Raw genomic sequence first — 477,811 nt, 5'->3', positions numbered from 1 at the left:
TTATTGAGTGCTGACCGGGTGCAGAGCACTGTACTGAACGCTTGGGAGAGCAGCGTGGCGGAGCGGATAGGGCGCGGGCCCGGAAGTCAGAAGGTCGTGGGTACTGATCCCGGCCCTGCCTCTCGTCTGTTGTGCAAGTCGCTTCACTGCTCTGGGTCTCGGTGACCTCATCTGTAAAATGGGGATTGGGACTGTGAAGCCCATGTGGGACGGGGACCGTGTCCGACCCGATTCGCTTGTGTCCACCCCGGCGTTTAGTACGGGGCCTGGTGCACACAGAAAGCGCTCAACAAGTGCCACAATTATCATTATTATTGAGAGCACAATATAACAGAGCTGGGAAACAACGTTCCATGCCCACCTTGAGCTCATAGGCTAAAGGGACAGATTCACGGGGCCTGTTTTATTCATGGCTGGGTGGGGCCAATCCAGTAGCTAATCTTTCGGGTTGATTTTAAGGCCCCTGGGCATCCAGGCGGCGAGAGTCCTGGGCACCTACTGTAGATCTTCAGGGAAGATCCACGATCCCTGTGGTCCGCCTGGAAGCTTCCGCTCCATCCAAGCATGACGACAATACGGCGACGGTCCGCCCATCTGACAAGGTGATCTGGGGTCGTCGGATGTGAACCTGGGGTAGAAGAGAGGGCGAAAATACTCTGCCAGGAGTATCTGGGGCCACATGACGCCAGGAAAGATCAGACACCCAGGTTCAGTGTGGTCTTGTGAAAAGTTTATAGGCCTGGGCCAGCAGATCTCTGTTCGAGACCCAATACCATCTACGGTGTGTTCTGTGACCTCAGCCTTATTGCTTAACTTCTTTGGGCTTCAGGTTCCTCATTTGTAAAATGGAGATAATAATACTTGCCTTTTTAGCAGTAGACCCCAGGCCTGGAGGTCAAGGGGCCTGGGTTCTAGTCTTGACTCCACAATTTGCCTTCTGTGTGACCTTGGACAAGTCACAACTTCTCTGTGCTTCATTTACCTCATCTGCGAAATGACAAGTCACTCAACTTCTCTGTGTTTCATTTACCTCATCTGGAAATGAAGATTCTTTATCTGTTCTCCCTCCTACTTGGACTGTGAGTCTCTGTGTCCAACCTGATTTTCTCGTATCCACCCCAGTGTATGGTACAACGCCTGGCACACAGTAGGAGCTCAAAAAGTACCACAGTTATGATTATTTCCTGATAATGTGAGGCCGGGATACCAAGGTCCCACGGGGCTGAAGGCAAATGAAGTTCCATCTGAGCTAATTAGTGATCATGGGGAGGCAGCGTGGCCTGGTGGAAAGAGCAAGGCCTTGGGAGTCACAGGACGTGGGTTCTAATCCCGGCTCTGCCACTCGTCTGCTGTGTGACCTTGGGCAATTCGCTTAACTTCTCTGTGCCTCGGTGACCTCATCTGTAAAATGGGGATTAAAACTGTGAGCCCCACATGGGGCAAGCTGATTACCTTGTATTTACCCCAGTGCCTAGAACAGTGCTTGGCGTATAGTTAGCGCTTAACGAATACTGAAATTATTATTATTGTTAGCAGCAGCATTTACTCAACACCTATTTGTTGTGATGCACTTTACTAGGTGCTTGGGAATTATACTTCCCTTGCCTCTGAGGAGCTTACACTGTAACAGGAGAGACAATCATGAAACTATTTATAGAACTGGTGAGGTCAACAATAAATGAGTGAAGCAGACATAGAGATATGAGTGATAAAGAGGGTAGAGATAAACTGATGATGGCTGAAGGGATGATATAGCTTCAACATATCATCCCAACATGATATAGATGTAGGGAAATTAACTGGGGGAAAATATGTTTTCTCTACCTTACAGGGATGGGGATACAGTGGGACAATTAATGGGAAACTCCTTGGAGGAAATCCAGGAGTTACAGACATTCAGAGTGGTGGTGTTAAGTTGCCCAAGCTAAATTGTGTTATGTAGAGCGGGCAGACGTGAGCACCAAACAAGCCATGACGACTTGGACTTACGGAAAGGAAGGACGAAAAAGTGGTAGAAAGGGAGACGGAGAATCATGAGGATGAGCGGGAATCCAACGAAGCTTAACTTCCTTTGTCCCTCCCTTCCTCTTCTCCATGAAGTCACCTTATTCTGATTTGCCACCTGCCTGGCTGGCTTTTTTGATGGCCAAAACCTTCACATTTGTAGTTGTCTGTTGGAGTTTGTCCTCCCAGCCCAAGGTCTCTGGTTTGGGAGAGGCAGGAAATCCCTAGGACCTCTTTCCTAGACTCCTTCTCTGTTCAACCAACCGATCAGTGGTATTGACCGCACACTGTGCTGTACTATGCACCTGGGGAAGTGCGATAGAATTAGTAGGCACAAACCCTGGCCACAGGGAGCTTATAGTCTAGCGATTGGGGGAGAGACGCTAAAGTGAATTTACGGCAAGCAGTGAATTTCTAAACTCCTCGGCAGCGATCAGGTCTACCAACTCGATTGTACTGTATTCTCCCAGGCTCTGCACATCGGACACAGGGCTCACAGCCTAAGTAGGAAGGAGTAAGATTTCATTCCCATTTTACAGATAAGAAAACTGAAGTACAGAGAAGTTAAGTGGATTGATTATTTTCATGAGGTGAATATTAGGCCTTTTTGCCAAATTACGTATTTGGTTATATCCATTGGCTGTGATCAATGGATCAAAAAGACTTGGAGCCTCTTAGTAACAGAAATCTATAGTGCCTTGCAAGGTGTCTTCCAGTTCAGGGTTCTAGCGACTCCCCTTGTGAAAACGCCACAGAAGTCTCTTCACCATTGCTGATTCTCCCAGTTCCTTAAATATGTTAAATATGTCTAAGAACTCAAAATACCGTTGATTGATGGGTAAAGCAGAATCTCCGTGCTGCTGGCTGAAAACATATCTTCCCATCGTCATCATCATTGGTATTTATTGAGCGCTTACTAAATGTTTGGAAGAGTACAATATAACAGAGTTGGTAGACATGTTTCCCTGCCCACAGTGAGCTGACGGCCCAGAGGGGGAGACAGATATTAATATAAATAATTTATAATGTATAATTCATAGATGCATAAATGATACACTAAAATCCAGCATCCTCTCAGGCAACAGAGTGGAGTCCTGTGCTCGGCCAATCACATGATTGTCACTGACAACTGGGACTGTAAGCTCCTTATGGGCATGTCTACCATCTCTACAGAACTGTAATAATAATAATAATATTTGTTAAGCGCATACTATGTGCCAGGCACAGGGGTGGATATGAGCAAATCAGGTTGAACACAGTCCCTATCCCGTGTGGGGCTCACATATTCTCTCAAGCACCTACTATAGTGCTTTGCACACAGGAAATCCTCACTAAATTCCAGGGATGGATAATAATAATAATGTTGGCATTTGTTAAGCGCTTACTATGTGCAGAGCACTGATCTAAGCGCTGGGGTAGATCCAGGGTCATCAGGTTGTCCCACGTGAGGCTCACGGTTAATCCCCATTTTACAGATGAGGTCACTGAGGCCCAGAGAAGTGAAGTGACTTGCCCACAGTCACACAGCTGACAAGTGGCAGAGCCGGGATTCGTCAACTGAAGGGACACTGGACCACCCTAGACAACACCACCTTCCTTCTTGAGGATCACTAGGCAAAAGAGTCTGGGATTAAAGTCCTCTGAGCCCCCGGGATGGCAAAACTGTAAACTCTCCTGACTGTAAACTCACCGTGGGCAGGGAATGTGTCTGTTTATTGTTGTATTTTACTCTCCCAAGTTCTCAGTACAGTGCTTGGCACACAGTAAGCGCTCAATAAATACGACTGGATGACTGAATGAATGAAACGACAATTCCCAGAGTTGTGTGGTGGGATTAAACTGAGTGAGACTGAGCGTGCTCCAGCCCAGACCTGGACAACCCAGCATTTAGATAAGCAAGGTCAGTTGGGATGGAATTGCACCATCAACTGCTATTCTGGGCCACTTAAATATTTTCTACATTTGCTGGAGATGCTCCCCATCCCCCACCAAATCTGGGCCTGCCCTGGTCAAACCTGTTTGAACACTCACTTCTGTGTCCCCTCTAAGGGTCACCTAAAAAAAGGACACAATTTTTTTTAAAAAACTGGTATCTGTTAAGCGCTTACTATGTGTCAGACACTTCACTAGGCATCGGGGTAGGTTCAAATTAATCCGGTTGGATACAGTCCCTGTCCCACATGGGGCTCACAGTCTTAATCCTCATTTTACAGATGAGGGAATTCAGGTACAGAAAAATTGAGTGACTTGCCCAAGGTCACAATGTAGACAAGTAACGGAGGCAGGATTAGAACCCAGGTCCTCTGACTCTGAGGCCCACGCTCTAACCACTAGACCACGCTGCTTCTCGACTTGGCCTTGACCCCAGGCACCCTCTGACCCATTTTAGTGTCCATCTCCCTCGCTAGATTGTAAATTCCTTGAGAGCAGGGACCTTGTCTGTCTACTCTATTGTGCCCTCCACAGCTTTTAGTACAGTGCTCTGCACACAGTGGGCCCTCTATAAATCTGATTGATCCATTGATTGGTGGATTTTAATGTATCATTTATGCATCTATGAATTATTCATCGACCCTCGGCTGTTGCTCTGGAGTCTTAGCTCACTGAATCCCAGCTCTATGGGCCTTTGCTCCAATTTCCCCCCGAAAATTCCCCGAAGCGGAGGCTGCAGGTCAACTCCTAGCACAGTTTCCCGGTGGGAGAAATTGCCAGCCGATTGAGGTTGTGTTGCCGGATCGCACCAATCACCCTTAGCTTGGACCAGGCCACTTTCAGTGTCTCACGAAGCTGATGCGGAGGAATAGGGGATCTCCTCTGAGGAACTGAGAAAGCTACTCTCTCCCGCTACCAACTCTCCACTTCCCTCCCCTTGGCCCCTCCAGCCAGCTCGGAACCTTGTCGGCTGCGTAGTCCCACCTGCAGCCTCAGCTTTTAAAATCTCGTTTAATTAGGCCTCGCGGGAGCAGATCTTCTAGTGAGCAGTGAATCTCTCCACGTAATTCCCGCCGAACCTGCTGTCGAAGACTGGTGTCCCACTGACCTTGGCTACCCCCAGTCCAGCCCTTCCCTGCACCCAACCCGTGTTTTTAGCGGGCAGGAGACATGGGTTCAGGGGAGGGGCGAGTCAGCCCCCGGGGCTCAGTTTCCCCCAGGAAGTGACAGTCCTCGTTGCTGCCCCCACGGAGTACCCTCCGGTCAGAAAAGGCCGAGTGCTGGGGGGGCAGAGCAGGAACCACCAGCCCCTCGCCGTGGAGGTTGCCGATAGACCCACTGGGCGTCCTCTTGAGGCCTTGGGCCAGGCTCAGGAGTCCCACGTTCTTTGGAAGCCCAGGGATTCTGGAGCTGGGCCTGGGCCGAGGCTCTGCGGAACCACAGGTCCGCAGGGGGCTGGGTTGTTCCAGCCCTGGTGATTCTGCAAAATAATAATAATAATTGTGATATTTAAGTGTTTACTGAGTGCCAGGCACTGTACTAAGGGCTGGGGTGGATACAAGCAAATTGGGTTAGACACAGTCTCTGTCCCACGTAGGGTTCACAATCTCGATCCCCGTTTTACAGATGAACTGAGGCCCGGAGAAGTCAAGTGACTTGCCCAAGATCACACAGCAGACAAGTGGTGGAACCGGGACTAGAACCCGTGACCCTCTGACTCCCGGGACCTCTGCCACGCTGCAAAACCAGGATGAGTTATTGGGCGGGAGCACCTGGTGCTCCTTCCTGCCCATCTTTGCTGACAACCTTCCCCCTGATTCCCGGGAACCCCACGCGTTCCAAACCGAGGTTCCTGCCTCCAGCTGAGTCCTGTTATGATAACGTTGGTATCTGTTAAGCGCTTACCACGCACAGCCGGGCCTGGATCCACTCCCCTTTGAAGGTGAGCCCAGGGGAACGGGTGGTTGGTGCTTCAGCTGGTCTGTGGAGGTGAGGAGAGAAACTAGCGCCGGTTTGACAGCGTGGCCCTCCCTTTGGGGCAGGTTAGAAATATCTGGGCTCGAGATTGTCTTTGCGGGTTACTCTGGCCACCGCTTTACCCGACTAGTGGGTGCTCATTAACTGTCCACAGTTCTACAAGAGAGTCAGGAGAGCACATCGATATCCTAGGAAGCCCAGAAGTAGCAGAGTGAAGTGGAAACCGAACCAGATCAGGATTCAAGAGATCCGGGTTCTGATTTTGACCCCACCTCTTGCCGGCTGCCATGACCTTGGGCAAATCGCTTGACTTCACCGTGCCTCCGTTTTCTCATCTGCAAAATAGAGGTGAAATCCCTGTTCTGATCTAACTGTAGGTGCAACTCCAGCGGTCAGCACGGTATTGGACACGTAGCCCTTAACAAATAAATATTAGTAGTAGTTGTAAAAAATAAGTGGAAAGAGTAAGGTTTTTAAAGATGCATCCTGCCTGGGCTACTAGCAGTCATTCAGAGCCCCTTGTCCATCATCTTTGACAACTCTGTCTGAATGCAGAGCACTGTACTGGGCGTCTACTGGATGCAGAGCACTAAACTAGGTGCCTAGCATGGGCAGAGCACTATTATAAGTATATTAGTATATTATACTAATTATTATTATATAATTATAATTAGTATATTATAAGTATATTATAATATATTATATATATAATACATAATATTATAACATAGACTATGATATATAACAAATAATTAAATAATAATAATTAAATAAATATTATAATATTATATATTATAATCTATGTTATGTATTATATAATATATTCTATATTATAATATATATTATTATAACACCTGCCTACTCTCTGCCTCCCCACCCAGCTTCAGTTCGTACTCCACCGCATTGCCAGGGTCCTCTTCTTGAAATATCACATGGCAAACTTCTCTCTACTCTTCCAAAACCTCCCAATGGCTCTTCCTCTCCCCCTGTACTCTTCTGTTTATTTGATTCAAGCATTCTGTGCTTTCTTTACTTATAGGACACAAAAACATAGATTTTCCCAAAAAAGCAGTCCACGCACTGAAAAATGAATAAACAACAGGGGAACGGGCTCCAGCCAGCTGCCGTGAAAATGCACGATCTTGAGTTTGGGGGCAAAGAGAAATTGAGGGTTCCGACAAGCAACCCCCAAACACCCCATCTAATCAGGTGTGAAGGGTGAGAGAGGGGAGATGGATGTGCAGCATTGGAATCAATTAATCAATCAGTGGTATTTATAGACAACAACAATAACTTGCCCCATAAAATGCCCCATGATGGTATTTATTTAGTGCTTATTATGTGCCACGTACTGTTCTAAGCACCAGGCCAGATACAGCATAACCAGGTTGTCCCGCATGGGACTCACAGTCTTTAACCCCATTTTACAGATGAGATAACTGAGACACAGAGAAGTTAAGAGATTTGCCCCAAGTCGCAGAGCTGACAAGTGGTGGAGCCGGAATTAGAACTCAGGACCTCTGACTCCCAAGCCCGCGTTCTTGCCACTAAGCCACCCTGCTTCTCTTTTGAGCGTTTACTGTGTGCAGGGCACTGTACTAAGCATGGGCACGTTTCCTGGCCACAGTGATCTTACAGAACTGCACTTTGGCTCCAGGTAGAGCCAACAATTGGTTCCCAAAGACGAATGAACTGTGGTTGGTGACCTGGAAAACCATCCATCATTCTCACTGGAGAAACATTGTCAGTTAATGCCATAATCTGTGGCTAAAGGGCATCAAATTTCTAGTATCTTAAATTGATGGGATTTGCAATAAACATGGTAGTGATTGTCCAGATTAAATGCCCCATCGGGAAATCCCATCTCTCATCTGCCAGGCAACACCTAAACCCAACAGCCATGGCCTAAGGATAGAACACAGGCCCGGGGGTCAGAAGAGTCAGAAGGACCTGGATTCTAATCCCGGCTCTGCCACTTGTCCGCTGTGTGACCTTGGACAAGTTATTTTACTTCTCTGTGCCTCAGTCACCTCATCTGTAAAATAGGGATTAAGTCTGTGAGCTCCCACGGGGGACATGGACTCTGTCCAATCTGGTCCGCTTGTATCTACCCTAGTGCTTAAAAACAGCGGCTGGCATACAGTAAATGCTTAACAAATACCATTTAAAAAGGAGCTTCCTGGGGTGTATAAGCTGTTTCCTAGTGTGCCTGACACATAGTAAGTGCTTAATAATAATGTTGGTATTTGTTGAGCGCTTACTATGTGCAGAGCACTGTTCTAAGCGCTGGGGCGCTTACAGGGTACTCAGGTTGTCCCCCCGTGGTCTTAATCCCCAGATTAACAGATGCCATTTTCAAAAAAGGAACAACAAAAACCTCGCTGTGCCTCAGTTTCCTCATCTGTAAAATGGGCATTAATACCCATTTTCCCTCCCACTTAGATTGTGCCCCATTTGGAGCGGGGACTAGGTCTGATCTGATTGTATTTTGATTGTAGTGCTTAGAGCAATGCTTGTCTTACAGCAAAGGCTTAACAAATAGAACAGTTACTATTAGTTCCTCTGAGTGCCCCATTGCCATCGTCAGAGATGGACATTGTACTGGACACTTCCTGTCAGGGTACCATGGCTTTCCTCTCTCTTCGTCAGGTACTTTGTATAGTTTTGTTCAACATTTAGCTCTTGTCCGGGAGTCAGGACCTCGATTCCGGTTCCAACCTGGTCACTGTCTTGCTGCGAGAAGTTGGGCAAGTCATTCCATCTCTCTGTGCCTCGGTCCTCATCTGCAAAATGGGGATGATTGATTGAGAGAGCTGCTTTCTCTGCTTCTCAGACCCCGAGTCCCGTGTGGGACAGGGACTCTGCCCAATCTGATTTTTCAGGTTTGAACCTAGTGCTTAACACGGGGCTTGGCACACGGTCAGTCTTTAATTAGTACCCTAATCAGTAAGTAAGCATTAATGCATGCTTGACCCACAAACTGCTCGATGATGGCGACGAAGATGACGAGGAAGGTGATGACGGCATTGACAGTGGTGCTGGAGGAGAAGGAGGCGATTCATTCATTCAATAGTATTTATTGAGCTCTTATTATAATAATGTAATAATAATAATGTCGGTATTTGTTAAGCGCTTACTATGTGCCGAGCACTGTTCTAAGCGCTGGGGGAGACACAGGGGAATCAGGTTGTCCCACGTGGGGCTCACAGTCTTAATCCCCATTTTACAGATGAGGGAACTGAGGCACCGAGAAGTGAAGTGACTTGCCCACAGTCACACAGCCGACAAGTGGCAGAGCTGGGATTCGAACTCATGAGCCCTGACTCCAAAGCCCGTGCTCTTTCCACTGAGCCACGCTGCTTCTCTATTATGTGCAGAGCACTGTACTAACCACTTGGAATGTACAATTCGGCAACAGATAGAGACAATCCCTGCCCGATGACGGGCTTACGGTCTAATCGATGATAAAGGTCGTGATGATGATGAAGCTGGTGATGTCATTTGAAGAGAAAAAAATAACCAAGAGTAAAAACCTTTGTCCATCTCTAAGAGGCAGGCAAGAGGAGTTGGAAGAGTTGTTCGGCTGGAGCAACAATAGGGTGGAAGGTGGGCGACTGGAAATGGGTCTGTTTTGCTCCGAAGGAGGCGTCTTGACTCTCTTTAGGGTTCGTGGCGGCAATCACCGGTCACGGGCTCTGTCGTCGGCAAAACGAATCCTCCGTTGATCTGACTCATCAAACCCACGGAGTTATCTCTCTACTTAGCCCGGAAGCCCCACCTGGGACAGGGATTGTGTCTGACCTGAATGACTTGTTTCTAACCCAGAGCTTAGAACGGTTTTCGACACAAAATAAGTGCTTAACAAACGCAATATTAATAATGGTAATGATAATAATGATGATAACAATGATAATAATATCACAACTCCAAAGCAATCCTTTTTCTGGGGGTTAATGATGCCTTTGGTGATCCCTGAAGGAAGCCAGGCAGTGCAGTTGCAAATGAAATGGATCTCCAAGTTGGCAATCAATCATATTTATTAAGCACTTACTATGTATGGAGCACTGTTTGGAAGACTACACTTACCCCGCCCAAAACGAGCCTACAGCCTAGAGGGAAAGACAGACATTAATATAAATAGATAAATTACGGATATGAACATAAGGGCTGTGGGGAGTATGTGAATGCTGTCATCTCATCGTCTTCCTCATCACTTTCACCAACATGAGCTCCTGAAGCGAATAGACAAGCTATGTATTAGCCCACTCCTCTCAGAAGCCTCTCCTTAACTGTACCCGAGAGGCCTAGAACTCAGAAAACCTTTTCACAGTGAACTGGGGGCTTTGGCGCTGGGGGGTCACTAGAAATCAGAGCTTCCTGGGAGCAAGAGGTGAGGGATTAGGACACGAACTTGCCCGAGGAGAGGGTGTTGAGGGTGAGCATGGGGTTGATTGATTCTGAGGTCCACAGATCTTTCAATAATCGGTCAATAGTACTTACTAAGTACCTATTGTGTACAGAACACTGTACTGAGCACTTGGGAGAGTTAGTTTGTGTGCAGGGAACTTGTCTACCAACTCTGTAGACCAAGAGCTTAGTATGGTGCTCTGTACACAGTAAGCACTCAATAAATATGATCAATTGATTGATTACAAAACAATTAGTGGACATCATTCCCTGCCCTCCAGTTCATTACTCTTTAGTGGGGGATGCAGACACTAAAATAAATTGCAGATCGGAGGAAGTAATAAAGTGCAAAGATATGTACATAAATGTCACAAGAGGGGAAGAGCGGAGTTGTGAATACGATGTGCTTAGGTAGAGTGGAAGTGAATCCATAAGTGTATTCATATTTTACATTTTATGTTGTCCTATTCCAAGCGCTTGGCACAGGGCTGTGCTCACAGTAAGCATGATTGATTATTGATTGCGTGATTGATTAAAGTCCTGAAATGGCAGTTAGGGGACATAAAGTGAAGAGAGGAGAGATTAATCGGGAAAAGTCTCTTGGAGGAGATGTGATTTCAGGTGGGCTTTGAAGATGGGGAGAGCAGTGGACTGTCCGATGGGAAGAGAGAGGGAATTCCCAGCAAGAAGGAAGGCATGAGCAAGAGGTCAGTGGTGAGACAGATGAGAATGAGGCACAGTGAGTAGGTTGCCTTTGGAGGAATGAAATCTGAGACCTAGGCTGTAGTGGAGAACAGCAAAGATAAGAAGAGAGAAAGAGAGTTAATCGAGTTCCTTAAAGCCAGTGGTCAAGAGTTTCTGTTTGATAGTGAGAGAAATAGACCATCACTGGAGGTTTTGGGGAAATGGGGAGACGTGGAAAGATCTGGGTAGCAGACTGAAGTATGGTCCCGAGAAGGGAGAGACAGCAAAGAGGCTGCTGCAGTAGCGAAGCTGGGACATGACAAGTGCTTAGACCAGTGTGGTGGCCATTTGGATGGGGAGGAAGAGGTGGAAGCTGGAAATTTTGAAGGGGAAGTACCACGAGAATTTGGAGATAGGCCGACTATTGAAGTTGAAAGAGAGGAAAGGGATTAAGAATAATGCCAAGGTTGCAGACTGGAGACAGAGAGGATGGTGGTGGTGTCCACAGAGATGACTAAGTCAATCAATCAGTGTTGTTTTTTAAGCACTGTACTAAGAGTTTGGGAGAGTGCAGTACAATATTCATTCATTCATTCATTCATTCATTCATTCAATAGTATTTATTGAACGCTTACTATGTGCAGAGCACTGTACTAAGCGCTTGGAATGAACAAGTCGGCAACAGATAGAGACGGTCCCGGCCCTTTGACGGGCTTACGGTCTAATCGGGGGAGACGGACAGACGAGAACGATGGCAGTAAATAGAGCCGAGGGGAAGAACATCTCGTAAAAACCGATGGCAACTAAATAGCATCAAGGCGATGTACATCTCATTAACAAAATAAATAGGGTGATGAAAATATATACGGTTGAGCGGACGAGTACAGTGCCGAGGGGATGGGAAAGGAGAGGGGGAGGAGCGGAGGGAAATGGGGGGAAAAGAGGGTTAAGCTGCGGAGAGGTGAAGGGGGGGTGGTAGAGGGAGTAGAGGGAGAAGAGGAGCTCAGTCCGGGAAGGCCTCTCGGAGGAGGTGAGTTTTAAGTAGGGTTTTGAAGAGGGGAAGAGAATCAGTTTGGCAGAGGTGAGGAGGGAGGGCGTTCCGGGACCGCGGGAGGACGTGGCCCGGGGGTCGACGGCGGGATGGGCGAGACCGAGGGAATACCAACAATAGAGTTGGTAGAGACATTCCTGCCTTCAAAGAGCTTACAATCTAGTGGGGGAGACAGACATCGAAATAAATTACAGATGGGGGAAGTAACAGAATCTAAGGCTATGTACTATGCTGTGGGGCTGGGGAAAGGGTGAGTATCAAAGTACTTAGGGGATAAAGACCCAAGTGCACAGTTGACACAGAAGGGAAGGCAAACAGGGCAGGAAAATGATGAAGACCTCTTGAAAGACATATGATTTTAGTACAGTGGTTCTGAACTCACCTCTCTCTTTCAACACACACCTTCAATCTGTTGCCGAATTGTCCATTCCAAGTGCTTAGTACAGTGCTCTGCACATAGTAAGCGCTCAATAAATACAATTGAATAAATGAATGAATGAATTGGTGCAAAGGATTGATGAAGAAGTAGGAGGGAGAAGATTTGAGAGAGAAAATGAGTTCAGTTTTGGCTCTGTTAAGCTAGAGGCATCAGTGGGACATCGAGGTCGAGATGTTCCAAAGGGAAAGGTAAGATTGCAGAGTGGGAGAGTGAGCGGTTAAGACCGGCAAAGAAGATTTGAGATTTATCTGCAAAGAGATGGTCCCTGAAGTCATGGGAGCAAATGAACTCTCCAAGGGAGTGACTGTAGATATTTTTTCATGGTATTTGTTAAGCACTTACTTTGTGCAAAGCAGTCTCCTAAGCACTGGTGAAGGTACCGGCTAATGAGGTTGGACACGATCTCTGTCACACATGGGGCTCACGATCTTAATCCCCATTTTACAGATGAGGTAACTGAGATACAGAAAAGTGAAGTGACTCACCCAAGGTCACACAGCAGACAAGTGGAGGAACCACATTCGAATTTTGGTCCTTCGAACCCCCCAGCCCATGCTCTATCTACTAGACCATGCTGCTTCTCATTGATTAATTGAGATTGTGAAGAAATAAAAACCCAGAACAGAGCTTTGAGGGACACCCATTCCTAGTGGGTGGGAGGCAGGAGATGGACTGGTGAAAGAGCCTGAAAAGAATTAGAAAGGTAAGAAGAGAATAATAATAATGTTGGTATTTATTAAGCACTTACTATGTGCAGAGCACTGTTCTAAGAGCTGGGGTAGATGCAGCGTGATCAGGTTGTCCCACGTGAGGCTCACAGTCTTCATCCCATTTTATAGATGAGGTAACTGAGACACAGAGAAGTGAAGTGACTTGCCCACAGTCACCCAGCTGACAAGGGGCAGAGCTGGGATACGAACCCATGACCTCTGACTCCCAAGCCCCGGCTCTTTCCACTGAGTCACGCTGCTTCTCAATAATAATGTTGGTATTTGTTACTATGTGCAGAGCTGTTTTAAGCGCTGGGGTAGATACAGGGTCATCAGGTTGTCCCACTTGAGGCTCACAGTCTTAATCCCCATTTTACAGATGAGGTAGCTGAGGCACAGAGAAGTTAAGTGACTTGCCTACAGTCGCACAGCTGACAAGTGGCAGAGCCGGGATTCGAACCCATGACCTCCGACTCCCAAGCCCGGGCTCTTCCCCCTGAGCCACGAACCAGGAGAGAACTGTGACAGAAAAATCAAGGGTAGAAGTGTTTCCAGGAGAAGGGAGAATTCCAAGTCAAGGTGGTCAAAGGTGGCCGAGAGGTGGACAATTGGATGGAATTTAGTCCGCTAGATTTAGCAAGAAGGTCTTTGGTGACCTTGGAATAAGCAGGCTCAGTTAAGTAGAAACTGGATCTTTAGAGGATCAAGAAGAGAGTTGAGGAGAGGAAATGGATGCAACAGGACTATCCCATCCATCTGAGGAGTGTTGGGACAGGAATGGGAGACAGGAGCGGGGAGAGAGATGGAGAGAGTTAGATGGAGAAGGATTTGTGGGGATAAGGGAGGCTCGGGAGTCTTTGAAGGGAGAGGGGAGGAACCAGGAGAGAGTGAGCGGTTGAAGATGATGGTCGGGGACCGAAGAAGAGTGGACACAAGTATTTTTAGAAGGTGAGATGAGTGCATCTTTTTATAATGTTAATTTAATTATAGTATTTGTTAAGCACTTACAGTGTGCCCAGCACTGTTCTAAGCTCTGGGGTAGATGCAAGATAATCAGGTCAGATAAAATCCCCGCCCCACAAAGGACTCTCAGTCAGACTAGGAGGGAGTAGGATTAAATACCCATTTTACAAATGTGGATTAAACACGGGCCTGGGAGTCAGAAGGACCTGGGTTCTAATCCCGGCTCTGCCGCGTCTGCTGTGTGACCGTGGGCAAGCCACTTAATTTCTCTGTGCTTCAGTTGCCTCATCTGTAAAACGGGGATTAAGAATGTGAGCCCCGGGTGGAATAGGGGCTGTGTCCAGCCTGATTAACTGGTATCTACCCCAGTGCTAGCACAGTGCTCGGCACGAGTACCATAATTATTATGAAATGAGGAAATTGAGACACAGAGAATTGGAAAGACTTGCCCGACATCACACAGCAGGCAAGTGGCAGAGCCAGGATTAGAACTCAGGCGCTCTGACTCCCAGGCCCGCACTCTTTCCATTAGACCCTTGCCCGCTATGGTCACTCCAGGGGGGGATTTGGGGATCTAGCCTCTGGGAGGGGCCAAGATGCAGGGACAAACTACATCCAGGGGAGGTGGAGACAGACCTCCCCAGGCAGCCAACGGCGGGGGCCGCGGGGCAGATTCAGTGGGCTGATCTGGAAATTTGATCCATCTGGATTCGTGTATTTTTACTCGGCCTCTGAGCTGCAGGAACGTAACCCGCTCCTCTGGTGGGGTTAAACTTGTTCTGTCCCTTTGGTCTCTTCCCTGGCTTCTCCATCACCGCTCTGGAGACGGGAATGAACCAGCTAGGAGAATCGGTTTTCCCTCCAAGCGTTCGCTCTGGCGGACAGCGCAGGGGAGCCTCAGAGCCGGGCCTCATGGAGAAACAGGGCAGGGACGTGGGGATTGGCAGGGATGGGCAACTGTTTGCTCTTTTCTGTGTTCAGCCCATTGTGACCGGGGAAAAAAATAACACTTTTATTGTAGTGTGCGAACCCACACAATATGCACACACACACTCTCACCGGTCTGATACGAAATCTTTCCTTTGTTGCTTAAGGCGAGCTGAAACTTGTCAGCCTAGCATGAGACTGACCGTGTGGCCTCACTCCCCCGAAAACTATGGGAAAAGGGAAAGGGCAAGGGAGAGGGGAAACATGTCCTCACAGTTTCCATGGTGACAGGACCACAGAGAGTCCGCACATCTCATCTGTGAAGCTCCAGGGAAACCGTCCAGGTGGGCAGATGGGGTAGGTGGGCTTCAGGGCGGGAAGGCTGAGGAGAAAAGGAACTAGGAGTAGGGGGATAGGGAAGTGAGTTGGGGGTTAAATCCGGGAATAAACCAGATTCCAGAACTGCCCCCAGCTGGACCCTTTTGTTTCGGAAGCATCTGTATCCCCTCTCCCTGGCCACATCTCCTCCCCACACCCCTTGTAGCCCCAGAAACCAGGATGCCATCTGTTGACCCCCCACTTCCTGCTGGAGTGGAGCAAGACCAGCCTCACAAATGTGGGGAAATGGGTCGGGAATGAGAGAGAGAATGTAAAAAGGGGAGAAAAGTGGAATTTCCTATTTCTTTAGATTTATTGTGGGACTCCCCTCCCTCTACCCAAAAGAAGTCCATTTGGAGTTGAAAGCATTAAGAAAAACTTAGATCAATTTGCAAACGCACCCTGATTTTGCCGGGGCCACCTTGGGTCGGTGTTCAGAATCATCACGAAATGTTTTTCCTGGGGGATTTCCCCTTGTCCCTACTCTGTGAAGAAAGAGGATTTCCTTGGGCAGCTGGAGGGTGCAAGTTGATATTTCTTATTTAATGTGGGAATATCACATTCTTCCCAGTCCAACATATATCCTTCACCAAGAACTAGCTTGGGCAATTCAAGCCCAATTTTTATTCCAATTAAAATAATAATAATAGCCATCAGCCATTGCCCCCTCCAGAGAGCCCCACCCCAAGATGGGGTGACTCCTAATGGGATTTGGGAATGTTTGTGAAAGGTGACCCTATTCACTGGTCTCTGGTTGATGGGCCATGCCCAGACCTCACAGCACTTGTTTTAGGAGCACATGGTCTTGGTCCTTGAGGACTATGCCCCCTGACCCCGTCCTCATGTTTGCCATGAGGGCAGGAGGGTTGGCGGGAAGGTTAGTACAGAGCGGAACAAGATTTGTGTCTCCCTAGAACAAACCATAGTTCCTGCGTTCGTGTTGTTTTATTCTCCTTGTATTCAGAAGCAACATGGGCCGAGTGGAAAGAGCCCGGGCCTGGAAATCAGAGGATCTGCGTTCTAATCTTGGCTGTGCCATCTACCTGCTGTGTGACCTTGGGCAAGTCACTTGACTTCTCAGTCCCTCGGTTTCTTCACCTGTAAAACGGGAAGTAGCTACCTGTTCTCTCTCTCCTACTTGGACTGTGAGCTCAAGGAAGGCCAAAGGACTGTATCTGACCTGATTAGCTTGTATCTGCCCCAGTGCTTAGTTCAGTGCTTGGCACATACCGAGGGCTTCCCAAGTACTGTTAAAACAACAATAAACTGCCCCGGACAGATCAGCCTGGTTCACTGAAATCCAGAAAGGAATGGCTCTATTTAAGCAGAAGCTTCGTGAGAACTGAAACGAAGAGGAAGAAGTGAAAACAACATTTAGCAGAACAACCCAACGAAGAACAGTCTGTGAATTTGTAAGATGTGATCCGGTTCATTCAGTCATATAATAATGACGGTATTTGTTAAGTGCTTACTACATGCCAAGCACTGCTCTAAACACTGGGAGAGATATAAGATAATCAGATTGTCCCAAGTGGGGCTCACGCTTTTAATCCCCATTTTATAGATGAGGTAACTGAGACAGAGAGAAGCAAAGTGATTGGCCCAAAGTCACACGGCAGACAAGTGGCGGAGCCGGGATGAGAACCCACGGCCTCAGACTCCCAAGCCCGTGCTCTTTCCACTAAGCCACGCTGCTTCTCTTTATAGCAGAACATTATACTAAGGGTCTACTGTGAGCAGAGCGTTGTGTTTGGTCCTACAGAGAGTTGTCCTCCAACTCAAAGAGGACACCGCTGATAGCGGAAATGAGTGTCACTCTAGAATCTCTTTTAAGCTTTGACACTTTGCTCCTAAAAATACAATAATGCACTTGCCTGGCCCCTTGTCACTGGGGAGGAGTTTTGATTAAGAGGGTTTCAGCGACGCCGTCCTCTCCTCGTTCTCCTCTCACCTCTCTGGCCGTTCATTCTCAGCCTCCTTCGTGGGCTCCTCCTCTGCTTCCCACCCCCTAACCGTGGGGGTCCCTCAAGGTTCAGTTCCGGTTTCCCGTCTATTCTCCGTCCACGCCGACTCCCTTCGAGAACTCATTTGCTCCCATGGCTTCCGCTACCATCTCTGTGAGGATGTTACCCAAATCTACATCTCCAGCCCTGATCTCGCTCTCTCTCGGCAGTCTCACATTTCCTCTTGCCTTCACAAGACATCTCTACTTGGATGTCCTCTCGTCACCTCAAGCTCAACACGTCCAAACCAGAAAAGAGGGGAACAGTCCCCTCCTCAAGATTTCCTCTCCGTCCTTGCAAACCCTGCGTGAGTCTCTCTGTTTCTGCACCTGAAGAAGGAGAATGATAATAATAACAATAATAAAAATTGTGATATTTAAGTGTTTACTATGCCATGAGGCGGATGCAAAATAATTCAGTTCCACATGGGGCTCACAGTCTAAGTAGAAGGGATCACAGGTTTCAGATCCCCATTTTCCCATGCACAGAGAAGTGAAGTGACTTGCCCAAGATCCCACAGCAGACACGTGGCAGAAACTGGGATTAGAACTCCCAGGCCCATGCTCTTTCCACTAGGCCATGTTGCTTCAACTTTTCAGAGTTTTCAGAGTTCCTCACAGGGGTCCCCGCTGATGAATGGGTAACAGTGGCCCCAGAGGAGCACCGTTATGAAAAACTCCCAAGAAACACGACACCTCCGCTTGCCAAAATTTTTTGTCTGAGGAGAAAGTTGAAAGCCATCAGTAGCAGGCGCCTCCATCTGAAAAGGACATTCTTCGCAGTGTTCTGGCCTCGGGACGTCTCCCCCGGAGGATCTGAACCGTGACGATGGCCAGACTCCGGCTCGGGACCACCCTCTAACCCGGCAGCATCCGACGGAAACAGGACAAGCTGGCGCTTTCGGCCGCCTTGGGATTTATGGGTGTCCGGAGGTAGCCGTTCCTGGCTGGAAGTAGTCCTGGAGAGGGGAACGGGAACTGGAGAGACAGTTGGCATACACAAACCCATGTTGTGTGACAGGCGGCAATCACATCGTCCTCTTGCCAACTAAGCACAAAAGGCCCACCCTCCTCAGTCACTTCTTAATCGGCCCCCGAAACACAGATGGAACCTCTTCGGGAAGAAGGAACTTTTCCCCACCTTCTCTTATAATAATAATGTTGGTATTTGTTCAGCGCTTACTATGTGCAGAACACTGTTCTAAGCGCCGGGGGAGATACAGGGGAATCAGGTCGTCCCACGTGAGGCTCACGGTTAATCCCCATTTTACTGATGAGGGAACTGAGGAACAGAGAAGTGAAGTGTCTTGCCCGCAGTCACACAGCTGCCAAGTGGCAGAGCCGGGAGTCGAACTCATGACCTCTGACTCCGAAGCCCAGGCTCTTTACACTGAGCCACGCTGTAAACGAACGCTCAGCACCCTCTGGCTATTTGTCCTGAGAACCCCATTATTAAGTTGTTGAACTCGGATCCCTCTCGGAAGGTAGGGAGCGGGGTAGGAGTCACCACGTCCGCAAGGATGAGAGACCAAAATCTAGCCAAGAGCAAACACGTCTCCTCCTTGCTCTTGACAACTGGGCAGCAGGACTCGGGCTTGGAAATAATTCTCCGTCTGCTCGTGAATCAGGACAGCCCAGTGATATTAATGGCATCTGTTAGGTGCTTATAATGGGCTGAGGACTGTACTGAGCACTGGGGTAGATTCAAGATAATCAAGCTGACCTCAGTCCCTGTCCCACATGGGGCTCAAAGTCTAAAAGGGTTGGGGAATAGGTAACCCCATCTTACACAAGAGCACAGAGAAGTTAAATGACTCATCTAAGATCACACATCAGGCCAGCGGCGAAGCGGGGTTGGGGAACGGGTATCCCTATTTAATACGAGAGCACAGAGAAGTTAAATGACTCATCTAAGGTCACGCATCAGGCCAACGGCGAAGTCAGGACTAGAACTTGAGTCTCCTAATTCCTTTAGGCCATGTTCCACTTCATAGCCCAAGGTGGTCTTTGTTAATATTATTATTATTAATAATCATAATGGTACTTATATGCGAAGCGCTGTTCTAAGTATATATCTGTAATTTCATTTATTTGTATTGTTGTCTGTTTATTTGTATTGACATCTATCTCTCCCCTACACTTGACTGTGAGCTCGTTGTGGGCAGGGATTGTCACTCTTTATTGTTGTGTTGTACTTTTCCAAGCGCTTAGTATAGTGCTCTGCACACGGTAAGGGCTTAATAGATATGATTGAATAAATGAATGAATACAACAAGTTAATCAGGTGGGACACGGTCCTTGTCACACAAGGGGCTCACAGTCTCAATCCTCATTATACAGATGAGGCAACTGAAGCCCAGAGAAGTGAAATGACCTGCCTAAGGTCACACGGCAGCCATGTGGGGGAGCCGGGATTAGAACCCAGTTCCTTCTGACTACCAGGCTCACGTTCTATCCACCGAACCAGGCTCCTAATTCTGGCTCTGCTTCGATTTGCTTGTATTCTCACCCCCGGCACTTAGTGATGATAATAATAATAATAATAATAGTGGTATTTGTTAAGCACTCACTATGTCCCAAGCACTGTTCTGAGAGCAGGGGTAGATACAAGATCATCAGGTTGTCCCATGGGGAGCTCCCAGTCTTAATCCCTATTTTACAGATGAGGGAACTGAGGCCCACAGAGAAGTCAAGTGACTTGCCCACAGTCACACAGTTGATCAGTGGTGGAGCCGGGATTAGAACCCATGACCTCTGACTCCCAAGCCCGGGCTGTTGCCACTAAGCCTCGCCGCTTCTCTGTCTGGCACGCAGTGAGCACTTAACAAATGCCACAGTCGACAAATACCTCTCCCCCGATTAGACTGTGAGCCCGTCAATGGGCCGGGGTCGTCTCTATCTGTTGCCGAATTGTCCATTCCAAGCGCTTAGTCCAGTGCTCTGCACAGAGTAAGCGCTTAGTAAGTACTATTGAATGAACGAATGAATTTGTTAAGGGTTTACCCTGTGTCAAGCACTGTTCTAAGCGTTGGGGTGGATACGAGTTAATCGGGTTGGACAGAGTCCCCGTCGTCTGTGGAGCTCACGGGCTAAGTAGGAGGGAGAGACCAGGCTGAGTCTGCCAGAGGGAACCGGAGTCGGGGGAGATAAGAACGGGGGGCTGAGTTGAGGCCTAAGGCCTCCCCCGCCCCGGTCGGCCCACGGGCAGGAGCGTTAGCGCCGTGCGTTGGCCCAGGAAGGGGAATGGGTGCCAGCCTCGGACGCGCACTGGCCCGACCAGCGTGACTTAGTGGAAAGAGCCCGGCCTGGGGAGTCGGATATCTTGGGTTCTAATCCTAACTCTGCCACTTGTCAGCTGTGTGACTTTGGGTAAGTCACCTCTCTGGGCCTCAGTGACCTCATCTGGAAAAATGGGGATGAAGACTGTGAGCCCCACGCGGGTCGACCCGATGACCTTGTATCTACGCCAGCGCTTAGACCAGTGCTTGGCGCAAGGTAAGTGCATGACAGATACCATCGTTATTATATAGCGAATCTTATATTTCCCAGTGCAGTGCACTTAAGTAAATCACGGCAATAGGGAAAAGGGGCGTCCCCCTCTTCCTAAAATCCACTGAGCCTAGCTCTTCCAATTTCAGAGTCTTCTAAAAATCCATCTCCTCCTTCGGAAGGCATCCCCTGATTAATCTTCGCTTTGACAAGCAGCGTGGCTTAGTGAAAAGAACCCGGGCATAGGAGTCAGAGGTCGTGGGTTCTAATCCCAACTCCGCCACTTGGCAGCTGTGGGACTCTGGGCAGATCACTTAACTTCTCGGTACCTCAGTTACCTCATCTGGAAAAAGAGGTTTAAGACTGTGAGCCCCTCGTGGGACAACCCGATGACCCTGTATCTACCCCAGCGCTTAGAACAGTGCTCGGCACATAGTAAGGGCTTAACAAATACAAAAATTATTAAAATTATTATTAATCATGTCACCCCAACAGCTTCCGACTGCACGTACGCAACTGTTCATTACATCCATTTACTCATTTTTTTGCTTGCTTTTGTTGTTACCAGTTGAATCCATGCTCTTCTTCTAATGCCCCCTGAATGTATATAGTCTGTATTTTTTTCCCCATTAACTTGTAAATTCCTTGAGGACGGGGACCCTGTGTGTAGTTTTAGAGAATACTATGACTACTACTGCTATTAATATCAATCAAGCAATAACGAATGGTATTTATTGGGTGCTTACTATGCGCAGAACACTTTTCTGAGAGCCTGGGAAAGTACAGTACCACAGAATTAGCGGACAGGTTCCCCAGTAAAAATAATAATAATAATAATAGCATTTGTTAAGGGCTTTTAGGCCAAGCAATATACTAAAAACTAGATTAGGTACAGTGCAATTAAGTCAGATACAGTCCCTGTCCAAGGGACTCACAGTCTAAGGAGAGGTTAGAGAACAGAACATCTCGCCTTCCTAGAGATGAGAAAACTGAAGTACAGAGAAGTTACACGACTTATCCCAAGTTATGTAGCGGGTGAATGGCTGAATCATTATTAATAATAATCACTATGGTATTTATCTGCCTAGCACTGTTCTAAGCGCTGGGGTAGATACAAGGTCATCAGGTTGTCCCACGTGAGACTCACAGTCTTAATCCCCATCCTCATTTTCCAGATGAGGTCACTGAGGCACAGCGGAGTGAAGTGGCTTGCCCAAGATCACACAGCAGATAAGTGGCGGAGCCGAGATTAGAACCCACGTCCTCTGACTCCCGAGCCGCTCTTGCCACTAAGCCACGCTGCTTCGCTTAACTAGTTCTGTGCTCTTCACACAGTAGCCACTCAGTACAACACTCTGCCCACAGAAGGAGCTTAATAAATACTGATGGTGCTATTTTACCTCAAGAGATACATCTTCCTCATCAATATCATCATCACCATCATCACCATAAACAGTAGGAGCCGGTGGTGTTGCTGTCCCTGTTACTGAACGAGCAGGGCATCCGCACCCCAGGATGTCCCAGTCCAGGATTATTTCGGAATCAGTGGTTGATTCTGTCTCAGGAAAAACAAATGTTCACTTGCAGAAATAAATCAGACGCCTCCCCGCTCCTCAACGCCCAGAATGTCTACAACCTCCTTTTCAACTCAGTGAACAGGAAATCTGCAGCTCTCTAACCCTGGCTGGGACCACAGATTTTTTTTTTTTGGTTCCCGAGGTGGGAGTGGGGAAATGACAGAAAAAAGCAGGTGCGAGGGGAAGAGACAGTCTAATAGAGAAGGCCGGGCAGCTGAATCCATGACTTTACCGGACCCGAGGCCCTCGGAGAAGAGGAGCTTGCCGCTCCATCTGACTTCCACATATTCGCCAGTGCGCCTAGAAGTATGAGCCATTATTGGCTAGGGGGTTTGCCCAGCCAGAGAGTCTCCCAAGGGGTTGGGTTTCTCTGGGCAGAGCTTGAGAAACCCCTTCATTCTGCCCCACAGGGTGGCAGACCATTGGCTGGCTGAGGTAAGATGTGGGGGCGATAATTATAGTAATAAATGATAATAATTGGGGTATTGGTTAAGCGCTGACGACGTGCCGGGCACTGTACTTAAGCGCTGGGGTGGATACAAGCAAATCGGGTTGGACGCAGTGCCTCTCCACGTGGGGCTCATAGTCTCGGTCCCCATTTTACAGATGAGGCCCAGAGAAGTGAAGTGACTTGCCCAAGGTCACGCAGCAGACAAGTGGTGGAGCCGGAATTGGAACCCATGACCATGACCGTGCTCTATCCGCTACGCCATGTTGCTTGAATCCTCTCCCCACCTCCCTGCTAGCTAGCCCAGGCCAGACTCCCAGTGAGGAGACGAGCCCATCTTGCCCCATTAACAAGTCCGCTTGGCTGCTATTTCTCCGTTTTCTAATTTTAACACCTCGCACTAGTACTAATCACCCAGTGCCTTATTTATAGAAAATCAGCACTTCCAAAGTATCAACTTGCTCTATTTATCTACTCCATATGTGCCGCTTCTTATAAATATAGAGATTTGGTAATTATCCCTAAACCTCGTCCTTAAACATAGAAAGTGGATAAATACAGCACGAGGCTCTTAAATCTCGTTTCTCTGAAATTGGAAACGCAACTTCATCTTGGGGGGATCAGGCCCGGGATGGGGCCACCTCAGCGGTCAGGCCCTTCAGACCCTCCACAGATGTCCAGTTTACAAACAGCTGAGATGGTCACGCCCCACCTGTAAGAGGGTCGGGTAGAGACACCCCCATTTTCCAGATAGGTTGCATTAATAAACTCATATAAGCTCGCTGTGGGCAGGGGACACGTCTACCAACACTATTATATTGTACTCTCCCAAGCACTTAGTACAGTGTTCTGCACAAAGTAAGTGCTCAGTAATTCCACCGATTGACAGTAAACCCAGGATCCATGTACTGAGGGCTCGATTATGAGGAGGAGGACTGAGGTGTGTTTCCAGCCCAATCATTGATTTTTTTCTGTGGTATTTGTTAAGGGCTTACTACATGCCACGCACTGTACTAAGCAGCGGGGTAGATAGAGGATAATCAGGATGGATAAAATCTCCGTTCCACAAAGGGCTCACAATCTTAATCCTCATTTTACGGATGAGGTAAGTGAGGTGCCGAGCATTTAAGTGACTTACCCAAGGTCACATAACAGAGAAGTGGGGGAGGAAGGATCAAAAACCATGTCCTCTGACTCCCGGGCTTGTGCTCTTTCCACTAGGATGAGCTTTTCTCTTGGTGGTGCTGGTGTAATCACTGCATCATCAGAGACAGGGACTCCCTCCAACCCGATTATCTTGAATATATCCCGGAGCAAAGCACAGTGCTTGCCGCATAGGAAGCGCTTTACGAATATTTCATTTATTATTGTTATCATGATCATGATCCTTCTCCTCGTCTTTTCTACTGAAAAATGAAGGGACACATCTTTCCCTCTCTTCCATCTGTGGAATACTCCAGTCTGCTCAGAAGGGAGCACAGTAAGCGTTGAAGCTATGGGTGGCGTTCCACTCATCGCCAGAAAGAAACTGGCAGGCTCCTCTAGCATAGACAGGGCAACACCAAATGAAGAGAAATCCTACATTACCTCTGGCTTGAGCCTTCTGACCTTCTGTCATTGACCCTGATGTGACCTGTAACCTTTTAAGCGGTTTGACATCAATCGATCATATTTATTGAGCACTTCCTGGGTGCCGAACACCAGACTAAGCACTTGAGAGTACGGTACAAGAGTCGGTAGTCACATTCTCTGCCCACAGTGAGCCTGAAGTCTAGAGGGGATGGATACAATCTGGATAGAGTCTGTATCCTGGTGAGCGTGCTGAGCACGCTTCAGTAGAGCAGACCTCCCTCCTCCTTCATATCTGACTGTCCATAGCTCTTCCCATCTTCAAAAGTCTCCTAAAAATCACATTTCCTCCTCGAGGCCTTACCTGACTAAGCGCTCATTTTCCTTGTCCTCCCCACATTGTTCTTGTCTGTCCGTCTCCCCCGATTAGACTGTAAGTCCGTCAAAGGGCAGGGACTGTCTCTATCTGTTATCGATCTGTACATTCCAAGCGCTTAGTATAGTGCTCTGCACATAGTAAGCGCTCAATAAATACTATTGAATGAAATAAATACTATTGAATGAATGTGTTGCCTACACTTGGATGTGAACTCATTAAGCACTTAACTACTCACCCCAACTCTCCAGCACTTATGTCCATATCCTTATCTTCTATTACGTCCCCTACCTTTAATTTATTTTAATGTCTGCCTCCTGTAGTCTGTGCGCTACAGGATCATCAGGGATCATCTTGCTTCTTCTTTTCTTTACGGTATTTGTTATGCATTTACTATATACCAGGCACCGTTCTAAGCTCTGGGGTAGATACAAGGTAATCGAGTTGGGCACAGTCCCTGTCCCACGTGGGGCTCACAGTCATAAGCCCCATTTTACCGGTGAGGTCACTGAGGCACAGGGAAGTTAAGTGACTTGCCCAACGTCACCCAGCAAACAAGCGGAGGAGCCGGGACTAGAACCCAGGTCCTATCATGCCTACTGTTCAATCGATCAATCCTATTTACTGAGTGCTTACCGTGTGCAGAGCACTATACGAAGAGTTTGGGAGAGTACAGTACACAGAATTGGTAGACACGTCCCTTTCTCTACTGTCTAGAAAGGGAGACAATATTAAATTATGAATATGTACCTCAGTGCTGAAGGCCTGAGGATGGAGTGAATAAAGGGAACAAACCAAAGTACAAAGGCCACACAGGAGGGAGAGGGAATAGGGGAAATGAGGGCCTAGCTGGGGAAGGCCTCTTGGAGGAGATATGATTTTAATGAGGTCTTTGGAGGTGGGGAGAATGGATGTCTTCTGGATATGAAGTAGGAGGGAGTTCCAGGCCAGAGTTAGGATGTAGGCGAGGGGTAAGCAGAGAGACCAATAAAATCAAAGTACAGCAAATAGGTTGATATTTCAGGAGCAAAGTGTGCAGGCTGGATTGTAGTAGACAATCAGGGGTGTTCGGTAGGACGAGGCAAGGTGATTGAGTGCTTTAAAGTGTTCTCTCCCAAATGCTTTATACGATGCTCTGTGCACCATGAGAACTCAGTAAATACCATTGTTTGATGGATTGATCAATTTGGGGTAACTAATCAGGCCCTGCGCCTCTTAGTCCGAGAGCCCTGAACTCCCATTTCCAAGGCTGCAAACCAGTGTTGAAGCGAGATGAGCTCTGAGACCGGTTCTGATGGCACTTTTCTGCTAGAAGAGTTTGAAAACTTTCCAGGCCTCTCCCTTCACGGCAGCTCGCGAGCGACGGCTCAGTTTGAAAGCCGAAATGTCATTAATTGGGAAGGGCTGGAGGGGAGAAAGAGAGGGAATATTATACAGTGCAAGACGTTCTTTTTCCCTGCAGGGCTTATTCCTGTTTTGTGGACTGACCGTCCGACCCAGGCCGCTCAGTTCTATGCTGACCTGCTTCATTTTGAAGTCGTGTTTATACTTAGCATCCTCCCCCATGCCCGGTGGGACTCTGGGATAGAGGAGCTGGCCCTGGGTTCAGTGGAAAGTCCAGCCAGGAGGAACAAGGGGCTGCCTTTAATATTTAGTTTGGAAGCTTTCACCAACCACAACGAGCTGAACTGGAGCGGACCTGAGGGAGACTTTAGTCCCTCAGAACCATCCACCATCTAACCCGGCCCGCTCCGCCCCTGCGCTCAACGCGTGCCTCGCCTGGCATCCTCTGGATGCGATTCTTATCCATGGACTCTCCTAAAAGACTTGGAGTGGCAGAGGCAGACACAGGAGAGGAGCAGCCAGCCAGGACCAGTGAAGTGAAATGCCTTCTCGCAGCTGAAGGCAAACATCTGCCAGCCCAGAAAACATCTGCGCCCGTTCTTCCCACGCTAATCAGATGGGGGTAACTGAGGGCTGAGGGGGGATTTCTTTATCAACATCGTCAACGTCATCCGCCATCACCGTCATGAACACTGTCCTCATCAACGTGCGGTGAGCTCACAGTAAGCTGCCTTTTTAGTGACGGTGATCCCTGAACAGCAACAAGGAAGAGACTTTGTGAAGCCACTGATGAGCTTTACTTGAGGGCAGGTGATTGCTGGCCTGTGGACCACGGAGGCAAACGGGGCTTTCTTTCCCTGTTCTTCCCGGTAACGGGCCTGGATCACTCAATGGCTGCTATGTAGAGCCACAGCTGCGACGCTTGAAGCAGATAGAAGGCAGTCATTTTGAATTGCAAGGGGGAAGCACGCAGAGAAGGAAGCATCGAAGAAGCAGGAGAGCGGCATTCGAAAGCAGAGAAAGGCAGCAGCACTTGGAAGCAGAAAGAAGACGCGTCGGCAGAACGGCCTCCTTTGATCGCCGACTGGTATTGGACCCTTGGTGGAGTGGAGTGAGTGTGTGTATGTGTCACTCCCTTGCACGCTGGTAAAACTAAGTAAAAAAAAAGCTTTCCACGGTAATCTTGGTGATAAAGGTTTGGTTTGACTTCTACCACGTGTCCCCCAGACTCCCCCGGTCCAGGAAGGTCCTGGTTGGTACGAAATGGGGGTGTTCGTGCCACACCGTCATCATCATCATCCTCGACATCAACCAGTATCGATATTGTACATGAAATGCCCCTGGAGGCCGTATCCCCGGGTTTCCCCCAGGGGATTAGAATGGGGCCAGTGTCAATTGCCCCAGATCTCTGTCTGCCCCTGATTTTCCAGTTCCATGATACTCTGGGCTCCCTGGTTTCACTGGGCAGCAGAAGTGGAGTCAGAAACCCCTCTCCACCCAACCACCACCTTCTCTCTGCAGCCGCATTTTCACCTCCTGCCCCCTCCTCCACTGAGTCCTGAGTGTGGAAAGGCAAGGGTCTTTGGCTATGAGGTCTGGGCCCTCGATTCAACACTCGATAGAATCGGAGAATTTGAAACGTCCAACTGAGAGGATGGTCGACGGCTCATCTGGTCCAGCCCCCTGATTCCAGGCAGGTAGATGTCTAACCTTAGAACCAATAACATCCATCCGTTCCTCAAAGATCACCAGGGACACGGCCCCCACACCCTCTCTGTTCCAGGTTTTTATTCCTCTTAGAGTCAAGAAAGTCCTTCCTCACTGCCGAAGAGAAAATGTAAATGTTTGGAAATTGGCTCTCTTAAAATATCCCTTCTTCTCCACCTCCCGTGGACTCAGTTTGGATTCTTCCAGTCTCCACGAATATCTGACTTGCTTGGAGTGAATATCTGACAAGGTTTTCATGACCTCGTCCTGGGTCTTCCCTAGGAACTATCAAACCGAGATCTCACTGGATGGGGCATAAATAACGGCTGAGCGGCCGTTCTGGGGCTACATGTTGGGTGGACCAGCCCTCTTTCCGCCTTACCAGAGCTGAGGTTGGGAGCTGAAACAAGTCTCACAGAGGTTAGAGCACGGTCCCGGGAGTCAGAAGGTCATGAGTTCTAATCCTGACTTTGCCACTTGTCCGCTATGTGGCCTTGGGTAAGTCGCTTCACTTATTTGTGCCTCAGGCACCTCATCTGTAAAATGGGGATTGAGGCTGTCGAGCCCCCTGTGGGGCAGGGACTGTGCCTGTATCCACCCCAGTGCTTAGTACAGTGCCTGGCACATAGTAAACACTAAACAAGTACCATAACTAGTAAGTGGCGCCAGCCCATTTCAACTGAAACCTCCGGCAGCGTTTGGAAACAAAAAAGCAGACTCAATCCTCCCCTGGGCCCCACCACCTGCCTGAGCGCTTCTTGGGATTGGGATGGGGATTTCGATCCCCTAACTTCCCAGCTCCCAACCTCAGCTGGGAGTGAGTGCCCGTACGTGTCACTCCCTTGCACGCTGGTAAAACGAAGTAAAAAAAGCTTTCCACGGTAATCTTGGCGATAAAGGTGTGGTCTGACTTCTACCACGTGTCGCCCAGACTCCCCCGGTCCAGGAAGGTCCTGGTTGGTACGAACCGGGGGTGTTCGTGCTGCACCGTCATCATCATCATCCTCGTCATCGACCGGGATCGATATTGTACGTTAAATGCCCCTGGAGGCTGTCATCCAGTGCCTGGGGCAACCCAGACCCCCTTCGGTTGCCTGGTTGGCTTGTTCCAGTCTGAGAGGGTCGTTCCGGACTGATTCCGGACCGACCCGGGCCACTCTGGGCCGTGACGGGTCCATCCAGGCCGTAACCGCCGTTCCAGGCTGGGCTGAGCGAGCAGCGCGGTCTAGCGGATGAAGCCCGGGCCTGGGAGTCAGAAGGACCCCGGGTTCTAATCCCGGCTCCGCCCCTTGTCTGCTGTGTGACCTTGGACAAGTCACTTCACTTCTCTGTGCCTCAGTTACCTCATCTTTATTATGGGGATTAAGACTGTGAGCCCCCTGAGGGACAAGGACTGTGTCCAACCTCATTAGCTTGTATCTACCCCAGCACCTGGAAGAGTGTTTGCCCCATAGTAAGCGCTCGACAAATACCGTCTTCGTCATTATTATTATTATGGCCGGGGCATCCGTACCGTGTCACCACAGTGCTGCACCCTGTGCTGTGCCTTGTGCTGTGGGAGAGGCAGGAGAGGTCCCAATCCAACCTGGGCAGGGAAGCGGGGAGGCTCTATTTGACTCGTCTGACTCCAGTTGGCTGGTGGCCGTTTGAACCTTGCATCCTCTGTCTGTTTGAACCCGGTCGCTGTCTGAGAACCGGTTGGTCTTGGAAGTGAGGAAAACACCCTTTCTCAAACCCTGACCGAGTCCACGGTGGTGCAGGAGTAGCAAAGCTGGACCCTCAGATGCAACTCTATGGCTGAATTGTACTTTCCAAGCGCTTAGTACAGTGCTCTGCACACAGTAAGTGCTCGGGAAATAGGATTGAACGAATGAGGGAATGAATGAATTGAACGACCAGCCTCCCTCGATGTACCTCAGTCTCATCTACTGGAAGCAGCATGGTCTAGTGGTAGAACATGGGCTGGGGAGTCAGAAGGACCTGGGTTCTAATCCCGCTCTTCTACTTGTCTGCTGTGTGACCTTGGGCAAGTCACTTCACCTCTCTGGGCTTCAGTTCCCTCATCTGTAAAATGGGGATTAGGACTGTGAGCCCCATATGGGACAGAGACCGCGTCCAACCTCTGATGGTCTTGTATCTACCCCAGCGCTTAGAACAGTGCTTGACGCGTAATAAACGCTGTACTAATGTTGGTATTTGTTAAGCGCTTACTATGTGCAGAACACTGTTCTAAGCGCCGGGGTAGATGCAGGGTCATCAGGTTGTCCCCCGTGAGGCTCACGGTCTTCATCCCCATTTTCCAGATGAGGTAACTGAGGCACAGAGAAGTGAAGTGCCTTGCCCGCTTTACAAATTCGATCCTCATTACCTACTTCACTGTCGACCCCTCGCCCGTGTCCCACCTCTGGCCTGAAACTCCTTCCCCCTCCGTAGCCAACAGATGATCACTCCCCCAACCTCACAAGCAGCGTTGCTCCGTGGAAAGAGCACGGGCTTAGGACTCAGGGGTCGGTCATGGGTTCTAATCCCGGCTCCGCCACCTATCGGCTGTGTGACTTTGGGCAAGTCGCTTAACTTCTCTGGGCTTCAGTGACCTCATCTGTAAAATGGGGATTAAGGCTGTGAGCCTCACGGGGGACAACCTGATTACCCTGTATCGACCCCAGCGCTTAGAACAGTCCTCGGCACCTAGTTAGTGCTTAACAAATACCAATATTATTATTATTACTAAAATCCTATCTCTTCCGAGAGGCCTTCCCCAGCTGAGCTCTCATTTCCTCTTCTCCCGCTCCCTTCTGCCTTACCCTTGCACTTGGATTTGCACCTCTTATTCACCCCACCCTCAACCTTCCAGCACTTGGAATAATGCTTGGCACATAGTAAGCACTTAACAAATGCCATCATTATTATTATCATTATGTACAGCTCAGCTCTTGTATATATATATCTGTGATTTATATTAACGCCTGCCTCCCCCTCTAGACCGTAAGCTCCTGGTGGGCAGGAAAGGTGTCTACCAAGTGACTTGTCCAAGGTCACAAAGCCGACAAGTGGCAGAACTGGGATTAGAACCCGGGTCCTTCTGACTCCCAGGCCCAGGTTCTATCCACTAGACCGTGCTGCTTGCTCATCCCAAGCAGCGTGGCCCAGTGGAAAGAGCGCGGGCTTGGGAGTCAGAGATCGTGGGTTCGAATCCCGGATCAGCCACTTGTCGGCCGTGTGACTTTGGGCAAGTCACTTCACTTCCTCTGGGCCTCAGTGACCTCATCTGTAAAATGGGGACGAAGACTGTGAGCCGCACGTGGGACAACCTGATTCCCTTGTGTCTACCCCAGCGCTTAGAACAGTGCTCTGCACATAGTAAGCGCTTAACAAATACCAACGTTATTATTATTATTAGTCAGCCGTGTGACCTTGGGCAAGTCACTTAACTTCTCTGTGCCTCAGTGACCTCATCTGTCAAATGGGGATTAAAACTGTGAGCCCCACGTGGGACAAACTGATCACCTTGTATCCCCCAGAGCTTAGTACAGTGCTTTGCACATAGTAAGCGCTTAACAAGTACCACAATTTATTTATTTTTATCCCAGCTGAGAACGACCTTTATTCATTCATTGGTATTTACCGAGCGCTTACCGTGGGCCTGAAACGACCTGTCACAGCCCACAGTGGCCCAGGCCAGCCCCGAATGGGTCCGGAATGACCCTCTCAGACTGGAACAAGCCATCCAGGAATCCGAAGCGGGTCTGGGTTGCCCCAGAATGCGTCTACCAAAACCTTAGTACGGTGCTCTGCGTCCAGTAAGCCCTCGGGAAATACCGTCGATTGATTGATCGGTGCTAAGATAATAATAATAATAACGTTGGTATTTATTAAGCGCTTACTATGTGCCGAGCACCGTTCTAAGCGCTGCGGGAGACACAGGGGAATCAGGTTGTCCCACGTGCGGCTCACAGTCTTCATCCCCATTTTACAGATGAGGTAACTGAGGCACAGAGAAGTGAAGTGACTTGCCCACAGTCACACAGCTGACAAGTGGCAGAGCTGGGATTCGAACTCATGACCTCTGACTCCAAAGCCCAGGCTCTTTCCACTGAGCCACGCTGCTATCTGCCAGGACCTGATGTGGTAGATATTGCCTGCCTGGCGGGCTCTCCGTGCCCCTCTGAGGAAGAGGATGAGGAAGAGGCGGGGCCGTGGCATGGGCTGTACCCCCTGCCCCCCGAGACCTGGGAGGAATCCGGGCCCGACCCAACTGCCCGGGCTGCGGTGAGCCGCACCGTTCTTCCCGCAGAGTCACAGCGGCCAAGGGTGGAACCTCTGCATCCGTGGCAACTAGGGACATCGTGGCTTAGTGGCCAGAGCATGGGCTTGGGAGGCAGAGGTCGTGGGTTCTAATCCTGGCTCTGCCGTGTGACTTCGGGCAAGTCACTTGAGTTCTCGCTGCCTCCGTTACCTCATCTGTAAAGTGGGGATGAAGACCGTGAGCCCCCCGTGGGACGACCCGATAACCTTGTATCTACCCCAGCGCTTAGAACAGTGCTTGGCACCCAGTAGGCGCTTAACAGATCCCATCGTTATTTTTATTATGCCAACCCGGGCCCGGCGTGGGCAGGCCTTTCCATCTCGGTGGAAATCCAAGGAGACAGCGGAAGCGATCGTCTCTCACCCCCCTCCATTAAGCTGGTGACCGTGGTAGGCGGACATTCCTACCCTGCTTCGTTAAGCCTCTCGGGGGTGCAAAACACTCTCCTAAATGCGTGGGAGATTAGAGTAGAACGAAGACATATGTTCCCTGCTCTCAGAGAGCTCATAATCTAATGGGAGAGCCAGACAGAAAGAGAAAGGCATTCACAAGTAGAGAGAGATGATGATTTGGATGATGGTGATGCTAAAAAAAAAAAATGGATTGCGGGTTTGGAGAGCTAGCAGGCATCTTTTCGGAAAACTTTCAGTACAGTGGCGAGGGGGAGGTCAAAGTAAACGGCCTCTGAGGGTGCCTCCCTGTTCTAGACATCTGCATATTGTGGCGAGAACTCTGGTAAGGGAATTTTGATTTTTCTTTTTCAATTTATCAAAATTTATGCATTTAATAATGTTTGTATTTGTTAAGCGCTTACTATGTGCAGAGCGCCGTTCTAAGCGCTGGGGGAGACACAGGGGAATCAGGTTGTCCCACGTGGGGCTCACAGTCTTCATCCCCATTTTACAGAGGAGGGAACTGAGGCCCAGAGAAGTGAAGTGACTTGCCCAAAGTCACACAGCTGACAAGTGGCAGAGCCGGGATTCGAACTCATGACCTCTGACTCCAAAGCCCATGCTCTTTCCACTGAGCCACGCTGCCTTCTCTTTATAACAATTTATACTTAATATTCGCATTACACATAATATCTGTCTCCCCCTCCACACTGTAAATGCCTGGGGACAGGAAATGTGCCTACAACTCTCATACCGTACTCTCACAAGTGCTTCTTTCAAGTGCTCCGCACAGAGTAAGTGCTTGATAAGAACCTTTGATTGATCGACTACCCAACAAGATTCTGTCATCACACAACACGCAACCCTACGCGCGGTAGAAAGGTCACTCTTAGCGTGGGTTTTGGGGAAGACGGTGTCTCTCCCACGGGTGAATTTACCCTCCCGCCTGAAGTGATTTGGGGGGGCTGAGGTGGGAGACTTCTCCCTCTCCCCCGGCTCATGGAAGGACTTTCATTGATTTATTCATTCATTTGTTTATGTTTATTGAGCGCTTACTGGGTGCAGACCACGGTTCTAGGTCCTAGGGAGAATACAGTCCAACGATGATTCCGTGCCCACGGTGAGCTTACAGACTAATATTAGTAATAGTGATGTTGGTATTTGTTAAGCGCTTACTACGTGCAGAGCACCGTTCTAAGCGCTGAGGGAGATACAGGGGAATGAGGTTGTCCCACGTGAGGCTCACAGTCTTCATCCCCATTTTACAGATGAGGGAACTGAGGCACAGAGAAGTGAAGTGGCTTGCCCACAGTCACACAGCTGACAAGGGGCAGAGTGGAGGAGATGGACATTAGCACACATAAATATAAATACATATTAGTATACATACAGTATACATAAATGTCAGTACGCGTAAATATACATAAATTCATATATCAATACTCATATGGCTAGAAGTACTGCGGGGCTGAGGGGGGGGGGGTGAATAAAGGGAGCAGGTCAGGGCGATGCAGAGGGGAGGGGGAGAAGAGGAAAGGGGGGCTTAGTCAGGGAAGGCCTCTTGGAGGAGATGGGCCTTCGATAAGGCTTTGAAGGGCGGGGGAGAGACTTGTTTCGACAGCGTCGCCCACCTGGCAAGACAACGGGCAGGACTCCCGCCTTCCTTCCTGCCCAGACTCTTACCGGGGCTGCCATTTAATGGCGCGTTTCTTTGCTCCCTGAAAGCCATGAGAGCAGATGGGGAATTACAGAGGAAAAACTGGAAATTGGATGTAAAGGGCTCTGGAAACCATCGTGACGAGAATACTTCCAGCTGGCAGGAGCTTGGGGATCAGGGAGGTGGTGAGCATTGATCGTAAGCTACAGAGCCTGGTGATTATTAATAATAGTAATAAGAATCACAGGAAAAATGGTTGTGGTTTTTAAACACTCAAGCGGCGTGGCTCAGTGGAAAGAGTCCGGGTTTAGGAGTCAGAGGTCATGGGTTCTAATCCCGGCTCCGCCACCTGTCAGCTGGGTGACTTTGGGCAAGTCACTTCACTTCTCCGATTAGACTGTCTCCCCCGATTAGACCGTAAGCCCGTCAAACGGCAGGGACCGTCTCTATCTGTTGCCGACTTGTTCATTCCAAGCGCTTAGTACAGTGCTCTGCACATAGTAAGCGCTCAATAAATACTATTGAATGAATGAATGAATTCTCGGTGCCTCAGTTCCCTCATCTGTAAAATGGGGATTAAGACTGTGAGCCTCAAGTGGGACAACCTGAATACCCTGTGTCTCCCCCAGCGCTTAGAGCAGTGCTCGGCACACAGTCAGCGCTTAACAAATACCAACATTATTAGAAACTGAGCTAAGCGGAGGGGTAGATATAAGACAAACAGATAGGACACAGTCCCTGTCCCACACGGGGTTCACGGAGGATGAGTAATTATCCCCATTTTACAGATGAGGAAACTGAGGCCCAGACTGTCAAGTGACTTGTCCAGGTCGCAAAGCGGGCACACAGTGGAGCTACGAAAACAACGGAAGTTTTCTGGCTGTCGATCCTGTCTTTCCCCTAGGCCACACGGCTACACTCTCTCCTTTCCTCCTCTTCCTCCTTCTCCACTTCCTCCTCCTCCTCCTCCTCCTCCTCTTCCTCGTCCTCCTTCTCCTCCTTATTCACTTCCTCCTCCTCCTTTTCCTCTTCCTCCTCCTCTTCCTCCTTATTCACTTCCTCCTCCTCCTCCTTGCCCCCTTCCCTACCCGGCTGGGCCCCACCTCAGCTCTGCCTTGCACACAGTAAGAGCTTAACAAATGCCATTATTATCATTATTATTATTATTATTGTTAAGTGAGGCAACCTGCCCCAGGTATGTAAGGTATGAGGCTTTAGCCTGTGTTACAGAGAGGGGGCTGAAGGAACGGCTCACCCAGCATGAGAAGCAGTGTGGCCCAATGGCTAGAGCACGGGCCTGGGAGTCAGAAGGACCTGGGTCCCGATCCCGGCTCTCCCTCTTGCCTGCTGTGTGACACTGGGCAAGTCATTTCTCTGAGCCTCAGTGACCTCACTAAAATGGGGATCAGGACTGTGAGCCCCTTAGTATAATGCCCGGTCCATAGTAAGGACTTAATAAATACCACGATTCTCATTCTTGTTTTAATATCATTGCTATTGTTTTAATGAGATGTTCTTCCCCTCGATTCTGTTTATCGCCATTGTTCTCGTCCGTCCGTCTCCCCCGATTAGACCGTGAGCCCGTCAAAGGGCAGGGACCGTCTCTATCTGTTGCCGATTTGTCCATTCCAAGCGCTTAGTACAGTGCTCTGCACATAGTAAGCGCTTAACAAATACCACCATTATTATGAGATGCTCATCCCCTCGAGTCTATTTATTGTTATTGTTCCTGTCCGTCTCCCCCGATTAGACCGTAAGCCCGTCAAACGGCAGGGACTGTATCTGTTACCGATTTGTCCATTCCAAGCGCTTAGTACAGTGCTCCGCACATAGTGAGCGCTCAATAAATACTATTGAATGAATTCTTCTTATTATTACCCAGGCATGTGGGGATGGAGCTGGGGCCCAATCCCACCTCGAAGCAGCGTGGCACAGTGAATAGAGCACCGGCCTGGGAGTCAGAAGGACATGGGTTCTAATCCCCGTTCCAACACTTGTCTGCCTTGTGTGGCCTTGGGCAAGTCACTTCACTTTTTTGTGCCTCAGTGACCTCATCTGTAAAATGGGGATTGCGACCGTGAGCCCCACGTGGGACAGGGACTGCGTCCAACCCGATGGGCTAGTATCCACCCCAGCGCTTAGTCCAATGCCTGGCACCCAGTAAGCGCTTAACAAGCACCATATTTCTTCCCCCCTGCCCGAGGCAGCCGACCATCCCGCTTTTCCTTCCGCTGCGGGTCTATCCCTGCTGCCTCCACTCAACTGCAACTGAAGCTTCTTTTGGCCAAAACGCAAGCATTTCATGCACGGACCCCATCAGCCACCCAGCGCCCATCCTCGTTTCTCCGTAAGGTTTATCGGTTCGGCTCTGCTGTCATCTGAAATGGGCCTCTGAAGTGGGAGAAGGGTTTTGGGGATCTTTTAATACCCTCTGCAAATGAAAGCCATAAACAAGGGAGTAATTGCTTTTTAGTTTAATTAGACAGGATATTGTTCTAGCTCTTTAATGAGTGCCATAAACTAACAGAAGGGATTAGGCCCTGACACTTGACACGCGGGCTGACATTTTTCATTTCAATTCAGGGTTTAACGCAGACGTGCCCATTTATTACGTCGGTCTCGGGAAACCTGCGGTTTCTGTAAGAATAATGACGATGACCGTGGTGTGTGTGACGTTCTACGTGCTAAGCGCTGCGCTGCACTCCGGGGTGAGTACAGGACTATCAGGATGGCTACAGTCCCCGTTTCACTGGAGGCTCACGGTGGAAGAGAGAACAGGTACTGATTCCCCCTTTTACAGATGAGGAAACCGAGGGCCAGAGAAATTAAGTGGATCATCCAAGGTCACACAGCAGAGTGAGGATTAATAACGTTGGTATTTGTTAAGCGCTTACCATGTGCCGGGCACTGTTCTAAGCGCTGGGGTAGATACGGGGTAATCGGGTGGTCCCACGTGAGGCTCACAGTTAGTCCCCATTTTACAGATGAGGTCACTGAGGCCCAGAGAAGTGAAGTGACTTGCCCACAGTCACCCAGCTGACAAGGGGCAGAGCCGGGAGTCGAACCCAGGACCTCTGACTCCGAAGCCCAGGCTCTTTCCACTGAGCCACGCTGCTAGAACCCAGGTCCTCTGACTCCCCGGCCTGTGCTTTTTCCACTAGGCCATGCGGCTTCTCTGGGTTTACACAGTAACCAGCGGGCAGCCCGTACTGGTCCTACTGGTCCCAGTGGTTTGCAAAGGCTTCTTGGTGCCCCGGGGCTAGGCTCCCCCCCACAGGCAGGGCCTCTTCAGGGTGAGCAAGTGTTGAGGGAGGCTTGGAGTCTTGAATCCGCTCCCTGCCCACAACGAGCTTACAGGCTATTCATTCAATCATATTTATTGAGCGCTTACTATGTGCAGAGCACTGTACTAAGCGCTTGGAATGGACAATTCGGCAACAGATAGGGACGATCCCTGCCCATTGACGGGCTTCAGTCTAATCGATAACGATGTTGGTATTTGTTCAGCGCTTACTACGTGCAGAGCACCGTTCTAAGTGCTGGGGTAGATTTACGGGGCAATCAGGTTGTCCCGCGTGAGGCTCACAGTCTTCATATCCATTTTCCAGATGAGGCAACTGAGGCACAGAGAAGCGAAGTGACCTGCCCCCGGTCACACAGCTGACAAGTGGCCGATCCAGGATTGGAACCCACGACCTCTGACTCCCAAGCCCCGGGCTCTTTCCATTGAGCCACGCTGCTTCTCTGTGGGATGTCTTATCCAAAATGGCAGTGGGCAGGGAAGCAGCATGGCCTAGTGGAGAGAGCACGAGCCTGAGAAGGATCTGAGTTCTAATCCCCACTCCACTAATTGCTTGCCGTGTGACCTTGGGTTTGACTTCTCCGTGCCTCAGTTTCCTCAGCTGTAAAATGGGGATACCTGTTCTCCCTCCTACTTAGACTGTCCCACGTGGGACAGAGACTAAATCTGACCTCATTAATTTATAACTACCCTAGCGCTTGGAACAGTGTTTGGCACATAGTAAGCACTTAAATACCATAAGAAAGGATAATTAGGTACTTAATAGAGCTCTAAACTCTCCAGAAGAGCACCTGTAAGCCACCAGAACCCACTGAAAATGCAAATTCTTCGGGAGCAGGGCCTGTCTTCTGCTTATACCTTCCTCTCCCAGTCACCTAGTACGGTGCTCTGCATGCGGTAGGCAGCCAGCACAGTGTCGCGCACACAGTTGACGAGCAGGGCGGTGCTCTCCGGACATCAGTTGCTAGTATAGCACCGTGCATTCGGAGGACACTCAATACAGCGCCCGAGCAGCGTGGCTCAGTGGAAAGAGCCTGGGCTTGGCAGCCAGAGGTCATGGGTTCGAATCCCAGCTCTGTCACTTGTCAGCTGGGTGACTGTGGGCAAGTCACTTCACTTCTCTGTGCCTCAGTTCCCTCATCTGTAAAATGGGGATTAAGACTGTGAGCCCCACGTGGGACAACCTGATTCCCCTATGTCTACCCCAGCGCTTAGAACAGTGCTCGGCACATAGTAAGCGCTTAACAAATACCAACATTATTATTATTACTTCACTGTGCCTCAGTTCCCTCATCTGTACAATGGGGATTAACTGTGAGCCTCACGTGGGACGACCTGATGACCCTGTATCTCCCCCAGCGCTTAGAGCAGTGCTCTGCACATAGTAAGCGCTGAACAAATACCAACATTATTATTACAGCACTCTGCAGGCAGTGGGAATTCCCCAACCGTGCTCGGGGAACAGCGTTTAACACAGAGGATCCTTCTCGGCCCACAGTAGGAGGCTCTCTGGGCAGGATGGGGGTCTCACATTGCGATCCAATAAAGTGCCAAGGCGGCGAGAACGGGGAAAGAAAAGAATGCGCTTAAATCTGGGATCAAAACCGATCGGCTGAAGCCAAGTGAGAGAGGAGAGGGAACCCAGGCAATTAGTCTAAAATTAGCCAGAGGACAAGATGGCTCGAAAGGATCTTTTCCTCTGTCTTGTGGAAGGAAGAGGGGAATTTTGGATCTGGATTCGAAGGGCTTATTCCAAACTCCTTAGATTTTCCCCTTTAGACCGTGAGCCCTCTGTGGGGCAGGGACTGTGTCGGACTCAATTATCGTCCATCTACCCCAGCCCTTGCAACATAATAAGTGCTTGGCGAATATGACAATTATTATTATCAACGTCATCAGCATCATCATCACAGATATCCTCACGATCCTTACTCTCCCTACCCTCTGAAACTGGGGCTATATCTGAAAATTGCAAAATAATCCATTTCAACTTGTTTCGAATTCGGTTAACGTTTTCACTGCCAGAATGGAGTTTATTTTTATTATTCCTTTTTTTATGGTACTTGTTAAGCGCTTAGTATGCGTCAGACACCGTTCTCAGCGCGGGGGGAGGTACGAGTTAATTTGGTAGGACACCGTTCCTGTCGGGCATGGGGCTCACGGTCTGAGGAGCTACGTCCATTTGTAAACCCGTCCTAATTCTTCCAGGATCAGCTGGTGTTGGTTTGGTTACTCTGCGTGATGAATCAGCAGTGCGTTTTTTCCGATGCCCACGGAATCGCCATGCACCGTTCAGGAGGGCATGAGGGAGCTTGGGCCGTTTCCAAAAGCAGCATGCAATATTTTTCCTGTGGGGTTTCTCTTCTCCCCACTCTGTGAAGATTCATTCATTCATCCAATCGTATTTACTGAGGGCTTACTGTGTGCACTAAGGCTTGGAAAGTACAATTTGGCAACAGATAGAGACAATCCCTACCCCCAAAATGGGCTCACCGTCTAGAAGGGGGAGACAGACAACAAAACAAGTAGACAGGCATCGACTGCTTCGAAAGAATTATAGATATATACACATCATTGATAAAACAAATAGAATTATAAATATGCACAAATAGACACAAGTGCTGGGGGGCGGGGAAGGGGGTAGAGCAGAGGGAGGGAGTCGGGGGGGACGGGGAGGGGAGGAGGAGCGGAGGGAAAGGGGGGCTCCAGTCTGGGAAGGCCTCTCGGAGGAGGTGAGCTCTCAGTAGGGCTTTGAAGGGAGGAAGTGAGCTAGTTTGGCGGATTTGAAGAGGGAGGGCATCCCGGGCCAGAGGGAGGACGTGGGCCGGGACGGTCGGCGGGACAGGCGAGAACGAGGCCCAGTGAGGAGGTGAGCGGCGGCAGAGGAGCGGAGCGTGCGGGCCGGGCTGGAGAAGGAGAGAAGGGAGGGGAGGTGGGAGAGGGTGAAAAGCTTTGAAGCCAAGAGTGAGGCGTTCCCTTGGGAAATGGCCCCAAGGGTCCATTTTTGCTCATTTTGGGTGCGCCATCATTCTTTCTCTTCAGTGCTCACTTCACTTGATATCAGGATGTTCGACTGACCCAGGCATCCATCGTCCAGAGCTGAAAGGCTGAAAGGGCCGCTGCAGACGCCATCTCGAGTGGTGGTCCCAGCGTGTGGCGAGGGGGCACGAGAGCTGTGCCCGATGCCAGGGGACACCCCTCACGTGTGTCCCCCCGCCCCCCCAACCCTCGTGCCATCCAGGACCTTGCCGGACCAGAGAGGCCTCAGTGACACAGTAGAAGTCCCTCATCTGGAAAATGGGGATTAACTGTGAGTCTCACGTGGGGCGACCTGATTACCCTGTATCCACCCCAGCGCTTAGAACAGTGCTCTGCACATAGCAAGCGCTTAACAAATACCAACATTATTATTATTATTAGAAGTCAAACCACACTTCTGATCACCGAGGTTACCGTGCAAAGTTTTTTTACTTAGTTTTCCCAGCGTGCAAGGGAGTGACACAAACACACACTCACTGACTCCACTCCGCCAAGGGTCCAATACCAGTCTGCGGCCGAAGGAGCCCGTTCTGCCGACGCTTCTTCCTTCTGCTTCCAAGGGCTGCCTCTTCCTGCTCCTTCTCTCTGCGTCTCAGCAGGCCTCTGCTGCCTCCAGGTGCCCCTCTGCGTGATTCCAAAGGACCGCCTTTTATATCTGCCTTAGGTGTGGCCTCTGGGGCTCTACGAGGCAGCCGCGGACAGGTCCAGGCCCGTCACCGGGTCATGGGTTCAAATCCCCGTGCAGCCGCTTGCCAGCCGTGTGACTTTGGGCGTCTCTGTGCCTCAGTGACCTCATCTGGAAAACGGGGATGAAGACGGTGAGCCCCACGTGGGACAACCTGATCACCCTGTATCCTCCCCAGCGCTTAGAACAGTAGTAAGCGCTTATCAGATGCCATAATTAATCAATTAAACAGGAAAAGAAAGCCCCGCTTCCCTCCGTGGTCCACCCCCACTGGTCAGCAATCACCTGTCTCAGATACGGCCCATCGGTGGCTTGGCGATGTCTCTCCCTTGTCGTCGTTTGGGGGGGTCCGAGTGCCACCACGTTCCGTCACCAGTGGGCAAGGAGTGGAGCCACCATCTTGGCTTCACCGCCAATCCCCGCTCCTCCATGCTGACGCCTCTGGGTGCTGGTGACCGAGAGACAGAGGATGGGTTAGTTGGGAATAGCAGCCCCTCCTGGGCCTGGGCTCACGTGGGCAATGGCGCCACCCATCATTCATTCATTCAATAGTATTTATTGAGCGCTTACTATGTGCAGAGCACTGTACTAAGCGCTTGGAATGGACAAATCGGTAACAGATAGAGACGGTCCCTGCCCAATGACGGGTTTACGGTCTAATCGGGGGAGACGGACGGACAAAAACGATGGCAATAAATAGAATCGAGGGGAAGAACATCTCATTAAGACAATAGCAAATTAATAGAATCAAGGTGATGTACATCTCATTAACAAAATAAATAGGGTGATGAAGATATAGACAGTCGAGCGGACGAGTACGGTGCCGAGGGGATGGGACGGGAGAGGGGGAGGAGCGGAGGGAAAGGGGGGAGAAGAGGGTTTAGCTGCAGAGAGGTGAAGGAGGGGGTAGAGGGAGCAGAGGGAAAAAGGGGGGAGCTCAGTCCGGGAAGGCCTCTCGGAGGAGGCGAGCTTTAAGTAGGGTTTTGAAGTAGGGGAAGAGAATGAGTTTGGCGGAGGTGAGGAGGGAGGACGTTCCGGGACCGCGGGAGGACGCGGCCCGGGGGTCGTCGGCGGGACGGGCGAGACCGGGGGACGGTGAGGAGGTGGGCGGCGGAAGAGCGGAGCGTGCGGGGTGGGTGGTAGAAAGAGAGGAGGGAGGAGAGGTAGGAAGGGGCGAGGTGATGCACAGCCTCGAAGCCTAGAGTGAGGAGTTTTTGTTTCATGTGGAGGTCGATAGGCAACCACTGGAGGTTTTTAAGAAGGGGAGTGACAGGCCCAGAGTGTTTCTGCAGGAAGATGACTGCCATCAACTTCCCAAAGGGCTACTTGGCACCAAACAATTTTCACAGTGGACCTAAGATTCTTGGATTTCATCTAGACTGCAAACTCTTTTTTTAAAAATGGTATTTGTTAAGCGCTTACTACATGCCAGTCACTGTACTAAGCACTGGGATAGATATAAGCTAGCAGTAATGATAATATTGATATTTGTTAAGCGCTTCCTATGTGCCAGGCACTTTTCTAAGCACTGCAAATCGGGATGGGCACAGAACCTGGCCCATGTGGGGCTCACAGTCTCCATCTCCATTTTACAGATGAGGTAACCGAGGCGCGAAGAAGTGAAGTGGCTTGCCCGAGGTCACACGGCAGACGAGTGGTGGAGCCGCAGTTAGAAACCAGGTCCTTATGACGCCCGGGCCCATGCTGTATTCATTCATTCAATAGTATTTATTGAGCGCTACTAGGTGCAGAGCACTGTACTAAACGCTTGGAGGGTACAGTTCGGCAACAGTTAGATACAATCCCTGCCCAATGACGGGCTGCTGGGGCCATGCTGCTTCTGCTCCTTGATGGCGGAGACCTTGTCTACCGACTCCCTCAAGCATTTAGTGCCGTGTTCTACACCCAGGAAGCGCTCAATAAATACCACCGATCGATTGGCTCTTCCTTTACTGGGGCTTCTTAGGTCTGACCCATTCCTATTTCCTTCAGGCACTGCCAACGCGCGACGTCACCCAAGGGGACCGAAAGGGCCGCGTGCTCACCGCACTGGGGTGGCAAATGTGCTTTAATCAGTGGAAAGAGCCCGGGCTTGGGAGCCAGAGGTCACGGGTTCTAATCCCGGCTCCGCCACCTGCCAGCTGTGTGACTTCCCTTCTCTGTGCCTCAGTGACCTCATCTGTAAAATAGGGATTAAGACTGTGAGCCTCACGTGGGACAGCCTGATTACCCTGTATCCACCCCAGCGCTTAGAACAGTTCTCGGCACATAGTAAGCGCTTAACAAATACCAACGTTATTATTATTGTTCAGAGAAGAAACAGTCACGTCATTATAAGAACAACGAGACCTTGCTTAACACCCTAACTGGAGTCCAATCAGCCCAGGACTCTGTCTCAGGCAGAAGCAGTGGTCTGGTTGCCCGCCTAGTGATCCATCCTCATGGTTTATTTTTTTGGTTTTGCTTTTTTTAACCAGTATTTGTTAATAATAATTATGATATTTGCTAAATGCTTACTATGTGCCAGGCACTGTACTAAGCACTCGCTTAGATACAAGCAAACCGGGTTGGAAAAGTCCCCATCTCACGTGGGGCTCACAGTCTCAGTTCCCGTTTTACGGATGAGGTAACTGAGGCCCAGAGAAGTGAAGCGACTCGTCCAAAGTCACACAGCAGACAGGTGGCAGAGTGGGGATTAGAACCCATGACCTTCTGACTCCCAGGCCCGAGCTCCGCCCGCTACGCCGTGATCCGAGAAACAGTCGCGTCATATAAGGACATAAGACCCTGCCTAATGCCCTACCTGGATCTGGATTCTGGGGGAAGCCGTAGTCTGGTTGCCCTCCTAATGATCCAGCCTTAAGGGTTTGCTTTTTCTTTTTGGTTTTTTTTTCAACAGTATTCAGAAGCACTTTACTAAGTGCCGGGCCCTGAACTAAATGCTGGGGTAGAGTCAAGCTAAATCAGGTGGGGCACCAGTCCCTGTCCCCCAGGGGCCTCGCATTTCTAATCCCCATTTTACAGATGAGGGAACTGAGGCCCAGAAAAGTGAAGTGACTTGTCCAAGGTCACTCAGCAGACAGGTAGAAGTCCTTAGATTAGAACCCAGGCCCTGCTGACTCCCAGGCCCATGTGTTCTCCACTAGGCCACCCGGCTTCTCTCGTGTGGGGAGAGGGCCACCGCACGACTCCGATTCCCTCCTCTCCATCCCCGACTCTCCCTTCTGGGAGCAACCTGGACCCCTGGTCCGTGGCTCCCTCCAAATCTCCCTGGAAATGGGCGGGTATCTGTTTTTCCTTTTTGCAAAATTCAAAGAAAAGAGGAGATCTACAACAGGAGGCGAATTTCTTTGGAATTTGAATCCAACGTTTCCCCCCGCTGGTTTAAGACCTAAATTCCGTGATTATTAGAAGAGGAAATTGAAGATTTCTTGGAAAACGCCCCCAATCTGAAGACACTCGCTGGAGAAGGTCTACCATTTCCACCAGGGGTCGCCCCATCCTAGGGGCTGCCCCGCCGCCCAGACCAGAGCCCAGAGAGGGGGAAATGTTGGTTTCAAGGTCACCCCCGAAGGGAGCTTCCCTAGGACAGTCCCCTGCCCCCATTTCAGACCCTCCTCCTGCCCTCAGGGGACAGAAAAACACCCTTGCCTCCTCGAAAGCCTCTTTGAATCCCTTTATCACCCCCCCCCCCCCCCCCCCAATAATAATAACAATGTTGGTATTGGTTAAGCGCTTACTATGTGCACAGCACCGTTCTAAGCGCTGGGGGGATACAAGGTGATCAGGTTGTCCCTCGTGGGGCTCACAGTCTTCATCCCCATTTTCCAGATGAGGTCACTGAGGCCCAGTGAAGTGACTTGCTCAAAGTCACCCAGCTGCCAAGTGGCGGAGCGGGGATTAGAACCCATGACCTCTGACTCCCAAGCCCGGGGTCTTTCCACTGAGCCACGCTGTTTCTCCTACCTGAGCTTCCCCGATCCACTTCGGCCCCCGTCCGCACGCTGTGCTCCACTACCTTCGCCTTTACGCCGATCCCTTCTGTCTCGCCGCTGACCCCCTTCCCCAGTCCTCCCCCTAGACTGGAAGGCCCTTCCATAAACGCCACTCACCCTCTCCACCTTCAAAGCATTTTTCAGGTCACACCTCCTCCAGGAAGCCCGGCCTGATTGAGCCTTCTTTTCCCCGGCTCCCTCTCCCTTCTGCGGCGTCTCCGTGACTCTGCGCAACTGATCTTCGCCCCATCCCCAACCTCACCGTATTCACGTGGGTCTCTTTAAATCAGGACTTATGAACGCCGTCGATTCATATCAATGTCTGCGTCACCCTCCAGATTGCAAGCCTGTGTGGGCAGGGAGCGTGCTTGGTAATTCCGTTGTAGGCTTCCAAGCGCTGAGTAGAGTTCTCTGCACCTTGTAAGTGCTCAGAAACACCATCGATTGATTGCTGATTGAAATTCTGTGCTTATTTCTGTACCTTCTGGATAGAGAAGGAGCTTGGTCTAGCGGAAAGGGCACCAGACGGGGAGGCTGGAGATCTGGGTTCTAATCCCGGCTCTGTCGCTTGCCTGCTGTGTGACCTCGGGCAAGTCACGCTTCTCTAAGCCTCAGTTTTCCCCTCCGTAAAGTAGGAAGTCATTAACAGTTCTCCCTCCCTTTCAGACTGTGAGCCCCATAGGGGGACGAGGACAGGGTCTGATGTGATTGTATTTTATTTACCCCATCGCTTAACTCAGGGCTCGGCACACCCGCTGTCACAATCATTACAATCTGCAGTACATTCATGGCTCTCCTGCTGATGGGCACCCCAGGCCCACCCTATTTTGGGGAGCAGAAGGCCCAGGGAAGCAAATCGCCAGCCCTAGAGCTCCCGGCGAGTGTGCGGCGACAGAACCAGCTCCTCGCGCTAGAACCGACTGGACCCCACACCAAGGAGCCGGGGACGTGTCTGCTTATTCATTCATTCATTCAATAGTAGTTATTGAGCGCTTACTATGTGCAGAGCACCGTACTAAGCGCTTGGAATGGACAGATTGGTACAATAGAGACAGTCCCTGCCCTCTGACGGGCTTACGGTCTAATCGGGGGAGACGGACGGACAAGAACGATAGCGATAAATAGACTCGAGGGGATGAACATCTCATTAAGACAACAGCAAATAAATAGAATCAAGGTGATGTACATCTCATTAACAAAATAAATAGGGTGATGAAGATATAGACAGTCGAGCGGACGAGTACGGTGCCGAGGGGAGGGGACGGGAGAGGGGGAGGAGCGGAGGGAAAGGGGAGGAGAAGAGGGTTTAGCTGCAGAGAGGTGAAGGAGGGGGTAGAGGGAGCAGAGGGAAAAAGGGGGGAGCTCAGTCCGGGAAGGCCTCTCGGAGGAGGTGAGCTTTAAGTAGGGTTTTGAAGAGGGGAAGAGAATGAGTTTGGCGGAAGTGAGGAGGGAGGGCATTCGTGCTGTACTCTCCCAAGAGCTCAGTACAGTGCTCTGCACACAGTGAGCACTCAATAAATACCACGGAATGAGTGAACGAACAAGGACCTCTGAACGAGCCAGTTGGGCTGCCTGAGTGCTTTGACTTCACCGACTTTTCTGTTGGACTTTGTTTCCTTCTGACCGGATTCATTAGCTCCTTACTCCATTCCTCCATGTAGGTGAGGGCTGGACCGTACGGAGCGCCTGTTGTGTGCAAAACAGGATGGTGGGTCCCAGGAAAATGCCCTGCAGAACAGACATACCCCAGATTACAATCCCCTCACACTAAGGACACCGCCTGTTCAGTTTACTGCCTTTTTTTAATGGTAGTTGTTAAAAAAATAAAAAAATAAAAATGGTGGTATTGGTTAAGCGCTTACTATGTGCGAAGCACTGTTCTAAGCGCTGGGGGGGAAACAGGGTAATCAGGTCGTCCCACGTGAGGCTCACAGTTAATCCCCATTTTACAGATGAGGGTACTGAGCCACAGAGAAGTGAAGTGACTTGCCCACAGCCACACAGCTGACAAGTGGCAGAGCCGGGATCCGAACCCATGACCTCTGACTCCCAAGGCCGGGCTCTTTCCACTGAGCCACGCTGCTTCTCCATTAAGCACTGAGGGAGATCCAAGCTAATCTGGTTGGACACGGTCCCTTAGTGGCAAGAGCACGGCCTTGGGAGTCAGAGGACGTGGGTTCTAATCCCGGCTCCTCCCCTTGTCTGCTGTGTGACCTTGAGTGAGTCGTTTCACTTCTCTGGGCCTCGGTGACCTCATCTGGAAAATGGGGATGAAGTCTGTGAGCCCCCCGTGGGACAACCTCATTACCTTGTAGCTACCCTAGCGCTTAGAACAGTGCTTGGTAAGCGCTCAACAAATACCGTCACTATTATTACTTGCGACTCGCGGTCTTAATCCCCACTTTGACAGATGAGGGAACTGAGGCACAGAGAAGTGAAGTGACTTGCCCAAGGTCACTTGTGCCTTACCCCACATATTCTTAGGCAGTCTGGCTGGAGCACTCCAGGGAGGTAAAGGTCCTCCCCCAGCCTGGAACTCCCTCCCCTTCCATATACGCCGACCGCTACTCTCTCTCCACCATCAAAGGTCCATTCATTCATTCATCCAATAGTATTTATTGAGCGCTTACTATGTGCAGAGCGCTGGACTGAGCGCTTGGAGTGGACAGATCGACAACAGAGGCAGTCCCTGCTTACGGTCTAATCGGGGGAGACGGGCGGGCGAGAACGGTGGCAATAAATAGAATCGAGGGGAAGAACAGCTCGTAAAAGCCGATGGCAACTAAATAGAATCAGGGTGATGGACATCCCATTAAACAGAATAAAACGAATAGGGTGACGAAGATACAGACAGTCGAGCGGCCGAGTACAGTGCCGAGGGGGTGGGACGGGAGAGGGGGAGGAGGAGAGGGAAACGGGGGAGAAGAGGGTTTAGCTGCGGAGAGGTGAAGGGGGTGGTTGAGGGAGCGGAGGGAAAAAAAGGGGGGAGCTCACCTTCTCTCCCTCCCTGCCCTTCTCTGCCACACACCTGGGACGTATTTAAGCGATCAACAGGGAACAGAGGGAGCTTGAGCTCATAGTTTATGCCATATTTTTAAGGCCCAGAAGAGACCCCCCCGAGTAGCAGCGTGACTCAGTGCGAAGAGCCCAGGCTGGGGGGTCAGAGGTCGTGGGTTAATAATAATAATAATAATGTTGGTATTTGTTAAGCACTTACTATGTGCGGAGCACTGTTCTAAGCGCTGGGGTAGACACAGGGGAATCGGGTTGTCCCCCGTGGGGCTCACAGTCTTCATCCCCATTTTACAGATGAGGTAACTGAGGCCCAGAGAAGTGAAGTGACTTGCCCACGGTCACACAGCTGACACGTGGCAGAGCCGGGATTCGAACTCATGACCTCTGACTCCAAAGCCCGGGCTCTTTCCACTGAGCCACGCTGCTTCTCTGGGTTCGAATCCCGGCTCTGCCGCTTGCCAGCTGTGTGACTCTGGTCACTTCACTTCTCTGTGCCTCAGTGACCTCGTCTGGAAAATGGGAATTAAGACCGTGAGCCCCACGTGGGCCAGCCCGATCACCCTGTATGCCCCTAGCGCTTAGAACAGCGCTTTGCACGCAGTAAGCGCTTAACAAATACCGCCACGATTATTATGAGAACCGTGAACTGGGGAGGCGACCGGCTTAGAAACGAATGACGCAGGCGTCGATAAATGAGTTGCACCTCGTTCAGAGGAATCATCGATGAGGATCTCATCCGACTCGGACGATCCGATCAATCAGTCGTGGACAGATGTTGAAAGACATTCATTCATTTATTCATTCGTATTTATTGAGCGCTTATTGTGCGCGGAGCACTGTGCTAAGCGCTTGGAAAGTATGATTTGGCAACAAATAGAGAAAATCCCTACCCAAGAGATGATGATGATGATGATGGCGTTTGTTAAGCGCTTACTATGTGCCAAGCACTCTTTAAAGTGCTGGGGTAGATACAAGTTCATCAGGTTGTCCCAAATGGGGCTCAAGGTCTTAATCCCCATTTAACAGATGAGGGAACTGAAGCACAGAGAAGTGAAGTGACTTGCCCAAAGTCACACAGCCGATAAGTGGCAGAGCCGGGATTAGGGCCCACGACCTCTGACACCCAAGCCCGGGCTCTTTCCACTAAGTCATGTGTTTCTGGAAGAGGGTGTGGTTTCTTTGCCCCCCCCCCCCCCAAAAAAGGATTCAAAGAAAATCCTTTGAAGAAAGTGCATGGACTTTTAAAAATCACTGAAAAAAGTGCCTTTGAGGAGGGAGAAGAATTCAAAGGTGCCGAGATGCGTTCCGAAGGATTTCATCAGCTACGAGGTCTTTGAGAAGTGAGGTAGGCTCGGGGGAACAAATTCTTCCTCAGAGCTGAAAAACCGTCAGTTCCTACACCTGCACTTGTCTGCCAAGACTTCTGATTCCATTCCAACTCCTCCTTTATTTAATATTACGGTGCTCCACTCCGAGTCACTTTTTCAAAAGTCGATCAATAGTCTGGTGACTTTTACTATTACAGAATACAGCAGTAGTAACAGTAGTAGAAATGACGGTATTTATTCAAGAAATACTGTGGTGTAAAGAACGGTGCTTGGCACCGCGTAAGCGCTTAACGAATGCCCTCGTCATCATTTACTGAGCGCTCACCGTTGGCAGAGCGCCGTCCTGAGCCCTGGGAGAGAGTATCCAGGTGGGAAACGGACGCCCCGGGAGGCTCACGATCCCAGGCTACAGGTGAGAGAAGGGACCCGAAGACAGGCACGTCAGGAGAGACGAAGCACGGAAGCACCGCCCCGGACAGATACACTAAACGCCAACTCCATGCCGTGGAGGAGCGGCGATTCGGGGGGTCGTGGAGGCTCAGGCCTGCGGGTGCTGTCGCGTCCTTCCAGCCCGCAGAGGCGGAAGGCGGACGGGATGGAGGCCCCAGGACGGAGGCCCCACGGCGCACGGAGAGGGGCCGGGGCCGGTTCCCGGGAGGCAGCCGGGCCGGCCGGTTGCGGGGCCGGGGGGAGGCCGAGAGCGTTCGGGAAGAGCCCGTACCCCCACTTTCCGATGCTCAGATCCCGCCTGGAGCAACGACCCCGGGTCGTGGGAGGAACGGTCCCGGTTACCACCGATGCTCTACTCCACCGCGATGGAGCCCAGCTATCGTCTCCCTGCCTATCTTCTAGCCACCCATCTCTCGGTGATCTAACTAACCCTAACCCGTATCTGTCCATCTGGCTATCACTGATCTAACTAGCTATCTACCTATATCTATAGTTGATCTATCTATCACTGATCTAACTAGCCTTCCACCTACATCTTTCCATCTATCATCGATCTAACCAGCCGTCTACCTATATCTATCCATCTATCTATAATTGATCTAACTAGCCATCTACTTATATCTATTATCTATCTATCTATCTATCTATCTATCTATCTATCTATCTATCTATCTATCTATCTATCTATCTATCTATCTGTCTGTCTATCTATAATTAATCTAACTAGCCACCTACCTATATCTTTCCATTTATCATTGATCTAACTAGCCATCTACTTATATCTATAATCATCTATCTATCTATCTATCTATCTATCTATCTATCTATCTATCTATCTATCTATCTATCTATCTATCTATCTCTATCTATCTCTTTCTATTGTTACTCTATCTATAATTAATCTAACTAGCCATCCACCTATATCTTTCCATGTATCATCGATCTAACCAGCCGTCTACCTATATCTATCCATCTATCTATAATTGATCTAACTAGCCATCTACTTATATCTATAATCTATCTATCTATCTATCTATCTATCTATCTATCTATCTATCTATCTATCTATCTATCTATCTATCTATCTATCTATCTATCTGTCTATCTGTCTGTCTATCTATAATTAATCTAACTAGCCACCTACCTATATCTTTCCATTTATCATTGATCTAACTAGCCATCTACTTATATCTATAATCATCTATCTATCTATCTATCTATCTATCTATCTATCTATCTATCTATCTATCTATCTATCTATCTATCTATCTATATCTATCTATCTATCTATCTCTTTCTATTGTTACTCTATCTATAAGTAATCTAACTAGCCATCCACCTATATCTTTCCATGTATCATCGATCTAACTAGCCGTCTACCTATATCTATCCATCTATCTATAATTGATTTAACTAGCCATCTACTTATATCTATAATCTATCTATCTATCCATCTATCCATCTATCTATCAAATTGATTTATACCTATCTATCTATAATTGATCTATATCTATCTATCTATATCTATCTATCGTTCATTAATCTATCACTAATCTAACTAGCCATCTACTTATATCTTTCCATCTATCATCGATCTAACTAGCTGTCTACCTATATCTATCCATCTATCTATCATTGCTCTAACTAGCCATCTACCTATATCTATAATCGATCTATCTATCCATAATTGATCTAACTAGCCATCTACCTATATGTTTCCATCTACCATTGATCTAACTAGCCATCTCCCTATATCTTTCCCTCTATCACTGATCTAACTAGCCGTCTAGCCATCTATTATTGATCTAACTAGCCATCCCCTATATCTATCCATCTATCTATCACTGATCTAACTAGCCATCTTCCTGTGTCTTTCCATCTATCGTCGATCTACCTTTCCATCCACCTATATCTAATTCATTTATTTTTCTATCATCGATTTATTCATCTACCTATCATCGATCCAGCTATTCATCTACCTCTAGCTGTCTGTCAATCTATCTTGATGATATCTACGCCATCTCCTCCTCCTCCTCCTCCTCCTCCTCCCCCTCCTCTTCTCCTACCCATCAGCTGGGGGTGGTGGGTTGAGATGGGGGGGGATGGGGATGGAGGGGACACAGTAGCCGTGGCAACTGTGGCGAGAGGGAAGGCGGAGGCCTCAAAGGATGCAGGGGGATCGAGGACGATGCAGAAGGATGCTGGAGGATGCAGGAGGATGCAGCAGCGGCTGCAAAAGAGGATGCAGTAGCAGGAGGAGGAGTCAGGCGATGCGGGCAGCAACAATAATAATAATAATAATAATGATGCGGGTATTTGTTAAGCGCTTACTATGTGCCAAGCACTGTTCTAAGCGCTGGGGTAGATAGGTCGTCCCCCGTGGGGCTCGCAGTCTTCATCCCCATTTTACAGATGAGGTCACTGAGGCACGGAGAATAATAACGATATTTGTTAAGCTCTTACTATGTGCCAAGCACTGTTCTAAGCGCTGGGGAGCATACAGAGTGATCAGGTTGTTCCACGTGGGGCTCACCGTCTTCATCCCCCTTTCACAGAGGAGGCAACTGAGGCCCAGAGAAGCGAAGCGACTTGCCCAAGGTCACCCAGGCGACAGGCGGCAGAGCCGGAATTAGAACCCATGACCTCTGACTCCCCAGCCCGGGCTCTTTCCATCGAGCCACGCTCCTTCGTGATAACAATGGCATCTGTTAAGCGCTTCCTATGTGCCAGGCACTGTTCTGAGCGCTGGGGGAGATCCAGGGTGATCAGGTTGTCCCAGGTGGGGCTCACGGGCTTCATCCCCATTATACGGATGGGGTCACTGAGGCCCAGAGAAGTCAAGTGGCGGGCCCAAGGTCACCCAGCCGACAAGCGGCGGGGGTGGGATTCGAACCCACGACTTGTGACTGCCAAGCCCGGGGGGGTCCTTCGGGGTGGGGGGCGAGAGGGCAGAGCCAAGGGGGGGGGAAGGGGCGGGGCTAGAGGGGAAGGGGACGTGGCCAGAAGAGGGGGCGGGACCTAATAATAATAATAATAATAAGGTTGGTATTTGTTAAGCGCTCGCTCTGTGCAGAGCACTGTTCTAAGCGCTGGGGGAGATCCAGGGTCATGAGGTCGTCCCACGTGGGGCTCCCAGTTAATCCCCATTTTGCAGATGAGGGAACTGAGGCCCAGAGAAGTGAAGTGACTCGCCCCCAGTCACCCAGCGGACAAGTGGCAGAGCCGGGATTCGAACCCATGACCTCTGAGTCCCAAGCCCGGGCTCTTTCCACTGAGCCGCGCTGACCTAATGAGGCGGAGCTAGAGGAGGAGGGGCGGGGCTAGAAGGGAAGGGGGCGGGGCTAGAAGAGAGGGCGGGGCCTAGGGAGGCGTGGCTCGATAAAGGGGCGGGGCCGAAGGGGCGAGGCCCAATGGGGAGGGGTCGGAGGAGAAGGGGCGGGGCCTAAGGAAGAGGGGGAGGGGTGAGAGAGGATGGGGTTAAAGGAGGGGCGGGGCTACAGAAGGGGGCGGGGCGACAGAAGGGGGCGGGGCTAAAAGGGAAATGAGGCGGGGCTAGAGGAGAGGGGCGGGGCTAGCAGGGAAAGGGGCGGGGTCAGAAGAGAGGGCGGGGTCAGGGGCGGGGCCGGTGGGGGCGGGGCTAGAAGAAAGGGGGCGGGGCTGGAGGGGGCGTGGTTGGAAGAGAGGGAGGAGCCTAGGGGCGGGGCTCGCCGCAAAGGGGGGGAGTCTAACGGGGCGGGGCTAGAGGAGGAGGGGGCGGGGCTAGAAGCAAAGGGGAGGGGCTAGAGGGAGAGGGGGCGTGGTCAGAAGAGAGGCCGGGGGTCAAGGGCGGGGCTCGCGGCGAAGGGGCGAGGGGCGGGGCTACGAGGAAAGGGGGCGGGGCTAGAAGAGAGGGCGGGGTCTAGGGGCGGGGATGGGGGAGAAGGGGCGGGGCTACGGGGAAGGGGGCGGGGCTAGAAGAGGGCGCCTAGGGAGGCGGGGCTGGAAGGCGAGGGGGCGGGGCCGGAGGGGCGGGGCGGAGGCTGCGGGGCGGAGCCAGAGGCGGCCGGGGCGGCGGGAGCGGCGGGCACTCGTCCCCGCCTGGCGCCGCCAGCAGGACCGGCCGGCCTTCTGCGCTCCGGTCCGGTCCCTTCCCGTCCCGTCCCGTCCCGTCCCGTCCCGTCCCGTCCCGTCCCGGCCATGCCGCCGGTCCCGGGCTCCGGGGGTCCGCCGCCCCGACCCCCCGCCCGGCCCCCGGCCCGCCCGCGCCCGCGGCTGCGGCTCCGGCCCCGCGGGGCGAGGAAGCGCCTGCTGCTGGCCCAGCTCTGCCTGCTGGGAGCCCTGCTCGCCCCGCTCGGGCCCCTCGGACGCTCCTCCGGACGCGCCCCCCCCCCACGGTCAGTCGGCGGGGGGCGGCGGGGGGCCGAGGGGGGAGGGGGGGGGGTCGGGGGGGGGGGTCCCGCTGGCTCTCACGGCCCGTGTGCGTGTGGGTGGGTGTGGGTGCCTGCGTGTGACCGCCCGTCTGTGTCTGTGTCTGTGTCTGTCTGGGGGACCGTGGCTGCGACGGCGTGCGGGATGTGTGCGATCGCCTGGGGGGACGGGGGACGCGGGGGGGGGGACTGGGGATCTCAACCCACCGGTCTCTCCGTCTCTGGGTGTATGGGGATCTCCGCGGGCCTGTCTCTGTGTCTCTGGGGGTGTGGATCTCAATGTCTCTGTCTCTGGGTGGGGGGGGATCTCTGCGGGTCTGTCTCTCTGTCTCTGGGTGGGTGGATCTCGATGGATCTGTCTCTGTGTCTCTGGGCGTGGGGGGGGGGGGGGTCTCTGCGGGTCTGTCTCTGTGTCTCTGGGCGTGTGGGGGGGTCTCTGCGGGTCTGTCTCTCTGTCTCTGGGGGTGTGGATCTCGATGTCTCTGTCTCTGGGGGTGGGGGGGGGGATCTCTGCGGGCCTGTCTGTGTCTCTGGGCGTGTGGGGATCTCAATGGACCTGTCTCTCTGTCTCTGGGTGTATGGATCTCGATGCATCTGTCTCTGTGTCTCTGGGTGTGTGTGGGATCTCTGCGGGTCTGTCTCTCTGTCTCTGGGCGTGTGGGGATCTCTGCGGGTCCGTCTCTATGTCTCTGGGGGTGTGGATCTCGATGTCTCTGTCTCTCTATCTCTGGGTGTGTGTGGGGATCTCTGCGGGCCTATCTCTGTGTCTCTGGGCGTGTGGATCTCGATGCATCTGTCTCTGTGTCTCTGGGTGTGTGGGGATCTCTGCGGGTCTGTCTCTGGGGGTGTGGATCTCAATGTCTCTGTCTCTGGGTGTGTGTGGGGATCTCTGCGGGTCTGTCTCTCTGTCTCTGGGTGTGTGGATCTCGATGCGTCTGTCTCTGTGTCTCTGGGTGTGTGGGGGGATCTCTGCGGGTCTGTCTCTGTATCTCTGGGGGTGTGGGGATCTCTGCGGGTCTGTCTCTCTGTCTCTGGGTGTGGGGGGAATCTCTGAGGGTCTGTCTCTGTGTCTCTGGGCGTGTGGGGATCTCAACGTGTCTGTCTCTGTGTCTCTGGGCCTGTGGGGATCTCTGCGGGTCTGTCTCTCTGCCTCTGAGCGTGTGGGGATCTCTGCGGGTCTGTCTCTCTGTCTCTGAGCGTGTGGGGATCTCAACGTGTCTGTCTCTCCGTCTCTGGGTGTGTGTGTATGTGGATCTCTGCGGGTCTGTCCCTGTGTCTCTGGGCGTGGGGATCTCAATGTCGCTGTCTCTGTGTCTCTGTGCGTGGATCGCTGTCTCTGTGTCTCTGTGCGGGGATCTCTGCGTGTCTGTCTCTCTGGCTGTGTGTGGATCTCTGCGTGTCTCCGTCTCTGGCTGTGTGCGGATCTCAGCGGGTCTGTCTCTGTGTCTCTGGGCGTGTGTGGATCTCGATGTCTCCGTCTCTCTGTCTCTGGGCGCGTGTGGGTCTCTGCGGGTCTGCCCCCGTGTCTCCGGGTTTGTGGATCTCAATGTGTCCGTCTCTCTGTCTCTGAGTGTGTGGGGATCTCTGCGGCTCTCCGTGTCTCTGGGTGCGTGGATCTCTGCATGTCTGTCTCTGTGTCTCTGAGTGTGTGGGGATCTCTGCGGGTCTGTCTCCGTGTCTCTGGGTGCGAGGATCTCTGCGGGTCTGTCTCCGGGCATGTGGGGATCTCCGCGTGTCTTGTCTCCGTGTCTCTGGGTTTGTGTGGGTCTCTGTGTGTCTCTGTGGGTACGCGCGCGCGTTATAGACGGTGAGCCCGTCGTTGGGCAGGGGTGATTTCTCTCTCCGTTGCCCGGTTGTCCATTCCGAGCGCTTAGTACGTGGGGGGGTACTTAGTAGTCGCTCAAGAAATACCATTGAATGAATGACAGCTCGTGGGGGGGGGGGGGAGAGACTGTGACCGCGCACGCATGTGTGTGACATTGTCCGTGTGACCGTGTGTGTGACCGTGTGCTGGCGTTCGGCCGGGGCGGCGGCAATCCGCGATGCCGAGTTGATTCGCCTCCTTGCCCGGTCGGTGCCCGGTCGGTGCCCGGTCGGTGCCCGGCCGGTTCGGCGGCGCGTTCCCGGCGGGCGCCCGATAATGCCCGGGCCTGTGGGCTCGTCCCGTCCCGTCCGGCGGCCTCTGCCGTGGGGGCCTTTGGAGGGAAGCTCTGGGGGCGGAGGCGGGGCCCGGGAGGCTCGGGGGGGGCTTCAGGGGACCCACCCGCCCCCCACCCCGGCCGCAACTTCCAGCCGGACCCGACCGACCACCTGTCCGGCCGGGCCGGGACCCCCGGCGGACGACTCTCCTCTCCCGCCCTCCCCGTGCCCTTCACCTGCCCCCGACCCCTCCGTCCCGTCCTTCCCCCCTCCGGCCCCACGGTCCCCTCCCCTGGTGGGGACAAACTCGCTGACCCTTGACCTCTCCCCCGACCCGCTCGGCCCCGACCTGCAGCCCGGGCCCTCGGTCCGTCGGCCCGTCGGCCCCTCGGGCCCTCGGTCCGTCGATCTGTCAGTCTGGCGGCCCGTCGGGGGCCCTGCAGTCCGTCAGGACTTCAGTCGGTCTGTCGGGCCCTCGGCCCGAGCCCTCGGCCCATCGGTCTTTCAGGCCCCCGTCCCTTCGGCCCCTCGGCCCGTCGGGCCGTCGGCCCTTCGGCCCGTCGGGCCGAGCCTGGCCCGGTCTGGGCCTTTTCCCACCGGAGAAGGGACGGCGACGGTGCGGTGGGGGGGGAGGCGGGTAGGGGACGAAGGGGGGCCGTCACCCTAGTAATCCCATCCCTCGGTACGCTGGCCCTTTAAATGTCGCCTCCCGGGAGACCGTCAAAATACCACCCGTGTCAGTCAAGCAGTCGAGACCTCCGTGGCCTTCCAAACCGGGACGGCGAGAGGATCTTCCCGTGGACGGGTCCTCAGGGAGCCCGTAGCGCGAGGCCCGGTGACGGCGCGGGACCTCGGGACGGCCGCCCGCCGAGAGCGGCCCCGGACCCTCTCCCCGGGGCGGGAGCGGGGGGGCCTCTCGGTGGGTTTCGCTTCGTCTAGAGCCCCCGGCCGTCCCGGGCGTCGGGATGAGGGGTCTGTTTTTTCTAACGGTATCGGTCGGTTCAGCGGGCGTCTCCGCCGCTCCCCGAGAACCTCCGGTCGTGGCCCGTCCGCCTCCGCGCCCAACAGGAGCTCCCCGCCGTCGGCTTTAAAGGACTCGGTCGGTTCACTCCATCCTGCCTCGCCGATCCCCTACTCCGGCCCGGCCCGCGCACTCGGCTCCTCTAGCCCCGGCTTGCTCTGTGCCCCCATCTCGTCTGGTCGCCGGCCCCTTTCCCACGTCCTCCCCCCTAACCTGGAGCCCTCTCCGCCTCTCTCTCCACCTTCGGAACGTCAGTAAGGTCACCCCTCTTCCAAGAGGCCTTCCCCGATCACGTCCTCTTCTCCCCCACTCTCGCTTCGCGGATCTGTGACTTGCGCACGTTCGCCATTCGTCCCCCGGCACTTTACTCTTGGAATGACCTAAGTAATTTATGCACATTAATGTCTTTCTCCCCCTCTAGACCGTAAGCTCCCGGTGGGGGGGGGGGGGGACGTTGAATCGTACTCTCCCGAGTGCTCGGTACAGTGCCCCGCGCACGCCGAATGCTCCACAGACGCAGTCGATTGCGGGACTGCCGTGCGCAAGCGCCGTTCCAGGCGCCGGGGCGGAGACGAGCTGACCGGGTCGGACGCCGTCCCGCCCGGGGCTCGCCGTCTTCGCCCCCCTTCGACGGAGGAGGCGGCCGAGGCCGCGGACGGGCGGGGCGACTCGTCCGCGGTCACCCGGCGGCCGCCGGGTGGCGGAGCGGGACCCGAACCCGGGTCCTTCCGCCTCCCGGGCCTGTGCCCGATCCCACCGGGCCACGCCGGTGGTTTCGTGGTGACGGAAGCCGAGCCGCCGTCCCGGCCGAGGGAGGGACCGACCGCTTGCCGGAGGCTTCCCGGGACCCGGTTTCCGGGACCCCGGCGTAGCGGTGGCACTTATCGAGCGCTTACCGTGGGCGGAGCACCGGAGCGGCAGAGCGCCTTGGAGGGTACAGAAGGGTAGAGCGGGTAGACACGATCCCTGCCCACGGGGAGCTTGCGGTGTAGTCGGGGGCAGAGGGACAGACGTGGGCATAATGATGATAACGGTAATGATGTCGGTATCTGTCGGGCGCTCACTGTGTGCCGAGCACCGTTCTAAGCGCCGGGGGAGACACGGGGGAATCGGGTCGGCCCACGTGGGGCTCACGGTCTTCATCCCCAGTTTACAGATGAGGGAGCTGAGGCACCGAGAAGTGAAGTGACTTGCCCAAAGTCACACAGCTGACAAGTGCCCCGGCTAAATGACAGGTGGAGAGGTACAGAAGTGCGCGGGAATGGGGGAGGGATAATACTAATAATGATGATGATAATGTTGGTATTTATTAAGCGCTTACTATGTGCCGAGCACTGTGCTGAGCGCTGGGCGAGATAGAGGGTGGTCAGGTTGTCCCACGTGAGCCTCACAGTCTTAATCCCCATTTTCCAGATGAGGGAGCTGAGGCACGGAGAAGCAAAGTGACCTGCCCACAGTCACACGGCTGACGAGCGGCAGAGCCGGGATCCGAACCCGGGACCTCCGCCTCCCGAGCCCGGGCTCTTTCCACTGAGCCACGCTGCTTCTCGTGGGATGACTCTCCGAGCGCTCGAGGGGTTCAGACCCGAGCGCGGAAGGCCACGCGGGCCTCCCTGCCGCGTGATCTTCGTAGGGCTTTGTGAGGACCACGCAGTCGATGGGGAGTAGGAGCAGCGGCGACTGGCCGGAAAACAAACGAATGGATCTGGGAGCAGATATTAAGCCAGAGTGGTCTTCGGAAGGCCAAACCGCTCCACTTAGACGAGCGTATGTTGGACGCCTCATCAGGAGGCCTCACCCTGGACGGGTGAGACAGGGCCTGACCGGCTTACGGAGAAGCGGCGTGGCTCGGTGGCAAGAGCCCGGGCTCGGGAGTCGGAGGTCGTGGGTTCGGATCCCGGCTCTGCCCCTCGTCGGCCGTGTGACCGCGGGCCGGTCCCTTCGCTCCTCCGCCCCTCAGTTCCCTCACCTGGAAAATGGGGATGAAGACCGTGAGCCTCACGTGGGGCGACCCGATCGCCCTGTATCTCCCCCGGCGCTTAGAACGGCGCTCTGCACGTAGTGAGCGCTTAAATACCGACGTTATTATTATCGTTATTAGTATTATTACGCCTACTGGTGAGGGGACTGTGGGCAGGCCGCCCGGGGGAGAGTCGAAAAGAGTTAGAAGACCCGCTCCCTGCCCGCGAGCAGCAGCTCTCGTCGGGGCTCCGCGGGTCCTAGAGCGCCGTCCGCTTTCCGGGATCGGAGGAGCGATCCTTTGGGCTTCTGAGCCGCGAAGGAAAGGTCGCCGGCCACGCCTGTCGACCGCGGGGGGCCGCGTCCCCCAGAGGAGAGCCGGGATGATTACGGTCCTCGTCCGCCAAAACCCTCGAGGCGCGGGGATCAGTGGGCCACTTTGAGACGACGCGGCTCTCGCCGCCTCGGCGGAGGCCCGGAGGTCCGGGTCCGGACCGGGCGGGTCGGCGGCGCCGGCCGTCCCGCCCCATCCCTGCCTCCCGGGGCTCCCCAGCCGGGCTGCGATGTCAGTGTCCCCGAGGAGGGGGTCGGGGGGGCGAGACGACGACGTGGCCCTCTTTGTTTTCCTTTAAAGACTCTCATCCTCTTCCTCCCTCTAAAATCGACAGTTCTCCCGCGCGGTGAGCCGCGACGGGATTTTGTAGCGAACCGCGGTCTTGCGGGACAACGCGGGCTTTCGGCACCGTCCCGCGGCCTCGGTTTATTTTCCCGGAACGGACCGGTGCGCTTGGTCGATCCGGATACGGGGCGGCCGTTGTACGGTAGGGACCGGATCACGGTTTCCCCTAAGAACCGCAGCGGGCGTCCCCAAGGTTCGCGTCCCGTAACTGGACGCCCCGGATGGTACCGTGCTCTCGTGTTCCCCTCGGTGTTTTCCCCTCGGTTCTCGAGGTGCCACAGTGGCCAGAGCGCGGGCCTGGGGCGAGTCGGAAGGACCTGGGTTCCAATCCCGGCTCTGCCGCCTGTGTGCCGTGTGACCTTGGCCAAGTCACTTCATTTCTCCGGGCCTCGGTTACCTTATCTGTAAAATGGGGATCGATCCGCTCAGTCGTTACTTACCGGGCGCTTACCGGGGGCAGAGCACTGTCCTAAGCCCTTCGGCAACAGAGACGGCCCCCACCCAACAACGGTCAATCAGTGGTATTGACTAAGCGCTTGCTATGTGCAGAGCGCTGTGCTCAGCCCTCGGGAAAGTACAAATACCACCGAATTAGCAGACGGGGTCCCCGTCCACAGCGACTTTAGAAGACGGAGGGCCCCGAGCGGGGCAGGGACCGTGTTCAACCCGACGAGCTTACATCCACCTCAGTCCTTGGAACAGTGCTTGGCACCCCCTGAGCGCTCACCAAGTACTCTAATGATAATTACTATTATTACCACGACATCCCCGTGAGCCAGGGAGCTGCCGGTTTTTTATCGGTCTCATTTTACGGATGGGCAAACTGAGGGACCGACTGGGAAAGCAACCGGGCCGAGGTCACGTAGCGGGCCGCTGGCGGAACTGGGTCCAGAGCCCCGGTCTTCTGTCTCCCAAACCTGCACTCTTTCCTCTGATTTGCGCAGCTTCTCACGTGGTCCGCGTGATGATGATGACGGTGGCGTCGGTCACGCGCTGACTACGTGCCCAAGCGCCGGGGTAAACGCGAAACGGGCCGGATGCGGTGTCCGTCCCGTAGGGCGTCCGCTCTGTTTTCACCGTCGTCACGCTCAGCCTGGGGGGGGGGACGGCCGGCACCGGGTCGCCGGAGGGCAAAGGTCAGGAAGGGAGCTCGGGGTTCCCGGATCTCAGTCCCTGGCCCTCTGCCCCGAGAACCCGCTTTCAATAAAGACGAATCACGGAGGGAGACGCATCCTGATTACAGGTCACGCGTTCGTTAGTTACCTGGAAAGACACGTCCGGTCGGGCGAGTCGTTGCCGAAGCCGAGACCCGGTGACTCCTCACGGGGGAGTTTGTTTAGACCGAGACGCTCCCCCCCTCCCCCCCCCCGCCGCCCCCCGCCTCCGCGAAACCGGGACTCCTTCTCCCCGTCACCCCCGCCCCCACCCAAGAGCACAGCGTGGCCCGTGACCGCTGCCAAATCTGTTGCTCGACCAGCTGGGCCGCGAGAGAAGGGCCGCCTTTACATTTCAGACTGCAGCTACGGCTCGCTGAACATTCAGGACTTCACCAAGGAAAGCCAAGAGCCAGTCCGGGGCTCCTCACCGGCCCGACGATCAGTCCGTCGCCCTCATTGACATTCAGAATAATAATGGTGGTGTTTGTTAAGCGCTCACTATCTGCCAAGCACCGTTCTGAGCGCCGGGGGAGATACAAGGTCGTCGGGTCGTTCCCCGAGAGGCTCACGGTCTTCATCTCCATTTTACAGAGGAGGGAACTGAGGCACAGGGAAGGCGAGTGACCGGCCCGAGGTCACACAGCTGACGGGCGGCGGAGCCGGGATTGGAACCCACGACCTCCGACTCCCGAGCCCGGGCTCCTCCCCCTAAGCCGCGCTGCTTCTCCGCAGCCTTTCCCTCGCTCGCCGTGCGAAACGGCAACCAGTAACGCGGCGCGGAGGGTGCCGGGAGGTTGACGTGGGTGTTCGCTAAGCGCTTACTCCGCGCCCAGCACCGTTCTAAGCGCCGGGGGAGATGCGGGGGTCATCAGGTGGTCCCCCGTGGGGCTCCCGGTCTTCATCCCCATTTTCCAGATGAGGAGACCGAGGCCCAGAGAGGTGAAGCGACCTGCCCAGTGTCCCACAGCTGACAAGCGGCGGAGCCGGGATTAGAACCCGCGACCTCTGGCTCCCAGGCCCGGCTCTTTCCGCTCGAGCTCACCGAACCCGGGGCCCGAGGGCCTCCCGGGACGAAGCGAGCGGCCACGGCCCCGGACGGCCTCGGATCTCCGTCTTCATCCCGAGCCCGGGGGGGTGGCTCTGCCCGAATCCCACCGCGGAGCTCTCCGCCGGAATGGCCGGAGCGGACGGGAACTACATCTGGGAGAGGCAGGAGTGGGAATGCCCTAGCGGAGCTGGCGGGGCCGCGCCTTCTACCGTCAAACTTGGCCGAACTCCGTAGGCCCGGCACAATGGTGTCCTGCGGCGATATTTCAGAAACTCATTTGCTTTCGGCCCTGGCTGTTTTCTGCTCTGAAGAGCGAGAGAGCGAGCGAGCGAGAGAGTGTGTGTGTGTCCCCAGTGGGGGACGGATTTAAAAATGTATTTCGTTCACTTCCTTCCGGTTTTCCTTAGCTCTCTCTCTGCCACCGGCTCTCAGTACCGATAATCGCGGTATCTGTTAAGCGCTTACCACGGGCCGCGCGCCGTCCGAAGCGCCGGGGGACATACGGGGTCGTCGGGTCGTCCCACGCGAGGCTCACGGTCTTCCTCCCCGTTTTACAGACGGGGTGACTGAGGCACAGAGAAGTGACCTGTCCAAGGTCACACAGCAGACGCGCGGCGGGGGGCGGGATTAGAACCCACGTCCTCGGACTCCCAAGCCCGGGCTCTCGCCACTGAGCCACGCCGCTTTCCTTCGGTCCCTTCACCCTCTAACTGCTTAAAACTGGAGAGCAGCGCCTTTCCCCAGCGGGACCGGGTTCGGAGGCTTGGGGAGGAAGGTTCGCCCGACTGGACGGGATTTCGACCGCTCCCTTCGACTCCAGGGAGAGTCGCGTTTCTCCCGTAGAATGATTCCTTCCCGGCGACTAAGGTGAACAGCCGCTCTTCAAATGGACGTGCACGCGTGCGTACGGTTCAGGCAAAAGTGCCCCCTCGGAAGTCCTCGTCCAGCTCCAGTTCTGGGCAACGGTAGCGTGTTTTTATGATTTCTTTAATGGCCTTCATTAGCAGGTGCCAGACGCTGCACTAAGCACTGGGGTAAGATGCAGGATAAATGGGTTTCACTGGGGCTCGCAGTTTTAATCCCCATTTTACAGATGAGGCAGCTGAGGCACAGAGAAGCGAAGTGACTCGTCCAAGGTCACACAGAGGGTGAGTGGCGGAGCCGGGATTAGAACCCAGATCCTCGGACTCCCGGGTCTCTGCCTTTTCCACTGGGCCTCGCTGCTCATCTAGTTAGTGCCTGGCTAGGGCCCCGTGTCCCGAGGTGGACTGTTCAGGACTCGGGGTTAGTTTAGTCAGAGAAAAGGTCTCAAAGAGAAGCGGCGTGGTTCAGTGGAAAGAGCCCCGGCTTGGGAGTCAGAGGTCATGGGTTCGAATGCCGGCCCTGCCCCTTGTCAGCTGGGTGACCCATTGAGGAACTCTGTGCCGGTTGCTCACCTGGATACCCATCGCCGTGGTTAGAGACGGACCATCCGTCCCCGTTAACGATGCTAATAATAATAATGACGTTGGTATCTGTTAAGCGCTCACTCTGTGCAGAGCACCGTTCTAAGCGCTGGGGGAGATACAGGATCATCAGGCCGTCCCACTGTGAGGCTCACGGTTAATCCCCATTTTCCAGATGAGGGAACTGAGGCCCAGAGAAGTGAAGCGACTCGCCCACGGTCACGCAGCTGACGAGTGGCGGAGCCGGGATTCGAACCCATGGACTCTGACTCCCAAGCCCGGGCTCTTTCCACTGAGCCACGCTGCTTCTCCTCTCCCCCTCTCCATCCCCGACTCTCTCCCACGGTGGCCCAGCCCGGACTTCTGATCTACAGAGCGATTCAGACATCCGTCGGACGTGCTAGTGAGAAGCAGCGGAAAGAGCCCGGGCTTGGGAGCCCGAGGTCGTGGATTCGAATCCCGGCTCTGCCGCCCGTCAACAGTGTGACTGTGGGCAAGTCACTTCGCTTCTCTGGGCCTCAGTGAGACCTCATCTGGAAAACGGGGATGAAGACCGGGAGCCCCACGTGGGACAACCTGATCACCTTGTATGCACCCCAGCGCTTAGAACAGTGCGTTGCACGTAGCAAGCACTTAAATACCGTCATTATTATCACTTCGCTTCTCTGTGCCTCAGTTCCCTCATCTGTAAAATGGGGATGAGGACTGTGAGCCTCACGTGGGACGACCTGATGACCCTGTATCTATCACTTCTCTGTGCCTCAGTTCCCTCATCTGTAAAATGGGGATGAGGACTGTGAGCCTCACAGTGGGACGGCCTGATGATCCTGTATCTCCCCCCCAGCGCTTAGAACGGTGCTCTGCACAGAGTGAGCGCTTAACAGATACCAGCGTCGTTATTATTAGTGTTAGTGTTTCTGGCTGCAGGGGCTCCGGCGTGAACAGATTCTTTTTGCTCACCCCTCCTTGTCTGAACCCATCACCGTCAGTCTTGGCTGGGTGCTCCTTGCTTGGCGGGGAGAGGGGAGAGATTTTTTGCGACGGCAGTCTGGCGTTTTCCGGTTCTGTAAATTTCAGTCTTGTCCCTTCTCAGCCTGAGCCCGCGCAGAACGAAAAGCCCCTATCCTTCAGGGGTGCTGAAAAGAGAATAATGATGATAATATTAATGATGGCTTTGTTGAGCGCTTACTATGTGCAGAGCACTGTTCCGAGTAGTGTAGAGTAGATAGAAGTTATTCAGGTTGGACACGGTCCCTGTCCCACGTGGGGCTCACACTCTTAATCTCCCTTTTACCGATGAGATAACCGAGGCCCAGAGAAGTTAAATGACTGGCTCAAAGTCACGCCGCAGACGGGCGGTGGAGCCGGGATTCGAACCCGGGTCCTCCTTCCTCCCAGGCCCGTGCTCTAGCCACTAGTAATAATAACGTTGGTATTTGTTAAGCGCTTACTATGTGCGGAGCACTGTTCTAAGCGCTGGGGTAGAAACGGGGTCATCAGGTGGTCCCACGGGGGGCTCCCAGTCAATCCCCATTTTACAGATGAGGTCACCGAGGCGCAGAGAAGTTAAGTGACTCGCCCACAGTCGGAGTCGGGGGGGGGTGGAGAGGGAGGTCAGGATGCTGAAGCCGGGATGAGGCAGACGGAACCCGCCCCCCCCCCCCAGACGTCACGCCAACCCCGAGCCGGTTCCGGTGACGGCAGCGACCTCTGCGATCCGTCGGGGGTAGAAGCAGCGTGGCTCGGTGGAAGGAGCCCGGGCTTGGGAGTCAGAGTTCGTGGGTTCGAATCCCGGCTCCGCCGCTCGCCGGCTGTGTGACTTTGGGCAAGTCACTTCCCTTCTCTGTTCCTCAGTGACCTCAGCTGTAAAATGGGGATTAAAACCGTGAGCCCCATGTGGGACGACCTGATCTCCTCATATCCCCCGGCGCCTAGAACGGTGCTTTGCACGTAGTAAGCGCTTAACAGACCCCACCGTTAATTCGAGAACGGGCCGGGCCTCTTTTCATTCTGGGGATCGTGGAGAAGGTGATTTTGGAAAGCGGAAATATTCTCAAATAGGGTGGAATCAGGGCAGCGGCAGCAGCTTCGGAGAAGCCGTGTAGCCTAGTGGGAAGAGCTCGGGGCTGGGGGTCGGGACGCCTGACTTGTAGTCCCAGCTCTGATTCGTTCATTCAGTAGCACTTATTGAGCGCTTACTATGTGCAGAGCACTGTACCGAGCGCTTGGAATGGACAGATCGGTAACAGGTAGAGACGGTCCCTGCCCTCCGACGGGCTTCCGGTCTAATCGGCCTCTGTGACTCCACTTGACCTCTCTGGACCTCGGTTCCCTCGTCCATAAAAAGAGAGTTATTACTACCCGCCTTTCCCTACCTCATGCAGGGATGCTGTGGTGACTGAATTAGATAATGAATACGAATGTCGTATGGGAGAATGAACACTGAGAGTGGAATTTATGACTATTATTTTCAGCTGTGACCCCCTCGAAGGCCCAAGGGAGATTTGGGCGTTTGGGGAGCTGATCCTCGGCCTCTAGGAAGTAGAGCTTTGAATATCCACCCACCTCGCGGGGGAAGCGGTCTTCCCTTGGATGGGTAAACATCCTCTCCACATTCTCTGGATGCCCGGAGAGGTGGGAAGGTCTAAACGGATCATGGTTCGAATGCCGGCTCTGCCACTTGTCAGCTGGGGCACTGTGGGCGAGTCACTTCCCTTCTCTGGGCCTCAGTGACCTCATCTGGAAAATGGGGATTAACCGGGAGCCTCACGTGGGACAGCTTGATTCCCCTGTATCTCCCTCAGCGCTTAGCGCGGTGCTCTGCACATAGTAAGCGCTTAACAGATACCGACATTACTATGGTTAGTATCATCTTATAATAACGGCGGTACTTTTTTAAGCGTCTGCCATGTGCTATCAAGCACCGGGGTTGATAGATTATATGGCGATCAGACACAGTCCCTGGCGGACGGGAGGCACACGGTCAAAGTAGTGGAGTTAGAGGGACCCGAGTTCTAACCTTGGCTCGGCCACCTGTCTGCTGTGGGACCTTGGGCGAGCCACTTAACTTCTCTGGGCCTCAGTGACCTCATCTGGAAAATGGGGACTAAAGACTGTGAGCCCTAGGTGGGGCAGGAACTGTGTCCAACCCGATTAGCCTTGACTCTACCTCGGCACTTAGCACTTAGTAGAGAAGCAGCGTGGCTCGGTGGCAAGAGCCCGGGCTTGGGAGTCAGAGGTCATGGGTTCGAATGCCGGCTCCGCCACTTGTCAGCTGGGTGACTGTGGGCCAGTCACTTCACTTCTCTCTGCCTCAGTTACCCCATCTGTACAAATGGGGATTAAGACTGGGAGCCTCACGTGGGACAACCCGATGACCCTGTATCTCCCCCAGCGCTTAGAACAGTGCTCCGCACGTAGTAAGCGCTTAACAAATACCAACATTATGATGATGACGATTATTATTATTACGGTGCTGGCGCTTAGAGAATGCCATAAAAAAAGTCGTATCTATTAAGCACTAACTGCGCCCGGAACTGGGAGAGAAACATGGTCTCCTTCACTCGGGGGCTCCCGATCTAAGAGAGTAAATGGGGAGAAGGGACCGGAAACCCACACATCAGGAACGATGAGAGAATAGAACGCAAAGATAAATACTCAAAAGAAAAACAAAACCCACCGGGGCGCTGTAGCTAGAGGAGAAGAATTTCAAGCCGCATGCTGAGGGTGCTTCAGCCCCTCAGCGGGAGGGAGAACCGGGATCGAATCCCCATTTTCCAGATGATGAAACCGAAACACGCAGAAGTGAAGTGACTTGACGGGGGTGACGCAGCGGGCAAGTGGTGGAGCCGGTCCCCGGGCACTTTCCGCTGGGCCACACGGCTTCCCTGTTGAACGGAGCCCTGAGGTAGGAGCCGTACGGCCAAAGCCGGAGGAATTTGGGGGCTGTCCCGGGGGCTGATCTCCGGGAGCCGGGGAGCGGAGCCTCGAAGTGGGAGCGTCTCCCGGGCGGCCTGTCAAAGCCGCAGCTGTTGGCAGGGTCGGCTGGCCGGGGGCGTTGGCGCTCGCTGGTTGGAACCTCTGAGTCCCGTGTGGGACGGGGACCGTGTCCAATCCGTTTAGCTTGTTTCTACCCCGGGGCTTCGAACAGCGCTTGACACATAGTAAGCGCTTAATAAATGCACCATCGTTACCATTCAGCGTGGCTTGGTGGAAAGAGCCCGGGCTTGGTTGGGCTCAGAGGTCGTGGCTTCTAATCCCGGCTCCGCCACTTGTCAGCAGGGTGACCTTGGGCTAGTCACGTAACTTCTCACTGCCTCAGTTCCCTCGTCTGTAAAATGGGGATGAAGACTGTGAGCCCCACGTGGGACAACCAGCGTGGCTTAATGGCAAGCCCGGGCTTGGGAGTCAGAGGTCGGGCGTTCTAATCCCGGCTCCGCCGCATCAGCTCTGTAACCTTGGGCTAGTCACTTAACGTCTCCGTGGCTCAGTTCCCTCATCTGTAAAATGGGGGTGAAGACTGTGAGCCCCACGTGGGACAACCAGCGTGGCTTAATGGAAAGAGCCCCCGGGCTTGGGAGTCAGAGGTCGTGGGTTCTAATCCCGGCTCCGCCACTTGTCAGCTGTGTGACCTTGGACTAGTCACTTAACTTCTCAGTGCCTCAGTTCCCTCATCTGTAAAATGGGGATGAAGACTGTGAGCCCCATGTGGGACAACCTGATCACCTGTGTATCTACCCCAGCGCTTAGAATAGCGCTTGGTGCATATTAAGCCCTTCACAAATACCATCATCATTATTATTATTATTATTACACCCGGGAAGGGCCCTGCAGACACCCTCCGATGCCCAACCGGAGAGAAGAGAGGGACACCCACGGGATGAGACTCGGGGGGGGGGGGGGGTGTCTAACGATGACGCGGCGGGCTCACTACTCGGGCGCCGGACGATCCGAAACGTGTTCTGACGGTCGAAAGTGCCCGGGGACGAACTGTAGGGAGACAGCTTACGGAGTCGGGATGCTCTCGGGCAGGACGCTCGCTTTAATGGATAAAGCACGGGACTGGGAACGAAGAGCGCTCGTCCCAGCTCTGCTGCCGGCCTGCTGGGCCACCTTGGTCTTCCCTCCTAGACTCTGACCCCACTGTGGGCAAGAAAGGTGTCTCCCACGTCCTCCCGCCGTCCCGGAACGCCCTCCCTCCTCACCTCCGCCAAACTGGCTCTCTTCCCCCCTTCAAAGCCCTACTGAGAGCTCGCCTCCTCCGGGAGGCCTGCCCGGACTGAGCCCTCCCTCTGCTCCCCCTCCTCTCCCCTCCTTTCACCTCCCCCTCCCCTCAGCACTGTGCTCATTTGTATATATGATTTATTACCCTATTTATTTTGTTAATGATGTGTACATCTCGATGATTCGATTTATCTTGGTGATGTCTGCGCCAGACTGCTTATTTTGTTCTGTTTTGCTCTGCGGTCTGTCTCCCCCGTTGAGACTGTGAGCCCGTCACTGGGCAGGGATCGTCTCTCTCTGTTGCCCGATTGTAATAATGTTGGTATTTGTTAAGCGCTTACTGTGTGCAGAGCACCGTTCTAAGCGCTGGGGTAGACGCAGGGGAATCGGGTTGGCCCACGTGGGGTTCTCAGTCTTTATCCCCATTTTACAGATGAGGGAACTGAGGCCCAGAGAAGTGAAGTGACTCGCCCACAGTCACGCAGCTGACGAGTGGCCGAGCCCGGGATTCGAACCCTTGACCTCTGACTCCAAAGCCCGTGCTCTTTCCACTGAGCCATGCTGCTTCTACCCTCCAAGCTCCGCTTGTACCCTCCAAGCGCTTAGTACAGTGCTCTGCACGTCGTAAGCGCTCCATAAATACTATTGAATGAATGATTTGAATACCGACTCTTCTGTATCTTGTACTCCCAGGCGTTTCGTTCAGTGCTCTGTACCAGTTAAGGACTCAATAATACCTTCGATGATGCTGATAGTCACTTAGCCTCTCTGGGCCTTAGTTTCTCCTCTGTAAAATGGGAATAAGATAGGCTCGTGAGCCTTATGAGGGACAGAGACCGTGTCCAGGGGTAATTACGTATCTTCCCAGGGCCTTGCACTTAGTAAATCCGTAATAAATGTCGGAATTACTTCACAGCTCTTGTTCGATGCTTCCCCTTGAGAAGCAGCATGGCTCAGCGGAAAGATCACGGGCCTGGGAGTCCGAGGTCGTGGGTTCTAATCCCGGCTCCGCCACTTGTCAGCTGTGTGACTTTGGACAAGTCACTTCGCTTCTCTGGGCCTCAGTTACCTCATCTGGAAAATGGGAATTAAGACTGTGAGCCCCACGTGGGACAACCTGATTATCTTGTATCTACTCCAGTGCTTAGAACGGGTGCTGGGCACATAGAAAGCGCTTAATAAATACCTTTATTATTAAGATTACCCCTAAATCCTAAGCTAACTCGATACTTTGAAATTGTAGCCAAGTCCCACTGGATGTCTACAGTGGAGTAAGCAGGAGCCCTTCTTCACTAGCGTTAAACCTGCAAACTTTCTCTTTCCTTAAATGGAAGTAGAAAATGGACAGTGAGCCGCAGTTTAGAGGGGCCTGAAACCCTTTGGAGAATGTAAAACCCCAAGACAGATTTTCCAGGATGGTGAGCGGGTCTCCTGGGTTATTTTTTGCTGAAAAAAAAAATGAAAACAATTCCAGTCTGGGTCCATCTAAATGAGTTAGTGGGGTTGCGTGACGCGGACGGGACGACTCACTGGGTGGGGAGCCGCTCGCACTCGCCTCACCTCCGGAGGAATCCCGGAGTCCCACCCGGCAACGCGGCTACCTGATCGACAGCCGCTTTTTCCGCCCTGCCTTCTCTCCCCCTCGCCCTCAAGCGGGGTCACCCAACGGGCCCTCGGAGCGGCCCCAGATCCAGACTCTGCCGCGGCAGGCCGAGGAGGGCGGCACAGGTCTGCCAGTTCCTCTGGGTACCCACCTGTCGACCAGGAGAATTCAGGGGCCGATCGGGAGGAAGCGATTTGAGAAAAATACTGTCTGCCCACTCTCAGACCAACGCTATCCGCTATTTAACTTAATGATGGCATTTGTTCATTCATTCAGTCGTATTTATGGAGCGCTTACTGTGTGCAGAGCACTGTACTAAGCTCCTGGAGGGTACAGTTCAGCAACAGAGAGAGATAATCCCTGCCCACACCGGGCTCATTCGTTCAGCGCTCACTCTGTGTTGAGCACTGCTCTGAGGATTGGGGTAGATTCATTCACTCAGTTGAGAAGCAGCGTGGCTCAGTGGAAAGAGCACGGGCTTTGGAGTCAGGGTTCATGAGTTCGAATCCCAGCTCTGCCACTTGTCAGCTGTGTGACTGTGGGCAAGTCACTTAACTTCTCTGTGCCTCAGTTCCCTCATCTGTAAAATGGGGATTAAGACTGTGAGCCCCACGTGGGACAACCTGATTCCCCTGTGTCTACCCCAGCGCTTAGAACAGTGCTCGGCACATAGTAAGCGCTTAATAAATACCAACATTATTATTATTATTATTGTATTTATTAAGCCCTTACTATGTGCAGAGCACTGTACTACGCACTTGGGAAAGTACAGTGCGACATTAAACAGTGACAATCCCTGCCCTCAACAGGTTCGGTCCCAGTCCCTGTCCCACCTGGAGCTCACAGTCTAATAACAATTATAATCCTCGTATCTGTTAAGTACTTACCGTGTGCCGGGCGCCGTACGAAAAAAAGTGCCGGGTTGGGTAAGAGCCAAACGGGTTGCACACAGTCCCCGTCCCCCATGGGGCTCCCAGTCTCAATCCCCATTTTACAAATGGGCTCACTGAGGCCCAGAGAAGTGAAACGACTTGCCCCAAGTCACACAGCAACCAAGAGGCAGATCCAGGATTAGAACCCGTGGCCTTCTGACTCCCAGCCCCGGGGTCTATTCGCTACACCAGGTAGGAAGGCGGACAGGCGTCGGATCCCCGTTTTATCGGCGAGGAAAATGAGGCACGGAGAAGTTAAGCCGGCCGCCCAAGGTCACACGACGGGCAAGCGACGGAACCGGGATTAGACTTCTGACGGCCAGGCCCGCGCTCTTTCGACTAATAGGCCGCGCTGCTTCGCTTCCCAGCTCCCTGCTCTGAGCTGTGATCGAAAGGGTCCGTATTTCTGAAACCGAGTGAGGCTTTCTGGCTATCTTTGGTCTTGAAAACAAGGCTTGTCTTGAGACAGTGACCCTCCTGCAAGGTGACCCTCTGTCAGATGAGACCCCTCTCTTTCTCCTCCCTCCCTCCGTCTCTCCTTCCCGGTCCTCTCGCTCTTCATCGGTTTTGTAAGGGCAGGCAGAGGGCAGGATGGAGTAGGATTCCGGGCCAGATCTCGGCTCTCTCCTCGGCTTTTGCGTCCTAGGTCCGCGTTTCTGCCTCTTCCCCGCTCTGGCTCTCACCGGCCTGTCTCTCGGCCCCGGCTTGGGCTCGCGCATGGGCGTGTTCTGTGAATCCGCACGTCTCACCTCCCGTTACCTCGATCCAAGCCCCTGCTTGCCTCCTGCTCCGAAGGAGGTAAACAAGTGTGAGTCAAAAAAAAAAAAAGGGGGGGGGGGTGATGAGAGATGGCAAAAAAGAGCAAACGGGGGGCAAGGGGAAGGGCGGAAGGCAGCGGGGTGACTTCGGCGGAAGCTGGGGCTGAGCGAGGGAGAGTCCGAAGCGTCAGATTTCCGGAGGTCCGTCTGAATCCGGGGGTCCTGTTATCGGATCCTAATAGATTATAAATGATTTCTTCCTATTAATGTCTCTCTCCCCCGCTAGACTGTCAGCTCATTATGGGCAGGATACCTGTCTACCAACTCTGTTGAATTGTACTCCCCCCAACGCTTTGTACAGCGCTCTGCGCATGGTAATAATAACGATAAAAATAAAAACGTCGGTATTCGATCAGCGCTTACTACGTGCCGAGCACTGTTCTAAGCGCTGGGGGAGATACGAGGGGAGCCGGTTGTCCCGCGTGGGGCTCGCGGTTGCCACTGTTCTTGTCCGTCTCCCCCGATTCGACCGTAAGCCCGTCACTGGGCGGGGACCGTCTCTCTCTGTTACCGATTTGTCCATTCCGAGCGCTTAGTACAGTGCTCTGCACATAGTAAGCGCTCAGATAACTACCAATTGAATGAATTCCCATTTTCCAGATGAGGTCACTGAGGCCCAGAGAAGCAAAGCGACTCGCCCAAAGTCACCCAGCTGACGGGTGGCGGAGCCGGGATCGGAACCCACGACCTCTGACTCCCGAGCCCCGGCTCTTTCCACCGAAGCGCTTGGTGAGCACTCAGTAGATACCTTCGATCGATCGATCGATCGAATCATCCCCAGGCAAGCTAGCTCAGCCTTAGGTCCCGTCGGATGCCGTTAGGTTTCCTCGACCCGCCGTGAGCTGGGCCTCACGCGGCGGGTTTCACACGGTTTCCGTGGAGTGGGCGGGGCGGGGCGAGAAGCGAGGAGCGGGTGCGGCGTGAAGCCCGGAGTTGCTCGTAGGCTCAGGTTTTCCAAGCAGGCAACATTTTTGCCATTCTTTGCGCAAGCCCTCATCAGCGTCGAGGGGGGACTCGGCGGAGATAGCGCGGGCTCGGCGGCCCCGTTTCGTTTGGAGCCAGCTGAGCGTGGGGCGGGGCGGGGAGGGGAGGAGGAGGCAGGGGTCCGGGCTAATCTTCCTTGGCAGCGATAGCGCCGGTTTGCAGAGGAAGAAATTGAGCTACCGAGACAGGCCCGGATAACACTACCGATAATCGTGGTGTTCGTTCGGCGCTTGCTACGTGCCGGGCGCCCAGCCGGGCGCCGGGGCGGATCAAGGGCGTCGGGTCGGACACGCTTCCTTTTCCACGTGGGACTCACGGTCTCGTTCCCCTTTTACGGACGAGGGAACCGAGGCACGGAAAAGTGAAGCGACTCGCCCGGGGTCACGCGGCGGACGAGGGGCGGAGGCGGGATTAGAACCCGTGACCTCTCGACTCCGAGGCCCGGGCGGTAGCCGCTAGGGAAGCGGCATGGCTCAGTGGAAAGAGCACGGGCCTTTGGAGTCAGAGGTCAAGGGTTCGAATCCCCGCTCTGCCACTCGTCCGCTGCGTGACTGCGGGCGAGTCACTTCACTTCTCTGTGCCTCAGTTCCCTCATCTGTAAAATGGGGATTAAGACTGAGAACCCCACGTGGGACAACCCGATTCCCCTGTGTCTACCCCAGCGCTTGGAACGGTGCTCGGCACATAGTAGGCGCTTAACAAATACCACTACGCTCTGCTGCCTCATGCCTGGAGATGGCAAGAGGTAGATCTTGGGCCTTCTGCCTCTCTTAAAGTGCTCTGAGCCAACGGCTCTAGTGCTCAGACTAATTAAAATGCATCTTTTCCTTGAAAATTTGCCCGCCCGGAGGGAGGGACCTCCTGCTTCCACCCCTCTCCGTTTTGCCAACCATCCTTACGGGAGAGGCAACGTGGTGTAACGGATAGCGCACAGGCCTGGGGATCAGAACGTCGTGGGTTCTAATCCCGGCTCTGCCGCTCGTCTGCTGTGTGACCTTGAGCGAAGCCCTTGGCTCCTCTGGGCCTCAGTTACCTCGTCTGTAAAATGGGGATTAAGACTACGCGCCCCACGTGGGTCAACCCGATGGGATAATAATAATACTCATAATGATGTCGCTGGGGTCATCAGGTTGTGTCCGTCTCCCCCGATCAGACCGTAAGCCCGTCCGACGGCAGGGACCGTCTCTATCTGTTGCCGACTTGTTCATTCCAAGCGCTTAGTACAGTGCTCTGCACATAATAAGCGCTCAATAAATACTGCTGACTGAATGAAAGGTTGCCCCACGTGAGGCTCACGGTCTTCATCCCCATTTTCCAGATGAGGGAACCGAGGCACCGAGAAGCGAAGCGACCTGCCCGAGGTCACCCAGCTGACAGGTGGCGGAGCCGGGCCGTGAGACAGGGACTGCGTCCCACCCTATCTGCTTGTATCCACCCCAGCGCTTAGTACAGTGCCTGGCACACAGTAAGCGCGTAACAGACGACTGCAATTGTAATTATTATTATAATGAATAAGAGCCGGCTAGCCAAGCGACCCAGCGGTTTCAAATTTGCCCTCCTGCGGGGAGGGACCTCCTGCTTCTACCCCTCCCCACTTTGCCAACCCTCCTTATTAATGAATTAGAGTCAGATAGCCAGATGACCCAGTGGGTGACCGCCGCAGTTTGGGTTTTTTGGCAAGATCTACCCAAAACAAAGAGCCAGCGGGAGCATCCCGGGGAGGAGTGAGGAGAAGTGGGGAAAGCAATCACGGGGGTTATCAGGAACGGGCCAAGGCTGCACTTTAAATATATATTTTGCACGTTGACATTTGCTTTTTGGAACAAACGACATTTTGTTTCCTTTATCTTCTCATCTCAGCAGTCGCTTCACCTTTCCTCCCTGCTGAATGCTTCACTTGCATAATAAAAACGAAGAGAAAACCTATTTTAGCAGCAGACCCGCTGGGTTAAGAGCGCAGGAAGGCGCGGGGCGGTGGGGGGAGGCGGGGAGCGGCGGGAAGGAGAATGGGAACTGAAAGTTCCCAAATGGCAAAGCGGTGCGGTCTGGTGGATAGAGCACGGGCCTGGGAGTCAGAGGATCTGGGTTCTAATCCCAGCTCTGCCACTTGTCCGCTGCGTGACCTTGGCCAAATACTTCGCTTCTCTCGGCTTCAGCGACCTCATCCGTAAAATGGGGATTAAGACTGGGAGCCCCATATGGGACAGGGATCGTGTCCAATCTGATTATCTTGCTTCTACCCCAGTGCTTGGTACGATGCCCGGCACATAGTAAGTACTTCATAATACCATTTTTCTTTTTGAAAGCAGGGTACTCATCCACCCCAGGCCCGGACAGGTGTTTGGCTTCATCAGCACTAATCGTAGCACTCACACTTTACATTTGCACATTGCCTGTAGTGTTCCTCGAGTGCTTTCGCATTTGTCCTCACCGGTGGAGGGAAGAGGCGAGCGGTATCATCCCCACTGTACAGATGAGGAAACTGAGGCACAGGATGATTCACCAGTTTGCCCGTGGTGACCCAGAGGCAGAAGTGGCATTGGGCCACACTTTCCTCTTTCCTCTTTCCTCCGGAGACGAGAAAGCGGGTCCGTTTCCGGTTTCCCCGGGGGCTATCAAGGCACGGGCTTTGCTCGGGGGACGCTTCACGTCGCAGCTCTGAGTTGTTTGGAGCGAAAGGAGAGAGAGGAGCCTCCGTCGGTCTGCCTTTTGTGATGAATCTCTCCCGTCGGCTCAGAACACGCGTTAAAGTCCTCCGTGTTGACGATGGGCAGGCCTGGCTGCATTTTAAATCAATTAATCGGTGGTTTTTATCGAACGCCTACTGTGTGCAGAGCAGTGTACCAAGCGTTCAGGAGAGTACGACTCAACGGGGTCAGTAGACATGTTCCCTGCCCATAAGGAGCTTACAATCCAGAGAGATTAAGGAGATCACAGTCTAGAGAGGAGCTGGTTTTGTAATTAGCCCCAGAGGCCAAACTCCACCGGGTAGGTCTTAACTCAGATCTTCCCTCCCCATCCCACAGAAGGTTGCCCAGCCGAAGCCAGTCCGTTTATCCCGGGTGATGTTGCCCCGGAAACGATAGTTCAGAAACGCCCGGTCCTCCGGGTAATCACGGGCACAGATTTCGATGGACCGTCGGTCTGTCGGCAGCACACCCAGCCGTGTCAGAGGAGAAGTGAAGTAACCATCTCCGGGAATTTTTTTTTCTTTTTCCTTTTATGAGCCGATCCGTGGGTGGGACTACCTTTCGTCTCCGACGGCTATTAAAATCTCCCATCAGAAAGCATCGGTCTAATTATTTCTCCGCAGAACGACGGGCGTCCGCCGGTCGCGGGCTCCGGCCGTTACCGTAAACCTCGGCGGTGAGGGCCGGGGGTAGATGATGCCTTCCCTGGGAGGGAGCTGCTAAATCACGCGCTTTGCTTAGAAGAGCTAAACGGCGTCGCTGGAGTCGTCGGAGAGAGGCCTGCGGTGGCCCGACGCCCCGTGGCAGCTGCGGGGAAACAGACGGGAGGAGGTCAGCCTCGGCTGACCCGGTTTCGTGAAACCAGAGGGAGTGGGGAAGCTGGCTGAAGGGTCAGGATGTGTCTGGCAGGGGGAAACGGCCCTGTCGACGGTGGGATTCCCTCCGTGTGTGTGAGTGGCGTGAAAAGTCCGTCCCTAAAGATAGTCCCCTGCCGGGTCAGGGTGAGTTGTGGTCAGTTACTGACGGAAAGAGAGGGAAACGGCGTACCTTACCACCGGCAGGATATGAGCTTGAATTGTGCTTCCAGTAGTAGGGATGGGTTGCTTTAATATTAACAATAGTAATAATAATAAAAAATAAATGGTGGTATTTGTTAAGCACTTACTATGTGCAAAGCACTGTTCTAAGCGCTGGGGGATACAAGGTGATCAGGTGGTCCCACGTGGGGCTCACGGTTTTGATCCCCGTTTTCCAGATGAGGGAACTGAGGCACAGAGAAGTGAAGTGACTCGCCCAAAGTCACACAGCTGGCAAGCGGCGGAGCCGGGATCCGAACCCATGAACTCTGACTCCCAAGCCCGGGCTCTTTCCACTGTACCACACTGCTTCTCTAATAATAATGATGGTGGTATTTGTTAAGCTCTTACTGTGTGCCAAGCACTGTTCTAAGCACTGGGGTGGACACAGGGTAATCATGTTGTCCCACGGGGGGCTCACAGGCTTAATCCCCATTTAACAGATGAGGTCACTGAGGCACCGAGAGGTTAAGCGGCTTGGCCCACAGCAGACAAGTGGCAGAGCCAAGGTTAGAACTCTAATAGTAATAATGATGATGGTATCTGTTCAGCGCTTACTATGTGCCAAGCACTGTTCTAAGCACTGGGGAAGATACAAGATTATTAGGTAGACCCATGTGGGGCTGACAGTCTTAAACCCTATTTTGCAGATGCGGTCACTGAGGAACAGAGAAGTGAAGTGACTTGCCCAAAGTCACACAGCTGACGAGTGGCGGACGGGGATTAGAACTCAAGACTTCTGACTCCCAAGCCCGGGCTCTTTCCACTAAGCCACACTGTTGTGGTCAGGGAGACTGGGATTCGAACCCACGACCTACGACTCCCAATCCCGTGCTCTTTTCACTAAGCCGTGCTGTTGTGGGCAGCGACTAGGATTAGAACCCACGACCTCCGACTCCCAAACCCCCGCTCTTTTCACTAAGCCACGCTTTTGCGGGCATCCAAGCGCGGCTCAGCGGAAAGAGCACGGGCTTTGGAGTCCGAGGTCATGGGTTCGAATCCCTGCTCTGCCACTTGTCAGCTGTGTGACTGTGGGCGAGTCACTTCACTTCTCTGGGCCTCAGTTCCCTCATCTGTAAAATGGGGATGAAAACTGTGAGCCCCACGTGGGACCACCTGATCATCCTGTATCTCCCCCAGCGCTTAGAACGGTGCTCTGCACATAGTAAGCGCTTAACGAATACCAACATTATTATTATTATCTGTACTCCCTCTCCCATCCCCAAGGAGACAACAGCACCTGTTCATTCATTCAGTCGTATTCATTGAGCGCTTTTCGGGTACTGAGCACCCGGGAAAGTACGATGCAGCAATAAACAGTGATATTCCCTACCCACATCGAGCTCTCAGTCCAGAGGTGGAGACAGACACCCGTCGCTAGATAACTGCCGGGGTAGCGGATGCGGCCTTTTGTCTTGGGAGAGCTGATCTCTCTTTGCGCCTTCCTCTGCAGCTGGCACTCTGGGCCTTCGTCCGCGTGGGAAGTCACTGATGTGCCCTTGCTAAAAGTTGACAAGGAGTGGGTGCCGGTGCTACCGAGGTTCCTGGCGTGTGGGGCAGTCACTGTCCTTTTTTTTTAAAAAAAATATAGTGTTTGTTAAGCGCTTATTGCGTGTCGAACACTCTCCTAAAGGCTGAGGTTGGTAGAGGTCACTTAGGTCGGGCGCAGTCCCCGTCCCACATGGGGCTCACAGTCCAAGCGGGAGGGAGGGACAGATTTTGAATCCCCATTTTACGACTGAGGAAACAGAGGCCCCGAGAGATTAAATGTGAGCCGGTCGTGGGCAGGGATTGTCTCTCTTTGCTGCTGAACTGTACTTTCCAAGTGCTTAGTGTTCTGCGCACGGTAAGCGCTCAATAAACAGGATGGAACGAATGAATGAAATGGCCGGCCCAAGGTCACAGAGCAAGCAGTTGGCGGAGCCGGGATTAGAACCCAGGCCTTCCGACTCCCAGGCCCGTGCCCTTCCCGCTAGGCCGCGCTGTGTCTCGTGTCTATGCTGTCTCTGTCTTATCCGTCCTGGTTTGGTCCCGAGACCCTGGTCTCTCCTCAGGACTTCGGCGTTGTAGAAGGCAGAGAGATTCTGCCTGTCTCCCGACCATTTTCTGTTGTCTTTTGGGTTGGGATAAAAATAGCAAGCGCCCGGAGGAAAGGAGCACGAGTCCCGGCTCAGGGCAGAGGACAGCGGGCTCCCAAGGCGACTTTTAGAACCCGGTACTTCTGAAGGAGAAAGGCGCTGGATTTGAATGTCACCCTCAGGTTTGGAAGATTGAAAGCGCCCCGCAAAAAGAGCGCCCGCCAAGTCCGATAGACGGAGAGCCTGCACGTCTTGTGCTGGATTTATGTCCTTCTTGGCTCACCTGAAGGGGATTGTCCAGCTCTTGATTTTCTTCAGAATTTTCAAAGCGAAGAGCCTACTATCTCCTGGAGGGCAGGTCCCCGCCTGGAAGAAATTTTCCTGCGAAGGCTGGTGAGATGAGGTGATATTTTAGTTTTTAAGACCATCCTCCCTTCCTTCCCACCCCATCTCCAGCCTCTCAGAAAATCGAGGAAAACAGCTTTCCCTCTCCCCTCCCTGCGGACGAACGGCTTCTGAGGTAGAAATGATGAGCAGGGGAATCACAGAGAGGAGAGAAGTGTTAATTATACAGGAGGAAGTGTGATCACAACAGTTCTTCAACGAAAAGCTAAGGAAGAAAAATACCCCTGAAAGAACAAGCCATTCCAAAATTATCCCGTCTGAGCCTATCCCGGGAGTACCCTGGGCTAATAATGAAAAACCGAGGCTATAAGTAACCGCCTGTGAATTCTTCTCTCAGTGATGGGTGTCACGCCTATCTAAAGCTGGGAGGGGCACGGTTTCCAAAACAGCCCCCCGAGGTTTAACTACGCAGTCGCAGGGCTCGGGACTCCCACGTCAAACTCTTCCTCTGGAGCGATGAACGTTTGTTCCTCCGCTGGGCCGCGCGGACTTACGTGACTTGCAGCAGGACGGATTTTCGATTCGACTTCGGTAACGACTTTCTAACCCCTTTCTCTCAGAGGTTTACTACCGGAGTTGACCATTCATTCATTCATTCATTCAATAGTATTTATCGAGCGCTTACTACGTGCAGAGCGCCGGACTGTGCGCTTGGAACGGACAAGTCGGCAACCGACAGAGAAGCGAGAAGCGGTGTGGCCTAGTGGAGGGAGTGGGAGTCAGAGGGATTTCGTGGAGTCGTGGAGAAAGCCATGGGTTCCGATGCCGCTCCGCCACTTGTCCGCTGTGTGTCCGTGGGCAGGTCACTTCACTTCTCTGTGCCTCAGTTCCCTCATCTGTCGAATGGGGATTGAGACTGGGAGCCCCACGTGGGACAGGGACTGTGGCCGACCCGATTTGCTTGTACCCGCCTCACCGCTTAGCACAGTGCCCGGCACATAGTAAGCGCTTTACAAATACCCTAATCGAGCGATCGGTACGGTGCTCGGCAGACGGTACACGCTCAATAAATGCGATTGAATGGCTGAAGAACCTGGCTTCTAATGTGAGCTGGAGCGAGTCACTTCACTTCTCTGCGACTCAGTTGCCTCATCTGTAAAATGGGGATCAGGTTTGTGAGCCCCATGTGGGACGGGGATTAGCTTGTGTCTACCCCAGGGCTTACTACAGTGACTGACATGTAATAAGCGCTTAACAAATACCGTAAAAAAGAGGGCCATGACCATGATAATAGTATTTGTCAAACGCTTACTGTGTGTAAAGCATTACAGCAAGTGCTGAGGTTGATACAATATGAGCAGGTTGGGCACAGCCCCGTCCATCATGGCGCTCACCGTCCAAGAGGAAGCAAGAACATGCGTCGAAACCTCATTTTACAGATGAGGAACTGGAGCACAGAACAGGTAATTGATGGAGATGGGAAACAGCATGACGTAGTGGACAGGGCACAGGCCTGGGAGTCACAGGGTCGTGGGTTCTAGTCCTGGCTCCGTCTGGGGCGTGACCTTGGGCACTTCTCCGGGCTTCAGTTCCCTCATCTGTAAAATGAGGATTGAGACGGTGAGCCCCACGTTGGACTGTGTCCAACCTAATTTGCTTGTATCCACCCCGGTGCCTAGTAAAGTGCCTCGCACACAGTAAGAGTTTAACAGATACAATAATAATAATAATAATAATAATAATAATAATAGGAACTCAGGTCCTCCCACTCCCAGGCCCATGCTGTTTTCCCTGGACCACACTGCTTCTCTGTAAGTGTGTGAAAGGTTCTCTGTCAATCAGTCGGTCGACCGAAGGTATTTTACTGAGTTCCTACTGTATGCAGAGCACTGCGTTAAGTGCTCGGAAAGAAACAACACAGTCGAGTTGGTAGATGCTATCTCTCCTCACAGGGAGCTTACAGTCTACAGAAGGAGGCAGACGTTAAAATAAATTGCAGGTAGGGAAAATAGGAGACTGTAAAGACAGCAGTAATAATGTTGGTATTTGTTAAGCGCTTGCTATGTGCAGAGCACTGTTCCCAGCGCTGGGGTAGACACAGGGAAATCAGGTTGTCCCACGTGGGGCTCCCGGTCTTAATCCCCATTTTACAGATGAGGGAACTGAGGCGCAGTGCAGTGACCTGCCCACGGTCACACAGCTGACAAGTGGCCGAGCCGGGATTCGAACCCGTGACCTCTGACTCCAAAGCCCGTGCCGTGGGGCTGGGGCGAGTATCAGAGTGCTTAAGGATACATAGCCCAGCACGTGGGCGACTCAGGAGGGCGGGATACTATTATTATGGTATTTGTTAAGCACTTACTATGCGCCAGGCACTGTATTAAGCGCTGGGGTGGATACAAGCGAATCGAGTTGGACATAGTCCCTGTCCCGTGTGGGGCTCACAGTCTCAATCTCCGTTTTACGGATGAGGTAACGGACACCAAGTAAAGTGACCTGTCCAAGGCCCCACGGCCGACAAGTGGTGGAGTCGGAATTAGAACCCGGGACCTCCCGACTCCCAGGCCCGTGCTCTATCCGCTCGGCCATGCTGCTTGTGGGTAGGCGAAATGAAGCCTGACTTGGAAGAGATGTGATTTTAGGGAGGTTCTGAAGGTTGGGAGAGGGGTGGGGCGCTGGCTGCGAAGCGGGAGGCCCGCGGGAAGTTGCGGGCGAGGTGCTGTCACCGGGATAGACGACTTGGGGGTGCAGAGAATAGGTCGGCATTAGAGGAGTGTGTGAGCGGATCTGGGTCGTTGTCGGACATCAGCGCGATAAGGTAGGAGGCCCCGTCTCACCGCGGGCGGCGGCCTCTCGGAACCGCGTGGCAGCTCCCCGGTTTTCTGCGGGAGGCTGGCCGGCGGCTGCCTCGCCTGGAGAATTTCCGGAGGAGCTGGGGTGCTCTGTTCTTCTTTGCTCCCTCCCCTCGTGGCTCTTTTTTTTTTTTTTTATGGTCCCCGTTAAGCGCTCACTGTGTGCCAGGCGCTGTACTGAGTAATGATAATGTTGGTATTTGCTAAGCGCTTACTCCGTGCAGAGCACCGTTCTAAGCGCTGGGGGAGACACGGGGGAATCGGGTCGTCCCACGTGGGGGCTCACGGTTAGGCCCCATTTTACAGATGAGGTCACCGAGGCCCAGAGAAGTGAAGTGACCCGCCCACCGTCACGCAGCTGACGTGGAAAGAGCCCGGGCTTCGGAGTCAGAGGTCATGGGTTCGACTCCCGGCTCCGCCACTTGGCAGCTGTGTGACTGTGGGTGAGTCACTTCACTTCTCTGGGCCTCGGTGACCTCATCTGTACGATGGGGATTAACCGTGAGCCTCACGTGGGACGACCCGATTCCCCCGTCGTCTCCCCCAGCGCTTAGAACGGTGCTCCGCACGTAGTAGGCGCTTAGCAGATACCGACGTTATTATTATTATTAAGTGGCCGAGCCGGGAGTGGAACCCCATGACCTCCGACTCCGAAGCCCAGGCTCTTTCCGCTGAGCCACGTGGGGTGGATACAAACCAATCGGGTCGGACACGGTCCCTGTCCCACGCGGGGCTCCCGGTCTTAATCTCTGTTTTACAGATGAGGTCACTGAGGCCCAGAGAAGTGAGGTGACTTGTCCAAGGTCACGCAACAGAAAAGTGGTGGAGCGAGGGTTAGAACCCTAACTTTTCCCACCACCCAGGGGCTCTCCCTTCCGTAGCCCTCCTGTTCCGTCTCCAGGAGGAGACCAGAGTGATGACGATTGTCTCGTGAGATTGATTGTTTTTACGAGAGGAGAATGAACATACCATTTCCCCTTTCCGTCGTCTATTTTAATGTCTCCCTCCCCCTCTGGACTGTAAGCTCCCCGTGGACAGGGGTGGCATTTGCCAACTTTGTTGTATGGTACTTTCCCAGTCGCTCAGTACGGCACTCTGTAAGTGCTCAGGAAATGTTTTTTGATTGACCGATGGATGGATGGCATCGAGGCCTCATGAATTCCCACCCGGCCTCTTCGGCTTGGCCACGGAAGGTTGGAACTCGGGGTTGGAAAGGAGGGAGGGAAACCCAGTTCCCCAACTCTAGACAGCGTGGCTCAGTGGAAAGAGCCCGGGCTTTGGAGTCAGAGGTCATGGGTTCGTATCCCGGCTCGGCCACTTGTCAGCTGTGTGACTGTGGGCGAGTCACTTCACTTCTCTGGGCCTCGGCGACCTCATCTGTAAAATGGGGGTTAAGACCGGGAGCCCCACGTGGGACAACCTGATTCCCCTGCGTCTCCCCCAGCGCTTAGAACGGTGCTCTGCACGTAGTAAGCGCTTAACAAATACCAACATTGTTATTAGACGCTGCCTGGGGTCTTCCTGTGCCGAAAGTCTGACGCTATGTGACTTTAAGGTCCCGAGTGGCTTCTCTCCGCGGCCCAGCTGCATTTCAGTGGTTTCGGCAAAGTCGTGCGGATTTGAAATTTATGTTGGCGGTTTGGTTCCGTCAGAGAGAAGGCGGCAGCTCGCCTGTAGCTCTCAATAAATTCCTCGTTATCTTTTACAACCATCTCATTAGAGGGTTATTCTTCTTAGCCCGACAGAGCCCCGTTGGCGGGCGTGAGCGGCACCCCGCACGTCTGTGAATTAAAGCGCGGGGAAGGGTGGGGCGGAGGTAACGAGACCGGAAACGGGGCCCGGTGGTCTCACGGGGGGGGGGGGGGCTGGTGCAGCACAGTCTCGGGGAGCTGATCTGTGGGCGGGGACCCCCCGGCGAAGATCAGTCCCCGAATTGGCTGGGCGGTCGCTTGGCAGAAGTGAAGGAGATGGCGGCGATCTTTGCGGGAATTTCACTGCCCGAATTTCACTGCGAATGCTACTCGCTGAAAGGCGGTAACCGGCCAAGGATGGGGATGGAAGCCCTGTTCCCTTGGCATCTGAACTGGTGCTTGGTGTTGGGTTGAGTCAAGCGGTAGGTCTCCGCACCCCCCCCAGTTGAAAATTTCAAGATGGGTAAACAGTACCAGGTCTGAAGATTGGTGTTTCCAATCTATCCAACAGGAGTAAGCTAGTCTGAATCCAGCTCAGTCCTGGGAGCATCCCGACCTCGGTTGGGAGCCGGGAGGAATCACAAGTAGTAGTGATGATATGAAGAGCTCGTCGCGTTCAGAGCACTAGACTGAGCACTGGGAAAGTCGTTCAGTCGTATTTATCGAGCGCTTACTGTGTGCAGAGCACCGTACTGAGCGCTAGTTGGAAACTCCAGCCTTCAGACCTAGGGCTGTGTGGTTTTAATATTGTTGGTAGTGGTTAAGCGCTTACTATGTGCAGAGCACTTTTCTAAGCTCTGAGGTGGACACAGGGCAGTGAGGTGGTCCCACGTGAGGCTCCCAGTCTTCATCCCCATTTTGCAGATGAGGCAACTGAGGCACAGAGAAGTGAAATGACTGGCCCACAGTCACACAGCTGACAAGCGGCAGAGCCGGGATTCGAACCGATGATCTCTGACTCCCAAGCCCGGACTCTTTCCACTGAGCCACGCTGCTTAAGTGGCTCTGATTCAAAAATTCAAAAGATGAGCAGTTGACTATGAAGGAAGCAGAATGATGTTGGCTTTTCTGGACCAAGCTGAGGGACAGAAATGAAGGTGACATGGCGGGGGGGCTACACAAGGGTCGTGGACCCTGTTTAATCGCTGACTCACTGGATGAGCTTGGTAAGTCTGACTCAGTTGTACCGTTCTCTGGTAATAATAAAATCTGTGGTATTTGTTAAGCATTTACTAAGTGTCGGGCACCGTACTAAGCGCTGGGAGGAAACGAGCAAATTAGGGGCTCGCAGTCTCAATCCCCTTTTTACCGACGAGGTAACTGAGACACAGAGAAGTGAAGTGATTTGCCCAAAGCCGCACGGCAGGCAAGTGGCAGAGGGGGATTAGAACCCAGGACCCGTGACTCTCGGGCCCGTGCTCTATCCACTAGGCCATGGTCACCCCCTATTGATCTCCTCAGTGAGATGTAGATTCATTCATTCATTCAATAGTATTTATTGAGCGCTTACTATGTGCAGAGCACTGTACTAAGCGCTTGGAATGGACAAATCGGTAACAGATAGAGGCGGTCCCTGCCCTTTGACGGGCTTACGGTCTAATCGATGATAATAATGATGCTGGCGTTTGTTAAGCGCTTACTGTGTGCAGAGCACTTTTCTAAGCGCTGGGGGGATACAAGGTGATCAGGTTGTCCCACTTGGGACTCGCAGTCTTGATCCCCATTTTCCAGATGAGGGAACTGAGGCCCAGAGAAGTGAAGTGACTCGCCCAAAGTCACACAGCTGACAAGGGGCAGAGCCGGGATTAGAACCCATGACCTCTGACTCCCAAGCCCGGGCTCTTTCCACTGAGCCACGCTGCTCATCCCAACCCCGAGGGGCTCTGGTCTGTCCTCACTGCCTTGGGGCTTTGCGGCGGAAGGAAGGCTAGACGCAGAATGGATGACGGGGTAGAGATTTCAGGTACCCCGACAACTCTTAATCGATAATAATAACGATAATAACGGCGTTAATCTCTGACTATGAACTGAGCGGTGTGCTGAGGTAGATAGAAGCGCTTGGGTAGAAGAAGCATGGCCTAGTGGAAAGAGCACAGGTCTGGGAGTCAACGGTCCTGGGTTCTAATCCCTCTAATAATAATGTTGGTATTTGTTAAGCGCTTACTATGTGCCAAGCACTGCTCTAAGCGCTGGGGTAGACACAGGGGAATCAGGTTGTCCCACGTGGGGCTCACAGTCTTCATCCCCATTTTACAGATGAGGTAACTGAGGCACCGAGAAGTTAAGTGACTTGCCCAAAGTCACACAGCAGTCACACAGTTCTAGACTGTGAACTCGTCGTGGGCAGGGGATGCTTCCGTTTGTTGTTGTACTCGCCCAAGCGTTTGGCACGGTGCTTTGCACCCGGTGAACGCTCAGTAAATACGATTGAATGAGTGAACGAATGATCCCGACTCTGCCAATGGTTTTGCGGTGTTACCTTGAGCAAGCCCCTTCACTTCTCTCCGTCTCAGTTTCCCCAACTGTAAAATGAAGGTTAAACTACCCGTTCTCCCCTTTACTTAGACTGTGAGACCTAGGATGATGATGATGATGTTGGTATCTGTTAAGCGCTTACTACGTGCAGAGCACTGTGCTAAGCGCTGGGGTAGACACAGGGGAATCAGGTTGTCCCACGAGGGGCTCACAGTCTTCATCCCCATTTTACAGATGAGGGAACTGAGGCCCCGAGAAGTGAAGTGACTTGCCCTATGTGGGGCAGGGACTGTGGCTGACCTGATGAATGATAATAATAATGTTGGTATTTGCTAAGCGCTTACTATGTGCAGAGCGCTGTTCTAAGCGCTGGGGGAGATACAGGGTCATCGGGTTGTCCCACGTGAGGCTCCCAGTCTTCATCCCCATCTTCCAGATGAGGGAACTGAGGCACCGAGAAGTGAAGTGACTCACCCACGGTCACACAGCTGACAAGTGGCGGACCCGGGATTAGAACCCATGACCTCCGACTTCTAAGACCGGGCTCTTTCCACCGAGCCACGCTGCTTCTCTGATTAATTTGTATCAAACCTAGTGCTTAGAACAGTGCTCGGCACATATCAAATGCTTAACGAATACCATAAAAATAATGGGAAGCAGCGTGGCTCAGTGGAAAGAGCCCGGGCTTCGGAGTCAGAGGTCATGGGTTCGACTCCCGGCCAGTCCCGGCTGTGTGGCTGTGGGCAAGTCACTTAACCTCTCTGTGCCTCAGTGACCTCATCTGTAAAAATGGGGATGAAGACCGTGAGCCTCACGTGGGACGACCCGATCACCCTGTATCTCCCCCAGCGCCTAGAACAGTGCTCTGCACGTAGTAAGCGCTTAACAAATACCAACATTATTATTAATGACTTGTTCATTCCAAGCGCCTAGTACAGTGCTCTGCACATAGTAAGCGCTCAATAAATACTATTGAATGAATGAATGAATGAAGTTCATCAGGTCGGACACAGTCTCCATCCCACGTGGGGCTCACATTTTAAGGGGGAGGGAGAACAGTCATTTCTGCAAGTGGGAGAGCCGGATTTGAACCCAGGTTTCCTGACGCCCCGGTCTAGTGCTCTTTCCGCTTAGAGCTGCCTTCCTTTTAGCCGTAGTTGGGAGAGATGCTATTTACTGAGCAACCAGAAGGACGAGACACCTTTATCCCGACAGCGTTTATCTAAGGGAAGCCAGGACGCCGATGGGATGACGATCTTGCCTCAGAGCAGATGGGGCTTGGAGAGAGCTCTTGCGCCGAGGCTGGTTGCTGGGAAGTCGCTCGCTCTTTCCCGAGCGAAAAAAGGAAGCGTGGATTGTCCCGGGATCCTCCTCTGCTCTTTGAGCTCGCTCTCCTGGGCTAGTAGTGCTTAGCGGGACTTTACACACAAGCGGGAGCCTAAAAGCCTTCCGTGGTAGAAATGCCGAATCCGGGCGTCTGGAGAATGTCATTCCTCAGCAAGAAACTCAACCTCGCTCCCGGCGGGTTCTTCCAATTTAATAAATTCCAATGAATTCCTACCCTGTGGCCGCGCGTGTGGACCAGAAATCGTAGCTCGTGAGGAAAGGAAGACGATTTAGCTTCGCCCTCCCGGCGCGCACGTGTCGCTTGAGGAGGAGCCGGGGAATCACCGGGCGCGCGTCGGCCGACGGAATGTGGAGGCCGAAGGGGGAACACCGCTTTGATCCGGACCGCTCTTTGCCGGGGGGGGGGGGGGCCGATTAGTAGAGGCTGCTGGCCTTTGGCTGAGCTGAAGGGAATTTGGCATTCGGCTCTTATGCTAATTACAGTATTCGTTTAGTGCTCACTGTGCGTCAAGCGCTGCTCTAAGTGCTGGGGTGAATACCAGATCATCGGATTGGACGCGGTCCCCGTCCCACGTGGGGTTCACAGTCTTAGCCGGAGGGAGGATGAACAGACCCCCGTTTTACAGGTAAAGTAACAGAGGCACAGAGAATAATAATAATTGTGGCGTTAAGTGCTTACTATGTGCTGAGCGCTGGGGTGGATGCAAGCAAATTGGATTGGACACCGTCCCCGTCCCACACGGGGGCTCGCGGTCTTAATCCCCGCTTCACTGATGCGGTAAGTGAGGCCCAGAGAACTGAAGGGACATGCCCAAGGGCATACCACAGTGGACGAGTGGCGGGGCCGGGATTAGAACCCAGGCCCTTTTGACTCCCAGGCCTGTGCTCTTTCCATTAGTCCATGCTGAAGCGAAGTGACTTCCCCAAGGTCACACAGCAGACCGGTGGCAGAACTGGGATTAGAACCCCAGCCTCCTGAATCCCTCGTCTTGCCTTATGCCGTCGAATCGCTTCCGACCCGTGGCGACACCACGGACACATAACAACGATAATGTCGGTATTTGTTAAGCGCTTACTATGTGCCGAGCACCGTTCTGAGCGCTGGGGGAGATACGGGGTCATCGGGCCGTCCCACGTGAGGCTCACGGTTAATCCCCATTTTCCAGATGAGGTCACTGAGGCCCAGAGAAGTGAAGCGACTCGCCCACGGTCACCCAGCTGCCAAGTGGCGGAGCCGGCAGTCGAACCCATGACCTCTGACTCCGAAGCCCGGGCTCTTCCCACTGAGCCACGCTGCTTCATCTCTCCCAGAATGAGCCGCGTTCGTTCCGGGAGTGGATCCATACGGTTTTCTTGGTAAAAATCTGGAAGTGCTTTATCACTGCCTCCTTCCACGCAGTCGAGTCCCCGACCTCGGCTGTCTCCCGTGCCGCCGCTGCCCGGCACGGGTGAGTTTTGACACGTAGCAGGTTGCCTTCCGCTCGCCAGCCACTGGCCAAGCTGGGAACGGAACGGACGGGCCTCCGCTCGACTCTCCCTCCCGCGGCCGAGACTGGCGGAGCACTGGAAACTCTCCAGGTGCCACCCTGAGAGACCTCGGACCTCAGACCCGTGCCGTGAGCCCCTCAGAGGACGGGGACCGTCTCTGTCCGTTACCGATCTGTCCATTCCAAGCGCTCAGTCCAGTGCTCTGCACGTAGCAAGCGCTCAATAAATACTATTGAATGAACGAATGAATAAAGAAGCAGCATGGCTCCATGGAAAAGAGCCCGGGCTTGGGAGTCAGAGGTCAAGGGTTCAAATCCCGGCTCCGCCGCTTGTCAGCTGGGTGACCGTGGGCGAGTCACTTCTCTGGGCCTCGGTTCCCTCATCTGGAAAATGGGCATTAACTGTGAGCCCCACGGGGGACAACCCGATGACCCTGTATGTTCCCCAGCGCTTAGAACGCTGCTCTGCACATAGTAAGCGCTTAACAAACACCAACACTAAGTAAGAGGGACGACAGGTTTGGAATCCCCATTTTCTGGAAGAGGGAAAGGTGGTCCAGAGAAGTTAAGTGACTTGCCCAGGGTCACACGGCAGGTAAGGGTGACTTTCACCAGACCCCCCCCGGAGCCAGTTGGTGTCGGCAGCTGCACCGCTTCTCCGTGAGAACAGATTTCAGCCGCTCACCCCCAGCAGCGCGGCTCAGTGGAAAGAGCCCGGGCTTGGGAGGCAGAGGTCACGGGTTCTAATGCCGACTCCGCCGCTTGCCAGCTGGGTGACTTTGGTCAAGTCACTATACTTCTCTGTGCCTCAGTTACCTCATCTGGAAAATGGGAATTAAAACCGTGAGCCCCACGAGGGACAACCTAATCACCTCGAATCCCCCCCAGCGCTTAGAACAGTGCTCTGCACGTAGTAAGCGCTCAACAAATCCCAACATTATTATTTCCATCTTGAGGTTTTTATGGTGTCTTCCCTCTAAGAGATCCCACCTGTTGCCCAGACCAACTGTCTGTCCGTGTGCCTTTCCGGCCGCCTGTCTGTCTGTTATTCATTCATTCGGTAGTATTTATTGAGCGCTTACTATGTGCAGAGCACTGGACTAAACGCTTGGAATGTTATTGTTCTTCATGTTTGGAGATCCAGCTGTTGGCAGTGAATCCCCCATGCTGGGCTTACCAGCAATCATCAATCGATCGACTGTATTTATTGAGCGCTTACTGGGTCCAGAGCACTGTACGAAGCGCTGGGGAGAGTCCAGTAGAGCAGAGTCGGTAGCCACATTCCCCTCCCACAGCGAGCTTACGGTCTAAAAGGGGGGCGCCATCAGCAGTAGAGGAGCAGGGAGACCTAGCGGAAGGAGCACGGGCCTGGGAGTCAGAAGACCTGGGTTCTAATCCTGCCTTTACCGCATGCCCGCTGTGTGACCTTGGCTAAGTCGCTTCACTTTTCCGACCTCCATTCGCCTCATCCCCCGATTAGACCGTAAGTCCGTCAGTGGGCGGGGATCGTCTCTATCTGTTGCCGAATTGTCCATTCCAAGCGCTTAGTACAGTGCTCTGCACACGGTAAGCGCTCGATAAATACTGTTGAATGAATGAATCATCTGTAAAACGGGGATGCAAAACCTCTTCTCCTTCCTACTGAGATTGTGGGACAGGGACTGTGTCTGGCCTTGGTTTTTTCTTCCTTTTTCTTTTTTCAATGGCATTTAAGTGCTTACTGTATGCGAGACACTGTTCTAAGAGCTGGGGTAGATGCAAGTTAATCAGATGGGAAACAGTCACTGTCCCACATGGGACTCACGGTCTTAATCCTCACTTTCCAGATGGGATAACCGAGGCACGGAGAAGTGAAGTGACAGGAAAGTAGCAGAACCGGAATTACACCCCAGGTCGTTCTGACTCTCAGGCCTGTGCTCTATCCTCTAGGCCAAGCTGCTTCTCATAAGCGCTTAGTACAGTGCTCTGCACCCAGTAGGCGCTCAGGAAATAAGATTGGATAGAATGAATGAATGATCTTGATTATCCTGATTATTTTGTACCTTCTTCAGTGTTTGACACATAGTAGGCGCTTAACAAATACCTCAATCATTATTATTATTATTATTGTTAGGATTTATGATCGGGTTGCTTGCACTGGGGCGGCTTCATCTTTGACTGACTCAACTGTTGCCTGTGGCCCTGTTTTGTGCCCAGGTTGTGCATTCAGATTCTATAATAATAGTGATGGCATTAAGTGCGTACTCTGTGCCAAGCACCGTTCTAATCACTGAAGAAATTCATTCCACCCCGGGTCCCACCTGAAAGGCCTCACCTTTCTCTGCCAAGAGCATTCGCCCTCCTGAAGTACCACCCCGATTTCCGTCGGTCAGTCGGTGAATCGTTTTCTGGAGCGCTGACTGTGTGCGGAGTACTCCGCTAAGCACTTGGGAGAGCGCAATATAGCAATCAGCGGACACATTCCCCGCCCGCAGCGAGCTTACAACCCAGAGCGGGAGACGGACGTTAATGTAAATAAATGAATTACAGATATGTACATTGAAGAGCTGAGGGGATGGGAGGGAGGGATGAATAGAGGGAGCAAGTCCGGGCGACGCGGAAGGGTGTGGCAGAAGGGGAAAGGAGGGCTTAGTCAGGGAAGGCCTCTCGGAGGAGATGGGCCTTCAGTAAGGGGAGAGTAATTGTCGGCGACGAGGTGGGAGGGCGTTCCAGGCCAGAGGCAGGACGCGGGCGACGGGTCGGCTGCGAGATGGACGAGATGGAGGTACGGAAGATTGGCATTAGAGAGCCAAGTACGTGGGCTGGGTTGTAGTAAGAGAGTAACGAGGTGAGGTAGGAGGGAGCAAGGCGATTGAGGCCTTTAAAGCCAATGGTGAGGAGTTTCTAACTCCCCCCCCCCCGCCACCCGAAAGGCCAAGAACCAGTGGGAACGCAGGACATTTGGGTCTTATTTCCCACCGCTTTATCGGCTTTCCAGAGGAAATCCTAGAAGGAGACTGCCAAAGTCATCTAAGGTGAGCCAAAATAGCAAGGGAACATCGCTCCATCCTGAGCCAGCAAGACAGCTGAGAGGAAATCCATAATCGCAGGCAGGGCTATTTAAAAAAAAAAAATTTACAGCGGAAGATGGAGAAAAATGTTTTGGCCATTGATCTCCAACAGGGCAAGTTCATCCAGCCCCCGTCTCCGTGGAAGGAGAGAAATGGAAACAGGCAGTAAATCTCCAGGTTCGGGCCAGGCCGCGGTCAGTGGAAGTTCACCTCTTTCCCCGGGGCCCGCCTCTGACCGTGAGCCTGAACTCCTGTCCGTGCGCGAGACGCTGTCCTAGGCGCTGGGGTTGACGAGTGAGCTCGCTCCAAATTCTGCTCTGAGAGAGTTGGACTTCGGGCAGGGCCCGCTCCCGCGTCCCTCAAGTGAGTTTTCCATCATCCTGGTGATGAAAAATAGATCCATCTCTGGGCAGCAAGAGTCGGGAAGCAACGTTGGCTGGTGGAAAGAACACGGGCCTGGGACTCAGAGGATCTGAGTTCTGATCCCGCCTCCGCCACTTATCCGCTGCGTGACCTTGGGCCTCCCGTCCCTTATCGACGAAATGGGGATTCGAAACCTGTTTTCCCTATTACTTAGACTGTGAGTCCCATCTGGGGACTGATGATTTTCTATCTACCCCAGTACTTAGTACCGTGCTTGGCTTATAATAAGCGCTTTACCAATACCACAGTTATTCTTCTGGTGGACAACGCTTGGGGCCCGGGAGCCGGGGGACCTGGGTTCTAATGCCGCCTCCTCCACTTGCTTACTGGGTAATACTGGACAAGTCGCTGAAGTTCTCTGTGCCTTAGTTTGCTCGACGGCAAATGGGGATTCAGTACCTGTTCTCCCTCCAACTAAGGAGGGATTAAATCCTCCTCCCTCCTCCCTGGACTGTGAGAAACAGCATGGCCTAGTGGATAGAGCGTGGGCCTGGGAGTCAGAAGAATCTAGATTTTAGTCCTGACTCCACTACTGGTCTACTGTGTGACCACAGGCAAGTCGCTTCACTTCTCTGTGCCTCAGTTACCTCATCTGTAAAATGGGGATGAAACGTGTGAGCCCTATATGGGACATGGACTGCGTTCAATCTGATTGGCTTGAATCTACCCCAGCGCTCAGTACAGTGCCTGGAACATAGCAAGTGCTTAACAAATGCCTTAAAAAACAAACACGAAACCCTGATCGTGAGCCCTGTGTCAGGCAGAGACAGCGTCTGACCTGAGTAACTTCTATCCGCCCCAGTGCAAAGAACAGTGTTTTATTCATTCGTTAATCGTATTTATCGAGTGCTTACTGTTTGCAAAGCACCGTGCTAAGCGCTTGGGAGAGGCCAATCTTACAATAAACGGACACATTCCCTGCCCCCTACGAGCTCGTACTCTAGAGGGGGAGACAGATATTAATATACGTAAATAAGTACATAAATTTATACTGTTTGACACATAGCAAGTGCTTAACAAACCCCATAAAAAAAAGTCATCGTCCGCAATCCGCTCCCTTCCTGCAGTGGCGAAGGCCTGGTACTCCTGCCGGCAAGGAGCCGGAGCAGGCCGAGGAGCCCTGCCGTAACCTTGGAGAATGTAGTTTCTTTGAGGAACATTCCCATTCACCTCCAGCTCGACGTCTTTTAAACTGGACACAGATCCTTTCTGGCCTTACTCAGGGTTCCAGCGGGCATCCTCACCTGCTCTGGGGGGTCTTCTGGGCTGGGGCGAGGGGCTGCTATGTCGCTCTGAGGGTGAGGTATCTGGAGAACATCTCCAGGGCTTCTCTTTGGCTTCTTGAACAAGCTTCTGCTCAGACTGTGTTCTTGAAGCACTTGGAAGCAGCACGGTATAGCGGAGAGAGCACGGGCCGGGGAGTCAGAAGGTTGTGGGTTCTAATCCTGACTCTGCCCCTTGTCTTCGGTGTGATCTCCGTCTTCATTTGCTTCATCTGTTTATTTACTCATTTGTGGCCATTTTTCATACCTATTCTGTCATAACTGTGGGGTCTTTATCAATTCTTTTATGGTATTTGTAAAGCGCTGACTATGTGCCAGGCACTGTACGAAGCACTGGGGTAGATTTATTTGGTTAATGACGTGTCTATCTCCATGATTCTATTAATCTTGATGATGTCGTCTTGTTTGGTCTTGTTCTGTTTTGCTTTGCTGTCTGTCTCCCCCATTTAGACTGTGAGCCCATCACTGGGCAGGGATCGGCTCTATCTGTCGCCGAATTGTACATTCCAAGCGCTTAGTACCGTGCTCTGCACATAGTAAGCGCTCAATAAATACTACTACTAATAATAATGTTGGTATTTGTTAAGCGCTTACTATGTGCAGACCACTGTTCTAAGCACTGGGGTAGATACAGGGCGATCAGGTAATCAGGTTGTCCCACGTGAGGCTCACAGTTAATCCCCATTTTACAGATGCGGTAACTGAGGTACAGCGAAGTGAAGTCACTTGCCCACAGTCACACAGCTGCCAAGTGGCAGAGCCGGGAGTCGAACCCATGACCTCTGACTCCGAGGCCCAGGGTCTTTCCACTGAGCCACGCTGAAGACCAGATATTTCTGGCTCCCGTGGACATGTTATTCATCTTGAGAGAGAGCGGGAATGCTTTTACTGCGGGGATCTCACCTTTTTCCTCTTTGTCCTCATTCCCACCCATCATTTCTTCTGCCTCGGAGGATTCCCACGCAGACCCACGGATCCTGGTCCATGCTGGTCACTGGAAGGGAAATCAGGGATGGAGAGGGGAGGCGAGTTAGGGGTGTCGGATGGTCCATCCCTAACCATGAGGATGGGTGGAGGGGGTTGGTCAGAGGGTAACCAGGAGGTATTCTGCTACCTGGGCTGTCGAGACCTGGGCTGGAGAGTTGGTTACTCCATGGAGAAGACTTTGAATAAAGAGTGTGTATGTGTTTTGTGGTGGAGGGTAGGATCGTCACCCAGGGTCAGGAACCGTTCTTAACTCAGTGATCGTGATGAAAGGAGAACCTCCTCAGAGCCAGGATCCTTTCAGGGACGAGCAGAGATTCTGATGCTTGGAGAGCTACAGTCCCCGCCTGGGTAAACTGGTCTGCCCAGCTTTTCGACTCAGGAGCCGATGGTGGTCCAGCCTGAGCCTTGACAATGAGAGGGAGATGCTCGAGGGAGGAGGCAGCGGAGGAGAAGAGGGAAAAGTCAGTCAGTCAGTCAGTCTTGATTCTATTTATTGCTATTGCTATTGTGTCTGTGTCCCCCGATTAGACCGTGAGCCCGTCACCGGGCAGGGACCGTCTCTATCTGTTGCCGAATTGTCCATTCCAAGCGCTTAGTCCAGTGCTCTGCATATAGTAAGCGCTCAATAAATACTATAGAATGAATGAATTGATTAATTGAGACCACTGTATTAAGTACGTGGGATATACAATATAGCAGACATTTTCCCTTCCCACACTACCTTACAGTCTAGAGGGGGAGACAGTAATATAAATAAATAAAATTGCAGATATGTACAAAAGTGCTGCTGGGCTGGAAGAGGAGATGAATAAAGGGAGCAAGTCAGGGTGATGCAGAAGGGAGTGGGAGAAGAGGAAAGGAGGCCTTGGGGAAGGCTAGGAACTAGGGAAAAAAAATCAGTAGACTCGATATTTGGGAAAAGATGTGCTAGCTCTGCTCCGTGCCAGCAGGATCTCACAGTTTTCATAAAAAGAAGTTTATTGTAAGCAAAGGCTGGGGCACCTGCCAACACTGAGAAGTCTAGAGTGCTAATCTAACGCGTTCTGATATCGCAGTGCCACAGCAACAACTCGGGCCTTTTTCTGTTTCCTCGACTGGGCCGCCTCTGTCTATCAGCCTGCCCGGTTTGGCTGGATTTCTTGTGTTCGTGCCTCTGTGTAGGATATTTCCCTCCAGTGCTCTGGTTCCTGCCTTCCTGCGGCCATCTGAATTTTCAAATTGTTTCTTCCCCCCCCGGTCGTCTGGCGTCGTTACTTTTCCTGGTTCTTTTGGCTCCGGCTGGCCAACCCGTGGTTCTCAAGTCGATGTCAGGAAGGGAATAAATCGAAAAATGAAAAAAAAAAAAAAAGAGACCTTCCCAGGTGCTGCATTTCGTGATCGCTTCCTGGGAGCAGAATCTGAGCTTATGGCGGCGGGAAAAATCAGGTGCTTGCCCTTGTAGGAGTTTACCATCCAAATGTCAGAGGAGCCGAGAAGACGAGCGACAGCGTGTACTTTTCACATGGGTAGGAACGGATAAGTCAGTTAACAGACTCATAGTGGGAATTCATAATTCCAGTTTGTTCAGCGTTTGTCAACTCCAAGAAGCGCTCCACTCTTTGGGATTTAGTGTGGCTGAAACTAGAAAACTAGAATAGAGAAGCAGCCTGGTGTAGTGGATAGAGCACAGGCCAGGGAGTCAGAAGGTCATGGGTTCTAATCCCGCCTTCACCATGTGTCTGCTGTGTGACCTGGGGCAAGTCACTTCACTTCTCTGGGCCTCAGTTACCTCATCTGTAAATTGGGGATTGAGACTGTGAGCCCCATGTGGGACAGAGCCTGTGTCCAAGCCGATTTGCTTGTATCCAGCCCAGCGCTTAGTACAGTGCTTGGGACATACCACAGTTATTATTAATAGAATGGAGGTGATGAGGTACAGTCGTATAACGCAAATTGCGTTCGAGCTACCCCTGATGTTGTATTTAGAAGATCGGAGTTTATTCGCTCCGTGCTGCAATAGCTGATTTTTAAGGAGAGGGTCATCGGTTAGCGGGGTTTTTTTTCCTGTGTGGGGGGGCTTTTGTACCTCAAAATTGAGACTATTTTTCAAGATCGGAGTCTAGAGAACTTGCGGTCTGGACTCAAACTTGGCACTTTAGTAGTTTGACAGAGTACCTAATGGGAACAGCTTGGGGCTGGCGGTCAGAGGAATTGGTTTCAATACTTGTTATCCTTCCCACTTAGACTCTAAGCCCCAATTTAGACCGTCAATCGAATTCACTGGGTGTTCACTATATGAAGAGCACTGTACTAAGCGCATGGGAGAGTCCAATATAACAATAAACAGACACGTTCCCTAATTTAGGATTCAATACTTTATTCATTCATTTATTTAATCATATTTATTGAGCGCTTACTGTACTGTACTTACTGTGTGCAAGCACTGTCCTTGGGAGAGTACAAGATAGCAGAGAAGCAGCATGGCTTAGTGGAAAGAGCCCAGGCTTGGGAGTCAGAGGTCGTGGGTTCTCATCCCGGCTCTGCCACTTGTCTGCTCTGTGACCTTGGGCAAGTCACTTGACTTCTCTGCGCCTCAGTTACCTCATCTGTAAAAATGGGGATTAAAAATTGTGAACCCCGCGTGGGACAATCTGATGCCCCTGTATCTCCCCCAGCGCTTAGAACAGTGCTCTGCACATAGTAAGCGCTTAACAAATACCATAATTATTATAGCGATAACTGATCACATTCCCTGCCCACAATGGACTTACAGTCTAGAGTGTTTTCCTACTTGGACTCTGAGCCCCAATTTAGGAATAAATACTTGTTCTCCTTTCTATTGATATTCTGAGCCCCAGTTGAGACCGTGAGCCCTGCGTGCGTCAGGGACTGTCAGACCTGATTAACTTCTACCTACTCTAGTGCTTGGACCTATAGTAAGTGCTGAATACAAACAGTGATAGTCACAAATTAGTGTTAAATGCCCTGGCTGTGCGAACGCAGAAGAATCTGGCAGGGAGACCCAGGCTCACTGAAGCCGATCACCATATTGAATTGGTGTTTAGCAAAGTCTACTGGGAAGAGGGAGGGTAGTATCGACGATGAGCAATTCTTGCACCTCCTCTTTATCGCCGACTGCGTCGTATTTGCGGAGGATGCGGGGGAATTGGAAAGGAAAATACAAGAACTGCGGTCCCTTGGAGGTTGGTCTAGAAATTAATCTCGCCAAACCCAGTGGATGTGTCACTGATCCTGCCCTGGAAACAGCAGTTTGGGGGAATGGAGAAGAAATTGAAGTGAAAAACGTCATCTCCCACAGCTAGGAAAGAGAACAGGTAGTAAATTTCACTCGATGGTGAAAATGGCAGCTAGAGGAGAGCAGAGCGGATCCTTCTCGGTAGAATCAGAACTGTCCCAACTGGGCAAAAACCTGGCCCGTGAAGATCGAAGAGAAGTTTTGACTCCGAGTACCGTCATTCAAGTGTCGGTTGATCACCCACCGAGGCGAGGAGAAAGTCTAACCTTTCTTGGGCTCTATTCCTGTAGGCAGGTGTCCCTCCATGACTGCTAATTTCTAACCCGAAGAAGATCCCAGATTTGTGACCGAGCATCCTGTTTTTGCCCAGGGGAAGGTTTTCCCTTGAAAGACTTGACTTGTTCATCAAGGGGATGCGAGAGTGGACAGACAGTTGGGAAATGTGTACCTCCTGTCAAGGTGGACCGGGGGCCTGGCCACAGTAAAAAAAATAATAATAACTGTGGCATTTGTTAAGCTCTTAGTATATCCAGGCACTATACTGAGTTTTAGAGTAGATAGAAACAAATCGGATCGGGTATTTGTTTCCCTGTCCCACATGGGGCTCACAGTCTTTTATCCTCACTTTACAGATCAGGTAACTGAGGCACAGAGAAGTGAAATGACTTGCCCAAGGTCACAGAGCAGACAAATGGCTGAGCCAGGATTAGAACCCAGGTCCTTCTGACTCCCAGGCCCGTCCCCTATCCACGAGGCCATGCTGCTTCCTGGTCTTGTTTCCCAAAATCCTCAGAGGAAATTCAGAAGGACCTGGAAAAGCAAAGACCATAATAATAATAATAATAGTAGTAATGGAATTTAAGTGCTTTACTATATGCCAAATACATAACCTAAGTGCTGGGGTAGATTCAAGGTAAACTGGACAAAGTCCCTATTCCCCTTGGGGCTCAGAGTCTAAGAAGGAGGGAGAACAGATATTTAATCCCCATTTTACAGATGAGGGAACTGAGGCCTAGAGATTTTCCGGGACTTGCCCAAGGTCTCATGGCAGGCAAGTGGTGAAACTGGGATTAGAATTCAAGTCCCTGGGCTCCCAGGCCCATGCAGTTTTTACCAGACCATGTTGCTTCTCAAGTGATGAAATAGTCACTAAAGGAACCATGTAGGACACTCCTAATAGCTGAACTTTTCCCATTCTGACTTTGAGAAGCAGTGAGGCCTAATGGAAAGAGCACAGGCCTAGGAGTCAGAAGGCCATGGGTTCTAATCCCGAATCCACCACTTGTGTGCTGTGTGACCTTGGACAAGTCATTTACCTCCTCAGTGCTTCAATTCCCTCACCTGCAGAATGGAAATTTACTACCTGTTCTCTAGAGGTCATGGGTTCGTATCCCAGCTCTGCCACTTGTCAGCTGTGTGACTGTGGGCAAGTCACTTCACTTCTCTGTGCTTCATTTACCTCATCTGTAAAATGAGGATTAACTGTGAGCCTCGCCTGGGACAACCTGATGACCCTGCATCTACCCCAGCGCTTAGAACAGTGCTCTGCACATAGTAAGCACTTTACAAATACCAACATTATTATAATTTCCTATTTAGACTGTGGGCTTCATGTGGGACCTGATTATCTTGCATCTACCCTTCTCCTCATCGTCGTCCTCCTCCTCCTTCTCTTCCTCTTTCTCCTCTTTCTCTCCCTCCTCCTCCTGCTCTTTCTCTTCCTCTTATTCTTCCTCTTCTTCCTCCTCCTCTGTTCCCTCAGCTGCAAAATGGCGATTCAATACTTGTTCTCCCTCCTACTTGAACTGTGAGCTCCATGTGGGACCTGATTATCTTGTATCTTCCCCACTGCATAGGACAGTGCTTGGCACGTAGTAAGCACTTAATAAATACCACAATTATTATTACTATCATTAGTATTATCATTAGTATGATTATTATTAGATTCCGGGAGCTCTGAATACCTGTAGGACTTGAAGCGCTGGGAGTTTTGGTCCTCATTTCCAAATGATTTTCCTTGAAGAAGGTTAAGGGGGATAAATATAGAAAACAAGTTCCCTCCGGGAGAGTTTTTTGTTGTGGCTGTGTAGGTGGCCACCGCATTCTGCACTTTTAAACAGTTAGGCTAATGATGGAAAATCTAGCAGGAATTATGAAACATTCAGAGGACTTTCTAAGACATTCCCTGCTGCTCTGGCCGTCTGCCTGTTTGTACCAGTTTCTTGCAGCTTCCGAACACTGATGAATAAGGTGATTATGTGGAGGGGGATGTTTTCCGTCTCCGCGAAAGCCCGAACAAGAGGAATGGGTGGAGTCTGCAGCATGAGGGGTTGAGATTAGACATGACTCAGTCAAATAGTTATTGAACTAGGTGCTTGGGAGATGTGTTAGGATGAACATATCTCTCTCGAGGAACTTACGTTTCAGCAAGTGAAAAGAGGCAAATACCCATGAGGATAAGAATGAGTGAAAAAGGGAATCAGCAGGTTGGATGGTGTGCGTGGTTACTAATCAGGGAAGAATTTACTGATGCTATGCTGGGTGGGACGTGTTAAGAGAATGAACGGGGGCAGGCTGTCCAAACGACTACTGTACGGAGAGCTGAATTTGGAAAACCAAAAGCAGGAAGGGCAGAGGAAACGTTTGGAGGACAGGGAAAGACAAAACCTCAGGCAATGCTGCTTCCCAGTTGAAAACCGGGAACTATGAACGGACCAGCCTGACATACTGCTATCAAAAAATAAGAGTGACCCTTTCTGAGAATAAGCTTCTTAAGGCATTCTTCCATCCCCTTCACTGCACGGAAACAACAGTCTCTAAGGTCACCGATTATCTTCGTCTTGCCAACTCCAACTGCCTCTGCTCCATCCTAATCCTACTCCACCTCTCGGCTGCCTTCCACACTCTAGACCATCCACTTCTCCCGGAAACATTATCCGACCTCGACTTGACTGACCCGGTCCTCTCCTAATTCTCTGCCTACCTCTCCGATCATTCATTTTCATTCTCTTTCGCGGGCTCCCCTCCTGCCTTTCACCCTCTAACTGTGGGGGGCCCTCAAGGCTCAATTCTCGGCCCTTTATATTCTCCGTCCACACCCACTCCCTTGGAGAATCATTTCGCTCCTACAGCTTCCAGTATCACCTCTACCTTGATGATTCCAAATCTACTGTCCAGTCCTGACCGCTCTCTTTCTCCGCAGTCTCACATTTCCTCCTGCCTTCAGGACATCTATGTCTGGATGTCCTGCCAACACTTCAAACCTAACATGTCCAAAATAGAACTCCTCACCTTCCCGCCCCAAACCTGTGTTCCCCTGACTTGCCCATCACTGTAGACAGCACCCCCCTCCTTCCTATCTCTCAAATCCATAGCACGGGCATTAACCTTGACTCCTCTCTCTCACACAAACCACACATTCCGTCCGTCACCAAATCCTGTCATGTTCACCTTCACGACATCTCTAAAATCCATCCTTTCCTCTCCATCCAAAGTACTACCGTGTTGATCCGAGGGTTTATCCTATCCTGTCTTGATTAGTGTTATCAGCCTCCTTGCTTCCTATCTCTCTCCCCGCTCCGGTCCATACTTCCCTCTGCTTCCCGGATCATTTTTCTACAAAAACGTTCAGTCCGTGTTTCCCCACTCCCCCGAGAACCTCCAGTGGTTGCCCATCCACCTCCGCATCGAACAGAAACTCTGCCGTCGGCTTGAAAGCACTCAATTACCTTGACCCCTCTTACCTTACCTCATTGCTCTTCTGTTACAACCCATCCTGCACACTTCACTCCTCTAATGCCAAACTATTTACTGTGCCTCGAACTTGTCTATCTCGCTGCCAACCTCTCGCTCGTGGCCCGCCTTTGGCCTGGGACCCCCTCCCCCTTCATATCCGACAGGCAATTGCTCTTCATCTTTGAGGCCTTACTGAAGGCACATCTTCTCCAAGAGGCCTTCCCTGACTAAGCCCTTATCTCCTTTTTTCCCACGCCTTTCTGTGTCACTCTGATTTGCTTCCTTTTTTCACCCCTCCCTCAGTCCCACAGCACTTATGTATATAATTGTAATTTATTTACTGACATTAATGTCTTTCTCCCCCTCTAGACCTTGAGCTCACTGTGGGCAAGGAACTTGTCTACCACATCTGTTATACTGTATTCTCCCAAGTGTTTAGTTCAGTGCTCCGCACACAGTAAGCACTCAGTAAACACGGTAGATTGATTGACTAATTGGTAAGGAGATTTAAAATACTCAATTAGCTTGCCCCCTCCTATCTCACCTCACTGATTTCCTACAACCCAGCCCACACACTTTGTTCCTCTAATGCCAACGTACTCACTGCACCTCGCTCTCATCTACCTCACCATCGATCCCTTGCCCTCATCCTCCTCCTGGCCTGGGGCTCCCTCCCACTTCATATATGACAGTTCACCACTTTTCATTCATTCATTCAGTCACATTCATTGAGCTCTTACTATGTGCAAAGCACTGTACTAAACCCTCGGGAGAGTACGATCCAACGGTAACCGGACACATTCCCTGCCCACGATGAGCTTACAGTTTAGAGAGGCTTACGGTCTGGTGGGCTTTTCCCACTTTAATAATAAAGATGGTATCTGTTAAGCTCTTACTATGTGCCAAGCACTGTTCTAAGCACTGGAGTAGATACAAGGTAATCAGGTTGCCCCAAATGGGGTTCACAGTTTTAATCCCCATTTTACAGATAAGGTAACTGAGGCACAGAGAAGTTCAGTGACTTACCCAAAATCACAAAGCGAGAGGCGGAGTCGGGATTAGAACCCACGGCCTCTGACTCCCAAGCCCATGCTCTTGCCAAAAGCTTTCCTAAACTCACATCTTCAATCGGCCTTCCCCGACCAAGGTCCTCCCTTCTTTTACTCCCTCTCCCTTCTCCATTGTGTGTGCACTTGGTTCTGAACTCTAAAAGCCTCTGGTTCACTCCATCCCTATCCCCACAGTCAAGCACTTAGTACAGTGCTCCGCACACAGTAAGCGCTCAATAAATACGATTGAATGAACATATGTACATGTCTGTAATTCATTTTAAGGTCTATCTCAGGCTCTGGACTGTAAGCTCCTTGTGGGCAGGGAACATGTCTACCAGCTCTTTCCCAAGAGCTTAGTACGGAACTCTGCACACAGAAGGGGTTCAATAAATAAATTCGATTAGACTGTAAGCCCGTCAAAGGGCAGGGACCGTCTCTATCTGTTGCCGATTTGTACGTTCCAAGCGCTTAGTACAGTGCTCTGCACATAGTAAGTGCTCAATAAATATTATTGAATGAATAAACACCACTGATAGATTGAAGAAAAGAGAAAATAGAACCAGGCAAGGGAACAACAACCCAACTAAGGACAGCCCTTTTGTGTTCCAATGTGGCAGAGTCTATGGGCCACACATTGGCCTTATCAATAACACATGCACTCTTAGGTCAATTTCTCTACCAGTGCTATCGTCTTTATTATTATTATTGTTAAAAATAATGATAATGTTGGTATTTGTTAAGCGCTTACTATGTGCAGAGCACTGTTCTAGGCGCTGGGGGATACAAGGTGATCAGGTTGACCCCTGTGGGGCTCACAGTCTTCATCGCCATTTTACAGATGAGGTAACTGAGGCACAGAAAACTTAAGTGACTTGCCCCAGTCACACAGCTGACAAGTGGCAGTGCCGGGATTCGAACCCATGACCACGGTGGTATTTGATAAGCGCCTTCTATGTGCCAGGTACTGTTCTAAGCTCTGGGGTGAATACAAGATAATCGGGTTGGACACAGTCCCTGTCCCAAATGGGAGGCACAGCTTTAAACCCCATTTTACAGATGAGGGAACTGAGCCATAGAGAAGTACATTGACTTACCTAAGATCACACAGCAGAGAAGAGGCAGAGCCGGGATTAGAAACCGGGTCCTTCTGACTCCAGGCCCATGCTGTATCTTCTAGGCCATGCTGCTCCTCTGACATCCAAGGACAATTACAATAATTCAATCAATCAGAGGAAATGAGCATTTACTCTCTGCAGAGCACTGTACCAGGCAGTTGAAAGAGTACAATAGAGTTGGTCTACATAATCCCTGACCTCAAGAACCCTACAATCTAGTGGGGGAGGCAGACATTAAAATAAATTACAGATCCGGGAAGCAAGTGTATATTTTGGTGTGGGGGTCAGTATCAAAGTATTTAGTGGGTAATGGACCTCAGCGCATAGGTGACGCAGAAAGGAGGGAGACGAGAGGTTAGGCAGGGAAGGCTTCCTGGGTGAGATATGATTTGAAGGCGGGGAGAGTGGTGATCTGTCAGATATTGAAAGGGGAGTGAGTTCCAGCTAGGAGGAAGGGCATGAGCAAGTAAGTGCTCCATAAATAATAATGTTGGTATTTGTTAAGCACTTACTATGTGCAGAGCACTGTTCTAAGCGCTGGGGGAGATACAGGGTCATCAGGTCATCCCATGTGAGGCTGCCATCGATTGATAAAAGGGTTGACGGAGAGAGCTGAAATAGAGGCATGAAGGAGGTCTGTGTTAGGCCTGAAGGAAGCAGGCTGGATGGATTGTAGTGGGAGAGGAGAGCGGTAATAATAATAATAATGATATCTGTTATTATCTTTATTATTACTTTGTATTTATTGAGCATTTACTGAGTGCAAAGCACTGGACTAAGCGCTTGGGAGAGTACAATATAACAGAAGACACATTCCACCCCCAACGAGCTCACAGTCTAGAGGAGGAGACAGACATTCATATAAATAGATAAATAAATTACAGATATATACAGGTATAAGCACTTACCATGTGCCAAGCACTCTTTTAAGTGCTGAGGTAAACACAAATTAATCTGTTACCGATTTGTACATTCCAAGCGCTTAGTACAGTGCTCTGCACGTAGTAAGCGCTCAATAAATACTAAATAAATACTAAATACTAAGGTTGAACACAGTCCCTCTCCCACAGGGCCTCACAGCCTAAGTAGGAGGGAGAGCTGGAGGTAGAAGGGGAAGAGCCGACTGAGTGCCTCAAAGGCATGGTAAGGAGTTTCTGTCTGATGCAGAGATGGAATGGGCAATCCCCGGAGGTTCTTGAGGAGCGGGAAGATGGGCGCAGAATGATTTTTTAGAGAAAGATCTGGGCAGCAGAGTGAAATGTGGATTGGCTGGAGGCCGAGAGGTCAGAGAGGAGACTGATGCAATAGTCCAGATGGGGAATGGCAAGTGTTCAGATCACCAATGTGAAGATACAAGTGACGGGGTTTGGTAACTGACTAGGTGGGTTGAAAAGGGCAGGGACTGTCTCTATCTGTTGCCGATTTGTCCATTCCAAGCGCATAGTACAGTGCTCTGCACATACTAAGCGCTCAATAAATACTATTGAACGAATGGGAGAGATGAATCAAGAATAACACCAAGGTTATGGGCTTGTGAGACAAGGAGTGTAACAGTGTTGTCTACAGTGATGGGAATGTCTGGGGGAGGACAGGGTTTCGATGAGAAGATGAGGAGTTCTATTGGGGACATGTTAAGTCTGTGGTCTCAGTAGGCCATCCATATAGAGATCTCTTTCTTGTCCGTCCGTCTCCCCCGATTAGACCGTAAGCCCATCAAACGGCAGGGACCGTCTCTATCTGTTGCCGACTTGTTCATTCCAAGCGCTTAGTACAGTGCTCTGCACATAGTAAGCGCTCAATAAATACTATTGAATGAATGAAAGGAGGAACTGAGATTGCAGAGGAGAGAGTTTGGGGCCGGAGAGATAGGTTGGGGAATCACATGACAGTTGAACTACCTTATTTATCTGCGTAATTACCTCTCTTTTTTGCAACCCTGAAACAAGGGAAGGGGTTATCCAATGGGGATTAAATCTAGTCATGAGGAAAGCAGGAGAAAAAGAGAAGAACAAAGGGAGGAGGAAAGGAAAAGGAAGCTAAGAGGACACGACTGCCTTTCATTTCTTTTACACTTTCATGAGCTGCATACAGTAGCATTTGATGAATTAACTCCGGTCCCTACCCCTGAGTTCACATTCTCCAGGAGCCTTAATCCGTATCTGTCTGACCCTACTCCTTTTCTATCCTGGCAGGCACCCATATGTCAAAGAAATTCCTGCAGCTCACTTGTATCCACCGAAGTTTGGACCCTACTCCTCTTCCTGCCCCGACATGGTCACTGCTTGAAGAAATAATCTTTAATTTCCTCAAAAATCAATGCGGGGGTGCGTGGCAGGGGTGAGGGCAGATTTTGTGAGTGGGGGAAGAATTTGCTGATGCTGAGGGCTTTATATATCCCCAAATTGATCAGGCAAGGTTGGTCAGTCTCTAGAGAGCTGAAGTTCTTTATAGAAGGAGAGGTTTGCACTTGAGTGATATAGGCTAGATGCAATTCTGCCTGAAGGTAGGGAGCGGTTGGGAAGCTGAGTAGGGCAGAGAAGATCTTTCATTCGATCAGTCGTGTTTATTGAGCACTTACTGTGTGCAGAGCACTGAGCAAAGCGCTTGGATAATACAATACGACAGTAAACAGACACATTCCCTGCCCACAGTGAGCTTACGGTCTTGATAGATTTTATCAAGATAGATTTTCCCTGCCCACAATGAGCTTACAGACATTAATATAAATAAATAAATTACAGATACGTACATAAGTGCTGTGGGGCTGGGGGTGGGGATAAATAAAGGGAGCAAGCCAGGCCAACACAGAAAGGAGTGGGAGAAGAGGAAAGTAGGGATTAGTTAGGGAAGGGCTCTTGGAGGATATGTGCCTTCAGTAAGGCTTTGAAGGCCAGGGAGAGTAATCGTCTTTTGGATTTGAAGAGGGAGTGTGTTCCGGGCCAGAGGCAGGATGTGGGTGAGAGGTTGGCAGCGAGATAGATGAGATCGAGGTACGGTGAGAACGATGGCGTTAGAGGAGCGATGGACAAGAGGTCCACACCCAGTCACTGGAGAGAAAGTTAGGATGGTGGATGATCAATTGCTCGCCAGGAGGGTGGAGAGTCCAGGATGACCACCATCCTACGTTTCTTCCAAGCCCCCGGTGGCCCCGGTGACGGGATCCCGGACTGGCTGGACTATTGGTCTGACCTGCTGTGTGACCCTGGGCTAGTCACTTAACTTCTCTGTACCTCGGTTCCCTCGTCTGCAAAATAGGGATTCAATACCTGTTCTCCCTCCTACTTGGGCTGTGAGCCCCATGTGGGAACTGATTATCCTGTATCTACCCCAGCGCGTAGTACAGCGCTTGGAATATAGTAAGCACTTGACAGATACCACAATTATCGTTAGTGTTATTAGAAAATCATTGGTTTCAGTGTGATAGTGCAGGAATCCTTCAGCATTAAACTTTTGTGATTTACCAGCTTCGGAAGGAGACATAGGTCAGTTTGAGAATAGAAGACCCGCTGAGTGTGAGCTCTAATCTGGTCACTCTGAAGGAAATGTTGTTATCCTTTTTTCGCAAGTGAAGAAATGGAGGTGCTATGGAGACCCGTGGGTGGGATTGAAGATTGAGGTCAGCCTTCCCTGACCAAGTCCTCATTTCATTCATTCTTTCAATTATATTTACTGAGCACTTACTGTGTGCAGAGCGCTGTACTAAGCACTTGGAAAGTACAATTTGGTAACAAATAGAGACAACCCTACTCAAGCAGCCATTGATGGTGGAAAAAGTGACCCTCTTGGCAAAACCTCTTTTCCACCTACGTGATTTCATTCAATCCCCTGCCTGCTCCCTCTGTGTTTTTTTTTAATAATAATGATGGTATTTGTTAAGTGCTTACCATGTGAAGTGCTGGGGTGGATGTAAACGAATCGGGGTGGACACAGTCCCTGTCCCACGTTGGGCTCACGGTCTCAATCTCCATTTTACAGAGGAGGAAACTGAGGCTCAGAGAAGTGAAGTCACTTGCCCAAAGTCACACAGCTGACAAGTGGTAGAGCTGGGACCAGAACCTGTGACCTTCTAACTCCCAGGCCCCTGCTCTAGCCACTACTTTTAGTGTGTCTCCTCTGTCTGTCCGTCAGTGGTATTTATTGAGTGCTTACTATGTACAGAACAGTGTACTAAGCACTTGACTATCCGTCTACCAAATCTGTTGTAATAATAATTGTGGTATTTGTTAAGCACTATGTGCCAAGCACTGTACTAAACACCAGAATAGACACAAGATCATCGGGTTGAACACAGTCCCTGTCCCACATGGGACTCTTTAAGAAGGAGGAAGAACTGGTACCGAATCTCCATTTTACAGATAAAGTTAAGTATTCAATAGTATTTATTGAGCGCTTACTATGTGCAAAGCACTGTACTAAGCGCTTGGAATGTACAATTTGGTGACTTGTCCGAGGTCACACAGCAAGCAAGGAACAGAACCGGATTTCGAACCCAGATGCCCCAACGTCAGGGCCCGTACTCTTTCCACTGGGCAGTCTGCTTCTCCAGGAAAGAAATGATAATATTCTTGCTTTTCCTAGTCATTAATCTGGAGATTTTGCCTTGTGCATCCTCGTATATTGGACATGTGTAAAATAGGGGTGAACACTGTGAGCCCCACGTGGGACAGAGACTGTGTCCAACCCCATTTGCTTGTATCCACCCCGGCGCTTAGTACAGTGCCCGGTTTAACAAATATCATAATTGTTATTATTAGGATTGTATCAGCCTCCTTGCTGACCTCCCTGCCGCCTGTCTCTCCCCACTACAGTCCATACTTCACTCTGCTGCTCGGATCATTTTTCTGAAAAAACATTCAGTCCCTGTCTCCTCACTCCTCAAGAGGTTATCCATCCACCTCCACATCAAATAGAAACTCCTCACCAATGACTTGAAAGCAGTCCATCACCTTGCCGCCTCCTACCTCACCTCGCCGCTCTCCTCCTACAACCCAGCCCGCACGCTTCCCTCCTCTGATTCCAACCTTCTCACTTGTACCTCCATCTTGTCCATCTCGCTACCGACCTCTCGCCCGCATCCTGCCTCTGGCCTAGAACAGCCTTCTTCTTTCTATCTGACAGTTGATCACTCTTCCCAGCTTCAAAGCGTTATGGGAGGCAAATCACCTCCAAGAAGCCTTCCCTGACCAGGTCCTCATATCATTCATTAGTTTTTCAATCGTATTGATTGAGCGCTTACTGTGTGCAGAGCACTGTACTAAGCACTTGGAAAATACAATTGGGTAACAGATAGAGACAATCCCTACCCAACAGGTGGCTCACGGTCTAGAAGGGGGGAGACAGACAACAAAACGAACAAGTAGACTGGTGCTTAGTACTGTGCCTGGATTAACAAATATAATTATTATTATTAGGATTGTATCAGCCTTCTTGCTGACCTCCCCTGCTGTCTCTCCCCACGACAGTCCATACTTCACTCTGCTGCCTGGATCATTTTTCTGAAAAAATGTTCAGACCACGTCTCCCCACGCCTCAGTAACCTCCAGTGGTTACCCATCCACCTCCACATCAGATAGAAACTCCTTTCCATTGGCTTGAAAGCACTCTCCTCACTCCCTTCTTTCCCTTTCCCCTTCCCACTCATTTCCGCGTCGCCCTTACGTGTGGATTTGCATCCTTTATTTAGCTCCCTCCACCTCAACCCCGCAGCACTTATGTCCCTCTCTCTAATATATTTATTTATCTATGTTGACACCTGTCTCCCCCTCTAGACTCTAAGACTCTTACTGTGGGCAGGGGAACATGTCTCCCAACTCTGTTCTACTGTAATCTCGCAAGGGCTTAGGACAGTGCTCTGCACACGACAAGAGCCCAATAAATACAGTTGATGGATTGATTGGTTGTTGGATAAAAGGGGTTGACTGGAGCAGTGCTGTTGAGCCAATCCCGGAAAAAGAAATAGATTTCCATGATTTCCGATCAGAGCTTCCCCTAGAGGCTGGGCTGTTTGCTGGGGCGAAGCATCTTTTTGGTTTTGAGGGACCCTCAGGGAACACAGAACGTAAGCCCGGGGGAGCTTCGCGAGACCAGGCAGATATCTGCCTCCCGGCAACTTCCGGTCTATTACATTCACTAGAGAAAGACTCCCCCGAAACACTTTCGAACTCTCTCTTTGGCATTCGGTGAAAAGGGCCCCCCTTTATGTGTCAGGAATCTCCCCCTGCGTCACCTGCAAGTCTTTTACCATTCAGCAGCGGGGCCCAGTGGAAAGGGCACAGGCCTGGAAGTCGGGGCACCGTAGTTCTCGTCCCGGCTCCGCCACTTGCCTGCCTGCCGTGTGACCTTGGGCAAGTCACTTAACTTCTCTGTGCCTCAGTTTGCTCATCTCTAAAATGGGGATTCGATATCTGTTCTTCCCCTGTACTTAGACTTAGAGCCTGATGGGAGACAGGGACGGTGTCCAACCTCCTTATATTGTACCAACCTCCGTTCTTAGTGTTTAACAAATGCCACAGTTATGATTATGACGATGATGATGGTATTTCTTAAGTGCTTACCAAGTGTCAAGCACTGTACTAAGCACTGGGGTTCTACAAGGTAATCGGGTTGGACACAGTCCCTGTCCCACGTGGGGCTCACAGTCTCAATCCCCATTTTACAGATGAGGGAACTGTGGCCCAGAGAAGTGGAGTGACTTGCCCAAGGTCACGCAGCAGACAAATGGCGGAGCTGGGATTAGCATCCACAGCCTTCTGACTCCCAGGTCCGTGTTCTATCCACTAGGCCACGCTGCTTATCATTCTGGGGGCTGTACCTTCCTATGTTCACAGCCCAGTGAGAACCTATATATCATCTTCTAGTACCTGAAAACACACTCGCCGTCGGTCCGTCTCGAGTCGTTGCGCCTCACTCAGGCTCTGCGCCGCTTCCTTTGTGCCCATCCGGATTTCTCTGGAACCGCCGCTTTAGAGAAATCCCACGCCCAGCCGTCGCTGACTTAATGATGATGATGATGATTATGGTATTTGTTAAGCGCTTACTACGTGCCAAGCACTGTCCCAAGCTGCTGGGGTAGATACAGGGTAAACAGGTTGTCCCACGTGGGGCTCACGGTCTCAATCCCCATTTTACGGATGAGGTGACCGAAGCCCAGAGAAGTGAAGTGACTTACCCAAAGTCACGCAGCAGACGAGTGGCGGAGCCGGGATCAGAACCCATGACCTCTGACTCCCAAGCCCGGGCTCTTTCCACTGAGCCACGCTGCTGGACGCTCAGAGAGCCGCCTGTCATCCCGGGTCACCAGGCCCTGCCGTTCTGCCTCCTGTAGCTCAGGGGAACGGGCTGGGAATCTCGGTGGTCAGCGACTTCAGCGATTTAGCCCGCCAGCCGGCTGCCCTCCAAGACTCGCCAGGATCACTTTCCAGTTTCTTTCCGCCCCTTGTTCCCTCTTTTTAGGAGAAGGAAGGAAAATGCCCCCAAGCGTGTATGGGATTAAAACCGCGAGGCGAGCCGGCGATAAAACGGAAAGAGGAGGCTGAAGCGGACACGGGCCGAGCCCTTGGTGCTGGGAGGCGGTGGGGCTTGGGAGGGAGGGGAAGGGGAAACGATCTTGGACCCCCGGCAGGGGAGATGTCTTTAGGCCAAGCACACAGACCTGGGCCGGGAATCCATCCTACCTAATCTGGGCCTCAGAAAGGATTCTACTTGTCCTTTGGGAAGATTTCTCCTACTGAGAACTCACCTCCTCCAAGAGGCCTTCCCAGACTGAGCTTCCCTTTTCCCTCTGCTCCCTCTGCTCCCTCTCTGCCCCCCACTTCACCTCTCCGCAGCTGAACCCTCTTCTCCCCATTTCCCTCTGCTCCTCCCCCTCTCCCTTCCCCTCCCCTCAGCAATGTACTCGTCCTCTCAACCGTATATATTTTCATCACCCTATTTATTTTGTTAATGAGATGTACATCACCTTGATTCTCTTTATTTGCTATTGCTTTAATGAGATGTACATCCCCTCCATTCCATTTATTGCTATTGTTCTCGTCTGTCCGTCTCCCCGGATTAGACCGTGAGCCCGTCACTGGGCAGGGACTGTCTCTATCTGTTGCCGAATTGTCCGTTCCAAGCGCTTAGTCCAGTGCTCTGCACGTAGTAAGCGCTCAATGAATACTATTGAATGAAGATTGAAAATCCAGTTCAAGGAGTGCAGCCCTCTGAGTCTCTTCGGTTTTTATCCTTCTGTCCTGGGTTTCTTCTCCAGGGAGTGTTCCTGGGGGATTTATGGGGGTCTGTCAGGTGAGAGTGGTTGAAGAGGGAGAGTTCTGACCTTAAATACCTCCCTCTTCTCCTACCTTCCCTCCCCGCCCGAACCATCAGCAGCAGGGCTTAGTGGAAAGAAGTCCGGATTGGAGGCTCGGATTCTAATCCCAGTTCGGCCACTGGCCTGTAGTTGTGACCTTCCGGCAAATTGATTATCCGCAGTTTGTTTATTCATATTAACGTCTGTCTCCCCCTCTAGACTCTAAGCTTGTTTTGAACAGGGAACATGTCTACCAACTCCGTTTTATTGTACTCTCCCAAGCGCTTAGCACAGTGCTCTGCACATAGTAAGTGGTCAATAAATGCGATTGATTGATTGACCTCTTTGGGCCTCATTCTCCTCATTTGTAAAATGGGGAGAAAACCCCCCCCCCCCCCCACCTCTTAGACTGCCAGGTCTATGTAGGAGAGAGACTGTGTTAGATTGAATTATTTTGCATTTACACCAGCCTTTATCACAGTGTTTGGCACATAAAAATACGAAATAAATAATGATAGACTAAGGTTTACCAAGGGAATCCCCCTGCCTCTCCTCACTCTAGGGGTCCTGCCTCTCACTGAGGAGACTCCCGGTTACTCTTGACCTGGGTTGGGGGTATAAATAACTGGCTGGGTTGGGATGACAACCTGGAGGCACGGAGGTGTAGAGGAAAGGAGTTGGGAGTTGGGAGAACTGGGTTCTAATCCTTAATCCTGCGAATAATAATAATAATAATAATAATGATGGCATTTATTAAGCGCTTACTATGTGCCAAGCAACTTTCTAAGCGCTGGGGAGGATACAAGGTGATCAGGTTGTCCCAAATGGGGCTAACAGTCTTCATCCCCATTTTACAGATGAGGTAACTGAGGCACAGAGAAGTTAAGTGACTTGCCCAAAGACAAACAGCTGGCAAGCAGTTGAACTGGGATTTGAACCCATGACCTTGACTCCCCAGCCCGTGCTCTTTCCACTGAGCCACGCGAAGCGGTGTGGCCTGGTGGCTAGACCATGGGCCTGGAAGTCAGAAGGTCATGAGTTCTAATCCCGGCTCCTCCACTTGTCTGCTCTGTGACCTTGGGCAAGTCACTTCTCTTCTCTGGGCCTCAGCCACCTTATCGGTCAAATGGGAATTGAGATTGTGAGACAGGGACAGGGGCTGTGTCCAACTCGATTTGCTTGCCTACCCCAGCGCTTAGAACAGTGCTTGACACATAGTAAGCACTTAACAAATGCCATTATTATTATTGTTATTATTATTAATGCTTCCAAGGGTCTGCTGTGCAACCTTGGGCACGTCACTTAGCCTCTCTGGTCTCCTCTTTCCCCATCTGGAAACCTGAAGTAAAAGGCGGAAGGATTCTGCGGGAAGAGCAGGGACTGAATGTCAAGAGGCCTGGGATCTAAATCCAGCTCTGCTTCTCTGGCCCTCTTGCTGACTTTCCAGTAAGTCACCTAACTTCTCTGAGCTTTCATTTGCTCTCGTTGCCAACCCCATTTGGGACGGCGACTGGACCCGATCTGATGATCTTATACCTACCTATTCGAGGGCTTAGGACTTAGCACCTAGTAAGTGCTTCACATATTCCATCAATAAATAAAAACAACTCTTCCACTTTCCCATCTTGTCCCATCTTGCAGACTCACACATCTGGAAAAGTGGGTTTTACTACCCTCGTTTTACAGATGAGGAAACTGAGGCCCAGGGAGGTTAAATGACTTGCCTGAGGTCAGCCAACGGTCCAGTAGCAGAGACGGGACTCAAACCCGGGCCTTCTGCATCCCTATCCCGTGCTCTGTCCCTTTCTTTTGTTTTGTTTCGTTGTCTGTCTCCCCTGTTTAGGTTGTGAGCCCGTTGTTGGGCAGGGATTGTCTCTGTTGCCGAATTTTACATTCCAAGTGCTTAGTACAGTGCTCTGCACGTAGTAAAGAGCTCAATAAGTACGATTGAATGAATGAATGAATGAATGAATGAATGATCGTCTCCAGGGACTGGGCCGGGACCACCACTCTCCAGATACTTTTTTATTTCATGGTATTGTTAAACACATACTATGTGCCAGGTCCTGTACTAAGCACTGGGATAGATACAAGCTTATCAGGTTGGACGCAGTCCCTGTCCCGCGTGAGGCTCGCAGTCTTAATCCCCATGTTTCAGATGAGGTAACTGGGGCACAGAGAAGTGAAGGGACTTGCCCAAGGTCACCCAGCAGGCATGTAGAGCTGGGATTAGAACACAGGTCCTTCCGAACCCAGGCCTGTGCTCTATCCACTAGGCCACAGCGGGGGACTCCCGGCTTCAGGCATCTTGGCCGTCAGCGCGGTGGGGGTGGACAGAGTGACTGCGTCCCGGGTCGAGGGTGGGTGTCCGCGCGGGGAGAGGCGGAGAACGCTTAGGCGATGGAAACTTGGACCAGGCTCTGTCTTTCCCCTTCTCCTCCATGTGGCTTGAGTCTTGGGCCTAGAGCGTGCGTTTTTCTGGCTCGTGCCCTCTCCCCCTCATACCACCGCCTCTCCCGTCCCCCGTCTCCCAGCTAGACGCCCTTAGGCTGCCACGCTCCCCCAGTGTAATTGGGCCGGGGCCTCGCCATGCCGAGCCAGGAATGTCCTGGCCGCCCGCCACGTGTTATTGTTGACGTTCCGCAATGGGCTCGGGCCAGCGCGCTGCCCGGGGAGTCCGGGGGGTCTCGGGGAGTCTGGAAAAGCTGAGCTTGGGGACGGAGGCCCACCGCGGGGCCTCCCTCCGACTCCCCTCTAAACGTGTCAGGGCCTGGGCCGTGGGGAGGTCGGATTGGCTCTCTGTCTTCGCGGCCCTGTTCTTGACCGAGGAGCATCGGTAGAATACTCATGGAAAAGCAACGGGCCAAGGAACAGGGGACTGGTTCCTTTGAACCCAGACCACTTCTCCAATTGTCGGGAAGGGAGAGGCAGTGGCTTGCTTGGTTCCTATTTCCGAGGCCTCTCTGGGTTCTGACTGGTCTCAGCAGCGGTTCTAAGAGGCTGGGAATCTGGTATTCCTGACCTGTCCTCCTTCCCGAGTGTGAGCCCCGCGTGGGACAAGGATTGTGTCCAACCTGAATATCTTCTATCTACTCCAGCACTTAGAACGGTGCTTGACACGTAGTAAGTGCTTAATAAATGCCATTTAAAAAAAAAAGTCAAGGCGTTGGGGCGTCATTGAGACAGCACACCCGTAGCAGGCCAGAATGAGTCCCGTCGTAAAAATATTTAGGGTTCCCCACCCCATAAGGCGATGAGGAAATCTTCTATAATAATTACGGTATTTGTAAAGCGCTTACTATGTGCCAAGCACTGTTCTAAGCACTGGGGTTGATACAAGGTGACCATGTTGTCTCATGTGGGGCTCACAGTCTTAATCCTCATTTTACAGAAGCACAGAGAAGTTAAGCAGCTCGCCCGAGGTCACACAGTGACAAGTGGCTGAGCCGGGATTAGAACCCACATCCTCTGGCTCCTGAGCCCGGGCTCTTTCCATTTAAGCCACGCTGCTTCTCCTGGGACCTAGCACCGGTCCTGCATGTACGGAGGACTTGGCAGAGCTTTGTGGATGGTGACAGAGGCATCTTCCTCCAAGCGCTCTCTGAGTGACTGTCAGTGGTATTTATTGAGCATTTACTGGAGACCAAGCACTGTACTAAGCGCTTGGGAGAGCACAGTACAGCAGGGTTGATAGACACATTCCCTGCCCACGAGGAGCTTAGAGTCTAGAGTGGCCCAGTGGCTTCTGGTTGACGGGACGCCCAGCACCCGGCTCCATTTCCGCCACTACCCTTCCAGGCAACACTGGGCAAGCTGCTTAACCTCGCTGGGTCTCAGTTTCTTCGTCTATGAAATGGGGAGAGTAATAGAGAAGCAGCGCGGCTCAGTGGAAAGAGCCCGGGCTTGGGAGTCAGAGGTCATTTGTTCGAATCCCGGCTCTGCCACTTGGCAGCTGGGTGACTGTGGGCAAGTCACTTCGCTTCTCTGGGCCTCAGTTCCCTCATCTGTAAAATGGGGATTAACTGTGAGCCTCACGTGGGACAACCTGATGACCCTGTATCTACCCCAGCGCTTAGAACAGTGCTCTGCACATAGTAAGCGCTTAACAAATACCAATATTATTATTACCTGCCTCTCCCTACTTCTCAGGGATATGGTGAGGCTAGAATAAAAGTTGTGCAAATTCAGATCTATCGTTACGAGCCATCTTTCGTTGAGGGGGCCATGGTGGGGAGAAGACTCAGAGGGAATCTTTCCAGCAGTGGATACACTGCTCCTGCTGGGATGGAGATGCTTCTTCTTTGGTTGGATTTGGCCCTGGTTAGAGAAGCAGCGTGACTCAGTGGAAAGAGCACGGGCTGGGGAGTCAGAGGTCACGGGTTCTAATCCCGGCTCCGCCACCTGTCAGCTGTGTGACTTTGGGCGAATCACTTCATTTCTCTGGGCCATAGTTACCTCATCTCGAAAATGGGGATGAAGACTGTGAGCCTTACGTGGGACAACCTGATTGCCCTGTATCTACCCCAGAGCTTAGAACAGTGTTCGGCACATAGTAAGCGGTTAACAAATACCAACATTATTATTATTATTATTATTATTATTCTATGGCTTTGGCTGAAGGTTGACCGGGGCCTAGCTTTGTAGACCGATAGGTGAAACAGTGAGTGATATAGATTATTGACTGTAAACTCCTTGCGGACAGGAGCCGTGTCTACCAGATCTCTTATGCTGTATTATTATTATAGTATTTGTTAAGCGCTTACTATGTGCCAAGCACTCTTCAAATCACTAGGAAAAATACAAGGTTATTAGTTTGGGCATATGGGACTCAGTCTCAGTAGGGGGATTAGGATTTAATTCCCATTTTACAGGTGAGGAAACTTAGGCATAGAGAAGTTTAGTGACCTTCCCAAAGTCATACGACCTTGGGCAAATCACTTCACTTCTTTGGGCCTCAGTTTCCTCATCTATAAAGTGGGGACGGAGACGGTGAGCCCCATGTGGGGCAGGGACTGTGTCCAACCCGATTTACTTGGGTCCACCCCAGTGCTTAATACAGTGCCCGGGGCATAGTAAGTGCTTAACAAATACCACACAGCGGTTAGGACAGTGCTCGGGACATAGTAAGCGCTTAGCAGATACCATTATCGGCATCACACAGCAGACAAGTGGCAGAGCCGGGGTTAGACCCAGGTCCTCCGCCTCCCAGGCCTGTGCTCTTTCCACTAGGCCATGCTACTTCTCCCGCTGTGAGCTCTGCACGCTATAAGCGCTCAATAAATACCACCGATCGATCGATGTCCTTTATTCCCACATCCGCGGACGCCAGGTCAGCTAGATGACCCTGATGGACCCTTATCCGTATAAGCCCCCGTGCCTTTCCGCCAGCCCGGGGGCAGTGAGGATAAAGTGAGAGTCTCTGAAGGAGAGGGGCAGGGAGGGATCCTGGGGCAGATGTTGTGTGTCTGTGTGTGTGAGTGTATCCCCACAATTGCCCCGGGAAAGCCTGCAAAGCTACTCCTACATTCCGCAGAGCATTCAGGAACCAAGACTTTCGTTGCTTGCTGTTGGCCAAAGTCCCTCTCACACCCAGCTTTCCTCACTGAGGCTGACAGAGGGAGAAAATAAACCCCAGAAGGCCAGGGCCCGGGTGGATTATTCCGGAGAGCACCATCCCTACACCCGATGAGTCTACAGGCCCCTCTGGAAAAACCTTTGGCTTCACCGAGCCACATCTCTCCCAGGGCCCTCCTCCAGGAGGTGTTCCTTGAGTGCTCTCCCCTCCTTCCCAATCATCCCCTCAGGCACGACTGCAGGACTATTCATTCGGTCAGATTTACTGAGCGCTTACCGTGCGCTTGGAAAGTACAATTCGGCAACAGATAGAGACAATTCCTACCCAACAACGGGCTCGCTCTGTACCTACTTGTCAGTTTGCAGTGATTCTACTCGTCCAGTTATGCTTCTTGTTTACGTCTACTCTCGTGCTCTTTCAGCTATTCAACTATTGTGTTTTATCCACTTAAAACGCCTTGCTTCTCCCAGAAGTGTGTAAACGCTTAGTACAGTGCTCTGCACATAGTAAGCGCTCAATAAATACTATTGAATGGATGAATGAATGAATGAACTTCCCAGAACCCGTTTCCTCGTATTGCTCCTTCTGTATTTCCCCCAGCACTTTCCACACTGCTCTTCCCACAGTAGAGCTCAATCAATTCTGATGATGATGATGATGATGAAGAAGTAGCTGCGACACTGTGGGCAATAATAGTCCCCGGGTTCAAAGTGTGAATTTATTTAACCAGTAGAGCTCTTTATCTGCTACAAGTCAAAACTCACCCCTGCACGGGAGAGAATCGAGGGAGGAGATTCGAGTTGACTGCGTGGAAGGCGGCCATGGTGAACCATTCCGTATTTTTACCGAGAAAACTCTCTGGATCCGCTACGACGGAGAGCGGGGCGTTGTGGGAGAGATGTGCCCGTGGCGTCGCTACGGGTCGGGAACGACTCGACGGCATGAGACGAGAGCTCTTTATTATTAGTCCACTTCTTTTTTCACCTCCTCTGTCCCTCCCTGGTCACTCGCTGGCCTCCGCTGGCCTTATAAGCTTGCTGTGGGCGGGGAATGTGTGTGTTTATTGTTGTATTGTACTCTCCCAAGCGATTAGTACAGGACTGTGCACACAGTAAGCGCTCAATAAGTACGACTGAATGAAAGGCCTCTGATTTCATCTGGAAGGAACAGATAAAGAGCCTAGCCAAAAAGTACTCTCTGGAGTAAAAGGAGTGTCTTTCATATTTCGGGAATGGTGCATTGCACCAAAAAGACCTGTGGAGCGGGACTGAGTCTGTAGATTTTCCAGCCGGAAGAAAAGCAGTGCGGCTCACTGGAAAGAGCCCGGGCTTGGGAGTCAGAGGTCGTGGGTTCGGATCCCAGCTCCGCCACTTGTCAGCTGTGGGACTTGGGGCAAGTCACTTAACTTCTCTGTGCCTCGTCTGTAAGATGGGGCTTGAGGCTGTGAGCCCCACGAGGGACAACCTGATTACCTTGGATCTCCCCCAGCTCTTAGAACAGTGTTTGGCACTTAGTAAGCGCTTCACAAATACCGTCATCATTATTATTATCAAAAGGGGATATGGTCAAATGGTCAGAGCAGTAGACTGGTAATCCTGGTTCCGTCCGGCAGTTTTGCCAGAGGTGTCCTGCAGATAGGAATATTAAACATTTGGAGGAGGGTGTGTATTTTAAGGGACGCTGCCCCACATGGTTGGTGGTAGAGACTCAGGGATATTGGGAAAGAAAGCCAAGCCAAGGGTCTAAAAACTGACTGAAATTAAAACCTTTCCACATACTGTAAAGCCATTTCTTAGAATCCTAAATAAAGGACTTTACGGGATGGAATTTGGGGTTGCGTAAGGGACCGCTTACCTTGTGTTTTGGGTCTGGGATGAAGGTTGAATTGAAGCTCTGACCTGATCTTTGTTTGAAATCTGGGAGTGCGAGTCTGGATTCCCTTCAGAAACAGTGAAGTTCTTACATTCTCACATCACTCCCTTGACCTTCAGAGCCTTATTAGAAACACACCTCCTCCAAGATGCCTTCCCCAACTAAGCCCTCATTTCCTCTTCTCCCACTACCTTCTGCGTCACCCTTGCGCTTCGATTCGCACTCTTTATTCACCCCTCCCTCAGCCCCACAGCACTTTGCTATTGCTCTTGTCTGTCCGTCTCCTCCGATTAGACTGAAAGCCCGTCAAAAGGGCAGGGACTGTCTCTATCTGTTACTGATTTGTACATTCCAAGCGCTTAGTACAATGCTCTGCACATAGTAAGCGCTCAATAAATACTATTGAATGAATGAATGAATATATCCAAAATCTATTTATATTAATGTCTGTTCTCCCACTCTAGACTGTAAGCTTACTGTGGGCAGCTCTCCCAAGCTCTTACTAACGTGCCCTGCACACAGCAATCAAGGAGCACAGCGTAGTAGACAGAGCATGAAACCGGGAGTCAGAAGGTCATGGGTTCTAATCCCGGCACTGCCACTTGTCTGCTGTGTGACCTTGGGCAATCCACTTCACTTCTCTGTGCCTCAGTTACCTCATCGGTGAAATGGGGTTTGAGACTGTGAGCCCTCTGCGGGACAGGAACTGTGTCCAACCCGATTTGCTTGTATCCATCCCGGCGCTTAGTACAGTGCCGGGCACAGAGTAAGAGCTTTAAAAATTAGTGGAAAGAGCCCGGGCTTGGGAGTCAGAGGTCGTGGGTTCTAATCCCGGCTCTGCCACTTATCAGCTGTGTGCCTTTGGGTGAGTCCCTTCCCTTCACTGGCCCTCAGTTCCCTCATCTGTAAAATGGGGATTAAGACTATGAGCCCCACATGGAACAACCTGATACCTTATATTCCCGCCCCACCACCCCAGTGCTTAGAACAGTGCTCGGCAAATAGTAAGAGCTTATCGAATACCATTATTATTATTACAGATGCCACAATCATTATTATTATTATTGATTGGTTGCTTATTATTTGTTATCGATTGATTTATTATGATTTATTATTATTGACTGAGTGTAGTTCACCAGTGAAGAATGGGATGTAGCCAGAAGGCTTCTCAGAGAACACCGGGGAGGAAGAGGTGGTTGGGGTTTTTTGTGGAGATGTGCCTTGATCTCCCTGGAGAGAATTCCTGAACAAAATCCCTGACTCCAGGGAACCGTGGGCTCAGGAACCATTCTAAGAGTAGCACTGGCAAAACCGACTCGAAAAGCAGTGTGACCTAGCGGATAGAGCACGTCCTGGGGGACGGAAGGCCCCGGGTCGGCCACTTGTCTGCTGTGTGACCTTGAGCAAGCCATTTCACTTCTCTGCCCCCATGACCTCATCTGTAAAATGGGGATTGAGACTTGCTGTATCTACCCCAGCACTTAGAACAGTGCTTGGCACATAGTAAGCAGTTAACAAATACCCAAATTATTATTATTACTATTATTCTATGGCTTTGGCTGAAGGCTGACCGGGGCCTAGCTTTGTAGACTGATAGGTGAAGCAGTGAGTGATATAGATTATTGACTGTAAACTCCTTGCGGACAGGAGCCGTGTCCACCAGCTCTCTTATGCTGGGACAGGGATTGTGTCTAAATTAATTAGCTTCTATTTACCCGAGCATTTAGAACAGGACCTGTCACATATTTAGCACTTAACAGATAACGCTGTGAAAGAGCAAAAAAACAAAGAACAAAAAAACCTCTTTCAGGGGCCTGTGGGTTCTCCTTGGGTTTCTCATGCTCCATGGGAGAGGGAGAAGAATAATTTTTGGAGAAGCAGCATGACCTAATGGAAAGAGGACAGGCCTGGGTGTTAGAACTCCTGGGTCCTAATCCCTGCTCTGCCACTTAACTGCTGTGTGATCTTGGGCAAGTCACCTAACTTTTCTGCTCTTCAGTTTCCTCCTCTCCTTGATAGTTGTTTTCCCTCCTACTTACTACCCCAGTGCTCAGTCCAGTGCAATACCACAGATTATTATCATTGTTATTATTATTATTATTATTATTATGAGCTTTGCACCAGGTGGCCTGGAAAGTGTCTGGAGAGAAGCCGATATCTAAGTATGGGTTTTGGCAGGAACAGAAGGGTTTTGGGAGAGCTCCAATTCTAGGCAGGGACATGGACCCTCCCCCGACACTCTCCATTCCTCTAAATTGGATTCGTCCCTGGAGACACGCAAACCCCCGAATTTTCAGATCTTCTTGTATCTTGTTGCTCTTTCCCCTTCCCCATTCCAGTAACTCTGCAGCCCTTTCAAAACCCATTTTTTATCCACAAATCATCAGTCTTCCCTAACAATCTTTCCAGTCTTTCTCTGTGGAAAATAGAGGCAAGAATAACGTATGTATTTTTTAAATGTCGAAACAGAGGATGTCGGTGCTCACTTAACACCGACGTTTAAAAGCAGAGGAGAATGGAACGGTGTCTGCTGCAGCACAGGGTGCACAGTGTTGTGCGGAGTGTGAACTCCATGGGGATAAGGTATGTGTCGCCTGAGAAATGATCCCGGCTCTGCCACTTGTCCGCTGGGTGACCTTGGGCAAGTCATTTCACTTCTTCGTGCTTCAGTAACCTCATCTGTAAAATGGGTCTCCCCCTTCTAGACCGTGAGCCCGTTGTTGGGCAGGGATTGTCTCTATCGGTTGCCGAATTGTACTTTCCAAGCGCTTAGTTCTCCCCCTTCTAGACTGTCAGCCCGTTGTTGGACAGGGATCGTCTCTGTTGTTGAATTGTACTTTCCAGGCACTTAGTACAGTGCTCTGCACACAGTAAACGCTCAAAAAATACGACTGAATGAATGAATGACCGTGAGCCCCATGTGGGACAGGAACTGTGTCCAACCTGATTAACTTGTATCTGCTCCAGCGCTTAGAACAGCACTTGACACATAGTAAGTGCTTACCAAATATCATCATTGTTATGATTATTATAAGTAAAAAACTCTTAGCACGGGGCCCTTAGAGAAGCAGTGTGGCTCAGTGGAAGGAGCCTGGGCTTGGGAATCAGAGGTTGTGGGTTCCAGTCCCAGCTCTGCCACTTGTCAGCTGTGTGACTGTGGGCAAGTCACTTCACTTCTCTGGGCCTCAGTTCCCTCATCTGTAAACTGGGGATGAAGACTGTGAGCTTCACGTGGGACAACCTGATTACCCTGTGTCTACCCCAGCGCTCAGAACAGTGCTCTGCACATAGTAAGCGCTTAACACTAATACTATAACTATGGCCACAGGCTACACTCGTAACCCTGAGCCACCATCTTGAAATGCCTTCCCCTGGCTAAAGGAGAACTGGGCAGGAGAGTGTGGTTGGCTCCATGCAAACCATTAGTACCCCCAGGAAAACGACTCGTGCTTCTGTCGTTTTGGCGGTGAGGTACTCCCTGCCCCCTTTTTGAATGGCATTTATAAGTGCATACTTTGAGCCATGCACCATATTAAGCACTGGGGTAGATAAAAGATCGTAGGGCCGTACACGGTCCCTGTCCCACATAAGGCTCACGGTCTTAATCCCCATTTTACAGATGAGGTAACTGAGGCACAGAGCAGTGAAGTGACTTGCCCAAAGTCACACAGCAGACAAGTGGCGGAACCAGAATTAGAACCCAGGTCTTCTAAACAAAACTCGTAAGCAAGTCAGCTGCTCAGGATATTTATCAGTCGCAAACAGTGCTCGCGCCCTCGGATAGGATATTACTAAGTGTTTGTAGATCATCTTTGAAAACCAAGGACGGTGCTATAATACACTCCTACTACTATGGCTGCTTTAGAATGATAATACTAACAATAATAAGTATGGCATTTGTTAAGCGCTTACTATGGGCCAGCACTATGCTAAATACTGGGTAGATAAAGGATAATCAGGTCCCACACGGGGCTCACAATCTAAGTAGGAGGGAGAACAGGTATTGAATCCCTATTTTGCAGAAGAGGTAACTGAGACAGAGAATAATAATAATAATGTTGATATTTGTAAAGTGCTTACTATGTGCAGAGCACTGTTCTAAGCACTGGGGTAGATACAGAGTAATCAGATTGTCCCACGTGAGGCTCACAGTCTTAATCCTCATTTTACAGATGAGGTAACTGAGGCACAGAGAAGTGAAGTGGCTTGCCCACAGTCACACAGCTGCCGAGTGGCAGAGCCGGGATTCGAACCCATGACCTCTGACTCCCGAGCCCCATGCTCTTTCCACTGAGCCACGCTGCTTCTCTAGAAGTGAGGTGACTTGACCGAGGTCACACAGCAGACAAATGGCGGAGCCAGGATTAGAGCCCAGGTTCTCTGATGCCCAGGCCCACACCCTTTCCAGTAGTCAGTGCCGCTTTTTGGATAACCTTGGATGATCATTTCTCTTTTTCTCATCTCGAGATCGCTTCTCTTTCACCCCCGTTCTAGAACCCAGACTCTCTGCTCCTGTGGAGGCAGACGGGTCACCCCGCCCGAAGTCAGCAGGAGGTAATCACTCCCTCCCCCACTTCCACTTTGGGCAATGCCTGCTCGGCCCCCGAATCAGGACTGTTAGAGATTTCCTCGAGGGCCAGGGTGACTGGGGGGTCAAGGCCTGACCCTAAAGCAGAAGTGGCTAAGTCTTGCCTTGCCTCCTTTGGGCAAACGGTATTTCCCTCCCAGGGCGATCTGGGTTCTGGGCACCAGACCTGTATTAGAAAAGTAATAATAAAAATGTTGGTATTTGTTAAGCGCTTACTATGTGCAGAGCACTGTTCTAAGCCCTGGGGTAGATACAGGGTAATCAAGTTGTCCCTCGTGAGGCTCACAATCTGAACTCCCATTTTACAGATGAGATAACAGGCACGGAGAAGTTAAGTGACTTGCCCACAGTCACACAGCTGACATGTGGCGGAGTTGGGATTCGAACCCATGACCTCTGACTCCCAAGCCCGGGCTCTTTCCTCTGAGCCACGGATATCAGGCAGGGACTCCGGGTGGCTCCAAAGGGCAGTTCGTTCAGTGAATCGTATTTACTGAGTGCTTACTGTGTGCAGAGCACTATGCAAGGCGCTTGGGAGAGTAAAATATAACAAAAAATAGACACATTCCCAGTCCCCTCTGAGCTTACAGTCTAGAGGGGGAGACAGGCATTAGTATAAATAAATTATATGAGTGCTGTGGGGCTGGGAGGGGGGATGAATCCAGGGAGCAAGTCAGGGGGACGCAGAAGGGAGTGGGAGAAGAGGAAAGGAGGGCTTAGTCGGGGAAGGCCTCTTGGAGGAGATGGGCCTTCAATAAGGTTTTAAAGGGGAGGAGCGTAATTGCCAGATTTGAAGAGGGAGGTCGTTCCAGGTCAGTGGCAGGACGTGGACGAGGGGTCAGCAGCAAAATAGACGAGCTGGAGGTACAGTGAGACGTTTGGCATTAGTGGAGCGAAGCGTGTGGGCCGGGATGTAGTAGGAGAATAGCGAGGTGAGGTAGGAGGGGGCAAGGCGATCGAGTGCTTTAAAGCCACTGGTGTGGAGTTATTCCCGCTAATCTCACTGTTAGGGCTTGGGAAGCGGCACTGAAAATCTTTGGGTCCTAGGGTGGTCCCAAAGGAATCTGGGCGCCCCTTTGCTCAACCTGGTTTTCTTTAAGTAAATGTTTACTGTTCAAAAATCTCAAAAATAGAAACAAGTGTGTATTTACCTTATGGGAACAGCCAGTGTTTGCATTTCTCTCCGTTTCTGGTGCTACTCATAAAGCTTTCTGTTTGAAAACGGCAAGGAGGACACCCACTCTCTTGGTTAATCGCGACAGAAGAGGCCACAGACGTAACGTGCTACGTTATGCAAGAGAGGGTGTTGCGAGGACACTCGCCAGAACGTCCTTTGCAGAAATCCACGGAGAAGTCATATAGTTGCTGACCATATCACCCGGGGGGGCTCCTGACCCCCTCCATCGCTCCACATAATAAACGCGGTACTCGTTCAGCTCTCACTATGTGCCGAGCACTGTATTAAGCTTCGGGGTAGATGAGATATAAACAGATCGGACACAGTCCTCATCCCGCATGGGGCTCACAGTCCAAGAACGCCGTCACATTCCTCTCCCGGGTCCCTTCAGGCCCAGATACGGCTTCTGAGCCGTGGGGCTCGGCGGCAGAAAACGAGGCGGTGAGGGGTTGGGAGTTGAAAAGAGAAATGTCGCACGCAAAGGTCTCCGGCGCCATGTTCATACAGGACTGAGTAGCCTATGCGTTTGGGTCCGTCGCCCTTATTTGTTTCGATTTTCAATATTTTTCGAATGGTATTTGTTAAGCGCTTACTGTGTGTCAAACACCATTCTAAACACCGGGGTAGGTACAGGTCAGTTAGGTCTGACACAGTCTCTATCCTGCGTGGGACTCACAGTCTAAGGAGGAAAGAGAGCAGGTGGTTAAAACTGAGAAACCGAGACACGGAGAGTGAAGTGACTTGCCTTAGGTCACACAGTAAGTGATCGGCAGAGCCGGGATTAGAACCCAGGTCCTCTGACTCGCAAGTTTGTGCTTTTCCCACTAGGGCATGCTGCTTCTCACCCCGCTTCTCTCCCCATCCCCACGGCACTTATGAGCTTATCCATCTGTAGTCGATTTTAATGTCTGTCTCCCCCTCTAGCCTGAAAGCTCCTTGCCGAATTGTACACTCCAAGCGCTTAGTACTGTGCTCTGCACATAGTAAGCGCTCAATAAATACTATTGAATGAATGAATGAATGAATGAATGAATGAATGGGCAGGATCATGTCTACCGACTGTTTTGTGCTCTCCCTAACACTTAGTAGAATGCTCAGCACACAGTAAGTGCTCATTAAATGCCACTGATTGATTGATTGATTGACAAGGGACATGCCGGTTGAAAAACTGTCCAGTGTCGAATGAGACCAAAGCCTGTCCACTCCTTCGCCCTCTCCCCCTGTCCCCAGTCCTACTTTGAGGGCCACCACCTCTGTCCTCTGTAAACTCGTTGTGGTGAGGGAATGTGTCTTTTTTATTTTTGTATTGCACTCTCCCAAGCGCTCAGTACAGTGCTCTGCGTACTGTAAGCACTCAGTAAATACGATTGAACGAATGATTGAGTGAATGCTGCTTTTGACGGGAGATGGGCCAGTTCCCTCTTCTCACTCCCAGTTCCTGACTCGAGCAAGGGGGTCGCGTCCGTTCCCGCTCCCAGACAGAGAGGCCGGTAGAGTTCTCGGCGGGGCTGATGGGGGACGATAAATAATGATGGGCCGGGGCCCTTTAAGGGAGCTCGTGACCTCACTGAGATACGTCGGCTCGGAACTCGGCCGAAGAGGCGGGCGAGGAAGTCCAGATGGCATGGTTCAAATCGGCCGTCCTGCCCATTTTCCTCCTGGCACTGGGCTGGGAACAGCAGGCCACAGATTGATCCAGCTGTGGCTTTAATATGGAGGGAGTCCTCCGGGTGCCTTGATTGCCGCCGTGTCCCCCCCCCCCCCCCGGGGTTCCCCATGGCAGAGCTCGGGAAAGTACAATGCAACAGTATAACACACACACTCCCTGCCCACAACGAGCTTACAGTCTAGAGGGGGAGACGGACGTTAATACGAATAAAAAAGAAATTACAGATATGTACATAAGTGCTGGGGGGCCGGGAGGGAGAATGAATAAAGGAAACAAATCGGGGCAACTTAGAAGGGAGTGGGAGGAGAGGAGAAGAGGGCTTAGTCACGGAAGGCCTCTTGGAGGAGATGGGCCTTCAGGAAGGCTTTGAAGTCGGGGGGGGGGGGGTAATTGCCTGTCGGTTATGAGGAGGGAGAGCGTACCAGACTAGAGGCAGGATGGGGGCGGGAGGTCAGTGGCGAGACAGACGAGATCGAGATACCAGTGTGAAGGTTAGCGATGGAGGAGCGAAGAGTGTGGGCTGGGTTGTAGTAGGAAATTTGCGAGGTGAGATAGGAGGGGGCAATGTGATGGACTGCTTTAAAACCAATGGTGAAGAGTTTCGGTTTGAGGCAGAGACGGATGGGCCACCACTGGAGGCAGGAAATGTGTCTATGGTTGTACTCTCCCAAGCGTTCGGTACCGTGGTCTGCACACAGTAAGCACTCAATAAATATGAGTGAATGGCAGGAGGTTCTTGAGGAGAGGGGAAGCACGAGCACATTATGGCAGGGAATGTGTCCGTTATAGTGTACTCTCCCCCCGAGGACTTAGTTCAGTGCTTTGCACCCGGTTAGTGCTCAGTAAATATGAATGGATGAATTCATTCATTCAATAGTATTTATTGAGCGCTTACTATGTGCAGAGCACTGTAATAATAATGTTGGCATTTGTTAAGTGCTTACTACGTGCAGAGCACTGTTCTAAGCACTGGGGGTAGATACAGGGGAATGAGGTTGTCCCACGTGAGGCTCACAGTCTTCACCCCCATTTTACAGATGAGGGAACTGAGGCGCAGAGAAGTGAAGTGACTTGCCCACAGTCACACAGCTGACAAGGGGCAGAGTGGGGATTCGAACCCATGACCTCTGACTCCTAAGCCCGGGCTCTTTCCACTGAGCTACGCTGCGAATGGCCAGGAAGGTTTTGGAGAAAAATGATCCGGGCAGCACAGTGAAGTATGGCCTGGAATGGGGAGAGACAGGAGGCTGGGAGGTCAGTGAGGAGGCCGAGGCAATAATCAAGGCCGGGTAGGGTGAGTGCTTGGAATAATGTGATGGCAACCCTCCTCCCAAACCAGCCCAGGCACACTCTCGGGGCACCCCATCCTGCGGGGCAAGATGCAAGCCGGCCACAAGCTTACTCTCTTCCCTTTTAAGGTTCGTCGAAGAGCTTCGGTTCGGATTGCCGTGAACTGCCTTTTAGTGACTATCCTAGGACGGACTCGAGGGTGGCCGGGCCGTTGGGAGAATGCCAGAACCGGAGGGCCTCGAGTCCCGGCCCCTCCCCTAACCGGGCCCTTGGGTCATAGCTAAACCGAGGCCTCCCCAAACCTTCTCCAGCCTCAGAAACTGCCTCTTTAGCACCGTCCCCCAAATTGGGGGATGGAGGGAGATGCAGAGCTGTAGAAGGGCTCGGGACAATTTTGCTCTCAACGCTGCGACCAGATCAGGAAGAGGAGATAGGGAAAGTCAGGAAATTGTTTCTGGCTGACAGTGGATCTGAAGTCTCCGGCACTTAGAACAGAGCCTGGCACTTAGTAAGCGCTTAACAAATACCATTAAAAAAAAAAAAGGTCATATCGGATCCCTGTGAATCAGAGCTCCCACGTGTTCCCATCCCTCGGTGATAATAATAATAATAATAATGACGATGGTATTTGTTAAGCATTTACTATATGTCCAGCAGTGTTCTAAGCACTGGGGTAACTACAAGCTAATCAGGTTGAACACAGTCCCTGTCCCACATAGGGCTCACAGTCTTAATCCCCATTTTACAGATAAGGGAACTGAGGTCCAGAGAAGTGAAGTGACTTGCCCAAGGTCACACAGCAGGCAAGTGGCGGAGCCGGGATTAGAACCCATGTCCTTCTGACTTCCAGGCCTGTACTCTATCCCCTAAGCTATGCTGTTTCTGTGGTGAAATGAAGTAATCAAGAGTTCAGAACTCTTTCTCTGTCCTTGTGCTCCAGGTGGAAACAGAATCCTGGGCCTGTGGTGGTCGTTTGTTCCCATTCATTATCTTCTGTATTTATTGAGTGCCTCCTGGGGGCAGAGGACTGTACTGGGCACCGACTTTAGCCAACCCAAAAGCAACATTCATGAGGTTGTGTGTTTTTTTTTAATGGTACATATTAAGCGCTATGTATCAAGCACTATGCTACGTGCTAGGGTGGGTTATCAGGTTGGACACAGTCCCTTTCCCACAAGAAGCTCACAGTCTTAATCTCCATTTTACAGATGAGGGAACTGAGGCACAGAGAAGTGAAGTGACCTGCTGCCCAAGGTCACCCAGCAGACAAGTGGCAGGGCTGGGATTAGAACCCAAGTCTCCCAGGCCCGTGCTCTTTTCCCTAATCCCACTCTGCTTCCCCTCACATCATTTGCTGGTTACCCACTGTTATGTAGTGAGATCATATTGCAGAAATCTGCAGAACTTATACTTTTCTGCTGAAGGTATCTCTGACCTCATATCTCACTGCCGAAAAATCCGCTTCCTCTTCCAGAACCCTGTAAATAGGTAGGCTGTTTATGAGCCACGGGAGCTAAGTCGGATGGAGGCTGCGGCTTTGATCAATCCATCAGTTGTATTTATTCAGAGCTTTCTATGTGCAGAACACTGTTCTAAGTACTTGGGAGAGTACAATACAACACATTCCCTTCCCACAGTGAGCTTACAATCTAGAGGGGAGACAGACATTAATATAAATAAATCAAATTCAGGTGTGTACACGAGTGCTGTGGGGCTGGGAAGGGGGATGAATAAAGGGAGCAAGTCAGGATAAAGCAGAAGGGAGTGGACGAGAAGGAAAAGAGAGTTTAGTCAGGGAAGACTTCTTGGAGGAGATGTGCCTTCGGTAAGGCTTTGAAGGCGGAGCGAAAGTAATTGCCTGCCGGATATTCATTCATTCATTCATTCAATAGTATTTATTGAGCACTTACTACGTGCAGAGCACTGTACCAAGTGCTGGGAATGAACAAATCGGTAACAGATAGAGACAGTCCCTGCCCTTTGACGGGCTTACGGTCTGATCGGGGGATATGAAGAGGGAGGGCTCTCCAGACCAGAGGCAGGACGTGGGCGAGAGGCGAGATAGTCGAGATGGAGATACAGTGAGTAGGTTGGCATTAGAGAAGCGAAGTGTGTAGGCTGGGTTGTACTAGGAGAGTAGTGAGGAGAGGTAGGAGAGGGCAAGGCGGTTGAGTGCTTTAAAATAAAAGTGCTGAATGGCTAGTCTTCAGTCGCTTATCAGTACCTCCTGAAAATTAAATGACGGGTACAAAGCCGGATGAATGGTCATCCTAGTTGTATCTAGTGCAGAGGGAGGTATAGGTTGCTTTTTCACCGTATATTGCTATCTAACCAATCGATCAATCATTCGATCGTATTTATTGAGCACTTAGGGTGTGCAGAGCACCGTACTAAGCACTTGGGCGAGTACAATATAACAATAAAACATACACATTCCTTGCCGACAACGAGTTTACAGTCTTGAGGGGGAAATACGGATATCTAGAGATCGAGATCTAGGCCACGCTGCTCCCCAAGAGAACCACCGCTTCTTTGATTGCAGCGTGCCGTGCTGGTTGATCCGCAATAACTGGCTCCCAGCTTTTAGCCGAGATGCAGCATTGTGTGGGGCTTAGCGTGTACCGGGAACGTTCCCCGTCGCAAAGAGCGTTCTACTTCTTGCTGAAAGGGCATCGCCATTCTCACGGCTAAAAGAGTGTTTGGAGGCCCAGCCGGCTTGTCACAGTTTCCGTGTCGTGCTGAGTTTAGACTTGATTTTTTTTGCTCCCTGAGAACGCTCAGCCTAAATTACGCCCAGTCACCAGATGCGGGAGAACCGGCTTAAAACCCTATTCTTGGGTAATTCTAGTCCATCCAGTACGTATTGCAAAACTTCTGCCAAGAAACTCAAATAGGGTTTTGAATTTTGGACCCGGGGTGAAGTGCATTTGGTTTTGTTCTGTGTCTGTCTAAAACAGCAGCCCTGGCAATGGCTCTTCTTTTGCTCTTTGGCTCTTCGTTTGAGGGGTGGCTTTGGGGGTCCTACCTTCTCTGCTTTATTTTTCCCCCCCAGTCCAGCCCATATATCTTTTCTCTCCTTCTCCTTTGCCATTTTCCTACCAGCCCTTTATCATAGCAGCTTCACTCTCAAAAATCTGCTCTTTACCACAGTCTCCTGAATTATTATTATTATTATTATTATTGTTATTATTATTATTCTTGTTAACCACTGACCATGTGTCTATCCCTGTACTAAATGCTGGGGTAGATACAAGATAATCATACTGGACTCAGTTCCTGTCCCACACAGTACTCACTGTCTAAGTAGGAGGGAGGAGGATTTAATCCCTTTTTTACAGATGAAGGAGCCGAAGCACAGAGAAGGGGCTTGGCCTAATCGAAAAAAACACAGTCCTGGGAGTCAAAGGACCTGGATTCGAATCCCACTCCACCGCTTGTCTGCTGTGGCTGTGTGACCATGGGCAAGCCACTCAACCTCTCTGTGCCCCGGTTCCCTCCTCTACAGAATGGGGATTCGATACCCGTGCTCCCTCCTACTTAGACTGTGAGCCCCCTGTGGGACTTGACCTCTACCCCAGTGCTTAGTACAGTGCTTGGCACATAGTAAGCGCTTAACAAATACCATGATTACTACCGCAATTATTAGAAGTCAAGTGACTTGTCCAAGGTCACACAGCAGATCCTCTGACTCACAGGCCCATGCTCTTTCCACTAGGCCACACCGCGTCTCTGTGAAATGGGATTCTGTCTTTCTGACTCTTTAACTCGGTCCTTTCAGGTGATGAGCAGAGCCATCCAAGGTCAGACCGGTGGTCCACTGGCATCAGGACTCTGCCCGCAGAGTGGCACCTGGGGAGGTTTAGAGGAACTCTACGATGTGGCCTTCCTCATCTTAGCGGGATCCTTCCCTCTCCCAAACACCTCAATAACCACGTCCTCATTTCCACCCACGTTTCATTTCGGTACATTCTGTCCCCCACCACGGGTGTGCCCCTGCACAACTTGATCATGTAATATCCTTTCTCTGTTTTTAGCCTTAGGAGTGGATGTGGGAAGATACTTTGAGGCTTATATTTTGGTCTTCTTTTAATGCCCCTTCAGCAGTCATCACTTAAAAAATTCCCTGCTGGATTATAAACGAGGCTGGCTGCGGTCGGACATGCGGATCGAAACAGAACTCCTCATCTTCTCACTCAAACCCTGCCTTCCTCCAGACTTTCCCGTCTCTGTAGACAGCACCACCGTCCTCTCCGTCTCACAAGCTCGTAATACTAGCACTGTCCTCGAATCATCTCTCTCGCTCAACCCACATAGTCAATCTGTCACCAAATCCTACCTTCGCTTCATCTCTAGAATCGGCCGTTTCCTTTCCGTCCAAACTTCCACCGTGCTTTCCAAGCTCTTCTCACATCCGGCCTCGCCTACTGCTGCTGCCTCCTGGCTGACCTCCCCGCCTCCCTTCTCTCCCCACTCCCGACCATCCGTCATCCTGCTGCCTGGATCGTTTTTCTCAAAGTACGCTCAGTCCACAACTCCCCTGCTCCTCAAAAACCTCCAGTGGATGCCCATCCACCTCTGCCTCGAGCAGAAACTCCTTGCCGTCGGCTTTAAGGCTCTCAATCAGCTCTCCCCACTTCATTCATTCATTCAATAGTATTTATTGAGCGCTTACTATGTGCAGAGCACTGTACTAAGCGCTTGGGATGTACAAATCGGTAACAGATAGAGACGGTCCCTGCCCTTTGACGGGCTTACGGTCTACTCGGGGGAGACGGACAGGCGAGAACAATGGCAATAGCAGTAAATAGAATCAAGGGACAGACAAGAACAATAGCAATAAATAGAATCAAGAATAGATAGATAGATATCTATCAGATAGATATAGATAAATAAATAGAATCAAGAATAAATAGAATCACTTCTACCTCACCTTGCAGATCTTCTATTATGACCCACCCGGCACACTTCATTTCTCTAACGCCCACAAATTCTCTGAACCTCCATCTCATCCGTCTTGCTGTCGTCCCTTGCGCACTTCCTCCCTCTGGCCTGGAATTCCCTCCTTTGTACCTGACAGACCACCACTCTCCCCACCTTCAAAGCCCTAAGAAATGTCATATCATCCTAGGCGCCTTCACTGACTAAATCCTCAATTCCCCTATTCACCCTCCCTTCCGCATCACCTATGCAACTTTTAAAAAAAAAAATCGTACTTGTTCAGCACTAGCTGTATGTCAAGCACTTTTCTAAGCTTAGGGGTAAATTCAGATCAATAAGGTCACAGTCCTTGTCCCATGTGGGGCTCACAATCTAAGTAAGAGGGAGAACAGGTATTGAGACTGTGAGCCCGTCATAGGGCAGGGACTGTCTCTATCTGTTACCGATTTGTCCATTCCAAGCGCTTAGTACAGTGCTCTGCACATAGTAAGCGCTCAATAAATACTACTGAATGAATTTTGCAGTTGAGAAAGCCGATGCTTAGAAAAGCAAAGTGACTTACCCAAGATCACACCGCAGACAAGTGACATTAAAATCTGTTCCCCTTAAACAGTTGATACTCACCTTACTGCCAACACCACAGCACTTCTGTGTGCATGTATGCTTACGCTGTGCCATTCCCCGGCCTGCAATTTATTTTATATCTGTCTCCCCTTCTAAACTGTAAGCTCCTTGTGGGCAGGGAAGCAGCATGGCCTAGGCCTGGAAGTCAGAGGACCTGGATTCTAGTCCCAGCTCCACCACTCGTCTGCAGTGTGACCTTGGCCAAGTCACTTCACTTCTCTGTGCTTCAGTTACCACATCGGTAAAATGGGGATTAAGACCGTGAAGCCCATGTATGACCTGGACTGTGTCCAACCTGACTAGCTTATATCTACTCCAGCGTTTAGTACAGTGTCTGGGACGTAGAAGGTGCTGAACAAATACCATTAAAGAAAAAGGGAATGTGTCAACCAATTCTATCCCACTATACTTTCCCAAGAGGTTAATACAGTGTTCTGCACACAATTAAGTGCTCAATAAATACCACTGATTGACTAATTATGGACTTTTCATTCCTGGCCAGTAGTGTAGATCATTGGTTTTCAACTTTAAGTAGAAACTAAAACCCTGAGGTTTCAAGGTTTCAAGCAGCGTGGCCTAAGGGAAAGAACACGGCCAGAGAGTCAGTGGATCTGGGTTCTAATCCCAGCTGGGCCAATTGCTTGCTCTGTGATCTTGGGCAGGTCACAACTTCTCTGTGCCTCAGTTTCCTCAACTGTAAAATGGGGAATTAAATCCCTGTTCTCCCTCCTACTTAGACTGTGAGTCATTCATTCATTCATTCATTCAATAGTATTTATTGAGTGCTTACTATGTGCAGAGCACTGTACTAAGCGCTTGGAATGTACAGATCGGTAACAGATAGAGACGGTCCCTGCCCTAAGGGATTGTGACCGACCTTATTAACCTGTACCTACCCCATTGCTTAGAATGGTGTTTGACACATAGTAGCACTTAACAAATACCAAAAAAGGAGAATTGTCCAGGTATCACCGCAGAAGCAGATGATGAAAGAAGATAACATCCCTGGATCTCGAATCCTGGGGCTCTGATCAGTCATTCTATTAATAATAATGATAAGGTTGGTATTTGTAAAGCCCTTACTATGTGCAGAGCACTGTTCTAAGTGCTGGGGTAAATACAGGGTAATCAGGTTGTCCCACGTGAGGCTCACAGTCTTAATCCCCATTTTACAGATGTGGTAACTGAGGCACAGAGAAGTTAAGTGACCTGCCCACAATCACACAGCTGCCAAGTGGCAGAGCAGGGATTCGAACCCATGACCTCTGACTCCCAAGCCTGTGCTCTTTCCACTGAGCCACGCTGCTTCTCAAGTACACTGGGCTTCTGCTGCCTGCTAAAGGCTTTGGAGTCTTATCATCTCTTCCCATTGTTGACCATCCTATGACCGTGTCTTCAAGCTACTTCAAAGACTATCCAAGTTCGGTGTCACGGGAATGGCGTTGCAAAGTTGGCTAAATGACTCTAAACGACCCCGTCATTAAACGACCCTTCTAGACGGTGAGCTGAGCCCGTTGTTGGGTAGGGATTGTCCATTACCCTATTTATTTTGTTAATGAAATGTACATCGCCTTAATTCTATTTATTTGCTATTGTTTTTAATATGTTCATCCCCTAGATTCTATTTATTGCCATGGTTCTTGTCTGTCCGTCTCCCCCGATTAGACCGTGAGCCCGTCAAAGGGCAGGGACTGTCTCTATCTGTTACCGATTTGTACATTCCACGCGCTTAGTAGAGAAGCAGCGTGGCTCACTGGAAAGAGCACGGGCTTTGGAGTCAGAGGTCATGGGTTCGAATCCTGGCTCGGCCACTTGTCAGCTGTGTGACTTTGGGCAAGTCACTTAACTTCTCGGTGCCTCAGTTACCTCATCTGTAAAATGGGGATTAAGACTGTGAGCCCCACGCGGGACAACCTGATTCCCCTGTGTCTACCCCAGCGCTTAGAACAGTGCTCGGCACATAGTAAGCGCTTAACAAATACCAACATTATTATTCTTATTATTACAGTGCTCTGCACACAGTAGGCGCTCAATAAATACTATTGAATGAGTGAATGAATTGTCTCTATCTGTTGCCGAATTGTACTTTCCAAGCGCTTAGTGCAGGGCTCTGCATGCAGGAAGCGCTCAGTAAATATGATTGATTGAATGAGTGAATGAATGAATGAATGAATGACTCAGAAGTCTGGTTTTCCCCATGGGTTTCCGGGTCCATAGTTGTAAAATGGGGATATGGCCCTGATCCACCCCTCACCTGGATGGGAGGAAGAAGCAGCGTGGCTCAGTGGAAAGAGCCCGGGCTTGGGAGTCAGAGGCCATGGGTTCAAATCCCGGCTCAGCCGCTTGTCAGCTGTGTGACTTTGGGCAAGTCACTTCACTTCTCTGGGCCTCAGCGACCTCCTCTGTAAAGTGGGGATTAAGACTGTGAGCCCCACGTGGGACAACCCGATCACCTTGTATCCTCTCCAGCGCTTAGAACAGAGCTTTGCACATAGTAAGTGCTTAACCAATGCCATCATTATTATTAATAGCAAACAAGAAGGAGTCCAAGCTGTGGGCGGCAGAACGTGGTGGGTCACAACATCCACGAACCTATTGATTTTTTCCTTCCTAGGCTTTGACATCCTGAGCTCCCCGGACACCTTCGATAAATGGGATGGGAGGAGGTTGCTGGAGGCGGTCGATCGGAACACTACTGAGATTCCAGTCGACGCGGGCCACCTGCCCCGGAAGAACTGCACCGAACCAGGTAGGACTTGCGTCCTCTGGGAATCCGAGATGGAGCAGCTGCGGTTGGTCCCGGGCACAAAGGATGGTGGAGTTCCTTTCCACGGTCTCTCTTTGAGGCTCAAGTGGGTTGGGAGGGGCCTTTTGGGAAGTCTGGGGAAATCCCCGGTCACTCATACTCTGGCGGGACCAGGATCCGGGCACGTTTTCGGAGTTGCAATAACCGCCGAAGAGTGATATGGGGGCTGGCCCTCATCCACGGAACTGAAACCCTTTAAGAAAGTTCGGTCCGGCCTTGGCGGATGGCCTTGTCTTCAGAAGGGCTCCATAGAGTTGGTCGACAACTTTGTCTTGTGGACCTCACCCGGGAGGTGGGTTCAGTGTATTTTCTAACCTGGCAGTGACCGTCGTCAAGCGACGGGCTTATTTCTTGCGGAGGACTGACGCAGCAGAGGAATTCCGCTGCGGAAAGGTATTCCACTGGATTTGCTGGTCTGAGAGCAGGTTCGAAGGAGAGTTGCTAAAGGCTCGGAGGCAGAGAGATTTTCGTGCCTGATTATAGATTAGATAAGCTCCTCCCTGGAAATTAGCTTTCTCCTGAGCTTTTATCTTCTACATTCATTCTCCCCATAGCCCCTATTTGCTCCCTTTGCTCTACCCCCTTCCCCTGACGGGACTTGTGTATAAATGTACATATTTATAATTCTCTTTATTTATATGAATGATGTATATATATCTATAAATTCTATTTATATTGATGCTCTCGATGCCTGTTTACTTGTTTTGATGCCTCTCTCCCCTCTTCTTGACCGTAAGCCTGTTGTGGGTAGGGATTGTCTCTACTTGTTGCTTAACTGTACTTTCCAAGCGCTTAGTGCAGTGCTCTGCACACAGTAAGCGCTCAATAAATAAGATTGAATGAATGAATGTAGCAATCGATCGATCAATTGTATTTATTGAGCACTTACTGTGTGTAGGGCACTGTACTAAGTACTTGGGAGAGTACAATACAGCAATATAACAGAAATATTCCCTGCCCACAGTGAGTTTACAGTCTATAGGGGGAAGACAGACGTTATTATAAATAAAAAAGAAATTACAGATATGTGCATAAGTGCTGTAGGGCTGGGGGAGGGAATGAATAAAGGGAACAAGTCAGGGCAACTTAGAAGGGAGTGGAAAAAGAGGAAGTGAGGGCTTAGTCAAGGAAGGCCTCTTGGAGGAGATGTACCTGCAATAAGGCTTTGAAGGTGGGGAGAATAATTGTCTGTTAAATATGAAGAGGGAGGAAATTCCAGGCCGGAGGCAGGATGTGGGCGAGAGGTCGGCGAGATAGATGTGATTGGGGCACAGTGAATAAGCTGGTACTAGAGGAGCAAAGCGAGTGGTCTGGGATGTAGTAGATCAGTGACGTGAGGTAGGAGGGGATGAGCTGATTGAGTGTTATAAAGCGCTTGACGCATAATTCATAATTCAGTTAATGAATGGAAAGCGTTGGGTTGAGTCCCAGGGTGTCCTGACTGGGGAGTAATAAAAATGATAATACTACTAGCAATAAAAATGCTAATAATTGTGGTATTGAGCATTCGGTGAAGCACAGCAGGAAACTGGGGGGTTCCGGTTTGACAGAGAAGCAACGTGATCTAATGGATAGAGCACGGCCCCGGGAATCTGAGGACCTGGGTTCTCATCTCGGCTCTGCCATTTGTCTGTTGCGTGGCCTTGGGTGAGACACTTGATTTCTCTGCGCCTCTGTTCCCTCATCTGTAAAATGGGAATTAAGACTGTGAACCCCATGTGGGACGTGGACTACGTCCAACCTGATGATCTTGTATCTCCTCCAGCACTTAGTACAGTGCCTGACACATACTAAGCGCAAGAATCAGACTGAATCCAGACACTTGGGCCTCCTCCAAGGGATTGAGTTCAGAAATTCATTTCATCATGCATGGTGGCAGAGCTGGCTGTGGGGCTGTGGGTGTTCACAGTGTTTCCCCGGGTGGGGTGGGGTGGGGATAACATTTCTTGGAGGAACTCTGTGCTCGAGACTGTAAGCTTGTTGCACACAGGGAAGGTTGTCTGCAACTCTGTTGTATTGTACTCTCCCAAGCGCTTAGTACAGTGTGCTGCCCATCGTAATCGCTAGGTAGATTCATTAATTAATTTATTCAATCATATATATTGAGCACTTACAGTGCGCAGATCACAGTAGTAAGTGCTTGGGAAAGTAAAGTACAACAATAAGCACATTCCCCGCCCACAATGAGCTTACAGTCTAGAGGTGGGGAGACAGACATCAATACAGATAAATAAAATGACAGAAATGTACATAGGTGCTGAGGGATTGGGAGGGGGGAAGAGTAGAGGGGCAAGTCAAGGGGATGCAGAAGGGAGTGAGAGATGAGAAAAAGTAGGGCTTAGTCTGGGAGGCCTTTTGGAGGAGATGGGCCTTCAGTAAGGCTTTGAAGTGGGGGAGAGCGGTTGTCTGACGGATTTGAGGAGGGAGGGCGTTCCAGGCCAGAGGCAGGATGTGGGCGAGGGGTTAGCAGCGAGATAGGCAAAATCAAGGCACAGTGAAAAAGTTAACAATAGAGGAGCGAAGCGTGTGGGCTGAGTTGTAGAAGGAGAGAAGCGAGGTCAGGTAGGAGGGGGCAAGGTGATGAGTGCTTTAAAGACAATGGTGAGGAGTTTTTGTTTGATGTGGAGGTGGATGGGCAATCACTGGAGTGTTTTGAGGAGCGGGGCGACGTGTCCTGAACTTTTTGTAGAATAATGATCCAGACAGGAGAATGAAGTATGGACTGGAGTGAGGAGAGACCGGAGGCTGGGAGGTCAGCACGGAGGCTGATGGAGTAATCCAGGCGGTTAGGATGAGTGATTGTATTAACGTGGTAGCACTTTGGATGGAGAGGAAAGGATGGATTGTAGCGATGTTCTGAAGGTAGGATTTAGTGATGGATTGAATATGCGGGTTGAATGAGAGAGAGGAGACAAGGATAACGTCAAGGTCACCGGCGTTAAATATCACTGATGATGAATGTTCACAGCAAATGCTCCTTCCACAAAGAATTCAGATTTTTGAAAGGCTGTGGGCTTCAGAAAAAACCTTTATGAGTTGGGTGAGCAAGCTCTGTACTATCTAGAAAACTGGTTAACTGGTAAGAAATGAAGTAGGAGTGATTGTAAGGGATGGAATAACCCTAAGATATCCCTCTAGGTTATAAGCTCGTTGTGCGTAGGGAATGTGTCTGCCGAATCTGTTGTAGTACCCTCTCCCAAGCGCTTAGTACAGTGCTCTGCACACGGTAGGTGCTCAATAAATACCGTTGATGATTCATTCATTCAATCGTATTTATTGAGCGCTTACTGCGCGCAGAGCACTGTACTAAGCGCTTGGAAAGTACAATTCAGCAACAAATAGAGACAATCCCTGCCTACAACGGGCTCACAGTCTAGAAAGGGGGAGAACAGTCTAGAAGGAGGGAGGTGATGAATTCATCGATGATGACTGTTCACAGCAAATGCTCCTTCCACAACATGTTGAAAGAACTCAGATTTTTGAAAAGCCGTGGGCTCGAGAAAAAGGTAATTGTGGGTCTGCGGAGCAAGCTCTATACTGCAAAGAAAACTGGCTAATGGATAAGAAATGAAGTCGTTATAATGTATGGAGTAAATCAACTTCCCACTAGGTTATAAACTCGTGGGCGGGGAATGTGTCTGCTGATTCGGTTGAATCGTACTTTCCCAAGTGCTTAGTGCAATGCTCTGCACATAGTAAACAATAAATGCCACTGATTAAATAATGTGCGTATGTGTGTGTGTGTAGAGGCAGGAAGAATATGCAAGAGCTAGAAAAGGTATAGAGTTGAGCCAATAAATTGTTTAAGGGGGTGGAAACAGCTCAATACTCTTCAGTCTGGAAAGATGCAGGTTGAAGGGATAGTAGTGAAGTTTGCTGAATCCTTAAGGGTGTGAACAGGATGAATTGCAGGATCCTAAAGGGTGTGGACAGAGTGAAGAAGGAATCGTCTTCGTTTCCCCAATCCTTCAGCCCCAGGATGAGTCTCACTTTTTGGCTTCTGGAGGTGGCAGGTTCCCACTGAGCACCTAGCAAGGGGAGGAGAGTACAGGAAATTCATTACCAATAGTTCAAGGAAGATGAGATTATTTACTGGACAAAGGTCTAAAATGAGGTTTTAGAGAGAAAAATGAGGGATATTTGAGCGGTCGTGAAAGATTAAGTGCATTCAGGGACTACGATGGTTTAGCACTGTCATTATCAGTATTTAATCAAGCACATCCCGTTTGCAGAGCTCTGTAGTGAGTGCTTGAGGGGAAACAACAGGAGCGGAGATATGGTACCTGTTCTTGAGGAACCTAACAGGATAGGGAGATCCCCCATAAATCGCATTCATTCATTCAGTCGTATTTACTGAGTGCTCACTGTGTGCTTAGCACTCATCCTTGTCTGAGTAATGCATTTAATTGGCCACACCTTCTGCCCTTAGCCAGTGGGGCTGGAGGGAGGACCAAGAGGGGTGAAATAGGAGAACCGTGTGTAATAAAATAATAACGTTGGTATTTGTTGAGTGCTTACTATGTGCAGAGCACTGTTCTAACCGCTGGGGTAGATACAGGATAATCAGGTTGTCCCATGTGAGGCTCACAGTCTTCATCCCCATTTTACAGATGAGGTACCTGAGGCACAGAGAAGTGAAGTGACTTGCCCACAGTCACAAGCTGACAAGTGGCAGATCCGGGATTCGAACCCATGACCTCTGACTCCCAAGCCCGGGCTCTTTCCACTGAACCACGCTGCTTCTCTAGTGTAGTGACTCAGAAGTTCGGCGTAGGGTCCCCGTCCTGACAGGCTGTGAGTGTGAGCGTCAGCAGACGAGGCGTGAGTGGGATCTAACAAGGCGTGGGAAAGAAAGGGCCCGTGGGGAAAGGAAGATTTAGAAACGCTGGAAATTTTCTCACATCTCCGTCACCGGGAGAAGCAGCCGTGGCCTAGTGGAAAGAGCAAGGGCCTGGGAGTTGGAGGATTCCATTTTAGTCCCAAATGCAAAGGGAGTGAGCTATCTTCGGCTACTTCTCTCCAGACTCACGCCCTGCGTGGTGAAAGGATCCCTTATTGCCCAACAAGAGTCGAAGGCCTGTTTTCGCTTGTTTGAAGCCTGCCCACCACACCGCCGGAGGGGCCTCTGTGAGTGGAAATGTTGTAGATGAGCTGTTTTCAGCTACATTAGTTAATCCACCGTTCATCGTGTCCCTGGAAGACGGATGGAGTTTCCACCCAAATCCTCTAGACTGCAAACTCTCTGTGGGCACGGAACGTGTTTACCACATGTTGTACTGTTCCGAGAGCTTAGAACAGTGGTCTGCACACAGGAAGCACTCACTAAGTACCAATGATGATGAGGATTCGGGTGATGATGAGGATTCGGGTGATGATGAGGATTCAGGTGCCTCGCTCTTTTCTTTTTTAATGATATTCGTTAAGCGCTTACTATGTGCCAGGCATTGTACCGTAGAAGGTAATCAGGTTGGACACAGTCTATGTCCCACATGGAGCTCACAGTTTTAGTCTTAATCCCCCTTTTTACAGCTCTTCTGCTGACAACCAATAAATTTGGACTCTGCAGATGGTTTGAAGTCTGGCCCACTTCCAGATGGGCAGGCTTTTTTAGGCCAGTATGTCTAAGGGTAAATCCATTCTATCCAACAAGATTTATGCTTGATGTGTAACAACCATCTCTGGAGAGAAGCATATTGCTGTAAGTTTGGGGGTTTTTTTTGAAAAGGGTACTTGTTAAGCCCCTGCTATGTGCCAAGCACTGTACTAAGCGCTGGGGTAGATAGAAGCTAATCGGGTTGGACAGAGTCCCTGGCCCACACACGGGCTCACAGTTTTAAATCCCATTTTACCGATGAAGTAACTGAGACCCAGAGAAGTGAAGTGACTTGCCCTGAGGTCACACAGCAGACAAGTGGTAGAGCCAGGATTAGAACCCAGGCCCTCTGACTCCCAGACCCGTGCTCTTTTCACTCCTTCCTACTGGGCTACCCCAGGGAGCAGTGGGATCTCTAGGAGGCCTGAGGCCTAGTCCTACAAGCTCTTTGTGGGCAGGGAATGGGTTTGTTTATTGTTATATCGTATTCTCCCAAGCGCTTAGTACAGTGCTCAGCACACAGTAAGTGCTCAGTAAATACGATTGACTGACTGATGGGTGAAAGATGAGGCTGAGGAGAGGGGCTTCTTCACTCACTCCCCTCTGGGACTGGTCTGAAGTGACGTCACTTCTGGCAGACCCACACTGACCAGCGTTCTTCCTCCTGAGCCACTCTGTAGGGTTCTGTAATAATAGCAATAATAATAATAATGTTGGTATTTGTTAAGTGCTTACTATGTGCCAAGTGTTCTAAGCCCTGGGGTAGATACAGGGTGATCAGGTCCCATGTGAGGCTCACAGTCTTAATTCCCATTTTCCAGATGAGGTAACTGAGGCACAGAAAAGTGAAGTGACTTACCCAAAGTCGCACAGCTGACAAGCGGCAGAGCTGGGATTAGAACCCATGACCTCCGACTCCTAAGCCCGTGCTCTTTCCACTGAGCCACGCTGCTTCTCTAATAATAATTATGGAACTTGTTAAGTGCTTACTATGTGCCAAGAACTGTTCTAAGCTCTGGAGTAGATACAAGTTAAATCAGATTGGACACAGTCTTTGTCCCACATGGGCCCACAGTCTCAATCTCCATTTGACAGATGAGCTGAGGCCCAGAGAACTGAAACGACTTGCCCGAGGTCACACAGCAGACAAGTGGCAGAGTGAGGATCAGAACCCAGGTCCTTCTGCCTCCCAGGCCGGCGCTCTAGCCACTAAGCCACGCTGCTTCTCGTAGGGGCCCAAAGTGTGGGGCTTGGGGCAGCTTATGGGAGGGAACGCTTCCTTGCCGGGTTCTCACGGCTTCACTCTCCTGAGCTGTGAGCCTCGGGCGGTGAAACAAAGGCTGCTGTTTCACAGTTCTGGCCTGCCCGGTGTTCATTCCTGCAGTGGCTTTGGGAGGTAACGTTTTTATCCATTCAGTGGGTTTGGCCCTCTGGGAGGCTTTATCTCTGGCATACAATAATAACAATAATGTTGGTATTTGTTAAGCGCTTACTATGTGCGAGCACTGTTGTAAGCGCTGGCGTAAACAGGGTAATCAGCTTGGCATATGTCCGTCTGCCACCCTAGTGGAAGGAGATCCTGCACTTCTGAATGCCTCCATAATAATAACAGTAACCATAATCCGTAATAGCCATAGTCGTGATAACAACAATAACGATAATAATGATGCTAGTATTTGTTAAGCATTTACTAAGTGCAAAGCGTTGTATGAAGCGCAGGAATGAGTAGATTCGGACACAGTCCCTGGCCCACTTGGAAGTCACAGTCTAAGAGGGAGAGAGAATGGGTATTTTATCCACATTTTACAGATGAGGTAACTGAGGCTCAGAGAAGTTAAGAGACATGTCCAAGGCCACACAGCAGGCAAGTGGCAGAGCCACAGTTAGAACCCAGGTCCTCTGACTCCCAGGCCTGTGCTCTTTCCACTAGGCCACCCGACTTCTCCAACTGAGGCTATGGGTCCCGGGGTCAGATTGCCCTAGAGAGGAAAAGGTTTTAAAAATTGGGGGGATTTGTTAAACGCTTACTATGTGCCAAGCACTGTAATGAGCGTTGGAGTGGATACAAGCAAATCAGGTTGGACACAGTTGCTGTCCCACATGGGGCTTCTAGTCTTAATCCCTGTTTTAGAGATGAGGTAACTGAGGCACAGAGAAGTGAAGTGATTTGCCCAAGGCCTCACAGCAGACAAGTGGCAGAACCGGGATTAGAATTCATGACCTCTTCCCTGACAAATAAGGTTTTTTGGGGGTTTTTTTGGAATTTGTTAAGTGTTTACTGTGTGTCAGGCACTGTACTAAGCGCTGGGGTACTAGGGCATGTTGCTTCCCCTTCATTCTTTCATTCAGTCGTACTTATTGAGCCCTTATGTGTGCAGAGCACTGAGCTAAGTGCTTGGGAGCGTACAGTAGTATCAATAAACAGACACATTCCCTTCCCACAACGATTGGTGTTGAGAAACGGCGATACTTTTGGAAGAATTGCCAGTTGAAACTCACTCTCGGGGTTCCCCACTGACCTGTGGGAAAAGTCCACGAGGATCAGCCTTCAATTCGGAAGCAGTTCGAGGGACGCGAGTCCCTCCCTGCTCCCATCTCTCTTGCCCTGGAAGCACCTCTGCCACTGCTCTTGGGGAATCACTTCCATGAAGAGAAACACCCTTAACCAAGTGGATGGAGTCCAGAATCGGAACCCATGTCTTTCCCTGGGAGAGAAACTTCCAGAGAGTGGGTAGGAGATAGGATGTCTCAATAAATCTGTGATTTATTTTTTTTAGCAGCGGTAAGGTGTTACACTCATTTCAGAGCTGCGATTTGTACGTTTCATGAGAAGTCTGAAAGTATCTTTGTTGCCTTAAAAATAAAAACGGTGAAAGCTGTTTACTGAGAAATCCCTTTAGGAATTCCTTAAGTGCTAGGTTTTTTGTTTTTTATTTTTTCAGTGAATGAAATGCTCCAAAAGTGAAGCTGGCTGAATTTATTATTGAGGTGTTTGGTAAATAGATCAGAGATGCGTTCTTGACAGTATTTATTTGCACACTCTGGAGCCTGTTTGTAGGCTATCGCATTGGAAAGTCAGTATTTGTTTGATAACAGAGTCCCCGGAGTGTTTCTTTCAAATTGACTTTAGTGGGGGGAAAGAAACACTTAAAAATAATGGATTTTTGAGAAGGTCATCAGTTTGAAATACTGACGTCTCTTATTCATGAACCATCAAAAGATACACTCTTTTGCCATATAATGAAGTACAGAACTAATAAACTCAAATATCTTCAGTAGACTTCCAGGCTTCTTTTTACAGAAACTTTACAGTAAGCGCTCAATAAACACGATGGAATGAATCAACTCCAGACCAGTTACCTGATAGCTGGAGACATTTAAAATCAATCCGTCGGTGGTATTTATTGGGCACTTACTATGTGCAGAACACTGTTGCAAGCACTTGAGAGAAAGCGATACAACAGAGTTGGTAGACACATTCTCGGCCCAAGAAGTCCTGAGTTGTAGGAATTTCCTCGATAGGCACTTCTTAGAGGGACACAAGTGTAACTGTAACTAGATTTACTCTAATATCATGTGGTACAGATTCATTTGACTGACTGAGCATTCAATTAAGCACATCTCTTAGATTTTCCAATTCACTGAGACAGGAAGTACGAGAGTGTCCTGGTTTTTTTGCACCTGTATCGACTAGCTAACCGCAGTTCCTTGAAGAGTCTCCTAAAACAACACAACAGACCTAGTTGAAAATGATTTTGCAGCTTTAATATTCATTCAGTAGTATTTGCTGAATGCCTTCTGGGTGCAGAACACTGCACTGAGTGTTGCGTGAGACAGCGAACTGAACTGAGTATCGAATATCTGCAGAACCCTGTCCTAAGTAATAATAATGATAACGGTGATAATAATAATTATTATTAAGTGCCGAGTCGTTTCCGATTCATAGCGACTCCACGGATATACTCTCTCCAGAACGTCCCGTCCTCTGCCATAATCCGCAACCTGTCCAACGGTCCTTCCGTTCTCGTTGTTATGGTCTCCATCCATCTAGCTGCCGGGCGGCCTCTTCTATGTTTTCCCTGGACTTTTCCTAGCGTTAGTCTCTTCCCCAGAGAATTAGTCCTCCTGATTATGTGTCCAAAATATTCTAATCTAAGTCAAATCATTTGGCCTTCCAAAGACCACTTTGGTTTCACTTGCTCCAAAATCCATTTATTTGTTTTTCCATAATAATAGTAATTGTGATATTTGTTAAGCCCCCACTGTGTGCCAATGACTTTACTAAGCACTAACATAGGTACAGTCTAATCAGGTCCCCACCAGGGGCTGTCAGTTTAAGTAGAAGGGAGAACAGGTATTGAATCCCCACTTTGCAGGTGAGGGAAATGAGTCCCAGAGAATTTAAGTAACTTGCCCAGGGTGGGGATTAGAACCCAGGTCCTCTGACTCCTAGGCCCAATCTCTTTCCACTAGGCCACTCTGCTTCTCAATACAAGACTTAGCCCCTGCCTTCAAAGAGTTGGCAATCTAATGGAGGGGACGGGGGAATTATTAAGCGTAATACCAAAGATCACCGTTTCAGTGGAAAGAAAACTGGAGAGCTGTTACACCTGCCGCAGTTATGTCTTCCATGTTGAATTTTTTCACCAAAGCCCCTCCTAGGTTGTCCCCCAAGGAGGGCAGACCCAGCAGGAATATTTTTTAAATGGTATTTGTTAAGAGCAGCGTGGCTCAGTGGAAAGAGCTTGGGTTTTGGAGTCAGGGCTCATGAGTTCAAATCCCAGCTCTGCCACTTGTCGGCTGTGTGACTGTGGGCAAGTCACTTAACTTCTCTGTGCCTCAGTTCCCTCATCTGTAAAATGGGGATTAAGACTGTGAGCCCCACGTGGGACAACCTGATTCCCCTATGTCTACCCCAGCGCTTAGAACAGTGCTCGGCACATAGTAAGCGCTTAACAAATACCAACATTATTATTATATATCAGGCACTGTACTGACCACTGGGGTAGATACAGGCTAATCGGATCGGACACAGTCCCTGTCCCACATGGACTCACAGATTGAATCCCTATTTTATAGATGAGGTAACGGAGGCCCAGAGAAGTGAAGTGACTTGCCCCAGATCACACAGCAGACAAGTGATGGATCAGGGATTAGAACCTAGGTCCTCTGACTCCCAAGCAGGTGCTCTATCCACTAGGCCACAGAATTCTGAAAAATGGCTCTCTAGCATAGGCAGCAAAGGCTGCTGAGGCTACTAGGGCACATCCCTGCCTGGTCACTGGGCCCAGCTTTGACACTCTGCTGAGGTCACTTCAGCTGCACTTAAAAAACCTTTCTGTGCCCTTCCTAAAGTGTTGCACCCCCGCCCCCCTACTAGTATGTGGTACTCTCTGCTCTAGTGGGAATATTCTCTCCTCTACGACCCAGCCCGCATACTTTGCTCCTCTATTGCTAACCTTCTCACTGTGCCTCGCTCTTGCCTGTCTTGCCGTCGACCCCTGGCTCACGTCCTGCCTCCGGCCTAGCACGTCTTCCCTCCTCGTATCCTACAGACAACCACTATCCCCCGCTTCAAAGCCTTATTGAAGTCACATCTCCTCCAAGAGGCCTTCCCAGTCCAAGCCCCACTTTTCCCAAACTCTTCTGCGCTCTTCCCCGCCGTCCCAGCCTCACAGCACTTACTATGTACATAGCTGTCATTTTATTTATTTGTATTGATGTCCGTCTCCCCGCTTCTAGACTGTGAGCTTGCTATGGGCAGGGGATATCACTGTTTATTGTTGTCGTACTTTCCCAAGCGCTTAGTACAGTGTCCTGCACAGAGTAAGAACTTAAATACAATTGAATGAATAAGTATTATTGCATAAGCCAGTACTGTACTAGTTGAAGTAGTAATATTGAGACTCTCACTTGGTGTGGTACACTGTACTAGGTGCTTAGAAAGTAACAGGGTGATATATTCCCTGCCCACAAGGAGTTTGGACTCTAATTTTTATACTTACACTAAAAATACACTATATTTGGTTCTATTCATTCATTCAATAGTATTTTTTGAGCGCTTACTATGTGCAGGGCACTGTGCTAAGCGCTTGGAATGTACAATTCGGCAACAGATAGAGACCAGACCTGCCCAGTGACGGGCTCACGGTCTAATCGGGGGAGACAGACAGCAAAGCAAAACAGAACGAAACGAAACTAGACAACATCATCAAGATAAATAGAATCAAGGGGATATACACCTCATTAACAGAATAAATAGGGTAATAAATAATGTACCAATGCAAGGTACTCAAACCTGAAATGTCAAGACTGAGACTTAATAATAATAATAATAATAATGGTATTTATTAAGTGTTTATTATGAGCCAAGCACTCTTCTAAGCACTGAGGGAGATACAAGGTAATCAGGTTGTCCAATATGGGGCTCCCAGTCTTAATCCCCATTTTATAGATGAGGTAACTGAGGCACAGAGAAGTTAAATGAGTTGCCCAAAGTCACAGAGCCGATAAGTGGATCAGAGCCCACGACCTCTGACTCCCAAACCCGGGCTCTTTCCACTAAGCCACGCTGCTTGTCCGTCCTTCCTGATGGGAGAGTCCATCAAATTGCTTTCAACTTCACTTCCCTGAGGTAGATTAGATTTACTTCCCCCGCATTACAAATGAGGCCAGCGGAGCGCTTAAATGCATTGTCAAGGGTCTCCCACTAAGGCAAAGCAAGAAACTTTCATCACTAAGATCACTGGATCCACAGGGGCGTAATCACGACCCAGGTATCCCTGCCGCCTCGGTTTCTCATCAGCAATAGGCTAAAAATAGGCACACAGGTGGACCGAGCTCCCATGACAAGCGTTCAATCCCATATCCTATGATGTTCTCACCGCCTCTTTGACTTCATTTCTAGAACTTTGCTAGCACTTCCCAGGTCTTGACCTCCTGAAAGTGAATATCTGTGGCTTAAAATATTGCATTTTAATAACAATGATAATGTGGTAATGTTGGTGTTTGCTAAGCACTTACTATGTGCAGAGCACTGTTCTAAGTGCTGGGGTAGATACAGGGTAATCAGGTTGTCCCACGTGAGGCTCAGTTAAATCCCCATTTTTCAGATGAGGGAACTGAGGCACAGAGAAGTTAAGTGACTTGCACAAAGTCACACAGCTGGCGAGCGGCGGAGCCGGGATTTGAACCCATGACCTATGACTCCCAAGCCCGGGCTCTTTCCACTGAGCCACGCTGCTTCTCTGAGGTATTTGTTAAGCGCTTACTATGTGCAAAGCACTGTTCTAAGCGCTGGGGGGATACAAGATGATCAGGTTGTCCCGTGTGGGGCTCACAGTTTTAATCCCCATTTTACGGATGAGGTACCTGAGGCACAGAGAAGTTAAGTGACTTGCTCAAAGTCACACAGCTGGTGAGCGGCGGAGCCGGGGATTCGAACCCATGACCTCTGACTCCCAAGCCCGGGCTCTTTCCACTGGGCCACACGAGGTCCAGCTCCAGCTTTGACATCAGTTATTGGCCTTGGCATTGATTGGTAGTGATCAGCGGGGCTCAGTGGAAAGAGCAAGGGCTTGGGAGTCAGAGGTCGTGGGTTCTATTCCCAGCTCTGCCACTTATCAGCTGTGTGACTTTGGGGAAGTTACTTAAATTCTCTGTGCCTCAGTTCCCTCATCTGTAAAATGGAGATTAAGACTGTGAGCCCCATGTGGGACAACCTGATTACCTTGTCTCTACCCCAGAGCTTAGAACAGTGCTTGGCATGGAGTAAGCACTTGAGAAATACCATCATCATTATTATAAGCGCTTAGTACAGTGCTCTGCACACAGTAAGGGCTCAATAAATATGATTGAATGAATGAATCTGTAATCTGGCCCCACGGATTCACCCGAGCGATCACTATATATCTGGAATAATCCAGCTCGGATATCAGTCACTGACACTGACTGGTAGAGATTTGTAATTTGGGTCCAAAAATTCACCTGAGCAATCACTGTGAATCTTGAATAATCAGATTTGGAAGTTTTCACTCCAAAAGGTGCCACGCTTGAACGGGGCATAGCCACGTGGTGTGTGTGCAGATATTTTTGAGAAGCAGCGTGGCGCAGTGGAAAGAGCATGGGCTTTGGAGTCAGGGCTCATGAGTTCGAATCCCAGCTCTGCCACTTGTCAGCTGTGTGACTGTGGGCGAGTCACTTAACTTCTCTGTGCCTCAGTTCCCTCATCTGTAAAATGGGGATTAAGACTGTGAGCCCTACGTGGGACAACCTGATTCCCCTGTGTTTACCCCAGCGCTTAGAACAGTGCTCTGCACATAGTAAGCGCTTAACAAATACCAACATATATATATATATATTTTTGGAAATACTAATTGTTTTAAGGATTGCGTGCTACCTTCAGAGATGAGGTTCAGGATGAGAGGCAGATTGGATAAGAGGAAGGTAGAGTTACCGGTGTTTTCAAAATGGGAAGTGTAATAATGTTGGTATTTGTTAAGCGCTTACTGTGTGCAGAGCACTGTTCTAAGCGCTGGGGGAGATACAGGGGAATGAGGTTGTCCCACGTGAGGCTCACAGTCTTAATCCCCATTTTACAGATGAGGTAACTGAGGGACAGAGAAGTGAAGTGACTTGCCCACAGTCACACAGCTGACAAGTGGCAGAGCTGGGATAAACCAGATAAGTCTGACTGTATGAATCCTGGGGTGTCAATGGATGTCATTGCGGAGCTACTGGCCATTGTTTTGGAGAGATTGTCTAGGGTGGAAGAATCCCCTGGGATTGGCAAAAGAGAAGAGGACAGGCAGTTCTAGAGAGGCAGCATAGTCTAGTGGATAGATCATGGGAATGGAGGTCAGAAGAACCTGGATTCTAACCCCGGCTCTGCTATTCGTCTGCTGTGTGACATTAGGCAAGTCACTTAACTTCTCTGTGCCTCAGTTACCTCATCTTCAAAATGGAGATTAAGACTGTGAGCCCCACATGGGACATGGACTGTTTCCGACCTGATTAGCTTGTATTTACCCCAGTTCTTAGAACGGTGCTTGACACATAGTAAGCGCTTAACAATTATTATTATTAGTTCACTTTGTAGATCCTGCTGAGGCTATTTAGTGGATAGGGTGTGGGTTTGGGAATCAGAGGACCTGAGTTCTAATCCCTGTTTTACCACGTGTCTGCTTTATGACCTTGAACATGTCACTTCACTTCTGTGGGCCCCAGTTACCTCATCTGTAAAATAGGGATTAAGACTGTGAACCCCATGTGGGACATGGACTGCATCCAACCTGATGAGCTTGTATTTTCCCCAGTTCTTAGAACAGTGGTTGACACATAGTAAGTGCTTAACAAATATTATTATCATTATTATTGTTATTTCACTCGGTAGGTCCCGCTGAGGCTATTTAGCGGATGAAGCGTGGGCTTGGTATTCAGAGGACCCGAGTTCTAATCCCCGCTCCCCCACGTGTCTGCTTTATGACCTTGAACAAGACACTTCACTTCTCTGGGCCTCAGTTACCTCAGCTGTAAAATGGGGATTAAGACTGTGAACCTCATGTGGGACAGGGACTGTGACGAACCTGATTAGCTTGTATCTACCCCAGCGCTTAGTACAGTGCCTGGCACATAGAAAGCACTTCACAAATACCATTAAAGACCCCCACAAAATTCAGGCCCTTGGGGCCGATCACCTGAAATCATCTCGGGTGGTGGAGAGTTCCCGGTGCTATCGGAGTGGAGATAATAGGCCATTCCCCCGAGGACATGTAGTAAATGGTTAAGCAGTAATGACCCCTCAGAAAATTCCTGGGGTTTTGTCAGGGCTGGGCCCATGTGTGAGGCTGTTGTGGGATTGACTCCCTCCTTTCACAATGGGTCCAGTCGGGAGGGTGACACCTCAGGAGGTGTTGGCATCTTTCCCAACTTCCGGTAGGAATTCCTCTCCCAAACTACAATCAATCCATCGGCAAATCATATTTATTGAGGGCTTACTATTCATTCATTCGGTTGTATTTATTGAGTGCTTACTGTGTGCAGAGCATTGTACTAAGCACTTGGAAGAGTACAATATAACAATAAACAGACACGTTCCCTGCCCACGGTGAGCTTACGGTTTAGAGGGGGAGACAAACATTAGTATCCATAAATGAATTACAGACATAAGCCCTGTGGGGCTGGGATGGGGGTTGATTAACGGGAGCAAATTCTTTGAGAAGGTGATGCAGAAGGGAGAGGGAGAAGAGGGGCTTAACCAGAGAAGGCCTCTTGGAGGAGGTGTAGCTTCAATAAGGCTTTGAAGCGGGGGAGAGTCATTGTCTGTCGAATTTGAGGGGGGTGGGCTTTCCCGGCTAGAGGGAGGACATGGGCGAGGGGTGGTGAGGAGAAGTCAAGGTATAACGAGAAGGTTAGCAGTGAGGAGCAAAGTGGGTGGGCTGGGTTGTAATAATAATAATAATAATAATATTGGTATTTGTTAAGTGCTTACTATGTGCCGAGCACCGTTCTAAGCGCTGGAGTAGACAAAGGGGAATCAGGTTGTCCCACGTGGGGCTCACAGTCTTAATCCCCATTTTACAGATGAGGTAACTGAGGCACCGAGAAGTTAAATGACTTGCCCAAAGTCACACAGCTGACAAGTAGCCGAGCTGGGATTCGAACCCATGATCTCTGACTCTAAAGCCCGTGCTCTTTCCACCGAGCCAGGAGAGTAGAGCGGTGAGGCAGGAGGGGGCAAGGGATTGAGTGCTTTGAAGCCGATGGTGAGGCATTTTTATTTGATGCAGAGGAGGATGGGCAGCCCCTGGAGGTTCTTGAGGAGTGGGGAAACGTGGTCTGAAGGTTTTTGTAGAAAGGTGATCTGGGTAGCAGAGTGAAGTGTGGACCGGAGCGGGGAGAGACAGGAGGCTGGGAGGTCGGCAAGGAGGCTGATACAGAAATTAAGGTGGGAGAGGATAAGTGATTGTATTAACGTGATAGCGGTTTGGTTGGAGAAGAAAGAGCGGATTTTTAGCGATGTTGTGAAGGTTGAACCGACAGGACTTAGTGATGGATTGAATATGTGGGTTGAATGAGAGAGACGAGTCAAGGAAAATCCTAAGGCTGGAGGCTCGTGAGACGGGAAGGTTGGTGGTTCCATCTACTGCGATGGAAAAGTCAGGGGGAGGACAGGGTTTGGGTGGGAAGATAAGGAGTTCCGAGTTGGACGTGTTAAGCATGAGGTGATGGGAGGACATCCAAGTAGAGATGGACATCTCTACTATCCCAGGAAGCAGGAGGAAATGCCAGACTGCAGAGAGGGAGAGAGATCAGGGCTGGAGATATAGATTTGGGTATCATCTGCATAGAGAAGGGAGTCGAAGCCTTGGGAGCGAAGGATTTATCCAAGGGAGTGGGTGCTGATGGAGAATAGAAGGGGAACCAGAACTGAACCTTGAGGGCTCTGTACTAAGATCTTGGGAGGGTAGAGTACAACAGAATTAACAAACACGTTCTAGAGGTCTAGAGGGAAGCTTACAGTCTATCTTACGGTCTACAAGGAAGTCAAATTGCCTTCCGGGGTGCTTGGTAAAAACCTGAAACAACAGAGGTCGGTTTCCCAAATAGGTCACTGGGGTGAGCATTCACTAAATACTAATTTCAATAAATGCGGCTGGCCAGTTAGTCATGAAGTAGGCTGGGCCAAGAATGCTCTCAGGCTGATGTAGTTACCTGACCAGAAAAGCGGAGGGTTAAACAGGGAAGGCTTCCTAGACGAGGTGGCTTTAAAAGTGGGGCGGGTCGTGGGGTCGGCAGTTCTGATGGGGATGAGAGAAGTGGGAGCAGCGGCCGTAGACGGGAACGTTGTTAGCAAGATACGTTTAGAAGCTTAGCTGGGGAGGAGTCGAGAAGAGAGAACCGGCAGGGACCGTCTCTATCTGTTGCCGACTTGTTCATTCCAAGCACTTAGTACAGTGCTCTGCACATAGTAAGCGCTCAATAAATACTATTGAATGAACCGGGGTGTAGCGTGAGAAAAGACGGGGCGAGATAAGAGGGAGGCAGCCGGGGAAGACCTTCGATCAACTGTTAGGCTTAATCAATCATATTTATCCATCAATCATATTTATTGAGCATTTACAGTGTGCAGAGCACTGTACTAAGTGCTTGGAGGAGTATAACATTACAGAATTCGTAGACATGTTCCCTGCCACCCAAGGAGTAAGGGGGAGACAGATGTTAAAATAAATTCTGGACATGCACATAAGTCTTATGGGTCTGAAAGTGGTGTGACTAAAGGATAAAGATCAGACCGCATAGACGGCACAGAAGGGAGAAAGAATAGGGCAAATGAGGGTTTAACTAAAGAAGGCCTCTTGGAGGAGATGTGATTTTAATACGACTTTGAAAATGGGGAGAGTGATCGTCTTTCGGAGCATTGCATTACCCACTTGGGAAAGTACGGTATAACAGTTGACAGAGAAGTTCCCTGCCTACAGAGAGCCTACAGTCTAGACGAGGTCTTGTCTTATGTCGTCGAGTCGCTTCCGACCCATAGCGACACCACGGACGCGTCTCTCCCAGCCCCTGTCTCCTTTTGCGGTCATTCTGGTAGTGTATCCAGAGATTTTTCTCGGTAAAAATATGGAAGAGATAGATATTGATAGAGATAAATCATGCTTATGCACATAAGTTCCTTGGTTAGTTCCTTAATTAGGTTGGACACGGTCCCTGTCCTACAGTGGGCTCACAGTCTTCATCCCCATTTTGCGGATGAGAGAACTGAGGCACAGAGATGTTAATTTCAGAGGGATGGGTGCAAATCCCAGTGCAAGGGCGATGCCAAAGGGAGTGAGAGAAGAGGAAATGAGGGTTTAGTCAGGGAAGGCTTCTTGGAGGAGATGGGCCTTCAGTTAAGGCTTTGAAGGGAAGGAGATGATAGTGTGTTGGACAAGAAGAGGGAGGGCATTCCAGGCCAGAGGCAGGATGTGGGTGAGAGGTCGGCGGCAAGAAAGACGAGACCGAGGATATGAAGGGGAAGGGAGTTTTAGTGAATTTTGAGGAGGGGAACGATGCATGCCGCCAGCCATTTTAGAAAAGTGATGAAGTGAGCTGTGATGATCTGCAGATGGTATCTCCCTCTTTGGAGACGGCGCCTCTAAATTTGCTGCCTGACCCCCAGGCTCCCTGTTAACACCAGCTTCTCGAAAGACGGTGGCATGACCTCTTGGCAAGAGTACGGGCCTGGGAGTCTGAAGGACCTGGGTTCTAATCCCAGTTCCGCCACTTGTCTGCTGTGTGACCTTGGTGAGGTCCTTAACTTCTCTGGGCCTCAGTAATCTCAACTGTAAAATGGGGATGAAGACTGGGAGCCCCATGTAGGGCAGAGACTGTGTCCAACCTAATTAGCTTGTATCTACCCAGGGCTTAGAGCTTGACAAATGCCATCATCATCATCATTATTATTATTATTATTACTAATTATATTCTGAAGATCTTTGCCTCCAAGGGATAGAACATCCAAGCCTCCTATGTGTTTGACCCCGCTCTGTACGAGCGCTCATCAGGTCTGATTTGATTCCACAGGCACTCTGCAAACACCCCTCTGAGCTCTTATGGAGTCCAAATCAGCCAGGGTCATTTGGAGCTCAGGTGCAGTCTGGAAAAATGGCTATCGAACAGAGGACTGAGCCACACTCAGCTCTGGTGCAAAAGTATCTTCTTGCATTTATTTTAGATGCCATTTCATGTTTTAAATAGCATTATTCCCCTATCCCCTTTTGAATAGATTTTCTTCGGCAGTTGAGCACAAGCAGAGACAGCTATTGTCAGTGTTGAAATCCTCATGACATCAAGACTGTAAACAGTGGGTGATGCTTCACTGAGTGAGCAGGTTATATAATGTATCTGCAGATTCATCTTTTCCAGATGTTCTCCCGGGCCTTCTTCTTTACCTGCCCCTTTTCCCAGAGTTCCCTCTTCAGGAGGAAGCACTTAGTACGGTGGTCTGCACACAGTCAGCGCTCAATAAATACGATTGAATGACCGAATGAATGAAAGCTCAAAGCTGGACTCTGGAGGCAACTGGATAGTCAATTGCCAACCTCTTAATCAAATCACGCTTTCCTAAGTATTTATTACTTAGTCTTATTATTAGTATTCTGTACTAATGCCTGGGGAGGTACAAGGTTTTGAGATCGGACACCGTCCCCGTACCACATGGAACTCACCCCTTATCCCCATTTTAGAGATGAAGAAACTGATGCTCAGAGTGGTTAAGCGACTTCCCGAAAGTCACACGCTAAGCCAGTGGCAGGGCTAGAACTAGAGCCTGGGTGTCTGAAGTCCCCACCACGAGCAATGAGAAAATTCATTTTCTTTTTGGGGTTTCAATAGTGAGAAAAGAGGTTTTTCAGGGAAGGTAAGTGACATACTCACCTTCTTGGGCTCTGCTGGGTGGGAAGGTGAGTGGGGAATGAGTCTGCCTGCGTATAGAGCAACTAGGTTGTAAGATCGTCATAGACAGGAAATGTGTCCTTTAATTCTTTTATATTGTACTCTCCCAAGTGATCTGCACATTGTATGCCCTCAATAAATACCACTGATTGCTTGATTGATCTAAGCCTTTAGGCCTGCCTATTCAAGGCTTGGAACAGCGCTTGGCATATAGTAGGTGCTTAACAAATACCATCATCATCATTATTTTTATTGAATTCAGTTTATTCTCTTTGGCATGAAATATTTTATTACTGAAAGGAAGCCCGTTTCGGATTGAAGAGGAAGCAGAGTCAAACTCTATCTAAATAGTGGTTTTGCTCCTGTAGTGCCCATCTATAGAAGTTTTAAAAGCTCCATCTCCTCTCTCCGGCCTGCCAGAGAAAGACGCATTTCCCAGTCCCTTCGTCCTTCACTTATCTAGAGAAACAATCGATCCTTAAAAAAGAAAAGCAAAATAATCCCCTCCAATTCCACCCACTCAAAGCCCTGGAGGATACTGGCTTTCTGTTCTCAGAATGGCCCCAAGAATGGATTCTTGGTTTCTTGAATATCTGTACAGGGTTTCTGCCGTGACACCGACACGCATTTCAGAAATGAGGGCTGCCGGAAAGAGGCAGGCCTTCTTGGATGTTAGGATTCTGGGAAAGCTTTCTATCTGGATGGAGAGAGTTATAATTCTGTGGGATACACTTACTGGCTTTTTGTGGTCCAGTCAATCAATTAACTGTATTTATCGAGCGCTTACTACATGCGGAGCACTGTACTAAGCGATATTTGTTGAGTGCTGACTGTATGCCAGGCACTGTCTTAAGCGCTGGGGCGGATACTGGCAAATCGGGGTGGACACAGTCCCTGTCCCACGTGGGGCTCATAGTCTCAATCCCCATTTTACAGATGAGGTAACTGAGGCGTAGAGAAGTGAAGTGACTTGCCAAGGTCACGCAGCAGACAAGTGGCAGAACCGGAATTAGAAGTCATGTCCTTCTGACTCCCCGGCCCGTGCTCTATTCACTACACCATGGTGCTTCTCATGCTGTTCTCTGCCCACAAGGAGCTTACAGTCACTCAATGAATGGTTTCTATTAAGCACTTAAGTGCATGGGAGAATCGAACGTGCCTACCAACTCTGTTATATTGTACTCTCCCAAGCATCTAGTACAGTGTTGTGCACACAGTAAGCGCTCAATGTATACAATTAACTGACTACAACAGAGTCATTATTCAGCTCCTGCCCACAGGGAGCTTACAGTCTGGTGGGGAGACAGACCTTAAAGTAAGTTACAGATATGTTCGTAAGTGCTTTGGGGCTGAGGGTGAGGGGCTTAAAAGGTATAAATAATAATAATGTTGGTATTTGTTAAGCGCTTACTATGTGCAGAGCACTGTTCTAAGCACTGGGGTTGATACAGGGTCATCAGGTTGTCCCACGTGAGGCTCACAGTCTTAATCCTCATTTTACAGATGAAGTAACTGAGGCACGGAGAAGTGAAGTGACTTGCCCACAGTCACGCAGCTGCCAAGTGGCAGAGCTGGGATTCGAAGCCATGACCTCTGACTCCCAAGCCCGAGCTCTTTCCACTGAACCACGCTGCTTCTCATCCGAGCACAAGCGTCATGGAGAGGGAGTAGGGAAAATGAAGAGGTGATTTTAATAAGGTCTCGAAAGGTTGAAAGCGTGGAGGTTTGTGGACTGTGAAGCAGGAGGGAGTTTCAGGCCTGAGGGAGGGTGTGGGTGAGGGGTTGGTGGCAAGATAGATGAGACTGAGGTACAGTAAGTAGGTTGACCTTAGAGGACCCTGGGTTGTCGTAGGAAATCAGCAAGCACACTGAGCGCTTTCAAAATGGAAAGGAGTTTCTGTTTGATGTGGAGGTGGATGGGCAACCATTGATCCAGGCAGCAGAACGAAGGATGGACTGGCGGAGGGAGAGAGAGGAGGCAGGGAGGTCAAGAAGGCGACCGATGAAGTAGCCAAGGTGAGATTTGATAAGTGTTTGGTTCAGCAGAGTAGGCAGTTTGATGGTGAGGAATGGGTGGATTCTAGAGATGTTCTGCAGGTAGAACTGACAGAATTTGACCGAATGAATACGTGAGTTGAATGAGAGAGACGATTTGAGGATGATGCCAAGGTTACAGGTCTACATCATCTACAGTGATGGGAAAGTCACAGGGAGGGCAGGGTTTGGGTGGGAAGATGAGGAATTGGATTTTAGACATGTTAAATTTGAGGGGTTAACAGGATATCCAAGTAGAGGTGTCATGAAGGTAGGAGGAAATGTGAAACTGCAGAGGAGAGAGGTCAGGGCTGGAGAGGTAGATTTGGGAATCATCCACATAGAGGTGCTAGTTGAAGCCATGGGAGCACAAGAGTTATCTGAGGGAATACGTGTAGATGGAGAATAAAAGGGGGAACCCAGAACGGGGAAGGGTGGGGAGGCAGAGGCGGAGTCTTTGAAAGAGTGTCCAGATAGATAGGAAGAGAACCGGGAGAGGGCAATGCCAGTGAAGCCAAGGTTAAATAATGTTTAACCTTTAATGTTAAAGAGAAGCAGCGTGGCTCAGTGGAAAGAGCACTTGGTTTGGAGTCAGAGGTCAAGGGTTCGAATCCCAGCTCGGCCATTTGTCAGCTGTGTGACTGTGGGCAAGTCACTTCACTTCTCTGGGCCTCAGTTCCCTCATCTGGAAAATGGGGATTAAGACTGTGAGCCCCACGTGGGACCACCTGATTCCCTTGTGTCTACCCCAGCGCTTAGAACAGTGCTCTGCACATAGTAAGCGCTTAACAAATACCAACATTATTATAATTATTATTATTAATGTTTCCAAGAGAAGGAGGAGGGGTGATCCTTGATCTGAGAGGTCAAGAAGGATTAAGTTGGAGTAGAGGCCGTAGGATTTGGCAAAAAGGAGGTCATTGGTGACTTAGAAATGGCAGTTTCCATGGAGCGATGAGCTGTCCCCCTCATGGTTAGAACAGTCAGGTCTTCTTTCTGCTCTTGAATCCCATTAACGTTAACAGACTGGGTGAGCGAATGCACTTTAGGGATAATGGGGACCGAATGGAAATTCCATCAAGCCCTTCTGAAAACTCTCCGGGTCTATTTCAAGTCGACTTGCCTTCGCTGAAGCACCTTCACTCCTGCCTCGCACCCACAGCCGAGGTCAGCCGGAGGTTAGCCAGAATTCCGCGGTTGGACGTGCCGAGAATTGGAGTGGAGGGTTTGTAGCTTCGGCACCGTAGGGAAAATCTCCGCGTTAGGTCTCACTTGCCCATCTGGTAGAGTCTGGTTTCCTGGGGCTGGGTACAGTGCAGACCTGCTTTTCTAAATCTGCCTTAGTGAGGCTGGCTGGAGGAGAGGTTGGAATTTCAACTTCGCTCCTCTAATGCTAGCCTTCTCACTGTACCTTGATCTCGTCTATCTCGGCGCCAACCTCTTGCCCACATCCTGCCTCTGGCCTGGAACGCCCACCCTCCTCATATCCCTTAGACAGTTACTCTCCCCCGCTTCAAAACCTTATTCAGGACACATCTCCTCCAAGAGGTCTTCCCTGACTAAGCCCTCCTTTCCTCTTCTCCCGTTCCGTTCTGCGTCACCTTGACTTGCTCCCTTTATTCATCTCCCCTTCCAAACCCAGCACTAATGCACATATCTGTAATTTGTAGAGAAATTCCATGCTGTAGAGAAGCAGCGTGGCTCAGTGGAAAGAGCCCGGGCTTGGGAGTCAGAGGTCATGGGTTTGAATCCCGGCTCTGCCACTTGTCAGCTGTGTGACTGTGGGCGAGTCACTTCACTTCTCTGGGCCTCAGTGATCTCATCTGTAAAATGGGGATTAACTGTGAGTCTCACGTAGGACAACCTGATTACCCTGTATTTACCCCAGGGTTTAGAACAGTGCTCTGCACATAGTAAGCCCTTAACTAATACCAAAATTATTATTATATTTATTAATTTATTTATTTGCATTGATGTCTCCCCTGCTCTAGACTGTAAGCTCATTGTGGGCAGGGAATGTGTCTGTTTATTGCTATAGTGTACTCTCCCAAACGCTTAGTATAGTGCTCTGCACACAATAAGGGCTCAATAAATGCGACCGATTGAACGATCGAATGAACGAATGAATGAACCAAGGAGTTGCCATGCTTCGGACTTCATTCATTCATTCAATAGTATTTATTGAACGCTTACTATGTGCAGAGCACTGTACTAAGCGCTTGGAATGTACAAATCGGTAACAGATAGAGACAGTCCCTGCCTTCTGACAGGGTTACAGTCTCATAGGGGGAGACAGACAGAAAAGAACAATAGCAATAAATAAAATCTAGGGGATGAACATCTCATTCAAACAATAGCAAATAAATAGAATCGAGGTGATGTACATCTCATTAACAAAATGAATAGGGTAATGAAGATATATACAGCTGAGCGGACGAGTACAGTCCTGAGGGGATGGGAAGGGAGAGGGGAAGGAGCAGAGGGAAAGGGGGGAAAAGAGGGCTTAGCTGAGGAGAGGTGAAGGGGAGGGTAGAGGGGGAGCAGAGGGAGCAGAGGGAAAAGGGGAGTTCAGTCTGGGAAGGCCTCTTGGAGGAGGTGAGCTTTAAGTCTCTGGTTACTGAGGGAGAACACTGGTGTTGCTACGTGATCTCGGTGTACTATGGTGACACCCACTAAGAATCATGCAAGATATCATCTGCTTGGCCCAACTTGATGGCTGATTTAAAAAATCTCTCTCCCGTCCCCCCTCACGTCTTTGCCAGCCAGCCAAAGTCCCACTAGCCCTTTATAGTGACCCATGTCATTGCTGACATGTGTGTTCCTACTCCGGTTCCAGGGCAGTCGGGGCAAACTTTCCATTTAGATTTAAATCTGATTCGTCTGAGGCTTGATTTCCTCAGGCCTTGGCTAAGGCTAAGCTGCCTTAACGAGTATAGTCTGGAGCTCTTCTCACACTGAGTTTGAGGTAGGAATTGGCTAGGCTACATCGCCGGCCTGGGCCCCCATTCTGGGAAGGCAGGGTCTATTGCATTTCTAAAGTGTATATGGGGTCCCGAGACACCCACCCACATGTGCAAACCTATATCCAGCTATCCTTCGTTTTCCAAGATGACGTTACTGACAGCGAGATCCTGTTGGAGTGGATGAGGGAAATGCCAACGCTCTGTTCCACGCTGGGAGCATTTGAAGAGCCTTACTGATGATGACGTTCTTTTCCCTCTCCATCCCAAGCTGTCAGTTTGGCTCACTCCCCCATCTCCTCCTCCTCCTTATCAGCAGGGGACCAGGCCCTGCAGCCTGACACCCCAAACACAGCACTCACTCTTCTGGGGGAACACCAATCAATCAGATTTATCAAGCACTTATTGGGCGCCGAGCACTGTAGTAAGCGCTTGGGAGAGTACGATGAGAAGCAGCGTGGCTCAGTGGAAAGAGCGCAGGCCCCCTGGCTCCATCACTTGTCAGCTGTGTGACTTTGGGCAAGTCACTTCACATCTCTGCACCTCAGTTACCTCATCTATAAGATGGGGAGTAAGACTGTGAGCCTCACGTGGGACAACCTCATTCCCCTGTATCTCCCCCAGCGCTTAGAACAGTGCTCTGCACCTAGTAAGCGCTTAACAAATACCAACGTTAACATTATGAACAGCCTTTCTCCTCAGTGCTTTACGTCTGTCTCCCAGCAGTCTGCTGCTAAAACCTGTCGTTTGGGACCGTGGGTCTTTAAAATGTGTGCATTTCACCGCGTGTGTGCATGTGTTTGTGTCAGTGTCCTTCCAACTCACTTTGCAGCGGTTGCTAGGGTGTCCGTCTTTCATCCATTCTCCTCACATGTCCCATTCGGCAAAGCTGTGTTTCTCTGAACATTTGCCTCAAAGGCGGTCATCTTGTCGTGCGACGTCGAACTGGAGCGTGGCTTGTAGGCAACGCCGGTGAGACTGCTGAAGAGGCAGGATGTGCCTTCTGGGGAAGGTCCAAGGTCTCATGGCCATTTCAAGAATTAGACTCCCCCACGGCATTTTGACCCTCAGTTTGGGATGACTGACACAGTGGCAAAAGACTTGCTGACCTTTTTGATTCGTTCTTCTGCTTCTTGGTCTCTCGGGACATCCTTGGGTAGCAGTCTGCTCCACATCCCAGCAGCCGCACCTGGAATTCTCAGCATCCGAATTGTACATTCCAAGTGCTTAATACAGTGCTCTGCACATAGTAAGCGCTCAATAAATACTATTGAGAATAATGTGTACAGTTCTGGGAGTATCTCAGGAAAGACAAAACAATATTACTTTACTATTCACCCTTCCCCATCCCCTACAGAACTTTCATACTTATCTGATTAAGCAGTGTGCCCTGGTGGATAGAGCGTGGTCCTGAAAGTCAGAAGACCCTGGGTTCTAATCTTAGCCCCACCCCTTGTCTGCTGTGTGACCTTAGGGAGGTCACTTCACTTCTCAGTGCTTAAATTACCTTAAGGGATTAATGGGGATTAATACTGTGAGCCCCAGTTGGGACATAGACTTTGTTCAACCTGATTAGCTTGTATCTATCCCCTTGCTTAGTACAGTGTGCATACTTAACAAATACCATTAAAAAAAGTCTGTCTCTCCCTCTAGTCTGTAAACTCCTCGTGGGCAGGGATCATCTATACTTACTCTGGTGTATTGTACCCTTCCAAGTGCTTAGTACAGTGCTCTGCACACAGTAAGGGCTCAGTAACTGCCACTGATTGACCGAGAGCCGGAGAGGATTTAGAGAAATCAAGATGTTCAATGGGTAAAGTAGTGTCCTAATGAAGCAAGTCCAGTAAAGGACCCTAAGTCTGAAAGACAAAGGCTGATGGAGATTGGGATCGAACTTTTCAAAGTCAAGAGAAGATGAATCTAGAATTTTTGCTCCCCTCCTTCCAACCCCACAGTGGCAAGACGAGGGGAAACACTGATTCCGTTCTCACAGTTCCTATTTCTTGCTCCCAAGCCAGGTTCAAGCATTATCGTGTGAAGGTTTTTGTTTGTTAAATTTTGAGTACAATTATTTACCGACTTCAGAAAGGCAGAGCCTTGAAATTAACCTTAGGAGGTGCCTGAGCGGTCCCTGAGAGATTATTTCCACATCATTTAGGGTGTTGTGCCGAATAATTATTCTTGGAGCTCATGTTTTAGACATCTGTTTTCTCTTCTGGGGGCGATACCTTCTCTCACTTGGTCTTTGCTGTGGAAATTTGCAGCTATGGGGGGAGTGTTTTTCTGCTCATCTTCTGGCTGGTTGAATTGTTCCTTACAGTGAGAACTTTGAATCCCACTGAACCTGGTGGGGGAATTACTTCCCGGTCGAAATGATTGAAAATAGACTTTTTTCCCCCTCCCAAGTGGTGGGTTTGTTTCAGGTCGGAAATGTACGCAACCGGTTTGGGGTTTGCTAGCTCAACATATGCAAGGGTCGCTTTCTGTGTCAGAGTGCTGTACTGAGCATCTTATATGGGTGCTGAGTGCCACTGCCTGCCTACGGTGGGCAGCGTACCCTGTGGTACTGGACACCTACTGGGTGCAGATGTGGTAATGAGCACTTTCTCTGTGTGCTGACACTCTATGGAGCACCATTTGTGGGCAGGGTGCCCTACTTGGTATTTAGGCGGCAAACAGAAGACTGAAAGATGTGATCCCTGACCTTGAGGAGCTTAGAATCCAATGGGAGGAGATGAGGTGCAAAATGAATGAAAATACATAAAAAAGGCATCTGAGAAGATAGGGATGATGAGCAAATAAATGAAAAACAAACAGCTAAGCACATCAGCGGTTCTGGAAAAGCATTATGGTTTAGCCTGACTCTGCTGGCTTGGGAGTCAGAGGACCTGGGTTCTAGTCCCAGCTCTGCCCCATGTCTGCTGTGTGACCTTGGGCAAATGACTTCTCTGTGCTTCAGTTACCTCATCTGTAAAGTGGGGATTAAGATTGGGAACTCTATGTGGGACAGGGACTTAGTCTGACCCAATTATCTTGTATCTGTCCCAGTGCTCAGTACAGTGCCTGGCACATAGTAAGCACTTAAAACAAATAATCCAAGTATTATTATTATTCCAAGAATGATTGATAATAACAATAATGTTGGTATTTGTTAAGCGCTTACTATGTGCAGAGCACTGTTCTAAGCGCTGGGGTAGACACAGGGGAATCGGGTTGTCCCGCGTGGGGCTCACAGTCTTAATCCTCGTTTTCCAGATGAGGGAACTGAGGCACAGAGAAGTGAAGTGACTTGCCCACAGTCACACAGCTGACAGGTGGCCGAGCTGGGATTCGAACCCATGACCTCTGACTCCAAAGCCCGGGCTCTTTCCACTGAGCCACGCTGCTTCTCTTCATGGGGATTATTCAGGAAATTCCTCTTGGAAGATGTGTCTGAAAATGTTGAAGATCGGGAAGAATGTGGTTTGGTGGATTTTTTGGGTGTGGGGTCAAAGGCATGAGCAGTGAGTTGGGGATGGGAGATGTGAGAGGGAGATCTAGTTACACAGTCAGCTTGTGGGGAGTGAAGAGCCTGAGGGGAGCTGGATTGGAAGAAGAAGACCGATAGGTGAGAGGGAAGTCAGCTGATGGACAGCCAGGAGGCAGACGGTTTGGAGCTCGTGTTTCCCAGATCCCAGGACTGAGGCCTGTCTCTGGCCCCCGTGAAGCACTGTTTCAGAGGGAGGAGGCCAAGTCTCCATCTACACCCCAATCTTTGCAAAGGGATGGGCACCTGACGAAACTTGGAAAATGTTAAGTGTTTCGTTCCGCAGAGTCCCCAAGCACCTTGTCGGGGAGAGGCGAATTCAAATACATAAGAGAATTTACATCGGGGAAAATACATTTTCCTTAAAGGATAAAAAGACTATACTTTCCAGTTGGGAGATGAGAGAGAGCAGAAAAGCATGGCAACAGGAGAACCCGAGGAAGGGGGGAAGTCACAACAGGCCATCCTTCTACAAGTCCAGGACGGGCTCTCCGAGGCCAAAGGGGAGTGGTGCATGCTCGGAGGTTCCCGTCGTGCTTCGACCACTTAGACTTAAAGGATTTTCTTCCTCCCCTGCCTTCGCCGTAAGGCCTCGATGCCACCGATAATGCTATTGATTCATTTGATTCTTTTTATGCTGTGATTCTTTGTCCCGGTGGCTCTTGCGGGGTGCCCGACAGGATTGTGAAACCCCGCCGGGCACAATGGAGACATTGTGCGACTCCAGTGGGGTAATTTAGCCCGCAGGATGGCTGAGGTGGAGAGAGAAAGTCGCGCCTTGTTAGGAAACCCTGCTTGGCAATTACACAACCAGGTAAAGTCACAAGCTACGGGTTGGTAGCAGCGAAGAGAAGTTGCCAGCAAGGACAGGAATAAAGCTAGAAAGGGTTCTTCTTCCCGCGGCCCTGCCCCTGAGAAAAAGAGGAAGAGCCTCTGCCCTGCATGTAATATAGAAAGCAATACCATTGAATACACATATACATATGTATTTTGAGAAGCGGCGCGGCCTAATAGATAGAGCACAAGCCCGGGGGTCAGAAGGAACTGGGTTTTAATGCCGTCTCCGCCATTCGTCTGCTGTGTGACCTTGGGCAAAGTCTCTTAACTTTACTTTTTCTCAGTTACCTCATCTGTGAAATGGGGATGAGACTTGTGAGCCCCAAGTGGGACGCATCCAAACTGATTAGCCTGAATCTATCCCAGCACTTCACACGGTGCCTGGCGTCTAGTACTTGCTTAACACATACCATTAAAAAAAAAAGAGCAGAACATTGTTAAGGAATCCTTCAGTTTTGAAATAGTTTCCAGCATTCGCTACCAGGAAGAGACGGAGATTTTCAACCTGGGGGTGTAGTCCTCACTGAGGGTAAAGAGAAGGTTTTAGAGGGCTTCACCATCACGACAGCTATGGAAATATCTCCTGGCCTTCTTGCTGTGCTTCCAAAGAGGCAGGAACATTGGGAAGCCCAACAGGAAGTGGAGCAGCAATAACCATAGCCTGGAAGAATCAATCAAACCATCATATTTATTGAGCGCCTGTGGTTGTGCAGAGCCCTGAACTGAGCCCTGGGGAGAGTACAGTATAACAGAGTTCATTCATTCATTCATTGAATAGTATTTATTGAGCGCTTACTATGTGCAGAGCGCTTGGAATGTACAATTCGGCAACAGATAGAGACAATCCCTGCCCAATGACGGGCTCATGAGTTGGTAGACACGTTCCCTGCCCGCAACGAGCTTACAGTCTAGAGGAGAGAAACGACTCTTGCTGCTGCCTCTGCCTCTTTGCCAGAGTTCACCACTCTGCCAGGGGAGAACAGTGAGAAGCGGAGCAGCAGCCACCGGCAAAGGTGCGACAAGAACATCCTACCTCTGCCGGAAGCACGGGAAGTTGCCCTGCATGTGCCGGGAGCCACCGAGGCAGCAGAAGTTCCGAAGCTCCGCTTCCTTGGCTCCAGCTCTGGTGGAGTTAGGGGGAAAGTTCTGGGTGAGGGAGTTTGGGGGGGCATTTTGGCTGAATCTCAGCACTTAGTCCAGTGCCTGGTTCATAAGAAGCACTTCAGAAATACCCTAAACAAAATTAGAACAAATAAAATCCCTGAGACCACAGAGATTCAGTTTCTGACATTGCCGAACTCCCTCCCGACTCCCAGGATTTCGTAGTCGAGCCCGGCAGGCTGAGAGCAGATTTTGGCCCCGTCATTTTTCCTCATTAGAGAAGTACAAAAGAGCACGGGAAACTGGCCAGGGAACTGTTTTCCTTCGTACGAGAAAATCCAACCAAATCCATTGGAAACCATTTTTAATTTAAATATTTTCTCTCCGGCCGATAACATCTGCAGCAAGCGTGGCCCCGAGCAAGTCTTCGTCTCCGAGCGGCGGGCCCCTTTCCACATCCGCCGAGCGGACGCTATCGGTGCTGACCTTAATGAACCGCAAATACCTCTGAGTGGAAGAATCTTCCTCGGATTGGTTCCTGACGGTTCTTCCTGGTGGCGCAGGGGTCTGGTTCCGGACTGCTGCTCTCCCAGGATTCCGTAGCCGGTTTGCGGTCGTTTCCCCTCTGACCGTCCCACCTTCTCGGCATCGAGTAGCGGGTAGCTGCCGTACCCTCTTGTCCGGCTGAGAGGGACTCTGAGCGGTGGAGGTGATTAGCCCGAGGTCACGAGTCAACAATAGGTTGGGCCAAAGCCCTGGTTTCATGAACCTCTCGGTCCAGATTTGAGTCCTAGATCAGGATTTCCCATCCACCTGTCCCAGGGAGTGAGGAGAGAGAAGTTGCTTTGGCCTAGAATTTAGTTTGACCACCTAAGGTCCAAGACCTTAGGGCCTCACCTGGCCCAGAGAGATGGGCTGAGCCTATCTCCTCATCCCCTAGTTATTCCCCCGGTCTGGGGGCTTCCTGGGAATGGGGCAGGGGGGAGTAGGCACTGCAGACCCTGGTTGTGCATTCAGTGGCTCTGATTCCACCAAATAGCCAATCATACACTACCTTGTGGCCACCAGAATGATGAATCAAAGCCTTTCTCAGAGTCGAATTATACATTCCAAGCACTTAGTACAGTGCTCTGCACATAGTAAGCGCTCAGTAAATACTACTGAATGAATGAATATGTTCCGTGCATTGTCGTGGGTGCCGCCCTCTCCGTCTCATCTCCCTCACCCCTTCTTCCTCTATTTGCCCCACCGAAGTGTCAGGCTGGTGTGCGTGTTGTCTAGCATATCTAGGGTTTCACTCCAGCCAGCCCAATTCAGGTCAGACCCCAGATTTTCAGATTTGGTTGGGTTTTCGTGACCAGTCTCAGGTGATAACTCTGTGTTACTCTCCCAAGCACCAGGCACAGTGCTCTTAATCAATCAATCGATCGTATTTATTGAGCACTTGCTGCCCGCAGAGGACTGAACGAAGCACTTGGTAGAATATAATATAACAGAGTTGGTAGACCCATTCCCTGCCCACAGTGAGTTTACAGTCTAGACGGGAGACAGACACTAATATAAATAAATAAATTACAGATAGGTACATAAGTGCTGTGGGGCTGAGCGGGTGGTAAATAAAGGGAGCAAATCAGGGCAGCACAGAAGGGAGTGGGAGAAGAGGAAATGGCTTAATGAAGGACACTTGGAGGAGATGTGCTTTCGGTAAGGCTCTGAAGGTGGGGAGAGTGATTGTCTGTTGAATATGGAGAGGGAGGGCATTCCAGGCCAGAGGCAGGATGTGGGCGAGAGGTTGGCAGCGAGATAGACGAGATTAAGGTACAGAGTCGGTTGGCATCAGAGGAGCAAAGTGTGCGGGCTGGGTTGTGGGAAGGGAGCAGCGAGGTGAGGTAGGAGGGGGCAAGGTGATGGACTGCTTTAAAGTCAATGTTGAGGAGTTTCTATGTGATGCGTAGTTGGATGGGCAACCATTGTATGTTCTTGAGAAGGGGGGAAACATGGCCTGAATGTTTTTGAAGAAAAGCGATTCATGCAGCAGAGTAAAGTATAGACTGGAGTGGGGAGAGGCAGGAGGCAGGGAGGTCAGCAAGGACCTACGGTAATCTAGGTAATCTAAATGCTTGGATTAATATGATAGCAGTTTGGATGGATGGGAAAGGGTGGATTTTAGTGATCACTCAATCAGTACTCCTGATTGATTATACATCTCTCGATTGCTGGCTCTATTCCTTTCCAGAATCCCACAGAAAACTGATTGGTGCAGTAACGATAATAATAACGATGTTCTAAATGCTGGGGTAGATACAAGGTAATCAGGTTGTCCCACATGGGGCTCACAGTCAAAATCCCCATTTTACAGATGAGGTCACTGAGGCACAGAGAAGGTAAGTGACTTGCCCAAAGTCACACAACTGACATATGGTGGAGCCAGGATTAGAACCCACGATGTCTGACTCCCAAACCCGTGCTCTTTCCACTGAATTATGCTGCTTCTCCCTGAGCTTCACCCTGGGACAGATCTCCAGGCCCCGTTCCTGAACCCTGACGCTTTGTGAGATCCCCTAGCGGGGATGCTACCCAGTTCAAACGGTCAATCAATCCATGGTTTTTATTATTATTATTATTAAAATTATAATTATTATCATAGTATTTGTTAAGCACTTACAATGTGCCAGACACTACTAAGCAATGGGGTGGATACAAGCAAATCAGGTTGGACACAGTCCCTGTCCCTTGTGGGGCTCATAGTCTCAATCCCCATTTCGCAGATGAGGTAACTGAGGCCCAGAGATGTGAATTGACTCGCCCAAGGTCACACAGCAGACAAGCGGTGGAGCCAGAGTTAGAACCCTTGACCTTCTGACTCCCAGGCCCGGGCTCTATCCCCAGTGCCATGTCGCTTCTTTAATCAAGCAGAAGCTCCACTACGCAATCAATCCATCAATTGTATTTTTTGAGCGCTTACTGTGTGCACAACACTGTACTAAGCACTTGGGAAAGTCCAATGCAACAGAGTTGGTAGGCACGATCCCTGCCCAGAAGGAATTTGCAGTGTACAGGGGGAGTCAAGCATGAAATAGATGAGGGATAGGGGGAATAGCAGAGTCTAAAAGTTTGAGTCTCCAGGATCCGGGACTCCCAACGTCAGGGGGACCCCCAGACCAGCAAGGGTGCAGAGTTGGCCGGGCATATATTAATATTAGCCTAAATTAATGTAAATATTTATATTACCATCCCTCTCCCCCTCTACACTATAAGATCGTTTCGGGCAGGGAACGTGGCTACCAACTCTGCTATATTGTATTCTCCCAAGCACTTAGTACAGCGCTCTGCACTCAGTAAGCGCTTAATAAATGCGGTTGATGGATTGGTTGATTCTCAGATGCCTCCTCTTCCATCACCCAGACAAGAGGTCAATCAGTGGTGTTTATTGAGCGCATACTGTGTGCAGAGCACTGTACTAAGCGCTTGGGACAGTACAATATAACCGAGTTCATTAATCATATTTATTGACCACTTACTGTGTGCAAAGCCCTGTACCAAACATTTGGGAGAGTACGTGGCTCAGTGGAAAGGAGCCCGGGCTTGGGACTCAGATGTCCCTGGGTTCGAATCCCAGATCTGCCACTTGTCAGCTGTGTGACTGTGGGCAAGTCACTTTACTTCTCTGGGCCTCAGTTCCCTCATCTGTAAAATGGGGATGAAGACCGTGACCCCCACGTGGGACAACCTGACGACCCCGTATCTCCCCCAGCGCTTAGAACAGTGCTCGGCACATAGTAAGCGCTTAACAAATACCAACATTATTACGATATAACAGCACATAGACACATTCCTGCCCACAACGAGCTCACAATCTAGAGGAGCTCACGTTCCCTGCCTACAACCAGTTTACGATCTAGAGATGTTTTGCTTATTGGGAAAGGTGCTGTTGGCTGATTTTTAGTGCCTAGCAGATGAAATGTCAATGGAACCCCAATCTTTATTTTTTTGGGGGTGTGGGTGGAGCAGATCTAGGATTGCTAGGAAGGAAGGGCAGCTGTCCTTGGCCCGGTCATGGTGAGGATGGTCTTCGTCTGACTTCGAGGAGGTGGGGTATGACTAAAGAGATCTGGCGGTGACACGTTACTGAAAAAGAGAACAAGCCAAGGACATTTAAAAAAATGCAATGTTCTCATCCTCCCTCACATTATCCTCTTCTCTCTCCCTCTGTCTGTTCCGAAAATATTCTTAGCTACTTTTAGGGAACCAGGCAAAAGTGCAGGTCAAACTTCATTTGCCCCTGTTGCACTTCTGTACGTCAGTAATTTGTCTCCCTTCCACATTAGACTGTAAGCTAGTTGAGGTCAGGGATCGTGTCCTCTGGCTCTTTCGTACTGTCCCGAGGGATCAGTACGTGCTCTGCATGCAGCGTTGCTTAGTAAATGTTATTAATTTATTGATCGTTAGAAGAGAGTGGATAAGTAGGAGGGAAACAGCATGGCCAGGAGGATAGAGCACGGGCCTGGGAATCAGAAGGACCTGGGTTCTAATTCCGGCTTCACCACTCGTCTGCTGTGTGACCTTGGGCAAGACACTTCACTTTTCTGTGCCTCGGTTACCTCATCGGATGGGGATTAATATTGTAAACCCCATGTAGGACAGGGACCGTTTCCAACCCCATTTGCTCGTATTAATCCCAGCTCTTAGTACAGTGCCCGGTGCTTAGTAAACACTTAGGAAATGCCACCATTATTAAATAACTGAGACAGCACCTTAAAGCTAGTGGTCAGCAGTTTCTTTCTTATGTGAAGACGAATGGACAACCGATTGAGGCTTTTAAGGAGTGAGGAGGCATGTGCAGATGGATGTTTAAAGCAATAAAAAAATGATTTGAGCATCAGAGTGAAGAATGGCCTGGGGAGGGAAGAGACAGGAGGCAGGGAGACCAATGTGTGGCTCAGTGGAAAGAGCCTGGGCTTGGGAGTCAGTGGTCATGGGTTCGAATCCCAGCTCCGCCACTAGTCAGCTGTGTGACTTTGGGCAAGTCACTTAACTTTTCTGTGCCTCAGTTGCCTCATCTGTCAAAAGGGGATTAAAACTGTGAGCCCCACGTGGGACAGCCTGATCCCCTTGTATCCCCCAGCGCTTAGAACAGTGCTTTGCACATAGTAAGCGCTTAACAAATACCACAGTGTATTTGCCACGTTGCCTGGCTGGCATAGTGACCATTTGGATGGAGAGAAAGGGGTGGTAGGATCTAGTGATGTTGTGGAGGAAAAAACATGATAGGATATGGCAAAGGGGTTGAAAATGGGGGTCAAATGAAGGGAGGCATCAAAGTTGATTCTAAGGTTCTGGGTTTGAGAGATGGGTAGGCTGGTGGTCAGCTGTGATGGGAAAGTTAGGTGGAGGAAAGGATTTCAGGGGGCAAGGTGAGTTCAGGTTGGGAGCCTATTGAGCTTGAGGCGCTGGTAGGACATCCAGGTAGGGATGTCCTGAAGGCAAGTAACAATGTGAGATTGCAGAGAAGGAGCAAGATTGGGATTAGCAAGGTAGATTGCAAAGTCAGATAGTGGTGGTTGTTCAATCAATCAATCAGTCATATTTCCTGAGTGCTTACTGTGTGCAGAGCACTGTATTAAGTGCTTGAGAGAGTACAAAATAATAATATACCATTGAGCTTACAGTCTAGAGGGGGAGACAGACATTGATATAAATAAATAAATTACAGATATGTTCATAAATCCTGTGGGGCTGGGAGGTGGGGGATGATTACAGAGAGCAAGTCAGGGTGATGCAGAAGGGAGTGAAAAAACAGGAAAAGAGGGTTAGGCAGGGAAGGCCTCTTAGAGGAGATGTGCCTTGAATAAGGCTTTGAAGCGGTGGAGGGTGATTGTCTGTCAGATATGAAGAGGGAGAGCGTTCCAGGCCAGAGGCAGAATGAAGGCAAGAGGTCAGCGGTGAGATAGATGAGATCGAGGTAATAAGTGGGTTGGCATTAGAGGATCGAAGTGTTGGAGGAGGAGAGCAGTGAGGTGAGATAGGAAGGGGTAAGGTAATTGAGTGCTTTAAAGGCAATGGTAAGGAGATTCTGTTTGAAGCAGAGGTGGACGGGCAACCGCTGGAGATTCTTGAGGAATGGAGAAACATGGACTGGCCTTTTTTGCAGAAAAAATGATCCAGGCAGCAGAGTGAAGTATGGATTGGAGTGGGGAAAGACAGGAGGCTGGGAGGTCAACAAGGAGCCCGATACAGTAATCAAAGTGGGTTAGGTTAAGTGCTTGGATTAATAATAATAATCATGTTGGTATTTGTTAAGTGCTTACTATGTGCAGAGCACTCTTCTAAGCGCTGGGGGAGATCGCTGGGGGAGGATTTTTGACATGTTAAGTTTGAGGTGATGGCAGGACATCCAAATAGAGATGTCTTAAAGGTAGAAGGAGATGTGAAACTGCAGAGATGAAGAGAGATCAGGGCTGGAGATGTAGATTTGGAAATCATCTGCATAGAAGTGGTGGTTGAAACCATGTGAGCGAATGAGCTCTCCAAGTGAGTGGGAGTAGATGGAGAATAGAAGAGTGGATGAGCTCCCCAAGGGAGTGAGTGTAACGTGAGAAATGGTGGGGACTGAGAATGGGGCTTTGAGGAGGACCTGCCGTGTAAAGGTAGATTAAACCCTTTAAAACTTCATCTGAGGCCCAGAGAAGTTAAGTGACTTGCCCACAGTCACACAGCTGACAAGCGACAGAGCCGGGATTTGAACCCATGACCTCTGGCTCCCAAGCCCAGGCTCTTTCCACTGAGCCACGCTGCTTCTCTGATTAATGTGGTAGCATTTTGGATGGAGAGGAAAGAGTGGATTTTTGCAATGTTGTGAAGGTTGTGAATGTTGTGAAGGATGAACCAACAGGATTTAGTGATAGATTAAATATGTGGGTTGAATGAGAGAGAGGAGTCAAGGAAAATGCCAAGGATATGGGCTTGTGAGACAGGAAGGATGGTGGTGCTGTCTGCAGTGATGGGAAAATCACTGGATTGAGCCGCGTTTGGGTGGGAAGATAAGGAGTTCTGGTTTTGACATGTTAAGTTTGAGATGATGGCAGGACATCCAAATAGAGATGTCTTAAAGGCAGAAGGAGATGTCAAACTGCAGAGATGAAGAGAGATCAGGGCTGGAGATGTAGATTTGGACATCATCTGCTTAGAAGTGGTGGTTGAAACCGTGTGAGTGAGCTCTCCAAGTGAGTGGGAGTAGATGGAGAATAGAAGAGTGGATGAGCTCCCCAAGTGAGTGAGTGTAAAGTGAGAAATGGTGGGGACTGAGAATGGGGCTTTGAGGAGGACCTGCCGTGTAAGGGTAGATTAAACCCCTTAAAGCCAGTGGTCAGGAGTTTCTATTTGAAGCGGAGGTGGATGGGCAACCGCCAGAGATTCTTGAGGAATGGAGAAACTGGGAAACAGAGGAAGATCTCGCGAAAAAGATCGAGGAGGACCCTGTGGAGAGGTAAGAGGATAGATTGCCCAGAGAGAACATCATTAGCAAAGCCAAGATTAGACAGTGCTTCCAGGAGAAGGGAATGGTCCATAACAGCAGAGTCATCTGAGTGGTCAAGGAGGATTAGTATAAAGTCCGTTCAATTTGGCATAAAGAAAGTCATTGGTGATCTCGGAATTCACTCTTTTCTTCAGAGACTTAGGCTTCTGCTGTCTCACAAATTGGGTCACGGGGCATCCTAGGTATTGGGACAGCAACAGGCAATCGTTGCATGGCTTTCACCCAGAAGGCCAGAGACCCTGGACCTCCCAGGCTAAGCGTGGGCCAGGCCTTAAGTGAAGTTTAAGTAGGTCAGTCAAGTTTCGGTTCTATTCTGGTTCCTTTTCATTCTGTACCTTTCGGTTTCTGTTCTGGTTCCATTTAATTCAGTTCATTTCTGGTTCTGTTCCATTCCGTTCCATTTCAGAGTGCCCCCACCCCAAGAGAAGCAAACTCAATGAGAAGCAGCTTGGTCTAGTGGAAAGAACATGGGTCTGCGAGCCAGAGGATCTGGGCTCTGCCTCTTGTCTGCTGTGTGACCTTGGGCAGATCACTTTGCTTCTCTGTGACTCAGTTCCCTCATCTTCAGAGTGAGCCTTCAGTACCGGTTCTCCCTTCTACTTAGAATGTGAGTCCCATGTGGGACAGGCTTATCCTGTATCTACCGCAGTGCTTAATACAGTGCTTGGCACATAGTGAACACTTAACAAATGCCACAGTTACTAAGGACAGGACTGAGGAAAGACGGGATGCTTTTTTACTAGTTGTCATTTTCACTTTCACCGCAGACGTTTTGGATCAGTCCTGAGAGCCTATTTCACTGTGGACTTTTAAATTGACTGAGGCTTTTAGATCTCATTTCTTTGAGGATAAACATACAGTGCTGCTCCTTGCAATATGACTTTCTTCAAAGATTTAAGCTGGAACTGCACTAGCCAATTATCCAGATCATTCAGGCCCTAACCACACTTTAACCTCAATTACCTAGATGCTTCTGGACCAGAAGGTGTTTTTTTTTTTCCTGAAAATCTGAACAACTGATTCCAAAGGTTATCTGAGCTGCATGATTTACTAATGAAAATATAGCCTGAGAGCAATTTTGCTTTACTAGAGGCATCCAGTGCTTAGTACGGTGCCTGGCACATAGTAAACACTGAACAAATACGAATTTTATTATTATTTTTATTATTATTTTAATGGACTTATTGGTCCTTGAGCACGGGGAGTTTCTTGTCATCGCTTCTTCTGGTTGAGCATTAGCTTGAATGTCTGCTGTATTGCTGATGGCTTCAGATGGCCCTGGAAGGGTTTTTGATTCTACTAAGATGAGGCTGTGGCCCCCAAGGGAACTTCTGTGGAGAAGGAAGAGAGTAGGTGTGGATTCCCATCGTTGGTTATTAAATTGGAAATTAATTTCCTCACAGATATTTTCTTATGGTATTTGTTAAGCGCTTACTATGTTCCAGCCACTGTACTAAACACTGCGGTAGTTACAAGCTAATCATATGGGACACAGTCCCCTCTCCCACATAAGGCTCCCAGTCTTAATCCCCATCGTACAGATGAGGTAACTGAGGCACAGAGAAGTGAAGCGACCTGCCCGAGGTCACACAGCAGACAAGTTGAGGGATAGCGGCTCTTTTAGGGAAAATAGCGGTGAATTAACTGGAGATTTAGAGCAGACCCAGAAGGCCACGGTCTCCACTTCCCTGGTCCGCCCCCACGGCCGAGGCGAACCTGGTCCCTTCCTCCTGGTTCGGTTCATGCCTCCCTTCGTCGGTGGTGTGGAGTTTGGTCGTTCTGTTCAGCCTTGAGTCGGTACCGTCATCCTCCAGGAAACGATAGCGGCTTAGGAATTAAACACTTAGCCTTGTTAACTAAGCCAAGGATAATGTTTGCATCTAGATGGTTCCTCATGGGGGAGGTGGTTGAGTAAGCTGCTTGTGGACAGAGGACAGTCTACCATCTCTGTGTTGTATGCTCACCCAAGGTCTTAGTACGGTGCTCTGTACACAGTAAGCACTCAATAAATACCACTGATTGATTGTTCGATTGGCGACCGACCCCATGTAAGGTCTACACTAACGATGTACCACTTGGACGATGCCCAGGATGGCCTCCATCTCCTTGGGCTTCCGTTTGCTTTGCTCACTTGTGTGTGCGAGGAAAGATGAACGTAACTAACTCCTATTAGGGATTTGAAGACATCTCTCTCTCTTCCGCTCTCTCCTCTCTCTTCTTCCTCTCTCTTCCCCTCCCTTTTCTTCCTCTCTCTTTTCTTTTTCTCTCTCTCATTTCTCACTCACACACACTCTCTCTTCCTCTCTTTTCTCCCCCCACTCCACACTTCTTCTTCTTCTAGAAGCAGCGTGGCTCAGTGGAAAGAGCATGGGCTTTGGAGTCAGAGGTCATGGGTTCGAATCCCGGCTCGGCCACTTGTCAGCTGTGTGACTTTGGGCAAGTCACTTAACTTCTCGGTGCCTCAGTTACCTCATCGGTAAAATGGGGATGAAGACCGTGAGCCCCACGTGGGACAACCTGATTCCCCTGTGTCTACCCCAGCGCTTAGAACAGTGCTCGGCACATAGTAAGCGCTTAACAAATACCAACATTATTATTATTATTATTATTACTTCTCCCCCACTATTTTCTCTGGGTTATTTTCCCTCTCTCATTTCTTTTTCTCTGTCGCTTTCTCTTTTCGTGGTCGGACAAGGGGAAGCCTTTGCTCCCAGGCAGACTCTGGATGGAAGGAAGGGGGCTATTTTAACCTTCCAGCTACACCCCTTGGGAAGCAGCATGGCCTAGTGAAAAGAGCACGGGTCTGGGAATCAGAGGACCGGCATTCTAATCCCAGCTCCTCCACCTTTCCGCTGTATGACCTAGGGCAAGTCGCTTAACTTCTCTGTGCCTCAGTAACCTCATCTGTAAAATGGAGATGAAGACTGTGAGCCCATGTGGAACATGGACTGTGCCCAATCTGATTAGCTTGTATCTACCCCGGGGCTTAGTACAGTGCCTGGTGCATAGTAAGTCTTTAACAATTACCATAACAATGAAAACAACAAAAAAGTAAAACCCTGAATTGAGTTGAAGAGGGCAGGGGAAGAGGAGAAGCCTGGATTCCATTTCTAACCCTGTTGGAGGTTGGAGGAAACGCCCATCCTTGTCTTCGCCTCTGCCCTCCCCCCCGCCACCACAGCTCTGGTCTCTAAGGCGAGTACTCTTCCAAGCACTTAGTTCAGTGCTCTGCACACAGTAAGCACTCAGTAAATTTCACTGATTGATACGGGAAGGGGGCGAGGAGGGGTTGGATTCAGGAGCCACAGGAGACCCAGGAAACTGCCGAGTTCATTTCACACCCTAGGGGGAGAGCAGAATGAGGTGCTTTATGATGTGATTGATCAATCAAAGCAGCAGATCACCCTGTGGAATACCCAGGAAGCAGTCTGCGGGGAGCAGGAAGTGGATGAGCGCAGGGTGTAGGAGTTGGAGATCGTCTGGATTACCGCATCAGCCTCCTCTCTGATCTCCCAATCTCCTGTCTCGCCCCACTTCAGTCTATACTTCACTCTGCTGCCCGGATTATCTTTCTACAGAAATGCTCTGGGCGTGTCACTCCCCTCCTCAAAAACCTCCAGTGGTTGCCCATCAACCTCCAAATCAAGCAAAAACACCTCACTATTGCCTTCAAAGGTCTCCATCACCTGGCCTCCTCCTACCACACCTCCCTTCTCTCCTTCTACACCCAGACCGCACACTCCGCTCTCTGCCACCGCTAACCTCCTCTCTGTGCCTCGTGGTTGCCCGTCCCACTGTTGACTCCTGGCCCACCTTTGGCCTGGAATGCCCTCCCTCCTCACCTCCGCCAAACTAGCACACTTCCCCACTTCAAAGCCCTACTGAAAGCTCACCTCCTCCAGGAGGCCTTCCCAGACTGAGTCTCCTGCTCCTCCTCCCCTCCTCAACACCCCGACTTCCTCTGTCTGCTCTACCCCCCACCCTGCCCCACAGCACTCATGTATATATGTGTATATTTATTATTCTATGTATTTTATTAATGATGTGTATGTCTATAATTCTATGTATTTTGATGATATTTAGGCCTGTCTACCTGTTTTCTTTCGTTGTCCGTCTCCCCCCTTCTAGACTGTGAGTCCATTGTTCGGTAGGGATTGTCTCTATCTGTTGCCAAATTATACTTTCCAAGTGCTTAGTACAGTGCTCTGCACACAGTCAGCGCTCAATAAATACAATTGAATGAATGAATGAATAAATATGGAAGAAAGGAGGGAAACAGGACTCGGAGGAGCAGTGTATAAATGAGAGGTTGATGGGGGTTCATAGAGGCAGGAGAAGATGGTGCACCTAGGTAGTGAAGCTGCAGCCTGAAGTACCTAGGTAGTGAAGCAGTGTGGCTCAGTGGAAAGAACACGGGCTTGGGAGTCAGAGGTCATGGGTTCGAATCCCGGCTCTGCCACTTGTCAGCTGTGTGACTTTGGGCAAGTTACAACTTCTCTGGGCCTCAGTTACCTCATCTGTAAAGTGGGGATTAAGACTGTGAGCCTCACGTGGGACAATGTGATTGCCCTGTATCTACCCCAGAGCTTAGAACAGTGTTCTGCACATAGTAAGCGCTTAACAAATACCAACATTATTATTATTAGTGGGAAATGTGGAGGATTGGGAACAGAGAGCCCCGAGACAAAAGCTGATGGAGAAATAAGAGGGGCAGGCACAGGGAGAGAGAAAGAAGGAGGATGGGGAGACAAAAATGGCCAAAAATCAGGAGGTGAAATAAAGACCAGATAAAGTGAGAAAAGCTGAGATACAAAAGTAAGAGCAGCAGAAAGAGAAGATGAGATTGGGTCTGCTTCTTTTATTGTATGTTCCCAAGTGCCTAGTATCCTGCTGTACCCTAGTACCCGCTAATCTGTAAGCTTGTCCTCTAGACTGTAAACTCATTGAGGACAGGGAATGTGCTTGTTTATTGTTATATTGTACTCTAATCGCTCAATAAATACGATTGACTACCTTGAATGAATGAATGAAAGTGCACATGCTAGCTGCCCAGTTCAATGGTCTGCCCACAATAGGTGCTCAATGAATAGGAATGAACGAATGAAGGGGTTGGTGGAGATGAAGGGCAAAAGGGAGTTCACTTGGACTGTGAGCTCTATGTGGGACAGGAACTCCGTCCAAATTGATTCACTTGTATCTACCCCAGCGCTTAGAAAAGTGCTTGATACATAGTGTGTGTTTAAGAAATATAATAATAATAATAAATGGTGACTTTCATGAAGAGAGAGCATCAGGAGGGGGCAGAGAAAGAAGAGGAAGAAGAAGGGGGTTTGCCAGCAACCAGAGGAGAAAAGAGTCAGTGAAGACAGGAGAAGAAGAAAGAAAGAAGGTAGAACAGGGACAGGATGGACAAGGAAGAAGCAACAGGGGAAGAGCTGGGCACAGCAATGCTAAAATTCAGGGGTGTTTTCTTTCCCGGGTATTCATTCATTCATTCATTCAATAGTATTTATTGAGCGCTATGTGCAGAGCACTGTACTAAGCGCTTGGAATGAACAAGTCGGCAACAGATAGAGACGGTCCCTGCCGTTTGACGGGCTACGGTCTAATCGGGGGGGGGGGGTACAAGTTGGCACTGGTCTCACCTTCATGCTGGGCACACCTGATGGCAATATTTATCCTGTCATTTGTCCCACAGATGTTTGCTCTTCGGTGTACCCTGGGAAAGAGAAGCAGCAGTATGGTTGAGGAGCAGCAGTGGTAGAAACAGTAGAGGTTACTGAGAGCCAATTGAGTGCAATGTACTGTATTAAAGACTTGGTAAATACAAAACAAGGAATTGACACATTCCTGGCCTTCAAGGATATTATATTCAAATGGGGGAGGCAGACTTAAAAGTACTTGCAAATAGAGTAATCAAAATTAATAATTGAATGTGCATGGGAATAAACATATCAATAAACACTGAGAATGAGTATAAATACAGAACTGCTAAAGATCACTGATGGGTTTGTATGACTTGGGATGCTGGGAAATGATCAGGAAAGGTGTTCTGGAGGAGGTGGGCTTTTAAGAGGGATTGGAATATGGGGAGGACGGTGGCCTGTTTGATTTGGGAAGGGAAGGGAGTTCAAAACCGGGGGAATAGCAAGAGTGAGGGGAGGGCGGCTAACTAATAGAAAATGAGTTAGAACAAGGGTGCCCAGGAATTTTCATTGGTGGGTCACATGACCAGCGTGGCTCAGTGGAAAGAGCCCGGGCGTGGGAGTCAGAGGTCACGAGTTTGAATTCCGGCTCTGCCACTTGTCAGCTGTGTGACTGTGGGCAAGTCACTTCACTTCTCTGGGTCTCAGTTACCTCATCTGTAAAATGGGGATGACGACTGTGAGCCCCACGTGGGACAACCTGATTACCCTGTATCTACCCAGCGCTTAGAACAGTGCTCTGCACATAGTAAGCACTTAACAAATACCAACATCATTATGATCGGAAATCCATTGTATGTCGGAATTGCGCGGATATTCTAAATGATAATCCTGCTGAAATATAGTGCGTTAGCTATTCAAGAATATGGATTTTTTAACAGTAATAAAAACGTTTACAAACAGTCTAATCGGCTTTATTTAGGCAAAAGTGGACAGCAACGAGCTCAGTGTTCGCCACTGATCAAGTTTGTTCAAGACACTGGGGCAACTGGTATTCGACAGGCTTAGCTGTTCTCGAAAACTTGGGGTGGATTCAGGCAGGACAGATCTCTATTCTGACAGGGCCCTAGTGGTCTGTTCTCCCGTGTGTGCTGCCCAATTATGTAAAAACATTTGGCTAAATGTGTCAGACGGGCTGCGCAACACAGTCAAGTGGTCTGTAGGTTGGCCGCCCCCAAGTTAGAAGGTGACTTGGGAAGAGGTTAGAGAGTAGTGGGGGAAGAGAGCAAATAGATATAAGGTGGGTGATCTGTCAGGTGGGTGAGTTGTTAGAGAGCCTTGAAGCCAACTGGGAGGAGTTTCTTGGTGCAGAGGGGCAAGACTGTAAGCTCTTTGTGGGCAGGAAACATAGTTGTATTTATAGAGCACCTACTGGGTGCAGAGCACTGTACTAAGCACTTGGGAGACTACAATGTAACAGTATAACAGACACATTCCCTGCTCACAGTGAGCTTAGAGTCTACCAACTCTTGTTGTGTTGAACTCTTCCAAATACTTAGTACAGTGCTCTGCCTACAGTAAGCGCTCAATAAATATCATGGATTGACAAATACCACTGACTTACAGGGGGAGCCAGTGGTGGGTGGACTGGATGGGCCCTGAATCCACAGGGCAGTGAGCACTCCAGCTCTCCTATGTGGGGCTAATCCTTTCATTCATTCATTTAATCATATTTATTGAGCACTTACTGTGTGCAGAGCACTGAACTAGGTGCTTGGAAAGTACAATAAAGCAATAAAGAGAGATAATCCCTGCCTGCAACGGGCTCGCGGTCTAATAAAAATATAGTAACGGTGGTACTTATTAAATGCTTGCCATGTGCCAATCACTGTATTAAACGCTGGGGTAAATACAAAATAATCAGGTCAAGACGGAGTCCCAGTCCCACAAGGGCTCACAGTCTAAGTAAGAAGGAGAACAGGTATTGAATCCCCATTTTACAGATGAAGAAACCAAGACACAGAGAAGTTAAGTGACTCGACCAATGTCCCACAGCAGGCAAGTGGCATAACTGGGATTAGAATCCAAGTCCTCTGACTTCCAGGCTTGGGCTCTGTCCACTGGACCACACTGTTTCCCTAAAATGGATCATCTACCTCTCGTTTGTGGATTAGTGGTCCAAGCTGGGTCACCGGATGGAAAGTTGGGGATGTAGAAAGCAGTGTTGCCTAGTGGATACGGCATGGACTGGGGAGTCAGAAAGACCTGGTTTCTAATCCCAGCTCTGCCACTTATCTGCTGCGTGACCCTCACTTCCTGGTGCCTCAGTTACCTCAAAATGGGGATTAAGACTGTGATCCCTCTGTGGGCACGGCGTCCAACATAGTTAACTCATATTTACCCCAACGCTTACTGAAGTGTCTGGCACATAGTTTGGGCTTAACAGAGAGCATAAAAACTGTATAAGGGAAAGGTTAAATGTGTCAGAAGTTCTGTCTGTAATCCTGAGGAGGGGTGTCCAGAAGGGCACCCATCATCATCAGTGATATTTATTGAGCGCTTACCATGTGCAGAGCACTATACAAAGCACTCTGGGAGAGTACCGCACAACAGACTTAGTAGATTTGTTCCCTGCCCACAACAAGCTTACAGTTTGGAGTGGGAGACAGACAGTAATATAAATACATAATTTATAATATACAATTTATAGTTGTACATAAGTGCTGCGGTGTTGAGAGTGGGGCACGTGATTTTTATAAATGATATTTTTAGTCTGTGAGCCCATTGTTGGACAGGAATTGTCTCTATCTGTCACCGAATTGTACATTCCAAGCACTTAGTAGTGTTCTGCACACAGTAAGCTCTCAGTAAATACGATTAAATGAATGAATATTTGTTATGTACTTACAGTGTTCCAGGCAATGTACTAGGTGCTGGGGTAGGTACAAGCTAATCAGGGTGGACACAATCCATGTCCCACATGGGGCTCACCGTCTTAATCCCCATTTTGCAGACGAGGTGACTGAGGTACAGAGAAGTGAACTGACTTATCCAACGTCACACAGCAGACAAGTGGCGGAGCCAGGATTAGAACCCAGATCCTTCTGACTCCCAGGCCCACGCTCTATCCGCTAGGCTAGAGAAGCCTAGAGAAGCAGCGTGGCTCAGTGGAAAGAGCCCGGGGTTGGGAGTCAGAGGTCATGAGTTCGAATCCCAGCTCTGCCACTTGTCAGCTGTGTGACTGTGGGCAAGTCACTTAACTTTTCTGTGCCTCAGTTACCTCATCTGTAAAATGGGGATTAAGACTGTGAGCCCCACGCGGGACAACCTCATTACCCTGTTTCTACCCCAGCGCTTAGAACAGTGCTCGGCACATAGTAAGCGCTTAACAAATACCAACATTATTATTATTATTATTATTAGGCTGTGCTGCTTGTCCAAGGCCCTGGGACCCCGGTTGGAGGCAGAGCCCCAGGCTGGATGGCACATGGGGCCGACACGGGATGGCCTTGTTGCTTGGTCTGAAATTCTTCTCTCCCCTCAGATCTGGGAAAACAGAGACGCAATCCTGCCTTAGTTGTCCAAGGCCACACACCGATGGATCTCCTTCCCATTTCAGTGTTATGGGGAACTGGCCACATGGCCTCCAAAGTACTTGCTGATCACTTATTAATTGAGACTCTGCCTCTCCATCTCTGATTTCCCTGGCTTGGGGAGACATCTTCCTTCCCAGCGGAATTCCCCCCTGCTAGGAAATGGCGTGTTCCAGACTAGAGTGAGGAGAATTTTCCAGGTGATGGGGAACGCCGCAGAAATCGTTCTCCAAGCCCCCAGCCCCCCGGGCGCTACTCCCATCGATGCAGATTTTGTTTTTCTTGTACTAAACCTGACGTGTTCAATTTCTCTGGCAGCGAGCTGCTAAATGTGGTCATCATTGGGAAATAAAAAGGATATTTATATTCAAATCCATAGATGCTTTAAATTAGCCAAGGCTGAGGTTATAAATCCCAACAGCTTTTCTTTTTTTTCTTTTGTTTTTCTGCAGAACAATCGTAAAAATCCATTTCCTTTTCCATTTTGACAAAACACATCTTTGGCCCTGTCTGGCTTGAAGGCTCACCAGCTTCGTTTCTTTATAAATTATTACACGCCCAGCCAAGAACGGCAAAAATGTGATTCTGACCAACGGGGATATTGTGTGGCGTTTGTTTCCATCCTCAGGAGAAACCTGATGCTCGAGCTGGACCGAGGATGCCCTAGATCCTGGGAAGAGAGGCAGGACGGTGGCAATAAGGACTGTGGTTCGGTCAGCCTGCTCCTTGAGATTGCTGGAGACAGGAGGAAAGATATACCGCATAGATCTTGAGGAGCAGGGTGTCCTAGTGGAAAGAAACCGGGCCTGGGAGTCAAAGGACTTGGGTTCTCATCCTGGCTCCTCTACTTGTCTGTTCTGTAACACGGGGCAAGTCACTTAACTTCTCTGGGCCTCAGTTACCTCCATCTGGAAAATGGGGATTAAACATACGAGCCCCATGTGGGACAGAGACTGTGTCCAATCTGATCATGGGTTCGAATTCCAGCTCTGCCGCTTGTCAGCTGTGTGACTGTGGGCGAGTCACTTAACTTCTCTGTGCCTCAGTTCCCTCATCTGTAAGATGGGGATTAAGACTGTGAGCCTCACATGGAGCAACCTGATTACCTTGTATCTACCCCAGCGCTCAGGACAGTGCTCGGCACATAGTAAGCGCTTAACAAATACCAACATTATTATTAACTTGTGCTTAGAGCAGTGATTGGCACATAGTAAGCACTTAAGAAGTAGCATTATTATCATTATTAAAATGGGGATTAAGACCGTGACCCCTTTGTGGGACAGGGACTGTGTCCAACTGGATTTTCTTGTACCTGGCCCAGCATTTAGTACGGTGCCTTGTAGGTAGTATGTGTTTAACAAATACCATTAAAAAAAGAAAACAGCCTCTCCGGGCTTAGGGAAAGGCCTCCAAGGGTGGGTTTTCTCTTCGATGGACGTTGGACCTCTGAAGGGTCTGGGGATGGGGCCTTCCAGGGAGCTGGAGAGTCACTTTCCTAAATTTTTCCTCCACCTCGTCTCGACGGCCACCCCAGGAAGGTCATGGGCTTGAGAAGTTGATGCCCTCCCACTTCCCTGCTTTCCTGGGTGATAGTGCCTGGTCTCCTGTCTGGAACTTTGAATTTAATCCCTCAAAGCAATCAATCAATTGTATTTATTGAGTGCTTACTGCCTGCAGAGCACTGTACTAAGCACTGGAGTAGATACAAGGTAATCAGATTGGACACGATCCCTGTCCCACATAGGGCTTTCAGTCTTCATCCAAACTAGTACTCTGTTAATACAGTCACTCATCCTATTCCGCCTGAATTACAGCATCAGCCTCCTTGCTGACCTCCCATCCTCCTGTCTTTCTCCGCTCCAGTCCATACTTCACTTTGCTGCCTGGATCATTTTTCTACAAAAATGCTTAGAGCTTGTCACTTCCCTTCTCAAAAGACTCCATTGGTTGCCCACCCACCTCCAGATCAAACAAAAATTCCTCATCATTGGCTTTAAAGCAATCCATCACCTTGTCCCCCTCCTGTCTCACCTCCCTTCTCTTCTTCTCCATCGCACCCCGTGCACTCCGCTCCTCTAGTGCTAACCTTCTCACTGTGCCTCAATCTCATCTATCTCTCCACCCACCTCTCTCCCACATCCTGCCTCCGACCTGGAACGCCTTCCCTCCTCAAATCTGACAGGCAATTATTCTCCCCAGCTTCAAATCCTTATTGAAGGCACATCTCCTCCAAGAGGCCTTCCCAATTTTCCCCACCTCCCATTCTCTTCTGCGTAGCCTTTCATTCATTCAGTAATATCTATTGAGCGCTTACTATGTGCAGATCACTGTACTAAGCGCTTGGAATGGACAAATCGGTAACAGATAGAGACGGTCTCTGCCCTTTGACGGGCTCACAGTCTAATCGGGGGAGACGGACAGACAAGAACAATGGCAATAAATAGAATCGAGGGGAAGAACATCTCATTAAAACAGTAGCAAATAAATAGAATCAGGGTGATGTACATCTCATTAACAAAATAAATAGGGTAATGAAGATATATACAGTTGAGCGGACCAGTACGGTGCTGAGGGGAGGGGACAGGAGGGGGGAGGAGCAGAGGGAAAGGGGGACTTGTTCCCCTTGCTCATTCCCCCTCCCAGCCCCACAGCACTTATATGACCATATCTGTAATTTTATTTATTTGTATTGATGTCTGTCTCCTCCCCTCTAGAATGTAAACTCGTTATGGGTAGGGCACGACACTGTTTATTGTTGCGTTATGCTTTCCCAAGCGCTTAGTACAGTGTTCTACACACGGTAAGTGCTCAATGAATATGATCGAATGAATGGATTCATCCCCATTTTACCGATGAGGGAACTGAGACAGAGAGAACTTGCTCAAGGTCACACAGTAGACAACTGGCAGAACCGGAATTAGAACCCAGGCAGAGGTGACGTCTCTGCTGCCGCTTCTTTATCTGTAGATGTAAGGTCGACCCAAAGGGCTCGTACGAGGCTGAAATCGCTCTTCCACGTGGTGGGCCTGAAAAGAGTGTGTTGTCCTGCACGCAAGCAGCTGGTCGTCTTGAAGGTCATCTTCATCTTAGAAGCAGTGTGACTTAAGGGAAAGACCATGGCCTGGGAGTCAGAGGACCTGGGGTCTAATAATGGCTCTGCCACTTATCTGCTCTGTGACCTTGGGCAATCTCCTTCACTTTTCTGGGCCTCATCTGTATCTCATGTTTAAAATGGGCATTAAGACTGTGAGCCCTATGTGGGACACGGAGTCTGTGTTCAGCCTCATTTCCTTGTATGTACTCAAGCGCTTAGAACAGTGCCTGGCTCAGAGTAAGTGCTTAACCAGTACCGTAAAAAAGTCACTTTACTTCTCTGGTCCTCATTTTCCTCATAGGTAAGATGGGGACTCAATGCCTACTTAGACCGTGAGCCCCATGTGGGACAGGGAATGTGTCCAACCTGCTTGTCTTTTATCTACCCCAGCACTTAGTACAGTGCCTGGAATGCAGTAAGCACTTAACCAGTACGATAAAAAAATAATAATAATAATAATAATAATAATAATGTTGGTATTTGTTAAGTGCTTACTATGTGCAGAGCACTGTTCTAAGAGCTGGGGTAGATACAGGGTAATCAGGGTGTCCCATGAATTGTTATGTCTGATTTGACACATGGTTCGTAGTTCTCTGAGGGCTGGAAAGTGTGGCTTCCGCAACACAATCACCCGTGTTTAGTCGGCTATATGGCGAATTCAAGAACTTTCTGTGGTGCCTGTAACTGAGTTGGACGAGGTTCCCGATGGACTGGAAGCAAATTCTGTCTTTTTATTCGTATTTGTTAAGTGCGTATTGTGTGCCCAGCTCTGTTCTAAGAGCCGGGGTAGATACGAGGCGATAAGGTGGCATAGTCCCTGTCCCACGTGGGGCTCACAGTTTCGACCCGCATTTTACTGGGATTAGAAGCCAGATCCTTCTGTCTCCTAGGCCGGTGTTCTATCCACTGGGCCACTCTGCTTCTCTACTATTTCCAGGTCCCCCGTTGCATCCTTCGAACATGGTCATATATAATAGAGTGAACAGAACTGTAGCCCCCAAACCAGCCGTGCTTCGCTCCAACAGGTCTAGGACGTCATCAGCTTGTATTTGACCGGCCTAATTATCACAAAGTCACAGGAGAGAGGGAAGCAGCTTGGTGTAGTGGATAGAGCACGGGACTGTGAGTCAGAAGGTCATGGGTTCTAATTGTGGCTCCGCCACTTGTCTTCTGGGTGACCTTGGGGAAGTCACTTCACTTCTCTGTGCCTCAGCTACCTCTTCTGTAAAATGGGGGTTGAGACAGTGAGCCGCACGTGGGACAGGGACTGTGTCCCCCTGAACACCTCGTTCATTCATTCAGTAGTGTTAATTGAGCGCTTATTATGTGCAGAGCACTGTACTAAGCGCTTGGAATGTACAAATCGGTAACAGATAGAGACAGTCCCTGCCCTTTGACGGGCAAGCAGCGTGGCTCAGTGGAAAGAGCCTGGGCTTCGGAGTCAGAGGTCATGGGTTCGACTCCCGGCTCTGCCACTTGTCAACTGTGTGACTGTGGGCAAGTCACTTCACTTCTCTGGGCCTCAGTTACCTCGTCTGTAAAATGGGGATTAACTGTGAGCCTCACATGGGACGACCTGATTACCCTGTATCTACCCCAGTGCTTAGAACAGTGCTCTGCACATAGTAAGCGCTTAACAAATACCAACATCATTATTATTATTATTATTATTTATCGGGGGAGACGGACAGACAAGAACAATGGCAATAAATAGAATCGAGGGGAAGAACATCTCATTAAAACAGTAGCAAATAAATAGAATCAAGAATAAATAGAATCAAGAATTCTTGTATCTACCCCAGCTCTTAGAACAGTGCTTGGCACCTAGTAAGTGCTTAACAAATACCGTAATTATCATTACTATTATTATTATAAGATCTTAATCGCCTTCTCAAGGGCAGTTATGGCCCAGAACTACTAAGAGTCTCACTCGGTTTGGGAATGCCATCTAGTACAGAAGGTTTAATGTTGAGTTCTGCTCTTTGCTTGTGACTTTTCTCTGCTTGAGACTGTGAGCCCCATGTAGGACAGGGCCTGTGTCCAACTTGAATAACTTGTAACTACCCGAGCGCTTCCAAATGTACTTGACACATAGTAAGCGCTGAAAAAATACCAAAAAAATACCACAAGTGTCTGTCCCTCAGGCCCGCTCCGCACCCACAAGGCCTACGGTGCTGGAATCTGCACAGAGTAGCCGCTTTCAAATCCCATTTGCTGGCACTTTACAGGTCCCTCAGTCATCTGATTCCCTCCCACCTCCATTCCCCCTCCGGTCTGGGGCTCTCCAGGCTCCTTGGGACGAGGTCTCCTCTCCTTCCGTGCTATGCTTTGGGGACAGAGTAAAGCTGAGTCGGTCTACCATTTATTCATTCATTCAATCGTTATTTATTGAGCGCTTACTGTGTGCAGAGCACTGGACTGGGCGCTTGGATTGTACAGTGCGGCAAGAGGTAGGGACAATCCCTGCCCAACAGCGGGCTCTAAAAGGGGGAGACAGACAGCAAAACAAAACAAGTAGTTAGGCATCGATACCAAGAAAGTAGATAAATAATAATAATAAGTAATAATGTTGGTATTCGTTAAGCGCTTACTATGTGCAGAGCACTGTTCTAAGCACTGGGGTAGATACAGGGTAATCAAGTTGTCCCACGTGAGGCTCCCAGTTAATCCCCATTTTACAGATGAGGTCACTGAGGCCCAGAGAAGTGAAGTGACTCGCCCACAGTCACACAGCTGACAAGTGGCAGAGCCGGGAGTCGAACCCATGACCTCTGACTCCGAAGCCCGGGCTCTTTCCACTGAGCCAGGCTGCTTCTTAAATAGAATCATGGATATAGACAAATCATTAATAAAATAGAGTAATAAATGATATATACAAATATTCACAAGTGCTGTGGGGAGGGGAAGGGGGAAGAGCAGAGGGAGGGAATAGAGGGAATGGGGAGGGGGGGAGGGACAGAGGGAAAGGGAGGCCTCAGTCTGGGAAGGCCTCCTGGAGGAGGTGAGCTCTCAGTAGGGCTTTGAAGGGGGGAAGAGAGCGAGTTTGACGAATGTGAGGAGGGAGGGCATTCCAGGACAGCGGGAGGATGTGGGCCAGGGGTCGACGGCGGGACAGGCGAGAACGAGGCACCGTGAGGAGGTTAGCGGTGGCAGAGGAGCGGAGGGTATAGGTTGGGCTGGATAAGGAGAGAGGGGAGGTGAGTTAGGAGGGGGCAAGGGGATGGACAGCTTTGAAGCCAAGAGTGAGGAGTTTTTGCGTTATGCGAAGGTTGATAGGTAACCACTGGAGGTTATATCATCATAACATTGAACTGAACTCCATTTTGGTGACATTCGCAGCCAAGACTACGGCAGCCCCTTCAACCTTCCCTGTCCCAGGCTCCTGTCACATAGGCTTTTTTTGCGCACACATCGGTGACTTGCCCCCAAGGTTTCTTTTGGATTCCACCAGTGACTTTCCACATCTGAAAAGTCAGCATGTGCATCGGCATTTTCATATTTGAGGAAGTTTGGTCTAGTGGATAAAGCACAGACCTGGGAACCAGGGGGCCTGGGTTTTAAACCCGGCCTCTCTGTGACCTTGGGCAAATCTTCTCTGTGCCTCAGTTTCCTCAGCTGAAAACTGGGGATTCAGTACCTGTTCTCCCTCCTCCTCAGACCGTAAGCCCCTTGAGGGACAGGGGGTGTATCCGGCCCGATTAACTTGCGTCTACCCTAGCCCCTAGAGCAGTGTTTGACACACAGTGAGTGCTTATAACAAATGCCATAAAAAAATTGGAGAGGCAATAACTTCTCCTTAGAGACGGGACATTCTCTGCGCATCAGGAGAACTGTAAACTTGCTGAATTGTGGAAAGGCGTTCTTGGAAACTGAACTCCTAACAAATCGGACTCTGTTTCCAATTAATTTGAGTGTTTCCAGAGTCTCCGATTACACTCTTCCCACTGCATTACGACTTGGAGTTCGTTCGGGAGCAGCAGTTTGGATAATCAGGTCCCCGAATTTGCATTTTGCAGTGGTGCAATGAGAGAATTTTAGGGGTATCGCATTCCTGCCCTATATTTTTATTTTTGTCTCTTGGGGTGTTCATAGCGTTACTTAATGCCCGATGGCCAATCGATCGATCATGTTTATGGAGGGCTTATGTTTTGCAGAGCACAATCGGGAGAGTCCAATACATCCAAATTGATAGTGACATTCCGTGCCCATAAGGAGCTTAGAGTCTAGAGGGGGAGACAGACACTAAAACAGAATTATGGATATGTACGTAAATGCTGTGGGGCTGAGGGAGGGGTGAATAAAAGATAGAAATCCGAGCGTAAGGGTGACGCAGAAGGGAGATGACCACTTGTGTATATTTACTCAGAGGAAGAATTTGTCTACATTAGTGACCCCCCCCCCCGAAATAATAATATTAATAATAACTATGGTACTTGTTAAGCGCTTACTGTGTGCCAAGCACTGTTGTAAGGACTGGGGTTGATGCAAACTTATCAGAGTCCCTGTCCCACATTCATTCATTCATTCAATTATATTTATTGAGTGCTTACTGTGTGCAGAGCACTGTCCTAAGCGCTTGGAATGTACAATTCGACAACAGATAGAGACAATCCCTGCCCAACAAAGGGCTCACGGTCTGTAAGCCCGTCAATAGGCAGGGATTGTCTCTATCTGTTGCCGAATTGTACATTCCAAGCACTTAGGACAGTGCTCTGCACATAGTAAGCGCTCAATAAATACTACCGAATGAATGAATAAAAGGGGGAGACAGGAAAACAAAACAAGTAGGCCCACATGGGGCTCACAGCCTCAGTCCGCATTTTACAGATGAGGTAACTGAGGGTCAGAGAAGTGAAGCGTCTTAACAAATACCAACATTATTATTATTATTATTATTATTATCATCCTGCCGTGACATCAGATGTTCAGGCCTGGCACCGAGGCGGTACTGGTAGAACGGTTCTAAACGTCGGATGTGGCGTCTGTTGTAGGCGTAAGTCTCACAACCAAATAACAGGTTGGACATCTCTTCAGTTGTCCCATAGGCTTCTGTTGGATAATAATTATAATAATGGCATTTTTTTAAGCGCTTACTATGTGCAAAGCACTGTTCTAAGCGCTGGGGGAGATACAAGGTCATCAGGGTGTCCCACGTAGGGCTCACAGGCTTCATCCCCATTTTACAGATGAGGGAACTGAGGTCCAGAGAAGTGAAGTGACTTACCAAAGTCACACAGCTGACAAGCGGAGGAGTCGGGTTTAGAACCCACAACCCCGACTCCCAAGCCCGGGCCCTTTCCACTAAGCCAAGGTGCTTCTCAAAAGAGTTGGATCTCTATCCTCACTCCCTTTTCACACATGCTGCTCTCTTTGTTAGTATTCCAAAGGATATATTAGCCTTCTGGGTCAATAACTGGTTTATATGGCCTCGTAGAAAGAGCAGGGACCTGGAAGTCAGGGGTCCTGGGTTCTAATCCCAGCTCCACGACTTGTCTGTCAGGTGACCTTGGTCAAGTCACTTAATTTCTCTGTGCCTCAGTTTCCTTATCTGTAAAATGGGCATTAAATCCTACTCCCTCCTACTTAGACTATGATCCCCATGTGGGCAGGGACTGCTTCTACCTCATTATCTCGTATTTACCCCAACATTTAGTACAATGCTTTGCACATAGTAAGCGCTTAACAAGCAGCTTGAGAAGCAATGTGTGGTCTAGTGGATAGAGCACGGGCCTGGGAGTCAGAAGGACCTGGATTCTAATCCTGGCTCTGCTGCTTGTCTGCTGTGTGACCTTGGGCAAGTCATTTTACTTCCTCTCTGCCTTAGTTACCTCATCTGTAAAATGGGGATTAAGACTGTGAGCCCCATGTAGGACAGGGACAGTGTCCAACCTGATTAGCTTGTATCTACCCCACCACTTAGCACATTGCTTGGCACATAGTAAGTACTTAACAAATATTAAAAATACAAACAAAAAACCCCAAGCACCATAAAAATAATTGTTTTTCAATCAGTGAATGGTAATAATAATAATGTTGGTATTTGTTAAGCGCTTACTATGTGCAGAGCACTGTTCTAAGCGCTGGGGTAGATACAGGGTCATCAGGTTGTCCCACGTGAGGCTCACAGTCTTCATCCCCATTTTACAGATTAAGGAACTGAGGCCCAGAGAAGTGAAGTGACTTGCCCACAGTCACACAGCTGACAAGTGGCAGAGCCAGGAGTCGAACCCATGACCTCTGACTCCCACGCCCGGGCTCTTTCCACTGAGCCACGTGGTTTCTGTATACAGAGTCCTTTACTACTACTAATAATAATTTGTTAAGCGCTTACTATATGCAGAGCACTGTTCTAAGTGCTGGGGTAGATACAGGGTAATCAGGTGGTCCTACGTGAGGCTCACAGTCTTCATCCCCATTTTGCAGATGAGGTAACTGAGGCACAGAGAAGTGACTTGCCCACAGTCACCCAGCTGACAAGTGGCAGAACCGGGATTCAAACCCATGACCTCCGACTCCCAAGCCCGGGCTCTTTCCACTGAGCCACGCTGCGTCTCCTAAAAAAAACCCTCTAAGCATTTGCAGAGTAGAATACAACAGATTCCCTGTCCTCAAGAAACTTAAAATCGAAATCGCAGCCCTTCATGCTTCTGCTGGAAATTTCCTAATTCTTAAAATTGTCTCGTCTTATGCAGCGGAGTCGTCTCCGACCCATAGCAACTCCACTGACGCCCCACCTCCATCTGCGATCGTTCTGGTAGTCGATCCGGGGACTCTTCTTGGTAGAAATACGAAAGTGGTTAACAATTGCCTCCATCCGCCCAACAAACCTGAGTCTCCGCCCCTGACTCTCTCCCGGGCCGCTACAGCCCAGCCCGGGTGAGTTTTGACTTGTAGCAGGTTGCCTTTTGCTCACTAGCCGCTGCCCACGCTAGGAATGGAATGGACGGGCCTCCGCTTGACTCTCCCTCCTGTAGTCGAGACTGGTAGACGACTGGAAACTCTCCAGGTGCAGCCTCTTAAAGGCATCTTAAAGGCGTTTGGCATAGCCCCTTTTATAAAACTGATAGAGCTTTTCTTCTTTCGGTATTCGATATTGATCTATTCCATAATAATAAATGCAATTTCTAATAATTCTGATATTTGTTAAGTGCTTACTCTGTACCACGGACTGTTCTAAGCATTCACTCATTCAGTCGTATTTATTGAGCGCTTACGGTGTGCAGAGCACTGTACTGAGCGCTTGGAAAGTACACTGAATACAAGGTAGTCACCTCGGACCTAGATCCTGACCCCGTCCAGGGCTCATATCCTAAGTATGAAGGAGAACAGGTGTTGAATCGCCATTTAACAGGCAAGGAAACGGGGGCACAGAGAAGTTAAGTGGCTTGCTCTAAGTCACGCAGCAGACAAATGGCAGAGCTAGAATTAGAACCCAGGTCCTCTGACTCCCAGGCCTGTACTCTTTCCTCTAGGCCACACTGATTCTTTCAGGGTGTCACTCCACTGTAGTCTCCCTTCTGAATGTACCTTCTCCTCTTAGGCCGTGAGCCCCAGGCGGGATAGAGATTGCCTCTGATCTGTGTATATTTCTTATGGTATTTTTTAAATGCTTACTACGTGCCAGGCACTGTACGACGATCTAGGGCGGATACAAGCAACTTGAATAGGACACAGTCCCTGTCCCAAATAGGGCTTACAGTCTTAATCCCCATTTTCCAGAGGCGGTAACTGAGGCACAGAGAAGTGAAGTGACTGCCCAAGGTCACACAGCAGACACGTGGCGGAGCCTGGATTAGAACTTTCTGACTCCCAGGCCTGGCCTCTATCCACTATGCCACGCTGCTTGGCTTAGCAGAGAGATCACTGGCCTGTGAGTCAGAGGAACTGGATTCTAATCCCAGCTCCCCCACGTGCCTGCTGGGTGACCTTAGGCAAGTCACTTCACTTCTCTGTGCCATTCATTCATGCAGTCATGTTTATTGAGCACTTACTGTGTGGCGAGCACTGTACTAAGCACCTGGGAGGGTACAATATAACAATAAAGCATTTAAAGCGCTTAGTACAGTGTTCTGCACACTGTAAGCACTTAACGATTACCTTGTATCTACCCCAGCTCTTAGTACGGTGCTTGGCACGTAGTAAGCGCTTAACAGATACCAACATTATTATTATTAATAGTAATAAATACAATCAAATGAATAAACAGACACATTCCCTGCCGCACAGTGAGCTTAGTTCATCCTTAAAATGGGGATTAAATCCTCCTTCCTCCTCCTTAGACTGTGAGCTTCGTGTGGCACAGGGACTGTGTCCCACCTGATTAACTAGTATCTACCTGAGTGTTTAGCGCAGTGTTTGGCACATGGTAAGCGCTTATCAAATACTCCAATTATCATTATCATCATCCTATGACTAATGGTGTAGTTTGGGAATATAAAGTTGCCAGGAGACAGAGTATCTCACTGTGAGTAGCACCATCTCTGAAATCGAGAGCAGAAATATAAGATATTTATTAAGCTGTCTGGAGGGTAATAGCACTTTTGTATATACGTACATATCTATAATTCTATTTATTTATTATTAGTCTCTGTTTACTTGTTTTGATATGTATATATCTGTAATTCTCTTTATTGATATTGAGGCTACTGACGCCCGTTTACTTGTTTTGATGTCTGTCTCTCCCATTCTAGACTGTGAGCCTGTCGTGGGCAGGGGTTGTCTCTGTTGCTGAACTGTACTTTCCAAGCGCTTAGTACAGTGCTCTGCACACAATAAGCGCTCAATAAATACGATAGATTGAATGAATGAATAATAATCTTAGTGTTGTCTCCAATCCACGGATCTTTGGCCTATTCAGACCCCGACCCTCCAGGCATCTTTCTGATCAGCCCACCGATATCATTAGCTCTGCCGCGTGCCAAGCACTGTACGTGTCAGAAATGGTAGTGTACCCCAGAATATAAGCCCTTACTTCGTGCCAAACACTGTACTAAGCAATAGGATAGATACAACGCTCTGGGCATGTCACTCCCCTTCTTAAAAACCTCCAGTGGTTGCCTATCCACCTCCGCGCCAAACAAAATCTTCTCGCTCTAGGCTTCCAGGCTGTCCGTCCCCTCGCCCCTTCCTACCTCTCCTCCCTTCTCTCTTTCTACCGCCCACCCCGCACGCTCCGCTCCTCCGCCGCCCACTTCCTCGCCGTCCCCCCGTCCTCGCCCGTCCCGCCGTCGACCCCCGGGCCACGTCCTCCCGCGGTCCCGGAACGCCCTCCCTCCTCACCTCCGCCAAACTCATTCTCTTCCCCTCTTCAAAACCCTACTTAGAGCTCACCTCCTCCAAGAGGCCTTCCCAGACTGAGCTCCCCTTCTCCCTCTACTCCCTCTACCCCCCCTTCACCTCTCCGCAGCTAAACCCTCTTCTCCCCCCTTTCCCTCCGCTCCTTCCCCTCTCCAGTCCCCTCCCCTCAGCACTGTACTCGTCCGCTCAACTGTACATATTTTCATCACCCTATTTATTTTGTTAATGAAATGTTCTTCCCCTTGACTCTATTTATTGCCATTGTTCTTGTCTGTCCGTCTCCCCCGATTAGACTGTGAGCCCGTCAAAGGGCAGGGACTGGCTCTGTTACCGAATTGTACATTCCAAGCGCTTAGTCCAGTACTCTGCACATAGTAAGCGCTCAATAAATACTATTGAATGAATGAGTACAAGATAATCGGGTCGCGCACAGGGCTCAGAATCTAAGGAGAGCTTCTATTCCAACTGGGAGAAGAAAGGCAGACTCAAGCTGATGTAGATACAGTAGTTAAAAGACTGTGAGAGTGGGTAGAAGCAGCCTGGCTTAGTGGTTAGAGCACAGGCCTGGGAGTCAGAAGGTCACGGGTTCTAATCCCGGCTCCGCCACATGTCTGCTGTGTGACCTTGGGCAAGTCACCTCACTTCTCTGCACCGCAGTTCCCTCATCTGTAAAATGGGGATTGAAACTGTAAGCTCTTCATGAGACAGGGACTGGGTCCAACCTGATTTGCTTGGATCCACCCCAGGGCTTAGTACAGCGCTTGGCATGTAGTAAGCGCTTAACAAGCACCACATTTATTATTAGCAGTAGAAATAATAAAAACAAGTGGGCAGATGACTCGATAATAAAAACCACAGGCAGATAGGTGCACACAAGTGCTGATGGGGTTGATGGGGAGGCATGACTAGGAAGTTGAAGCCATTCTTGGAGGTAGTGAAAATTTCAGAACATTTCAGAGATGGGGAGGGACGTGATTTGGAGAAGCTGAGTGAGGAAGGGCATGCCAGCCTGGGAAACGCAGGGGCGATGGTCGCTCTGGGTATTCGACGAAAAAAAAAAATTTACATTTAGGGTACGTCCCCCCCCCCCCCGACACACACACACACACTGCTCCACGGGTCAGGGCAGGGCGGGGGCACAGCGGGGCTTTGACCAGAGCCGGAGAGACTTTCTCCGAAACTTCTTGTTTGGAGCAGAAAAGCTTCTCCCTAAGGGTTAAGAAGATCATCCGCCAGTGTGTCCTTCACCCTCCTTGTGATTCATTCAGAAGGAGCACTCACCGCTGCTCAGTTTGAACTTGAAAAATTAGAAAATCTTTTTTTTTTCATGTTAAATCTCATTTGGGGCCTGGCAGGAGGGAAGATAAAAGTATTTCATTAAAATGGAATTTGGCAAGAGAGTTATTAAAGGGACTTGCACATGAGGGGCTTTGACTGAATGCTCCGACTGTTTGCTGCTTCAACCAGCCGATGCCCTGCCCCTGCCCTGCCCTGCCGTTGTCCCTGCCCCGGCCTCTCCCTTCCCACCCCCCGCCCCCCGATTTCTGTTCCTGCTCTTTTTTGCTCCTCTGTTGCAAGCAGTGAGAAAGTGTAAACTGGAGGAAATGAGGCTCGTTAGGAGGAGGCAAGGAAGGCTGATCAAAGAAACCAGGCCAACTCTGGTCAGGAGGGAAGCAAGGGGAGAGAGGGAGGTTTAGCTCACATTTTCCCCTCAAGAAATCTCTCCTCCACTCGGAGCTCTCCCCACCCCCTCCTCCATCCCAGCCCCATTTGTGTCCTTCCCAAGGCCGAGGGAGGCCGGACAGACCGCAATCCTCCACGGAACAGACTTTCTGGGAAGTCCTGGGACCAGGCAAAGCCCTCCGTGGCTAAAGATCAGCTGGGGGCCTCCGTCCTAGCCTCCCTCTCTTCTCCCCGTCCTCCTCTCTCTACTTCCCTGTCTTCCCCTTCCACCCCCACCTGAATCCCCATCACCCGCCAGCTCCTCTGGCTCTAGCCCGTTCCCTACTTCTGCTGTTCAGGGGTTCAGGGCCCCTGGCCTTGACTCTCCGCCTCACTGTGGCTCACAGTTTACTAGATAGATACCAAAAGATATCGAGAGAATCAATCAGGTGATTGATTCCGGGTGTTCAAGCTCCATTGGATGCCATTTACCCCCGGGGGGGATAGGACTAAGGAGGAGCAGCGTGGCCTGATGGGTAGAGCATGGGCCTGGGAGTCAGAGGACCTGGTTTCTAATCCTGCCTCCGCCACTTGCCTGCTGGGTGATCTTAGCTGTGTGAAGCAGCGTGGCTCAGTGGAAAGAGCCCGGGCTTGGGAGTCAGAGGTCATGGGTTCGAATCCCGGCTCCGCCGCTTGTCAGCTGTGGGACTTTGGGCAAGTCACTTAACTTCTCTGTGCCTCAGTTCCCTCATCTGTAAAATGGGGGCGAAGACTGTGAGCCTCACGTGGGACAACCTCATTACCTTGTATCTACCCCAGCGCTTAGAACAGTGCTCTGCACACAGTAAGCGCTTAACAAATACCAACATTATTATCTTGGATAAGCCACTTCACTTCTCTGGGCCTTAGGTCTCTCATCTGCAAAATGGGGATTCAGTCCTTATTCTCCCTTCTACTAGACTGTGAGCCCTATGTGGGACCTGATTATCTTGTTTCTCCCCCAGCACTTAGTACAGGGCTTCACAAATACTATCATTAATAATGATGGCACTTGTTAAGCACTTACTATGGGCCAAGTACTGTTCTAAGTGCTGGGGTAGATACAAGTTAATTGGGTTAGACACAGTCCCTGCCCCATATGGGGCTCAGTCCCTTAATCCCCATTTTACAGATGAGATTACTGAGGCTCAGAGAAGTGAAGTGCCTTGTCCGATCATTATAATTATTTGGGTGGCGACAATTCTGTATTCACCCTCTCCATCATCTTCGTGGTTCTGGTAAACGCCACTCCTGCCTCCTCTCAGCTTGCGTCTCTCCCTCCTGAGGAGGACTTTCCAATCCATCCGTCTAGACTCTAAATTCGTTGCGGGCAGGGAACGTGCCTGTTTGCTGTTCTACTCTACTCTCTCAAGCACTTGTACAGTGCTTCGCACACAGTAAGCATCAATTCGTACGACTGAATGAATGAATGCCAACTCTGTTGTTTTGTACTTTCCCAAGTGCTAGTATAGTGGTCTGCACATGGTAAGCGCCTGCTAAATACCTTCGATGATGATGATCCGGGTACAGAAGCATCTTCCAGGCACTGGGGTGCTCCTCCTCTATCCCTTCTCCAGCTCTGCCCTGACCTTCTTGAGCTGCAAAGGTCGTAGCTGCGCCTGGCTCCCCGGAATTGGGGCAGCATGGTGTTCTCTTGGCAAATGAGATTTACCACGGCTGTTTCCTTGGAGAGGAAATTCCCAGCCGATTTTACAGTTTTTCCTGGAGTTCTGGCCCCGGTGTCCCGGCCACCGTCGATATCATTCCTAAATCCTAAGCCCCTGATCTACCCCCCACAACCCCAGTTTATCTCTTAACCAGTCAGTTCTGGGGTGATTATCAAAGTCTTTCGGGATATTAGACACAAGGCGCATAGGCGATGCAGAAAGGAGGGAGAATAGGATGGGAAGAGAGAGGTCAATCAGGGAAGGCTTCTTGGAGGAGAAATGATTTGAGTAGGATTTTGAAGAGGGGAGAGAGGTGAGCTCCTGGATATGGAGGGGGAAGGAGTTCCAGCCCCGAGGGAGGATGTGGTCTAAGGCGAGAGAGACTAGATGGAGGTACGGCGAGTAGGTTGGTGTCAGGGGAATGAAGTGTGTGGGCTGGGTTATAGTGGGAAATGATCGAGATTAGGTAGGATTAGGTTGAGAACTGATGGGAATGGGATCTTCCCAGCTCCTCTTCCACTGGGAAGTATCGCTTCTTCAAGCCAGTTGACTCTGGGAACTGACCCAAGGACAGGTGTTCAGGGCCCATCCACCAGCTGCTCTCTGGACTCCTATTAGATCCCTTCCCTCCATCTCCAGGTAGAACCGTCAGTCAACCCGCAGGCCTCCCGTGTAACTCTGCCTGTCTCGCAACCAGAGTGGATCTGGAAAATGAAATTTTGCGAGGCCCGGGCTGCAGCGTGTTAGGCATGCCTACCGACGTAGCCGGGGCCCTCGACCGCTCTGTACCACTTGCTTCAGAGTCTCCTCGGAAGGGCCCCCGCCCCCTCCGATGCTCTGCCCATCCCAGATCCTGCCATCGCCTCCAATAACTCCCCGCCCTCATGCCCACAGAGCCAGAATCAGGGAGCAGCTTATACATCTCCTCAAACTTTATGCTTCCAGGGCTGCGGGGCTGCTTCTAACTATGCTTTAGCGGACCCAAGTCTGCGTAGCTGCTTCTAACTGTGTTCCTGCCCAAGACAAGACGGCCTGGCTGCTTCTAACTCCGCTTCTGGCAGGACTGCGTGTCTGTTTCTAACTCTACTTCTGGCTGACACAGGACTGCACGGCTGCTTCCAACTGTGCTTCTGACAGAGACAGGGCCGCATAGCTGTTTCTAACTACGGTTCTGACAGACACAGGGCTGCACGACTGCTTCTAACTACGGTTCTGACAGACACAGGGTTGCACGTCTGCTTCCAACCGCTTCTGGCAGAAACGGGGCTGCATGGCCGTTTCTAACTGCACTGCTGGCAGACACCGAGCTGCATGGCTGCTTCTAATTGTGCTTCGGGGAGACCTACAAACTCCGGAGAGTAGACGGCGGCAGGAAGAGTTTCTCCGCTCTCCTGCCCGGCTGTTGCTGCTGCTTCCGCTGCTCTGCTTCTTGTTGGCGCTCCCCAAATCCTCACTTTATCAGAAAGCCTAGAAAGAAGCCACTCCGCAGTGGCAGGAGATGATGTTCCTGCCAGTGCCATAATAAGTGAAGCAGCGTGGCTCGGTGGAAAGAGCCCAGGCTTGGGAGTCAGAGGTCGTGGCTTCTAATCCCGGTTCCGCCGCTTGCCAGCTGTGTGACTTTGGGCAAGTCACTTCACTTCTCTGTGCCTCAGTGACCTCATCTGGAAAATGGGGATTAAAACTGTGAGCCCCATGTGGGACAACCTCATCACCTTGTATCCCCCCCAGCGCTTAGAACATTGCACATAGTAAGCGCTTAACAATGATCACATTATTATTATAATAGCCAAACTCCTCTTGACCCTTTGAAGCCCACTCAAATGGCTGGTGCCCCGGGTGTGTTTCCCTCCGTCCTCCCTGACCTCCGTTTGCCGCTGCCCCGTCCCTCATCCTGGAGCCCGGCAGCAAACTCCCGCTCCCCAAACCCACCCCATTTCCTCAGACCTGGACCCAATCCTGTTTCCGCCACACTCCCTCAGTCTGTTGCTCTTTTTTTTCTCCACCTCCCTCACCCCCTCTTCTCCCTTGCTCTTTTTATTCACCGCCCCACAGCACTTATGTCCATATCTGTAATTTATTTATCTGTATTAACGTCTGCCTCCCCCATAGACTCTAACTCGTGGTGGGCAGGGAATGTGTCTTTTTATTGCTATAATGTATTCTCCAAAGCACTTAGTACAGTGGTCTGCACACAGTAAGCACTCGATAAATACGATTGAATGGTTCGGAATCTCCGTTCTAGTGCCGACCACCCAGGCCCTTTAGAGAAGAAAAAGCTGTCCGATTCACTGGGCGCGTTTGGAGCTTAATCAAACCGTGATGCTTTTCAGAATTGTTGATTCCTTTATGTTCCTGTTCCCAAGGAAGCACCCCCATCCCCCAAATACTTCCCAGCAGTGGGCCTCTGTGGGCACAGACTGTGGGTGGGGGAATCAGATCATACTCCGACAGAACCAACCTGCCCATCCTTTCTCTGCTCTGATTTCTTTGTCTGTGAAAATAATAATTCATTCAATAGTATTTATTGAGCGCTTACTATGTGCAGAGCACTGTACTAAGCGCTTGGAATGAACAAGTCGGCAACAGATGGAGACGGTCCCTGCCGTTTGACGGGCTGACGGTCTAATCGGGTATTATTATAATAATAATAATAATCGTGGTATTTGTTAGGCACTCACCAAGTGCCAGGTGCTGTACTAAGCGCTGATGGCATAGTGGATAGGGCATGGGCACGGGAGTCAGAAGGTCATGGGTTCTAATCCCGGCTCTGCCACGTGTCTGCTGTGTGACCTAGAACAAGTCATTTCACTTCTCTGGGCCTCAGTGACCTCATCTGTAAAATGGGGATTGAGACCGTGAGCCCCACGTGGAACAGGGAATGTGTCCAACCTGATCACCTTGTATCCACCCCAGCTCTCAGAACAGTGCTTGGCACATGGTAAGTGCTTAACAAATACCAAAATGATTATTATTATCATTATTTTTACAAACAGATTGGATTAGATACAGTCCCTGTCCCACATGGGCTCTCGGTCTTAATCCCCATTTTAAAGATGAGGTAACTGAAGCACAGAGAATCAAACGACCTGCCCAAGGTCACACAGCACACAAGGGGCAGTGCCGGAGAATTAGAACCCAGGACCTTTAGAACCCGTGCTCGATCCACTAGGCCACGCTGCTTTTCCAGTATTTTACCCTTTACTTTTACCTCTTCACCTCCAAACTGTAAGCTCACTGTGGGCAGGAAATGTGTCTATTAACTCTGTTATACCGTGCTCTCCCAAGCTCTTAGTACAGCGCTCTGCACACATTAAACACCGAATCAATGTGATTGAGTGAACAAGCCACTCCGGGATGTCAGGAGGAAGCGCCAGCTAAAACTATTTCTAAACACACTGGGCCCCTCACAGAGAGGTGCCTTTAAAGTGCTCACGTCACCAAGATTAGTCCATTAGACCGTGTTCCCGAGTTCTGATGTTACCCCCGCAATATCCGTGGGCACGGTTGGCAGTACACTCATCTCCCCTGGTGTATCTGGCCCCTTTCTCAGTTGATTTTTCGGATGTAAATGGTTCCATAATTACGTTTGCCAGTTTCTTTCTAAAGGGCTTAGCAATTATAGGCAAAGGGTCCCAGCTGGCTCTTGGATCACAGGGCCGCAGGAGGCAAAATCTATCCAGTTCTGCGCTCAGGCCAATGGCGGAGAGGCGGAAGAGACATCACCCGTCCACGAGAGAGGGCTGGGAGACCCCAGGCCAGAGGTGTGTCACTTCAAGGACGACCTCCATTATCAGACTCCCTTCTTGGGTGAGAACCTTATTAGGAAATCCAGGGATGTGGGTCTGAAAACACGAGCCTGTCAGGGTCTAAACCATCGTGGACCCGGGCAGGCGCGTGGTGTCGGAATACGTACGTCCTCTTAACTCGTCCTCTAGACCAGAAGCTCGCTGTGGGCAGGGAATGCGTCTACCTACTCTGTTATTCTGAACTCTCCCAAGCACTTAGTAATATACTCTGCACACAGCAAGCGCTCAGTAAATGCCCTTCATTGATTGTAGGATTTTGCAAGAACATAATCCTGGTGTTGGGGAGAATTGGGTGTGGTGGTTTTTTTTGAACCACTAGCAGGGGAGGTGGAATGTAATCTTGCCCGTGGGCCTGGAATAGTGCAACACTGTATTCTCCCTTGCCTGCCATGTAGCCTTGGACAAGTCACTTACCTTCTAGACTGTCCTGTAGACTGTAAACTCCTTTTGGACAGGGAACCTATCTACCAACTCTGTTCTATTGTACTCTTCCAAGCGTTTAGTTCAGTGCTCTACACGTAGTAAGCTCTCAAAAAATACTGTTGATTAATCGATTGCCTTCTCGGTTTCCTCACCTGTAAGAAGGAGATTAAATACATGCTCACCCTCCCTTTAAGACTGTGAGCCCCTCTGGGTCTGATGTGGTTATTTTGCATCTATCTCGGCCTTTAATGCAGTGCTTGACGCTTAGTAAACCCTTAACAAATGTTATTATTGTTATTATTATTCTCTGTGTGGTGGCCTGCACACAGCCAGAGAGGCCCCTAAGTGCTGGGCCTCTTCTCGTACTAAGCTCCCCTTTACCTCGGCTCCCCCTCCTCTCCCCCTCCCTCTCTCCCTCTGCTCTAGTTCCCTCCCCACAGAACTTGTGCATGTATATGTACATATTTATAATTCTATTTATTTTATTAATGATGTGTATATATCTGTAATTCTTTTGATATTGATGCTACTGATGCCTGTTTACTTGTTTTGATGTCTGTCTCTCCCCTTCTTGACTGTGAGCCCGCTGTGGGCAGGGACTGTCTCTGTTGATGAATTGTACTTTCCAAGCGCTTCGAACAGTGTTCTGCACACAGTAAGCACCCAATAGATACGACTGAATGAATGGATGAATAATGGCCAGGCACTACAAACGGCAAACATGACAGCGTAACATAGAACAGTGTATGTGTGTGTGTTTGTGTGTCTCTGTGTGTGAGATGCAGTGGGTTTGTGAGTTCCACATTGGTGTTTTTAGGCACACATGCACCTGTAGATAAATTTCACTGTCAGTAGTGTCTTTGAGTATGACTGTGCCCCGGCTGATTCTGGGAAAGCAGCGAGGCCTAGGGGAAAGAGCGTGGACCTGGGAGAGGACCTGGGTTCTAATCTCGGCTCCACCACATCTCCTGTATCACCTTGGGCTAGTCACTAAACTCCTCTTGGCCTCAGTTACCTCATCTGTAAAATGGAGATTATAACTGCGAGTCCCTTGTGGGACGTGGACTGTGTCCAACTTGACTAGCTCATGTCTACCCCAGCACTTAATCCAGAACCTTAATCCAGAATAAGTGCTTAACCAATACCACAAACAAGCAAACAACCAACAAAGCACACTGGAGCTGGACTGCGAGACGGCCATCGATACTTTGAAGTCCCACGTTGAGCTCGACAGCTTGGTGCTGCCCGTCTCCCGGGCGGCAAGCTCATTCCTGGCAGCCGGGGGAGGTCAGGGACGAGCCGGGGCAGGGGAGGCGGCGAGGGGGAAACTTAGGCCTCCCCGATTCCGGCCACTGCCCAAAGGGGAGCGCTAACCCCGAGCCTCGCTCCAAGGTGCACGTTCTTCTCATCTGCCCGCCTGTCTGCAGGGGGTTGGTAGCTGGTTTGGGGGGGATGGAAACTCACTGCGGGCAGTGCCCGTCTTCCGTACCTCTAAGTGGGATCTGTCAATTTAGCAGCAGCAGGTCAAAGGGCAAGGGGAAGGTCACGAGTTTGGCCCATCCAAACCAGGCTGTCTGTGTGATTAGCTTAGCATTTCCACCCTCCCGCCTCCTCCCACCCTCCCCTTCCGCTGTCTCGGCTGCCAGCTAATGGGGCCGGGGGATAGATCTCTCCCAGGAAGCGGCCTGACCTATGGAAAGAGCACGGGCCTGGAAGTCAGAGGGCCTGGGTTCCTGTGTCGCCTTGGGCAAGTCACTTCATTTCCCTGTCCATCACCTCCCTCATTAGCAAAATGAGGATTCAATACCTGTTCACTCCTACTTAGACTCTGAGCTCTCTGTGGCACCTAATTATTTTGTATCAACCCCAGCACTTGCACACAGTGCTTAACAAACACCACAACTATTATTATTATTATTATTCTCACTTTCTCCAGGAAAGAGCCATCCCAGAGACGTGCAAGTCCTCACGGTCCAGTTTCAGCCAGGCAAGTTCCGACCAGGACATCCAACTAAAGGGCCACCAATCTCTATGTGACCACCGATCTCCTTGTCCCAAGGCCCCGCCAGATCATGGAGGCCTCAAGCCCCTCTCCAACAGCCTCAGCAGTGCAGGATCCTTCCATTCATTCATTCGATCATATTTATTGAGCACTTACTACCTGCAGAGCACTGTACCGAGCCTTTGGGAGAGTACAATAGAGCGATAGGACAGACCCATTCCCTGCCCACAGTGAGCTTACAGTCTAGAGGGATGAGCTTCCAAGCCTGGCCACATCGTGCCCTCCATCCTGGACCCACCCGGCAGGGGCTGAAATCAGGCAGTCAGTCAGTACAATAGAACAGACCCATTCCCTGCCCTCCACAAGATTACAGTCTAGGGGGGAAAGCAGGTTGTAACCACCTCCCGCCGGGGCCGGGAGCTCCCGTCGGAGCAGGGCACCGGCCCTAGCTCTCTACCCGGGTCCTCCCCGGACAGGTCCCCTCCACCCACGCAGGCCGGGCACGGGGATTCAAGAAACGAGCAGGGTGATGGAATAGGGTACGGGCGACAGAGCCCGACTCAGCCAGCCGGCCGAATGCACAGGACGAAAGCTAAGCTCTGCCCCAGAGGCCGCAAGGGGTTTGAACCCTGCAGTCCCTGAGAGTATAATTAAGTCGATTGTGAAATCGAACAATGCCATCCTTCCCCCAGCGCCGCCCTTCTCTCCCTCCCTGCATTTGTCATCATCCCAGCTTCCGGGGACTAATTTTCCACCTCCAGATTCCAGTGCGTGGTGACTCCAATGGGAACCGCTCCAGTGGCCTGCAGTGTTGCCTGTGTGGACTGCTAACCGGCAGGGAATCTGGACCTTTTCACCGGCACTTAGCTCAGTGGAAACATTTCCAGCCAAATTTTCACCGCTCGGCCAGAAAATCAGCGTCGGGGGCAAAACATGTTCTATCGGACAGCCGGCCCTCTTGTTTAGAAACTAGGAAAAGTTTTTCAGAATATTCAAGAATACTAAAAAGGATGGGCCTGGGAGTCAGAGGACCTGGGTTCTAATCGCGGCTCGGCCACTGGGTCTGCTGGGTGACCGCGGGCAAGTCTTTTAACTTTTCTGTGCTTCAGTTTCCTCATCTAATAATAATCATAATAATTACGGTATTGGCTTAGCGCTTACTATGTGCCAGGCACCGTTCTAAGCGCTGGGGTGGATACAAGCAAATGATGTTGGACACAGTCTCTGTGCCCCATGGGGCTCACAGTCTCAAGCCTCACTTTACAGATGAGGTAACTGAGGCACAGAGGAATGAAGTGACTAGCCCAGGGTCACACAGCAGAAAAGGGGCAGAGCCGGTATTAGAATCCATGACCCATGACCTTCTGACTCCCAGGCCCGTGCTCTGTCCACCAGTACGTAATGTTGCTTCTCTGCTAAATGGGGATTCGGTACCTGTTTTCCCTTCTCCTTAGACTGTGAACCCCATGTGGAAGAGGGATGGCACCGCCCTGATTGTCCTGTATCGACCCTAGCACTTAGAACGAGTGCTTGGCATAGAGTAAGCGCTTAAATGCCACGATCGTTATTATTAATTATTGTTACTAAACCACAAGGAATGCTATTATTGGATCAGACCAACGGTTCATCGAGCCTAGTACTTTATCTCCGACGGGGGCAGCAGGAGACTCTTTTTGTACGGTATCTGTTAAGTGCTTACTGTGTGCCAGGCACTGTACTAAGATAGATACAAGCTAATCAGGTTGGACACAGTCCCTGTTCCACACGGGGCTCACGGTTTTAATCCCCATTTTACAGATGAGGTAACTGTGGCCCAGAGAATTGAAGTCACTTGCCCAAGGTCACACAGCGGACCCAGGTCTTCCGACTCTCAGGCTTGCGCTCTATCGACTGGGCCAGGCTGCTTCTCACCGTGTGTGTGTGTGTGTGTTTGTGAAATCAGTAAGCCCCCGCTAATCTGCGAGCAGGTGAACCATATGGCAGATTGACGTCTCCCCAGCCATGCCTCTGCTGCTCCCCGTGTCCCCTAGCGTTGCCCAGCTGGGTCACTCGCCCTCCCCTCTCCCCTCATGGCTCAGCTGGACCCCTTCTGCGTCTCCATGGTGACGGAGCCAACTCCGCTTCTGCCGCTTCGGGCCCGCTCCGGCGACATCTGCCGAGGCCCAGTGTCTGCAGAGGGTCTGGGGGAGCGCTGGACTTTCTCACAGGGCCCGTCAGGGAAGGGTCTCGAGCGAGGGGGTGGGCAAACGATTCGAAGGCACAGTGGGGTCATGTCGTTGAGGAGAGTGCTCGCAGGTAAACCCTGGCCCACACCACAGTCTGCGCCCATTGCCCGGGCCGGGTGTGTCTTCCAGGCGCTAAGCTGGTTACTACCCTGTCATTTTTAAAATGTGCTCTCTCTTCCGTGCCGATCGAGCTCACTTTGGCACTCCTGCCATCCTACGGGGCTCCCGCCCCATGGGTTACTGTGTTGTAACATGTTCGTAGAGTTATAGCTTGTACCGACTCTCTTGTGATGGACTCTCCCAAGGGCTCAGTACAGTGCTCTGCACACAGGAAGCACTCGGTAAATACCATAGGTTGACTGAATGGTTGAGCACTTACTTTGTGCCAAGGAAGGTACTAGGAGACTGAATCAGACATGACCCCAAGTCCACAGTGGACTCAAAATGTAAAATTGTGTGGGGTGGAAGATGGGGGGTGGACTGGGGTGCACAGGGGAGGAAATGACAGGCTAAATGCAGCCCAACCCAAAGATTAACCATGACAGCAATAACAAGCTGAGAAGCGGCATGGCCCTGTGGAAAGAGCGTCGTTCTGGGAGTCAGAGGATTTGAGTTCTAGTCCCAGCTCTGCTATTTGTCTACTGCGTGACCTAGTGCAGGTCACTTCACTTCTGCGTGCCTCAGTTACCTCATCTGTAAAATGGCGATTAAGTCTTATGAGCCCCAAGTGGGACTCATTAGCTTGTATCTACCCCAGTGCTTAGTACCTGGCACGTAACAAGTGCTTAATAAATACCATTTAAAAAAAAAAAAGAAATCATTATAGTACATTCCTGTGAAGGATGTTTCTGAGTTCCCCACTGCTTTGACATGAGCGGCCCTAGGCCCAAAGTCACAAGCTCTCCCCAGTTCTAAATGTGACACTCGTTAGGTGCTTATTGTGTGCCAAGCACTGTTCTAAACACTGGGGTAGATCCAAGTTAATCAGGTTGGACACAATCCCTGTCGCACATGGAGTAGGATTGAATCCCCGTTTTACAGATGAGCTGAAGCCCAGAGAATTGAAGTGACTTGAGTAAGGTCACACAGCAGACACACAGCAGAGCCAGGATTAGAACCCAGGTCCTCTGACTCTCAGGCCTTTGCTCTTTCCACTGAACTATGCTGCTTCTCAACTGTTGGTATAGAAACTGACTGGCTGGAGCACCTGCCTTTGCCTGCTCTGTTCCTGCAGAACAGTATTTCACTCTGGCGATAGCAGGTGGAGGAGAGCGTCGTTGTTCCCCAGGCTGCAATTTATCTGTAACTTATTCATTTATTCCAACTCCCCCTCTAGACCGTAAGCTCGTCGTGGGCGGGAATGTGTCTCTTATATTGTTATATTGTACTCTCCCAAGTGCTTAGTACAGTGCTCTGTACTGATCTAAGTGCTTGGGAGGGTACAGTACAACAGAGTTGGTAGACATGATGATGATAATAATTGCATTTATTAAGCGCTTACTATGTGTCAAGCACTGTTCTAAGCCCTGGGGTAGATACAATGTAATCAGGTTGCCCACTTGGAGCTCACAGACTTAATCCCCATTTTCCAGATGAGGTAATTGAGGCACAGGGATGTGAAGTGGCTTGCCCGAGGTCACACAGCAGACAGTTGGTGGAGCCGGGATTAGAACCCACGGCCTCTGACTCCGAAGCCTGGGCCCTTTCCATTAAGCCACGCTGCTTCTCCTCAAACATGTACCGACCCGTGCCGTGTACCATGAGCTTATGATCTAGAGGGCAAGACAGACATTAATATACATAAATAAATTGCAGATATGTACATACGTGCTGTGAGGATGAGGGAGGGGTGAATAAGGGGGGCAAATCCAAGTTCAAGGCTGACACAGAAGGGAGTGTGTAAAAGAAAATGAGGAATTAGGGAAGGCTTCATGGAGGAGATGTGCCTTCAATAAGGCTTTGGGGTTGGGAAGAGTACTTGTCTGTCAGATATGAGAGAGTGGGGATGACACCACGCAACTCAACACCACTAGTGGAAACCCGTCTCCGGTGCAAGACCTGCCGACACTAGCATTCCCTTCAGGGTATTGGGATGCGGCCCTCGAAGGAGCAGCCATGGCATGATGATGATGATGGTATATGTTAAGCACTAACTGTGTGCCGAGCACTGCTCTAAGTGCTGGGGGGATAGAAGGTGATCAGATTGTCCCACCTGGGGCTCACAGTCTTAATCTCCATTTTACAGATGAGGTAACTGAGGCACCGAGAAGTGAAGTGACTTGCCCAAAGTCGCACGGCTGACAAGTGGCGGAGCCGGGATTGGAACCCACCACCTCTGACTACCAAGCCCGGGCTCTTGCCACTGAGCCACGTCAATCAATCAGTCAATCGTATTTATTGAGCACTTACTGTGTACAGAGCACTTTACTAAGCACCTGGGCGAGTATAATATAACAGTACAACAGACACATTCCCTGCCCACAACAAATTTGCAGTCTACAGGGGGAACATGCGGCGACGTCACGAACATCCACGCGACCTTCATTCATTCATTAAATCGTACTTATTAAGCGCTCACTGTGTGCAGAGCACTGTACTAAGCACTTGCAATAGTACAATACAGCAATAAACAGGGACATTCCCTGCCCACAGCGAACTCACAGTCTGGAGGCAGTGAGACAGACATCAATACAAATCAGTAAAATTGCAGATATATACGTAAGTGCCGTGGGGCTGAGATGGGGGGGAAGAGAGCGCAGAAGCAAGTCAGGGTGCCACAGAAGAGAGTGGGAGATGAGGAAAAGTGGGGCTTAGTCCGGGAAGGCCTCTCGGAGGAGATGTGCCTTCAATAAGGCTCCGAAGGCGGGGAGAGTAGTTGTCTGTCGGATTTGAGCTGCGTGACTATGGGCAAGTCACTTAACTTCTCTGTGCCTCAGTTACTCATCTGTCAAATGGAGATTAACTGTGAGCCTCACGTGGGACAACCTGATGACCCTGTATCTCCCCCAGCGCTTAGAACGGTGCTCTGCACATAGTAAGCGCTTAACAAGCAGCAACAAGAGAAGCAGCGTGGCTCAGTGGAAAGAGCGTGGGCTTTGGAGTCAGAGGTCATGAGTTCGAATCCCAGCTCTGCCACTTGTCAGCTGGGTGACTGTGGGCAAGTCACTTCTCTTCTCTGTGCCTCAGTTCCCTCATCTGTAAAATGGGGATTAAGACTGTGAGCCCCACGTGGGACACCTGATTCCCCTGTGTCTACCCCAGCGCTTAGAACAGTGCTCGGCACATAGTAAGCGCTTAACAAATACCAACATTATTAACAAATACCAACATCATTATTATTATCATTATTTGAGGAGGCAGGAGGTGGGCCAGGTGTCGGTGGCGAGGCAGGCGAGATCGGGGCACGGTGAGGTTAGCACTAAGAGAACCTTGTTTAGGAACCTACAGTTCACCCTGAATGGGGGGCAGGGGGACAGAATAATAACGACGATGGTACTTGCTGAGCGCTTACTATGGGCCAGGTGAAAAAATCCACCTCCCAGCCCCCACATTGCCTCTCAGCGGGATCCTCGGACGCAATGCTCGTGTGGGCCTCAAAGATTGTGTGCCGTAGACCACCGCTTTGTTTCCAACGCCTGTAATTGCATTCACCTTGGGCCGGTTAGACCCGTCAGTCTTCATCCGTCTTTCTGATTTTGAGTTCGTAGTCACCGTGGTAATGATTGGTACGACACACGACGTGAGGTGAATACTGAGGAGTTAAGTACTGGGGGGGAGAGTTTCCTCAGGAGAACAATGCAAACAGCATTTTAATTTTTGATCTTTTAAAAAGGCATGATAATATACATTGTGACCCAAATATGTAAGAATTTCTGGGTCGGGGATTTTTTTTTTCCACACTTAATCGTGTTCAGGAAGAGAAATACCTTTTAAAATATAACCCGCTTCGACTGTCTTCTCAAATGGTGCTAAAATGAACGGTCTCCCAGTGATGGAGCCCACAAGGTGAGTAATCTCAAAGGAGCGGCCATGTCGAGTGGCAACACCGTGGATGTCTGAGCGGCCTTAGGAATTTTTATCTCTCCAACCCAGGTCTTCCTTGAAAATAAGTAACTTCCTTGGGTCAGAAGAGACTGCCACAGAAGGCAGTTGCCAGGAACCGTGGAAATGATTTGCTCGTGCCATTTGTCGTCCCGCAGTGCTTGAGTCACCCGTGCTCCTGGAGACTCTGACGTCTCTCTGCTCTCTCCCCCCGAGGCCTGGGCTTTGCCGAGTGCTCAGGGAGGTTCCAGGAGTGTAGTGACAGGAGAATCCCAGGGAAGACCCGTTCACACGGGGAAAATGCTCTGCCTCTCCCCGTGACCTCCGCTCCAACTGGAGCTTTACATCCACCTGACGCATGAAAGCGTCTTACATAAATGGAAGACCCCTCACCCGTGTCCTGCTTCTGGCCTGGAATGCCCTCCCTCTTCCTACACGACAGCCATTTAAAGCCTTATTAAAAACACATCTCGTTCATTCAATCACGTTTATTGAGCGCTTACTCCGTGCGGAGCATTGTACTAACTGCTTGGGAGAGTAGAATGCAACAATAAAACAGACACAGTCCCTGCCCACAATGAACTTACAATCTAGAGAGCCATCTCCTCCAGGAGGCTTCCCCTGACTAAACCCTCACGTCCTCTTCTCCCACTCTCTTCTGCGTCGCCTTTCCCCTTGGATTTGCACCCTTTATTCACCCTTCCCTCTGCCCCTCGGCACTTGCACGTATCTGTAATTTATTTATTTTAAATGTCTGTTGCCCCCCTCTTGACTGTAAGCTCACTGTGGGCAGGAAACGTGTCTACCAACTCTGTTGGATTGTGCTTCACCAAGAGCTTAGTACAGCACTCAGCACACAGTAAGCGCTCAATAGATACCATGGATTGATTGATTGGAAGGGGAGTGAGGTTCACTTGTGCCCTCTTCCTGGTGCTCGATGAGCGTTTACTACACGCCAAGCACTGTTCTAAGCTCTGGGGTAGATACAAGTTAATTAGATTGGACACAGTCCCTGTCCCACATGGGGGTCACACTCTTTGACCCCATTTTAGAGATGAGGTAACTGAGGCCCAGTGAAGTGACTCGCCCAAGGTCACACAGCAGACACATGGGAGAGCTGGGATTAGAACCCAGGACCTTCTGACTCCCAGACCCGGGCTCTATCCTCCGAGGATCGACACAGCACTCGGCCGGAGGATCCCACGGCTTTTCCGGTGACTGCCGACTCAACTGCCGACGTCCATTTTCCATAGATCGCCGGCGGGTCTCACTGTAGTGAGCGAGAGCGAAAGGAAGGGTCCGTCCCCTTTCCCGAGTGAGCCAGCCGGGCTTTGAAAGCGGAGATAATGAAGTCACCAATTCTAATTGGGAGGAATTGATTTATTCTGTTTGGCAGCGTCGATCATCCAGATCCCCACAGGACCGGCTGGGAAATGGGAGGTAATCAGGATGATATTCAGATTTCAGAGCATGTTGCTTGGCTAATTCAGGGCCTTTTCCGTGAAACGAGCACTTGAGGCAGCTGGCGTTCCGTCTCGGGTTTGGATTTTTCACTTAACTCTTTACCTCAGGAAGGGAAGTCCAGCTGTTTGTTAAAGCGGAGGTGCCACTGTGGGAAGGTTGGGTGGATGGCTGGCAATCTGCCCCCTTTTACACAATTCGAGCCTCACGTTTTAAACTTGGTCTAAAATCTCCAGTCTGCCCGAGCCACAAAGCAAGACATATGTGAGAGAGATAGAGGCGGGGAAGGAGAAGGGGAGGGGGCGGGAGATAGTCGAAGAGAAAGCAGGGGGAGAGAGAGAAAAAGAAAAAGAGAAAGACAGCGGAAGGGTGCAGTGTTTTCCATTTCAGTGCAGTCTCTCCTTCTAACCGTCCATCACTTTTCACCCTCCTCCTCACCTGTTCCCCCGGCCTGGAACTCCCTCCTGCCCCTAAAATCTGCCAGTCATGGCTCTTCCCACCTTTAAAGCCTTCCTAAAACCCCAACTCCTCCAGAAAGCCTTCACTGTCATCATCATCATCGATTGTAATTACTGAGTGCTTACTATGGGCAGAACACTGTACTAAGCGCTTGGGAGAGTGCAATACAACAGAGTTAGCAGACACATTCCCTGCCCATAACGAGTATCATTCTTGATTTTGTGTTAACCTAAAAGCCACATTTAATACTTACCTATCTTATTCTCATCAGCATTTATGTACGTCTGTGTTCCTGATTTGTGTATTCATTTACAGTATGTTCTCATTCTTATTACACAAATGGTTCCTGAAAAGTGTGTCTTTAAGTCAAAAGGTATGGGTCAGAATCATTTTCTCATAAGAATAATGTTATAAATGGGAGATTGAGTCCTGAACTGAAGTCGGGAACCCTACTTTTTTATCAAAATTACCCAGAATGGTGTTCTCACTCAATCATAACTTGAGCAGTGTCTTCAAAGTGAATCTGAGAGTCTTGCCAATGGGGTCTGACTTTTGTTTTTATTGCGTATGTTGTGTAATTGTCCTTGTCCCTCATGCCATTTTGATGTTTCACTGTCACTCTACTGTGGATATGTCTGTCTCCATTCCTTTTTCCCATCTTTATTTGTAGATTGTGAGCCCCTTGAGGGATTGGGTCCGTGTCTAGTTCTCACCTTTAAATTCTTTCCCTGAACTTTGAACAGTGTTCTGAACACAATAAGCACTTAATAAGAGAAGCAGTATGGCACAATAAAAAGAGCATGGGCCTGGGAATCTGAGGGCCTGAGTTTTAATCCTGGCTCTGCCAATAGCTTGCTGTGTGGCCTTGGGCAAGTTACTTAACTTTTCCGGGCTTCAGTTTCCATAACTTGTAAAATGGGAATTCAATGCCTGTTCTACCTCCTACTGTGAGCCCCATGCGGGACAGGGATTATGTCTGACCTAATTAATCTTTACCTACCCTAGCGCTTAGAACAGTGTGCGTGGCTTAGTGGAAACAGCAAGGGCTTGGGAGTCGGAGGTTGTGGGTTCTAATCCCGGCTCCTCCACTTGTCAGCTGGGTGACTTTGGGCAAGTCACTTCACTTCTCTGTGCCTCAGGTACCTTGTCCCGAAAATGGGGATGAAGACTGTGAGCCCCATGTGGGACAACTTAATTACCCTGAATCTACCCCAGTGCTTGGAACACTGCTTGACACACAGTAAGCGCTTAACAAAAGCTGACATTATTATTATTATTATTTAATAAATAGTATGGACTTAGCAAGCACCATAAAATAGACAGTACATACTACTACTAATATTACCACTAAGGGTCGCTTACTTTTTCTTCATCAGAAGTTAAATGGACTCGCCGACCTACCCTGAGGCCTCCCCTGACCCAAGGATCAAGGAACCCTGCCCTCCTTATTCTAGTCCATCAATCCATAGCATTTATTGCATTAGCCTCTAGTTCTAGGCTGTAAGCTCCTTCTAGTTGATGATGATGATGGTATTTGTTAAGCACTTACTATGTGCCAAGCACTGTTCTAAGCGCTGGGGGAGATACGAGGTAATCAGGTTGTCCCACATGGGGCTCGCAGTCGTAATCCCCATTTCACAGATGAGGTCTCTGAGGCACAGAGAAGTTAAGTGACTTGCCCAAGTTCATTCATTCATTCAATAATATTTATTGAGCGCTTACTATGTGCAGAGCAATGTACTAAGCGCTTAGACTGTACATTTCGGCAACAGATAGAGACAAGTCCTGCCCATCGAGGGGCTTGCAGTCTAATCGGGGGAGACAAAGTCACACATCTGACAAGTGGTTCAGCCGGGATTAGAACCCACAATCTCTGACTCCCAAGACCGCGCTCTTTTCCTCTAAGCCGTGCTGCTTCTCTACTTCTAGACTATAAACTCGTTGTGGGCTGGGAATGTGTCCACCAACTCTGGCATATTGTACTCTCTCAGTTGCTTAGTACAGTGCTCTGCACGCAGTAAGGGCTCCATAAATGTAACTGATGGATTGATTTACTGATTACTGTCTAGCCAGGGAGACAGACTTAGCAGAGAGTGTTTGTACTTGCCCAACTGCTTGTTCAGTGCCCCATGAATACAAGTGTGTGCCCAGGTAAGACCATGTGCCCCTGTGAATTTCCCATTGGAATATCCCTCCCAAAGTCACACACCATGGACAAGTGAAGATCAGAATTGAAGGCAGAGTCCATGAGTCAGTCATATTTATTGAACACTTACTGTGTGCAGAATACTGTTCTAAGGGCTTGGGAGAGTAATAATGTTGGTATTTGTTAAGCGCTTACTATGTGCAGAGCACTGTTCTAAGTGCTGGGGTAGACACAGGGGAATCAGGTTGTGCCACATGGGGCTCACAGTCTTAATCCCCATTTTACAGATGAAGTAACTGAGGCCCAGAGAAGTTAAGTGACTTGCCCACAGTCACAAGCTGCCAAGTGGCAGAGCCGGGATTCGAACCCATGACCTCTGACTCCAAAGCCCGTGCTCTTTCCACTGAGCCACTAACAGTATAACAGACACATTCCCTGCCCACAACAAGCAAACAGTCTAGAGGGGAGCCAGACTTTAATATAAATAAATAAAATTAGAGATAGGTATATAAATGCTGTGGGGCTGGGTTGGGGGATGAATAAGGGGAGCAGGTGAAGGGGATACAGAAGGGAGCGGGAGAGGAGGATAGGAGGGCTTAGTCAGGGAAGGCTTCTTGGAGGAGATGGGCCTTCAATAAGGCTTTGAAGGAGGGGAGAGGGAAGGAGCTTCAGGAATTGAAGTAGCGGCATGACCTTGTGGAAAGAGCATGGGCCTGCTTGTCAGAGGACCTTTGATTGATTGATTGGTTCATTCATAGTATTTATCGAGCGCTTACTATGTGCAGAGCACTGTACTAAGCGCTTGGAATGTGCAAATCGGTAACAGATAGAGACAGTCCCTGCCCTTTGACGGGCTTACGGTCTAATCGGGGCAGACGGACAGACAATAACAATAGCAATAAATAAAATCAAGGGGATGAACTTCTCATTAAAACAATAGCAAATAAATAGAATCTAATCTTGATCTAATCTTGGCTCCACCACTTGTCTCCTGTGTGCCCTTGAGCAAATCACTGAACATCTCTGTGCCTCAGCGCACAGGTCTGGGAGTCAGAAGGACATGGGCTGTAATCCTGACTCTGTCACATGTCTGCTGTGGGACCTTGGGCAAGTCACTGCACTACTCTGTGCCTCAGTTACCTCACCTGTAAAATGGGGATTAAGAGTGTGAACCCCACGTGGGACAGGGACTGTGTCCAATCTGATTAACTTGTATCTATCTGGGTACTTAGAACAGTGGTGGGCACATATTAAGAGTTTAACAAGTACCATCTGTAAAATGGGGATTAAAACTAAGAGCCCCAGGAAGGGCAGACACTATGTCCAGCCTGATAAATCCACTGTAACACTTAGAGAAGCAGCATGGCTCCGTGGAAAGAGCACAGGCTTGGGAGTCAGAGGTCATGGGTTCGAATCCCGGCTCTGCCACTTGGCAGCTGTGTGACTGTGGGCCAGTCACTTCACTTCTCTGTGCCTCAGTTACCTCACCTGTAAAATGGGGATTAAGACTGTGAGCCTCATGTGGGACAAGCTGCTTACCCCAGCGCTTAGAACAGTGCTCTGCACATAGTAAGCGCTTAACAAATACCAACATTATTAGTATGGTGTCTGGCACCTAGTAAGTGCTTAACAAATCCCATTAAAAAAAAAAATAACAGTACTTGACACATACTAAGCACTTAGCAAGTACCATTAAAAAACAAACCCCCCCAAAACAGAACTTGACAGATAGTCAATGTAAAACGAGTAACATCACCTCCCTGCCTCTAAAACTCCTCCCTCCCCTCCTCCCGGCCCCCAAAATCCTTCTTGGCAATCCTTGCTCTGGTGAATTGTTGCTGAAACAGAGCTTTCTCTCCTTGGGACCACTGGGCCAGAGTTCCCAGGCTGCCTTGGAGGGTCTGGGATTCAGGAGAAAAGCCCAGTGACTCTCCAGGGCTTGAAGAGAAACCATCCTCAGTGGCTGTTCTGAGCTCTCAGCAAGAGATAATTGTTATTCCTAACGAGGGAGTTGTAATTAGAATGGACGGCCTATCGTAGCCTGGGGCTTGAGTGAATGCCCTCAGTGTTCTGCCAGATTGATGGAGGGAATCCCAGCCCAAAAGCCAATAGTGCAGAGGCTGAGAGCAGCCAGGCCAGAGGGGAGGCTGGTCTCCAGGGTCCAGAGTGCAGACTTTGACTAGTTCAGTGTTCTTGGGCTCTGACTGGGTCAGCTTCCTGGACCTGATGCTCCCACAGAGACCTGCTGGGGCTCTAGATATTGAATTTTTATGTTGTTATTGTTATTTTTTTAAGTCAGGGGTAACATGTCTGCTAATTAATAATAATAATAATAATGTTGGTATTTGTTAAGCGCTTACTATGTGCCGAGCACTGTTCTAAGCGCTGGGGTAGACACAGGGGAATCAGGATGTCCCACGTGGGGCTCACAGTCTTAATCCCCATTTTACAGATGAGGTAACTGAGGCACAGAGAAGTTAAGTCTGTTGAACTCTCCCAAACACTTAGTGCAGGGCTCTGCACGTGGTAAGTGTTCAATAAATCTCATTGTTTGATGGTACTTGTTAAGGGTTTACTATTCATTCATTCAATAGTATTTATTGAGCGCTTACTATGTGCAGAGCACTGTACTAAGCGTTTGGAATGTACAAATCGGCAACAGATAGAGACGGTCCCTGCCCTCTGACGGGCTTACGGTCTAATCCGGGGAGACGGACAGACAAGAACAATAGCAATAAATACTACCTACCATGCACTGAATTAAACACTGGGGTAGATATAAGCCAGCCACATTGGACACACTCCATGTCCCACATGGGGCTCACAGTCTTAATCCACATTTTACAGATGAGGTAATTGAAGCCCAGAAAAGTGAAGTGATTTGCCTAAGGTCACACAGCAGACAAGTGGTGGAGCCAGGATTAGATCCCAGGTCCTTCTGACGTTCTCTTTCTACTATCTGACAATTACTCCCCCCACCTTCAAAGTCTTATTGAAGGCATATCTCTTCCGAGAGGCCTTCCCTCACTAAGCAACCCCTTTCCTCTTCTCCCACTTCCTTCTGCGTCACCCTGACTTGCTCCCAGTGTTCATGCCCCCTCCAGCCCCACAGCACCTAGGTACACATCTGTAATTTATTTATATTAACGTCTGTCTCCCCGCGTCTAGACTGTAAGTTCATTCTGGGCAGGGAATGTGAATGTGTCTGTTTACTGTTGTATTTTACTCTCACAAGTGCTTAGTACAGTGCTCTGAGCACAGTAAACACTCAATAAATACGATTGAACAAATGAATGACTAGGCCCTGCTGCTTCTCTAGATATTTGCTATATATACAGATACATTCTAGATATTTGCCACTTGGAAAAAGTGACTGAAAACATAGTTTTTCACAGACAGCCATTAATGGACATCAAATAACCCTTGACAACATAGTGGGATCTAAAAAAAAGGAACCCTGATTCTGGAGCACTCCAACACGAGTTCCAAACTGTTACCACGTAAGTACAATCACTCATCCTATCCTGACTGGATTACTGCATCAGTCTCCTTTCTGACCTCCCAACCTCCTGTCTTTCCCCACTCCATTCCATACTTCACTCTGCTGCCTGGATTATCTTTCTACGGACACTTACAGGGCACGTCACCCCCCTCCTCAAAAGTCTCTAGTGATTGCCTATCAACCTCCGTGTCCAACAAAAACTCCTCACACTTGGCTTCAAAGCTGTCCATCCCCTTGCCCCCTCCTACCTCACCTCTCTTCTCTCCTTCTCCAGCCCAGCCCGCACACTCCGCTCCTCTGCCACCGCTAACCTCCTCACTGGGCCTCGTTCTCGCTTGTCCTGCCGTCGATCCCTGGACCTCCTCATTTCCACCAAATAACCACTCTTCCCCGCTTCAAAGGCCTAAACTCATCTCCTCCAGGAGACCTTCCCAGACAGCCCCCTTTTCCTCAGCTCCCCCTCCCCTCCCCTCAACTGGCTCCCTTTGTCCTTCCCCTGCTCCCCACCCCACAGCACTTATCTGTATATGTATATATCTATAATTCCATTTATTTATATTGATGCCTGTTTACTTCTTTAGATATTATATATCTAGAATTCTATTTTATTTATATCGATGCTCGTTTACTTGTTTTGATGTCTGTCTCTCCCTTTCTAGACTGTAAACCCGGTGTGGGCAGGGATTGTCTCTCTTTATTGCTGAATTTTACTTTCCAAGCGCTTATAACGGTGCTCTGCACACAGTAAGAGCTCAATAAATGCGATCGAATGAATGACTGAATGAAAAGTCTCAGCCTGAGTGACCGGCCAGCTTTGGGAAGCAGGGAGAATGGGAGAGATTGGGAAAGGGGGCTTGGCTTCTCAACGGAATACATTTCCCGAAGAGGAGCTGAACCCGGGCCAGCCAGGTAGAAAAGCTTCAACAGATACCAGCGAGGTACCACAGTTTGGGCTGATTTGGTCAGGGGCTGGATGACCGCACTTGAGGTCCGTCTCCAGGGGATCCGAACAGAGGAGTACATCTTACTGCCCTGTCCTCTACACTGTAACCTCGGCTGTGGGCAGGCAATGTGTCTGTTATATTGTTCTGTTGTACTCTCCCAAGTTGTTTGGTTCAGTGCTCCACATACAGTGAGTGTTCAATAAACATGATTGACTGTCCTCCTCCTCCTGCCCCCCGGGGACCAAGAAAGAAAGCAGTGTGGTCTAGTGAAGAGCATGGGCCTGAGAGTCAGAGGATCTGGGTTCTAATCCCTGCTCTACCACTTGTCTGCTATGTGGCTTGTGGCAAGTCACTAAAATTATCTGTGTCTCATATCTAGGTTATATTGAGGTATAAATAGTTACTCGTCTATAAAATAGGACTAAGACTGTGAGCCCATGTGGGACATGGACTGTGTCCAATCTGATTAACTTGTAACTACCCCAGCACTAAATACAGTGCCTGGCATATGATAAGCACTTAACAAATACGAGGCATCAATATGTCAGTCAGATCCAAGCCGCCCTGTGCCTCGGGGCTCATTAGCCGCCTGGGGCTGAAGACTGATGGGGTCTCCTTGTCAGGAATGAAAGACCAACCCCAGTCCTGAGATTTCATTCATTCATTCATTCAATCATATTATTGAGTGCTTGCTGTATGCAGAGCACTGGACTAAGTGCTTGGAAAGTACAATTCGGCAACAGAACTCAGGGCCCTGCACATAAAGATGACTCCTATTGCTTGTAGTGTACGTGGCGTTCTTCTCACTCCCTCTTCCTTGCCAGAGGGAACACAGAGACAGTGGGGTGCATTTCTTTTTTTATGGTATTTTTTAAGCACTTACTATGTACCAGGCACTGTACTAAATGGGAATTGGTTGCTTTTTTTTTTGATGGTATTTGTTAAACTTTTTCTATTATTAGCTATAATAGTAACCACAATAACAGCATTTACTTGAGCACCCATTTGGTACGGTGCACTGTACTGGGCTCTAGCTCTTAGTGCACAGGGAATTTGTCTACCAGCTAAGCACTGGGGTAGATATAACTGCTATACATATTGGACAAAGTCCCTGTCCCACATGGGGCTCACACTCTTATTCCTCATTAAATGAGGTAAATGAGGCCCAGAGAAGTGAAGTGGCTTGCCCGAGGTCACAGAGTAGACATGCGGTGGAGCTGGGATTAGAACCCAGGTCCTTCTGACTCCCAGGTCCTAAAGAGAGTGACAGTGAAGAAAGAGCAGATAGGGCTGGTGGAACCAGATGGTGGAGAGCCTTGAAGATAATTGTGAGGAATTTTTATTTGAAGGGGAAGAGATGCTGGAAGTTAGCAGTGTGTTTGGAGGAGAGATGTGGGCCTAGTGATGTTTCAGGAAGGGAAGCAGCATGGCCTTGTGGATAGAGCATGGGCCGGGAGTCGGAGGGACCTAGGTCCTAAACCCGGCTCCACGACTTGCCTGCCGTGTGACCTTAGGCATGTCACTTAACTTCTGCATGCCTCAGTTACCTCATCTATAAAATGGGGACTAAGAGGCCCCATGAGGTGCATGGCCTGTGTCCAACCTGAATATCTACCCCAGTACTCAGTACAGTGCCTGGCACATAGTAGGCACTTAACATTAAAAAAAAAAAAGGTCTTAGCAGCAATGAGACCAGTAAGGAAGAGAATGCCAGATCTTGTACCAGCTTGTACCCAAGCAGTCTGGGTGGAGAGGAAGGGGCGGATCTGGGAAATGTTGTGCCGGAAATTCTGGCAGGACTAGCAGTGAACTGGATGTGAGAGTTGAACGATAGCCAAGAGCTGAGCATGACGCCAAGGTTGCGCGGGCTTCTGGATGGGGAGAGTGGTGGTACATTAATAGGTTTTTTATCTTTGGGACCCTCTGGCAGCCAAAGTGACTGGATATTAGTGCCCATGGACCCATATGCCACTTAGCACGATCACCAGAAGTCAATTGTCTTGGTCACCACTGCGGTCTTTGCTTTCCACGTGAGCCACCTGATTTTGAGAATTCCTGTTGGGCCTGTCCTCCCCTCAGAACCCATTAGGTGGTTCTTCAGCCGGAAGCCTTCACCCCTGATGGCATCGATCCAGCGGGCAGAAATGAGATTATGGCCAGATCTCTTGCTTCCTAGCGCTGTGCTTTTTCTGTGCCACTTACGTGAGCCTCAGCTTCGTTAAACCACGTCCTTCCCCAACCTCGCAACCTGCCTAAACAACCACCGCATTTAAGAGGCCTCTCCTGACTAACACACCCTTGGGCCCATCAGATTAGTCATGGCGTTTCACCAGCCACGCCGGCACACGTGCATCCGTTTGTTCGATTTTTTTCCATTTATTGCTTCTCCTGGTTGTTAGTTTCTCTTTACTCTCCTTGGACCTGCCCTTGTTCAGAGTGAGATCGCTGGGAGGCAGTCCTGAGTCAGGGGAACCCCAGAGACCCCCGATTCTAGTGTAAGCTCGCTGTAGGCAGGGAAGGTATGCTCACTGGTGGGGCAGGGAATGTGTCTACCAACTCTGTTATATTGTAATAATAATAATAATGGTATTTGTTAAGCACTTACTATTGCCAAGCACTGTTCTAAGCGCTAGGGTAGATACAAGGTAATCAGGTTATCCCCATGTGGGGGCTCACAGTCTTAATCCCCATTTTAGCGATGAGGGTCACTGAGGCGCAGAGAAGTGAAGTGACTTGCCCAAAGTCACACGGCTGACAGTGGCGGAGCCAGAATTAGAACCCACATCCTCTGACTCCCAAGCCTGTCCTCTTTCCACTAAGCCACGCTGCTTCTCACTGTACTTTCCCCGTTGATCTGCGCCAGTAAGTGCTTAATAATCTGATTGACTGGGGTTCCCCAGAGGAGTGAGTGCTGTGTTTGGGGTGTCTGGCTTGCAGGCCTGGCCCCCTGCTGATAAGGAGGAGGAGGAGATGGGGGACGAGCGAAACTGACAGCTTGGAGTGGGAGTGGGAAAAGCTGGCATGGCTAGTCCCGGGAGCGGGAAGCTCGGGGCTCTCCAACTTGTACCTCATTAGTCCTCCTGTTGTGCTGCTTTTGTTTCCCACAAGGGTCGGGGAGCAGAGTTGATTGTTCATCATTTTGAGTTTGGCTCGAAAAGAGAACAGGGATTTTAGGGGGGGATGAGGACCGGGGAGGGGACTGGCTTCAAAGAGGAAGCCTGCCATTTTGGCTCTTTTCAGGCCTGATTGGAAACTCTCAGGTGTTGCCAGAGAGCTGAGATGAGCGAAGCTGGAGTCTGGCTGGCCCCACAGCTGGGGGACACGTGGCCTCCATCATCCCCGGTGGACAGGCAGCTGGGCCGTGGCGACCCTCGGGGAGGCCTTTCGGGACCCCCCGGCCAGACGGTGGAGGGCTGGAATGGTTTCCACAGCAACGCCGAAGGAGATGCGCGAACATCGCTCATGCCGTCCGATCTAAACCCTCCTAAGCCGTTTGGATTTTGGCGATTACGTAACGGCCCGTGACCAGGGGATCTGAACAGCAGGCGGCGGAGGTTTCAGGGGAATTAAAACGTCAAGGAGGAACTGTGGCCGGAGCCCCAGCTGCTCGTCCTTCACATTTCCCAGCGTCCCCCACCTGGGCCCCGCGCCTGCTGCCTGGCTTCGAAGGCTCCCAGGTGTCCCACTGTCCCGGCCGTCCGTCTCTGCCACCTCGTCAGCAACAATAAAGATTGATTATGCTCTGGGGCGAGCTGGAGTTGGCAGTGGGTCAGAGCTGTGGACGCCCTCCAACAGTCAGGCTGATCCCCGGGGGCCCCGCCAACGCAGTGGCCAGAGGAAATTGTGATGGTGAGAATCAAAATTGGGTTTCAGGCGAGGAGGAGCATCATTAAAAATGGAAACGGTTATAAAGCAATGATTCCGACCCCTAAACCTAGCCTGCAAGGACTTGGGTCTGTGTGAAGGCCATTTATCCATCCAATTGGTATTACAGGCATGTCTCTTTCCTGGGCGCCCGTGTGCGTTTGTGCACGTGCACAGCACATGTTCGGGGGCCCCTTTGTTACCCGAATTAAAGATTGTTTCCCAAATCACCTCATGATCCATCGTGTTACACACCCGGTCCGATATTACTCGTAAATTGAACTCTCCCCTTCCTTCCGTTAATCCGGAAAATATTCTCTTCCGGTTCAGAATCCCAGTGCCGAGTTTTTCAATCGTGAGCATCGAGGCTCTTTCCCAAGACTTGAAATCCTCTTTTGGGGAGGATTGTCAGAAAGCGTGTCTTTCAAATCAAGAAGACATATTGTTAGCCGAACTAGAGGATTGCCATAGACAACAAAAGGCCTCACAAAACAGCAGTGTTTCAAAGCCAAAAAGTCTTACAGAAACACTGATTGGTCCAGACAGTTCCTTTCAGAAATATTATTCCAACATCAACATCAAATGATTTTTGTTTTAATAATTAAAGTACTCTTTCCATTTCTTCTCGGTTTCTGTTTCGTGGCAAGGTGAATTATTATCTTGACATTAGTAGACCTTTTGCTTTTGCTGGGTTTTTGGATTTGGGAATTGACTTAGTTCATTTATAGGGAAGAGTGTGTGAGGGCATTGGGAATTCCATCGGAGGTCAAAGCTGTGCAAGGTTCCCCATATGTCTTCTGAGAAACCAGGAGCCTTGACCTGGGCCTCTTCTCCTCTCCTCCTCATCATTAATGTATTTACTGAGTGCTTACTATGTGCAGAGCACTTACTAAGAGGTTGAGAGAGCACAGTAAAACAGTTGGCAGACGTGTTCCTTGTCCACAACAAGTTTACAGTCTAGGGGGGAGACGTATTTGCTAAGCGCTTATTCTGTGCCAGGGAACTGTACTAAGCACAGGAGAAGGTACAGGCTAATCAGGTTGGGACATAGCCCTGCCCCACATGAGGTTCACAGTCTCTATCTCTATTTTACAGATGAGGTAACTGAGGCACAGAGAAGTGAAGTGATGTGGCCAAGGTCACATAACAGACAAGTGGCAGAGCCGGGATTAGAACCCAACTCTTCCTGACTCCTACCCCTATGCTCTATCCATTCATTCAATCATATTTACTGAGTGCTTACTGTGTGCAAAGCACTGTACTAAGCGTTTGGTTTAGGCGAGGCTGCTTCTCATATCTCCTGGATCCTTGCTTAGAAAGCATCCTGGTCCGACTGAGGTAGAGGCGTTGCCTGTTTTCCTTTTGAATGACCCCGAGGGTACGGTTGCCAGAGGGCCAGTTTGTAGCCGGGGTCAACTGGACAAGGCTCAGGACACGTCTCTGAGACCCCGGTGCCGCTTGGCAGAGTCCCCACGAGTAGTTTAGGAAGGCTACTCCTCCACGGCTACTCCAGAAGGGAATTCTGACCCTCTCGTTTAGCCCAGTTCATTGCCAATTCGGCAGTAGCCCTGCCTCCAAGCCCCAGGTGAGGCTGGGCTGGGCTAGGCCGGCTACTCCCCGGTCCCCAGTTTCTCGCTCTGGCCTCGTCCCACCCATCCCAGCAGCCGTAGTCTCCTCCACACACCCCATCCCCTCCAACCCATTCCACCCCCTTCCCCTCAGCCATTCAGTTGCTTCCTTCTTCTCGCCTCCCTCGTCTCTGGAACTTCAGATCGGTGCCAAGGCATATTGGAACTTTTTGCTCTATGACACATTAATCAGGTGAAATCGTTCAAGATGATCTGATAAGCAAGCAGTTTACATTGGCTCCTGATCCTCCAAGTTGGCTTTAAAACGCTTAATTACTTTGCCCCCTCCTTCCTCATCTCACTATTCTGCTACTACAACCCAGCCCGCACACTTTGCTCTTCTAATGCTTCCCTTCTCACTTTACCTTGATCTCCTCTGTCTTGCCACCCTCCTTCCTCTTATCCGTCAGACAATTACTCTCCCCCACTTCATAGCCTTATTGAAGGCACGTCTCCTCCAAGATTTCTTCCCTGAGCCCCCCTTTTCCTTTTCTTCAACTCCCTTCTGTGTCAACCTGATTTGCTCCCTTTATTCATCCCCTCTCCCACTCACACAGTACTTATGTACCGATCTGTAATTTCTCTATCTGTATTAATGTCTGTCTCCCCCTCTAGACTGTAAGCTCAGCGAGGGCAGGGAATGTGTCTGTTATATTATTCCATTGTAATCTCCCAAGCATTTAGTACAGTTAGAGAAGCAGCGTGGCTCAATGGAAAGAGCCCGTGCTTGGGAGTCAGAGGTCATGGGTTCGAATCCCGACTCTGCCCCTTGTCAGCTCTGTGACTGTGGGCAAGTCCCTTCACTTCTCTGTGCCTCAGTTCCCTCATCTGTAAAATGGGGGTGAAGACTGTGAGCCTCGCGTGGGACAACCTCATTCCCCTATATCTGCCCCAGCTCTTAGAACAGTGCTCTGCACGTAGTAGGCGCTTAACAAATACCAACATTTTTATTATCATTATTACAGTGCTCTGAATACGGTAAGCACTCAATAAATACGAATGACTGACTGATTATCTTCATAGTTTAATTTGCAAAGTCGCTCGATCTTGCAACCAGGGGTCGGCACCGGGGAAATGGTAGACGGGACTTTCCTCCAGAACTGACCCCCACAGAGGAGCGGATGTGTGATTTCCCTCACCGGGGGTTGCGTGTGGACTGTGAGGGCGAGGAGTGGATCGGAGGGTGGGTCCCTAGAGTTGACCCTATCTGGGCCGCCGCGGTCACCCCGGACAGAGAGGAGGAGCAGGATGAAAAACCGAAGTCCCAGCCACCCTGGTTCCTTGGGGAGCGAAGGGGCAGAAGGGGCGCCGAGGTCTCCGTGGGAGAGGTGGGAGCCACGAGCAGCCTCTGCTGCAGCTGCTAATGCCACACTGCGTCACAATCACGCTGAGAAGCAGCGTGGTTCAGTGGAAAGAGCCCGGGCTTGGGAGTCAGAGGTCATGGGTTCAAATCCCAGCTCCACGCTTGTCAACTATGTGACTGTGGGCAAGTCACTTCACTTCTCTGTGCCTCAGTGACTTCATCTGTAAAATGGGGATGAAGACTGTGAGCCTCACGTGGGACAACCTGATTACCCTGTATCTCCCCCAGCGCTTAGAACAGTGCTCTGCAAGTAGGTGCTTAACAAATGCCAACATTATTATTATCACAATCCCCCTGTCCGGGCCGCCATAGCTGCCCCTCTTGGAGAGGAGGTGGAGGGAAAGCTGAGGCATCGCCCGTGGCCACCTGGGGCCTTCCCCTCCATGTCTCCCGGCCCCTAGGGCCACCTCCTCTCCGGGGGGACAGAGAGGAGGTGAAAGGCAGTGGACGTGTGTGGATTTCTGGGGTGGGGAGAGAGGGGGAGGATGGCCGACCGAAGGGGACACGGCGCCATGTTGAGTCGTGATTCAACCCTTCTGCTGGGGATTGGTAGATCTGAGAGGACTCCCACACATATTTGCAACACAAACAAGTGCCTTTTATGCAAACTGCACCCCATTATGTAACCTTTCCTGGCTCAGGAGGTACCCCAGTGGCCAACGCACCTCTAATAGGGAATAGGAAAGCAGCGTGGCTCAGTGGAAAGAGCCTGGGCTTCGGAGTCAGAGGTCATGGGTTCGACTCCCAGCTCTGCCACTTAATAATAATAAAAATAATAATGATGTTGGTATTTGTTAAGCACTTACTAGGTGCCAAGCACTGTTCTAAGCGCTGGGGGAGATACAGGGTGATCGGTTTGTCCCACGTGGGGCTCACACACTTTTAATCCCCATTCTACAGATGAGGGAACTGAGGCCCAGAGAAGTGAAGTGACTTGCCCACAGTCACACAGCTGACAAGTGGCAGAGCCGGGAGTCGAACTCATGACCTCTGACTCCGAAGCCCAGGCTCTTTCCACTTGTCAGCTGTGTGACTGTGGGCAAGTCACTTAACTTCTCTGTGCCTCAGTTCCCTCATCTGTAAAATGGGGATTAACTGTGAGCCTCACATGGGACAACCTGATTACCCTATATCTACCCCAGCGCTTAGAACAGTGCTCTGCACATAGTAAGTGCTTAACAAATACCAACATTATTATTATTAATAGTAAGAGGAAGGGAGCCGGCTCAACCACCAAATGGGCCACTGCCCTGATGGCAGCAGACTTTGGGCTGACAGGGTGGGCAGTCCTTGGGTGGCGACTTGTCCTAGTGGTTAGAGCACGCCCTCGGGAGTCAGAGGACCTGGGTTCTAATCCGGCTTGTCTGCCGTGTGACCCTGGACAAGTCACTTCATTTCTCCGTGCTTCGATTGCCTCACCTGTACAGTGGGATTAAAGATGTAAATCCATATGGGACGTGGACTTTGTTAAACCTGATTTGCTTGTATCTATTCCATAGTTTAGTATGGTGCCTGAGACATAATGAACACTTAACAAATACCATTTTTTTTAAAAGTGTATTTTGAGTTTGTTCCTCCCTGTTAATGAGTCCACACCACTGCCTATTCTACATTCCCATGCTCTGTCTGATCCTAACAGCTGTTCTCCCTCCTACTTAGACTGTGAGTCCTATGTGGGGCAGGGATTGTGTCTGATCTGATTAACGTGTATCTACCCCAGTCCTTTAGAACAGTGGTTGACACACAGTCAGTGCTAAACAAATGCCGTAAAAAAACCCAAAAACCCCCAGCTTTGGCTTCCCTAGCCATTACAGGTCTCTTCCCAGGCTACCGTCAAACTGAGAATTTATCACATCTTTAGGCTGCTGCATCCCTGATAGATGCACCTTATCCATATTTGAGGATAATTTGCAGGGAAACTGCAAATGCGAAGCAGCATGGCCTAGGGAAGCAACTTGGCTTAGTGGAAAAAATAATAATAATAATAATAATGTTGGTATTTGTTAAGCGCTTACTATGTGCAGAGCACCGTTCTAAGCGCTGGGGTAGACACAGGGGAATCGGGTTGTCCCACGTGGGGCTCACAGTCTTCATCCCCATTTTACAGATGAGGGAACTGAGGCACAGAGAAGTGAAGTGACTCGCCCACAGTCACACGGCCGACAAGTGGCAGAGCTGGGATTCGAACTCATGAGCCCTGACTCCAAAGCCCGTGCTCTTTCCACTGCACCACGCTGCTTCTCTAACATGGGCTTGGGAGTCGGAGGCCATGGGTTCTAATCCGGACTCCCCCACTTATCAGCTGTGTGACTTTGGACGAGTCACTTAAGTTCTCTGTGCCTCACAGTTACCTCATCTGTAAAATGGGAATTAAGACCGTGGACAACTTGATAACCTTGTATCTACGCCAGTGCTTAGAACAGTGCTTGGCACATAGTAAGCACTTAACAAGTACCATCATCATCATCATTATTATTATTTTTAGTCAATAGAGTACGGGAATCAGAAGGACTTGGGTTCTAATCCCAGCTCTGCCACTTGTCCACTGTGTGACCTTGGGTAAGTCACTTCACTTCTCTGTGCCTCCATTACAATCTGTAAAATGGGGATTAAGACCGAGAGCCCCATTTGGGACAGGGAGTGTGTCCAACTTGATAAGCCTGGCACATAGTAAGTGCTTAACAAATGCCATAAAACTCCCCTACAAAAAAAACCAAAAAAAACTCTCTTAGGGCAAATCAAATCTTTGGTGCTTCAGGGTCCCAGGTGTTAGAGCAGAGGCTAGTTGCCAAGACAACGAGGAAGGAGATTTCTTCCTCTCCCCTGTGAAACTCGGGAAGATTTTTGAAGGCAGAGATGGAGGCTACTCTTTAACAGGCACCCCTAGCTTTTCTCACCTACACCTTCACACTCTCACACTGTTTCGGAATGCTCATGCTGAACTAATGCTCCCTCCCGTGTGCCGTCCAATATTGCTACCCCACTCTGCAGTGCAGGCGGTCCTTGGACTTAAGACCAGTGGTTCCTGAAAATCGCTTTTTAAGTCGAAATGTAAGTTCCCCTTCCACTGTTCTACTTGGGGGATCGGTTCCTGAACCAAGGACAGAGTCCCTGTTTTACCAAAATGACCTCAAATTGTGTATTCAGTCAAATATAGATGAGTACGATAGCTACATTAATGCTTTTATATTGAGTGAGAGGGATTCCACAGAATGGTAACCCACCTTTACTTTATCAGAAGTAAAATGAGCCCTTGGGCCATCCGTTGTAACTCGAGCCGGCAGTCTGGTAACACCTTCCACCCTGGTTCCCGGCCTCTCTGACTCTGCCCCCTCACCCCCTTTAAACTTTCCCTTCCCCAGATCCAGTTTTTAAAGTAATTTGCACATTTCCCCATGGCTCCCATGCACCCTCCACCGCGGTCCTCACACCCCGAATCCACCTTCCCCCATCCCTGAGGACTGCCCTGTAGCTCTCCTGCCCCTCCCCGTCCACCTCTGTTTTTGAATCTATTTCTAACTTTTTTCAAACCCGCTGGGACCAGCGTTCTATTCCTGCCTCTGCCAATTCCATGCCGTGTGTGTCCTTGGGCAAGTCACTTAATTTCTCTGGGCCTCGGTTTCCTCATCTATAAAATGAGAGTGAAATTCCTGTTCTTCCTCTCCGCGAGATTGTGAGCCCCATATGGTGCGGGGACGGTGTCTGACTTAATTATCGGCTTCTAACCCTGCTCTTAGTACAACACTGTTTGATGCCTAAAATAAGCACTTAACAAATGCCACAGTAGTTAATATTACATAATATATATGACATATTATTGTATTATTACATAGGTAATATCACATATTACATAATAACTACTGTGGAATTTGCATTATGATCATTTGTTATTATTAATAATAATAATAATGATTTGCTGGTCATCTAGCTGCAATCCTCACCCCAGGGACCACCTCAGCTGCAGGAAATGGGCAGAAGTGAATGGAGCCAAATGTGCAGGAGGGAACCTCTGCCATTCCCTATGGGGTTTGGGGGAAGACAGGGAAGTGAAACTGGGTGCACAGACACCATGGGGAAATGAGGAAACAATTTTAGGGGAAGAAAGGAAATAAGTTTAAAAGGGGATTGAGGGTAGAGCCGGAGAGACCGGGGGCTGGGAGGAGACGGGTTACTCAGTCACCAGGCAGAGTCACTGAGGAAAGCGGACAGGCCCAGTCCCCTCTGATGAGACCATAAGCTCGTTGCGGGCAGGGGCTGTGTCTGTTTATGAGTAGATTGTATTCTCCCAAGTGCTTAGTACAGTGCTCTACACAAAGATAATTGCTCAATAAATATGAATGAACGAGTGAATGAAGTGCTGTTCTGAAGGTTTTAAACCAAGCTGAGTCCGTAAAGGAGGCTAATGTTGGAAAAGTGAAACCAATTGGTTGAAAGGCTGGAACGGAGTGTAAATTTAGAAATGTTCTAAGTAAAAGACAGCCCCACGCTCAATTATCGGAGGGGACGCAAATAGAAACCAAAGGTGGACCATAGATACAACCAACAAAACAAAGGCAAACAATGAATAAATGAATGAATGTTTATTGAGTTAGCTAAATAAACTCCTAAATGCAAAAGGCAACTGATGGGATGACATATTTAAGGAGGCGGGGAGCAGGGAAAGATCGTTTCACACGTGGCCTTTAAGTATTTTGAGGTGGTTTGGCACATCTGAAGGGGAAGGGAGTTCCCGGTCGGGGAAGGGTGGAAGGAGACGGGTCCAAGTCGAAAGAGTTGAGAGTCTCAGTACCCAGTCCACAACAGTCCGTTCGCTGGCGGTGAGTGGAATGGGGTTGCCTGGGAATCCTGCTCTCTGGAATATCTGCAGGATGACAGTGTCCATGACATAAGTTTGCCACTTCTTGCTGCCAGCCCAGGACCATGGCAGTAGGAAGGGCCCTTGGTCGCCATGCCAGGTGCAGAGCTGCAGCCTGACCAGGCCCAACCAGGTGGGAGCAAGGGCCAGTCCACCCTACCTTTTTTTTTTCTGAGTCCCTGAGACCCTGTGGTCCCCCTGAAATATAGGCAGCAATCAATCAACGGTATGGATTGAGCACCCGCTATGTACTGAGCACTTGGGAGAGTACAGTGCAATAGAGTTAGTAGACACAATCCCTGCCCACAAGAAGCTAACAGTTTAGAGTGGGAGACAGACATTAAAATAAATAATTATGGATGTGTATGTAAGTGCTGTGGGGCTGAGGATGGGGTGAATATCAAGTGCTCAAAAGGCACAGATCCAAGTGCTTGGTTGACACAGAAGAGAGAGTCTATTTTATTAATGATGTGTATATATCTATAATTCTGTTTATCTATTTTGATGTTTTTGATGCCTTTCTACGTGTTTTGTTTTGTTGTCTGTCTCCCCCTTCTAGACTGTGAGCCCATCACATATTTTATATACACATTATAATATACACATATTATGTACACATTAAAAAAAATAAATAGATAATAAATATGTACAAATATGCACAAGTGCTGTGGGGTGGGGAAGGGTGGTAGAGCAGAGGGAGGGAGTTGGGGCGATGGGGAGGGGAGGAGGAGCAGAGGAAAACAGAAAGGTTCAGTCTGGGCAGGCCTCCCGGAGGAGGTGAGCTCTCAGTAGGGCTTTTGAAGGGAGGAAAGAGAGTTAGTTTGGCGAGGTGAAGGAGGGAGGACATTCCAGGAAGCGGGAGGACGTGGGCCGGGGGTCGACGGCGGGAGAGGTGAGAACGAGGGACCATGGAAGAAGTGAGGCGGTGGCAGAGGAGCGGAGCGTACGGGCTGGGCTGGAGAAGGAGAGAAGGGAAGTGAAGGTAGGAGGGGGCAAGGGGATGGACAGCTTTGAAGCCAAGAGAGAGGAATTTTTAGCTTCACATGAAGGTTGATGGCAAACCACTGGAGGTTTTGGAGGAGGAGGGGTGACTTGCCCAGAGAGTTTCTGTTAGAACCGTGTGGAGCTGGGTAAAGGTCCTGGTAGCCCGCTTAGTTGTCCGGAACCGGATCGGGACGCTCTCCTCTGTTGAAGGGACAAGGAAAATGGGAGAGACCAATGAACGCTGTTGCCTGAACTATCAGTCAGTCAGTCAATCGGTCATATTTACTGAGCACTTACTATGTTCGGAACAGTACTGATAATTGGAGAGTACAGCAAAAGCAGTATTAGAAGCAGCGTTAGCTTAGTGGAAAGAGCATGAGCTTGGGAGTTCGGAGGACATGGGTTCTAATCCTGAGTCCACCGCTTGTCTGCTGTGTGACCTTGGGCAAGCCACTTAATTTCTCTGTGCCTGTTACCTCATCTGTAAATGGGATTAAGACTGTGAGCCTAATGTGGGACAACCCGATTACTTTGTATCTACCCCACTACTTAGAACAGTGTTTGGCATATAATAAGTCCTTAACAAATGCCATTTTATTATTATTATTATTATTAATAATAATAATTAGCAGACACATTCCTTGCCAATAATGAGCTTAAAGTCTAGAGGGGGACACAGACATTAATATGAGTCAGGACATCCTCAATGCATGGGTGCTGTCTTTGGGGGTTCAGGGCTTGAGAGGTAGAGGGAAGTGACTCATTCACACCCCCCCATCAGATCACCCCATCTTTCCCTCTCCCGCCTCTCCCAACTGTGCTGAAGCTCCCAGCTCCAGGGCTGTCCAGAACTTCAGCCAGTGTACTGGATTCAGGATCCAATGCCTTCAAATCAGTCAATCAATGAATCAGTGGGTTTTGCTGAGTATTTACTATGTAGACCACTGTACTAAGAAGTGCTCGGGAGAGTAATAATAATAATAATAGTATTTGTAAAGCACTTAATATGTGCCAGGTACTGTACTATGCGCTGGGGTGGATACAAGCAAATCGGGTCGGACATAGTCCCTGTCTCACGTGGGGCTCCCAGTCTCAATCCCCATTTTCCAGATGAGGTAACTGAGGCCCAGGGAAGTGAAATGATTTTGCTCAGGGCCACATAGCAGACAAGTGGGTGGTGCCAGGATTAGAACCCATGACCTGACTCCCAGGCCCCGTGCTCTATTCAGTACAGTTGGCAAACATGGTTCCCGCCCACAGGTAGCTTACAGACTTGAAGGGGAGACGGACATTAAAATAAAGTAACAGATCTGGGAAATCAATCATCAATCAATCGTATTTATTGAGCACTTACTATTCATTCAGTCGTATTTATTGAGCGCTTACTATGTGCAGAACACTGTACTAAGCGCTTGGGAGAATACAATACAAATGGCAGAGTATAAGGAAATGTACACAAATGCTACGGAGCTGGGGCTGAGGTGAAGGTCAAAGTGAGTAAGGAGGCAGGCCAAAATCCCTAGCCAGGGTGAAGAGGGTCAGTCAGGGCAGAGATCTGAGTTTAATAGGATTTGAATTTAAGGAGAGTGGTAGTCTGAAGGGTATGAAGGGGGAGTTCCAGGCCGGAGGAAGAACGTGAGCTTGGGGTTGGCAGCGAGATAGACGAGATGAAGGTACAGTGAGCGGGTTGCCTCTAGAAGAATGAAGTGTTCATTCATTCATTCAAAAGTATTTATTGAGCGCTTACTATGTGCAGAGCACTGTACTAAGCGCTTGGAATATACAAATCGGTAACAGATAGAGACAGTCCCTGCCCTCTGACGGGCTTACGGTCTAATCGAAGTGTGAGGCTCTGGTGGTGGTGGGAGATCTGCCGTGTCAGGTGGGAGGGGGAGAGTCGATCGAGTGCCGTAAGCTGATGGTTAGCAGTTTCTGTTTGCCCCACAAGCGAGTCATCTCTGCCCTCTTCCCTTTCTGGCGCAGAAACCAGCGTCCCATAGTTAACAAATACCATTATTATTATTATTACAGGGAATAAGTCTGTTACATTATTTTAATAATAACGGTATTATTATATTATTATAATATATCATATCTATTATGTAATAATAACAGACTTATTCCCTGTAATAATAATAATGGTAGTTGTTACATTATTATAATAATGTAACAGACTTAATCTGTTGCATTATTATAATAATGTAACAACTACCATTATTATTATTATTACAGGGAATAAGTCTGTTACATTATTATTATAATAATGGTATTTGTTAAGCGCTTACTTTATGCCAAGTGCTGGATATATTGTATTCTCCCAAGCGCTTAGTACAGTGCTCCGCACATAGAAAGTGCTCAATCTATGCCACTGATTGATCGATTGATCGATTGGTTTGCAGAAGAGTTAGGTTGCAGTGACCCACTCCTGGCACCACAGACTTAGTGAAATGGGTGGCATGGAATCGAGAAAGAAAGCACAAGGGTATTTGTTTCCGCCTTAACCATGAAGATTGGGAATTGTCTGATCTTCCACATTGTGATGTTTCATTGCTTTGTTTCATTGTTTTTAAAACAAATTTTAATGGTACTTGTTAAGCACTAACTTTGTGCCAGGCACTAAGTGCAGGGTAGACGCAAGCTGATCACGTTGGACACAGTCCCTGTCCCACAGGAGGCTCCCGGTCCCCATTTTACAGATGAGGAAACTGAGGCCCAGAGAGGTGAAGTGACTTGCCGGAGGTCACGTGGCAGACAAGTGGCAGAGCCGGGATTAGAACCCAGGTCTTTGTGACGCCAGGGTCCAGTGCTCCATCCACTAGACCATGCTGTGTCTTTTCACGGAACTTCATACCGGTGAAAGGACCGTGATGGCCAGTGACCGGCTGGAGCTGCAGTGCTCTTTCCAGTGGGTATTTTGGAGACAAAATCCCAAAGAACAATTTGGAGAATCTGAATTTCCCTTGCACAAGGAAATCATCCAGAATTGTGGCTGCAAGAGCTGATGGGGCTTTTTATACGAGGGTCTGCTAAGCGCTTAGTACAGTGCTCTTCACATAGTAAGCACTCCATAAATACGATTGAATGAGTGAATGGAGGGACCGTGGGGTTGAATAGCAATCAATTGATCGTATTTATTGATTGCTTACTGTGTGCAGAACACTGTACTAAGCATTTGGGAGAATATAATATAGCAATATTATAGACACATTCCCTGTCCTAATGATAATAATAATAATAATAATGTTGGATAAGCACTTACTCTATGTCAAGCACTGCATTAAATGCTGGGGTAGATACAAAATATTCAGGTTGGAATCATTCCCCATCCCCTATGGGACTCACAGCCTAAGAAGAGGGAAGAGGATTTAATCCCCATTTAGCTCATAAGGAAACTGAGGCACAGAGAAGTGAAACAGGCACAAGCTCACACAGCAGCCAGGTGGAACCGGGATTAGAACCCAGGTCTTCTGACTCCCAGATGGAAGATCAGAGTCAGAAGGTCATAGGTTCTAATCCCCGCTCTGCCACTTGTCTGCTGTACGACCTTGGGCAAATCACGTCATTTCTCTGTGCCTCAGTGACCTCATCTGTAAAATGGGGATTGAGACTGTGAGCCCCTCGTGGGACGGGGACTTTTTCCAAACCGATTGGCTTGTAGCCACCCCAGCTTTCAGTGCCTGGCACATGGTAACAACTACCATAATTATTATTATTATCAGAAACTGTCGACTGGGCGGGACAGCGAGAAGACGTCTTAGGGGTTGCTGTTCCTCAGGCAACGGATGGTCGGGATCTGCTTATCTCGCCTCGCATTCCTATCCCGACGGGGAACACGGTTTCATTAAGAAGCCGACTCTGTGAAATGACCCCGTGTTAGCTGTCTTCAGCATGAAACCGCAAGGCCCCGTGGTGTCAACTCGGTCCACCGGGCAGAGTTGAGGCCTTCGCTCCTGTCAGCGCCAGAGCCGAGAGCTGGGAAACGGCAATGTCTGCGCCTCGAGATGACCGGTCGCAGCGTCTCTCAGGGATCCAGAGCAGCCGGGAGTCCCTTTGGCCTCGGCTAAGAGGGGCTGCCAGCAGCTGGAAAGCCCTGTATCTGCCTCAGAAATCGAGCAAACTCGATGCGGAGGACACCGAGGGAGCTCGAAGGCGGAATGGCTAGGCGCCGTTTCTAGAGAATCTTGTTTCTCTTCTTTTAAAGCGTTGCATGTCCTTCACCGTGTGGGACTAATTTGGGCTCACAGATGAAAGTGAAAGGCTTCATTTCCGGGGTTAGGCCATTGTTTAAAAATGGTATTGTTAAAAGCTGACTATGTGCCAGGCACTGTGTTAAGCACTAGTGTAGATACAAGATAATCAGGTTGGACACAGTCCATGCCCGACAGGGGTTCATAGTCTCAATCCCCGTTTTACAGGTGAGGTAACTGCGGCACAGAGAAGTGAAGTGGCTTACCCAAGGTCACACGGCAGACAAGTGGCAGAGCCGGGATTAGAATCCAATTCCCTCTGACTTCCAGGCTCATGCTCTGTCCACTAGACCACGATATTTAGAATGGTGCTTGGCACATAGTAAGCGCTTAACTAATACCATCATTATTATTATTATTTTTCTCATCTGTGTCACAGACAAGGTTTCACATATCTCTGACCGATGGAGCACTCTGCCTGTCTTCATAGGATATTAAATTTAATGCAAGGGTACCTAAAATAATGGATTTTTCTATTTTTAAAATGCGTAAACCGACTCTGCAAGAGATACTCTGACAACTCTAATGGGTGAATTGGTGATTTGTTTCTGTTCAGTCTTTTCCTTTGTCTGTTTTTCTAAAAGGAGAATTACAGGGTCGTGGACTGTTTCCCTGCAATTCAGAGGGAAGGCATTCTTAAAGTAGTAGATGAGTGCTAAGAATAGTCTGGCGCACACAAGAAAAGGTTGGATATGCAAACATAACCGATTAACATGTATCGGGGCAGAAGAGTAATACAGGTGGTCGAAGACCTGTTGAAGTGTGCCTCATCTTACTTGCCATGTCAGTGAGCAAAGGGAGATTTTTTTGTCTTTTTTTTAATTGCATGTGTCAAAAATTTATTATGTGCCAAGCACTGTACTAAACTCTGGAGTGAAAAGAGGCTAATCGGGTTGGACAGAGTCTCCGTCCCTCACAGCGTTCACCGTCTAAGGGGGAGGGAGAACAGGTATTGAATTACTATTTTACCGATGAAGATACCAAAGGCCAGAGAAGTAACTGACTCACCCAAGGTATCCCGGCGGGCAAGTGGCGGAGCTGGGATTAGAACCCAGGTCCTCTGCTTCCCAGTCCTGGGATCTTTCCACCTGGTGACGCTGCTTTTCCACTGGGGCCATTGTGATTGATTAGAGCAGCGAGGCTCAACGGAAAGAGCCTGGGCTTCGGAGTCAGAGGTCATGGGTTCGACTCCCGGCTCTGCCACTTGGCAGCTGTGTGACTGTGGGCAAGTCACTTCACTTCTCTGTGCCTCAGTTACCTCATCTGTAAAATGGGGATTAACTGTGAGCCTCACGTGGGACGACCTGATTACCCTGTATCTCCCCCAGCGTTTAGAACAGTGCTCTGCACATAGTAAGCGCTTAACAAATACCAATATTATTCTTATTATCTTAGACGGTCCATCACCGTAAACTGCCTCATCTTGTGGCAGTCATAGAGTTTGGGGAATAGGGAGAAGATCTCTCCCAGGGTTGGGGTGGCTTGAAAGGTGGGGACTGATGTGACCAAGGTGGCAGGAAGATGAACAGTCACAGCTGGAAGCTTTGGGAAGCAACGTGGCCTAGTGGATAGAGAATGGGCCTGGGAGTCAGAATAATAATAATAAATATGATGGTATTTGTTAAGCACTTACTATGTGCCAAGCACTGTTCTAAGCACCGGGGGCAGAAACAAGGTCATCAGGTTGTCCCATGTGGGGCTCCCAAAATGGGGATTAACTGTGAGCCTCACGTGGGACAACCTGATTACTCTGTATCTACCCCAGTGGTCTGCATATAGTAAGCGCTTAACAAATACCAACATTATTATTATTAATCCCCATTTCACAGATGAGGTAACTGAGGCACTGAGAAGTGAAGTGAATTGCCCCAAGCCACACAGCTGACAAGCGGTGGGGCTGGGTTTAGAACCCACAACCTCTGACTCCCAAGCCTGTGCTCTTTTCCACTGTCACGTTGCTGTCAAGGAGCAAGAAGGAACTGGGTTCTAATACCACCTCTGCCACTTGTCTGCTGTGTGACCTTGGGCAAGTCACTTCACGTCTCTGGGCCTCAGTTCTCTCATCTGTAAAATGGGGATAAAGACGTTGGGCCCCATACAAAGCATGGATCGTGTCCAGCCCGGTTAGCTTTTATCTACCCCAGAACTCAGTACAGTGCCTGGGACAGAGTCTGCACTTAGCAAATCCCATAAAAGTACCCAAAAAGTACCCACTCTACCTAACCCACCAGAGCTCCTGGGAGCCAGAGACCAACCCAAGCAGCTGGCAGCACGGCGGAGGTCTGAGGGTACTCCCACCAGACCTTCTCCTTATATGCTTTCCTTGAGAAGCAGCATGGCTCAGTAGAAAGAGCCCGGGCTTGGGAGTCAGAGGTCATGGGTTCAAATCCCAGCTCTGCCCCTTGTCAGCTGTGTGACTGTGGGCAAATCACTTAACTTCTCTGTGCCTCAGTTACCTCATCTGAAAAATGGGGATGAAGACTGTGAGCCTCACTTGGGACAACCTGATGACCTTGTATCTACCCCAGTGCTTAGAACAGTGCTCTGCACATAGTAAGCCCTTAACAAATACCAACATTATTATTATATCAAGTTTCTTTGGGGTCTTCCAACTTCACCTCTATCCCTGCCCTACTTTAAAATATGTCTTGGAAATTATTTGGTCACCACCAGAAAGAGACCTCCTTGGTGCCATGTTTCAGTGAAATCAAGGTGAATCCGCAACTATAGGGTTGGTTCAAAATCAGCCACAATGGAAAAAAAGAGTCATTTGAAGTCACCTCAAGTGAGTTTGGGGACATCGGTACAGGAGTTGCAGAGATCTCGGACTAATTTTCCAGTTTCGTTACATTCCTCACATTACATTCCAGGAAAATTAATAATGCCGTTTTTTGGGCGCAGCAAAATTCAGTTGATTGATTCATTCATTTGGTCGTATTTATTGAGCACTTGCTGCGTGAAAAGCACTGTACTTGGGAGAGAACAGAATAACGACAAACGGACACATTCCTGCCCACATTGAGCTCACAAACTAGAGGGGGAGACAGACATTACTATAAATAAATAGAGAGAGAAAAAATTAATTACAGATATATACATAATGCAGATATATCCTAATGACACTGAAGGAACCAAGTAAACAGTGAGGATGGTATTTGTTAAGCATTTAGTCAGTGCGAAGGCACTGTCCTAAGTATGGAGTAGGTTCAGAATAATTCATTCATTTATTCATTCATTCGTATTTATTGAGTGCTTACTGTATGCAGAGCACTGTTCTAAGCACTTGGAAGATACAATTCAGCAATAGAGACAATCCCTCTCCACAATGGGCCTACGGTTTAGAGCAGGGGAGACAGATATCAAAACATGTAAGCAGGTATCAATGTTAATAATTAGAATTATAGATAGATATGTATATACATGAGTGCTGTGGAGCGGGGAGGGGGGGTTAGAACAAAGGGAGCGAGTCAAAGTGACTCGGAAGGGAGGGGGAGCTGAGGAAAAGTGGGGCTTAGTCTGGGAGGGCCTCTGGGAAGAGGTGCACCTTCAGGAGGCTTTGAAGGAGGGAAGAGTGATTGTTCGGTAGATTTGAGGAGGGAGGGCGTTCCAGGCCAGAGGTAGGATGTGGGCCAGGGGTCGACGGCGAGACAGGCGAGATGGAGGCACAGTGAGAAGGTTAGCACCAGAGGAGTTGAGTGTGCGGGCTGAGTGTGTGGGAGGTGAGGTAAGCAGGGGCAAGGTGATGGAGAACTTTAAAACTGATAGTGTAGTGTTTTTATTTGATACGGAGGTGGATAGCCAACCACTGGAGATATTTGAGGAGGGGGGTGACATGCTCTGAACGTTTCTGGAGAAAGATAATCCGGGCAGCAGAGTGAAGTAGGGACTGAACTAGGGAGAGGCAGGGGGATGGGAGGTCAGAAAGGAGGCTGATGCAGTCATCCAGTCGGGATAGGATGAGAGATCGCAGTAATGTAGTAGTGGTTTGGATGGAGAAGAAAAGGTGGATCTTGGAGATGTTGTGAAGGTGAGGTCGGCACACAGCCTCTGTCCCACATGAGGGTCACAGTCTAAGAGTTAGGGAGAACAGATATTTAATGCCTGTTGTACGGATGAGAAAACCGAGGAACAGAGAATTTAAATGACTTGCCTAAGGTCACACCACAGGCAAGGGTCTCCTGACTCCTAGTTCTGTGCTCTGTCCGCTAGGCCAAGCTGCTTCCGATGGCCTAGATGATGAGAAAACACATGATGTGGTGATGAAACCAAGAAATGAGGTTACAGAAACGTCCTTTCCTTAGGGTACGGATGCTGCAGTGGTGAAAATGGTTCTGTCTTTTCTTCTTTGCTTCCCATCGTCCCTGGATCTACATCATCCTTGACATCCACTGAGTGCCTTTGAGCGCTGAAATGTTTTAGGGTTTGGGGGACAGACAGGAGAAGTGAGAGATGCAGATCCCTGCCCTCGAGGAGCATCCAGTCTTAACGGATGAGGCAAAACTGACCAGAGTTGATGAATGGACATTGTTTAAAAGAGTATCAGAGTGGAAATAAACATGTGGCCCAGTGGAAGGAGAAGAGGACCGGGAGTCAGGAGACCTGGGTTCTAATTCCAGCTGGTCATTTTCCACCCGCTGCATGACCGCGGGCAAAGTCACCTAACTTTTCTGGGCCTCCATTTCCTCATCTGCAAAATGGGAGCTCTATTCCCGTTCTCCCTCCCCTTTAGACTGTGAGTCCCAGGTGGGACAGGGGTTGGTCCAATCTGATTATCCTGTCTCTATCGCAGTGCTTAATTATGGTATTTATTAAGCACTTACTATGTGCAGAGCACTGTTCTAAGCGCTGGGGTAGATACAGGGTAATCAGATTGTCCCTCAAGGGGCTCACATTTTTAATTCCCATTTTTACAGATGAGGTAACTGAGGCACAGAGAAGTTAAGTGACTTGCCCAAGGTCACACAGCAGACAAATGGAGGAGCCGGGATTAGAACCCACAACTTCTGACTCCCAAGATCGGGCTCTTTCCACTAAGCCACGCTGCTTCTCTAAGACAGTGCTTAAGACAGTGCTTAAGAAAGTGCTTGGCACATGGTAAGTGCTTAAGCATTCCTTCAGTCAGTCAATCAGTCACTCGTATTTATTAAGCGCTTCTTGTGTGCAGAGCACTATACTATAGTGCAGAGCACTATACTGAGTGGGAAAGTACAGTACAACAATAAACTGTGACATTCCCTGCCCACAAAGAGCTCACGGCTTAAAGGGAATACCAGAGTTATTTTAGAGGAACAGGAATAGATAAATGAATCAACGGCCAATAAACAGATAGATGATTGGAGTGCTGTGGCGGCTGAGGCAGCGGCATAACTGACAAGATCAGGGAACAGTGGCGAGTGCCTCCCTCAACAAGAAAACATCAGCCAGATGCTTAAAGATGCCCCAGTTCCCACTTGGATTGGTTTTACCTGGCAAAAAGGAAACAAAGGCTCAAACGATCTTTGACTCCCAGCTCAGAGAAGCCTTCTTGCCCACACAAAGAGCAGCTGATTGGAAATCCTCTGCGGTGGGTTTCTGGACATGGAGCACCCAGAGACTGCCAAGAAATGGTGTTGTGTGAACCAATCAATCAGTCATTCATTGAGTGCTTACTGTGGGCAGAGCATTCATTCATTCTCTCATTCAGTCGTATTTATTGAACGCTTACTGTATGCAGAGCACCGTACTTAAGCTCTTGGAAAGTACAATTCAGCAACAGATAGAGACAATCCCTACCCAACAACGGGCTCGCAGTCTGAAGGGGGGAGACAGACAACGAAACAAACCAAGTAAACAGGAATCAATATCACTGTACTAAACCCTTGGGAGAACACAAAAGAACAGAACTGGTAGACAGATTCCCTGGCCTCAGCGAGTTTGCAATCAAGAGGGGGAAATAGACATTCATATAAGTAAATTTCGTGCACTGACTCCTCCTGTCCTGTCTCTGCAGGACACACAGCGTTGCTGTCTGAATAAACATCCAAGCTAATTCAGTGGAATTAAAGAATGACCCCAGAGAGGGAGAGGGACGATACCCAGGGCTCTCACAATCACAGAACGTCGTGTCCACCCTCGGCTAGCCAGCGGATACCAAACACGGACAAAGCCTAGATAAAAAAATCATTTGTCCACCACCTGTCACCATCACACCCAGAAGGGTTGGTTTTTTTTTCTATTTGTTAAGCGCTTACTATATGTCAAACACTATTCTAAGCACTGGGATAGATACAAGTGGATTAGGTTAGACACAGTCCCTGTCTCACATGGGGCTCACAGTCTCAGTAACAGTAATAAAGATGGTCTTATTTGTTAAGGACTTACTGTGTGCCAGGCACTGAACTAAGAACTGGGGTAGATATAAATTGATCGGGTTGGACACGGTTCCCGTCCCACCTACGGCTCACAGTCTTAATCCCCAATTTACAGATAAGGTAACTAAGACTCAGAGAAGTGAAGTGATTTACCCAGAGTCACACTACAGACTAGTGGCAGAACCAGGATTAGAATCCAGATCCTCTGACTCCCAGGCCGGTGCTGTACCCTCTAGGCCGGTGCTGTACCCTCTAGGCCATGCTGCAGAGGTGAAGAGAATGACCAAGCCAGGAGGCTGTGGGAGAAAGGACTTAGTGGCCAGGGGAAGCGAGAACGCGATCTATTGTGCCGCTACTGTGCTCCCGTCACCTGAGAAATCACCAAAAGTAAAGATGCCATTAAAAAAAAAAAAATCAAACCATGACATTGTACACTGTTCCTGAACAAAATCTTCCAGAAAAGGTAATTTTAGACTGCCGGGCTCCTAACCATTTCCAGATCAAAGCTTGAGTTTTGTTTTTTGTCAGATCGATTCCAAGGTCTGAAATGATTGAGAATTTTGTCTATTTGACTTAGACGGTTTGATGTCTCTGATGTTTCATCAGACCCTCAGTGGGCCTTTTGTGTCTCTCTGTTCTGAAATTCTAACTGGGAGTTGGGGAGAGTTGGGGAAAGCTAAGCACGGATATCCCAGGCAAGGGCCCAAGCACTGATAGCAGTGTAGTAGGAGTTATTTTCTGCTTTACTGAACTCCCCCAGGATGCAATACACAGTACTGAGCATTTGGGATGGACAAAATTAACAAGCATCACATTCCCCACCCACGAGGAGCTTGCACGCTAATGGAGAAGTGAGACATAAAAGTAGTTATCGACTAATCAATATAAATAATCGACTACACAATCGAATAAATATAAAGACTTAACGTGCTGAGGATGGATATAGTAAGGTCAAAAGTGCTAGAGATGGTTGTGGATTGGTACGCCTGGGGATTCTGGGAATTAAAAGAAAGGAGGTGTTGAAAGAGGTGGACTTTCAAAAGGAATTTTGAATGTGGGATTTTGAATGTTGGATTTTCAGGGGGTGGGAGAGGGTGGTTCCAAGCTGTGAAAGTGGTTTCAAGAGGCCTTCCCCAACCAAGTCCTCTTTTCCCCGGCTCGCTCTCCCTTCTGCATCATCTGTGCGCTTGGATCTGTGACCTCTGGGCATTTGATACTCACCCCACCCTCAATCCCACAGCACCTATGTATGTATCTGTAAATTATTTATTATAAATTATTTATTTCTATCAATGTCTGTCACCCCCTCTGGACTGTAAGCTTATTGTGGGCAGGGAATGTGTCTGTTATGGTGTTTTATTATACTTTACAAAGTGCTTAGTACAGTGCTCTGCACACAGTAAGCACAGCGTGGCTTAGTGGAAAGATCCCGGGCTTGGGAGTCAGAGGGTGTGGGTTCTAATTCCGACTCCGCCACTTGTCTGCTCTGTGACCTTGGGCAAGTCACTTATCTTCTCGGTGCCTCACTATGTGGCCTTTGGGCAAGTCACTTAACTTCTCTGTGCCTGAATTACCTCATCTGTAAAATGGGCATTAAAAGTATGAGTCCAGGTGGGGCGACCTGATTACTTTGTATCTACTCCAGTGCTTAGAACAGTGCTTGGCACATAGTAAACGCTTAACTAATACCATCATTATCATTAATTAATACAATTGATGATGGTGAAGCTTCAGAAGTATGAAAGCCAAAGGTGGGGGCATTCGAGAGCGAGATAGAGTTAGAAAGGTAGCCGGAGGGGAAGAAAGGAAGGGGGTTGGGGAGCGGAGGGTGAAGATATGGAGGATGGGATGAGTTGATAGAGATCCCTGAAGCCGTTTGGAAAGAGATTTGCTGAACCTGGAGGGAAATGGAGGCAGTGGAAGGTTTTGAGGGGAGCAGAGGAGTGTGCGGAAAGGTGCTTGAGGAAGATGGAGCTTGCAAGATGTGTAATACAGGTTTGGGAGTGGAGACGCTGAAGGCAAGACCTAGCGCTGAGGAGGCCTTCCTTGACTAAGTCCTCATTTCCTCTTCTCCCATTCCCCTCTGGGTCACCCTTGCACTTGGATTTGATCCCTTTATTCACCCCTCCCTCAACCCCACAGCTCTTATGTAATGATCTGTAATTTATTCATTTATATTAACGCCCGTCTCCCTGTCTAGACTCTAAGCTCATTTTGGGCAGGGGCTGTATCTTCCAACTCTGTTATCTCACACTCTCCCAAGAGCTCAATAAATAGTCCTCACACAGGAAGCGCTCAATAAATACGATCGATCGATTAATTGACTGATTGATGAAGGGCTTTGCCAAGCTTCCGTTCCAATGCCCAAGACTGGAAGGCACAAAAGCAGTGCTTAGACACAGAGGTTGGGACAGACTCGTTGTGGGCAGGGGATGGGTCTGTTCATTATTATATTGTACTCTCCCAAGCACTTAGTACAGCGCTTTGCACAAAGTAAGCGCTCAATTCGTACTATTTAATGAATGAATGAGTTGCCTGCGGTGGATGACATTAGGTACGGCCTTGATTTGGAAAGGCCCGGAAGTACCGTTACCTTGGGGGAGGTATTTCCCCATCTCTCCAAGGGAGAGAGTGTCTTCCCTCAACTCAGGAGGCTTGGAAGAGCTGAAGGACTGTTTCCATAAAAAAACAAACAAAAAACCCATTATGGTACCTGTTAAGCACCTGCTATGTTCTAAGCACTGGGGTAGACACAAGTTGATCAGGTTGGACGCAGTTCCTGTCCCACGTGGGGCAAACACTCTTAATCCCCATTTTCCAGGTGAGGTAACTGAGGCCCAGAAAAGTTGTGAGTTACCCAAGTTCATACAGCAGATATAATAATAATAGTAATAATAATAAGAATGATAGTGGTATTTGTTAAGCGCTTACTATGTGCCAAGCACTGGGGTAGGTACAAGGTATTCAGGTTGTCTCACGTGGGGCTTACAGTGGGGCTTACACCCATTTTACAAGTGAGGTAACTGAGGCACAGAGAAGTTAAGTGATGTGGCCAAAGTCACATAGCTGACAAGTAGCAGAACCGGGATTAGAACCCATGATCTCCAACTCCCAAGCCCGGGCCTTTTCCACAAATCACGCTGCTTCTCTGCGGAGTGGGAATTAGAACCCATAACCTGCTGATTCCCAGGCCCTTGCTCTAGCCACTAAGCCATACTGCCTCCATAAGACCCCAGGGAAGTAGTACAGTTTATGCTCTTCAGACCTACCGTTCCTCCCCACCTCCCCATCTCCACATTATCTTTGGATGACGCATTTAACCCCAAAATAAGAGTGACCAAAAAGAGGTTCAAAAAGATGCAGCGAGGTTCATGTGCATATGAGAGGACAGAGGAGACTAATTTGGAATAGTCAAGGGATGAGTAGCGTTCCTCGCCTGCAGCTCTTGAAGAGCTCAGTAATGTTGGACCAGATTTCTAGAATCTTCCACGCGCTTGGATCTCTGACCTTTGGGCATTTGATATTCGCTTCACCCCCAGCCCCACAGCACTTATGTACATATCTTTAAATGATGTATTATAAATTACTCAATGTCTGTTTCCCCCTCTAGCCTGAAAGCTCGTTGTTATGATAATTATAATTTTGGTTTTTGTTAGGCGCTAACTATGTTCCAGGCACTGTAGTAACCACTGGGGTGATACAGCAAATCGTGTTTGACACAGTCTCTATCCCACCTGGAGCTCACAGTCTCGGTGCCCATTTTACAGATGAGGTGACAGGCACAGAGAAGCGAAGTGTAAGCTCGTCCTCTAGACTGCAAGCTCGTCGTGGGCAAGGAATACGTTTATTTTTGTAGCGTACTCTCCCAAGTGCTTAATACAGTGCTCTGCACACAGTAAGCGATCAGTAACTACCCGTGGATGATGTGATCTGCCCAAGGTCACAGAGCAGACAAGCAGGGAAGCTGGGATTAGAACCCATGACCTTCTGACTCCCAGGCCTGTGCTCTATCCAGTATGCCAAGCTGCTTTTCATTGTTGTGGGAAGGGAATGTGTCTGCTAATTCTGTTGTATTATACTCTTCCAAGCACTTAGTACTGTACTCTGAAGCAGTGTGGCTCAGTGGAAAGAGCACGGGTTTGAGAGTCAGAGGTCATGGGTTCGAATCCCCGCTCCGCCACTCGTCAGCTGTGTGACCGTGGGCAAGTCACTTGACTTCTCTGGTCCTCACTTCCTTCATCTGTATGAGAAGCAGCGTGGCTCAGTGGAAAGAGCCCGGGCTTGGGAGTCAGAGGTCATGGGTTTGAATCCCGGCTCTGCCCCTTGTCAGCTGTGTGACTGTGGGCGAGTCACTTCACTTCTCAGTGCCTCAGTTACCTCATCTGTAAAATGGGGATGAAGACTGTGAGCCTCACGTGGGACGACCTGATTACCCTGTAAATCTAACCCAGCGCTTAGAACAGTGCTCTGCACAAAGTAAGCGCTTAACAAATACCAACATCAGTAAAATGGGGATTAAGACTGTGAGCCGCACATGGGACAACCTGATTACCCTCTATCTGTATCTGTTTCCGATTTGTACATTCCAAGCGCTTAGTACAGTGCTCTGCACATAGTAAGCACTCAATAAATACTATTGAATGAATGAATGAATGAATGAATAAATGTATCTCCCCCAGCGCTTTGAACAGTGCTCTGCGCATAGTAAGCGCTTAACAAATACCAACATTATTATTATTATTATTATTACTCTGCACACAGAGTAGCAGGTCACCGAGTGGATAGAGCATGGGCCTGGGAATCAGGAGGACCCGGGTTCTAATCCCGGCTCTACCCCTTGTCTGCTGTGTGACCCTGGGAAAGTCCCTTCACTTCTCTGTGCTTCAGTCACCTCATCTGGAAAACGGGGATTAAGACTGTGAGCCCTATGTGGGATCTGGACCGTGTCCAACCTGATTACCTTTTATCTACCCCAGCGCTTAGTACAGTACCTGGCTCGTAATAAGTGCTTAATAAATACCACAATTATTGTTATTAGTAAGTGCTCAATAAATACTATTGATTGACTAACTGAATCTCAGGGGCTGTTGCCCAAGTCACTGTGAGTGACAAGGAAGGGACAAAAATGCTCCCATTCTGAGCCTCATCCTTCACATCATTCAGGCCCGTGGACAGCTGCGGGGGAAGCCTGTGGAAACGTCCAGTACTGTTGGCCTGACTTGGATTTAGAATTAAAACTCCACCACTAGCAATGGGATTGGTCTGGCAGACTTTCATTTCTTTCGTCCCCTTTGCTCAGTGCAGAGAAATCTTAATGAAGAAGCCGAGGGCATTTTCCTAAATCTCCACAGTGACAGCATTGGACAACCCGTGTTATTCTTTTCTAGGGAAAGCCGGACGTAAAGTCCGAGTTACAATAAAGATGGGTAAGATGAACCCTTTGGGGATCTGATTTCAAAGCCCAGTTCAGGGAGTTTTTGACTTCCTGGCTTTTTCAATAGCTTCTAAAGAATGGGATGTTAGAAACCCGGGCCACTGTTAAAAACCAAAGAAACGGTGTGGGCTAGTGGATAGAGCACGGGTCTGGAAGTCAGAAGAAGTGGGTTCTAATCCCGGCTCCGCCACTTGTCTGCTGGGTGACCTTGGGCAAGTCACTTCACTTCTCTGTGCCTCGGTTGCCTCATCTGTCAAATAGGGATTTATACTGTGAGCCCCGTGTGGGACATGAACTGTGTCCATCCTCATGTTCTGTATCTACCCACGTGGGGCTCACAGTCTTCATTCCCATTTCAGGCTGCTTCACCTCCCCAACCCATTTCCCCACTATTCATTCATTCATGTATTCAGTGGTATTTATTGAGTGTTGACTGTGTGCAGAGCACTGTACTAAGTGCCTGGGAGAGTACAAAATAACAATAAACAAATTCCCTCCCCGCAACAAACCACTGAGACCTCCACTTCGGCACTTCCGCATCACCTCAGCCCTTGGGTATTTTCCACAGTCCTATTTATGTACAAATGTTTAAACTCTATTCCTTCTCCCTACCAGTAATTTATTTCAGTATCCGTCTCCCCAGCTAGACAGTAAGCTTCTTGAGGGCAGGGATCATGTCTATTGACGCTATTGAACTTTCCCCCCAAACGTAGTACGGTGCTCGGCACAGAATAGGCCCTCAATAAACATTATTGATTAATTGATAGTAGTCAATGAGATTCAGCATTTCTAGAGTTGTTTTTGAAAAGAAACTGGGATAGCAAAAGGAAAATTCCGGTCTCCTTGACCTATTGGTGAGCCCATCCCTCAGCATGTAGGTGCCAAAGATTCAGCAGATAATGCTGAGTCCAGAGTAAATAATTTCCCTTTCCATCACTTCCTTCATTTATTTTATAGACGGGCGGCTTCTAGCATAGGTTCCATCTAAATAATTATCTTATTTGTTAAGTGCTTACTTACTGTGGGCCGCCTGCTGTTCTAACAGCTGGCTTAGATACAAGATAATCAGGTCCCTGTCCCACATAGGGCTCACAGTCTTAGTCCCCGTTTTAGAGATGAGGAAACTGAGCCCCAGAGATGTAAAGTGACTTGGCCAAGGTCACCCAGCAGACGAGTGGTGGAGCCGGGATTAGAACCCATGACCTTCTGACTCCCAAGCCCCTGCTCTATCCACTAGGCCATGCTGCTTCCCCAGGCCGTGCTGGAAGTGGGGGACCTGATCGATGATTTGCTCTAAGTTTTGGAGATGGTGGATCTTTAAAGGTCTGATCTCCAGAGCCCTGTGGATCGCCTGTCTCTTTATCAAACACTTCACTCTCTCAAGGTATCCCAACGTACTCCATCTATCCCTCCTCTCTTCCCAGCTGCTATGTTGCCACAATCTGCCGAGATCCTCTCCCACTCCCAGCTCCTTGTGAAGAGGGAAGCAGTGTGGCTCAGTGGAAAGAGCCCGGGCTTGGGAGTCAGAGGTCATGGGTTCGAATCCCGGCTCCGCCACTTGTCAGCTGTGTGACTGTGGGCGAGTCACTTCACTTCTCTGTGCCTCAGTTCCCTCATCTGTAAAATGGGGATTAAGACTGTGAGCCCCACGTGGGACATCCTGATTCCCCTGTGTCTACCCCAGCGCTTAGAACGGTGCTCTGCACATAGTAAGCGCTTAACAAATACCCACATTATTATTAAAGGAACCAAAGACACCAGTGTCCACAGTGCTTGAGGAAAGAGTTTGGGGACAGGCAGTGATGCCCTGGGCGATGGGAGAGTAGGTGGCTCACCTCATTGGAGCTGGTGGTGGCCGGATTGAGGCCACGAACCCCCGGACCCTCTGGCGTTCCGCGGGCCGCAGTCGGGGAAACGCTGCTCTCTTGGTCCGTCGCTTGATTTTCAGTCAAGCATTGGTTTTAGGAAATCCCAACTTTCATTACGGAGCCAAGCGGGTCACGAAAGCTTTCTGGAAAGAGATCCACCTACCACCCCCGACCCCAGTGGACTGGAAATGAGTTCTCCATCAAGGTATATCGCAATTCTGATTTGAGGCCTTGGGGACTTAATCTTGGGAGCAAAGTCACCGAGAACATTTTCTCTCGGAACCTCAGGCCTCTAGTGGCACTCCCGGCTCATCCCCCTGGCTCAACCAGAACTCTGTCTCCATTGAGAAGCGGCGTGGCTCAGTGGAAAGAGGCCGGGCTTGAGAGTCAGAGGTCATGGGTTCGAATCCCGGCTCCGCCACTTGGCAGCTGCGTGACCGTGGGCAAGTCACTTCACTTCTCGGTGCCTCAGTTCCCTCATCTGTAAAATGGGGATGAAGACTGTGAGCCTCACGTGGGACAACCTGATGACCCTGTATCTCTCCCAGCGCTTAGAAGAGTGCTCTGCACATAGTAAGCGCTTAACAAATACCAACATCATTATCGGCAGCAAACAATGGCTACTCCAGAGCTCGAAAGAACCCTGTACCGGACTGGACGGGTGTCTTCAGAGCTTGAGATGCGACCATCCAATGCCCCTATAACCCTCCCTCCCTTTGTCTCCAATAATAATAATAATAATTGTGGTATTTGTTAAGTGCTTACGTTAAGTGCTTAGGTAGACACAAGTAAATTGGGTTGGATCCGGTCCCTGTCCCATACTGGGCTCACCGTCTTAATCCCCGTTTTTACAGATGAGGTAACTGAGGCACGGAGAAGTGAAGTGACTTGCCAAGGTCTCCCAGCAGGCAAGCGGTGGAGCTGGGATTAGAACCCAGGTCCTTCTGACTCTCAGACCTGTGCTCTATCCACTAGGCCATGCTGTTTCTCCAGTGCCTCTAACTCTCCCCCCCCCCCATCCCTACCGTTCCCTCCGTGATCCAGAAGGGACTGATCACTTTTGAATCTCTCCAAGCTCCTCTGGCGCTAGTGATGGTTTTTGGCGGCACATAGACTCCATATGCTTACCCCCGTACTGGGTGAAGATGAGTTTCCTGCTGTTCGTTCTGAATCTACCACGCTCAATCCCCAGTGGGTACCCGCCACCCCGGTGGGGTGGGTTTTGGCAAACAACAGTACTGCATTCACCCTGCCCACTCTCCTCCTCATTTTTGGAAACTTCAGTCCCGACTCCTAAAAGAACAGGCAGAGCCATTGGCTAGAAGTTCCTTTCGCTGCCAAGCCTCGAACGTTGGAACTAGGATCGCAGTTACAAAAGGTTGGTTTTGGAGAACATTAATATAATGTCACTCAATATAGTGCGTCCCTCATTGCTTCGTTAATACATGAATAATCAGTTAATAATGACAATCTGCCAAGCACTGGAGTCGATACAAGATTCTCGTCAGCTGTGTGACTGTGGGCAAGTCGCTTAACTTCTCTGTGCCTCAGTTACTTCATCTGTAAAATGGGGATGAAGACTGTGAGCCTCACGTGGGACAACCTGATGACCCTGTATCTACCCCCGTGCTTAGAACAGTGCTCTGCACATAGTAAGCGCTTAACAAATGCTAACATTATTTATTTATTATAATCAAGTCAGTCTCCGTCCCACATGGGGCTCACAGCCTAAGGTGGGAGGGAGACCGTTTAGACTGTGAGCCCGTTTAGACTGTGAGCCCGTCATTGGGCAGGGATTGTCTCTATCCGAATGGTACATTCCAAGCGCTTAGTACAGTGCTCTGCACATAGTAAGCGCTCAATAAATACTATTGAATGAATGAATGAATGAACAGGCATTAAATCCCCTTTTTACAGATGAGGAAATGGAGGCACCGGGAGTTAAGTGAATTACCCAAGGTCATACAACGGGCAGGTGGTGGAGGCAGGATTAGAACCCAGTTTCCCAGACTCCTGGGCCCATGCTGTTTCCACTAGGCCACTCTCCTCTCACTGGGGAAAAGGATCACTTAAAGGCCCAGTGTGCTGATCTAACATTGTTTATCCTCTTCCACTTGAGATATTATTCCAACTCATTCCTCCATGCTGTCTGGTAGCCATCGTTGTACATTCCAAGTGCTTAGTACAGTGCTCTGCACATAGTAAGCACTCAATAAATACAATTGAATGAATTAATAATAATAATAATGTTGGTATTTGTTAAGCGCTTACTATGTGCAGAGCACTGTTCTAAGCGCTGGGGTAGACACAGGGGAATCACGTTGTCCCACGTGGGGCTCACAGTCTTAATCCCCATTTTACAGTTGAGGGAACTGAGGCACCGATAAGTTAAGTGACTTGCCCACAGTCACACAGCTGACAAGTGGCAGAGCTGGGATTCGAACTCATGACCTCTAACTCCAAAGCCCATGCTCTTTCCACTGAGCCACGCTGCTTCTCTACCCTGGGTCAGTACAGCACAAACATTCTCTGAGCATTTCTCATCGGAGGACAGTATCCTTCACACTCTCCCCTTCCCCCCAACATCCCCCTTCCTTTCTCCGGTCTTTCTCCCTTTGCTTTTCCTACTTTTTTATGGTATCTGTTAAGCGATTACTATGTGTCCGGCACTTTTCTAATCGCTAAGGTAGATGCGAGTTTGTCAGGTCAGACACAATCCCATGGGGCTCATGGTCTACCCTGAAGGGAGGAGGATTTAATCCCCATTTTATAGATGAGATAACCGAGGCACAGAGAAGTGAAGTGATTTGCCTTCTTGATTCCATTTATTTGCTATTGTTTTAATGAGATGTTCATCCCCTTGATTCTATTTATTGCCATTGTTTTTGTGTCCGTCTCCCCCGATTAGACCGTGAGCCCGTCAGAGGGCAGGGACCGTCTCTATCTGTTACCGATTTGTCCATTCCAAGCGCTTAGTACAGTGCTCTGCACAAAGTAAGCGCTCAATAAATACTATTGATTGATTGACTTGCCCAAGGTTACAAAGCAAGCGATTGGCAGAGCCGGGATGAGACCTTGGATCCTCTGACTCCAGTCCTGTGCTCTTTCCGTTAGGTTATACTGCTTCCCTTTCTCATTCTCCTCTTTCCCCTATCCCTTTTTCTCCACCTGGCCAGCCCCTCCTCTTTGCCTCTCCTTTCTCCATCTATTCTTTCCCCTCCTCTTCCTGCCTCTCCTTCTCCCTAGTTTTCATTCTTCCCTACCTTTCTTTCACACTCCCTTCCTTCCTCTTTCCTCTCCTTGTTAGAACCTGTTCCTTCTTCCCCTGGGTCACTGTGACTGGAGGGGAGTAGCCACCGGGAAGCAGCGTGGCTTAGTGGAAAGAGCACAGGCCTGGGAGTCAGAGGACCTGGGTTCTAATCCCCATATTGTCTGCTGTATGACCTTGGGCAAGTCACTTCACTTCTCTGTGCCTCAGTTACCTCATCTGTCAAATGGGGAATAAGACCGTGAGCCCCCTGTGGGACGGGGATGTTGTCCAACCTGATGACCTTGTATTTACCCCAGAACTTAGAACATTGCTGGACGCGTAGAAAGTGCTTAAAAAATGCCACCATTAAAGTATTAAATTAACTCCGTGACAGCAGAGAGGAGGGGAGGAAGGCGCTGAGCTCTTTCCTCCTCCACCCCCCGCCAGCCCCTTAGCACTTATGTACATGTCTACAGTTTTACTTATTTGTATTCATGTCTCTCTAGCCCACTTTAGACTGTGAGCTTGTTGGGGGCAGGGAATGTCACTGTTTATTGTTGTATTGTAATTTCCCAAGCGTTTAGTACAGTGCTCTGCACACAGTAAGCGCTTAATAGATATGATTGAATGAATGGTTTCTAGATCATTTCTGATTGCCCCCAACGTCCCTCCCTCCCACTCAGCTGGGTTCATGTGCTCTTAGCTCTTTAGTTAGGCACTCAGCATCCTTTACCTCTGAGCCAAATAGATGCCACAACTGATGATGACCAATTACCATTTTAGATTAGGTAAAATTACGCCAGTAAAAGAATTAAATCATCTTCCTGCTGTTTGTAAAAATCATTCTGTGCAGTTGGCAACCCTGATCGGTGCTAGCAGGTTTTGTGGGCTCGGGCGAATGACTTAGCCTTGTTCCGATCCATTTCCTCCCATCTGTAAGACTGAGGTAAATCCAAACATCACCTTAGCGGCTCCCCTCCCGCGGCTCCCACAGGATGTTTGTAGAAGGACTCGAAACCCCCTGGAAGTCAGGGCTATTTCAACACCAAGTATTATTCTAGAAACTGGGAGGAATTTCTCATTTGTTTATGTTATTTGGGTTACAAAACCCCGCCTGGCATTTCCAGGACGAGGACTCTCTGGGGGGCCAGCCACGAGGGGCGGTCAGCTCCGGAACGATCGATCGATCACGTCGAAACCCGGCAGAACCAGAAAAAAGAGGAATTCCCACTGATACCCCACAGTTTGAGGGGGGTCAGAATCCTCTGCACCCAAAAGGGATGGATGTTAAGGAGCCGTCATGGACTTGTCTTCCCCGTTGCCTGTCTCTCTCCCCAATCACCCCAGGTCTCATGGTTCCCTTTAGTGATGATGTCGGATCTGAGCGAGGCTCGGTGGAAAGAGCACGGGCTTGGGAGTCAGAGGTCATGGGTTCTAATCCTAACTCCACCACTTATCTGTGAGACTTGGGGCAAGTCACTTAACCTCTCTGTGCCTCGGATACCTCATCTGTAAAATGAGAGAAGGGGAAAGGAGGCCTTAGTCAGGGAAGGCTCTTGGAGGAGATGTGCCTTCAATAAGACTTTGAAGGCGGGGGAGAATCGTTGTCTGATGGGTATGAGAAGGGAAGGCATTCTGGGCCAGAGGGAGGGACTCAGGTGAGGGGTCAGTTGTGAGAGCGATGAGTGTAGCCCACTGGGACAACCCGAGTTTGTCCCAGGAAATGTGGGGAGGAATAGAGTCAGATGGCAGATAGGTTTCTTCGCCCTTCTCTGTATCCTTCCAAGTCGCAGCCTTCCTCCGGTGAAACAGCAGTTACTCCATTTTCAGCAGTGTACCATCCTTCCTGTCAGATGTCAGTCCATCGTATTTATCGAGTGGTCACTGCGTGCAGCACACTGTACTAACGATAATAACGTTGGTATTTGTTAAGCACTTACTATGTGCAGAGCACTGTTCTAAGTGCTGGGGTAGATACAGGGTAATCAGGTTGTCCCATGTGAGGCTCACAGTCTTCATCCCCATTTTACAGATGAGGTAACTGAGGCACAGAGAAGTCAAGTGACTTGCCCACAGTCACACAGCGGCCAAGTGGCAGAGCTGGGATTCGAACTCATGACCTCTGACTCCCAAGCCCGTGCTCTTTCCACTGAGCTACGCTACTAAGCACTTGGGAGAGTACAATACAAATATAACAGACATATTCCCTGCCCACAACAAGCTTACACTCTAGTGAGGGAGATAGACATTAATAAAAATAAATAAAATTACATGTATGTACATAAATGCTGTGGGGGTGAGAGGGGTGATGAAAAAGGAACAAGTCAGAGCGACGTAGAAGGATATGGGAGAAGAGACGAGGAGGGCTTAGTCAGGGAAGGCCTCTTGGAGGAGATGTGCCTTCAATAAGGCTTTGAAGGTGGGGAGAGTAATTGTCTGTTGGCGAAGAGGAGGGAGGGAGTTCTCGGCCAGAGGCAGGACATGGACGAGAGATCACCCGTGAGATGGATGAGATGGAGACAGAGTGAGTAGGTTGATATTAGAGCAAAGTGTGCGGGCTGGGTTGTAGTAGGAGAGCAGCGAGGTGAGGTCAGGGGGGACAAGGTGATTGAGCGCTTTAAAGTCAATGGTGAGGAGTTTGTGTCGGATGCGGAGGTGGATAGACAACCACCACAACACTCTACCCCTCACACTCTGGTCCAGCAGTGCTAACCTTCTCGCTGTGCCTCTATCTCATCTATCTCACCACTGATCTCTTGCCCACGTCCCTGGAACGCGCTCCCTCCTCATATCGGACAGACGGTTACTCTCCCCCACCTTCAAAGCTTTACTGAAGGCACATCTCCTTCAAGAGGCCTTCCCTGACTAAGCCCTCCTTTCCTCTTCTCTCACTCCCTTCTGCGTCGCCCTGACTCGTTCCCTCTATTCCTTCTCCCTCCCAGCCCCACGGCACTTGTGTACAGTTTCCCGCTGCTGGAGATGACGCAGTGGCCGCAGGGCCCCTTGCGGATCGCGCAGCGCCGCAGCCTGGAACTGAAGCTGCGGGTACCGGTCTTGTCCGGTCCAATCCAGTCCGGTCCGGCCCTGATTCCCGCTGCTTCCCAGCACTCAGGGCCGGCCTGGACTCTGGGATAAGGTGAGCTCCTCTAATGCCGACCTTCTCCCTCTGCCTCCATCTCTTCTATCTCACCGCCCACCTCTCGCCCGCATCCTCCCTCTGGCCTGGGACGCCCTCCCTCCTCGTGTCCGACAAACAACTATTCTCCCCCAGCTTTTGGCCTAGTGGCAAGAGCACGGGCCCGGGAACCAGAAAGTCCTGGGTTCTGATCCTGGCTCCACCACTGGTCTGCTGTGTGACCTTGGGCAAGTTCGCTTCACTCTTCTGGGCCTCAGTTTCCTCATTTGTAAAATGGGGATTGAGACTATGAGCCCCACGTGGGACAAGGACTGTGTCCGAGCCGATTAGCTTGTATCCACCCCAGCCCTGAGTACGGTGCCTGGCACATAGTAAGTGCTTAACAAATACCATTATTATTATAACTGTAATTCTTTTATATTAATATCTGTATCTCCCCTAGACTGTAAGCTCACTGTGGACAGAGAATGGATCTGTTTATTGTTGTACTCTCCCAAATGATTAATAAAGTGCTCTACACTCAGTAACCTCTCAATAAATACGATTGACTTACTGAGTGCTTGGAGAGCCCTGAAAGGGCAAATAGATGACAGCAGTGAGAAGCAGGGTGGTCTAGTGGATAGAGCACGGGCCTGGAAGTCAGAAGGACCTGGGTTCTAATGCCGACTCTACCATTTGTCGTCTATGTGACCATGCACAAGTGGCTTCATTTCTGTATGCTTCAGTTCCCTCATCTGTAAAATGGTGGTGAAGACTGTGAGGCCCATCCATGCGCGATATGGACCTGATTAGCTTGTATCTACCCTAGTGCTCAGAAGCAGCGTGGCTCAATGGAAAGAGCCCGGGTTTTGGACTCAGAGGCCATGGGTTCGACTCCCGGATCTGCCACTTGTCAGCTGTGTGACTGTGGGCAAGTCACTTCACTTCTCCGTGCCTCAGTTCCCTCATCTATAAAATGGGGATGAAGACTGTGAGCCTCACGTGGGACAACCTGATTCCCCTGTGTCTCCCCAGCGCTTAGAACAGTGCTCTGCACAGAGTAAGCGCTTAACAAATACCAACATTATTATTATTATTATTATTCCAGTGCCTGACACATACTAAGGGCTTAACAAATATTAAAAAAAGTGGCTGTTGAGGATTGAAGAGGGGCACGTTGCAAAAGAGGAAGGCCAAATAGACAATTTCAAGACCCGGTGGAGCACAGCCCCGAGTTACAGGACATAACGATGCCCTGTTGGCAGTGAGCAGCGGGACATAGACCAGCCCAGCGTGCGGCTGTCAGGAAAGAGAACGAATTCTCCTTGAGCAGAAGCTTTGGGAAGATTGGGAGTCCGAGGGGACAAATTTGAAGAAAGCGACAGGCCCCGAAAGATGTCTAATGCTTCAGTGCAGCAAAGGTCACAGTGGAGAACAGAGGGGCGGTTCTACATCCGTCTCTTCGGCCTCCCAGAATCAACAGTAGTGATAATAATGTTGGTGTTTGTTAAGCGCTTACTATGTGCCGAGCACTGTTCTAAGCGCTGGGGTAGATACAGGGTAATCAGGTCGTCCCACGTGAGGCTCACAGTCCTAATCCCCATTTTACAGATGAGGTCACTGAGGCCCAGAGAAGTGAAGTGACTTGCCCACAGTCACACAGCTGACAAGTGGCAGAGCCGGGATTTGAACTCATGACCTCTGACTCCCAAGCCCGGCCTCTTTCCACTGAGCCACGCTGCTTCTGATTACCTACTGAGTGCACAGCTGTGAGACCTTGGGCGAGTCACTTCACTTCTCGGTGCCAAAGTCACCTCGACTGTAAAATAGGGATGAAGACTATGAACCCTATGTGGGGCATGTACTGTGTCTGACCTGATTAGCTTGTATCTACCCCAGTGTTTAGTTCCATGATTAGCACATAGTAAGCACTTAATAAATGCCATCAAAACAAAAGAGCGTGGCTTAGTGGAAAGAGTGGCTTGGGAGTCGGAGGTCGTGGGTTAATAATAATAACGTTGGTATTTGTTAAGCGCTTACTATGTGCCGAGCACTGTTCTAAGCGCTGGGGAGATACAGGGTCATCAGGTTGTCCCACGTGAGGCTCACAGTTAATCCCCATTTGACAGATGAGGGAACTGAGGCCCAGAGAAGTGAAGTGACTTGCCCACAGTCACACAGCTGACAAGTGGCAGAGCCGGGAGTCGAGCTCATGACCTCTGATTCCGAAGCCCAGGCTCTTTTCCACTAAGCCACGCTGCTTCCCCGATGGGTTCTATTCCTGGCTGTGCCACTTGTCAGATGGGTGACCTTGGGCAAGTCACTTCTCTGTCCCTCAGTTCCCTCGTCTGTAAAATGGGGATTAAGACTGTGCACCCCACGTGGGACAACCTGATAAGCTTGTATCTCCCCCAGCGCTTAGAACAGTGCTCGCCACATAGTAAGTGCTTAACAAATACCACCGTTATTATCATTATTTTTAAAACAAAACAAAAAAGCACCTACCATTAGCCGAGTACCAAGAACCGTAATCGGTGCTTACTATGCGTGGAGCGCTGTACCGGACACCTACTGGGACAGAAAGGTGAATCTGCTGTTCAACAAAAAGCTCAGAGGAGGCACAGAGTGCCGTGGTTGCCGCAGCAATTCATAAACCTTACCCCACCGAGGAGTCTGAGGATGTAAAGCTTAAAAGCACGCCCTCCTCCCTCCCCGCGGTTCCCGTGAGTCAGTGGCAGGAGGTGTCATCTTGGGAGAAGCCAAGGGACACGGATCAGCTGGATGCGAGCCGTCGGCACGCTCTTCTGGGACTCAGCAGTTGGGCTGCTTTTTCGAGTGCAGTAGTGTCAGAGGATGATGCCTCTTGGATTTTATTTCAGGGAAAGAATAATTAGCGGATGCTAATTGCAACACAGCGCCTGATTGAGATGGAGAAAGGCGGCGGGTTCCTCGTGGGGATGTCGGGAGACTGGAGCAGGCGTTGGTTCGTTGGGGCTCGTGGTTATCAATCAATCAGTGGTCTTATTGAGCGCTTACTTTGTGCGGAACGCTGCCTTTTTTCCTTCTAAATCCTGGTGGGGCAAGTCACTCCAGCTCTGCCTGGGGATCAGTTTACCTTTCTGTCCAGTGTGGCCAAAGCATAGGAGTCGGTCAGTCGTATTTATTAATAATAATGTTGGTATTTGTTAAGCGCTTACTGTGTGCAGAGCACTGTTCTAAGCGCTGGGGTAGATACAGGGTCATCAGGTTGTCCCACGTGAGGCTCCCAGTCTTAATCCCCATTTTACAGATGAGGGAACTGAGGCACAGAAAAGTGAAGTGACTTGCCCACAGTCACAAAGCTGACAAGTGGCGGAGCCGGGATTTGAACCCTAGATCTCTGACTCCCAAGCCCGGGCTCTTGCCACTGAGCCACGATTTATTGAATGATTGCCCTGTGCAGAGCACTGTACTAAGCGCTTGGAGAGTGCAATATAGCAATATAACAGACACATTCCCTGCCCACGATGAGCTTGCAGTCTAGAGGGGGAGACAGACATTAATATAATATAATATAATAATAGATGCCTGTCTGTTTTGTTTTGTTTTGTTGTCCGACTCCCCACTTCTAGACTGTGAGCCCGTTGTTGAGTAGGGACTATCTTTAATTGATGGCAAATTGTACTTTCCAAGCGCTTAGTATAGTGCTCTGCACACAGTATGTGCTCAATAAATATGATCAAATGAATATGAATAAACAAATTACAGATATGTACGTAAGTGCTGTGGGGCTGGGTCGGGGGAGATGAATAAAGGGAGCAAATAAAGGGAGTTGAAGAAAAAGAAAAGAAGGCTTAGTCAGGGAAGGCCTCTTGGAGGAGATGTGCCTTCAATAAGGCTTTGAAGCGGGGGAGAGTAAGTGCCAGATTTGAAGAAGGAGGGAGTTACAGGAGAGAGGAACAATGTGGGCAAAATAATAATAATGATAATGTTGGTATTTGTTAAGCGCTTACTATGTGCAGAGCACTGTTCTAAGCACTGGGGTAGATCCAGGGTAATCAGATTGTCCCACATGAGGCTCGCAGTCTTAATCCCCATTTTCCAGATGAGGGAACTGAGGCACAGAGAAGTGAAATGACCTGCCCACGGTCACCCAGCTGCCAAGTGGCAGAGCCGGGATTCGAACCCATGACCTCTGACTCCCAAGCCCGGGCTCCTTCCACCGAGCCACGCTGCTTCTCTACAATGTCGACTGCAAGAGAGACGAGATAGGAGGGGGATTAGTTGTCCCTGGGGAGTCATGTCTGGGGCAGGTATTGGTTATTTGGGGTGCTCTGCACCCAGTAAGCGCTCAATAAATCCGATTGAATGAATGAATGAGACCACTCGTCCAGATTTGACTGGCTGTGTATAGGACCCAAACAAGGAGAAACCGAAGCAGTTCCGCTAACAAATATGATGAGTAGGGTAAGGGCAATCTTTGCAAGAGCATGTTCGGGAAGATACTGATGATCTCTCATCCATCATTTCAACCACACCGACCCACAGACCAAGTGGGAGGAAGAGTAGGTTTTGATTCCCCAATTTACAGATACGGGTACTGAGGGACAGAGAAGTCAAGTGATTTGCCCAAGGTCACGCAGCAGGTGAAGGTAGGATTAATAATAATAATAATGATGACGGCATTTGTAAAACACTTATTATGTGCCAAGCACTGTTCTAAGCGCTGGGGAGGATACAAGGTGATCAGGTTGTCCCATGTGGGGCTCACAGTCTTCATCCCCATTTTCCAGATGAGGTAACTGAGGCACAGAGAACTTAAGTGACTTGCCCAAAGTCACACAGCTGACAAGCGGCGAAGCCGGGATTTGAACCCAAAGTCAATAAGGCTCAGAGACCTTCACGCTTAGAGATTCACCCTTAGAGAATCTCACTGTCTACATCATCACCTTTGCCGCCAAAGGAGAAGTAAAGGTAACAAAAGAGTAAATAACAATGAAATAAATATATGATAAGCAAATGGCATAAAGGAACAAATATGCGCATTTGTTAGGGGCCGATGGGTTGTCATGAATAGGAAAGTGGGGATAAGTTAGGGAATGCTAACTTACGGGGTTGGAGGTTTGATGAACTTGAGGCAGGTGGGGGTTCCTTGTCAGAGGAAGGACCGAAAGAATAGGTCAGAGAGGAATGAGAGAGTGGAGAGTGAGGTCCAGCTAGAAAGTGAATGTGAAAAGAGTGAGGAGAGTGGGCTTGGTTGTAGTGGAAGAAGAATGAAATATTAGGAGAACCTCGGAGCCATTGGTCAGGAGTTCTTTGGGGGCTGAGGAAAATGGGTACTAATCATAATGCCTGTGTTATTTATTAAGTTCCCATTATGTGCCAAGAACGGTGCGAGAAGCAGCTTGGCGTAGTGGATAGAGCACGGGCCTGGGAGTCAGAAGGACCTGGGTTCTAATCCCGGGCTCCGCCGCTTGTCTGCTGGGTGACCTTAGGCAAGTCACTTCACTTCTCTGTGCTTCAGTTACCTCATCTGTAAAATGGGGATTGAGACTGTGAGCCCCGTGTGGGACAGGGACTGCGTCCAATCTGATTTGCTTGTATCCACCTCGGTGCTTAGTACAGCGCCTGGTGCATAGTAAGTGCTTAAGAGAAGCAGCATGGCTTAGTGGCAAGAGTACGGGCTTGGGAGTCAGAGGTCGTGGGTTCTAATCCCAGCTCTACCACTTGTCAGCTGTGTGACTTTGAGCAAGTCACTTAACTTCTCTGGGCCTCAGGTACCTCATCTGCAACATGGAGATTAAGACTGTGAGCCCCACGTGGGACAACCTTATCACCTTGTATCTACCCCAGCACTTAGAACAGTGCTTGGCACATAGTAAGCACTTAGCAAAATACCATTAACAAATACCACTATTATTATCATTATTATTATCATTTCTAAGTGCAGGGGGAGATACAAGACAATCAGATCCCAGTCCCTAAACCTTCCTTCCCAGAGACAACGGATGAAGCCAAATTTTTCAGTGAACTTTAAAATCCAAGAAAGAGATCATGGAATTAGAGATGCTTCGGCGCAAGCCCAATAAATGTGGACTAAACCCTCCATACCCATATGTCCCGAAAAGTGATTATGACTCTGAATTTGCCTTTTCTAACCACCAGCTCTGCTATGTTGTTATATTGTACTCTCCAGGTGCTTCGTTCAATTGAATTTATTGAGTGCTTCCTGTGAGCAGAAGGGAGAGGACAAAATAACGATATACTAAGCGCTTGGGAGAGGACAAAATAACGATAAGCAGACACATTCCCTCTCCACGACGAGCTTACAGTCTAGATAGTACAGTGCTCTGCAAACAGTGAGCGCTCAGTAAATATGATTGATTGAACACCCATGTATCATAACTGAGTGATGATGACTCTGAACCTGCCTTTTCCTTTTAAAAGTAAAACCCACTTCACAGCCACATACGTGTCTTTTAGTGGCTGATGTGCCCTTGGAGAGCCTCATTCATCCCTGTGGTCTAACACGCTCCCAGTTCCTATGTGATGTTATCACTACTCAGCAGGAAACCGTATTATTAAATCGGTTGGTTGTGTGATCTCCCTTAGCGTAATATATCAAAGGCAGGATCCATCAGAGGGGGCAAGATAGACTCTCTAAATGATTAGCACCCAGAGAGGGTGTGAGTGAGGCCCATTGATTTACCTCCAGCAGCTCGGTTTTCAGATATTTCTGCAATTCCCAAGCCATTAGCATCAGTCCTCCTGCCCCTCCAGCCGTTCGGCTCACCGTTTCCAGCCCTGGATTCCCAGAAAGAATGAGGGGTGGCCGACCGGAGACTGATGCCCTGAGATACGTTCAACGCAGTCTTGCGCAGAGAGGGTCAGGGTTGGGTCTGGTCTCATCCAGCGTACTTCTTGGCCTGTGGCGGAGAGTTTCGTCTAACAAGGTTGCAGAAATAATACTGTTCTGTTAAATGAAAAGTGTCCCAGGCCAGTAGGGACTTTCTCCCCAGTCCACCAGAGGGGACATTAAATCTCCACTGATGGGAACGTGGCCAGCGTGTGGCCTCAGTCGGCTTCTCTGGACAGCCCATTGGGTGACTCCTCAGTAGGGCTGTTTGGGAGGTTTGATTTACATTGATGTTGACCAAACACGCACATAATTTCTTTGTGGAGGATCTCTTGTTCTAAACCTCTGCCTGGACAAGGTGGACCATCCTCTTCGCCTGGATAGGGTGGCCTGTCCTCTTCTCCTGGACAGGGTGACCCTTCAGCTTTACCTGATCAGGGTGGCCCATCCCGTTTTCCCGAAAGGGTAGTCAGTCCACTTTACCTGGACAGGGCAGCCCATCCTCTTTCTTAGGACAGGGTGCCAGTGCACTTTGCCTAGACAGGGTAACCCATCTACTTTACCTGGCCAGGCATCCCAGCCTCTTTCCCTGGACAGAGTGACCAGGATGCTTCACCTGGAAGGGTGACCCATCCGTTATACCTGGACAGGGTGGCCCAACTGCTTTTTCTAAACAGAGCAGCCAGTACACTTTGTCTGGACAGGGTTGTCCATCTGCTCTGTCTGGTTAGGGAGGCCCCTCTGCTTTGCTGACCGATTATTTCAGACAAGGGAACCAAAGGGAAGATGGGATGGTCGAGAAAAAGCAATTAAAGAGAACAACCAATTGAGCCAGGTGCCTCTACTCATTCTCTTCTTTTCTTTCCTCTGTTGTGGAACTGCTCACGTGGGGACTCCATCCAACCTCAGCCCTCAGCGTGGATCCCTGTTACTTCACAGGGGTTACTTGTGGGATCAGAGGAAGGAGCTGAGACTGGACTCCTGCTTTCATCTGTCAGGGGAGGGGAAGACAGCAGGTAGAATTCATTTTTTCATTTATTCATCATCAATACCGATTAGGGCAGAAGATACATCCTGGGCACCTACTGTTTACAGGATACCATCTTGGGTATCTTTGGTGTACAGAATTTGTCTTACTGAGCACTTGCTTTGTGCAGAGCACTGTATTAATTTCTCAGGAGACTACAACACAACAATAAATAGACACATTCCCTGCCCAGTCAGACAGACTTTATTATAAATAAATTCGGAGAGAGATTGAATAAAGGGAGCAAGTCAGGGTAAAGCAGAAGGTAGTGGGAGAAAAGGAAAGGCGGCTTAGTCAGGGAAGGTCTCTTAGTGGAGATGTGCTCTCGATAAGACTTTGAAGCGGGGGAGAGTAATCGTCTGCCAGATTTGAGGAGGGAGGGCGTTCCAGGCCAGAGCCAGGACGTGGGCGAGGGGTCAGCGGCGAGCCAGATGAGATTGAGGTAGAGTAAGAAGGTTAGGCATTGGGGGAGCGAAGTGTGAGGACTGGGTTGTAGTAGGACAGTAGTGAGGTGAGATAGGAGGGGGCAAGGTGATTGAGTACTTTAAAGCCAATGATGAGGAGTTTTTTTAGATGTGGAGGTGGATGGGCAACCACTGGATTCCCTTCCCTCCCCTTCCTTTTCCTCCCTTTCTCTTTCCTTATCAACGTGAGGCTTTTAAGTCAGATTGAGAGAGAACTTTCCTTTCCTGGGAGAGTGCTCCAGCCACTCCTTGCAGCAGAGATGAAATGAGGGTTTGGCATGAGTGTCTGTGGGTCCGTAATAATAATGTTGGTATTTGTTAAGCGCTTACTATGTGCAGAGCACTGTTCTAAGCGCTGGGGTAGATACAGGGTAATCAGATTATCCCACGTGGGGCTCAAAGTCTTCATCCCCATTTTCCAGATGAGGTAACTAAGGCCCAGAGAAGTTAAGTGACTTGTCCAAAGTCACCCAGTTGGCAAACGGCGGCGAAGGGTTTCGAACCCATGACCTCTGACTCCCAAGCCCGGGCTCTTGCCACTGAGCCACGCTGCTCCTCTGAACATCTGAGTTCGTGTGTGTAAGCGTGTACGTGTGTGCAGGTGTCCCTTTGCTTGTGTGTGTGTTTAATTGCTTCTCTGTTAAGAAGAGCATTTACTGCCTTTCAGCTAGTGAGGATATGTTTAAAGCAGGTTACGTACCCTCCAAGAGGGCCCTGACAAATTCCAGTAATCTATCAATCAGTGGTATTTATTGAGCTCTTGCTATGTGCAGAGCACTGTACTAACCGCTTGCGAGCGTACAACAGGATTAACAGACGTGTTCCCTGCCCACAGTGAGTTTATAATCTAGACGGGGAGACAGACATCAGTATAAATAAGTAACCTAAGAGATATCAGTACATAAGTGCTGGGAGGTTGGGGTGGGGTGATATCAAATGCCCAAAGGTCACAGATTCAAGTGCCGTAGAGGGAGCAAGGGTAAAGAGGGCTTAAGGGTTTTGGAAGTTTTAATACAAAAATGGCTCAGAGAGGACAGGAACCATGCCTGGGACCTTTTTAAAACATGTGTGGACATGTGTGTATGTGTGTGTGTGTGTGTGGTGCAGCACGCGTGCACGCGTGTGCATCCACTCTCCACTATTTGAAAGTCTGCAAGGCGAGTTTTCTCAAACTCCTCACAATAACTCAGTTCCAAGAAGATCATATACCAAAAGGAATTTCAAGCCGAAGGCTAATTTTTCTCTCCTCCAGACGCTGGTAACGAGTGAAAATAGTGCCGGGAATGAAAACGAGTCCTTCATTAGAGCGGCAAGCCTCCGTCACGTGACGAGCTAATGAGCGTGCGGTGACTATGCCGATAAAGCCCCGCTGATTGCCTATACCGCTGCTGCTCCAGCTAAAGAGGATAATATCATCGAGAGCGATCTGACGGCTCTCGATAGCCAGATGCATTATTCAGTGCGCGCTCGTGAGAGAATCCCAGCCGTGGGATAGGAACCGGGAGGGCGTCTTCACCCGCAGGACTCGGGAGTGCTGTCAATCTACCCCCGTTAGCCATCGTTCCCGGTCCGGGCCGCGATGAAGGACGAGAAATGGGATTTCCTTCCAGACAGCGGTCAGGACTTGAGCGATCTCGTTTCACTGCGGTGGACAGGGCACCGCCCGTTGTTCTGGTCCAACTTCTCTCCTTCATACCACTAGGTTTGATACCTGGGTCATGGAGCTTCGGGTAGCTGTCAGAGTCAGGTCTGGTCTTTTTTGACACAGCGCTGGTGGATTGACAGCTGGACCAGATGACTCTTGTGCGAACTGCTTGATTAAGCAGCGTGGCTCAGTGGAAAGAGCCTGGGCTTCGGGAGTCAGAGGGTCATGGGTCGACCTCCCGGCTCTGCCACTTGTCAGCTGTGTGACTTGGGCAAGTCCACTTCACTTCTCCGGGCCTCAGTTACCTCATCTGGAAATGGGGATAACTGTGAGCCTCACATGGGACGACCTGATTAACCCTGTATCTAACCCAGCGCTTTAGAACAGTGCTCTGCACATAGTAAGCGCTTAACAAATACCAACATTATCATTGATTCATGAAACCCGGAACAGGTTAAAGACCAAGCAGAGAGTGAAGCTTCTCAAGAAAGCACGTGCTGAGTGTGAGCCCCAGAAGGGACAGGGACTGCATCTGACCTGATCATCTTGTATCTATTCCACAATGCTGGGCACATAGTGAGCACCTAACAAAAATACCCAGTTGTCAGCTGTGTGACTTGGGGCAAGTCACTTCCACTTCTCTGAGCCTCAGTTACCCCATCTGTTAAAATGGGGATTAGGACTGTGAGCCCCACGTGGGACAACCTTGATCACCTTGAATCCTCCCCAGAGCTTAGAATAGTGCTTTTCACGTAGTAAGCGCTTAACAAATGCCATCATTATTATTATTACTATTATTATTACAGGGACAAAGGCAGGGTGAGAAGCAGTGTGGCCTAGCGGATACAGTATGGTCCTGGGAGGCAGAAGGACTTTTGTTTCTATCCCGGCTGCATCGCTTGTCTGCTGTGTGACCTTGGGCAAGTCATTTCACTTCCTCTGTGCCTCAGTTACATCATCTATAAAATGGGGATGAAGACGGTGAAGCCGATGTGGGACAGGGTCTGGGTTCGGCCCGATTATCTCGTATTTACCCCATTGTTTAGTACAGTGCCTGGCACATAGTAAGCTCTTGACAAATACCATAAAGAAAAAAAAAATGGTGAGCCAGGGCAAACACAGGTCTGGAGTCAAGAGTTCTGGGTTCTGGTCTCAACTCCACCCCTGCCCAACTCTGTGACCTTAGGCAAATCCCTTAGCCTCTCAAATTTCAGTTTCTTCGGGGGTAAGATAAGGATGAGAGAACCTGCTCTTCCAATGTGTTTGATATAAAACAGGGATATTGTGAGAATAAAATGGATAATTCAGGTGAAAGAACTTAGGAAAATAAAGCACCTTACAATTTGAAAGTATTTTACGTCACCATGCCCTCTCCAAATAGGTGGGGGTTTTTTTCCAAATTAGCCAAAATCACTTTTGACGGAGGGTTTTTCAGTTCTATTCCTATTGAAATCAGAACTTGACTGTCACCGAGCCGTAAGGAGGAAATTCAAGAGGATAAACACTGGAAATGGCCATCAAGAAAGTCTCTAGATGACCTTGAAAAAGTTGGTATAGTGGATAGAGCACGGGCCTGGGAGTCAGAAGGACCTGGGTTCTAATCCCAGCTCTACCACTTGTCTGCTGTGTGACCTTGGGCAAGTTACTTCACTTCTCTGTGCCTCAGCTATCTCATCTATAAAATGGAGATTTAAACTGTGAACCCCATGTGGTACAGGGACTGTGTCCTACTTGATTAGCTTCTATCTACCCCACTGCTCAGTACAGTGCCTGACACATAGTAAGGGCTTAACAAATACCTTAAAAAAACAGTCAATCAAGCAATGGTATTTATTGAGTGCTTACTCTCCCGAGTCCAAGTACAATAAAACAGAGTTGTTAGAGATGTCCCCTGCCCTCCCCAGCGAAGGTTGTGGGATGTAGGGATGTTAGGGAGAGGGTTTTGATAGAGGTATCAACCTTTCATTTCGAACATGGCATCAAATTTGGCGGCCTCTGAGGGGGAGATATATAGAGAGTACTTAATATTCACCCCACTCTCAAACCTACAGCATTTATGTTCATATTCTTACATTGTGCCATTCCGCCTATCTGTAATTTGTTTTAATGTCTGTCTCCCCATCTAGATTATAAGCTTCTTGTGGGCAGGGAATGTGTCATAGAGACCTCTCCCAGGTGCTTAATATAATGCTCTGCACACAATAACCACCAGATAAATGCGATTGATTGAGTGATTGAGGGAGAGAAAAACAGGGAGGGGGGAAAAGAAGGGGAAGAGGAAGAAAGAAAAAGAGGGCCAAAGGAGAGGAAAGTAAGAGGAGACTTGAAGTCACCGTGCCTCTCACTTCTATTTTACTTTCCCAAGCACCAATATTTCAACCTCCATGTTGATGATCCTCTGATCTTCCAACCCTCATTTCCTTTCACTTTCCAGTTCTGCTGACCTCCAGTTTCACCCCACTCAGCCTCGGATCACTGAAGACACACACTGAAGTAATCCATCCCAAATACTGAACCATCTCTAACCTCCCTGCTCCCCAAGAAAACTCAGCCCTCACCTACTCTGAACTCTGGACACACTTCCTCATATCCCAGCTTCTGCCACTTGTCAGCTGTGTGACTGGTAGGCAAGTCACTTAACTTCTCTGTGCCTCAGTTACCTCATCACTAAAATGGGGATTAAGACTGTGAGCCTCACGTGGGACAACCTGATTACCCTGTGTCTACCCCAGCGCTTAGAACAGTGCTCTGCACATAGTAAGCGCTTAACAAATGCAAACATTATTATTATTATTATCCCAGGCTCTGACGACCCCCCTGAACTCCCTGTCTACCTTCTCCTCCCTTGATTATTATTACTGTTATTATTATGGCATTTGTTAATAATAATGATGTTGGTATTTGTTAAGCGCTTACTATGTGCCGAGCACTGTTCTAAGCGCTGGGGTAGACGCAGGGGAATCAGGTTGTCCCACATGGGGCAGAACTTACTATACGACAAGCACTGTTCTGAGGACTGGGGTAGATATAAGTTAATCAGGTTGAATACAGTCCCTGTCCCATGTGGGGCTCACACTCTAAGTAGGATCGAGAGCGGGGATTGAATCCCCATTTTACAGATGAAGTAACTGAGGCCCAGAGAAGTTAAGTGCCTTGCCCAAGATCACACAGCAAGCAACTGACAGATCAGGATTAAAACCCAGGTCCTCCAACTCCCGGAGCCTTGCTCTTTTCACTAGGCCATGCTGCTTCTCAGCATGCAGTGGGAAAATATATGCCCTCTTCACCAATCCCGCCTCCCTTACCGCCCCCGCGAATCCCTCTGTAACTCAAGCCCTCCCGCCCCCAGCCGCAGGTGACCCCCACAGCCCGCTTCCTCCGCTCTTGTGCCTCCAGATGAATGCAGGCTTGTGGAAATCCAGGCCCTGGCTTGACTTCAGCCATTTCAATTTCACTCTGTCCCTGCTATAACTCAGCTGTCTTCCCGACTTGATAATACTTCTATTTTTTCCCTCTTCGACTCCCAGACCCACAGCCTCCATTGTCTCTTCCAAACTTTTGGCCGCCTCTTGAAGTCCTCAAAAAGAAAGAGCACGGGTTCGGGAGGCAGAGGTCGTAGGTTCTAATCCCGACTCTGCCACTTGTCAGGTGAGTGACTTTGGGCAAGCCATTTAACTTCTCTGGGCCTCAGTTACCTCTTCTGTAAATTGGAGATTAATACTATGATCCCCAAGTGGGACAACCTGATAACCTTGTGTCTATCCCAGCGCTTAGAATAGCGTTTGCACATAGTAAGGGCTTAACAAATCCATTATTAAGTGGGGAAGCAGTGTGGCTCAGTGGAAAGAGCCCGGCTTGGGAGTCAGAGGTCATGGGTTTAAATCCCCGGCTCTGCCACTTGTCAGCTGTGTGACTATGGGCAAGTCACTTCACTTCTCTGTGTCTCAGTTACCTCATCTGTAAAATGGGGATTAACTGTGAGCCTCACGTGGGACAACCTGATTACCCTGTATCTATCCCAGCACTTAGAACAGTTGCTCGCACATAGTAAGCGCTTAACAAATACCAACATTATTATTATTATTATTATTAAGTGCTTCAATGAAAACCTTCCTCCATCACCACCTGACCACTTCTTCTACCCTCTCGTCATATTTCTCTGCTTCTCTGCTTATTTTCAAAGAGGGGTCTCCCACCTAGCCCCTTCTACCTGCCCCTCTGACCCTACCCCCTCAAACCTCCTGAAAGCACTGTTCCCACTCTTCTCCCCTCCCTGTCTGCTATTTATCCTCTCACTCTCTGTCTGCTCCTTCACTTCTGCCTGCAAATATACGGAATTCTCCCCCATACCTAAGCATCCCTCTCTCGATCCCACAGCCCCCCTCCGGCTGTCAATCCCATATCCCAGATCCCATTCCCTTTCAAACTCCTGGACCGGGTCATTGACCACCTCTGACTTCAGTTCCTTTCCTCCAACTATTCTTGACCCACTTCAGTCAGGCTTTCGACCCCTTCAGTTCAATGACACTACCCTCTTTGAGGTCCCCAGTGACCTCCTCTGTTCTATTCCTTCCTGGCGTCTGGGCTGCTTTTGACACCATGGACCATGTCTCGATTTTGCGAACACAGTACTAACCTAGGTTTTTTTTGGTTCATTTGTTTGTTTTTTATGATATTTATTAAGTGCTTACTGTCAGGCACTGTTCTAAGTGCTTGGGTAGATACAAATCCCTGTCCCTGTGTCACATGGGGCTCAGTCCAAGAAGGAGGGAGAACAAGTAATAAATCCCCATTTTACAGTTGAGGAAAGTGAGGTACAGAAAGTGAAGTGATTTGACCAAGATCACAGAGCGGGCAACTGGTAGAACAGAGATTAGATCCCAGGTCCTATGACGGCCAAGCACGTGTTTTTTCCACGAGGCCCCACTGCTTCCAGTGTGTAGTTCTCTTCCTTTTCCTCTGACTGGCTCTTCTCAGTTTCATTCGCTGACTCCTCTTCCACCTCTCATTCTTAAACTCTGGGTGCCCTCTAAGGCTCCGTTGCGGGTGCCCTACTCTTCTGGCTCACTACCTCTTTTCTTGGCTCTTAAATAAGCTCACGTGACCTCAGCTATCCCCTCTCTGCAGCTGACTCCCAAATCTACCTCTATCTCCGACCTTTCATCTGGACTATAATTCTTCATCTCCTCTCGCCTCCAGGATCACTCCCCTTGATATCCCGCTGACGCCTCAAACTTGATCCATCTAAAACCGAACTACCCATCTTCCCCCGACTTCCTCCCAACTATCCCATATCAGTCAATAACATTATCATCCTCCCTGTCCATGCATTCAATTCATTCAATCATATCTATTGAGTGTTTATGGTGTGCAAAACACTGCTACTAAGCACTTGGGAGAGTAGAGTATAACAACAAATAGGCATATTCCTGCCCACAACGAGCTCACAGTCTAGAGGGGGAGACAGACATTAATATAAATAAATAGATAAATAAATTACAGATACATACATGTTCATATATATCATATATATACATTTATATATATGTTCCAGAAGCCCACAACCACCGCATCATCCTCGACTCCTCTCTCCCCTTCAATTCTCCCATTCATTCTACCCCTAAATCTTGCTGGTTTTTCCTCAATCAGTCGATCATATTTACGGAGAGGATACTGTGTACAGAGCACTGTACTAAGTGTTTGGGAGAGTACAATATAACAGAGTTGGTAGATATGTTTACTGCACACAAGGAACTTATAGGCCGTGGGGGAGACAGACATTAAATTAAGGTACGGATATGTACGTAAGGGCTGTGGGGTTGAGAGTGGGGTGAATAAAGGGTATAAATCAAAGTGTAAAAGCAATGCAGAAGGGAAGTAGAGGAAATGAAAGCTTAGATTTTCAAATCTCAAATCCCAAATCTCCCAGATCTGCCCTAAATTCTTCACCCAAGTGGCTACCACTCTGTTACAAGCTCTGGTCGTATTGGACTGGGCTTATAGCAGCAGCTCCTCATTAGTCTCCCTGACTCCAGCCTCTCCTCTCCAACTGGCACCGCGTGCAGCTGCGAAGCTCATCTTCCTGAAGCATCGCTCGGCAGACATCTTTCCACTCCTCAAAACCCTCCACTGGCTCCCCGTGTCTCTCCACATCAAGCAAAAACTCCTGACAGTTGGCTTCAAGGCTCTCCACTAATTCACCCCATATAACATATCCTCCTTCTTCACCCGCTACCTCTCAATCCACAATCTTTATCCCTCCTAAACTCACCTTCTGGGGGACCTCACGCTCTGCTCTCCTGCCTATATCTCCTTAATGTTTTTGTTTCCCCGCCTTGGAACTTCCTCCTCCTCCAAATTCAACAATTATAGTTCTGTCCCTATTCAAAGCCTTCCTGAAAGTCCGCCTCTTGGAACTGCCTTCCAGTATCCAAAATTAAGTAAACCCACGAGCCATCTCTACGACTTAAGTTCTTACTTAATCACTTCACTCCTCTAATGCTAACCTTCTCTCTGTACTTGGATCTCGTCTGTCTCACCGCCGACCTCGTCGCCCACATCCCACGCTCTGCCCTGGTACGCCCTCCCTTCTCGTACCTGACAGACAATTACTCTCTGCCACTTCAAAGATTTATTGAAGGCACATCTCCTCCAGGAAGTTTTCCCTAAGCCCCCCTTTCTCTTCTCCCACTTCCCTTCTGCCTCACCCTGACTTGTCCCCTTTTATTCATCCCCTCTCCCAGCATCATACCACTTATGTACATATCTGTAATTTATTTATATTAATTTCCATCTCCCCCTCTAGACTGTGGGGCAGGAAATGTGACTGATACATTGTTATGTTGTACTCTCCCAAGTGCTTAGTACCAGTGCTCTGCACTTAATAAGTGCTCAATAATACCAATTGACTGACTAAGCGTTAAGGAAGAACAGGGTGGGAGTTGGACACGGTCCCTGTCTCTCAGGAGTCTCACGGTATTTTCAGTTGCACTTTCAGTTATATAGAGAAGTAGCATGGCTCAGTGGAAAGAGCACTGCTTGGGAGTCAGAGGCCCTGGGTTCAAATTCCAGCTCAACCGCTAGTCAGCTGTGTGACTTTGGGCAAGTCACTTAACTTCTCTCTTCCTCATCTGGAAAATGGGGATTAAGACGGTGAGCCCCACGTGGGACAACCTGATCACCTGGTATCCTCTCAGGCGCTTAGGACGGTGCTTGGCACATAGTAAGCGCTTAACAAATGCCATCATGATTATTATATTTTGATTACTCTGTAAATTGTTTTATGTCTGTCTTACCCACTGGAGGGCTAGCTCCTTGCGGGTAGTGATTGAGTCACTTCTTGGTTTTCTGCTTCCCAAGAGCTTCATCAGTGCGTTGCACCCAGTAAGCTCTCAATAAATGCTATTATTACTTCTACCGCTGCTTCTAGAAAGAATTAACTTCCTGCTGCTGTGTTGCCGTCTCACTCTGATCTTCCTCCTCCTCCTTCTCCTTTGGTTTCACTGCTCCCGCTTAGCTCATCCCCCCAGCCCCTAATCAGTCAATCAATCAAATACCGATCAATCAGTGGTATTTATTGAAGGTTTCCTGGGTGCAGAGCACCATACGAAGTGCTTGGGAAAATATGATAGTAATCATGGTACTCGTTAAGTGCTTATTATGTGCCAAGCACTGTTCTAGGCGCTAGAGTAGATGCAAGTTAATCAGGTTGGTCACAGTCCCTGTCCTACAGGGGACTCACAGGCTTAATCCCCATTTTACAGATGAGGGAACTGAGGTCCAGAGAAGTGAAGTGACTTGCCTAAGGTCACACAGCAAGCGTGTAACAGAGCCGGGATTAGAACTCAGGTCCCTCTGGCTCCTAGGCCTGTCTTCTAAGCCACGCTGCTTCTCTTTATAATGAGCACAATATAATGCAGTTGGTAGATATGATCCTTGCTCACAAGGAGAAGCAGCATGGCCTAGTGGAAAGGGCATGGGTTTGGGAGTCAGAGGACCTAGGTTCGAATCCCAGTTCTGCCAAATGCTTGCTGACTTGGGCAAGTCACTTGACTTCTCTGTGCCTCCTCTTCCAGAACTGTCAAATGGGGATTAAATCCCCGTTGTCCTTCCTACTTAGAACTGTGAGTCCCATACGGGAAAGGGACGCTGTCCAACCTAATTAACTTGTACCTTCCCCAGTGCTTACACACAGTAAGCGCTTAACAGATACCATTAAAAAAAGAGCTTGTTGTCCGCAAAGACTATCTGGGTAGTGGCAACTCTGGCCGATCCGGGCATTGCTGCTGTTACTGATAACATTCATTCATTCGTTCATTCAGTCGTATTTACTGAGCGCTTACTGTGTGCAGAGCACTGTACTAAGCGCTTGGAATGTACAGTTCGGCAACAGAAAGAGACAATCCCGGCCCAACAACGGGCTCACAGTCTAAAAGGGAGAGACAGACAGCGAAACGAAACAAGTAGTCAGGCATCGATACCATCATAATAGATAAGTAGAAGCATATAGACACATCATTAATAAAATAGAGTAATAATATATACAAATAGACGCAAGTGCTGTGGGGAGGGGAAAGGGGAAGAGCGGAGGGAGGAAGTAGGGGGACTGGAGAGGGGAGGAGGGGCAGAGGGAAAGGGAGAGCTCAGTCTGGGAAGACCTCCTGGAGGAGGTGAGCTCTCAGTAGGGCTTTGAAGAGGGGAAGAGAGTTAGTTTGGCAGATCTGAGGAGGGAGGGCAATCGAGGCCAGAAGTAGGACTTGGGCCAGGGGTCGACGGCGGGACAGGCGAGAACGAGGCCCAGTGAAGAGATTAGCGGCAGAAGAATGGAGCGTACGGGCTGGGCTGTATGAGGAGAGAAAGGAGGCGAGGGTAGGAGAGGGCAAGGTGATGGACAGCTTTGAAGCCAAGAGTGAGGAGTTTTTGCTTCATGCGAAGGTTGATAGGCAACCTCTGGAGGTTTTTGAGGAGGGGAGTGACGTGCCCAGAGCGTTTCTGTAGAAAGATAATCCGGGCAGCAGAGTGAAGAATAGACTGAAGTGGGGAGAGACAGAAAGATGGGAGATCAGAGAGGAGGCTGACACAATAATCCAGTCGGGATATTATGAGAGATCGTACCAGTACGATAGCCATTTGGATGGAGAGGAAAGAGCACATCTGGGCGATGTTGTGAAGGTGAGACTGGCCGGTGTTGGTGACGTATTGGATGTGTGCGGTAAATGAGAGAGCAGAGTCAAGGATGACACCAAGGATGCGGGCCTGTGAGACGGGAAGGATGGTTGTGCCGCCCACAGTGACAGGGAAGTGAAGGAGAGGGCAGGGTTTGGGAGGGAAGATAAGGAGCTCAGTCTTGGACATAGCAGTGAGCAGGTGGGCAGAGGTGGCACTGGCCCATGAGGCGATGTCATGGTTCATTCATTCATTGTCGTATTTTTTGAGCGTTTACTGTGGGCAGAGCACTGTACTAACTGCTTGGGAGAGTACAGTATAACAATAAACAGACACATTCCCTGCCTACGACGAGCCTACAGTCTGAGCAGCCTGTCTTCACGGCTGTTGGGGCTGGGAGCGAGGGAGGCCTCTGGCTTGGCCCTGGTCACCCGGTTGGGGCGACTGGCTGATGGGAACCCCAAAAGCTCCGGGGCTGTGCGGGGGGCTGCGACCTGCTGGTAGGGGGCAGGAGGTGGTCGACAGCTTCACCCCAGACTCCTCTCCGGCTCCAAGGGGCCGGCAGGCTAGCTACAGTTGACCGCCGTACCCCAGAAGCTGCAGGGGTGTCACATTGCCAAACTCACGAGGGTCACCATCCCTTTTCCCCCCGTGGAGCCGACGTTTATGGATATTAGCAGAAATACCACGCTGGTCTAGTCACTCTGAATAGCTTCCAACCACTCTCCTCCCCCAGCGCTTGACTCCCGCCTCCTGCCAAGTCTCGAACGGCCTTCCAACCGATTCTTTAGTTGACACGGCGAGAGAAGGGAGCTGTGGATGCGGGAGGGCACGGGAAGGGTCCAGGATCAGCTTTTACCTGGGAAACACGGTTTTCAGAGGGGCCGTGGTAGGGTCGCACCTCCAGGGCAGACATTCCAGTGGTGCTCCGACAAATCTACTTGATGAAGACTCGGAGCTGGGTCCGCGTGCGACAGAGACCCCTTATAAGGGCATTTTTGGCAGACGTTAAGCCGAGAAACCGTGCAACTTCATTCTCTCGTGTGAGTTACAGTACCCAAAACGGGTCGTTCATCAGCCTGTATGAGTCACTGCTGCGTAGAGATAAAGGCAGGGCTTCCGAGAGGAGGCCGGGAAGACGAAGGGGTTTTCCTGACAGGAGCTGAAGAAGGAAGTGAGAACTGTCTCTTGTGACAAACTGGAAAACATGGTTTCCATCACTCTTCCACCAAAACTCATCTTGCAGGAGAAGGGGCTCATTTTGTAATTGTCCCAGAATCGTAACTCCTTTCTTTTTAATGGTATTTTTTAAGTGCTTACTATGTGCCAGGCACTCTAATAAACACTCACAGTCTTAATCCCCGTTTTACCGATGAGGGAAGTGAGGCACGGAGAAGTGAAGTGACTTGCCCGAGATCACAAGGTGGCCTAGTGGAAAGAGCCTGGGCCTGGGAATCAGAGGGCTTGGGTTCTAATCCCAGTTCCATCACTCGTCTGCTGTCTGACCTTGGGCAAGTCACTTCACATCTCTGTGCCTCAATTCCCTCATTGAGAAATGGGGATTCAATACCTGTTCTGGCTCCTACTTAGACTGTGAGCCGCTGGTGGGACTTGATTATCTTGGAAGCAATATGGCCTAGTGGATAAAGCACAGGCCTGGGAGCCAGAAGACATGGATTCTAACCCTTGCTCCACCACTTACCTGCTGTATGAACTTGGGCAAGTCACTTCATTTCTCTTTGCCTCTGTTTCCCCAACTGCAAAATCCAATACCTCTTCTGCCTCCTTAGATTGTGAGTCCCGGGTGTGAGGGAGACTGTGTCTGACCCGATTAACTTGTATCTACCCCAACACTAAGAACAGTGTTTGACGCTGTTAATCCCATGACACGTTAAGGCAAGCACTTTTCCCCTCCCACCTTGATTACTATATCAGCCTCCTTGTTGACCTCTCTGCCTCCTGTCTCTCCCCACTTGAATCGATGCCCTGCTCTGTTGCCCAGGTTATTTTTCTACGAAAACATTCAGTCCATGTTTCTCCAATCCTCAAGAACTCCAGGCACCTCTGCTTCAAGCAGAAACCCCTCACCATTGATTTTAAAGCACTCAATCACCTTGACCCCTCCTATGTCACTTCACTTCTTGCCTTCTATAATCCAGCCCGAGCACTTCACTCTTCTAATACCAAACTACTCACTGTACTTCAGTCTCATTTTTCTTGCCGCTGATCACCCTGTGATGCCCTGCCTCTGCCCTGGAATGCCATTCCTTTTCACATCCAACAGAAAGTTACTTTCCCCACTGTCAAAGCCATATTGAAGGCACATCTCCTCCAAGAGGGCTTCCCTGACTAAGCCCTCATTTACTCTTTTTCCCTCCCTTCTGTGTTGGCCAGACTTGCTCCCTTTATTCATCCCCCCTCCCAGCCCCACAGCACTTATTTATTTTATTTATTTATATTAATGTCTCTCTCCCCCTCTAGACTGTAAGCTCATTGTGGGCAGGGAAAGTGTCTGTTGTGTTATTGTGTTGTACTCTCCCAAGCACTTAGTATATGCCCTGCACACAAGAAGTGTTCAATAAATATGATTGCCCGATTGATTGATTGACACCTAGTAAGGTCTGAAGAAATACCATTAAAAAAAGTGGCGGAACCAGGATTAGAACCCAGGTCCTTCTGATTCCCAGGCTTGTGCTCTATCCACTAGGCAACACCGCTTCTCTCCTTGGATTAGTAGAATGATGTTCTTTTCCCAGAGTTCTGTCACTTCTCCCTTTGAGGCAGGGGAACACGGGTATGATTATCCTATTTCATTCATTCATTCAATAGTATTTATTGAGCGCTTACTATGTGCAGAGCACTGTACTAAGCGCTTGGAATGGACAAATCGGTAACAGATAGAGACAGTCCCTGCCCTTTGACGGGCTTACAGTCTAATCGGGGAAACTGAGGCACAGAAATTTATCCGAAGGCACATATATCTTTGAAGAGATCAGACCTTTGCTTTTAGGTACTTATGATTAATGACCTCATCAGAGAACTTGCCATTCGCTTAGCAAGAGCATCAGGTTAGATGTCGTGAATATTTACAGTTGAATATAGCATCTTCTGGCCTAGCCTTTTCCCCTGGTGTTCCTTTAAAATATAGGAGACTTGGATTTGGAAATTATTCATTCTTGGCTGATTTACAAAGCTAAGTGGTATTTTTATGTTGCCTGGTCTCCACTTCTTTTCTTGCAGGAAACAAAACAAAATCCAAAGAAGAGCATATATCTAGAGGGCCAGACAATAGAATGTCGCTTGCCTTCTTGAAAGTACCCCGGGACTTGCTTTTGTCAAGTTCCCCTTTTCTTCTACATATCCAGCTGTCATTCATGTTTGAGAATGGCACCGCCACCAGTGAGATAATAATATCAAGATTAATAATAATAATGATAATAATCAAGACATTTGTTAAGCACTTACTCTATGTCAAGCACTAACACTGGGGTTGATGCAAGTTAATGGGGTTCACACTCTTATTCCCCATTTTGCAGGTGAGGTAACTGAGGCACAGAGACTTACCCAAGGTCACACTGCAGACGTGCGGCGGATCCGGGTTTAGAACCCAGGTCCTTATGACTCACAGGTCTGTGCTCCATCCACTAAATCAGGCTGCTTCTTGTCACTCAAGGACAGGCAAACACACCGATGCAGCACCGGCATACCAAGAAATAGCTCCCGGTTTTTGTTTTCGAACTGGTAACAGCAAGACCATGTTGCCGTCAAATCCAATACGCAACCTCCCCTTCCAGCATTTCATTAGGTCTTATCTGGCCCGTTTAAGCTGCTCGCTCTCTCTCATCTCTTGTGTATTTCAATTTTTAATTAAAAAGCTTCCGTGCCCATCCTCTGGTGCTCCTGAAATTAGTCGAGGGGGTAAAAACTGATTCCTTTACATCTCCATCTTCATCTTTCCTTTCCTGTATTTTCTCCAAGGTTCCCGAGGTTCAAATCATAGCAGATCATATTTGAAAGGACTTCAAATTTGTATCCAAGGGGCAGGGAGTGATTTCACGGGCTGAGCTCTGGAGAGGAGGAGGTGTAGGATGGGCCGGAGGGACCCTGAATGTCCAATCAATCAATCAATCAATCAAATATCAATCAATCTTTTTTTGGTTTATTTTTATGGTATTTTAAGAGGTTACTATGTGCCAGGAACCGTTCTAAGTACTGGGGTAGATACAAGGTTTGCAGGATGGACACAGTCTACGTCCCACATGGGGCTCACAATCTTCATCCCCATTTTACAGTGGAGGTAACTGATGCACCGAGAAGCGGCTTGCCCAAGGCCACTCAGCAGAGAAGTGGTGGAGCCGGAATTAGAGTGCTTACTCTGTGCAGAGCAATGTACTAAGCACTTGGGAGAGTGCAATAAAGTTGGTAAACACGCTCCCTGCCTGCAATGAGCTTACAGTATAGAGGGGGAATTACTGCCGTGGGTAGCCCAGGAGAGACGGAGATCTGAGTCGCCCCTCTCCAGCCACCCTCACCCACCGCCTTCAACTTCCCACCTTTGCCTCCCACCCACCCGGCCCCGAGGACTCTTCTGTGATCCCAGTAGGACTTTGGGATTTCAAGGAACCAGCATGGCCTAGTGGGTAGAGCAGAGGCATGGGAATCAGAAGATCATAGGTTCTAATCCCGGCTCCGCCGCCTGTCTGCTGTGTGACCTGGGGTAAGTCACTTCATTTCTCCGGGCCTCAGTTGCCTCATCGGCAAATTGGGATTGAGACCGTGAGCCCCGTGTGGGACAGGGACTGTGTCCAACGCGATTTGCTTGTAACCACCCCAGTGCTTAGTACAGTGCCTGGTACATAGTAAGCACTGAAAAATACCATTATTATTATTATTATTATTAAGAGTGTGAGCCCCATATGAGACAGGGACTGTGCCCAGGGGCGATACAAGACTATCCCTTGAGATACAAGCCTATCTACCCCAGCACTTTAGGACAGTGCCTGGCACATAATAAACATTTAACAAAGACCACAGTAATTATTATCATTATTTCTATGCAGAAATTTTTCCTAGCTTCCAGACACTGGACCCTCAGCCTCCCGGTGGAGCGGAGAGCCCTTGGAGGCCGGGCCATGGCCGGTGACACTGCCATGGGACAAGAAGCTCAGTTGGGAGCAGCAGAAAAAGGTCACTCAGGGAACACTCGCTCTCAGTTATTAAGGCTCCAGGCTGGGGAGGAGTGGGTGATTATTGTGGTATTTGTTAAGCACTTACTATGTTTCAAGAAGCACCGGGGCCAAGTGGATAGAGCACGGGCCTGGGAGTCAGAAGAACTTGGGTTCTAATCCCGGCTCCGCCACTTGTCTGCTGGGTGACCTTGGGCAAGTCACTTCATTTCCTCGTACTTTAGTTATCTCATCTGTAAAATGGGGATTAAGACTGTAAGGCCCATGTGGGACAAGGACTGTGTCCAATCTGATTACCTTGTATCTACCCCAGCGCTTAGAACAATGGTAGGCACATAGTAAGCGCTTAACAAATACCATAATCATTATTAATATTATACAAGATAATCACACCAGATACAGGCTCTGTCCCACACCAGGCTCACAGTCTGAGTGGGAAGGAGGACAGGTGTTGAATCCCCATTTGATGGATGAGGTAACTGAGGCCCAGAAAAGTGAAGTGACCTGCCTAAGGTCACACAGCAGGCACAAGGCGGAGATTAGAACCCAGGTCCTCTGATTCCCAGGCCGGTGCTCTTTCCACTAGGCCGAAGGCCGGCATGCCTCCCCTGAGATGTCTAAAGGATGAAGCCAGTACTCTTGGCCTGGAAAATTCTCAAGGGCAGCCGAAGGCTACATTCCTGGCTACTGATCAATAACTCTCCGCGGCCCCCTCATCTGCCCCATCCCTCGCCTTCGGAGCACGGAGCCGGGATCTTAGGAGAGAGAGGGTTAGTGACTTGGACATGTGTTGCCATTCGGTTTGTGCCTTAGGTCTGTGGGTGATTCAATCAAAATGGAGCTCCGTCTCTAAGTTTCTTTAACAGGGGATTCTGCTTTTGGTCAGGGAAAATGGAGGTTCTGAGCGTTGGCCAATCACTAACCATCCTCCTCCGCTTTCTGCCGGCGCCGGATCTTTATCTCTGTACATCCATTAAGGCTAAAAGCCGCCTGTTATGTAAGTAGATTTTCTCTGAAAAGCTATTTTCAGACACCGAGGCCCTTTCTTTCGCTAGGGCCCGAGGGAGTTAAACCAAAAAAAAAGAAGTTCCAGCCCTTCCCAGGGGTATCATCATGCTTGGGAGATAAGTTGACTGAAGCTTATCCCACAAGTCCAGTCATCCTAACTCAATAGGAGGTCGGTTCAAGGGCCCAGAAAGGAGGGAATGGGAGGTTTTTAATGCCTGAGGATAAAAATTTCCCAGATTCTTGGGGCTAATCTGGGTGGCGACTAATGAAGCACCCCTGGCCGGTCTACTCTCAACTGTCTTGCCGAAAGCAGACCGCACTGTGGGAGAAGTTGAACCGGAGTATGTCTACGGGATTTGCCGTAGGAAGGGAGGTTGGGGGTTAGGGGAGCCCTTGGGCTGGCCTCCCATGTTAGAGGATCTGCTTGGGCACCCGTGGGTGTGGGCTGCTTGCCAGACCATGAGCCCGTTGTTGGATAGGGATTGTCTCTGTTGCCGAATTGTACTTTCCGAGCACTTAGTACAGTGCTCTGCATGCAGTAAGAGCTCGATAAATGCGATTGATTGAATGAATGAATGAATGAATGATCAGGGAGGCTAAGAGGCTCCAAATCCCACCCGCTGCATTTTGCAGAACTCAGAGGGCACGGCATGGAAATGCGTGGCTCCATCATCTCGAGACCCGCTACTGAGAGGTATCTGTCCGGGAAGCACCCTGATCAGAGATGTTTGATCTTTGTTGATCTGGTCTGGAGATTTCTGAACAATGGGGTTTATAGTGGTTTGTTGATTAAATTTTTCCATGAGTGAACTCTGCTTCTGCTCTGTGTGGATTTGGAATGAGAAACCACCTCATGCACAGTGACGCATTTTCTACATTGCACAGGATGCCTCTTCAAATATCTGTTTACCGTGATTTTTTTTCAGTGGCGTTTGTTTAGCACTTACTATGTGCCAGGCACTAAGGGTAGATAGAAGAACATCAGGTTGGACACGGTCCGTGTCCCAAATGGGGCTCACAGTCTTAATCCCCATTTTACAGATGAGGTAACGGGGCACAGGGACTTTACCCAAGGTCGTAAAGCAGACAACTGCCAGGGCCGGGATTAGAACCTAGGTCCTCTGATTCTCTGGCTCGCGTTCTTTCCACTAGGCTACTCTGCTTTTCAATTGGAATTTGAATTTGAATAATGCTTGTGTTTTCCCAAAGTGTTTTAACATCTCTTGCTTCATTTTACCTTCAAAACAAGTCTGCGACTTGGGAGTTGGGGAGAAGCATGTGTCATGATTCTTATTTCCAGATGAGGTAACTGAGGCTCAGAGAGATTAAGGGATTGGCCCGAGGTCACGGAGCAGAGCAGAGGCAGGACACCTACAAAAGCTGGACTCCCAGTGATGGGGCAATTCCTCCAAATCTGCGCGGGCGTTTGCAGACCTTAACTTGACCTTTCTGAAGGAATCAATAAAGGGAGAGATTGCTCTGACACTGAAATTCCGCTGCTATAAAAGGAGAAACCAAATAACCTCCCTAGATGTCTTATCAACCCCGGAGCCAATTAATCATAAGGCCCATACTAAAGTTGGGCATGAGATCCAGATCCCAAGAGAAGCTGGAGTAATGGAATACAGACTAAATTTGTCAGGATGCTTGGCATCCCTCCCCCCGAGAGTCTCATATACATAAATTAGACCTTCCTCCGAGCACCTGGATTTGTTACTCTAGACTATAAGCTCACTGTGGGCAGAGAATGTGTCTGTTATATTGTGATCTTGTGCTCTCTCAAGCGCTTAGTACAGTGCTCTGAACATAATAGACTGAACTTCCCCTTTTCCCTCTGCTCCCTCTGCTCCCTCTCTGCTCCCCCTTCACCTCCCCTCAGCTAAGCCCCCTTTCCCCCCTTTCCCTCTGCTCCCCCCCTTCCCTTTCCCTCAGCACTGTGCTCATTTGTATATATATTTATTACCCTATTTATTTTAATGAGGTGTACATCCCCTCCATTCTATTTATCATGATTAAGTTGTCTTGTTTTTGTCCGTCTGTCTCCCCCGACTAGCCCATCAGTGGGCAGGGATTGTCTCTATCTGTTGCCGAATTGTACATTCCAAGCGCTTAGTACAGTGCTCTGCACATAGTAAGCGCTCAGTAAATACTACTGAATAATAGGCCCTCAGTAAGTACGATTGACCGGCTGACTGACTATATGGACTGGGGAAACCCCCGAGCTTTCCCTGAGGGTTCTGGATGTGTTTCACCCGCCCTGCTGGGGCTCAGATAAAGGGGCTCAGAGAAGTAAAGAGCCCACATCTCAGGGATCCGGCGGGTGCAAGCTGGTCCCCCCCGAAAATCTTCCCTCTTGACTACATCCTTCCCAGGGTCCTCCCTGCAGGAAGTCTTAGCTTCCCTCCTCTCCTCAACGTCAACCTCCCCGACAATCGGCAGAGCTGCAAGAGGCCAGAGGAATGGCAGCTGCCTCGCTTGCAGCCTAGCCTCCGGTTGGGACAGAGTCCAGACCATGGTCATGAGTTCGAAATACTGCTTTATTCAACATCTGTGTAGAAACGCTGCAAGACAGGATGGGATGAAAATGCGGCACCAAGCCTCAGGGCAAACGGAAGCTCTACCGGGGGGTGCTGGGGTGTCCGGCCTGCTCTGCGGCTGGGAGACCTGAACCTCCAGACGGAGGAGGACGTGTCCGGCTGCTGGGGCAGGCTCGTCGGCTCGATTTACCAACCACAGTCGGCATCAGAAGCAAGGGAAGATCACCTCTAAGGGAATATGTCTGTTATCTTGTTGTCTTCTGGGCAGATGGCCCACCACGACATCAAAACAGTGGCCGCAGCAACGTGGCGCCTAGCTCAGTGGATAGGGCACGGGCTTGGGAGTCAGAAGGACCTGGGTTCTGATCCCCGCCCCACCACCCGTCTGCCGTGTGACCTGGGGCAAGTCACTTCTCTTCTCGGTACTTCAATTACCTCGTCTGTAAAGTGGAGATTAAGAATCTGAGCCCTATGGGGGACAGGGACTGTGTTCAGCTTGATTAACTTGCATCTATCCCAGCGCTTAGAACGGTGCTTGGGACAAAGTAAGCGCTTAGCAAGTACCGTCATTAATTGGTGCTTGTGAGGGAATGGACACCAGCAGCATTCCTACGATGTAATGTGTCTTTGTGTGCTAATGCAGAGTCTTACTCGAAGAGAGAGATACTCCGATGTTTCTCCATCCTGTTAAGGATCCTGTCCTTCGACAGCATTTCTTGGGGCGTCGGGGAAGGCACCCAAGTTTCAGTTTCTCGGTCTCGGTCAGCGGCCGGTTGGTCCGAAATTTTAATACATTCACTCTATCGTATTTATTGAGCGCTTACAGTGTGCAGAGCAGTGTACTAAGTACTTGCATTGTACTAAGCTCTTACACCCCAAATCTCCATAGCTGTTTGCTTCCTGGAGGCTTGGGAACAGGAGAGACCATTGGAGGCAGGATCTAAGATGGAGGCGTTTATCCCCCCTCTGTGGGCCTTCCTGCTCTCTCTCCCTCTAGAGAGCTCTAAAGCTCACTGTGGGCAGGGATTGTGTCTGTTTATTGCTGTATTGTACTCTCCCGAGCACTTAGTACAGTGCTTTACACCAACCAAGCGCTCAATAAGTACAATTGAATGAATGAATGAAAAGCACCACTTGGCAGAATTGCTCCAGCAGCCTAGATCCTCCGAAGCTCCATCCCTCACCGCTCCGTTCACATGCTGTTCAAGGGCACTTGTTCACCCGGCGGGACTTCTGTCCCCCGAAATACAGTACGATGTCAAACGCTTAGTACAGTGCTCTGCACACTGTAAGCACTCCGCATTGATTAAGTGCAGTCAGTGGGACCCTTATTAGACAGGCAGATCTCCCAGAGAAAGAGATAGATGAATTTGTGTGTATGAAGATTCCAGGGTACAGAAGTCAAGTGAAAAATCCAAGCAGAGTTTCTATAGCTTGTACTTTTAATAAGTCCCCATTTATACTTGTAGGCCCGAGGGCTTATGGAGAATGCCATTCGAGGAAGACTGTGGAAAATAGTTATTTTTTTCAACCAGTCGTCTCAAATACCCAACACAGTCAGGACTTTCTTTCACCGGAATCTCTAGGTCTCTTCCGCCAAGAATTTGGGTGCGGGATCATTTCAAAACAAACGTGACATGCTTATGCTGAAAGTCAAAGAAGTTAGTCCCCACGGGCTATATTTATTATTATTTATGATGATTATTATTATTTATTAGTATTTATTATTAATGGCTTATGTGTGCATGTGCGCATATAGAGAGAGAAGCAGTGTAGCTTAGTGGAAAGAGCACAGACTTAGGAGTCAGAGGTCAGGGGTTCCTTATTTAAGAGTTTGTTCTTTAAGGGGATTTTCTTTAATGGTCCATGTTAAGCGCTTACCATCCCGGCTCTGCCCTTTGTCAGCTGTGGGCAAGTCACTTCACTTCACTGTGCCTCAGTTCCCTCATCTGTAAAATAGGGGTGAAGACTGTGAGCCTCGCCTGGGACAGACTCATTCCCCTGTATCTACCCCAGCGCTTGGAACAGTGCTCTGCACGTAGTAAGTGCTTAACAAATACCAACATTATTATTATTATGAGGCAGGCAGTGTACTGAGCACTGGGAGAGATACAAACTAATCAAGTGGGACACAGCCCAGGTTCCACACGGGGATCTCAGTCTTAGTCCCCATTTTACAGGTGAAGTAACCGAGGCATAGAGAGGTTAAGTGACTCTTTCAAGGTCACACAGCAGACAAGTGGCGGAGCAGGGATTGGAACCCAGGTCCTTGGGCATAAACCCCCTCTCCAAGGGCCAGTACGCTCGCAGAGTCCAGATGGCTGCCGTAGCAGGAGGCGTATTCAGGTTGGGGAGTGAAGTCCTCACACCAGCCCCTAGTTTGAAGGCCTTTTATATTTCTGGAAGATCAGCAGCAGCAGCAGCTCTTTCCCCGAATGATAATAAAGTGTCCATTTGCTTATTAGCAACGCATGTCAAACCGTTGCCCACGATGCAAGTCTCTGATTTCCCCTGCTTTGATAAATAGCGGCCGGGCTCGTGAATCTTTCATAGGAGCCCTATTTTTAGTGGCTTTCGGTTTCGGAGGGAGATAAAAGGCCGCGGAGATGGCGTTTTGAAAGAGTTTTGCCGCCAGAGCGGCGTTGTCTTCCTGATGCTCGGAGGCTTCGCTGGGGGGAACGTGGGCATGGGGCCAGAAAGCTTCAAGACGAGCAGGCCAAGCTGGGGGGACGATCTGGTTTCGTCCGCTGCTGCCGGTGGTGGTGCGGGGTTTTGTGCCGGGCCCACCCCAATCCAGGGTTCGGGTTTATCCCCAGAAGCTGCCGTGGAAAGGAGCGAGCGAGCCTGGGGGTGACACTGCGAGGGACCTCCAGTCGGATCCCCTGAACTCTGCTGTGAGCCCGTTGTTGGGTAGGGATTGTCTCTACCTGTTGCCGAATTGGACTTTCCAAGCGCTTAGTACAGTGCTGTGCACACAGTAGGCACTCAATAAATACGACTGAATGAATGAATGAACTGTGGCGAGAGGCCATGTTGCCACACTCAGGAGATTGTGGGAATGTTCGGCCCAAGTGCCCCGTAGGGGAAATCCCCTCTCCCACCTGTCAGATGCAATCAATCAATCAACAGTATTTGCTGAGCGCTTATTATGTGCAGAGCACTACTCTAAGCACTTGGAAGAGTACAATGCAACAGAATTGGCGCCCCCTGATTGATCCTTCTCAGAACCATGCTGACCTGTTTAATAACGTAACTGCTGTGACCCCAGCTCTTTTTCCATTTTGATGGCTTTTCTCAGCCTGATCTGGTCCTGTTTACCATCAAAATAATAATATTAACACTTAAGTGCTTATTATTACTAGTAGTAATAATAAAAATGTATTTATTAAGCACTTATTACGTGTCAAGCACTGTTCTAAGCTCTGGAATAGATATGAGATCATCAAGCCCCACAGGGGTTCGCAGACTAGGTAGGAGGAAGAACAGGTATTGAATCCCCATTTTGCAGATGAAGGAAATGAGGCACAGAGATGTAAATAATAATAATGACAGTAGTGCGTGGCGCAGTGGAAAGAGCCCGGGCTTTGGAGTCAGGGCTCATGAGTTCGAATCCCAGCTCTGCCACTTGTCAGCTGGGTGACTGTGGGCAAGTCACTTAACTTCTCTGTGCCTCAGTTCCCTCATCTGTAAAATGGGGATGAAGACTGTGAGCCCCACGTGGGACAACCCGATTCCCCTGTGTCTACCCCAGCGCTTAGAACAGTGCTCTGCACATAGTAAGCGCTTAACAAATACCAACATTATTATTATTAGTGATGGTATTTGTTAAGTGCTTACTATGTGCCAGGCACTGTACTAAGCACTGGGGTAAATACAAGTAAATCAAGTTAGATACAGTCCCTGTCCCATGCGGGGCTCACAGTCTCAATCCCCATTTTACAGTTGAGGTAACTGAGGCCCAGAGAAATGAAGTGACTTGCCCAAGGTCACACAGCAGACAGATGGTGGAGCCGGGATTAGAACCCATAACCTTCAGACTCCCAGGCCTATACTCTTTCCACTAAGCCTAGGTCTCAGTAGGCCACACTACTTCCAAGGCCTCACTGCATACTATGTGCTGAGCACTGTACTAAGCACTAGAGTTGATGACTTGTTCATTCCAAGCGCTTAGTACAGTGCTCTGCACATAGTAAGCGCTCAATAAATACTATTGAATGAATACAAAGTAATGAGGCTGAACACAGTTCCTGTCCCACATGGAGTTCACAGTCTAAGCAGCAGGGAGTAAGATTTAGTCCCTGTTTTAGAAGAGGAGGGAAATAAGGCAGGAAAGTTGAGTGATTTACCCAAGGTCACACAGCAGAGGTAGGATTAGAACCCAGGTCCTCTGACTCGCAGGTCCATGCTTATTCCATTAGGTCACGGTGGGGCCGTGTCCACGGGTCCCATTTTGGTCTTTGCAGTCAAATACGCGTTCACCGGGGAATTACACCATCAGCAGTGTCTTCTCCCATACCAAGGACAAACATATGGATGTTTGTCTTTCCTACCTAAAGGTTCTGCCTTGCACTTGTCCTAATTGAATTTCATTCCATCTGAAGGAACATTTTACCAATTAGTCTAAATGGCTGAAAGTTCCGTTCCAGTCTTCCAAAAAACTGTTGGCAGCTTAAAGCATCTCCAAATGTGATGAGCGAGGTCCCTCTTCCTGTATCCAGGGTGATGTCATTTCGTCACCTTAGAGGAGCAGCGAGGCTCAGTGGAAAGAGCACAGGCTTTGGAGTCAGAGGTCATGGGTTGGAATTCTGCCCCTTGTCAGCTCTGTGACTGTGGGCGAGTCACTTCACTTCTCCGTGCCTCAGTTACCTCATCTGTAAAATGGGGATGAAGACTGTGAGCCCCACGTGGGACCACAAGATTCCCCTGTGTCTACCCCAGCGCTTAGAACGGTGCTCTGCACATAGTAAGCGCTTAACAAATACCAACATTATTATTATTATTATTATTCACTTCTCTGGGCCTCAGTCACCTCATCTGTAAAATGGGGATGGAGACTGTGAGCCTCACGTGGGACAACCTGATGACCCTGTATCTCCCCCAGCGCTTAGAACGGTGCTCTGCACATAGTATGCGCTTAACAAATACCAACATTATTATTATTATTATTATTCACTTCTCTGGGCCTCAGTCACCTCATCTGTAAAATGGGGATGGAGACTGTGAGCCTCACGTGGGACAACCTGATGACCCTGCATCTCCCCCAGCGCTTAGAACGGTGCTCTGCACATAGTATGCGCTTAACAAATACCAACATTATTATTATTATTATTATTCACTTCTCTGGGCCTCAGTCACCTCATCTGTAAAATGGGGATGGAGACTGTGAGCCTCACGTGGGACAACCTGATGACCCTGCATCTCCCCCAGCGCTTAGAACGGTGCTCGGCACATAGTAAGCGCTTAACAAAGACCAGCATTATTATTATTATTATATTAGAGTGGGTGAGACAGACATCAATATAAATAAATACAATTACGGATATGTACATGAGGGCTTTGGGGCTGGGAGGGGAGGAGAGCAGAGAGAGCAAGCCAGGGTGATGCAGAAGGGAGCGGGAGATGAGGAAAAGTGGGGCTTAGTCAGGGAAGGCCTCCTGGAGGAGACGGGCCTTCAATAAGGCTTTGAAGCGGGGGGGAGTGATTGTCTGGCGGATTAGATGAGGAGTCTCCTGGCCCACCTGGACTCTCTTTCTTAGAAGAACTTAACCTCTAGGGAAAGGGGGAAACGGTGGGTAAGGGGAAGGCCTGCTTCCTGCAGCCTCAAGAAAAGCGAGATGTGTAGAGAAGCAGCGTGGCGCAGTGGAAAGAGCCCGGGCTTTGGAGTCAGAGGTCATGGGTTCGAATCCCGATTCGGCCACTTGTCAGCCGTGTGACTGTGGGCAAGTCACTTCACTTCTCCGTGCCTCAGTTCCCTCATCTGTAACATGGGGGTGAAGACTGTGAGCCCCACGTGGGACGACCTGATTCCCCTGTGTCTACCCCAGCGCTTAGAACAGTGCTCGGCACATAGTAAGCGCTTAACAAGTACCACCATTATTATTATCAGTCTCTCTCAGCTCCGGGTCCTCTCTGTAGCTCCTTGAAGGGCATTGAATTGTGCTTTTCGATCGCTTAGTACAGTGCTCTGCACACAGAATGTACTCAAGAAATACTTTTGATTGACTGATTAGAATCTGAGGCCAGACGGGAGTGACAGTGGGCTAGCTCACTGGTTCTGCTGGACGGAGGAGCACCGAGAGAGGATTAAACATCCCGCAGTGGTATGGACACTCTGTGACCCCAGGAGACGAGGCTAACGCCACAGACTCCTGACCTCTTCCTAGGCAGGGTATCCCAATCATGTTAGTTGGAGGATTGCTGACCAGATCATTTTTCTCCAAAAATGTTCAGACCACGTTTCCCCACTCCTCGAGAACCTCCGGTGGTTGGCCGTCCACCTCCGTTTCAAACAGAAACTCCTCACCCTCAGCTTTAAAGCACTGAATCACCTTGCCCTTTCTTACCTCGCCTTGCTTCTCTTGTAGTACAACCCAGCCCCCACACTTCCTCCTCCAACGCCAACCTTCTCACTGTACCTCGATTTCCTCTATCTTTCAATAGTATTTATTGAGCGCTTACTATGTGCAGAGCGCTGTATTAAGCGCTTGGAGTGAACCAGTCGGCAACAGATGGAGACGGTCCCGGCCGGTTGACGGGCTTACGGTCCCACCTTGCCACCCACCTCTCGTCCACATCCTGCCTCCGGCCCGAAACGCCCTCCTTCCTCAAATCCGACAGACAATTACTCTCCCCGCCTTCAACGACTTATTGAAAGCACAACTCCTCCGAGAGGCCTTCCCAGGCTGAGCCCTGGAAAGAGCACGGGCTTTGGAGTCAGAGGTCATGGGTTCGAATCCCGGCTCGGCCACTCGTCAGCTGTGTGACTCTGGGCAAGTCACTTCACTTCTCAGTGCCTCAGTTACTTCATCTGTAAAATGGGGATGAAGACCGTGAGTCCCACGTGGGACAACCTGATTCCCCGGTGTCTACCCCAGCGCTTAGGACAGTGCTTTTTAAGCGCTTAACAAATACCAACATTATTATTCTGTCACCCACTTCTGCATCACCTTGACTTGCTCCCTTTATTGATTCCCCCCCTCCTAGCTCCAAAGTACTTTTGTATATATCTGTATTTTTTTAAATTTATATTAATGTCTGTCTCCCCCACTACAGTGTAAGATCACTGTGGGCAGGGAATATGTCTGTTATATTGTTAATTGTACTCTCCCAAGTGCTTAGCGCTCTGCACACAGTAAGTGCTCAAAAAAAATTGTATATGTTTTTATTACCCTACTTATTTTGTTAATGAGATGTACATCCCTTTGATTCTATTTATTGCTATTGTTTTTGTCCATCTGTCTCCACCGATTAGACCGTAAGCCCGTCAATGGGCAGGGATGGTCTCTATCTGTTGCCGAATTGTCCATTCCAAGCGCTTAGTACAGTGCTCTGCACATAGTAAGTGTTCAATAAATACTATTGAATGAATGAAAAAATATGATCGATTGACTGACTGACTGATTACAAGCTTCTTATGGGTGGGGATCTAGACTGTAAACTCCTGGTGGGCAAGGATTGTGTTGGAAGCAGCGTGGCCTAGTGAATAGAGCACGGGACTGGGAGTCAGAAGGACCTGGGTTCTAATCCCAGCTTTGCCACTTGTCTGCTGTGTGACCTTGGGCAAGTCACTTCACTTCTCTGGGCCTCAGTTACCTCATCTGTAAAATGGGGATTAAGACTTGAGCCCCATGTGGGACAGGGACTGTGTGCAACCTGATTCGCTTCTATCTTCCCCAGTGCTTAGAACAGTGTTTGACATATAATCTCCTGCATCTCCTGCAATACCACATCTCCTGCAAGGTTTCTGCCCTTCGATCGGCCGAGCCTCGGACTCCTCGGCGGCTCTCACAGCCGTAGAAAGATTTATAACAAGCAGGCTTCCCTGTTGGACATGGTTTAATCCCGGTGAGTCCTCCTGAATTTTAACAAGCAGGCTTCCCTGTGGGGCATTTTCTCATCCTGGTGAGTCATCCCATCCCCTTCCTGGTTTTCCTTCAAACCCAAGCTTCACGGTGGAAGAGAGTCAGACGGGTTTTCTGGGTGTCTTCTTTTCGCATCAGGAAAAACCCAAGCGGTTGCAGGAAATTTCCCCGGCCTTATTCTTCTTCTGGTCTTCAAAGCTTCCCTGATGAGACACCACTAGGATGTTGCATTAACTCCCCTAGGAATCTCTGTGTCATTCAGTGGTAATTGACTGTTATTAATTAGTTTCATTAATGCACCTTCAAATGACTGTGTTAACTTGTTTCGGGCAGGGAACGTATCTGTTAACTCTCTAGAATGGTGCTCTGCACGGAATAAGCATGCAATAAATACCATTGATTAATTGCTTTCTTTCTGATGGTTTTATTCCAAATGATAATAATAATATCTGTGGTATTTCTTAAGCACCTACTACGTGCCAGACACGGTATTAAGCGCTGGGGTGGATCCAATCAAATCAGGATGGACACAGTTGCTGTCCCCCATGGGGCTCCCAGTCTCAATCCCCAATTCACAGATGAGGTAACTGAGGCCCAGAGAAGTGAAGTAACTTGCCCAAGGTCACAGAGCAGACAAGTGGCAGAGTTAGGATTAGAACCCATGACTTTCAGATCCCAGGCCTGTCCTCTACCAACTACCCCACACACCCTCTCTAACACACTTCCCTTTGCACCACCCGTGAGAGAAATGGAGTTTTATGGTCTGTTTTTTTATAAAAGATGGGACCCCACCTTCTGTTTCTTACTGTTCATTTGGGACTGAGGATGAGAGTTGTTCTTGAACCATCTCCCGTTGGGAGCAAACCCAGCTGCTTTCCCTAATCAGGCTGCTGATCCAGTTAACAGCCATCAAATCCATTTCCTAGCTTAGCCAACACCTGCAAGCCTTGTCAAGAAGCAGCGTGGCTCAGTGGAAAGAGCGCGGGCTTGGGAGTCCGCGGTCATGGGTTCGAATGCCGCCTCTGCCGCTTGTCAGCTGTGTGACTGTGGGCAAGTCACTTCACTTCTCTGTGCCTCAGTGACCTCATCTGCACAATAGGGATTTAGATTATGAGCCTCACTTGGGACAACCTGATGACCCTGTATCTACCCCAGCGCTTAGAACAGTGCTCTGCACATAGTAAGCGCTTAACAAATGCCAACATTATTAATAAACACTGGGCTGGATACTATGCCCTGCAAGTAGGTCCTGTCCTAGATGGCAAGCTCAGCGTGAGTAAGGAATGTGTTTGTTATATTGTTGTGTTTTACTCTCCTGAGTGTTTAGTATAGTGCTCTGCACACAGTAAATACTATAGATTGATTCTGACAGACAAAACCCACCCAGGAGCATGCTGGGGACACTGTAGCCCCAGCACAGTCACCACACTGACAACAACATTCAATCATTCACTTGTATTTATTGAGCGCTTACTATGTGCAGCGCCCTGTACTAAGCGCTTGGAATGTACAGTTCGGCAACAGATAGAGACAATCCCTGCCCAATAACGGGCTCCCAGTCTAAACGGGGGAGACAGACAACGAAGCAAAACAGAACATAACAAAATGCACATACATGGAGACACCCCAAATACACCCACTGGCAAACTCCAAACACACACGGACGTACACCCTTTCCCCCCCGACACACTTCAAACTCACACAGACAACACACAACACAGCGTCTCGCACAGAGGTACACACATTTCACCCCCTTAATCTGGGCCGATCTGGGCATGCAAGTCATTGCATGAATGCCCAACCAGAAATCTGAACGTGAGGCTATAGCATTCTACAAAAACAGTTCTATTTGTCTGGGAACATGTCTACCAACTCAGCTGAGGTGTACTCTTCCAAGTGGTTGTACACAATAAGCACTCGATAAATACCATTGATGATGATGATTATAATATGCATCCCCTAACTGATTTTCTTCAGGGTGAAGTAGCACGGAATGTGGATTAAAATCTCATAGTCACGGTGATGATGATGGTATCGTGGCTCAGTGGAAAGAGCCTGGGCTTCGGAGTCAGAGGGCGTGGGTTCGATTCCCAGCTCTGCTACTTGTCAGCTGTGTGACTGTGGGCAAGTCACTTAACTTCTCTGGGCCTCAGTTCCCTCATCTGGAAAATGGAGATAAGGACTGTGAGCCTCACGTGGGACAACCTGATTACCCTGTATCTACCCCAGCTCTTAGAAAAGTGCTCTGCACATAGTAAGCGTTTAACAAATACCGACATTATTATTTGCTAAGCACGTAGCTTAGTGGAAGGCGCAAGGGCTTCGGAGTCAGAGGTCGTGGGTTCTAATCCCCGCTCCGCCACCTGTCAGCTTTGTGACCCTGTGCAAGCCACTTAACTTCTCTGTGCCTCAGTTAACTCATCTGTAAAATGGGGATGTGAGGCCCATGTGGGACAACCTGCTTACCTAGTATCTATCCCAGTTCTTAGAACACTACTTGGCACATAGTAAACACTTAACAAATACCATCATTATTATTATTACGTGTCAAGCAGTGTTCTAAGTGGTGAGGGTAGATACAAGCTAATCGGGTTGGACACATGGGACTGACAGTCTTAATCACACAGCTGACAAGTGGCAGAGTCAGGATTCAAACCCATGACCTCTGACTCCCAACCCCGGGCTCTTTCCACTGAGCCACGCTGTGTCTGCTGTGTGACCTCAGTTCAGATGAGGGAACTGAAGCAAAGAGAAGTGAAGTGACCGGCCCAAGGTCACACAGCAGACAAGTGGTGGATCCGGGATTAGAACTCAGGTCCTGTGACTCCCGGGCCCTTGCTCTATCCCCTAGGTCATGCTGCTTCCAGTCATGCTGTGAGTTCGGCATGCTTTTCCAATGCTTTGGGGTTTTTTTTAATGTGACATCAAATGTCAAGTCATGTTGGGTTTCTGGGCACAGAAATTGCGTAGGTGCTGGCAACACAGATGGTAACGCTGGGGTGAGGGGAGAGGAACCTGGACTCCTGCCACCCCTGTGTCTCTTGTGGAGACATGAGAGAGGGGAGGAAAAGGAAAAGTGGGAAGGAAAGGGCCTGGGAGTCAGAGGACCTGGGTTCTAATCCCAGAATCCACCACTTGTCTGCTGTGTGACCTTGGGCCAGTCACTTCACTTCTCTTTCCTTCAGTTCCCTCATCTGGAAAATGGGATTAAGACTGTGAGCCCCATTTTGCAACGACAAGCAAATTAGGAGTCAAACCAGATGCCTGGGAAAAAAAAAGAACTTTGGGGTCTCTAGGCCCTGACCCCTGCAAGCAAACATTCCCTCTCCTGTTCTCTTCTTTATACTCTCACCCCCCACAACTCCCCGCTGGCCAATAGGTCACCTATGCCTATCCTGCAGCTTCCCAGCAGCGATCCAGGGACAGAGGCCAGGGGAGCTGGAGGGAAGTCAGGGCCGAGGCCATAGTGCAGGTGGTGAGGTTGATGTCCAGGGTCTCCACTTGCTCTACTCAGTGAGACCTGTCCATCTAAAAAGTTCCGTTAACCCGCGGGGTTCATCCTTCTGGAGGTTTGGTTGTTTTATGATATTTGTTAAGCTCTTACTATGTACCAGGTACTATACTAAGCACTGGAGTAAATACAAAATTATCAGGTTGGATGCAATCCCTGTCCCACATAGGGGCTCACAGTCTTAACCCCGATTTTACAGGTGAGCCCACTGAGGCACGGAGAAGTGAAGCAACTTGCCCAAGGTTGCCCCACAGACAAGTGGCAGAAGGGGGACTAGAACTCAGGTCCTCTGGTTTACGGCCCTGAGCTCTTTCCGCTAGTTTGGAATTCATTTCCACTAGTTTGGATGGAATTCAATAGTATTTATTCAATAGTATTTATTGAGCGCTTACTATGTGCAGAGCACTGGACTAAGCACTTGGGATGAACAAGTCGGCAACAGATAGAGACGGTCCCTGCCGTTTGACGGGCTTACAGTCTAATCATGGATGGAATTGGTGTCCGCTGTTGCTGAAATGGCCAGGATGGTAAATAGGAGAGTCAAGTCGGAGTCTGAAAATGCCCTCATCCCTCAGGGAGTAGGAAGGCTATCTGGGGATTTCCAGGTCCTGCCATCAGCGTTTAGAACAGTGTCAGCACTTGGAACAGTGTTTGACACGTAGTAAGTGCTTAACAAATGGTATTAAAAAAACAGTCAGTGAATTAATCAAAGTTGACTGCTTTAGGCATGGGAGAAATGGGGTGGAAAACCCCATAAACTGGGGAAAACTTGGGTTTCTGACTGGGAAAATATCTTGTGGTTTTTTGTTTCTTCCAAAATAACTCAAAGGCAACTGAATTTCCTTACTTCTGACATGGCCGCCACCTCATCACAGAGCAGAAGACGCTGCAGGATCTAATCTTGGGGGAAGAGGAAGAGAAGACTAGGTGGAAAAGAAAGTCACACCCAGTTTGGCAGTTCTCTGAGTAAAAGGAAGCCGGGAAGAGCTCATGGTCTTCTGATTCCCAGTTGCAGAAATGGTCCGGGCACAATGCTTTCCCCCTGCGACCCCACCGGGCTTGCTAAACTGGAGGAAGTCCCCGGAGCTTCCACGGATTGGAGCGTCCTGTTTGCTTGTCAGTTTCGGCAAGGCAGAGACAAATCCTCTGTGGTTTGGATGCCAGTAGCTGAGAGATCATTGGGTTGTCCCCCTTTCCCCTCCCACCCCCGCCCCTCCCCGTTGACACCTCAGGGACCTCAGATGTCTAAATGAAATGTGACTTTCAAAGCTGCTGAGCTCCTCTGGGTCATGGTTGTAATACCTCATCGGCTTCGCACTGTCTAAATGCTTAAGACCATCACCAGCCTTCCGTGCTGAGTCTGGCTACGCATTAATCTCCTTTAAACTCTGATCGAATCGGAGCTTTCTGGGGCTCCAGGAGAATCAGATAAACGAGAAGGAGGTTTGGAAGTAAGCACACGGGCTCTGGGGACTGATGTTGTGCCCGAGGTTGATGCTGCTGAGCTCGCTTGTGTCTTGGGGTAATAAAGATGGTATTTGTTAAGCGCTTACTACATGCCAAGCGCTGTTCTAAGCGCTGGGGTAGGTACAAGGTTATCAGGTTGTCCCACGTGGGGCTCACAGTCTTAATCCCCATTTTACAGATGAGGGAACTGAGGCACAGAGAAGTGACCTGCCCAAGGTGGAGCCGGCCTAAGAACCCAGGACCTTCTGACTCCCAGCCACAGGGAGTCAGACGCTGCAACCGGGAAACAGAAAGCCATGAGTTCTTCCCGGCCTCTTGTGACTCAAAAAATTGTCAAACTGGGAGTGACTTTCTTTTCCACCTAGAGTTCTTCTCTTCCTCTTCCCCCAAGATTAAATCCTGCAGCATCCCAGGCACCGGTGGGCCCTACTCTTTCAGCAATGGGATGTCAGCCTCAAAAGGAGAAATGCATTTAAGAGAAGCCGCTGATCCGGTCTCCGCTGACTAACACTCTAAAGGTGTCACGAAGATTGCGTAGGGTGAAAGTGGCAGGAGTTTCCAGGTCCTGGACTGGACAGACCTCTCCAGCTGTCATCTTTCTCACACCAGAAAATTCAACAGGGCCTGAAAGGCGGGTGTCTGCTGACACCAGTTCCTGGTTCGTGCACTGGGGAAAACTCTGACCCTTCACGTTTGCACCTTTCTTTGCTTCAGAAACGATCTCACGGATGCCGTCCGTCTGAGCAAGATGTAGTCCACGGTCTGTCCCTCGGACTAGAGTGCTGGACTCCAGACAGGTCGATTGGAGTTTGTCGTGGGCGGGGAACGTGTCTGTTTATTTTTATTATTGTATTGTATTCTCCCCAGTGCTTAGTACAGTGCTCTACACACAATAAGTGCTCGATAAATACCCTAGTCGGACTGAATGACTGACTGGAATCACCAGCCACTTCCTGCCAAGTCCATAGACTCCCATCTGCAGGGGAGTGCTAGACATCCCCTTCCATCTGGGAGTCAGAGATTATGGGTTCGAATGCCGGCTCTGCTACTTGGCAGCTGTGTGACTCTGGGCAAGTCACTTAACTTCTCTGTGCCTCAGTTACCTCATCTGTAAAATGGGGATTAAGACTGTGAGCCTCACGTGGGATGACCTGATTATCCTGTATCTGCCCCAGCGCTTAGAACAGTGCTCTGCACATAGTAAGTGCTTAACAAATACCAACATGATTATTATTATTTGTCCAGCAGGGTCAATGGAGAGGTCAGAAGAGTCATTCCCCTGCCTACGAATGAAGTTGTGAGCTCCGTCCCCTGCTCTGCCTCTGGCTGATTGTCAGTCATCCCCAGTGGTGGGTTCTCGCTCCCCAGAAGCATAAGAGAAAGCTCTCTGACACTGCTCTTTCAAGACTCTGAAACATATCCTGTCTGGGACACAGTCCGGGAGAGAAACAGTATGGCCTAGTGGAAAGAGGACGGGCCTGGGAGTCAGAAGGACCTGGGTTCTAATCCCGGTTCCTCCCCTTTTCTGCTGGGTGGCCTTGGGCAAGCCGCTTCACTTCTCTGTGCCTCAGTTACCGCATCTGTACAATGAGGATTAAGACTGTGAGCCACGTCTGGGACAGGGACTGTGTCCAGACAAGTGGTGTAGCCAGAATTAGAACACAGGTCTTCTGGTTCCCAGGCCCGCGCGTTATCCACTAGTCCACACTGCTTCCCTAAAAGCTCCTCCTAAAAGCTCTTGCTCCCACTTTCCTCCTTCATTGCTGTCTCCAACCTCTCACTCTCTGCTGGCTCCTTCCCTTCAGCCTTCAAACATGCCCAAATTTCTCCCAAATTTAATCCATTGTCTTGATCCTATAACTTCCTTTAGCTATAGCCCATCACCTTCCTCCCATTTCCATCATTTAAGCTTTGACTTCTCTGCCATCTCTTCTCTTGGCCCATTAAAATCAGAGTTTCAGGCCTTCAAGTCCACTTCGACTGCACTCTCTGAGGTCACCCACAACCTCCAGTGAGCTTTTTCATTCGTTGGTTCCGTCGTATTTATTGAGCACTTACTGTTGCGAAGCATTGTACTAAGTGCTTGGGAGAGTACAACAAGAAACCGACACATCCCCTGCCCACAACAAGCTTACAGTCTAGAGGGGAGGCAGACACTAATATAAATAAATTACAGATATGTCGATAAGTGCTGTGGGGCTGGGAGGGGGTTTAAATAAAGGGAGAGAGTCAGGGTGACGCAGAAGGGAGTGGGAGAAGAGGAAAGGAGGGCTTAGTCGGGGAAAGTTCCTTGGAAGGGATGTGCCTTCAATAAGGCTTTGAAGGCGGGGAGAGTAATTGTCCGATGGATATGAGGAGGGAGGGCGTTCCAGACCAGAGGCAGGGCGTGGGCGAGAGGTCGGCGGCAAGATAGATATATGTTGGTATTTGTTAAGCGCTTACTATGTGCCGAGCACCGTTCTAAGCGCTGGGGTAGACACCGGGGAATCAGGTTGTCCCACGTGGGGTTCACAGTCTTCATCCCCATTTTACAGATGAGGTGACTGAGGCACCGAGAAGTTAAGTGACTCGCCCAAAGTCACACAGCTGACAAGTGGCCGAGCCGGGATTCGAACCCATGACCTCTGACTCCAAAGCCCGTGCTCTTTCCACTGAGCCACGCTGCTTCTCATAGATGATGATAGATGAGATCGAGGTACACTGAACAGGTTAGCATTAGAGGAGCGAGGTGTGCGGGATGGATTGTTGTACGAGACTAGTGAGGCGAGGTAGGAGGGGGAGGTCTCCACTCTGTCCTAATCTTCCGTGTCCTCTCAGCTGTCTTTGACACTATAGACACCCCCCTCCCATTAAAACACTATCAGGCTATGGTCTTGCTGATTCGGTAGCAGCTTGGTTCTCCTCCTACTCCTCTGATCGGCACTTCTCAGTTTCATTCGCTGACTCCTCTTCTGCCCCTCATCCCATAACTGTGAGTGTCCCGCGATGTTCTGTTCTGGGTCCCCTGCTCTTCTCATTCTAATAATAATAATGTCGGTATTTGTTAAGTGCTTACTATGTGCAGAACACTGTTCTAAGCGCTGGGGGAGATAGAGGGGAATCAGGTTGTCCCACGTGAGGCTCACAGGCTTAATCCCCATTTTACAGATGAGGGAACTGAGGCAAAGAGAAGTGAAGTGACTTGCCCACAGTCACACAGCTGACAACCCTCTCACTCAGGGGACACACCTGGCTTCAGCTCCCATCTCTGTGTAGACCACTCATTCATTCCATCATATTTATTGAGCGCTTAGTGTGTGCAGAGCACTGTACTGAGCGCTTGGAAAGTACAATTTGGCCCCATTCCCAATCTACCTCTCAAGATCTGACCTCTCATCTAAGCTGCAACTCCTCATTACCGATTTACTTCATCTTCCGGACAAACTCCTTCATCTCCACCCAAATAGTTACCGCTTAGGAAGAAGGTTGTCATACTGTGGCTAGATTATTTTAGCCCCCTCCTCACCGGTCTTCCCGTCTCCAACCTCTCCCTTCTCTGATCTATATTGCACACTACCGCAGAGATCATCCTCCTGAAGCATCTTCTGACTTCCCATGTCCCCAGACATCAAGCAAAAACTCCTCTCTCTCTGCTAATTCACTCCACCTTAAATATCTGCTCCCTTCGCCTGCTATTCCCCAACTCATTCTTTCTTTATTTATGCCCATCTTTAGCATTATATTATTATAATAATTATAATAATAGTAACGATTATGGTATTTGTTAAGTGCTTACTATGTGTCAAGCATTCTTCTAAGTGCTGGGGTGGATACAAGCTAATCAGGTTGGACACAGTCCCTGTCCCACATTTTGATCGCAGTCTTAGTCCCCATTTGACAGGTGAGGTAACTGAGGCACAGAGAATTGAAGTGACTTGCCCAAGGTCACACAGCAGACAAGTGGCAGAGGCGGGGTTACAACTGAGGTCCTTCTGACTCCCAGGCCCGTGCTCTATCCACTAAGTCATGCTGCTTTTCATAAATGTTTGTTGACTTGAACACTCAAGCTCCCTAACCGGATTTTTTTTCTGGGGGAGAGCATTTTTTATAAATGGTATTTACTATGTGTCAGGCACTGTACTAGGCACCGCCTGTGTGACCTTGCTCGCCAGAGCCCAAGAGGCAGAAGAGATGGCAGAGAGATCATCGTTTATATTCTTTTTAATGTTACTTAAGCGCTCATTATGTGCCAAGTACTGTGGTAAGCACTGGGGTGGATATGAAATAATCAGTTTGGACACTGTCTCTGTCCCACACAATCTAGAAGGATTTAATCCCCATTTTACTAAGGCACAGAGAAGATAAGTGACTCGTCTAAGGCCATACAGCAGGCAAGTGGCAGAGCCGGGATTAGAACTCAGTTCCTCTGACTCTTCTGGCCTGAGTTCTTTCTACTAGGCCACGATCCTTCTTATTCCTGATCCTCAGAAATGTAATAGTGAGCTGTTGGATTTTAGGATGTGTTTCTAAGCATCAGGCCTGTCTGTGTCCATCTGGGCTGATCGTGCAAACTTTCTGGTCTTGGGGGCTGGTTATTTAATTTTTTTATTTTTAATGGTATTTGATAAGCGCTTACTATGTGGTAGGCACTGTTCTTAACACTGGGGTCAATACAAGCTAATCACGTTGGACACTGTCCCTGTCCCACCTGGGGCTCACAGTCTTAATCCTCATTTTACAGATGAAATAACTGAGGCCCAGAGAAGTGAAGTGACTTGCCTAAGGTCACTTAGCAGACAAGTGGCAAAGCCGGGTCTGGAACCCAAGTCCTTCTGACCTCTGGGAAGGGGATCCACCCAGGTCCTCGGGGCCACAGGGATAGGTCCCTCTTGGTCACCGTCCTGTACCTCTGCTGTCGTGTCCCCCCAGGCCCAGCCTAACTCTCCAACCCAAGATGCCAAGACCCCCAACCCGGCCCAGGCCCATCACCCCTGGCTGAGGAGGTGGTCCCGATCTTGTTCGGGTTCTGGACTGTGGGGCGGGGGATTTTTTTCTGAGCTCTTGTTATCATATCCGGAGCAGCCAAGCGGGTGATCGTATTTGCTTTGGAAAGGAGTTTAAAAGCATAGAGGGGTACAAATGGGAGAAGAAACAACTTCAACTAATGAGATCAAGCTAGGGATTTTCTTTTTCCTTTTTGAAGGAAAACGGATTTCACACTCATCAATGTTTTCAAAGAACCAGTTAATGCTTGGATATTCACACTGTTATCCTTCCAAAGCAACGCAGTGAAAATTTTCAAGTAACTCTGGTTGCGATTTCTTTCTAGTTGGCAAAACCACCCACAAAATGCAGCATACATTAGTAACAAATATAGCCGCTGTTTTTAAATCAAAGACACAGCAACCGAAAGAACTATTTGCCCCCCCACGCACCAGTGATGCCCTGTTTAATCTCAGAGAATCCCTTAGGAAATTGAACATATCTGAGGCTTTAGTGGCTTTGGCAGAGGTAACTGTAATCCGCAAGGTTGCCAGTGTGACTTTGGGTTATATCTTCTGGATTACTTGTCTGATGGAAAAGCTAATCTAAGTTGGGTAGATTCTTGGAATTAGTCGTTTAGGAAAGTCCAAAGAGAAGGGAGAGGGAAGAGGAGGTGACTTCCAAAAGGCGTCAGCCCAGGCCCTCCATGTTTTAGGAGAGAGACTGTTGGGTTCGCTACTTCAGGAGTGACCCAGTAATTGATCCTTGGGCTGATTTTGGTCAGTACCCTTATCGGTGTCCTGAATGAGGGACTCGGGAACATACTCATCCGATTTACCGATGATACAAAATGGCCAACGCTTTGGAAACGTGGGGCTGTCATTCAACTGGGGGAAATGGTCGTGTGAAAAGAGGATGAGATTCAGTAGAGAGAAAGGCAAGGGAGTACACCTGGAGACAAACACAAATGATGCCAACACCGGCTGGCGATGGGGTGGCAAAGCACAGGACATCACAAAAGGTTCTGGGGATCACAGTAGGCCATGAACTGTAAATCAATCAGCAGAGCCAACAGGAGTCCAAAATGCAAGAGTCGGGCAGTAATCCTTCCTATCTACTCTACCCCGGGAAGATTCTAGTTTTGATCACCTCACTTGAAACACGAGGCAGAGAAATTGTAGAGGATCCAGATATAAGTAATACCATAGGAAATACCAAGTGCTTAGTACGGTACTTTGCACACGGTAATCGCTCAATAAATACGATTGAATGAATGAAGAGCAACATAAAACGATTAAAGGGATGGGATGTCGATCTTTTGAGAACTCAGCATGGAGACCTTTTCTACCTAGAGATTCGTGAGCTGACCCCTAGAACTATCCTGATAATTTATTTATATTAATGTCTGTCTCCCCTTCTAGACTGTAAGCTCACTGTGGGCAGGGAATGTATCTACCAACTCTGTCACATTGTACTCTCCCAAGAGCATAGAACAGTGCTCTGCACACAGTACGTGCTCAGTAAAATACCACTGATGATGATTATCCTCAGCTTTCATTATTTTTCCCCAATCACAAAAGAAGAAACTAAAGCATAGGGTGGATAAGCAACTTGTCCCTAATCAACAGTTAATTAGTGGCCCGTTCAGGCTCAAACCAAGGACTCCCAACCCCAAAGACAAACAGCCCCTCCTTCCTCACCAAATCAACCCCTGACCTGAAGCTAATGGAGATCCAAGCCATGAGGTTTACAGAACCAGAAGGCAGGAGAAGCAGCTTATCAGTTGCTTGGCAACTGGAGAGTCGTCACTTTCTAACAGTCGATATCCCAGCTAAACCCTGCACGTTTCCCATAGGTCTCTGAACAGGTGGACCAGGGTGGGGTCTTGGAGGAAGATTTCCCCAGCGTTGTGGAATTAGGATATCACAGCTGATAACAGAGGATTCACTAGCTTTTAATCAGTTATTTGTATTTATTGAGCCCTTACTCCGTATTAAGCGCTTGGGAGAGTACCTTACAGTGGAATCGGTAGATATATTTTTTTGCCAACAATGCGCTTACAGTCTAGATGGACTGTAAGCTTTATTAAGCACCCAAAGTCCTGTTTCAGGATGGACATGAAGAATGTCACCTTCAAGTCTGCTAGAAGAGACGGACTGAATGACAGAGAGAAAGGCTGACCGAGTAATAGAGATAGAATGGAGAGAGACTGGGAGAGAAAAGCCTCCTCAGGGGATTTTATCAGGCCACCTGGCCACCGCTAAATCGTGTTTTGCTTCTTCCCTCCAGTCAGATGCTTTCTTTGCCCAGACCCCTCGTTGCTTTGAATTCCAACAGCAGCTTCAAAAGAACTTTTGTGTAATAAGTCGACAATGCAGGATTGGGGAGTGACCCTCACGGCACTGATTTTTGCCTGGTCTGGCCCCCGGGTACCAGCTGATCTTCATTTTCCCCTCTCCCGGAGAGGACTCCTTAAAAAGCAGTGAAAACAGGAGTTGAGACTGCTCCATTGTGTCTGTTTGTGACTAGCCCCGGCTCACCCGGCTCGGTGGAGTTGAGCTTTCACGCGTTGGAAGTAGAGTGCTAATTGGCTGGCCTCATTCCAGGTGGGTGGAGGGAAGAGATATACTGGATGAATTCAGCATGCCAGTCACCTTGACAAGGTTAATTACTCTCATTTTGGATTGTTAAAAGGGCCACAGGTGTCCTAATAATAAAAATAATTACAATTATGTGGTGTTTGTGAAGTGCGCACTCTGCGTCAAGCGCTGTAATCCGTCGATGAGTTGGCCAATCAGTGTGGTATTTATTGAGCGCTTACTGTGGGCAGAGCACTGTTCTAAGCTCTTGAGATAGAACAATCTAACCAAGTTGGGAGACCTGTTTTCTGACCACATGGGACTTACAGTATAGAGGGAGAGACAGACATTAATATAAATAAATACTGTACTAAGCAGTGGGGTAGAAACAAGATAATCACTCATAGTCTAGAGGGAGGGACAGATATTAATATAAATAAATACTGTACTAAGCACTGACGTGGAAACAAGATAATCCGGTCAAACACAGTCCCTGTGCCTTTAGGGCCTCATAATAATAATAATAATAATGGTATTTGTTAAGCACTTACTCTGTACCAAGCACTGGGGTAGATACAGGGGAAGCAGCATGGTTTAGTGGAAAGAGCCCGGGCTTTGGAGTCAGAGGTCATAGGTTCTACTCCCGACTCCGCCGCCTGTCACCTGTGTGACCTTGGGCAAGTCACTTAACTTCTCTGTGCCTCAGTTACCTCATCTGTAAAATGGGGATGAAAACTGTGAGCCCTACGTGGGACAATCTGATTACCTTGTATCTACTCTAGTGCTTAGAACAGTGCTTGGCACATACTAAGCGTTTAACCAATACCAATGTTATTATTATTAGTATTATTACAAGGTTATTAGGTTGTCCCATGTGGGGCTCACAGTCTTAATCCCCATGTTACAGATGAGGTAACTGAGGTCCAGAGAAGTCAGGTGACTTGCCCAAAGTCGGGAGTCGGGATTAGAACCCATGACCTCTGACTCCCAAGCCCGGACTTTTTCCGCTAAGCCACGCTGCTTCTCTAAGTAAAGGGGAGAAAGGTAGGCCATTGGCCCACATGAGTCTCACCCATGCCTGTGGTAGCCATTTGGCATTTCTCCCCCACCTACACCACTTGAAACAGAATGGCTCAGTGGAAAGAGCCGGGTTTTGGAGTCAGAGGTCATGGGTTCGAATCCCTGCTCTGCCACTTAGCTGTGTGACTGTGGGCAAGTCACTTCACTTCTCTGGGCCTCAGTGACCTCATCTGTAAAATGGGGATTAAGACCGTCAGCCCCATGAGGGACAACCTGATTCCCCTGTGTCTACCCCAGCGCTTAGAGAGTGCTCTGCACATAGGAAGCGCTTAACAAATACCAACATTATTATCTCCCGGACAGTTGACCGAGCAGAGGTAGGCTGCCGGAGGGGTCAGGTCAGGAGTGGTAACGCTCTCTCTCACGGGGTCCACGTCATTAACAGACTCAGATCCAACCCCTCTCTGCCGTGGACGCCTGCTCCCGCTGCCTCAGCACCCATGACCCAGCCTTCCTCAGCTTGGAGCAGCATCTCTGTCCCTGTCCTCCTCCTCACTCCCCCCGGGTGGAGAGGGCAACAATCGGGGGGGGGGGGGACCCGTGGCGGAGTATTGAGGGGATGAGGAAGAGGAGAAGACAGGGAGGGAGGAGAACAGGAGGAAAAGAAAGGAAGTAGCTCTTCCCGTCACCATCGCGCCTGGCTTCCGTCCCGGCTCCGTCATTTGCCCGCTGTGTGACCTTGGGCAAGCCATTTAACTTCTCGGTGCCTCAGTTTCCTCATCTGAAAAAGGTCCCTTCAGATGAAGTCCCTCCAGACTCCCAGGCCCACGCGCTATCCACCAGCCCACACTGCTTCTCGTCATTCCTCCGCCTCTCTCGAGACGTCATTAGAGCACGGACCACCAGAGAAGAGAGAGGAGTGACAGAACTGGTTAGACTCTGGGTCGTAGGGTTTGGGGCTTGGAAGTTTGAGGCCAAGCATTTTGGAGCCCTCCCTTGAAATACTGGGGATTAAATGGGTTATAAAATCTCCTTCCATTTTCCCCAAGTTTAGCACTGCCCTGACCCTGCCTGGCCCCAGGGAATTGTTCTGATTTAGCTGAGATGCCAAGAGGTGCAGGGTGGTGGGCGAACAATCGATAAGTCATTCAGTGGAATTTATTGAGTGCTTAATGAGAGTTAAGCACCGTATTAAGGGCTTGGGAAAGTGAAATAGAAGCGAGGTCAGTTTATCCATCACTCTTAGCGAATTATCTTATATCTACTCTATGCTTAGCGTGGGCTTGGCTCCCAGAAAGCACTTCATAACCGCCATCATGGTAGTAGTCTCCTGCCCTCAAGGAGTTTACAACTAATGAAAGCAACAGCCAAAAAATATTTTCAAGGAGAGGGAAAAAGGACAACGGACAGGAATGGACGAGGAAGGAGTACAATTGTATCTTGGTGACATTGCTGAATTAACAATTGGATGTACAAATAAACAAGTAATTCAGTTCAATTCAATCGTATTTATGGAGTGCTTACTGTGTGCAGAGCCCTGTAAAGTTGGTATTTGTTAAGCGCTTACTACGTGCAGAGCACTGTTCTAAGCGCTGGGTATTTGTTAAGCGCTCACTATGTGCAGAGCACTGTTCTAAGCGCTGGGGTAGATACAGGGTAATCAGGTTGTCCCACGTGAGGCTCACAGTCTTAATCCCCATTTTACAGATGAGGTCACTGAGGCACAGAGAAGTGAAGTGACTTGCCCACAGTCACATAGCTGCCAAGTGGCAGAGCCGGGATTTGAACCCATGGCCTCTGACTCCCAAGCCCGGGCTCTTTCCACTGAGCCATGCTGCTTCTCTGTATTAAGCTCTTGGGAGAGTACACTAAAACAATAAACAGACCCACTCCCTGCTGACAACGAGCTTACAGTCCAGAAGGAGAGAAAGGCATAAATATAAATAAATAAATTGCAGATATGTACGTAAGTGCCGTGGGGCTGCTTTGCACACAATACGTGCTCGATAAATTTGAATGAATGAATGGGGGGGGGGATGAATAAAAGGAGCAAGACAGGGGGACACAGAAGGGAGTGGGAGAAGAGGAAATGAAGGGTTAGTCCGGGAAGGCTTCTTGGAGGAGATATGAATAAATAAATGGAGCTAAGGTCTGAGGATAGGCTGGTCTGATTCGGTGCCGGGAAGAGCAGGGTCAGGGACCGAGTTCGGGGCTGGGTTTGGGGCAGCTTGTGAAGAGGGTGGCAAGGCATTCAGGAGCTGCGATTTCACGGCGGGGAACATAATCACGTTTACGGACGGGGTAAACATTCTGGCGATGAACCGGAGGAGGCAGGCAGGCCGACTCCCCAAGGACCTGTTCTCGGAAATGCTCTGCCAAGGCGAGCTGGGGCCTGTGCTCTTTATTAAGTGGAGTCACTCAATCACACTCAGTGGTATTTACTGAGCATTTACGGTGTGCAGAGCGCTTATTAAGCTCTGGGGAAGCAGCATGGGTGAAGTGGATAGAGCCTAGGCACAGGAGTCAGGAGGTCATGGGTTCTAATCCTGGCTCCGCCACTGGCTCGGTGGAAAGAGCACGGGCTTGGGAGTCAGAGGTCCTGGGTTCGAGTCCCAACCACTTGACTGGGGGCAAGTCACTTAACCTCTCTGTGCCTCAGTTGCCTCATCTGTAAAATGGGGATTAAGACTGTGAGCCTCACGTGGGGCAATCTGATCACCCTGTATCTACCCCAGCGCTTAGAACAGTGCTCTGCACATAGTAAGCGCTTAACAAATACCAACATTATTATTATTATTATTATTATTATTCTCTGCTGGGTGACCTTGGGCCTTCACTTCACTTCTCTGTGCCTCAGTGACCTCATCTATACAATGAGGATTGAGACTGTGAGCCCTTTCCGAGACAGGGAATGTGTCCAATTCGATTTGCTTGTAACCACCCCAGTGCTTAGTACAGTGCTTGGCACATAGTAAGCGCTTAAGAAATACCATTATTATTATTATTACAACACGACAGAGTTGGTTGACGTGGTCCCTGCCCACAACGAGCTTACAGCTTAGAGGAGAAATCTATAAACAGTCAGAAGCTTGAAGGGAGTAGAAGTAGAAGGTTACGGGTTCTAATCCCAGCTCTGCCACTTGTCCGCAGTGGGACCTTGGGCAAGTCCCTTCACTTCTCTGTGCCTCAGTTACCTCATCTGTAAAATGGGGATTGAGACTGAGCCCCAGGTGGGACAGGGACTGTGTCCAACCCAATTTGCTTGTATCCACCCCAGCACTTAGTACGGCGCCTGGCACACAGTAAGCACTTGACAAATACCACAATTATTATTATTATTGACCTGCCTAAGGTCACCCAAAAGGCAAGTGGCAGAGCCAGGATTAGAACCCAGGCCCCCCAAATCACAAGTGCTCTCTCCCTCAGGCCACGCAGTTTCCCATCTCCTTCCGGGGCCGGCTGGTCCAGGACCGTGTGACAGAGAATGGTTGGTATCCGGTGCCGCCACCTGGGTCAGAAACCTTCCTGACAATCCTTCCCTTCGTCCCCTCCCTTTAGACTCCCGGAGCAAGAGATAATATCCCCGCTTGGTCACGGCCAAAGTCTCATCCCGCCGATTCTGAGACAATCGTTTCTGTCCGGAAACTAGCCCCCTGGCCCTCCCCGCAAACCACCGGCCCACAGAGGTGTGATGGGAGTTTGGAAGGGAATTGGGCGAATGGTTTTGTGCTCTTTGAGGAGGGGTGGGTGGGGGGCTTAATCTTGGTCACTTTTCAAGCACTGAATCAGTTCCTCAAAGGAGCGAGCCTTCCAACTCCAGTCTCCTTGGAAATAGGGAATCCATCAGAAGCGGCTGAGAATAAGGCTCTGGGTTTCCCCGGGGGAAGGCGGCGAGTGGAATAAAAAGCAGCTTGTGCAGCCTGCCTCTCTCTCTCTCTCTCTCCGAGGCTCGGGAGTGAGGGCTGGCTTCCACGGGACCTGCTGCCTCCACCTTCAGACTAAAAATAGCTTCCCCGCTCTCCGTGCCCCTCCTCCGTGTTACCCAGGAGACCGGGGAGATTTATGTTGGCAGATTTGGCAGGCTTCTCGTATTTATTTGGGCTGCGCTATAGAATCTGAAATTCTGGACTCCCTCTTGGAATAATAATTATATTTGTCTCCAAATAAGCCTGAGGGACTCCAGGGTGGATGTGGAGCTTTGTTATCCAGAGGTCAGGGGAATCACCAAGGGCAGGGCTCTTTTTGAGAGTCATCTGAGGGGGCAAGATTCCTGGGCCCCCTTCTTTCTGTCCGTCAGGCAATCGTATTTTCTGAGCACTTACTGTGTGTGGAGCACTGTACTAAGAGCTTGGGAGAGTACAGTACGATAGCAGACACATTCCCTGCATTCCACGAGCTTCCTCCCGGCTCCCATCTTGCCAAACAGAGCAAACCCTCAGTAGCAGTCGTAAATCTTACTCATTGAGTGCTTACTGTGTGCAGAGCACTATATTAAGCGCTTGGGAGAATACAATATGATAATAAACAGACACATTCCCCGCTCCCACCGAGCTAGAGGGGCTCCTAATGATAAGTAGGGCTTACGGATCTCAGGCTAAATCAGTTGGCATCCGATGCATCTCCAGATTTTAGATACCGTGGCCATTTGGAAACAGAGATTCACCTATATCCAGTTTAAGCCGGAGTCGTATCTTTTAAGGATGTCCAAACTCAAGGCTTCTGACAGTCGTCGGCCCTGGGCCCTTAGCCAAGTTGCCACGTTCTTTGGGTCGGCCAGGATGCTAAGCTCCCAGTTGATGAGTTCGTGCGTATCTGTCCGAGTCGCAGGATCCACGGCAGCTCTCCAAGGGCAGGAAACTCGACTGTTACCAAACACAAGGTGTCCATAGCTACACGGAGCAAGGTAAATTTGGGGAAAAAATGCGTCCCTGGAGAATTTTGATTTTTGACCTGAAACCGTGGCATTTTTTCATGAGGATCTCCCTGAGTAGATCACTAGATCACAAACTCCTCGATGGATCACGTCTGCCAACTCTATTATATTCTCTCAATCACCTAGCATAGAGCTCTGTACAGTAAATGTTCAATAAGTACCACGGCTCGATAACATTTCTGGAACTGCAGCTCCTCCTCCTTCTCCTATTTTTCTTCTCCTCTTATTCCTCCCATAGCCTCCTCTTCTACTCTTCATTTTTATTATAATCAATAATCATAATAATAGTTCTGGTATTTATTAAATATGCCATCACTGCTCTAAGTTATAGGATAGTTACAAGGTAATCAGGTTTTGCCACGTGGGGCTCACAGTCTTAATCCCCATTTTACAGATGAGGGAACCAAGGCATAGAGAAGTGAAGTGACTTACCCAAGATCACACAGCGGACAAGTGGCAGAGTCAGGATTAGAACCCACACCCTCTGACTCCCAAGCCCATGCTCTTGCCACTAAACCACCCTGCTTTTCTCACTCTCCTTGCTTCGCCTTCTCCAAAGAGAATGGAAAGCATAAGGAATCCATTCCACAGGAACCTGGAAATGCCAATAGGTTCCAGTGGGGGTTGGTGCCTCGGTTGTCTCCTCTGTAAAATGGAGATGAAGACTGAGAGCCCCACGGGGGACAACCTGATCACCTTATACCTACCCCAGTGAATTAGAACAGTGTCCCCTTCTAGACCGTGAGCCCGTTGTTGGCTAGGGATTATCTCTACTTGTTGTCGAATTGTACTTTCCAAACGCTTAGTACAGTGCTCTGCACACAGTAAGTGCTCAATAAATAATAATAATAATAATGTTTGTATTTGTTAAGCGCCTACTATGTGCCGAGCACTGTTCTAAGCGCTGGGGTAGACACAGGGGAATCAGATTGTCCCACGTGGGGCTCACAGTGTTCATCCCCATTTCACAGATGAGGGAACTGAGGCGCCGAGAAGTGAAGTGACTCGCCCAAAGTCACACAGCTGACAAGTGGCCGAGCCGGGATTCGAACCCATGACCTCTGACTCCAAAGCCCGGGCTCTTTCCACTGAGCCGCGCTGCTTCTCTATCACCGATTGAATGAATGAATGAACAGATCCATGGAAGAGCGGTCCCTGCTGGGTCACACGAGGGGACGTGTGGAACGAGGAAGCGAGAAATGTGGGATAGTCCGTCTTTAACCATGAGCGTGGGGGTTCAGGAGGATTACCAGCCCGGGAGTCCTTCCAAACATTCTGGCGCCACTGTCGGAGACAGGGATCGAGTCCCCGTTTTACAGTTGAGGAAACTGAATCACAGTTAAGTGACTTGCCCAGAGTCCCACAGAAAGCAAGTGGTAGAGCCAGGATTAGAACCCAGGTCTTCTGACTCCCTGGCCCGTGCTCTGTGACTGCAACTCAGTGGTGCAAAAAATCTGTCTCCAGCTGGTAAAACCATTCTCCCTTCTTAAAGTTACGGGTAGAACAAAGTGAAATTAAAGTGTTTGATTGGTTTCTAGGTCAGCCTCTAAGGGGTCCCAAGTGACTCTCCTGCCTTGGGCCTCAACAACAGCCCCTCGGGCAAAAACTGAAGGCAGTTTTCCTCTCCCTTGACACTCCTCTTTCTGGCCTTCCCCCAACACAAGAGAGAGAAGGGGCGATCGGGGCTGCCTGACGTTTCTGTTGTGGCGGACTGGGGCTCACGAGGCCCGTGTGCCAACCCATCGGATGTTTCTCGTCCAAGCAGCCTTCCCTGACCAACCCCTCATTTCTTCTACTGCCTCTCCCATTCTGTGTCACCCTTGGATTCACCCCCGCTCGGCCTCACAGTCCTCCTGTACGTATCCTTAATTCATTTAACATCGGTCCCCCCCTCTGGACTGCAAGCGCCTAGTTGGAAGTGAGCGCGTTGCTGAATTCTGTTCTACCGTATTCTCCCAAGCGCTCAGTAGAGTGTTCTGCAAACAGTAAGCTCGCAAAAAATACACCTGACTGAGTGATCCTCCTGTCTCCTCCCTCCATTACTCACCGCTTATCTCCAAGCCTCTAGCGAAGCTGAGCCTGTGTTATGTCCTCTAAGGAGTGGTGCGACCTCAGTAATTTATTTTCTGGGGACACTGACCCGTCCCCCTCTAGACTGTAAGCTCATTATGGGCCGGGAACACGTCTGCTAATTCTGTTGCATTGTACTCTCCCAAGTGCTTATTATAGTGCTCTGCACATAGTGCTCTGCCCGTGACCTTCTGACTCCCAGGTCCATGTCCTATCACGTGGCATAGTGGATGGGACATGGATCTGGGAGTCAGAAAGTCATGGGTTCTAATCCTGGCTTCGCCACATGTCTGCTGTGTGACCTAGGGCAAGTCACTTCACTTCTCTGGGCCTCGGTTACCTCATCTGTAATATAGGGATGAAGACTGAGATCCCTATGTGGGACAGGGGCTGTGTCCATCCTGATTTGCTGGTATCTATCCCAGTGCTTAGTACAGTGTCTGCACATAATAAACACTTAACAAATACCATATTCATTATTAAATTGATGATGATGGTGATGACAACAGTGAGGTCTATCTGGCTCCCTGTTAGAGAAGAAGTGAGGCCTAGTGGATAGAGCACAGGCCTGGGAGTCAAAAGGACCTGGGTTCTAATCCTGGCTCCTCCAGATTCTCAGTATATGACCTTGGGCACGTCACTTTACTTGTCTGGGTCTTAGTTACATCATCTGTAAAGTGGGGATGAATACTGTGAGCCCCACATGGACACAGACTGGGTCCAAACTGATTAGCTTGCATCTACCCCAGTGCTTAGTATAGTGTCTGGCACATAGTAAGTGCTTAACAACTACCATTTTTTCAAAAAAGGAAGGCAAATCTAGTGGATGCGTAATAAATATCAATAATGGTGAACGGTAGAAGAAGAGTGAAGGAAGCAGGGATCTGGGGGGAAATGGCGCGCTGTGACTGAATCTACTAAATGACTATTTTGTAAGCAGATATTAAAGGCCAGACCCTGGCTGACAAAGGTAGAGGAAAGGTTAAATGCTGGTTCTTTTGATTTTAGCAAGGTGCTTGTGACTCTCTCGGTGAGGCTTTGGGGCGTGGAAGGAATTCAAGGTTTTGCAGATTGACCCACTGGGTCTGTCTCCAGGTAGAGACACAAGGCGGGTGTGACTTTATGGATCATTTTCCAAGTTCCAGTGTCTTCCTGAAAGCTCACAGGTGGGGACCTGGAAAGTCCTTAGAAAAGCGGTGTGGCCTAGTGAAAAGAGCATGGCCTAGGAGTCAGGGGCCCTGGGTTCTAATCCCAGTTCTGCCACTAGACTGCTGTGTGATCCTAGTCAAGTCATTTCACTTCTCTGGGTCCTGGTTAACTCATCTGTAAAATGGGGATTCAATACCTGGTTTCTCTCTTATTTAGAATGTGAACGCTGGTTGGGCAGGGACTTTGATCTGAATGCCTTGTATCTACCTGAACGTTCAGGACAGTGCTTAGCATATAGTAAGGGCTTTATTATTAGTGGTAATAGTAATAATAATAATAGTAATAATAACATTGCTGTTGCCACTAACTTGCTCAGGAAAACGGGACTGACCCCCTAGGTGACCATGGTCGGAAGGTTCACACAGCAGAACCAGGCCTTCATTCATTCAATCGTATTTATTGAGCGCTTACTCTGTGCAGAGCACTGTACTAAGCGCTTGGGAAAATACAGTACAACAATAAACAGGCACATTCCCTCCCAGCAACGAGCTTATAGTCTAGAGTTGGGCAAGTGCCCCACTGGCCCCATGTGCCAGGCTGCCCAATCCCAGCAACCTGGATCTAGGAGATGCAGTGTAACAGCGAAGAGCACGGCTCCCTGGAATGTTGCTGGGATTTGTCTCTGGGAGTCCCTCTTGGAACCCTGCTTTGGGATCGTGCCGAACTGAGGCCCGGGACGCTCCCATCCTCCTGCACAAATGGCTGTCCCCACCACCGCTGCAAGCGGACTCAGTTTGGACGTAACTCTGGCGTGCAGATCCCGGGCAGAGACGCCGATGTAGAAACAGCTGTTAGGTGCCTCGGGTGGCTTTGTCTCCGCTTGGTCACGCTGCGTGGGATCTCCTATCACCCCCTGAGGCACCGTGGAGGGAAGCTCAGGAGTGATGGCCCTGAGGAGAGGTGGTGGGAGCTGGAAAGACATTAAGGGGTGTGTAGAATCTGTGCTCCTTCCTCTCATCTCTGTCCCCCGAAGAAGAGTCTTGCTGGCCCACTGCACCGAGACCGGTGGTTTGTTATACGAACTCCTGGCACACGTACTTTGAGCTGGAAGTGTCTTCAGCAGGCATTCATTCATTCAGTAGTATTTATTGAGCGCTTACTATGTGCAGAGCACTGTACTAAGCGCTTGGAATGTACGCTTCGGCAACAGATAGAGACAATCCCCACCCAATAACGGGCTCACAGTCTAAACGGGGATCAGGCATGTCCCCGGGGAGTGGGACGGAGGGAGTGGTTGATGGAACTTCCAGTCTAAAGAAGGGAGACTAGGCCAGGCATCAGAGTAATCCATTGTCCCTTTCTCTGGCATATTGGGAACCACTGAGTCACCCCCCAGGAGATAAATAATAATAATAATGACAATAATAATTATAGTATTGCTTAAGTGCTTACTATGTGCCAAGCACTATTCTAAGCGCTGGGGTAGATACGAGGTAATCAGGGTGGACACGGCCCCTGTTCCCCATGGGGCTCACATTAGAGAAGCAGCGTGGCTCAGTGGAAAGAGCCCGGGCTGGGGAGTCAGAGGTCACGGGTTCAAATCCCGGCTTCGCCGCTTGTCAGCTGTGTGACTTTGGGCAAGTCACTTCACTTATCTGTGCCTCAGTTACCTCATCTGGAAAATGGGCATTAAGAATGTGAGCCTCACATGGGACAACCTGATCACCTTGTATCTTCCCCAATGCTTAGAACAGTGCTTTGCACATAGTAAGCACTTAACAAATGCCATCGTTACTATTATTATTAATCCCCATTTTACCTCAGATGAGGTAACTGAGGCACCGAGAAGTTAAGTGACTTCCCCAAGGTCACACAGCAGACAAAAGGCGGAGCTGAGATTAGAACGCGGGTCCTTCCGACCCCCAGACCCGTGCTCTATCCACTAGGCCACGCTGCTTCTCTGGTGGAGATTCCCTATCCACAAAGAGCTTACAGTCTCTAGGGGTAGACAGATATAGAACTAAATTATTTCCCAAACTAGGAAGGAAGGAGTGCAAGCTGGCGCCTTAAAGAAAATTCCCCTACTGGCTTAAGTCCGTGAGAGGAAGGGCACACGTTTTCTCAGGACCCGCTGCACGGAGCCATTTCCCACATCTCTTGGGGACGCTGCAGGACACCGCGTGGTGCGGCCATCCGTGCGACCCCACGGCACTTTGAGAAACGTTCCGGTCGGGGGCCCGGTCACCATGTCTCTTTCTGTGAGTTAATGCGGTCCCTTGACTTCTCCCGCCCACGGACCCCGACCCCCCTCCCGTCTCTGATCGCTGAGGGTCGGCCCCTTCCGCCCCGGTTCCTTCCCGGCTACTGCCACTAATGCCTCACTGCTTACAGTCGGGCCGCCATCAAGTACCGTAATTACAACTCTTCGCTACAGTTGCGCTGCCCTCGCTGAGTCCGAGGGTTTGAAAGACTTGGCTGCTGAAAGGTTAGATTGTGGGCCGAGCGGTGACCGAGCTATTAAAAGCTGCCTTTCAAAAGTGTCGCGCTTGTGCGTCTGCGTGCCGTCCTGGACACCGCCTTCGTGGTGGGAATGGTTAGGAAAGCGAGAAAGTGGCCGTGGGTGTAATGTGGTGTGGTGGGGGAGGGCGAGGGGGGCGGGTGTGCTCTTTGTTTGCTCGTGTGGAGTTGTGTATATTCATGAGTGTAGGTGTGTGTGTATGCGTGTGCCTTATTGCCGCTCCTTTTGGAGAACACTGTTCCCACTTCCTGGAACTGAAATTTGGGCTGCAAGAGGAGCTAGTGGGTGGTCATGGTGGAGGCTGAAAACTGGGCCTGAGTTCTGCTCGGTCACCGCAGTTCTCTGTCGGAAAGAAAACGCTGATTGAGGGAGAGAGATCTTTCGGATCGCAGGAGGAGGACAAATGAGAGGAAAAACTGGAATCCAGTAGTTATTGAGGAAAATTACAGACTAGCTCTTTTTATTAAGTTTGACTTAGGGCTTTTGCTTTCAAGTCAAACAGATTTACCCTTGGCATTTGGGGGAGAGCAGCCCGCAGGGAGAAGGGCTCGAAGCCGGAAGTGGGTTACAGTTTTGTGGAAGAAGAAGGGGGCGGGAAAAAGAATGAGGATAAAAGGGGAGAAGGAGCCCCCACCCCCCCAGAGCCTCCCCAGCCTCAACGTGATGTCCCCCTGCCCCCGACAACGGGGTCCTCTGAGGTTCTTGGAACAAAATGCTCCTTGGACAAGTTATTTAACTTCTCTTGTGCCTCAGTTCCCTCATCTACAAATTGGGATTAATACCGCGAGCCCCATGGGGGACAGGGGACCGTGTCCAACGTGATTAGCTTGTATCGTCCCCAGTGCTCAGTACAGTGCCTGGTAAATAATGATGATAATGGTAAGGGTGACGGTATTCGTTAAGAACTTAACTTACTATGTGTCAAGCACCATTCTAAGCGCTGGGTAGATACAACCTAATTAGGTTGAACACAGTCCCTGTCCACATAGTCTTGATCCCCATTTTCCAGATGAAACGGAGGCACAGAGAAGTGAAGCGACTTGCCCAAGGTCACACAGCAGACAAGTGGCAGAGCCGGGATTAGAACCCGAGTTCTTCCGACTCCCTGGCCTGTGCTCTATCCATTAGGCACACTGTCATGGTAAGCGCTCAACAAGTATCGTTAAAAAAAATGAACCCTCCATCATCCTGCCTATTCATTCATTCATTCATTCATTTCAATCGTACTTATTGAGCGCTTACTGTGAGCAGAGCACTGTACTAAGCAGTTGGAAAGTACAATTCAGCAATAAAGAGAGACAATTCCCTACCTAACAGTCCCCTTTCCAATGAGATCTCTCTAGATCCTTTAAAACAACCAGCAGGGAGTTCCAACAAGTCCCTCTCCTCTGGATCGAATGACACGCTTAGGCGATAGCTCACAGGCCCCATCTCCTTCTTTGGTCCTCAAAGCAAGGGTCCCCCTACATCCCCGCCTTTCCGTTGCCATCCCCATCGTCGCTTTCGGCATTCCCCACCAGCGTGTCTTCCTTCGATCCCGACCCCTAGCTCGGTGGCCGCACGGGTGCGAGACCCTCAGGGTACTGCTGCCCCCGACCACGTCTCCAAATGAGCCGCCCCAGAGCACGATCAGGAGTGCGGCCGGCCGTGGGGGAGGCGAGAGAGGGATCGGAGGGAAGGGACGGGTAGCCGGTGAGGAGCTCTCGTCTCTAAATGGGTCCCCGGGCTACTTGAGGGCTCCAATTCGGGGACGTCACCTCGGCGACCATCGGAGGGGAGCGGCGGAGTCTTGCGCTGTGGCATTTGCTGTTCCTCACGAAGCCAACGCTGATTTGGAGGGATTAAATGGAGGCCCCTGCTAGGGTCCAAGGAGAGGATTTGTATTGATGTCTGTCACCCCCACTCTAGAATGTGAGCTCGTTGTGGGCGGGGAATGCCACTGCTTATTGTTGTATTATACTTTCCCAAGCGCTTAGCCCAGTGCTCTGCACACAGCGAGCACTTAATAAATACTTTTGAATGAATGAGAAAGAACAGAGGAATTCCTGAGGGCCCCGTGGGTCATCACTTAATAATGTTGGTATTTGTTAAGCACTTGCTATGTGCAGGGCACTGTTTTAAGCGCTGGGGTAGACACGGGGGAATGAGGTTGTCCCACGTGGGGCTCACAGTCTTAATCCCCATTTTACAGATGAGGGAACTGAGGCCCAGAGAAGTGAAGTGACTCGCCCACAGTCACACAGCTGACAAGTGGCAGAGCTGGGATTTGAACTCATGACCTCTGACTCCAAAGCCCGTGCTCTTTCCACTGAGCCATGCTGCTTCTCTAAGTGAAGTTCTGCTTCACTTAAGAAGCAGAACAACATAGTGGATAGAGCACTGGGTTCTAATCCCAGCTCTGCCCAATTGCATGCTCTGTGGTCTTGGATGATTCACTTAACCTCTCTGTGCCTCAGTTTCCTCAGCTGCAAGTTGGGGATATCTGTTCTCTCTCCTAATTAGACTGCAAGCCCCACGATTCTATTTATTGCCATTGTTCTTGTCCGTCCGTCTCCCCCGATTAGACCGTAAACCCGTCAAAGGGCAGGGACTGTCTCTATCTGTTGCCGATTTGTCCATTCCAAGCGCTTAGCACAGTGCTCTGCACATAGTAAGCGCTCAATAAATACTATTGAATGAATGAATGAACGTAAGACAGGAACTGTAACCAACCTATTTAACCTATACCTACCCCTGTGCTTAGAACAGTGTTCGACGCATAATTGCTTAAATGCCATTAAAAGAGAGAGAGAGAGAGGAGAGACCAGTGCCAGGGAGGCTCAGGGTCGGGTTTGTTTCCGAGACTGCGACCCACCCAAGGCAAATGGACTCATTTTGGGGACCAGCCAACAGGACACCATACCCCGTCTGCAACTGCCCCTGTCATCTGGAACTCCCAGAGCCCTCAGCGTATATGGCCAACAGAAGCAGCATGGCCTAGTGGATAGAGCAGGGGCCTGGGAGTCAGAAGAACCTGCATTCTAGTCCCAGCTCTGCCACTTGTCTGCCGTGTGACCTTGGGAAAGTCACTTCACTTATCTTCGCCTCAGTTCTCTCATCCGCAAAACGGGGATTAAGACTGTGAGCCCTGTGTGGGACAGAGACTATGTCCGACCTGATTATCTTATATCTACCCCATTGCTTAGAACAGTGCCTGGCACATAGAAGGCACTTAACAAATAGCGCAATTATTATTATCAATATCATTATTATTATTTCCCTGAGAGCCGGCTCACGGGGTTAGAGGTTTCCCGTTTTGCAAAGTGGCAAATCCAAGATTTATCACGGAAGCAATTTGCCACGGGAACAGAAAACACAAGGAGATGCCCTCACTCTGCCCAGGGTTCCAACTCGGTGCCATCTCTTGGAAGAGAGCCGATCTTCTCTGGATTTAATCCAGAAAGGATACTAGTTTAGCCTTCTCTTTAGCACTCAGAGTCTCTGCCAAGAGTCTGATTTGGCACCTGACTAAATTCTGGGTTTTATGATTGAGATCCTTCTGCCTCCTTCCCCTTGTTGGTGCTATTTCACCTAAAGCTGCTCTTGGCTTCAGTAAGCTCAGGGAATGCTAGTTGTCCTGCCGACTGACTCTTCTCTTAGCCCATCTCTGCCCCTCTTTCCCCCTCTCTTCATCTCCCCTCTCCATTCCCTTAATTTTTTTTAATGGTATTTGTTAAGCGCTTACTATGTACGAAGCATGCTGGTAGAAACAGGCTAATCGGGTTGGACACAGGACCGTGTCCCACATAGGTACTCACAGACTTAATCCCCATTTAACAGGTGAGGAAACTGAGGTACAGAAAAGTGAAGTGACTTGCCTGAGGTCACACAGCAGAAAAGTGTCCGAGCCGGGAATAGTCAGGTCCTCTGACTCCTACGTCCGGCCTTTTTCCACTAGGCCGCCCTGCTTATTTAATGAACAAAGTCTCCTCTCTCGCCTCTGACCCCGACCCGCTTCTCCTCGGGAAGGCACATTCAAGCCCTAAGGACCCCTTCTCTGAGACCCCCACAAGAAACTTCTTCTATGGTCACAGGTACTGGAGACTGAACTCTTTTAGAACCTAGTCACGTTCGATCTAAGCAGGATGTCTGTTTGCTGAAGAATCTGCGAAAATCGATGCATGACTGACACTCGTTCATTAATCAATCAATTGTATTTACTGAGCACTTGCTTGGTGCAGAACACTGTACAAAGCACTTGAGAGAGTACAGTATAACGGAGTTGGTTGACATGTTCCCTGCCCACCGGGAGCTCACAGCCTAGAGGGGAAGCCAGACATTAATATAAATAATATATAGATATGTACGTAGACATATAATTCGCAGTGTAGCTCAGGTGGAAAGAGCCCAGGCTCGGGAGTCAGAGGTCATGGGTTCTAATCCCACTCCACCACTTGTCAGCTGTGTGACTCTGGGCAAGTCATTTCACTTCTCTGGGCCTCATTTTACCTCCATCTGTAAAATGGGGATTAAGACTGTGAGCCCCATGTGAGACAATCTGATTACCTTGCATCCCCCTTGTATCCACTTAGAAGAGTGTTTGGCACATAGTAAGCGCCTAACAAATTACATTATTATTATGAAACAGCGTGGCTCAGTGGAAAGAGCCCGGGCTTTGGAGTCAGAGGTCATGGGTTCTAATCCCAGCTCTGCCACTTGTCAGCTGTGTGACTCTGGGCAAGTCACTTAACTTCTCGGTGCCTCAGTTACCTCATCTGTAAAATGGGGATGAAGACTGTGAGCCCCATGTGGGACAACCTGATTCCCCTGTGTCTACCCCAGCGCTTAGAACGGTGCTCTGCACATAGTAAGCGCTTAACAAATACCAACATTATTATTATAAGCTCATGGTGGGCGGGGAATGTGTCTGTTATAGTGTTCTACCGTACTCTCCCAAGCGCTTAGTACAGTGTCCTGCACACAGTAAGCTCTCACTAAATACTACTGACTGATCGATATAAGTCTTGCGGGGCTGAGGGTGGGGTGAATATCAAGTGCTTAAAGGGTACAGATCTGAGTGCAGAGGCGACGCAGAAGGGAGACGGGGTGTTTGCATTTATTGGGAACGTTCTGCATGTGGAACACTATATAAGGCGTCTTGTTTAGCCTGAGCTCCGATAAGCACTTACTTTGGGCAGAGCACTGTGCTGAGCACCTCCTGAGTGCAGATTATGGCTCTAAATGCTCGGGAGCATGCAAAGAAGTAAGAAGATATGGTCTCTGCCCTCAAGGGACTTACAGTCTGATGGACACTCTCACAGCCACGTGCTCCATTCCGCACACTGAGAGGATGGCAAAATTGCTCTCGGACGTGCTGATGCCCCGATGATCTGGAATGCCAGCCAGTGTTTGCAAAACTGTTCTTAATCTCCTGCTCTTTCGGAAGCAATTAGGTTTCCCCCAGCAAAAATTCAGAAAGAGCCCAGATTCTAAGCGAAACGCTTTCCCAGCTTCGGTATTTAAGTCCCACATTAACCAGAGCCAATGACTCTCAGACTGAACCTACAGGACCAGGCACCCCCTATCTGATTTTTCTTCCTGTCATACTACTATTTGAAATAATTAGGTCTCGGCGTGAAGTATCTTCATGGTTCACTTCTACCAACAGATGCTCGTTTCTGAACTAATTAGACCATGGGGCTTGCTGAAGTCCTACAGTATTATCTCAGAGTCAACATTGATTTTCTTCATCCAAAGTGATACTGATTTTGCCTTTGAGACTCCCGAGTGAGAAAAACCCATTATTTGAATGATACATAGAGACGTCTCAGGCGTGTCCATGGTGTGGAGAAGCGAGAATGGTCAGGAGCTGGATTTGGGTATTGCTTCTAAAAATGGGCCCGAGCCCTCGAGCTCTGGATCTTAAATGACGTCTGAGAATAACCACAGTTGATGTACAAAAATCTTTCCTCCAGAGAATTAGAAAACTCTTTGTTATGGGCTCTAGTGGCTGCTTTGACGACAACTGGAATAATAACACGCGGCATTTGTTAAGAGCTTAATAAAATAATAATAATGATGTTGGTATTTGTTAAGCGCTTACTAAGTGCAGAGCACTGTTCTAAGCGCTGGGGGAGATACAGGGTCATCAGGTTGTCCCCCGTGAGGCTCACAGTTAATCCCCATTTTACAGATGAGGTAACTGAGGCACAGAGAAGTGACTTGCCCACAGTCACACAGCTGACAAGTGGCAGAGCCGGGATAATATGTGTCAAGCATTGTACTAAGCGCTGAGGCATACAAGCTAATCAGGTTCCACATAGGGATCCCAGCCTAAGTAGGAGGGAGGAGAGATATTGAATCCCCATTTTTTAGGTGAGGGAACTGGGTCACAGAGAAATTAAGTGACTTGCCCAAGGTCACACGGCAGGTAAGTGGGCAGAGTCCGGATTAGAGGCCAGGTCCTCTGATTCCCGGGTCTTTGGCCTTTCCGCTAGGCAACACTGCTTCCCAAAGAAGACTAACAAATTCTTGATAGGGAGGGCCCAAACCCAGTTGGGTTTCTTGAGCAATGATCTGTTTGTCTTCTACCCCCAACGGTAGCCTAGTTTAGCTTCTTGGCAACTTGGCATTTCCATTTATAGCCTTCCTTACAGTCCCACCTTCTCCCCGCAGGATCCGCCCTGCGTCTTAAACGACTTTCTCCATCCCTGCCTGGAACTGATCTCATGATAACAAAAATAAGTGTGGTATTTAAGCACTTCCTATGTGCTGGGGTAGGTCCCAGATGATCAGGTCCCACAGGGGGTTCACAGTCGAAGTAGCAGGGAGAACAGGTACTGAATCCCCATTTTGCAGATGAAGGAGCTGAGGCTCAGGGAGGTGAAGTGACTTGCCCAAGGCAAGTGGCAGAACCGGATTAGATCTTCTGACTCCCAGGCCCGTGCTCATCTGTAAAATGGGGATTGAGACTGTGAGTCCTATCTGGGACAGGAACCGTGTCCAACCCGAATATCTTGTATCTACCCCAGAGCTGGGAACAGTGCCCCGCACAGAGTAAGCGTTTATAAGCGTAATTATTATTATTATTAGGTCAGGCTGCGTCACATAAAAGGAGCACCAAGCGCCTCCCTCTGCACTGCCTCAGTGAGCCTCTGAATCACTAATCCTCCCGCAAGCCCGTACCCCCTTTAACAAGCAATTCAGGAGTCCCACTGTCCTGGTTCTAATGCTGTGCTGACGTTGGATTGGTGGATTATCCAGTGAGGCTACTCTAAGATCATGGGCTTTGGAGTCAGAGGTCGTGGGTTCGAATCCCGGCTCGGCCACTTGTCAGCTGTGTGACTTTGGGCGAGTCACTTCACTTCTCGGTGCCTCAGTTACCTCGTCTGTAAAATGGGGATGAAGACTGTGAGCCCCACGTGGGACGACCTGATTCCCCTGTGTCTACCCCAGCGCTTAGAACGGTGCTCGGCACATGGTAAGCGCTTAACAAATACCAACATTATTATTATTAATCTGAGTTCTTGCTCTAGGCTGCTATGTGAGTGCCGGTCGAGTCTAGTTTGGATGTTGGAAGTTGGTCGAACCTAGCGGCTCCTCCGCTAGATCGTAAACTCCTCGAGGGCCAGAGTTGTATGTCTCCCAATTCTGTGGTACTGGACTCTCCTAAGTGTCTAATACAGTGCTCTGCAGGCATTAATAATAATATTGGTATTTGTTAGGCGCCAAGGCAAGCAGGCAAGCGTGTCTCACATAGGCCTCACAGTCTAAGGAATTCAATACCTATTCTCCCTTCCGCTTAGACTGTGATCCCGCCAGGCGTCTGTTGTATCGTTATATTGTAATCTCCCAGGCGCTTAGTACGGTGCTCTGCACACAGTAAGTGCTCAATAAATATGATTGATTGAGCCCCACATATCTGACCTGGTTAGTATCGTGCTTGGCGCAGAGTAAATAAATAAAGTGAATGGTGATATTGGTTAAGTGCTTACTGGGTGCAGAGCACTGTTCTAAGCGCTGGGGGATACGGTGATCAGGCTGTCCCACGTGGGGCTCACAGTTTTAATCCTCATTTTACAGATGAAGTAACTGAGGCACAGAGAAGTGAAGTGACTTGCCCAAAGTCACACAGCTGGCAAGCGGCAGAGCTGGGTTTAGAACCCACAACCTCTGACTCCCAAGCCCGAGCTCTTTCCACTGAGCCACGCTGCTTCTCTATATAATAATGATGGTATTTGTTAATAATGTTGGTATCTGTTAAGCGCTTACTATGTGCCGAGCACTGTTCTAAGCGCTGGGGTAGACACAAGGGAATCAGGTCGTCCCACGTGGGGCTCACAGTCTTAATCCCCATTTTACAGATGAGGTAACTGAGGCACCGAGAAGTGAAGTGACTTGCCCAAAGTCACACAGCTGACAAATGGCTGAGCCGGGATTCGAACCCGTGACCTCTGACTCCAAAGCCCGTGCTCTTTCCACTAAGCCACGCTGCTTCCCTAAGCAGCTTACTATGTTAAGCGCTTACTATGTGCAGAGCACTGTTCTAAGCGCTGGGGGAGATAAGGGGTCATCAAGTTGTCCCACATGAGGCTCCCAGTTTTAATCCCCATTTTACAGTTGAAGTAACTGAGGAACAGAGAAGTGACTTGCCCACAGTCACAGAGCTGACAGGTGGCAGAGCCGGGATTCAAACCCATGACCTCCGACTCCCAAGCCCGGGCTCTTTCCACTGAGCCACGCTGCTTCTTAACAAACACAGTGATTGCTATTATTATTAGTAATAATAATAATAATAATAATAATGTTGGTATTTGTTAAGCGCTTACTATGTGCAGAGCACTGTTCTAAGCACTGGGGTAGACACAGGGGAATCGGGTTGTCCCACGTGGGGCTCACGGTCTTAATCCCCATTTTACAGATGAGGGAACTGAGGAACAGAGAAGTGAAGTGACTTGCCCACAGTCACAGAGCTGACAGGTGGCAGAGCCGGGATTCGAACCCATGACCTCCGACTCCCAAGCCCGGGCTCTTTCCACTGAGCCACGCTGCTTCTTAACAAACACAGTGATTGCTATTATTAGTAGTAGAGCGGGCGAACACGTATTTTATTCCCATTTTACAGATGCGGAAACTGAGGCTCAGGTCACACAGCAGGCAAAGGGACAGGATTAGAACTCAGGTCCATGCTCTTTCCCCTAAACTACTCTGTAACAACCTTCCAAGTCTTCCTGGTTGTTTCAACGTGACGCCCCGCCCGGGGAATCCGGCCAAGGGTCGGCTGAGAGCCTGCAGGGAGTGCGTAGCCAGAGGGGGTTGGGAACTAGGCGCGGAAAGACCCCTTCCAGGTCTCCAAATCAGGATTCCGGCCGGGAGGGAAACCGATCACCTTCCGCTCGGTCTCTGCCCTAGTTTGAGGGAGGCCGGGGGAGGTCGGGGATTCCTCTTCCACTTCACGGCAACAGGGTCTGAGCAGAGATGCCAACCTTGGACAACAACTGATTCTTCGCTTTTGTGCCCCGTCGACTAGAGCCAGGGCTAAGTTGGGCTGGGAAATCTGCCCGGCGCGCCGCAGATCGATGCATCAACCAGTGGTGAATTCATCCATCCGTTTATCCAATCGTATTTATTAATAATAATGTTGGTATCTGTTAAGCGCTTACTATGTGCAGAGCACTGTTCTAAAGCGCCGGGGGAGATACAGGGTGATCAGGTTGTCCCACGTGGGGCTCACAGTCTTCATCCCCATTTGGCAGCTGAGGTCACTGAGGCCCAGAGAAGTGACCTGTCCACAGTCACACAGCTGACAAGGGGCGAAGCCGGGATTCGAACCCATGACCTCTGACTCCCAAGCCCGGCCTCTTTCCACTGAGCCACTCTTTAAAATTTTCGCTTACTGAGTGCGGAACACAGCATGGCTCAGTGGCAAGAGCCCAGGCTCGGGAGTCAGAGGTCGCGGGTTCTAATGCCGGCTCCGCCGCTTGTCAGCTGTGTGACTTCGGGCAAGTCACTTCACTTCTCTGGACCTCAGTAACCTCATCTGTAAAATGGGGATTGAGCAGTCCCCATAAATGCCAACAAACCCAGCAGAGGGAAGCAAAATCAATCAGTCAATCAGTCAATGGTATTTATTAATAATAATAATGTTGGTATTTGTTAAGCGCTTACTATGTGCCGAGCACTGTTCTAAGCACTGGGGGAGACACGGGAGAATCAGGTTGTCCCACATGGGGCTCACAGTCTTAATCCCCATTTTACAGATGGGGTAACTGAGGCCCAGAGAAGTGAAGTGACTTGCCCACAGTCACACAGCTGACAGATGGCAGATCCGGGATTCAAACTCATGGCCTCTGACTCCAAAGCCCATGCTCTTTCTACTGAACCACGCTGCTTCTCCTTGAGTGCTTACTATGCACAGAGCACTGTACTGAGTGCTTGGGAGAGTACAATACCACAGAATAATCAGACACTTTCCCTGCCCTTAATGAGCTTACAGTCTAGAGGGGAAAAAAACATAATAATAATAAGACTGTTGGTATTTGTTAAGCACATACTATGTGCAGAGCACTGTTCTAAGTGCTGGGGGAGATAGAGGGGAATCAGTGTCCCATGCGAGGCTCACAGTCTCAACCCCCATTATACAGATGAGGTAACCGAGGCACAGAGAAGTGAAGTGATTGCCCACCGTCACACAGCTAAGTGGCAGAGCCGGGATTCGAACCCATGACCTCTGCCTCCCAAGCCCGTGCTCTTTCCACTGAGCCAGGCTGCTTCTCTTCCAGTGTCTCTTCATGTGTCCTTCAAGCCAGAATGGAACCAGTGACCCAAGGATTTATAGTTCTCAGTTAATACAACAGTAAATATTAATGACTACAGTCACTAGTCCACACTGGGAAAAGATCATTCATTCAGTACTATTTATTGAGCGCTTACTATGTGCAGAGCACTGTACTAAGCGCTTGGAATGGACAAATCGGTAACAGATAGAGACGGTCCCTGCTCTTTGACGGGCTTACGGTCCGTGGGAGGTGGGCCCCCTCGACCCGGCCAGGTCTAAGAGCCCCTGCTCAGAGCCCCCACACTTAGAGTGTCTTGGGACCGACTCCAAGGGATCGGTCCAGCGCTTTGCACACAGTAAGCACTCAATAAATACAACTGATGGGGATTCTCACCCCATCTCCGCTGAACCTCTCCCTCCCACCTCAGGAACCTGTCTAGACTGATTCTTGGGCTTTTTTTTAGCATGCAAACACACACACACACTCTGTGAAATTAATTACATCCAAATAATAATAACTGTGGTATTCGTTAGGTACTTACTATGTGTCAGGCACTGTACTAAGCACTGGGATGGATACAAGCAATCGGTTTGGACACACTCCCTGTCTTACGTGGGGCTCACAGCCTTCCTCCTCCCCTGTCAGTGGTTGGCACATAGTGAGTGCTTAACAGATATCATAATTATTATTATTGTTATTATTATTATCATTACCCATCTGGAATTCCCAACTAGAACTCCTAGCAGCCTGGCTTGCTGGAAAGAGTACAGGATCAGAAGTCTGGAGACCTGTTCTCTAGTCTCAGGTCCACCCCCTGACCTTGGGCAAATCGCTTCTCTGGATCTGAGTTTCCTCATCTGTAAAACGGAGATGAAATACTGTCCTTCCTCCCCCTCAGACTCTGAGCCCCAGGAGAACGGGGACTGTGGCCCATCTGATGGCACGGTATCTCCCTCGGCGCTTAGTACGGAGTAAATGCTTAACAGATACCTTAGATAGTATTAATATCGTTGTTACTGGGGAGCTGATCCCCAGTGCTAGCATCGGAGGGACTGCAGGAAGGCGGAGAGGGAAGAATGTCGGGGCTCACGCTAGTTTCAAACCTCTGAATGAAGAGCCGGTGTGCTCCTGGGCAAATATCCCGACAGCTGAGAGGGAACATTCCCGTGAGAGATGGCGCAGAGGTAAAGAAGCCAGACCTGTCACCACCTGCCATTCCAGGGGACCATTCTGGGCCGTGGAAGCCCCCTGGGAAAGGTTTCAGTGTGCGGGGGGCTTGAACCTGATCTCCTCCAGGTCCCCGATGCTCCCATCCCAGATTTTCTCTATGATCGTTGTGAAGCGCTTACTATGTGCTAGGCACTGTTTTAAGCACTGGGGTAGAGACAAGCCAATCAGGTTAGATACCATTCACGTCCCACACGGGGCTCACGGCCTTATTCCCCATTTTACAGATGAGGCAACGGAGGCACGGGGATGTAAAGTGATTTGCCCAGAGTCACACAGCAGACGGGTGGAGGAGTCGGGATTAGAATCCAGATCCTCCTCACTCCCAGGCCTGTGCTTTATCCCCTAGGCCGCGCCGCTGGTCACGCTGAAGATCTCCTGCCGCTACTCAGGGCACCTCCGTTGGTGAATTATCCCTGGGTGAATGGCAGCGGGGAGAGGAGGGGCTGGGGAAAGGAGGAAAGAGGCTGTTTCTCTTTACTCACATGCACGCCAAGTTTCCATGGGCAGAGGAGGCCCATGATATGCACGATCACCCCCTGGCAACGACAGAACAACGGCAGAACCTTGGCAGAAAGCCCAAGCACCATTCCACGACCCTCGCGCCCCGAATCAGGCCCTCCCAGCCTCTCCAGAGAGAGGAACTCCCATTTTATGGAGAGGAAGGCAAACAGCGGCGTGGCCAAAATGACTGTAAATTCCCTCTGGGCAGGGAACAGCTCTACCGACTCTGTTATGTCGAACGCTCCCAGGTGCTTGGCACGGTGCTCTGCGCGCAGTAAGCACTCAATAAATATGATTGATCGATCGACCGACTGATTCCCTGTTCTCAGAAATACTTCCCCAGGTCTGTAGGGTTTCCGGGAATAGTATGAGATCCTGCCGTCCTGTGCGGTGCGGGTTCGGCAGAAGCAACAGGCCCCTGTGATGGGCAAGTTTGGGAAGTGGCCAGAGATCCTGAGAAGCAGCGTGAGAAACATCACGGCGTAGTAGAAAGAGCGCGGGCCTGGGAGTCGGAGGGCGTCTCGTCTGCCGTGCGACCTTGGACAGATAAACCTCTCCGGGCCTCAGTTTCCTCACCTGTAAAATGGGGATTCAATATCTGTTCTCTCTCCTACTTAGACTATGGGCCCCATGTGTGAGACAGGGACTCGATCATCTTGTCTAACCCAGCACTTCGTACAGTGCTTGGCACAGAGTAGGCGCTAAATAAAGGCCATCGTTATTATTATCCCTGGTTCCTCTTGGAGGTCGGAGCGAAGGGAGCAATTTATGGATTTTATTCAGATACAGAATTACGCCGTTCAAAAACCCCTTCCTGAAAAACCGTGGGTTTCACTCGGAAATGCAGCCAGTCCTGGGAGAGCTGGATCAGGCCTGTGATGGCTTCGCGTTCGGCGGACTTAGCCTGGGGATGACCGGTGGGGTTACGGCATGAAATCCCCTACAGAAGCGAGAACAGAAAAGAAGTCCGAGAGGCACTGTCCCGAGCCACGTCCGCGGAGGCAGAACGCTACTATAGCCCTGCCCGGGGACGGCCTGAGCGGTGACAGAGATAACCATCCGGTGCTGGTCTCCGGGGCCATATGGCATGGACGGGGAGGGGGGATTCCTCCGAGCTCAAGGACCACCCCCTCAGCCACCATGATCGGGGAGCCCCCCTGCCCACCCCACCCTGTTCGGCCCATCCCCGGTCATCTCGATCCATGTCTGTTTTTCCTTCCCTCCAGCTCTCCATGAGTTCCCCAGGGACATCTTCACCAACGAGGATCGAAGACGGGGCGCGGTGATCCTGCACGTCCTCTGTGTAAGTGTTCTCCTGCTGCTCTGCGGGGGCGGGGAGGAGGTGGGGAATATATATCGGTATTTGTTGGTATCTGTTAAGCGCTTACTATGTGCAGAGCACTGTTGTAAGCGCTGGGGTAGACACAGGGGAATCAGGTTGTCCCACGTGGGGCTCACAGTCTTAATCCCCATTTTACAGATGAGGGAACCGAGGCACAGAGAAGTGAAGCGACTCGCCCACAGTCACACAGCTGACAAGTGGCAGAGCTGGGATTTGAACTCATGACTCTGACTCCAAAGCCCGTGCTTTTTCCACTGAGCCACGCTGCTTCTCTAGAGGTCCAGCTGACGCTCCAGCTCAGCGTTAGAGGGACCTCCACCCAGCGATACATTGGTTTTTTCAAATGGTAATCCGTTGAACTCTTACTGTGTTCCAGGCACTCTACTAAGTGCTGGGGTAGGCACAGGCGAGTCAGTTTGGACACAGTCCGTGTCCCACTTGTCCCACATTTCAGAGATGAGATAACCGAGGCATAGAGAAGCTAATTGACTTTGCACACAGCAGAAAAGTGGCCGAGGCGGGAGCGGAACCCACGTCACTCGTTCGTCATTCAATAGTATTTATTGAACGCTTACTATGTGCAGAGCACCGTACCAAGCGCTTGGAATGGACAAGTCGGCAACAGATAGAGACGGTCCCTGCCCTTCGATGGGCTTACGGTCTAATCGGGGGAGACGGGCAGACGAGAACAGTGGCAATGAATAGAGCGGAGGGGAAGAACAGCTCGTAAAAACGATGGCAACTAAATAGTATCAGGGTGATGGACATCTCATTGAACAAAATAAACAAAATAAATAGGGTGACGAAGATATAGACAGTCGAGCGGCCGAGTACAGTGCCGAGGGGGTGGGACGGGAGAGGGGGAGGAGGAGAGGGAAAGGGGGGAGAAGAGGGTTTAGCTGCGGAGAGGTGAAGAGGGGGTAGAGGGAGCGGAGGGAAAAAGGGGGGAGCTCATTCCGACTCCTTCTGACTCCCGGGCGCAGGCTCTATCCCCTAGCCACAGTGCTCCACGATATATACGGAGAAACTCTGAGTATTCAGGTTCTGTTTTCACTCACTTGCCACTGACCTGCTGGCAAGGGGCTGAAGTAGGGTGACCGTGCATCCAATTTTGCACCGGACGGTCTGATTGTTAGCTTGTCTGTCCGTGTCCAATCCTCATGCGACACCAGGCAACTTGATATCCAGTATTCTTCCAATTCCCACGGTGAACCTCTTTATGGATGTGTGTCCTGATGCCAACCGTACTTAGCGTCACTTATACATTCAGTCTGCTGCTAGCACTGTCGTTAATTGGCACGAGAGTGATTGTCTTCTGATCAGTTTATCAATGTCTCTGAATTTCCACCAAGTAAATTCAGACTGGTTTGCATTGGGGGAATTATAATAATAATAATAACGTTGGTATTTGTTAAGCGCTTACTATGTGCAGAGCACTGTTCTAAGCTCTGGGGTAGATGCAGGGTCATCAGGTTGTCCCACGTGAGGCTCGCAGTCTTCAACCCCATTTTACAGATGAGGTAACTGAGGCACAGAGAAGTGAAGTGACTTGCCCACGGTCACACAGCTGACAAGTGGCAGAGCAGGGATTATTCAATAGTTACGGTTTAAATGTCGTTTAAATAAAGACTCTGGACTGTAAGCTCGTCTCTAAAGGGTAGGCTCGTTGTGGCCAGGGAACGTAGGCAAAGCGGGATGGCATAATGGATAGAGCACGGACCTGGGAGTCACAAGGTCATGGATTCGAATCCCGGCTCCTCCGCTTGTCTGCTGTATGGCCTTGGGCAAGTCACTTAACTTCTCTGTGCCTCAGTTACCTCATCTGCAAAATGGGGATGAAGACCGTGAGCCCTTAGCGGGATATGAACTGTGTTCACTCAATTTGCTTGTATCTACCCCAGCGTATAATACAGTGCCTGGCACATAGTAAGTGCTCATCATAATAGCGGCTCTGTTATATTTTGCTCTGCCAAGTGATTAGTACTGTGCTCTCCGGACAGTAAGTGTGCTCTGCACACAGTAAGCGCTCAGTAAATACGATCGAATGAATGCAAGTGGTTGAAAAATACAATTACTTGACCGATAAAGATATAAGGGTAGTGGGGAAAGATGGTGCAAAATTCCTGAGAGACTTTAGTGGCCACCCTAAGTAGGAACTCCATTTTCAAGTTTGATGTGCTGGTGCACGGGAGAGAGGAAAGGCCCTCGGTGTGAATCAACTTCATACCAAACAATCCTGCCTTGTCTGGCCGCGAATTTCAGCCTCTGGCTAACAGTATTTCCCAACTGAGTCAGACCAACCTCTTGGATTTGGGCTTCTCTTTCTTAGGACCCTGAACATTTCCTAGCTGGGGAGTGGAAGGGGGTGTCTCAGGCAGCAGGAATTGGAGGCTTTCAGACCAGACCTTTAGACCATTCTGCTGCCTGGTTGGGGAACGGTCAGGCAATGCCAGAGCCGGGGGTCAAAAGATCAAATGTTATTTTGTGGCTTGAGGACATGTTTGAATGGCCAACTGGCAAAGTTATGAGGCTGTGTTGGTTGATCAATGTGGTCAGCAATGGATGAACAAATTCTGGATCATCTAATCCCACCCACCGACTCCAAAGCAGGACGGTAGCCAACCAACCCATCTCAGATAGATGCCTATCTGCATGTTGGGGGAGATAAGATTTCTCTTCTCTTTGCCATGGATTCCAGATGAAGAGTCGTGTGTATCTCTGTGTCCGTGTGCCTATGTGTGTCTGTATGTGTTTTCAGGGGTGACCCTGAACGATGGGCTCTAATCTGAAACACTGTGTAAAACACCTCACTGACACGGTAATTCTTCCTTCATCTCAAGTCAGTTTCCATTCAATTCCCCTCTCCCACAAACTGGAATCATCCCTTGAAATGGGGGTGAATTGGGACTAGTGCCAAAGTCAGTGCCCAGGTGGCATTTGTTAAGAGTTTACTATGTGCCAGGCACTGTACTAAGCACTGGGGTGGACACAAGCAAATCGGGTTGGACACAGTCCCTGTCCCACGTGGGGCTACCAGTCTAAATCCCCATTTTTTTTCAGATGAGGTAACTGGGACACAGAGAATAAAGTGACTTGCCCAGGATCACACAGCAGACAAGGGGTGGAGCTTGGTATTTCATCCAGGATTAATGTCCTGAGCAAACATCCCTGGCAGAGAAATTGCTTTATAATTAATCTGTTTTTTAATAAGAGAGGAGAAGCTATGCTTCCCAACTCAGAGGAATTTTTACATCGGTGTTGGCTTGCTGAGCTGCCTGGAGCCAGGTTGGTCATACCGTCCCCAGGGTCTTGGCTTGCTCAGATGTCTAACTGGGGCCAAGTCACCCCAATTGTTCTGCCAATAACAGATTGCCTAATTGCAAGGGATGGAACCTTGGGCTCGTGTTATTCTTTCCGAAAAAGCAGCATCAAACCCCCCATATTAAAAAAAAAATTCTCAAACCACCATGGGCAGTTTGAATAAGTCAAGGGACGGTCAAATCTGAGCAGAAATAAAACACTCCTCAGTGATTGCATGATCTGCATTTTGCCTTTTAAAAGAATACTGCACAATCCCTGCTTACCAACTTGATTTGATTTTTCCCACTCCCTTGAGAGTGAGGATATGTTGGGTTGAGCGGAATAAGAATCGTGGTGTTTGTTCAGCATATACTATGTGCCGAGCACTACACCAAGTATAGGGATGGTTACAATACAGTTAGATCAGACGGAGTCCGTCTCTGACGTGGAGCTCACAGTCTAAGAGGGAGGAAGAACGGGTAATGAATTCCCATTTTACAGATGAGGAAACTGAGGTACAGAGTCCTTAAGTGACCCAAAATCACAGAGGGGGCAAGTAGCAGAGCTGAGTTTAGAACCCAGGTGTCTGGAATCCTAGTTCTATGCTCTAATCACTAGGCCGTGCTTCTCCTCCAAAGAGAACATAAAACACACAGAAACCCTCTCCTACACAAGTCTTTACACTGATGATATTTCATTGATTCACATTCTTTGATAGTAGTTTTGTTTCAGGAAGGGTGGAATCGGTGATGGATATTGACTGAGTGCTTACCGTGTGCAGAGCACTGTTCTAAACGTTTGGGAGAGTACAGTACTATAGAGTAGGTAGATATGATCCCTGCTCACAAGGAGCTTACAGACTAGAGGGGAAAAGTTTTCCTCGTGATGGGCATGCTTAGTACTTCCTCAGCTTCTGAAATAAATTTCTGAATGGAAGCTTTTGGTGGAGAGAAACTTGGAAATGACCATCAGAATGATAAGTGGTAAGCATCGATTTACTATACTGGCTACTCAGTCAGTCAGTTGCATTTACTGAGCACTTACTGTGCGCAGAACCGGGTACTAAGCACTGGGGAGAGTACATTACAACAGAAAACAGACACACTGTCCTGCGTATCTGCTATATGCATGGTGACTCGTGTGCAGAACACCGTATTAGATGCCTCTTGTTGTGTGCAGAGCATTGTACTGAGTGCTTATGTATTTAATAATAATAATAATGATGGTATTGGTTAAGGGATGTTGTAAGCGCTGGGGTAGATACAAGGTTATCAGGTTGTCCCACTTGGGGCTCACAGTCGTAATCCCCCTTTTACAGATGAGGTAACTGAGGCACAGAGGAGTGAAGTGACTTGCCCAAGATCACACAGCTGACAAGTGGCGGAGCGGGGATTAGAACCCGTGACCTCAGACTCCCAAGCCTGGACTCTTTCCATTAAGCCACTTCTATGCTGTTGATTCATTCAGTAGTATTTATTGAGCGCTTACAATGTGCAGAGCACTGTACTAAGCGCTTGGAATGTACAAATCAATGTACAAATCAACAGCGATGGGCCCCTACTGCTTGCAGATGTCTCTATTGCCTGCCCACTATGACCAGAGTACTGCAGTTTCCTGCCAATCAATAAATAATATTTATTGAGTCCTTATATGTGTAGAATTGGGTGACGAGATCTCTGCCTTCAGTGAGCTTACGATCTAGCTGGAAAGACAGACATTCAGATAAATTTCAGATAAGGGAAGCAACAGACCGTAAGGATATGAACGTAAGCGCTAAGGGGGTGGGATGAGTATGAAAGGGCTTAAAGGTGTGTGGACCCACATTCATAGGTGATGCAGAAAGGAAGGAGAATAGTTTGGGGAGATGAGAGGTCGGTCGGAGAAGGCTTCCTGGAGGAGATATGATTTTAGTAGGGCTTTGAAGATCGGAAGGGTGGTGGTCTGTCCTATTAAGGGCGAGGGAGTTCTAGGCAGCGGGATGGACCTGGACGATGAATCAACAGCATGAGAGATGAGATCGAGGCACAGAAGTAGGTTGGTGTCAGAAGAGCCAAATGCGTGTAATGGAAGAGGAGAGAGGATAGGTAGGAGAGAGAAACTCACTGAATGCCTTGGAATCAGTGGAAAGGAGTTTCTGCTTCATGTCACTTGTCAGCTGTGTGACTGTGGGCAAGTCACTTCACTTCTCTCTGCCTCAGTGATCTCATCTGTAAAATGGGGATTAAGACTGTGAGCCCCACGTGGAACAACCTGATTCACCTGTGTCTACCCTAGCGCTTAGAACAGTGCTCTGCACATAGTAAGCGCTTAACAAATACTAACATTATTATTATTATGTGGATTCAGATGGGTAACGACTAGGGGGGTTTGGAGTGGTTGTGGAGATGTACGCAGAACAGTCTATTTAGAAATATGAGCTGGGCAGCAGAGTGAGGCATGGACTGGAGAAGGGAGAGGCAGAAGGGAGGGAGGTAAGCGAGAAGGCTGATACTGTATTTAAGGTGGTTTATGGTACGGACTTGGACCAACGTGGTAACGGTTTGGATGGAGAAGAAGGGGCTGATTCTAGAGATGTTCTGAAGGTAGAACTGACAGGATTTGATGACCCCGAATATATGGGTTGAATGAGAGAGGTGAGTTGCAGATAATTCCAAGGTTATGGGCTTGTGAGACAGGATGGTGGTGGTGTCTACAGTGACGGGAGAGTCATGGAGAGCACGGTGTTCGGGTGGGAAGATGAGGAATTCTGTGTTGGATATGTTAAGTTTGAGGTGCGACGACCAAGTAGAGACGTCCCGAAGGCAGCAGATGGGAGGCTACAGAGAAGGAGAGAGGTGAGGGCTGGAAACGTAGATTTGGAAGTCATCTGCATAGAGGTGACAGTTTCCTTTCCAAATTCCTTTCCAAATTGAGGAATTCTGTGTTGGATATGTTAAGTATGAGGTGCCACGACCAAGTAGAGACGTCCCGAAGGCAGCAGACGGGAGGCTACGGAGAAGGAGAGAGGTGAGGGCTGGAAAGGTAGATTTGGAAGTCATCTGCATAGAGGTGACAGTTTCCTTTTCAAATTCCTTCAGAACTCTCAATGCCATTCAATCCAGGCGATGTATTCACATCTAGCTTATCAGTTTGGTCTGAACGCTGTCTTAGGTGGTACCCGCAGCGTGATGCCGTTTCTGTAGCCTGTGTGCTGCAAAGGAACACGTAGGTGTGGGAATCCCTCTAAAATCTTTCTCAATAAAAACCAAACGAAAGAATCCATCAGCTGCCTCCTTTTCACCCTTTGATGCACCTCCACGATTATCGGGCCGACGAGGTCAACCCCTTGCCCTCCCGCCAATAGGGATAAACAGGCCAAACGTTTTAGAAGCGAATTACATCCCTATGGAAACAGGGTGCCTGAAAGGCTTGCCGAGGAGGCCCCGCGTTCCTCCTATTTGTCGAAAGTATTTACACGGCTCGTTTGTCCCGACTTTCGGCTCGGTAAATGTTGAAGCTCCCGGGTTTTATTCTCGGTAAACATATTCCAGTGCCGGGTCCGATCTCGAAAAATCCTAGCTCATGGCGTGCTAGCTCTCTCACCTGGGGACTTCCCTGGACGTTTGGTATTTTACTGGTTCCTCTCCAAAAGGCAGGTTCAGGCTGAACCCCAAACCCAGCCCTAAAGGAATCATGGCACTGCATATTCGAAACCACCGGAGTGCAATGTGAGTCACTGCCAGTGGCTTGAGGAATACGGCATTAGGCAGATATGCTGATCTGGCAGGTGCTGCCCTTGCCCGGGTCTTTGACCCGAATTTAGCTAATAGAAGAACCAACATGGCTGGACCTCTGCCCGAACTTCAGACTCACTCTGATCTGGACTTTAAGGTTTAGAAGATTAGTGGGATCGGTATCTTCCGTCTCCACCTTGCCCGGTGCTCCCTCTCTAGAAGCCGGCAGAGCCAACATTTTCCAGGAATGGATGTTCTTCCCAAATTTCAATCAATCCTATTTATTTAGCACTTATTCTGTACAGAGCCCTGTAATAATAATGATAATAGCAATTACTATGTGGAAAGAGCCCGGGCTTTGGAGTCAGAGGTCATGGGTTCGAATCCAGACTCTGCCACTTGTCAGCTGTGTGACTGTGGGCAAGTCACTTAACTTCTCTGTGCCTCAGTGACTTCATCTGTAAAATGGGGATTAACTGTGAGCCTCACGTGGGACGACCTGATTCCCCTGTGTCTACCCCAGCGCTTAGTAAGCGCTTAACAAATACCACCATTATTATGATATCCAAGTTCCAGATGGGGTTCACAGTCTAAATAGGAGGGAATACAGGTATTGAATCCCCTTGTTGGAGATGAGGGTACCGAGGCACAGAGAAGTTAGGTAACTTGCCCAAGGTCACACACAGACAAGTGGCAGAGCTGGGATTAGTAACGAGGCCCATGCTCTTTTCACTAGGCCACATTGCTGTCGTGAGCACTTGGGAGAGTACAAGAAAACAGAATTAGTGGACGTGTACCCTGCCTATAATGAACTTAACAGTCGAGACCACCTTGTAGGCTGTAAAACTGATCTTTCCAGTGATTTGGTTCAACTGCCCTTCTGGAGCCCAGGAAAAGATCCAGCCGGTTGGCTTCCGATGTGGGATTTCTCTCAAGACCAGATGGCCACTGGTCCAGTCCAGCTTTAAAGTTCCATAAATAGCAATAGGCTTGGGTAGAGGAGGGAGACCATTTCAATACTCAGCCAGGGGTCTCGGTCTTGAGCTCAAACCTTCCCTTCCTCGCCCAGGCCAGGAAGTAGCGAGAACCTGGGACTGTCTGGAGTTCTTCTTGTCTCTCAGCTCTCCCCCGAGGGGCTCCATATCCTGGGACCCTGGGGATGAAGTGGACTGTTGTCTGAGCCACTTTGGAAGGCACAAGCTGGCTGGCTGCTCTCCTGCCTCTATAAATACCCTTCTTCTCTGTGGCATTTGTTAAGTACTTACTATGTGCCATGCACCGTTCTAAACACTGGATTAGATACAAGATAATTAGGCCCGATATGGTCCCCGCCCCACATGGGGCTCACAGTCTAAGTAGGTGGAAGAATAGGGTTTGAATCTCCATTTGCAGTTGAAACTGGAGGTAGAGAGAAGTGAGTGAGTTGCCCAAGGTCATAAAGATCCGGGATCGAACCCAGGTCCTCTGGTTCCCGGACCTGTCGTCTTCCCACTAGGCCAAGCTGCTTCCCGTAGGCCACGCTGCTTCCTGGTTGGAACAACATCGAGGAGGGTGCCGTGCTCATCCTCCATCCCCCCGGTGGGCTCCTTGGGCTCTCTGGGTGCTCGGCCACCTTGTCCCGGGCCCTGGAAGCCTTAGGCTCGCAGGGATGATAATTACTAGAGGATGGCAGGCATCGCGGAAGGGCGGCTACGTAAATAGCACGGCTTGATATTTACCCAGTGCCAGTTTTCTGTAAATATAGAATTTCAGCCGTCTCCACACTGCCTCGTGCTCTGCTTTTTGAAGCATTCGACTCGGCACACACGGGCCCCGCTTGAAGGAGGTGGAACCGTTCATCTGTCTGCCGCTCGTTTGACCGCGGCCCCAGGCGGCCGAAGAGGCTAGAAAAACCCGTATGCGTGCAGCTGGGGGCCCCTCTCCGAAGAGATGCCCACTTTGCCCGGCCTCTCCTTCTCACCGGGAACCCTCTCCCAACTCAGAGGTGTTTTCAGGGAAGAGAACGGGAGGTGAGTTCCGCGGAGCCGAACAAAGGAAAGGGACGTGGGCGGTCCAGAAGCCATCTGTCTGAGGGGAGAGAGGTCAGTCAGTCAGCCAGCCCTATTTATTGAGGGCGTACCATGAGCGGACCACTGTACTGAATGCTTGGGAGAGTACAATAGAACAATATATAACCGACTCATTCCCTGCCCACAGTGAGCAGATCAGTGGAGACTTCATTTGTTCATTCATTCAGTGGTATTTATTGAGCACTTTCTGTGTGTGGAGAATTGCACTAAGCACTTGGGAGAGTACAATGCGCCAATAAACACACAGATTCCCTGCCCACGGCGAACTTCCAGGGGCCCACACCCTTAAAGCCTCCAGCCGCGGCTCAGATACTGGTAGTCAGGCCTGCTGTTTGCCTGCTGTGGGACCTTGAACTTCTCTGGGCCTCAGTTTCCTCATCTGTAAAAGGGGGTTTCATTACCTCTTCTCTCTCCTCCATAGGCTGCGAGCCCTTGTGGAACAGGGGCTGGCTGAGTTTTGTCTTGGATCTATCCCGTGCTACTACAGTGCTTGGCCCAGAGTAAGCACTTCACGATTATTATTAATCATCATTACTATTAAGAATAATAATAATAAGGAAGGTCCATGCCAGCGGAAGGGTACAAGAGGTTGAAAATGGCAGAGACACGAACAAGGCACAGCCAATAGGTTATCTTGAGAGGAAAAAAAGGGAAATCTGAGATGAAACGGGAGGAGAAACAGTATAAAAAGGAGGAAGTAGCATGGCTTAAATGGGGAAAGACCTGGGCTCTAATCCTGGCTCTGCCACTTGACTGCTGTCTGACCTTAAACAAGTCACTTAACTTCTCTGTGCCTCAGTTTCCTCAACTGTAAAATGGGGATTCAATACCTCTTCTCCCTCCTACTTACGCTGTGAGCCCCATGTGGGGCAAGGACTGTATCTGACCTGATGAAACAGTGTCTACCGCAGCATTTAAAACAGTGCTTGACACATAGTAAGCACTTAACCGTTAGAAAAAAAAAGAAGAAGAGAGCTGATTGAGTGCCTTAAAACCAGGTCAGGAGTTTTTCTTTAGTGCGGAGAGGAATGGGAAACCACTGGAGGATTTTGAGGCGAGGAGAGTCGCGCTTCCACATACGCTACTCTTGCGGGGAACCGCGGGTGTATACTTTGGGATGCTGGAAGAGCACTGCCCGTGCTAATTGGAAAGAGAATACGGTTCAAAAGGGTTCGGGAGGGGGCTGCTTCTCAGAGGAGTTTGACAGGGTACATAGAAAGACCTTTAGTCCCTTCAACAGGCCCTGTCAGCACCACTGAGAAATTTCCTTTTAACACCTCTGGGTGACCTTATCAGAAGTCAGTATAGTCACAAAAGTCCCCTAAAGTCACGTTCCGGACAAGCTGCGGCCAGGGAAGAAAGGAAGGCTCCGACCAGCCGACAGAGTAACGGGGGCGGTTGAACGAAGGGGATCTGGGAATCGCCGTTCTGAGTTTGGCAGGGAGAAGTCCGGGATGGTTTGCATTGATTTCCATTGACTTTATTTTCCATTGATTTTTGAAAGCGATTGGTTGCCAAAGGTCCCTTCGCCTAAAACAGGTTTCCAGGTTTAACTGAAATAAAGGCGAGCCCTACTTGATTCAGGATGCGCTTATCGAAGGAGAAAATGAATAGGTTTAATAGGACTTTGCCTATTTTAGGAGGAGCCAAGGAGACCCAAATTTTGGACACTCCGGTAGAAGAATCACAGGCATTTCGGTTCAAGAGTTCAACTGTGGATTGTAAACTCCCTTCTAGACTATTAGCCTGCTGTGGGCAGAGACTGTGCCTATTATATTTTTATATCGTAATCTCCTGAGCAATTAATATAGTACTCTGCACACAGTAAGTGCTCAATAAATATGATAGATTGATTGATCTCTATTAGATTATATTATACGAGAAACATCGTGGCCTAGCGGAAAGAGCACAGGGCCTGGGACTCAGAAGATCTGGGTTCTAATCCTGGCTCTGCCACTTGTCTGCTGTGTGATCTCGCACAAGTCAGTTCATTTCTCTGTGCCTCAGTTACCTTATCTGTAAAATGGGGATTGAGACTGTGAGCCCCATGTGGAACATGGACTGTGTCCAACCAGTTTATCTTGTATCTATCCCAGCACCCCCGATTAGACTGTAAGCCCGTCATTGGGCAGGGACTGTCTCTATCTGTTGCAGATTTGTACATTCCAAGCGCTTAGTACAGTGCTCTGCACATAGTAAGCGCTCAGTAAATACTATTGAATGAATGAATGGATACCCTGCTTGGCACACAATAAGTAAATACCACAAAAAAATCATACTTTCCTAAGCTCGTAATCCAGTGTTCCGCACACAGTAAGTCCTCAATAAATATGATTGATTGATTTACTGACTAGACCAGTGGGTTGGAGCCATTGGCTTCTTCTCCAGGCATGGTGCTGAGCCCATTGTTGGGCAGGGATCGTCTCTATCTGTTGCCGAATTGTACATTCCAAGCGCTTAGTACAGTGCTCTGCACATAGTAAGTGCTCAGTAAATACAATTGAAGAGGTAGAGCGCTCTAAGCAGGAAATTCCCGCTCATTCTCTTTGCCAGATCTTGTAGAATCAGGGGTTATGCCTCCCCGAACATTGCTGCTCTTTGGCCTCTTTAATTCTTCCACGGCACCTACCCGTTGGCTTCCTTACCCTGAGGGGAACCGTCCTGAGTTTCGGTCTGAATCAATAATAATGTTGGTATTTGTTAAGCGCTTACTGTGTGCCGAGCACTGTTCTCAGCGCTGGGGTAGATACAGGGTAATCAGGACCCATGCGGGGCTCACGGTCTTAATCCCCATTTTCCAGATGAGGTAACTGAGGCACAGAGAAGTGAAGTGACTTGCCCAAAGTCACACAGCTGACAAGCGGCGGAGCCGGGATTAGAACCCATGACCTCTGACTCCTAAGCCTGTGCTCTTTCCACTGAGCCACGAAGGATCATATGTCTCTCTTCACTCTGCTCCCTGGATCGTTTTCCTAAAAAAAAAAAAAATTTGACTCCACGGCTCCCTACTCCTTCATTCATTCATTCAATAGTATTTATCGAGCGCTTACTATGTGCAGAGCAGTGTACTAAGCGCTTGGAAGGTACAATTCGGCAACAGATAGAGACACTGAAGAACCTCCAGGACTTGCCCATTCACCTCCACATCGAACTCCTTAGTTGACACAGAAGAAAGAGGGAGTAGGGGAAAAGAGGGCTGAATCAGGGAAGACCTCTAGGAGGAGATGCAATTTTAGGAGGGTGTTAGGAGGGTGGAGAGAGTGGTGGTCTGAAGTATGTGATCTAGCCGGCAGGGTGGGAAGATAAGAACTCAGGCGGCGGGTAGGGAATGTCACTGTTTATTGTTGTATTGTACTTTCCCAAGTGCCTAGTACAGCGTTCTGCACACAGTAAGCGCTCAGTAGATACGACCGAAGGAATGACTGAATGAATGGTCTCTGCCCTTGCGTTGCTCAGCGTGCGGCGAGGCAGGCAGCAATCATTAGTTGACAAGGAGATCACAGCTAAGAATGAGAAAAAAATCAATCGATCGAAAGGCAATCTATCGGGTTAAGTGCCGAGTGCTAAGGTAATAATGACGTCGGTATTCGCTAAGCGCTTACTACGTGCAGAGCACCGTTCTAAGCGCTGGGGTAGACACAGGGGAATCGGGTTGTCCCACGTGGGGCTCACAGTCTTCATCCCCATTTTACAGATGAGGTCACTGAGGCCCAGAGAAGTGGAGTGACTTGCCCACGGTCACCCAGCTGACAAGTGGCAGAGCCGGGATTCGAACCCATGACCTCTGACTCCAAAGCCCGGGCTCTTTCCACTGAGCCTGCTTGGTATGACCCGCGAGGTGGGGATGAGTCAGGGAAGACCCCCCCCCCCCCCCCCCCCCCCCCCCCCCCCCCCCCCCCCGGAGGAGGTGGGCTTTTACACGGGCTGTGTGAAGATGGGGAGCGCTGTGGTCTGGCTGGGAGAGGAAGTTCCAGGCTCGGGGAACGGAAAGGGTGATGGGTCAGTGTCAGGAAAATGAAGAGCGAGGAATAGGTAGGAAGTGAGCTCAGGAGGAACGGAGGGTGTGAACAAAGCAGTCAGTCACCTTGCCACCTCCTTCCTCACCTCGGTGCCCTCCTAACTACAACCCGGCCCGCACACGGTGCTCCACTAACGCCACCCTTCTCGCTGTACCTCGATCTCGTCCATCTCGCCAGCGCCAAGTCCTGCCACTGGCCCTCCCTCCTCATATACAACAGGCAATTATTCTCCCCCACCCTTCACAGCCTTACTGAAAGCCCCTCTCCTCCAAGAGCCTTCCCTGACTAAGCCCTCCTCTTCTCCCACTCCTGTCTGCGTCGCCCTGACCTGCTCCCTTTGCTTACCCGCGCCCCCCAGTCCCGCAGCACAGCCCCACCACGCAGTGCTCTGCGCACAGTGAGCGCTCAATAAATAAGATTGCCCGTCTGACTGACGAAGAGTACAGACTGGTGATAAGGATCGCAGTCTGAATCCCCATTTTCCAGATGAGGCACCTGAGGCACAGAGAAGCGAGGTGACTTGCCCAAGGTCCCAGGCGATCAGGTGGTGGACCCGGAGCCCTTGCAGGCAGGTGATGTGCTGCAGAGGAGGCAGGAGGACATTTAGCGGCAGAGAAGGCGGGCTTCTCCCCCACCCCCCCCGGCCACGGTCTCGGCCTCACCGCCGGTCCAGCCCGCGGCTCGGCGGGCACCGAGCCTGCCCGACCGCGATTTGGCTCGGCCTCGGCAATCGCATCCCCGGTGCAAAGTGGTTCAAAGCTGTTCCCCCGGAGGGAAGACGTGAGAAGGGAAACGTTCCGCCGGTCTCCCCCGACGTCCCGCCTTCTGCCGGGACGTGCGGGCCCAAGCCGGCGTCTACTGAGAGGTAACCGGGGGAGTGCACGGGTCACACGTGGGTGGGCCGTCTGGACCGCCGGGCACTTCCTGACGGTTATATTTTTACGTTCCCAGCGGTGCTGCAGTCACGGACCGTTTTGCGTTTAATTAGCTGGGCTCTTTTCGATTATTAAGGAGGGAAAACAGAGCCGGCCCCTGCCTCCTTCCCTCCCTCTGCCAGGGCCCGCCCCCTCGGTGACGGAGCGGCCTGTGCTCCCCGGGCCGCGGAGCACGGTTTGGAAATATCGGGAGTTGAGCTGCCTTCGCTCCCAAATTAATTGCACCCGGGATGGATGCGGGCAGAGACCGCTTCAGTGTAACTGGTGTTTTAACTCTTACCGTCGCCTCCCCCGACCCTCCGAATCCTTACCTGTAATCTCTTTCCACGTGGGCATGTCCTCTCCGAGATGAAGACTGGGCACGCCCTGTGGGGTCCGGAAACAGTTCTGAATCACTGACCGTGTACGGTCCGTAGTATGGAGAAGCGGTGGAAAGAGCCCGGGCTTTGGAGTCAGAGGTTACGGGTTCGAATGCCGTCTCTGCCCCTTGTCAGCTGTGTGACTGTGGGCGAGTCACTTCACTCCTCTGGGCCTCAGTGCCCTCATAGGGGATTAAGACCGGGAGCCCCACGTGGGACAACTTGATTCCCCTGTGTCCACCCCAGCGCTTAGAACGGTGCTCTGCACATAGTAAGCGCTTAACAAACGTTATTACGTAGTGGATGGAGCACGGGCCTGGGAGTCAGAAGGTCATGGGTGCTAATCCCGGCTCCACCACCCGTCTGCTGTGTGACCTTAGGCAAGTCACTTCATTTCTCTGTGCCTCACTCACTTCATCTGTAAAATGGGGAATAAGACCGTGAGCCCTATGCAGGACAGGGACCGCGTCCATCCCGATTTGCTTGTATCCACCCCGGCAGTTAGTACAGTGACTGGCACATAGTAAGCGCCTAACAAATGCCATAAATATTATAATTATTATTTACTGAGCTGATTTGCTTGGATCCACCTCAGTGCTTAGTACAGAGCCTGGCACATACTAAGTGCGTAACCAATACCACTATTATTATTATTATGCACCTGCGAGGTGCAAATCATCGTTTTAGGTGCTTGGGAGAGTGTCTATGTGATCAATTGATTGACACATGGGCCTGCAGACTTTTCCTTTAGAAAAGAAGAAGCAGAATGGATTTAGTGGAAAGATCACAGCCTGGAAGTCAGAGAAGCAGCGTGGCTCAGTGGAAAGAGCACGGGCTTGGGAGTCAGAGGTCATGGGTTCGAATCCCAGATCTGCCACTTGGCAGCTGTGTGACTGTGGGCAAGTCACTCCACTTCTCTGGGCCTCACTTACCTCATCTGTAAAATGGGGATTAAGACTGCGAGCCCCATGTGGGACAACCTGATGACCCTGTATCTACCCCAGCGCTTAGAACAGTGCTCGGCACATAGTAAGCGCTTAACAAATACCAACATTATTATTATTATTATTAACCTGGGTTCTAATCCCTGTTCTGCTACTCGTCTGCTGGGTGACCTTGGGCAAGTCACTTTGCTTCTCGGTGCCTCAGTTAACTATCTGTAAAATAGGGATCAAAACAGTGACCCTCACATGGAACATAGACTGCATCCAACCTGATTAGTGTGTCTCTACCCCAGTGCTTAGTACAATGTCTGGCACATAAAAACTACTTGACAAATACCCCTGGGGGGGAGGAATAAAAGGGCTGTGAGACATTCCAGTCTTCTCGATTCAATTCTCTCTGCGTTTCCCGCCCTCCCGCCGTCCCGGCTCACGGCTCGTCCCGCTGTAGAAGCAGCCGCTGATGCTTTTCTGTGCTAGCTTTTGCCCTCCCAGAGCTCAGAAAGAGCCCGATAGCTTTGGCTCCAAACTCCCAGAGAAATGGTCCTCGGGGCGAGCCTACGTCGTGGAAACTGCTCCAGTCCAGCAGGGAGGCGTTTGGTTTCTCGTTTCTTCAAGTCAAACGCAGAGCCGAGGAGCAGGTCGGAGACCTAGGTTTCCAGTGACCGGAGCTGAACGGCCTGTCATCGGGCCCACCTGGTGTGGTCTGGGGGGAACCGGGACGGGCGAGGGAAGAACCCCTGGATGGCCGAGTGGGGGGAGAAGCCCGGGCCGGAGGGAGAGCTCGCACAGGGCCCGTGTCTCCGACTGTCTAGCTCGGAGGTCCAAGCTTGCCCGTCCTTTAGGGGGAGGATGCCGGCGGGTCTGGAGAGCAGGTCTTGCGGAGAGCAGATCTTGCCCCAGCCAAAAGTCAATGGGATCAGAGGGTGAGGAGGCTGTGGGCTGCCCCGGACTTCTCTCCTGCTCCTTCCGTGCCAACTTTGCCTTTCCTGAGCCTGTCCGGGGAAATCCTGGGTGGCAACAGGAGGGAGGTGGGGACTGCCCGCCGTGCTGCCCCACTTCACGCTAATAAATATATATCTATCTTAATGTCTGTCTCCCCCATCTTGACTGTGAGCTCACTGTGGTCAGGGAATGTTTTCTGTCGTTGTATGGTGTTCTCCCACGCGCTTAGCACAGTGCTCTCACACAGTAAGTGCTCAACAAAAACGATTGAATGAATGAATGCTTGGGTATCTTTCCGCAAGACCGCCTCTGCCTACTCCACATCCCATTAAAGAGCAGGAAACCAGGAAAACGAACCAGCCGTGGGCTGCTTCGGGGATGGTCCGGCTTCTCGAGCTGCCACCGAGTCCCGAGGTTCTGCTGAGCCCACAGGTTCCCAGCTGTGTCTCCTGTGAGATCCATCAGGGATAGGGAAAGCGGATATGGTTGTGGGCAATCCCAACAGAATTAAGAAACCTGGCCTTCGTCCTCCTCCTCCTCCTCCTCCTCATCATAACGGATGTATTCGTTAAGCACTTCCTCTGAGCCAAGAACTATATTGAGCACTGGGGTAGATGCAATTTGACCATGTCCGACCCCGTCCCTGTCCCACATGGGGCTCACATTTTAAGTAGGAAGGAGAACAGGGATTGAATCCCCATTTTTACAGAGAGAAAACAGAGTGATTTGCCCAAGGTCCCACAGCTAGACACGGGACGGCCGGAGATGGGACTGGAACCTGGTTTCTCTCGTCTCCCAAGCCGGCGTTCTTTCCCTTAGACGGTGCTGTTTCGTTGCTAGACTATAAGCCCGTCTATAGGCAGGGATCGTCTCTATCTGTTGCCGAATTGTCCATTCCAAGCACTTAGTCCAGTGCTCTGCACATAGTAAGCGCTCAATAAATACGATTGAGTGAATGAACGAATATCATCATTATTTATTGAGCTCATCATCATCATCATGTTGGTATTTGTTACGCGCTTACTACATGCAGAGCACTGTCCTAAGCACTGGGGTAGATACGGGGTCATCAGGTTGTCCCACGTGAGGTTCACAGTCTTAATCCCCATTTTACAGATGAGGTCACTGAGGCCCAGAGAAGTGAAGTGACTCGCCCACAGTCACACAGCTGCCAAGTGGCGGAGCTGGGATTCGAACCCAAGACCTCTGACTCCCAAGCCCGGGCTCTTTCCACTGAGCCACGCTGCTTCTCTAATGGTTGCCTGCTGTGGGCTGAGCATCACAATGGGCATTTTATAGAGCGCTGTACTGAATGCCTATTGCCTATAGAACACTATACTGATTATACCCTTAATGACGGGCCCCGTATTGGGAGTCTACTGGGTTCGGAATACCTCTGGTGTTCAGAGCATTATATGCAGAGTATTATCCTGGCACTTGGGAGCATCCGATAAAAATAGGACACCGGGTCTCTCCCTTAAAGCTTAGAGTCTAGCGAGGAGAGGGGAAAGACTTGAGGGATGCGTGGTTTGATGGTCTGGTGAATCCAACCAATCCAACACCACGATGAATCAATCAATCAGTGGTGAGAAGCCGCATGGCTTGGGGGAAAGAGCCCGGGCTTGAGAGTCAGAGGTCGTGGGTTCTAATCCCGGCCCTGCCACTTATCAGCTGTGTGACGTTGGGTTAATCACTTAATTTCTCTGTGCCTCAGTGATCTCGTATGTAAAATGGGGATTAAGAGTGTGAGCCCCACCGTGGGACGACCTGATGACCTTGTATCTACCCCAGCGCTTAGAACAGTGCTTGGCATATAGTAAGCGCTTAACAAATACCATCATCATTATCCCAGCTTGGCCACTTGTCAGCTGTGTGACTGTGGGCAAGTCAGTTCACTTCTCGGTGCCTCAGTCACCTCATCTGTAAAATGGGGATTAAGACTGTGAGCCCCACGTGGGACAACCTGATTCCGCTCTGTCTACCCCAGCGCTTAGAACAGTGCTCGGCACATATAAGCGCTTAACAAATACCAACATTATTATTCTTATTCAGCGCTTAGAACAGTGCTTGGCAGATAGTAAGCACTTAAATACCATCGTCATTGTTATTATTATTTATGGAATGCTGTTCTGTTCAGAGCGCTAAGCCCGTGGGAGAGTATAGTATAACAGAGTTGGAAGAAACATTACCTGCCCACGATGAGCTTACGGTCTATTGGGGAGGTTGAGCCGAGCCACAGCGGGGTGTCGGATGGAGGTTGGAGAGGAAGGAACATGCAGAAGAAAATGGAAATAGACCCCCCCACACACACACACTCCAGCTGGGGAGAGGGAAGGGGTGCGAGGGGGAGGCAGGGCAACACCCAGCCATCTTATTTTACCATCAAAGTCTAGCCCCCTTCTATTCTCCACAGCAGCTGAATTAATCGAGACTGGCTCAGTTTCCCCTTCTCCGTCCCCTTCAATGTGGAAATAATAATAATAATAATGTTGGTATTTGTTAAGCGCTTACTATGTGCCGAGCACCGTTCTAAGCGCTGGTGGAGATACAGGGTAATCAGGTTGTCCCACGTGAGGCTCACAGTCTTCATCCCCATTTTACAGATGAGGGAACTGAGGCGCCGAGAAGTCAAGTGACTTGCCCAAAGTCACCCAGCTGACTGGTGGCGGAGCCATGACCTCTGACTCCTAAGCCCATGCTCTTTCCACTGAGCCACGCTGCTTCTCTGAGTAGCGTAGCTTAGTGGAGAGAGCACAGGCCTGGGAGTGAGAAGGACCTGGGTTCTAATCCTGCCTGCACCAAATGTCTGCTGTGTGACCTTGGGCAAGTCACTTACCTCATCTATAAAATGGGGATAAGAGTGTGAGCCCCATGTGGGACGGGGACTGTGTCCAAGTTGATTAACTTGTATCTACCCCAGCACTGGAACGCCGCTTAGAACAGAACTTAGACTATAGTAAGTGCTTAAGTACGATAATGATAATAATTATTATCATCATTAATAATACATCCGATTCATTCTCCCACCGCCTGCCTTGCTAGATGGTTGAACCTCTCCTTACAGAACAATTTGACATCAAAAGGGTCCGGGGATACTTTAACAGTGAGTCTCTGTTTTCCATTTACCATTGAAAAATGGTTACTCTGTCTCTGAGCAACCTGAAAATAAATTAATTTTCCAAAGACCTGGGGTAAGATTAGTTCATCAGCGTGAGCTCTCCTCACTTGGTTTCCAAGGTGAATGTCCCTAATGTTCACAAAACAAGTTATATTGTCCTCTCCCAGGTTCTTAGTACAGTGCTCCGCACACAGTAAGCACTCAGAAAATACGATTGACTGACTGAAAACAGGCCAGCGTAGACCAGGTTTGGAGATACTAGATTTTGGTGCAATGAAAATCTCAACTTTTCATGCTGCATCAAATTATAGATTTTGCCTTCTTACGCCTCAGGCCCCAGGGCCCAATCTGTGCTTTCCGTTTCTTTCCTTGAAGAATCTTCGGGCTCCCAAAACATTGTCTAATTTGGTCTTGGTCCTTCATGACACTTTCAGAGGTCTCAAATTAATTAATCTCTTTAGGGAGAACCACATTTTCTGTCCACTGGGCGATGAAAGGCAGAAGGAACTCTGCCCTTTTGTAATGGGATTTCGGCATTGTAAAATTGAAACGGGCTGGCTCTGCGTAAAGCTTAGGAGAGAGGGAGCCAGTGCGGGAGTTTGAAGGGGATGACGTTATCTGTTGCTCCTGCCATCGGAATGGAAGCCAAGGAGAGGGTGGCCTAATGGAAAGAGCATGGGCTGAGAGTCAGAAGGAGCTGGGTTCTAATCCTGGCTTGCCTCTTGTCTGCTGCGTTACCTTAGGCGAGTCACTTCCCTTCTCTGTGCCTCTGTTCCCTAATCTGTAAATTGGGGCCTTGAGAGCCTTGTATGGGACGTGGACTTTGTCCAACCTGATTAGCCTGAAGGAGCCCGGGCTTGGGAGTCAGAGGTCATGGGTTCTAATCCCGGCTCTGCCGCTTGCCAGCTGCGTGACTTTGGACAAGTCACTAATCTGTGCCTCACTTACCTCATCTGTCAAATGGAGATTAAAACTGTGAGCCCCAACCTGATCACCTTGTATCCCCCAACACTTAGAACATTGCTTTGCATAGTAAGTGCTTAACAAATGCCACCATTATTATTATCATTATTATTATCATTACCCCCGAGCTTAGTGCCTGTCCCATAGTAAGCCCTTAACAAACACCTTTAAAAAAAATCCTTCAATTGAGCTTGCCGTTGCCTGGAACATCCGAGTGTCAGATATGGAACCGTGGAAGAATATTTCCATCTGTGAAGGACAGACTAGCAGGGAACACAACCTCCTGTGGCCCCGATCCCCCGAGCAAAAACGGAGTTTCCGTGGGAGCGGAGGGGGGATTTCTGGCCCAGGAGACCGCCTAAGAGTTAGGAACCCAAGGCCGCTTTTCAAGAGGGAGGAGGAGTGGGGTCCCCTAGGGAGCAGCGCAAGTTTGGTTTTGTTTCCATCTTCCATTAAAATGATCTGGAAGCGGAAGCGTGCAGTCAAATCTCAACTTTTGCAGATGACGCTGCGCTCCTCGGGTGGTGAGATGCCGTGAAGATAATTCCCAGAGAGATCCCATAAACCTAAGGGGGCGGGCTGAAATTTAGACTGTAAACTCAGGGAAGCAGCGTGGCCTAGTGGCAAGACTCGGGCTTGGGAGTCAGAGGACCTGGGTTCTAATCCCGGCTCTGCCACTTGCCTGCTGTGTGACCTTGGCCAAGTCACTTCACTTCTCTCCTCTTCTGTGAAATGGGGATTAAGCCTGTGAGCCCCATACGGAACCGAGACCGTGTCCAACCTGATTACCTTGCATCTGTCCCAGCGCTTAAGTGCTTGACAAATACCATAATTATTGTTATTATTATTAACTCCTGGAGGTCAGAAACCATATGTTTCACTCCTGTTGTGCTCTCCCAAGTGATTAGTACAGTATCACCAAGCCCCATCCATATATGCCAGACTACCACTCTCCCCACCTTCAAAGGATTGAGGTCACATCTCCTCCAGGAGGCCTTCCCCGATTAAGTCCTCTTTTTCCCGGCTCCCTCTCCCTTCTGGATCCTATCTGCACTTGGATCTGTGACCCTTGGGCCTTTGATATTCACCCCACCCTCAACCCCACAGCACTTACGTACATATCTTTAAATTATACACTGTCAGTTTTATTTATACTAATGTCCGTCTCCCCCTCTAGACCCTAGGCTCATTGTGGGCAGGAGACGTCGGCTACGTCTGTTGGACTGTACTCAGTAGAGTGCGAACAGGGCATAGCACATAGGAAGTGCTTAACATGTACCATAATAATCATTATTATTAATAATAATAATGCATCCAATTCACTCTCCGACTGCCTGCCTTGCTAGATGGTTGAACATCTCTTTACAGAGCGACTTGACATCAAATGGGCCCAGGGATACTGCAACAGTGAGTCTCTGTTTTCCATTTACCACTGAGAAATGGTTACTCTGTCTCCGAGCAACCTAAAAATAAATGAATTTTCCAAAGACTTGGGGTAAGATTAGTTCAATCTTAAGTGCTCAATGAATACCATTGATTGATTGATCGGCTGAGGCTTGTGTTGCCCGGAGAATACTCTTCAGTCCCCTAATTGCATTCCGGTCACACTGGAAACACGCGTTACGGTGGAACCGAACCGATATGGTTGCCGGGTCCTGGCGGTTAGAGTTAGGGATAGAGAAGGGAAAGGCAGGACTGTTCGATGTACCACCCCTAACAGCGTGGCTCAGTGGAAAGAGCCGGGCTTGGGAGTCAGAAGTCATGGGTTCTAATCCCGGCTCTGCCACTTGTCAGCTGGGTGACTGTGGGCAAGTCACTTCACTTCTCTGGGCCTCGGTGACCTCATCTGTAAAATGGGGATGAAGACTGGGAGCCCCACGTGGGACAACCTGATGACCCTGTGTCTCCCCCAGCGCTTAGAACAGTGCTCGGCACATAGTAAGTGCTTAACAAATACCCACATTATTATTATTAAGGAAGATGATTGGCCATGAGGACAACCAGCTCCCGATTCCACCCTGTATCTACCCTAGCGCTTAGAACAGTGCTCTGCACAGAGTAAGCGCTTAACAAATACCAACATTATTATTATTAATGAAGATGATTGGCCATGAGGACAACCAGCTCCCGATTCCACCCTGTATCTACCCTAGCGCTTAGAACAGTGCTCTGCACAGAGTAAGCGCTTAACAAATACCAACATTATTATTATTAATGAAGATGATTGGCCATGAGGACAACCAGCTCCCGATTCCACCCTGTATCTACCCTAGCGCTTAGAACAGTGCTCTGCACAGAGTAAGCGCTTAACAAATACCAACATTATTATTATTAATGAAGATGATTGGCCATGAGGACAACCAGCTCCCGATTCTTTGCAAGGAACCCCGGTCACTGACTGTCAGGCAATCAATCACCACTCTCTGCCTCCCACTCGTCTACTCTTCTCCCACAGCACTGCAGTCACGCTCATCATCCCTTTTAAAGTTCACTCTCTCGTCATGCCTCTTTCTCAACGCTCCCACTTTCAACCTCTTGCTCATGTCCTCCCCTCAGTCTGGAACTCATTCCCTCTTCAAATCTGGTAGGGCAGAGCTCTCCCCATCTTCAAAGCCCTTCTGAAAGTACATTTCCTCCGGGAGGCCTTCCCTAATTTCTAATTTTCCCAGATTATGACCACCTCCAACAGCCTCTCTGCACCATCTGGTGCTCTTATGTGCACATCTTACATAATAATGATAATGATGGTATTCGTTAAGCGCCTACTCTGTGCCAAGCACTGTTCTAAGCGCTGGGGTAGATATAAGGTTATCAGGTTGTCCCGCTTGGGGCTCACAGCCTAAATCCCCATTTTACACATGAGGTAACTGAGGCACAGAGAAGTGAAGTGACTTGTCCAGAGTCATACAGGGGACGAGTGGTGGAGTCGGGATTAGAACCCATGACCTCTGACTCCCAAGCCCGTGCTCTTTCCCCTAAACCACGCTGACATGCCCTATTACCTCAGCACTAACTCATATATAGATATATAGACACCTATGTACACATCTACATGCAAATACATATAGAGAAAGAGTATACACATCCGTGTCCCCTTTTCTTTCCTCCTCATAACTTCCTCCCAAGTTATTTTAGTGATTGTCTCCCCCACTAGATTGTAAAGTCCTGAAGGGTAGGAAGATTGTGAACCCGTCTTCTAGACTGTGAGTCCGTTGGGGGCAGGGATTGTCTCTTTTTCTTGGTGAATTGTACTTTCCCAGCGCTTAATACGGTGCTCTGCACGCAGTCAATGCTCAATAAATACGATGAATGAATCATCTAATGAATCATAGCTCCTAACTCTGTTGTTCTCAAGGTTTGAGGTTAGAGAAAGAGCATGGTATAGTGAATAGAACGTGGTCCTGGGAGTCAGAAGGCCACGGGTTCTAATCCCGGCTCCGCCACTTGTCTGCTGTGTGACCTTAGACAAGTCACTTCTCTGGGCCTCAGTCACCTCATCCGTAAAACAGGGTTTGAGACTGTGAGCCCTACACGGAACAGGGACCGTGTCCAACTCGATTTGCTTGTATCCCCCCCCAGGGCTTAGTACAGTGCCTGGCACAGAAAAAGGGTTGAACCAATACCGTCTTTATTATCATTATGTGCTGCTGTCAACTCTATTTTACAACTTGAGAAGCTGCGATGAGGGTAATTGAATGGAATGTATATAGTAAATTCACACCAAGGCCTGAACTCAGTTACTCTGATCCAAGGGAAGAGCTCTGTCTCCTTGGGGTGCCGGGGAAAAAAAGGAGGTGGGAAAGGGAGAGGGGAAAAGAGGAGAGGGAGAGCAGAACAAGAGGTGGGATGGGGAATTTCTCAATCCCGAGCCCGCAAACAAGAAGCCCCGAGGAGTGTACTGTACGGGGTCCCTGTGGACGTCACCTGAACTCTAGCTCATTTCTTTCCCAATCCCAGAAAGACAATCCCAGCCACAGTTTCCATGATCGTGGCTCGCTCCGCTCTAATGCCTGGCGTTTGGGTTATTATTTGGACGTCTCCCAGAGAGCTTCTTCAGTGGGGAATTGCTCGCAGAGACCTTGAACATTCCTGCTGGCCTCAGGATCAGGAAAGAGATTTTCAGAGCCAGGAGCTTTATTATTTTTTATTTATTGCTGTAGACGTTCCTTTGGATTTGCCTCTTCCCCCTTCACGTGCCCTTCTCCCGCCTCATTCGGTTTCTCCGTTTGCCATCCGTCGGGCCCAGAGAGCGCCTCATGCGCTTACCCAGATCTGTGCTCCAGGGACGGGCAGTTGGCTTGCCGGTTGACCGGGGAGGGAGAGGGTATCGAGCGGGTGACGTCTGCTTAAGGGCCGGGACCGGGACTCTCCCGCACAACGTGCCTCTGTGAGGCTGTTAGACCCCAGAGTTGGTAATGGAAATGAAAAATTAGAAAAGTGAAGCGGAACCATATGTGATTATTTTAACTTTGAAAGGGAAACAGCCAGGGGGCAAGAAGAGAACTTGGTTTATTTTATCAGGAATCCCTGCTAGCCAAGGTTAAAGCCCTCTCCTCTTCCTCCCCCCCCCCCGCCATCCCCCTTGCCCCCGCACTTACCCCAGCAGAAGCAGCGTGGCCTCATGGATGGAGCACAGGACTAGGGGTGAGAAGGACCAGGGATCTAATCTTGGCTCTGCCACTTGTCTGCTCTGTGACCTTGGGCAAGTCAGTTCACTTCTCTGCGCCTCAGTTGCCTCATCTGTGAAATAGGGATTAAGACTGTGAGCCCCACGTGGGATAGGGACTGTGTCCAATCTGATTAAATTGTATCTACCCCAGCACTTAGAACAGCGCTTGGCACATAGAAAGGGCTTAACAAGTAACAAGCTCCTTCATCCCTTAGTTCCACCATCACCCCCCGATGGTTGGGATTCAGCACCCAGGTCGTGTGTGGCGAATCCCTTCCCATGGAATGTTGCTTCTCCAGAAAGCAAACCCGAGGGAAGCGGGTTGGCCCGGTGGAAAGAGCATGGATCTGGAAGTCAGAGAACCAGGGTTCTAATCCCGGCTCCGCCACTTACCTGCTGGGTGACCATGGGCAAGTTACCTATCTTCTCTGTGGCTCGGTTCCCTCTTCTGCAAAACGGGGATTCGATATCTGTGCTCCCTCCCACTTAGAATGCGAGCCCTATGTGAGACTAGATAATCTTACTACTACTACTAATAAAAATAATAATAATAGTGATATTTGTTAACCACTTACTATGTGCCAAGGACTGTTCTAAGCTCTGGGGTAGGTACAAGCTAATCAGATTGGATACAGTCTGTGTCCCAAATGGGGCTCACAGTCTCACTCCCCCATTTTACTGATGAGGTAACTGAGGCCCAGAGAGGTAAAGTGACTTGGCCACGGTCCACATGTCCCCAGCACTTAGTACGCTGCTTGGCACATAGTGAGAGCTTAACAAACACCACGATCATCATTATCATTATTATTATTATCCTTATTATGTCCATGATGACCCTCTCTGCCCCCAGCAACTTTCAGTAATGTAAGGGCAGGTGGGATGAACACCACTCTAAGGACTGCTTATTGGAAATAACGCCCCCGATCCAGGTACGCCTGGCCAAACGATTCACTCATAGCTTCCAACCTTCCTGGGTGCAGCCTGGAGCCTCTACACCTCATCGCCCCCCCCTCTCACCCTCTTAGGAATTTCCAACCCCTCAAGCTGATCCATCTCCACTGGGACCCCAACCTTTGTCTCCTCCATTAGACTGTACTGAAGAAAACCTCACGGACTCTGCGTTGTAGTCAAAAGGGTACGTCAGAAACAGGTTTATTCCTACTAGCGCTTCCTTTAATACGGAGCGCTGGTCGACAGGCAGAGTGTCCTCTACTAGTCAAGGCCAATTCAACTCTACACAATACAGGATTTCCTTATATACAGTTTGTACAGCATCCGCCCGCTCTCAGGGTCGCACCTGGAGAGTTTCCAGTCCTCTACCAGTCTCGACTGAGGGAGGGAAAGTCAAGAAGAGGCCTGTCTATTCCATTCCTAGCTCGGGCAGTGGCTAGCGAGCGGAAGGAAATCCGCTACAAGTCAAAACTCATCCGTGCTGGGCAGCGGCGGCATGGGAGAGAGTTGAGGTTGGAGACTCAAGTTGACTGTGTGGAAGGAGGCAATGGTAAACCACTTGCATATTTTCACCAAGAAAACTCTAGATGAGTCGCAGATGGAGGTGGGGCGTTCTGGGAGAGATGCGTCCATGGTGTCGCTAAGGGTCGGAGACGACTCTAGGGCCTAAGACAAGACAGCATCCACATGTGATCACAGACACAATCCATGGTGCATATTTTAAGACAGGCAGCAATAATTTCCACTGGGCAATTTCCCATCCTGATCTGGCCCCGCTTTGTTCTCCAGGTGATTAAATAGCACTGATAAGCAAGGCCGGGGTGGGGGGTCCTGAACTTATGGGAGGAACAACAGCTTCATCCTGTCTTGAGTTGATAGGATGGATCTCTTTGATAAGACAGGCAAAATGGACAAAAAGGGAGGAGGATATGTGATGTGCTCCCCTTGAGTAGCAAGGCTCATCGGTTCTTGGTGTTCTTGTAATGAAGCCATCGAGCAGGCCTAGAGGTGAAATAGCTCAGAGGGGAAGGTCAGAGAAAGAAGGGGGCAAGAGCTGATTTTACTCCACTGGGACCCCGACTGCAAGCTCCAGCATCAAGGTGGGACTTAGATTTTACTTGGAATTTCTCTCAGGATCTAGTTAAGCGTGGCACACCCGATAACTGACGTCGGTTTCTCTTCTCCATTCCCTCTGTCCCGCCTGCCTCGTTTAATGCCCGAGACTTTTGTCTTTTCCTTTGCCTCCCAGATACCTGTTGCTGTTGTGAACACCCCTGCCGTTCGGGAGGTCACCGGGGGAGAAAAGTGGGGGGTTGGAAGTGTGAGCCTCTTCACCCACGGTAGAGAAGTAGTGAAAAGAGCACAGGCCTGAAAGTAAGGAATGAGGGTTCTAGTCCCGGCTCTGCCACTTGCCTGTGTGTGACCTTGGACAAGTCTTTTCAGCTCTCTGGGCCTCAGTTTCCTCATCTGTAAAACGTAAGGTACCTGTTCTCCCTCCCCCTAAGATTATGAAGCCCGTGTAGGACAGGGACTGTGTCTGATCTTCTTCCGTTGTTTCGACCCTAGTTTTAGCGCAGTGCTTGGCACGTAATACATTCAACAAATACTACAATTTGTAATTATGGCATTTGTTAAGCGTTTACTATGTCTGTACTGAGTGCTGGGGGGGGATACAGCTAATAAGGCTCACAGTCTAAATCCCCATTTCACAGCTGAGGTAGCTGAGGCACAGAGAAGATGAATTCAATCATTCAGTCGTATTTATTGAGCGCTTACTGTGTGCAGAGCACTGTACTAAGTGCTTGGAAAGTACAATTCGGCAACAGATAGAGACAATCCCTACCCAAACAACGGGCTCACAGTCTAGAAGGGGGAGAAAGGCAATAAAATAAAACAAATAACTTGCCCCAGATCACACAGCAGACAAGCACCAGAACCGGGATTAGAAATCCAGGTCCTTCTGACTCCCAGGCCCAGGCTCTAATAATAATAATGATAATAGTTGTGGTAATTGTTAAGCGCTTACTATGTGCCAGGCACTGTTTTAAGTCCTGGGGTGGATTCAAGGAAATTGGGTTGGACACAGTCCCTGTCCCTCATGGGGCTCCCAGTCTCAATCCCCATTATACAGATGAAGTAACTGAGGCACAGGGATGTGAAGTGACTTGCCCAAGGCCACACAGCAGACAAGTGGCAGAACGAGGATTAGAACCCGCAACCTTCTGACTCCCAGTCCCATGCTCTTTCCACTAGGTCACGCTACTTCTCTAAAAATGGTACTTGATAATTGTTTACTATGTGTCAGGCTTATCAAATACCACTTTTAGAGAAGTAGCGTGACCTAGTGGAAAGAGCACGGACCTGGGAGTCAGAAGGTCATGGGTTCTAATGCTGGTTCTGCCACTTGTCTGCTGTGTGGCCTTGGGCAAATATGTGCCGGGAAAGAAGTCAAGGAATGTGCTGATGGTAACAATGGCCACAAAAATACAAATTGTTAACTCTGTGGTGTTTGCAGTGGCAATGTATGGATCCAAAAACTGGATGACGATAAAACAGGATAGAAAGAACATCGATTCTTTGGAAATGAGGTGTTGGAGAAGGCTTTTGAGAATACCGTGGACTTCCCGGAAAACAAACAAATGGATTTTAGAGCAAATAAAACCAAAGTGGTCATTGGTAGGCCAGATGACTCAACTTAGATTAGCATATTTTGGACACATCATCAGGAGGACTGATTCTCCGGAGAAGACACTAAAGCTAGGAAAAGTCCAGGGAAAACGCGGAAGAGGCAGACCGGCAGCTAGATGGATAGAGACCATAACAACGACGACAGAAGAACCGTTAGAAAGGCTGAGGATTATGGCAGAGGACAAGACGTTCTGGAGAAAATATATCTGTGGACTCGCTATGAGTAGGAAACGACTCAATGGCACATAACAATGATAGTAATAATGTGTCAGGCACTGTACTAAGCACTGGGGAGAAGCAGCGTGGCTCAGTGGAAAGAGCCCGGGCTGGGGAGTCAGAGGTCATAGGTTCGAATCCCGGCTCTGCCTCTCGTCAGCTGTGTGACTGTGGGCAAGTCACTTCACTTCTCTGTGTCTCAGTTACCTCATCTGTAAAATGGGGATGAAGACTGTGAGCCTCACGTGGGACAACCCGATGACCCTGAATCTCCCCCAGCGCTTAGAACGGTGCTCTGTACATAGTAAGCGCTTAACAAATACCGACATTATTAGATACAAGTTTAGTCATTCAGTTGTATTTAGAGAAGCAGCGTGGCTCAGTGGAAAGAGCCCGGGCTTTGGAGTCAGAGGTCATGGGTTCGAATCCCAGCTCTGCCACTTGTCAGCTGTGTGACTGTGGGCAAGTCACTTCACTTCTCTGGGCCTCAGTGACCTCATCTGTAAAATGGGGATTAAGACTGGGAGCCCCATGTGGGACAACCTGATTCCCCTATGTCTACCCCAGCGCTTGGAACAGTGCTCTGCGCATAGTAAGCGCTTAACAAACACCAACATCATTATTATTATTAAACGTTTACTGTGTGAGGAACACTGTACTAAGCTCTGGGGAGAGTACATAGTAACAGTAAACCGACACATCCCTGCCCATGACGAGCTTACAGTCTATAGCTAGACACAGTCCTGACTTACATGGGTCTTGCGATCTTAATCCCCATTTTCCAGATGAGGTCCGTGAAACCCAGAAAAGTGAAGTAATTTCCCCAAGGTCAAAGAGCAGAAAAGTGGCAGAGGAGGATTAGAACCCAGGTCCTTCTGACTTCCAGGCCCGTGCTCTATCCATTAGGCCACGATTCCTCCGCCAGACACCGTGCTCATTCCCCGCACAGCTGTTGCATACATTCCTGGCCTACCCCTTGTTCTGGAAGCCAAAAAGCGGTCATCCAGTCCTGAATCCGGTCTCTCTTGCCCATATCCTGTTGTCCCAGGGATCTGGGCTCTTTTAACAAATCCAAACCCGTCAGGGATTTCGCTTTCATTGCCCAGGGAAGGTTGGCACTGGAGCTGGCAAAGGTAATGGGGGAGGGAGGGATCATCAGTGCGGGAAATGATGATGATCGGGAAATGATACCTGGGAACTAGTGGGAATTAGTTGATAATTAATTATTATAATTACAATCAGTGGAGTCCGGTTGATAATTCCAGACTCCAAACTCAAGGCACACGGGCAGCTTGCAAGGAGGCAGCCTTCGAAGGTTCCTTGTCCCTCTGACTGATGGGTGGCCGGGCGGGATGGAAATAGACTGTTTTGTGTTTTTCTTTCTAGAAGGTTAGTAGTGATATATAGGGTGAATTACATTTCCTCCAGAAGGAAGGTTGTCTACTCTATTCAGACGGGACGGTATTTAACAAGGCAAAAACGGAGATGGCAGGAGGAACCGTGTTGCTCTAACCAGCCCTTAAGCAGTACAATCCGTTATATCAACTTAATGGGATTTTCCAATCGGTTATTGACTGAACTTCATTTTCTGCGGAGCAGGACTTGCTGTTGCCATTACTAATGGCAGTAATAATTAACTTCCCAGCCTGGAGGCCTGACAGGTTTGTTTATTGATTGCAGCTCCGAGGCTGCACTTGTTCTGATTTATCAACCGGCCCACAATTCCGATCAATAAGCGGCAGCAGAAAACCTGATTTATAGAGAACGCTCGACCCACTAGACATCTCGGTGGGGGTGGATGTGTGTGGGTGGGCGTGTGAAAGTGCGAGGGTGTGCACACCGGCCCTGTACATAACAAAAGACAACTTTAGTGACACAGAGCTGATGCTGTTACTGAATTCTGTTACCTGAGTAGCACATTATCCAGTGCCGGCAAGGCAAGATTAGGAGGTAGAAAACCCAGTCGTTCATTCATTGAATGGTATTTATTGAGCGCTTACTATGCGCAGAGCACTGTACTACGCGCTTGGAATGTACGATTCGGACAGAGACGATCGAGAAGGCTTGGCTGCCCCGGATGGCATCAATGTGACAGTCCAAATTGAAGTTACACAGTAACCATCCTTCTTTTTGGTTGTGAATCCTGACCCTACTACGCACACGACACTCTACACCCAGAGCAGTTCCACAACACTGCACACAGGTAATACTGAGCATCAAGTGACTGGATACAGTCGACGAATCAATCAACGCTACTGAGTGCTCACAGTGTGCAGAGCACTGTACGCAGCGCTTGGGAGAGTAAAGTATAACAGAGTCAGTAGACATGTGCAGAGCACTGTATGCAGCGCTTGGGAGAGTAAAGTATAATAATAATAATAATATTGGTATTTGTTAAGCGCCTACTATGTGCAGAGCACTGCTCTTAGCACTGGGGGAGATACAGGGTAATCAGGTCATCCCACGTGAGGCTCACAGTTAATCCCCATTTTACAGACGAGGTGACTGAGGCACAGAGAAGTGAAGTGAGTGGCCCCCAGTCACACAGCTGCCAAGTGGCAGAGCCGGGAGTCGAACCCATGACCTCCGACTCCAAAGCCAGGCTCTTTCCACTGAGCAACGCTGCTTCAGTAGACACCTTCCCTGCCCACAAAGAGCTGACAGTTTAGAGAGGGAGACAGGCATCAGTGTGAATAAATAAATCACAGATATGGACGTAAGTGCTGTGGGGCCGGGGGAGGGGTGAATAAAGGGGGCAAATCCGGGTGAAGGGTTCAAATCCAAATGCAGTGGAGTCACAGACAGTGAATGCAGTCAGATCATAAGCTGTGAGACCATGCTGGGGGGGGGCGTCACACTTCTGCGGGGTGGGATAGTTGAGGACAGCAGCTGACCACAAGATGCCCAAACAGCTGCTAGACGGTGAGCTGAAATGGGAGAATCATAAGCCGGGTGGAGAGGAGAGACATTTCCAAGACGAAATGAAGCCGCGCGGCCCAGTGGAAAGACCGTGGGAATCAGAGGACCTGGGTTCTATTCCCGTCTCCTCCCCTTTTCTGCTGGGTGGCCTTGGGCAAGTCACTTCACTTCTCTACGGGCCTCTGTTACCTCATCTGTAAAATAGGGATTAAGACTGAGAGTCCTATGTGGGACAGGAACTGTGTCCAGCCCTATTATCTCATATCAGTCCTAGCGCTCAGTATAGTGTCTGGGGCATAGTGAGTGTTTTAGAGATACCATTTTTTTCTTTTAAAAAAGGGGCAAAATCTCAACCATCGGGGCAGAGAAGTAGGCAATTAAACAGCAGCTGAGGGCAGGTCAGTCTGGCAGTTAGCAATTAGATATGGGTCACTCATTCATTCATTCATTCATTCAATCATATTTATTGAGCGCTTACTGTGTGCAGAGCACTGTACTAAGCGCTTGGAATGAACAAGTCGGCAACAGATAGAGACGGTCCCTGCCCAGTAACGGGCTCGCAATCTAAATGAGGGGCACAGACAGCCAAGCAAAACAGAACAAAACAAAACAAGTAGTCTGGCCTAGATATCAAGATAAATAGAATCGTAGATATATACACATCATTAACAAAATAAATAGAGTAATAAATAATATATACAAATATGCACAGTGCTGAGGAGAAGGGAAGGGGGGAAGAGCAGAGGGCGGGAGAAGGGGGAATGGGGAGGGGAGGAGAAGGGGAGGGTCGACTTTGTAGGAGCAAGGACTCGAGGGAGAAATCTAAACAGCTGCAGGCATGGTGGGTAACAGACACAAAAGACTAGCTGGGGGCAATCTTGATTGCACACAATGCGGAAGGGAGTGTCAGTCACTTATTTTTAGTAGCGTCATCTTCAATCCTGAAGGACAGAGAAAAAGATGTAGGTGCAGACACTTGGATAGATCAACACTTTCTGCTCGAGGTTATTAAGAAGAAGAAGAATCATTTCTATCCTTAAGTAGCCAAAACTATAGATTCTTTTGAGAAATGTAATGTGTCACCCATGACTTTATAACAGAGAAGCGGCGTGGCTCAGTGGAAAGAGCACGGGCTTGGGAGTCAGAGGTCATGAGTTCGAATCCCGGCTCTGCCACTTGCCAGCTGTGTGACTGTGGGCAAGTCGCTTCACTTCTCGGTGCCTCAGTGACCTCATCTGTAAAATGGGGATTAACTGTGAGCCTCACGTGGGACGACCTGATTACCCTGTATCCACCCCAACGCTTAGAACAGTGCTCGGCACATAGTAGGCACTTAACAAATACCAACATTATTATCATCTCCTCCCTTCAATCACAAATACATTCATTCATTCAATAGCATTTATTGAGCGCTTACTATGGGCAGAGCACTGTACTAAGCGCTTGGAATGGACAAATCGGTAACAGATAGAGACAGTCCCTGCCCTTTGACGGGCTCACGGTCTAATCGGGGGAGACGGACGGACAAGAACAATGGCAATAAATAGAATCAAGGGGAAGAACAAATACACACATATGAACAAACACACACATACACTCTGCAAGGCACGTGGCCAAAATGTTTTTTGGAAAATTCTCTTTGCGTCCAGACACACTTACCCTAGCGAAGGGGTTGTCCTTTGTTGATTTTTTTGATGGTATTTGTTAAGTGCTTACTCTGTGTCAAACCCTGTTCTAAGCGCCGGGATGGGTACGGGTTAATTAGGTCAGCCACAGTCCCTGTCCCTCAGGGGGTTCACAGTGTAAGGATGAGAGAGAAGAATTTTGAATCACCATTTTACAATTGAAGAAACTGAGGCATAGAGAAGTTAAGTGACTTGCCCAGGGTCGCAAAGCAAGCAATTGGCCAGTGGGATTAGAACCCAGGTCATCTGACGCCAAGGCCCGAACTCTCAGAGTTGCCTCGTGCATACAGCACTGGGAGACAGAAGGAGCTGGGTTCTAGTCTCAGCTCCTCCACTTGTCTGCTGTGTGACCTTGGGCAACTCACTACACTTCTCTTCCCTAAATACCTCATCTGTAAAATGGGACTTAGGACTGTGAGCCCCATGTGGGGCAGGGACTGTGTCCCATCTGATTAGCTTATATCTATCCCAGCGCTTAGGACAGTGTTTGATACATAGTAAGCGCTTAACAGATACTATTTTTTCCTCTAAGCCACGCTGATAACTAAGAGATAGAGAGAAACAAGCCGGCCCACTTTGGGGATGGAAGCTTTGCCCCTAGGGAGCCCCCAACCTCAGAGAGACTTTCATTTACCCAACCCATTGACCTGTTGCCATTTTGAATACAATCCACAGGAAATTTGAAAGATCGGTGTTTTATTCATTGACTAAAATCACATGCTCTAGGTGTTTGTGTATTATTACAATCCACTCATTCATGCAGTAGTGTTTACTAAGCACTTTTCTGGGCACTGAGCACTGAACTAAGCATTTGAGGGAGTACAAGAAGAGTAAAAGATGCGATCTCTACTTTCAAGGAGTATATACAAACTGCAGAGAGAGTGTGTGTGTTTGTTGCAGGAGAGGAATGAAAATGGCTCTTTCCATAAAGCCCGATCAGGTGTCTTTCACACCTGTTTTCTCATTTGACCTTCTCCCCATTATATCTCTTGAGGAGAGGGGCAACTGGAACTCTATGCTTATCCAAACCTCTCTCCTTTAATAACTAAGGGAAGGCAGGAAAGGTTCAATTATGGTTAATTACATGTACGTTTTCTCCCCTAAATACCTTATGGAGGTAACCAAAAGGCACAACACGTAGAGGAGGGAGGGGCCGATAGTTTTGTGGTCCTGGATCTTCTAATTTTGACTTTCTGTGACACCGAGGACACGTCTCATATAGGACAATCATTCACGTGAGGATCCCTCATGCTACTTCAGTGGTTCTGCCATCCACATTGCCAGAGGGAGCCGTGCATCAGCTCACTTCCGTCTGGAGAGTTGGGGGTTGGGGGTTGGGTAGTCTCTTTGTACCTGAAGACCAACAGCAGTTTCCGCTCGGAGCTCCATTCTAGAGCTCAGGAGCTCCCTCAGATCTGTAGGCTGTATTCACATTCCGCTCCCTCTCCTCCTCCCCCTATTCCTCCTCCTCCTCCTTTTTTCTCTAATGCCAGTTGTTTTCTTTTGCTTTCCAGGCCATGTACATGTTCTACGCTCTGGCCATTGTATGCGACGACTTCTTCGTGCCTTCCTTGGAGAAGATTTGCGAGGTGAGTGTTTCCTCTACGGTTTCTCCCCTTAATAATTATAATAACGTTGGTATTTGTTAAGCGCTTACTACGTGCCTAAGCGCTGGGGTAGATACAGGGTAATCAGGTTGTCCCACGTGAGGGTCACGGTCTTCATCCCCATTTTACAGATGAGGTCACGGAGGCACCGAGAAGTGAAGTGACGTGCCCAATGTCACACAGCTGACAGGTGGCAGAGCCGGGATTAGAACCCATGACCTCTGACTCCTAAGCCCAGGCTTTATCCACTGAGCCACGCTGCTTCTCTTACTAATTATGGTATTTCTGAAGCGCTTACTCTGTGTCAAGCACTGTTCTAAGAACTAGGGTAGATACGAGGTAATCAGGTTCGACCCAGTCCCGCTTGGGGCTCCCAGTCTAAGTAGGAGGGAGAGGGATTTAATCCCCATTTTACCGATGAGGTTACGGAGTCACGGAGAACTGAAGCGATTCTCCCGAGGTCCCGCGGCAGGCAAGTGGCGGAGAAGGGATTAGAACTCAGGTCTTTTCATTCCCAGGCCCGTGCTCTTACAGAAAGTTGATTTGGAGCTGGTGAATTCAGTGGAGTGGCTTTGGCCTCCGCCTTCTCCACATGGCAGCCAGGGTCAGTCCAGGGGAGCTTCCTGCTCCGGCCAACACCCAGCCAACGTCCGGGAGCTTGGAGTACGAAAGGAACGACCCCTGCTAACCAAAAGGTTCTTCTCTGATGGGCTGATTCCTTACTTTCCTTGTAAACTCCTCGAGGGCAAGGATCACATCTACCAACTCTATTGTATCGGCCCCTCCCGAGCATTTGGTACAGTGCTCTACACACTAGAGGTGCTCAATAAATATCACTGATTGGTTGATTGATTCCTAAGTCTAGTTATTTTTTTAATAGTATTTGTTAAACACTTATTACGTACGAGACGCTAAACTAAGTGCTGGGGTTGTCAGATTGGACACGATCCCTGTCCCGCGTGGGGCTCACAGTCTTATTCAGCGTGGCTCAGTGGAAAGAGCCTGGGCTTCGGAGTCAGAGGTCATGGGTTCGACTCCCGGGGCCTGCCACTTGTCAGCTGTGTGACTGTGGGCAAGTCACTTAACTTCTCTGTGCCTCAGTTACCTCATCTGTAAAATGGGGATTAACTGTGAGCCTCACGTGGGACGACCTGATTCCCCTGTATCTCCCCCAGCGCTTAGAACGGTGCCCTGCACATAGTAAGCGCTTAACAAATGCCAACATTATTATTATTCCCCATTTTGCAGATGAGGGAACTGAGGCGCAGAGAAGTTAGTGACTTTCCCGAGGTCACACAGCAGACAAGTGGCAGAGGCGGAATTAGTAGACAGGTCCTTCTGACTCCCAAGCCCGTGCAAGCAGCGTGGCTCAGTGGAAAGAGCACGGGCTTTGGAGTCAGGGCTCATGAGTTCGAATCCCAGCTCTGCCACTTGTCGGCTGTGTGACTGTGGGCAAGTCACTTAACTTCTCGGTGCCTCAGTTCCCTCATCTGTAAAATGGGGATTAAGACTGTGAGCCCCACGTGGGACAACCTGATTCCCCTATGTCTACCCCAGCGCTTAGAACAGTGCTCGGCACATAGTAAGCGCTTAACAAATACCAACATTATTATTATTATTATTATTATTATTAGGTAACACTGCTTCTCTAAGGATGCTTTTCTAGATTTATAGTCTAACCTGCTTTTTCCCCCCGCTTCTCCCTGGAGAGCTTCCTCCCTCAAGGCTGAGGAGACAGCTGGGCTCATTAGGGTGGGCCATGTAGGTGATGGAATTTCTTACCAACTGCTGATTTTTCCTCCTCATTAACCTTTGGCCCTCTTCTTTTTTCTCCGATAATACATCTCGCTTCACTCTGTCTTTCTCACCCCCATCCCTGTCTGTATCTCATGCAGGGTCACGTGGTCCCATACATCAACACCTTTCTCTCTTTCTCGCTCTGGTTTTAATGCGAGCGTCTAATTCTCAAAGTCCAGAAAGAGAAAAAGGTTGAAAGGATCGGGTTTGGAGAAGAGTTTATATTAAAAGTCATCCTAACTAGAGGGAGATCGAGCCCAGTGAGAGCCAAGTGAAATCACTTTAATCAAAAAATAGTCACCATTTCTGGATCCCTCTTTCATCTTCCTTTCATCTCCCTGCCACACTTTGAAGCCGAGTCCGAAAGAGTGACGTTCTCACTTCAGAAAAGAAATCTGGGGCCCAGCTGAGAATTGGGATCGCTCTCTCCACTCTTCGTCTCTGAATCTGAAGGGTTTGTCTTCAGTTTCTCAACACTGGTTCCCAGAGGAGCAAGTCTCGTCTCAGGATTCATTCATTCATTCATTCAATTGTATTTATGGAGCGCTTACTATTCAATCGTATTTACTGAGCACTTACTGAGTGCAGACTACTGTACTAAGTGCTTGGAAAGTACAATTCGGCCACAGATAGAGACAATCCCTACCCGACAACGGGCTTACGGTCTAGAGGGGGAGACAGATATAAAAAAAGTAAGCAGGCAACAATATAAATAGAATTATAGATATATATATGTGCTGTGGGGCGGGGGGAGAGGAGGAAAGGGCAAAGGGAGCAAGTCGAGGTGACGTGGAAGGGAGAGGGAGCTGAGGAAAATGGGGCTTAGTCTGGGAAGGCCTGGGTGGGGAGTCAGAGTGTGAGCTGGGAAGGCCCAGCGTTTCTGCAGGCACAGTGGCCGTGCGAAACAAGTGGGATCAATCAATCAATCGTATTTATTGAGAGCTTACTGTGGGCGGAGCATTGCACTAAGCGCTCGGGAGAGTACACTATAGTAAGCACTCAATAAATACAATTGAATGAATGAATGAGAGTTGGTAAACTTGTTCCCTGCCCACCACACGCTTCCAGTCTAGAGGCCTTCCCTACATCCCCCTTTTCTCTTCTCCCACTCCCTTCTGTGTCACCCTAATTTGCTCCCTTTATTCGTCCCCCCTTCCCAGCCCCACAGCACTTATCTACGTAGCTGTCATTTGGAGAAGCAGCGTGGCTCAGTGGAAAGAGTCCGGGCTTAGGAGTCAGAGGTCATGGGTTCGACTCCCGGGGTCTGCCACTTGGCAGCTGTGTGACTGTGGGCAAGTCACTTCACTTCTCTGTGCCTCAGTTCCCTCATCTGTAAAATGGGGATTAACCGTGAGCCTCACGTGGGACAACCTGTATCTACCCCAGCGCTTAGAACAGTGCTCTGCACATGGTAAGCGCTTAACAAATACCAACATTATTATTATTATTATTTATTTAAATTAATGTCTGTCTCCCCCTCTAGACTGTAAGCTTGATGTGGGCAGGGAATGTGTTTGTTTATTGTTCTACTGTACTCTCCTAAGGGCTCAGTACAGTACTCTGCACACAGTAGGTGCTCAATAAATACGATCGAATGCATGGATGAATGAATGGATGAATGAAATGAGACCATTTGCTCCCTGGGCTGCCTCTCCGGATTGCTGAACTCCCCGGCAGCTGGAGTGGGGCTGGCTGAATGAACATGTACACAGGACCACGTTTACAGGTTCCAGGAAGCAAAGGGCAAGCTTCCCGCCTCAGTTATTTCTTCAGACAAGCCAGTGGGAGTGTGGTGATGGAGAGGGGACCCTCATCCAGCCGGAAGGTTCGCCCTATCCCGGAGCCGTATTTCTCGGCTTTCTCTTTTCAAGATTTCCCTCGGGGACCAATAACTGCCGTATGCTTGGCCTGAAGGCATATTAGGGGCAGGAACAGAGCAGGATGGGGAGGGAGGATGGGCAGACAAGGGCAGAAAGGGCACGGTGAGGTGAGGGGAGGCCACAGGGCACGGTTTCTGCCTATTGAACCTTCCTAAGGATGAAATCGGGGAAGGAAGAAGAGGCCAGGAAGAGAGAGGAAACCGAGAGGGGTGGTGGAGGTAAGGAAGGGTGAATGAGGAGGAGGAGGCCACAGCAACGACAGCGGCATGGACAGAGAGGGTCAGCTCCCCTGCCGCTGGAAAAAATTGCAGCCGACGCTCTCCCTCACCTACCTCAACTCTCCACTGTCCTGCTACAGCCCAGCCCGTGCGCTTCACTCTTCTAACGCCAACTCTCCGTACCTCCATCTCATCTATCCGGCCACCTATGCCTGTGCTCAGGTCCTCGCTCTGGCCTGGAACTCCCTCCTCCTTCGTATCTGACAATCAATCCGTCGGATTTATTGAGTGTTTACTGTGTGCAGAGCACCAACTCTTAGGAGAGTACAGTAGAACAGAGTTGGTAGACACATTTTTCCCACCTTCAAAACCCTACTAAACTCACGTTTCTTCCAAGAGGCCTTCCTCGACGAAACTTTCATTTCCCCTATCCGCCCTCCCCTCTGTATTATCTATGTATTAGTCTATTAACTCCTTAAGTACGTTGATTCCTACCCCAGCCCCACAGCACTGAAGTACATATCCTCACACGGGACAACCTGATGACCCTGTATCTCCCCCAGCGCTTAGAACAGTGCTCGGCACATAGTAAGCGCTTAACAAATACCAACATTATTATATCCTTTTCCACTACTATTCCCCCGCTCTCTGATTTTATTTTAATAAAATTAAATTTTATTTAATTTATTTAGACTCCTGTGGTCTACCACCTCTGTTGTATTGTACTTTTCCAAGCACACAGTACAGTGCTGTGGACCCAATAAATGCTCAACAAATGGATTGATTGATTGACTGATTCTGGAGCACCAGGGCCCAGCTCCTTTCCCACTGCCACGTCGCTCCAATCAGATAAGCGCTTAAGCTTGGCCTAGTGGCAAGAGCCTGAGCTTGGGAGTCAGAGGACGTGGGTTCTAATCCCAGCTCTGCCACTTGTCTGCTGCGTGACCTGGAGCGAGTCACTAAACTTCTCTGTGCCTCAGTGATGTCATCTGTAAAACGGAGATTAAGAACGGTGAGCCCCACGTGGGGCAGCCTGATTACCTTGCATCTACCCCAGCGCTTAGAATAGTGCTTGGCACTTAGTAAGGACTCAACAACTACTATTATTATTAATATTATCTCAGCCTGTTGCCCGGAATTGGATTCGCCTCTGACAGGTTCCCCTTTTCGGGAGGTAAAATCTGATAAGCAGGCCGTGGTCCTCCCCTCTCTTCCCTATCCCTCCACCCCCATCTTCCCCTCCAGCTGCTGGCCCTTATGAACGTGATCCCAGAAGCCCCAGATCTACCACCCAAGATGAGTTTAAACTACAGTCAAATGGGAGAAAGAAATCCTGGTACTCCTGGAGGCTCAGCAGCCCGCTGCTTCTCAATCCATGTGACTACCGGGAAGAGAGGGGACGGTGAGGAGATTAGCGTGAGGAGCTGGTAAGCTCCTTTGTGGGCAGAGACGATGGCACCGGATCGCAGTTGGCTCCCTTGTAAAATGGGGATTAAGACAGTGAGTCCCGTGTGGGACATAGATTGGGCCCGACCCGATGCGCTCGTATCCACCTGAGCGCTTAGTACAGTGCCTGGAACACAGTAAGTGCTAAACAAATACCAGAATTACTATTATTACTACTAGTTGGTTCTTTCCCAAGCAGTTAGGGCACTGGTCTGCCTACAGGAAGCGCTCAGTAAATACCATCCATCGAATGATTAAGAATAGATGTCAGCTGGATCCCCAAGCAGCCACAGTCTAGAGAAGCAGCGTAGCTCGGTGGAAAGAACACGGACTTGGGAGTCAGAGGTCATGGGTTCAAATCCCTGCTCTGCCACCTGGCAGCTGTGTGACTGTGGGCAAGTCACTTCTCTGGGCCTCAGTTCCCTCATCTGGAAAATGGGGATGAAGACTGGGAGCCTCACGTGGGACAACCTGATTCCCCTGTATCTACCCCAGCGCTTAGAACGGTGCTCTGCACGTAGTAACCGCTTAGCGAATACCAACATTATTGTTACTACAGTGAGCCGAACACAATATGCGCTCGATAAATGATTGATTGACTGATTTAATGTCTGTCTCCTCTTATAGACCGTAAACTCATTGTAGGCAGGGAACACGTCTGCTGATTCTGTTGTATTCTCCCAAACACTTAGTAGAGCATTCTGGAAATAGAAAGCACTCAATAAATGCGATTGATTGATTGATTGATTGATGACCCCCAACCCTCTTCTCTGCATCTCTGACTTTCCCTCCAGGGATCCAGTATGGACCATCATCCATTGGTCTGCCAAGCCCCTCGGTGTTTCCAGTTTTTTCAGATTCCTGTGGGAACATATTCCCTGTACCTTCCCTTCACCCTGTCATAGCAGGGAAAGAAGCATTTCCTAGGGTTTGTTTTGAGCTACAGCAGTCGGGAGAGGAGCTTTTCATCCTCCTTCTATGTCTATCAACTGTCTTGTTATCGCACAACCTTTTCCTGTAAAACTCGGCACGCAGTAAGCCCACAATAAATGCCACTGATTGATCGTCACTCTGAGGAGAGGCATCAGGCGACCAGGCAGTCCAAGAGGCAGACGCAAAAATAGTGACAGGCACCACAGTTGGCAAACAATAATAATAATAATTGGGGTATCTGTTAAGCATTTACTGTGTGCCGGACACTGTACTAAGCGCTGGAGTGGATACAAGCAAATCGAGTTGGACAGTCTCTGTCCCAATCTCGCGGTCTCAATCCCCATTTTACAGATGAGGGAACTGAGGTCCAGAGAGGTGAAGTGACTTGCCCAAGGTCACACAACAGGCAAGTGACAGAGTGGGATTAGAACCCGGGACCTTCCGACTCCCGGCTTGCTATTGCAGGAAGGGTCTACGTCCATACAGGAGTCATGGCGGAACTTTCAAATCCCGGCTCCGTGACATGTCTCCTCTGTGACCTTGGGCAAGTCACTTAATAATGATAATGTTGGTGTTTGTTAAGCGCTTACTATGTGCAGAACACTGTTCTAAGCGCTGGGGTAGATACAGGGTGATTAGGTTGTCCCTCGTGAGGCTGACAGTCTTCATCCCCATTTTACAGATGAGGTAACTGAGGCACAGAGAAGTGCAGTGACTTGCCCACAGTCACACAGCTGACCAGTGGCAGAGCCGGGATTCGAACCCATGCCCTCCGACTCCCAAGCCCGGGCTCCTTCCACTGAGCCACGCTGCTTCTCAACATCTCAACGTCTCTGGGGCTCGGTGACATCATCTCTAAAATGAGGACACGTGGTGGGACAGGGATTATGGCCAACCTGATTAACTCGTAGCCATCCTGGTACTTAGAACAGTGCTTGGCATATAGGAAGCGCTTAACGGGTACCATTAATATTATTATTATCGTTATTATTATCACTAATACTATTATCATTATCACCATTAACTTTGGAACTGGAAGAACGTTCAGTATTTGGTCCGCTAGACCACACTGCCTCTCCATGGCAGAGGGGAGAAATTCTACTTTTCTGGTTTCTTTGTTATCGGGCAAAGAATAAACTAGAAATGAATCTGGTGGCTTCTTTTAGCAAAAACAGTTGGAGAAAATCATGGAAGCGCTATATATTATTGACTGCTGGCGAAGTAGCATAGCCCGGTGGAAAGAGCACAGGCCTGGGAGCCAGAGGACCTGGGTTCTAATCCCGCCTCCTCCCCTCGACCGCTGTGTGACCTTGGACGAGTCCCTTAACGTCTCTGTGCCTCGGTTTCCTCGCCGGCAGAACAGGGATCCGGTCCCCGTTCTTCCTCCTACTTCGACTGTGAGCCCCACGTGGGGCGTGGACCGTGTCTGCCCTCATTAACCCGGGTCCACCCCAGTGCTTAAAACAGTGATTGACCCATAGAAAGCGCTTAACAGATGCCGTTAAAAAATAAGGGAATAATGGGGCCTAGCGTGGGACTGTTGATCACTTCATCGTCCCCTGTCTCGCGTAGGTTAAAGAGGTAAAACATCTTTCAAAGCAGCCAATCAACCGATATCCATTTTCCCGGGCTTCCCTTCCTCGAGGCGTCCCTTTCTGTCAGGGTGTGGACGAACGACGTGGCGATTAGGAGGCCGAGCTCCGGACCGTGGCCCCCCGCTTGAGGGGGTTGGTCTAACTTGGATCTCCGTTTGTTCTCTTGCAGCGATTACATCTGAGCGAAGACGTGGCGGGAGCCACGTTCATGGCAGCCGGAAGCTCTGCTCCTGAGCTGTTCACGTCCGTCATCGGTAAGTGTCTTCCCCTGAGAGGAAAACCGGGAAAAGAGAGGGCCTGCCGGGACCCCGTGATCGGGCGGAGAGAGACAGACGCTGAGGGATCCAGCGTCCGGATCTTTCCTGGGTCCGTTTCTCTTTTTTTTGACGATATTTGTTAAGGGCACCGTACTAAGCGCTGAGGTAGATACAAGAGAGTCGAGTCGGACTGTGTCCCACATGGGGCTCACGGCCCGAATCCCCATTTCACAGATGAGGTGGCCGAGACCCAGAGAAGTGACTTCCCCAAGTTCACACAGAAGGTGAGTGGGGGAGCCGGGATTAGAACCCAGGCCCTTCCCAGGCCCACTCGCTATCTGCTAAACCATGCTGCTTCTCAGAGTGTCGGTTTAACAAGCCCGGCCCATACCTACGAGCTCTCCGACAGTCCCTGAACGAAGCGCAGACTCACCTGGTTGGGTAGGTTGGGGGTGATAATGGCAACAATAAAAATAATAATGGTATTTGTTAAGGGCTTACTACGTGACTGGCACTGTACTAAGCGCTGAGGTGGAGACGGGCAAATCGAGTTGGACACGGCCCCTGTCCCACGTGGGGCTCGCGGTCTCAATCCCCACTGTACAGGTGAGGTAACTGAGGTCCGGAGAAGTGACTTGCCCGGGGTCACACAGCAGATAAGTGGCGGAGGAAGGATTAGAACCCGTGACCTCCCGACTCCCAGGCCGGTGCTCTGTCCATTTCGCCTTGAATAGTAAATAACCCTCGGTTGTTTACTCGGTGCCTCATTTACCTCATCTGTAAAATGGGGATGAAGACCGTGAGCCCCACGTGGGACAACCTGATTCCCCGGTGTCTACCCCAGGGCTTAGAACGGTGCTCGGCACATAGTGAGCGCTTAACAAATACCATAATCGTAATAATAATAATAACCCAGAGCTTAGAACAGTGCTTGGCACATAGTAAGCGCTTAATGAATACTACAATGATTTTTATTATCATTATTGATGATGATGGGGCCCTCTCAGCATCCGAGAACATCCTTAAGCTCTGCATCCTCATCCACCCGTTCCAATGTCCTTCATCCCGGAAGATGGCAAGTTCTTCCTTGGGTTCAACCGCGGTCTCCTTTCCCCCTTTAATAATAATAATAATAATGTTGGTATTTGTTAAGCGCTTACTATGTGCCGAGCACTGTTCTAAGCACTGGGGTAGACATAGGGGAATCAGGTTGTCCCACGTGGGGCTCACAGTCTTAACCCCCATTTTACAGATGAGGGAACTGAGGCACAGAGAAGTTAAGTGACTTGCCCACAGTCACACAGCCGACAAGTGGCAGAGCTGGGATTCGAACTCATGAGCCCTGACTCCAAAGCCCGTGCTCTTTCCACAACCTTAGTCGTCTTGGACATCACCGGGTTGTAACCTCGCTGTGGGCAGGGAACGCAGCGGCTTATTTTTATTTTGTACTCTCCCAAGCGCTTAGTACTTGCCTGTTTTGATGTGTGCATAGCTCTCCAATTCTATTTATTTACGGTGATGCTATTGATTCCCTGTACTTGTTTCGATGTCTGTCTCCCCCTCTCTAGACTGTGAGCCCGTTTGGGAACAGGGATTGTTCCTTTTTGTTGCCGAATTGTACTTTCCAAGCGCTTAGTACAGTGCTTTGCACACAGTAAGCGCTCGATAAATACGATTGAATGAATTGAATGAATGAATTAGTACAGGAGAAAAACGGGGGCTTGGGAGTCAGAGGACGTGGGCTCTAATCCCGGCTCCTCCACTTGTCTGCTGTGCGACCTCGGGCGAGTCACATCCGTTCTCCGTGCCTCAGTTACCTCATCAGTAAAATGGGGATTAAGACTGAGCCCCACATGGGACAACCTGTTTACCCTGTATCCACCCCAGCGCTTAGAACAGTGATAAGCACTCAGCAAATGCCATATGATTATTATTATATAGTGTGCTCTGCACACAGTAAGCGCTCAGTAAGTGCGGTTGACTGGCTGAGTGGACAGTTCCCTCTCCAGACTGGCTCAGGGGAAGCAGCGCGGCTCAGTGGAAAGAGCCCGGGCTTGGGAGTCAGAGGTCATGGGTTCGACTCCCGACTCTGCCACTTGTCAGCTGTGTGACTGTGGGCAGGCCACTTCACTTCTCTGTGCCTCAGTGACCTCATCTGTCAAATGGGGATTACCTGCGAGCCTCACGTGGGACGACCTGATTCCCCTGTATCTACCCCAGCGCTTAGAACAGTGCTCTGCACATAGTAAGCGCTTAACAAATACCAACATTATTATTACAAACCAGCAGGCAGGGATTGGGTCCCCATTCGGCCTTCTCTTCTCCAGGCAGAACATCCCCCAGTTTCTTTAACCTTTCCACACAAGACCCAGTTCCATCTCAACCGTCGTTTTGTCTTCTTTTTCCGGGTCCTGTTCACTCCCTTCTCGTCCATTTAATGTGCAGAAGGCAACATTGGACCCAAATAAGGATCTAAGCAAGGCAGGGTTGAGGAAAAGGATTGCTGCCCCACTCTCACACCAGACTCCAGCCGATCCAACCGAGTAGCGTGTCGGCTGGATTTTGCAGCTGTGTGACTGTGGGCAAGTCACTTCACTTCTCTGTGCCTCAGTTACCTCATCTGTGAAATGGGGATTAACTGTGAGCCTCACGTGGGACGACCCGATGACCCTGTATCTCCCCCAGGGCTTAGAACAGTGCTCGGCACATAGTAAGCGCTTAACAGATACCAACGTTATCATCATAACAGCCCAGAGCCGCAAACTCCTATTCAGCTTGTGGTCCACTCGGACCCCAGCTCTTTTTCTCCCGTCCTTCTGCCTGTCCAGCTTTTTCCCCAGGGCTCCGTTGGTGGTGTTCATTCAATAGTATTTATTGAGCACTTACTGTGTGCAGAGCACTGTACTAAGCGCTTGGAATGGACAAATCGGTATCAGAGGCAGTCCCTGCCCTTTGACGGGCTTACAGTCTAATCGGGGGAGACGGACAGACGAGAACAATAGCGATAAATAGAATCGAGGGGGATGGACATCTCCTTCCAACCCTAAGTGGACTATCTTGAGCTTGTCCCTTTCGAATCCCATCCTGTTTAAATAGAACCACGGGACCGGGTTACTTTATTCGCTTGCAATTCTTATTCCTGTCTTACACAACGTGGGCCACCCCTTTGAGTTAAGTATTAACCAGCGCGCCACGTCCATTCTTTAGCGTTTTGTTCGTCAGCATTCACTGGGCATCAGCGTGGCTCAGTGGAAAGAGCCCGGGCTTGGGAGTCCGGGGTCATGGGTCCGAATCCCGGCTCTGCCCCTTGTCAGCTGTGTGACTGTGGGCGAGTCGCTTCACTTCTCTGAGCCTCAGTTCCCTCATCTGTAAAACGGGGATGAAGACTGTGAGCCTCACGTGGGACAATCTGATTCCCCTGTGTCTACCCCAGCGCTTAGAACAGTGCTCTGCACATAGTAAGCGCTTGACAAATACCAACATTATCTGCTCCGAGAAGAGCACACCCGAGGGGGTTCGGTAGAAGGAGACACAGACCTCCACAGTCTTAAAATCCTCAAGCCAAATGGGCACATCCCCTCCCTCAATTTTCCCAAATTGTCTGGGTGGTTGTCATGACTCTTTCCCAAACCCTGCCTAACTTCCCTCTAGTCAGCCGCTGTCGACCTTCTGTCCGTGAATCTGTCTAAACCTGCTAACATTTTTGTCCCTCACGGCGTCCTGCTCCAACAAATTCCAAGTGCTGACTCGTTGCCGTGTGCGACGGCGGTGTCCGCTTTTTGTTGATTTTTCCCTGCTGCCCTCAAGTTCATTCATTCAATCGTATTTGTTGAGCGCTTACTATGAGCAGAGCACTGTACTAAGCGCTTGGAATGGACACTTCCAACGGGGGCTGGTGGGGTGGGCTTTGGGGGGGAACCACAATTTCTGGTTCGAACCGTCCACACCCGAGGTGAAAGTAAAGATTGACTCTTGGGGGGCCGGGGAGTGGAGCTGAGTGTCTTGGTCTTTCGGAAAGTTCAGGCACGGGCAAGGGATGGGCTGGAGGCAAGGGGGGAGGATGTATTGGAAAACCATGTGGGTAGAGTTGCTCTGGCTCTTTTGTACTCTCCCAAGTGCTTAGTGCAGTGCTCTGCACGAAGTAGACGCAGCGTGAGTAGCAAAATGGCAGAGTGGATAGAGCACGGGCCTGGGAGTCAGAAGGTCATAGGTTCTAATCCTGCCTCCACCACTCGTCGGCTGTGTGACCTTGGGCCAGTCACTTTGCTTCTCTGGGCCTCAGCTACCTCATCTGTGAAATGGGCATTAAGACTGTGAGCCCCACGCCTTAAGCTTAGAGCTTAGAACAGTGCTTGGCACATAGTAAGCGCTTAACAAATACCACAATTATTATTATTATTATTATTCATTCAATCGTATTTATTGAGCGCTTACTGTGTGCGGAGCACTGTACTAAGCACTTGGAGTGTACAATTCAGCAACAGAGACAATCCCTGCCCAACAACGGGCTCACGGTCTAAAAGTAGGTGTTGGGTAAATATACTGATTGGTTGATTGATTGACTGTTCACCCTTTCTTCTGATGAGAGCAGAGAGGACGTAATCCCTAACTGAAGGAGCGGGGCCAGTCGAAGCCCGGGTTGGCTTTTCCTTCTTCACCCCCCTCCTCCCCACCCAGACCCCCCACGTCCCACCCGGAGCCATCGCAGCTCGCCGTGGGAACCAACGGCGTGGCTACTGGCCACTTTAAAGCACTCGATCGCCTTGCCCCCTCCTACCTCCCCTCCCTACCCTCCTACTACAACCCAGCCCGCACACTTCTCTCGATCCCGTCCATCCCCCCGCTGACCTCTCGTCCACATCCTGCCTCTGTTCTGGAACGCCCTCCCTCCTCAAATCCAACCCACAATAGCTTTCCCCTCTTCAAAGCCTTATTGAAGGCACATCTTCTCCAAGAGGCCTTCCCTAAGTCCGTCATGAGTTCGAATCCCAGCCCTGCCGCCTGTCAGCTGTGTGACTGTGGGCGAGTCACTTCACTTCTCTGGGCCTCAGTGACCTCGTCTGTAAAATGGGGATTAAGACTGTGAACCTCACGTGGGACAACCTGATTACCCTGTATCTACCTCAGCGCTTAGAACGGTACTCTGCACATAGTAAGCGCTTAAAAAATACCAGCATTATTTCCTCTCTCCCGCTCCCTACTGCGTCGCCCTGACTTGCTCCCTTTATTCATCACCCCCTCCCAAACCCACAGCACTTATGTACAACTCTGTCATTTATTGATTGATATTAATGGCCGTCTTCCCCTCTAGACTGTAAGTTTGCTGTGGGCCGGGAATGTCTCTGTTTATTGTTGTAGAGTACTCTCCCAAGCTCTTAGTACAGTGCTTTGCACACAGTAAGCGCGCAATAAATATGATATGGAATGCCGGCTGGTTCCTCCTCAGGGCCAAGGCCACTCCTTGGCACACACGCAAACACCCGGCACTGCCATATGGGTAGAGGTCCTCTGGTTCTTACTCTCCCAAGTGCTTAGTACAGTGCTCTACACAAAATAAGAGCAACTTGGAGTCCCCAAGCCAGATAGATGGGTTCACTGCTGTGAAAAAAAAAAAGTCCAGAATGGGGGCACCAGCACTTGTAACAATATCCATTGTTGAGGAACGGGACTTAATAATAATAATAATAATAACGTTGGTATTTGTTAAGCGCTTACTATGTTCTAAGTGCTGGCGTAGGCACAGGGTAATCAGACTGTCCCAGGTGAGGCTCACAGTCCGAATCCCCATTTTACAGATGAGGTAACTGAGGCACAGAGAAGTTAAATGACTTGCCCACAGTCTGACGAGTGGCAGAGCCGGGATTCGAACCCATGACCTCTGACCCCGAAGCCTGGGCTCTTTCCACTGAGCCACGCTGCTTCTCTCCTTTCCACCCCGGTCCACCCCTTTCCTAGTTCTCTACCTGTCGGTCCTGACCCCACCTAGCCTGGGCCGTCCCTCGTAAGGAAGCTTCTTCATCCCCCCAATCAGTTTGGTTCTCCTTCTCTACCCCAGCTCAAACAGTATCTGTCTTTTTTTTTTTAACAGTGTCTGTTAAGCACTTACTATGTGCCAGGCACTGTACTAACCCCTGGGGTAGGGACGAGACAATCGAGTTGGACCCAGTCCCCGTCCCACATAGAGCTCTTGTTCTTAATCCCCATTTTCCAGGTGAGGTAACTGAGGCACAGGGAAGTGACATGACTTGCCCTAGTCAAGCCTAGTGGGCTGAGGAAAAAGGGGGCTTTATTAAGCACCTACTGTGTGCAGAGCACTGTACTAAGCTCTTGGGAAAGTACATTACAGCAATAATAATAATAATAATAATAATAATGATAATGTTGGTATTTGTTAAGCGCTTACTATGTGCCGAGCACTGTTCTAAGCGCTGGGGTAGACATAGGGGAATCAGGTCGTCCCACGTGGGGCTCACAGTCTTCATCCCCATTTTACAGATGAGGGAACTGAGGCACGGAGAAGTGAAGTGACTCGCCCACAGTCACACAGCTGACAAGTGGCAGAGCTGGGATTCGAACTCATGAGCCCTGACTCCAAAGCCCGTGCTCTTTCCACTGAGCCATGCTGCTTCTCTAAAGAGTGACAGTCCCTGCCCACAGCGAGCTCACAGTCTAGAGGAGGGGATTTCTATTCACTTCAATTTCTATTCAATTCAATTTCTATTCTATTGATTTCTAGTCAGTAGAAATAAACAGGCATCAATAGCAATAAATGAAATTACAGATCCCACAGCAGACAAGTGGCAGAGACGGGATTAGAACCCAGGCCCTTCCTGAGGTGTAGGGACCAGACCTGCCGATGGATTTGGAATAAATTCAAATACACGGTGACGGTTGCTGTATCCGGGGCCTTGTCTTTTCAGGAGTCTTCATCACCAAGGGAGACGTGGGCGTTGGAACCATCGTTGGCTCTGCTGTATTCAACATCCTCTGCATCATTGGGGTCTGTGGACTTTTTGCAGGACAGGTAAGGGGGTGGAAGTTTGGAATAATAATATTCGTAATAATAATGATACAACCGGTTCTGCCAGGACGCGTGTTTTTAATCACGCGGTCCGGTTACGTGGCTCAGTGGCAAGAGCCTGGGCTTCGGAGTCAGAGGTCATGGGTTCGACTCCGGGCTCCGCCACCCGTCAGCTGTGTGACTGTGGGCAAGTCACTTCCCTTCTCTGGGCCTCAGTTCCCTCATCTGTAAAATGGTGATGTCACGTAGGACAACCCGATCACCCCGTATCCCCCCAGCGTCTTAGAACAGTGCTTTGCACATAGTACGCGCTTAACCAATACCACCATCATTAATATAAGTATCGGGAATATCCTTTCCACAACACGTCTGTTTCCGTCCGAAGCTATCCGCAAATTGGTGCAAGGAGATTTGGGATAGAAAGAATTGGTCGTGCTTATGCATGTGGCATTAGTCAAGGTGGGATGTATCTGTGCTTCCCAGACTCGGGGGTTTGTATTAAAAAACGTCTGTCGTGACAGTATCTTCGAACCACCTACCCCCAGCCTGTCAGTTCTCACTGAATCAACGGTTACTGAGTCACAGTTGTCCCCAACACAGAATTCTTCAAGAACACAATCCCCACTCGATAGGAGAACTCCCTTTCCTTATGCCTTGCATTTATACGATGCTTTTATTTTCCCAAAGCACTTTCGAGCCGCTTATCTCATTTTGAGAAGCAGCAGGCCACAGCCGTCGGAGTCCGACGAGGCCCTCTTTTCTCCGGCTCGCTCTCCCTCCTACGGCGTCTCTGCACTTGGATCCCTGTCCTCTGGGCATTTGATATTTGCCTCACCCCCCAACCGCACAGCACTTCTGTACATATCTTTAAATCATTTACTATAAATTGCTGATTTACTCACATTAATATCTATCTCACCCTCTGGATTGTAAATTTGTTGTGGGTGGGGAACGTGCCCGCTAGATCTGTTGTACTGTGCTCTTTGAGGGCTCGGGGGGTGGGGAACCGGGCCTGGGAGGGGGTGGGGGGGGTCCCCCGTCACCCGGGGAAGCTGTCGGGCTTGACGTCTCTCCCCCTCCCGCCCGCCTTCAGCCCCCACGTCTCTCACTCCTCTCCAAGCGTCCAGTACAGTGTCGCGGAAAACAGACCGTAAGCCCAGCACGGGCAGGGATTGTCTCTCTTTATTACTGAATCGTATTTTCCAATCGCTTAGTACAGTGTTCTGCACACGGTAAGACTCAAATACGATGGAGGGAGTGCTCTCCCGAGCGCTTAGTACGGTGCTCTGCACACCGAGGGTGCTCAATAAATACTATTGATTGGTTAGTTCATTAAACTGGCTTCTAATTCTGCCTCCACCATTTGCCTGCTGTGTGACCTTGGACAAGTTACTCAACTTCTGAGAGTCTCGGTTTCCTCATCTGTAAAATGAGGATGAAATACCTGTTTTCCCTCCTCCTTGACTGTGAGTTCCATGTGGCACAGAGATTGTGTCTGATCCGGTTAACTTGTTTGTACCCCGGCACTTAGTACGGTGCTTGGCACAGAGTAAGCGCTTAACAAATACCACCATGATTATTATTATTTTACCCTCTCAACATTCCTGTGAGACAGGGAGAGAAAGGTTTTATGTCCATTTTAAAGATGAGAAAGCGGCAGACCGGAGAGGTTCAGGGATTTGCCCAAGGTCTCAAAGAAGGCTAGTGTAAAACTCTGACGACTGATTCCCTGTTCCTTGCCCTCTCTGCTAGGTCACACTAATAATAATAATAATGTTGGTATTTGTTAAGCGCTTACGATGTGCAGAGCACTGTTCTAAGCGCTGGGGGAGATACAGGGGAATCAGGTGGTCCCACTAGGGGATCACAGACTTCATTCCCGTTTTACAGATGAGGGGACTGAGGCCCAGAGAAGTTAATAATAATAATGTTGGTATTTGTTAAGCGCTTACTATGTGCCGAGCACTGTTCTAAGCGCTGGGGTAGACATAGGGGAATCAGGTTGTCCCACGTGGGGCTCACAGTCTTCATCCCCATTTTACAGATGAGGGAACTGAGGCACCGAGAAGTGAAGTGACTCGCCCACAGTCACACAGCTGACAAGTGGCAGAGCCGGGAGTCGAACCCATGATCTCGGACTCCCAAGCCCGGGTTCTTTTCACTGAGCCACGCTGCTTCTCACACTAGTGTATAGAGCACGGGCCTGGGAGTCAGAAGGAAATGGGTTCTAATCCCGGCTCCGCCACTTGTCTGCGGTGTGATCTTGGACCAGTCACTTCACTTCTCCGGGCCTCAGTTCCCTCACCTGTAAAAATGGGGCTTAAGACTGTGAGCCCTATGTGGGACGGGGACAGTGTCCAATTCGATCATCTCGCATCTACCCCAGTGCTTAAAACAGTGCCTGGACCTAATAAGCGCTTAACAAATACCATAATTATTATCATTATTATTATTAACTTTCCCTAAAGCACTGCCAGAGGAGGGAAAAGAGGCATTAATAGAATTGAGTAAAACTGGATCTTTTTGAATCTCCCGGGGCGGAGAGGAATCTGGCTCAGTGGAAAGAGCCCGGGCTTGGGAGTCAGAGGTCATGAGTTCTAATCCCGCCTCTGCCGCTTGTCAGCCGGGTGACTTTGGGCAAGTCACTTCACTTCTCTGGGCCTCAGTTCCCTCATCTGTAAAACGGGGATGAAGACTGTGAGCCCCACGGGGGACAACCTCATCACCTTGTATCCCCCCCTCAGTGCTTAGAACAGCACTTTGCACATAGTAAGCGCTTAACAAATGCCATCAATATCATTATTATTATTATTCCCCCAAGCACTTAGTAAAGTGCTCTGCATACAGTAAGTGCTCGATAAATACGACGGAAAGACTGAGTGATGGGAGAATTCTCCTAGGACCGGAGGTGGTAGTGAGAGGAGATGATAGTCCTGGAAATCACCGTCTCCGTCAGTTTAACCGACGGCTAAGCAACCGGATCAAATGATGTTCTACCATTCATTCAGTTGCATTTATTGAGCGCTTACCGTGTGCAGAGCTCTGTACTAGGCACTTGGAAAGTACAATTTGGCACCAAATAGAGACAATCCCTACCCAACAGCGGGCTCACAGTCTAGAAGGGAGGAGACAGATAAAACGAAACAAGTAGACAGGCATCAGTAGCATCAATATAAATAAATAGAATTCTAGATATATACACATCATTAATAAAATAAATAGAATCATAAATAGGTACATATATTCACAAGTGCTATGGGGCAGGGACGGGGGGGTAGAGCAGAGGGAGGGAGTCAGGCGATGGGGAGGGGAGGAGGAGAAGAGAGGAAAAGGGGGGGCTCAGTCTGGGAAGGCCTCCCGGAGGAGGTGAGCTCCCAGTAGGGCTCTGAAGAGGGGAAGAGAGTGAGTTTGGCGGAGGTGAGGAGGGAGGGCGTTCCGGGACGGCGGGAGGACGTGGCCCGGGGGTCGACGGCGGGACGGGCGTGAACGGGGGGACGGTGAGGAGGTGGGCGGCAGAGTGTACGGGGTGGGCGGTAGAAAGAGAGAAGGGAGGTGAGATAGGAGGGAGCAAGGGGGTAGAGAGCTTTGAAGCCAAATTCTACCAGTGTGGCACTACCTGAAAAATCGTGGAGAGTAGGAAGCATCCCAGTGTCTTCATGACGAATAAATTGTCCCCAGGCCGAACCTACCCCCCATCACCCCCTGACATCGGAGGAGCCCCAGGTAGGGACCTAGATTGGGGGGGGAAAGGACAGACTGCTGGGGAGGGTTAAAAGGGGAGACTGGTGGCGTGTTAGTGATAATAACGATGCTATTTGTTAAGCGCTTACTATGTGCCAAGCACTGTTCTAAGCGCTGGAGTGTCGGGACCTCATTGTCATTAACCTCCTCTCCAGGATGTATTGAGCCTATACTGTGTGTGTACTAAGCGCCGGGCTAAATACTACGTGAAGGACACTGAGGGTCTGCTGTGTGCAGAGCGCTGCCTCAAGACAAGGTTCCTCGTATTCCCTCCTCGACCCTCCCAACATTTTCGTCTTTGTCAATAATGCCACCGTCCACCCTGTCACTAGTAGAGAAGCAATGTGACCTAGTGGAAAGAGCATGCGTCTGGGGGATCCGAGAACCTGGGTTCTAATGGCGGCTCTGCCGCCTGTCTGCTGTGTGACCCTGGGCAAGTCATTTAGCTTCTCTGTGCCTCAGTTACCTCATCTGTAAAATGGGGATTAAGACCGTGAGCCCGATGTGGGACAGGGACCGTGTCCAACCCGCTCATCTTGTATCTACCCCTGTGCGTAGTTCAGTGCCTGGCATATAGTAACTTCTTAACAAATACCACAGATATGATCATGATTGTTGTCGTTAGTGTTATTACAAACTTCCCTGTCATCTTTTACACTCCAATCTATCGTCTGCTAAATCCTACCGATTCCTCCTACATAGTATATTTTTCTCCACCCAAATACGCATCACCACTTTTCAAAAACTCGTTATACCCCAGTTAGACTAGAGTTTTAGCTTCCTCACTGGCTTCCCTACCTCCAGTTTCTCCTCCTTCAGTCCGTGCTGCTGCCCAAATCATCTTTCTGAAACACCGCTTAACACAAGTCTCTCTACTCCCCCAAGACCTCCAATGGCTAATAGCCAACTCCCTCTGCATCCAAAAAAGATTCCTTATCACTGGCCTCAAGGCTCCGCGCCAGCGTATCGCTTCTCTTCACCCTCTATTCCCCATCTCACTCTCTTGGCTCTTCTCAGGTTTAACTTTTAACTACGCGGATCTAGGCTCGCCCACCCCCAACCCCTCGCTCACTCTGCTTCCCAGACCCGTTGCCCTCCTCGACAGAAATTCGCCAGATAAATCCACCTTCCCCAGCCTCAAAGCCTTCCCAGGCTTCTGTTCTTCTGGCAAGATTTCTCCACTTAATTTCCAACACCCCAAGTGTTAGCGACTCAACAGTCACCCTGCGAAATATGTGCTTATACCTATCCTCATCATATATTTACATATGCACATATCTACCTAAGCAGCGTGGCATATCTTATAAGCAGTGGAAAAAGAGCCTGGGCTGCGGAGTCAGAGGTCATGAGTTCGACTCCCGGCTCTGCCACTCGTCAGCTGTGTGACTGTGGGCAAGTCGCTTCACTGCTCTGGGCCTCAGTGACCTCATCTGTCAAATGGAGATTAACTGTGAGCCTCACGTGGGACGACCTGATTCCCCTGTATCTCCCCCAGCGCTTAGAACAGTGCTCTGCACATAGTAAGCGCTTAACAAATACCAACATTATTATTATTATCATTATCAATAGTTTATGTATATTAATGTCTGTCTCCCCCTCTAGACAGTAAGCTCACTGTGGACAGGGAAATTGTCTACCAACTCCGGTGTGTTGTACTCTCCCAAGCGCTTAGTACACAGTGAGCCCTCGGTAAATACCGCTGACGATGATGAAAGATGATGATGTTTGCACATATGTATATTTAACTGTGCATTCCATTATTCCTATTTATGCAATTTCATCCTGACAGATTGGTTCTGCTCTCTATCGTCCTTGTTCTTCTGTATTCCTTCGTTGTAAATATTTTGTAGCTCTTCCTCCCTCGTGAGCTCTTTGAGGTTGGAGAACCAGTACTTTTGCCAGTACTAAGTACAGTGCATTTCCCTCCACAAACCAATCGATAGTATGTATTGAGTGCTCGCTGTGTGCAGAGCACTGTACTAAGCACTTGGGAGAGTACACTCTAACAGAGTTGGTAGACACGTTCCCACTCATTCATTTATTCAGTCGTATTTATCGAGCGCTTACCGTGTACTGAACACTGTACTCAGTGCTTGGGAGAGTACAATAGAACAATAAACAGACACATTCCCTGCCCACAAGGAGCTTAAAGTCTAGAGGGGGAGACTGACTTTAATATATACAATGATAAATTAATAAATGAATTAATAATAAATGAATATATTTAATAAATCACAGCTATGTACTTAAGTGCTGTGGGGCTGGGAGAGGGGGGAAGAACAAAGGGAGCAAGTCAGGGTGATGTAAAAGAGAGTAGAAGAAGAGGAAAGGGGGCTAGGTTAGGGAAGGCCTCTTGGAGGAGATGTGCCTTCGACAAGGCTTTGGGTAGCGACGTTGGGGGGGAGTAATTGTCAGATTTGAGAAAGGAGGGCATTCCAGGCATTCCAGGCCCACAAGAAGCTCACAGTCTAAAGAGGGAGAGAAACTTCAATCGATCAATCCATCGTATTTATTGAGCACTTATTTAGAGCTTGGAAGAGTACAGTATAGCAGAGTTGGTAGATATGTTCCCTGCCCACAAAGAGCTTACAGTCTAAAGGGGAAGCAGACACAAAATAAATGATGGATACGTACGTAAGTGGTGTACGTGGTGAAGCATCGGAGCCTAGTGGATAGAGCATGGGCCTGGGAATTCGGAAGGACCTGGGTTCTTCTCCTAGCTCTGCCACTTGTCTGCTGTGTCACCTTAGGCCAGGCACTTAACTTCTCTCTGCCTCAATTCCCTCACCTGTAAAATAGAGATTATGGCTGAACCTCGCGTACAACAGGGACTGCGTCCGACCCGATTACCTCGTATCTACCCCAGCGCTTGCCCTCTCGGGGTGGCATCTGGAGAGTTTCCAGTCCTCTACCAGTCTCGACTACGGGAGGGAGAGTCAAGCGGAGGCCCGTCCGTTCCGTTCCCAGCTTGGCCAGTGGCTAGCGAGCGGAAGGCAATCTGCCACAGGTCAAAACTCACCCGTGCCGGGCAGCAGCGGCACGGGAGAGAGTCGAGGACGGAGACTCGAGTTGACTGCGCGGAAGACGGCACTGGTGAACCACTTCCATATTTTTACCAAGAAAGCTCTGTGGATCCACTCCCGGAACGATTGCAGATGGAGGTGGAGCCGTCTGGGAGAGATGTGTCCTTGGTGTCGCTATGGGTCAGAGACGACTCGACCGCATAAGACAAGATCCCAACGCTTAGAACAGTGCCTGACACATACTAAGCACATAACAGACACCATTAAGAAAAAGTGCTGTTGGACTGACGGTGGGGAGAATAAAGGGTGCAACTCCACGCGCAGGGATAATGCAGAAGGGAGAGAGAGAGCGTAGGGGAAATATATAGATAAATTAGTAATATGTGCTCTAGGACTGAGGGCGCTAAATAAATCGTGGCTCAGTGGAAAGAGCCCGGGCTTGGGAGTCAGAGGTCATGGGTTCGAATCCCGGCTCTGCCACTCGTCAGCTGTGTGACTGTGGGCAAGTCACTTCACTTCTCTGTGCCTCAGTGACCTCATGTGTAAAATGGGGATTAACTGTGAGCCTCACGTGGGACGACCTGATTCCCCTGTATCTACCCCAGCGCTTAGAACAGTGCTCGGCACATAGTAAGCGCTTAACAAATACCAACATTATTATTACTATTACTACTAGTGAGCACCTACTACGTGCAGAACTCTGTGCTGAGTACCTGTTGCATGCAGAGCATGGCATCCGCAATCGGTCGTTTACCAAATGCTTACGGAATAATGGTATTTGTTAAGCGCTTACTATGTGCAGAGCACTGTTCTAAGCGCTGGGGGAGATACAGGGGAATCAGGTCATCCCACATGAGGCTCACAGTTAATCCCCATTTTACAGATGAGGTCACTGAGGCCCAGAGAAGTTAAGTGACTTGCCCACAGTCACACAGCTGACAAGTGGCAGAGCCGGGAGTTGAACCCATGACCTCTGACTCCGAAGCCCGGGCCCTTTCCACTGAGACTGAGCATTGAGATTTCCCGAGGATCTCAAAACTGGATCTCACAGGTACTTTCCCGGCCTCTCAGAGCTTCCCAAAGCCCCGAAGAGCTCTCCAGACTTGGCCGATAGCCAAGAACAGAGGTCACGGGAGCACCAGAATCGGGTCCGACCTCGGCGCTTCGCTCCCCTCTCCCTGTCAGTCCCCAGCTAATTAGTTTGGGATTCTCCAGCAGCTTTAAAAAAGAGGAATTATCGAGTCTTGGAGGAGACTCCTTCGCTCCTGGTGCTGTCACCGCTGGGACACGACTATAATTGTTGCCGCGATTAGCACGGCCGTTAGCCTCGTTATTCATTGCCACCTGGAACCTGGATCGAAAGTCATCCCGAAGGGATCGAGCGATAAAAAGAGACTCGGGCCGGTGCGGGGCAGGGATGTTCCGCTTCATTCTGGTGGGGATGTCACATTTGACATTTTCCATCCACGCATATTAATCACTGCCTTGGCTAGACACCCCGCTATGGAGGGACTCGGCAGCTGGATTTATTTTGGTGTTGTCCCCCTCCTTCTCCTCCTCTCGCCCACCACCACGGTGACACGTGCAGAGGCTCCGGAACCCGGGGGCGCGTGGGCGTCGGGACCAGGGTTCAGCGATGATGGCATCTTCCCGGGCGTTGGGGGCGTGGTGCAGGCGGGTAACGAGAATTGGGTGCCTTACTTTTAATAATAATAATAATGGTACTCATTAAGTGCTTACTACGTGCCAAGCACTGTTCTAAGTGCTGGGGTAGACCCAGCAGTTAGTACACTGCCTGGCACATAGTAATCATTTAACAAATACCATCACAAGTCATTCAGATTGGACCCAGTCCCTGTCCCACGTGGGGCTCACAGTCTCAATCCCCATTTTACAGATGAGGTAACTGAGTAACTGTGGTATTTCTTAAGCGCTTACTATGTGCCAGGCACTGTTCTAAGCGCTGGGGTGGTTACAAGCGAATCGGGTCGGATACAGTCCCTGTTCCACGTGGGGCTCACAGTCTCAGTCCCCATTTTACAGATAAGGTAACTGAGGCACAGAGAAGTTAAGCGACTTGCTCAAGGTCACACAGCAGACAAGTGGCAGAATGGGGATTGGAACCCACGACCTCTGACTCCCAGGCCCGGGCTCTATCCTTTGAGCCACACTGCCCTCAGAGCTTCCCAAAGACCTGAGGCTTGGGACACGTGAGCCAGCAAGGGCAGCCACGAGCGGAATATTCTGATGGTGAGTTTCTGGGGAGCAGCCTAGGCTTCCGGGCCACCGGATCGAAGGAGGGGAATTCGGTAGGTGCCGAGAGGTGAGGGACAGCGAAGTGGACTCAAACACCTCAGGTGACAGGCAGGCGGCGGGTGGCAGAAATTAGGTGGTTAATAAATACAATTTTTGGTCTCGCGTAGTATCTTTAATTACGGCTACTGTGAGCCCCGTGGGGGGCCAGTGACAGGGATTAGGCCCAACCGGATTAACTTGTGTCTACCCCGGCACCTTAGAACGGTGCTTGACACGCTCACTGTGGGCAGGGAATGTGTCTGTTTATTGTTTCAGGGTCTGTTTATCCTTCAGTATCTCCCAAGCGTTTAGTATAATGCTCTGCGTACGGTAAACTCTCAAGAAATATGATTGAATGAACTTAGTAAGGGCTTAACAAATATAAGAATGAAAATAAGAATATTGTATCATTCAGCGAGAAGGATTGTCAGTCCAGCCCTCCCTCTCCTTTAGGGCTGGGCGGTCCAGCTGCAAGTAAGAAGATAAATCGTGCCCCCACTTTAGTTCCTCTGCATAATAATAATTAATAACTATGGTATTTCTTAAGCTCTTACTATGTTCCAGGCGCTGTACTAAGCGCTGGGGTACATGCAAGGTAATCAGGCTGGACAAAGTCCCTGTCCCGCATTGAGCTTCCCGTGTAAGTAGGAAGGAGGAGGGGGGCATAATCCCCATCTTACTTGCTTGTATGCATCCCAGTGCTTAGTACAGTGTCCGGCACATGGTAAGCGCTTAACAAACACCATAAATATTATTATTATTATTGCTCAAGGTCACATAACAGGCAAGGGGCGGGTTCAGGATTGAAGCAGCATGGCCTAGTGGATAGAGCATGGGTCTGGGAGTCACAAGGACCTGGGTTCTAATCCCGACTTTGCCAGTTGCCTGCTGGGTGACCTTGAGCAAGTCACTTAACTTCTCTGTGCCTCAGTTTCCTCTTCTGTAAAATGGGGATGAAGACCGTGAGCCTCACGTGGGTAAGGGACTGTGTCCAACCTGATTAGCTGGCATGAACCTCAGCGATTGGTACAGTGTCCGGCCCTTTATTAAGCGCTTAATAAATACCATCCCATGCCATGCAACCCGGGTCACCTGACTCCCAGGCCCGATGTATCCGGTGCAACTGCCACTCGCAACCTGGCAAACGCAGCCCAGGGGAGGGTGATTAAAGCCGACAGCGGTTGCCCGTGTGGGTTTGGTGAAACAGTCCGCAGTCGCGTGCCAGAAGAAAGCGTCTGGGGTCTTGAGTCACCGTGGTTTGCATGTTGTCTCCGGGGCCAAAGACGAGGGCTCGAAATCGATCGATCGATCATTCAGTGGTATCGATTGAGTGCTTATTCTATGCAGAGCTCTGTACTGAGTACTTAGGAGAGTTCAAAACAACAGAGTTGGCAGACCCAAGTAAGATGACAGCGTCTCCAGCCCCAGGATTGGCTTTGCCCAAACAAGCTACTGCCGAACGGCAAACCGGCCATTGCCTTGCCTCTCAGAGGAAGAATCCTGAAAATCTGGAAGTCCTTGTGGACCTTAGGTGATGGAATAAGGATGGAGTGACTTACCCAAGGTCACACAGCAGACGTGTGGCACAGCCGGGATTTAGACCCCACGTCCTCTGACTTCCAGGCCCCTGCTCTTTCTACCAAGCCACGCTTCTCATTAATCTCCATTTTCCAGATGAGGTAAGAGAAGTTAAATGACTTGGCTGAGGTCACACAGCAGACCCGTGGCAGAGGCAGGATGAGACCCCAGATCCTCCTGACTCCCAGGTCCGCCTCCCTGGACATCCATCCTCACTTCGTTCATTCATTCAATCGAATTTATTGAGCACTTACTATGTGCAGAGCACTGGACTAAGTGCTTGGAAAGTAAAATTTAGCAACCGATAGAGACAGTCCCTACCCAACAACAGGCTCACAGTCTAGAAGCGGGGAGACAGACAACAGAACAAAACAAAACAAGCAGACGGGCGTCAGTAGCGTAAGTATAAATAAATAGAATTCTAATGTTGGTATTTGTTAAGCGTTTACTATGTGCAGAGCACTGTTCTAAGCGCTGGGGTATACAGGGTAATCAGGTTGTCCCACATGAGGCTCACAGTCTTAATCCCCATTTTACAGATGAGGTAACTGAGGCCTAGAGAAGTTAAGTGACTTGCCCACAGTCACGCAGCTGCCAAGTGGAAGAGAAGGGATTCGAACTCATGACCTCTGACTCCCAAGACCGTGCTCTTTCCACTCTGCCATGCATATACACATCATTAATAAAATATATAGAATAATAAATATGTATATATATATATGGAAGTGCTTTTGCGTGGGGAGGAGGGTAGAGGGAGGGAGTCGGGGCGATGAGGAGGGGAGGAGGAGCAGAGGAAAAGGGGGGTTCAGTCTGGGAAGGCCTCCTGGAGGAGGTGAGTTTTCAATAGGGCTTTGAAGGGGGAAAGGATGCTGGTTTGGAGGATGGGATGAGGGAGGGCGTTCCAGGCCAGTGGTGGGACGTGGGCCAGGGGTCGACAGCAGGACAGGCGAGAGTGAGGCACCGTGAGAAGGTAAATGGCAGAGGAGCAGAGCGTGCTGGGTGAGCTGTAGGAGGAGAGAAGGGAGGCGAGGTAGGAGGGGGCAAGGGGATGGGGAGCCCTGAAGCCAAGAGTGAGGAGTTTTTGCCTCATGCGAAGGTTGATAGGCAAGCACTGGAGATTTTTGAGGAGGGGAGTGACATGCCCAGAGCGTTTCTGTAGAAAGATAATCCGGGCAGCTGAGGGAAGTGTAGACTGAAGTGGAGAGAGACAGGAGGTTGGGAGATCAGAAAAGAGGCTGATGCAGTCATCCAGTCGGGATAGGATAAGTGATTGTACTGACAAGGTAGCGGTTTGGTTGGAGAGGAAAGGGCGGATCTTGGCGATGTTCTGAAGGTGAGACGGGCAGGTTTTAGTGACGGATTGGATATGTGGGGTGAATGAGAGAGTGGGGTCGAGGATGACACCAAGGTTACGGGCTTGGGTTGCGGGCTTGTGAGTCAGGAAGGATGGTAGTGCCGTCCACAGTGACGGGAAAGTCAGGGAGAGGACAGGGTTTAAGAGGGAAGATCAGGAGCGCAGTCATGGACATGTTGAGTTTTCGGTGGCGGGCAGACGTCCGGGTGGAGACGTCCCCAAGGCAGGAGGAGATACGAGCCTGGAGGGAGGGAGGGAGAACAGGGGAGGAGATGGAGATTTGTGTATCATTCGCGTAGAGATGATAGTCGAAGCCGTGGGAGCTTCCACCGAGGGAGTGAGTTTAGATGGAGAACAGAAGGGCACCAAGAACTGATCCTTGAGGAACACCTACAGTTAGGGGATGGGACGGGGAGGAGGAGCCCGCGCAGGAGACCGTCCCTCCCTCTCTCCTCTACACCAGCCGGAAAGAACGGTGTGGCGGCATTCTCTCCGGTTTGGTTTCGAAGCTTTCCTGCGGCCGATGGCCCTCTCCGGACGGCTGCGTGCTTTCCGCGGAGCAGGAGGAAGGGGATGTTGTGAGGGACGGAGGAAGAGAGTTCTGACCCACATAAGCAGTTGATGAAACAGCTGTCCCGCCAAGGGACTCAGAATCCTTCCGTTAAGTCTCCTGGCTGGTTAATCTGCCTTCGGCACCCGGGCCCCGCCTTCCGAGTCTCCAGGAAAATGCTTAATCTAATGTACCATCTGGGCTCTGGACCGCCGCGATCCAGCCCACCAAATTGGAACTGTTTGGAAAGCAGCAGGTGGCGAGACCGTTAAAAAAATGATTTTAAATGATTATGGAAATGTTTTATTAGTTTCATTCCCCAAAATTGGGCTCACAGGAAGACGCGGGGGGCAGTTAGACTTCGCTTCACGGCCCAGACCCGGGAAAGCGCTAGATTGTAGCCGTAAATTGAACACCGAGGGGCCCAGTGCCGCAATGTCTCTCCGGGGAAATTGAATGTCTCTCCGGGGAAATGTGCCGTTCCCAAACTGGGAGGGGAGACTGTAGCATCTCGGGCACCTGGAATGTCGGTTGTCCATTTGGGGAAATCAAGCATCACAGAAATAGGACAGAGGGGGACAGACGTGGACAGGCCAACCTATATCCAACCCTGTTGTATGCTGGAGGGTTCTTTTTGAAGTGGTATTTGTTAAGCGCTTACTACGTGCCAGGCGCCGTACTAAGTACTGGGGGAGACACAAATGAATCAGGTTAGAGTTTGGTCCTAACCAAGCCTTAGGGAAGCAGCATGGTATATTCATTCAATCATATTTATTGATTGCTTACTGTGTGCAGAGCACTGTACTAAGTGCTTACCTGGTGACTAGAACACAGGCCTGGGAGTTGGAAGGTCGTGGGTTCTAATCCCGGCTCCGTCACTTGTCTGCTGTGCGATATTAGAGAGCAGCGTGGCTCAGTGGAAAGAGCCCGGGCTTGGGAGTCAGAGGTCATGAGTTCGAATCCCAGCTCTGCCACTTGCCAGCTGTGCGACTGTGGGCAAGTCACTTCACTTCTCTGTGCCTCAGTTACCTCATCTGTAAAATGGGGATTGTGTCCGTGAGCCTCATGTGGGACAACCTGATTACCCTGTATCTACCCCAATGCTTAGAACAGTACTCTGCACATAGTAAGCGCTTAACAAATACCAACATCATTATTATTATTATCTTGGGCAAGTCACTTCATTTCTCTGGGCCTCGGTTACCTCATCTGTAAAATGGAGATTGAGACCGTGAGCCCCCGTGGGACAGGGACTGAGTCCAAACTGATTTGCTTGTATCCACCCCAGCGCTTAGTACGGCGCCTGGCACATAGTAAGTGCTTAACAAATATCATTATTATTATTCTTATTTTGTGGGGAAGAACCCGTGTTCCCTCCAACCCCATCCCCCAAGGGTATTTACTGAATGCCTTGTGAGTGCAGAGCATTGTGTTGTGCATTTGAGGGAGTCCACTAATCAGGGCATTCATTAAGCATTTAACTATGTGCTAAGCATCGGGGCAGGTGGAAGTTTAGAAGATTGGATCATCGAACCCTCTCCCTGTCTCACAAAGGGCTCAAAATTTATCTTATCCCAATTTACAGAGCAGTAAACTGGGGCTTGAGAGAGGTTTATGTGACTTTGCCCAAAGTCAGCAATAGGTCATTGTTCTTGTCTGTTTTATCGCCATCGTTCTCGTCTGTCCGTCTCCCCCGATTAGACCGTAAGCCCGTCAGAGGGCAGTGACCGTCTCTATCTGTTGCCGACTTGTTCATTCCAAGCGCTTAGTACAGTGCTCTGCACGTAGTAGGCGCTCGAGAAATACTATTGAATGAATGAATGAAGGTCAGTAATGGAGCTAAAATTCAAAACTTGAAAGTCTCCCCCTAGACTGTAAATTTTCTGTGGGCAGGGAACGTGGCTACCAATTCTGTTGTACTGTACTACCTGGAGCACTTAATACAGTGCTCTGCACACAATAGGCACTCAATAAATACCACTGATTGATCGATCGATTGATTGATTGAAATCAGGTCCTCTGGCTCTCAATCTGATGATTTCTCCCCTAGTCCATACTGCCTGTTGGCTGACCTCTGGAAGCAGTATGGCCTACCGGCAAGAGCATGGACTTAGAAGTCAGAGGACGTGGGTTCTAATTCCGACTCTGCCACTTGTCTTCTGTGTGACCTTGGGCAAGTCACTTCACTTCTCCGTACCTCAGTTCCCTCATCTGTAAAACGGGGATTAAGGCTTTAAGCCCCAGGTGGGACAGGGACTATGTCCAACCTGATCAAATGCTGTCTACCCCAGGGTTAGAACAGTGCTCGGCACATAGTGAGCACTTAACGAATACCACATTATTAATTGTTATTAACAATCGGGGAGAACAGCAGACGAAAATGATTTACCAATTATGAAAGCAGGAGAAAGTAAGGATGCAATGGGGAATAGCAAGAGCATAAGTGAGTGAAATGGAACATCATTAATAAATTAGTAAGGGAATAAATTAGTAGCATGCATAGATTGCTATTTATACCATCTACATATTAATGTGTTCAGTATTTATTGAGTGCTTACTACATGCAGAGCACTGTAATAAGCGCTTGGGAGGGTACGGTCCAACAGAATTCGCAGACACATTCCTTGCCCATAACAAGTCTACAGTCTAGAGGGGGAGGCAGACATTAATATAGATAAATAATTTATCATCTATCATTTAAACATATGGACGGAAGTGCTGTGGGTGACTGTCAAGTGCCCAAAGGTCACAGATCCAAATGAATTATACTTAAGAAGGTAATCTGGATAGCAGAGAGGGGAAAGGCCGGAGTCTCGGTGAAGACGGAGTCTAATTGTGCGGTGGCGACAGCCCAGATGAAGTGGCGGCTCTTTGGAGAGGAAGGGGAGGATCCGATAAATGTTGTGAAGGGCAGATTGGCCTGATTTAGCAAGAGACGGAATGTAAAAGCTAAACGATAGCCGGGACTCAAAGGTCAATCAGTGATATTTTTTGTTTACTGTGTGCCAAGCACTGTACTAAGCTGACATCGAGGTTGCGGGTTTCTAGGACAGGAATGATGGCGCTGTCAAGAGAAGTGATTTTCAGAAGGAAGACGGGGATTTGGGGGTTTTAGGTACATTAGGTTTGAGGAGCCAGTGGGAAATCTCTGTAGAAATGGCCGGGAGGCAAGTGGAAATGCAGCATTTTACAAAAGGAGAGAGGTAGATTTGGGAGACATCCTGTAGAGGTGAATGTGAGATGAATTCCCAGAGCAAATAAGCAGAAAAGAGCACCTGCAGCAGAGCCTTACGGGCGGTGCCGGCCTCAGCTAATCTTGGGCCTTGAGACAAAAACAAGTGCCCATCACATCGCAGTGGGAGGATGTCATGGGTTGCTTGCGGTATGAAGTTCCCTTGTGAGCTGTTTCATTGCCTGACAAAATGGTGATTTCCAGAGCCAGCCTCCCTAACCCTCAAGAATAATGGGGATTCTTCACTTTATAACCCCCCTCAGCGGGTGCAAAATGGGCAACTGCTTTCCCCTCCTTCCTTCCGTTCCCTGCCTTCCCAGTTTTCCAGCATGGCGCCCTCCCCCAGCATCCTGGCCCACAGGTAGGGGCCCAGAAGTCCTCAGCTTCGGCACCCCGGGGTTTTGAACGGGAAGGCGGAGCGCAAAGGGGGAAGCGGCCCATCCCGCACCTCCCCGGCACATTTCTAAGTAGATCGACGAACCAAAAGATGGAAAATTTTCAGAAACATCCATTTTGGGAGGCGATGGAAGGAGTGAGTTTAGGGGGAGTCTGGGGAAAAGGAGCACTTATGTACATATCTATCTATGTATTTATTCGTATTAATGTCTCTCTCCCCCTCTAGACTGTAAGCTTATTGTGGGCAGAGAACGCGTCTGGTTATCGTTACAGCGTACTCTTCCAAGCACTTAGTACAGTGCTTTGCACATAGTAAATACTCAATAAATGCGATTGAATGAGGATCCCTGTAAAAATAGACTTCCTAAAGATGGCTGCCTCACATGCACACCATCAGCGGGAGTGGGATAAAGGTGGAGGGGACTTCAAAATCTTATTGAAGGCACATCTCCTTCAAGAAGTCTTCCCCGACTGAGCTCTCCTCTCCTCTTCTGCTTCCCCTCCCCCGTGCCGCTCTTACTTGCCCCTTCATTCATCCTCCCTCCCATCACCTTGGCACATACGTATATATCTGTAATTTACTTTTATTTATTTATATTAATGTCTGTCCCCCCGTAGATGTGAGCTCACTGTGGGTAGGAACGTGTCTGTTGTTGTACTGTAATAATAATGTTGGTATTTGTTAAGCGCTAACTATGTGCAGAGCACTGTTCTAAGCGCTGGGGTAGATACAGGGTCATCAGGTCGTCCACGTGAGGCTCACAGTTAATCCCCATTTTACAGATGAGGTCACTGAGGCACAGAGAAGCTAAGTGACTTGCCCACAGTCACACAGCTGACAAGTGGCAGAGCCGGGACCCATGACCTCAGACTCCGAAGCCCAGGCTCTTACCACTGAGCCACGCTGCTTCCTCCAGATGCTTAGGACAGTGCTTTGTAGACAGTAAGCGCTCAGTAAATACGATCGAATGCGTGAATGACTTGAAGCCTGGGCGGGGCCATATTTAGAAGGTCTGGAATTGGTGTCATTTTAGACCGTAAGCCCGTCAAACGGCAGGGACTGTCTCTATCTGTTCCCGATTTGTTCATTCCAAGCGCTTAGTACAGTGCTCTGCACATAGTAAGCGCTCAATAAATCCTATTGAATGAATGAATGAAAGAATATCCCAAGCGGTGCCATCTTGGTAGGAAAAAAGAGGCACATTGACACCCTCTCCGCCCATCGCTCTAAGTCAGCCCTGCTTGCAGGACCCCCACAGTGAGAGGTGGAGGAAGAGCTACCAAATGAAAGTGAGAAAGCGCGTCAGAGAAATAGGAGTACCAGGGACATACCATGTCAGTGATCGTCTATCTAATAATAATAATAATAATAACCGTGGTATTTGTTAAGCGCTTGCTGTGTGTCAGGCACCGTTCTAAGCGCTGGGCTCGATACGAGCAAATCGAGCTGGACGCAATTCCTGTCCCACATAGGGCTCACAGTCTTAATCCCCCTTTTACAGATGAGGTAACTGAGGCACGGAGAAGTGAGCGACTTGCCCAAGGCCACTCAGCAGTCAAGTGGCTGAGCCGGGACTGGAACTCAGGTCCTTCTGACTCCCGGGCCTGTGCCCTATCCACTGGGCCACACTGCTTCTCAAGTATCTAGAAGTAAGGAGGGGTCCCCAGGGTCAAAGGTAGCCAAGAGGTCAAGGAGGATGAGGGTAGACCATTCCGCCGTTCCCACGGGAGGTCTCAAGTGATCTCCTCAGCACAGAGCGGCAAGTTCCGCATCTCGCATCTCTTCTTTTATGGCCTCTGGACTAGGTTCAATCAAACCGCCCACCCCCCAGGCACTGGAATTCCAGCCGGACCACTGGCTGTTTATTGGACTTTACATTGTGTTCGTTTTGGATTTCCTTCTATGGCTGGTTTCTGCCGTCTCACTCCCTAGCTGCACATTCTGTTTCAAATTAGGACTTGGAAAACCCCCGTTTCCCAGACAGCGTTCTCATAAAAAGTGGTCTAGGTGTTAGAATTTGATAGCGCAGCGTGTGTTTCTGGAGGTCGACATCAACCGATTCTTACCATTCTCGGTAAATCGCGGGGAAAGGCTCTAGGGTGTTGGGGTGTGACCCGGCGAAAGCCGTCTTTCCCAGGGGCTCCAGATTTGCGGAGCTAACTCGAGCACCGAATAGCCTTCCGGCCTCGTTATGGAGGCATGTTCCACCCAGTGTGGATTTCCTGACGTTTCCCCGAATACTCTCTTTCACCGTTTGCCTGCTTTTCCCACGGCTGGCACGTTCCGGATCGCTCAGCGTCACTCGGCAGTAGCGGGCCGTCGTTAATAGAAGTCAAATGGGATTAGGGAAAGCTTTCGGATCCCCCTTTCCCTCCCTTCGGTGTCCTCTGGGCAGGCGGAGGACTGGGATGGTAAAGTGGGATGGGACCAAGAGCTGGAAACAGAGGAGCAAATATAATCATGATGATGATGATACTTGCTAAGCACTTACGGTGGACCAAGCACTGTTCTAAGTGCTGGGGTAGATACACCTTAAACTTATCTGTAAAATGGGAATGTCCCACGTGGGACAGCCTGATCGCCTTATATCCCCCCAGTGCTTAAAACGGTGCTTTGCACATAGTAGGTGCTTAACAAATGCCACCATTATTATCATTATTATATCCCACCTTGACTACTGCATCAGCCTCCTCGCTGACTTCCCCGCCTCCCGTCTGTCCCCACTCCAGTCTATACTTTGCTCTGCTGCCCGGATCATTTTTCAAAATAGTTGTTCAGTCCACATCTCCCCACTCCTCAAGGACCTCCGAAAGCTGCTCATCTACTTCCTCATCAAACAGAAACTCCTTATCCCCGGCTCTAAAGAACTCAATCGGTTGGCCTCTTCCTACCTTACCTCACTGAGTTCCTACTTCGACATAATCCGCACACTTTGCTCCTCTAATGCCAACCTACCCCTGTACCTCCGTCTTGTCTATCTCACCACTGGGGCCTTGCCCAATCCTCCCTCTGGCCTAAATCTCCCTCCTCCATCATAGGTGATGGATTACCACACTCTCCCCACCTTCAAAGCCAGATTAAAATCACGTCTCCTCCAAGAGGCTTTCCCTGATTAAGCCCTCTTTTCCTCTCCTCCCTGCCCCTTCTGCGTCACCTCTGCACTTGGATCTGTAGCCTCTGAGCACTTGCTATTCTCCCCACCGTCAACGCCACGGCATCTGCGAACATATCTTCAACTCCCCCTATATTCCCTGCAGTAACTCAAGAGACTATCTCTCACCTATTCTCCAAATCTGCCCCTTCCACCTGTGCTTCTGACCCCTTCCCTTCATACCTTTTTAAAACACTCGCCTTCTCCCTTCTTCCCTCCTTGACTGCCATCTTCAACTGTTTGCTCTCCAACGGCTTCTTCCCTTCTGCTTTCAAACATGCCCATGTCTCCCCTATCCTTAAAAAAAACGCTCCATTGACCCCAGGGGTCCTTCCAATTATTGCCCCATCTCCCTCTTACCATTCCTCTCCAGACTTATTAAGAGAGTCGTTTACACCCTCCGTCTCCACTTCTTCTCGTCTGATTCTCTCTCGGAAGCTCGCCGTATTAATAACCATAATGATAACGGTATTTGTTAAGCCCTTACTATGTGCAAAGCACCGTTCTAAGCGCTGGGGGGATACGAGGTTGCCCCACGTGGGGCTCACAGTCTTAATCCCCGTTTTACAGATGAGGTCACTGAGGCCCAGAGAAGTGAAGTGGCTTGCCCCAAGTCACACAGCTGACAAGTGGTGGAGCCTGGATTAGAACCCATGACCGCTGACTCCCAAGCCAGTGCTCTTTCCACTGAGCCACACTGCTTCGTTATGGGAAGGGAACGTGTCTCCTGCCTTCTGTCCCCTTCACTTCACCGAAACGGTCCTCTCTCGAGTAACCAAAGTCCGCCTTCTCCCCAGATCTGATGGACTCTACTTTATCCTAATCCTCCTAGATCTCTCAGCTGCCTTCGACACCGTAGACCACTCCCTTCTCCTTGAAACTTCGCTGACGCTGTCCTCTCGTGGTTCTCCTCCTATCTCTCTGACTGCCTCTTCTCAGTTTCTTTTTCTGGCTCCCACTCTACGTCCCTCCCTCTGACAGTGGAGCTCCCTCAAGGTTCAGTTCTAGGTCCCCCTCCTATTCTAATAACAGTAATGTCGGTACTTGTTAAGCGCTCACTATGTGCCGAGCACCGTTCTAAGCGCTGGGGTAGACACAGGGGAATCGGGTTGTCCCACGTGGGGCTCACAGACAGTCTTCATCCCCATTTTACAAGATGAGGTAACTGAGGCACCGAGAAGTGAAGTGACTTGCCCAAGGTCACACAGCTGACAAGTGGCCGAGCCGGGATCCGGACCCATGACCTCTGACTCCAAAGCCCGTGCTCTTTCCGCTGAGCCACGCTGCTTCTCCATCTACACCATCTCCCTTGGAGAAATCATCCGCTTCCATGACTTCATCTTTATGCACATATTTCCCAGATCTACACTTCATTCAATAGTATTTATTGAGCGCTTACTCTGTGCAGAGCACTGTACTAAGCGCTTGGAATGGACAATTCGGCAACAGATAGAGACCATCCCTGCCCAGTGACGGGCTCACGGTCTAAACGGGGTAGACAGACAGCAAAGCGAAACAAAAACAAGACAACATAATCACGATAAATAGAATCAAGGGGATGTACACCTCGTGAACAAAATAAATGGGGTAATAAATAATATACACAAATGATTTGTCCAAGATCACACAGCAGACACATTTGACAGAGCCGGGATTAGAACCCAGTCCTTCTGGTTCCCAGGCCCGTGCTTTATCCAGTAAGCCCCACAGCGCTTACCTTCATATCTTTAAACTACATATTATAAATTATTTATTTATATTCATGCCTGTCTCCCCCTCTAGACTTTAAACTCGTTATGGGCAGGGAATACGTCGGCTAATTCTGATATACCCTCCCAAGTACTTAGTACAGAGAAGCAGCGTGGCTCAGTGGAAAGAGCACGGGCTTGGGAGTCAGAGATCATGGGTTCGAAACCCTGCTCTGCCGCTTGTCAGCTGTGTGACTGTGGGCAAGTCACTTCACTTCCCTGTGCCTCAGTTACCTCATCTGTAAAATGGGGATGAAGACTGTGAGCCTCATGTGGGACATCCTGATTACCCTGTGTCTACCCCAGTGCTTAGAACAGTGCTCGGCACATAGTAAGCGCTTAACAAATACCAATATTATTATTATTATTATTAAAGAGAAGAAATGTGGTCTTGTGGAAAGTGCACGGGCCTGGGAGTCAAAGGGCCCGAGTTCTAATTCTGGCTCTGCCACTTGCCTGATGTATAAAGAAATCGCTTAGCTTTTCTATGCCTCGGGTGCCTCATCTCTAAAATGGGGATTAAGACTGTGAGCCCCACGTGGGACAACCCGATAACCTTGTGTCTCCCCCAGTGCTTAGGACAGTGCTCGCCACATAGTAAGCGCTTAAATACCATTATTAAATTAAATTAATTCAGTCATTCACTAATGAGTTCCTGATCCCGGCACAAGGTCAGGATCCCCAAATGGTACCAGCGTGGTCTGCTTCTTGTCAACTGGCCGGAGCATCTCATCCCAGCAGCTACAAGAGTTCATTCTCTTCCTGCCGAGATTCAATCCATCAATCCTATGTATTGAGCACTTTCTGGGTCCAGAGCACTTTACTAAGTGTCTGAGGGAATAACAGAGTTGGTGGACGGGTTCCCTGCAGAAAAGGAGTTCAGAATATAGAGGCCGCTGCCGTATAGATTCCTCCTCATCCCGCGGTCCCCGTCGTGTGACCGTGGAGTCGGATTTCCCTCCATCCTCTAGCCTCATCTTTAGGAGCACAACGCTGTGGTTCACCCTCAGTTCTGCTCATCTTCTGCCTAAGAATCTTTACACTCTGTGCCCCTTGGGGACAGAGATCATGTCTTCCAACTTATTGGATTCTCCCAATCGATCGATCGATCTTATTGAGTACTTACTGTGTGCAGACCGCTGTATTAAGCACTTTGGGCACGTAGTACAGTGTTCTGCAGACAGTAAGGGCTCAATAATCCCTCCTCCCAGCCGCGCAGCGTGGCTCAGTGGAAAGAGCCCGGGCTTGGGAGCCAGAGGTCATGGGTTCGAATGCCGGCTCTGCCACTTGGCAGCTGTGTCACTGTGGGCAAGTCACTCCACTTCTCTGGGCCTCAGTTACCTCATTGGTAAAATGGGGATTAAGACTGCAAGCCTCACGTGGGACAACCTTGACTATCCTGTATCTCCCCCAGTGCTTAGAACAGTGCTGTGCACATAGTAAGCGTTTAACAAATTCCAACACTATTATTATTACTAAGCACTTGGGAGAGTGCAGTATAACAATGTAACAGACAAATTCCCTGCCTACAACAAAGCTACTCACAGTGCTTGGGAGTCAGAGGTCATGGGTTCGAATCCCGGCTCTATCACTTGGCAGCCGTGTGACTGTGGGCAAGTCACTTCCCTTCTCTGGGCCTCAGTTACCTCATCTGTAAAATGGGGATGAAGACCGCGAGCCTCATGTGGGACAACCTGATGACCCTGAATCCACCCCAGCGCTTAGAACAGTGCACATAGTAAGTGCTTAACAAATACCAACATTATTCTGGGGGAGCACTGAAAGGGGCATTGAGTTGAAAGAGTTTCCAAGAGGAGCGGAAGCAAATTCTACCACCTGGATCCAGGACTCTTATTGCATCCTCCAGCTCTGGCGGCACAGAGGAAATCGAACGTGACTCCGTTCATGACGCATCTTTAAATAAATGAGCGATGTGTATGTAAGCGCTCTGGGGCTGGGGATGGAAGGAATATCGGATCCCAGTGCAGAGTCGGTCAGTTGTATTTACTGAGCACTCACTGTGTGCAGAACACTGTACTGAGCACTTGGGAGAGTCTTTCCATTATGCCGTCGAGTCGTTTCCTATCCATAGCGATACCATGGACCCATCTCTCCTAGAATGCCCTGCTCTCCATCCGTGATCATTCGGGACACGTATCAGTGGAGTTTTCTTGGTAAAAATCCAGAAGCGGTTTACCGTTGCCGCCTTCCGCGCGGTAAAGTCGAGTCTCCGCCCTCGACTGTCTCCCGTGCCGCCGCCGCCGCCCAGCACGGGTGAGTTTTGACTTGTAGCGGATGGCCTGCCGCTCGCTAGTCGCTGGGCGAGCTAGGAACGGAACGGACGGGCCTCCGCTCGACTCTCCCTCCCGTAGCCGAGACTGGAGGAGGATCGGAAACTCTCCAGGTGCCACCCTGAGAGGGGCTTGGGAGAGTACAGTATAACAGTAAAACAGATACATTCCCTGCCTACAACAAGCTTACGTTCTCTAGGGCATAGATGACCCAGAAGGGAAGGGAGTTGGGGGAAATGAGGGCTTAGTCGGAGAGGGCCTCTCGGAGATGTGACCTTAGTAAGGCTTTGAAGGTGAGGGGAATGGTGGCAAGGACTATAAAAACCATTAAAACATTGTCCCACTTGATTCTATTTATTGCTATTGTTCTTGTCCGTCTCCCCCGATTAGACTGTGAGCCCGTCAAAGGGCAGGGACTGTCTCTATTACCGATTTGTACCTTCCAAGCGCTTAGGACAGTGCTCTGCACATAGTAAGCGCTCAATAAATACTATTAAATGAATGAATGAATAAAAAAGGATAAGTAGCAACACCCGGGATGGAATGGGTCTTGGCCATTCATTCATTCAATCGTATTGATTGAGCACTTACTCTGTGCAGAGCACTGTACTAAGCGCTTGGAAAGTACAAGTCGGCAACAGATAGAGACGATCCCTGCCCAGTGTTGGGCTCACACCACCAGATATCCTGGGGACGCTCAAGAAAGCCCTATCAGCGCAGACAGGGATGGAGGGAGATTCCACTTTCCTTCAGAAAAAGAAAGTAACTGAAGGGGAGAGTCATCATCATCATCATCAGTGGTATTTATCGAGTGCTTACTATGGGCAGAGCACTGTACTAAACACTGAGGAGCGCCCAATACAACAGAGTTGGCAGACACATTCCCTGCACACAATGAGCTGACAGTATAGAGGGGGAGACAGAAATTAATATAAATAAATGATTTATAGGAAACGATTTATAGATATGTACCTTAGGGCTCTGGGGCTGAGGGTGGGGTGAACACCATCCATTCATTCAATCATATTTATTGAGCGCTTACTGTGTGCAGAGCACTGTACTAGGCACTTGGAAAGTACAATTCGGCAACAGATAGAGGTCATCCCTACCCAACAACGGGCTCACAGTATAGAAGGGGGAGACGGACAACAAAAAACAAGTAGATTAGCATCAAAATAGATCAATAGAATACATATATAATAATGTTGGTATTTGTTAAGCGCTTACTATGTGCAGAGCACTCTTCTGAGCGCTGGGAGAGATACAGGGTCATCAGGTTGTCCCACGTGAGGCTCACAGTCTTAATCCCCATTTTACAGATGAGGGAACTGAGGCACAGAGAAGTGAAGTCACTTGCCCACAATCACACAGCTGCCAAGTGGCAGATCTGGGATTCGAACCCATGACCTCTGACTTCCAAGCCCAGGCTCTTTCCATTGAGCCATGCTGCTTCTCTATGTATATATATATATATATATATATATATATATATACACACATGTGGATATGTGCATATATCTATGATACACACACACATATATATATATACACACACCAAATGCCCAAGGGTCACAAATCAAGTGCATCAACAATGCAGAAGGAAGAGGGAGCCAGGAAAAAGAGAGTTTAATAAGAGAAGGCCTTTAGGAGATGTGATATTGATAAGGGTTTGAAGAATCCAGAAGAGGGCAAGCTATCGTTCTTGTGTTTGCTGGAAGGAGCCCGTGAAGGTAATGATTCCGTTTGAACTCCGCAAGCTCAACAAACAGACTTTTAGGCCAACGCTCACTCGCGGGGCCGTGTCTCGAGGCCCCGGCGGTCTCCACTGAGCATTTAGCAAACCTGAGAGAAAGAATCTGGGAGAACCAGAGGTGGTATCGTCCAATTGCCAGGGGTTTCCGGTTAGATCCGAGTCACGGGGACTCCATTCTCTGAGAGGGAGACAGCTGAAATTCCCCCCATCAGCCGTCGTCAGGCACCGCAGCGGGTCCTCGGAGAGGGAAATCGGATAAGGATCTCCTGCTGGGCCTTTATTAGATCATCTGTCTTGTGTTTGCGCTGCGGTCTGACAGATTAATCAGTCATTCTTCACCTGGGAAATGGGAGTCCCGAACCCGACTCCCGTGCCAGTGGAAGGAGAAAGCTGGAGGGGGAGAGTGTGTGGCCTGTTCGGTTGGCAGGCACGGGGCCCGGGCAGTGATTCAAGGCATTTCGGCGAGGAGGGAGGGGGGAGATGGGCCTCCCCCTCTCCCCGCCTTGCTCTAATGAATGTTGTCAGAGTCCAGAGGAGCAGGGAACTCTCTCTCACGGCTCTTCCTACTCTCACCGTCTGAGGAGCTACAAGGGACCTCCCCCAGGAACCCCAAGGCGGGGCAAGGCCTCTTATCTAAAGATGCAAGCTAGGTGGTTCCCATTTTTCCCCCCCAAACCTAGTTTTTGGAGCAGAGAATCCTTAAGGGACCGCTTTTCGGGTCCACCAAAAATAGACACCACCCTCCCGAGTCTCAAACAAAATCAAAACACACCAGGCCTGAGACCTTACGGGGCCTCCGTCCCCTCCTCTCTCTAAAGCCAAGTTTGGGTGAGGGATGGAGTTTGATTGCTTTGATCGAAAATCTCTAGAGACCGTAACTAATAATGTTGGTATTTGTTAAGCGCTCACTATGTGCCGAGCACTGTTCTAAGCGCTGGGGGAGACGCAGGGGAATCAGATTGTCCCACGTGGGGCTCACGGTCTTCATCCCCATTTTACAGATGAGGGAACTGAGGCAGCGAGAAGTGAAGTGACTTGCCCACAGTCACACAGCCGACAAGTGGCCGAGCCGGGATTCGAACCCATGACCTCTGACTCCAAAGCCCGGGCTCTTGCCACCGAGCCACGCTGTATCTTTGAAGTCTCTTTCCATTTTGCTGTCCGGATTCCCGCTTCCTCCGGGAATGGACCGTGAGCTAGGGGAGATTGTGGTCGTGGAACAGGAGCAGGAGGTTGATTGTGATCATGCGTGGCCTAGTGGAAAAGGTTGGGCCTGGGAGTCGGGGGTCTGGGTTCTAATCCTGAAAGTCCCACTTGCCTGCTTGGTGGCCTTAGGTAAGTCACTTCTCTGTGTGTCAGTTTCCTCACCCGTGTAATGTGGATTCGATATCTGTTCTCTCTCCTACGTAAACTGTGGGACAGACTCGGTGTCCGCCCCGATCATCTCGTATCTAGCACGGTGCTTAGTACGGTACGTGGCCCCTAATAAGCCTTGAACGAATACCACTGGTATTCTGAGGCACTTGCACGCGCCGTCCCATGGAGAAGTTGATTCTCAGCATCTTCACTGGTTCCCAGGAGCTGGCCCCTTCAACCCTGGGACCCATTCCGTTTTCCCAGAGACACCCCACTCTGCAGCGCGGCTCAGTGGAAAGAGCCCGGGCTTGGGAGTCGGAGATCATGGGTTCGAATCCCGGCTCTGCCGCTTGTCAGCTGTGTGACTGTGGGCAAGTCACTTCACTGCTCTGGGCCTCCAGTTACTTCATCTGTAAAATGGGGATGAAGACGGTGAGCCTCACGGGGGACAACCTGGTGACCCCGTATCTCCCCCCAGCGCTTAGAACGGTGCTCTGCGCATAGTAAGCGCTTAACAAATACCAACATTATTACATGGATTAGATTCCAACCTCCCGGTCTACAACCAAAGTAGGTTTCCTCACCCACACTCATTGCCCTGTCTCTGGCACTCTAAGCTTTTAGAGTTTCCTATTTCCTAGAGTTGCCTATTTCCTAAACTGACTCATCCATTCATTCATTCGAAGGTATTTATTGAGCGCTTACTGCATGCAGAGCATTGAGTACTAAGCGCTTGAGAGAGCACAATACGACATTAGACACACTCCCTGCTCACAGTGAACTTCAAATTAGCGTGGGGAATACCTCTATTTATGAGGACTTAATGCAATCAGCAAAGCCGTCCTAGTTCCAGTCCCCCGTCCTTTCGATCTGGGGCTCTGTCTCCCCTGGGGACACCATGATGCTTGGAGGAGATGTGTACTGGTTGCCCTCCTGGACATTCATCCTTATTACTACCCAACCCCCTTAACTCTCCCCGCTCCTCTTTCCCTACTAATAACGATAATGTTGATATTTGTTAAGCGCTCACTATGTGCCAAGCACTGGGTAGATACAAGGTCATTAGGTCGGCGCTCGTGGGGCTCACAGCCTTCATCCCCATTTTACAGATGGAGTAACCGAGGCACAGAGAAGTTAAGTGACTTGCCCCAAGTCCCACAGCTGATGAGTGGCAGAGCGGGGATTAGAACTTTCCACTGAGCCACCCTGCTTCCGGTACAGACCTGTGGCACGTTGAGCATTCCCAGAAAGGACAATCCCAAGGGACCCCTGGGTTGAAAGGTCCTGGACGCCTGAATTCCCCCAAGGCCCGAGAACTGCCGTATGATCTAGCTGTCCAAGGTCACAGCAACCAGGATTAGAACCCAACTCTTCCTACTTCCAGGCCTGTGCTCTTTCCACTAGATGCTGCTGCTTCAACTTAAATGAGACTTTCCAGAGTCCATTATCTTGGGTGTGTGTGAAAAGACTTTTAACCTACTCCCTTTAAGCTCCGATGCATCTTTTTCCGTTCCCAGATTCTTTAGAAGAACAGATTTCACATCTCACTACTGAATCACTCTCAATTAATGCCTCATTTCCTGCTTCTCAGAAGCCTGAATGCATATCTTTTTCCTTAGGTTCTTGAGTGAGGTCGAATTTCATTCATTCAATAGTATTTCAATCAATAGTATTTATTGAGCGCTTACTATGCGCAGAGCACTGTCCGAAGCGCTTGGAATGGACAAATCGGCAACAGATAGAGACGGTCCCTGCCCTTTGACGGGCTGACAGTCGAATCGAATCGAATTTGGGATGAAATCAAACTTAGACACTGTCTCCCTCATCGCTCTCTCCCATGGTGGCCTTATCTTCTCCCACTCCACAAGACCCGTTGGGAATTGGGAAGGAGTTGTCTTCCTTTTTACTCCCCAGCGCCGGTTTTGCACCTTCTGCCTTCCCCATCCCAGTTTCCTTCCCTTTGAAGCCCACACCGTCCTCTCCTACCATCCTCTCCCACTGTTTGTCAACGTCATCAACCACCCCTAGGCCCCTCTTCCTAGACTGTAAGCCCACGTGGGCGGGGATTGTCTCTCTTCGTTGTTGAATTGTACTTTCCTAGCGCCCAGTATTATGATGGTATTCGTTAAGCGCTTACTATGTGCGGAGCACTGTTCTAAGCGCTGGGGTAGTCACGGGGTAATCAGATTGGCCCACACGGGGCTCACGTTTTTTTAAATCCCCATCTTTACAGATGACGTACCTGAGGCACAGAGAAGTTAAGTGACTTGCCCAAGGTCACACAGCAGACAAGCGGAGGAGCCGGGATTAGAACCCACGACCTCTGACTCCCGAGCCCGGGCTCTTTCCATTGAGCCACGCTGGCTTAGTCCAGTGCTCTGCACACAGGACGTGCTCAATAAATACGATCGAATGAATGAACTTTCTGGATCACTTTGATCCCTTTCTCATATTCCTTCTCTCGTTCTCAGTCCCTCAGGAACATCCGTATCCCATCCCGGACACTTCGATCCTCTAACGCCAACCCGCGCACTGTTCCTCAGTCTCATCCGTCTCATCGATGCCCCTTTGCTGCATCCTCCTTACGGCTTAGGACTCCCCCGGCCTTCGGTTACGTGGCCTAGTGGAAAGAACGTGGGCTTAGGAATCGGAGGACCTGGATTCTAATCCCGGCTCTGTCAATTACCTGCTGTGTGACCTTGGGCAAGTCACTTCACGTCTCTGTTTCCTCAACCGTAAAATGGAGACGAAGTACGTGTTCTTCCCCCTCCTCGGACTGTGGGTGGGACAGGGATCGTGTCTGACCTGGTTAACTTGTATGTACCCCAGCGCTTAGTACGGTGCTTGACACAGAGTAAGCGCTTAACAAATGCCACCATTATCATGATTGTTTTACCCTCTCAAATCCCTGTGAGACAGGATGAGACTGATTTTATGCCCATTTTAAAGATGATAATGCAGCAGGCCAGAGAGGTTAAGAGACTTTCCCGGAAGCAGCACGGCCTAGTGGATAGAGCAGGGGCCTGGGGGTCATAAGGACCCGGTTTCTAATCCTGGCTCCACCACCCGTCTGCTAGAAACAGCATGGCTTAGTGGAGAAACCGTTGACTTGGTGGATAGAGCACGGGCCTGGGAGTCAGAAGGACTTGGGTTCTAATTCTGGCTCTGCCGCCAGCCTGCTGTGTGACCTTGGGTAAGTCACTTCACTTCTCTGGGCCTCAGTACCTCATCTGGAAAATGGGGATTAAAACTGTCAGCCCCATGCGGGACAGGGATTGTGTCCAACTTGATAATCTTGTATTTACCCCAGCACTTAGAACAATGCGTGGCACATAGTAAGTACTTATCAAATACCATAATTATAATTCACATCTGACAGTCCACCAATCTCCCCAGCTTCAAAGCCCCCCTAAAATCAAACCTCCTCTAAAAGGCCTTCCCTGACTAAACTCTTATTTCCCTTACCCTCTCTTGTGCCTCGCCAATAAACTTGAAACTGTACTCCTTAATCACTAACTATGAGAAGCAGCGTGGCTCAGTGGAAAGAGCCCGGGCTTGGGAGTCAGAGGGCATGAGTTCAAGTCCCGGCTCTGCCACTTGTCGGCTGTGTGACTGCGGGCAAGTCACCTAACTTCTCTGGGCCTCAGTTACCTCATCTGTAAAATGGGGATTAACTGTGAGCCTCACGTGGCACAACCTGATTATCCTGTAATAATAATAATGTTGGTATTTGTTAAGCGCTTACTCTGTGCAGAGCACTGTTCTAAGCGCTGGGGTAGACACGGGGGAATCAGGTTGTCCCACGTGGGGCTCACAGGGTAGAACAGTGCTTAGAACAGTGCCCTGCACATAGTAAGGGCTTAGCAAATACCAACATTATATTCACTCCATCCTTAGTCTCACAGCACTTGTGTACGTAGCTTTATATTTTACTATATCCCCGGTCTATAATTTATTTTAATATCCGTCTTCCCCTCTAAACTGTAAGCTCCTTGTGACCGGAGATCGTGTCTACCAACTTGGTTGTATTGCGCTCTCCCAAGCTCTGCATGCAGTAAGGGCTCAATAAATATCACTGATTGAGCGACCGTAGTATTACAGGATCTTGTTCCAAACTCCTCTAGAACCTTCCCTTAGTGTTTCTTCACTTAAAGAAGTGCTTCTTCATTATCATCTCTTTACTTAATAATAATAATAATGTTGGTATTTGTTAAGCGCTTACTATGTGCCGAGCACTGTTCTAAGCGCTGGGGTAGACATAGGGGAATAATGTTGGTATTTGTTAACCGCTTACTATGTGCAGAGCACTGTTCTAAGCGCTGGGGTAGACACAGGGGAATCGGATTGTCCCTCGTGGGGCTCACAGTCTTAATCCTCATTTTACAGATGAGGTCACTGAGGCACAGAGAAGTGAAGTGACTTGCCCACAGTCACACAGCTGACAAGTGGCAGAGCTGGGATTCGAACTCATGACCTCTGACTCCAAAGCCCGTGCTCTTTCCACTGAGCCACGCTGCTTGTTTTGATGTCTGTCTCCCCGCTTCTAGCCTGTAAACCCGCTGTGGGCAGGGATTGTCTCTCTTTACTGCTGAATTGTACTCTCCCGAGCGTTTAGTACAGTGCTCTGCAGCGCACAGTAAGTGCTCAGTAAATTTGATTGAATTATCATCTGATCATCATCATGATCAGATTTGATTTAATATATATTGTGTCCAGAGTACTCTCATTGCCCTTACAGGGTACAGGGCAGCGTACTGAATGAGTGGTAGCGTGGCCAAGCGGATAGAGCACTGTTTTGAGAGCCAGAGGTCCTGGGTTTTAATCCTGGTTCTGTCACTTGTCTGCCGTGTGTCCTTGGTAAGTCACTTGCCTTCTCTGTGCCTCAGCTGCCTCATCTGTAAAATGGGGATTAAGACCGTGAGCCCCATGTGGGACATGGACTATGTCCAAGTTGATTGGCCCGTGTCTCCCCCAGGCCAAGTGTACTAAGTGCCTGGCACATAACACTTAACAACTACCATTTTTTTTTTAAAGAAAAAAGAGCACCCACTGTGTGCAGAGAGCTGTGCTGAGAGCCTATCGTGTGTAGAGCACTATGCCAGACACCTACATATGCAGAGAACCGTACTGGATACCTACAACAGGAGCGAAAGACAAAATCTCTGCCCTTGGGGATCTTATAGTCCAATTCATTCAATAGTATTTATTGAGCGCTTACTACGTGCAGAGCACTGTACTAAGCGCTTGGAATGTATAATTCGGCAACAGATAGAGACGATCCCCGCCCACTGACGGGGTCACAGTCTAATCGGGGGAGACGGACGGACCAAAACAAGACAACTTAATAGCAATAAGTAGAATCAAGGGGTTGTAACCTCATTAACAAAATAAATAGGGTAATAAAAATATATCTTCCCAGGAAGATCTGATAAAAGGCAGAAAAGAGATCCAAAGCATTAGAACTAGAGAAACAGTTTCTCCTTTCCTCATTAGAGGATCCTCAGGGTAGCCGCCCCGGTGAGGGCCGGGCCTGTTTTTCACTCCTAATTAAGTGGTCCCCGTTTGGGCCGGGAGCTCTGCGGATTTATGAACCGAACCGCCGCTGACAGGCAGGTCCCCCCGGGACCGAGGGCGCAGCTGTGGAGAGCGGCGGTCCTAATGAAGACAAAACTGCGGCTCGCTCCAGCCCGCACGTCCCAGCTGCCCCGACGGCTCTGTGGGACTCTCTTCACTTCCCCTCGCGCCTCTGCCCCTCAGAAAGGGACCGGCCCGGCCGCAGCCTCACGGCCCAGGGCTCGCCGGCCCTCGGGGCCCCGGGGTTTGCCCAGCGGCCTTGTCCTGCCTCGGGTAGAAGACGGGATTTTCTCCACGAGGCCCCCTTTTTTTAATCTGTTGAGCGCTTGCTACATTCCAGGCACTGTTCTAAGCGCTGCGGCTACCTTACTGCTACAGGCTCTCGTTGTATCCCAGCTAGACTAATGTGTCAGCCTTCTCTCTGATCTCCCTTCCTCCTCTCTCGTCCCGCTCCGGTCTATTCTTCACTCCGCCGCCCGGCTCATCTTCCCGCAGAAACGCTCTGGGCATGTCACTCCCCTTCTTAAACACCTCCGGTGGTTGCCTATCGACCTCCGCTCCAAACAAAAACTCCTCACTCTTGGCTTCCAGGCTGTCCATCCCCTCGCCCCTTCCTACCTCTCCTCCCTTCTCTCTTTCCACCGCCCACCCCGCAAGCTCCGCTCCTCCGCCGCCCACCTCCTCGCCGTCCCCCGGTCTCGCCCGTCCCGCCGTCGACCCCCGGGCCGCGTCCTCCCGCGGTCCCGGGACGCCCTCCCTCCTCACCTCCGCCAAACTGATTCTCTTCCCCTCTTCGAAACCCTACTTAAAACTCACCACCTCCGAGAGGCCTTCCCGGACCGAGCTCCCCTTCTCCCTCTGCTCCCTCTACCGCCCTCCCTTCACCTCTCCGCAGCTTAACCCTCTTCTCCCCCCATTTCCCTCCGCTCCTCCCCCTCTCCCTTCCCATCCCCTCGGCACCGTACTCGTCCACTCGACTGTATATATGTTCATCGCCCTATTTATTTTGTTAATGAAATGTACATCGCCTCGATTCTATCTAGTCGCCATCGGTTTTTACGAGACGTTCTTCCCCTCGACTCTATTTATCGCCGTCGTTCTCGTCCGTCCGTCTCCCCCGATTAGACCTTGAGCCCGTCACACGGCAGGGACCGTCTCTATCTGTTGCCGACTTGTTCAGTCCAAGCGCTTAGTCCAGTGCTCTGCACATAGTGAGCGCTCAATAAATACTATTGAATGAATGGGATAGGTACAAGCTGATTCATCCGTTCATTCCATCGTATTCATCGAGCGCTTACTGTGTGCGGAGCACTGTACTAAGCTGATCAGGTTGGACACCATCCCTGTCCCACGTGGGGCTCACGGTCTTGACCCCCATTTTACAGATGAGGCCCAGAGAGGTGAAGGAACTTGCCCAAGGTCACACAGCAGACAAGAGGTGGACCCGGGACTAGAACCTAGGTCCTAATGACCCCCCGGGCCCATGCTCTGTGAATGAGGCCACACTGGTTCTGAGGAGGTGCTGTCACCCTATGATAACTGCTAGAGAACAATAAATAAATTATGTATTAATAATTAATTCTGATTAATTATTGGAATAATTCATTCTAAAATAATTCTAAAAATAAAAATAATAATCAGTTGTGTTTGAGTGCTTACTGTATGCAGAGCACTGTACTAAGCCCTTGGAAGAGTACAATATAAAAGAGTTGGTAGATAAGTTCCCTGCCCGCAATGAGCTTACAGTCTAGAGGGAAAGACCAACATTAATAGGAATGAATAAATTTCAGGTAATAATAATAATAATAACGTTAGTATTTGTTAAGCACTTACTATGTGTCAAGCACTTGGGCGGACAGAAGGTAATCAGGTTGTCTTATGTAAGGCTCACAGTCTTCATCCCAATTTTACAGATGAGGTAACTGAGGCACTGAGAAGTTAAGTGACTTGCCCAAGGTCACACAGCCGCTTAAGTGCTGTGGGACCGAGGGAGGGGTGAAAAAAGGGAGCAAATCCATTGATATTTGTTGAACTTTTACTCTGTGGTAAATATTGACCCGCACAGCTGACAAGTGGCAGAGGCAGGATTAGAACCCATGATCTCCTAAGCCCGTGCTCTTTCCTCTGAGCCACGCTGCTTCTCCTAATCACTTAGATGCCATCTGAGAGAAGCAACATGGCCTAATGGCAAGAGAACAGACCTGGAGGTCAGAGGGCCTGAGTTCTAATCTCAGCTCCACTGACTTTTCTGCCGCATGACATTGGGCAAATCATTTAACTTGTCTGCGCCTCAGTTCCGTCATCTGAAAAATGAGGATTCTACACTTTTTCTCCCTCCCACTTAGATTGTGAGCCGCAAGTGGGACCTGATTATCTTGTCCCTACCCCAGCGCCTAAGAGTAGAGAAGCAGCGTGGCTCAGTGGAAAGAGCCCGGATTTGGGAGCCGGAGGTCATGGTTCGAATCCCGGCTCTGCCACCTGTCAGCTGTGTGACTGTGGGCAAGTCACTTCTCTGTACCTCAGTTCCCTCATATGTAAAATGGGGAGGAAGACCGTGAGCCTCACGTGGGACAACCGGATGACCCTGTATCTTGCCCAGCGCTTAGGACAGTGTTCTGCACATAGTAAGCGCTTAACAAATACCAACATTATCATTATTATTATACAGAGCTCGGCACATAGTAAACGCTTAACAAATACCTCAATTATTAATAAACACCTAGCCGATGCAGGAAATTGTGACAGTAATATCCACCCCCTGCCCAAGAGAAATGAGTCCATTCCATTCCATTCAATCTCCTTCGGTTCCCTTCTGCCCGTTCACCTCAACTCCTCCCGGCAGTCGTTGGTGGTGGAGGCTGAGTCCCGGTGGAGCCCCTTCCCCTCCCCGTGGATGAGGGTTGGGGGCCCGGGGCGGCACAGCCAACAACAGCACCAACCAGTAGACAGCTTTGGCCACCTGGTGACCAGCCGTGACGTAGTGGATAGAACCCGGGGTCTGGGAGTCAGAAGGTCATGAGTTCTAATCCCGGCTCGGCCACTTGGCCGTAATAATAACGACGGTAACCGTTAAGCACTTACTATGTGCCGGGCACCGTACTAAGCACTGGGTGGATGCAAGCAAATCGGGTTGGACTCAGTCCCCGTCCCACGTGGGGCTCACAGTCTCCATCCCCATTTTATAGATGAGGGAACTGAGGAAGAGAGAAGTGAAACGATTTGCCCGAGGTCACACCGCAGACAAGTGGCAGAGCCGGGATTAGAACCCAAATCCTTCTGAGTCCCAGGCCCGGGGTCTATCCATTACACCATGTTGCTTCTCTATTATCATTATTATTATTATTATCCCAGAATGTAAGACACTCCACCTCCACCTTTGCCCTCTTGTCCTCCTCCTCTTCCCTGGTCGTCAAGAGGAAGAGGGAAAGTGGGAGAAATCGAGGTGGGGGTGGAGGGGGGGGGGGTGATCCTAAAATCCTGAGTTTCAACTAAAACAATAAGCCTGACCTAATTAGGCTTCGTCGCCTTCATCTGTGCTATGATAAATTACAGAGTCATGCAGTACAGAGCTGGAGATCTGGGCTAAGGAAAAATATATCATCTGGCAGGGGGAAGTTTTCAAATTATCCTCCTGGAGGGGTAGAGGGGCGAGGATGAGGAGAGGATGGAGTGGTTCTTTTATTTTCAAACGTTCCTCTCCATTTTCTGGGTTGTTTTTTGTTTTTTTGGTAATCTCCAGGGATTCTCCGTAAAGTAGAGGTGAATGTCTTATTTTAGGTTTTAGCTTGAAAGTTGCTGATTTCGCAGCCTAAGAGCCGCGTCGCCTGTGACGGTACTTTTGATCTCTTTGATCCTGATAAATGTCAGCTTCTGAAGGAGGTCAGTCGTGACGATAACGGCAGAGCCAACCGGCTTGGGGCATTCACTGAGAAGGGTGCTGTATTAGATACCTCCCGAGGGCAGAGCACTGCATTAGGCGGCCTAGGGTATGCAGAGCGGTGTCCCGGTCGCTGCCCTCTACCAAACACTCAGTACAAAATGTACCAAATGCTTAGTCTTTACGGAGCTCTTTCCTGAGTGCCTGATGTACGCGGAGCACCATCTACCGTGTGCCGAGCACTGTCCTGGATATTCACTAATAATAATAGTGTTGGTATTTGTTAAGCGCTTACTATGTGCAGAGCACCGTTCTAAGCGCTGGGGTAGGCACGGGGGAATCAGGTTGTCCCACGTGGGGCTCACAGTCTTCATCCCCATTTTCCAGATGAGGTCACTGAGGCCCAGGGAAGTGAAGTGTCTTGCCCACAGTCATACAGCTGACGAGTGGCCGAGCCGGGATTCGAACCCGTGACCCCTGACTCCAAAGCCCACGCTCTTTCCACTGAGCCATGCTGCAGGGCTCTGTGCTGACAACCTACTCTGTGCAGAACACTGTACGGGAGACCTGCTGTGTGCAGAGCACAGTCCCGAGCCCCTGCTGTGTGCAGAGGACTTAATTGGGTCCTGTATTTGACATGAAACGTAGGTCCAAATTTCCCCTGCTGAGATTATTTGAAATTGAACAGGCAGCAGAACCCGCTCCCGCTAGGAGAAACCAGAGGAAGGAAGTCCTTTCTTTAGAGTCAAATTCCCCATGCTTCACGGAAGGACCTGAAGGCAGTCATGGGACTCTGTGCCCATTTTTTTTTTAACCATTCGCTTTGTGCCGAGCGCAGGACTAAATTCATTCATTCATTCAATGGTATTTATTGAGCGCTTACTATGTGCAGAGCACTGTACTAAGCGCTTGGAATGGACAAGTCGGCAACAGATAGAGACGGTCCCTACCCTTTGACGGGCTTACGGTCTAGAAGACAGTAGGTGATCATGTTGGACACGGTCCCGTCCCATATAGGGCTCACAGTCTAAGGAGTAGGATTTAATCCTCATTTTACGAAGGGAAGTTAAGTGACTTGTCCAAGGTCACACAGCAGACAAGGGCCGGAGCTGGGATTAGAACCCAGGAGCTCTGACTCCCCGGGCCCGTGCTCTTTCCACCGGGTCACGCCGTCTGCCCATTCCGGAGCAAACCTACCTGCCGTTGCCCCAGGGCCCCGAATATCAGAGCAAATGCGCCCGGCTCGGTGAACTTCAGTCAGGAGGAGCACATTCCCCGCTGTGTCCATCTCTTCATCCCAACTGGTGTCAGATCTCTGTTCTTGGGCAAGCGGGAGGAGAGAGCAGTTAAAACTGCCTTCCGTCTCCGCCACTCACAAAACCAGTGGCAGCTCTGTGAAACCAAAGGAATTTTTACCCTCTGAAAGAAACGAGAAGAAAGTTCCTTCCGAATACCCTGCCCTGATCTGTCCTTGGGCCTGTGACTTTGAGTCTCCTTGGTTTGGCATGAGGTTCCCCGAGAGATTGAGGGGGGCAGCTGTTCCCCCCGACTGTCTTCATCTACCCTGTCCCACTGACTATTTGGATATCAGTCAGTGTCCTCTCTGGGTTAACCAATCGATGATGACGATGATGATATTTGTTAAGCGCTTCCTATGTACGAAACAAATGCAAAGCACTCTTCTAAGTGCTGGGGTAGATACCCAGGTTAATCAGGTCGGATACAGTCCTTGTCCCACGTGGGGTTCGCAGTCCGAGTTGGAGAGCGAATAGGTATTTCATCCCCATTTTACAGTCGAGGAAATGAGGCTTAGAAAAGTGAAATCACTTGTCCAGGGTCACACAGCAGACAAGGGGCAGATTGGAACCCAAGTCCCCCGGCTCCCATGTCGGTGCTCTGTCCACTAATTATATTACTTCTCCTAATCAGTGGTATTTATCGAATACTTACTGTGTGTGCAAAGCGAGTACTCGCTGTGTGGGCGAAGCCGTATTCTAAGCTCTTGGGAGAGCACACTCCCCTGCCTACATGAAGCTTACAGTCTAGAAAGGGAGATGGACATTAAAGTAAATTACGGATATAGACGTAAGTGCTGTGACGCTGAGGGTAGGATGATTATCAAGAGCTTAAAGGGCAGAGATCCAACTGTAAGGACTGTGCAAAAAGGAAAGGAATTAGGGCAATGAGGGCTTAGTCAGGGATAGTTCCTTGAAGAAAATATGATTCAAATAAGATTTTAAAGGAGGGGAGAGTCGCGGTCTGTCAGATATGAGGGGGGAGAGAGTTCCAGGCCAGAGGGAGGATGTGGGTGAGGGGTAACCCAAGCATGATTATTAGTATGTAAAACTAAGCCCTAAGAGATTTCCCCAAACTGAGCTGAACTAAGCTAAAAGCAACGCAACATAGGGCATGATTGCAGCTCTCGTGGTTTCTGGAGTCCAATTTCTCAATCCAGTTTCACGTCTATTCGGAGTTCCAGCACACGCATTTTCTGGTCTGCCCTTGGAGGCTAGGTCTTGTCCTCCCACCCAGCTGTGCAAAACCACTGATAAATTCCACCCTGGCTCAGTTTCCTCTTCAACCCCTGAATCGTCCCAGTTGAAAAGGAATTCTCCAGTCACTCTAGCCCCATGTGAGTAGATTTTGTCTCCAAATCCCGGGAGTTAGCATGGGTGTCATCCTGCCTGTCGCACCATGTTGTGGATAAACGAAGACAGCTTCTTCCCTTACAAATTATAATCACGGTACTTGTTAAGCGCTTACTACGTGCCGTTCTAATTCTGGGTTAGAGAAACGTTAATCAGGTTGAACACGGTCTCTGTCCCACAGGGGGCTCATAGAATAGGAGAGAGAACAGATATTTAATCCCCATTTTGCAGACGGGGGAACTGAGGAACAGAGAAGTTAAATGATTTATCCAGGGCAAGTGGCAGAGCTGGGTTTAGAACCCAGGACCTCTGATTCCCGCTTTCCGCTAGGCCATGCTGCTTCTCTTCCCATTTGGGTATAATAATAATAATAGTGGTATTTGTTCAAGTACTTACTGGGTGCCAAGAACCGTACTAAGCACTGGGGTAGATACAAGCTAATCAGGTCCGACGTGGGGCTCGTAGTCGGATGATAATGATTATTATTATTAAATTGACTCTATTTATCGCCATCGTTCTTGTCTGCCCGTCTCCCCCGATTAGACCGTAAGCCCGTCAAAGGGCAGGGACCGTCTCTATCTGTGGCCGACTTGTTCATTCCAAGCGCTTAGTACAGTGCTCTGCACATAGTAGGCGCTCAAGAGATACTATTGAATGAATGAATGATGGTATTTGCTAAGCACTTACTATGTGCTAGGCACTGTCCTAAGTGCTGGGGTAGATACAAGGCAGTCACAGTCCCTGTCCCACATGGGGCTCACAGTCTTAATCCCCATTTGACAGAAGAGGTACCTGAGGGTCAGAGAAGTGAAAGTCGCGATAGAGCCGTGATTAGAACCCAGGTCTTCTGGCTCCCGGGCCCCGGCTCCTTCCACTAAGCCACGCTGCTTCCCAACATACTGTTCCTCCCAGTGTCCCATTGCCTCTGGTCAAGGACAGAGTTCCAGGTTGGATGGACCAGCGAGGGCTGCGAGCGGGAGAGGCAGCTGCACCATCAGAGAAAGTCTTTGCCTCCCTCCACCCATAGGAAGCGGCGTCCGTATTAACGGGCTCCTGGAAGGAGACCCCGATTGCCCTAGAGCAACGGGGCGGTCGGGGGTCCCTCCCCCAAAACTCTCTAGGTTCAGGGGGATTAACCGTGGCTCGTATCCCGCTGAATGCACAGAGAACGTAAGATGAGACTGTCGATGCGGGCATGGACTGTGTTTATCAACCCTATCACGTTGTGTTCTCCCAAGCACGGTGCTCTGCACACTGTACGTGCTCAATAAATACAATTGATTGGTAATGAAATGAGGAGTGGCTAGCATTTTCCCTCGTCGGGATAGCCAAATGCCCGAAGCCCGTGCTGCGCTCATTAATGCAGCTAATGTACTTAAATTCATTTCCTAGGTCCTTCAGTAACTTAGTATTATTTATTTGCTATTGTCTTAATGAGATGCTCATCCCCTCGATTCTGTTTCTCGCTATTGTTCTCGTCTGTCCGTCTCCCCCGATTAGACCGTAAGCCCGTCAGAGGGCAGGGACCGTCTCTATCTGTTACCGATTTGTCCATTCCAAGCGCTTAGTACAGTGCTCTGCCCGTAGGAAGCGCTCAATAAATACTACTGAATGAATGAAGGAATGAGTTTTTCACGTTATAGTGTGCTGAGCACCGAGTGCCGATCTTTTTCTGTGGCGTTTAGCTCACTATGTGTCAAGCACAGTTCTAAGCGCTGGGGTAGATACGCAATCAGGTCAGACACAGTCCCTGTCCCACCCGGGGTTCACAGTCTAAGCAGGAGGGAGAACAGGTGTTGAATCATCATTTTACAGTTGAGGAAACTGAGGCCCAGAGAAGTGAAGTGATTTGCCCAAGGTCACACAGCAGGCAACCTAGAACCCAGGTACTCTGACTCTCAGGCCCGTGCTCTTTCCGCTAGACCACGCTGCTTCCCCGCTTCTCATTGGGTACGGAAGCAGCGTGGCTCAGTGGAAAGAGCCCGGGCTTGGGAGTCAGAGGTTATGGGTTCGAATCCCAGCTCTGCCACTTGTCAGCTGTGTGACTGTGGGCAAGTCGCTTCTCTGTGCCTCAGTTACCTCATCTGTAAAATGGGGATGAAGACTGTGACCCCCCACGTGGGACAACCTGATCATCCTGTATCTCCCCCAGCCCTTAGAACAGTGCTCTGCGCATAGTAAGCGTTTAACCAATGCCAACATTATTAGAACGTTTAATTGGGTGCCATTTGGGGGAGAGCACTGCGCTGTGTTTGGGGGCATAGGCGAGAAGTAAAAGATAGAGTTCCTCCCCTTGAGGAGCTTACAGTCCGGGGGGGAACCAGTCAGACCCAGTTGGAATAAATGCAATGGAAATGGAAGGAGAAATCCAGAGAGAGCTGTTAACGACAAAAGCCAGCGAGAGATAAATCAGTGAAACAGATAGATGTAGATCTAAGGATTAGACCGTAAGCCCGTCAGTGGGCAGGGACTGTCTCTATCTGTTGCCGATTTGTACATTTCAAGCGCTTAGTACAGCGCTCTGCGCATAGTAAGCGCTCAATAAATACTATTGAATGAATAAGGGGGGGGCTGAGGTGAACGACTGTCTGGTGGAGCGATCAGACTAGGAAACTGGGACAAGTTGGGGCTTCTGGAGGTCACTTGCCAGGCTGTTGTCTACCCACTGACCCCCCACCTCCTTGGGTTCAAGGAGATATTATCTCTCAGGAGAATTATTGCCACCCAGTGAAGTTTTGAGACCTAACCATCTTCGGTTTCCTTCTGTGTGCTTTTCCACTTAGGTTGTGGCTCTGTCGTCATGGTGTCTCCTGAGGGATTCAACATACTACACGTTGTCTGTCGTGGCCCTTATCGTGGTAAGCCCGTGATTATCGTTATGATTATTATCGTTGTTGTTAATGTACCTGTCAAGCGTTTACTATATATTAAGTACTGTTCTAAGCGCCGGGGTAGACACAACAGTGCTCGGCACATAGTAAGCGCTTAACAAATACCATCGTTATTATACAACTTAGATTGGACATAGTCCAGGTCCCACATGGGTCTCACAGTCTGAGTAGCGAGGAAAATAAATATCGAATCCCCGTTTTATAGATGAGGGCAGGCTCGGAGCGGGACCGGTGGGGCGGAAAAGGAAATCTGAAAAATTCAACGCTCTGCTTATTGTATAGATATGGTATTCGTTCTTGAGCTTCAGCGTGGAGTCTTAGTGAAATAATTCAAGTGGAAGGGTTACTCTGACCTGAAATAAACAGGATAACAGAGAACTGAGGTGTAGTGTGAGATTCTGGTCTTTCGGGAAATTGGCACGGGCCCCCGCCCCGTGTCGTGTCGCTGATTCACGTGCTCCCGCGGAACGGGACCGCTCCTTGGCAGCGGTGGGCTGGGTGAGGGAAATAATGCTTATCGTTATTAGCAATCCTAAAAATCATGGTGGAATTTGTACAGCCCTCGCTGTGTGCCGGGCAGCGTAATAAGCATTGGGACGGATACAGGGCACCCAGCCGGACACGAAACGGGGCTCCGTTCTCGGGGAAGGGCCGCGGAACCCCGAAGGTGCGGGAGCTTCAGACCGTTCGGTTCGGCCCCGGGTTCCTTTAAATAAACAAGCGATTCATCGCCCAGCCCCTGCAGGGGATGGTTTGCTTCTCGATGGAGACACAGAGCAGACTCATCCAGGAATATTTCTCCCTCTATGGCAAATTGGCCTGAACTAGTTTTTTTTTTTCTGTTCTCAGCAAGACATCTCCTGCAGAATATGAAAAATAGCTTGTCTCCTGCCTAACTCAGGCCCAGCGGCAGCCTAGATAAGGGAAATGGAACTGTTAGTAACGAAGTGTGAGGCAGGAGAGAGATTTCACTTCCCCGGGCTCAACTCTCACAATAATCACTGTGGTGTCTGTTAAGCGCTTACTGTGTGCCATACACGCTACTAAGCGCTGGGGCAGATACAAGGTAATCAGGTCGGATACAGTCTCTGTCCCACACGGAGCTCGTAGTCTTAATCCCCGTTTTACAGATGAAGTAACTGAGGGACAGCAAAATGAAGTGACTTGTCCAAGGTCGCACAGCAGGAAAGTGGTGAGGCCGGGATTAGAACCCAGATCCTTCTGACTTCCAGACCCGTGCTTTATCCACCAGGCCACGCTGCTTCTCTGCTTGTTATTAAGGGACTTGTTATTCTGGTGGGTGTTTGTTAAGCACTTACTATGTGCCGGGGTGTTGTCTTATGCCGTCAAGTCGTGTCTGCCCTTAGTGACGCCATGGACACAGCTCTCCCGGAGCGCCCCACCTCCCTCTGCGATGGTTCCGGTTGTGGATCCAGAGAGTTTTCTTAGTAAAAACATGGAAGCGGTTTACCACTGCCTCCTTCTGTGCTGGATAGATACAAGAAAATCAGGCTGGACACAGTCCCATTCCACATGCAGCTCACAGACCAAGTAGGAGGGAATAGGAATTAATCCCCATTTTGTAATAATACTAATGATGGTATTTGTTAAGCGCTTACTACGTGCAGAGCACCGTTCTAAGCGCTGGGGTAGACACAGGGGAATCAGGTTGTCCCACGTGGGGCTCACAGTCTTCATCCCCATTTTACAGATGAGGGAACTGAGGCACAGAGAAGTTAAGTGACTTGCCCACAGTCACGCAGCTGACAAGTGGCAGAGCTGGGATTCGAACTCACTTGTAGATAAAGAAACTGAAGCAATAATAATACTAATTGTGATATTTGTTAAGGGCTAACTATATATATCAGACGCTGTACTAAGTCCCAGGGTAAATATAAAAATTGGGTTGGACGCAATCCCTGTTCCACATGGGGCTCACAGTCTTAATCCCCATTTTCCAGATGAGGTGATAATAATGTTGGTATCTGTTAAGCGCTTACTATGTGCAGGGCACTGTTCTAAGCACTGGGGGAGATACAGGGTCATCGGGTCGTCCCACGTGAGGCTCACGGTTAATCCCCATTTTACGGATGAGGTAACTGAGGCCCAGAGAAGTGAAGCGACTCGCCCACGGTCACACAGCTGACAAGTGGCAGAGCCGGGAGTCGAACCCATGACCCCTGACTCCGAAGCCCGGGCTCTTTCCACTGAGCCACGCGCGGAGAAGTTAAGGGCCTTGTCCAAGGTCACACAGCAGACAAGCGGTAGAACTGGGATTAGAACCCAGATCTTTGACTCCCAGGCCCGTGCTCTGCTCTTCCCACTGGGCCATGCTGCTTCTCTAAGAGCCTGACATTTAACTGCCCTGCCCAATAATCCCCACTTCCCCCACCCCCAGAAGCCCTCCCATTTCTGGGTCTGTGCAGCGAAAGAGCGTAGAGGCTGGAGAGGCCCTGGACACACAGACAGAAGTGGCTTACCTGCTTGCTTCCTTCCTCCTGCCTAGGTCTTGGTCCAGATGCGCGTCATGGTGCTGCGAGTCTCTTAAAATACGCTAATGGCATTTGGGGCCTGGTGTCTCCCTCTGGCCTCTCTTCACCTTGGTCCTAAGATGCTTTGTAAAAACGCACGAATTCTTAGGCATCTAACACCAACCAAGAATTCTGCAGGCTGAATCAAGCCGCATTCAGCGTTTTTGCCAAAACCACCCAGAACCTCATGTCCCTAAAGTCTGATTCTCTCTCGATGATCTCCCTCTCTCTTGAACTCCTTCCCCTGCTCTCCTTCTCTCCTGTTCTCCTTTTCCTGCTCTCCTCTCCTGTTCTTCTTTTCCTGCTCTCCTCTCCTGTTCTTCTTTTCCTGCTCTCCTCTCCTTTTCTCCTTTTCCTGCTCTCTTCCTCTCCTATTCTCCTTTTCCTGCTCTCTTCCTCTCCTATTCTTTTCCTGCCCTCCTTTCCTATTCTCTTTTTCCTGCTTTCCTTCTCCTGCTTTCCTTTCCTGCTATTCTTTACCGGCTCTCCTCCTCTACTTTTCTTTTTTCCGGCTTTTCTCTCCTGGTCTTCTTTACCTGCTCTCTTCTCCTTCTCTTTTTTTTCCTCCTCTCCTCCTTTTCTGTTCTCTTTTTCCTGCCCTTCTCCTCTCCTGCTTTGTTTTTTCCTGCTCTCTTCCTCTCCTGTTCTCTTTTTCCTGCTTCTCCTCCTCTCCTGTTTTGTTGTTTTCCTGCTCTCCTCCTCTCCTGTTCTATTTTCCTGCTCTCCTCCCCGTTCTCTTTTTCCTGCTCTCCTCCTCTCCTTTTCCTGATCCCCTCTCCTGTTTTCCTTCTCCTTCTCTCTCCTGGTCTCCCTTTCCTGCTGTCCTCGCCTGTGCTTTTCCTATCTCTTCCTTTCGCTATCCAGATCACAGAAGTAATGATCTCTGGATCTCTGTCCCACTGATCTGGCTTTTGTCAATGATCCATTCCTTGCCCGGACCCTAGATTTTAACCTCTTTCCCGCAGCGTGGCTCAGTGGAAAGAGCCCGGGCTTGGGAGTCAGAGGACAGGGGTTCGAATTCCGGCTCTGCCACTTTTCAGCTGGGTGACCGTGAGCAAGTCACTTCACTTCTCTGGGCCCCGGTTCCCTCATCTGTAAAGTGGGGATGAAGACTGGGAGCCTCACGTGGGCCAACCTGATGACCCTGTATCTCCCCCAGTGCTTAGAACAGTGCCCTGCACATAGTAAGCGCTTAACAAATGCCAACATTATTATCATTATTATTATTACTCTGTCTCAGGGATCGCTAACCCCAGGACAGAACAGCTACTTCATAGGGATCGCCGCCTGTGAAATTCAGTTATTGAGAGAAAGGTCAAACGCAGGAAAAAGGAAAGAAGTGGAATTTGAGGGAGAGAAGCGAAGAGATAGAAGTGGAAGGGAGAGCGAGAGAATGCAGTTCTGCAGGGGGTATTCCCACCTACCACCTTCTGCACCCCCACAGTTATCAACGTTCACCTCTCACCTGCCACAGAACCCGCCTGCAACTAGCATCCCGTCTCCCCAGCCCGTGGGCCGCCATTCCAGTTTCATTTAGTGAAAACGTTACTGTGATTTGCATAAGCGTGTGATTTACATAAGCTCAAATCTCTCAATCCATCGTTAATTCAGCAGCCGGGAGGGAAGAGAACTTGCTTTCTTCTTGCCTCTCTGCTTGATAAAGGCAACCGCGAGCAATCGGAAGGGGGAGAATGGGCAGCCGTGAAAGAGCACGTTGGGAAGCTGCCGTCGGCGGGCAGAGTTTAGATCTGGAATTTGAACGGCTGAGCCTCTTCCCGGATCCGGGCCCGCCGGCCGTGGGCCGTGGAAGCTGATGCCGGGGCTCAGTGAGCGGCGGCAGGGCGGAGGAGCCTGAGGAGAGGGGGCAAGGGGCCCGTGTCCTCTCCCAAAAGAACACGGGCTTTGGAGTCGGGGGTCATGAGTTCGAATCCCAGCTCTGCCACTTGTCAGCTGTGTGACTGTGGGCAAGTCACTTCACTTCTCTGCGCCCCAGTTACCTCGTCTGTAAAATGGGGATGAAGACTGTAAGCCTCACGTGGGACAACCTGATTCCCCTGTCTCTATACCCCAGCACTTAGAACAGTGCTCTGCACGTAGTAAGCGCTTAACAAATGCCAACATTATTATTATTATTATTATTATTCCTCTGGGGAAGACGGGGGTAGAGTCACCGCCTGGCCTCTCTGTGCAGCTCGGTCCCAGGAGTGGGGCTGGGCCACCGGGGAGGAAGGAAGGGCTCAGAAGGCTTTTCCCTTCCACCCTAAAGCATCTTTTTGCCCCCATCCTCCTCCGTGCCACGCTGACGGGTCGGGCAGAGCCCCTGGCACGGTGTCATTAGGGGCCCAGGATTTCCATTCTGGCTGACTTGAGCGCTAGTGGTGTTCCTTGGCCGGGAGGAGAGCGATGGGGAGAGCGCGGGCTTTTGAGGAATCAGGGAGGGACGCACAGAGAAGTCCGCCCACCGCTGCAGACTGTCACCCCACTCTGCACCCCTCATAGGCCGGGCAGGGAGGCCCCGGCAGACAGGGACCTGAGACTCCCTGGTTGCCAACGCGTAGCCAAAACGAGCAGGTACGTGTTCCTTGGAGATGCATTTCCAAGTGAAACACCCACCCCGTCGGGGTCTTCAGATCAGGCGAGTGATCTTCCCATGGATCCCACCAAGGGGTCCCCCCTCTAATGACAGGGAATTCCTCCCTTCCTAATCAAAGCCGCGTGTTGAGCCCTACGGGAAGCATTCATTCGGTCGTATTTATTGAGCGCTTACTGTGTGCAGAGCACTGTACTAAGCGGTTGGGAGAGTACGATGCAGCAATAAACAGTCACAGTCCCTGCCCACAACGGGCTTACAGTCTAAAGACATCAATACAAATAAATAAAATTAGAGATAGGTACATCGGGCTTCTCGGATGAGATGTGCCTTCAGTGAGGCTTTGAAGGAGGAGAGAGTAATTGTCAGATTTGAGGAAGGAGGCTGTTCCAAGCCAGAGGTAATAATAATAAATAATGTTGGTATTTGTTAAGCGCTTACTATGTGCAGAGCACCGTTCTAAGCGCTGGGGTAGACACAGGGGAATCAGGTTGTCCCCCGTGGGGCTCGCAGTCTTCATCCTCATTTTACAGATGAGGTAACTGAGGCACAGAGAAGTTAAGCGACTCGCCCACGGCCACGCAGCTGACAGGTGGCAGAGCCGGGATTCGAACTCATGAGCTCTGACTCCGAAGCCCGGGCTCTTTCCACTGAGCCACGCTGCCAGGGGTCAACAGCGAGACAGGCAAGAAGGAGGCACAGTGAGAAGGTTAGCGGCAGAGGAGCGGAGTGTGCGGGCTGGGTTGTAGAAGAAGAGAAGCGAGGTGAGGTGGTGCAGCAAAAGCAACATTGCAAGACCTATTCTGAGCACCGCAGCGCTGCACCTGCAGAGACTGGAGTCAGTCACGTGGCCACTCGGGGGTGGGAAAGTTGACCTCTCTCTTCCTTGAGTGACCACCCAGAGCACGGGACACTGCGCACGTTACACCAGGTGGGCAACATAACCTAATGACCTCATACAGAACTTTGTCGGGAAATCTATCTGGCTCTCCCCACTCTTCAGTCTTGTCTTATGCCGTCGCGTCGTCCCCGACCCATAGCGACGCCACGGACACATCTCTCCCAGAACGCCCCACCTCCATCTGCAAACTTTCCGGTAGTGGATCCAGAGAGTTTTCTTGGTAAGAATGCAGAAGCGCTTTGCCATTGCTCCTTCCGCACAGTGAACCCGGGTCTCCGCCCTCGACTGTCTCCCGTGCCGCCGCCGCCCGGCACGGGTGAGTTTTGACCCGTAGCGGATGGCCTGCCGCTCGCCGGCCGCTGGCCAAGCTAGGAACGGAACGGGACGGGCCTCCGCTCGACTCTCCCTCCCGTAGCCGAGACGGGTAGAGGACCGGAAACTCTCCAGGCGCGACCCTGAGAGGGGAGCCTTAAGTCAGCACCATAAAATTCGTAGAAGGCAAGGATGAATGCAGTCCCCTGTCCATTTTGATCAGTCAATGACGGCATTTATTGAGAGCCTGCTATGTACGGAGCACTGTGCTAAGCGTTTGGGAGCTATAACAGTATAACCGAGTTGGTAGACGTGATCGTCGAACAGTTAGCAGACCTCCACCCTGCCACGCTTCAAAAGTCCCAACCGGAAAGTTCTAACAGAGCTGTGAGGTTGCCGGCAGATGCGCTCACCTGCCTCCCCTTCCGACAGGCTCCATCGAGACAGCTCCGGCCTCGCCTATCTTCCAAATCAATCAAGCAATCAATCGGTCATATTTATTGAGCACTTACTGTGTGCAGAGCACGGTACTAAGTGCTTTTTACGGTATTTACTAAGCGCTTACTGTGCCAAGCACTGTTTCGAGCGCTGGAGTAGGTACAAGGTAATCAGGTTGTCCCACGCGGGGCTGACAGTCTTAATCCCCATTTTCCAGATGAGGGAACTGAGGCACGGAGAAGAGGAGTGATTTTCCCAAGGTCACACAGCGGACAAGCGGCGGAGCCGGGGTTAGAACCCACGTCCTCTGGCTCCCAAGCCCGTGCCATTTAATAATAATGATGATGTCGGTATTTGTTAAGCGCTTACTAGGTGCCGAGCACTGTTCTAAGCGCTGGGGGGAGATACAGGGGAATCGGGTTGTCCCCCGTGGGGCTCACACACTTTTAATCCCCATTTTACAGATGAGGGAACTGAGGCACAGAGAAGTTAAGTGACTTGCCCAAAATCACACAGCACTAAGCCGCGCTGCTTCTTCACATTCGGGAGAGTACAATGGAACAATATTACGGAGGCGTTCCCTGCTCACAACGAGTTTACAATCTAGAGGGGGGGACAGACAGGAATATGAACAGATGTTATCGCTACGTACAGAAGTGCTGTGGGACTGAAGGAGGGGAGAAGAAAGGGAGCAAATCCCAGCAGAAAGGCAACCCGGAAGGGATTGGGAGAAGAGGAAAGGGGGTGTTAGGAAGGTCTCGTGGAGGAGATGGGCCTTCGATAAGGCTCTGAAAGAGAGGAGAGGAACCGTCTGTCGGATACGAAGAGGGAGGACGTTCCAGGCCAGAGGCGGGACGTGGGCGAGAGGTCGGCGGCGAGATAGAGGAGACCGAGGCCCAGTGAATCGGTCGGCACTGAAGGAGCAAAGAGTGCGGGCCGGGTTGTAGTAGGAGAGCAGCGAGGTGAGGTAAGAGGGGCCAAGGTGGGCGAGACTTGGGCCCATCTCCTTTGGAAGTTGCAGTCGAAGCGGTGCGCCTTCAGTGATAAAAGTGATAGGAACCAAGTGGCCAAAAATGAACGATTAATTCAATTTAAATAAACCAAGTGATAATCCTGAATGTTAAGAGTGACCGAAGGGGTGACCGGAGAAGTGGGAATTAACCTGAGAATACCTTCTGGAGGAGAGGGGATTTCAGAGGCTTTGAAGAAGGAGAGGGACCTTTGCGTTGACAGATTCCCAGCGCTTAGAACAGTGCTCGGCACATAGTAAGCGCTTAACAAATACCAACATTATTATTAAAAGAGAGGAGGTCCAGGAAGGGGTCCCGGAAGCAGCTGGGAAGTTGCTCTCAAAGGGCAAACGAGAATAATAATAATAATTATGGTATTTGTTAAGCGCTTATTATGTGCCAGGCGCTGTACTAAGCACTGAGGTGAATAGAAGCAAATCGGGTCAGACGCGGTCTCTTGCTCACCGTCTCAATCCCCATTGTATAGATGAGGTAACTGAAGCACAGAGAAGTTAAGGGGCTTACCCAAGATCACACAGCAGACAAGGGGAGGAGCTGGAATTAGAACGCGTGACTCTTTGACTCCCAGGCCCGTGCTCTATCCACTACGCCAGGCCACTTCAAATAAATATGAGCTTGGAGTTGCAGTGATCACTCTGGTATTTAACTGAGTGCTTGCTCTGTGCAGAGCACTGTACTAAGCGCTTGGGAGAGGACAGCACGACAGAAATAGCAGAGCCGTTCCCTGCCCACAAGAGAGGAGGAAGGTTTCATCGCTTATCAACCGAAAGCCAGTTCGTTCATTCATTCTACCGTAGTTATTGAGCACTTACTGTGTGCAGAGCACTGTACCGAGCGCTCGGCATGTACAATTGGGATAGTTGGGCCGGGGGAACGTCGAGCCCCCCTCCCCGGGGGGCTTGTGAGGCGAAGTGGCCCTCGGGCTGATGCCGGTCTGTCTCCTGTAGCCTGCTCCATGCTGACTTTCATCTTCATCTCCATCCCTGGGGGCTCTCCCTGGAAACATTCATTCATTCACTAGTATTTATTGAGCGCTTACTATGTGCAGAGCACTGGACTAAGCGCTTGGAATGGACAATTCGGCAACAGATAAGAGACAATCCCTGCCCACTGACGGGCTTACAGTCTAATCGGGGGAGACGGACGGACGAAAACAACAGCAATAAATGGAATCAAGGGGATGTACATCTCATTAACAAAATAAATAGGGACAAAAGACACGTGGAGCCAGCGGCCCCCCTCACGGTAACCAAGCCTCCCTGTTTTCGGCCTTTCCCGTGACCCGTCAGACATGTCGATCGGATTAATGATGGTATTTGTCAAGCGCTTTTTTACGCGCCGGGCACCGTACCGGGGTAGATACAAGGTAATCAGGTCGGACCCGACCCCTGTCCCGCACGGGGTTCCCGGTCTTAATCCCCGTCTTATAGACGAGGGGACCGAGGCCCAGAGAAGTGAGGTGACTTGCCCAAGGTCACCCAGGAGACGGGTGGCGGAGCCAGGATTAGAAATGAGGTCCCGGGCCCGTGCTCTTTCCACTGGGCCCCGCTGCTTCGTCCGGTTTACCGAGGCCTTGCTGACCTCTGTTAATAATAAGGTTGGTATTTGTTCAGCGCTTACTATGTGCAGAGCACTGTTTCTAAGCGCTGGGGGGAGATACAGGGTAATGAGGTCGTCCCGTGTGAGGCTCCCATTTTACAGATGAGGTAACCGAGGCCCAGGGAAGTTAAGTGACTTGCCCACAGTCGCACAGCTGACAAGCGGTGAGCTGTGACAAGAAGGGAACATCCATCCGGAACCCAAACCCTCCTTCGCGTCTTGCGCCCTTTCCCCTCTGTCCCCCCAGATCCTGTAGGGCAAGCGGGGGACAGGGTGGGCTCCGCCCCATCCTCCCCCCGACCTCCCGGCTAGCAAGGTGGGGGACGGGATCCAGTCTCGGCCGGGAGACCCGCACGCGGGCCCGGAGCTGGTCTAATCCGCCTTTTATTTCCTCCACAGTTTATTTACGACGAAAAGGTCTCCTGGTGAGTATCGCCGTCTTCCGCTTTCTAATCCCCTCGCCCGGTCTCCTCCACAACCGTGGACGGGGTGGAGAGACGAGCCCGGGGGACGGGTCGGCAGCTTCTGGGAGCTGGCCCGGCTGCTGGTTTTCAGGCCGCCCCCCTTCAACGAACGGATGACTAAAATTCCTCTTCCCGCAACCTCACGCGAAGCAACAGCGGGCACCAAAATCAGACCACCGCGCTGAGCCGTGGCGTTCGCGGAGCGCTGTACTGAACAGCAGGTTTGCGGAAGAGTGAGCAGCGAGCAATGTCTGCCGTGCGTGGTACTGAGCGGTAGTGTTTGCAGAGGAGCGTACCGAGTGGCAGTGTTTACAGATCACTGGACCGAGCCCCAGGGTTTGCAGAGCACTGTACCGAGCGGTGATGTTTGCAGAGCCCAACCGTAATGATAATGTCGGCGTTGGTTAAGCGCTTACTACGTGCCGAGCGCCGTTGTAAGCGCTGGCGGAGATACAGGGTCATCAGGTGGTCCCACGTGAGGCTCACAGTCTTCATCCCCATTTTACAGATAAGGTAACTGAGGCAAAGAGAAATGAAGTGACTCGCCCACGGTCACCCAGCTGACAAGTGGCAGAGCCGGGATTCGAACTCATGACCCCTGACTCCCAAGCCCGGGCTCTTTCCGCTGAGCCGCGCTGCACCTGAGGGATGTACCAATTAGCGAAGTAGGTACGATCCCTGACTCTGAGCTTACAGTTCATTGAGGGAGGAAGTAGGCGTGACTTAAATGTGGCAGGGTTTTAAAAATGGGAGCGTAGATGATGATGACGGTACTTGCTAAGCGCTTACTATGTGCAGAGCACCGTTCTAAGCGGTGGGTTCTAATCCCGGCTCCGCCGCTTGTCAGCTGTGTGACCTTGGGCAAGTCACTTAACACCTCTGTGCCTCAGTTCCCTCATCCGTAAAATGGAGATGAAGACTGTGAGCCCTAAGTGGGACAACCCGATTCCCTTGTATCTCCCCCAGCGCTTAGAACGGTGCTTGGCGCATAGTAAGCGCTCAACAGATACCAACATTATTATCACGAGGCAGGCAGGTTGTCCCACGTGGGGCTCCCAGTCTTAATCCCCATTCTGCAGATGAGGGAACTGAGACGCCGGGAAGCGAAGTGACTTGCCCAAAGTCACCCGGCTGATTAAATAGCCACATATAAATGAATCAGTTACCGATAAATTGGTAAGTCCGTAAGTGCTAAGGTGGAGATTAGGCAGGGAAGGCCTCCTAGAGGAGGCGAGTTTTTCAGGAGCCTCTGAAGGTGGGGAGAGACGTGGTTCGGCCGATTTAAAAGGGAAGGAAGCAGTTCCTCCGTGCGGGACATCCGGTATAGTGCCTTGTACACGATAAGCCCTCAGCACAGTCCTGCGTACACGGTTGTTGCTCAGTTCATTAGGCCGCACGCAGTTGGGACTCAGAACGGTGTCCCCATTTCGGTATCAGTATTTATTCAGTATTCAGCGAGTGTTTACTGTGCGCTAAGCGCTTGTACTGAGCGCCCGGGAGAGGACCGAGCTGCTGGGCGTAGTCCCTGCCCACAAGGAACCGCGCATCGCTCCGCACGTAGTATCGCTCTCAGTCTACACCGCCGATCCTGTTACCGACGGTGATATTCCGGACACCCACTGATAATAATAATGATGTTGGTATCTGTTAAGCGCTTACTCTGTGCCGCGCACCGTTCTAAGCGCCGGGGTAGACACAGGGGAATCAGGTCGTCCCGCGTGGGGCTCACGCTCTTCATCCCCATTTTACAGATGAGGTGACTGAGGCCCAGAGAAGTGAAGTGACTCGCCCCCAGTCACCCAGCTGGCAAGTGGCCGAGCCGGGATTCGAACTCATGACCTCTGACTCCAAAGCCCGGGCTCTTTCCACTGAGCCACGCGGCAGTGGAAGCAGTCATCGGCATTTATCGAGCACTCGCTCTGTGCTGAACGCGGCACTGAAGGCGCGTAGTGAGAGCAGTCCTGGCCCTGAGAAGCTTCAGTCTGGGCGAGGAGGCAGTTACTGGTAGGGGGACGTAACGAAGTGGGAGGTTATATACATAAATCTTACCTGTGGTACATCACATCAGAAGCAGCGTGGCTTAGTGGAAAGAGCCCGGGCTTGGGAGTCAGAGGTCGTGGGTTCTAATCCCCGCTCCTTGTCTGCTGTGTGACCTTGGGTGAGTCACTTAACCTCTCTGTGCCTCAGTTACCTCATCTGTAAAAAAAAAAAAAAATAGGGATTAAAAAATGTGAGCCCCACGTGGGACGATCTGATTACCCTTTATCTACCCCGGCGCTTAGAACGGTGTTCTGCGCATAGTAAGCGCTTGACAAATACCATTATTATGATTATCACCATATACCAGCGGGGTCTATTCAGCGTGTGTACTCAGCCCGGTGATCAGTCATCTACCTGTACAGGGACGTACTAGATTCCTCGTAATGGACGTGCCAGGGCCTAAAGAGTGGGCATAATTAGTGACCCCCGCATGTATCTTGTAAGTGGCTTCATCAATCCGTGGCGTTTATTGAGTGCTTACTGTGTGCCGAGCACTGTAGTAAACACTTGGACAGAGGTCACGGGTTCTAATCTCCGCTCCACTGCCAGTCAGCTGTGTGACCTTGGGCAAGTTACTTCACTTCTCTGTGCCTCAGTTACCTCATCTGCCAAACGGGGATTAAAACTGTGAGCCCCACGTAGGACAACCCGATCACCTTGTAACCGCCAGCGCTTAGAACAGTGCTTTGCACATAGTAAGCGCTTAACAGATACCGCAATCTGTTTTTACCTTTAATAATTAGGGCGATGATTACGGTCCTCGGTAAGCGCCTACTGTGTTCCGAGCGCTGATGGGGATACAGGTTAGTCAGGTTGGACACAGTCCCCGTCCCACGTGGGGCTCACGGGCTTAATCCCCATTTTCCGGATGAGGTAACTGAGGCCCAGAGAAGTGAAGCGACTTGCCCGAGGTCACACGGCAGGCATGCGGCTGAGTGGAGATTAGAACCCATGACCTTCTGACTCCCAGACCCGGGCTCTTTCCACTCCGTCATGCTGCTTCTACTTCCAGTAGTTGGTAGACGTGATCCTTGGCTTAAGAAAGAGAAACGCATCCCAGCTTCTCCTCATCAGCACCTCTTCTCCACTCCTCCCCACCACCCGCCCCGCCCCACGTACGCACACCCATTGACCTTCGGGTAATTTTATCGTTATTTCATTATCATTTTGTTTATGGCACTGGTTGAACACTCACTACGCGTCCAGCGCCGTTCTAAGCACTGGGGTGGATACGAGTCACGGGGCTCACGGTGTAAGTAGGAAGAACGGGTTTCGGATCCCCATTTTGCGGATGAGGAAACTGAGGCACAGAGAAGTTAAGTGGCTTGCCCGAGGTCACGAAGCAGGAAACCGGCAGAGCCGGGATTAGCCAACAGCGAATCAGCTTCTTCGGCGGAAGGGTTCCAGGCCCCTCTGCGGACGGCAAGAGAGCCGTACCGGTCGCTCCCGGCCGGGCCTGAACGTTCCCGGTGGCTGGGGAAAGAATTTGAAAACTAACCCCCTTACCTGCCTCTTACCGCTTATTCGATGGACCGATCGATCCCCCCTCCCCACACCTTAGCCCTGCTCTTTTAATTTTAAGGAATTTGTTAAGCGCTTACTCTGTGCCGAGCACCGAACTAAGAGCAGGTATAATGGCAAGGTAATCAGGTTGGACGTAGTCCGTTCGTTCGTTCGTTCTTTCGGTCTTATTTATCGAGCACTCACTGAGTGCAAAACACTGTACTAAGTGCTTGGGAGAGTATGGGTCTCACAGACCTCACCCCCGTTTTCCAGATGGGGCAACTGAGGCACCGAGAAGCGATCTGCCCACGGTCAAACGGCAGATAGGTGGCGGAGCGGGGATTAGAACCCAGGTCCCCCTCTGCCCCCTGAAAGCCTTCCGCTTGGAGCAGCCCTCCCGCTTCCCCTGCGGCCCCGCCTCAGCCCTCGGGGCATCGGGGAGAGGACCCGGAAACCCTTGCCTGGCCGGACCTCCTGGAAGCCGGCGGGGTCCACGAGGTGTCATTCGAGGAGGGGACCGGGCCGACCGACATTTCCTGCCTTCCTCACTTGTTTTCCTGGGTTTTCCCACAGGTGGGAGTCGTTGGTCCTGGTTCTCATGTATCTGCTTTACATCGTGATCATGAAGTGAGTGAGGAGGCCCGGTCTCCATCCCTCCCGCACGACGCCGGCCCCGCGACTAACCCTCCCCCGGCTTTGCGGCCCGGGAGGGGACTCTTCGGCCCTTCCGCCTTCCCCTCTCTTTTTCCCCTTCCCCCTTGCCCTCTCCCGTGCCCCGGAGGAACCCAACTAGTGAAACTCAAGTCCATCCATCTAAGGGGTTCCTTCTGAGCTGCCGGATGGGAATTGGCCCCAAGGCCTGGAGCCTTTTGAGCTCCCTCCTTGGCCTCTCCCGGCCGCCGTCGAGGGGAATCGAGAGCCGAGCCCGCTTGGCCACGAGGTGTGGGCGGTCGATCGGTCAGTGTGGTACTGACTGACCGCTTACTACGGACGCAGTGCTGTGCTGAGCTCTTGGAAGAGTTCTGTTGTGCTACCCTGTCCTCTCCCAAGCCCTTCGTACAACGCTCTGCCCACAGTAAGCGCTCAGCAAACACGATCGACTGACTACCAAACAAGAGGTTTGGCAGACGCGTTCCCGTCCACGGGGAGCTTACGGTCTGGAGGTGGACACAGACGTTAATATAAATGAAATCGATTAGGACTGGGGTCCTCGCGGGTCCAGGCACTCAACTCAAGATACCATGGTAGTATTTATTGAGCGCTTACTATGTGCAGAGCACTGTACTGAGCACTTGGAATGTCCAAATCGGTAACAGATGGAGACGGTCCCTGCCCTTCGACGGGCTCGCGGTCTAATCGGGGGAGACAGACAAGAACAATAGCAATAAATAGAATTAAGGGGATGAACATCTCGTTGAAACAATAGTAAATAAATAGAATCAAGAATAGAATAGAATCAAGAATAGAATCAACCATAATAATAATAATAATAATAATAACAATAATGTTGGTATTTGTTAAGCGCTTACTATGCGCAGAGCACTGTTCTAAGCGCTGGGGTAGACATAGGGGTATCAGGTCATCCCACACGGGGCTCACAGTCTTCATCGCCATTTTACAGATGAGGTAACTGAGGCCCAGAGAAGTGAAGTGACTCGCCCACAGTCACGCAGCCGACAAGTGGCAGAGCTGGGATTCGAACTCATGACCTCTGACTCCAAAGCCCGGGCTCTCTCCACCGGGCCACGCTGCTTCTCACAGACACACAAACACATAAACACAAACACACCCACACCCACTCTTGGGCAAAGAGGAAATGTGGAAGCTGGCGGGGGTGGGCTCGTCGACACAGTTCTTTCCCACCTCCCCGGCCGATTCCTCCGTTCCAATCGCAGATCCGGGGAGTGCCCTCTGCAGCGGGGTTTTTTTTTTTTCCTCCCCTTCTGGGTTTCAGGTACAACGCCTGCATCCACCAGTGCTTCGAAAGGAGGAGCAAAAGCGCGGGGAACATGGTGAACGGGCTGGCCACCGCCACCGAGCTGGATGACAGCAGCAACTGTGACGCCACGGTGGTGCTGCTGAAGAAAGGTAAGCAGGGAGACGCGGGCGCAGTCGGGAAAGATGGAGAAGGCAGGAAGGTACAGCAGGCGGGGATGAAGGTCAGGTGGACAAGATCGGCCTGGCGTCTGCATTTTCGCCCATAGCACTCGATGGCTCGGGGTGGAGGAAGCATACTGCGGGTGGGATCTGGGGCTAAGGGCTGGTGGTAATAATAATGACAATGATGATGATGAGAACAGTGATATTTACTAAGCACTCACTATGTTCCTGGAACTACGTTGCCAAGTTCCAGGAACTTACTCTGTCCCAGTGCCCTGTCCCACGTGGGGCTCGGAGTCTTAATCCCCATTTTCCAGATGAGGGAAGCGAGGGACAGGGGAGTGAAGTGCCTTGGCCGAGGTCACACAGCAGACGAGTGGCGGAACCGGGATTAGAACCCGGGTCCTTCTGACTCCCAGGTCCGTGCTGTGTCCATCAGGCCGCGCTGCTTCTCACGGCGCTGACAGCCAGATTCAAACACGGACCCAGCATTCGAATGCCCCTCTTTCTGACCCATTGGTTGAAAAGCTCCCGTGAGTCTGGCAGGTGGAGGATAGGAAGACCGTCCGCACCCTCTACTCCGGGCGAAGCAGTGTGGCTCAGTGGAAAGAGCGCGGGCCCGGGAATCGGAGCTCCTGGGTTCTAGTCCCGGCTCTCTTCCGCTCTTGTCTCTTGGATGACTTCAACTTCCCTGGGCTTCCATGGTGCTTGGTACATAGTAAGCGCTTAACGTGGGGAGGAGCGTGGCCTGGTGACAGGAGCAGGGGCCTGGGAGTCAGAGGATGTGGGTTCTAATCCCGGCTCCGCCACGTGCCTGCTGTGGGGTGTTGGGTAAGTCGCTTGACTTTCTCTACCTCTGTTACCTCATCTGTAAAATGGGGATTAAGACTGTGAGCCCCCTGTGGGACGGGGACCGTGTCCAACCTAGCTTGTACCCACCCCGGCGCTTAAAACGGTGCTCGACCCAAAGTAAGCACTTAGTAAATACCGTCGTCATTATTGTTATTATGACTGTCACTAAGGGCTTAACACGCATCATAATACTAACGGGATTCGGACTCTTCTCCAATTCCCCCTCAGTCCGGAGGTCCCCTGAGGGGGCGGACCTAAGGACCGCAATCCCCTTCCCCGTCTCTGTTTCCGTGTGCCCCTCGACGGCAGCCGATTTCCACCGGAAGGCGTCGGTGATCATGGTGGACGAGCTGCTGTCCACCTGCCCCCACCAGCTGTCCTTCTCCGAGGCGGGGCTGCGGATCATGATCACCAGCCACTTCCCTCCGAAGACCCGGCTCTCCATGGCCAGTCGCATGCTGATTAACGAGGTAAGGGAGCGGGCCGCGCCGACCCGGCGGCACCAAGGACGTGCTCGTGCGGGGGACCCCCGGCGATAATAATGTTGGTATCTGTTAAGCGCTTACTCTGTGCCGAGCACCGTTCTGAGCGCTGGGGTAGACACGGGGGAATCAGGTTGTCCCACGTGGGGCTCACGGTCTTCACCCCCGTTTGACAGATGAGGGAACTGAGGCCCAGAGAAGTGAAGTGACTCGCCCGCGGTCACCCGGCCGACAAGTGGCAGAGCCGGGATTCGAACTCATGAGCCCTGACTCCAAAGCCCGTGCTCTTTCCACTGAGCCACGCTGCTTGGCTGGGTCAGTGGGAGGCAGGGGCCCTGGGTTCTCATCCCCGCTCCACCGCTTGTCTGCCGGACTGCTCTTCTCTGGGCCTCAGTTTCCTCATCTGGAAAATGGGGATTAAGACCGTGAGCCCCGTGTGGGACGGGGACGGTGTCCGCCCGGGTTAACTTGTATCTCCAGCGCTTAGAACGGTGCCTGGCATATAATAATGGTGGCATCCGTTAAGCGCTTACTGTGTGCAAAGCACCGTTCTAAGCGCTGGGGAGGATACAAGGTGGCCAGGTTGTCCCACGTGGGGCTCCCAGTCTTCATCCCCATTTGACAGCTGAGGGAACTGAGGCACAGAGAAGTTAAGCGAGCACTTGAGTAGTATTCTTATTGTTATTCCCGTCCCCTGACCTTCTGGACGGTGAGCACCTTGTGGCCTACCAGCTCTACCGTGGGCAGGGAATGAGCACAGGCCTGGGAGTCAGAAGGATCTGGGTTCTAGTCCCGGCTCCACCGCTTGTCTGCGGCTGCGTGACCTCGGGCAAGTCACCGCACTTCTCGGTGCCTTAGTCCCCCCATCTTCTAGACTGTGAGCCCGTTGCTGGGTAGGGATGGTCTCTTTCCGTTGCTGAACTGTACTCTCCAAGTGCTTAGAACAGTGCTCTGCACACACTAAGTGCTCAATAAATATAATTAATAATGTTGGTATTTGTTAAGCGCTTACTCTGTGCAGAGCACCGTTCTAAGCGCGGGGGGAGATACAGGGGAATCGGGTCGTCCCACGCGAGGCTCACGGTTAATCCCCATTTTACAGACGAGGTCGCCGAGGCCCAGAGAAGTGAAGTGACTGGCCCCCGGTCACCCAGCTGACGAGGGGCAGAGCCGGGATTCGAACCCGTGACCTCTGACTCCGAAGCCCGGGCTCTTTCCACTGAGCCGCAAACGGGGATTAAGACCGTGAGCCCCGTGTGGAACGGGGACTGTGTCCAACCTGATTAGCTTGTACCTACCCCGGTGCTTAGTACAGTGTCTGGCAACTAGTGGTCAGTCGGTCAGTCGATAGTATTTATCGAGCCCTTACGCTGTGCAGAGCACTGTACTAAGTGCTTGGGAGAATGGAATGTAACAATAAAACGGATACATTCCCTGTCCACAGGGAGCTTAAGGTCTAGAGAGGGGAGACCGACAGTAATATAAATAAACAAATTACAGACGCGTACATAAGCCCGTCAAACGGCAGGGACCGTCTCCATCTGTGGCCGACTTGTTCATTCCAAGCGCTTAGTCCAGTGCTCTGCACGTAGTAAGCGCTCAATAAATGCTATGGAATGAATGAATAAGTCCTGTGAGGTTGGGAGTAAGCACTTAACAAAGACCCGCTCTCTGATATTGTACTCTCCCAAGCGCTTAGTACAGCACTCTGCACACAGTAAGTGCTCAATAGAGACCGTCTGAGAAGGAGCGAGGCACAGTGGATAGAGTGCCTGGGTGTTAGAAGGTCTTGGGTTCTAATCCCAGCTTTGCCACTTGTCTGCTGTGTGACCTTGGGCAAGTCATTTCACTACGCTGGGCCTCAGTTCCCCCGTCTGTAAAACAGGGGTTGAGACTGTGAGCCCCGTGTGGGACAGGGACTGCGTCCAACCCCGTTTGCTTGTATCCATCCCCGTGCCTAGTACAGCGCCCGCACAGAGAAAGCGTTCAACAAATACTACAGTCGATCGGAGTGGTTTCGGAGGACTGTACTAAGCACTTGGGGGAGTACCACAAAAACGGCACGTACAACACGTTCCCCATCTAGGCCGTATATGGGAAGCGGCGTGGCTCAGTGGAAAGAGCCCGGGCGTGGGTGTCAGAGGTCATGGGTTCGAATTCCGCCTCTGCCACTTGTCAGCTGGGTGACTGTGGGCAAGTCACTTCTCTGGGCCTCAGTGACCTCATCTGTAAAATGGGGATTAAGACTGTGAGCCTCGCCCGGGACGACCTGACTACCCTGCGTCTACCCCAGCGCTCAGAACAGTGCTCTGCACATCGTAAGCGCTTGACAAATACCAACATTATTAAATTCCTCCTAGTCAGGGAACGTGTCCACCAGTTCTTTTTCATTGCATTCCCCCGAGTGCTTAGTAGAATGAACGTCGATTCTTTTGAAATGTTGGAGAAGGTTTTGCGAAGACCGTGGACTGCCCCCAAACCAAGCGGATTTTAGAGCAAATCAAGCCAAAGTGGTCTTTGGAAGGCCGAATGACTCGACTTAGATTAGCATATTTTGGACACATCATCTAGAGAAGACACTGATGCTAGGAAAAGTCCGGGGAAAACGCGGACCGGCAGCTAGACGGGTGGAGACCGTAACAAGCAGCGTGGCTCAGTGGAAAGAGCACGGGCTTTGGAGTCAGGGCTCATGGGTTCGAATCCCGGCTCTGCCACTTGTCGGCCGGGTGACCGTGGGCGAGTCACTTCACTTCTCTGGGCCTCAGTTCCCTCATCTGTAAAATGGGGCTGAAGACTGTGAGCCCCACGTGGGACGACCTGATTCCCCTGTGTCTACCCCAGCGCTTAGAACGGTGCTCGGCACATAGTGAGCGCTTAACAGATACCAACATTAACAACGATAACGGAAGAACCGTTGCGGATTATGGCAGAGGACGGGACGTTCTGGAGAGAGTATAACCGTGGAGTCGCTATGAATCGGGAACGACTTGATGGCACTTAATAATAGGTGCTTAGTACGGTGCCCCGCACACGGGGCTCATTCTGTACCACCGATCGATTGACCCTGACCCTGCCTTCCCACCCCCGGCCCGGCCGTCCCAGCACTCTTTGGACCGGGGGCCAGACTAGAGAAGCAGGGTGGCCTAGTGGGTGGAACCCGGGCCTGGGAGTCAGAAGGACGTGGGTGGGCTCCGCCGTTTATCCGCTGGGTGACCTTGGGCCAGTCACTTCACTTCTCTGTGCCTCAGTCACCTCACCTGGAAGATGGGGATTAAGACTGGGAGCCCACGTGACTCAAGCTGATTGCACTGTATCTATCCCAGCGCTTAAAACAGTGCTTGGCATATGAACAAATTTTTGTTTCTCTTGAACGCCGTCGAGGCATTTCTGACTCAGAGCGACACCCAGGGCACATCTCTCCCCGAACGCCCCACTCTCCTTCTGCAATCGTTCCGGTGGCGGATCCAGAGGGTTTTCTTGGTAAAAATACGGAAGCGGCTTACCGTTGCCTCCTTCCGTGCGGTAAATTTGAGTCTCCGCCCTCGACTCTCTCCCGTGCCGCCGCTGCCCGGCACGGGTGAGCTTCGACCTGTAGCGGATGACCTGCCGCTCGCCAGCCACTGGCCAAGCTGGGAACGGAACGGACGGGCCTCCGCTCGACTCTCCCTCCGTAGCCGAGACTGGTAGGGGACTGGGAACTCTCCAGGTGCCAGCCTGAGAGGGGACTTTACAAATACCATCATTATCATTATTATCATTACTGAATGTTTACTGTGTGCAGAGCATTGTACTAAGCGCTTGGGAGAGTGCAATGTGTTCACCAGTGAATTCAACGTGAACTGAATTCCAAGCCAAACGAGAGAGGGTCATAGATGGAAAGAAAATAGAGAGCACCTTCCCTTTTCCTTCCCCCTTGGTACCGACTGGGTTTGGGGTCTTTTAAGTGAGACGGGGTTTGGCTAAACCTGATGCTGATAAATAACCAAACTGGGAGACAAAGCGTTTAATGCGGTGCTCTGCCCACAGTAAGTGCTCAGTAAATACAATGGAATGAATAAAGTAATTCAGGCTCCAGAGTCGCCAGGAAAGTTTTGCACCCGTTCCAGCATTAAAGGCAGATTCAGCGTCAGCGTAAGTATTTTTCATGCATTCATTCATTCATTCATTCATTCATTCAGTAGTGTTTATGAAGCGCTTACTGTGTGGAGAACACTATACTAAACACTTGGGAGAGTACAGTAAAGCAATAAACAGTGACATTCCCTGCCCACAACGGGCTCACAGTCTAGAGTGGGGGAGGCAGACATCAATAAAAATCAATAAAATAACAGATACGTCCATGGCTCAGTGGAAAGAGCCCGGGCTTGGGAGTCAGAGGTCATGGGTTCGACTCCCGGCCCTGCCACTTGGCAGCTGTGTGACTGTGGGCCAGTCGCTTCACTTCTCTGGGCCTCAGTTACCTCGTCTGTAAAATGGGGATTAACCGTGAGCCTCACGTGGGACGACCCGATTCCCCTGTATCTACCCCCGCGCTTAGAACGGTGCTCTGCACACAGTGAGCGCTTAACAAATACCAACATTATTATAAGCGCTGTGGGGCCGGGAGAGGGGAAGAGCAAAGGGAGCAAATCAGGGTGAGGCAGAAGGGGGTGGGAGATGAGGAAAAGGGGGGCTTAGTCTCGGAAGGCCTCTCGGAGGAGATGGGCCTCCATTGGAGTCAGGGCTCATGAGTTCGAATCCCAGCTCTGCCACTTGTCAGCTGTGTGACTGTGGGCAAGTCACTTAACTTCTCTGTGCCTCAGTTCCCTCATCTGTAAAATGGGGATTAAGACTGTGAGCCCCACATGGGACAACCTGATTCCCCTGTGTCTACCCCAGCGCTTAGAACGGTGCTCGGCACATAGTAAGCGCTTAACAAATACCAACATTATTATTATTATTAAGTCTCTGAAGCGGGGGACACTGATTGTCGGATTTGAGGAGGGAGCGCGTTCCAGACCAGAGACAGGACGTGGGCTGCGGGTTTCTTTGTTCAGAGCTCTGTCTTGGGCACTTACTGGGTGAAGAGCACCATCTTGGGTGCCCTTTGTGGGCAGAGCACTGTCCTGGACACCCCCTTGGTGCAGAGATCCCCCGATGGCGGGCGGGCATCGGGGTGGCGCGTTCCCATCTGAGGACGTGCCCGTCTCTTTCCAGAGGCAACGGCTGATCAACAGCCGGACGTACGCGAACGGCGAGTCGGAGGTGGCCATCAAAATCCCCGTCAAGCACGCGGTGGAGAACGGGGCGGCCCCCGGCGGCAGCGGCCCCGAGCGGGCGGGGAACGGGACGCAGAGGGACCGCCGCCGGCACGACGCCGAAGACGACGACGACGCGGCCGGCCCTGGGGACGAAACCGAGAACGAGAACGAGGACAACGAGAACAACGAGAACGACGAGGAAGAGGAGGACGATGAGGAGGAGGAGGAGGACGACGACGAGGACGATGAGGGGCCCTACACCCCGTTTGACCCACCCTGTAAGAGCACCCCCGCCCGCCGTGGTCACCACTACGACGTACTGGGAGCCTGTGCCTTCGTGGCTACAGCTTAAACGACACGTTCAGGTCACATTAATATCCGTCTCCCCTTCTAGGCTGTAAACTCCTTGTGGATCAGGAATGTGTCTGTTAGACGGTCGTACTGTACTCTCCCGAGCCCTTAGTACGGTGGTCTGTGCACCGTGAGCGCTCAGTAAATAAGACCGACTGACATTCAAGCTCCCTCCCGCCCGGGGACGGGAAATGATGGATAAATGATAACGACCCGGGGTCGAGCTGAGCCACGGCGCAGACCCGGCCCATCGCTAGTGGCAAGAGCCCGGGCTTGGGAGTCAGAGGATGTGGGTTCTAATCCCGGCTCCGCCACTTGTCTGCTGTGTGACTTCGGGCAAGTGTCTTTACTTCTCGAGAAGCAGCGTGGCTCAGTGGAAAGAGCCCGGGCTTTGGAGTCAGAGGTCATGGGTGCGAATCCCGGCTCTGCCACTTGGCAGCTGTGTGACTGTGGGCGAGTCACTTCGCTTCTCGGTGCCTCAGTTCCCTCATCTGTAAAATGGGGATGAAGACTGTGAGCCCCACGTGGGACGACCTGATTCCCCTGTGTCTACCCCAGCGCTTAGAACGGTGCTCTGCGCATAGTAAGCGCGCTGCACAAATGCCAACATTATTATTCTCTGTGCCTCCGGTACCTCATCTGTGAATCGGGGATTAAGACTATGAGCCCCACGTGGGATGACCTGATTACCTCGTGTCTCCCCCAGCGCTTAGAACAGTGCCTGGCACATAGTAAGTGCTAACAAATACCAACATTATTAGCATCTGAAGGATGCATGGGAGGCAGAGATGGAGTCAGTCAGTCGTTTGTATTTATTGAGTGCTTACTGTGTGCAGACCGCTGTGCTTGGGAGAGTACGGTGTAACACTATAACGGACGCAATCCCCGCCCACAGCAAGTTTACAATCTAGAGGGGGAGACAGATATTAAAATGACGTATCCTGGCCTGCCGCTCAAACGATCGGCCGATCAGTCATATTTATCGGGTGTTCGCTGCGTGCAGAGCACTGTCCTAAGTACTTGGGAGAGCACAGTAGAACGCTATAACGGACACATCCCCTGCCCACAACGAGCTTGGAGTCTAGAGGGGGAGACAGTAACAGTATAACTGCCGTCTTCCCTGCCCACAACGAACTTACAGTCTAGAGGGGGAGACATATTAATATGGCATAGCCAGGCCCGCTGCTCAATCATATTTATCAGTTGTTCACTGTGTGCAGAGCACCGTCCTAAGCACTGGGGAGAGTACAATAGCCACTATAACAGACACATTCACAAGCAGCGTGGCTCAGTGGAAAAAGCCCGGGCTTGGGAGTCAGAGGTCATGGGCTCTAATCCCAGCTCTGCCGCTTGTCAGCTCTGTGACTGTGGGCAAGTCACTGAACTTCTCGGTGCCTCAGTTCCCTCATCTGTAAAATGGGGATTAAAACTGTGAGCCCCACATGGGACAACCTCATCACCTCGTATCCCCCGGTGCTTAGAACAGTGCTTCGTACATAGTAAGCGCTTAACAAATACCACCATTTATTTTTTATTTATTTTATTTATTAGATAGTATTTACTGAGCGCCTACTATGTGCAGAGCACTGTACTAAGCGCTTGGAATGGACGATTCGGCAACAGATAGAGACCGTCCCTGCCCACTGACGGGCTCACGGTCTAATCCGGGGAGACAGACGGACAGAAACAATAGCAATAAATAGAATCGAGGGGATGTAAATCTCGTTAACAAAATAAATAGGGGAATAAAAATCTATACAAATGAGCGGACGAGCACAGTGCTGAGGGGAGGGGAAGGGAGAGGGGGAGGAGCAGAGGGTAAGGGGGGAAGGGGGGATTAGCCGAGGGGAGGTGAACATTCCCTGCCCACACCGAGCTAACGGTCTAGAAGGGGAAACAGACATTAATATAAATTCAAAAATTACAGATGTGTACATAAATAGCACTGTGGGGCTGAGGTGGGGTGAATAAAGGGAGAGAATGAGGGTGACGCAGAAGGGAGTGAGAGAAGAGGAAAGGAGGATTCATTCAGGGAAGGCTTCTTGGAGGAGATGGGCCTCCAATAAGGCTTTCGAAGGGTGGGGAGAGCCGTTGTCAGATATGAAGAGGGAGGGCATCGCAGACCAGAGGCAGCAAGTAGACGAGAAGCAGGCGGCAAGATAGGTGAGGTCGAAGGGTGACAACACGGCTCAGTGGAAAGAGCCCGGGCTTGGGAGTCAGAGCACGTGGTCTGCCACTTGTCTGCTGGGTGACCTTGGGCAAGCCACTTCACTTCTCTGGGCCTCAGTTCCCTCGTCTGTAAAACGGGGACGAAGACAGTGAGCCCCTCGGGGGACAACCCGATTACCTTGTATCCATCCCGGTGCTCAGAATCGTGCTTTGCACACGGTAAGCACTTGACAGATACCGGAGTTATCATTTGTTACAGCGAGTCGGTCGACGTTAGAGGAGTGAAGCGTGCCACTTGGTTAGAATAGGAGGGGGACTCTGGGACCCCTGGCACAGGGCCGTGTCCCCCGACCTCAGAGGCGGTGCCCCGTCTCCTCTGAGGAGATGGGAGGGATTCTTCGGCGTTTACGATGTTCAGAGGGACAAGTCACAGTCCAGGCTTGGTGCCCGTGGGGCCCAGGGAGGGAGGAGGTCGAGGTGGAAGGGCCGGGCTCCCTCGGCGGGAAGGCCGTGACCACACGGCTGCCTCTTCCTTCCCGTGGGACCCCAGGCCATCGAGAGGCCTGAGTGGGCAGGGCCGGGGTCCGTGTATAAATGCCCCCCGGCCCTCCCTCTCTCCATTCTGGATACCCCCGGAGGAGCCGGGCCGGAGGGCGGAGGCGGGCAGGCGACGAAGGGGTGACGAAGGCGAGGTGGGGTGGGGTTGGGTCCTGGCTGGGCGGCACTGAGGTGAAACAGACAGGTGCCCCGGCTACCGCCGGGCCCGGCGGGCAAAGCGGATCGTTCCCCTCTCCCCCGCCGTCCCCCGGGAGCAGCCCGGCGTAGCCGACCCTCCCGGTCTCCCCTCTGGTCCTCCAGCCGGCACCCTGGCGGTGCTGAAGTGGCTGTTCACCTGGCCGCTCAGCCTGCTCCTCTACTTCACCGTGCCCAACTGCAACAAGCCGCGCTGGGAGCAGTGGTTCATGGTGACCTTCGCCTCCTCCACCCTGTGGATCGCCGCCTTCTCCTACCTGATGGTGTGGATGGTGCGTAGCCCGCGCGGGAGCCCACGGGCCGGGCTGCCGAGGCCCTCCCTCCCCCTGCCGCTCCCTCCACTGGGTCCTCTGCTCGTCCCCGCGTGTGTGGGCTTGAGTGTGGGCATGTGTGAGGGCACATACACGCACTAGACTGTGAGCTCACCGTGGGCAGGAAAGTCACTGTATATTGGATTGTACAGTGCTCTGCACACAGTAAGCACTCAATAGATACCTTCGAATGAATATGTATGTGTGGGGAGGGGCGTGTGTGTGTTCGTATGTACATGTACATGTGTATGTGCGTGTGTGTGCAGGTGTGCACTTGTGTGTGTGTGTGTGTTTTTCTGGTTGTGGCTGTTGGCCCCGTTGTAGCCGAGCTTGGGAATCTCCCGCTCCTCGGTGCAGCGAGTCCGGCCCCGAGAAGAGCGGCGCGGGTGGTCCCCTCTGAGGCAGCGTCTGGAGGCCAGTTGGCTCCTACCGGGGTTTCTGCCAAGCGGCAGGCCGCTTTCGGGCCCCCACGGTGGTTGCCCTGGCTTCCCGGTTTCCCTGTCCATCCCCTTGCTGGTCCCCGACTCCGGCCGGGCAGGTCGCCGGGCCGGGGCTGGCGAACGACCCAAGAGGGGCGGGCCGGCTCCGGAGCTCGGGAAGGGCTCCGCCAGCCACCCGCTGACCCGCCACGCCGTCCCCGCAGGTCACGATCATCGGCTACACCCTGGGCATCCCCGACGTCATCATGGGCATCACCTTCTTGGCAGCTGGCACCAGCGTCCCCGACTGCATGGCCAGCCTCATCGTGGCCAGACAAGGTAGGGGCCGACCGCAGCCCCCTCCACCCACCTCCCGGCCCCGCGGGCACCAGGCCGTGCGCCGACCGGTGATTCCCGCCCAGCGAAGGCCGAGAAATCCCAGGAGAAGCGCCATCCTGCCCCATCCCTGACCCCTCTATCCCGCGAACCTCCGGTCTCACCCACCGTGGCACCTCTAGGACCCGACCCGCGGCAGTCAGAAAACGGGCGAGGTAGAGCCCGTCCCCCCGGGATGGTACTCTCCCCCTCAGCGAGGCCTAGTGGGAAGAGCACAGATCTGGGAATCAGAGGAATCCCGGCTCCGCCCCTTACCTCCTGGGTGACCTTGGGCAAGTCACTTCTCTTCTCTGTGCCTCGGTTCTCTCCTCTGCAAAATGGCGATTCAGTCCCCGTTCTCCCTCCTGCTCAGACTGTGAGCCCCACGTGGGACCCGATTATCTCCTCTCTGCCCCGGCGCTCGGCAAAGTGGTTGGCACGTAGTGAGTGCTTAATAAATACCCCTATCACCATGGCCCACCCCCATCCACAATAGCGGAGCGGCCTGGCGAAAAGAGTCTGGGAGTCAGAAAGACCTGGGTCCCCTGCGACGCGTCTACTGTGTGACCTTGAGCAAGCCACTTCACTTCTCTGCGCCTCGGCTACCTCATCTGTAAGATTCATTGGTTGAAGCGTATTTATTGAGCGCTTACTGTGTGCGAAGCACGTGGCTCGGTGGAAAGAGCCCGGGCTCGGGAGTCAGAGGTCAAGAGTTCGAATCCCGGCTCTGCCACTCGTCAGCTGGGTGACTGGGGGCAAGTCACTTCACTTCTCTGTGCCTCAGTGACCTCATCTGTAAAATGGGGATTAACCGTGAGCCTCCCGTGGGACAGCCTGATTACCCCGTATCTACCCCAGCGCTTAGAACAGTGCTCGGCACATAGTAAGCGCTTAACAGACCCCAACGTTATTATTGGCGAGAGCTCAGATTAGGATGAAGACTGTGGGCCCCACATGGGACGTGGACTGCGTCCCACCTGATTAGCTTGAATCTACCCTACGCCCGCACGCGGTAAGCGCTTGACAAATACCGTAATGAGCGTGCGGCTTCTTGTTCTCCAGGCATGGGTGACATGGCCGTGTCCAACTCCATCGGGAGCAACGTGTTCGACATTTTGATTGGGCTGGGCCTCCCCTGGACCCTGCAGACCTTGGCTGTGGACTATAATTCCTACGTGAGTCACCCCCCCCATCCTGCCTCTCCCCTGCCCTCGCTGCCAATGCTGGGTCCCCGGGGGGAGGGCGGTTTCCAGTATAAGGGCAGAACTGGGCAAGCTTTCCTCGCCTCCCTCCCACCTCCCCCTACCGCGACTCCAACCTCACTCTGAAGCAGAAATCCATCGGCGGTATTTGCTGAGCGCTTCCCCTGGGCAGAGCACCGTACTCGGCGCTTGGGAGAGATGTGCCTCCCTCACAGTCTAGAAGAGAGGCAGATATTAAAATAAATTACGGGGATTTAATGTGGGGACGAGGGTGGCGGGGCCAATGTCGCGTGCAAGGATGACGCCGAAGGGAGAGGGCGTAGGGGAGATGGGAGGTTAGTCGGGGAAGGTCTCATCAGTCAATCAGTCGCATTTACAGTGTGCAGAGCACTGTACTAAGCGCTTGGAAGAGTCCAACCTAGTAATATGAGACATATCCCCTGCCCACAATGGGCTTACAGTCTAGAGGGGGAGGGAAATGTGATTTTAATAAGGTTTTGAAGGAGGGATGAGTGGTGGCCTGTTGGCTATGAAGAGGGAGGGAGTTAAGGGCCAGATGTGACTGTCGCCAGTCCCCTGAGGAACAATTTTATTTTTGGACTGGGAGCCCTCTGAGGGACAGGGACCACGTCCGACTCCCATCTGGGTATTCTTTCCCAGCACTTGGTACCGTGCTCTAAACACAGTAAGCACTCAATACGTGCTCTTACTACTATGACTGAGAAGCAGCGTGGCTCAGTGGGTAGAGCAGGGGCCCGGGAGTCCGAAGGTCATGGGTTCGAATCCTGTCTCTGCCCCTTGTCAGCCGTGTGACTGTGGGCAGGTCACTTCACTTCCCTGGGCCTCAGTTACCTCATCTGTAAAGTGGGGATTAAGACCGTGAACCCCACCTGGGACAACCTGATTACCCTGAATCTCCCCCAGCGCTTAGAACAGTGCTCTGCACGTAGTAAGCGCTTCACAAATACCAACATTATTATTATTATTGTTATTCTCTGGGCCTCATCTGTATAATGAGGATTAAGACTGTGAGCCCTACGCGGGACAGACACCCGATTTGCTTGTATCCACCCCAGTGCTTAGATCAGTACCTGACACCTAGTAAGCACTTAATAAATACCACAATCATTATTATTATTACTACTACCGCCACTGCTAATGCTAACTTCTCAGTGCCTCGGTAACCTCATCTGCAAAATGGGGATGAAGGCTGCGAGCCCCGCGTGTATCTACCCCAGTGCATAGAACAGTGCTTGGCACATAGCGCTTAACAGATACCTTCATTACGGAGGAGCAGCGTGGCTTAGTGGAAAGAGCCAGGGCTCGGGCGTCAGAGGTCATGGGTTCGAATCCCGGCTCCGCCACTTGTCAGCTGGGTGACTTTGGGCAAGTCACTTCACTTCTCTGGGCCTCAGTGACCTCATCTGTCAAATGGGGGTTAAGACTGTGAGCCCCACGTGGGATAACCTGATTACCCTGTATCTACCCCAGCGCTTAGAACAGTGCTTGGCACATACTAAGCGCTTAATAAATACCGTCATTATTGTTATTATCATTAATGTTACTACTAGGGGCCATAGGAGCTGGGGGACAGAGCCAGACTCTTTCCTGCCCACCACAGTGTCAGGAAGTGGAGGCGAGAGGCTGGTGATGTTGAGCCACCTCATACCCCGGGACATGGACTGTGTCCAACCTGACTAGTTTGTATCCACCCCAGTGCTTAGTTCAGGGCTTGGCACATAGTAAGCATTTAACAAATGCCATTTAAAAAAAAACCCCAAACCAGACGGTTGGAACCATGTGCCGTTTACCCTCCGGACACCCTCCCTCATGGTTCAGGGTTGGTTATCCCACACCGCTCATCCTCTCCTCCCTCGCCTCCCTCTCCCTGTGCCTCCACGGCCCTCGTGCCGCTGAATTCCTCTCACGGGGACGAGCCGCTTCCCCAGCTGTGACTCAGATTTAACCTTTCTTCTCCGCAGATTCGGTTAAACAGCCGAGGGCTCATCTATTCGGTCGGCTTGCTGCTGGCGTCTGTTTTCGTCACAGTGCGTACCTCCTTTTCTCCTTATTTTCAAGTCAGCTCTTTCATAGCCCCAACCCCCACCCCAGCTTCCCTGGGCTGCCTCTCTGCTGGCAGAAGCGCCCTCCGACCCTCGGATCCCTGGCTATCCCCGCTGACGCTTGGCTATTGGGCGTGGTGGCCCTGTTCTTCCCCTCCCACCTCAAAGGACGGCACCAAGTGTCTCTGTGTATCCGGTGGACGGGTTCGTGGCCCTCCCCCGGGCCGGCCGGACGGCGGGATTTTCCCGAGTAGGCCGAGCCCGTGACCCCGGTGGCCCCGAATGGCCGGCCGAGCCAGCCCGTTCTGTGTCCGCTCCAGGTTTTCGGGGTCCACGTGAACAAGTGGAAGCTGGACAAGAAGCTGGGGTGCGTGTGCCTTTTCCTGTACGGCATCTTCCTGTGCTTCTCCATCATGACGGAGTTCAACGTCTTCACCTTCGTGAACTTGCCCATGTGCCGGGACCACTGAGCCACTCGGCGAGACTCCGCCAAGGGACCCTTCCTCCTCTCTGTGCAATACGGAGCGCGGCTGGCGCCCCTCTCCCCCCCGTAGGGCACCTGGCCCCGAGAACCGGGGACGTTCGGTCTCCCCAGCCGGCTGTCCGTAGGGCCTCCTCCCGCCCGCCGGCCCCCCTCCCCCCCGACACCCTCGCCCGCCGCCCGGCCCGGCTCCCCCTCCTCGCAAGCCGTCGGGATCGCCCCCGTCCACGCGAAGACTTTCACCGCTCACGCGATGTCGGAGAGGGACCCGGGGGCCGCGGCCTCGGAGGCGAACCGGCTGCTAACTGGCCCTGCGCCAGGTGAAACTCGTTCCAATTCCTCCTTCCTCTTTAAGTTATTTGACGGACTCCCGGTGGGACGTACGACTCGGGACCGTCGGTGGAAGGGGCGGAGGAAGCCTCCCGGGGCGGTGTCCTTTCCGAGAGAAATATGGGGTTCTGGGCCCAGGGTGCGAAGGGCCACCTAGCAGATCTTCTTTGTCCGGAGAGCGAGCCGGCTCCCGGCACGGCTCCTGACGACCCGAGCCCCCCTTGGGACCCGAAGTTGGCCGTGCGTTGCCCTGGGTGATCGGGCCCAGGGGGTCTTGGGGCAGAAGGGGGGGGGGTCCCCCGGGAGTAGGGGAAGGAGGAAATCCACCTGAGCCAGGGCCGGGGGTGGAGGGTCTCCAAGGAGCCGGGCCGGCTGCCGGCCTCCCTTCCACGCGGACCGGGGCCCGCGGCGTCAGCCCGAAGGTGGCCCGGTCCTGCAGAGACAGCCTCTCCCGCTGGTGAGTGATTGAGATTCCTTCTCTGTGGTTCCCACTCATCCCGGCCCCAGGGAGTCACCCCCGCCCCCCCGCCCCCGCCCACACGCACCCCCTCCCCATCCACCGCGTAGTCACTGAGTTCCCGACACTGGTCTCTGGGGAAAGAAAGACGCGTATTTGCACGGTCCCGACCCGGAAAGCCACCGCTGCCGCTCGACACTGAGTACACTGGATCCAGCCGGACCGTTTGGAGGGATAGCTCTCCCGCGAATGCGGCCCAACTGCCACCGGAGGGGTGGGGGGACGGGGAAGGAGAAGGAGGTGGCGCTTCGGAAGTGCAGAATGTGTTTAACGCGGACTCGCTCGCGAGCGTAATTTATTGTGACAGTTTGGCCAACCACTGCTTGGAATCACCCCGCTAGGTTTTATATGACGCTGTGTCGGTATGCAGAATCACTCCACGAGCTGAATTACGCGTATTTATTGAAACTGTGCTGGCTGTGAGCACCCATCACCTATAATTCACCCGCTGTGGCTACTCTCCCTCCCCTGTAGACTTTGGAGGAAATTGCTGCGAGCGGCACGCGGCCGCCTAGGGAAGCGCTCTGGTGTGCGAACAGAAGGCGGTGGGGCGGGGTGGGGGGTCACCGGCAGTCAGAGCACGAGGGTCCGCACACCTGGTTCTTAAATAGGGGGAGTTCCACCCGCACCCGTTGCACATAGCACTCGATTAATTTAAATGCGTTTCCTCTGGGCAGATCGAGAGGGCGGGCAGCGTAAAGCCAGCGTCCCTGTTCTTTCTTCCCATGAAATTCTTCTTTCCCGCTTGTGGGCCTCTGCGAGGAACCAGCGAAAATGGGGGGCACCCATATCAGAAAAGATGCTTGCGCGTTCTCTGCTTCTGCCTTGATTGACCTGGAGAGAAGCCGGGTAGAAGGTGGCCTAGAGCTTTTCCAGCCCGCGGGATGGGTGGTAGACCACAGAGCGGACGGGTGGACACGGATCCCCCGAGGTCCCTCGGGGACCCTCTCCCCTTGTCCTAAAAACGGCTCGGTCCTCAAACAGGAAGGTATCTGAATCACTCCGTCTCGGCCGGAAGGTCTCGGTTGCATTTTGGCTAACGAGGGCTCACGGTCACGAACCCTCACCCGGGTGGGATAGGACCACCCCCAAAGGAGGGGAATCTTCCCCACCCGGGGCCAGGGGCCCCGTGTTCTCGGTCCTACCCGTGATCATGGCACTGGACACTACGATCAGATGTGTCCTTCCCCTCCGGCCGAAACTCCGGTCCGTTCTGAGAGCTGGTGCCCGGGAGAGCCTAGAAGAACCACCGGGGTCCGGGGTTTGGGCTCCAGCCCGGCCTCGGAGACGTTTCTCGGCGAGGGTCCCCCGTCCCGCCCCCCACCCCGGCTCCGACCCACCGAGGTAGATTGCGAGATCTCCCCTCCCGTTGTGCATTCCTCCAGATCCTAGCTTTGCTGTGTATGTTTACAATAAAATACATCGTGGCCATATTTGTGCATTTTGCAACTATTCCATGTAAAGTGCCAAAGTACGTAAGTTACCCTGAATCGCTCCTGCGGAAGCTCCGTCAGTCGAGCGCCGCGGGGGATCGTGGTTGGAGTGAGCCGATCCCCCGGCCCCAAGCCGTTCATTGGCACCGGCCTGATTTGATTAGCCTTCTCCCGGCCCCTGAAAGAGACTCTCTTCAGGTGGTCGGGGGAGAGGGAGGTGAACTGCCGGGGTCTCCTTGTCTGTTGGAGCAAATGCTGGAGTTTCCCACCCAAAATGTGACTCCCACCCACCTCCCCGCTCCGTCCCGGGCACCAACCTCAGGTGGGCCACTGCCCCAGCGAGGGGACCCCGGAAGTTGCGGCCTGACGACCGGACCCCCCGATAGCCGGGCGGCCCGGTCCGCCCCCTCAGACTGTGGTTGTGACTCGAGGGTCTGTGAGGGGCCTTTATTTGCTTGGCCATCAGGTCTTTCCCACGCACGCACCCCAAGGTGTTCTGGGCAAATGCCCGGAAAAACCTCCAAGATTCAAAAGGCAGTTTAGGTAGGGCAGGAGGAGAAGCGGAGGCGGCTTGGAGAGTCACCATCTAAACCGGTCACGTGGCCAAGTGAAACATCCGAGTCCCACTCAAATACGGGTTTAGCCCTGGGCTATGTCCTTTCTTCCCCCTCCTTGCTCCTTCCAGCGGTGGGACCCAGAAAAGACGAGAGGGAGCGGGGACGGGCGGATCCCGATCGGATCGGCCCTGTCCCAGCCCGACCCGACCCCACGCAAGCCCTGCCGGTGGAAGCCTCGGGTCAGGCTCGGAGCCTGCAGACCGCGGGGGGAGCCCGGGCCTCAGCCGTGAGAGCGACTCTGCTGGGCGAGAGAAAACACCTCGGGTTCCAGATCCCAGAGAGAACATTCTGAGGCCTGATCGTGAGAAAGGCCGGCCCCTGCGTTTTCCCAAATTGCATCCAATCCGTGACTCCACCTGTGAAGTGGCGGTCGGAGCCCGCCAAGTGGGAGGTGGTTGGGAAAGGGGGTTTGCATTGGCTTTTTTGGGTCTCTGGGCCCCGAGCTCTGTGGTCAGCGCCAGTCTCAGCTCCACGTTCAGCTCTGCGTCGGGCTTGAAGTCGGTCGTTCACGGCAGATCCTCTCACGGAAACCTCCGTCACCGAGCTAAACCGAGAGGCCTCGGATGTGGGGCGGAGAGCCTCGGCTGCTGAGGGGGTCCACCAGGTTCCTCCACCGTCCACCAGATCCTCCGGGTTGGGACGAGGGAACATCCCGGGGCAGGATTGGGGGATTTTTTTTCATCTATTCATCAATCCTTTCCCGTTCGATTGAGGGTACATAAATTAGAATATCTCCACCCAGTTTGAGCAAACACTTTCTGATCCCTGACTTTCTCAAACTGGGGTTAGGGGCTACCCTCTGGCTGGCCCCCACTGGTTATAATCTTTGCCCTCCCCTTGACCCCCTCTTTGACTGCCTTTTGTCAGTCCAAATCCTCTGCCCTTTCTCAACCCACTGGGCCCGCGCCTCGCCCACCCAGCCCTCGGCCCCCCAGGGCACCCCTCCTTGTACCTCCTTTTCCGATCTACATCCGACCTGCTTCACTCCTCTCTCTGAGGTGCGTAGGGGGGCTCGTGGATAGTTTGGGGGTCCGTTTCTAGGGTCCTTCGTCCCCTCCCTTGCCCGTGGGACTGGTTTCCTGAAACTCACCCCCCGGTAGATCCTACAGACTTCTCCCAGGTTGGGGAGGCAGGCAGCGAAAGCCGGAAAGTGGGGAGGGGTGGGGGCGCGGTGATCTCCGTCCCCTGCGCTTTCCAGTTGATTTTATATCCTGGGAGGTCATTTGTAGGAGAGAGGTCAGTAGGTCCAACTTCCACCAACTCTCAGAACGCGCCGGTTAAGGACTGTCTGGAACGTGTATATAGCAACGTCCGCCACCTGAGAACCTTGAAACTTAAAGGAGCTCGAAGGTAGTGGTTCTTTTGGAAGCAGAAGTCGATGGCCCGATATTTTGTTGAGACCGAGTCTTTAAGGAAGAGAGTGTGCGGTGATCTCTCTCTTTTTAAGGTTTACTTTCTGGGAATATGTAATCGGGTGGTATTTCTCTGCCCAGATTTTTGTGGGAGGCTGTGTACATAAATAGGATGCGTCTTTGTACATACAGTTATGCTCGTACGTTAAGTATTTTTCTATTCAGCGAAGCAGTTTGGTTCTAGCGATTTCCCATGGGAACAGAAACCGTAGCCTACTTTTTCGTCACCCACCGACTGCCCTGACGGGTCTGGGCTAGGATCCGCTGTGGCTTGGGCACCTCCCGTGTTTCTATAATCCTGTGGCCCTAGAGGAATCCCGATATGCGTGTGCGTGCAACGATGCGCTTTCCGCACCCAGGCTCATCCCTCTTTGTAGCAGCTCCAGATGAATCCCCCGCCGTCCCGCCCGTTACGATCGCTCTTTTTTCCAGAGAAGAGCAGCCAGAGGCTCGGCCTTGGGTCCGGATTTCAGATCCTGGACACCGAACCGGCTCTCCGGCCAGCTTCTATTCTCTGGCGGTCGGAGCTGGAATGCTCCGACCGTTTCCGTCGCCTGCAGCTCGGGTGGCGGTTCTCCGGGAGCCGACGCCTTCCTCCTTGCCTCTCGTCGATAGACCGTAGTCCGTGTTCTTCCCGGCTCTGCCCACTTAACCCTTCCTGACAAAAACGGCCGCGTCACACCTAGAAGCGTGGCCCGGCAGCTGTGGCTGACGGAGCCTGGCCGGTGGGCCCCGGCCGCTAAACCCGGTGGCGGAGAGGGCGAAGTAGAGGGAACGGGGGCCGTCCTTGAGCCGTCCCTTCCCCGCCCCCGCAGAGCATCTCTGGGGCCTGCCCTTATGGAGGAGAAGGCACAGATGAAGTCTGTGCCCAAATCAAAGCATCGAATCACAGGAACTGAAAATGGGACAGCGACGCCTGCCCCGGGCTGAGGGCCAAACAGTGTCCCGGGCTGGGGAAACTGGGTACAGCCCATTCTGTTCTCTCAGGGAGGCTGTGCTCGGCGCTGGCTGGAGCTCCTGAGGAAAACACTGTTCCTTTGTGACCCACGACCACTTCCCTCAGCAGCACCGGAGGGAGATCGGAGGCCGAGAGGGATCCTGTGGCAGTCAGAGTTGGAACGATGGTTTCAAGGGAGTTCTCAGGAGGAGAGTTTTGACTTTTGAAGCCAAGAGCCACTAGCGTGCCATGTCCAACCCGGCTTAGACTGGACCTACCTTCATCTGAATTCCAGCCTCCGGGGCAGAGGTACTTCATTTTCCAAGGACAGAATTCAGGCGAAGGTGGCCAAAAGCCGAGGGGCAGCACCCCGACGGCTCGCCGGTCGGTCGACCCCCGGACCAGATTCGGTTCGGGCACTGGGATGAGTTGGGTTGGCCCGTGGATGAGGAGCTGGCGTGGAGTTTGCCACGAGGGAATCGTGTGAGACGCCAGCTCCGGAACGTAGAGCGGCGGACCCGTCTTTAAAGGTCCGCGTTAGCTCTGCGGCCCCCCCCAGAGCCGGTCTTCCGCCCTCGAAACCGGGGACAGTGGCATTCGCCGGGCGGGAGCCGTAGGGCCGAGAGACTTAGGAAATGTTTCCTGCCAATGAGGTCCAGTCTTCCAGGAGATGGCAGAATCGCCATTTCTGTGAGCCCCGAAGCAGGTGACGCTCCCGTCTTTCTGGGGTGGTCACGAGTTGAGAGGCCGGGGACGGGAAGATTCTTTTTTTCCCGGCCGCCTCGTGGAAGGGAAGCGCACCGTTCTGAGACTCTCGGAGAAATCGGTACCCACGTGGCTGCTGGCGTCAAAGTGGTTGATTTTAGACCTGACCCACCTAGTCCTCATCGGGTCTGGATTCCCCTGTTCACGGTGCGGACGTGCAAGGCAGCGATATGTTAAAACCGATAGATGAGGCAATAAAAAACTTCCCCTCCCAAACGGTTCAGTGGAAAAAGCTTTTCTGTTCGAAATGAGGAGAAGGGAACTGGGACAGGGTGAACCTAATGTGCCTTGGATTGGAAATGAGGAAAACAAAATTGTTAAACCGATTTCTAGCTTCTTTATAGAGTCTTTTCAAAGCGGCAATACCGGCCCGGATTTTTAATTCCCTTTCTATTCATTTTTCCTGAAAGAAATTGGATTGCCCTGCGATCTTAGCCCTGGCTGGCCGGGTCCACGTGGAGACACCCACCCCAGCGAGAGAGCCAATGGTGGAGCCCATCATTCTCGGCCCCCCTACACCTGACTCTGGCAGGATGGGTGACCCTCCCCTCCACCAGGCTCCCCTTAGTGACGCTCTGCACCTCGGCCAGCCCCTCCCCAGAGTCCTAAGAAGCTCTGCCAACCTTCCACTGTAAAGAATCCATGCTGCCAGAGGGGCCCCGCACGACTTGGGCGGAGCGTGGGGCGAGATCTTGGGGAGAGGAGTGGGGTAAAGGGTGCCCGTGTGGGCCCTGCCCCTCCCCGAGTGGCCCCGCTCCACTGGAGCCCTCCCTCAAGCCTCACTTCCTGCCCCTCCCAGTGAACAACACTCCTGTTGTTTGAGGTGACAGGGCTGATGCGACTGGCGGGGATGTCAGTGACTCAGGTGTGCAACCATCCCCCTTTTACTCGCCACCCTACATGATGGCAGCTCTCAAGAAACCCCTTGCTGGGAGTGGTGGAGGCCTCCCCCGGGGTGGGGGTCCAGGGCACTTGCCCCATCGTCCCCCATGCTCCCCACATCAGCCACCGGAGACCCACCCGATGGGTCCATTTAGCCAGCTCCCACCTCTTGCCCAGGATCTGATTCAATATGCCCACATTCGGTGGGTAAGGTCGCTAGGGACAACGTTTTTCTAAGGCGCCGGAGGCTAGCCTCGCCAAAATGGTGACTGGTTGACCAGGTCACCATGGTGACGGAAGGAAGTAAGCGCTTGCTTTACCCTGTGTGGGGGCTAAACGAGAAAGTACCATTTCTGACCTGGCCCGCGGGTGCCACGGTAGCAATAAACAATCCATCTTTCCCCACGGAGGTGTTTCTTCCCATCGATAGAGAGGTGGGGGAGAGAGCCAAGTCTGGGTTAAGAACGGAGGCCGATCCCGTCTCTCGGAAAACTGCCGAGGGTCCCCGGAAGCACCGGACCCCCAAATGGGGCGGCGGTCCTGTCGGCCGTCGTGCTGTTCGGGCCGCCCTCGGTCCTTAGCCGTCGCAAGCGGGGAAACCCCGGCCGGTTGGCTGAGGGAGGAGAGAGGCCGGGGAAGTGGAGACTCCTTCTCTTCCTTCCGCCGTGCTCCTTCCCGGCTCTGAGAGGCTCCTTGTTTGTTCTGTGCCCTGAGCTGGCGAACAGCTGCCCAGAACCGGATGTAGCCCGCGGTGGGGCTTCACCGCTCCCCCGCAGGCCTGGCTGACTACTCAGCGGAGCACAACTCTTGCTACTGAGGCACGGTACTTTATTACCTATTTATGGAGAGGAGAGAAGGGCAGAGGGAACCTATATAGGTCACTGAGTCGTGGCGGGATCACACCTGTAGTCACAGTCCTGTCAGATGAAGGATCAGGTAGAGGCCGTTTTTTTAACGGAAAGTCAACCGTCCATCGGAAAGCTCTTTAGAGGATTTGCCTTCCCAGAGAAGGCAGACTTCGAAGATAGAGTTTGCACGCTGCGCAGTTTCGTTACCGCGTCGAGGGGTCTGGGGGGAACACGACGGGAATCCGTTAAAGGCGCAAGGAGTTTCCTCCGATGCCGAGAAGGACCGGGGACCGAGAAGGCCGCGAGGCTCGGGTCTGGCCAAGGGTCCCGCAGCGAGTCGGGCTCTGCCGGTCTGGAGCTGGGGTCGGAGAGCTCCCCGCAGCTCGCCCGACTCGGGCTGCGGTCACAGGGTGGTGGGCGGGGCACCCCCAACTCAGAAATGGTCCCCGCTCTCTGTGGGACGTCGCACGTGTGTGAGGGAGACACCCGACCAGCTAGAACAGTAGTAACTCCCGGAAGCCCTCGGGGCCGACACACGTGCACGGTGGCTCGCTCACTCTCTCTCACACATACACACACTCGCTCACACACCTGTGCAGCTGGAACCATCTCCAAGGCCAGCTTGGGGATCCAATGTCATGGCCTGAGTCTATCTTGGGAAGGAAAAGTTCCAAGGACCCGGCCCCGGGCGGGGCTGGCTCCGGGAATAGGGTGTCTCGCTTTGGTACCGAGCAAGGACGGCCAGCCGCATCTTTGCTCTCCAACGGCTGCTGTATCGTGATCGGCCAAAGCCAGGTTGGGCCGGGGACAGGCTCGCCCGAGCCTGCCCTCTCGCATCTTCCCCAGACAGCATGGGACTCCGAGAGGCGGGACCGTAAGTTCTTGGATAGATTTTAGGCCTTATTTTTTAAAATTTATAAATATAGATTTATATTCGGGTACAAATGCATTATGTACTTTTAACCCAGTAGGTTCTCCATTTTTAAAGCAAAGCTGTGTGGTAGCTGGCTGCCAACTCAAAGAGAAGAAAAACATATATGGCTCACGGGCAAGACGGGAACCGATATCGGTATTTAAAATTCTGTGCGCGCGTGTACGTGGGGGTTGAGGGTGCGGGTGTGTTCTTGCATGCGTGTGTCTAAAAGATGGGATCTAGAAATTCTCCGGGTTCGGTATCAGGAAGCTTATTCAAAATACGGATCGACCCAAAGTTGAAGCCGTCCGTCAGGAATCGACAGAACTTCACACCCGTCTTTTTTCTAAAACTCTGTTTCCTTTTCTGAATGTAATCACCTAAGGCTTATGGTGGAAGTCAGGAAACTGTACACTGAGATATTTATACCTGCGATTTATTTATTTATTTATTGATGCGTCTAACAAAGAGAATTGAAGATGTGATGAGCTGTTGTAATGCATTCACGTCCTCTAGGTGGGCGTCGAGAAAAATAAAATGTAACTAGATGAAAAGTCATGTAATATTAACTGATTTTCACTTCCTAGCCTCGCCAGATTCGCCTCGGCGATGTACATTCTCAGTGAAGTCTTTCTTCATGACGGGAATGAACCGAAAACATTTCCTCGGGCTTTAATTTTGCACCGATCACAACATCAGTGAGCTGGCGTTAACCGTGCGTTCCAGTAGGAGCAGGCGGACCACTAAATTAACATTTTTGCCTTTCAAAAGCTGTCCCCTCCCGGTCCTCTCCACCAAGATACTCCAAAACTTGGGGTTCCGGTGAAATGGTCCCATGGAACGAGATGTAAGTAGAGTAAAAGAACTCTTCACCTTCACTTGCAGACCGTAAGCTCGTCGGGGGCAGGGAACGTGTCTGTTACATCCTTACGTCGTACTCTCCCAATCGCTTAGTCCAGTGCTCCGCGCAGAGTAAGCGCTCGATCGATACGATTGACAGATAGGCTCCGGAAATTTGCCAGCTGAGTGGCCTGAGCCTCCCTGTTTCCCACTGCCAGAATCCTGCTGCCTCGGCAGGCGGTGACGCCCACCCAAAAGGGGGAGCATGGGAGTGTGAAGAGTGACATTTTTAATGGCATTTCGGCTCTTCTCCGCTGGTTGCCTAATGTCTTTCGTGCCTGCTCTGAAAGCCCATGGGCCCCGATCAATTTGCGCCACCCCCTTACCGGTTTACCTACAGATGGTTTGCCCCTCGCTCCGTCAACGTAGCGGGGGAGGGCAACGCTACTCTCCTTTGCAAGATCGGGAAGTCGATGTGGCGAATCTAAAGAGATTCCGCCCCGGCCGCAGAATCAATTTCTGGCTCTGTGATTGAAAATCTCTGGATGATTTTTACCCACCCCTGAAGACTCCATCGACCGACGGGCTTTTCTTTCTGGGATGCTCACGGACTCGGCGGTAGAATGAGGGATTTGGGATGTGACTAGTATAGGGTCCTGCAGAGAAAGCCAATCAGGGCATGCTAAGGACCAGGTAAAAGGGCACAGTACTATAAGGAAAGAAACAGGACAGGTATGGCGCTGAACGTTAACTGCCATTAATAATAAAAATAATACTATTTGTGATATTTGTTAAGCGCTTACTATGTGCCAGGCACCGTACTAAGCGCTGGGGTGGACACGAGCAAATTGGGTTGGACGGAGTCCCCGTCCCACATGGGGATCCCAGTCTTCATCCCTACTTACAGGTGAGGTAAGCGAGGCACAGAAAAGTGAAATGACCTGCTCAGCATCCCACAGCAGACGAGTGGCGGAGCCGGAATTAGAACCCAGGTCCTTCTGATGTTCAGGACCGTGCTCTACCAGGCCATGCTGCTTCTCTAGACCCTTTCGACAGGCAGTGGAAGATTGTTTGGAGGGAACAGGTCTCCCGAGATCGCCTGGCTCAAGGGGCCACTTAGTCTTCCCAGATGAGGCCTAAGCTTGAATTGGTTCTCACGTCCTTCTTCCTTGGCAACGACTGTCAGGAAGATTGGCTGTTAAGAGAAGGAATGGAACTCTCCCAAGGCCCGAACCATACGACGGATCTGTTCAAATCCCACTCCGAGACATGAGTCGTCCGTGACAGCTCATTGGCCGCAGAGCTCCTCGGCTTTCACGGGAGCTGAAATGGCCGTGGGCCTCAGGTGAACTCCTTTCCTCTTTGGGTTAGCGGCATCATGAGGAGCTGGGCCCCCAGGAGAACCTCCACGACTAAGCTCCGCAGAGATACCATGGCGAGGACGTAAAGGCGTAGAACAGGAAGGGATCGTGGGTGGAAAGAGTAGCCCAAGGTGGTGGAAAACTTGTCTGCTGGGATTTGACCAGCCGGTGCCCCTCCAGAGGTGCCATCCTGTAATAATTTGTGTAAAATACTAGACTGGGGCTCAGCCCCCGGCAAGGTATAGCCGGGGCTCACGGCCAACAAGCAGGTCAGGAGCCCGTAAGCGGAGCGAAAGAGAGGCCTAGAGTGGCCTTCTCCAGCCTGCCTTCCGGGGCTGGTAGAGCAGACAAAGCCCTGGCCTGCAACAATAGGATTCTCTCAGGTCTGGACTTAGCCCAGTGGTTGGATGGATGGATTGGATGGATGGATGGATGGATGGATGGATGGATGGATGGATGGATGGATGGATGGAGAGATGAAAAAATAGGCCCTGTTCCCCAAGGCATCATGGTGGGGGGTGAGGAGGCCAGAAGAATAGGCCAGAGATGCAGTCAAAACATTTAACATATCTTAGTTCTCTGGATGGGTCTCATCCCAGCACCCACCGATACAAGCGGAGCCTCTTTTTTCGTAGAACGTCTAAGAAAACGCATAATTTAGGGCCCGGTCTCGGAAGATGAATGCAAATAAGACACTGTACTCTGCTTAGAAAGGCAACAGGTGGGGTCTTCAAAGACACATATCTCACCAGACCCATTCAACTTCAAACTGAGCCAGAAACCGATCAAACCACAGACGGCTGGCCGTGGCCGGCGCGGCCGGCGGCTGGGGTGGGCTAGGGATGGATAAGGGGGCACCACGGGGGCCTTTTTCTAAAACAACTGCTGTACGTCGATGCCCTCTCCCAGCCACGGGCAGGCGCACGAGCCGGCCGCCCGCGCTTCTGGGATTAGAACGGATTACGATTCCATCAGCATAAAAGTCAGGAGGAAGGGGATGAGACCAACTCTATTCCCTTGCAAAAGTCAACCCCCTCATCACACACACACACCCCACACCCCCTCTTCTGAGCTAGCGCTGACGACGAATGTCAGTGTCACCCCCCGGAATCCGATCCTTGGCTGGTCTGTCTAAAAAAGGAAGCGTAACAGGATGAGACGGCTTTTCCCCCTCACCACGTCCATGCCGCGTTTCCTACTTCCCGGTGTTGACCCTGCGTTCGCGCTGCAGGGAGAGCAGCAATAAGAAGAGACTAGATCGGATCCTTTCCTCACCTGACGCTCAGGATGTGGAGCTGTCAAGCCTCTCCGGGGTCTTGGCATTTGAATGCAAGATGGTGACGCTTGTCGCCACCGGAGGACAAGTGAAAGGCAGAAGGCCCAGATTGTCTTTGATCCTGGCGCTCCTCGGTGGGAAAAAGGAAATCGAGAGCAGACGTTTACGGGAATGGGGGTTTTATTCTTCAAACACTCCTCTTAATGGTTCGGGGACGGCGAAACGGAGGAACCGCAGGGGCCGTGTGTTTCCTTTTCGGATAAGTTACGCTGATTTTTGTCCTCTTCCTCCTCGTATGAGTATTATTCCCCGGGCCGTCCTTCTGTCTGTCTCTTTTCCACTGCTTGTATGCGTAGCTGTCCCACCCGACGGTGTTAGGCAGAACCGTACAGACGTGAGAGCATGCCTTTCTGTTTTCTGGTAACCTATGAAATTAGAAACTTGTATTTCTGTGTTTTCAAGTGATATAATTATCGGTAAACATGAAACCAACACGACACTGTTGTCTGAAGGATATCAGACGAGTTTTCTTAGATGGAATTATTTTAAATGTTTTGTCATTTGATTTAATACTGTGCCAGAATCTACACTGAAACAATACAGAGTTTATCAATAAACTGCTCTCCGGGGTCTCCCTTCGGCACTCGGGGCCCCGGGGGCGGTGGGCGGTCTGCTCCACTTCCCGCTGCCTCTGAGCTGTCCTGCCTCCAGCCCCGGAGCCCCTCCGGACCCAGCGGGGCCGAGCTGACCCCCCTCAGGGCTCCCCCACAGCACGGGAGAAGGCTCGGGGGGTCGGGGGGAGCGCGCCACGAGCTCCGTGCCCGCTCAGGAAGGACCGTGGGGCCCGGAATGGGGGCCTCTGTGGACACGTGGTGCCATCCGGCCATGGGGCAGAGAAGCAGCGTGGCTCAGTGGAAAGAGCCCGGGCTTGGGAGTCAGAGGTCATGGGTTCTAATCCCCCGCCACCTATCAGCTGTGTGACTTTGGACAAGTCACTTCACTTCTCTGTGCCTCGGTTACCTCATCTGTCAAATGGGGATAAAGACTGTGAGTCCCACGTGGGACAACCCGATCAACTTGTATCCTCTCCGGCGCTTAGAACAGTGCTTTGCACGTAGTATGAGCTTAACAAATGCCATCATTTCCCATCTTATAATAATAATAACTGTGATATTGGTTAAGCGCTTACTGTGTGCCAGGCACTGTATTAAGCGCTGGGGTGGTACAAGCAAATGGGGTTGGACACAGTCCCTGTCCCACGTGGGGCTCACAGTCTCAATCCTCATTTTACAGAGCGGGTAACTGAGGCCCAGAGAAATGAAATTATAATGATGGCATTTGTTAAGCGCTTACGATGCGCCAGGCACTGTACTAAGCGCTGGGGTGGTAACAAGCAAGTCGAGTTGGACACGGTCCCTGTCCCACCTGGGGCTCACAGTCTCAATCCCCATTTTACAGATGAAGCAACTGAGGCCCAGAGAAGTGACTTGCCCACGGTCACACAGCCGACAGGGGGTGGAGCCGGAATTAGAACCCAAGACCCTCTGCCTCCCCGACCCGTGCTCGATCCACTACGCCACTGCTGCTTCACCGTGCCGCTTTTGGTCTTGTGAGGCAGAGATGCTCCAGCCCCGCTACTTGAGGAGCAATCCAGGCTCCAGAATACAGGACAGATCCCCTGCAGACAGTGAAGTGATGCCAGGAGGGATGGCTGAGTCGGTTCATTGAGCTGCACTCTCATCTGGCCACATTTTGAATTATAGTAAAAACGATAATAACATCTGTGAAGCGCTTACTATTTGCCAAGCACTGTACTAAGCACCGGGGTGGATAGAAGATGCGTCCCGCATGAGGCTGGCAATCTAAGTAAGAGGGAAAACAGGTATTGAATTCCCATTTGACAGATGAAGGGACTGAGGTGCAGAGAAGGTGAGTGACCTTGCTCAAGGTCACTGTTAGGGAGACTTTTCTTGCTTTGATGACGATGATGGTATTTAAGCGCTTCCTGTGTGCCAAGCCCTGCTCTAAGCTCTGGGTGAAATACAAGGTAGTCAGGTTGTCCCGCATGGGGCTCGCGGTTCTTAATCCCCCTTTTACAGATGAGGTAACCGGGGCACAGAAAGCGAAGTGACTTTCACAGCAGACAAGTGGCGGCACTGGGATTAGAACCCGCGTCCTCGGACTCCCACGCCCGGGCTCTTGCCATTAGGCCACGCTGCTTCTCTGAGATTCGCTGGTCCCCAAGTCACGTCCAGTCAAACCCATCCGTCCATCAATGTGTCGGTATTTATAGAGCGCTTACCGCGTGCAGAGCACTGTATTGAGGATTTGGGAGAGTACAGCACCCTAGAGTCGGTAGGCATGATCCCTGCCCACAAGGTGCTTACGGGATAAAAGAGGGGAAAGTGTTGGGGATGAGATCCCTATTAGCAATCTTCCCCTTTCCCCCCGGCCCGCTCAGCGCCTACCATCCACTGGACTAGGAGACGACGACACCCCGCGGGTCGCTTTGACTCCCGTCTAGCGGATATTTCCTCCTGAAGCCAAAAGCCCACTCCCTTCCTTCCCCGTCACACCCTTGGACGTCGAGACTTAGCCGAGGAAGGTGTTCCTGCCCTCACCGTCCGTCCGTGGTTATTCCAGGGCGACCAAGGAATGTGCCGGACACCTAAGGAGCCTCTTCCCTCCTCACCTAGGCCGAGCCCCACGGGTCCAAAGGCCGCTGGACTCCGCATTCGTTCAGATCTCCTGGAACCAGATTGGCGATAAAATCCGCGTGGCGCCCTTGAATGAGTGGTTTAGAGACCGGGGAGAAATTCACGACTGCTCGAGCCGTTCTCAGACCACCCCAGATGTCTTAGGCCCAGAAATCTGGTTTGAATCCCGTGGGAGACAAGGAGAGCGCGGACTTGATCCCCAGGCTTATTATTTCCCTAATTTTACAAGCTTCGAAGGCAAACTTCCATAAATACTCTTCAATTCTCCAAACACACAAACCTTCTTGGTCCCGATCCCGCGTATTCATGGTTTGCAGGCATTCCTGGCTATTCATCGTCCTGATTTTCATCTATTTGCTTATCTTTATCAGTCCAAAACAAACACTTGGTCATTCATCTTTTATCCCCTCTCTGGGCTGAAAATCACAGCCCTAATGCTGGGGCTTTCACACAATTGGATGGAGAAAATTACCTGCGGTATTCATTCATTTAATCGTATTCACTGAGCGCTTACTGTGTGCAGAGCACTGTCCTAAGCGCTTGCGGTGTGAAGCTCCTTCACCTTCCGTCCTGTTTCTGAGAAAACTATCCTGCTATTCTTGCACCTTGTTGTTAGGCACCACAGAGCACGGGCCTGGGAGTCAGGGGTTGTGGGTTCTAATCCCAGCTCCGCCACTCGTCAGCTGTGTGACTTTGGGCAAGTCACTTAACTTCTCTGTGCCTCAGTTACCTCATCTGGAAAATGGGGATTAAGACTGTGAGTCCCAAGTGGGACAACCTTATTACCTTGTATCTCTCCCAGTGCTTAGAAGAGTGCTTGGCATGTAGTAAGCACTTAACAAATACCATCATTATTATTATTGTTATTATTATCTGAGGAGCAGAGCAGATAGGCAAAAATTAATTCAACCCTTCAGAAAGCACAAGGATGCCCAGGGAACAGGTAATAATAACAACAATTGTGGTGTTTGTTATGGGCTTACTATGTGCCACGCTTTGTGCTAAGTACTGAGAGCAGCATGGCCTAGTGGAGAGAGCACGGGTCTGGGAGTCAGAAGGTCATGGGTTCCAATCCCGGCCCTGCCACTTGTCAGCTGTGTGACTTTGGGCAAGTCACTTCACTTCTCTGTGTCTCAGTTACCTCTTCTGGAAAATGGGGATTAAGACTGGGAGCCCCACATGGGACAACCTGATCACCTTGTATCTACCCCAGCGCTAAGAACAGTGCTTGGCACGTAGTAAGTGCTTAGCAAATGCCACCATCATCATCATCACCTGTCTGCCGTGTGATCATAGACAAGTCACTTCACTTCTCTGGGCCTCAGTTAAATCTTCTGTAAAATGGGGATTGAGACTGTGAGCCCCGGGTGAGACAGGGATCGTGTCCAACCTGATTAGCTCGTGTCTACCCCGGCACTTAAAAGAGTGCTTAACACAGAGTAAGCACGTAACAGATGCCATTATTATTATGAATTATTTTACCGGAGTAGATGCTGTGCGACCAGGTGAGCCACAGTCCCTCCGTGCCACGTGGGGGCTTAGCGTCTAAGGGGAGGGACAACAGGAATTCAACCCCCGTTTTGCTGATGAGGATACTGAGCTCCAGAGATGTGAAATGATGGGTCCAGGGTCACACAGCAAGCAAGGGGCAGAGTCACATTTCCTGACTCCCAGGCCTGGGCTCCTTAAAAATAAAAAAAATAAATGGTGGCATTTGTTAAGCGCTGACTATGTGCAAAGCGATCAGGATCAGGTAGTCCCACACGGGGCTCACCGTTTTTTGAATTGCCATTTACGGATGAGGTAACTGAGGCCCAGAGAAGTGAAGTGACTTGCCCAATGTCACACAGCTGGTAAGCGGCAGAGCCGGGATCAGAACTCATGACCTCTGCCTCCCAAACCTGGGCTCTTTCCGCCGAGCCACGTGGCGGGAATTTGCCTTGAGCTTGTGTGTTGGTCACTGGCCAACCCGAGTTGGGAATAAATGTTAAAAATCTCTCTCTTTTCCAGAGTCTGGGTCCCTCTGGATGAATTAGCTTCATTGCTTCTTAACCACAGACCCCTGGCGGATTCTCACACAAGCATATCTACCTTATAACACCAAATCCCCATCATCGTTATCCCCCACAGCAGTGAATAGGCATAATAACGGTCATATGAATAATAATAACAGTAATTGCTAAGTGCTTACTATGGGCCAACGCTTACCATTGACCAGATGGGCCAATTTTACAGTTCCCTCATCCGTAAAAGGGGGATGAAGACCGTGAGCCCCACGCGGGACGACCTGATCACCTTGTATCCCCCCCCAGCGCTTAGAAAAGTGCTCGGCGCTTAGCAAGCGCTTAACAGATACTGCCATTGTTATCATCATTATTATTCAAGATAATAAGCTAAGACGCAGTCCCCGTCACCACACGGGACTCACAGTCTCAGTTGGAGAGGGACCAGGTATTGAATCCCTTCTTTACAGAGGAGGAAACTGGAGACACAGAGAACTGAAGAGACTGGCCCAAGATCACCCAGCAGGTAAGCGGTGGAGCTGGGATTAGAACCCAGATCTTCTGATTCCCGTGTCCGTGCTCTTTCCAGTAGGCCCCACTGCTCCCCATAACAGCAGTGACTACATTTAATAATAATAACGTCGGCATTTGTTAAGCGCTTACTACGTGCCGAGCACCGTTCTAAGCGCTGGGGTAGACACAGGGGAATCAGGTCGTCCCACGTGGGGCTCACGGTCTTCATCCCCATTTTACAGATGAGGTCACTGAGGCACAGAGAAGTGAAGTGACTCGCCCACAGTCACATAGCTGACAAGGGGCGGAGCTGGGATTCGAACTCATTTACTGAGATTCTCGATAGCATGTGATGAAACTAAAAGGCATGGTCCCTGTCCTTATAATAATAATAATAATGTTGGTAATGTTAAGCGCTTACTATGTGCAAAGCACCGTTCTAAGCGCCGGGGGGGGGGTACAAGGTGATCACGTGGCTCCACGTGGGGCTCAGAGTCTTCATCCCCATTTTCCAGATGAGGTAACTGAGGCACAGAGAAGTGAAGCGACTTGCCCAAAGTCACACAGCTGACAAGCGGCGGAGCCGGGATTCGAACCCATGACCTCTGACTCCCAAGCCCGGGCTCTTTCCACTGAGCCGCGCTGCTTCTCTCATAGGGGACGTAACCGTTCAGAGTAGTGCTGTGCATTAGGAAAGAGAGCAGGAAAGAGAACATGGATGGGAACGATTAAACCCAAGCTCAACATTGAAATATTTCAACAAATAGAAGATGGGGATTAATCAGAAAATGCCTCTGGGGGCGGTGATTTTTGAGGAGGCTTTGAAGGTGGGGAAGGGAAATTGATCAGGGGTAGTCTTCACTTGTTCACGATCTCCCTTTCCCCACAGAGGTTCCCAACCTGCTAAGACCTTCGGGTTTTTTGGTTTGGTTTGGTTTGTTACAGTGCTCTGCACATAGTAAGCGCTCAGTGAATACTATTGAATGAATGAATGAATTGGGGTATTTGTTAAACACTTAGTGAGTCTCAGACGCTGTTCTCAGCACTGGGGTACGTATAGGTACATCAGGTCGGATACAGTCCCTGTCCCCTATGGGGCTCACAGTCTGAGTAAGAGGGTGAACAGGAATTCATTCATTCATTCAATAGTATTTATTGAGCGCTCACTATGTGCAGGGCACCGGACTAAGCGCTTGGAATGAACAAGTCGGCAACAGATAGAGACGGTCCCTGCCGTTTGACGGGCTCACGGTCCGATCGGGGGAGACGGACGAGAACGATGGCGACAAATAGAGTCGAGGGGAAGAACGTCTCGTAAAAACAGTGGCAACTCATTTAATCCCTATTTTACAGTCAAGGAAACTGAGGCACTGACACTTGCCCAGGGTCACCCGGCAAGCAGTTGGCAGAGCCAGGATCAGAACCCAAGTCCCCCGAGAAGCAGCGTGACTCAGCGGAAAGAGCCCGGGCTTGGGAGTCGGAGGTCACGAGTTCAAATGTCGGCTCCGGCGCTTGTCGGCCGGGTGACTTTGGGCAAGTCACTTAGCTTCTCTGTGCCTCAGTTCCCGCACCTGTCAAACGGGGTTGAAGACTGTGAGGCCCACGTGGGACAACCTGATCACCTCGTATCCTCCCCGGCGCTTAGAACGGTGCTTTGCACATAGTATCTATTTTGTTAATGAATTGTACATCGCCTCGATTCTATTTAGTTGCCATCGGTTTTTACGGGATGTTCTTCCCCTCGACGCTGTTTTTATCGCCGTCGTTCTCGTCCGTCCGTCTCCGCCGATCAGACCGTGAGCCCGTCCAACGGCAGGGACCGTCTCTATCTGTTGCCGACTTGTTCACCCCAAGCGCTTAGTCCAGTGCTCTGCACGTAGTAAGCGCTCAATCAATACTATTGAATGAATGAATGAATAGTAAGAGCTTAACAAATGCCATCGTCATCATTACTACTATTTCAGGCCCGTCCTCTTTCTGCCAGACCACGCTGCTTCTCTTGTTCCAGGCAGATCCACTCACAGGGAAGGACCAGAGGCCGTAGATTTCTCATCCGGGTAAGGGAGCGGTGCTCTTGCCTTTTTGCAATTCCCATCCCCAGAACACACGCTGCAGCTCTTTCCCGGGGACCCAGGATCCCACTCCTCCGGGCCGGGGTCCCCCAAAACCCAGCCCGGATTGGGGCCCTCGTTCTGTAGATGTTTTCCCGCAGCGCCCAGATGGGCAGGGTCACGGGAGGACCGGAGTCACTTCCTCAGAAATAACCTATGGAAAAACCAGGCGGGCACCTGCTCGACCTGCCCCCCGTTTCCCTCTGCTCCTCCCCCTCAACCTTCCCATCCCCTCAGCCCCGTACCCATCCGCCCGACTGTCTGTACCTTCGTCACCCTATTTATTTTGTTAATGAGCTGTACATCACCCTGATTCTATTTATTGGCTATCGTTTTCATGAGATGTCCTTCCCCTCGATTCTATTTATTGTTCTTGTCTGTCCGTCTGAGAAGAGCCTGGGCTTCGGAGTCAGAGGTCATGGGTTCGACTCCCGGCTCTGCCGCTTGTCAGCTGTGGGACTGTGGGCGAGTCACTCCACTGCCCTGTGCCTCAGTTCCCTCAGCTGTAAAATGGGGATGAAGACCGTGAGCCCCACGTGGGACAACCTGATTCCCCTGTATCTACCCCGGCGCTTGGAACGGTGCTCGGCACATAGGAAGCGCTTAACCGATGCCGACATTATTATTATGGGGCTCACGGTCTAAGGGGGAGGGAGAACGGATATCGAATCCACATTTTACAGATGAGGGAACTGCAGCGCTTAATACAGTGCTTTGCAGGAAGCGCTCAGTGAACACGATTGAATGAACGAAGCACAGAGAAGTTAAGTGAATTCCCTAAGGTCGCACAGCAGGGAAGTGGCTGAGTCGGAATCAGAACCAAGTCCTCCGACTCCCAGGCCTGTGCTCTTTTCACTAGGCCGTACTCTGTTCGCTAGGCCCTTGTGCTTCCCAGGGAATATAAGACACGTACGGGGAGTCCAATCCTCGACTCCTCTCTCTCTTTCAACCCTGTCATTTTTTGATTCCTCCGCAGCATCTCCAGGATCGGCTCCTTCCTCTCTATCCAAACCACTTGCACACCGGTCCAAACGTTGGCCAAATCCTGCCTCAACTACTGATGCCGATGTTACTGTATCGGCCTCCTTGCGGACCTCCCCGCCTTCGGCTCCTCCCCTCATTCATTCATTCATTCATTCATTCAATAGTATTTACTGAGCGCTCACTATGTGCAGAGCACTGGACTAAGCACTTGGAACGGACAATTGGGCAACAGAGGGAGACGATCCCTGCCCACTGACGGGCTCACGGTCTAATCGGGGGAGACGGACGGACGAGAACAATAGCAATAAATAGAATCAAGGGGATGTATATCTCATTAACAAAATAAATACTTCCCTTGGCATCCCAGATCATTTTTCCAAAGCGCTGTTTAGCACAAATTCATTCATTCTATAGATTTATTGAGCGCTTACTATGTGCAGAGCACTGTACTAAACACTTGGAATGTACAAATCGGTAACAGATAGAGACGGTCCCTGCCCTTTGACGGGCTAATCGGGGGAGACGGACGGACGAGAACAATAGCAATAAATAGAATCAAGAATAGATAGAATCAAGAATAAATAGAATCAACACATCCCCCGGCGATCCTCCAGGTCTAACGGTTGGCTATTCCTCTCTGTATCCTGCAAAAACCCCTGACCATTGGCTCTTAGGCAGTGGTACAGCTGTCTTCCCACTTCCTCATCCAGGCTGCTCCCGCGCTACGCTCCGGTCCCATATTTCACTCCTTCAACGCTAACCTACGGTCTCATCTCTCTCACTTTGAGCCTCTTCCCCTGGTATGGAACTCCCTCCTTCACATCTCACAGACCACCGCTCTCCTCCTCCTCTTCAGAGCCCTTCTGAAATCCCACTTCCCCAGGAGGCCTTCCCTGATTAATTCATTCCCCCCCTCCCCACCACCCTATTTCCTCCATTATTAATATTGATGGTATTTGTTAAGCGCTTACTACGTGCAAAGCACTGTTTTAAGCGCTGGAGAGGATACCAGGTGATCAGGTTGTCCCACGTGGGGCTCACAGTTTTAATCCCCATTTTCCAGATGAGGGAACTGAGGCGCAGTGAAGTGACTTGCTCCAAGTCACCCAGCTGGCAAGTGGCGGAGCTGGGATTCGAACCCATGACCTCGGACTCCCAAGCCCAGGCTCTTTCCACTGAGCCATGCTGTTTCTCTATTTTTGCCACTATTTTTGCCATTATTGCCTCTTCAACCCTTCTGCCTTCCTCTTGGACACCTGGGTACACGTGTCACTCTCCCATCCCATACAGTTGTGTCCGTATTTTTAGACTTGGTTGCTTCCCCCTGTCCGTAATTTATTTTAGTGTTCGTCTACCTGGCAAGATTGGGGGTCCTCTCGTCGTGCATTATATTTATCGGGTGCGAACACTGTGTAGAGCACTGTACTAAGCCCTTGGGAGAGTATAATACAGCAGGGTTGGAAGACGCTTTCCCTGCCCACGAGAGGTTTATTTCAATCGGTCAAGCGATCAGTCGATCCTATTTACTGAGCTCTTACCATGCGCAGAACGCTATGCTAAGTGCTTGGGAGAGTACACTATAACAGAGTAGGTAGACACATTCCCCGCCCACAGCGGGCTTACAGTCTAGAGAGGGAGACATATATGAATAAACCGATATAGTACAGCGTGGCTCGGTGGAAAGAGCACGGGCTTGGGAGTCAGAGGTCATGAGTTCGAATCCCAGCGCTGCCGCTGGCCATCTGTGTGACCGTGGGCAAGTCGCTTCACTCCTCGGTGCCTCAGTTACTTCATCTGTAAAATGGGGATTAAGACTGTGAGCCTCATGTGGGGCAACCCGATTACCCTGTATCTACCCCAGGGCTTAGAACAGTGCTCTGCACATAGTAAGTGCTTAACAGATACCAACGTCATGATTATTATTAATTTATTTATATGAATAAATAGATTATTTTTTTCACTGGCGACATATATAAATGAATACTTTATAAATTTATTTATATGAATAGATTCTTTTTTTCACTGAACTTTGCCTGGCAGTGCGGCTTCTCAGAGAAGCGAATGGCGCTTTCCCTTTACTAATGGCAAGGTAGCCCCCTCCCCGAAGTCAGTCGGTCAACTGTATTTATTGAGAGCGGGGATTAGAACTCAGGTCCAGGTTCTACCCTCGAGGCCACCGTGTTTCTCTTCTTCTTGTACACACCGCTATCCAGGCCTAGAACTGCCTCTCCCTTCCCTGCTCGATCTCAGTTCCTCCCATCTTCGGCGCGCCTCTGAAATTCCACCTCCGCCAGGTAGACTTCCCTGATTAATTCAATCAGTGGATGGGATTTATTGAGCGCCTCCCGTGTGTCGAGCAGAGTACGTATTAAGCGCTCGGGAAGCTGGAAGCTCATTGTGAGCAGGGAATACGTCTGTCATACTGTACTCTCCCAAGCATTTAGCACAGTGCTCTGCACAGTAAGTGCACGATAAATAACAATTGACTGACAGATACAGTAAAGTTGATAGCCCTGCCCCCTGCCCTTAAGAAGCAGCGTGGTACAGTGGGAAGAGCCCGGGCTTGGGAGTCAGAGTTCACGGGTTCGAATCCCGACTCCGCAGCTTGCCAGCTGTGTGACTTTGGGCGAGTCACTACACTTCTCTGTGCCTCAGTTACCTCATCTGTAAAACGGGGATTAAAACTGTGAGCCCCACGTGGGACAACCTGATCACCTTGTTTCCCCCAGCGCTTACAACAGTGCTTTGCACATAGTAAGCGCTTAACAGATACCACCATTTTTTAAGTTTACCATCTGATGGAGAGAGACGTTAAAATAAACTATAGGTAGGGGAAACAACAGAGCCTAAGGGTATGTATTCGTTCATTCATTCATTCGATTGTATTTATTGAGTGCTTGGGAGAATACAACGATAAACAGGCATATTCCCGGCCCACAAAGAGCTTATAGTCTAAATGGGGGGGGGGGGGGGGGGAGACGGACATTGATATAAATAAATAAATGACAGATATATACATAAGTGCTGTGGGGTTGGGAGGGGGGATGAACCAAAGGAGCAAGTGAGAGTGACGCAGAAGGGAGAGGGAGAAGAGAAAAGGGGAGCTTAGTCTGGGAAGGCCTCTCGGAGGAGATAATGATAATTATGTTGGTAT

At 50.2% G+C, this 477,811-nt stretch overlaps 1 protein-coding gene and 1 non-coding gene across 2 annotated transcripts; both read left to right on the top strand.

Moving 5' to 3' along the window:
• Positions 1-54,380: 54,380 nt before the first annotated feature.
• On the top strand, positions 54,381-463,415 carry SLC24A3 (solute carrier family 24 member 3; the record flags this gene model as incomplete). The annotated part of the gene is made up of 17 exons (XM_029062489.1): positions 54,381-54,525; positions 137,122-137,256; positions 332,173-332,249; positions 367,293-367,367; positions 375,424-375,508; positions 382,432-382,535; positions 423,884-423,958; positions 433,793-433,818; positions 437,974-438,027; positions 439,355-439,488; positions 440,581-440,822; positions 446,031-446,352; positions 449,453-449,619; positions 450,302-450,416; positions 451,515-451,627; positions 453,637-453,702; positions 454,038-463,415. Coding segments are annotated over 17 exons (2,085 nt in total), but the record flags the coding sequence as incomplete, so codon positions are not given.
• Positions 389,145-389,282, top strand: LOC114816014. Its single transcript, XR_003763787.1, has one exon. It is a non-coding gene; the product is annotated as a small nucleolar RNA SNORA7 (small nucleolar RNA).
• Positions 463,416-477,811: the final 14,396 nt, after the last annotated feature.

This window comes from Ornithorhynchus anatinus, chromosome 1, assembly GCF_004115215.2.
Source record: "Ornithorhynchus anatinus isolate Pmale09 chromosome 1, mOrnAna1.pri.v4, whole genome shotgun sequence".
NCBI classification, from domain to species: Eukaryota; Metazoa; Chordata; class Mammalia; order Monotremata; family Ornithorhynchidae; genus Ornithorhynchus; species Ornithorhynchus anatinus.
The sequence above is the reverse complement of the archived record's forward strand: the minus strand, read 5'-3'. Positions and strand labels throughout refer to the sequence as shown.